Here is a 564,376-nt window from a genome sequence, read left to right as displayed (position 1 = left end):
CTGTGGCTGAAAATTAGTCTATTCCATGTGGCTTTAATATACAAACTGAAGTGATGAAATACTGAGAATGGCAGATGTACCAAGTGGGACAATAAAATGTATTGCAAGTACTAAAACTGATAGCTATATTATTTGATAGTTCTACCATTTGCATTATATTCCTTCTGTTTTATCATTATTAAGTTTTGATTATAATATAAGCCTTAGTTCGTTAATTCAACAAATGTTGAGTACATCTAATGTGCCAGAAAATGTGTATAAACTTTAAATTGCAATACCACACAGAAATCCTTTACTATGACACAAACTCTTCTTATGTTATTGTAATATAAATTATCAGCTAACTGACTCTTAAAATCTTTCAATTTAAATTGATTCCTGTTATCCAACCATATAAGAACTTTCGCCTATAAATTTGATGCCAGGAACATAGATTCAAGTGGAGAACTGGCCCCACTCAGTTTTGATCTCAACATTTATCTTTCTTTAAGTTAAAAACCCCTGGGAGGGAAAAATGACACATTGTAAATCTGTGATAGCTTCAATCACTGTCAGTCCTTATAATTTAACTAATGCTATTTGAGGTTGTAATTACATGAATAGAGTCAAAGTGCTTGACATGTAGATTCTGTACACAAATTTAGTTCATTTACTAAATTCTTCTATTTTTATTAAAAGGTATTAGGTGCCATAAATCACAAGATTATAATTTTTCACTGCTGGAGAACCCAAATGAATAACTATTGAATAAGTATACTTGCAAATACTGAATAATTAAACCTGGACCCCAAAAGTACTTTTTTAGCTTTCAAGGCCTTACTTGTTCAAAGTATGCTTTTCTTTCTAAACTTTCACATGAGGACAGAGAATAAAACCTAGTTGGATAGAGGAAAGAAAGTAATTTAAAATTCAAATAATAAATGAGATAGATTAACATGGAGAAATGTGGACAACCTGTTTATTCAGGAACATTTTCTTAACAACAGCTCTTTTCTGCCATTATCTCTTAATTCTAAAATCCCAGTGGAGCTGTATATATTTTCTTATTTGAGTTGTTTCCCCAGATTCTTTGTGAATTGAGAAAGCTGATATTGTATGAATTCTCCAAATGACTGTGGTTTCAAACAAGCAGTAAATTTGTAAAAGAACTTTAATTCCTCTACTTTTGAAATGAAAAAACTATCAATCTTAATCACATAGCACCTAATATTTTTAAACTGAGGAGTAATTTTTAAGAAGTTACAACTAAAAAAAGAGATTTTCCCATTAGGATATGACAAAATTATGTTTTAAATGTGGTGAATTTTCTCCAAAGTGTTTAAAGCTTGTTTCATTTAAAAGATACTGGGCTTCTTATTCATTGCTAACTAACTCAACTCTGTAAGTTACCCAGTTATATATCTGCAATTAACTATGTAATAAAAATATCTACTATCTGAAATATTTGGGCAAAAGTTGAACTTGGAATTAAACTATCTGGGTAAATACTTTAATTCACAGTATCTCAATCATCTCTCAATTTTATCAGTACTTTCTAATTAATTATATAGTTTTTATTACCTTGATCACATTCTTAGTACATTAAAGACAAAAATGAAATAAATGGAAAACAGGAATAATGAAATATTTATGGAAAAATATCAGAAAATTTCAGAAGTACCATGAATTATCAAATACAATATTTAGAAAGATATGAAATGTCATAGAAATATGATGTCATGTAAAATAATTTCCATTTTTCTGAACATTACCAATGACACCCCAAATTATCTAAAATGTAAAAAAGGAAAATGCAACTTAATGCTTTCATATAATTAAACCATAACAATCTTTTAAAATATATTTTTATTCTCAAAAAAATAAAGCACAAGAAATCTATGCCCCATATGAGAAAATACAAACAAGATTCTCAGATAAGATGTGGCTTCTGAAAACACATTTTAGCTCTATTTAGTTGGGATTCTTTACTCAAGCTATTCTAGACCAGCTGGTTATGAAGAATTGCAGTAACAGGATGAGTTTTAAAATCAAATATAGTGACCCCATGCAGAAAACAATACAATTAACTTAGGAAATGCACTTGCCACATAGATTACTTTCCAGCTAAACCCTGACTACATGCAGGTCAATCTGACACTGAGCTAAGATAGAGTGATGTATTTTAAGCAAAGACTCCACATGGCTCACAAGACAAACAGGCAAAGTCACCGTTCAATTTTGTACAGAATGGAAAACCAACAGGAGGGCCTTGCGTGTTCAGAGAACCATGACCATAGGAAGTCAAGTGGCTGCAACTATGAAGTCAAAGCCTCACTGTCCTCCCAGTAAGAGGGGCTCTGACCTCAGGTGAGGAACACAGGAATTGACAATGAACACAAACCAAAAAAGCAATGACAGGTAATGACCTAGTCCTTCAAAGGTATAGGCCATAGTATTTAGTTTATCTTCTTCTTGTCTTCAAGAAAACTCCCAGATTATGCTTCTATTCTAGCACTCTTTACTCACATATATGCACAGAGATATATTCCATATTTTTACCTGACTAGCATCTTAACCAGATGGTGAGCTTTTGGAGAGGAAAAAAAAAGCATGTCCAATTTATCTTTATATCTGCAGCTTCTAGCTTAGTTCTAGACACAGAATAGTACGTACTCACTAGATGTTCCATTGATTGATTTGTAGCTAAGGTACTACCAGAAACGTGTCAAATTTTCTTAAGTATATTAAAATCAGTAGTGCCATCTTTGAGTATGAAGAAAAATGTGTGTGTGTGTGTGTGTGTATTGTGCAGTGTTAAATGTGTGTAACTTGATATTACACCATGGCATTAGACAAAAGGCATACTGAGCTCACACTGTAGTCTTCTTCCCTCACATTATACCCTAGAACTGAAAGTGTGTAATATTTTTTAAATTGCATACATGTATAGCCATGCTCAGGAATGGGAAGTTTTAGAAGATCCAAAGTGAATTACTTCTGAGAGACTGAAAGGAGACAAACTGTGATCAGGTAGAAGAATGTTAGCTCAACAAACTTTTGAAAGAATATGACTTTTAAAACTTGACAGAAATAAAGCCACAGAACTTCCATGGTGGATGCTGGAAGTGGCAGGGAGCTGGAGCAACTGTAGCAGGATTACATGGGGTACCACAAAGGGACTAGTCTATCTGCCAGCCTGAGCACATTTCTTGTGCCTCCGCCATCCCGCACGACACACCCCTCTCCACCAGGACTAGAGTGTTTGTCTCAAGGTAGCCTTCCGGGGTGCAGACAGAAGACAATACCGTAAGCATCTGGCAGTGTTAGAGAAAAACACACAGAATAAAAGAGCAGAAATACCTCTCTCTAAGGCTAATTTTGCTCCCTTACCAGAATTGCTGAAAACCGTGAGTAGTAAAAGGGCCAAGTGTAGTTTGAGCACTCTACCCTAAGGTAGCTTCATAAGCTGAAAGAGCCAAACACCCGAAGGCAAGCTGGATGAAAGACAAGAACTCTTTGGTAGACACCAAGACACCGCCGGAGAACCAGCCCCATGAAAGAGGAACAATGCTCAGGAGCACTTAACCCTTCCGAGAAAACAGGGCAGATAGAGCAGTGACTGTCAACCACTGCTGCACTGGAATCCTTTCAAAAAGTGCTGAGACCTCAAAATCTGAGGGTCGGATATTATGATGTATTTGGTCCAGGTTGCTACCGGGGAATCAGGATTTTTAAAAGCTCCTCACGTGATATTAATGTGCAGCCAAGGATACAATCTGTGACAGAATATCAACAACAGGAATTTAAAACACCTATACAAATAATTAAATAAGAGATTGCATCTATAATGTCTATTTTGATATTCAAAGATCCTTTCAGGATTTATGATTATCTTTGTCCTCTGCTAGTTTTCCTCTGTTTCCAATGACTGTTATTGGAGGTAAGAGATGTTTGAATAAAGAGAGGCTGTGTTGAGTGAGAGTATCTCCAAGGGATATCCTCAAGATTAGCCAAACAAAGGCCACATAAAGTAGAATTAAACCTTTTGTATTCAGCAAGAAATATCTGGTCCTTACATGCTCTGAAACGTGATCTGCCAGATTTCAGGAGCCAATATACTTATGGATGCAAAGTCTATACTACAAAATAAAATGTGGAAAGAAGATGGACAATTTGTTAATTTACAATGAGAAATATAACTGAGAATGAATGCAGAGGGAGATTTTTATTTAGCATGGAATCAGAACATAAAGGACTTCAGCTATGATGACTGAAAGTACCACTTCACTCATTTATTAAAAAGCATTTACTGAATTTCTATGTGTATCAGTCTAGCACATAAACATAGAGACAGTGTTTCTTGTCTCGGGTACCTGATATTGTAATGCTGGGTGGGAAGAAGACAGTGAAGGAATCAACACAAAAATCACAAAGAATACCAAGTAAGTGGCTGGCCCCGCCTCCAGCCACCACTGGCCCCGCCTCCAGCCGCCGCCAACCGCGGGTCGGGTCGCCGAGGTGATGACCTCAGGCCCGGCCTGCACTTGGCGGGACTGCTTCCTCCCTCTGGGTTGTGGTCCGCGCGGCTGTCGTCCCAGGTCCCGCCTGGTGCCAGAGAGGCGGTGTGAGCGGGAGGGTTCCTGGAACCAGGCGGAGAGTAGGGCAGGACCCTGTGGTCTCAGAAACTCCGTCTCAGCTGTGGTGCTAATGAAGGTGGAAGATGCTATCCTGCCTGTGGTGGTGTTTGAAAGAGATCCTGAGAATAAGGTAAATCTGGCAGAGCTGTTCAAGAGCAAGAACGGCGTGCTGTTTGAAGTCCCTGGGACCTTTACCTCTGGCTGCTGTAAGACCCACCTGCCAGGGTTTGTGTAGCAGGCTGGAGTTCTAATGGTCAAGGGGGTCCAGGTGGTGACATGTCTGAGTGTTAACGTTGTCTTTGTGATTGATGAGTGGGGACGAGCCCACAGCACAAGAGGCAAGGATCGGCTCCTGGCCGACTCCACTGCGGCCTTTGGGAAGAAGACAGATTTGTTACTAGATAGTTGGTTGGTGTCTTTCTTTGAGAATCCATGACTCAAGAGAGTCTCCATGGTGTATGGAGTTGCTCCATTTCAGGAACCAAAATCAGGCCAGCGCAGGTAGAGTTCAACGGGCAGAGGATAGAATCATAGACAACAAGATTCAAGAGGAATTTTTTTAAATGCGTGGTGATAGAGGATGGTGTGGTGAAGTCTCTGAACGTGGAACTGGATGACATAGGACTCACCTACAGCCTGACCCCCAGCAGCTCTGAGGCCCTGAGCCCAGAGGTATCCCTTCCATCCCTTTCACCTGCCCACACCTGGGCAGAGGGCCTCAGCCCAACCTAAACTGGAACCACCCAGTTGGATAAGTTTGCCAAATTTCTGCAATAAACACTCCTGGTGTGGAAAAGAAAAAAGAAGAAAAATGTGAAACTTTGAGTATAGTAAGTCTAACAGCATCGTTACAAAATCCGTATCAACCCAAACCTTAGAATCTGACCTTATTTGGAAATAGTGTTTTTGCAGAGTTTATACTGTATTGGGGTGGGTTCTAAGTCAAATGACTACTGTCCTTATGAAAAGAGGAGACGATGCAGAGACACACAGAGAAGACCATGTGAAGACCAGAGATTGGGCAAGGGATGTCAGGAGCCACTCAAAATGCATGTGACACAAGGATTTGTATGGATCTTAATTTTAAGTGCAATTTGATACTGTTGGAAAATCTTAAGCAGGAAATGAACTCAATCTGATTGAGGATTTTTTAAGATCCCTCTGGTTGCTTTGTAGAGAATGTATTGTTTAGTTAGCCCTTCAGCAACTAGCATATAGTCTTAGAGAGTGATAACTTGGGATAGGTATAACATGTCCTTTCTAAATCTAATTTTCAGTCCAGTCACTGGTAGCATGTTTCAGTGAAATGGTTATAGGAAAGTTGAAGAATATTAAAAGAAAAAGATATGAACACTAAATAATTGTCGTGAGTAGCAGGCCTATTCTGCATTTGCTTTTCATCCACTCTCATTAGCAGCTACTGATTTTCTAAACTGAAAGAAAAGGACATGGACCCATAGCTTATCAGTGGATACTATTGCAATTTTCTCAAGCTAAGAATAATTTAAAGACCTGTTCATTTATTAAGTGGACTATTTCTCACAGAAAGACAAATAGTGTGAGAAAGACAAATAGCAACAGTGTTTCTAACTAACTACACCTGAAAATTTGAGATTTCCTAAGAAATGACAAAACATGGTAGCTTGAAATTATGGATACTGGATATTCAATCCAAGGTGTATTATCTTGTTTTACATAAATAATAACTTATTACATAAAATGACATATGTAAATAACTTGCATGCTCATGATCCTAATGTTTATAATAATTCTGAAAATTTCTGATTCATAGCTTCAACAGGTAAGTACTTTCTTCTACTAGTAAGAATCAGTAATAGAAATATAGAAGGGTAATTTGTGCCCAAGTGAATTTCCCAGCACATAAAGTTGAGAAAAACAGCTAGTGAAGGCATGGTTCTTTGGTCACCTACTTTACAGTGAAAAAAAAAAAAACTGGAAAACTTATGCTCACCTGGGGAACTTGCTCTCATCAGCTAATTTTGAGAACAGGAAAAAGGAAATTGCATCCCAGGCAGCTTGACATGAGACAATGGGGCAGTCTCCTTATTGCTTAAACATACAGCATTGTGCTAAAGCTGTTCGGCACTTTCCTTCTCACAAAAAGCAAAATCGGTCTCAAAGACCAGTAAAGCTATTGCAAGAGGAGGATTTATTGAGCTTCATTACATCTTGAAAGGATTAGTTGCACCTGCACACAAAGATTCTCGATAGGTTCCGATAAATAGGCTGAAGGCGCCTTCTTTATTAGACTGCTTTCAAGGGGAGATATGACTGATACTGAGGCATTTCAAATCCTCCAGGTTTGCTGCTGAGGAGCGAGGATGCCATCTTCTGGTAAATGAGACTGAAAACCTACAGAAGACTTTCCTTGAACTTGTTAGGAAAGTGATTAAACACAGAATTTTCATTTCTTTGAAACTGAATCACAGAATTGTTGATAATATCGTTTCCTCCTAGGGACTTTATTCTACTCTCAGTCACACAGAATTAAGAAAAAATATGCTCTAAGAAGTGGGAAAAAGAGGATAAAGGACAAAGGGATGCCTTTTGACAAAGAACATTAACAGAAAGTTCTCATTTTACAGTTAAGAGAAGTCCCCCCACACAATTACTCATCTATATTTTTTTTGTAAATGCCTTTGGGTAAATTAGCTATTAAATAATCTGGAAATTCTTGATAGTTAAAACACAATGTTCTCTACTCAAGGATATTAATATCAACATTTAGAATTAAAACAAGCATATATATATCAAAATATAGCAAAGCATAATAGCTTTATTAATATTAAATTACTTCAATAACTGCTTTGTTCCTCTTGAAACACCACTCACTTATGCAAGATAACTACACTTTCCTCTTGATTTCTGACCTGTTATTTTAACAATATGCTTTAAACATCCATATGTTAATTGAAAATAATCAGTACATTGAAACAATTCTACTTGTTTTACAAAATGTACTTTTTCCTAACTATGCTTACCAATTCCAGAGTCCCCAGTTAATTCCCAGTTCACATAAATTCCCCATAAAACTAAGCTGTGATAGACACAGCCAAGCACTTTCAAGATCTCCCTTCAAATTAGGATTTGATGTCCTATACCTCAGTTTCCAATCTCTGTAGGGATTTCTCAGCTGCGCCTAATGACTCTCCCAACTTCTCCAGTTCCCTGGTAGCCCACATGCAATGACCGACCAGTCATTTTGGTCTAACTTTGGTCTACTCTAAGTGACTGTCTTAGCTCCAGAGCAAGCTCTAGGATTGACTTCTGTCAACCTTGTTAGTTTGAATTCAGTCTTTGCCCAATCCTGTTTCCTCACCCTCCTTCCGCAGGTGTTAATCCCAAGGTCATTTCCTAATGAACACCTTGCATGCTACTTCATCTCAGAATCTGCTTCCAGAGGAGTCTGAACAGCAACTCAAGGTGAGAAATAACCTTATTGTAACCACTTTTCTTGTTTTGTCCTTTTCTGTCGAAAAATACTTTATTTTTAACATAATCAGAAGTATTAATATCTTATTAAATCTTATAAAGTATATAATATACCTTTAGATAACTAAAATACTATAAGATGCATGGTTTTTGACCATTATGTCTATTTTATATCATTTAAATTGTTTACATAGTCCTACATATGTATGTATATGTGTGTATTGATACAATGAGGTATTGATCTACATTGGAAAGTCTGAATGGTTTATTCTAGCTAGTTTAACTATAGAATATGAATGCTTAAAATAGGTATTTTAAGGTAATATTGCCATAAAGAATATGCACTCTTAATAGTTTGAGATGATTGATCTGAAATATTTTATCTTCACAAGTTAATAAAGTGTACTTAGTACTTCCAGTTTAAAAAAAAAAAAAAAAAGGTTCTAGGATTTTAAGGTGGAAGGAAAACGCCCTCTAGTGGTAAATATTAATAAAGTAAATTTTGTTTTTAAAGCATTAAACTCACACCTTTGAAAATAATTATTGTCTACTGTACTCTTGGTGCTATGGTAGGCCCAGGATACAACTATGAAAAATAAAGAAGACAAAACCTCTTCTAATGTGTATTCTAGTGAAAGAGACAAATTTCGAAAAGAAACAGTTAAAATAATTGCATATTTAGTAAACAAGATAAAGGGAAAAAAATAGGACTCTGAGAGAGAACAGAATGGGAGAACTTGCTTTATTATCAAATACTATTTCCTCCTGCATTTCTAGGAAGCTTCAATCTTCTCATTTAGGTCTTGTGGACTGGACATGATTGGCTTTATTGCTCTTGCTTTGTTTGAAACATTCAAGCCATATGATTATGAAACTAGAATCTCAAATCTGAAAGGTAACTCAAAGTGCTAAATCAATTGTCTAGAGACATCCTGGAATACTGAGTCATATACACATCATCTAAAAATTTTTGTAACAATTTTGCAGGTTTTGCAAAATAACGAAGAAGTAAGGGAAACTCGTATTACCAGTAGGAGGGATTCACAAATATGCGATAATTTAGAGCTTTCTTCTCACCAGAACATAATCTCATTGGTATAATGAAACAAAACGTTATGGAAATTCCCATAATCCTGCCTTAGATGAGCATTGGGCAAAAGAAAAACGAACAATTTAAGATCCTTCAAGATTCCAGTGCCTTCATCATTGGTGTTCCCTGGATTCTTTCAAATTTTGTTCCAGGATTAGACCCAAGATGCTACTTATAAACTGCTCCCTGACAACGTCAATCTCCCCAACCACACTTCCACGGTTCAGGGCTTCTTATAAGTGGTTCAACAAGGCAGGGTGATGATAGTTTCTATTAGAAATAACTCTTGAAATCTCAGTGGCATTATATAACAGAGGGTGTTTGATTACTTTGTAGGTATAAAGTCCAATTGGGTGTTGCTGATCCGCGGGGGGAGAGTGGAAAGGGGGTGTATTTCCATGAAAGTCCTACAGGGTCCCAGGTTGTGGAAGGAAGATCACCTTCAACTCATGCTCTCTTAGGTCAAGTTGAGCATCAAAAATCAGCTAATGGGTGAGAAATAATGAATGGAGATCACTCAGAAGTTATGAACTGCCTAAATATGTTATATGCATCATTTCCATGGCATTCTGTAGTAGAGACCATTCATATGTGGTGAAGTCTAAAAAAAAATTGTGGTCCTACATTATTTCCAGGTGGGAAGGAGAAACAGGACTGGTGAATAGCTATACATCCTTGTCATAATGTTTCAGAAATATATTCACCTGTTGGCTTTATTATTGAGCAGTAACAAAATAGCTTTAAGTCTCATTTTGCTGAAAAACATGAAAATGGATTTGATGAACCTTCTTTACAACAAAGGTTTAAGGTTAATAAAAATTATTTTTGTGAAAATAACTAACTTAGTTTTTGGCATCCAGTAGATGCCAAAAATTTGTATTTTAGTAATACATTTATTCCCCAAGTGTCACAAACCTCAAAACCTTCTTAAATTACTACCTTGCTAATTCGGTAAAAGATTCTACATCTAGGGAATACTATCTAATCAGATCAATATATTATCCTTCTGTCATATCACACTTCGTTTTTAGTGGGAGATTTTACACACACAGCTCAATGCAAAGTACTCATTCCGATTTGGGGAGTTGCACATGTGAAGTCAAGCCAAGTGAGGTACTGTTTTAGAGACTACTGTATCTAAATAGATGAGAACTTCGCCAAAGGAAGGAGACGTGTAGAAGGATGATCAGTCATGCTAAAATACTGAAATTGGATGCAGATAGTCCTGGGTCCTCACTCATGCTTATTGATTGGCAGTGAGGATATTGTATTGGGTATAGCTAAAGCTGTAGACTAATGCACCTTGTAGACTGAACCAAGCTCTATACTTTGTGTGTCTCTTCTCTAAGTAAAGTTTTTCAATTTTATCAGAGTATTCAGGATACTGATTTATACATGTTAGAATATCAGTCACCCACAGAGTTAGCATTGCTTCTCTATGTGTTTGACTCAAAGTTCAAATCTGATACTACTACTCTGTTTACAAATGATTTCTATAACTTTCTACATAGGCTGGCATACATTGATGTGATCTTAAGCTAGTTCCCATACTTATATTTCTGGTTCCTCCATCCTATTCAGCCTGCTATTCAGTCTAAGGTGCACTTTATTATAGCAACTTCTATTCTCCCAATATACCATGGTCCGTCATGTTTCCTGTCCTTGCCTAGGAAGTGCTTTTATGACTTTTCTTGTTCTTGGGATTCCAGCTTAAATGCCACCTCTTTGAAAACTTTTCCAACTCTTTCTCTTACCAAAGAGTGAGTATCTCCCTAGACAATGCTTCCACAAAATTACAGTGCCTTCCCCTTTGCATTTTTTGTTTGCATACCTCCTCAGTACAATGAAAGCTAACCATTACCTTTTCTCTCCAACTGTGCTTGCTTCGCGAACTATAATATTATTTGGCTTGGGAGTCAGGTACATATGGTATGGGCCAATGATAAACCTCAAGCTCATTGTGAACTAGTCAAGTGCTTCTCAAATTTATATACAAATCTTTTGGGGAATTTTTTGAAATTCAGATTATAATTCAATAGGTCTGGTATGAGTATGAGATTCTGCATTTCTAACAGGCTCCTAGCCAATGCCAGTGCTGCTGGTCCAGAGAACACACTTTCAATGAAAGAAAGGGAATGCCTATCTACAGATACTTAAATTCAAATTAATAACTTAAAAAAAGAGGTAGGCAAGACTCAATATTGTCAAGATGTCAGTTCTTCCCAACTTCATCAATAGATACAATGCGATCCCAACCACAATCCCAGAAAGTTGTTTTGTGGATAGCAACAAACTGATTCTAAATTTTATATGGAGGGGCAAAAGACCCAGAACAGCCAACATAATCTTGAAAAAGAACAAAATTGCAAGACTGATACTACCCTTCTTCAAGATTACTGTAAGTTTACAGTAATAAGACTGTGTGAAGTTGGTGGAAGAATAGACAAATAGATCAATAGAACAAAATGGAGATCCCAAATAGAACTCTGTAAATATGTTCAACCAGTCTTTGACAGAAGAGGAAAAGCAATACACTGGATTACAGGTAGTCTTTTCAATAAATGGAGCTAAACAAATGGGCAGTCACATGCAAAGAAAAGAATCTGGACACAGGCCTTACATCCTTCATAAAATTAATTTAAAATTAATCACAGACCTGAATGTAAAACACAAAGCCATAGGAGAATTATCTAGATGACTTTGGGATTTATGATAACTTTGATACACTAAAGGTAAAATTCATAAAAGAAAGAATTTATAAGCTAGACTTGATTAAAATTAAAAACTTCTGCTCTATGAAAGACAATGTTAAGAGAGGAAAAAGGCAAACCATCTACTGAGGGAAAATATTTGCAAAAGACAATAAAGGAATAAAACCTCAACATATACCTCACCAAAGAAGATATGTAAATGCATGTAAGTATATGAAAAGGTGTTCCATATCATATATCATCAGGAAAATGAAAATTAAAACTAAAATGAGAAATGACTACACACCTATTAGAATGGCTAAGATCCAGAATACTGACAACACAAAATGCTGGTGAGGATGTGGAGCAACTGGAGCTGTCATTCATTGCTGGTGGGATGCAAAATGGTACAGCCACTTTGGAAGACAGTTCAGTGGTTTCTTACCTAACTAAATATATTCTTACCATACGATCCAGTAATCATACTACTTGGTATTTACTTGAAGTAGTTGAAAAGTTATGTCCACACAACAACCTGTGCACAAATGCTTATAGAAACTTTATTCATAACTGCTAAAACTTGGAAGAAACGAATATGTCTTTCAGTAGGCAAATGAATGAACCATGGTACATTTAGAAAAAGGAATATCATCCAGTGTGAGAAAGAAATGAGCTATCAAGCCCTGAAAAGTCATGAAAAAGCCAATCTGAAAAGACTACATTACTGCATCTCTGACATGCTGGGCAAGGCAAAACTACTGAGACGGTGAACAGAACAATAGTTGCCAGGGGTTGGAGTGAGGATGGAAAGGATGAAGAGGTGGAACACAGGATTTTTAGGGCAGTGAAACTATATATTATCAAAACAGTGGTATATAAAATTAAATTTGTCCAAATCCATAGAATGTACATCCCTAAGAGTGAATCCTAATGTGAACTATGGACTTCAGGTGATAATGATATATCAGTGTAAGTTCATCATTTGTAACAAATGCACCACTGTGATGGGGGGGTGTAGTAATGGGGAAGGCTATACATGCTTTGGGGCAGGAGACATAAGGAAACCTTTCTCCATTTCAGAATTGCTGTGAATCTACAACTGCTCGAAAAAAAAAAAGACCTTTGAAAAAACTAGTAAGAAACAAAACACTCTGTTTTAGGATGTCTTTAGGTGGATTTAGATTGTGTGCTACCAGTTTAGAATTCCCTCATCAAAGTAAAGCTGGCAAGATGTAACTGTACGTCTTTTCACAAATGTAATCTCAGTGCTCAGCTCAGTGCCTGGCCCAGGATCCAGTGCTGTTCATAAATAACTAAATGTCTGATAAAATAATGGGAATAAATGGGAGGAAGAGTATTATAACTTAACATGAGTAACTGATTTTATTTTTTGGAACCTCTTTTGTCCAACATCATGTGTGGTATCTGCACGTTTCTTAATAATATGTGTTGCTCTTTTCCCACCTGCTCTGAATGAGAGCATCAATTTTTTTAATGATTCGTTAAGGATGCCAGGCAACTCCTAATTTTCTAGTATATAAAGCATTCAGTAAAGCATAGAATTCTGGTGTTAAGTCAGGTAAATAAGTAATTCACAGTGCACTTTATTGTAGGTGAAGATAAAAAATTATGAAGTTTGTAATGCCTAGCAAACTAGTAATGTGAGTTCAAAAACATTGTAATGAAATGTATATGGGAATTACATTCTTTTATTCATTTTTTTCCCATTAGGATTTAGGTAATCATATTCAGGAACTAAATACTCTAACAGGACTCCCACTAATAGAGCTGAGGACAGAGAGAAGTTTGTCAGTAATCTTGCAGAAAATTATTTTAACTGCATATCCACTAAAATAACATGTCCAGCTGGTGGCTGTTTTCCTTTGATTTTGCAGACAGAAAAGAAATGGTCCTAAGTTTCTTCAAATAAAATTATGGATACCTTATTAAAAATAGAAGGTAGGTAGAAGCTTAAATCAGCCACTAGTGGAAAACCTGACCATAGTGTGTTTTAGTGAGAAACACTGGTTTCAAGCAAGTTTGAAAGTCTGAGACCATCAGCATTCTTCAGACTCCAGATCCAAAATCGAAAGAATAAATTGCTAAATAACAAGAAAATAAAATCTTCATACATTTCCTCACATAATTACTTTTTAAGAGATTGGAATTTATTAAATTTACTCTAAAGTAAATTAAAATATATGGTTGAGTTTATTATTGTTTTTTTCCTCTCATGCCCAGAATTGGGAAGGACAATTCAACACAGAGAATGATGTCCTTCGTAGCAGAATGTCCTGGGTACTTAGTTACAAATGAACACTTTCTATGGTCCTCTTCCTTGCCACTCTATTAGGTAATCTTTTATCTGTTGTTCCACTAGAACAGTGGTTCTCAAAGTGTTTCCTGTGAACTCCTGGGGAACCCCAAGCCCCATTTAATGGATCCATAAGATCAAAAGTATATTAATAATAGCAATGTGTTATTTACCTTTTCATTCTTGTTTGTTCATAAGTGTATAGTGGAGTTTTTCAGAGGCAGATAAGAAAATCCAGTCATTTTCTTTTCTCAGACATTATAGAAATTTGGAACTGAATCTGCCAATCCTGAGCAAGCTTGAAGCAGATTGTTTCCTGGACCCTCCATGAAGGGACACAGTCTTGCTGACATCTTGATGTTGCCCTTGGGAATCCCAGTACAGAGAGCCAGCAGAGCCACATGGTCCCTGGACTTCTGACCCACTGAGCTGAGAGTAATATATGGATGTTATTTTAAGCCAGAATTTTTCCGTAAATTGTAGTGACAGTAGGAAAATAATACAGGAGATAACTTTCCCTGTATTTTTTACCTATAAAAAGTATACAACAAATATTTACAAAAGGCTAGTAGTGAGATGTTTGGAAGTAAACATTTTCTAGTACCCTAGGTAAAGAAAGCATATGCTCCTTGATATATGTGCAATTGTATAGATTAGTATTTTGCAAATACATTTTATGGCATAGGAAATATAAAGATGCTCTGCAAGTGAAAGGATTAAAATAGGTTTTCATCTAGTCATATTAAAGGGTGCTCTGAGGAATCTATCTACTGGCTGAATAAATTTTCTGATTATTGTCTTAGTAAAATACTGAACAGATTATATAAAAGAAAAACTAACACTTATTCTGGAATCCTTGGTTTAAACAGTTTCTCTCATATTCTCACATCACACAGATGGAGCAATATCATGAAAAGCAGAGAAGGATTCCTGTTTATATTAATAAATGAGAAAATTACCTCTTAATAAGCAAAAGCAAGTTCTGTATGAAAAGAAATAAATTTTGAACTTAGAGACAAAAAGATAAAAAGCCACACAGAAGAATTAAAAGGATCATTTGGTATCTTAATGAAGGGAAAAGTTACTTGGAGTCCATCTTATGCCAAAGCTAAATCCGTAAAAATATATACAATAAACTCCTGTTTATTCACAACAGAGTCCCCTAAGGTTATAACACAGGCATTAGACACCATATGGGCCCATTGGGGTCCTGAAGCACATACAATTTCAGGATCCTCTGTTTAACCACAAAATTATAATACAAAATTAAATAAGAAAGTGAATATTTTTTTAGAAGGAATCAGGAAGAAAGCATTTTTTTTGAAGCTGCAAATACCACAAATATAAAATCCAGTTAACATTTTATTAATTGATTTCCTGACATACTTTTTAAAAAAATATTAAGTGTTTATTTGAACAAAACAGGTTGGAATCAAGCAGTGCCTAACTGGAAATTGATAGGAGCACTCCTGCAGAGGAGCCAGGGGAATGACTTATGTAGAGAAAGTGTGGGAGCAAAGAAAGGAAATTATTTGATTGGCTGTAACACAAAGCCTAGTTGGCTGTTTCTGATTGGTTGTTCTTAGTGTTTTGATTTTGTAAGCTTGAGGCATTTATAGGTTTAGATTTTGGTATCTTACATAGGTCACCGCAACATTAGAGCTACATCAGTCTAATGGCTTCCTTGATGAGTTAATTTAACAATACCCTGCTGTTGGCTATTCTCTCACATGAGAAATTGACCAAAAATTTGTATTAGCACCACTCTTGGTCACCAACAGAGTTAAGCTGCTCTTGTCTTACCATTAAACTCACAGGTTGTGATGTCAGTTGCCTGGAAGGATTGTTTACCTCATTGTTCATCTTGTTTCTCTTTCTCCAAGCATAGTGAGACCATTCAGTGTATTGCAGATGGCTGCAAACACGTGCTTAAAATCTTTGAAAGAACATAGTACACCAGGGTGACAACGATGGCTATTAGGAGGACAATATCAAAAGATTGAAATATACTTCTTAGCCACTGAACGAAACCATTTGGTATCAAATAAATCAAAGAATGTACCTGAAGGGGTACTAACCTGTTTTAGCCAAGTTCCTTGTTTGTTCATTTCTTGTATGTGCTACAGTAGCAGAGGTATTGATCCAGGTACAGCAAGTTACTTGCTATGGCACAGACTCCTCCTTGGTCAGCCAGTAGGTAATCTAGACTTTTTTCTAAAATCACGTTAGCAAAAAAGTCAAGGAATTCTTGTGCAGGCCTTAGTGTCCTGACACATTTCTAATAATACTTTTTTCTTACATTTTTGGTTGCATAATTTTGATTGCCTCTTAATTTAATAATTATTTTTTTAGAATTTATTAGGAAAAAATACCTCTGTTAGAAATATTTCAGCTTCACAACTTGTTATCAGATAATATCAGGTTTTTAGGACCTGTCAAATTGGGGAAACATCTCTCAAATTTCTTCCCATGTAAGCCATAATATGGCAGGGCATATTAGGGTTTGTTTTTTTAATACATATTCCCATTATAGTAGTGTATTTTAGTTATTTAGTGTATGATATTTTATTAGTATTTCAAATATGTTCATATGATTCATTTCTCTTCTTGATCATCATATAATCCAAGAGTTTATTCACTAATTATACTCTACTGCTTAAATAAGTGCTTTAGTATTAATCTAAACATTTTTGTTAAAATTCACTTCTAGAATTCAGAACTATTTATATTGATTTTAATGGGGTTTTTTGTTTTATATTTTGTTTTCTATTTCATTTTCATCTTAATTTTCTCTCAGATGTTTTAGCAAATAAATTTTAAAGTGACAAAAGAAGGTACCCTTCAAATATGCCCAAATCAAGAATCTGCATTCTCTCTTGTTTTATTAGGATTCCATACTATCTTTCCAAATTGAAATTAAAATAGCACACTTAAGTTCTATCAACTTTTATATACATCTTTGCATTTAGCTTATGTTCAGGTTTCACTTTCAAATTTTCAAAAATGCATTTACAACTTTATAATAAGGAGCAACCCAAGTTGTCAAATGTGTTTAAGAAAAACCAAAGAAAGAACTTGTAATTGTGGCAGGAGACCAAAGAAGTATTTCAGGTACCATGGCAGTAGCTTTTTTTTTTTAATAACATCAAGGTTAGGAGTAGCTCATGGCCCATATTCTGTGTATTTATTGATGTTTTTATGGGATGCTTGCAGCTCTTAAAAGTAACATTGTCATATAAAAGACTGAATATTATTCAAAGGCACATTACAATTATGCTGATTTTCTGGCGACCAGACAGTTAAAAAATTACTCAGATGGATTTCTTTTATAACAGTACTGACACAGTAATTGCTATGATTGATACTTATCAAATGATGTAAAATTTATAGCTATGAGTAATAATTGGTTTCTGGTTTATTTGGGTCATTATCCTATACACACTTTCTCATATTTTAATTAATCATAAATAATTTTTAGATTAGTTGTATTTTTTCAATTTTGTTTTCTAAATACTCATGTAAAAATGGATTGTATTCTGCAGTTAATTCAATATTTCATATGAAGTTTTCCATTTTTCATAGAATATCACTTTTCATCTTGAGCACTGAGGACAAAACATATTTTCCTTAAAAATGTGTAAGTGAAACTCTCTTTTCCATTACACAGTATTTTGAAATAATTTCCAAAGTATAATTGAAGGTTTCTGGTTCTGCATGTAAAGAGACTGGAAGTTACTACTTCATCCTAACAAGTAAAAGGCTGAAGAGATTAAAATATCAACAGTTCTTGGATCCAGAAAGGAGGGATGGACACAGGGCACACTACTGCATCCAAGATTGGAGAGACAGACAGGCCAGTACAGGGAACTGCCACTTACTGGAGCAGAGACTCACAAGTGGGAACCGCAGCAGAAACCAGAGCCAGGGTGGGAAATGCTGAACCACATTTGATGAATAGCTGGAGGCTCAGTGTGGAAAAGTCAAAGAGTTGAAAATCTTGGGGGGACCCAATCATATGGAAGTCCCCAGATTTACCTGGAGGTAAATCTGGCATACCATATGGTCCAGCAGTCGAGAACTTTTTTTACGCAAAAACCTGCTCATTGATGTTTATAGCAGCTTTATTAATAATTGCAAAAACTTGGAAACAACCAAGATGTCCTTCAGTAGGTAATGGATAAATAAACTGTGGCATATCCAGACAATGGGATATTATTCAGCCTAAAAACAAATGAACTATCTAGCCATGAAAAGACATGGAGAAACATTAAATGCATATTACTAAATGAAGGAAGCCAATTTGAAAAGGCTGTATACTATGTGGTTCCAACTATATGACATTCTGGAAAAGACAAAACTATGGAGAAGAATGAGTGAGTGCCAGGTTTGGGAATGAAGGGAGGGGAAGTATGACTAGGAAAAGCACAGGGAATTTTTAGGTCAGTGAAAATACTCTGAGACCATAATGTTGATTGCATGTCATCATATATTTGTCCCGATCCACAGAATGTACAACACTTAAGATGAACCCTAATGTGAATATGGGTTTTGGGTAATTATGCCATAGTAATGTAGACTGATAATTGTAACAAAAGTACAGCTCTGGTGGGGGATGTTGGTATGGGGAAGGCTATGTGTGTGTGCAGTGAGTGGGTAGATGATTAATCTCTTGTATCTTCCCTTCGGTTTTGCTGTGAATCAAAAAGTTTTCTGAAAGAGTCTTGAAGAAAGTAAATAAATAAAATTGACTGTTCTTTCTTGCCCATTCTTCAAGTAGTCAGTCCAGTGAATTTGCGTTACACTCTAATGAAGCAAACATGGCCTCCTTGAGGTCAGCGGAGGCTTTAAAACTGAAAGTTCTCAGTAAACAAACACATATAAACATAACATTTATTGAGAATAGCTTACAGAAAACAAAGCAGACAATCTTTGGTTCTGGGTAAGACTATCTAGGATCTTATAAAAGCTCGATCATTTAAAAATGTTATTTCAAAATATTTGTGTGAAAAGTGATATTCTTTTGTGATTATGTTCTATTTTACTCTCTGGAATAGTTTGATCATATTAATTAAAACAAACTCTCATTGGTTTGGAATAAAGTTCTTGTCCAGCAGAACAACTGGTAACATAGATGATGGTATCTGTCAGTCAGTGGACTCACTGATATGAAGCTGCTTCTCACACTTGTGAGTGCTCTGTTGACTGTACTCATTGAGAGGTTTTTAAAAATTATTAATTTGATCTTCTTCTTTATTTTTTGATGTATCCTAATTCTCATAATTATTTTATCTCTTTTATTTTTCTGATCTATGTTTTTGTAATAGCATTCTCCAAATATGCCTATATAAATGTCTATATAATATATACAAACATTTTCACAACACAGTAAGTAATAAATACTTATAACAATTACAATACTCATTTCTGCAACTAGTCATATAGTTATAGCTGGTATTTATAATTACCTTTCCACTACCATTCTGTATTCTTACCATTAGTAAATACCTAAGCTGGTTGTGGTTCTTTGCATGGTGAGGTGACCCAAACCTTCATTCCTGAAAGGTCTGGACCATTAGTAGTCCTTCATGAAATGTATAACTGTCCATTTATGGACATTTATGAAATTAATGAAATTGCAGCTGTTCATTGACTTTAATGACAGGGTGTGGCATTACTAAAAAACACTTAGTGGCTCTCCTGTATTTCAGACATTCTCTTCCTTATTTCCATTGTAGAATAGCAGTCTATGTCCCTTTGGTCATCAGGATCAATAATCTTAGTAACTCCCTTCTTTGGAGTTACTAAGACTCAGAGGTATCAAGAGCCCAGAGTGGCTGGGAGACAGTCTTAACTTTCACTTCAGTGCAATTGTCATTACATCTTCTGGTGGAAGCATTCCTCTTTTGGGTGCTAAGACCTCTACACCAGCAGAGCATAAAGTTTCAGGAACAGAAAGAAAAAAATTTGGTAGTGGAACGCCAGGTATAACAGTCATGTCACTCCCATTTCCACCCCTTGATCCCTGGACCCATGTATCCTGGCTATAGGAAAGACAGCACTAAGTATTGAGAGATGATTTAGAGCATATACAGCCTCCTGAAGAACACTGACCCAGTCCTGAAAGATAGTGCCACCCAGCTGGTATCGTAACTGAGTCTTCAAAAGGCGATTCTACCATTTTGTCAAGTCAACTGCCTCGGGATGATGGGGAACATGGGAAGACCAATGGATCCCATAAGCATGGGTCCACTGATGGACATTTTTGCTGTGAAGTTAGTTTCTTGATCAGAAACAATGTTGTGTTGAATACTATGGCAATGAATAAGGCATTCTGGAAATGGTAGTTTTGGAAGAAGCATTACCTGCAAGGAAGGCAAATCTGTATTCACAGGTGCCTGTTCCAGTGAGAACAAAATGCCCTTTCTGTGATGATTAGCAGTCCAATGTTATAAACCTATCCCAGATAGCAGTATGATGACTCCAAGTCATGGTGTCATAATGGGAGCTCACTGCTGGTCTGTGTTGCTGGCAGACTGGGCAGTATCGCCAGACTGGCCTTGGTGAGTAAAAGTCCACATTCTTGAGCCCATGCATAATTTCCGTACTTGCCACCATAGCCATTTTGTTTGTGAATCCCCTGGGGAATGACAGAAGTGGTTAGGGAAAGAAGCTAATTAATACCCATAGAATGAGTCTCTCTACCCACTTGATTGTTAAAATCTTTTTCACCAGGGACTCAAATATCTTCATATTTTCTGTACATTCAGAGAAATCTGTTCACACACCTTTTCCCCAGACTTCCTTCTCACCAATATTCCAATCATGTGACTTCCAAATCCTTGAAAATTTGGCCAAGTCATTGGCCACAGTCCACGAATTGGTATCCAGTCTCCTTAACAACCAAATGCACCACTTGAAGTTACACTCACTGGATAGATTTCCCTTCACCATTGTCCTTCAGGGATGTCCCAGAGAGAACTCTGGTGCTACAGATACCCACTTTTGGATGGTGTCTGTTTATCTCATGGAACAATATGTAAACCAGGATGGAAACCTCTCTTCCTCAGTCAGATGACTGTAGGAGACTCCCCATGGTACCACACTGCCAACAGTATATACTGGTAATCTTTCACACAGCCTTCCAAAAAGAAAACTGCAGATTTTCAAGTGATTGGCATTGGTGAAAAGGAAATAATCAGATTTTGTGGGGACTTCTGGACATTGGCTCTGAACTGATACTAATTCCAGGAGACCCACAACATCACTGTGTTCCATCAGTAGGAGTAAGGACATTGTGGTGGCTAGGTGTTCAGTGGAGTTTTAGCTCACGTCTGTCTCCAGGTGGTGCCAGTGAGTCTGCACACCCATTGTCTGGTCAGCTCTCCAGCTCTGGAATGTGTAACTATGACAGAGTCAGTGACTAGCAGAATCCCCTCACTGGGTTCCTGACCTGTGGAGTAGAGGCTATTAGTAGGAAAGGTCAAGTGAACTACAGAAAAATTCACAATTTCAGAGTATAGAAAGTGACCCAAGTGAAAAAGAAAAATACGAGTATTGTAAGAGCTAATATGAACATGTCACACTTTTGGATATGAAAAGGTATTACTACTCCAGCCATGTTTTCTCTCCCAGCCTGCGAACATTGTTGGCAGGGTAGCCAGAACTTTCCTCCAGGGAATCTTGCCTCCCCTTTACTCAAGGACTTCTGGGTCTGTAAACGGGCTCAGACCTGAGAATTGTTTGAAGGGCTGTGGCTTTCTCTCCTTGTATCCTGGGACAGGGACCACAGGAAGGAAGGAAAGGAGAGAGGGCAGTTGTGGTGCTTAGGGCACTCAAGAGAACCAGTGAAATCTGGTACAGACCAAACAGAGCCCCTGGCTGGCCCATAAATCTGTGGCTAAAATTTATCCCTCATTTTAAGGTACAAATATTTTTCTGAACACACATATACATAAGCATGTGTTATCTTTGTGAGAGTGAAACACTACAATAATGAGTCATGATTGTGGAAGATATTGGCATGTATAAATACAAGTAATAAAAGTTTCAAACAGATAAGAAATCATGGAAATATTAAAAGACTGAATGCATTGCTAGGTCAGTTTAGGAAAAATATATCCTTTTAAAGGTAATAGGTTTTTATGACAAAAATAATATAATGAAATTATAAACATTATTTAGTAGTTTTAATCTTTATAGAATTGTTTACATTTTAAAGTTTGTAACACCAAGGAATATTTAATTATTTAATAATAATACTTAATTTTTAGTTATTCAATTTAGGTCATGATCCTTTCAAGAAAAAAACCCTAAACCTATTTGATTATTCTTCACATAATGATAAGTTAAAAACACAATGTCAACATAGACATCAAAATTCAGTAAAAGGAAAAATTCCAAAGTCATATACGTAAAATCTTTGACAAATTAACTTGGATCCCTACATGATAAAGAATATAATGTTTAATAAATAAAGTGCAACAGAAAGTGTGTACCTATAACATATTTTGTTCATTCTTATCAAAAGTTTGGAATAATATAATCAGAAGAATTGTTTAAGAAGACAATTCTTCATAATTTTATGTTTGCGGAGGCCAACATTTTAAACAAAAAGCTGGTCAAAATGATTGCTATATTCTGCCAACTGTTTTCAACTTTTCAAGTCAATGTATTCTTGAAATTTTCTCAAGTGTGACTCCTTGGTTTAAAATCCATGCTGGGAAACATGCTAACTGAAAAACATTTCCCTGAATTGTGTTCCACAGTACACAAATCTTAACAATATTATTAAATGTGCTGTATGAAAATGCCTATTTAATGTTTTAGTATTAGTATGTGACTCAGGCGTATCACACAATTAAGATTGTTGAAAAAAATTTATGTTCTTGGAGTATAATGTAAAACTGTAGAAAATTTGTTTCTGTATGTTTAATAAATTGACTAACAATGTACTTTCTCACATAAAGGTCAGCATTTTTTCTTATATACCAGAAATTCATTCTGTATATTGATTTTTTTTAAATTTTCACTTTCAGCCAAATTTGGTTTTAAATAACTTAGCCATTTAGTGTTAGGTAACGTGTATTTAGTGCTCTTCATAGTATTTTCCAATTAACAAAAGTGTCAAATAAACCACAACATGCTATTTATTGCAAGTGACCAGAACTTTAACAGGAAATCCAAGAACCAGAGTGTACTACTTTCCATGTTATCAGAAATGGGAATTTATGGGATTCTGTTCAATTTTGAACTTCTGAAAAATAGACATTCTCCAGAGTGTAAAAAGTGACTCAAATGAAAAAAATATACAGGTATTACGGAGTTAACATGAAGGAGTCACACATTTGTATATAAAGGATATTATGTATGAGACAGAAATTTACTGGGACTTAACTACAATGAAGAGTCTGAGGAGTTTGATGACAAACCTTTTGATATATTATTCCTTAATACCTTCGCCCAAAAAGATGGGAGAGCCTTCTCTTTGAGGATTCAAATGAAAAAGTAGACTTTATTTTACCTTTCAAACTTAAAACCTATGTAGTATCAGGAACCCAAATAGACAACCTTTCTGTTCTATGATTCTATTATTTGCAAGGTTTGTGAAATCCCAGCCCTTCAGCTGCTCTCTGGGATTTGTCTCCTGTTAAGTCCTGTAGGTATGTTTTCCTTCCAGGCACCAGCCCACTTAAAGCAAAGCAGCCATAGGAGTTGCCAGCTCATCAAAAGCAGAGTCTAGTTTAGCATTAACCTAATTATATGCTGCAACCACTTTCTTATGCATCTGAGAGTAACTCCTTGGCTCCCAGCCAGCATCACTGGGATTTGATTTTTCAAGTGACATAACCAGTTACTTTAAAATGTTTACCTCCTGAATGTTGGAGATGGAATGTCATCACCACAAAGGAGCAAATTTACCACTGGATCAAAAGCCTCTGCTCACATTAGCCTGCTTGGCTTTGCCAATGGCCAGAGAGCCCCAATCCCTGGCTTCTCTGGGCCATATTCTCTGAGTAATGATGCAGTATCTTGTTCATTATGATTCACTGTGAGATGATGAAGTCATTATGTGCCTTACTTTTTCTTTCGCAGAGCATTGGTAAGCACTTTTTGTAGGAAAAATTTTATACAAATCTTTGATATTTCTGGCAAGGAAATTGGGCAGACGTCTGGAAGAGAAGCAGTATCACTTATCCCCATCCAGAATGTGTTTCTGCTTCTTGTCTGGACTTTTTTCAAAAGACAATATACGAGTTTCTCTAACCCATGAAACTTTCTTGAGCAGAAGTGTCTGAACAGTCTATGGGTTGTCTTCTGTGTCTTAGAAAAGGAAGTCTGTGTTTCTATTCCATCCCTGCATTTCAGAGGGCTACAGTGTGGTAGGGAGCTGTCACATGTATTAAATCAATAGCATTTACTGTTGGCAGGAAAACAGAATCTGCACCCAATAAGTAAAAACATAAATACAGCCTCACAAGGAAGTTAGTCAATAAGTGCATTTCTCCTCCATCTGTTTCTACTGAGTTTGGCTACAGTTTTCCTTTGTGGTGGTTTGTAGTCTCTGTCTTCTGATATGTTCTCCTTGGTAGAGGCTTTATGAGGTGGTTTCCTGAGCTGTTATAAGACTCTTTTCCACACTCTTTGAGTGGCTGCTTTGATTGATCTTAACAGCACCTTCAAAAATTTGGGTGGAAATCTTTTCTTAGTTGAGGTTTTTAGATATCGGCTATATAACTAAATACGGAGTTCCATATTTCAAAGTAGTGTGTTTGGAAGGGTGCCCAGAGTAAAGAAAACATTAATAGGCACAAAAAGCTATAGCATATGGATGCTATAAGAAGGAGAATGGAAAATGTCCAAATTAAGTAGTGGAACCTTCCAATCAAAGGGTGTGAGGGGCAGTAAGGAAAATATGTTCTCTCTTATGTTTCTGCCAAAATGTAAGGACAGTACAACCTATGGAGTAAATTCAGCAGATGCTGGAAACTGCAAAAAAAGAACACTAGTTGCAGCCAGCTCAGCTTAAAATAACAAACTGTTTATGTCTGTATTCAATTGCAGTTATTTTCTATTTTATTTGATCTATTTTATGTTATTTGGCCAATTAAGACTTCCTTAAATTAATGTAATTAGATTGTACTAAATTGTTCACACAAAAAATGAATCACTATGAATTAGTTCCTTAGAAAGGCAAATCTAAAAAATATTTATTACACAGTAGTCACCCCTTATCCATGGGGGATACATTGGAAGACCTCCAGGGGATGCCTGAAGCAGGATAGTACCCAACCCTACATATACTATGTTCTTTCTATACATATGTACCTATGATAAAGTTTAATTTATTAATTAGGTACAGTAAGAGATTAATAACAATAACTAATAACAAAATTGAACAGTTATGAAAATATACTGCAATAAATATTATATGAATGTAGTCTTTTTCTCCCCACCCCCGCAAAATATCACCCTTGTGATGAATGTGAGATGAGAAAATGCCTACTTGATGATATGAGAGAGGTGAATGATGCAGGCATTGTGATGCAGCTTAGGCTACTATTGACTTTCTGACAGAATGTGAGAAAGGATCATCTGCTTCCAGGCTGCAGTTGAGTGTGAAACCATGGAAAACAAAACTGTGGATGAAGAGGGAGAACCATATGTCCTGAAGTCAGTCAGTTGGTAACTGTCTTTAAGTTCCTTTTATGTACCTAGACATGTAAGTGGGGAATAAGACATAACTGTTTCTTTCCTGGAGTTTAAAAGTTAGTTAAAAAATGGTAAATGGCAATGTTTTTCTTTGCCTGCTCTAAGGCAATTATTTCAAGATTTTTGATTGTAAAGAATTTTTGTTCCCAAATTCTAAGTAACATTTCTTATTTGGAGTACTGAGTATAAATGTTTAATTAATTAATTTAATACACATAGCTTTTAGGTGAGGGTTGTCATGTGTTTTATAAGATTTAAAGATTCTTTTGATAGGAGGACATAACACACTAACACTTGGATAGATGAAAGGCAGAACTTTTTGTTACTTTCAGCTCTAGACTAGAAGAGGTTGCCAGGCAAGGCCAAGAGCAGGTTGGACCCAGGGAAAAGTAACAGCAAGCTGGAGCTGGAAACGGCAGTTCAGGTATGCCTAGTAGGGTGGGTTAGCAAGACTTCTCAGGTTCTCTGCAGAATGGCTAACATAAATAATTTTGTAGCTCCTAGATATAGGAGCTCTCTCTAATTCTCCATCTGGCCTTGGGGTAATTAAGGCTATGCCTAGTGGCTTAGAGTGTGAGAGCCCAGTAAGTGAAGTGATTGAGTATATACTTTATTAGCTGTTCAAGAAAAGGAAATGAATGACCTCTATTTAAGGCCTCAGAACTGCATCAAGATGTCACAATTAACAAAAAACTATGTTACATAATGATACAGATAAGCTATAAAAATATTATTTATAATTTAATGAGACACTACTCATACTTGCAGTAAATATTTAATGAATATACATTATGTATTGGCTCCATGATGGACATTGAGGAAATAAAGATGAATAAGAGGCTTCAGGTTCAGTGAAAAACAAAGCAATGACAATCTACTTGTAAATGTGAGAGTCATAATGTAAGGCACTGTTGGAACACAAATGTATGTGTCATTTTACAGTGCAGACCACTCAAGGAAAGCTTCCAGATGCAGGATACATCTTAAATATTACAGATGTGAGATATGATTTAATAAGCAGCAATCTCAAAAAAAGCCAAATTCAAATGAACTTTATAAATAAGTAAAAAAAGGCCCCAAAAGATAAAGAGATATGACTCATGTAATAGTTATAGCAGACAGCCTAGAATATTTTCCACCCAGTATTCACCTGTATTTTGCCTTGCATGGGCAACTTCAACTTTGTTTAATCACAAATTGCATGTATTTGAGTGTCTGGTCACGATGCATGAACATGATAATAAATTGGCCAGGAGGACCTAGCAAGAGAGAATAGATTTCAAATTTCATTCTTTCAGAATGAATGCATTATCTCTTCTACTGAATAAGTGGACATCTGGACCCTCACCTCATCTGGGAACCTCAGACCTGACAAGTCAACTTACAGCCAAGAAACATATAAAATGTTTCAGCTGTACACACCGTTTATGGGAAATAGTTAACCTCTTGGGTAATGATTCCTTATCTATCATTGAAGAGGCAGATTGTGACTTTATAGTGCCTGCATCCTAAGTGCATACTCTGTATCATTGAACCAACCCCTGAACCTTCAGTTACTCCAGTTTCAAAATAGCTTTTCCAACTCAAGCTGACTTCATCATCATTCTCCTGTTCAGATTCCCCTCACTGCCTAAAGTAGGTCTTTTTGACGGTTGGCCTAAATCATGATTGAAATAAGGTGTAACTGTTGAATTTGACAGTTTTCTAAAGGCATACATAGATAGATTTTACTATTGAGCTGTTTCTGACTCCGACTTTGCTGGCATTTTCATGGTACTGACTTGTGGACAGTTGTCCTTGAAATGTCCTGTACTCTGGCATTGACTAATTATACCTCATAGTTTGACCATTGAATATGTTTCTGCTTATACCATATTATTCTTATATAGGTAGTATACACGTGGATAGATTTTACTTCATTATCTTATATGATGACCTGTCGCTTCTCTGTTATACTTGGCCTATTACATGTTGTGATAACTGACACATTTAGACTCATTTCTACCACTTTTTTATTCTAAATGTATCACTTTTTTTTCCATTTTTCTTATATTTTACTTTTTTTGGCATACTGATTGCTTTTTCCTTTTAATCTTCTCCCTTTGAATAGAAATACTTGGTAATTTTATATTTAACTTAACAATTCTCTAAAGTTATTTAGTATCTCAATCCACTGCCAAAAGTACAAGGTACTTAGAACACTTGAATCTCTTCTTTCCTCATTTATATGTTTTTGCTATATATAATTTTATTTGTATTTTTGTTAAACATACAATTAGACTATACTATTACTACTATTACTGTCATATATAGAAAACACATACTTCATTTTACTTTCATAGTTACTTGTTTCTTTGCTCATTATTCCTTTTGGCATCTCAGGTTCTTTTCCCTCATAAGTATATCTAAGAGAAATTTCTTTATTGCAGATCTGTTGATGTAAACTCTTACCTGAATGTTTTATTCATTTTAGTTTCTTTTTTCTTTTCATTTTGCATCACTGTTTTTATTGTGGTTTTTTGTTTTATTTGTCCCTAAAAATGTCTACTTTTCTAACGAGACCAGTAACGAATTAACATATGCCTGTTTTCATTGATTTAGTATCTCACTGTTTTATTTCCAGATGGCTATTCAGATATCCAGACCTTGTGCTTCAGGGGAATGGGTATCTCAGAGGGTTTTGATTTGGATGACAGGTACAAGAAGTGGGGAAAAAATATTTATAGACCTGAACTAAGACCTAAGAAAGGGAAATCTGCATATGAGACTGAGAGCAAGTCAAGTGGCTAAGTGCCTTAAAAGGGGATAGGGATTTGGAAGAAAAATCTTCTGAATGTTTATAATATAATAAGAGGTTTGAGTCTGACACATGAAGACTTACTGGCATTACCACTAGGTTAATAATCAAGCTAGTATATTACAATGTTTTTTTTTTTTAAATGGAGTTCTCTAAGTTTTGTTAACATGAGTCTACAAGTAGTGGCTCTCTTGATATTATTTTTAACTTTTGGAAAGAAATCCTGCCATTTGTGACAACATAGAAGGACTTAGAGGCTATTATGCTGAATGGAATAAGCCAGGCAGAGACGGGCAAATACCATATGATTTCACTTATCTGTGGAATCTAAAAACAAAACAAAATGAAAAAAACATCAGTAGACTCAGAGACATTGAAAAGTGACCGGTGGTTATCATGGGGAAGGGGTTGGAGCAGGTGGGATGGGAAGATGAGGATAAAGGGTCACAAAAATCTCGATCATAATCTAAATTGGTCACTGGGATTGAAGTGCAGCATGGAAAATACAGCCAATGGTTCTGTAACATCTTCCTATGTTGACAGATAGTAACTCTACTGGTTGGAGCTAGGGTTTAATAATGTGTGTGACTGTTGAACCACTGTGAAATACACTTGAAACAATATAATATTGTGTATCAACTACACTACAATTAAAAGGAGAACAAAAATACCTTTATCTTTTAAAGGCTACCTTTTAAAGGAAAACAGACACAATGGTCATAGCTTACTAAAGATACAACAGAATTCTAGCCTTCCTAAAATATATAAAGTGAGTTTGTGTCTGTCTGTTTAGAAATCCCTTTCTGTATGGCTTAAAACTCCTTATTCCAGATCTGTTACATCTGGTCATCAACTTTGACCCAGGTATGGAATTTAAATTCACCCCACCATCTGGCATTCTTCCTAGCCTTGCTGCTGAGATGAGATTTCCGAGAAGCTCATATGTAACAACAATGTGGTGGTCTGAGACTGCCAGTGTTCTGCTCAGCTCATTACTCAAAATGTTTCTCATAACTCATTCCTGTGCACTCCTTTACACTCATCATGCAAATGAGGGTGTTCTCTCTTCTATAATTCAAATGAATTAAAGGAAGGTCTATCATTGCCTTTTTCACTCCCTCAGTATCCAATAGGACTTAGTGTGGGGTGTTTGGAAGACAAATTAAATGAATAAGTCAGTGAATTAGTAACTTGGTTCCACTTTTCTGGAAATATCGTACCTGCCCCTTCTCTTAGCTATGTTCCTTGTCCTCTGACTCTCAAATTAAATGGCAACTCCTATCCAATAGCATAAGCTCTGGCACTTATCCACCCAAGAGACTAGTGTCTAAAACATGCTATAAGTTGTGTGGCAGTACAAATGCAAATACTTGTTCTTTTATTTGTAAATAAATTGAGCAATGTGATATTATTGCATTATGTTCTATTCTACTTTTACTGAGTATAGTAGATTTACGTAACTCATCTCCCCTTAATTGATGAGAGGACAGAATAAAGAGCACAATCCTGCCAGAAGTATAAAATATATAATGTCTCTAAAATAACTTACATCATAAGCATTTTTTCTACTGTGACAAGAGAAGCAACAACAAAAACATAGGTTTGGGACAGGGGTTGGTTGAAAATACTTAACACAGTGACCTCAGAAAGACATTCTGTAAATTTTCTATAAGCTGTTTGTCGGAATAAAAGTCTCGTAGACCAGATAAGCGAAGCAAGAGACAAGGCCCAACCAAACCAAACACCACAAGGTAATTTGGCTGAAGTTAAAGAAAACATCTATTTGGTTTCAAATATTTATAACTGAGGTAATTTTATTTTAAGTATTTGGAGCAATATATAATGGTTTCAGTTACATAATATTAGGCTTTTATAAGGGTGAAAGAAAAGTCTAATTTCTGTCATCTCCACCTAGATTACTGTTGTCACATGTAAATACAAGGTTTCCCATACACCTGTTTCATAATCCTCCTCCTAAGGATAACTAGCTACAGAATTTACATGTCATGACTGCTCTAAACCAGCTGCCATGCTCAAAGAGCCCTTCCTGGAAAGAGTTAGTGAGGAGGCTGGGAGAATGCCCTCCTTGGAAATAAGATTGTAGGCACCAGAGAATGTTCTTTTCTAGCAACTGAGCTGTCATGTATCTTCAGATTTAACACTGATCTAAAAAAGACCTTCTTCTTGATTTGCACTTGTGGTATGAACAGTTACATAAAACCAAGATTTGAGGCAAATCAAGGGTTGCCATTATGTGAATTATCTCAGTGGAAAAGATTGATCTGTGTTTATATTTATGTGAATGCTTGATTCACATTTTAATCATGTATACTGTTTTTATGAAATAGACAACTAAGGTTTTATAAAGAAACTGACGTGCTTTCTTTTTAAACATTGTCCAATATCGTCCCTTCATTTCTACTTTCTTTCCTTTAAGAATAGTATTCTAAACTGTTAATCAAGATTAGAATGGAGCATTAGAAGGGAAGATTTAGATGGTAAATACAGTGATGTATTGCCCTGAAAATGACGTTTTGTATGGTAAACAGAGCAGAAGTGTTTTTGTGAATCTCAATTCAGCAGATAGAATTTTCCCCGTGGGCACAAATTCAGCAAAGATAAAGTTGACAGGAAGTTATTGATGAGGCTCATGTTAAAACTTTACATATTCTTCTTTTTTTTTTTAATTTTATTTTGGTATCATTAATCTACAATTACATGAAGGACATTATGTTTACTAGGCTCCCCCCTTCAAGTCCACCCCACATCCCCGTTCACAGTCACTGTCCATCAACATAGTAAGATGCTGTAAAATCACTACTTGTCTTCTCTGTGTTGCACAGCCCTCCCCGTGCCCCCCTCCACACTATACATGCTAATCCTAATGCCCCCTTTCTTTTTTTCCCACCCTTATCCCTCCCTTCCCACCCATCCTCCCCAGTCCCTTTCCCTTTGGTAACTATTAGTCCATTCTTGGGTTCTGTGCTTCTGCTGCTGTTTTGTTCCTTCAGTTTTCTTTTGTTCTTATACTCCACATATGAGTGAAATCATTTGGTACTTGTCTTTCTCCGCCTGGCTTATTTCACTGAGCATAATACCCTCTAGCTCCATCCATGTTGTTGCAAATGGTAAGATTTGTTTTTTTCTTATGGCTGACTAATATTCCACTGTGTGTATGTACCACATCTCCATTCATCTACTGATGGACATTTAGGTTGCTTCCATATCTTGGCTATTGTAAATAGTGCAGCGATAAACATAGGGGTGCATCTGTCTTTTTCAAACTGGAGTACTGCACTTTTGGGGTAAATTCCTAGAAGTGGAATTCCTGGGTCAAATAGTATTTCTATTTTGAGCATTTTGAGGAACCTCCATACTGCTTTCCACAATGGTTGAACTAATTTACATTCCCACCAGCAGTGTAGGAGGGTTCCCCTTTCTTCACAATGTCGCCAACATTTGTTGTTGTTTGTCTTTTGGATGGTAGCCATCCTTACTGGTGTGAGATGATATCTCATTGTGGTTTTAATTTTCATTTCTCTGATGACAAGTGATGTTGAGCATCCTTTCATGTGTCTGTTGGCCATCTGAATTTCTTCTTTGGAGAACTGTCTATTCAGCTCCTCTGCCCATTTTTTAATTGGATTATTTGCTTTTTGTTTGTTGAGGTGTGTGAGCTCTTTATATATTTTGGATGTCAACCCTTTATCGGATCTGTCATTTTCGAATATATTCTCCCATACTGTAAGATACCTTTTTGTTCTATTGATGGTGTCCTTTGCTGTACAGAAGCTTTTCAGCTTGTTATAGACCCATTTGTTCATTTTTACGTTTGTTTCCCTTGCCCAGGGAGATATGTTCAAGAAGAGGTCACTCATATTTATGTCTAAGAGACTTTTACATATGTTTTTTTTCTAAGAGTTTTATGCTTTCATGACTTACATTCAGGTCTTTGATCCATTTCGAATTTACTTTTGTATATGCAGTTAGACAGTGATCCAGTTTCATTCTCTTACATGTAGCTGTCCAGTTTTGTCAGCACCATCTGTTTAAGAGACTGTCATTTCCCCATTGTATGTCCATGGTCCCTTTATCAAATATTAGTTGACCATATATGTTTGGGTTAATGTTTGGAGTCTCTATTCTGTTCCATTGGTCTGTGGCTCTGTTCTTGTGCCAGTACCAAATTGTCTTCATTACTGTGGCTTTGTAGTAGAGCTTGAAGTTGGGGAGTGAGATCCCCCCACTTTATTCTTCCTTCTCAGGATTGCTTCAGCTATTCGGGGTCTTTGGTGTTTCCATATGAATTTTTGAACTATTTGTTCCAGTTCATTGAAGAATGCTGTTGGTAGTTTGATAGGGATTGCATCGAATCTGTATATTGCTTTGGGCAGGATGGCCATTTTGACGATATTAATTCTTCCTAGCCACGAGCATGAGATGAGTTTCCATTTGTTAGTGACCTCTTTAATTTATCTTAAGAGTGTCTTATAGTTTTCAGGCTATAGGTCTTTCACTTCCTTGGTTAGGTTTATTCCTAGGTATTTTATTCTTTTTGATGCTATTGTGAATGGAATTGTCTTCCTGATTTCTCTTTCTATTAGTTTATTGTTAGTGTATAGGAAAGCCACAGATTTCTGTGTGTTAATTTTGTATCCTGCACCTTTGCTGAATTCCGATATTAGCTCTAGTAGTTTCAGAGTGGAGTCTTTAGGGTTTTTTATGTACAATATCATGTCATCTGCAAATTGTGACAGTTTAACTTCTTCTTTACCAATCTTGATTCCTTGTATTTCTTTGTTTTGTCTAATTGCTGTGGCTAGGACCTCCAGTACTATGTTGAATAGCAGTGGGGAGAGTGGGCATCCCTGTCTAGTTCCCGATCTCAGAGGAAAAGCTTCCAGCTTCTTTCTGTTCAGTATAATGTTGGCTGTGGGTTTATCATATATGGCCTTTATTATGTTGAGGTACTTGCCCTCTATACCCATTTTGTTGAGAGTTTTTATCATGAATGGATGTTGAATTTTATCAAATGCTTTTTCAGCATCTATGGAGATGATCATGTGGTTTTTGTCTTTCTTTTTGTTGATGTGGTGGATGATGTTGATGGACTTTCGAATGTTGTACCATCCTTGCATCCCTGGGATGAATCCCACTTGGTCATGGTGTATGATCCTTTTGATGTATTTTTGAATTCGGTTTGCTAATATTTTGTTGAGTATTTTTACATCTATGTTCATCAGGGATATTGGTCTGTAGTTCTCTTTTTTGGTAGGGTCTTTGCCTGGTTTTGGTATTAGGGTGATGTTGGCTTCATAGAATGAGTTTGGGAGTATTCCCTCCTCTTCTATTTTTTGGAAACTTTAAGGAGAATGGGTATTATGTCTTCTCTGTATGCCTGATAAAATTCCGAGGTAAATCCATCTGGCCCGGGGGTTTCCTTCTTTGGTATTTTTTTGATTACCGCTTCAATTTCGTTGCTGATAGTTGGTCTGTTTAGATTTTCTGTTTCTTTCTGGGTCAGTCTTGATAGGTTGTATTTTTCTAGGAAGTTGTCCATTTCTCCTAGATTTCCCAGCTTGTTAGCATATAGGTTTTCATAGTACTCTCTAATAACTCTTTGTATTTCTGTGGGGTCCGTCGTGATTTTTCCATTTTCATTTCTGATTCTGTTGATTTGTGTTGACTCTCTTTTCTTCTTAATAAGTCTGGCTAGAGGCTTATCTATTTTGTTTATTTTCGAAGAAGCAGCTCTTGGTTTCATTGATTTTTGCTATTGTTTTATTCTTCTCAATTTTATTTATTTCTTCTCTGATCTTTATTATGTCCCTCCTCCTGCTGACCTTAGGCCTCATTTGTTCTTCTTTTTCCAATTTCGATAATTGTGACATTAGACCATTCATTTGTGATTGTTCTTCCTTCTTTAAATATGCCTGGATTGCTATATACTTTCCACTTAGACTGCTTTTCCTATATCCCACAGTAGTTGGGACTTTGTGTTGTTGTTGTCATTTGTTTCCATATATTGCTGGATCTCCATTTTGATTTGGTCATTGATCCATTGATTATTTAGGAGCATGTTGTTAAGTCTCCATGTGTTTGTGAGCCTTTTTGCTTTCTTTGTACAATTTATTTCTAGTCTTATGCCTTTGTGGTCTGAAAAGTTGGTTGGTAGGATTTCAATCTTTTGGAATTTACTGAGGCTCTTTTTGTGAGCTAGTATGTGGTCTATTCTGGAGAATGTTCCATGTGCACTTGAGAAGAATGTGTACCCTGTTGCTTTTGGATGTAGAGTTCTATAGATGTCTATTAGGTCCATCTGTTCTAGTGTGTTGTTTAGTGCCTCTGTGTCCTTCCTTATTTTCTTTCTGGTAGATCTGTCCTTTGGAGTGAGTAGTGTGTTGAAGTCTCCCAGAATGAATGCATTGCATTCTATTTCCTCCTTTAATTCTCTTAGTATTTGTTTCACATATGTTGGTGCTCCTGTATTGGGTGCATATATATTTATAATGGTTATATCCTCTTGTTGGACTGAGCCCTTTATCATTATGTAATGTCCTTCTTTATCTTTTGTTACTTTCTTTATTTTGAAGTCTATTTTGTCTGATACTAGTATTGCAACACCTGCTTTTTTCTCTCTGTTGTTTGCATGAAATATCTTTTTCTATCCCTTGACTTTAAGTCTGTGCATGTCTGTGGGTTTGTGGTGAGTCTCTTGTAAGCAGCATATGGATGGGTCTTGCTTTTTTATCCATTCTGTTACTCTGTGTCTTTTGATTGGTACATTCAGTCCATTTACATTTAGCATGATTATTGAAAGGTATGTACTTATTGCCATTGCAGGCTTTAAGTTTGTGGTTACCAAAGGTTCAAGGTTAGCTTCTTTACTATCTTACTGTCTAACTTAACTCACTTATTGAGCTATTATAAACATGGTCTGATGATTCTTTATTTCTCTCCCTTCTTATTCCTTCTCCTCCCTTCTTCATATGTTGGGTGTTTTGTTCTGTGCTCTTTTTATGAGTGCTCCCATCTAGAGCAGTCCCTGTAGGATGCCCTGAAGAGGTGGTTTGTGGGAGGCAAATTCCCTCAACTTTTGCTTGTCTGGGAATTGTTTAATCCCTCCTTCATATTTAAATAATAATCATGCTGGATACAGTATTCTTGGTTCGAGGCCCTTCTGTTTCATTGCATTAAGTATATCATGCCATTCTCTTCTGGCCTGTAGGGTTTCTGTTGAGAAGTCTGATGATAGCCTGATGCGTTTTCCTTTGTAGGTGACCTTTTTTTTCTCTCTGGCTGCCTTTAATACTTTTTCCTTGTCTTTGATCTTTACCATTTTATTATTATGTGTCTTGGTGTTGCCCTCCTTGGATCCCTTGTCATGGGAGTTCTGTGTACCTCTGTGGTCTGAGAGGCCATTTCCTCCCTTAGTTTGGGGAAGGTTTCTACAATTATTTCTTCAAAGACACTTTCTATCCCTTTTTCTCTCTCTTCTTCTTCTGGTACCCCTATAATGCAGATATTGTTCCATTTTGATTGGTCACACAGTTCTCTTAAAATTCTTTCATTCCTGGAGATCCTTTTATCTCTCTCTGCATCAGCTTCTCTGTGTTCCTGTTCTCTGTTTTCTAGTCCATTAATGGTGTCTTGCATCTGGTCCATTCTGCTTTGAAGTCCTTCCAGAGCTTGTTTTATTTCTGTATTCTCCCTCCTTAGTTCTTGCATATTTCTCTGCAAGTCCATCAGCATGGTTATGACTTTTGTTTTGAATTCTTTTTCAGGAAGACTGGTTAAATCTATCTCCCCAGGTTCCTTCTCAGGGGAAGATGTAGAAGCTGTAGAAGCTTTTGCTGTTAATCTTGTCTGGATCAAATTTTTTTGCCTTTTCATGTTGATAGGTGTAGTGGAGTGCCATTGATGCATCTATCAGCTGGGAGAGTCAAGACTCTTTCCACTTGCTCCTGGCCTTTCTTTACTGGGACAACTGCGATCCCTAGTGGCCTGTGTTTGGCAATTGCGTGTAGACTGGGTCTCTGTGTCTTGCCAGGCCGGTATGGAGGAAGCTCCCTTGCTGTGGGCGTGGCCAGCCTCAGGCTGCTGCTCTGCTATGGCGGGGCCCTGGAGGGTAATGGATGGGGGGCTGGTTGTTTTTTTTACCTCTGTGAGGGGTCTCAGAGCTGTTGCCCAGAGGGTTAGTGCACCTGGAGTTCCCTGGAATTTCCAGCTGCTTGACTGTGACCCGGAATGCTTCTGTCCAGCTGTGGGGTCCCTGTCCCTTTAAGACTTTCAAAAAGCACTCGCTTTTCTTTGTCACAGGGGTGCCGGCTTCGGGATCTGCTCAAAGGTCTTACTGTCCTGTTTCCCTAGTATCTAGCACCCCATGCATGCACTGTGTCTGCGCTCTGGTGTGGATGGCTAGGGCTGGGTGTTTAGCACTCCTGGGCTCCCTCTCCCTTCCCACTCTGACTCCTCTCCTCCTGCCGGGAGCTGGGGTGAGGGGCCTCGGGTCCCGCCAGGCTGCGGCTTGTATCTTACCCCCTTTCACCAGGCGCTGGGTTCTCGCAGGTGTGGATGTAGTCTGGCTGTTGTCCTGTGTCTTCTGGTCTCTCTTTTAGGATTAGTTGTATTTGTTGTATTTTCAAAAATATAAATGTTTTTGGGAGGAGATTCCCACTGTCTACTCACGCCATCTTGGCTCCGCCCTCCATATTCTTCTTTATAGAAGAGCCAAAAAAGTATATTTGAATACTTTTAATCACTTTGCAAATTCTAAGGATCTAATAAGCTTTAGAGATTGTTTAGTAGTAGTAGTAGTAGTTGTAATAATAGAGTAGTAATAATAACATACTAATAATAGCAATAATAGTAGTATAGTTGATATCAAGTACCTATTTCAGGCCTAGTAGATGGAGTAAACTGTATGTATTAAGTAATTTATGTGAATTAAGCATATGGTCCAATATCATGGTGCAATGCTTGAATGTTATACTGCCTCCATTTGTCTCATCATTATCACTATTTGAGGGATGAGAGCACAGAGAAGATATAAACCAAGTCTTTGGAAACATTACACTCAAAAATATGTTTTGTAATTCTTTCTTACTTACTTTTATGTTACCAGGTTATGGGCATTTGACAGTGGAGGTAAAGATGAGTAAAGAAGGAGAAGCATTCTAGGCAGACAAGAGAAATAAAAATAGTAATTTCAAAATGATTTAAATGTTGTGCCACATTAACTTATTCCAAAACACTTCTAAATAGAAAGCAATTTAAGAAAAACAGAAAAAGAAAGGGAGCATCCTCACATTCCATTATTCAGCAAATAAGGGCCACTGCTTTCATTAAACTGATATAGCCCTGTACTGGTAATATTAGTGTATTCGCTTGCCTTACTCATGATCTGTTACAGAGCATTCACATCTAGTGTTTTTGGATTTGGTTGTCCTGGTATCACAAGAATCTATAGCCGTGAACAATACTGATTGCATTAGGATAGGTGCTCAACCCACAGGCAGAGGAGAGATCATAGAGTGAACTGAGCCCATCAGATAGTTTCTCTTAAGAACTTCAGGAACACAGAATGTAGTCAACTAATAATGGATGGCTGCCAGATGATATACTTTTGGGTTAGGCAGCTAGCCTTAAGTTGTTTAAGGGAGATGAATGAACAGAGGAAGGCACTCTACAAACAGAAACAGGAAAGCACAGCAAATAAGAGACAGGTAGAAATGGGACACATGTAAGCTCTGAGAGATGCAGATTAAGTTCACTTTCTGACAGCTTCCCAGTTTCTGTGAGACTAGTCTCAACTTAGGCCCATTGCTCAAGGTGTCTCAGCCTGGGTTTCTTACCTGATCTTTGCTTAAGTGACCCATGAGCCCTGATGTTAAAATTGTCTTGACTAAACAAAATAAGAATACTGTATAGATCTCCATTTTTTAAAATTAGAAGATGGCTTATCTTCACTGAGATTTAAGTAAGAAGGGGTGAGAAATGTAAAATTCTTGCTTTACATAAAATTATTTTCTTATGAATGATTTAACATAGGGGTGAATTGGCTTCCCAGAGCTAATTCTCTCATGAGATATTCCCTAAACAGGGCCCCCTTGTTTAGTAGCTAAAACATGGGAGGAATCTCATCTTCAGATACAAAAAAGGAGAAATAATGTGAAGATGAGTAACTAAGAGGCCTTCAGTATTCACAACAGGAAAAGGTCACACTGACATTAAATACAAATGCATCCAGGTTATTTGATTTATTTAAAATAAGTCCCATTACAAGTTTTTTGTATTCACCTTTAAGTAGGTTTTAAATCTATGACATTACAAAATACTATTTGTCATACATTTCCACAATCAAATTACATTTTTTGGCTAATTTAAATAACATTTATTGTGTGTCTGTCCTCTGCTTGGTGCCATAGTTTCAAAGAAAAATAAGATATATCCTCAGTATAAAATTAGTGTAAAATTTAGTGAAGAGAATACTGATTCTGAAGTACAAAACTTATTAAACATTTAAATGATGTTTTAAAACTTGAAAATAATTTATTAACATTAGCTACGAATTCAGTTATAGTTGAAATTAAGAGTTTAAAACAATGTGCAAAATGTTACCTGTTTAACTGTGATAATGAATCGATCTTCATTAAAACTTCTTTATTAAATATACTACCCAATGAACATTAAATAAAAACAGATCTGCCTAATGATTTAATCAGTTATTTAATGAAATAATTTCGATTGAATTATGTCATAAAAATCCTGCAGACAAAAATAATATTTAACACATTATTCTCCCATGGTTTTTTATGGGTTAACTTGTGAAATACCTAACTTAGGGCTCATTACTCTGATTGATGAATTGAATGCTAAATAATGGTCTGCAAAATTTTGTGCCTAGCATTATTTTAGCACAAGAGAGTAATTAGTCATTTACCAATCCTCACTGCGTCAAAACTACACTCAGCCCATATTTAGTAGGTACTTAATAAAAATTGTTGAATAAATGAATAATTCAAGAGTATTTTTAAATCTATTTTCTATGCTAAGCAATACACAAAGCAGAATAAGTAACTTTCTCAAGGGCTAATTCTATATTTGGAAAGTTATACAAATAATTTCTCTGTTTTTCATTTGTTCTTATTTTGCTTTAAGAAAGTGATAGTTAATATAATATCACCAACTACAAGAAAGCTAGGTAATTCAATATAAGTGTATCATTTTGTGCAGTGGCATATGAAACTGTTTCATTGATGACCCTGGTAAAAATTCCAGACTCAATAAAGAAAGAATAAATATGACATTTTCTCTGTTGTAGGCCAGCTCAAATTAGAAAGGCATGAATGCTTTCAATGAAAAATCAAGCAAACTTATGGTAGGTATCATTTATATCAAACAAATTGTTACAATTATGTCAAAAGGAAAATCTTTCATTTTCAAACATGGATGAACCAATTAAAACAAATGCAAAGAAATTCATTAACTTTTCTGAGATATGTGGGTTGTTGATGTGTTGGGCAGAGAGGGAGGTAAGCATATAGGCAACTGATAATTTTATCAGGTGAATTTAGATAATTATATTTAGATACAAAAATAATCTGACATATCAATGATTCCCTCAGACTTCCAAAAGCCATTAACATTTCATGACATTTCACGTCCTAACAATGTACTGTACATTTTAGCATCTTAACAAAAATACAATTTTTTAAATTATAACTTAAGTTCACTCTAAATGGAACTTAAGAATCTCCATATCACCCTTCCATATTTTTTAACATCAATAACTTGAATTTCATGTGAAGTGATGTCCTTCCCAAATTTCCTGAGTTTCTACATTTACCTGAGTTTCACTTGTCAACACTGAACTCTGTGTTACTATTCTTAACCTTAGTTAGGCTTGAGGATAAAATATAAATATTGCCATCTAGAAAATAATTTAAAAGAAGTTAAAGTCATAATTTAAAACCTTCCCTAAAAGAAAATTCCAGGCTCAGATGTCTTCACTGATGAACTTCTCCAAATATTAAAGGAATAAATGGTATAATTTATACAAACAATCCTAGAGAAAATTAGGAAATGCTTCCCAGTTCATTTTTTGAAACCAGTATAATTGTCAAGCTAATATGTAGTATGACCATTGCAAAAATGGAAAATTTTAATATTTCTCATATACATAGATACAAAAACTATATGCAAAATATTCATAATCATATCTGTGTATGCATGCATATACCATTTGATATATAAATAAATATGTAAAACACTAATTACACATAGATATAAAACACCATTTTTATGTATATAATATATAAATATACATGTAGAGAGTGTGTGTGTGTATGTGTATATATAAAAAACATGTCCAATTTAGAATTTTTTCAGGAATTGGACATTAATTATCATTCCCCAGGCAACCAATGTAATTTATCACATTAAAAAAAAGGAAGAACAACCATATGACCATCTCTGTAGGCAGCAATAGCATTTGATACGATTCAACAACCATTTGTGATAGACATTCTCAAAAGACTAGGCACTGAAAGGGTCTGCCTTAATCTCATAAAAGATAGCTACAAAATAATCTATATAAATATCATACTAAAAGGTGAAATTTTAGTGCTATCTCTTTAACATTGGAAAAAAAAGACAAGAACATCCACTCTCACCACTTGACAAGTTTGTGCTGAAAGTGGTAGCCAATGCAGTGCAAGAGAAGGTAATTAAACATAAATATTTCAGAGAAGGAAATAAAATTATTTTTATCACAGATGATGTAACTATGTCTAGAAAGTCAAAAGAATGTACATAAATATCACTAAGTGCATTTAGAAAGATCACTCAGTGTGTGGTCGGTATGTTTCTATGCTAGCAACAACCGCCTAGAAAAACACTATTTAATGCCTTTTGCATGATCATTAAAATCAAATGTAGAGCTTCGCTGAAAGAATTTTAAAATGACCTAACTAAATAATGAGATTTTCTTGCTCATGGATTGGAAAACCCAGTATTGTTCTCTCAAGCTGATCTCCGGATTTGGTGCAGTAATACTTCCAATCTGAGTATTCTTTCTTTTGTGGTACTAGAGAAACCTCAGCTAAAAGACACAAGGAAATGCAAAGGACTTAGATTAGGCAATACCAACTTTAAAAAGGGGCTAACAATTAGAGGACTTACGCAACCAAGTTTCATGCTTACATTAAAGCTGTAGTACTTTAGACAGCTGGGTGTTGGTGCACGGACAGGCTCTTCATTTATGACAACAGCACTACAGCAATTTAGAGGGAAAGGATGTTCTTTCTAATAAATAGCAGTAGAAGAGTTATATCCATTGAAAAAAGAAAAAAGAAGAAAATTGGGTCTCTACCTCATACTGTATTTAAAATCTGGACGTTATAATAGTAAGAAAATGTTCTTGAAGAACACATAGAACATTTTCATGGCTTTGTGGTAGGGAAATAAATAAACACCGGATACCAAAAGTACACATTGGAAAGCCACCGACACATGTAACAGCATGTAAAACAATATATACCAAGAAAAAAATTTCCATTGTCCTTTTTAATCAAATTATTTCACAATCTAACCATGGGCATCTGCATTTGAATTACTCATCAGGAATAATGGGTATTTTTCATAAAGGTGATTGGTTTAAATAAATCCCACAGTTCACAGAACAAAATTGAGCTTTTGCTGTGGATTATAGAAACCATGCATTTTTTTTTTTTTTTTTACAGATTCACTTTAACACCACAATATGGAGAACATGGGAAATTTAGAATGTACAAAGTGGTAGCCCTTAAATATCCTAATAGCCCATGGTAAACACCAGTTACATGTATATGGATAACCTTTGTGAGGGCGTACAGACACACACACACTACTTCTACGTGACAAAGTATTTGAATCATGTTATTTATTCAATTTATATTGAAGTGAATTAGAAATTGAATGAAATAATGTACAATTTTCAATTAAGGTATATATATATATCCCACCCTAAATCTCAGGGGATTTGATCCCCAGTGTTGTTGCTAGCAAAAAAGATACAAATATTATTTTAGTAAGTTAGTAATTCTGATATTAAAAATTTTTTTCTATTATTCACTCCATCTTAAAATGCTACAGTTTTCACATTTGCTTTTACTGGAAACAATATTTGAATTTACTTGACAGTAATTTTCAGGCATTAACATTTGGACCGTTTAATTATGTGCCAAAGACTATTAGAAATGTTCAATCTATTTCTGTACCTGCACACTTGTTTCTTCCAAGTTAAATGCAGTGGGCAGAGAATAATGAAACATAAAGAGAGTTCCTTTATGGTGTCATTGATGCTGATGTGCTCAGCAGATTTGATAACTGTGATGAAAGGCTGAGAATTTTCAAACTGAGAGGTGATGGTGGAGATACTAGATGTCAGGGCAAAGTTCATACAAGTAAAATATGATATTTCTATAATGTATAAAATTTACATTACACTATAATGATGAACTCAATAAACTGAGTTTGACACACATTTCTGAGAAATCCTTTGGTATTTAGTATAAGAGATATGTGAAGCAAAGTTTAGACATGACTACCTTGTTATGTATGAATTTTATTTACAAAAATGTATCCCCTGCTTTTAGAAGTATATTGTAAAAACAGATTAAACACCTCCCTTATCTTTGTTTCATAGAACTGAAACTTAATGTGTGGTTACAAAACATAACATGAACTACAACTTCTAAATTTTCTAGCCATTCTATTTTTTAAAGAAGTAAATTTCAGACATTTTCCTAACATTGTATTCTGCTCTCTGCCCATATTTTAAAGCATCTTATCCAAAGGGATTAGTCTTAACCTGTGCCTATCCTTCTGTACTTCATCAGTAGTGCATTTCCTCAATTCTGAGACATTTCTTTAAAAGTAACACCAGAGCTTGGATGCAGCAAAACATGCATAATAAGGTTTCAAACATGGAATGTCAAAGTCTAGGGCATATGGCTGCTTTTAATCTCACCATAAAGTCCAGCAAGGGCTTGAGCTTTCCAAAGCAGGTTTATTTAAAGATCTCTCTCTCAATGGGAGATGCAGGCACATCTGTTTAATATTCCAACCATCTAGAGTGTAGATGTCGGGCCAAAACACCCACACGTGTGCGTATTCACACACACACACACCCCCCCCACACACAAAATACACATGCAGCTTTTCAAAAAAAAATGCTAACTTTTAGAGACTGTATAATTTTAAATGCACAAAGAGAAGGGAAAAAATAGAATTCCTAATTTTCTCACAGTTTGCAAGCTGCTTCTTTATAATACAGTTAGTAATTTGTTTTTCAGAATGAGTTTAGTGTACATTGCAGACCTAAAAGAAACAAGGTAGTAGAGAACTGGGGAAGTATAATGTCCCCTGAGCATAGAGAGGAAGGCTTTGAGATAGTCATCCTAATTATGACTAAATTATACTTCTAGCAGAGTCTTCACTTTTAAAATTTCTATCCTAGTAAAACCAAAGGAATAATTTTATTCTCCAGTTACAGAACTGTATCAGGGTCAAGAAAATTATCAATTAACAATGTTAGAAAACTGATGCTACTCTTAGTTGCCTTGAAAATTTTAAGTAGTAAAATATATTAAATATCAATAGGTATCTTGTAATAATTCTTGATCAGCATTTGAAATTTACATTTCTTTAGAGTAATTTTTCTTTGCTCCCTGTTATTTTCATTTATTCATGAAATATTTATTGAACAAATACAATATTGGGAGATGATTCAAATATATGTAAATCACAATTTTTACCAAGAGTTGCTCACAAAAAAATTAAAGGTCTTCTTTGTACCTTAATTTTTGAAACAAATACAACTAATGATATGAACTAATGGTTCTTAAACTTTAATGTACACACAAATCATCTGAAGATCTTGTAAATGTGATTTTAATTAAGTGTCTTTGCATCCTTTATATTTCTAACAAGCTCCCAAGCAATGCTGCTGTAACTAGTATGGGAACCACTTAGATTCTCAAGGATATATGCACATGCTTTAAGGCACAGAATGGGCATGGCATATCTCCCAAACTTGAGCTGTGATTCAAAGGATTAGTAAGAGTTTCTTGCATAGAGAACATGGAGAAAGGTATTTCTGCAGAAAATAAAGAGCATGGTCAGAAGTTCAAAAACAAAAGAGGTCCTAAGGGCAAATACTCTAAGTGTGGCTCTACTTCAGCACACAGGGCAGAGCAAATTGCAGCTCTGTAAATGAAGGCACCGCATGGTCCACTACATGGAGGCAAAGTGGAGAAGGAGGAGAATGGGTGCCTTCATTTTCACACTAGTTCCTTTCTTCCTTTCCTACATTCTCCTCCTGCCCCTCACACCCACTCTTATTTTGTGCCTCCCAACAACTTCTTTCATCCTAACTGAAGAACTAGGTATTTTATTGGACTTTCAATGTTTCCAAACACAATACATTAGTAGGGCATTCTACAGAGTGACACGCTTACTGAAATCAAAAGGAAAAGGCTATTTTGATAGATGACGTATGATAAATTAAAAGAGTGCGAAAGAACTTAAGAGATTTTCTGTACTTAGAAAGGAATTTGTTAACGTTTTCTCAATTTAACCTTGCTTAACTTCCTGGGAAATCAGTGACTACACAATTGTTTGCAAAGTTAAGAGAGATTATGTCTGTGTTTTGATGTGAAAATTGAGGGACTGTGGAACAGACAAGTCTGTATTGTTCCAGCATTATTGTTTTAAAGTTCTGATTGGGAGTGGAGAGAAAGTTTTAAGAGAATATTTTATGATGTTGCAGTCAGCCATTATCTATCAAGAGTCCAAATGCAGATGAATATTGAATATATCATTAGGAATGAGCAGCAGGTTCAAGTCAAATTTAGAACTAAATAGCAACACTTTTACATTACAGACCAATAGTTGCATATCCCAATGTATATTCTTTTCTTTTTTGTAACAAAACCTTAGTTGCAATTCACAGCTTTCCTTGAAGTTTGCTGTGCCTATGGGACTAAATTCTCTCCAATTGGGCCCCACAGAGGGTGGAGGACTGAGTTAGAGAGAACTTGGTGGAGTTGTCATTCCAGCCCCATGTATCCTTTTCTAGTACATACTTTTTCATTATCAAGTAGTTAAGTCTTTCTTATGATTAAGAACTATCCTTTTTGCCTTATGTGGGCTATCTACTTTAATACTTACAGTGGTCCTTTGAGATCTGCAATTATGTCTTTTTAACAACAAAATTGAAGCTGGTTTTGAGGAGGAAACGAAGTGAAGTGTAGTTAATCAAGGCTGAAGCTGTTAATGTAATTCTATTTAATATGCTTTAATGTCTCTTAGCATTTTGTTTGTTGCACATACTAATGACACTGTCACTAAGTATTTGTATTTGTGCTTTCTCAACCTGCTGACAAGTTTTCAGTGATGTGTCTGCCTCTAATGTTTAATATTTAGTCACCTTTATGATTTTCCTCTTAACAAAACCAAATGTTTTCGTTCGATGTATTCCTGCGGTTCCTAGCATTTCATTTGGTATGTTTCTGCATGATCACGTGAACCAACAACTGTGGTGCCTCATCAGTGGACAAGGTTTTGAGATGATACCATAGAGGCACAGGGAGGGCAGAAGGAAGAAGCGAAAGACTGATGCCTAATGTCACGGCTGTAATTACCCATGCATTTATTAAGGACAGCTAGAACCTTCCATTCTTTATCTGAAGAAAACATTTAATACTCTTCCATGATTTTCAAACTCATCAAGTAAATATGAGCAAAATTAATTGAATTCTGAGATTGTGGGTTTCTCGGTTCATGAGTTTGTCATCTCTCACTGTTCACGAAGGCACCCATTCTGTGCGCCAGATGGTCGGCTCTAGCTACCGGAGCATGAATCACCAAAGCTAATATTCATGAGGAAGAAAATAGCATACATTGTTTTTTTATCACATTTGATCACATTATTTACATGGGAAGTAGCTGGATATTTAATAAAGGTTTTTTTTGCCATAAACACATTTATTTAATACCATACATGTGTTACATGTACACCAAATTGATAAATATTCATACATATATTTTGATTGTATAACCCCCATAAAAATTTTTGCATTGGAATTAATTTTTGTATTAAATAATGTTAATGCTCATAAAAGCACTGTTGAAAAGCAGTAATAAGGAAATTATAGACCTAAGGAAGTTACCAAGGGAATAGGTACATGACACAGGTACATTGGAAAAAGAGACAAGTGGCCATATGAAAGTAGTGATAATGTTTAATAGCAACTTCACTGTGACAGTCCTGTACCTCTAGCCCTGGAAGTCGCCAGAAGGCTTAGGTACTTCTCATATATTATTGGAAAAAGTATTGGTTGTTCATTAAGAGCGTGACCGGCTTCATCTAAATTTTAGCTCCAGTATTTAGTTAATGAGTGTCACATGAAGTTATTTACCACTATTTCCTTATCTATAAAATGGAGGTATAATAATTGTACTACCTTGACAGAATTGTTCTAAAAAATCAGTGGCCTAGCATATAATATGGTCTAGAATATAAAGCCATCCCATAAGTGTTAACAGCAGAGGCAATACTTTACGATCATTCCACACAAAGGAATTTCATATCTAATTACTCATTTTGCCTTAAGAACATCTCACTAATAAATGTACCCATGGTAGTACTATATCACACATAAGTCTCATATAGGTTAGTAGTAGTAATAATATGGATTCTGAAGATGATAAAAAGGAAACAACAATAAACTTCTAACAAGAAATTTTAGGAAAGGGAGAGTATATGTATGTGGCAGGAAATCATGTCCAATATGTTTGGTTTTCACTGTGTCGTTAGAAATAATTACCCACAATCTCACTTTTCAAAACTATGTTGAAATTCCAAAAGCAATGTATGTACTCTCCAGCCAGCCATAGAATTCAGTATAGGATAGGTTTACGGTCTCTGCTCCCTGCATTGAAACAGCCTCTATTGGGTTAGTGGTGTCAGGATAAAGGCTCTCTAAAAGTCACATGGTCTGTCAAGCAATCACATTAAGGCTGCAAAACACTATCCTGAAAAATAGTTGTGAACGTGGTATATGTTAAAGTGATTCATTACTGAGATTCATTACAAGTATTAATTTGGGATAAGTTTGAAACTGAGACTTACGTGTGATATAGTACTACTATGGGTACATTTATTAGTGAAATATTCTTAAGGCCAAACGAGTAATTTGATATTAAATTTCTTTGTTTGTGTGGAATTATCGTAAAGTATTGCCTCTGAGGTAACCAGGAAACAATGTTTCATCTTTGGAAAGTTTTGCATGTGGAGGAATTTCCCTTTAAAAAAGTGAAACAATTTGACTTCTGCATGATTGTTTACATCTTTCTAGTTGGCAAGGCACTGAAATGGCCTTACCAATAATTGCATGTTGAAACCAAGAATATGATGTTAGAATCAATAATAAAGAACACTTTTTTTTTTTTTTTAAGTAATTTTTATTGAAGGGTAGTTGACGCACAGTATTACATTACATTAGTTTCAAGTGTACAACACAGTGGTAGAACATTTATATACATAATTCTAGGTTCCAGCTATCACCCTACCAAGCTGTTACAATATCTTGACTATATTCCTTATGCTATACATTACATCCCGGTTACTTATTTATTTTACCATTGGAAGTCTGTCCTTTTTTATTTTTATTTTTATTTTTTTTGTGAGGGCATCTCTCATATTTATTGATCAAATGGTTGTTAACAACAATAAAATTCTGTATAGGAGAGTCAATGCTCAATGCACAATCATTAATCCACCCCAAGCCTAATTTTCGTCAGTCTCCAATCTTCTGAGGCATAACAAACAAGTTCTTACATGTAGAACAAATTCTTACATAATGAATAAGTTACATGGTGAACAGTACAAGGGCAGTCATCACAGAAACTTTTGGTTTTGCTCGTGCATTATGAACTCTAAACAGTCAGTTCAAATATGAATACTCATTTGGTTTTTATACTTGATTTATATGTGAATACCACATTTCTCTCTTTATTATTATTATTTTTAATAAAATGCTGAAGTGGTAGGTAGATACAAGATAAAGGTAGAAAACATAGTTTAGTGTTGTAAGAGAGCAAATGTAGATGATCAGGTGTGTGCTTGTAGACTATGTGTTAATCCAAGATAGACCAGGGCAATAAAACATCCACGTATGCAGAAGATTTCTCTCAGAACAGGGGGGGTGAGGTTCTAAGCCTCACCTCTGTTGATCCCCAATTTCTCACCTGATGGCCCCCCTGCGACTGTGCCTGTCTTAGGTTGTTCCTCCCTTGAGGAATCTTACCCGTCTCTGGCTAACCAGTCATCTTCCGGGGCCATACAGGGAAATGTAAAGTTGGTAAGTGAGAGAGAAGCCTTACTGTTTGAAAAGGTTAGCTTTTTACTTCTTTGCATATTTATGCCCTGTGGCTTCTATGCCCAGCATTTGTCTTGAGGTATCTTTACCACTTGGAAGAATTATGATACTCGGTAAATTTGATATGAGGCATGAATTCTATTTAAGGGTTGTAATTAGGAAGGAAGAAGAAAAGCTATAGAAGTAGCAGGCGGAAGAAAACATGGGAAGATTGATTATTTCTTTGACATATCTTCTTGTAGAGTAACTTCAGCATGTATAGGTTTTAAACTACTAATTAAATTGCGCACATTAACATAATAGGAGTATAGTTACATAACCAAAGCATAGCTGTAATAACCAGCCATCTCCAGTGAAACCAAGAAAACCATTAAGGCACCTTAGGCATTTGTGAAAACTTATCTATGATATGGTGGATATTGTCCAACTGAACTTGAACAGTCTGAGAGAAATCAGACAAATTAAAACAACCCATTCCTGGGGACTGTTCACATGCCATATGTTCTTTTAACAGTAAATAGTCTGTAGTTGTAAGAGTTTGGAGCGCTACAATTTGCACTTCTCCAAATTCTTGGTTGAGTTCCAACAGTATAGATCCAGTCAAATTTGTTGTTTTACTGTATGCACAGGCCAGCTTAGATATCTCCTTCCTCATTCCCATGGCAAGTCCAGGAACTGGTGGGATGAGTGCATCTACAGCTGTAGCAGTGCGTGGATTTTTGTTGGGGTTTTTTGATGATCATCTTCTGGCATGAGTCTTCCCGAGAGTGCTGATGTTGGAAGTTCTTTTTCATATCGTATCTTAGTTCATTTTCGGGGTAGCCCAATTAGGCTTTGATCCTCTGTATAAACACAAACAGACCCTTTGCCTACACTTTTATATGCCTTTTATACCCTTGTGTAGAACTCGTTGGAGGTTACCACACAGGAACTGCCCTTTTTTTTTTTTTTTTGCTTTGTTTTGGTATCACTAATCTACACTTACATGACGAATATTATGTTTACTAGGCTCTCCCCTATACCAGGTCTCCCCTATAAACCCCTTTACAGTCACTGTTCATCAGCATAGCAAAATGTTGTAGAATCACTACTTGCCTTCTCTGTGTTGTACAGCCCTCCCTTTTCTCCTACCCCCCCATGTATGTTAATCTTAATACCCCCCTACTTCTCCCCCCCTTATCCCTCCCTACCCACCCATCCTCCCCAGTCCCTTTCCCTTTGGTACCTGTTAGTCCATTCTTGAGTTCTGTGATTCTGCTGCTGTTTTGTTCCTTCAGTTTTTCCTTTGTTCTTATATTCCACAGATAAGTGAAATCATTTGGTATTTCTCTTTCTCCGCTTGGCTTGTTTCACTGAGCATAATACCCTCCAGCTCCATCCATGTTGCTGCAAATGATTGGATTTGCCCTTTTCTTATGGCTGAGTAGTATTCCATTGTGTATACGTACCACATCTTCTTTATCCATTCATCTATCGATGGACATTTAGGTTGCTTCCAATTCTTGGCTATTGTAAATAGTGCTGCGATAAACATAGGGGTGCACTCATCTTTCTCATACTTGATTGCTGCATTCTTAGGGTAAATTCCTAGGAGTGCAATTCCTGGGTCAAATGGTAGGTCTGTTTTGAGCATTTTGATGTACCTACATACTGCTTTCCACAATGGTTGAACTAACTTACATTCCCACCAGCAGTGTAGGAGGGTTCCCCTTTCTCCACAGCCTCGCCAACATTTGTTGTTGTTTGTCTTTTGGATGGCAGCCATCCTTACTGGTGTGAGGTGATACCTCATTGTAGTTTTAATTTGCATTTCTCTGATAATTAGCGATGTGGACCATCTTTTCATGTGTCTGTTGGCCATCTGTATTTCTTTTTTGGAGAACTGTCTGTTCAGTTCCTCTGCCCATTTTTTAATTGGGTTATTTGCTTTTTGTTTGTTGAGGCATGTGAGCTCTTTATATATTCTGGACGTCAAGCCTTTATCGGATCTGTCATTTTCAAATATATTCTCCCATACTGTAGGGATCCTTTTTGTTCTATTGATGGTGTCTTTTGCTGTACAGAAGCTTTTCAGCTTAATATAGTCCCACTTACTCATTTTTGCTGTTGTTTTCCTTGCCCGGGGAGATATGTTCAAGAAGAGGTCACTCATGTTTATGTCTAAGAGGTTTTTGCCTATGTTTTTTTTACACGAGTTTAATGGTTTCATGACTTACATTCAGGTCTTTGATCCATTTTGAATTTACTTTTGTATATGGGGTTAGACAATGGTCCAGTTTCATTCTCCTACATGTAGCTGTCCAGTTTTGCCAGCACCACCTGTTGAAGAGACTGTCATTTCGCCATTGTATGTCCATGGCTCCTTTATCAAATATTAATTGACCATATATGTCTGGGTTAATGTCTGGATTCTCTAGTCTGTTCCATTGGTCTGTGGCTCTGCTCTTGTGCCAGTACCAAATTGTCTTGATTACTATGGCTTTATAGTAGAGCTTGAAGTTGGGGAGTGAGATCCCCCCTACTTTATTCTTCTTTCTCAGGATTGCTTTGGCTATTCGGGGTCTTTGGTGGTTCCATATGAATTTTTGAATAATTTGTTCCAGTTCATTGAAGAATGTTGCTGGTAGTTTCATAGGTATTGCATCAAATCTGTATATTGCTTTGGGCAGGATGGCCATTTTCACGATATTAATTCTTCCTAGCCATGAGCATGGGATGAGTTTCCATCTGTTAGTGTCCCCTTTAATTTCTCTTAAGAGTGACTTGTAGTTTTCAGAGTATAAGTCTTTCACTTCTTTGGTTAGGTTTATTCCTAGGTATTTTATTTTTTTGGATGCAATTGTGAATGGAGTTGTTTTCCTGATTTCTCTTTCTGTTGGTTCGTTGTTAGTATATAGGAAAGCCACAGATTTCTGTGTGTTGATTTTGTATCCTGCAAATTTGCTGTATTCCAATATCAGTTCTAGTAGTTTTGGGGTGGAGTCTTTAGGGTTTTTTATGTACAGTATCATGTCATCTGCAAATAGTGACAGTTTAACTTCTTCTTTACCAATCTGGATTCCTTGTATTTCTTTATTTTGTCTGATTGCCGTGGCTAGGCCCTCCAGTGCTATGTTAAATAACAGTGGAGAGAGTGGGCATCCCTGTCTAGTTCCCGATCTCAGAGGAAATGCTTTCAGCTTCTCGCTGTTCAATATAATGTTGGCTGTGGGTTTATCATAGATGGCCTTTATTATGTTGAGGTACTTGCCCTCTATTCCCATTTTGCTGAGAATTTTTAACATGAATGGATGTTGAACTTTGTCAAATGCTTTTTCAGCATCTATGGAGATGATCATGTGGTTTTTGTCTTTCTTTTTGTTGATGTGGTGGATGATGTTGATGGACTTTCGAATGTTGTACCATCCTTGCATCCCTGGGATGAATCCCACTTGGTCATGGTGTATGATCCTTTTGATGTATTTTTGAATTCGGTTTGCTAATATTTTGTTGAGTATTTTTGCATCTACGTTCATCAGGGATATTGGTCTGTAGTTTTCTTTTTTGGTGGGGTCTTTGCCTGGTTTTGGTATTAGGGTGATGTTAGCTTCATAGAATGAGTTTGGGAGTATCCCCTCCTCCTCTATTTTTTGGAAAACTTTAAGGAGAATGGGTATTATGTCTTCCCTGTATGTCTGATAAAATTCCGAGGTAAATCCATCTGGCCCGGGGGTTTTGTTCTTTGGTAGTTTTTTGATTACCGCTTCAATTTCGTTGCTGGTAATTGGTCTGTTGAGATTTTCTGTTTCTTCCTTGGTCAATCTTGGAAGGTTATATTTTTCTAGGAAGTTGTCCACTTCTCCTTGGTTTCCCAGCTTGTTAGCATATAGATTTTCATAGTAGTCTCCAATAATTCTTTGCATTTCCATGGGGTCCGTCGTGATTTTTCCTTTCTCGTTTCTGATAGTGTTGATTTGTGTTGACTCTCTTTTCTTCTTAATACGACTAGCTAGAGGCTTCTCTATTTTGTTTATTTTCTCAAAGAACCAGCTCTTGGTTTCATTGATTTTTGCTATTGTTTTATTCTTCTCAATTTTATTTATTTCTTCTCTGATCTTTATTATGTCCCTCCTTCTGTTGACCTTAGGCCTCATCTGTTCTTCTTTTTCCAATTTCGATAATTGTGACATTAGACCATTCATTTGGGATTGCTCTTCCTTTTTTAAATATGCTTGGATTGCTATATACTTTCCTCTTAAGACTGCTTTTGCTGTGTCCCACAGAAGTTGGGGCTTAGTGTTGTTGTCATTTGTTTCCATATATTGCTGGATCTCCATTTTGATTTGGTCATTGATCCATTGATTATTTAGGAGCGTGTTGTTAAGCCTCCATGTGTTTGTGAGCCTCTTTGCTTTCTTTGTACAGTTTATTTCTAGTTTTATGTCTTTGTGGTCTGAAAAGTTGGTTGGTAGGATTTCAATCTTTTGGAATTTTCTGAGGCTCTTTTTGTGGCCTAGTATGTGATCTATTCTGGAGAATGTTCCATGTGCACTTGAGAAGAATGTATATCCCGGTGCTTTTGGATGTAGAGTTCTATAGATGTCTATTAGGTCCATCTGCTCTACTGTGTTGTTCAGTGCTTCCGTGTCCTTACTTATTTTCTGCCCAGTGGATCTATCCTTTGGGGTGAGTGGTGTGTTGAAGTCTCCTAGAATGAATGCATTGCAGTCTATATCCCCCTTTAGTTCTGTTAGTATTTGTTTCACATATGCTGGTGCTCCTGTGTTGGGTGCATATATATTTAGAATGGTTATATCCTCTTGTTTGACTGAGCCCTTTATCATTATGTAGTGTCCTTCTTTATCTCTTGTTACTTTCTTTGTTTTGAAGTCTATTTTGTCTGATATTAGTACTGCAACCCCTGCTTTCTTCTCACTGTTGTTTGCTTGAAATATGTTTTTCCATCCCTTGACTTTTAGTCTGTACATGTCTTTGGGTTTGAGGTGAGTTTCTTGTAAGCAGCATATAGATGGGTCTTGCTTTTTTATCCATTCTGTTACTCTGTGTCTTTTGATTGGTGCATTCAACCCATTAACATTTAGGGTGACTATTGAAAGATATGTACTTATTGCCATTGCAGGCTTTAAATTCATGGTTACCAAAGGTTCAAGGTTAGCCTCTTTAGTATCTTACTGCCTAACTTAGCTCGCTAATTGAGCTGTTATATACCCTATCTGGAGATTCTTTTCTTCTCTCCCTTCTTGTTCCTCCTCCTCGATTCTTCATATGTTGGGTGTTTTGTGCTGTGCTCTTTCTAGGAGTGCTCCCATCTAGAGCAGTCCCTGTAAGATGTTCTGTAGAGGTGGTTTGTGGAAAGCAAATTCCCTCAGCTTTTGTTTGTCTGAGAATTGTTTAATCCCACCGTCATATTTGAATGATAGTCGTGCTGGATACAGTATCCTTGGTTCAAGGCCCTTCTGTTTCATTGTATTAAATATATCATGCCATTGTCTTCTGGCCTGTAGGGTTTCTGTTGAGAAATCTGACGTTAGCCTGATGGGTTTCCCTTTATAGGTGACCTTTTTCTCTCTAGCTGCCTTTAACACTCTTTCCTTGTCCTTGATCTTTGCCATTTTAATTATTATGTGTCTTGGTGTTGCCCTTCTTGGATCCTTTCTGTTGCGGGTTCTGTGTATTTCCGTGGTCTGTTCGATTACTTCCTCCCCCAGTGTGGGGAAGTTTTCAGCAATTATTTCTTCTAAGATACTTTCCATCTCTTTTCCTCTCTCTTCTTCTTCTGGGACCCCTATAATACGGATATTGTTCCTTTTGGATTGGTCACACAGTTCTCTTAATATTGTTTCATTCCTGGAGATCCTTTTGTCTCTCTCTATGTCAGCTTCTATGCGTTCCTGTTCTCTGATTTCAATTCCATCAATGGCCTCTTGCATCCTATCCATTCTGCTTATAAACCCTTCCAGAGTTTGTTTCATTTCTGCGATCTCCTTTCTGGCATCTGTGATCTCCTTCCGGACTTCATCCCATTTCTCTTGCGTATTTCTCTGCATCTCTGTCAGCATGTTTATGATTCTTATTTTGAATTCTTTTTCAGGGAGACTGGTTAGGTCTGTCTCCTTCTCTGGTGTTGTCTCTGTGATCTTTGTCTGCCTGTAGCTTTGCCTTTTCATGGTGATAGGAATAGTCTGCAGAACTGGGACAAGTGACGGCTGGAAGGACTTCCTTTCTTGTTGGTTTGTGGCCCTCCTCTCCTGGGAGAACAGCGACCTCTAGCGGCTTGTGCTGCGCAGCTGCGCGCAGACAGGGTTTCTGCTTCCTGCCCGGCTGCTATGGAGTTAATCTCCGCTGTTGCTGTGGGCGTGGCCTAGCTCGGGCAGCTACTCCAAAATGGTGGAGTCGCGTTGGAGCAGGAGCTGCTGGGAGGCTATTTATCTCCGTAAGGGGCCTCCCTGCTCCCTGCAGCCCAGGGGTTAGGGTGCCCAGAGATCCCGGATTCCCTACCTCTGGATTAAGTGACCCGCCCTGCCCCTTTAAGACTTCCAGAAAGCACCCGCCAAAACAAAACAACGCCCACCAAAAAAAAAGAAAAAAAAAATTTTTTTTATTTAAAAAAAAAAAAAAAGTTTTTAATTAAAAAAAAAAAAAAAAAAAGGTGGTCGTTCGTTTTTCTTTATTCTGCGGTGCCAGCCTCAGGCCTCTGCTCACCGGTCTTTCTGCCCTGTTTCCCTAGTATTGGGGTCCCTATCCCTTTAAAACTCCCAAAAAGCGCTCGCCAAAACAAAACAGCAAAAAAGCAAAAAAAAAAAAATGGTCGCGCGCTTTTCTTATGCCCTCAGTCGCCCAGCCTCCAGTGCCTGCTCACTGTTCTTGCTGCCCTGTTTTCCTAGTATCGAGCGCCCTGCACTCTGGCCCGGATGGCGGGGGCTGGGTGCTCGGCTGTCCTGGGCTCAGTCTCCCTCCCGCTCTGCTTGCTCTTCTCCCGCCGGGAGCTGGGGGGAGGGGCGCTCGGCTCCCGCCGGGCCGGACTTGTATCTTACTCCCTTCGCTAGGCGCTGGGTTCTCTCAGGTGCGGATGTGGTCTGGATATTGTCCTGTGTCCTCTGGTCTTTATTCTGGGAAGGGTTGTCTTTGTTATATTTTCATAGATATATGTTGTTTTGGGAGGAGATTTCCGCTGCTCTACTCACGCCGCCATCTTCTGCCCCTCCCCTAAAGAACACTTTTATTCAGTTAAAAATTCTACATGTGGGGATTAAATAAGGCAGATGTATTTGAGGCTCTTGCCTCTGTGTAGCATGAAGTGGAAAAAATGAGGGAAAAATGAGGGTTTAGATTAACCTACTTTATTGGCACAAGCCTCATTATGTGCCAAAAAGTGATGGCTGAAGCAAAATCTTTTTGATATGCAAGTTCACTCCACCTACTAAATGAAGAAAGGAAAAATTTGAATATGCTGCTGATCTTTAGACAAAAAGTTTTAGTAGTTAATTTTTCTTCTGGGAAGCCCTCCCACCCTCCTTTCTTCTCTGCCTTCTTTCCTTCCTTCTTTATTTCTTCTTTCTTTTACAAAGTAAGATTAATTACATAGGGTTTTTTTCTCTTCTCTTTCCTTTATTTTGCACATCACATTTATCTACTAAATAAATAAATCAGCTTCCAAATCTTCCTTTGTGTGAATGTATCTTAACTGAATTACTGTTGTAGAGTGAAAATTGTGCTTTTTTATTTAAGTAACTGCAGAAAACAGCTGTGAAAGTCTTTGCTTTGGGAGGATTCCTAGAAAGGTCATTAAAGATATAAAGGGTAAGAAATTTTATTGAAACAGTCAAATTTTCTTCCATAAAGGATGTACCAGATTAAGCTTCTACCAGAAGTATATTAGGAGCCCTCACATCATGCTGTGTATTTCTATTTTTAATTTTTTGTGATTTTATTCTCATTGATCATTGTAACACTAGACGTTTGTGTACAGTTATTGATCATTTGTATTTCTTTAATCATCTTATCTCTTATTATGGATTCTCTGATTTATAGGATATTCTAATATGTGTGTATTGAAATGCATTGATTTTTAAATTTTCTATTGTTTTTCAGAGTAACATATCCTTTACCATCTCTAGAGCCATTAGACATTCAACTGTATTTTATCTGTTTTTTTCACTTTTTATTATAACATTTTAGCATTTAAATTTGACATGTAAACACACATTTGTTGTATAATTACACACACACACACAGTTCATTTTGTGAGTGTACAACTTGACTTTTTTCCCCAAATGGACCAGTACCCTAGCACTATTTAATGAATTTTCAGCTGACTCTCTCTTGGTATGTGGCAAGTCTCACTGCCTTCTCCTCTCTCTCTCTCTCTCTCTCTCTCTCTCTCTGATGTGCATGCAGATACACAGACACACACACACACACACACACACAATCCTTTCCACACAGCATCGTCTGTCTCATTGGTTTGCCTTGTCAGTTATTTTACCAAAATGCCACACCTCACTGTTTTACTCATGGTTATTATTACTACACACATTCCAGTAGAAGACGTTACCATGCATTGATTGCTCTTTGCCAGCTCTTACTTCATTGCATCTTGTATTTGTTAGGATTCTCTAGTTGCAAAATAGAGAAATCAAGCCAACCTAGCATAAGCCAGAAAAGAGATTTATTGGTGCTTTTATCAAGAAATCCCAAGCTTAAACGGTGGCCTCAGGTTCCCATTCATCTCTCTTTCCTAACTTCTCCCTGTAAGTTGATTTCGTTCCTCCTGGTTCTGCAGAGACTAACTTCATACCCTGGAAGCACATGGCCTCTGACAGATCCAGGCTTATATCAGCTCAGGTAGCCATCCTGGAGGAAAGAAAGATTTTCTCTTTCCCAGTGTTTTTGTATAAAAGCTTAGGATTTGATCATATCCCTGCCAATGACAGTGTCTTGAAGGATGAGTTACTTTTATTGACCAAGCCTGAGTTAAATTCTCATTTTTAAAGTTCAGAACAGAGTTAAATGATTGGTACCTCACTTAGAGCCACATGGACAGGGGAGGTAGGTTCTCAGATGAATCTGGGTGCTATTTCTGGAAGAAATGAAGAATATATCTAGAAAAATGAAAACAGGAGCTTCATACACAACTATAGGAGTGAATGTATTTAAAATTTTCATTCGCCAGCATAGTAAGATTTTTCCTTTGTACAAATTTTACTATTTTTAATTGAAAAATTTTGCACTGATGGACAAGGAAGTTAGAATAATAATAATAAATAGTAAATAATTTTTCATCAACTGAGCATTTATTTATTTATTTATTTTGCTGTTCTGGTGAGATTTGGAAGATATATATACAATCATAATACCTCTAGAATAACATAGCAAATATTTCAAATTTGTTGTGCTTTAGTTAATTAGGTTGAAGTATCAAATAGTATTACAAAAGCTGGCTAAAAATAACAACCAAAAAGTAGTATACTAGAGCACTTTGTATAATGCACACTTTGGCAAAATACCATATTGCCCCTTTGTGCATAAAGACCTTTACAAATGATGTTTCTGACTTTACTTTAAGTTTCTATGTAATGGAAACAAATATATTCAGCGCCCTAGATGCTAACTTTGAATGGTCAATTTGTAAAAGGATATTATAAATGTGGCTGAAAATGAATCTTGAATTTTAGATGATTTCATATATGTTAGTGTAAATTTAACTTCCATAGAACTTAGACATGACTCTTAAAATAATTAAAACATTTAGATTAAAAAGGTTAAATCATAGTTTTAGTTTTACCTTCTGCTTAGAATTATAAAATCCCATCTCCATTACCTCAGTTTTACATAATTTGAATTTTTATGTATTTTGAATGGAAACTAGGGTGCATACATGTAAAAATATAAATTAATTGTCAAAATAGCTACAATAGTGACTTTTTCTCCTTTTTCAAAACTTTTAGTTTGTTCACTACAAAAGTGTGCTCATCATTTCACCTGGTATATGTGAGAACACTAAATGAGAGATGAGATTCTGGTGATAGTAAGGTGACCTCATTAAATCTAATTATCAGATTCCATTATTCCAAAAACTCACCTTCTGTCTTGTCTCTTGTAATTTCCCCAGATATTTCACTCTGAATTCAAAAGGATTTGATGAAGCTAACTTCCCCCTTTCCCTTGAAGCTCATCAGAATCTTGTTTTTTAAAACAGCCTAAGAAATAAAAATTCCTACTCACTTGCCCAAATGTGCTTCCTGTAGGCAAGGTTCTTAATGAAATCCAGGTTACATTTAAAGCCACTGTAGCAAAATATTTAATTTTATAAGAAAGTTATTTTAGTATACATTTAGCTAAAGTTGCATGGCTAAGACAGGAGCACAAGAGGCATGAAAGTTGTCTTTAATATTGAAGTGCTGTCATGTGGAATAAGGAATTGAAACAACTTTAAACTGCTTCTGTGAGAATAAATTAAATTAGTGGATGAGATGAGTATAGTTTATACAATCAAGATGCTCTCTAACAATTAGGGTTGTTCCTGACCCACGTGGTTGCTAATTTATTGGCTTTTTTCTAGGGGGATGCACAGGGAAGAAATTGAATTGGATGATCTCTAAGCTCACTTTTAGAGCTGACTTCATGGTGCTTAGGCTTTTAAAGTGAGCCAAAAGAGAGTCTCAAATTTCTTCTGTAAACCATAATGTGTAGCACAGCTCCCAGCATTTTATTAATACTTATTATCTTGATGATATAGATTGTTAAGCCAAAACTCTGTCACCAGAAAAAAATATATACATATCCTCTTATAAAATTGGCTCTTTTGATATAGCTAGTCTGTTTTACTTTATGTTACTGACTTCTTTCATTCTATTTTCTTTTGAAGATTATCAGGAGAATATATCAGTGAGCATGCATTCAGAAAAGCCCTCATAGACTAGGTAGGATATTTTATGTCTTGGAAATAAATTACATTACCCTAGAATACATAAAAAGATACCAAATTAATAAACAAATGGTATTTATACTGTTTAACAACTGAAAAACTTAAGGATTAAGATGAAAATATGGATAAAGAACCTAGTTTTATAACTTCTTAGAGAGATTTAATATCATGAAAGTAACAGCACCAAAATTAACCTTATTATTTATTAATCTGCTTTATGCAAAGTTCAATATTATCTGCATTTATTTGTTTTGAATGTTAAAAAGAAAATACTGCAAAGTATTTTCACAAAATCATGGTTTCAAATTCCAGAAGCAGGGCTTGAAGAGTACATACTGGCTAATGGACTGTAGATGAGTGACTTTTATGACTCTCATTTCATTAATAGATAATGAGATCTTGTCAACAGAAGCATCTTCAAATATATGAAAATGAGCACATACAAAGAACTGAGCAGTTTCCTTTGGTGTTTTTGACTAAATGGGTTGAACTGTCCTGTACAGTCATTCACTATTCAATTCACTATTTAGAACAGAGAATTTAATTCTAACTATTGCTTTATTTGTTCATTTGCAAATCAACATTAGTTTGTTAAAAAAAAAAAAAGCAAAACCAAAAAACACCATCCTTACCAATTGACCATAAGGTCCTCTCTGATTGAGAACTTCATTAACAGTTTCAAAATTTGCAAAGAAGATTAAGTTAGGATGCATGTCAAATTGTGATTTCACTTCATCCTGTAATTGTTTGAAGGCTTTAGTGGTGAGAGTAAAAGAGGGAAACATAATTTGCTTATTGTGGAACTGAATACTGTAAGTGCATGAAAGTATGGTAGAAATTATTCTGCCAACAGTACAAAAATGTTTTGGTTTGGTCTTGGCTGCAAAACAACTATGTGACCTTGGAAAATAATTTTATTTAGTTATTAAATTTGATAATTTGTAAAATGAGGGAGTTACTAGGTACATTATTTTAAGTTTGTGTCCATGAAATTTTAAGGCAGCCATGAAGTTGCACCACCTAGATCTTTATTCAAGAGAGAACTTTCTCCAAGGAATATAGTTTGCTGAGAGCCCCCAGCTGCTGCACTTTCAGAATCTGACTTATACCAACGGTAGTTAATTCCTGGGCTACTCCCAATGACTGAAAAGAGTGGGAGCGAAAGAACTGTGTCATTTGTGCCTAGTAAGGATTATTTACTCTATCAGGTAATCTATGCTCAGAGTCTCTCCATTAGGCTAGCAGCAGTTTCTTGGAGCTGCACTGAGCTTGAGGCTCTTACCATTCAAACATGCTCCCTCTCTTTCTTTATAGGTATCAGGATACCACTGTGGCCTGGAGCCTGCCCAGGTGGCAGCCATGAGAATGGACGTCACAGACCTCCAGTCGCAGGGAGAATAACTGACCAAGGGTTCCTTCTGCTGTGCTCTGATAACCATTGCCAAGTTTGCAAGAAGACTAAGCTACCATAGAATGCTCCTTGCCAGTTCCTGAGAGATGTCAAAGCATGCCTATTCCTGATAGACAAAGGATTCCTCTGAAAGCCAACTCTAGTTCTAGAACTCCCCGAAGTTCTTGCTCCTTGCTCCTCCCCTTGCTACGGAGCCTCTCGTAGATCGCACAGCTGTCAGGAATGCTTGCATTCAACCTTCCCTCTCCCCTCCATGGCCTGGGGATAGAATCCTGCCGAAAACTGCCTCTCCAGCTGTTACAGCCACATGGGACCCTGCAGCCACACAAGGTCCTGGGCCTCCACAGCCAGGACATGAAGGGGTGTCCCCTGGTGGCAGCTGTAAAAATCGGCCCCAGCTGTGTAAAAGCTCCTGCCATGAGACACTGGTGCCCTGGGGGCGGCGGAGGGAGACGCTGCATGAAGATGGCGCAGGCAGGGTGTGCAGGGCATGGCGCCAGCCAGTCTCATCCCCGGAGATTCTCCCGGCAAGCTCCTAGATGTGTGTGTGAAGTTAGGTGCCTGCCCCTCTGGCTGAAACTGATAGAAATTATAAGCTTCCTTCACTTGAAGTCTGGTGGAGATCGGCTGCCTCTGCGCCGGGCCCTGGGGCAGGTGAGTCCGCGGGTGTCAGCCCTGCAACAGTTGTTTCCCAGTTTGCTGCAGCCTCCTGGGTCTCCTGGGTGCGAGTCGTGGCGGTTTTCAGAGTTGGATGTTTTGGCAGCTCTTCTCTCTCAGTACAGGTCTTAAAAATGAGGGTACTCCCTGTGGGGTTCAAACCCTTCCCTTAGGGAGATGTTCGGGGTTTGGGGATGCCACATGATTGTGAGTTACATCAAGGTGGGGTGATGGGGGCGAGTGGGGTGTATGGCCAGGCTGTGTCCCAGCCTCTCCTGCCGTGTGTTGATACATATTTTTTTTCTCTTTTGCCATTTGTAGTGGCTGCTCAGTGGGCCTTTAGTTTTCATAGGAAATTGTTCCACATGTAGCTGTAGACTAGGTGTGTCCAAGAGGAGGTGAACTCAACATCTGCTATGGCATCATTTTGAACTGCAACCTCCCTTTCTCTTTCGAGAGGAATTTCAATTTGGCTTAATCTCTTATTTCTTTGTTAGACTTTTACTCTCTACTGGCCCTTCTTGTTTTTGCCTCTCATTTTCCATGGTTTGGGATATCAGACAGATTTGTTAAAAATTAGATGCAGTAAAAGCAGGACAAGAGAAAAATATTGCATAACTTCAGTGTAAGAATCACTCATTTGGGGTTTGTTGTAAACAACTACTTTTTGTAATTTGGAGGGAGCTCAGCAGAGACCACTTCATCTGATGATTATACATTTGTTTGTTCCTATTTCCATGAGAAGCATTAGGTTCATTATCTGAAGTGTTTCTCACTGCTTAGTGAGTTCCTGAGCCTTACCTTAGGCTAATTCCTATTACAAGGAAAATTATATAATTTGTTATTTTTCTGTGATGTACAGAGCAGTGTGTGTGTGTGTGTGTGCAGGGGGTGGTGGATGCTGATGGAGGGTTGGAGCAGGCAGGTGGAAGGAGAAAGAAACATTCTTCTAAATTAGGCAGGAGAAAATGACAATGTGGTCTGAAAGTATTACAGCAGAGATTGAGGTGAATATATAATAAAGCACTAAAGAGGACTGTCCTATTAATGTAATCATTAGGGGTTTTAATTAAAAGATAGCAACATAATGCAGCCTGACACTAATAGACTTTCAGATTCTTTGAATAACAAGGATCAAATTGGAAGTTATATTGATGTCACTGATCATGCAGCTTTTGATTAGTTGCCTTTTCAGTTTGATCTGGAATGGAAATTTCAACCCATTCACCATTGTAAGCATTAAAAGGGCTGTTTGTTCACATTACTATGATACGTCATCACTTTTGGGGGTTCTTAAGAAAGATAAGCATGCTTTATACCTGTGAGTTGGAGTCAACTCAGCAGGCATCTAAAACATTAAAGGTATGTGTTCCTCTTCAAAAGAGAAGATGCTGTGCAAGCAGCTACTTTTTATGTGGGGAGTAAATAGGAATTCTTTTGTCTTTTGTGGCAGTCACTTAATCACCTGGAGATCCTGGCTGAGTTATAGAACTTTATTCATATTATTTATTCTTTTTTCTAACTATTTCAGCTTTGAACAGTTAATATGCTATTTCTTTTTTTTTTTTTTTTTTTGCATTTTATTTTTTATTTTTATTTTTTTATAATAATTATTTTTTATTGAAGGGTAGTTGACACACAGTATTGCATTACATGAGTTTCAAGTGTACAACACAGTGGTAGAACATTTATATACATAATTCTAGGTTCCAGCTATCACCCTACCAGGCTGTTACAATATCTTGACTATATTCCTTATGCTATACATTACATCCCGGTTACTAATTTATTTTACCATTGGAAGTCTGTCCTTTTTTTTTTTTTTTTTTTTTTTTTTTTTGTGAGGGCATCTCTCATATTTATTGATCAAATGGTTGTTAACGACAATAAAATTCTGTATAGGGGAGTCAATGCTCAATGCACATTCATTATTCCACCCCAAGCCTAATTTTTGTCAGTCTCCAATCTTCTGAGGCATAACAAACAAGTTTTTACATGTAGAACAAATTCTTACATAATGAATAAGTTACATAGTGAACAGTACAAGGGCAGTCATCACAGAAACTTTCGGTTTTGCTCATGCATTATGAACTATAAACAGTCAGTTCAAATATGAATACTGATTTGGTTTTTATACTTGATTTATATGTGGATACCACATTTCTCTCTTTATTATTATTATTTTTAATAAAATGCTGAAGCGGTAGGTAGATACAAGATAAAGGTAGAAAACATAGTTTAGTGTTGTATGAGAGCACATGTAGATGATCAGGTGTGTGCCTGTAGCCTATGTGTTAATCCCAGCTAGACCAGGGCAATAAAACATCCACGTATGCAGAAGATTTCTCTCAGAACGGGGGGGTGAGGTTCTAAGCCTCACCTCTGTTGATCCCCAATTTCTCACCTGATGGCCCCCCTGTGACTGTGCCTGTCTTAGGTTGTTCCTCCCTTGAGGAATCTTACCCGTCTCTGGCTAACCAGTCATCTTCCAGGGCCATACAGGGAAATGTGAAGTTGGTAAGTGAGAGGGAAGCCTTATTGTTTGAAAAAGTTAGCTTTTTACTTCTTTGCATATTTATGCCCTGTGGCTTCTATGCCCAGCATTTGTCTTGAGGTATCTTTACCACTTGGAAGAATTATGATACTCGGTAAATTTGATATGAGGCACAAATTCTATTTAAGGGTTGTAATTAGGAAGGAAGAAGAAAAGCTATAGAAGTAGCAGGCGGAAGAAAACATGGGAAGATTGATTATTTCTTTGATATATCTTCTTGTAGAGTAACTTCAGCATGTATAGGTTTTAAGCTACTACTTAAATTGCACACACACATTAACATAATAGGAGTATAGTTACATAACCAAAGCATATCTGTAATTACCAGCCCTCTGCAGTGAAACCAAGAAAACCAGTTAGGCACCTTAGGCATTTGTGAAAACTTATCTATGATATGGTGGATATTGTCCAACTGAACTTGAACAGTCTGAGAGAAATCAGACAAATTAAAACAACCCATTCCTGGGGACTGTTCACATGCCATATGTTCTTTTAACAATAAATAGTTTGTAGTTGTAAGACTTTGGAGCGCTACAATTTGCACTTCTCCAAATTCTTGGTTGAGTTCCAACAGTATAGATCCAGTCCAATTTTGTTGTTTTACTGTATGCACAGGCCAGCTTAGATATCTCCTTCCTCATTCCCATGGCAGGTCCAGGAACTGGTGGGATGAGTGCATCTACAGCTGTAGCAGTGCGTGGATCTTTGTTGGGGTTTTTTGATGATCATCTTCTGGCATGAGTCTTCCAGAGGGTGCAGATGTTGGAAGTTCTTTTTCATATCGTATCTTAGTTCATTTTCGGGGTAGCCCAATTAGGCTTTGATCCTCTGTATAAACACAAACAGACCCTTTGCCTACACTTTTATATGCCCTTTATACCCTTGTGTAGAACTCGTTGGAGGTTACCACACAGGAACTGCCCTTTTTTTTTTTCTTTTTCTATCACTAATCTACACTTACATGACGAATATTATGTTTACTAGGCTCTCCCCTATACCAGGTCTCCCCTATAAACCCCTTTACAGTCACTGTCCATCAGCATAGCAAAATGTTGTAGAATCACTACTTGCCTTCTCTGTGTTGTACAGCCCTCCCTTTTCTCCTACCCCCCCATGCATGTTAATCTTAATACCCCCCTACTTCTCCCCCCCTTATCCCTCCCTACCCACCCATCCTCCCCAGTCCCTTTCCCTTTGGTACCTGTTAGTCCATTCTTGAGTTCTGTGATTCTGCTGCTGTTTTGTTCCTTCAGTTTTTCCTTTGTTCTTATATTCCACAGATAAGTGAAATCATTTGGTATTTCTCTTTCTCCGCTTGGCTTGTTTCACTGAGCATAATACCCTCCAGCTCCATCCATGTTGCTGCAAATGATTGGATTTGCCCTTTTCTTATAGCTGAGTAGTATTCCATTGTGTATATGTACCACATCTTCTTTATCCATTCATCTATTGATGGACATTTAGGTTGCTTCCAATTCTTGGCTATTGTAAATAGTGCTGCAATAAACATAGGGGTGCATCTGTCTTTCTCAAACTTGATTGCTGCATTCTTAGGGTAAATTCCTAGGAGTGCAATTCCTGGGTCAAATGGTAAGTCTGTTTTGAGCATTTTGATGTACCTCCATACTGCTTTCCACAATGGTTGAACTAACTTACATTCCCACCAGCAGTGTAGGAGGGTTCCCCTTTCTCCACAGCCTCGCCAACATTTGTTGTTGTTTGTCTTTTGGATGGCAGCCATCCTTACTGGTGTGAGGTGATACCTCATTGTAGTTTTAATTTGCATTTCTCTGATAATTAGCGATGTGGAGCATCTTTTCATGTGTCTGTTGGCCATCTGTATTTCTTTTTTGGAGAACTGTCTGTTCAGTTCCTCTGCCCATTTTTTAATTGGGTTATTTGTTTTTTGTTTGTTGAGGCGTGAGAGCTCCTTATATATTCTGGACGTCAAGCCTTTATCGGATGTGTCATTTTCAAATATATTCTCCCATACTGTAGGGATCCTTCTTGTTCTATTGATGGTGTCTTTTGCTGTACAGAAGCTTTTCAGCTTAATATAGTCCCACTTACTCATTTTTGCTGTTGTTTTCCTTGCCCGGGGAGATATGTTCAAGAAGAGGTCACTCATGTTTATGTCTAAGAGGTTTGTGCCTATGTTTTCTTCCAAGAGTTTAATGGTTTCATGGCTTACATTCAGGTCTTTGATCCATTTTGAGTTTACTTTTGTATATGGGGTTAGACAATGGTCCAGTTTCATTCTCCTACATGTAGCTGTCCAGTTTTGCCAGCACCACCTGTTGAAGAGACTGTCATTTCGCCATTGTATGTCCATGGCTCCTTTATCAAATATTAATTGACCATATATGTCTGGGTTAATGTCTGGATTCTCTAGTCTGTTCCATTGGTCTGTGGCTCTGCTCTTGTGCCAGTACCAAATTGTCTTGATTACTATGGCTTTATAGTAGAGCTTGAAGTTGGGGAGTGAGATCCCCCCTACTTTATTCTTCTTTCTCAGGATTGCTTTGGCTATTCGGGGTCTTTGGTGTTTCCATATGAATTTTTGAATTATTTGTTCCAGTTCATTGAAGAATGTTGCTGGTAGTTTCATAGGGATTGCATCAAATCTGTATATTGCTTTGGGCAGGATGGCCATTTTAACGATATTAATTCTTCCTAGCCACGAGCATGGGATGAGTTTCCATCTGTTAGTGTCCCCTTTAATTTCTCTTAAGAGTGACTTGTAGTTTTCAGAGTATAAGTCTTTCACTTCTTTGGTTAGGTTTATTCCTAGGTATTTTATTTTTTTTTATGCAATTGTGAATGGAGTTGTTTTCCTGATTTCTCTCTCTGTTGGTTCATTGTTAGTATATAGGAAAGCCACAGATTTCTGTGTGTTGATTTTGTATCCTGCAACTTTGCTGTATTCCAATATCAGTTCTAGTAGTTTTGGGGTGGAGTCTTTAGGGTTTATTATGTACAGTATCATGTCATCTGCAAATAGTGACAGTTTAACTTCTTCTTTACCAATCTGGATTCCTTGTATTTCTTTATTTTGTCTGATTGCCGTGGCTAGGACCTCCAGTACTATGTTAAATAACAGTGGAGAGAGTGGGCATCCCTGTCTAGTTCCCGATCTCAGAGGAAATGCTTTCAGCTTCTCGCTGTTCAATATAATGTTGGCTGTGGGTTTATCATAGATGGCCTTTATTATGTTGAGGTACTTGCCCTCTATTCCCATTTTGCTGAGAGTTTTTAACATGAATGGATGTTGAACTTTGTCAAATGCTTTTTCAGCATCTATGGAGATGATCATGTGGTTTTTGTCTTTCTTTTTGTTGATGTGGTGGATGATGTTGATGGACTTTCAAATGTTGTACCATCCTTGCATCCCTGGGATGAATCCCACTTGGTCATGGTGTATGATCCTTTTGATGTATTTTTGAATTCGGTTTGCTAATATTTTGTTGAGTATTTTTGCATCTACGTTCATCAGGGATATTGGTCTGTAGTTTTCTTTTTTGGTGGGGTCTTTGCCTGGTTTTGGTATTAGGGTGATGTTAGCTTCATAGAATGAGTTTGGGAGTATCCCCTCCTCCTCTATTTTTTGGAAAACTTTAAGGAGAATGGGTATTATGTCTTCCCTGTATGTCTGATAAAATTCCGAGGTAAATCCATCTGGCCCGGGGGTTTTGTTCTTTGGTAGTTTTTTGATTACCTCTTCAATTTCGTTGCTGGTAATTGGTCTGTTTAGATTTTCTGTTTCTTCCTGGGTCAATCTTGGAAGGTTATATTTTTCTAGGAAGTTGTCCATTTCTCCTAGGTTTCCCAGCTTGTTAGCATATAGGTTTTCATAGTATTCTCCAATAATTCTTTGCATTTCCGTGGGGTCCGTCGTGATTTTTCCTTTCTCGTTTCTGATACTGTTGATTTGTGTTGACTCTCTTTTCTTCTTAATAAGTCTGGCTAGAGGCTTATCTATTTTGTTTATTTTCTCGAAGAACCAGCTCTTGGTTTCATTGATTTTTGCTATTGTTTTATTCTTCTCAATTTTATTTATTTCTTCTCTGATCTTTATTATGTCCCTCCTTCTGTTGACCTTAGGCCTCATCTGTTCTTCTTTTTCCAATTTCGATAATTGTGACATTAGACCATTCATTTGGGATTGCTCTTCCTTTTTTAAATATGCTTGGATTGCTATATACTTTCCTCTTAAGACTGCTTTTGCTGTGTCCCACAGAAGTTGGGGCTTAGTGTTGTTGTTGTCATTTGTTTCCATATATTGCTGGATCTCCATTTTGATTTGGTCATTGATCCATTGATTATTTAGGAGCGTGTTGTTAAGCCTCCATGTGTTCGTGAGCCTCTTTGCTTTCTTTGTACAGTTTATTTCTAGTTTTATGCCTTTGTGGTCTGAAAAGTTGGTTGGTAGGATTTCAATCTTTTGGAATTTTCTGAGGCTCTTTTTGTGGCCTAGTATGTGGTCTATTCTGGAGAATGTTCCATGTGCACTTGAGAAGAATGTATATCCCGCTGCTTTTGGATGTAGAGTTCTATAGATGTCTATTAGGTCCATCTGCTCTACTGTGTTGTTCAGTGCTTCCGTGTCCTTACTTATTTTCTGCCCAGTGGATCTATCCTTTGGGGTGAGTGGTGTGTTGAAGTCTCCTAGAATGAATGCATTGCAGTCTATATCCCCCTTTAGTTCTGTTAGTATTTGTTTCACATATGCTGGTGCTCCTGTGTTGGGTGCATATATATTTAGAATGGTTATATCCTCTTGTTTGACTGAGCCCTTTATCATTATGTAGTGTCCTTCTTTATCTCTTGTTACTTTCTTTGTTTTGAAGTCTATTTTGTCTGATATTAGTACTGCAACCCCTGCTTTCTTCTCACTGTTGTTTGCTTGAAATATGTTTTTCCATCCCTTGACTTTTAGTCTGTACATGTCTTTGGGTTTGAGGTGAGTTTCTTGTAAGCAGCATATAGATGGGTCTTGCTTTTTTATCCATTCTGTTACTCTGTGTCTTTTGATTGGTGCATTCAACCCATTAACATTTAGGGTGACTATTGAAAGATATGTACTTATTGCCATTGCAGGCTTTAAATTCGTGGTTACCAAAGGTTCAAGGTTAGCCTCTTTAGTATCTTACTGCCTAACTTAGCTCGCTTATTGAGCTGTTATATACACTGTCTGGAGATTCTTTTCTTCTCTCCCTTCTTGTTCCTCCTCCTCGATTCTTCATATGTTGGGTGTTTTGTGCTGTGCTCTTTCTAGGAGTGCTCCCATCTAGAGCAGTCCCTGTAAGATGTTCTGTAGAGGTGGTTTGTGGAAAGCAAATTCCCTCAGCTTTTGTTTGTCTGGGAATTGTTTAATCCCACCGTCATATTTGAATGATAGTCGTGCTGGATACAGTATCCTTGGTTCAAGGCCCTTCTGTTTCATTGTATTAAATATATCATGCCATTGTCTTCTGGCCTGTAGGGTTTCTGTTGAGAAATCTGACGTTAGCCTGATGGGTTTCCCTTTATAGGTGACCTTTTTCTCTCTAGCTGCCTTTAACACTCTTTCCTTGTCCTTGATCTTTGCCATTTTAATTATTATGTGTCTTGGTGTTGCCCTTCTTGGATCCTTTCTGTTGGGGGTTCTGTGTATTTCCGTGGTCTGTTTGATTACTTCCTCCCCCAGTGTGGGGAAGTTTTCAGCAATTATTTCTTCTAAGATACTTTCCATCTCTTTGCCTCTCTCTTCTTCTTCTGGGACCCCTATAATACGGATATTGCTCCTTTTAGATTGGTCACACAGTTCTCTTAATATTGTTTCATTCCTGGAGATCCTTTTGTCTCTCTCTATGTCAGCTTCCATGCGTTCCTGTTCTCTGATTTCAATTCCATCAATGGCCTCTTGCATTCTATCCATTCTGCTTATAAACCCTTCCAGAGTTTGTTTCATTTCTGCGATCTCCTTTCTGGCATCTGTGATCTCTTTCCGGACTTCATCCCATTTTTCTTGCGTATTTCTCTGCATCTCTGTCAGCATGTTTATGATTCTTATTTTGAATTCTTTGTCAGGAAGACTGGTTAGGTCTGTCTCCTTCTCTGGTGTTGTCTCTGTGATCTTTGTCTGCCTGTAGCTTTGCCTTTTCATGGTGATAGGAATAGTCTGCAGAACTGGGACGAGTGACGGCTGGACTTCCTTTCTTGTTGGTTTGTGGCCCTCCTCTCCTGGGAGAACAGCGGCCTCTAGTGGCTTGTGCTGCGCAGCTGCGCGCAGACAGGGTTTCTGCTTCCTGCCCGGCTGCTATGGAGTTAATCTCCGCTGTTGCTGTGGGCGTGGCCTGGCTCGGGCAGCTACTCCAAAATGGTGGAGTCGCGTTGGAGCAGGGGCTGCTGGGAGGCTATTTATCTCCGTAAGGGGCCTCCCTGCTCCCTGCAGCCCAGGGGTTAGGGTGCCCAGAGATCCCGGATTCCCTACCTCTGGATTAAGTGGCCCGCCCTGCCCCTTTAAGACTTCCAAAAAGCACCCGCCAAAACAAAACAACGACCACAAAAAAAAACAAGAAAAAAAAATTTTTTTTTTAATTAAAAAAAAAAAAAAAAATTTTAATTAAAAAAAAAAGGTGGTCGTTCGTTTTTCTTTATTCTCCGGTGCCAGCCTCAGGCCTCTACTCACCGGTCTTTCTGCCCTGTTTCCCTAATATTGGGGTCCCTGTCCCTTTAAGACTTCCAAAAAGCGCTCGCCAAAACAAAGCAGCAAAAAAGCAAAAAAAAAAATGGTCGCGCGCTTTTCTTATGTCCTCTGTCGCCCAGCCTCCAGTGCCTGCTCACTGTTCTTGCTGCCCTGTTTTCCCAGTATCGAGGGCCCTGCACTCTGGCCCGGATGGCTGGGGCTGGGTGTTCGGCAGCCCCGGGCTCCGTCTCCCTCCCGCTCTGCCTGCTCTTCTCCCGCCGGGAGCTGGGGGGAGGGGCGCTCGGCTCCCGCGGGGCCGGGGCTTGTATCTTACCCCCTTCGCGAGGCGCTGGGTTCTCTCAGGTGTGGATGTGGTCTGGATATTGTCCTGTGTCCTCTGGTCTTTATTCTAGGAAGGGTTGTCTTTGTTATATTTTCATAGATATATGTTGTTTTGGGAGGAGATTTCCGCTGCTCTACTCACGCCGCCATCTTCCGCCCCCTCCCCTAATATGCTATTTCTTAAGTTTCATTTTAGGTAATTTAGGAAAATGTTTATATTTCATTGCTAACATAACACTATCCTACCTCTGTGAAGTCTTTTCTGATTGTAGGCTGTGTTCCCTGACCAGAATTTAATTTCCTTTCCCTACCATTAGTTTGTCAATTTCTACTTTGGATTGTAATTTCCTTTCCCTAAGCATGTATTACATCCACAAATAGATTTTAAGCTACTTAAAAGTCCAGCATTTATCTGGAATCTCCTTATCCTCCAATTCTTCAAGTCTTTCATTGGCTAACTCTTGGTAAAGCTTTGTGACATAAATTTTCTCAGCACATAACATAATTTGTTTTCTATATAAATATCTCACTCTGTATTTTAACTTTATGACACATTCTGATAATGCAAATGAGATACTAGATACAATTGAACATTTCCCTTATCTTTTATAATCCTATAATTTACAAGTCAAATATCCACAAACACTAGAGATAAAATATGTAAGTAAAATTTTATGTATTTAATTAATGTTTCTAAATAAGTCCATTATATATTAATCAAAAATGACTTATTGTCAAGATAAAAACCTACCTGGAAACCTACCTGGCATTCAGTCTGCCAGCTGTACAGTATTTATTGATCTGATCATCAGGTTCTTTGAGTACAAAACTACAGGATCTGAAATGTCAGGGAAGATGGATATAAAAAGCTCCTAAGTTTTAAATCTTAAAAAATCATCTCTGATGATCATCTATTGCCATATTGCTTTTGCATGCAATGAGTATATACTAGAAATTAGTAATTTTATAAGTGCATGGATTGCCATAGTGAAAAAAATGTCCCTGAATTCCTCTGTGTGTGTGCGCACACGTGTGGATGTGCACATGTGTGGATGTGCACTGGAGCAGGAGGTGATAATATGTAACATGCCAAATTGTTACAAATAAGCAAAAAAAAAGTAAATCAAGGTAAGGAAGGTAGTGGAGAGTGACCGGTGTGAGAACAGTTTACACACATGGGTAGAGAAGGACTCTATGATGAGGTTACATTTGAGAAGATACGTATATGAAATAAGCCACTTGACTGTTCAAGGGGACAATGTTCCAACAAGTATAAAAAGCACATGCAGAAAACTTGAGAATCCTGCTTAGTATGATTAAGGAATAGTAGGTGACCTGATGCAGTGAACACTGTCTTAGCAAGGGGAAAAAATACAGTAGGAGAGTTGGTCAGGTGTCTGACTGTAGGATCTTCCAGGACACATAAAAGATTCTTAGATTATATACTGAGTATGATAAACCTTTGAAAGGTTGGAGTCAATTGAGGTATGATCTGAGTTATGCAATGCCCATAGTGGTTAGGACACACTGTCAGAATTATTGCCTGATAAAACATGATTTACACTGTGAGTTTAAGTCAGCAGATACTTAAAATATTAAATGTATGTGCTCTTTTTTGAGATATTGTATGTGGAATTAGTCATATCTAGGACTTTGAATCTTAGGGATTAATCCTAAAACATAGTTCATTTGTTAATTTTTGTTGTTGTCCTTTAAGCGATGGTGCTGCGGGACTTCAGATGGGTTTGGTGCCCTTGAGACCAACGGGGCCGTGCAAGTAGTCATGGTAGTGACTCTACGTGACATAGGAGCTCTATTTGAATCATTCCTGTGGCATAATCCAGCTCTATGTTCACAGGTAACCTTCTTTCGTCTCTTGTATGCAACCCAAAACTCTGGAAACTAGGCATTCTCCATATTTAAGAGACATTATTGCCAAATGCAACTTTCATTACCAAATAACTATAATTTAAAAACTAGAGGAATTTAACTGGCTCTGTTGGACCCAGTTAACCTCAAGCAGTAAGGTAGGAAACAGACGTCCAGTTCTCTGCAATGGGAGCTTTTCTCTGTGATGTGGGAGGAAATTACAATGACAGAGATCGGGACACATGAGCAAAAGACACAGTAAGGATAGAGAGCAGAGACTCCCGAAACTCTCCAGCAAAGACAGAGATTCTTGGGAGACAAGACTGGAGCCAAAATAACTGTATCCATTACGTTCATTCATTTATTCACTAAATACTGAGTGGCTAATAACGTACAGGCACCTCTGTGCAGTGACGCCCAAGGCCAGGTCACGGCCACTCACGCACATACGTTCTGTGGTGGTGTTCCTCACTCTTTTGCCCCACCCAAACTACCATCAAGACAGTGCTAGAGGAGACAAAGCCTTCATGAAGAGGTCAGCAGCTCTTCAGTTTTGGAAGGAAGGATACAGTTTCTGAGAAACAAAGAAGGCTGGTTGGTGTGTTTGTCCAAAGGAAGGAACATGAACACTTTGTGATCATATTAGCTCAATAGATGCTAATTTTTTAGGTGGGGTTTTGAATCACCTGGGAAGCTTTGAAAAAAAGAAAACCAAAGCCTAGGCTGTACTTCAGTGAAGTCAGTGTCTTTGTGATGGTTGGGTCTCAGGCATCAATACTCTTTAAAGCTGCCCAGGTGCTCTCAGTGTGCATCCAAGATTGAAAACCACTGCTGAGGCTGAACTTTTGTCTTGTGTTCTAAGTATTTAACTGGGCAAGTATATGCTCTGTAACATATGTGTACAAAGGTATTTGTATGTGTGTGACCTATGTATGTGTGTATGTATGTGGCTCAGTTACTATTTGAAGGCAGCAAGGATTATCTAACTGGAAATATATCTGGGGGGATTTAGTTTTAATGAATATATCCAAGCTCTTCTGTAGACTTTGGCAAGTTGGTGAAATTAACAAATCATGTCTGATATCACAGCAGAGAGGAACCTACCTGAAGCCATGTAACTATAATAATAAAAAAAATTCAGCATTTGTTACTGACAAGAAGTTATTATCTCTACATTAAATCCATGATCCTGCATGCTATCCTAATTTTCTTAATAAAAAAATCATAGCCTCTATCTTAAGTAACATGAAACTATTTTTTTACTATAACTACTACGCATTCAGCTCTTAGTTGTTGATATTACTGTTTCTTATCAAGCAAATATGTTTGCTTTATATTTATTGAAAGCCTCTTTCTTGTCTTGATTAACAGATGTGTAAAAATGGGTGGTATACGCATGCGGTACTGACACCATGCCTTGACTAGCACTGCTGTGTCTCTATTTATCTCTTCTTGTAGAGTGTGGAGCAATTTCTCAATAGTTTCCACATTTCTCTGTTCTCATCTTCTGCCAAACTGCTGACATAATGACCCCTTCAGTCTCTCCCATCTCTCATGGTAATGGTTACAAACCCAGCCCAACAGGGAAAAACAGCTTCTTCAAGAGCTTACAGTAAATTTGGTCTTACAAAACAATGAAAGAGTGGGCCACACAGCTCACTTGTATCCTCTATCCTTAGGGAAATGTATATATTTCTTAGTGTGAAGTAGAGAACCAGATCAGTGTTATCTCTTGTAAATAAATTACAAGACACTAGTAACTAAGAAACTCGAATATAGGAACTGACTTGATATGTAAAAAGACCTTCCAGATCAGCTGCCATACATCTTTAAAACCTTTTGTGGTGTAAACAAAACCTTTAAGCAATTTGATTCTCAGCCTCTTTGTCCCTCCAGTAGGATTCCAGCTGTGATTTCAGATTTTATGATGTTATTAACAGATTTAGACTGACTGTGCTAATCATTCTCCTAAAAGATGCCAGGATTTGATCACATGATAACAATCTTTTGTTCTGATTGAAATAATTTAAAAAATTGATTCCATCACACCATCTGTATTGCTTACTGTTTTTTTAGTTTTTAATGTTTTTGTAATAGAAAATGGGGTTTATTGTATTGGTACTCTTTTGGGGTACATGACAAATATGCCTTTTAGCAGTGTATAAACATGAATAGATCATACAGGAATTTATTACTGAAAACTCAAAATCTTTTGCTCTTGGCTCCTTGACCCTTTTACATTTGTGTGGCATAAAGAGGCTCCAACCAGCTTGATTTTTTAGCTACTATTGCCAAATACAGCAAAGCTCAGACATGTGGCTTTGAGTCATGCCCCAGTCATTTTCGTTGCTGTTGTCATTTAGCATCTCCACTTTAGTTCACTCCAGTAGCTCTGTGGATGTCCTGATGTGTTCCATGCTATACATGGTCATAAGTACTCTATAGAGAAGAATTATGATAATGGGCTGTCACTTCTGTGGTCTGACACAGGTTCATTCTAGGGCTAAAACTTTTTTTATTGGTAAACAGTTCTCAAAATTTAATTGTGCATGGGTTATCCTTGTAAAACAACTAATAGACCCAATGTTTGAGGCATATGCAACCAAATCATAATAAAAAATGATGTCATGCTGTTGGGCCTTCCCTGACCTTCCAGCATCAGGTTAACAAATTTTAATGTAGGTACAAAACACCTGGAGATCTTAACTTAAATGCATATTCTGATTCAGAAGATTTAGGGTGGAGCCTGAAATTCTCATTTTTCAAAGCTCCCAGGTGCTTATCCAAGGAGATGCATTGAATAGAAAGGAACTAGGTAACTGGCTTAAAATCCAGATTCTTGGGCTCTGTACCTCACCTACTAAATTGAAATCTCCCAACAAATCTGAATCTTTTTATAGTTCTCTGTTAAGTCAGATGAGAAACAAAGTTAGAAACCACGAACTGTAAGGCACAATGTAAAGTGCTCAACAGGGTTAAGTAAGTTCAATTTCTAATTAATTTTCCTAAAGTCTCTTAAGCCTTGGAGGAAGCTCATCTATTAAGCGCTCCTGAGACTTTGGCTTTTAAAGTAGAAGCTGCTTAGGAACATAGTGCTCAATCAGGAAACATCCTTTCCCTCACCTGCCCCTCAGTCTAAGATAGAATAGTTCTCAGAGAGTGACTCCAGAAGCAATGGCCACAGTGATGCCAGAAGACTGCCTTAAAGTGCTTCTCCTCACTCCTGACTGTTAACTGGTTTCTCACAGCATTAGACAGCAGGCATGGGTCCAAAGCAATATTCCCAGGGCAGCCAATCCTACCATGCACAATATTTATTAATTTAAATGAAACCCTTTAATAATCCATCACATAGAGGGCCTCCAATTGGCTTAACCATATCCTTGACATTGAGACTTTATGGTATTTTCCAAATATCCTATAATATTCATACTGTTGTGAACACTTTCATGCATAAGTTTTGGTTAGCTTTTTTATTTTCTTAAAATATATTCTAAAAGTAATAATTTAAACAATTATGTTAAAAATACTATATATAGTCAAAGAAATATTGTACCAATTTATAATTTTAACAAGAATGCATAGAAATGTAACTTTTTCTTCATCCTTGCTAACATTAACTGGAACTTAGCTAAAAATGGTATGGGGGATTGAGTGGTGGGAGTAGAAATGAAACAAGATTGTCTATGGATTGATGACTATTGAATATGGCTGAAGGATATGTGAGGCATCATTTATATTAGTCTATTTACTTTTGTACATGTTTAAAATTTTCCTCAAAAGAATGTAAAAAAGTCAGATCACACTACACCTGCAGAGCCAGCCAAGTCTTACTAAAGGATAATCTGGCCATAGTTGTTCCCTCCTATGGGCTTTGGTAGCTTCCATTGCTCTCAATTTAAAGTTAACAGCTTCATCGTGTATCATGTCCCCCTCCATTCTCTAATTCTGTGAATCAGTTTATTACTATATCCTGTGACATGCTTTTCATTTCTTGGTCCACATTTTCTTTGCTGCTTGAAACTCCTTTCACTAACCTCTAATTCCAGTTTCTCATAAATATTTTTTTTAATTTATGTTTTCTGTTTGTGATTACTCCTTATTTGTAGTTTGACGTCTATATTTTGTCCATGTGTCTTTTAATCTTCTCTCATATGTTTTATCTCTTCTTCTTTTACCTGTTTTTCTTTTGAAGCTTTTGAAATTATTACTATCACCAGTTAAGTACACAGCGGTTGAATTTTGCTTTTAGTACTGTTACTGGTATTGCTAATTCCGCTATTTGCCTTCTTTTCTTATTTCAATTATCCGCGCTTTGTTCAGCTTATTGTGACATTTGCTATTGAATTTGTTTTATTTTACTGAAAATGAAAAGGAGATTTAAACTTTCATCTCATCTAGCAAATTACTTTTAGATGTACCTCTTACATGTGCATTTTCAGGGCAATGTTTCCTCATCTTAATTTGCAGAATCTTTGAATTGAGTCTGACTCAAATTGGGTTCCTGCAAACGGACTCTGAGCTGGAACTCATGCAGAAGTTCACTTAAAAAGTACCCTTAGGATCACCACTTCTGAGATGTGCGGAAAGCAGGAACAGGCAAAGGGCGAAGTTGAATTGCAGTGCAGTTGCAAAAGTGACCTCAGCTGCACCACAGTTTACCCTGAGGGTGATCTGGAGTAGAGGTAGGGGTGCCAGGCTTTGGACACCCACCTCTGCATTAATGAGAGGGGCCAGTTCCTGGGGTGGATGCAACTTTGACAGCTCAGCAGACAGAGTCCTATCAGCTGGTAGGATAGGTACCTTGGACTTGTATGGATAATACATCAAAGGATCGCTACTGTCCATTCAGATCCACTTGCTGCTGCTTATAATTTCAACCTGCCTAGGAACAACTTTCTCAGAGTTTGGTTTGTCTCATTTCCTGGGGACACTTAAGAATTGAAGGTTAGTGGAATGGATGATAATCTCTGTTGCTGCAGCTGATCTAAAAATGCATCTCCTTCGTGTAGATCCCCTGTGCCTGTGGTCAGCACCCCTGCTGCTCTGTGTGGCATACCTGGTGAAGGGACCCAGTCCTAAGTCCCTGGTCACCATGTCCTGTCAGTCCATGGCTGCCACACTTATTCATTTGTCATCACAATTGGTCAGGGGATTACCAAAAGATGCTGCCTGGATCATCTAGGTGCCAAAGATAAACCTCCCTGTCATGAAACTTGACAGTGGCCTCTTCTCGATAATCACGGTCAGTTAAGCCAGCCAGAGTGTGGTTTCCTTTGCACACTTTGCTTTCGGCACAGGATCCTAAAGTGATTGGGTGGCAATCATAGCCTAAGGTTCACGGAGCTCTTGCTCTGTCCCCTGGAGGGAGCATTTTGCTCTCTGGAAACCAGGACATCTACATCAGAGTTTCTCAGCCTCAGCATATTGACATATTAGGCCAGGGAACTCTTTGTTGTGGGGGGCTTTCCAGTACACTTCAGGAGCTTGAGCAGCTCCCTGGCCTCTGGCCGCTGGTCACCAGCAACATCCTCCAGTTGTGACAAACAAAAATGTCTATACACATTGGAAGATGCCACTCCTGCCCCCAGAGAGGGGAGGCAAAATAATCTCCAGTTGGCTGAGGCCCAACAGAGCCTAAATTTGAGGGAGGTGAGAAGCACGAATTTCCCGACTACCTCACTGGTAGTGATAGTACTGCTTCCCAGTGCATATTCGCTGAGTTGATGGTCAAGAGTTTCTATAGAGAAACTCTAGGGGTGTCACCACTGTGCACACTTTGGTCCTGTCATGTAAGCAGCCTTCCTTCTGGGGACTGGGTGCCTGACCTGCAGTCTGTGGATTTTGGCCATACAGCTGCCTTATGTCTGGAAACTGGGCCTGAAAAGGTGACATTTCACTGGGGAGGCAGCCCCCAGCCTCCTTATCATCCATCTTTAATTTTTTTTTTAATTGTGTATGTTAAACAATATTCCTTTTGGCTTCCCTACTGTATTGTGCTTCAGAACATTGTGTTCTAGTTTTTCAATAGCTCTCTGTGGGTCAGGACATGTTGCAGCTCAGATCTTGCTGCTTACTGTGGTAATTGCTCGCACCTGAATTCCTGAATGCTGAGGTTAAGTGCTACCAGCCAGGCTCTATTATCTCAGGATTCTTATAATGCTCAGGGACCTCTGTTCTGAATCAGCATTTTCTGCTATGAGCCTAGCATATGGAGGACAACCAGTGCAGAGCTGTTCACGATGCTGGCTCACTCTCACTGATGTGTGGCTTTCTGCTGTGAAACATGGAGTGTCCTTTGGGCCCTCTGTGGATAAAGCAAAGGCTCCTGTGGCCAGGATTCTCACCTGTCTGTGGTTGGCTAGCTAACTACTTATGTGTGGGCAATACATTGCTGTTGACTCTATATAAAGAGCTCTACTCAGAGCTCTGGGCTGCATGGCTGCAAGCCTGCAGGAGACCAGAGACTGGAGTGGTGGCAGTGCAAATGACAGAGACTAAGATGGCTGCAGGGGCAGAGAGGCCCAGAGGCAGAGACTGGCCTGCTGCATGCAGACGTGCTCTGAGTGGACGGGATTCTAGTGAATGACCTGCCATGGTGGGAATAAAGTTGGGTATAAACCCTTTCACCCCAAGAACATTCCATTGTCATTCTTCAGTTTCACTGAATTCATAGTGAACCTGCCCAGGGCTGAAACACCCACCTACTGATCATAGTTGGCTGATGGGGTTTTCAGCCTTACCTAATATGGTGATTACAGTACACACATCTGTTTGAGCCTCTAGAGACTGTTAGAGACTGAATGTTTTGTCCCTCCCAAATTGTGATGTCATTAGGAGGTGGAGCCTTTGAAGGTAATTAGGCTTAGATGAAGTCATGAGGGTGGAGCACTGAGAACTGGATTAGTGCCCATCTAAGAAGAGGGAGAGACACCAGAGCTACCCCTCTGCTATGAGAAGATGCATGAAGGCAGCAGTCCACAAGCTAGGACCTTGCCAAGAAATGAAGTCTGCCAGCCCTTGATCTTGGACTTCACAGCTCTCAGAACTATAAGAGGTACATGTCTGCTGTTCAGTCAGCCAATCTGTGGTGTTCTGCTATAGTAGCCCAAGCAAACTAAGACTCAGCACTTCCTCGAATATGTTGCTTCAGTTATCACTTCTTCCAAACTTCCAAAAAATCCCTAGTAGCTTATTAGCACTATCTCATGGATTCCTGTCAAAACACTATGTTCCTGCATCCATGTATGGTCTCCCATCTTTCTCTAGTATATGGTACTACATGCTGAGGCTTCTTTGGAGTGTGTTTTTTTTTTTTCCTCCCTTAGCAAGTATGGCACTGCTACAGTTGGGTTATGCTGATTTATGACCCTAACAGTGGGTCTGTTGGCCAAGTAGGAAAGTAAGGGTGTATTTTGTGAGGCAGAACATCATGTCTTACAAGGTGGAGGCCTCTGCACTTCCCACAAGCAAGGGGCAAGGGGAAATACTGACATTTAACTAACAGATCGAGCTACTTCTGCAGGTTCGAAGGGTGCAGGGGGAGATGGAGTTTCAGAGATCTCAAACTCATAGATTAAGATGTCCATCTCAGATCACAAGTTACTGTTCTTTCCTAACCAGTGCCTAATCCTGGTGTAGCAAACTTGCTGAAGTTGAAATCTTAAACCTCTCTAGAGTTCTCTTACCCTTATGATTAAGTTCTGGGTCAGATCTTTTTCTTATGTCCTCTAGCTGCAGATGATGGCAGTCTCCTTATGGGCAGCAAAAGAAATACTCTGACTTTCACATTTAATCTTAAACTAGGGATCATTCACCTCTAGCCTTTTCTTTCTTTCTCTTATGCATGAGTAGCTACCAGCAACAATCATCCCAGTCTGAGTCCTTGAAATTACTACTTTCCCCTACCCCTCGCCAATGCTTGAGAGATTCCACCAGGCCTTACGTTGCTTTCACAATCTCCTGTCCCTATTTCCTGCCAGTGAGAGTTTTCACAGTTGCCTCACTAGAGAACACCAAGGGCTGTTGGCATTCTGCTGAACATCAGACATGGGGTCTTCATTACCATCTGGTTGGCAGGTGAGTCAAACCTCCAATTCTCGTTTCACTGTCTGCTTCCTAGGCCCATTCCTAACACCTGGAGCACACCTATAAGGCTGTGAGGAAAGAAGGACTGGGTTGTGGGGGGAAGGGGGAAGGGCAATTCAGTTACACTACTTCAGTTGACCCCATGGGGGAGCTCTAGAGCTGGTGTGGCCCTTCCGCGGCCTCCCAGTGTGAGGCACAGAGGTGTTGGCATTTGTTCACCCCCATCTCCACACCATCCCAAAACCCCTTAGAATTAGTCCATTTTAGTGTTTATAAATAGTGCCTTAATAAACCAATAAGAGGAAAAATATTTACACTCTTATGACAAGTAAATAACATTTTAAGAATAACATCATTAAAGAGGAATAAATATTTTTCTGAAGATTTCGTAGGAGAGACCACAAGGCTAGAGCACATGTAAAACAAGACTTTTAACATCCTTTCAAAAACTCCTTTTGCCCGACATCCCACTCTGCAAAGCACTTGCTGCGTCTCTTCTGTACTCTTGTTCTGCTTGCAGACCTAACCCTTTTTGGAGCATTTCTATCATCATCTTGGGCTAAGTTCTCTGTTTTATCTACATCCACACTTTCCCTGACCATTTCTTACATATGATAACTTGGCTTTTCCTCAGCTTCTGTGGTTTACAGCTCTCTGTTTTGATCCACTTCACTAATCAGGAATCCATCTACCTTAAAAGGATAAAGACTGGAGATTATAAATCCTTTGTATTTAATATTTTATTCTCTCCCATATGCATATGCTAATTACAGCTCCCACTGTTCCCCACCAGTGAAAATAACATCTTAATATTTTACTTCAAAATGGCTAATAATCTCCATTATTTAAAGAATATAAATCGGAATTCACAATATCAACTTAATGAAAGGCCACAACTTTTAAAACTATATTTGGCAGGAAAAATCCAAAAGCTACCCCACAGAAGATGCTACATTTCCTACAGCAGAATATTTTAAACAAATATGTATCAAAAATTAATATTTTAAGCAAAATTTTATCTTATTTGTGTAGAAAATTTATCAATTTTACTATAAATATATGTATACTTCAATTAAATTGTAGATACCACAATAACTCACGCCTCCCTTCCCTAATATAAAAGAGGCCTAAAATTAACCCTAAGTTAAGATGGTTCCTTAGGACATTAAGTTCACCATCTTCTTGGTCACCTGGCTTTTCAAATAAATTTGCTTTCTTAGCCCCAACACCTTATCTCCTGACGTACTGGCATCTGTGTGGCAAGTTGCACAAGCTTGGACTTCATAATATATCAGAGCTACTATGAGTAAATAGGTAGATTAGCAGTTCTCTCTGGCATGAGAGTAGGTTGCTTACCAAATGTCCCCACAGGATTTTTAATGCCCTTTCTCTCCTTTCAACACCACTGGTAAGTTGCTTTGGCACATCATTGGACTCACCTAAGCCTCTCTCTCATGATTTGTTTACCAATACCAGGCCAGCTCGTTTTTGTAAGGGAAATTCATTGAGGAGAAAAAAATATGTATAACATTGAGAACCCTTCCAAATAATTTGAAAATAAGTGTAACAAATTGCTCCCTCATTCTACACAAAACAAGGATTGCATCATACTTGATCTACTGCATTTGTACTAATTTTGGCAATAGATTCTAAAAATTTGCCACTTAAATATATGCAGAAGTTCACCAGGAAACCTGATTACTTAGAACATTAGCTCTAAAAATCTTAGAAATTATATGATGCTTATTGGGTTGAATGAAAGACTAAAGATAAACACTTGAACAAAAATTCCACTCAAATCCTATCCAGCTATTTCATGTATATGGTTATTTCCCCCAAACATGTTGGTATTGGGAATTTTATAAAATGAAAAAGACTACATTTTCCATTTTTAAAACAATGCAGTCTACAACTCTATGCAGTTACAGTTTAAGAAAAAAACATGACTTACATATTTATAATAAAAGTCTCAAAGTTCAGTCTAGTAACAATTAGCAGTTAATGCTCATTCTATGAAAGATATTTGCAGAAATTCATCAGATGCCTGTTAATGTTTACAGAACTTTGTATTTCTATAGAATGTTTACTTTTCTTAAATCTCTCAGGTATGCAGGCAAATTAGGTCTAGGTCATCCAGGGAAAAGTCAATTCAGAGTAAAAAACAGAAATTGTCTGTTTAGATGCCCCCCTTTTTTCTAAGTAAGATATAAATTCTCCCTCTCTCCAGGTTATACCTTAGTGAAGCCTCTACATAGTGAATATTTAGTCTTTTGCTCTAAATTTTCATTTTTCTGAATGGAGGTGATTGCTTGTAATTGAGATTTTGGTTGATACTTTTATTTTATTTAACAAACATTTATATGTGCTTATTGTGGTATAATCAAAGCACTGCTGTACATGCTTTATCAAAATTAATGTATTTAATCCTCAATACACTGAGATAGGCAATTTCTGATGTCCCTTTATCAGTATTTGATACCCCAGACAAGGAAACAGGCACGGAGTAGTTAAACAACTTCCTGAAGGTCACACGGCTGGTGACTGGCAAAGCCACAGCTCCATACGAGAATTCTCTCTCTGGAGTTCATACTCTAACCATCACACTATGCTAGATCATGGAAAGATAAAATTTTAAGCTAGCAGTTGTTACATCATTTTATTTTTCAAATTCATAATAAAAATAAAAATCATTTAAAGGAACTCTCTACCAGATTGCAATTTCTCTCTCCACAGCTCCTCCTCCTATCATCATCAGTGACCCCAGTGTGTTCATTTTTAACCCATAAAACACTGTAGCCTCATGCTCAGTATGTAAACACTTTCCTTATTAGGCAGCAAAGCAATAAAAGGAGGTTCCTGGAGCTGTGCTCTGTGAATCTGCATCTAGGTTCTGCCAATTGAAACCACAGAACTTTGTGCAAGCCTTTCGCCTTCTCTGGGCCATCATTTTTGTTGGGGGAGGAGTAAATGAATAAATCATGAAGAGCATTTAGTTAATGAGCATGTAAATACTGCTTTTCCTCTTATTATTTTCTCTTCTCAGAAGAACCACCTACATCCTAAGAGTATTGCAAGTTAACTCATGTTCTATTAAGCATCTCCCTCATTGCCAGGTGCCTAGAGGGAGCTCAATAAATCAATGTGGATTTCTTCTCTCCAAAGTTCAGGCACTTTCTCCTTTCTAGACTATGGCCATCTCACTGGGCTCTTTTTCTCCTACTTTTTCAACCAATTCTGCAAACTAGTTACATTTCAAAATCTAAATGTGAGTTACATCATATCACATATGAAGTGAAGTGTTGAGTTTTCGAAAGCCAGTCCGTGTCCTGTGCACCCTGGCTCTAGCTTCCTTTCCCTGCCTCAGGTCCCTAATCTTTCTCATTTATGTACACCATGTACTTGTTATACCAGAGAAGTCACTCTCCAAGCACACACTGATCTCTGTGCTGGTAATCGTGGCTTTCTTTCTTCTTGGATGTCCTATCTTTTTGCAGGTGGTGGGGACTCATTGGCTTTATTTTAATTTTTTTATTGAGGTACATATAGTAAAATGCACAAGTCTTAATGTAGAGCTCAATGAACTGTGACATATGTGTACACTTATTTGATCATCACCCAGATCAAGATACCAAACATTCTCGGATTCATTTTTTCCGTCTTAGCCTATTTCAGCCATCCTCCCCACCCCTATGGCAGTCACCAGTCTGTTCCCTGTGTCTATGAGTATTTCTGTTTTATTTGATTGCTTTGTGTTTTAAATTCCACATATAAGTGAAATCATATTGTATTTATCTTTGTCTTACTTCGCTTAGCATAATACCCACAAAGTCCATTCAGGTTGTCACAAATGGCAAGATTTCGTTCTTTTTATGGCTGAGTAATAATATTCCATTGTATATATGTACCACATCCTCTTTATATATTCATCTGTTGATGGGCACTTAGATTGCTTCCAAATCATTGTTGTTGTAAATAATAATGTAATAAACATAGGAATGAAATATCTTTTTGAATTTGTGATTTTGTTTTCTTCAGATAAATTCCCAGAAGTGGAATTACTGGGTTGTATGGTGTTTCTGTTTTTAGTTTTTGAGAAATCTCCATATTGTTTTCCATAAGGGCTGCACCAATTTACATTCCCACCAACAGTGTAGAGGGTTTTGGATGGCCTGCTGAGTTACTACTTAGCATAGGCCTCATTCAAAAGTTCGCTATGATCCTGTTTACTTCTCTGAAGACAATTTATTATTCCTTCATCTGTGTGTGCCAAAGGCACACCACTTAACAATCTATCAGTTCTAATCACTTTCCACCCTATCTTAAAATTTGTTGCATACCAATTTGTGTTTTTCTGTAAAGAGTGAATATTCTATACACTCTTCTATACCAAGAAAATTGTGTTATGTAAGAATTTTCAATAAATGTTTATCATATTCACAAAATGTGGATAAAACACTTAATGATTCCTCAAGGACAATTTGAAAAAGAAAGTTATGTCAGAAATACAGAAGGAAAACAAGGACTTAATATGTACATTGGAAATTTGTTGGCATTCAACTTCTAAAGACAAATTTGGAAAAAATAATATATAGCAGATACTCAGCTAATGGGGGCAAGATGGAAAGTGCTATTGCCAAGCCATATTTAAGAGTAATCAAGTTCTCTAAATTGAGTATAAGTCTAAAGCATGATCAGGTTAACAAAAAAAGAAAGACCAGTGTTATTTTGACTCAATTGAAAACAGAGTGTGGGGAAATTTGTATTTTTCCCTTGGAGAACAGGGTGACTTTATTCCTTCCATTAAGCCAATTTTGTGCCACACCTTAGCCAGTACTTCAGATATTTATCAATTCTTCTTTCCCCATTGAGCTATGTACCCCTTGTTTCTATCCTGCCTTGTTCTGCTCTCTGCTGAGTGGTTCCTTACTCACTTTAAATTTAGTGTGAATGGACATCAGTATAATAGTTCCCTTATATTAAGGACATGTTTCACAGAGCTTTCTGGATTTAGAGACTTGATTAAAGTTAAACTAAGGGTTGAATTTCCCTTAGACTGACCATGAAAGGTGATTGGTCAATCAGAAAATTCATTAAACATCCAATATATATCAACTATTATAGAATGAGCATTGTTAAAAGAAAGATCTAATCACTATCCACATGGAGCTCTCAGTGAGGCAAGAAAGGTGAACAAATAAGTGTAGTTGTGATAAATGTTACAGAATAATACTGTGTATTTGTCAAACTAAAGCTTGTCTAGTTTAGAAATAAGAAAAGTACCTCTAAGAAAGTGATGTCTAAGCCTAGTCTTAAAACACAAATTAGAATGAACTGAATAGAGTATAACAGTGGGGGAGAGGTGTTTTTGGATGAGAGACAGTGGTCCAGGTAGGGAAAATAACTTGTATAGACTGAGATTAGAGAACAGTGACAGACTGTAGAAGAAACTAAAGAAAGTCAGCATTTTTTGCAGAGGAGACAATGAAAGAAAGACTAGAATACAGAAGGCCAGAGATAAGAGCAACATCATTTGAAGTCTTCCAGTTAACTTCAGGATTTTGGAATTGATCTAAGAGCTCTGAATTACATCTTCCTCTTACAAAGAGGGACTGGACTCTTCTTGCAGTTATCAAAAGTCATTCACTCTTCCTGTGCACTGTATCTCATCTCCAGCATATCAAAGACTTACAATCACATATTATCTCTCCTGAATCATCTTTTTTTTTAATTGGGTCATTCCTACAAAAAATATAAATATACCATAAGAGGTCATATATTAAAAAAATAAAAAGCCATTTCCCACAAGTCTAACTTCCCTAGCCCATTTTTTTGAACCCCTTATAGAATTATCTTATCCCAAAATTTGTCTATACTCCCTGTCTACACATTCTTATCGATCCATCTTACACCAACAGGATTCTGTCCCCATGGTATCCTAAACCCACTTTGGCAAAGTAATTGGTGATCTCCATCACACACACTCCCCCCTTCTCCCACAGCACTCAGTGAACCTGCATCTCACTCCTTAAATTTCTCAGTCCGATGTCAGACATTAGTCCACCACCATGTTCCTAACTTTACTGAATACTTATCACATTCTTCAGGTGGTTTCATTGAAGCCATTGTCACAATTATTTTAGTGAGGCAAGGGGAGTGTTGGGGCTCTCAGTACACCCACAGCTTTAAAAAATATGTATTCCTATTTAATCAGCAACTCTGAACCTTTGGTACCTTAGAGATGGTTAAAGGTTTAAGAATTGTCTAACAGATATGCAACCACCTGCTTTGACATTTCTGCATAGTTGTCTCACTTTGGAATGTACAGTTTCAATGGTTTTAATGGCTCAGATAAACTGAAATGAGAAAAATTTCATTTTAATATACCCATATATCCTAAGATGGATTACAACAGAGAGTCAGTCCACTTTGGAGCTCACAGTTCAAAATGCTTCAGAAACTCTCCTCTGCGATCATTAAGTTACTAGGTGGTTGGTGGTGGATAAAGTGCCAGAGGGTATAAGTGCCCACAGTGAGGTCACTTTTTCTTTTCTTAACAGAAGAGTTCCAAACATAGGTTCACAGAGAGCAGCTTATTTGCCCTATTTCAAGCCCAAGTACAGTAAAAACATATGGGTGAGAAAACATAAAAGATGGCTATTCTGGTAACGCACATGAGAAAACCATTTCAGTCACATGGTTAAGCCCACATGGACTGAGCTTCCTAAGTATGTGCCAGCCTGCTTTCTGTGGGAGAGTCAGGCCCTGGTATGTTATTTTGGATAAAAGACACCCTGAAAAATAAATGACAAAAACAGTAAAAATATTGGAGATGAAAATCTCTGTTTTTTCATAATAGCAAAGTCTCATGTACACTGCAGTATGACTTACCATTTCTCTGATAATAGAAACAAATGTATATGTGGAATTATATAGTAAGATATATCTCATATGTAAAAGCATAATTATTTTACATATTAGAAAATAAACCTTATTTTAAAAAATTCACAATTTTGTGCACTCTTATAAGAGAGAATAACTAGAAACAGTGCTGTTCTTAGTACTCTTCCAAAAAGTTGCAGAATTTCAATGTTTGCATAGCTTATAAAATCTTTGACTATCTCAAAATCATTAAAGAATGATACAGATGATAAAGTGTTACACGACTTTTGTCATACCCACTTATGGTATTTCTTACCAATATTCATAGGTAAATGTTGCCAAATGTCATTAAAAGCTTCAGAGATACTGTATTGATGAGGATGAAATTTTATTGTTGAATAAATATTAGATATGATATATAGAGGGGTTTGATGGGTACTCTCCACTCTCCATCCATTACATAGTTGTGTGGCTATTTTGTAATGTTGCAAATCTACCATTACTTTAAAGTTTTTCTTACTCATATTTCATTCCACTTTTTGTATTAGATAGGTGCACTTAAGTTGACTGTATTTTATAATTTAGCTATGGGCCTCAACAACAAGACCATACAACTTCACTGGATCATTTTATTTCTTTAGTAACTTCATACCCACGTAGCTGAATTAGCTATCGTGCCTTTGACATTTTGACATGCTGAGGGCATAACTCCTCCTGCCCAGCAATGCATCTAACCTCGTAGCATATTTCTACTCATCAAGAGCCACACCCATGCAAGTTCTGGTGCTGCCATTGATTTTTTTTAAACTAGTTTAAAGAGAAAAATGAACAACTTAGTGAGGTATATGGTTGGAAATAGGAGTGAAAGACTAAGCAAGAGCAAAGGAAAGTTGAATAAATATCTTATAATACATCTTGATTGATACTTTCAATTAATTAGTCAAGGATCTTTGATCTTAATATGTCCTGCATGGTCTAATAGCATGCTTCACCTCTGTAAGACCGTTACCATTTTCTGTTTGTTGACTGTTTCCCATACAAATCTGGATTTCTCTCTCTTTATCCTTTGCACTTAGTACCATGGAAATAAAGCACAGTCTGACAATAATGCTTTTGAACTATGTACTAAAATAAACAAAACTATATATTCTCTTCAGTTAAATCAGTATCCAAAGTGAAATATCTCTCTTAGTTTTCCAGTAGTGTAAAACAATGTCACCTATAAAACACTGTTGATAAATAAGCAAATCACATCTTTAGTTGTGAATGAATAGAGTCTAGGAAAGAGGACACTTAGCACATTCGATTTGCTTATTGTCCAGCTGGTACTAGAGGAAAGAGGTCTTGTTTTGAATTTTTAAGTTTAGAACACATGGGGGAAAATATGAGAGTTCGAAATTCTAGCTGAACTCTAACCTTTAGGTCTTTGTCTTGTTTATTCTTGGCAAAATGTAATCCTAGTTTAGAGATAAGAAGGTTTACATGGGCTATTAAAAATCTCCTTGAACTACAAAGAGCTGTTAAAGTGAACATTTTCACAATATAAATACAAATAAATGAGACCATGTGGGTTACATTTCCTTTAAATTATACATGCATTTAGAAATTTAAAAAAAATACACAGAAAGTATATTCTATGTTTTCATCAGACTACACATTGAGTGGTTAATAAGTCCATACATGTCTATAATTAGTTTAAAATTTAAATACATCTGAAGCAACAAAACACATATGCACTAGATTAGAATAAAAAAATAAAACTTCATCATAATACAAATCCTCCATCTCACCACCAAAAATTCATGATTTTCTGCCTGCACATGGCAGTGTACCATAAAATGCTACTAAGTTAGATACAGTTTCTGCTTTCTTGGAGTTTACAATATTCACAGACATGAGATGAGTTCATTCATTCACCCTAAAAAATAAAATTAGTAGATAATAAAATATTTACAGGATATTTTACAAAGTGCATTGTGCTTTTCAAGACTGCATACATGACTGCAGAAGCACTGCAGACATGCCAAGTTAAAATCTGTTATGAGGAAGAGGGATTAGATGGGGCAATTGAGAGTTCTTCTCTGTGACTTCTGGAAGAGAAATTAAATCTTATGTGAGATTTGTGTTTAAATGATGACAAGACAGTAGCTTGACACGCTGGAGTTTGGAAGAACAATCTCAGTACCTAGTGCTGCTAATCAAATCAATCCAGTGCACGTTTACTGAGTCCTGGCTGTTAATACTATGCTACTAGCTAACATTCCCCAATTGGTACTTTACTGGAGGCTCTGTTTTCTAGAGACATCTATTGTAGTGCTGAATCATGGGGAAAAAATCAAGAATGAATTGTATTTTTTTTACTCAAGTCATTTTACGTTCTTTAAATTGAGATGGGAGACAGAAAATATGAAGTTTCTAAAATCTGGAAACCATCTGCCAGGCATGCTTAATGAACTGAGGCTCAAATGGAAATGTGGCCAGCTACATTTGTTATGTATCTGTTTGGCCACACTTCCCGGTCAGTGTTTTCTTCTGGGTTATTGTTGCAGGTTTTCAGGATTGTTCCTGTTGACTCTGCCTTTTCTCTCATCAGGAATCATAGTTACAAATTCATTCTAAATTGTGATGCCAGAGTGCCCTCTGTGGGAGGCTTTTTTTTTTTCTTTTTCTTATAGCTACTGCATTAGATTCTTTAGAATTTCTCTGCTTGGCATTTTATGCCTTAATTCAAAATTCAGCCCAGTTTTCCAGGAACCATATGGAATTCCTTTTTGTTATATCTGTACATACATCTTCCATCAGTTAAATTTAGAAAACAGATTTGCAGTTGACATTGTCAGTCATTACAACCAGGTTCCTATTTCTCCTACATCATTTATCTAAATGGAATACTGTGCCCAGGAGTAGGCATTTTAAATATAACGAGTAACAATCTTGAGTGTATTGATTCCCCAGGTCTGTCTTTTGGGAACCCATAGTCAACTTGCATCCATCAACTTTGTCTTCTTTTTCAGAAAAGCAGAGGCAAGCAATTATAGTTTTTTCTTCGAGCACATCAAATATATTGCCAGAACCAGAATCTAACTAATCTCCAAGGTTGGAAACTATCCAGATTCAGATATCTTACTGGGAAGGATTTACATATCCAATTTAGACCTATGCACAAAGCCTCTATTCTAAACACTGATGGTAGTGTTTTGGTGTCAGCTGAAGGCCCTATGGGTCTCACAATTCTCAGCAATGAAACAACATGAAGATTTGAAAAAAGAAGCCTTAAGTTTAATTGTTTCCCAGAAAGTGCTATTTCTAAGTTGATTCAGTGCTGGCTTTTGGAAATGGAAAAGGTGCTCATTACCTGTAGTCCTGAGTTAAATGTTTTCTTCCCAAAGGAAGAAAGGTTAAGAACATGGAATCTGGAACCAGGCTGTATGAGTTCAAGTCCCAGTTCCTCCATTTGCTTGTAATGCAGTTTTCAAACATAATCCCTGGTGTCTTATTTCTTCAGCTATAAAAAAAATAATAATAATCATTCCTATTGTAGGGGATTGCTCTGAGATTTAAGAAATACAAAATACATTATCTGACACATAAAAATGCATTTGATAAAAGTTAACATTACTATTAACCTATTTATTGACACAGTTACATTTATTGTATTACCTGTGGGCAGTTACCCCTTCAATGCTTAACCTTTAGAGAAAGCTATCCCTTCACATAAAATATTAACAAATTGACTCAGTAAGAAAAAGGGTGGGGAGAGGAGCAACTGAAAGAGTAATGTCGAACAAAGTAGTTACTGTAAAGATTACCCATGAAATAAAATTCATATAAAATCAAGCTCTTTTAAATTCATGGTTTATTTTATGTTGCACAAAAATACTCCATGAAGTCTATGATTCTGTGACCTTATGGTGTATCAATTACAACTCAGCAAGATGTTCTTTGTCCTTTTTTGAAAGTATAAAGATGGTTATATCAAATAAAAACCTGTTATATACAATAATAACACTTGGTATAAGGAAGGAAGAAAACCTAATAAGGAGAAAACCATTGATTTTATGTATATATGTATTTTAGTCTACATACACTACCTTATGTAATCAATTCCATTTTGGAAAAATATGAGCAGCTGAGGGGATGCACTCTGAAAAAGAATAAGAAGACAGATTAATTTAGCATATATAAAAATATAATGCTTAAATAACCAAAACAATTTGCTGATATGAAGAGACTGAACAACAGACAATATTAGAAAGTCCAAAAATAGATTAAAGTGCAAATCGTTATTAACTACAAAATAATGATGAGATCTCAAATCGGTAACTTTTATTGGGGAACAGGACAATCCTCTGTGAAAACAATAAACTTGGATCCATTGTATATATCATACCTGAAGATAACATCAAAATCAATAAAATACTTATATGTAAATAGCTAACAATAATAAGACAAGAAGATAAGAGGAAAGAATTTTTAATCACTGAAATGGGAAAGCCTGTCTAAAGCTCAAAATCCAAAACCATGAAAGAAAAGATTAAGTATAATTTCATACCAATAAAAAGCCTCACCAAGGAAATAGCTGAGAGCAAATCAACAGATACGAAGAGGGGGACCTGGAAAGAACCTCATGGCCCAATGGTCAGACACCAAGGGAGCCTGGGTGACTCCGCAGACGTCAAAGTGGAGAGAGAAGAACTAAGCCCCAGGTGGAAGACTGCTTCCTAGCAGATGCCAGCACAATGGCAGTATTAGGAACTTACCAATAAAGACGTGGCAGTGAGCCAGTCTTCTAGAACTTAGACCTAAAACTGGGAATATGAGGAAAAAGAAAATCCCTGAATTAACCGAGACAGCCTTATTTGACTGAGTTAGCGTGCAGTGACTGAATTTTCACTATCAGGCAGTATGGGAGCTCAAGAAACAAATTAAATTCAGTTTTTATCATTTTTGGGGGGTGGGTCATAAAAACCTTATAGCAGAAAGTATCATAAATAAATCAAAAGACGAAAAACTACCATGAAAGATTATTTAATTTGGCTATATGAAATTAATTCTTGTGTAAATATGTCATTAACAAAGTCAAATACAAAAAAAAAAGCTGAGAAAAATTATTTGCAATGTCCACAGAAAAGGGCTAATCTCCTCAGTGTATAAAGAGCTCATAAAAATCAGTAAGAATAAAAATATAACCCTCCCCAAAATAAGATCAAAGATTAGTCACAGAAAAGAACTTTTGAAAATTTGCCCAGCCTCATTATGTAAATTGTGTGCTAATGCCAAAAGTCACGTAACAACTTCTAGCAACAATGCTTTGTTGATGAGTCTCTGGGGAAACACACTCTCATAATTATGCATGGAAGCATAGGTTTTACAAATCCTGTGGACTATTAAGCAATATCTGTCAAGATTACAAATGCATACAAATTTGACCCAGTATTTCATCAAACAGATTTATTTGCATGTGTGTAAAATGAACGTGTTTGTTTTTTTGTAATATATAATCTATAATAGCAAATGAATAGGAACAATTCATCACCCATCAACAAAGGAGCAATTAAATAGGTTATTGTAAACTAAAAGAATGAAAAAATATTTTATACATTTGTTCTTTATGAAACTATGTAAAAGAATGTACAAATATTATATAGAAAGATCTCTTATGTGAAAAAAACTTTACTGAATACCTTTTTATATATTTTGAATTTTGACCATGTTAACATATCACCTATTCAATTAAATTTTGAAAATTAGAGAAGTTATGCTATAATAGTACTTACATACAACATACAAAATCTAATTAGAGAGTTGTTCCATTATTTCAGAAGCAGTGAAATAATATGCTCAACCTTGTATTGAAAGAGAACTCTAAAATCATACTGTAGAATAGTTTTTCATTTATCAGATAGGGAAAATCTAAAATTTGACTATTCACAGTATTGGTGGGGCTCTCAGGAAATAGGCACTGCTGAACATAGCTAGGGGAAGTAAGAATTGTCTGCCAATTCTACAAAATTATCCCCTCTATTTCTCTCTTTCCTTGCAGAGCCTGCCTCTCACTAATAGCTGAAAGTATTAGCTACTTACGCTTTCTGAGCAGCTTGTAACTAGGTCACGGGCATACAAACTAGTACAGACAAACAGAATCAGAGGTGGTGTCTGGGATTTGTGTTTTCCCTTTCTAATAAAAAAGACCACCCAGAAGGGGAATATTCTGCATTCTGTATAATACTCTGGACCGTGGCAACCATCTTGGACTCTAAAGTGACAAACTAAAAATACCTTGCCTTCAGATTTTGTGTTATATAAAGAGGTTGTCTCTGTCTTTTAAGCCACTTTTACTTGGGTAGTCCTATTTGCAACTGCAGGTGTTCTGATTCATGAAGTTTATCAGAAAATGGAACAAAAGTAAGAAACAGAGCAACTCCAAGGTAGGGTTATAACTGTTTTTCACAGGTTGAAAGAGGAAATGTGTAGGTTGGAGGGGGTTGGAGGCAGGGACACTGCCGTGTTCTGTACGTGTGCAATGCTTTGCTTCTTAAGCAACAACGTTCCTTACTTGTGTGGTTTAAGAACATATGGTTTTAATCTTACCATCAAATATAATTTGTGGACATAGCAAATGCTAATTTACTAAATGAATGTGGAATTCAATAAAATAGCTTCTCAAGGAACAATGATAACACTGAATTTTAGTCTCTTGATCATCTTTGTTGATTTTATCTGTTTCAGATGTCAGCACCTCTTTGTCATTTGGACCCTTTAAATAGTGATCATTCAGAACAGACTCTCATTATTAGTCTCTCCTAAGTTACTCAGTAACCACCCCTTGACTTATGAAAATCCAATTCATCTGTAATTCTATGAATCCCCAGAAAAATTACTACCATTTTATAAACTCAATCAGTTTACCTTTCAAGCAAAGTTTGTTTTTATGTTTTCAATTCTCTAGTCTAAAGTAATCCCAACAATTTTGTTTTTGTCTAACTCAAGTCATATGACAGACTGACAGACTGTTATGGTATGGCATCCAAAAAATTAAGAAATTTCACAAATACTTAGGGTTTCACTTTTCTAGAATTACATGAAATAATGTGGAGTTTAATAGAACAGTTATTTGTTAAACATTAAAGTCTATTGGACATTCAAAATATTTCACTCTGTTTGTTGTTTATAATGGTATGTATCTTTCTTCCTATACTTTGATAATTTAACCAGTGTGAGATTCATATTGTGTCTTCAGGAGGAACAGGAGTATAAAATTACGGAGCAAATTTGGTTGATTCCCTGTGGGAGGAGGAAAGGGAGAAAAGGAGAGCATAGTAAAAGCAACCTGCGATTTTCTAACGAACCATAGTTATATCTGAGGAAACCAATTACAAGTCAATGCCCTACACATTAAATAATGTAGATTGGTCTGTGATTCCTGGGGATGTGGGGGTGGAAGCAGTTGTCATCACATGTCACACACAAAACTTCCCCCAAACCAACCTGAGCGTTATCTTGCTTATTGCGATTCTGGTCCCTCAAGCAGATGATACTCATCTTGTTCTCATACCCTTCTTCTTCCCAAACTTCTTTCTTCACAGGCCCCTCCTACCACACTGCCCTTTTTTCCCCACCAGCCTCTCCTTTTTCTCCTTATCCTACCAAGCAAAAAGTGGCTCAGCTATGAGCCCAGCTTAGACAGTGTTTTTCCTCTAATATGGCTCTTGGAGGACTCTGTGTTTGTTGGGGTGTGGGGGAGAATCTCAGCTCTTCCTGCTGTGTGTAGTGTTGTATATGTGTCTGTGAGAATGTATTTGTTGCATCTGTCCTATGTGCCTTGTGTTCTGCTCAGCAATGGGGACAATACACACACACACACACACACACACACACACACACACATCTATATCTATCTATATACACACATACAAATAAATGTACAAATATATACATATAATATATGTATTACATACTTTTTCCATTTAATTTCATATAGGACTTTTCTTACAATTAGATCTCAAACTCAGACATAGACTGTGCACTTCCCTATGTGGTTTCACTTCCCTCTCAAGGATACTTTGATAGGATTTTTAAGTCACTTCATTAGTCTCACACCTGATATACTCATTACTCTCTGCCTTCTCTCATTTCAACTTGTTTCTACTTCTTGGACCTATGATAGTCATCTGTGATGAGTCTCACAAAAAGAATTGCAAAGGTATAGAATTCCAGAAGGAATGTGTTTAAGTAATACTCAAAACAAATAAGCACCCAGCTTCATTGCCAGCTACTCTCAATTTCTTTCAGCTCTTTGTTCATGTTTCATAATGAGCACGGTATCTTATCTATTCTGCATTGACAGGAGCTCTAGACTGCACATCTTTACCATCATTTCATTCCAGTTTCCCAACCAGTTCAATTTTCCACTCATGCAAACATGTACTGGTTTTACAATCCTATGGGAGAAATATTTAAACTTAGTTTTCCCAGATTCTTCCCATTCTGTTTTACTTAAATCCCCCTCTGCTGTGACCTTAATATTCCTTCTTGTCCTATTCTTAGTAAGACTAAAGAATAGCTAGTTATATTTCAGTCATCTCCCTTTTATCTGAAGGCCATCAGATACTCATTTTCTCCATCCTATTTGATTTCATTCCAAACTCTCCTTGTCATTTTAAGAGCATGCCACAGTTAAGAAATAATTAACTATTCTTTAGTGTATTGATATGTTGTGGTTTATTGCCTTTCCTTTCAATTTTATCTATATTTTAAAAGATAAACATACAGTACTTCCCAAAATGTATACAATTTTAAACCACTACTTATGTTCATGGGCATTTAATCAAAGTTTAAACTCATTCTTAAATACCCTCAGATATATCTCTAAGGAATGTGTCTTCATGGATGTTTTTCACTTCCATTTACAAAACAGTACTGTGTATATGACTGACAGAGAAACCTTAATAGAATAAAGCTTTGTTTCATTTAGCCAACAGAAACAATAGGCTACCTGAATTTTAACAGGTGATTTTTTAAAAATATCATTCATCTACTCCAATTAGAAACATTAAGAAAATATGATATTCACTCTCCTTTGGGTCTGAATTTCTAAGAAAGTCTGTAAGCTTGCACTACTCCATGGAATAACCAGAAATGTCTTATTTATACATCAGTGAAAATATTTGACTAAAAAATTTTAAGTGAATTTGTGCAGAGCTAGATCTAATTATGCTATTTGTGTCAGAAGGATTGAGTAATACTGCTATTGGTAACAATTATTTGTAGGTCTTTTACATTATTACCCCTAATGCACTTGAACTGTACATGCATCTTCATAGTATAGGGAAGCAGTTCAAATGAGTATCATTTTATGACAAAATTGCATAGTGTAAGTGAGTTTCCTTTTCCAAATAACTTTCTTTCAGTACTGAGGGGAAAGGAGGAACTCATTAGTAGTCATGGAACATTCACTGTCAGGCCATTTCCATTTCCTGGAGATAGAAAAGGCCTTTAAAAAGCCATTAGGGATAATGGTAGACAAGCAACCAGAGAATGATTTCTCATGACCAGTGTGAGCATTGTGGGGAAGGAGCACCAAAATAATCAGGAATTTTTAAAGACAGCTTCTTACATACAATTTAAAAAGTATAGCATACAACAATGCCTCGTGCAATATGCCCTTACCTCTCTGGTATTTAGATTCCCCTGCCCCTGCTACACCCTCACCCTTCATTCATTAGAATAGATGTATTCCAGTTGAAGACTGCAAATAATTCTTGTCATGGGATTTTTTCTATACACTCTTCCACAAAAAGTTGTCTTTCTCCAAAATTTGAGGAAAATCAAAAATGTTTTTGAACAATATTGTGATACAGGACTTCAAAAATGGAAACCTCTTATTCCTTTTCTTTTCCTGCTTTCTTTCCTTCCTTCCTGTCATATACAGACCAATAACATATCCAATGTTTAGTTATACATGCAATTCAGTTCAATTAAGTAAACATTTATTGAGCACCTGTTAAGTATAAAGCATTTGCCATTTATAAGACCCTCACTTGCAAAAGCCAAAAGTCTTAAAATTTTGAAGGCCAGTGATGGAAAAATCAACAATCAATAATGAACAGCTACCTATCTGGTGAGCAGAAGTGCATCTGGGCCCAATTACTTCTCCCTGTAACTCAGTCTACCCTTACAAACACAACCATGTAATTCCTAGAACCTTCTTGAATGCAGCAAGAGTGGAATTTTTTTCATCTCTCTTAGTTAAGGAACTAATATGTCTTTGTGTAAATACCTTAACCTGGGTCATAAGGTTGTCATCATCCTTCCTGCTAACCTGTTCTGTACCTTTTTTGTTCTTTCCATTTACTCATCCAACTGTCTCCCTATTTTTCAAATTGAAGTAGGAAATTTCAGACTTCCTGAAATGCCAGACACACAGTTGCTATCTATGTCCATATTCAAGGTTGCTCATAGTTTTTCCCAGCAACTAAAGTTACTGATGAAATCCTAAGTCTTGATGAAAACAGGACTCACTAAACATAAAACATTAAGGATACCAGGGCACTCAAGATTATGGAACAAATGAGACATGATCAGATGATCCAAGGCAGATGTCACAATTCAACATAACACAAAATTGGACAATATGTTTAAAAATAAACCACTATTATTAATGGAAAGCTAACATACTACATAGGAGACATGAAATGACACATTATTGCAGTTATAGGACAGCTAAGACAAAAGAGGAAAGCTTTCACTAAATAATTTATGCCAAGAGAAAACCTATTATGTGTTTCTTGAATATTACATTTTTTTCTCCAACTGATTTTGAGCATTATATATATATATATATATATATATATATATATATATAAACATCTTACTATAGTAAGATGCTATAGAGTCACTACTTGTCTTCTCTGTGCTATACTGCCTTCCCCGTGCACCTACCTACATTATGTATGCTAATTGTAATGCCCATTATTCCCCTTCTCCCTCCCTTCCCACCCACCCATGCCAAGTCCCTTTCCCTTTGGCAACTGTCAGTCCATTCTTGGGTTCTGTGAGTCTGCTGCTGTTTTGCTCCTTCAGTTTTTGCTTTGTTGTTTTACTCTACAGATGAGTGAAATCATTTGATACTTGTCTTTCTCTGCCTGGCTTATTTCACTGAGCATAATACCCTCTAGCTCCATCCATGTTGTTGCAAATGAAAGGATCTATTTTCATCTTATGGCTGAATATTATTCCATTGTGTATATGCACCACATCTTCTTTATCCATTCATCTACTGATGGACACTTAGGTTCTTCCATTTCTTGGCTATTGTACATAGTGCTGCGATAAACATAGGAGTGCATATATCTTTTTCAAACTGGGCTCCTGAATTCTTAGGGTAAATTCTTAGGAGTGGAATTCCTGGGTCAAATGGTATTTCTGTTTTCAGTTTTTTGAGGAACCTCCATATTGCTTTCCACAATGATTGAACTAATTTACATACCCACCAGCAGAGTAGGAGAGTTTCCCTTTCTCCGCGTCCTCACCAGTATTTGTGGTTGTTTGTCTTTTCTATCTTGGCCATCCTAACGGGTGTGAGGTGATATCTCATTGTGGTTTTAATGTGCATTTCTCTGATGACTAGCGATGTGCACAGCATCTTCTCAATGCCTATTGGCCATCTGAATTTCTTCTTTGTTGAAGTTTCTGTTCATATCCTCCATCCATTTTTTAATTGGGTTACTTGCTTTTTGGGTGTTGAGGCATGTGAGTTCTTTGTATATTTTGGATGTTAACCCCTTGTTAGATATGTCAATTACAAATATATTCTCCCATACTGTAGGATGTCTTTTTGTTCTGCTGATGGTGTCGTTTACTGTACAGAAGCTCTTTAGCATGATGTAGTCCCATTTGTTTATATATTTTTTTTGTTTCCCTTGCCTAAGGATATACATTCAGGAAAAAGTTGCTCATGTTTATATTCAAGAGATTTTTGCCTATGTTTTCCTCTAAGAGTGTTATGGTTTCATGACTTACATTCAGGGCTTTGATCCATTTTGAGTTTACTTTTGTGTATGGGGTTAGATAGTAATCCAGTTTCATTCTCTTGCATGTAGCTGTCCAGTTTTGCTAACACCAGCTGTTGAAGAGGTTGTCACTTCCCCACTGTATATCCATGGCTCCTTTATCATATATTAATTGACCATATATGCTTGGGTTTATATCTGAGCTCTCTAGTCTGTTCCATTGGTCTATGGGTCTGTTCTTGTGCCAGTACCAAATTGTCTTGATTACTGTGGCTTTGTAGTAGAGCTTATAGTTGGGAAGCGAGATCCTCCCAGCTTTACTCTTCCATCTCAGGATTGCTTTGGCTATTCACGGTCTTTTGTGATTCCATATGAATTTTAGAACTATTTACTTTAGTTCATTGAAGAATGCTGTTGATATTTTGATAGGGATTGCATTGAATCTGTAGATTGCTTTAGGTAGGATGGCTATTTTGATAATATTAATTCTTCCTGTCCATGAGCACAGGATGTGTTTCCATTTATTGGTATCTTCTTTAATTTCTCTCATGAGTGTCTTGTCATTTTCAGAGTATAGGTCTTTCACTTCCTTCATTAGGTTTATTCCTAAGTATTTTATTCTTTTTGATGCAGTTCTGAATGGAATTGTTTTTCTGATTTCTCTTTCTGTTAGTTCATCGTTAGTGTACAGGAATGCAACAGATTTCTGTGTATTATTTTTGTATCCCCCAACTTTGCTGAATTCCGATATTAGTTCTAGTAGTTTTGGAGTGGATTCTTTAGGGTTTTTTATTTACAATATCATGTCATTTGCAAATAGGGACAGTTTAACTTCTTCCTTGCCAATCTGGATGCCTTTTCTTTCTTTCTGTTGTCTGATTGCCATGATTAGGTCCTCCAGAACTATGTTGAATAAAAGTGGGAAGAGTGGGCATCCTTGTCTTCTTCTCAATCTTATAGGAAAAGCTTTCAGCTTCTCGCTGTCCAGTATGATGTTGGCTGTTGGTTTGTCATACATGGTCTTTATTATGTTGAGGTACTTGCCCTCTGTGCTCATTTTGTTGAGAGTTTTTGTCATGAATGGATGTTGAATTTTGTCAAATGCTTTTTCAGCATCTATGGAAATGATCATGTGGTTTTTGTCCTTCTTTTTGTTGATGTGGTGGATGATGTTGATGGATTTTAGAATGTTGTACCATTCTTGCATCCCTGGAATAAATCCTACTTGATCACAATGGATGATCTTTTCGATGTATTTTTGAATTCTGTTTGCTAATATTTTTTGAGTATTTTAGCATTTTTTATATCTTATTATGTAAAAGTATTTGATAAAACAGCAAAATAATATTTTAATCCATAGTTTTTACCTTCAAATACATCCATTCCTCCTTGCCTTTGCTATTTTCACCCTTGTTTAATTTCCCATCATTTCTCCCCAGAATAAGGCAGTAGCCTCATTCCTACTGTTTGCCCACTTACCTCTATTTGTACCTCGATTGTGACTGAGCAGCCAGTGGGATCCTGTTAACACACACATCAAATCATGTCATTTCTCTAGAAAACCACCAACAGTTCCCCCATTTCACTCAGAGTAAAAAAAAATACTTTGAAATGGCCTACAAGGTCCTATGTGATCTTTTGGATAAAGGGAAATGATTGTTAAAGGAAGCACTGAGATGCAAGAAAGGTAAACAAGGAAATTGAAAGGCATGTGTATAAATCAATGAAACATTATTTGTATAAATAAAACACCTAATTTGTTGAGTTTGAAAATTAGAACATAAATAATGGGCAACAATACAGCATGCATGTAAGGAAGGAATGAAGATAATTAACATTTATTAAAGCCCTTCTATTTCAAATGGAAGGATTTAAGATACTGATTATATCTGAACTATATTATTACTATCAAAAAGTATTATAATAGATTCTTAATCCATTTCTAAGTGGATTAAAACCTCATCTGCGAAAGGCAAAAATAGAAAAGCTTTCATAAGAGTGTATAGGAAGATACTCATGGCTTTGGGATAGAATAGGATTTTGCAAACAGAACAGAAAGGTGGTAATTATAAAAAAAGGATTGATAAGTTACACATTTACATTAATTTCTGTTCTATAAAGGACACCATAGAACTGGAAATGACAAGCTAGAAACTAAGAAATAGATGACAGTCCAGAAAGAACCCATACCAATCACTAGGTAAGAGTACAAAATTCATGCCCAGCCAGGATGCTGATGTGGGACGGAAAGGGAGTATATTGGAAATCTTTGTACCTTTGGGTCAGTTTTGCTGTGCACCTGAAAATGCTCTAAAAAATAATGTCTATTAAAAAAATCATGAGCAAACATTTCACTGAGGAGGAAATAATACAGACCTTAAGCATAGGAAAATTATTCATCCTTGATAATGATTATAAATTTATAAATTTTAAGTAGTCATCATTTCCATTTATGCCCAAAATATTGGGAAAAATTAGATGTCTGAAGGTACAAGTACTGGTGTGCATGTGAAGGAGTAGACCTGTTTTACACATCTGATAGCTATGTTTATTGTACAACCACTTTGAGGGGTAATTTGGCATTGCCTTGCTGTGATGAACATGTGTTTTCCACAACCCAGTGTTGTACTCTTTCACAGATATGCCAGGATACAGGTACTGAGATATTATAGTAGCTAAAAACAGAAACAACTCATATGTCCTTGGAAAAGGCAATATATAAACAAATTGTGGTCTATACAACAAATTTTGGTATATAAACAATGGAGTACTATATAACCATTATTAGAATTATTTAATGAAAAAATTTTTTTAATTGAGCTGAAAAGTAAACAAAATCTATATATATAAAAGAAAAGCAATATATAGATTGTCTATACATACATAAAGTGATAAGATCATTTAAACAACAACAACAAAAAGGACAGAAGTAATTAGCCCAAAATTCACGTGAGATAATGGGACAGAATAAGGAAGCACACAAGTGATTGTAAGGAATCGACAATGTTTTAGACCCAGAGTTGGGCAATGTATACTGATGTATATATAAAGATGTATACTTGATTATTCACTTTCCTGACTTATGTGACTATTGCATTTTTTTTTAGCGTGGATACGTTTTCATGATATCCATTTGTTGCAGCAATCAGTTACCAGTAAAATACAAGTACTTACACAATTTTGGGAAATGGCAGATTCATAGAACACACTAGTTGCCTTGCAGTTTTACTTACATTTAACAAAGAGAATTGCAATAAAAAAAGTAAGTTATTTTTCAAAAGATTAAGTCCAAACTGAACCAAATTCTACCCTAAAACTTATTCCACCCAAATACAGGAATAAAAGTTAGGATCAACACATTCTGTTCTCAACTTTAGACTCTGTAGAAAAGTATGTAATAGTGATCAGGAGCAGCTCTTATTCAGAAGTACAATAAAGCAGTGTCACTCACCCTATGGCCTTAATTCAAACTTTGATCCATTTCCCTCCAGTGATGAGTCAATGCTAAATCGGCCACTACGTATAATTCTAGTTCATCTCATCATAGACTCTGTGACAGGTGGATGACTTGTATAATCTTGGTGTCTTCCTTTCCTTTGGCCCTGGTTTGCTTTAAAGCTGGAGGATTCAGCTACACTTTACTGATTTATGAGGAAAATTGACTTTGAGGGACAGTGGTTACTCCGTGTGCCAGCCCACCTTGGCTAGCTCTTCCCGGAGAATACTGTAGATTAGAAAATAGTCATCTGGGAAGATCCCTCAGTGTGCTAGAGGTCAGAACTCGAACAATTTGAGCTAACTCAGCTGAAGTATGGATTCATTTAACTACACTGTATGCATATCTCCAGTCTAGAGCATTTGCCAAGACACTAGTTTGCTCTTTCATCAACAGTAAGGAGTAATTGAACCTCATTCAAAACTCAGATGAACTGGTTTATGCAATGCTGCTTCTTTTTTACAAAGCCAGCATAAAAAACGTTAAAAAATCCATTTTGAGAAATAACTATAAGTAATGAGTCTGTATTTCCTTTGAATTATAGGAAATGTCTTCCTCACATTCAGAGGAAAAAGGTGTCTCTTCTACTCTGGACTGTAAATTACTACATTTATAAATTTCATTTCAGGGGAAATATATTGATCCTAATTTTCATTTCTCGCAGCTGGCCAGTCTGGAGAAACAGTCTTGCAATGACATAGGAACTCTGAGTTATGAAAATACTTAAGTGTTTTCTACGAAAAGCCACCTGGCCAGAAGTGTAGAGAATGTCAGTTGGATAGGTTGAGCTGCCGTCCCTTGTCATTTGTGGGTGTGTGGGCACATACTGTTTAAACTAGACCAGGAAATAGGCCTCTAACCAGGTGTGAAGCTACAGTATTTACATATTCAGGTAATTCATCCTTTTCAACAGAACCCACACTAGGTATACAAGAAAGTGTTAGGACTACAGCAAGTACAGCAGGTTTACTTAAGTAAAATAAAAACTCATTGATTAAGACCTTGTTAGAGTTTGTCTTATCATAGACATTGTATGTAAAATCAGGCAAACACAGCTTACCTGACACAGTTATGGGGCAAATATATGAGAAGTCAGTTAGGCTCTAACTACAACAAAACAATGAAACAATGAAAGGAGCAATAGTTCTGCCCAAACTATAAATTTTTTAAAATTAAAAAAAAACTTATATGTTTTATAAGTCCTAGATATTTTCACTATAAAGATACTTGATTTCTATAATTGTCTTAATTTTTCTCACAGCTATTAGGTTCATGTCTGAAGCATGTATCTTACTTGCTTCCTCTCCACATACTACGGGATGAATGACTTTTACGTATGTTTCCACACAACTAAGGACACACTAACCTTAAAGCAACTCAGATTCCAAACTCTTTATCACCTCCCTTTTGTCCTTTTTTTCCTTCTTCATAAAGACCTTTTTTTCCAAAGACAGAGTTATAGTCTTCCTTCATGAGGAACAAAGACAGCACTTTCAAGCTATGCTTGGGGGCCATTTTAAACAGCAACACCACTAACCAAAAGCAGAGAAATACGGGAGGTGGGGAGAAGTGCCAGTAACTAGACCATGAAAAGGGCACTCATTTACAGTATAAATGCTGAGAAAAGAAAGCAGAGCTTGGTTTCATTTGACCTTAGCTGAAAGTATGCAGTTTGGGCCACTCAAATTTTTTGCTTCTCTGCACACATTTGTAAGTGACTGACTGCAATTGCCCACCTTAGTATTCACGTTAGGCTGGCAGATAAATTTCAGCCAGTAGGCAAAGTCGCAAATACCAGGTCCTTGAATAGTGAGGACTGACTATATTTATCCTAATGCCACTGCTTAAAGTCAGACAGAATAAGCCTGTATCCATTTTTGTGTGTGAGCCCTTCTCATGTTTGAAAATAAAGTAATAGCTAACATTTCTTTAGCATTTGACAGGTGCCAGCCCTCTTTTCACACAATTTTACTTATATTTACTCACTCAGTTGCATGACTTAGAAAGACCATGATCAACATTTCTATCTTACAAAGAAATCAAAAAGCAGACAGAGGTTCCATTATTTGGTCAAGTTACCATCAGTAAGTGGCATAGGGGGACTTAAATCCAGGCCACCTAGCTCCAGGTTCATGCAGTTAAGCACTCTGCTGTGTAGCTCAAGCAACAACTGCTCTACTCTCCCCACTGCCAAATATCCTCAACATGTCCAGTGGCTTGGCCTCAAGTCAACCATGTTTTGATAGTTAGGCTTTATCTCTGAAACAATTTAAAGAGCAGTAATTCTTCATTTATATAACATGGCCCGGGCCTCTTTGACGAATCCTTTTCATAGTATTCTGTCCTGGGCTTATACTATGGGACATCATAAGTGACATATGGAACCTGTTATTTTATTTATTAGAGGATGTTGTTTTCTATGTTCCTCAATGTTTCCAACAAAAAGAGCCATGTGAGTCATTTTTCTCAGGCATAGGGCCAGGAAGAGCTTGCTTAACTTGCATGCCTTTTTTTTTTCTTTTTGGATAATGTGAGATGAATAACCATATCTTCTAAGTGGATGCCAGGAAACTCTAGAATTCTAAAGATCATGTATCCACAACACCCTGTTCAGTCATTAAAATTGGCATCACTCTATAATCATTACACGTTTTAATTTTCCTCTTGCTCTTGACAATTCATTCTATTTGAATTTCTACCATGTGTGTGTGTGTGTGTGTGTGTGTGTGTGTGTGTGTATAAACAACTACCTCAAAACAGTTAAGGATGAAACATAAGGAAGGTATATAAATAAGTTAATCCACAAATTATTTTGATTTGAGGTCACTTCATACTCCTTGTCAGTGTCTTCTACTGCATTCTAGCTAATAAACACACCTCTAAAGGTAGCATCTAAAACCGAACATGAAATTCCCAATGTGCTCTCACCAGCATTCCTAGCCTTATTCCTACTTGCCTTGATCAACTTTTTGTTAAAAGATATCAGGTAACTTTGTTATGGGATTCTAATATTTTATAAAATTTGTAAATATATTTTTTGGTAAATTTCTGTTTAGATTTACAAGCATACTTTAAAATTGAAAACCTAATTTTAATATCATACCTTCTGTTTATACAAACAATAAAGTTATATTCAAACTCTGCAATTTATTTTGAAAATATATGCAGACAAATCTAAACAAGGGCAAAGTGACTTTATTTCCTAAGAGTCAGTAGATGAGCATGGGTGGCTGTGAGGTAAAACAAAGTAAAAATACAGATTGAATTTTCCCCAGAATTTGCTGAATTTTAAACATATTAATTATAAGCTTTTTCCCAAGACAGTGCTGAATTTTAAGTATTCAGATTGAAGCAGGGAAAAATGGAGAACTAAGCTTGATTTAAAGCAGTAAGAAAAACTATAATATAATAAATAATGTATATTACACTATAGAATGGATCATTACAGACCATTATTTAAGAATTTCTATTTTGGTAAAAGATACACATTTTGTCATCTATTAGTTCTGACATTTGTAAATGTATCTACATAATTCAGTTTCTGATACTGCCACACAAAGAAAAAATTAAATAAAATTCAAAGTTCAGTTCTTCAGCCTCACTTAGCCACATTCTGATACAGCCAGCAGGATTTTATGACAGATTGGATGAGGAATGAAGAGTAAGAAAGCCATCAGTGAAGATTCCAAGGTCTTTGTCCTGAGCAATTTGCTAACAACTGAGTTAGCAAACTGGGAAAGGCCCAGGAAGGAGATCAGTAATTGCATTTGGAACATGTTAAAATGAAGATATTTATTTGACCTCTAAATGGAAATGTCAAGGGGGGCAGTTGGTTATATAAATCTAGTGTTCAAGAGAGAGGTCTGGGTTGAAGATTTTAATTCAGAAATTGGCAGCATATAGAGGATACTAAATCCCAGAAAAATTAACAAAACAGTGAATATAGATAGAGAAGATGAGAAAAAAGACTGACACTTTAGTCACATCAAAGTTAAGAGATTACAGAGAAGCTGAGGAAAGAGTGTAGGAGAGCGGTGTCCCGCAAGCCAAGTAAAGAAAGGGTGTGTATCAAGGGGAGAGAGGTGACCACCGCGTCAAATACTTGCATAATCCAACTATGAAGAAAACTGGAAATTAACCATTACATTTAGCAACCTAGATGCACTTGACAGAAGTTGTTACTGGGCAATGTAGGGCTGAAAGCTTGATTGGAGTATGTTTAGGAATGAATTGGAAAGAGAGTTTGGAAACAGGGTTTATAAGTGACTTTTTGAAGATTTTTGCTACAAATTAGATAGTAGCTAGCAGGGTAAATGGAGTCAAGAGAAATAATTTTTATCAGTCAGGAAATAAAAGTTTGTGTTTATGGTGGTGGAAATAATCCAGTAGGGAGGGAATGCTGATGATTCAAAGGGAAAAGAGGACGATTGTTGAAGAGGTCCTTTCTTAGAGGAGAGGGCATGGGGTCTTTGCTCCCATGGACCAATTGACTTAGGCAGGCTTGTGGGGCACTCTTCTATTAGTAATGGATAGTCACGGAAACATACATGAACAAACATGTTGCCAGGGGTACGTCAGGTGGTGAGTGTCTGTAATAGTTCTCTTCTGAATGTTTGCTTCTCTGAGTGAGGTATGAGGTCCTTGAGAGTCAGCATAAGGAAAGAGATTTGGCAGTTAGGGGTTAACAAGAACAAAGTGGGAAATAAACAAATAAGCGTTTATGATCAATAGTGTTGTTGCCTGATGATGCTGAGAGGTCTTTTCATGTACAAGGGGATGAAGTGAGGTAAATCCACATGAATATATGCATTTCCCCCAGTTTTCACGTGTACAGATACAGCTGTGGAATTGGCAAAACTGTATTTAACCATGGTTGTGGCTTTGACAAAGCTAGTATGATAAAGAATTAATTAGGTAAGGAAATTAATTTACATGCAAGGAGGCACTTATAAGCTGGGTAACAGGGCTAGAGGACCTCAGGGAGTGAGGGACAATGAAAAGATAATGGCACCTAGAAGAGTGTGTCTCAGTATGTGGCCTGGGCATCCCTGGGGGTTCTCCCAAGATTCTTTCCGGAGTCCAAACCATTTTCATACAACTACTAAGACTTGTGTTTTTCACTTTTATATTCTCATGAATCTACAGTGGGGTTTTATAGCTCATGATATCAAAACAGATTTAATACAGAAACAGATGAGAATCCATCTGCCTTCTTTTAACTAGATGTTTAAGAGGTTTAAAAAATGTAAAACAATTCTACTTTTCTCTCTAAATTTATTTTTGCTTGGGAAATATAGTAATTTCCCAGATGTGGAAATCGATGATAAAATGTGTTTATATTTATGATGAGACTATTATTGCTGTTTTTAATGAATTTTAAATTTTTTCAGTTTTAATTTATAATACAACAGAAATAATACATATCACCCACATAAATAAAAATTTTTTGGCATCTTCAGTAATTTTTTACCAATTTAAAGTGTTCCTAAGCCTAACACTTAGAATTGATGACTTAGAATAACTGAGAGTAAAAATATTGTTGAAGTCATAGTAAGACAAAGGATGAGCTGGAAAGATAGGACAGGAGGTTGATAAGGAAGTAGAATGTGTGGCATTGAGGTTGGGGAGGGGTCACAGTTATTGACTGTAAGGCAGTACTACTCAATAAAACTTTCTGTGAAGATGGAAATGCTCTGTATCTGGGATGTACAATATTATGACCACTAACCACATGTGGCTATTGAGCACTTGAAATATGGTCAGTGGAACTGAGAAATGAAATTGTAATGGTATTTAACTTTAATGAATTAAATTAAATACAAATAACCATGTGTCTGTCGTATTGGACACTGCAGTTTAAGACTGTATAGCTGAAACTGGTTGGAGGACAAGCGTATTGGAGAAGAACTCAGCAGACTGAGAGGCCAGGGTACTGGAAGGATCTCCTATGAATGCACTATGCACACTGAAATCATCACAAGCTAATATGTTAATCGTCAAAATAACTATTTCTCATTGAGCAGTTAATATGTATCAAGTTGATAACTTCACATGCATTTATTCATTTATTTGTCATGATAGTCCTGGGATTTACGTACCATAATTGTCTCTACAGATGAGGGAACAGAGACAGTGGCCGTTAGGTAATGTGTGATGCAAAGTAATGTGCTTGAGGCAGATGTAAACCCAGGTACTCTGACTTCAAAGCCCATTCTGTGAGGTAATACATTGCATTGTCTCTCTTATTTGAGATTGCTAATCTTTTAAAGTTGTTCTTTAAATATTGTACATAGTTGATTTGGTATAAGTACAATTTATACTAATTGCTAAAACAGGAATCCTTCTAAAAGGGCTTATTGATGCAACTCAAGCAAGACTTTTATCAATAGAAAAGCACCATATAAATAATTTACAGGTGTGGCCTGTCAAATGTTCAATCCATATTTGAACCTCATGCCCTGAAGTGTATTGATGGCTAAAAATCTGTTTCCAAGGGAGGGCATCAACCTTCCTAAATTTACATTTTCCAATTGAGCTAATTTATCCACTATTTTAATGGTGGTGATAACTATAAATACTGGACTAGGTATTTTTAATGATTACAATGCAACACTTGAATAAACTTAGTTTCAGGGTACATTTGAGGTAAAGACAGTGACTGAGGCTAACATACAGGAATTCCATTACTACTGGTTAAGTGTCTGTAGTGTCCCAGCCACCATCCTAAATTGATAGGGATCTAGAGGTAATCAACAAAGACATTGCCCCTGATTTCAGGTCACATCATATAGCATTAGAAAACTAAAGGAACCAGAATATTCAAACCTCTAAGAAGACTAAACTATTTGATAGTGAAGAATAGTAATGAATATAAATAAAATTCTCATAAATATCACTACATAATTTTTAAAAAATTAGTTTCTAGGATAAATTTGTCAAGGGAAATGTGAGATTTATTTATATAGTAAACAGCCCTAGTATTATTCTGTGTATAATCAGTGTCTAGATGTGACATGAGGAGTTATTGTACCTCTCTGGCCTTTTATTTTTCCATCCGTCAAATTATCATAATAACTCATATCAGTTAATAATTCTCAAAGGTTTAATGAGCCATGCCTAGTCATCAAACAACTTTGAAAATTTTATTACCATATATTACTATCACAGTTTGATGTAGGATGTAGTTTGATGAAACTAGGATACGTATTTAGAAGTAGAGAGTCTAACCCATTGCTATATAAATATCTCTAGCTACTTAAGTTGTCAGACTAGTTTATATGAAACTCCTCTGGCTGCTAAAATAAATGATGTACCTTTTTGCTTTTTTATCAGAGCAACATGTTTAATTTATTCTGTAATATATAGTTTGACAAACCATTATGTACATATTTCATTCAATAAACATATCCTGAGTACTAGCATGCACAAAGTTACCTTGTAAAGGAATATACAAATGAATCCTATGGTACAGCAGCTAAAATTTTAATTGAAGAAGTAAGAAAAGTGAAACAGTATAATACAATAGTATTGTATAGAGTAATACATATAATACAATAAAATTAATGAACATACTGTATAGAAAATAAAATGTATTTCATTATTGATTTTTGTAAGTAGATGACTGGTTTGCTGCAAATTTTAGCTCTGTCAGTTATGTTCTATTTATATGTATTTGGCTATTTCTGGATATATACTTAGCCTATACTTAGCTTAGTTCATTATTGTTTTAGAACTACATTATGAAAGTGATACTGCATTGCTCTAAAATTAGAATGGTTTTCTTTGGTCTTTTCAGTTTTGTCTTGCTGTTTGGAAGTTTCCTAATTGTGTGTGTGTGTTCATGTATGTGTATCTTTTTTTATTGTATTAGTAATTGGAACTGGTGATAATCAAATCCTGGAGAGGAGGTTTTATTATGATGGTATTTATTTTTTAATTTAGATTGCCTATCAGCCTAAAATCTTCCTGTGGTATGATCAGCTGAGCTCTACAATAGGAAAGTTTATGTGAAACACTAACAAACTATCTTGTAATAGTTAAGTCAGAATAAAGGGAACTTAGACACAATATTTTCAAGTTATGATGCAATTTATCCTCTATTTAAGGACACATCTTCCTAACTGATAAGAATATCTGTTTCGGCAAACCTCAGAATCACATCACAATCAAGAAAGGGAGGAAAAGATTTGGACTGAGCAACCCTTCCCCATGATGTAAAATCCATAAATATTCTCACCTTTTTGTATTTTAAAGAATGTTGCAATTTTTAAAGTTACAATGTATTTTACCTTAGTTTTATTTTATGACGACTGCATCCTATTACTACAAGAGTCACCAATTAGTGATGTCTTATAAGTGGGGTGAGTTGATTTCAGAAAGGAAAACAAAATATAAATCTCTCTTTTTGTGCATGAAGCTTCTTGTATCTTTCCTATGTTTGAGGATTTAGTTTATTTAGCCTATCAGTAAAAGGAAAATATAGTCCTCATATTGAAGCATTCCCCTGTAATAGTAAGATAGCTTATTTCCTCTATATTTGGGGATTTTTCATATGCAACATATGCTAACTTTTTAAATTTTTATAAAATTTGAAAGATTTTAAGTTTCATTGTACTTGTGGTTGATATTTATTTATTTTTATAGATAAGGTACATATATTTAACTTATGATTTTAACACTTCACAAACACTCAAAATATTTTGAGAGAGGAGTGGTGGGGGCAGGGAGATTTAGCCTTTCAATGTCCTTTAAAATTGCATTGGTATCTTTTGAGGAGTTTGAGGACAGAAGGAGATATTGGGACTTCTACAAAACAGGATCTCTCGTTTATAAATGTTAACAACAACTGAATTAGAGAAAGTTTTTCTTAATTTTATGACAAAAATTATAGACCATTTAGGACAATGCTTGGTATTACTCTCATTTTGTCTTTGTTGAGACTGTGAGGTTTCCTTATCTACTTTCCTGATTCTTTATGCTGATCAGGTTCCCTTCATTGAGGATGGTACAATACAGTAGACTGGCCAAAGTGTTAAAAACTCACACCCGATCAGAGCTGAGCAACCAAGTGCAATTTGTCCCAGTGCCGACTCTCATCCATGAAATCTTAATCTTGTTGATTTCTTAATATCCTTTATTGAATCAGATTTTATTTTTCTATACCTTAATCCATGAAGAGATCTCAGCTAGTCACATGGTTTCAGCTACCTGTATTCACTTTGCTGACTGGACCTGAATTTATAAGAATAAGAGTCCTTATAACTGCCAAATATGAAAGTGTTCTGGGAGTAGTCTTAATAATTTCTTATGTTCCTGTGGGAGAGAAGCTGCAGTTATATAATAAACTATGTCTTTGTAACAAGCAGCTATGTAGAAGAGTTGCCTACCAGATTACAGGCCAGAGCATCAGATACGTATTTGATCACCATTTCACTTTTTAAAAAATGCGTTTCTGAAAAAGTTTTTATAGTAAAAACTACAAAGAAATAATTTTCTAAAATTAAGATATGAATAAAACACTTTTCTTTTTTGTCTCCTATAAGTGTTGTCAATATTGTCAGATGATTGTGCCAAAATGTCACAACTGTGATGATGTCACCTAACAAATGACAGAAACTCAGAACAGTGCCAACTCCTATTACTCTAACAAGAACTTTAATGTATTAATTGTCAAATCTTCATATTTCAGATCTGCTTAATATCGAAGTCATTGGTAGCAATTTAAAGTTTGGTTTGTGATTAGAAGGAAGTCAGAGAAATGAACTCAATACTGTAAACTAGTTCAGAAATAAGGTTCATGTAAACTGAGAGAATGATATTGAAGAAGGAAATTCTGACTTGACAGAACAGAAATCTGTTCTTACTGTCGCTGTATTTTCTTGCCCCAGTTTCCCTACATAGCTAAATTTACAATTATCGTTAGAATCTCAGAGCATGCTGCCTTTCAACATGTCAGTCTAGGCTCATCCAGGCAATTGAACACTGATTTTCATCTGGGACTTGAGAGAATTTCAGCTTGAAGAAAAAAATGAGATGTTCCAAAAGATGTCTTATTTTGTTCCTTTACAATTTAGATATCCTATTTCCGCTATAGATTCTCCAGGGTCCCCTGCTAAACCCGAAAGAGATAGCAATTACAAAATTTACATTTTATTTTCAGCACAAATGTGGTATTTGGCATGTAACTTGCTTATAATACATTGCTGAGAAAAAACAAATCAAATAAATTATTTTCCATTCTTCCCTTATTTATTTAATTTCACTAATAATAATGAGGTATAATATTAAATTTCAATGATCCAATTAGTATAATGTAAAGTATAGTTTATATGATCTTCTTATATGACTGGGGTATGTTAGTAATATATTATGTTGTACTATAATATATATATTATAATTAATATATTTTAAAGGAATGTTACTGTGGCATTCATTGTGAATAAACATAATAACTAATATAGTAGCTAACCTATACTATTTTATGTTATATAATTGTATCCATGATGGTCATGAGCACATTATTTAAACTATATCTAATATCATCACATTAATATTATTGCACTAAAAGCCCTGTTGACTACTTGCTGTGTGCTAGCTTCTGGGTTAAGCAATACATGGCACCTAATGTAATCCTCAGAACAACCTGATTTTTTATTTCCATTTTACAGAGACAGAAATTGAAACAGATTAAATTGTTTGCCTGGTGAGTGGAGGAACTGGAATTCATACTAAAATAGGTCTAATTCTAAAACGATTTCAGTGGACACATCTTTATCCTACCTACTCATACGCTCTATCTTTGTAAAAAATAACAAACATTGCATAAATCTGCATTTTAAAAGACTATATTTAGCCTCCCAATGAAACCACTCGGTATGTCACCTAACACATAAAAGTTCCTATCTTATAGTATCACCAAAATAATTAGTTATTTAAATGACACAGGCATACTTGCTGTGCATTGTAAATTCTGCTATGCTATATTTGTAATAATGAAACTGCTTCCAATAGCTCAGTTCACCAAGGAGGAAAACAGACAGATGTTAGCAGCGTTCGTCATCATCATTTTTTTTTTAATTCCAAATTTCAGTTGCTATTAGAGTAGGAAAAGCAAGTTAATTAAAGTTTAAAAATCAGTTGATTATTTTAATGCCCAAATGACAGCACTGACGGTCTGTTACCAAATGTCACTCTCAGTTACTGAAACTATTATATTTAATGGAAGAGGATGTGAGAAATGTAAATAGAGTCTGCTAACTTTGGGCAATCTCATATTCAACTTTGCACTCTGATGTTTGAGCACTGAATAACCAAATAGAGAGGACTGGATTTGTCCTTCTGTTGAAAACGGAGCTCATGGCTAAAGCGTGGAGGTGCATTAATTAGCTCAGTGGGAGTATACAGCACCGAACACCTTGTAACTGTGCCTTCTGCCAATCAGTATGTCACCATTAATATTAACTGACTATAATTAGTGAGGAAATCATGTCCCAGATTATTTCAGTGCTTTTCAAAGGGACAGGAATTTTATATTTCTTTTGCCACATTGTTCTGGATGAATTACAAATTTTCTTCTTTATTCTTTTTCACTCCTGTATTTAGATAAAGAGCCTCACTTTCTGACAGAACTGGAGGAGAGGAAACCTTCCTAGATGATTTTCTACATTTGTAGTTATTTTCTACAATATTTCCTAAATTATTTTAGGGCTCTGATTTCCTAAATCCTTTTGTTCATCTGCAAATGTAGAGGCTTGCCATGTGAATGGAGTCATTATATTTTAAATTTATTTCCTATGTGTCTTTTTTTCTAAAATCTCAAAATAATTCCAGCTAAACATTCCACTGCATGCCAAGAAACTATCTAATGCATGTAATTAGCTCACAGGCAGTATTCTTTCAAGAAATAACATGTAAGTTCTTGGTAAAAAGGATGAAGCAATTCAAATATAAAATTCCCTAATACAGGTAGTTAAAGCTTTCCAACTTTTAGAAATATTATGTGTTTAAGTTTAATTTATAGTGAAATATGAAGATTAAGATTCCCAGTAAGCAATTACAAAAAGTAAGAATCATATCTTCATGGACACTAAAGAAAGATTTGTATTTTCCTGCTGAAAGGCACAGGTTCATTTAACTTGTAACAATGAAACATCTGTTTTTCAATTACTATTGATAAACTAATGACATTCCCTAGTAGACAATAATAGAAAAAGAAAAAAGATCAAGATATCAGACATATTGTCTTTCCATTCTGGAAAAATCAATGGACATCCTTCTATGATAAGTTGTTACCCCAAGAAAATAGGTGTAGTGTAACTCAAAATCCCTAGAGTAAATAAATCTTTCTCATAGATTAATATGAAATTTAGAAAACTTATAAGACTATAGCACTTATCAATTCCTCTTAAAATGTTAAAATTGCTGTAATAAATGTTCAGTTCTGTTTCTTTATCTTAATAAGATGGTGATTCTAAGATGGGGTCAAATGTCAGTGGATAAAGATGATAATGGATAAGATTATCAATAGAAGAGATAATTACTCCATATATAGCAATTAGTGGAACAAAATATGGGGAGGTTTTAGTTCCTTTTTATCTGGAAGCCAAATTTTTGCAATTGAACCGAGTCTGTGTTAACTACTTAGGTTAAAGAAGTCCAGTGATGTTGACATGGTGTTTAAGATACCAGTGTGGTATCTTAACTAGGATTCAGAGGACCTCCTTGGAATGGGGTGACTGTTTTCAGTCCCCACTTTGGGTGTGCATATATGGTCCTTAGGAATCTGCAATGATAATGGCTAAGAAATAAATGAAAACTTACAAATCAATACATTTTTCAGTTATAGTTTATAAAACTAGTTAGTAATGAATACAGCAGTAACTTTTGTTAGATTGGCTTATATTAGTAAACATAAAAGATTTTGCCACCAGATTATATCTGTTTCATTTAAATTTAAAGATAAATTGATTTCATCAGTTAATGAGGAGCATGTATTTACTGTTAATAACAGCATTTTCATTGATATGTTAATATGGCTACTCCATAGGAGTAAAGAATGGTAAACCTTTAAGGAAAGTGAAATAGATTGTACAGCATCTCTAGTTCTTTATATCTCAGTACATAAACTTGACAAGTTATAAAAAGCATACCTCTCACAAAATCTAACTACAAAATAAGGGATAAACAAGGCTAAAGAGATCTGCATTAGGCAAGGTCAAGACCCCAGCAATAGAGTAAGGGCTCAAAAATGGAAAGAAATCCAAATATCCTCTATGTTTGATATTTTAATATACCTTTGGCTATTCGATGTTATAAAACATATGAAACTGCATGTTGTATAAATGTAAGGTAAAATTGAGCTGAAATGACCAGGCGAGGAGGCTACAAAGGAACCAAAAGTTTAATAGGGCTCAATCCCGGGCGATGTTCGCCAGTCTGATTAGTTACAGGCTGGAGAAGTCACCCTTGGCAGGGCAGGCAGCGAGCCTTTTAAAGAAGTTAGGGGGAGGGAGAGCATAAATTTACAGTGGTGAGAGGATTGGCTAGCCTAAGGCAACTTTTTTCAGGTAGGGAGGGGGCAACAGCCAGGGATCTTGGCACGACATCAGGCCAACCGGGGATTTCAGCACATCATCAGGTTGGCATCTGTTGGTCTCTTTCTCTTATCAGGCCAGGGTTGGGGGCTGTGCTGCCCCTTTCCCCATTTGGTGGGGGCTTGAGCTTGTCCGATGTACTCACCTCTCCCTCTGGTGCCTCCAGCCTTACATTCCAGCCTTTTGGTTATAATGGGCGCCAACTTGATCTGGCTACTTCCAGCTGAGGAGGGGTGGCACGGGTGGGGTTAAGGCTGGTGAGAGGCTGGAGGAGGCTTGGAGGGAAGGGGTGAGTACTGATGTACCAGCATCTGGTTTACCGTGACGCGAGATAGTTCAGTCATGTATTGTTGTACGAACTTAAAGATACAAGGAGCTGCTGACAGAAGAACAAATACCACAATTAGTGGGGTTATAACGGGGAGGAGCCAAGGAAGGAGTTGAGACTGTCACCATCCAGAGAATGGGTTTTTAGCTATGTCTTTTCTACGGTTTTGAAGATTTTCTTGTAGTTGTTTGATCTTGTCTTTGACTATGCCTGACTTGTTGGCATATAAACAACACTCTTCTTTTAGGAACAGGCATATTCCCCCTTCCCCAGCTGTTAGAAAATCTAGGCCTCTCCAGTTTTGGAGGACCATGTCAGCGAGGGAATCTAGTTGTGTCTGTAAGTCTAAGACCATGTCTGCCACTTGTTGTATGTCTTCTATTAGGTGTGATGATAGTTGTTTGTAAAAATGCAGTGATGACCCCAGTTCCGCTGCCCCCATCCCTACTGCCACAGTGATGCCTAGGCCAACCATCAACAGTATGAGTTCGACTGCCCTCTTCATCTGTGTAATAGAGGAACCAGTCAGGGGGATTGGCAGGCTCTGTTTTCCAGGTGCTATTGAGATGGAAGGAAGCAGAATCAGTAGGGTACGGGTTCCAGACCATCCCGGGGACAAGGCTGGGTAAATGGTGGTTCCACACTGGAAAACCGTCCCATTCAATGGAGGGCAGAGGGTCTGATTACTGAGGATCAGTAGGGTTTTGGAACAGGCATGTGGAGGGACCCAGCCTATCCCTAGGGAGCCATTTTGGATGATACACTGGGCTGCAGGAGAGTTAGAGGATTAAGGAATGGCAGGCTGGGGTGGGGGACAATAAACATTGTGTAGGCTTTGTATGAGGCATCCACTTTCCAGTGACGGAAACTGCTGAGACCCAAGTGGGACCGGATCTTAAACATAGCCAGCAGTCTTTGGCTAGACTGTGGTTTGTGGAATTAAGTAGAGAGTGGGTTTTGCTGAGTATTGAGAGAAGCCCTGGGTCCACTTGGTAAGGGCCTCTAGGTTGGGGAAGATGGGGTCTTACTACTATTGGCCTACTAAATTGTTGGATTAGTTTTTCTATGACCTGTTGAGTATGTTGCTTTTCTGCATAGTCTTGTGCACCTCCACCGTCCGTCCGACCTCCCTATTGGTGGCCGGAGGTTCCAGCAAATGTGTTGTGCTTGTTTCCCAGGACAGACATATCCAGCATGAGTACCCAGGCTTTGCCCTGTCCAGTACTGTTGACCAGAAGGCGAGAGACAGACCAAGGCTTGTTCATAGCAGGCAGCCTGGATGAAAGAACGGAAGGATGAACATTGGGCAGGACAAGGGGTTATTTTTCCTTGGGGATTTGGTGGAGGTTTTCGTATCCAGCAAGTGATCTGTCCAGCTCTTCCTGGGCAGCGAGTTTGGAAATCTCTTAACATTATAGCGGCCCAGTATAATTGGTCTCCCCGTTGACAAGGTATCTTTTGAAGGTAGCATGTCTGGGGGACCAATTGGTTTAGTTAGAGCTTACCCGATGTGACGCACATATTACAGACCCAGTTTGCCAGAGCCAGATGGGTCGTCGTGGCCAGCACTAGCGCGAGTAAGGTGCAAATGGAGGGGCTGTGTCTCTCTGGAGCTCCACCTATCATGACTGGACACTCATTTAAGCCTGGAGATGTGGTACCACGGGGAGTGTCCTAATAGCTTGGCAGCCATGAGAGTGGTAAGGATCACCATGTATGGTCCCGCCCACTGTGGTTGGAGTGACTGAGGTTGGAGTTCTTTAAGAAGAACTTCATCTCCCGGCTGTAGAACCTCTGTGATTCCTAGATCCGACAAGGAGGAGGGTTGAGGCAGGGACTGGTCTGTGTGTTCCCTGAGGAGATGTCTCAGGAGTGAGAAGTAAGGTAGGTAGGAGGCCAGAGGGGGTGGAGTTGTAGGCAGGCCTGTGTTTAGAAGGAAGGGTCTACTGTACATTAACTCAAAGGCACTTAGTCCGATGGGTCCCCTAGGGGCTGCTCACAATAGGGTGAGAGCAATTGGGAGTAGGTCTGGTCAGGAGGTCTTTACCTCTATGGAGAGCTTGGTAAGTTGTTCTTTGAGAAGGCCATTGGCCCTTTCTACCTTACCTGAGGATTGAGGGTGATAGGGTATGTGTAGTTCCCAGGAGATATTTAGAGAGTCAGCCACCAGTTGTATGACCTTTGAGATGAAAGATGGTCTGTTGTCTGACTGGAGTGATGTTGGGAGGCCAAAATGAGAGATGATGTATTCCACCAATGTCTTTGCTACTACTGACGCAGTCAGTCTCTTGGCTAGTAGGAAAGGCCTCAGTCCAACCTGAAAATGTATCAACCATGACTAGTAAATATCTGAGATTTTTATGTCTAGGCATGTGGGTAAAGTCAATCTGCCAGTCTTGTCCAGGTAGCGCCCCCCGTAGCTGGTGGAGGGCCATACGGCATTTGAGGGCACCTTGAGAAGACAGCTGATGACAGGTGGTGCAAGCCTTATGTACCTGGTTAATGGTCTTTTGGAGCCCAGGTGGGGCAAAGATAGGGGAGAGAAACCTGTACATAGCCTCTGGACCTATATGGAGGAATTGATGGACTGTAGATATGATTTATCTGGCTTGGGCCTGGGGAAGGGCTATCCTTTCTTTAAGATGTATCCATTCCTATTGTCCAGTCATTCAACCCTGGTCTAAAAGTTATTGTTTTTCCTCTTTGGAATAATTAGGAGTTATAGAGGGGGAGAGAAACATTCTGGGGAATAATCAGAACCCGAGGTTAGTTGTTGGGCAGTGGCATCAGCTAGAGCATTTTCTTTAGTGATTAGGTCAGTACCTGTCTGGTGTCCCTGGCAATGAATAATAGCCACCTCCTTGGGTTCCTGTAAGGCCTGGAGTAAGTGATAAATTTTTTTACCATTTACAATTAGGGTCCCTTGGGTAGTGAGGAATCCCCTTTCCTTCCAGATCACTGCATGGCTGTGTGCAATTAGGAAAGCATACTTTGAGTAGGTGTAAACGGTTACCCTAAGACCCACCGCCAACAGTAAGGCTCGTGTGAGGGCTACTATTTCTGCTTTTTGGAAGGTGGTCCCCATTGGCAGGGGAGCCACCTCCACTATTTCTGAGGAGGAAACCACCATGTAGGCTGCCCACCTGCACCCATTTGAATCCTTGACTGAGCTTCCATCTACGAATAGGGTAAAGTCTGGGTCAGTGAGAGGCATGTCCTGGAGACCCTCACGTGGGAGTTGAAGGGTTTCCACCAGCTGCATTCAGGAGTGGCTGGGCATGGCAGACAAACTGGTGGGAGGAAGAAGGGTGGTTGGGTGTAATGATGGTGACACCTGTAAAATTAACTAGGGGTGTTCAATAAATAGGACGTGAAATTCCTGCACTTGTGATGGGCTGAGAAAGGCCAAGGATTTGTGGCATAGAAGGTCTTGTAATTGATGAGAAGAGTATACGGTTATCGCTTGTAGGAGGGTTAGTGTCAGAGCTTCTTTGGCGAGGCATGCTGCTGCTGCCAGGGCTAAAAGGCAGGGTTGCCACCCCTTAGTGGTGGGATCCAGTTGTTTTGACAGGAAAGCGACTGGTTGGTGTCTGGGTCCTACTGGCTGGGTCCTATTTTTCTGCAGTATATAAGAGAAAAGGTTTGTTAGGATTAGGTAGCATGAGCGGGGGTGAGGAAAGGAGGGCATTACACAGTTCTTCAAAAGCATGGGCCACTGCTGTGGGAGAGGTGAGTGGCCCAGAGGGCATTTCCTTGGCAGCAGCATGCAAAGGCTTAGCTAATAAGGCTAAGTTAGGGATCCAGTGTCAAAAGAAACCCACCCGTCTGAGAAATGACAAGATTTCAGCTCCTGAGGTGGGTGGTAGAAGAGCTCTAATGGAGGCTGTTCGGTTTACCGTGAGTGCCTTGGAAGAAGGAGTTAGGGCCACTCCAAGGTATGTAACTTGTGGGGTGAATAACTGAGCTTTCGATGGGGAGACTCTATATCCCTGCTGAGCCAGGTAGTTTAGGAGGGAAGTCATGTCTTGAACAGAGGCCTCTTCTGTGGGACTGCATAGTAGGAGATCATCAACATACTGGAGGAGAGTGCTGACTCCCGTGTCGTGGTGGGACAGATCTTCCGCCAGAGCTTGTCCGAAAAGGTGAGGACTGTCTTGGAAGGCCTGAGGGAGGACTGTCCAAGTCAATTGTCTAGTTCAGTGGGTATCTGGGTCCTCCCAGGTAAACGCAAACAGCAACTGGGATTCGGGGTGAAGAGGGATGGTAAAGAATGCATCTTTAAGGTTTAACACTGTAAAGTGGGAGGTGTCTGAGGGAACCTGAGACAAGAGAGTATAAGGGTTAGGGATGACCAGGTGAAGAGGGACTATAGCTTCGTTGATTATCCTCAGGTATTGAACGAGCCAGTAAGCTCCCAATGGCTTCTTGACTGGAAGGATGGGAGTGTTACAGGGAGAATTAGTTGGTACTAGAAGCCCTTGAAAAAGAAGACGGTTAATGGTAAGTTGTACACCCTTGCGATGGGCTTAGGAAATGGGAAATTGGGGCCTAGAGGGAAAGGAGGATGGGTCCTTGAGGCAGATGAGGACCGGAGTATGATGGCTCACCACTACAGGAGTAGAGGTGTCCCAGACTATTGGGTTAACGTCGGTTGGGAGTACAGTAGGGTCTGCAGGGCCCTACTTCAGGGCCACAACTTATACTGTCTAGGGCAATGAGTGAACTTGGTTAGGGATGACTAAGTGGCAGGGAGATAGAGGCACCAAGCTTGGATAGGAGATCTCTCCCTAACAAAGGGATAGGACAGGATGGGATGACTAGAAATGAGTGGGTAAGAGGATGGTCCTCAAACATGCAGGTTACCGGACCTGTCTCTAGAGGCTTAGAGGGTGTTCCCGTGACACTTATGACCAAGACCTGGGAAGGATGTAAACGCCCATGAAATGAAGGTAAAACAGAATAGGTAGCTCCCGTGTCCACCAAACAGGAGATGGACTTACCTGCTACCCACAGCGTGGCCCTGGGCTCGGCAAGGGTGATAGGGGTGTTTGAGTCCAGGAAGCTTCAGTCTTCAAGGAAGCCCAGCAGGTCCAGAGGGGAGTCACTCAGGGGGACCTGCCTCCCACAAGGCTCTGTCGCCAGGGGACAACCTTCCCCAGTGGGGCACTCTACCTTCCAATGACCTCTCTTACCGCAAACTGGGCAGGGATTAGTCAGCTTCTTGGTTGGGTTGGGGCATATCTTTGCCCAGTGGCCTTCTTGGCAGCACCAGAAGCAAGGTCCCGGAGACTCATGAGCTCCAGACCAGTCTTTGGTGTGTTGAGACCCCTGTTCTGCTGTGACCCCTGTTCTGCTGAGACCCTGTGAAGGCTCAGGTCTGGGATGCTATCTTCTTCTCATGTTCTTCATCACAGGTATTAAAGACTTTAAAGGCCATGGTTACCAGGTCACGGAGGGGAGTCTGGGGCCCTTCCTCTGCCTTTTTTAGCTTACGTCTTATGTCTGGGGCTAACTGGGTAATAAAATGAGTAGTTAACACCGTGGACCCCAACGATGAGCTGGGGTCGAGGTAGGTATGTATAGAGAGAGCTGGGTTCTCATCAGGTCTCTGAGTAATCTCCCTCAGCCTATCATAATTAATGGCTTTTGAGCCATCTTATTCATACCTGCCATTAAATACCGGAGCATCCGGTCCCGCTGAGTTCCGCTGTCTTGGGAATTATAGCCCCATTGGGGGTACGTGAGAGGAACCGCCTCTGTTTCAATTGGCTCAGCCTGATCCATATTATGTGCCTCATTTGCACAATGTCAGGTGGCAGAGGTGACATGGTCATATTCCTCAGAGGTAAGAGTGGAGGTTAGGACAATATGTATGTCATGCCAGGTAAGTTCATAGGCCCAAGTTAGGTAGTTAAACTCTGGTATAAACTGTGGGGTTAGAAGAAAAAAGAACCCAGATGTTTCTCAATCTGGGATAAATTTACTAGGGAGAAAGGGATGTGAACCTGGACAACCCCTTCTGCCCCTGCAACTTCTTGGAGAGGGGATACCAGTTGGGCCTTCGCTTGGGGTGGCCACTGGGCCTTGGATCTGGTGACCGGAGGGCTAGACCAACTGGGCACTAAGGGCAGCATGGGCACATAAGATGGTGGCAGGGTGGGAGCAGGAAGAGAAGGACAAGCTGGTGGCGATGCCAGAAGAGGAGGATACAAACAGGGAATGGAGGGTGTGGGGAGGGGTGTAGGATAGGGAGAGAAAGGAGGCAGGTCTGTGCTGGGAGGAGTCTTGTCCATGGCTTCTGGAACTGGAGGGTGGGAGGAGCCTGCCCCGGTAGGAGAAGAGGGCAGTGAGGGCGGAAGGAGAGGGGGAGGGGGAGGCGCAGACACTGGAAGAGGAGAGGAGCAGGGAGGCTGCGTGTCTGGGAACAAAGGACCTGAAGATGGTGGTGCTGCGGGGGAGGACAAAGAGTTTAAAGATGGTGGCGGAGAGAAGGGGGTTGGGGGGTTGCGAGCTAAGAGAGGCGGGAGATTGAGGTCCTCTGGCGGGTCTGAAAAGGAAGAAGGACTGGGCAGAGCAAGAGGCTGGCAATCCTTAACTGAGACTGAGCCAGGAGAACCTGGGTCGTTGAACACTTAACGCAAAGGTCTGGGCGGGAGCGCAATGTCCGAAAGGCCTGGACATATGGGACTTCAGACGATTTCCCAGTTCAGTAACAGAAGTTAGTTAGGTTGGTGAGGAGGCTAAAATCAAAAGTTCCCTCTGGGGGCCAGTGAGATTGCTTGTCTAGAGGATACTGGGGCCAAGTCTGAGAACAGAGTCGGACCAGTTCCCATTTACGGATCTCCTCTACTATATCTAGGGTCGCCAGATTGGATATGAGACACCACAGAGGGGTCTGAGCCTCTGATTTTGAGGACTGGTTCCCCATGTCTGTTGCCCATTTCCTGGATCCCCTAAACTGGCGAGTTCAGCATCCCAAACTCGCTCAGGTTAGGAGGAGACAGGGAAGTGCCTGGCACTTCCCTGGGGATCTGGAAGCCCGGATGAGGACGTCTCCTCTATCTCGGGACCAGAACAGGCTTAATGCCTGGAGAACCTGGATGTAGCTATGATTTTGAAATTAACCGAACCAGGTGGAGACAGGACTGGGAAAACAGACCAGGGGAAAGGAGGGACTCACCAAATCACCTTCCGAGCAGGCCAAGGTCCCGGATCGGGGAAGGAGGGGTGGCAACTGCCACTGGCTGGCTAGAGCTCTGCACTGTCTCTCCGTCCCGGGTTTTGGCACCAGCTGTAAGGTAAAATTGAGCCAAAATGACCAGGTGAGGAGGCTACAAAGGAGCTAAAAGTTTAATAGGGTGCAATCCCGGGCAATGTTCGCCTGTCTGGTTAGTCACAGGCCAGAGAAGTCGCCCTTGGCAGAGCAGGCAGCAAGCTTTTTAAAGAAGTTAGGGGCAGGGGGAGCATAGATTCACAGTGGCAAGAGGATTGGCTAGCCTAAGGCACCTTTTTTCAGGTAGGGAGGGGCCAACAGCAGGGGATCTTGGCACATCATCAGGCCGACCAGGGATTTCGGCATGTCATCAGGATGGTGTCTGTTGATGTCTTTCCCTTTTCAGGCCAGGGTTGGGGGCTGTGCTGCCCCTTTCCCCATTTGGTGGGGACTTGAGCTCGTCCAATATGATCACCTCCCTCTGGTGCCTCCAGCCTTACAATAGAATACTATTTACAAAGATAACAAGTCTGATGAGAGAGAATATTTAAATTCCAAATTATGACTCCATTTACTATCCTCTCATACTGATATAGAACACAGACCTTAGATTCTCCTTTTGTTGTATAACAATCTTGTGGCAGGAAAGGCAAATCTTTTAGCATAAGAAAAAGAAACAAAACTTTTGTCTACTACTTATATAGATTTCAATATGGAGTGCTAAGTTAAATGGCAAAGAATTCAAATTTTATTTTTGTCAATTAAAAGTGAGAAGTAGATGTGAGTAGCTGGAGTTCATAAAAAATTTAAAGCAGGATTTGTTAAATGAAACTTAACCTCACAATGTAGCTAAATTATTATGTTTAGGTATTAAAAATATGCTGTCTAATTTAAACAAACATGATTTTTTAGTTAAGATAACATGGCAATTTCTACTTTTGCCATGAATTTTATTTCAAAGCCACAGATGGCTAACAAGCATAGAAATGCAGATTTGCATATGTGTTTGTATTTTCTTACATATACATATTCTTCTGTATTTTCAGACAGTGTTAGAGTAAGTTTGTATCAACAAATGGCAAATAGAAGGGTCATGTATAGATATTCCCCTGCAAAATTTTACTTTGTGTGCCTTAATTTAAAAAAAAAACAAAACAGACAAGATGGGCTGCTGTTTTCTCATTGCAAGTCAGATCCTTATGCAAACTGATCAATTCCGAAAGTACTTGAGCTGAAAATGGAAGATGTCTAATCAAGGAGCTGAACACAAAGGAAGGAAATTAAGGCTTCTTAATCCCAACTGTGATCTTAATTTTTAAGTTAATTTTTCTCAAATTAAAAATATCTTTCTGTAATTCAGTTTCTATAGCTTTGAAAAGGTCATATTCATTTTACCAATTGCCACTTACGAAGATAATTTTGTCACTTCAAGTCAAATGTTTTAATTTAATCTTGAGAGATCAGTATAACATTTAATGAATAGTATCACTACCTATAACAATGTATTGTTTTACCTGGAAGTTTTAAAGTAGAATTTAATTATATTTAATAATAATAATAATACGCCCATATACTTTTTCCAAAACTTTAGGGCAAGTGTTTTTTTTAGAATTTAGGATTGGGTATTTGAAAAAGTTAATGGTGATTATGCCATATCTTGTATTTCTTCTAGAGTTGAAGACTACAATTCATAATTAAACTCATCAAAACGTGTGCAGTGAAAATATGTTATTCATCTATAAGTAGCTTTGTATCAATTTATGTAAGATATTGTCACCAATGAATGAAAGAGTATATTATTTTCAAAGTAATGTTTAACATTTTACACACTACTATTTATTTAATCCCCATTTAATCCTCAAAACAATCCTCACTGCCCAGATTACTCACCCCAGTTTGTAGAAAGGGAAATTGAGAGTAGATTTGATTCAAAGCCACATTCATCAGACTCCAATCATGTGACCTTTCTGCCACAATGTACTACATCAGAGAAGGAAAGTGAAAGGATAATGTGGATGTGAGAGACATCTGTGCACCTTTTCAAGGAAGGAAAGTAGTTCCCTAAGCTTCTCCCCATGTTTAGAACTTATTAGGAAAACAAAGGTGTTATATCTGTACAAAATACACTTGTGATAAAAGCACAAGATGTTTCATTCGTCAACTTTGGCTGAGGATTCATTCTGAGGGTGCATTCTGGGAGGTGTACATTCTGTTCTTAGAAAATGCAAGATTTGATTTAATGTCTCAGTTTTCTTAACAAAACTCTTGAAACCCCTATAATAAAGTGCATAACAAGGAAGGATGCAATCGAAACTTGGAGCTAGACTCAGATGAATCTAAATCTCAATTTACTAGTTCTATACCATGAACAATCACTTAACTTCAGTTTTTTTAATTGGAAAGTGAGATTAATAGCTCTCAAAAAGGATCTTGTGAAGATAAAGGAGGTAATATGTGGTAAGTGCTTCATAAATAGTTGGTACTCATTAAATGACAATCTTGAAAAGTCCCATTTTATAAAAGAGGAAGAAGGAATGTTAAATTAGGTGACTTTCCCTAGCAAGTGTTTCCTGAATCATTTGGCATCCAATTCAGTTAAACAAAAGAAAGGAGACACAGAATAAGAGATAAAAGGAAGTTCATCAAAGGTATGAATTATAACTTCTCACTTTATTTCTTTAAAAAAAAGGCAAGGGACTAAATAATACACACCTTGAGTCTCCCAGGAGGTTGCCTCCAGTTGCCTGCTGTCTTCAGCAGAAGTCACCTCAAGGCACACCGAGGGCTGAAGGATCAGCGTAAGGTTGCAGGCAAGCCTGGTTCCTTTTGCTGTTGGACTTTGGACCTCAGTTGCTGTCTGGCTGTTGGTAAGGCCTTTCCTCTGTTCCTTACCAATGGACCTCTCCACAGGGCAGCTCATAACATAAAAACTGGCTTCCCCCAGAGTGGGTGATCAAAGAGAGAGCAAGGAAGAGAGTAAGAGAGAAAATGTCCAGGATTGAACAACTAGGCTTTTATCACCTAAACTTGGAAGTGACATATTATCACTTCTGCCATAACTGTTGGTCGCTAGACAAAACCTGATATAATGTGAAATGGGACTACACAGGGTATGAATTCTAGGAGACAGGTACTACTAGGGACTACCTTGGAGGCTAGATGCCACAGCATGTATCCTCAAAAATATTTAGAATGCTCAAGTATAAAAGATTACCTTCATATTTAGGAATCCAACATGTATGTGAAGATAATACATTTAAATGCTTCTCACAGTACCTGCCATGTATTGGTACTCAGTAAATAAAAATAATTACTTAATAATTGTCAATAATTATTAAATAATTTCCTTAATTTTTGAGCAATACAGTATTAAATGAGAAACCCAGCTATCTAGATGACTTTCTAGTTATATGAGCCCCTTTATTCTGCTGTTGTGAAATGAAAATAGTGACAAAAATCCTGAATTTTAGCCTTTCTACAATTCAAAATTAGACATGTTCTTACTCTAATTATTGGATTATTAATATCATTTTCAAACTACAGTCTATTTAAAGGATTTTTTTTTAAGGCATGTCCATCATGTGAGGGCCTTTCATATCACACTGCATATCATGTCAACACCCACTTAACGTGGCACACAAAAGCTGCAGTATGTCACAGGGCTCTCTCACAGAGCTTGCAAGGCAAGTGACCCAGTAAGTGGAGAACTATGTGAATGCACTGGTATCAATCAACTCATGTGCTGGCTATTATTAAAGCTTCATTTTTCATATTTTTCTATCAAAACATTAACATAAAAAGGATTTTTTAAAATTTTTGTATGCTAATAGATCATGTTGTATGTTTCTCTACACAGTTTTAGAGACTCCTGATGTAATGATCCCTAGATTTATCTTCATATACCCTTGACTTGTCAATTAGATTTGGCTCAGAAAGCAGCAGAGCTTGTGATTGGAACTTCTTTGAAACAATCCAGTTCTTCCTGTCATTCATTTCACAACAGCCTTTCAAAAATAAACAAACCAACCAGAAAGCAAACAGTAACAGCACAGTAAGAGAACGTCTGCTATTGTCACACTTGAGTAAACTCACTTTGGAGCTGTCTGAGACCACCACAGCCCAGGGGATATCCAGCTTTGAGGAAGAGGACTTCCCGTGAATCAGGCAGGATGTCGAGGGTCCAGTCAGGTTAGTTGATGGCCTGGACTTAAGGAGACTGAAGTGCAAACCAGAACAAGAAGATAGATATCATTCACATAGCCCAGGCAGTCGTGGTGTTCGTTGGCAAGATGGGAGAGCTGCTGTTCAGCCCGTTAGTGGTAGCCTAGGATTTACTCCAGCCACATTCAAGTCATTATTTAGGGCAACAAGACTAGGTTGAACCTGCATGCACTGCAGAGGTGGGATTCTTCATAGTCTTCCTGCCTTTGTGAGGATCAGAATTGTGCACAGTTAAGCTTCTGATTGATGGAGCAGAGATCCTACTTTTAGGTCTTTGGAAAGCCATATTTTAGCTTAAATAGACACTGTTAAAACTGCTCAACAGCTCAGAACAGTATAAACAAATGAATTTTGTATGAATTAGATGTCCTGTACTCAATAGTGCCTTTATCTCCAGAACATCAAGATATAAATGCTAACTGATAATGGTAGATCTGAGCTCTTCTCCCACATTTTGTATGATGAATGTTACAGAAACTGCAGAGAGCAGATCATCTGATGTAATTCATGACTAAATAGGAACATCACATCCAATATTTGAGGATGTGTGGTTTCCAGAAAAAGAACTATAGACACAAACTGTACAGTGAGATATGTCAGCCACACCCTGGAGGTCTGAGCCTAGCTGCAAAATAATTAGCTCAAGCACTTATTTGAATTGGTTTTGAACAAGTGCAGTGTTCAAAGTGACTGCTATTTGCTTATTCCAGGAAGGGAACACATTTAAAATTTGAGGGTACAAGGTAAAAAGGCTCAATCCTGAATAGTGCTGAATGATAATCTAAAATTATTTATACTCAAAGATTTGTTTTCCTTTTGTTTATTTTTGCTTTTTTGTTGTAGTCAAATGACAGGGAGAAGAAACTCATAATTACTGAGTTAATTTACTGTGTTGGGCTGTTGACATAATACTTTATTTAACTGAGGAAAATTATGTTAAGCTACCCTTATTATGCCTGCTTTACAAATAAGGAAGAGTAAGCTCCAGGATATTAAAAAACTTGCCTAAGATTACATAGTAACTGAAGGAAGCCAGGTTACTCTGACTCCAAAGCCCCTGCTTTTAATGCATTTACATTTCTGGATTCCTGGCTGTTTGAAAATCTTTTGGTGATTATGGATTTTATTTTTCATGAAGCCAACTCAGTGTCTGATTATTCATCATTAAGAAATGAATTAAAAATATATAATTTTAATATATTCTATGAAACATTGCAAAATAATTATTTAAAAATTAACAGTAGTTACTCATCATAATTTTATCCCTGTAGAAAAGTGTACAATCTAGATACCCAAATGATTTTTTTTCAAAGTCCACAGATTTTCTTAGCATAGAAATTCCAACTCATAAATTTGGCAATTTTACACACTAAAAACTTATCTGCAACAGTAAACTGATCTTATTCTTCAAGGGAATAAAAATAATTAATCAACCAAATGATCTTTCTTCTAGTAAAACATAAAGCATAATATAAATATAATAAACATTACAAGTAGCTTGGTTGCTATGAGCTTTGATAAATCACTCTGAGATACAGGTAGAAGTCCTTCTCTATTCTAAATGTGAAATTTAGTAAAATATCCTCTTACCATGCGGTTCTGGACCAATATTACTATATAGATTGTTCATTTTTATTGTTTCCAGGTGTAAGATATTCTTCATCAAATTGTAGATCCTACTCTCCTGTGGTGCATATAATTAACTTGTTGAAAGTTAGATACTATAGAGAACATGAAATTATTACTTATGAAAGACAATAATAACAGCCAAGTTATAGAATCCAGTAAATTTATAGCTGAAAAGCTTTTATAAGGTCAAAATCGGTAACTGATGAAATAGTTTGGGATAACTCAGAGATCAGATTAATATCAACATTTATTAAAACATTCTATTTGCATGAGTTATACATCTACATTATCTATATGACACGTCAAAACGTATTTTAATTACAAAAATTAGAAATTGAAGTTTTCTTGTGAATTAGTGTTGGTTTATTTTAAATACTGATGAACTGAAAAATTGTATAATTTCACAATTACTTATGCATTGCTTTTAACAACCAAACTTTAAAAAACTAAATAACTTTCTTAATGATATGAATTATAACACATGAATTCTTAATTATAGAATAAGGTATATTATACTTTGTGAATTCATACCATATCAAATTTACCATTTTTCACACCATTATCAAATTTAAAAAATAAAAATAAAATCCTCAAAACTCAAAATATAAACGCATTTGTACATGACAAATAAAAATGTTCCAGACTTAATTACACAGAAGTTACCTGTATTTTTTTCTTTTATTGAAGTATAATTGACATAACATTATACTATTTTCAGGTGTACACAATAATTCAAAATTTATGTACATTGCAAAATGATCATAAGTCTAGTTTCTCCCTGATACCATATGAAGTTACACAATATACAATACAGTATTATTGAATATATTCACCATGCTGTATACTATATCCCCATGACTTTCATTTTTTATGATGGAAAGTTTGTATGTCTTGACTCTTCTCCCATTTCATGCACTGCACAGCCCCCTCCCATCTGGCAACCACCAATCTGTTCTGTACTTCTGTGAGTTTGTTTTTCATTTATTTTGTTGTTTATTTCTTCTGTTTTTTAGACTCCTCATATAAATGAAATCATATGGTATTTGTCTTTCTTTCTCTGACTTATTTCACTTAGCAAAATAGCCTCAAGATTTGTCCATGTTGTTGCAAACAACAGTGTTCATTCTTTTTTCTGGCTGAGTAGTGTTCCTGTGTGTGTATGTGTGTCATATCATTTTTATCTGTTCATCCATCAGTGTAAGTTTAGGTTGTTTCTATATCTTGACTATTATAAATAATGCTGCAGTGAACATGGGGGTGCATATATCTCTTCAAGTTGGTATTTTTATTTTCTTTAGATAAATATCCAGGAGTGAACTGCTAGATCGTTTGGTAGTTCTGATTTTAGTTTTCTGAGGAGCCATCATACTCTTTTCCATAATTACTGGGCCAATTGACATTCCAGACAGTGCACAAAGGTTGTTGCACAAAGGGTTACTCCACATCTTCACCTGTATTTATTTCTCATATTTTTGACAGTAGCGATTCTGACAGGTGTGAAATAATACCTCTTTTTAGTTTTGGTTTGCATTTCCAAACCAAATTAGTGGTAATTAGTGATTAGTGATGTTGAGCATCTTTTCATGTGCCCTTTGGCCAAGTGTATGTATTTTTTTTTTTTTGTAGATAATTATTTTTTATTGAAGGGTAGTTGACACACAGTATTACATTACATTAGTTTCAGGTGTACAACATAGTGATTCAACATTTATATACATGACAATTCTAGGTACCAGCTATCACCATACCAAGCTGTTACAATATCTTGACTATATTCATTACATCCCGGTTACTTATTATTTTACCATTGGAAGTGCGTACTTTTTTTTTTTTTTTTGTGAGGGCATCTCTCATATTTATTGATCAAATGGTTGTTAACAACAATAAAATTCTGTATAGGGGAGTCAATGCTCAATGCACAATCATTAATCCACCCCAAGCCTAATTTTCATCAGTTTCCAATCTTCTGAGGCATAACAAACAAGTTCTTACATGGAGAACAAATTCTTACATAGTGAATAAGTTACATGGTGAACAGTTCAAGGGCAGTCATCACAGAAATTTTCCGTTTTGCTCATGCATTATGAACTATAAATAGTTCAAATATGAATACTCATTTGATTTTTATACTTGATTTATATGTGCATACCACATTTCTCTCTTTATTATTATTATTTTTAATAAAATGCTGAAGTGGTAGGTAGATACAAGATAAAGGTAGAAAACATAGTTTAATGTTGTAAGAGAGCAAATGTAGATGATCAGGTGTGTGCCTGTAGACTATGTGTTAATCCAAGCTAGACCAGGGCAATAAAACATCCACATATGCAGAAGATTTCTCTCAGAACAGGGGGTGGTGAGGTTCTAAGCCTCACCTCTATTGATCCTGAATTTCTCACCTGATGACCCCCCTGCGACTGTGCCTGTCTTAGGTTGTTCCTCCCTTGAGGAATCTTACCCGTCTCTGGCTAACCAGTCATCTTCTGGGGCCATACAGGGAAATGTAAAGTTGGTAAGTGAGAGAGAAGCCTTATTGTTTGAAATGGTTAGCTTTTTATTTCTTTGCATATTAATGCCCTGTGGCTTCTATGCCCAGCATTTGTCTTGAGGTATCTTTACCACTTGGAAGAATTATGATACTCGGTAAATTTGATATGAGGCACGAATTCTATTTAAGGGTTGTAATTAGGAAGGAAGAAGAAAAGCTATAGAAGTAGCAGGCGGAAGAAAACATGGGAAGATTGATTATTTCTTTGACATATCTTCTTGTAGAGTAACTTCAGCATGTATAGGTTTTAAGCTACTACTTAAATTGCGCACACACATTAACATAATAGGAGTATAGTTACATAAGCAAAGCATACCTGTGATTACCAGCCATCTCCAGTGAAACCAAGAAAACCAGTTAGGCACCTTAGGCATTTGTGAAAACTTATCTATGATATGGTGGATATTGTCCAACTGAACTTGAACAGTCTGAGAGAAATCAGACAAATTAAAACAACCCATTCCTGGGGAATATTCACATCCCTTATGTTCTTTTAACAGTAAATAGTCTATAGTTGTAAGATTTTGGAGCGCTACAATTTGCACTTCTCCTAATTCTTGATTGAGTTCCAACAGTATAGATCCAGTCAAATTTGTTGTTTTACTGTATGCACAGGCCAGCTTAGATATCTCCTTCATTCCCATGGCAAGTCCAGGAACTGGTGGGGTGAGTGCATCTACAGCTGTAGCAGTGCGTGGATCTTTGTTGGGGTTTTTTGATGATCGTCTTCTGGCATGAGTCTTCCAGAGAGTGCTGATGTTGGAAGTTCTTTTTCATATCGTATCTTAGTTCATTTTCGGGGTAGCCCAATTAGGCTTTGATCCTCTGTATAAACACAAACAGACCCTTTGCCTACACTTTTATATGCCCTTTAAACTCTTGTGTAGAACTCATTGGAGGTTACCACACAGGAACTGCCCTTTTTTTTTCTTTTGGTTTCACTAATCTATACTTACATGATGAATATTATGTTTACTAGGCTCTCCCCTACACCAGGTCCCCCCTATAGACTCCTTAACACTCACTGTCCATCAGCGTAGCAACCTGTTGTAGAATCACTACTTGTCTTCTCTGTGTTGTACAGCCCTCCCCTTTCTACCACCCCGCTATGGATGCTAATCTTAATACCCATCTTTTTCTGCCCCACCTTATCCCTCCCTACCCACCCATCCTCCCCAGTCCCTTTCCCTTTGGTACCTGTTAGTCCATTCTTGAGTTCTGTGATTCTGGTGCTGTTTTGTTCCTTCAGTTTTTCCTTTGTTCTTATATTCCACAGATGAGTGAAATCATTTGGTATTTCTCTTTCTCTGCTTGGCTTGTTTCACTGAGCATAATACCCTCCAGCTCGATCCATGTTGCTGCAAATGGTTGGATTTGCCCTTTTCTTATGGCTGAGTAGTATTCCATTGTATATATGTACCACCTCTTCTTTATCCATTCATCTATCGATGGACATTTAGGTTGCTTCCAATTCTTGGCTATTGTAAATAGTGCTGCGATAAACATAGGGGTGCACTGATCTTTCTCATACTTGATTGCTGCATTCTTAGGGTAAATTCCTAGGAGTGCAATTCCTGGGTCAAATGGTAGGTCTGTTTTGAGCATTTTGATGTACCTCCATACTGCTTTCCACAATGGTTGAACTAACTTACATTCCCACCAGCAGTGTAGGAGGGTTCCCCTTTCTCCACAGCCTCGCCAACATTTCTTGTTGTTTGTCTTTTGGATGGCAGCCGTCCTTATTGGTGTGAGGTGATACCTCATTGTAGTTTTAATTTGCATTTCTCTGATAATTAGCAATGTGGAGCATCTTTTCATGTGTCTGTTGGCCATCTGTATTTCTTTTTTGGAGAACTGTCTGTTCAGTTCCTCTGCCCATTTTTTAATTGGGTTATTTGTTTTTTGTTTGTTGAGGCATGTGAGCTCTTTATATATTCTGGACATCAAGCCTTTATCGGATGTGTCATTTTCAAAGATATTCTCCCATACTGTAGGGTTCCTTTTTGTTCTATTGATGGTGTCTTTTGCTGTACAGAAGCTTTTCAGCTTAATATAGTCCCACTTATTCATTTTTGCTGTTGTTTTCCTTGCCCGGGGAGATATGTTCAAGAAGAGGTCACTCATGTTTATGTCTAAGAGGTTTTTGCCTATGTTTTCTTCCAAGAGTTTAATGGTTTCATGGCTTACATTCAGGTCTTTGATCCATTTTGAGTTTACTTTTGTATATGGGGTTAGACAATGGTCCAGTTTCATTCTCCTACATGTAGCTGTCCAGTTTTGCCAGCACCACCTGTTGAAGAGACTGTCATTTCGCCATTGTATGTCCATGGCTCCTTTATCAAATATTAATTGACCATATATGTCTGGGTTAATGTCTGGATTCTCTAGTCTGTTCCATTGGTCTGTGGCTCTGCTCTTGTGCCAGTACCAAATTGTCTTGATTACTATGGCTTTATAGTAGAGCTTGAAGTTGGGGAGTGAGATCCCCCCTACTTTATTCTTCTTTCTCAGGATTGCTTTGGCTATTCGGGGTCCTTGGTTTTTCCATATGAATTTTTGAATTATTTGTTCCAGTTCATTGAAGAATGTTGCTGGTAGTTTCATAGGGATTGCATCAAATCTGTATATTGCTTTGGGCAGGATGGCCATTTTGACGATATTAATTCTTCCTAGCCACGAGCATGGGATGAGTTTCCATCTGTTAGTGTCCTCTTTAATTTCTCTTAAGAGTGACTTGTAGTTTTCAGAGTATAAGTCTTTCATTTCTTGGTTAGGTTTATTCCTAGGTATTTTTTTTTTTTTAAGCAATTGTGAATGGAGTTGTTTTCCTGATTTCTCTTTCTGTTGGTTCATTGTTAGTGTATAGGAAAGCCACAGATTTCTGTGTGTTGATTTTGTATCCTGCAACTTTGCTGTATTCCGTTATCAGTTCTAGTAGTGTTGGGGTGGAGTTTTTAGGGTTTTTTATGTACAGCATCATGTCATCTGCAAATAGTGACAGTTTAACTTCTTCTTTACCAATCTGGATTCCTAGTATTTCTTTGTTTTGTCTGATTGCTGTGACTAGGACCTCCAGTACTATGTTAAATAACAGTGGAGAGAGTGGGCATCCCTGTCTGGTTCCCGATCTCAGAAGAAATGCTTTCAGCTTCTCGCTGTTCAATATAATGTTGGCTGTGGGTTTATCATAGATGGCCTTTATTATGTTGAGGTACTTGCCCTCTATACCCATTTTGCTGAGAGTTTTTATCATGAATGAATGTTGAATTTTGTCAAATGCTTTTTCAGCATCTATGGAGATGATCATGTGGTTTTTGTCTTTCTTTTTGTTAATGTGGTGGATGATGTTGATGGACTTTCAATATGTTGTGCCATCCTTGCATCCCTGGGATGAATCCCACTTGGTCATGGTGTATATTCCTTTTGATGTATTTTTGAATTCGGTTTGCTAATATTTTGTTGAGTATTTTTGCATCTACGTTCATCAGGGTATTGGTCTCTAGTTTTCTTTTTTGGTAGGGTCTTTGCCTGGTTTTGGTATTAGGGCGATGTTAGCTTCATAGAATGAGTTTGGGAGTATCCCCTCCTCCTCTATTTTTTGGAAAACTCTAAGGAGAATGGGTATTATATCTTCCCTGTATGTCTGATAAAATTCCGAGGTAAATCCATCTGGCCCGGGGGTTTTGTTCTTTGGTAGTTCTTTGATTACCGCTTCAATTTCATTGCTGGTAATTGGTCTGTTTAGATTTTCTGTTTCTTTCTGGGTCAATCGTGGAAGGTTGTATTTTTCTAGGAAGTTGTCCATTTCTCCTAGGTTTCCAAGCTTGTTAGCATATAGGTTTTCATAGTATTCTCTAATAATTCTTTGTATTTCTGAGGGGTTCATCGTGATTTTTCCTTTCTCGTTTCTGATAGTGTTGATTTGTGTTGACTGTCTTTTCTTCTTAATAAGTCTGGCTAGAGGTTTATCTATTTTGTTTATTTTCTCGAAGAACCAGCTCTTGGTTTCATTGATTTTTGCTATTGTTTTATTCTTCTCAATTTTATTTATTTCTTCTCTGATCTTTATTATGTCCCTCCTTCTGCTGACCTTAGGCCTCATTTGTTCTTCTTTTTCCAATTTCGATAATTGTGACATTAGACCATTCATTTGGGATTGTTCTTCCTTCTTCAAGTGTGCCTGGATCGCTATATACTTTCCTCTTAAGACTGCTTTTGCTGTGTCCCACAGTAGCTGGGGCTTTGTGTTGTTGTTGTTGTTTGTTTCCATATATTGCTGGATCTCCATTTTGATTTGGTCATTGATCCATTGATTATTTAGGAGCGTGTTGTTATGCCTCCATGTGTTTGTGAGCCTCTTTGCTTTCTTTGTACAGTTTATTTCTAGTTTTATGCCTTTGTGGTCTGAAAAGTTGGTTGGTAGGATTTCAATCTTTTGGAATTTTCTGAGGCTCTTTTTGTGGCCTGTTATGTGGTCTATTCTGGAGAATGTTCCATGTGCACTTGAGGAGAATGTGTTATCTGTTGCTTTTGGATGTAGAGTTCTATAGATGTCTATTAGGTCCATCTGCTCTACTGTGTTGTTCAGTGGTTCCACGTCCTTACTTATTTTCTGCCCAGTGGATCTATCCTTTGGGGTGAGTGGTGTGTTGAAGTCTCCTAGAATGAATGCATTGCAGTCTATATCCCCCTTTAGTTCTGTTAGTATTTGTTTCACATATGCTGGTGCTCCTGTGTTGGGTGCATATATATTTAGAACAGTTATATCCTCTTGTTTGACTGAGCCCTTTATCATTATGTAGTGTCCTTCGTTATCTCTTCTTACTTTCTTTGTTTTGAAGTCTATTTTGTCTGATATTAGTACTGCAACCCCTGCTTTCTTCTCGCTGTTGTTTGCTTGAAATATGTTTTTCTATCCCTTGACTTTTAGTCTGTACATGTCTTTGGGTATGAGGTGAGTTTCTTGTAAGCAGCATATAGATGGGTCTTGCTTTTTTATCCATTCTATTACTCTATGTCTTTTGATTGGTGCATTCAGCCCATTAACATTTAGGGTGACTATTGAAAGATATGTACTTATTGCCATTGCAGGCTATAAATTCGTGGTTACCAAAGGTTCAAGGTTAGCCTCTTTATTATCTTACTGCCTAACTTAGCTTGCTTATTGAGCTGTTATATACACTGTCTGGAGATTCTTTTCTTCTCTCCCTTCTTATTCCTCCTCCTCGATTCTTCATATGTTGGGTGTTTTGTGCTGTGCTCTTTCTAGGAGTGCTCCCATCTAGAGCAGTCCCTGTAAGATGTTCTGTAGAGGTGGTTTGTGTGAAGCAAATTCCCTCAGCTTTTGTTTGTCTGGGAATTGTTTAATCTCACCGTCATACTTGAATGATAGTCGTGCTGGATACAGTATCCTTGGTTCAAGGCCCTTCTGTTTCCTTGCATTAAATATATCATGCCATTCTCTTCTGGCCTGTAGGGTTTCTGTTGAGAAGTCTGATGTTAGCCTGATGGGTTTTCCTTTATAGGTGACCTTTTTCTCTCTAGCTGCCTTTAAAACTCTTTCTTTGTCCTTGATCTTTGCCATTTTAATTATTATGTGTCTTTGTGTTGTCCTCCTTGGATGCTTTCTGTTGTGGGTTCTGTGTATTTCCGTGGTCTGTTCGATTATTTCCTCCCCAGTTTGGGGAAGTTTTCAGCAATTATTTCTTCTAAGATACTTTCCATCTCTTTTCCTCTCTCTTCTTCTTCTGGAACCCCTATAATACGGATATTGTTCCTTTTGGATTGGTCACACAGTTCTCTTAACATTGTTTCATTCCTGGAGATCCTTTTGTCTCTCTCTATGTCAGCTTCTATGCGTTCCTGTTCTCTGGTTTCAATTCCATCAATGGCCTCTTGCAACCTATCCATTCTGCTTATAAACACTTCCAGAGTTTGTTTCATTTCTGCGATCTCCTTTCTGGCATCTGTGATCTCCCTCCAGACTTCATCCCATTTCTCTTGCGTATTTCTCTGCATCTCTGTCAGCATATTTATGATTCTTATTTTGAATTCTTTTTCAGGAAGTCTGATTAGATTTGTCTCCTTCTCTGGTGTTGTCTCTGTGATCTTTGTCTGCCTGTAGCTTTGCCTTTTCATGGTGATAAGAATAGTTTGCAGAGCTAGGACGAGTGACGGCTGGAAGAACTTCCCTTCTTGTTGGTTTTTGGCCCTCCTCTCCTGGGAGAACAGCGACCTCTAGTGGCTTGTGCTGGGCTGCTGCGCACAGACTGGGTTTCTGCTTCCTGCCCGGCTGCTATGGAGTTTATCTCCGCTGTTGCTGTGGGCGTGGCCTGGTTCAGGCCTCTGCTCCAAAGTGGTGAAGTTGCGTTGGAGGGGGAGCGGCCTGGAGGCTATTTATCTCTGTAAGGGGCCTCCCTGCTCCCTGCAGCCCAGGGGTTAGGGTGCCCAGAGATCCCCGGATTCCCGACCTCTGGATTAAGTGTCCTGCCCTGCCCCTTTTAGACTTCCAAAAAGCACCCGCCAAAACAAAACAATGACCACAAAAAAAAAAAAATTATACTAAAAAAAAGGTGGCCGCTCGTTGTTTTTTATTCTCCAGCGCGAGCCTCATGCTGCTGCTCACCGGTCTTGCTGCCCTGTTTCCCTAGTATTGGGGTCCCTATCCCTTTAAGACTTCTAAAAAGCGCTCGCCAAAACAAAACAGCCAAAAAAAAAATTATCGCTCGCTTTTCTGGTGTCCTCCGGTCCCAGGCCACCGGTGCCCGCTCACTGTTCTTGCTGCCCTGTTTCCCTAGTATTGGAGTCCCTATCCCTTTAAGACTTCCAAAAAGCGCTCACCAAAACAAAACAGAAAAAAAAAAAAAAAATTGGTCGCTCGCTTTTCTTATGTCCTCCGGCGCCCGGCCTCCAGTGCCCGCTCACTGTTATTGCTGCCCTGTTTTCCTAGTATCGAGCGCCCTGCACTCTGGCCCAAATGGCTGGGGCTGGGTGTTCAGCAGTCCTGTGCTCCGTCTCCCTCCTGCTCTGCCTATTCTTCTCCCGCTGGGAGTTGGGGGGATGGGCGCTTGGCTCCCCCCGGGCCGGGGCTTGTATCTTACCCTCTTCGTGAGGCGGTGGGTTCTCTCAGGTGCGGATGTGGTCTGGATATTGTCCTATGTCTTCTGGTCTTTATTCTAGGAAGGGTTGTATTTGTTATATTTTCATAGATATATGTTGTTTTGGGAGGAGATTTCCACTGCTCTACTCACGCCGCCATCTTCCGCCCCTCCCCCAGAGAGCAAGTGTATGTTTTTTTTTTTTTTAATGTGTATTCGGAGCCTGACAGAATCAGATTATTTTTTTGCTATTGAGTTTTATGAATTCTTTATATGTTTTGGATATAACCCCTTATCATATATGTGATTTACAAATACCTCTTCCATTCAGTAGGTTGCCTTTTTATTTTGTTGATGGTTTCCTTCCCTGTGCAGACAGTTTTTAGTTTGATGTCACCTTGTTTGTTTATTTTTGCTTTTCTTGGCATTGCCTTTGGAGTCAGATCCAAAAAATATCACCAAGAGCAGTCAGTGTCAGCGAGCTTACTGCTGCTGTTTTCTTGTAGGTTTTTGTGGTTTCTGGTCTTACATTCAAGTCTTTAATCCATTTTGAGTTATTTTTTGTGTATGGTATAAGATAGTGGTTCAGTTTCATTTCTTTGCATGTGGCTCTCCAATTTCCCAATACTGTTTACTGAAGAAACTTTTATCCTTTGTGTATTTTTACCTCATTTGTCATAAATTAATTGAACGTAAGTATGTAGGTTTGTTTATGGGCTCTCTACTCTGTTCCACTGATCTGTTTTTATGCCAGTACCAAACTATTTTGATTGTGTTATCTTTGTATATCATTTCAGACCAGGGAGCTGATGCCTCAAGCTTTGTTCTTCTCTCTCAAGATTGCTTTGGCTATTCAGGATCTTTTGTGGTTCCATACAAATTTTAGGATTGTTTGTTCTACTTTTATGAAAAATGCCATTGGAATTATACAGGGATTCCACTGAATTTATAGATTGGGTTCAGTAATATGGACATTTTAACAATATTCTTTAAATCTATGAGCAGAGTATATCTTTCCATTTACTGTGTCTTCTTCAGTCTCTTATAGTTTTCAGTGTAGGTCTTTCACCTCCTTGGTTTCATTTATTCCTAGTTATTTTATTCTTTCTAATGCAATTACAATGGGATTATTAGAATTAAATTCTCTTTCTGATAGCCCATTTTTAGTGTATAAAAATGAAACCAAGTTTTGTATGTCACTTTTGTAATCTGAAACATCACTAAATTTGTTTATTAGTTCCAACAGTTGTTTTTAGTGAAGGTTTATAGTTTTCTGTATGTAAAATCTTGTCATCCTCAAATAGTGACAGTTTCTTCCTTTCCAATTTGGGTGCCTTTTTTTTCACTTTCTTGCCTTACTGCTTTGGCCAGTATTTCCAATACTATGTTGAATAAAGGTAGCAAGAGTGGGCATTCTTGTCTTGCTCCTGATCTTAGAGGAAAAGCTTTCAGCTTTTCATTGTTGAGTATTTTAGCTGTGGGCCTGTCATATATGGCCTTTATTATGTTGTGATATATACACTTTGTGAAGGGTTTTTATCATTCAAGGATATTGAATTCTGTCAGATGCTTTTTATTCTGTCAGATGCTTTGTCTGCTTCTAAGAAGATGATCATATGATTTTTATCATTCAGTTTGTTAATGTGGTATATCATGTCAATGGATTTTGAAGATGTTAAGTAATCTTTGTACCTCCTGTAATAAGTACCATCTGATTATGGTGTATGATCTTTTTACTGTATTTGTACTCTTGAATTTGGTTTGCTATTTTTTTGAGGTTTTTCACATCTATGTTCATCAGGGGTATTGGTCTGTAAGTTTTTTTGTGTTGTGTCCTTGTCTAGTTTTGTTATCAGGGTAATGCTCATTTTATAAAATGAATTTGGAAATGTTCCCCCTCTTCAGTTTTTTGAAATAGTTTGAAAAGTATAGGTACTAAATATTCTTTGTGTGTTTGATAGAATTTACCAGTGAAACCACTGGTGAATTTTATTTGTTGGGAGATTTTTGATTATTGATTTAATCTCCTTGCTAGTAATTGGTCTATTCATATTTTCTACTTATTCATGATTAAATCTTGGCAGATTATATGTTTCTAGGAATTTATCCATTATTATTCTAGGTTTTCCATTTTGGGCACATAGTTTTTCATACTAGTAGCCTATGATCCTTGCATTTCTTTTACATCAATTAGAACTTCTCTTTCTTTTCTAATTTTATTTATTTGAGCCTGCTCTCTTTTTTCCTTGGTGAGTCTAGCTAAAAGTTTATCAATTTTGTTTATCTTTTCAAAGAACCAGCTCTTAGTTTCATTCATCTTTTTTTTACTATCTTTTTAGTTTGTATTTCATTTATTGGTGCCCATCCCCTTCTTTTTGCTAACTTTGGTCTTTGTTTCTTCCTTTTCCTACTTCCTTTGGTGTACAGTTAGATTCTTTGTGATTTTTCTTATTTCTCGAGGTAGACCTGTATCACTATGAACTTACCTCTTGGAACTGCTTTTGCTGCATCACATGGATTTTGGTATTTTGTATTTTCATTTTCATTTGTCTATTTTTGTCATTTCTCCCTTCACTTTTCCATCTACCCACTGGTTGTTCAGTAGATATGATCCACATTTGTAATTTTTCTGGTTTTCTTTCTTCTGATTTATTTTCAGTTTCATACTACTGTGATCTGTAAAGATGTTTCTCTTTCTGGGACTCCAGTTATGCAAGTGTTGCTCCACTTGACATTCATATGTCCCTTCAGCTAGCTTCACTTTTTGTAGTTTTTCTTTTTTCAACTGTTTGGGTGAGTTCTACTGCCCTGGCTTTCAGGTCACTGATCCTTTCTTCTGCTTTATCTAATCTGCTGTTGAACCCCACACCCAGCTGCCACCGACAGGCATTCAAGGAATATCCTCTGTGTGGACTGCATGTTTAGCAGGGTGGGGCCCTGGAGGAGTACCTGGGTGGGGCAAGAGGCACTAGGAAAGTAGAGGAAAAGTGCAAAAATCATGTCTTCCTAGAACTGGTACTAGAAAAGTAGAAGGAAAGTGCAAAAATGGCACCTGCCAGGACTTCCATGACTGGAGAGAGTTCCAACAGACTCCTCCCCCTCCAGTATTAGCCAGTGAATCTTTTCATATGCTCTATGTACTTTCTAACCTCCTGCTTTTGTGCTGGCCCTTGGCATGAGTGAGGATGGCACTAGCCCTTTAAGAGCACTCTCAGTTTCCTACAGCCCTTTGGGTCTCCTGGATGTAAACCCTAGTGCTTTTTAAAGCCAGATATTTTAGAGGTTTGTCTCCCCAGTGCAGGTGCCAAGCATCAGGGTGCCTGATGTAGGAGTCGAACTCCTCATTCCTTAACAATATACTCTATGTTTATGAGATCCCTTCCACATATGGGTTGCCACACTGGAGTTGGCATTTTTGGTGAGACCATGTCACACCTCACCTTCCTGTGTCACTGTAACCTTTTTATCCTTTGTTTTGGAGGAGCTGTTCAACTAGCTTTCGATTCTTTTTCAGAGAAGATTGTTCTGCATGTAGCCATTGAGCCTGTGTGGCCCTGAGAGGAGTTGAGTTCAGGGTCCTCCTCTGCTGCCATCTTGAGCCACCACCCTTATTTTTTAACATAACTTTTTCTTAACCAAAAATAATTACTGATGTTAAGTTCAATTTTGATGTCACTGGACAAAAAAAGCAGAAGAGATATTACAATTTTTTCTCAAAATTATTCTTTAGAGCTCTTTTGTAACCATCTAACTATATACATGTGGTGCACCCAAACAAACTTCACATGAGAAAAAAGCCCAAAGTCACCTTTTATAAATGTAAATGCTATCCTCAAACAACTAAAAAGTTTATACTCAATAAATATAGCAATAACCAGAAGTCTGGAGATATCTTTTCTGATTATTAAATTATCACAGTGAAATGAAATTGCCTTGTATTTTGATGAATGATTCAAGTAGAAGTAAAGTGTAGTTATTCACTACATATTTTAATTTTTTTAGTCTATTGTTACTAGTAAGAATTTTAGAAGTGAGTTAATATTTTAAAATCAGTTCTAAGGAAAAAATTTCAGAGGTTTGTTTATTTAAAGATGTTGCAAAGAAAGAACTAGAAAAAACAAACATTGGTAGAAAACATAGCAATGAGTTAGTATCTTTACATGACTAAAAATTCTTTGTGAGAATGAATAAGTTACATTCTAGTCAAGGAATTAAGGTGAATGTCCATGATTAAAGACATTTTGAGAAACTGGAATAATCTATGAGAGCAAACCCTTCTCTATAGTCTGAATTACACAACAGCTGGCATTTATTGAATGCTTACTGGTGTCAGGAACTGTAGTTAATAAGCACCATTCATTCAGTACCTCATTACCTTTGGTTGCCCTCTCAAAAGCATGAAGTAGGAGCTTTTATTATCTGTATTTTAGAGATGAGGAAACTGAGACTTAGAGGAATTATGAATTCTGCCCAATTCATTCAGATCAGCAACAAAGTGATGGAGCCAGGACTGAAGTACTTTTCTTATTCCAGGACCCACATCTTCTAATTCTATGCTGCTATTTGGAACACAATTGGTAAAATTATCTTCTAATTCAGTTTGAAATTACAAACTGACAATGTGTACTTCTTAGGATACAGAACTAGAATACTGCTGTTAAAAGACATTAAAATTAGAGTAATGAGAAACAACACTGTTCTGTGACACTAGACACAAGGATAGAAGCAAAAAAACAATTACTATTAAAGTAATCTAAGTGTAAGTTGATGTAAGTCTAAAGAAATAGTGCTATGATAATAGAAAAAGAGATGATGGAAAATATTCAAGAAATATTAATAAGGTTAAATCAGTGGAACTTTTTAGTTGAATAAAATTGGATATTGCAAGAGGCAGGAGTTGACAGTAACTCCCAGATTGCTTTGAGTTATTGAATGGATGGTCTATCATTGATTGCATTTAAGCATTTGTTTAAATATAAGGAAAGTTAGATTTAAACAAATGCTAAATGCAAATATATATATATACACATATGTACATATATACACACACATACATATATATATATATGGAAAGTTAGATATAAACAAATGCTTAAGTGCAAAAATATATATATATACACACATATATACATACATACACACACACACACACACACACACACACTGGAATAGAATTTCTTGTAAATCCCATAGAAAGTTAATGGGCATACAAAAAGTTCTAATGCTTTTTTAAGTAAAGCTTCTTATCTTCTCATTATTGAATCTATGTTGTAAACCAAATGTTTGTGTCCCCCCAAAGTCCATGTATTGAAATCCTACCATCCATTGTGATGGTATTAGTAGGTGAGGCCTCTGTGAGGTAATTAGGATTAGATAAAAAATGAGTATGGAGCCCTCATAAATGGGACTAGTGCCCTTATAAGAGTCACAAGAGAGCTTGTCTCCTTCCTGCTCTTTTTGCCATGTGAGAGGACAATGTGAAGTAGCCAGTATGCAACCCAGAAGAGGGTTCTCACCAGAATCTGACTGTGCTGGCTAGCTGACCATGCTGCACTTGGACTTCCCAGTCTCCAGAACTCTGAGAAATAAATATTTGCTGCTTAAGCCATCCATTCTATTGTACTTTGTTATAGCAGCCCAAACTGACTAAGATAGTCTATTTTCATTACATCGTTGGCAAACCAGTGTGGATGTGAAAAGTACTCTTTCAAACCTGTGTCCAGTCAGTATATCTCCAGTTCAGGGACTGTAATGAAAGACTAGTCTGTATTGCTTCTTGCACTATGTATAATTTTTTTAGAGCTTTGCCTTACGATAAACTATTCACACATTCAAGTTAGTGCAAAGATTGGTAAGGTTTGTGCAAAACGTGGACATCGAGAAGGTACAGTCTGCTACCTATGCCAAATTTTCTCTAGACCTTCATCATGTATATTAGAGTTGTCCAGAGAAACAGAATCAATAGGTTGTACATACAAAGAGAAAGATTTATTTCAGGGAATTGACCCTCATGATTGTGGGAGCTAGCAAGTTCAAAATTCTAAAAATTGATGTTGCAGTCTTGAGTCCAAAGTCAGTCTAGAGGCCGAATTCCTTCCTTACTCAGGGCCTCAATCTTTCTTCTTAAAGCCTTCAACTAAGTGGATGAGACCATCCATATCAAGGAATATAATCTGCTTTATGCACATGTCTACTGATTTAAATTTAATCACACTATATACCTTCACAACATCTAGCTAGACTGGTATTTGACCAAACAAATGAGCACCATAGCCTAGCCAAACTGACACATAAAATTAACTATCACATCATCCTTTTGGGTCCATCCATTGGTTTGATGACACTGATTTGACTTTCATGTAAAGGCAAATGATTACTTATAAATCTTATTATGCTTCACATGGCTTTTTAACAAAACAGTACAAAAGTGATAACTTAGTACATTACATTCTTTCCACTCACCTATGAATCAAGTCAGATCTGTCAGAACAGATTCATACTTAATATTTTCCATTTACATAAATGTCATGACAATATTTACCTGAGATTCAAGAGAATTCCATTCCTAAGGCCAGCTATTTGCATGAGAATCATGGAATATATAGAACACTGGTCACGATATTATTATTTTAGGAATATATTCAACAGTAGTTTTTCAGGATAGAGAAACTGAAAATACAGGTTTTTATGGAGAATAAAGTCGTTGTTTCTTATATAATAATTCATCACAAAAAAATTCTAATTCCTTTTATGCTATTTGAGGGCCCAAGTCAACTTTCTAAGCAAAGATTGAGAAACCTTAATGTTAAATGTAACACTGAAATTATATAATTCCGAGTCTATTCTTCATAGAATTTTATCAAATCTTTGATAACATTAATATGATTTTGCATGTTTAAAACAAGTGTAATTTCACTAAAAATTCTATGAGAAGACAGTTTGAAGAACTAATATACAAATTTTTCTCAGAAATTTATTATGAAAATGTATAAATATTTGCATAGTTAGAAAGGTTGTAGTAAACAACCATAAACACTTTAGCATGCATATTACCTGAATATTTAAATGTTTACATTTTAACAAAGTTTACATGAAATTAAATGTACAAATGTTAATTGTGCCATCCTAGAAGTTTTGATGAAAGCATGCAACTATGTAACACAAATAGCTATTAAACATTTCCATACATCCGCACAGCTCCTACGTACTCCTTTCCACTCAATCTTGCCTCTCCACTTCAGTAGACAACCACTGGTCTGACTGTTTTCCCTCCCAGATACTAATTTCACCTGTTCTAAAACTACATATAATTAGAATCATACAATTTGTGATCTTTTGTGTAAGTCTTCTATCACTCTGCATATCTTGAGAGATTTGTGACTGTACACATATTTGTATGTATGTTTTTTGTTAGGTTTGTGGCATTTTGGCAAGTATATTTTTATGGTTCACAAAATGTACATTATAAAAACACCATATATTAACTTACTAATACTGTTAAGCACCTATATTAGATAAATTAATGTATTTACTTTCTAAGCTTTTCTATTCTGAAAAGCTACTGATGTATATATTCCTAAAATTATAATTTAAGAGTTTATAGTTTAGTTGAAGAAACATTAGAAAGACAGAAACAGCAATTCAGTTTGATAAAGTTAAAAGTTAAGCACAAGGTAATATAAATATGTAATTTATAATTTATAATAAATATATATATATAATTAATGCAACTTAAAGCATCATAGTTGTCTACATCTGTTATAATATACAAATAATGAGTTGTTTTCTTAATATCTATACAATTAATAGCCAGTTATAATAAAAACTATGAAAAATAATGCCTTATTTTTCATTATTTATTATTTCATTATTATTTTTCAAATGATTTCATATTATTTTCTATCATACTATGAAAAAGTAATAGACATTGTTTCTTCAGTATTTTTAATAACTTTAGTAATCTTCTAAAATGACATTTACTATTAAATAAATTTTATGAATATTATTTTCAAATAAGTAAAAAATTGATTAAAAATAAAACATGAGGCCCATATTATTTTCATTCTTTTATAAAATGAATAAGTATTTTTTCTTTCACATAATAAATACCTGACTCAAGTACATTTTAATCAAAGTCAAGAAATATTTTCAGAAAAGATTATATTTAAAATGATGACTAAAAATTACTCAGTTTATGTGGTAGACAATCTGTTACAGAGTTTTAACAGTTGCTTTGATAAGAACATATCACAGCCTCATCACAGGTTGGGTAAGACCAGGACAATATTTATTCATACCCACAACAAGAGATTAAGTTCTGTTTTAAAAAATAGCCATTTTATGTTTTTAAAAATAACTTATATTTGAAGCAATTATTTTGTTTTTGTATCAAATATTAAAGGCAAATATGGCTCAATGTGTGATCTAAAGAAATCAGAATGTGTACAGGACTGCAAATCACAGAGTTGACAAAACTGTCAAGCTGGAAGCATAATGTAACAGATTGTATATATCTCTCACTTCTCTCCAAGCATTACTAATAATTCCAGGGATAGAAAATAAGTACATGACAAAAACAAACATAAAATAGCTATCTGAAAGAAAATACAAATGTTCCTTGAAGTGTAGATAACATTTATACATATCAAAACATTATCTACATGAGAAAAACACCCAAACAACATTGGCTCAAAAATGAAAATATCCTCATATAATTTAAAAACTCTCTTTGTCACTATACCTACATCTGATCAGTGAAATCCTTAAGTCATATCTATAATCCATAATATACCACCCATTCACGTATTCTCTTATTTATGAATAGCTACTTAGCAGCTACTTTATGTGAAGCATCCCATTAGACACTTGAAATGTATTAGTGAACATACACAGCTCACATTTATCAGTGAATAACTGATAACACTAACAAATGAGTAAATTACATAGCATGTTAAAAGGTGGTTAGGAATATCAGGCAGGATGTTGGGGGATGACCTGCAGTTTTAAAAGGGTGGTCAGGGTCATCAGTCATGTTCAGATGATGACACTGGAGCAGCAAGAAAAGGTGAAAGAGCAAATCAAGATAATAACTAGGAGATTCTAAGCAAAAAGAAGAGCTACTACAGAGACTCTAAGACATGCAGGCCAGTGTAGTAGCTAAAGTGACCTGAGTGAAGGGGAGAAAAGTTAAGAAATATTATTAGAGATAGGAAGGGAGCCAGAGCATATAATATATTGGTTTTGACCCTGAGTGAATCTGGGAGACAGTTTGCACAAAGGAGTGATTGTAATAGATGGGGATGGATTAGGTGGTGGTTGTACAAAAAAAAGAAAGGGCCCAGAGGTGCCTCTAAGTCTGGTTGGTTGTTTTTTTTTTTAACAGCCTTGAAGGATGGATTCCTAGGGTCACCCTATACCCAGTTTCCCCCATTTAATTTGTGCTTGTAATCCACTATGGTATACCTTTTAGTTTGAATAATAAATTGTATGATTTTCCTATGGTCACTGACCTGAGAGATACTGAAAGGGAGCAAAATTCTGAGGGAACATCAGTACTTAAGTTTTGAAAATGTTTTGTTTGATTTGTCTATAGGAAGTTTAAATGGAAGGTTGAGTAGGTAGTTTGATGATATTTTATATCTAATGTCCCATTTTGGATTCATTAGTACATGGATGACATTTAAAGCCATGAAACTGTATTAGACTATCAAAAAGGTGAAATGCAGATAGGAAGGGGAGAAGAAGAGAGAGATGCAGTTAAGGACTGAGTCCAGGGGCAAGAACATTATAGTGAGCGAAGGAATAGCCAATAAAAAGACAAATATATCTGTTACGAGGTGGGAGAAAACCACGAAAACGTTGCCGCTGGAAGTGAAGTGAGGAAATTATAATACAAAGAAGGCACTGTGTTCCACGTATCTATTGCTGTGACTCAAGTCATCTTGAAACAGCAACTATTTTATTATGTGTAACAATTTTGTGGATCTGGAATTTAGCAGGGTAATTATTTTGCTCTTCATAGTATCAACTAAGTCCTCAGTGGTATTCAGTCAGTAGAGGGCTGATGTGGCCATCTAATACAGTTTCCTCACGTCTGGCTTCATAGCAGGGATGTCTGCAAGGCAGAGTTCAGTCGGGATGGTCTGCCAGAGCACCCACAAATGGCATCTCCAACATGGCAGTCTCAGTGTCGTCAGACTTAACTGCATGATAGCTTAGGGCCCCCAGAAGAAATGTGTTCTTTAAGATATGTCTATTCCTTAAGACCTGCATCCAGAAGCTGGCGCAGTGTGAACTCCACTGTATAGGGGAGGAGACATAAACCTCAACTCTAACTGAGAAGAGTGTGAAAGAATCCATAGCCATTCTTTTACAGACTATATTCTCTGTGCTGTGCTTTCACCCCTTTGATTAATTTATATTATAATTGAGATTTTGTGCTCCTTCACCTATTTTACCCATCCACCTTCACCTCTCCCCCATGGTAACCACCAGTCTCTCGTGTCTATGAGTCTATTTCTCTGTTTTTGTTCATTTGTTTTGCTTTGTTTTATTTTTGTTTTTTTTTAGATTCCACATATGAGTGAAACCATATGGTATTTGTCTTTCTCTCTTATATTACTTAGCATAATACCCTCTAGGTCCATCCATGTTGTTGCAAATGACAATATTTCTTTTTTTTAAACAGCTGAATGATATTCCATTGTGTATGTGTACCACATCTTCTTTATCCATTCATCTATTGATAGGTACTTTAGTTGCTTCCATATCTTGGCTATTGTAAATAATGTGGAAATAAACATAGGAGTGCATGTAACTTTTTGAATCAGTGATTTTTTATTTCTTTAGGTAAATTCACAGAAATAGAATTACTGGGTCAAATCATATTTCTAATTTTAGTTTTTTGAGGAATCTCCACACTGCTTTCCACAGTGGCTTAATGAATTTATATTCCCACCAACAGTATAGGAGGTTGCCCTTTTCTCCACATCCTCTCCAACACTTGTTATTTCTTGTATTTTGGATAGTGGCTATGCTGACTGGTTGGAGGTGATATCTCATTGTGGTTTTGAGTTTCATTTCTCTGATGATTAATGATGTGAAGCTTCTCCCCATGTGTCTATTGGCCATCTGTATGTCTTATTTGGGCAAATGTCTATTTAGGTCCTCTCCCCAGTTTTTAATTGGGTTATTTGTGGTTTTTTTGGTGTTGAGTCATGAATTATATATTTTATTTATGTATTTTGGATGTTAGCCCCTTACTGGATATATCATTTGTGCAAATATTCTTCTATACTTTAGGTTGCCTTTTTTGTTTTTTTGATGGTTTTCTTTTCTGTGTAAAAGCTTTTTAGTTTGATGTAGTCCCACTTGTTTACTTTTGCTTTTGTTTCCCTTGCCTGGAGAGACATATCCAGAAAAAAATTACGCTGATATTCAAGAGATTTTTTGCCTGTGCTTTCTTCTGAGAGTTTTATGGTTTCATGTCTTATATTTAGGTTTTTAATCCATTTTGAGGATTAAAAAATCCAACTTTTGTGTGTGACTTTTGTGTATTAGATAGTTATCCAATTTCATTCTCCTACATGTAGCTGTCCAGTTTTCTCAAAATCATTTATTAAAGAGATTGTCTTTTCCCCATTGTATATTCTTGCCTCCTTTGTTTTGTATTAATTGACCAAATATGCATGAGCTCTCTATTCTGTTCCATTGATCTGTGGGTCTGTTTTTGTGTCAGTACCATACTGTTTTGATTACTGTAGCTTTATAGTATAGCTTGAAGTCAGGGTGCATGATAACCCCAGCTTTGTTCTGCTTTCTCAGGACTTCTTTGGCTACTCTGGGTCTTTTGTGGTTCCACATAAATTTTAGGATTATTTGCTCTAGTTCATTGAAAAGTATCATTGGTATTTTATTGAGGATTGAATCTGTAAACTGCTTTGGACAGGATGAAAATTTTGGCAATATTAATTCTCATCATGAGCATAGGATAGCTTTCCATTTGTCTTCTTCAGTTGCTTTCATCAGTGTCTGATAGTTTTCACAGTACAGATCTTTCACCTTCTTGGTTGTATATTTTATTCTTTCTGATGCAATTGTGAATAGAACTGTTTTCTTGATTTCTCTGTCTGCTATTTTGTTATTAGTATATAGGAATGCAACAGATTTCTGTATATTGATTTTGTATCCTGTGACATTACTGAATTCATTTCTTAGTTCTAAGAGTTTTTTGGTGAAGTCTTTAGGGTTTTCTATGTATAATATCATGTCATCTGCATATAGTAATAGTTATTTCTTCCTTACCAATTTGGATGTCTTTTATCTCTTTTTCTGATTGCTGGGGCTAGGACCTCTAGTACTATGTAGAAAAAAAGTAGTGAGAGTGAGCATCCTTGGCTTGCTCCTGATCTTAGAGGAAGAGCTTTCAGCTTTTCATCGAGTATGATGTTAGCTCTGGGTTTTTTGAATTGGCCTTTATTATGTTCCATGAATTAACGGCCATTTTTTACATATGGCAGAGTGACTAGAAATCAGTTGTGGGTGCTTACCAAATAATATGAGGATTGAAAATTGAGAATTGGATTTAAGAACATGAATATCATTGGCTCCCTTTTAACAGAAGTTTCAGTGTCATGATGATCTTGAAATCTTGATTCAAGTAGGTTTAAAACAGAGGAAGATGCAATAGATGGGTTTTCCCTTGACCCTGGGTGATGAGAATTAGCAGTTCTGTAAGTAATGCTTCAAAATAAATCATGCTGAACACTTTACTAATGCAAGAAATTTCGGTCTTCAGGAGTAGTAAATACTGATCTTGAAATATAAATAAAAATCCTTTTTTTATTTAGTGTTTTTCATTCCTTTTTAACTATATCACTGAAGTAGCAAGCACTCTTGGAAGTATTCTATAATAGCAAAATATCCAAAAAATATTTTCATAAGCTAAGCATAGGCCTTTTTGTTTTTTCACATCCTCAGCAGCATCTAGCTCAAACTAGATATTGGCATAAAAATACAAAAGCACAGATCATTCTTTCATAGCTCAGCTAAAACATTATTTGCTATCTTCTTTTATTACAATTTATATAAATTTTGTAATATTAAAATAATAGGTTTGCTGCTGAATTTACAGTTTTGAAATAAGTTCAATTTCTTAAGAAATACAGGAATTATATCTGGGAAATGGCAGGGGGAGAATAGCAGTAATTAGTAAGCCATTTATAAAAGGCAAAAAGTTTTGTATTATCTGAAGAGAGATATGTGTTGAATAAGCCATTGGGGAGTAAACATACATGACTTCAAGACAATGATGTTTTTAATCTGATGCCCTTTGAGTGTTTCAATTTGTTTAAACATGATTATTTGGAGAAATGCTTCAATGAAAAGCAGAACTGTAGCATGTTGTTCATCTGTTTCAAGCCTTGTATGATAAATGTTTAAAATGAAGTATAAATATTTAACCAGTTAAGTTCCCATTGATGACATTGTAAGGCTAATACATTTTATTTGAAAAGACAATGTTTTGATTGTTTGGTTTATTGGTTATAAATGTTTAAATGTATAAAGTAGTTTGGTGTACTATCTTATCCAGATGATACATGGTAATTAATAAGGTGTTTCTAAGCACCAAAGAAATATGTACCATAAATTTCAGACACTGTAATTAATTTATAAGGTGCAGAATAGAAAGGTCACCTTTTATTGTAGGCATGCACTTTCCCTGATTAGTATTCTCTGAAGCTCTTTGTTTGTGTTACTTTTACTTAAATAATTTATCTTCAAACCATCACAATTGTATTGGTTAAATTATGTTAGCAACTTGGTTTAAATGTAATTGAGCAGTTTATTCATTACTAAGTAATGAAATATTACCAGGTCTTCTATAAGAAAATCATAAAATTAATTGAAAAAAATTGTATAAATACTTGTTTTAAATTGAAAGATTTCAGAGGAAGAAACGTGTATCTTAAAGAAAAATTTATGAGAGCTTAACAGAGTGATAAGCACAAATAACTTCAAATAATTGCCATTTTCACTCACCTATGCAAGACAAGTAGACTATAAAATACAGGATTCATGTTTGAAGGATGTATGAATTAACATTTACTGGTGGCACTCAGATTGGCAAAAATGTTGAGCTAAACCAAATTTATTCATGTCTTCTTTAATGGTTACTCTCATCATCGTCACTCCCAGTCCATCAGTCCTTTCCTACCTCCAGCCCTTACTGTTCCCACAAACCGCTGCTACCCTCTCCTCTGCATTCCTTTCAGCTTATATATTCTGAATATTTCTCTGGGTCTGTTGCACTTCCCACCATGTAAAATGTCCAATACCATGTTTGATTTTTAGCATTTCACCCTTAGTTGATAATCAGATCAAATGGGATTGATAATCGTATTTACATCAAAGTGTTATTAGATTGGTGATTATTTATTGCTTAATAGGTAACATCTGTATTAACTATCATATATTGTGGCATGCACATAATCATGCTGCACAACATGAGAAACAAATATCTGTTCCTTCCATTTTGTATATATCTCATTTTTAGTGTCCAGGGAACAGACAGAGGTCCATGGAAGCAGTATTATTTTCAGGGAAGGGAATTTCTTTATAGCCTAAGCATACTGTTTTAGTCAGGGTTCTCCAGAGAATCAGAACCAAAAGTAGATAGATAGAAAGATAGATAGATAGATAGATAGATAGATAGATAGATAGATAGATAGATAGATAGATAGATAGATAATAGATAGATAGATAGATAGATAGATAGATAGATAGATAGATAGATAATAGATAGATAGACAGATAGATAAGGAGACTTACTATAGGTATAGGAAATTATGTAGGCCAAGAAGTCTGAGGATTTGCTGTCTGTAAGCTGAAGAATCAGGAAAGCCCAGTTATTCAGTCCAAGTCCACTGCCTCTGATGTCAGAGGACAAGAGACAATGGATATTCCAGTTCTAGAAGAGAGTGAATTCATGCTTCCTCCATCTTTTTGTTCTGTTTGGGCTCTCAAGGGATTATATCTTGCCCACCCACATTGGCATTCACAAATCTCCTTTACTCAGTCTACTGAATCAACACTAATCTCTCCCAGGAATACCCTCGCAGACACACCCAGAAATAATTTACCAGCTACCTGGGCATCCCTTAGCCCAGTCAGGTTGGCACATTAAAGTAACCATCACACATACAAATGTTTCCAAAATTAACATGATTTACAGTCTAACTTCATGAGTTTTGCCATATCAGCATACCACGTTCTATTAGATACGAGTAAATTTACTTAAAAAAAATATGTATCACAACGTAAATAAAAATCAGTGTCACTTGCTATAAGTAGTAAAGATTACTATTTATTAAAATAAGGTAGTGAATATTAAAATTGAAAATATCTATCCATGCACTTCCTAAAATATCACACACACTGAAAAAAGTAGAATGTAAAATCATCTATTTTTCCATTATTTAAAATATAAACAATCCTACAGCAGTCCAAAACAGCAAATAAAAAGATCCACTGATGTGGATGTTTTTTAAATGTGTCTTATTTCTCTCTCTCTGTATATCTCAAGAAAATGAGAGCAAATTAAAAATTGACAAGGAAAAAGAATTGGAGAGGGGGATAATGACAGATAAAGATACTAATATGAGTTGTAAAGTGGAAAATAAATCATGAAGTGAAAATCCTTGTAATCTACCAGAGAAAAAACTCAAATATGCATTAAAGAAAAGACCAGCTGATTGGCATTGATTTGTACTTCAGATATCTCAGGAGTTGAAAGCTGCCTGTATAGCCATGAATGGACAATTCTTGCTCCTGCCTAAGGCTAATTCTTCCATGTGTGCATTAGGCCTTATCACATTTCATCTGTTTGAAAGCAGCAATCTAGAATTTCTCACCTAAATCATCAGTGCTTTCGATCTCAACACCTCAAACGTCATGTTCAAAACTATATACATTATATTCCCCCCAACCTTCATACTTATGGTCACTCAAAAATCATGGAGTCTTCTTAATTCTCTTTTATATTCCTCAGATAATTAATCAGGAAGTCTTTCAAAATATATCTAATATCCAAGCTCCATTCTGGACCATCATTCTCTCTCCTGATTACTGCAACCTCCTCATTGTTTAGCTTCCTCACTGGTTAATCAGTATTAGTTCAACATAATATTTTTCTTTAAAAAGGTAAAACTTACTGTCACAGAAATGGAGTTTTGCCTTCAATTCATATGCCTGATTTAATTTGACTCTCCAGTGGAGTCAGGAGTTTCAACGTCAACATAGTATAGCCTGTTTCCATTTAGGTAAAGTGATGCCACAGTAGTCATGTTTTTATATACTTCTTTGCCCTTAGTTTGGGAAATACTGAAAATGTGTTTCTAAATAATATAATTATAGTAATTTCCAATGTCATACTTACCTGAAAGAAACATTTGTCTTAGCAGCATATCCTTCTGTGTATCTAAGAAACTAAAGTGATAGGCCATGTTACAACAAGATATAAATTTAACATTTCAGAATATAGGCTGGTCTGTGGAAGACTATATGTAGCATTAAGTGACCTATGGTTAGAAGTCCTATTGTTTGGGGAACTATTAATGAGGTAAAAAGGAAAACAATAAACTTCTAATATTTATTTAGCTCACATTGCTTGTTTGTGTCACCCTTTGTCTCTCTGGACTTGTGTTTTTGTCTCCTCCACCCTAGGGTGATTGAAGCAAATGTTCAGACCCATCCCTTGATACCTGAGCATAGCTAGTGAACTCCAATAAAATCTTCAGAATACAACTTTATTTAAAAGTACTTTAAGGGCATTTTGAGGATGTGTGTTTTTTTATTTCCTTCCCAAAAGGTTTCAAATCAGAGTAGCTCTTTTTCACAAGGTCTCAAATCAAGTCCATTGTTCCTTCCTTCCTTCTTACAAACAGAGTACTTCAGCTTCAGCCCTTTTGCACCCTTCAAGATGAAAGCAAGGAATTCACATTGTAGACATAAAAAAATTCTCATTTTATGAGCACCTATGCAACCTCTTGGCCTAGTTAAATACTGCGTCCTCTTCCTAGTAGCAATTGCTAATGCGGCAGCCTGGCAGAATGGTTAAGAGCATGAGTTCTAAACCAGAACCTGCTCTCCTTCCGAACCATCATACATTGTTCTGTGCTTCACTTCAGAGGTCAGGCCATTTTGGTCTCTGAGAAATAAGATCAATTTTACTTCGTAACAGCTTAGTTGTGCCTTTAACATTCAACTTTAGTGGTCAGGCAGTGTTACTCAATAAGAAATGCAGTCCATGCAGAAAGTTTCTTTAGCATGATTTCTTCCCTCTTCCTCCACTCATGTTTAGTTCCATCTTTTTTATCTCAGCCTTTCCCACAAGATCCAGATCCTCAATCATTTGGCTCCACCATTTTCCATCCTTGCAGAGAGGGGGATTATAGATCATTTTAGATTAAAGACAAAATCTTTGACATCCTCCTATCTGACTAGATTAGTAATAGTAGTGTGGTTGGTTAATCAAAATGTTTTGTTTAAGCAAGAATTTTAAAACAAATTCATATAAAATTTGTACATCTTGTTTTCATATAAAGCATAAGCATTTATGTTCATTCACTAGTTATGTTTTGTAGGGCCTTGCCACCTCCTTAAGTCTGTTAACTGGGTCTGTTAACTGAAGTTTACCATGGTATTTTACATACAGTATACCCATAATCATCTATGATTTCACTTCAAAATTTATTAAAGAGAATAAGAACTTGAAAATACAAAGCTGTCTGAGTAAAGTAATTCCAGATCTTGAAACTTTTCCTCCCAATCTTTAACAGTTTCTACCATGTTAAATTTGTTAGCAATTTTTGGTTGGCTTGTCCTTATCAAGAATTTCCAAAGAATTCTTTCAGTGGAAGTCATGTCTTTTTTTTTTTTCTGCTTGCTCTCATGTTTCATTGGTTGGCATAATATTAACTGAATTCTGCAATTACATTAACAAGTAAAATTGGAATAAAAAGGCTTTGGAAACTCCCTAAGAATACAGCTCTACAGGTGAGCCTGAGCGCTCACGCATGTTAATGTGCATGTATCCTAGACAATTTAGCGTCGTGGAGATCTCAGTAAATAAATAGACTATTGTATGTCAGTCAATCTTGTCAGTTGGTTAAATGAGGTAAATTATAGTAGCTTTTATTGGAATTTTAATGGATCATGATGTCATAATCATTAATCTCTTTCTCTATTTTCATCTTATGTAAGACCACTTCTAGTAATGAGTTGCATCAGAAAGAAGGGACAAGGTGGAAAAAGCCCCACCTACAACACTTGAATGATTTGTATGCTAAAGGTCTTAGACTGGAGTAATGTATCTGTGACATATTCAATACACTCATTTTTAGCAATAAATAGAGTACCTGAAGATAGGTAGGTAGGTAGATAGATAATGAATGTACTGAATAACTGTATATTATTAGAAGAATAAGATATGGTACATATTTTTGGATTCGATGAAATTTTAGTTAGCCCAGGGACAAAGGAATTTTAATCATAACATTGGCCTTTAATTTTATGTGTGGTTAGTGAATTTTCAGTTTTTGCAGATCTATTGGTAAATATTCATTTGAATTGCTTAAATTGTACTGGTCATTTTATCTGATGCTGGCACTGAAACTCATACTTTCTCTATCATATGCTTACTAGTTTACTATTTATTTCTATTCCATTGATTTTAACTGCATCTTAGAAAAATTAAAAAGATTAATGGATGCTTATTGTAGTACATTGCTAGGATTCTATCATAAAGTACCACAAGCCAAATGACTTAAGCAATAGAAATGTATTGTCTCACAGTTCTGGAGGCTAGAAGTCCAAGATCAAGATGTCAGCAAGCTTCGTTCCTTCAGAGGGGTGAGAGACCGAATGTGCTCAAAGCCTCTCTGCGTAGCCTCCAGTGTTTTGCTGGTGCTCTTTGGTGTTATTTGGCTTGTAGAAACATCGCCCTAATCTCTGTGTCCATGTTCACATGGCATTTTCCCTGAGTCTGTCTCTTCCCAATGCATTCTTTAATAAGGACACCAGTCATACTGGTGTATGTACATTAGGGGCTCACACTTCTCTGATATAACCTCATCTAGTGCAAGTAATTAATTCAACAAAAACCCTCTTTCCAAATAAGGTCACATTCTAAGATTCTGCTGGTTAGGACTTAAACATATGAATTTTTCCAGGACTAATTCAACCCATATCACTTAATATCTTTGAATATAAGAATTTATAGAGAAATTAAATGTATAAATTTAACTCAAAGAGATTATGATGCTTGTGTTGAACACCTTTACTGTAAATCTCTTAAATGAGGTAAGAGCCCATATTGCTAGGACATAAGAATTAAAATCAAAATATCATCATGACCTAATAGACATTTACTTGGTTAAAGCACTAGATTTTTAAAATATGATTTGCTCATGCACAGGAATGATAGAAAATCTCCATTCTGATTTGTGCTTAATTTAGAATGTTTCATTTAGAACTGTATTCAAGAGTGGTTAACTTGGATGAAAATATTTTATTCATCATCAATACCTTTAAATTCCACCTTTTTAATAGGAATTATCAATTCTTCTTGGTCTTATTTTTCATACTCTCTTCCTATGTATACCTATATAAATACTTCAATTATGAAATTCTTAAACTTTTATATATATATTATATATACATACACATATGTATATTACACATATACACATTATATACCATTTTTATGTGTGTGTATGTATATGTGTGTGTGTTTATCTTCAGCAATGTTCACATAAAACTGACATCATTCTGTTTAATATGAACAGTGCATTAGTGATCATTTTAGTTGTTTCTATTAACCATCTGAAGATTTTCTTCATTTCTTCTACCATGTCTCAGTTTGCTTTCCATATTTGCTTCCTTTGTCTCCTATTTGCATTTGAAACTCTGATGTATAAGAGCTTCATTTGTTGTGCAAGTTTTAATATGGTTTTCCTGTTATTCATTTTGGAAAGTATGTTTTTTATCTTGTATTTTCCCAAATTAAATTAAATAGAATGCTTATCTCTTGAAGTTATAATGTTTATGATACACTATATTTTTTAGACTTTTTATATGGATTTTAAAAGTAAATGGGCAATGATGAGAGGAAATGTAAGAACAAAAGTCATATCAAATAATCTAATTTGGATCCTTTTGGAAATCATTCATATATATTTTTTCAAAATTACTAAACATAAATTATATCACAACTTTTTTATTTTTAATTACCTCCTTTTAGTATAACAAAATTACAGCTAATAATATAGAATCCCAAACTGCACTGATTTGCATCTGTTACCCTTCAGAGATCAGCGCTTACCATTATGACTCAATCAAAAATCAGATTAAGCCTCTTGACATAATTGGAAGTTTCAAAGTTATCTGAAGAGCACAATTTTCTGTTATATATGTCAAAGCTGAATGGGAAAAATATCATGGGAACAGAAAGGTCAAGGGCTAATCCACTCCAAAATCATTAAAGATCATATTTAAAATGCTTCAGAAACTTCAAGGTTTTTAAGCCATCACCAAATTCCCCACCAGAAGAAGGTGCCTCTGACATGACAGCTGCCCTGTATGGGAAAGGAAGAGAGCTCCTTCCTCTGTCTTGCTGAAATTTGTCTTTGGTTTCCAATGTTTATTTTTGTCATGGATATATTTGTATTACGCAAATATAGCTTTTTTTAAAGCAGATTTATTTTATGTCATTTTTAAAGGATTTATTTTATGTCATATTTAAAATAGCCTAAATGAACCTATTTCAAATGGCATTTTATAAGACTGTACTTGCAAAACTAATTATAGTGGTTTGCAGAATTCCAGCATACTATATGTTGAAGAAAAGGAGCTCCCCATTTATCTTGAATATATCACAACCATTGGAATCCTATAACATCAAAGTATTGTATTTAGGAAATTAAGGGAATAATAGAGAATTAAGGCTACAACATGAGCAGTTTTAAAATAAATTATCCACATAAGATACTTTTTTTTCTCCACTTCATTTTGGCAGTCGAAATCTATTTTATTATAAGGCATTACATTATAATCATTAGAACTTGCTACTGGCTGCTCAACACTGTGTTGGGTAGACACATATGCATACATATATGCAACACTAGAAATAATTGGTGAAACAAAATAAAGTGTATAAATATATCCAATTTATATTTTTATACATTTACTACTTAATAAAAGCTGTATTTAATTCAAAGGGTAAAAAAGTTTCTAACAGATGGTTTTAGCAGAAGGTTAAAGTGAAAATGGATAATCTGTGAAATAATATGCAACCTGGTAAAATGAAAATGTCAGTATGACTGGATACATTATTTTGCCCATTAGATCAACTACATTTAAAACAATTGATCACTGTAGCATGATCCACAATAGCCAATACATGGAAACAAGCTAAGTGTCCATGAATGACACACCAAAATGTGGTACATATACACAATGGAATATTATTCAGCCATAAAAAAGAGACCCTGCCATTTGTGACAACATGGATGGACCTTGAGGGCATCATACTAAGTGAAATAAGTCAGATTTAGGGGGACAAATGCTGCAGAATATCACTTATATGTGGAATCCGAGGAAGCAGAACTCACATAAACAGAAGTAGAATAATGGTTACCAAGAGGCTGAAGGGTGGGCCAAATGGGAAGATGTTGGTCAAAAGGCACAAGCTTCCAGTTATAAGATGTACATATCCTGGGGATCTAATGTACAACATGGTGACTATAGTTAACAATACTGTATTGCATACTTGAATGTTGCTAAGAGAGAAACCTAAAGTCTTCTCACCACAAAAATATTGTAACTATGTGACATGCTGGAGGTGTTAGCTTACACTGTGATTGTAATCATTTGCAATATATAAGTGTATTAAATCTATATAAGTCACAATGTTATATGTCAGTTATATCTCAATAAAATTGAGAAAAAACTTAAAGTAGTAGACTAAGTAAAGCAAATCGCCCTCCTTAATATGGGTAAACCTCATCAAATTAGTTGAAGGACTGAAGAAAACAAAAAGGATGACCCTCCCTCCAGTAAAAGGGAATTCTCCCTGTCTGATGACCTATGAATGGGCACTGGCATAATGGCTTTTTTCCTGTCTTTGGACTCAAACTGAAATATCTCTTTCCTGGATCTCAAGCCTACTGGCACACAAATTGAAACTGCTCTGTTAACTCTTCTGGTTCTTAGGTCTTTAGATTTAACAGTAACTATGCCATCAACTTTTCTAGATCTCCAGCCTGCAGATTCACCCTTCTCATCTTGGGATGTGCCAGCATTTGTAATCATAGGGCCAATATCGTAAATCCTTTTCTAAACATCATACTCAGTGGTGAAAAGATGAAAGCTCTTCCTATAAGATCAGGAACAAGGCAAGGATGCCCACTCTCACCACTTTTATTCAACTAGAAGTACTAGCCAGAGCAATCAGACAAGAAAAAGAAATAAAAGGCATCCAAATTGGTAAGGAACAAATAAAACTGTCACTATTTGCAGATGACATGATACTATACAGAGAAAACCCTAAAGACTCCACCAAAAAACTATTAGAACTAATAGGTGGATACAGCAAAGTTGCAAGATATAAATCAATATACAGAAATATGTTACATTCCTATATACTAATAAATTAACAAAACAGAAGTCAAGAAAACAGTTCCATTTACAGTAGCATCAAAAAGAATAAAATGCACAACCAAGGAGGTTAAAGGCCTGTACTCTGAAAACTTATCAGACATTGATTAAAGAAACTGAAAATACACAAATAAATGGCAACTTTCCTATGCTCAAAGGTGGGAAGGATTAATATTGTCAAAATATCCATCCTGCCCAAAGCAGTTTATAGATTAAGTGCAATCCCCATTAAAATACCAATGGCGTTTTTCAAAGAACTAGAGCAAATAACCCTAAAATTTATACAGAACCACAAAAGACCCTGAATAGGCAAAGCAATCTTGAAAAAGGAGAACAGGGCTGAGAGTATCAAGTACCCAGACTTCAAGCTATACTACAAAGCTACGGTAATCTAAACAGTGTGTTACAGGGACAACAACAGACTCATAGATCAGTGGAACAGAATAGAGTCCAGATATAAACCCATGCATATGTGGTGAATTAATATATAAAAAAGGAGGCAAGAATATGCAATAGGGAAAAGGCATTCCTTCAGTAAATGGTGTTGGTTAAACTAGACTACCCCCTAACACCATACACAAAAATAAACTTGATATGATTAAAACCTAAATGTAAGACATGAGACCATAACACTCTTAGAAGAAAACATAGACAGAAATCTCTTGAACATAACCATAAGAAATTTATTGGGACATGTCTTCCTGGGCAAGGGAAATAAAATAAAAAATGAATAAGCTGGACTACATCAATTTAAAAAAATTCTGTACAACAAAAGAGACCATCAACAGACAGAAAGACAACCTACAGTATGGGAGAGTATATTTGTAAATGATTTACCTGGGAAGGGGTTAACATCCAAAATATATAAAGAACTTATATGACTCAACATCCAAAAAAAAAATTACCCAGTTAAAAACTGGGCAAAGGACCTGAATAGACATTTTTCCAAAGAAGACATAGAGTTGGACAACAGGCACATGAAAACATGCTTCACATAGCTAATCATCAGGGAAATATAAATCAAAACCACAGTGAGATACCACCTCACACTAATCAGAATGGTTAGTATACAAAATACAAGAAAAAACAAGTGTTTATGAGGATGTGGAGAACAGGGAACCTTCTTAATCCATTGGTGAGGATGGATATATATTGGTTCAGTCTGTATGGAAAGCAGTATGGAGGTTCCTCAAAAACTAAAAATAGAAATACTCTATAACCCAATAACTCTACTTCTAGGAATTTATACAAAGAAAACAAAATATCTGATTCAAAAAAATATATGTACCCCTATGTTTATTGCTGAATTATTACAATACCTAAGATATAGAAGCAACCAAACTGCCTGTCATGCATACATACAAAGGAATATTGTTTGGCCACGAAAAAGAAAAATCCTGCCATTTATGACAACATAGATGGACTTATAGGGTATTATGCTAAGTGAAATAAGCCAGGTGGAGAAAGACAGATACCATATGATTTCACTTATATGGGCAATCTAAAAGCAAAACAAAACAAAATGAACAAAACAGGCAATAGGTTGATAGACACTGAAAAGTGACTGGTGGTTGTCATGGGGGAGGGTTTGGAGTTGGTGGGAGTAATAAGGAGAGTCACAATATCTCAATCATAATGTAAATTAGTCACAGACATGAAAGTACAGCATAGAGAATATAGTCAATAGTTCTGTAATATCTTTCTATGTTGACAGTACACTAGTTGCGGTGAACATTTAATAATGTATGTAAATGAAAAGGAAGAAAAAAAAGATGGTGGCATGAGAGGTGAGAGAGAACTCCTCCTAAAACCACATATAAAATGAAAATATAATTGATACAACTAATCCTCAAAGAGCAATAGGAAAGAAGGCTGTGCCAGACTGCATAAACCTGGAAAATGAATAGACCTCATGAAACAGGGTAACGTACCAAAGCTGTCATCTGGTGAGATCCAAGCCCTTCCCCCACCCCAGCTCACCAGGAGGAGAAAGAGAAATGCAGTGAGGAGGAAGTGGAGGCCTGGGACTGCTGAACACATAGCCCTGGATATCTGTTCAGGGAGCATGAACCTACATTGCATGGTGCTCTGGTGATTATTGGGATTGGAAACCTATGACAGGTGGAATACCAGGAGAGACTGAGATTCCAGCCACTCATGGAAAACAAGGATACATATCCAGCTGCACTGGGACAAAAGAAAGGCAGGCAGTCTGAGAGACTTCCTAAAAGCGAGAGGGCTGCTAAAGGGGCAAGGATTGCACAGAGCTTATGGCTCAAGAGAAAGGACAAGTAGAAAGAATTGTCTGGGTGCACTCTTCCCAGCAGGTTTGGACTTTCACAATCTTCAGGTGTTCACTCCCACTGGATGGCTATGCAGCTCCAAGGACCCACACCATGATATGCAGCCTGCTGAGCCTTCCTCCCAGCCAGCCCATGCCTGGCTCACAAACCAGCAAACTCTGCCCTAGCATCAGGCCAGCCAGAGGGAATCCCCACCTACTGCAGCTACAAATGCAAAGCATAGAGGATTATACCTGTGTGTTTGGCCCACTAGTTCTGGCAGTGGAGACAGACATAGCAGGCAGGAAGCAGGAAACAGCTATTTGCTACCCACAAGGCAAAAGCACCATTCCCCTGAGACCCACGACATAGCTCCAGGTGCTGAGCAGCTCCAGACAGTAGAGTTCCTGGGCACTAGAGGGCGCCACATACAAATATAAATGGCAAAGGAACCTGGTTCAAAGCAAAATCTCAACAACACCAGAAAAAAAGGTTGAGTGAGACTGAACTAATAAATCTTCCTGAAAGAAACTTCAAAATAAAAATCATAAACATGCTCCTGGAGGTACAGAAAAATATTCAAGAACTCAGGAACTAATTTAGGACAGAGATCCAATCTTTGAGGAACACAATGGAGGATTTAAAAAGCAGATTAGATACAGTGGAGGAGATAATAAATGAAATAGAAATGAGAGAAGATGAATACAAAGAAGCTGAGGCACAGAGAGAAAAAAGGATCTCTAGGAATGAAAGAATACTGAGAGAAATGTGTGACCAATCTTAATGGAAAAATATTCATATTATAGGGATACCAGAAGAAGAGAAAAAGGGATACAAAGTGTCTTTGAGGAAGTAATTGCTAAAAACTTCCATAATCTGGGGAAGTGCCATGGAAGTGCACAGGTCTCCCAACACAAGGGACCCAAGGAGGACAACACCAAGACATATAATAATTAAAATGGCAAAGATCAAGGATAAGGACAGACTGCTAAAAACAGCCAGAGGGAGTAAAAAGATCCATACAAAGGGAAACCCATCAGCTATCATCAGACTTCTCAGCAGAAACCTTACAGTCCAGAAAGGAGTGGCATGATATATTTAATGCAATGAAGCAGAATGGCCTAGAACCAAGAATACTCTACTCCGTAAGACTATCATTTAAATTTGAAGGAGGGATAAAACAATTTCCAGGTAAGCAAAAGCTGAGAGACTTTACCTCCCACAAACCATCTCTCCAGTATATTTTGGAGGGACTGCTATAAATGGAAGTGTTCCTAAGGCTAAACGGCTGTCTCCACAGGTAATAAAACCACAGTAAAGAAAGTAGAACAGTTAATTATTAAACAAATGCAAAATTAAACCAACTACCCCCAAAGTCAGTCAAGGGGTAGGTAAGAGTACAGAATATTATACCTAATATATAAAGAATGGAGAAGGAAGAAAAAAGAGGGGAAAAAAAGAACACCTTTATATTGTGCTTGAAATAGCATATGAAGTGAGTTAAGTTAGACTTTTAGATAGTAAAAATGTTACCCTTGAACCTTTGGTAACCATGAATCTAAAACCTGGAATGACAATAGGTACATAACTATCGATAATCACCCTAAATGTAAATGGTCTGAATCCACCAATCAAAAGGCATAGAGTCACTGAATGGATAAAAAAAACAAGATCCACCTATATGCTGCCTACAAGAGACTCACTTCAAATTCAAAGACATACAAAGATTAAAAGGGGAAGGATGGAAAACATATTTCATGCAACTAATAGGGAGAAAAAAGCAGGAATTGCAGTACTTGTATCAAGCAAAGTAGACTTTAAAACAAATAAAGTCACAAGAGACAAAGAAGGACATTACATAATGATAAAGGGGTCAATCCAACAAGAAGATATAACCATTATAAATATCTATGCTCCCAACACAGGAGCACATACATATGTGAAACAAATACTAACTGAATTAAAAGGGGAAATAGAATACAATGCATTCATTCTAGGAGACTTCAACATTCCACTCACTCTGAAGGACACAGAGGTACTGAACAACACATTAGAACAGATGGAACTAATGGACATCTACAGAACTCTACACCCAAAAGTAGCAGAATACACATTCTTCTCAAGTACTCATGGAACATTTTCAAGAATAGATCATATACTAGGCCACAAAAAGAGCCTCAGTGAATTCAAAAAGATTGAAATTGTACCAACAGCTTCTCAGACCACAAAGGTATAAAACTAGAAATAAATTACGCAAAGAAAATGAAAAAGCCCACAAACACATGGAGGCTTAACAACATGCTCCTAAAAAAACCAATGAATCAATAGCCAAATAAAAACAGAGATCAAGTAATATATGGAGACAAATGACAACAATAATTTGATACTGCCAAATCTGTGGAATGCGCGAAGGCCATGCTAAGAGGGAAGTATACTGCAATACAGCCTACCTCAGGAAAGAAGAACAATCCCAAATGAACACTCTAAACTCACAATTAATGAAACTAGAAAAAGAAGAACAAATGAGGCCCAAAGCCAGTAGCAGGAGGGACATAATAAAGATTAGAGCAGAAATAAATAAAATTGAGAAAAATAAAACAATTGTGTCAATTAAAGCAGAAGTGGGTTCTTTGAGAAAATAGACAAAATAGATAAACCTCTAGCCAGACTTATCAAGAAAAAAAAAGTCAGCACACATAAACAGAATCAAAAAAGAGAAAGGAAAAATCACTACAGACACCACAGAAATACAAATAATTATTAGAGAATACTATGAAAAATTATATGCTAACAAACTGGATGACCAAGGAGAAATGGACAACTTTCCAGAAAAATACAACCCTCCAAGGCTGACCCAGGAAGAAACAGAAAATCTGAATAGACCTAGTACCAGCAAAGAAATTGAATTTGTAATAAAAAAAAACTACTTAAGAACAAAATTCCCATACCAGATGGTTTCACTGCTGAATTTTATCAAACATTTAGTGAAGACCTAATACCCATCCTCCTTAAAGTTTTCCAAAAAGTAGAAGAGGAGGGAATACTCCCAAATTCATTATACAAGGCCAACATCACTCTAATACCAAAACCAAGCAAAGACACCACGAAAAAAGAAAATTACAGATCAATATCCCTGATGAACATAGATGCAAAAATACTCAACAAAATATAAGCAAACTGAATTCAAAAATTAATCAAAAAGATCACCCATCATGATCAAGTGGTATTCATCCCAGGGATGCAAGGATGCTACAATATTCAAAAATCCATCAACATCATCCACTACATCAACCAAAAGAAGGACAAAAACCACAGGAACAGCTCCATAGATGCTGAAAAAGCATTCAACAAAATTCAACATCCATTCATGATAAAAACTCAACAAAATGGGTAGAGAGGACATGTACTCCAACATAATCAAGGCCATATATGATAAAACCATGGCCAACATTATACTTAACAGTGAGAAGCTGAAAGCTTTTCCTTTAAGATCCGGAAAAGACAAGAATGCCCACTCTCCCCACTTTTATTCAACATAATTCTGGAGGTCCTAGGCACGGCAATCAGAAAATACAAAGAAATAAAAGTCATCCAGATAGGTAAGGAAGAAGTTAAACTGTCCCTGTTTGCAGATGACATGATATTGTACCTTAAAAACCCTAAAGAATACACTCCAAAACTACTAGATCTAATATCTGAATTCAGCAAAGTTGTGGGATACAAAATTAATACACAGAAATCTGTTACATTCCTATACACTAAAGATGAACTAGCAGAAAGAGAAATCAGAAAAAAAATTCCATTCACAATTGCATCAAAAAGAATAAAATACGTAGGAATAAACCTAACCAAGGAAGTGAAAGACCTATACTCTGAAAACTACAAGAAACCCATGAGAGAAATTAAAGAGGACAGTAATAAATGGAAATTCATCCCATTCTCTTATCTAGGAGTAATTAATATTGTCAAAATGGCTATTCTGCCTAAAGCAATCTACAGATTCAATGCAATCCCTATTAAAATACCTACAGCATTCTTCAATGAACTAGAGCAAATCATTCTAGAATTCATATGGAATGACAAAAGACCCCAAATAGCCAAAGCAATCCTGAAATGGAAGAATAAAGCAGGGGGAGTTATGCTGCCTGACTTCAAGCTCTACTACAAACCCATAGTAATCAAGACAATTTGGTACTGGCACAAGAACAGACCCACAGACCAGTGGAACAGAATAGAGAGCCCAGATATAAACCCAAGCATATATTGTCAATTGATATATGAGAAAGGAGCCATGGATATACAATGGGAAATGACAGCCTCTTCAACAATTGGTATTGGCAAAACTGGACAGCTACATGTAAGGGAATGAAACTGGATTATTGTCTAACCCCACACACAAAAGTAAACTCAAAATGGATCAAAGACCTGAATGTAAGTCATGAAATCATAAAACTCTTAGAAAAAAATATAGGCAAAGATCTCTTGGACATAAACATGAACAAGTTCTTCATGAACATATCTCCCCGACAAGGGAAACAAAAGCAAAAATGAACAAGTGGGACTATATCAAACTAAAAAGCACTCCTTGCAGCTACAGCAAAGGACACCATCAGTAGAACAAAATGGCATCCTACAGTATGGGAGAATATATTCATAAATGACATATACGATAAGGAGTTGACATCCAAATTATATAAAGAGCTCATGCACCTCAACAAACAAAAAGCGAATAAGCAAATTAAAAAATGGTCAGAGGATCTGAACAGACACTTCTCCAAAGAAGAAATTCAGATGGTCAACAGACACATGAAAAGATGCTCCACATCGCTAATCATCAGAGAAATGCAGATTAAAACCACAATGAGTATCACCTCATACCAGTTAGGATGGCCAAAATCCAAAAGACAAACAACAAATGTTGGCGAGGATGTGGTGAAAGGGGAACCCTCGTACACTGCTGGTGGAAATGTAAACTAGTTCAACCATTGTGGAAAGCAGTATGGAGGTTCCTCAAAAAACTCAAAATAGAAATACCATTTGACCCAGGAATTCCTGTCCTAGGAATTTACCCTAAGAGTGCAGGGTCCCAGTTTGAAAAAGACATATGCAACCCTATGTTTATCACAACACTATTTATAATAGCCAAGAAATGGAAGCAACCTAATTGTCCATCAGTAGAAGAATGGATAAAGAAGATGTGGTACATATACACAATGGAATATTATTCAGCCATAAGAAGAAAACAAATCCTACCATTTGCAAGAACATGGATGGAGCTAGAGGGTATTATGCTCAGTGAAATAAGCCAGGTGGAGAAAGACAAGAATCAAATGATTTCACTCATCTTTGTAGTATAACAAAGAAAAACCTGAAGGAACAAATCAGCAGCAGACTCACAGAACCCAAGAATGGACTAACAGTTACCAAAGGGAAAGGGACTGGGGAGGATGGGTGGGAAGGGAGGGTTAAGGCGGGAGGGAAAGAAATGGGGCACCATGATTAGCATGTATAATGTGTGTGGGGGCATGGGGAGGGCTGTAGAACACAGAGAAGACAAGTAATGATTCTATAGCATCTTACTACACTGATAGACAGTGACTGTAGTGGGGTATGTGGGGGGCACTTGATAATGGGAGTCTAGTAACCATAATGTTCAAGTAATTGTACATTAATGATACTAAAATTTTAAAAAGATGAAAAAAATAAATAAATAAACAATTGATAATATCAAGTGTTGTTGAAGTAGAAAAGACTGATAACTTCAAAACTAGTGGTATAAGTGTGTATATTTTGGTGACATATTTTGGGAAAGATATTTGGCAGCTCTACCAAAATGTACAATATGCATGCACTCTGAATAGCAGTTTTACTTCTAAGACTGCTCTTCTGAAATAAAACCATCAGCAAATGAGGCTATATTATAATAATATTCACTGTAGCGTAATTTAAAGTGACAAAAATTAGAAACAGTAATGGACATTGTTAGAGAAGGTGAATAAATTGTCCAGTATCCATATTTTACAGTTATTATAGATTTTTAAAAAGTGAGTTAGAACAGAGAAGACAAGTAGTGATTTTACAGCATCATACTATGTTGATGGACAGTGACTGTGAACGGGTATGTGGGGGGGACTTGGTGAAGGGGGGAGCCTAGTAAACATAATGTCCTTCATGTGATTGTAGATTAGTGATACCAAAATAAAACTAATTTTAAAAAAAAGAGTGAGAAAAAAAAAAGAATAGACAACAAAGATAGACTCTTTTGCCCTCTATCTCTTATCTTGTTCTGATTTAGAGAGAGAAGTTTAATAGTAGACACTTCTTTCAACAGACTGGGAAAGGAAAAGAAAAAGTTCACTGATTCAGGATTTTTTTTAAGCAAAACAGATTTACTCTCTGAACACTGGGCATATATCAGCATGGTTTTAGCTTCTAAGGGAAAAATAACAGTGTTCTATGAAAACTTTTGCAAACATAAGCTGATACCTGCTTTACACCTTTAATCAAAAATGGAGTTTGAAAAAAAAAATCTTTCATGAAATATTTTTCTTTCACAGAGTTATTAGAGTGGGAATTGATTTTGTTGAGTTTTTTTTTTCTTTTTAAGTTAAATCTAAGATCTCATCAACAGTAAATGTATGTTTTTTTGGAAAATTTTTAATTACTTAAGTATTTTGGAGAACTGATATCTGCACTGAATTGCGGTACTTGGCTGTCTGGAAACTTGGGAAATGAATTGTTCTAGACAGCTGAGTTTTATACATGACTTGGTGTCTATCTTTGTAGGTTAGAAACTAAAAGTTTTGGTGTTCTGAATAAAAACTGTCTACAGAAAAAAAAAAAGTGAGTTATATATTTAGATACTGACCTGAAAAGCAAGTAGTTGCCAAATGTTGTTTAGGGGGAGAAAAGGCAAATTGTTTAATTTGTGCAGTGCAATGCCATTTTGGAAGAACAAAGTTGGGGAGCAATATATAATGGTATGTATAGCTATATTTAAGGTCAGCCTTATGCTACCTATGGCTTATTTTAAATCAAATAAAATATAAAAAGATCTAAACATCTGGGTTGGTTTAACAATCTATATTACTGTCATATATATATTTTGCTTAAGTATTTAATGTTTTCAATAGGAGAACACAGGAGTAAATTATTGACTTTATGTGTATTAATTTTAAAAGGGAAGTTCAAGTGCTAAAATGGTAATAGATGACTACAAGTGCTTTGTAAATTTCAACTCTCATGCTAATATTCAGGAAAAAATATATACTTCTCTTCACCTGTATCTCTAACTAGAAAGTAAGCAATGGAGTCAGAGGGAGTTACCTAGTTGTTCAACTTATATCACTACTTCTTGCCTTCCTCTTAAGTTCCTAAGATGCCTGTTCACCTTAGGTAAAAATCATCCTTCATCCTAGAGAATTAGAATAATGATTTGGCAACTAGTATCTACATATCACTGCATCTTTTTAAAGTTCCTGTTAATATAAGACATATTCTAATGTGTAAATGATGCACTTTCCAGATGCAAATTGATATTATGATTCCTGTATATGAGGTTATCATTTTATCATTTTTAGCCTCACTAAATAAGATACATCTGTGGTCAAGGTAATGGTAACTAGATGTATTGTTTTCCATAAATTAATTAATTTAAAAAGTTATGCACTGAATTGTGTCCCCTTCAAAACTGATATGTTGAAACCTTCCCTCCCAATATGACTGTGTTTGGAGGTAGGACCTTTAAAGTGATAGAGTTAAATGAGGTCATAAGGATGAGTCCCTAATTCAGTGTAATTGGTATCCTTATAAGAAGAGAATGAGACCATCAGGGAAGTGTGTATAAGAAGAAAAGGCCATGTGGGGACACAGTCTTAAGATGGCCTTCTGCAAGCGAAGGAGAGTCCTCTGGAGAAATCACCCCAGCCCAACACATTGGTCTTGGACTTGCACTTTCCAGCCTCCAGAACTGTGAGAAAATTAATTTCTGTTGTTTAAGCTGCCCAGTCTTGGTATTTTTTTTATGACAGCCCATGTATATATATAAACACACATATATATGGACTTTGACATATTGACAGCAAGATTGCTTTTCTGAAATTCATACTAAGTAAGAATATATTATAATGTTCACTGTAGCCTGTATATATTTGTATAGATACATATAGGCTATCAGAACAAAATTCAAATGTATAACATTTTACATAATAAAATATATTGAAAATGTTAGATACTTATACCCTATGTAATTGTTATATAAAACATTTTTTATATATGTTACAGATGTTATACAATATACAATTGTTATATTTCATATATATGTATATGTGTATATATGTATGTGTGTATGTATGTGTGTGTGTGTGTGTGTGTACATATATCTAAGTCTTCTAGGACTGCCATGATGAAATACCACAGACTGGGTAGCTTTAACATCAGAAATTAATTTTTCCAAAGTTCTGGAAGCTGGAAAGTCCAAGATCAAGATAATATATATATATATAGTAACTCAGAAATATGTAAGATTATATAAAAAGAACTGCATTTGTTAAAATAAAAGGTACAGTGTGATGTTAAGGTAGAAAGTCATAACCTAACCCATGACACCAAAAGAATGGTAAGATACATTGCACATAGAATTTGGAAATTCAAGTGGAGAAAGAGGCCTACATTGTACAATGATTTTCCTTACCTTCACTTTCTTCATCCTCTTCCTATTCCTCTCCCTATGTCTGGTGTGAATGGAGAGAATATTTACTACAAATGATCATTGATTTATGGTCCTAGAAAAATTGAAATGTGTACTGTGAGGCCAAGTCATTTAACCAGCTGTTCCTGGATCATGTTTTATTACTGAGGATTAGACCATGATGATACAAAACCATTTAACATGTCCTTTGGATCCCCAAGGAAAGAGGAAACTTGCTTAAGTGTTCATGAATCAACCACACTAATAAGGAATTCAATTGCTATGGAAAATCTACTGGGAAATACTCATTGGTGATGGTTTTGAAGAAAAAAATCATGTGGCAGGATAGGATTTGTGACAGGGACACATGACAGATCATATTCCCTAAAGAAATCTCTCTAGAACTCAGTAAGTTTACCTTGAGCAAGAGAACACAATTATTGTAAAAAGAACACCAGACAGAACCATTTGGCATATGGAAATTTATATCTTTAGATTATGCAAGTTCAATAGGGCTGCTATCTCCCCCAAGGCAGCAAAAATTGGTTCTGGGGGAGAGTGAAAAAAATATAGGTACTACAGTGGTTTGTGGCCCTCCAAAGAACCATAGTACGTAAACAGATACAGTGTATCCATGGTGCTACAGTTTCATGGGGCGGGGGAGGGGGTCATTAGGAAAAATGTGTCCTTATGATTTATGTAAGAAAAAAAGTTTAAAAACTTTATAAACTGAAAGATAGCTGCATCTATCTGCTGCCAGCCCCTTGAAAAGGAAACTTGGTTAAAACATGCCACACTTACAGCCCACCAAACTCCCAACCTGGGAATTTCTCTGAGTTGATAGGAGGCTTAAAGTCTCTTGGCCCTCTTTGCCAGCCCATTGCTGGGAGTTCCTCTCTTAACTTTTCCATCACACAGCACAAGACAAGACCTGTATCCTCTTTCCTTTTTTTTCTCCTTTTACCTCATTCATGCCGAACCCCACTCCCAATCCCCAAACACACACAAAGTTTCTCTTCCTTTCATGCTGTTTTCAGACCTGTTACCTAGAACATTAGAAACAAATGATCATATCCCTAATTCTTTGAAGATTTTAACTTCTGGTTTACTGCCTGTGGTAGTTAACTTGTATCATATTAGGCAGAATTATGAGCTTGTTATTGTCTGTATTTGGAGCTTAGTATTGTTTGAGGAGATGTATGTAGGCATCACTTTGATACAGGGTGGGCCTATGATAGTTAATTTTATGTGTTAATTTGCCTGGGCTGAGAGATGACCAGAGAGCTACTAAAACATTTTGGTTGTGTCTGTGAGGGTGTTTCTCAAAGAGATTACTATTTTAATAAGTAGATCAGTAAAGAAGGTTGCCTTCTGCAATGTGAGTAGGCATCATCTAATCCCTAAGAACAAAAAAAAAAAAAACATGGAGGAAGGGTTATTTTTTTCTCTTCGTAAGCTGGGATATACATCTTCTCCTGCCCTTGGAGATTAGAATTCCTAGTTCTCAGGACTTCAGACTTCAGGACTTAATAGGCCCTACCTGGCCCAGGTCTTGAGGCTTAGAATGAATTATATCACTGACTTTCCTGGTTCTCCAATTTGTAGATAATAGATTGTGAGACTTCTCAGCCTCCATAACCACGAGTCAATAAATCACATTATATGTCTCTCTCCTATTGTTTCTCTTGAGAACCCTAATTCATGTGGCTAGGTAACAAATTACCCCAAAGCATAGAGGTATAAAATAACCATTTATTATACACACTAACTCTATGGACCAGGAATTCTGACAAGGCACAGCAAGGATGACTTATCTGGCCTCCAGAATGTCCAAGGGCTCAAATGGAAGATGTGAAGGCTGGGAGCTAGAATTGTCTGCAAAGTTGTTCATGCTGGCTCTCCACTGAGAGACTCAAGTCCTCTCTATGCAGGTCTATTCATGTGGTCTCTCCACAAAAGTGCCTTTGAGCTTCCTCACAGTATGGTGGCTGGCTTCCCAAAAGTGAGCATGCTAAAAAGAGCAAGCCACATAGAGGCTGTATCGTTTTTGTAACCTAACCTTAGAAGTCACATAGTATCAATTCCGTTGATTCTATTTGTTGCAGCAATCATAAAACTCCCACCAGTTTGAAAGAAGGGATGCACCTCTTCACAGAAGGAGTTTCAAAATTACATTGTAAGAAAAACCGTTGAGATGAGAAACACTGTTCTAGTTATTTAAGAAAGTACGACCATCCACATTTACCTGTATAGATATTATCAAGAATTTCCTTGTTGTCTGCCTCTATACTGACGAACCCAACTATGCATTATTATTTTATGTAATTCAAGGTAAGAGCTCATCACATGTATAGTATTAGGACCGTTCTAATAACACCAACATATATACATAAATAACATGTGTATTTGTGTGTGTAGGTAGGTGTGACAGTTTCTGACACCGAGCTCCCAAGTCCCTTGGAATTTCCTGGGTGGCAGGAGCATCTTTTGTTCTAATGAGGGAACTTTGGCAAGCCCATAGATAAGGTACGCCCCATTCTGCCAGCCTCTGGGGAGGGAAAAGGGCTATGGATATTGTTTATAATTGATCATGCCTACGTAATGATAAAAACCTTTAAATAACACGGTTTGGTGAGCTTCTGGGTTGGTGAACATGGAGAGCAGTGTGCTGAGAGGATGGCATGGTGGGGGAGACCATGGAAGTTTCCAACCCTCTCCCATACTTTGTATTCTTCATAATAAGTCATTATTAGTAAGTAATGTCCTTTCCTGAGTTTTGAGAGCCATTCTGGCAAATTGTCAAACCCAAGGAGGGGGTCATGGAATTGCCAGTTTGTAGCCAGTTGGTCAGAAGTATGAGGCCCTGGCTTGCTACTGTTGTCTGAAGTGGGGGCTGTCCTGCTGGCTTGAGCCCTTAACCTGTGAGGGTCTGCGCTAGTGCTGGGTAATGTCAGAATTGAATTGAAATGAATTGTTGCACACCCAGTTGTGACCTGGAGAGTTGGAGAGTTGGTTCTTTGGGATTAGAAAGCACTTCAGATTAGGAAAGCAATATCATAGAAAATACTCTTTGAAAGACATTTTAGGACTCATTTTCTAACATTTTCTTTCTGCAATATCAATAATAGATAGCCATCCAGTCCTACTTATGAAGTTTTATTTGGAGATCCCCACTTATTATAAAGGCATTTCTCAGAATAAACACATATTGACCAGATTTGGAAGCTAGCAAAATGATAGCCATCATATCCTCTTTAAGCAATTTATTTTAATAAGATTAAGATCTGCCATTCTCTGATCTAGCTGCTCTCTCACGGCTACCCTCCTCCGCTGCCCCCTCTGGACATGGGCCAGCTGGACACAGTTTTAATCCATAGCTTATCACAATGGTCCAGACATGGGCAGACCAGAGCCTGACATGTGATAGAACCTCAGTAAATGGGTTGAATGAATGGAATCTGATTTAATCTTTATAGTGACTTTTTGAGATATGTATCACTACCTCCATTTATAGATGAGAGAGAAGGCATATTTAATCTTGCTATGTTTTAGTTAGTAAATTTAAAAAACCCAAGTTAGCCTCCAAGAGCTCTCTTAGCTTTCTATGAAACCAAGATGCCTCTCTCTGGGGCTAATTCTGCACCTCTTCTCCACTTTTATGATTTAGGAGCTACTCATTCCTGATCTGTGAGGCAGCAGGTTCTGCTGCCCTCCTGAGCCTGTAGTATGTTCCCTGCTGCATCCTATAATACATAGCCATGGTTATTGCAAAACTTTTGGGAGGAACATTAGAACAACCTAAAGATAGTAACAGTGTGATATGAAATCACTGCCATGTTTAGGAGCAGAATATCATATATAGAATATAAACTATGGGATGGACATAGATCAGGCTATTTTCCAAAATACTCAGCTCAAAATCAGAGAATCAGGTAATCATGAGGGGGAGGAGAAACTATCCATTTAGAACTCCCTCACAAAAAATGAATTACCCCAACTGAAATTTCCCAAATTAAGCCCATCCACCAAAGCAAAAGTGAGTTGAAAGTCACAAACATTTTAATTTATGCTATGGGATTAGTATGGCATAAGATAGAAGGGTGTTGCTTTGCCTCTATGATTATAACACTTACTAGTTCAATAAAATAAGTAACCATAGGACTCCAGTGCAAGGCAAAGTAAGGTAAGTGTTGAAAGAGAGACATAAGTAAAGTCTGTGGGGAATTGAAAGGAAGGTCATTGCTAAGCAAATGACAGCATAGAAATCAGAATGACAAAATAATATAGAAAGCATTTTGTTAACCAAAGAGCAGACATTTCTTCCTGTCTCTGGGGGAATTGCTTATTGGTAGGGCAGCCCTCCGGAGCTGCATAACACTAAACAGAAGCAAGGCCAAAATTAAGTGAATGTGATGACTGGAACAGTTTTCTGCCCCTGGACTATAATTTAGAGTCATTATTGAGCCTTTGAGGCTAATCCCACTGGAACAAGTCTAGGGGTTTGGGGCAGAGAACATGTAGAGAGGGCTTTAAGGAGTGGCAGCAATTTCTGGTAAACAAATTCTGAAACTTAGCATTTAGGAAATCTCTTGAGAACCGAATTCAAACTTTCAGAGGTGTTTTATGACTGTTATATATTAAATTTACTTACATGAGTAGCAGCACAGATGTGTCTTGAACTATGAAAGTTGAAAACCACCTCCTAATAGTCATAAGAAGGTGGAAGAAAGCCATTTTTTTCCTGGTAAGTATCGGAAATGCACCCAAACCCTGGAACCCCTAAGAGTGTCGACTAAGAATGAAGTAACAACATCAAAAACCTAGACTATGTCATTGTATTTATAAATAGAGCTTAAATGTATGGATATATATTGTCTTCTTCTATACAGTGAATTTAATTTGAGCAACTATTCTGAGTTTTTAAGAAATATTATATTTTACAGACCTTAGTTATTTAACTATTATTTTGAGTGAATAGACTGATACTTATTAACTTTTTATAGGATGTAGGAGCTTTTGGTTATAAAGTTTTGATAAAGGCAAATTCCATTTCTTGCCCAAGTTAAGAAATGAAGTAGTCCCTTTAAACTACTAATCATATTAAGATTGATCCTTATTTTGTTTATCTGAGAAAAGATGAAAGCCTGGTCACTCCAGGCAGGTGACATTGCCGACAGACTTTTCAGCACTCTTTCTAATTTATGGCTGTTCTGTGGGAACTGAAAAATACTCAGGTGGCTGATGGTAGACATCACAGTGATTTACTCAAAACATCTGCCATATGACTACATAGGCTCCATTCAGCAGTCAGCTTTTTAAAAATGCTGTTCCTTCTGTGCAAGTTGTTATGAATTAACACAGCCCCTCAGATTGGTATTGAAAGAGCCTGTCTCCCAAGAACATTATCATGAATAAATTCACTTATGAATCATATCATATTTAGCCAGGTAGTTAATAGAAAAAGGGGGAGATGACAGAAGAATGATAAAAGGAAAAAATACCTACAAAAATAATGGCAGGAAACTTAACCCTTAGGATTTCACATCCACCTATAAAATCCTATGATGTACTTTTATTTTCTTAAGAGAGCAATATTCCAGAATAAATATCTGTTAGCATAACTTTGAAACTCTGATATTAATTGTGAAAGAGATGATTGCAGAGAACCGAATATAATTACTTTTTTTTTCTGTTACCTCCAGGGAAAGTAAGAAGATGTATGTGAGCATGTTAGTGGACTTAACTCAGTGAGTTAATTATGGTTTAATAAAAGAAAAAAGTATCTCAGATTTCCATCTATCATAAGGATTAAAATTAAAAACACAGCTTATAAGTAAACATTGTGTCCCTATTAATTTGTACTAAAAGCTATTAGTTTCCAATACATTTAGGACCAACTCTCAGCTTATTTAGCAATAAAAAGGAACACAATAAGAAGGATCTGGCTCCAACTGTGCATTATAGTCGGCTGTCTCTTAAAGTTGTGTCTGCTCCGACACATGCATATTTCAGATACCCTGTGAGTTTTTCAAAGATGGCGTAATGAAACCCGAAGCAAGTTTAGAGCTGTTTTGAAGAAACAGTGCTTTGATTGTTTTTGAGGTTGCAGCAAATCATTTGGCATAGATTTAAACTTGTTAAACAAATGAAACACAAAGAGCTCATCTAGAAATCTTTCCATTGTATTATTATGTACTTGACCCCATAATATGCTTGAACAGGGAGAATAACCTCTAATTCCACTGTGTGCCAACCTTGTAATCGGACATACTTTTTCCTCTTTTCCCAAAAGAAAACCCAGTACATCATCCAGATCAGAACCATTAATTGCAGAACCTACATTGGGGTCAAATCCTAGCTTTGCAATCTACTTGCTGAGTGATGTTGGGCAAATTATTCAATCTCTTTGTATAATAGAAATAATTTACTCACTTTATAGATATATTGTGACTAATGACTAAGGACTAAAATGACCAAATATATGTGAAGTCTTTGAACAGGATCTGGCACATAATTAGTGTTACATCAGCATTAGTTATTACTACTATCACTGTAATCCCTGTATCCAGAATGAAGGGAAATTGCACAGCCTGCACATCGTTTCATCAAGTACACACGTGACATTATTTCAAACATCTCCTTCTGCCTTTATTTCTGGGCTCTTCTCCTGCAACCCTCCTCTGAATACCCCACCACTGTTTGCTCTGTCCTCACTGGCTCTCTGGCTCTAGCCTTCTGTGTCCAGAATCACATCCCACACTAATCACCTCTATACAGTCACTCCATTTCTTAAGCAGAACACTTTAACGTTGTCTCAGATTCTCCAAACTTGGATCCTTTTACCTTTACTTAATATTGTCTTCACGTACATGAAAGTATATTCACTGTAAATACTGAATTTGTTTCCTTTCAGCAGACAAAAAGACCTCTAGAAACTAGTACCCAATAAGCAACAGAATTATAAATAACCTTTTTTTGGTAATGTAGGCAACATTTACTACCATTAATGTGATGTATGATTTATTTTTATAAATATCTTTTACCATCCAGTAATTTGACACCATTGATTGAAAAACTGAATATATGAACAGTGAGTTGTTTAGTATAGTAATTTAGTGTATAACACTGGAAATGGTTTGATTTACCTATTAAAGCTACTTAATGCATGAAAGTCATGATTATGATATTCAGTTAAATTCTGTATCCAGGTATCCATAAGAAAAAAGAAAACAGGTGTTCTTTATAGAACTTTATAAAAACTAAAACAAGATTATGTGTATTCATATAGTGGTACAAATTTATTCAGGGAGTAGTATTTGGTAGTGTTTTCATGTAAGCAGAGAGATAAATAATGGAAACTAGAAGAAATAGTCATTCTCACATAAATTTTCAATGCTTCCAATTCAGGAAGTATTGGAAATTCAGAATACCTGGCTAAATGAAAGTAAAGAAAATAGTGGTCTTCATTACAAATTATCTTCTTTCATGTTCTCATCACTCTTTTTTTGGTCTGAATGGAGTGGCCAGTTGTTTCCTACTGGGGCACTTAAATCCAACTGGAAAAACTCCTTGGTCATTCCTCCACACACACGCCCCTTTACCTGCCCCTACCCACCAGCCCCACACACACCCTCCACCTGCCTGCACACAAAAAAATCTCAGTTCAGATTTAATTGGTGAGTTTCCATCACCCGGACCTTTACTGGCCCAGCAATCTCTGCATTTACTCTCACAGATCTGAAGTTTTCTGCTCCCAGTACTGTCTGAAAAGTGTCTGTGCAGCTACCAATTTCTAGGACCAATATGTTCCTGTGTGGAGCTGTATGAAGCTGTGTTGGATTTTCTCTTTCTGAAGGTTTGTTCTACTATGTGTGTGTTCACTGAAATATGAGCTAGAGGTAGGAAGAAGATACCATCTTGAAAGGAGAGAGTAATAGACAAGATGAGTCAAAATTGAGACAGACTCTTTAAAATCTATGGTACATCGTATTCAGAAGCCCTGCTTCTTCAGCTATAGAGGTTTAACTATTTAACTTACAGTGGGCATCCTGGCTTGGCAGACAAAACTAGCTGTCACAGTGTTCCTCAGAAGGATTATCTTGGGGTCCACTGGGATTCTGTTTGCATGAAAGAATGTGGGACTTCCTATGAAGTAATGGAAGGAAGGCTCTACTCCCAAGAAACAGCCGTGGACATGAGCTAGTGTGGGTGCGTATCTACTGCTAGGAATTTCTTTGGTCCCATCTTCATGGTATATTCTTGATTGATGGCTAAACATGGGTGAGATAAAAGGAAAAAGAAAAACACTAAAAGAGTTTTTTCACTTGCCTCTTTGTGAATCTTAGGACACAAAGTGGTGGTATAAATGTTTGGTATTTCAGGAGTGATGGAATGTGGCATTGACAGCTCTGAGGTGACCCTGCAGCTAAGCTCGGTTGCTGGGAACAACTGCAGCCCCTGCTGAGCTTCTCCACAGGCAGCCGCACAGGTGGAGTGGGGGCTGCCATTGGCTGCAGTGCTCACGGGGCATCCGAGGAGAGATGCAGGAAGGGGGGCAGGAAGGGAAGAAGGAAAACAGAAAACGCTCTACAGAACCAACAGAAACTGCTCTGTGATTGTCAAACAGTACTGCTACTCACAAAAAGAGGTAAATTCTGTTACATTTTCAAAGCATTTTAGTAGTAATTTCCTGTTACTTCTTTCCATCTTTGCAAGATTTTGCTCTGAAAGTTAAATCTGAGGGACACCAAATAAGGAAAAGAATGTAAAGCAGAAAACTTCTGACCGTGATTCAAAATATTTTAGCCAATGTGCCTTTTTTCTTCTTAAATTAGTTTGTTCTCTTAAACTCACTCACTATTTTACAGTTACTTCTTTAAAAGGGGTAGGGGAGCAATGGGAAAAAAAAACTGTCTTGTTTTTTTCTTTCCAGAAGTGAATTACTATTTTCAGGAGCATTTTTCTTTGAGAACCATGAATCATTCTGGCTTGCTTTGAAGGGGGATCTCATGGCATTCTTTATGCCTTAGCAATCGCATTATAAATATTTGTTGTCAAAACTAAATATGCAACAAATTTAGTCTTTTAATTTCATCCATCCATACCTTGATGTATTTCATGGTCTAATTTGAATATAATTTAAATATATTGTTTTTGGTAAAAATTAGAAGTTAAGGAAAGGAGCAGAAAGAATAATGATTTTTTTTAATGTACTAAATATAAAATTAAAGGCAAATTATCAGTTTTCTCTAAGTGATAATATGAACTTAAAGATTTAAAAAAATACAGGTTTTATGACACATGTTAAAAAATATTTCTATAACAAGTTAAAAACATTTACAGTCTGACTAACCTGTCCATTTAATTTATAAAATAACATATTTCATAATATATTTTAATATTAATCACCCAAAGAGAACATTGTTGTATTATATAAAGTACTTGTGAGTACTCTTCTACATATGTCTTTCTGTCAAACATAAGGCAAAATCCCAAAAAATATTTGGTTCCCATTTTTAAAAAATTTTAATTGAAGTGTAGCTGACATACAATATTATATTAGTTTTAGGTATACAACATAGTTATTTGACAATTATATACACTGTGAAATGCTCCCCATGGTAAGTGTAATTACCATCTGTCACAGTTACTGCAGTAGTATTAACTATATTCCCTATGCTGTACTTATCATTCTTGTGACTAATTTATTTTGTAACTGGAAGGTTTTGCCTGTTAATCCCCTTCACCTATTTTGCCCATCCCCCAACCCTCTTCCTCTCTGGCCACCACCAGTTTGTTCTCTATATTTATGAGTCTGTGTCTGTTTTGTTCATTTTTTGTTGTTGTTTTTTAGTTTCAGCATGTAAATGAAGTCATGTGGTATTTATCTTTCTCTGTCTGACTTATTTCACTTAGCAATCCCTCAAAGTCCATTTATAAGATTTCATTCTTTTTTAGACTTGAGTAATATTCCATTTGTGTGTGTGTGTGTGTGTGTGTGTGTGTGTGTGTGTGTGTGTGTGTGTGTGTGTATACATATACACTGCATCTTCTTTATCCATTCATGTATTGGTAGACATCTAGGTTGCTTCCATATTTTTGGCTATTGTAAATAATGTTGCAATAAACATAGGGGTCACATATCTTTTCAAATTAATGATTTTGTTTTCTTCAGGTAAATTTCCAGAAGTGGAATTACTGGATCATATGGTATTTCTATTTTTAACTTTTTGAGGAGTGATTCCCATATTTAAGTTAACCCAAATCACCACCCTGTGGAGCAGGTGATCTCCTTTGGCAAGGGTTGATTATTCCCTTAATTAAAAGGATGAATAGGAAAGTCTCATTCTGTTTCTCTTACAATATGAGAAACAGAAAATAGGGAATCCCACAAGTTCAAACTTGTAATGTCCATAAACCAAGTTCAGTATGAACAAATATCTACTGAGAAGTTTGTGTGTACTGAGGACAGTACTATATTATACAGATACATAAATATGAATACCATAAATTTCCTTCTTGCAAAGAAGGATAAGACAGGTACTAAAATGGCTATCATATAAGGAATGAACAGACAAGGGCCCTTAGAGAACTACCAAAGACAAGTAAGGAGCTCTGAGTATGAATAACTTTCCATTAATTTTATATGTGACTCTCCTAATAGATGTGTTCCTTTTCCCTTTGTTCTTTACTTTTTCTCATTCCTTTTTTCAAAGTAACTAAAAATACAATCTCTAGTTGTCATTTCACCTGATGAAAGGTGTAGCAAGGTCTTTAAAGGGAATATAAAGAAACATTGAAAACTTGGATCTCTTATTTCAGAGTGTGCAATATGTCATGCTTTTTATTTTCTTAATAATGTGGTATAGACCATTTTTTTAAAATGCTGATCTTCTCACATGTTCAACTTCTAGATGGAAATGGCTCTACATGTAGTAGTAATCTTAAAAGCCAATACTTTTTTTTTTAAGTGCTCAAGTGCTTAAAAACATACACACTGTACTAACATGATTGTTCAGCATGGAATGCACTTAGGTACTCCATGGATTTTTAAAACTTTCCTCCTTTCAGAGTGCACTTAGGCACATGGGAAACATTTTTAAAAGAGTTATGGATCTCAAGGGATAAGCACTACATGCACTAAAAGGAATTTTGTGTGGTTATGACATAGAACCCCTAATCACTTGTTTTCAGTTAACTAAAAGAAAAAAGATAAATTTGACAGTTCTTGATGAGAAAACAGGCATTAGTTGAGTTTCTTTTATAATGTATGCAAAAATAAGTATCACTCCAGATTTCCATTAAGCACAAAGTTCTTTAGTAAAATTTGGATATATATATTGATTTCAATTTGAGAATTTAATATAAAATACAAAATTATTACCTACTGGGTAAGCAGGAGAGCCTTGGTGTGGTGTGTTTGTGTATGGTGATTTTGTGTTGTGCATTAAGGCTTTTTCCCCCCTCTGTCTCAATTAGAAAATGCAAATATTCTTTTCATTTCCATGTATGGTCTAGAAAGTTATATAGCCTTAATTGTGAAAATATTACTATAAAGTTCTTGCCCTATTTTGCCCACCCAATTTTTATGAGATCTGATTTTTTAAGTATGTGAAAATAAAAGAACTACACATTTATAATGCTTAAAATTTTGATGAATAGCAAATATATTTATTATTCAATATCATTATATGGCAACATTAAGAACTGATGAAATAGGACATTAAAAAGTTAGCAAAGGTGGAGCTGAAATTTTTAAAATCTCTGCTTTTTATTTGAATACATATTTTATCCACTCATATGTAAAGAGGATAATGAATAATAACTTACACATAATAACATCCCCCCCTCAAGAAAACTTCCCAATAAATCCTATCAAGTGCATTTGAAAACAGAAGGCAGACAGCAGTTTAACTAAATGGTGTGACATTGCTGGGGGTAGAAGGAAAAGAAGAGAGGAAAGGGAAGAACTGAAAGTGAAGAGAATCACAGAGCCAGGTTAACAGGGATATTTTTCATCCTTTCCTCCTGAAAAAAAAAAAATGCATGTCCCCAGTGACAATATCAGGAAGAGAAAAGCAATTGAGATTGCAGTAAAAGTGTGGGTCAGAAGGATTTGGGTTTACCGGACAGGGTGGGAAAGTGCATCACAACTTGGCTCTGAAACTGTGACACTAACTTGGGATTCTCCACTCTTGTCACCAGGTGTTCCATTCTGATCTTTTCCTTCAACTCCTACATTTGCAACATCAGTCATTTCATTTCCCTTCTGTTTAAAACATGTCATACATTATTTCAATGTAATTCAAAAAGCATTAAATATTGAGAACATACTATGGCCAAGGCATTGGGGAGATAATGTTGAACAGTCCCTGCCTGGTGATTTGTGATTTTGCAGTTTGAGATTGGAGGCAGAAGACACAGCTGTAAAATAAATAATATCAAGTATAATAAATGCATCACAAAGGTGGCTTAGAAACTTTGGAAGTGCTAACAGAGCAGCCTGACTTAGGCTGAGGCATCAAAGACTTTCTGAAGCATTGACCGTTAATCTGAGTTCTGAATGGGAAGTACCTGTTAACCATTCTCATGATGGGGAAAAGAGGGCAGGTTACATCCAAAGATTTGGAAGGGGAGAAAAACACTGTGCACAACAAATTAAACAACACTCATAGTGGGTGAAGCAGAGAGAGAAAAAATAAATATTGTGAAATAAGTAAGGAGAGAAATATAAACAGGAAATGGAAAACATTGCAAGGTTTGCTAAGAATCCATGAAAGGCATCAGCAAGCAACCATCCCAGTGTTTTAAACTGGGGAATAATATCAGTTATACATATTTAACAAATAATTCTAGGTGCAATTTGAAAAACCTGGAGAGAATGGAGGTAGATTCGGAGAGACCAGGTAGGTGGCCCTGGGCAAGGATTGTGGTAGTGTAGATACAAACAAGAGGAATGATAAGAGATATATTTAGGAGCTAAATAGGTAAGAAGGAAGGCCAGGATTATTTAGCTACAGCTACAAAATCATTTAGCTGATTTTGATGTGCCCTGAAATGTCTAACTGACTGTGTTCAGCCACAGTGGAAGCTCAGGAGAGAGGTCTACGCCAGAGAGATACTCATTTGAGAGAAATGTTACAGAGATGGCAAATGAAACCATAAAGTGAGAGGGGCAGCATGGAGAGGAAGGAAGGAGGGTGTAAGACAGAGCCACTGATGGGCTCTGCTAGTTAAAGATTGGCTATAAGAGGAAAAGCCAAGAAATGGGAGTAAGAGGAAGCTAGAGACAAACCACAGCTGTGGAGTCATGGAAGTCCAGGAAAGACGCAGTTTAGAGAAGAGAATAGTAAACAATAATATTGACAAATAGCTAACATTTTAAAATTCTGCACACTCTAATCAGTGCCACCCACATTTTTAGGTCCTGTCACACATTGCTGATGATCATATTAGTGGGACACGCTTTGGTCAAAGAAGCCAGATGAGGGGCAAGGAGATTTGAATGAGAGGGACAGATAAACTTGCTTCCTTTCAAGTCACCCAGAAATTCACCTAAAAAAATATTATAAATTTCTCTGTATTCACCACATTCTGATAGCAAGTTATGATGTGTTGTGCCCTTCCTTGGGGCAGGGATGTCTTTCAAAAGCCCCAAAAGGTGAAGAGGCAGGAATCTATATTCCTGTGGAATCTGCAGACATGGCTAATATAGTTCCCTGTTTTAATTGCTTCCTCTTCATCCTATTGATGAGCAAGGGATTCCCTTCCCAAGTTTATGGGGATGGCTGAACACGTGACACCCAATGCTGGAGAGATGAGATTGACAGCAGTTTATTAGTGCCATATGCACACAGCCTGGGAGCAGAGACTGCCACACAATACACAGGACCACGTGGGGGTTGCTCCCAGGGCTGTGGGAGGCAGACTTTGTAGTATCGAGAGGGTGCGGTGCTCTCTGTTCCCCACTGAAGAATGGGATTGGCTTGTTTAAGTAATCCCAGGAGCTGATGAAGACTTGAAGCCCACTGCTCAGAGATAAGTAGGAACTGCACCTGGTCCCAGTGACAGAGGTTTCTTGGCTAGGGGACAGTACCCTCAGGAGCAGAGTGGGAGGGAACATTGTGGTAAAGCCATTCAAGTTCCTGTCAGTTTTCCCCAGATGTCAAGGTACATGCTAAGCTGGGCCTTAATCTCAGGCCTTATATAAAATTTCCATGAAAGCCCAGAGAAGAAAATTTGTGTACATGGATGTGAACACTGAGAACCTCCATATATTCTGAACACTGTATGTGGAACAACTGCCTATCTCTCACTCCCCATGATGACTCTCCAATGTAGAACAAAAACCTTAGACTCAATTGTTTCTTGCCTATAATGTGGAAGAATGTTTTCAGCTGAGCCCTCCAGGCTTGGTTCTTGAAATGCTAAAAGAGAAGAGGAAGGATTTAGAAAATCCTCTCTGAAGACAGAAGCCCAGTTTACAGGCTTTTCATCTAACCAAAAGGTCAAGTGCCCATCAGCCCTCACCCTGGGAGGGGCAGGGGGTGAATATCAGAGTTTGTACTGGGGTGAGGACTTGCAAGAATTGGTTTTTGGTGGAGATTAAAGTGCATTCATTTAATATTTGTCAACCTAGGCATATTATCTTAGAATCTCTGCTCTCCCCATACGTTTTGATCACCTTGCATACCTTATTTATCCCCCCCAAAAGAATGACTTCAAAATTTTTCTACAGACTTGGACTTCTTTCCCCACTAAATTTCCAGGATTAGTGCTTCAAGTGGCTATGTAGATGGCTGTGCTACCCTCAGAGCTGGGGATTAGAGGAAGGACAAAAGCTGAATGCCCGGGACTGGTAGGATGTTTGGTGGGGGGCGGAGAGGGGACAGGTAAGGAATTCCATGCGGGACATATTGATTTTGAAGTGCTGTGAGGCACCAAAGGAAAGGCCTCATCTGGAGTTCAGAAAAGGGGTCAATTTTAGAGGAAACGTTTGAAAATCATCAGTTTATGAATCGTAGTAAAACCACCTGAGTGAATGAGATTCTCCAGGAGAGTGCATATGAGAAGAGAAGGGAACCCAGTCCCTGAGAGTGTGACAGGCCTGTCTCCTGGGCCTGTGTGACTGGGAGGGATACACTAACAGCACTCTCCAGAGGTTCCCGAGTCCTGCTGAATGACTGTACCTGTCAGAGGAACCAGATTGTCTGCACACACATGCCCTTGCTATTTTGATGTTTCATCTCAGTCACCCAACATCCCCCATTGTGTTCCACTCTAGCCACAGGATCCAAAATTCTCCAGCTTCTCACCCAACTCATATTTCCACTTTGATATTAGATCTTCAGTGACAGTGATGATATATTTCTAAAATATTCATTTTAAAACATTCACACTCAGTACTGATACCTAATGTACCAAGAATATCTATGATGGTTTTGTTCTCAAATTGAGTATTTTATGCTTCCTTGGTCTAACAGAGGAAGCATAGCTTTTAATTATAAATTTAAAATCATGGAGGAAATATGTTCGTTCTTGTAGTCTTGAAAAACTTGCTCTGCCAGTTGAAATGTTAAAATAACATTTCCAAATTTTTCTCTGTTTCACATTTATGAGATATGCACAGAACTTCTAAGATAATGCTTTTCTAGACTCCAGTTTTTAATTGCACTGCAGGAATTCATTGGTAGTACCACATGACTCCTAAGGAAAAGGAAATAAGAAATAGTGTCACCATGTACTTTATTTTGAACATGTTAACTAAACATTACAATAGCAAATTAGAAAAGCAGGCCCTTTATTTAGTTGAGTAATTGCCCACTTGAATCCCTAAAGATCGGTTATTGTAAAGTGAACTGTAAGATTTCCACTAGAGTCTTAAATGAGTCAATAAAAGGTCAAGTTTATATACGTTAAAAACACTTGAAAGAATAATATTAACATTGACTTTCAGGCCATGCCCATGATTGCCCAGTGAAAGGTATTTCTTTAGGAAATAAGCTGTTTTCAATATCAGTATTCTTCTAAATGTACAGCAGATGTGACCACTGAAAATCACTTTCAATATCTTTTGACTTAAAAGTAATAAAGCAAAGCTAGTGTTAAATTCACTGGCATGGAAAAAAGGTTGTTTAATGTCATGCTGTTTATACCAGTGATTCAAGTCATAGATGCCGAAAGCCTCCAAAGTATATAACTAATGTGCTATACCAAAACTGTTGTTTTTTAATCTGGCAAAGTAGGTATTAAAAAGAGATGGGGGGAGGTTCTTTCCTATTCTTTTTGGCCCATTCTTAGGAGGAAAATTGGTACATGTAGTTGAATTTTCAAAATCACTCTACATTTTGCTAGTATAAAAGAACATAGACTCTTATTTCTTATGAGAGATTCTAAATCACTAAACATATTATGATCTCTAAACTTGGTTTAAAAGTTTTCATAGTCTCAGAATATGCTTTCCAGTTACTTGCACTATAAAATGGTGTAATAAAATATGTCACATGAATTAAGAGTTATGAAAGTCAGAAGTAGAAATAAAAAAGAAAAACAAACCCTCTTCTTTAAAATGTAAAAATAAAAGTCCTATGGCTTTTCATTCTGATGAACATCTAAATTGGTCAAAAAATTCAATGTGCTCTCTTACATGCAGGTTAGTATGGCCTTTTCCTTTATTATTTTATTTTTAAAAGAATGTTAGTAATGAATCTTACTATTTGAAATGATTTGTTAGGATGTTTCTTTGTCACATTAAAACACTTAACTTCAGAGCTCTTTGGTTTATAACAATTACATTTTGGGAGTTCTCTTCTGGGATTTAGGGCCTAGGATTAAAATAATAATTTTAGACCTAAGTGAGTCTAAATCATAGTAACTTTTACTATGATTTCCAATCTGTTGGGGGAGAAAATCTCTTAGAAAAATATATATATACCATTAACAAATAATAATAGGTCATTATGACTCTTGGAATAACACCAGGAAGCTAAAGAGACCTGGCTTTGACGACTCCTCATTTGAAGTTCCTAAATTGGTGAAAATGTAATGTTTGAGAACAGATTATACCAAAGCATTTCAAAATCATGAGTCCATTAGATTGAATACATCTAAAAAAAAAAAAACCCTTTGTAAAACCAAGCTATAAATTAGTTTTTACACCAATCTCCAGAAATCAATTTATTACACAGTTAAAGTCTTTGGGGTCCAAAGAGAAGAATTTGGTGACTAAGATTGGGCTAATTCAAATTCTCTGCCCTGTGTCACCAGTGGAGACTTCATCCTTGGGTATCTAACTTCTGATACAGAATCACTGTTACCAGAAAATTGAGAAGTTCTTGGAAATTCCATTCCAGGAACCAAAATCTAGAATTCTGAAGATTATATGCCACGTGAACCAGAAAGGTTGAGCAGATTTAGAACCCCCCTTGCAGTGAACATCTCTGAGGCCTTGCATTAAAGGAAATCTATACACTTGTAATTATAAGAATTCAAACTTTTAACAGGTTACTCTTGCTATCTTATAGAAATGACAGGTATTCAAATCTCAAATGTATAGTTATGACTGATTTTAGCAACTCATCCTCTGCCATTTCCCAGGTATCAGCGTTGATGGGGATGATATAAGCCCAACAACCATCCCCAAACCACACTCCCATGCTCCTCAAACCTGGTCCTCAATGTGCTTTCATTCTGGAAAATAGGTACCATGACTATTGCTATCATAATGAAGAAAAAAGACCAATACGGCTAAGGAATCAACTGTCAGTCAGGTGTGTTTTCTCCCTGGGAAGTTTTACAGATGAGAGAAGGGTAGACTCTTCTTTCCCTAAGTGCAAGGAAATTAATTAAACAATAAGGGAAAGTAAATATACTCTTGACCTATGAAAAACACAGGTTTGAACTCTGTGGGTCTGCTTACATAGAGTCTTTTCCCCATAAATATATTGGACAATTCTGGGGAGATTTGTAACAATTGGGAAAACATTTTCTTTTCTTTAGCTTACTTTATCATAAAAATACACTTTGTAATATATATAATATACAGAATATGTGTTAATTGACTGTTTTTGTTATTTTTAAGCCTCTGGTCAGCTATTAGTAAAGTTTTTGGGGAATCAAAAGTTGTACAAGGATTTTCGACTATGTGAGGAATTGGTGGCCCTAATCCCCACATTGTTCAAGGGTCAGCTATACATGGTGCTGTGCTGAAAGAGAGGAGTAGAAAGAAATGAAAACTGATGCTAATGGGAAAAAGAGGAAAGAAGTTTTATTTTGGGCTATTGGAAGAGGATGACATTATTTCACTGACAGTTTTTAAGGGTAAAGAAGGCTGGTATTTTTAATTAATAAATAACCTTTAGTAAGTATTTTTGAGACTACTTATTTAGTAGGAGATATGTTGCACATATTGTCTAGAAGCTCATCAAATTCTTCTTACTGAAAGCACAGAATGACTTAGTATTCTTGCAGCTGGGTTGAGTCCAGGTCTCCTATGGCCTGTGGAAGTGAAATAGAGTGAAAATAATATATGTACTTCCTGACCTATCTCCAGGACCTCTTTTAGATGCTGTTTAGAGAGCATGAGTTTAAATTATCAACATCACAGGGTGAAAAAAGACTGAATCCTTGGGAACTTGCTTGAAGGTTAACTGCCAAAGAGAATCAATCTCAACAGACATCAGACAGTGACAAAAACAAGAAATAAATCCTTTGTTGCCACTAAGCTACTAAGATTTCATTCTCTATTTTTAACCATAGCATACCTTAGTCTATCCTAATTCATAAATTGGTATTATGTGAGGACTACCACTAAAATAAAGACCTAAAATACTTGTTTTAAGTTTAGAGATCAGGTGATCAACGGTAAAAAAACTAATATTTAGAAAGATGATGATCTATATTATGCACAGGCAAGCATTTGGTGAAACTGTTACATGTGGTGACTTAAAAGGCTGTATGTCTATAGAGCTAGAAACTCTAAGGGATATGGTTGAGAAAAAAATCAAACAATTCGTATATTTTGAACATTACTGGCTACATTTAACAAGGTACTACCATCAAAGAGAGGAAATTGGGAGTAAAAATTGGCCATTTTGCAAGCAGAAATCAAGGAGAATAAAGAGTCCTGAAATCTGCACCTTGTAAAGTTGGAAAAGCCAGATGCTTATATACTCCACCAGTTGTTGATGGCTTTTTAAAAGGGCTGAGCAACAAAGATCCAGTCTTAGATGAATAAAATAAATCAAGGCTAAAATCAATAAATGTTTGTACAGCCTTCCCACCCATTATTCTAGATAGGCAACCATTAAATTAAGAAAGAAACAAGTCAGTTAAAAGCAATTTAATAAAGACATTTGAGAACTCTATCTGGAAAAGAATTCTGGGTATGTGATTACAGGTACCGAGATCCAGTAAACCTTATCCATGTTTCTGCTTTTGAGTCTTCCATCACCTGGAGTCATCTGTGGTCCAGAAGCAGATGATCCTCCCACTGATGCCACTGTCAGAAAGTCAGCAGTAGCCTAACACTCCATCACAACGCCTATGTCATTCACCTTACTTCATCTCATCACGGAGTCATGTTGTCATCTCACACCATAAGAGGAAGAGATGAGTGGAGTACAATAAGATATTTTGAGAAAGACCACATTCACATAACTTTTATTACAGTATATTGACCTAACGATTCTATCTTACTATTAGTTATAAATTTATAAAATAAATTTTATCATCAGTAGGTATGTAGACGAAACAACATAGCATACATACAGCTCGGTACTATCTGTGCTTTCAGGCACCCACTAGAGGTCTTAGAACACATAAAATTAGAATAAACAAATAAGCAGTCAACTGGTTTGAGAGAATTTTATAGCCCCAAATCACGAATTTGTAAAAGGAAGCCTTTGACTATTTCAGACTTCAAACAAATGAATAATACTAATAAAACCTTAAGCTACCAATTTTCCACTGGCATGAAACAGACTTTGAAGGCTATACAGCCCCAAAGAAGGTATTCTAATACTCACTTCAGATGTAGCCATGGGGAATAATGGATTCGTAGGGGGGTCTCCAAACAGTTGGATCAAGGGGCTATGCAGAGAATAGAAAAAATTATTCCTTCTAGGAATATGAATTAAAGCCTAATCCAATTTCCCTACCATGCTCAAGATAGGGGACCTTCAAAAAGTCTTTCCAGTGAGATTTCCAAATTATAGTGGGTCAGAGTCCACTATGTGTCTTCTATTCTTCATAACTGGACTACTGGAGAGCCCTGTGCCTTACCAAAAGGTACAGCACTTTGAACTTGACAAAAATCATTGAGAAGAACTTTAGTTTTTCCCCTTTGGGGAAGAAATGAATGTATTGTATGTGATCAGGAGCAAGTAAAATTAATATGTAATGATCAAAAAGGTAGACTGTGTTAGAAAATGGTCAGATACTCATCGAATCTGTTTCTTCTTCCATGGCACACAGGAAGAGTTTATGTGCAAGCCTCCTTTGCAGTTAACTTGGGATCACATCAACAGTTCTGTCTACTGGAAAGTGGGAGGAAATGATGTAAATGATGATTAACTCCCAGACCTGGCTGTTAGTATCTCTTCTGAGAGTGTTATGGAGCTCTCTCTTGCCTTGTGGCAATGCTCTGAGGTTGTGCATTCGAGATAGTGGTAGCACAAGATGGCCAAACCCCCACTTACAGGAAAGGCACCAGGGAGGCCATGAGAAATGAAACATCATTGGATGTATGTGTTATAACACCTAGCAGTCTCTGAGATATATCACTGATCCACTTCCTCCATTCAGTCTGCATTATCTCTCCATTCTAAAGCATTCACCACACAAATGACAGAGGGGCTTTACAGGGGTGATAGTGGGGTTTCTCTATAAACATTCCATAAATTGTCATCATCTTCAAATTATTAATATGGAATGTAAGGGTTCACACTGCCTTTTCTTGCGTACTACATCTCAATTTTTTTCTAGTGTTTCTGAATCACTTCCTAATTTCATTTCTCTAGAAATTTCCTATTTATTTCTCAAGTCTTCCTGTGTGTGAAGGTTATCCAGTCATCTCCATGGATAGTGGGTGGCAGTGGGGTTGGGGGAGGTGTGCTTGGTTGCTTTTTCCCCCCATTCTCTAATAGCACATGTTACATATTTCTCTCATTATAAATATTTGTTTATGCCTGTCCTTAATAGTAGCTATTTTCATCAAAAAAATCTAGTTTATCTTTATACTGCCATTTCCTGGCATAGTTTGTAGACATATTAATCACATCTAAATAATAAAATTAAATGAAATATACCAATAGAAATGTCATTCATGTAGGCCAGTTTATACAATTAATTGATAAAAGTAGATTTTAGTTGTACATATTTAGGAAATTCCTTCTATCATTCCTACATTATATTTTTATAACCTCCTTATTCATTACTATTGCCCTTCTCACCTAAAAACCCACTTAACATAAAGTTTCTGTATTATATTTTGTTATGTTCTTGTACTTTCTTCACGGTAGTTATACTAGCCAGTTTATCAGAGTCTGAGAAGCCTTCATTGTCAAAGTATTAGTTATATCATCCTTTACCCCCCAGAACACAACATTAAAATGTGTTTTCAATGTACTAATTGTTATTAAAAAAGTAAATTGGTAGCCTAAGTTGCATTCAAAATTAAATCACCTCATTAATTTTATGGAAGACATTGGGTTTGGAATTATATACCCACATCTACTTCTGCCTCATTCTTAGTGAAATCAAAAATTGAATTCTGATTAAATTTTTAAATGTTTTGAATTAAACTGTAAAAATTAACATTAGGTCCTTGTCATTAATGCAATGAAATGAGATCAAATCATTTATAAACTCATGCTTTGCCAGCAAGTGATGTCTCTTAGATCCTATCAAGGAAGAAATTTAAAACAAGCTTATTTTCTAAGTTAGAACAGGAATTTATAATGAGGTATCTTTCTGCAGAAACCAGAAATTATTTTATGCTAACATTATGTTTATTTCCTTGGCACCGTCAAAGAGCCTTGCCTTGAACATTTTATAATATGACTCAGGATTCATAGCAGTGACAGTTGGAGTCAAAGTTTTCCTTCACATTTGTTCTTATTTATTTAGCTTCCAAGATATTTTGCCACTAAACACATGTAAAGGTTTCCTTGATCAGTCAACAAATACAAACTGTGAACCTACAATATAAGGCATTGTGCTAGAGGCTGTCAGAAAAGAAGCTGTGAGGCAGCACAATTCATAAACCAGCTACCATTCTGGGATTTTTCAGTTTAGCTAGAAAAGTACAAAAACAAACCAATGTGCCTAAGAGATGCCAAATAAGTGATGATAATAGCAACAACAAAAAAACCCCAACTGATGTAATTTAAAGTACTTTTGCTTTCATATGTATTTTATTATTTAATCTTCATTAAACCTATGCAAGTTAGAGTTATTACACCTGCCTCCTTTTTACAGATCCGTTCCTATTTGAGTCCAGTAGAGGAGTGCTTCTCCATTGTCTTGGTTCAGGGAGAAATACCAAACTGATTTACTTAGTAATACTTGACTGCAGAGGTTGGAGATAGGCTCTCTTTTCTGTACATGTAGGGGCCCAGGGTCTACTTTCTGATTTTCTGGGACTTATGACTGTTCTGAAATGGTATGATTGTCTCTGTGAGGATAAATCTAGTGAGTACCGAGCAAAATCTTGGAAATGTAATAGGAACCATTTAAGCTGAATAGTGTCTGGGTAATGTGCTGGCTGCAGGTGATGGGAAGCAGTCGTGGGTCTAGCACGAGGGAGACGCAGCGCTCACCAGTTGGCTCCTACAGCCCTCATGAGATTCCCCGGTGCTGACCGGGCTGTCCTTGCAAGTGCATTTGGGATGCTTCCTTTGTTCCTATCTACCTGGTACTTTGCATCATCCAAGAGCTCACCAGCCACTCTCCTGATGAGCCACTCCGTGTTCACGTCCCTCTAACTCAGTTTTGCATCTCATATTTCCAGTCCCACTTCCTTAACGCTAGAGTCACTATCTCAAATTTGTACACTGCATAAACCTTCCTCTAATTGGTCTCTCTGCCCCACTTCACAAATTCCACATGTTACAATTCCTAAAACACAAATCTCACTTTGTTTTTTCCTTCTTGACATAAAAGTGTCCCTGACAGCCCTCATCTCTCATCTCCCAAGCTTCCCAATATGATCTGAACCCACAAGAAACTCCATCCAAAATGCTACTCTAACCCTGTATGTCTTTGCTTATGTTCCCACTGCTTGGAATGACCTTTTCCCTCTTTTAAGTATGGAAATAATCAAATATCCCCACATTCACAAAGTCCCACGCTGCTCTAAAAGGAAGTTTATGTCTCCTTTCTCAGTAATTTTGTTTGTGTTTTAAGCACCCTTATTCTAGCTGTATCAAATTGCACTGAAGTTTTTTTTGTGTGTGTGAGTATGTGTATCCCATTAGATGCTAAACTTTGTATAGTCAGAGCAAGCAGAAACCAGTAGCTGCAGTGACCCACTACAAAACACAATTTATTTTTCTACCTTTAGTGACTACTTATTCTTCACCAAACATGCCTGCATCTTTCCTCATGATAGGCTTTTATGTTGAAATACTCTGGCTTGTTTTTCATATGTTAGATTTCTGGTTCTCCTGATTCTCCAAATGTCATTGCTCTTATGAAACAATGGGTGTGTGCTGCATAATACAGATTAGATTATTTTCTTGTTTAAATATGTAATTTCTACAGTGTCTCATAAAATATCAAGGATTTCTTCCTCTATTCTTCCATAGCACTGTACATATCAACAAGAACACTGAATATTGTTACTGTCAAAGGGAAAAAGTATAATGTAGTGGATAAGAACAGTGGCTCTGGAGACAGACAGACCTAAGTATAAATCATTAGCCAACTTAGGTGCTAACTTTGAACTCAGGAGGATTATTAAATTTGTTAAGACTCAGTTTACTGGGGAAACCAATTTCTTAGTAGTACATAAATTCAGAGATTGTTCTGTGTGTGTTGTGCTTTTCTAAAGATTTTATTTTATATAAAATGCTTAACAAAACAAGGAAATAATAAGTGTTTGATAAATGTTTTAATTACTGGGTGATTTGTGCCTTTTTCAAGTGAGAAGCTTGAGGAAAAGCAGATAGGCCCTACCTCAGTCCTTCAGTAATCCTGGCAATTCTGGGACGCGCTTCGACAGGGCATGGCTGAATCGAGATTGCGACATTTGGAAGGAACCTTGAAGTACTAACAATGATTAAGAACCACTGCCCCAGAGTTAAGGCATCTTGAAGACAAGGACTACTTTAATTATTTTGCATCTGCATAAATAACAATTTTTTTTGCATAAGAACAGTGTCTCAAAATGTTTTGTGGACCTGAATTGGAAATTTAAACTTAGATATCATCCTTGTTTTTCATCCAAACTAGATTGTATGCTAATTCCAGTGGCTTTCAAAAATTATTTTTGAGAAACATAGCATTTGGCTAATAAAGAAAGGGTATCAATTGGAACTCTGAAATAATGACATAACTGTGTTAAGAGTATAATGAACAATGAATGGAATGTGGGCTTTTGATCACAGAGAGGAATATTTGGAGCAGTGTGTTTGCTTTGCATGGGTGGTAGGTATTTGGAAACATTCATGCTAACGTCTGGGTTGTTAACCAGGTCAACCAGACTGCTACTTAGAAGCCACATCTAGGAAAATAACCTATTTCCTTCTGGCTGTTCAAAAGTAACAGCCTGTCCTACAATCACAGCTAAATCTGAAGACTGTCATTTTGATAACTGTGCAGAGTAGAAAGAAAACTCTCAAAACTACTTTTCTGTTTACCTCAAATTTATAAACTTTCTATTTGAAAATCTGCTAAAAGAATGCTTTATGCACATCTTCATTATTTAATTTTTTATTTTTCTCAGTGAAGTGATTACCCTACAGCTAAACAATCATCTGTACTTAATTGTCAATTTTTATGCAAAATGAACAGGTAGGGTAGTATTTATTACAATTTGATGGGCTTATGGCTCAGTATTCCATAATAATATTAATGTAATATATATTTTCCTCTTAGTATATTGAGAAACGTGGTGATTTGGGCTTACTATGCAGGTACCAAATAATATATATGGTCTACATTACATAATACATGTGTTTCATTAAAATATATGTGATTTCAGTATTTTGCAGGTCAGGGGACCGAGCATTAGTTATATTTTCAATGTCACCTCATAAATTTATAAACTAGAACATGATATATTACCCAGATGCTCTCTTTTACAGAATGTAGAAATCTACTAGCAATATACTTCTTTTAGTGTATATCTTAAATTTTCATAATGCAGCCTTTCTCAAAGTATATTGGAGATAATTGGCTAATATGTGATTTTTTTCTTTTTTGCATGCAAGAAAATCAAGGCCCTTTTAGAACACATTTTTAGAAAAATATAAACATAATTGGGAACAAATACGCATTCTCCAAAATGAACTCTAATATCAATGTTCAAAATTTGAAATACTCAAGATTCAAAATTAGGAGAACATAGCATCCCTGCCATGGAAATATAAAATATAGATCAAGCAAGTATAATTATATCCATATTTAATTTTTCCCATCAATTACTAGGTTATTGATACATGTATTTTATATTGAAGATATTTGTATGTTTGTACACATATATTTCTACAAACATAACTTTCTCCAAGAGTGAAGAATGGTATTTTAATGAAGCAAATACTAGTCTTTCAAGAAAAAAAAACAGTCTTTTAAAAGTTTGATAAATTCATGCCAGATTGCCTGGTAGAAATACTACCAATTTAAAATATCCCAGTGTATAAGATATCCATTTCTGTCTACCCCTTTCCAATTAGCGTAGTATAAATTTCAAAATCACTGCTAATAAAATTGGTAAAAATTCCCCAACTTACATCTATTTCACTACAAGTGCATGCTTTTCTCGTTCATCTATTTGTAGGTGTTTACCTCTTTTGTGACTTTTTTCTTTTGGTATACATTAAGTGGCATACATTTAATTCCTAGCATCCATTCTACCTTTAGGGAAATCCAAGGGTACAATAAGAAATAGAATGTAGAGTATGCAACTGTAGGGCAGCAAGAATTCCCTTGTATAGCAGTAGGTAGAACTCAGGATGCTGACATGTCTCCTTTACCAGGATAATTTTGGCAATGCACCTGAAACTCACAAGTCACTCCAACTGGCAGATTGGCCAACATGAAGCAGTATTCATAAAACTCCAGGCACGCCTCTTCCAGGAACCAAGGAAGCATTAGGGAGCTCTACTCATTCACTGAGAATTTTCATCCTAGTTCTATTAGAAATCAGTAAAGAAGATTTCAACATTGTCATTCCTGTCCATATTTATACTCAGACCAGTCCTTTATAATCCGGCCTCGCCCTCACATTCTTGGAACAGAACTCTCATTCACTGTGTGAAATCATCTCTCCTGAACCCTCCAAGGTCCCTTGGCTTGGATGAAGTAATACCATATAAAAGGATTCACGTGAATAAGGTGTGACCAATCGGAGAACTCATCTCTGACTGTGTGATTGGTCCAGAATGAGCTCACTGCCCAATCAATAAATTCAGGCTAACCTGAAATTTTTTTGCTCGAGGGAGGCCTTTCTTTTTTTTAGGGGTAGATGAGAAAATAGGATTTACTCCTGAAACTGCCAGTAGTCCCCTTGCCACCATGGGAGAAGGCATGTCTGAAAATGAAGCCAACATGTAGGAAAGTGAAACTGAGAGGTGGGGAAAGACAGAGTTCAGGTGCCATAGTTCAGACCATGAATCCAGCTCTGCACAGGTTTTCCAGTTAGAAAAACGGGTACATCCCCATTTCTGTTCAAGCCAGTTTGTGATGTTTTTTTTTGATACCAGTACTGAAAGATTCTTGACTGCTACAATAATTTAGGTCTTTTGTCTCTTTTTCCTGAGTGTACATTTTTCATTGATTTATAAGAATTCTCTTTACTTCTACTTATGAGAATTTTTTGTTAGAGTTTTGACTATTTTACATTTTTATGCAGGTGAATCTAATCTTTGTGGTTTCTCGTTCATATAACTTCATGTTTATAAAATCGCACTACATCCAATCGTTTCACTTACTAAAAAAAAATATTCCCATCTGCAACATATATTAAATTCCAATTTTTGTTGTTGTTTCATTGCTTTCTCTGTTTTTTAAGATATTACCATATGCATTTTGATTATCTTTTGACACATTTTAATGTCATTATTTTTCATCCCTCCATAATTTTTCCTGCTGGTTTTGCATTTTTATTGCCTGAGTAGAATTTTAGAATCATTTTACCATGCACCCTAAAATAATATTTGGATTTTGATTACCCATGTATTAAATATGTAAGTTAATTTATGGTAATTCCTATTTTTACAATATTAAACTTTGCCATTTAAGATTATAGCATATCTCATATCTTTTATTTAAATATTCTCAGTGAGTTTTATAGCATTTCACAAAGAAGACCTGCACATTTTCTCTTAAATTCTTTTCCAAAGAACTCTGTAGTGCCTCCTTTTGTAAATTTACTTGTTCCATTAATCATATTACTGTATATTACAAATATACTTGAAAACTGTGGGTTATGCATATCTATTTTTATTAGTCATCTTACATTAGTTTTAAGAATTAGTTAAGTCTTTTGGGATTAGGTGATAAGGAGTTGCATTTTTATGAACTTTAACAATTTTGCCTCATCCTTCCCAGTATTCATAACTCACTTTCTTTCCCTTTGCAAATTGGCTAATATTTTCAATAAAATGTCATATATTACAGGTAAGAGGCATATTTTATTTCTGACATTAATGGAAATACTTCAAAAGTTTCTAATAACGTGATGATTGTCAAGTGTACGTGTATGCATGTGTTTGTATATGTGCTTAAAAGATAAACTGAGGCATATTAAAATTTTTAAGAGTTTATTTGTGCAAGCATTGATTCCCCATTGGGCAGTCCAACCTGGAAGTGGTTAGGAGCTCTACACTGACCGGAGTTAGGGGCAGGGTGTTTACAGGAAAGACATGGAAGGAATTCAAGGATATTATTTGATTGACTGTAGCCTAAGTGGTTGCATTATTTGGGAAAGCCTAGTTGACCACTTGTAATTGGTTGTTCTTCTTTACCTTGAAAAACTTCCAGGAACTGACTCTAAATTAGGGTTCAGTTTGCTTACATGGCCTACCAAGGGATGAAACACCTCAGTGTAATGGCCTCCTTATTTGATTACCTTAAGCATGTACACATTCACATGTGTATAAATTCACATGGTACTTGAGAAGGTTGGATTGACATGGAAAGTCTTAGGGCAGAGCTGCAAACATTTTCTACATATATCCAGACAAAAGTTATGTGGGCACTTGGTAAACTGGATAATGCACCATTTACCTAAAGAGGCAACCACTATTGATTACTGACATTGCCAGGTACTCTGATCAGATCAGAAATTTTAGGTTTTATGATGTAAATGTTCACAGCTCTTTAAGGATAGGCAACATTATAGTGTAGGAATGAACAACTTGAAAATTCCAAAGACTTATAGCAACAAAACTCATTACCTGTCCACTATCTGTCACATCACATCTGTGTTGCATGTCTGCTGCATATCACACTCACTCCCAGCTCATTGAGTCGCAGCAGACAGCAGAGGCAATGTGGCAAATCATCCAGTAGTTCTTAAAACCAAAATAAGTCAATAACATTTCACTTGCCAAAACAGTCATATGGCCAAGACTAACGTCTATAAGGTGGGGAATACAATTATTCCCCAGAATGGGGCACGAACAGTAACTAATTCAATCTTGAGCAGCTAATTCATAATGTATGTGAGCACAGGGCAGGACAAACAAAACTTGTCAGTGGGCCAGGTTTGACACAAAGGCCACTATCTTGCTACTTTATTTCATGCCCTTTAGTTCTATATTCTAGTTCTAAAACTGTATGATTGCTAGCCTCCAATTCACTGAACCAAAAAATACAATTACCCGGTGGATTGAAGCTATAAGTCTTCCAATATCCATCAGAAAATAGGAGAGTCAGAACTCCACAATAGCCTTTGGTGGCCTTGTGGAAGAATCATTGAACCATAAATATTGAGTAATCATTTAACAAAAACTAGAATTAAAGTTCTTTCCTGAAAGTCCAGGCAAACCACACAATCTCAGATTTTACTATAAAAATTTCCTAAATTTGTTTAAACAACCAAACAACTAGGCTTCTATGGTATATTTATTTCTAGCTGTTATATAGACCAGATACATTCATTTTAAAAATCTGTTTCCCTCATCAAATGACGGCCTTCAAAAATAACAAGCTCATTTCAGTTGAATTCCATGAACTTATCACCCGTCAGCCTGTCTTGTTCTATGCTCAGTAGACTTGTCAAGGTATTTCTCATTGTCTGAAAATGTTTCTTGAACCAATAGTTTTTTCCAAGACTATGGAAGCCACTATGGGGGACAAAGAGATGCTCAACTTAAAGCCCTGTTCAAAGAAGGACTTCTTGTCAGAGCTGCAGAGAGTGCTTAGTGGACTGCAGCTGCCAGCTGCTCCAGGATTGCCTCAGCTGAAGTAGAACAGGTGGCCTGAGGTTGTGCTCCTACTCCAGTAATTGACTGATACAGGGTACAGCCATCAGCCTGGCTATAGGGTAGAAGAAACTCACAGTCTTGACCTAACTTGAAACAACTCTGAGGCATTAGCTCCATAGCTCCTTGTGGGATCAGCCAAGGCACCCTGGCGGATGAACAACCTCTCCCTTTGTCCAATCCAGTGCTAGTCCTGCCCTACTTGCCTTTCAAAGGTATCGATCCCAAAGGGATGCCCTGCTAAGCTTCCTGCAGGCCAGCCTCAGTTCCAGGGTCTGCCTTCAAGAGGATCTGACCTAAGACAGTCTTTGAATATTCTTTTATTTCTTTGTTGTCATAGGACATAAAATAGGATGTAAAAGCCAGAAACTTAGAATATCTAGAACTTAAATATTCGCAGAGGTTTTTTTTAATATAATTTAAAGAGCTTAATAGAGAAACAATCTTAAAGTACTATGGTAGAATTACTATTTATAACTTCATGTATTGATTACATTGATTACATTTTAATTTCATTTAATTAGTATATATTATTACGTAGCTTCATATATTGGCTGTGTTTTGTGATTAAGTCTAGCATTAATGAGTGATTCCTGCATTGTTCTGTGGGCAAACACTTCAGTATAATATTGGGCAACTCTCCCAAATATATGACATTGATCATAAGAGTATATGATCAATGTGATTAATCTCTTTGTCAAGTGATTGTACCTGGGAGAGGACTGAGATGGGTGAGTTGGAAAGACAAGGAAGAACTAATTTGTTCTGATGTGTTGTTAGATATCTTTTAATAATATTGACTTTTAAAAATCATTGCATAAAATATTTGGATAAACATAGAAAAAGTATTTAAAAAGGAAAGATAGACAATGGAAAATAAGGGGAAAATGTTTCCATTTACTAAACATTTTTTAATGTTCTAGGCAGTAGGTCATATATATATAGTATCTCAAATAGTGTTCTTAAAATGCAATTTAAGTCATTTGTTCAAGGTTGCATGTTTAGTAAAATAAGACTCAGTTTTGAACCCAAGCAGTCTGACTCTAGACAGTCTACCATGGGAATCGCTACATACTGCACTAACCCCCACCTTTAAACTAAACAACTGGCACAGAAAATAATTGTTACTAAAATTCAGGCATGAGATGAATTGGGAAAGGAGCAAGATTTGGCCTATGTCTTTAAGTACTGATAATGAATTTGAAACAAGGAAGGATGTCAGAGGGAGTGTTCAAAACTGTGTATGTGTGTGTGTGTGTGTGTGTGTGTGTGTGTGGTATATCTAAACATGGCAGGGGAAGAGTGAGCAAGACTGTAAGATGAAATAATGCAAGGCAAGCATTGCCTCCTAAATTATTGATTAGGTGTAGCATGCATAATTAATTAAAACATGGAATTCTCTCTGGAAAATGCACAAGGAAAAACATATCAATATTAATATACCACAAATTTGACATATAACCAAGTTGACATTGCAAGCAAAATTTACTTGCCTTTCAAAGTTCAAGGCTTTATAGGCAAATTTATGGCCCCCTGACTACCTCAAAGGCATTGAGAGTGTCATACATTAACTCATCCCACCTCTGGTTTTCCTTTTTAGGGTATCACAAACATATTTGGCTTAAAGCTTGGTGGAAGGACACACATGTCTATTAGGTATTCATTGGAAAGACAACTGTTTCCTTCTATAATCATTGCAAATCATACTCACTAAGGAAAACAAAAAGCAGTCTGCAGTACTTGTTCCCTGATGCCCACACTCATTCTGCCTTCCTCCAGTGGAACAAAATAACGGCCCTTCCCACAAAACAGCCCTGTGTAGAATTTGTCGAGTCAAATGTCAAGGTGTTCCTAGGCCTATTCAGAAATTGATCTAACCTCTCTTGCTTATGCAATCCTTAGTCAACAAAAGTTTTTGAATATCACTCCCAGTGTGTGATCATGTGCCACTGTGAGGCAAAGCCCATGGGTTTCTTTTTCCCCTAAACAATGAGTCCCTGTTGCCTCACCAAAAAAAGCTATCACAAGTAGGGGCTTAGTAAATATTTACTGAATTAATCAAGAAATTATCATTTGATATAACACCCAGAAATTTTTTCATGTCTATTTCTTGTTATATATTCCGATTGGGAAATGTTGCTAATGTTTATCAGAGATGGCAAATGACAGTTTAATATGACAAAGGATAATTGTAATTACATAAGAGTCTTAATAAACAAACTGTGGTGAATATAAAAATTTATCCTGAAGCCTTTAAGTGGTTTTATTATTTCTATAAATAACCACAATATTGAATGTACCATTAATATTTCATTGGAATCCCAAGCTGCATATATGAGAAAGTGTTTTTGTTCAGGAGAATATATCATAAATTTGCACTCTTTTACAGATCATTCAAATTAGAAATTATAAATATGCTGTTCTCTGTTTTCTTTGAACTTCCATAAAATTATTTTCATTTATTCCTTTTTATAGGCATGATTGGCATGATTCTTAAGGACTTGCCAATAAAAATTAATAGCTATTTTTTTCAAATTATTTTCATGGCTTCTATTAATATACCATTCCCCACAAATGTATAAAAGTGTTTTATTGCCAAGAATGCAAAGACAAGGTAATATGCTGTGTGGTAAAAATGCCACTTGGACATACATACATGGTAACAACAACTTGCAAGATTAATAAAAAACAAAGAGCTTTTTGTTTAAAAAATTATGAGTACAGGAAAAATAGGAAGAAAAATATTACTGGGTGTTTTATATTTGCAAGTATTGCCAGATAAAAATCTCATTAAAGGAGGAAGAAAAAAGATGGCAGCATGAGAAGTATGGCAGAAATCTCCCAAAACCACATATATTTTTAAAATACAGCAAATACAACTATTACTAAAAGGGTGGCCAGAAGTAACAGTATGCCAGCCAGTTACATCTGGGAGAAGTGAACATCTCATGGAAAAGGGTAAGGATAAAGTAAAAAGCCACAACCTGGCACGACCCAAGCACTCCCTCCAGCCCAGCTCACCATCAGGAGGAAGAGAATCAGACTGGGGGTGTGGAAGCACAGGACTGCTAAATACCCAGCCCTAGAAATCTACCCCAGGAGCACAGATCCACACTGCATGGTGCTCTGAAGATTAGAGGGGCTGATAACCAAAGTCAGAGACTAAGACTGCAAACATGTTCCCATAACCATCTGCCCAGGGACAAAAGAAAAGCTGGGTTTTTGAAGACTTCTCAACAGTTAGAAGGCTAAAGGGGTAAGGGTTTAGGAGAAGGAACAGGTGGACAAAATTGTCTCGGCACACTCAGCCCAGCAGGTTGGGAACTTTCAGGAGCCTCAAGAACCCTATTTCCCTGATGGGCAATGCAGCCCCGAGGTCCCTCACTGCGATAAGCAGCCTGCTGCTTCTTCCTCCCCACCAGCACCTGCGTGAAAACCCGCTGTCCCTGCCATTGCTACAGAACAGCCAGAGGGCAGCCCTGACTATAGCAACTACACAGCTTAATGCAGAGGCTTCTTCCTGCACATGGCTAACCAGCCCAGAGAGCAGAGATAGGCACAGCAATCAGGAAGCATGAAAGGGTTTTGCCCTCCCTGAAAACATCTGCGCTGCTTGCCAGTGACACCTGCCATCACCCTAGGCCATCCCAAGGGCCTCCCTGCCCACAGCAGCTTAGAGGATTAACCCAGAGGCTGGTCCCTGTGCACAGTTAACCAGCACAGACAGCGGAGACAGGCACAGTGACCAGGAAGTAGCAAGGGACCTTGTCCTCCCAGATGACACCTGCGCTACTCGTGTGTGACCCCTGCCATCACCTAGATCAGCAGGAGGGTTGCCCTGCCGATGGAAGCTTAGAGGATTAACCCATAGGCTGCTCCCTGTGTGCCATTAACTGGCACAAACAGGGGAGATAGGCTGTGACCGGGAATCAGGAAGGGACTTTGTCCTCACAGTTGACACCCGCACAACATGCCCGTTACCATGCACATCTCTCCAGGACTGTGAAAAGGCAGAAGAATCTTGTTTAATCCAAAATCCCTCAAACACCAGAAAGAGGGCTCAGTGAGACTGAAATCACCAATCTTCCTGAAAAAGAATTCAAAATAAAAGTCATAGGCATGCTAATGGAGCTACAGAAAAATATTCAAGAGCTAAGGGACAAATTCAGGAGGGAGATAGACACCTTAAAAATACAGTAACTGAAATGAAACAAACAATGGAGGGATATAAAAGCAGATTGGATGAGATAGAGGAAACAGTAAATGGAATAGGAATTAGAGAACAGGAATACAAAGAAGCTGAAGCAGAGAGAGAAAAATGGATCTCTAAGAATGAAAGAATATTAAGAGATTTGTATGACCAATCCAGATGGAATAATATTTGCATTATAGGGATACCAGAAGAAGAAGAAGAGATAAAAAGGGATAGAAAGTGTCTTTGAAGAAATAATTGCTGAAAACTTCCCCAATCTGGGGAAGGAAATAGCCTCTCAGGCCATGGAAGTCCACAGATCTCCCAACATAAAGGACCCAAGGAAGACAACACCAAGACATATAATAAATAAAATGGCAAAGATCAAGGACAAGGACAGAATCTTAAAAGAAGGAAGAGAGAGAAAAAGATCACCTACAAAGGAAACCCAAGAGGCTATCATCAGACATCTCATCAGAAACCTTAGAAGCCAAAAGGAAATAGCATGGTATATTCAATGCAATGAAACAGAAGGTCCTCGGACCAAGAATATTCTACCCAGCAAGATAATCATTTAAATTTGAAGGAGGGATTAAACAATTCCCAGATAAGCAAAAGTTGAGGGAATTTACTTCACACAAATCATCTCTACAGTGTATTTTAAAGGGACTGCTCTAGATGGAAGTGTTCCTAAGGCTAAATAGCTGTCACCAGAGAAAAATAAAACCACAGCAAAGGAAGTAGACCAACTAAATACTACTAAACAACTGCAAAATTAAATCAGCTACTAAGAAAGTCAGTCAAGGGATACAAATAATACAGAATATGACATCTAACATATATACAGTGGAGGAGGAAGAAAAAGAATAGAGAGAAAAAGGAATCTTCAGATTATGTTTATAAGAGCATAATAAGTGAGTTAAGGTAGACTGATAGATAGTAAAGAAGCTTCTCTTGAACCTTTGGTAACCATGATTTCAAAGCCTGCAATAGCAATAAGTATATATCTGTCAAAATCACCCTAAATGTAAATAGACTGAATGCACCAATCAAAAGACATAGAGTTACAGAATGGATAAAAAACAAGACCAATCAATATGCTGCCTACAAGAGACTCACTTTAAACCCAAAGACATACACAGACTAAAAGTGAAGGGATGGAAAAAGATATTTCATGCAAACAATAAGGAGAAAAAAGAAGGTGTTGCAGTACTTGTGTCAGACAAAATAGACTTCAAAACAAAGAAAGTAAGAGACAAAGAAGGACAATACATAATGATAAAGGAGTCAGTCCAACAAGAGGATATAACCATTATAAATATCTATGCACCCAACACAGGAGCACCTACATATGTGAAACAAATACTAATGGAATTAAAGGGGAAAATAGAATGCAATGCATTCATTTTAGGAGACTTCAACACACCACTCTCTCCAAAGGATAGATCCACCAGACATAAAATAAGTAAGGAGACAGAGGCATTGAACAATGTATTAGAACATATGGATATAACAGACATCTACAGAACACTCCACACAAAAGCAGCAGCATACACATTCATCTCAAGAGCACATGGAACATTTTCCAGATTAGATCACATACTAGGCCACAAAAAGAGCTTCAGTAAATTAAAAAAGATTTAAATTGTACCAACCAACTTCTCAGATCACAAAAGTTTAAAATTAGAAATAAATTGTACAAAGAAAACAAAAAGGCTCACAAACACATGGAGGCTTAACAACATGCTCCTAAATAATCAATGGATTAATGACCAAATTAAAAGAGCTCAAGCAATGTATGGAGACAAATGAAAACAACAGCTCAGTGCTCCAACTTCTGTGGGACACAGCGAAGGCAGTTCTAAGAGGAAAATATATAGCAATCCAGGCCTATTTAAAGAAGGAAGAACAATCCCTAATGAATAGTCTAAATTCACAATTATTGAAACTGGAAAAAAAAAGAACAAATGAGGCCCAAAGTCAATAGAAGGAGGGACAATAAAAATCAGAGATGAAATAAATAAAATTGAGGAGAATAAAACAATAGAAAAAAATTAATGAAACCAAGAGCTGGTTCTTTGAGGAAATAAACAAAATAGATAAATCCCTAGCCAGACTTATCAAGAAAAAAAGAGACTTTACATGCATAAACAGAATCAAAAATGAGAAAGGAAAAATCACTGTGGATGACACAGAAATTACAAAGAATTATAAGAGAATACTATGAAAAATTATATGCTAACAAACTGGATAACTTAGAAGAAATAGACAACTTTCTAGAAAAATACAACCTTCCAAGGCTGACCCAGGGAGAAACAGAAAATCTGAACAGACCATCTACCAACAAGGAAATTGAATTGAATCAAAAACTACCTAAGAACAAAATGCCTGTACCAGATGGTTTCATTCCTGAATTTTATTAGTGATTTAGAGAAGACGTAATACCCATTCTTCTTAAGGTTTTCCAAAAAATAGAAGAGGAGGGAATACTTCCAAACTCATTGTATGAAGCCAGCATCACTCTAATACCAAAACCAAGCAAAGACACCACAAAAACACACTTAACAGTGAAAAGCTGAAAGCCTTTCCTTTAAGATCGGGAACAAGACAAGGATGCCCACTCTCCCCACTTCTATTTAACATAGCACTGGAGGTGCTAGCCATGGCAATCAAACAACACAAAGAAATGAAAAGTCTCCAGATTGGTAATGAAAAAGTTAAACTGTTCCTGTTTGCAGAAGACATTATATTGTTCATAAAAAATACCCTAAAGAATCCACTCGAAAAAAAAAAAAAGAATCCACTCGAAAGCTACTAGATCTAATATCTGAATTTAACAGTGTTGCAGGATGAAAATTAATACACAGAAATCTGTTGCAGTCCTATACAGTAACGATGAACTAGCAGAAAGAGAAATCAGGAAAACAATTCTATTTGCAATTGCATCAAAAAGAATAAAATACCTAGGAATAAACCTAACCAAGGAAGTGAAAGACCTATAATCTGAAAACTACAAGACAGTCATGAGAGAAATTAAAGAAGTTACCAATAAATGGAAACACATCCCAATAAATGGAAACACATCCTGTGCTCATGGATAGAAAGAATTAATATTGTCAAAATGGCCATCCTGCCTAAAGCAGTCTACAGATTCTATGCAATTCCTATCAAAATACCAATATCATTCTTCAATGAACTAGAGCAAATCATTCTAAATTTCATATGGAACTACAAAAGACCCTGAATATAGCCAAAGCAATCCTGAGAAGGAAGAATAAAGCTGGGGGGATTACACTCCCCAACTTCAAGCTCTACTACAAAGCCACAGTAATCAAGACAGTTTGGTACTGGCACAAGAAAGACCCATAGACCAATGGAACAGACTAGCGAGCCCAGATATAAACCCAACCATATATGGCCAATTAATATATGATAAAGAAGCCATGGACATACAGTTGGGAAATGACAGCCTCTTCAACAACTGGTGTTTCCAAAACTGGACAGCTACATGCAAGAGAATGAAATTGGATTACTGTTTAACCCCATACACAAAGGTAAACTCAAAATGGATCAAGACTTGAGTGTAAGTTGTGAAACCATAAAACTCTTAGAAGACCACTTAGGCAAAAATCTCCTGAATAAAAACATGAGCAACTTTTTCCTAAACGCATCTCCCTGAGCAAGGGAAACAAAAGCAAAAATCAGCACATAGGACTACATTGAACTAAAAAGCTTCTGTACAGCAAAGGACACCATCAGTAGAACAAAAAGGCATCCTATAGTATGAGAGAATATATTCAGAAATGACATATCCAATAAGGGGTTGTCATCCAAAATATATAAATAGCTTATGTGCCTCAATAACCAAAAAACCAAATAACCCAATTAAAAAATGAGCAGTGGATATGAACAGACACTTTTCCAAAGAAGAAATTCAGATGATCTACAGGCAGACAAAAAGATAACTCCACATCACTAATCATCAGAGAAATACAAATTAAAACCACAATGAGATATCACCTCACAACAGTTAGAATGGCCAACATCCAAAAGACAAAGAACAACAAATGCTGGCAAGGATGTGGAGAAAGGGAAATCCTGCTACACTACTGATGGGAATGTAAATTAGTTCAACCATTGTGGAAAGCAGTATGGAGGTTCCTCAAAAAACTCAAAATTGAAATACTATTTGACCCAGGAATTTCACTCCTAGGAATTTATCCTAAGAATACAGGATCCCACATTCAGAAAGACTTATGCACCCCTATGTTTATCACAGCACTATTTACAATAGCCAAGATATGAAAGCAACCTAAGTGTCCATCAGTAGATGAATGGATAAAGAAGATGTGGTGCATATATGCAATGGAATATTATTCAGGCATAAGAAGAAAACAAATCCTACCGTTTGCAACAACATGGATGGAGCTAGAGGGCATTATGCTCAGTGAAATAAGCCAGACAGTGAAAGATAAGTATGAAATGCTTTCACTCATCTGTGGAGTATAACAACAAAGCAAAAACTGAAGGAAAAAAACAGTCGCAGTCTCACAGAACCCAAGAATGGGCTAACAGTTACCAAAGGGAAAGGGACTGGGGAGGATGTGTGTGAAGGGAGGGATAAGGGGATTAAGGGGCATTATGATTAGCACACATAATATGGGTGGCACAGAGAAGGAAATATAGCACAGAGAAGACAAGTGGTGACTCTATAGCATCTTACTATGCTGATGGACAGTGACTGTAATAGGGTATATGGTGGGGTCTTGATAATAGGGGGAATGCAGTAAGCACAATGTTGCTCATGTGAAACCTGAGCATAAAATTGTATATCAATAATACCTTTAAAAAAATCTCATTAAAGATTAGATTTTCACCTTCCATGATTTCCATTTAGTATCCAAAATAGTCAATCTGGAAATATCTTTGAGCACTTTTCTAATATTAAATTTTGGGGACTGAAACTAAAATTGACCCAAAAGTATAATCATTTTTGTTTTGCTGCACAAATTAAATCATTACTTTAATATTTTATAATTAGGCATGCATATTAGGTATGCATGAATAATTTGTATATATGGTATCTACATTAATATTTTCAAATGCTATGTATATTTTTTAAACCCATTTAATTCTATTAAGCTTATATTTGCCCTCTATCTATAAAATATTAATTGTTATTTCCCACTTATAAGGACTGGAATTACATCCACAGCATTTTCCATAAAATATTTAATGACCAAAGACATTTGAAAAATATAATTAAACCTTTATAAACTGAGGAGAAATGAAGTCTATTCCTTTAATAATTACACAGGATGCTACTTTTCAGGATTTGGAAATTAATTCATCCAGAAATATACATACTTAACCTGAGAAGGCTGTTGAAACCTATTATCCCTAGAATATAGAAGACAACATACATGGGGAAAAAAGTGGCTGAAAGCAGCTATAGGACCTTGGACAATTTCCTATTTTTTAACTGGGGATAATGGTCAAACTTCCCAGTGTGAGCTGTTGTAAGGTTAAACTACCTAATGCATGTGCCTTCAAAATTGTTGGTTTATTTGTTCTTCATTTTTTCCCCTCCTCTTTACAAGGAAGTTTGGTGATGTGTTGGTGATTAAGAGTGCAACCTCTGTGTTAGACTATTTGGGTGTAAATGGACCTGTCACTGAACAGCTGTAGTAACTGCAGAAAGATGTTCAACCCTTCTTTGCTTCAGATTCCTCAACTGTAAATTGTGAATGATAATATCAGTACTAACTTCACAGGATTTTCCTGAATATTAAAGTCATTACTGCATTAATATTAATGCCTGGCCCATTATAAAGTTTCCAAAATTTTAGATATTCTTAATATGTAGAAAGAGAGGTTGTGATTTCCCATAATATTTACCAGTGATGGTATTTTCCCATACCTGTTGTAAGTTGAAGAATGACACCTTCAAATTCATGTATACTCAGAATCTCAGGATGTGATCTTACTTGAAAATAAGGTCTTTGCTGATGTGATTAAGGTAAGGATCAAGATGAGATCATACTAGATTAGAGTGTGCCCAAAATTCAGTTAGAGTTTCTTTATAAGAGACAGGAAAGGACACACAAAAACAGAGAAGGTGATAAGGAACATTGAGGCAGGGGTTGAAGCAATGGTAAGAATTGCTGGCATATATAGAAGCTAGGAGGGAGTCATCAGATCAGTGATGTGGATGGAGTTAAATGCACACAAGGATGAGAACACGGACTCTTTGGCACCTCTGCATCTTTACAGTAAACCCTGTATGAAATGGAGATGTGTTAAGAGTCAATTTCAAAGCAGTAATCATTTCCCTTGGAATATTCAGGTTCCTGTTCATGGAGTAATGTAAATATTGATGCTGAATGCACTGGGTCAAGATGACTGCTCTATATAGGAGATTAACTGTTCTAAATCTGGGAATATACCTAGCTGGGAGGGTTTGAATGAACCTAATTTCAAACCCACAGTTTTTTCATGCTATTGGAAATAAATGGAGCATTTTAGTTTGACATTTTAGCAAAACACCTGTGATAAGCCTTAAATAAGAGATGAATCAATACATTAAGTTCAATATTATTTTGTTTGAGAATGAAGCATTAAAAGTATTATAAGAGATGAATCAATACATTAAGTTCAATATTATTTTGTTTGAGAATGAAGCATTAAAAGTATTTTAATATGTCTTCAGGGGGTAGAAAGATATTCATTTAAATCAGAATCCAGGAACAGTCTAAGTATCCCATTTCCCCTAATAGATAAACAAATTAAACCCTAAATGTTATTCTGGAACACAATAGTAGAATATGCAATCTATTATTCATTTAAATATTTTGCTACTTGAAGGTTGAGGAATTCACAAATATTTCTGCAAGTACATTTTTAACACCTATAATATTCTAAATACTACATAAAACTTTACAATAAAAAAAGCCTGAAACTTCACACTTAAAATAGGCAGAACTAATTGTCTAGATTTGTGAGTGGTTATTATATTTAATGGAAATTAGTGTACAGTTGGAACATGTTAAAATTAAGTCAATTAGTTTTCATCTCAATTATAGCATGGGTAGGGAAAGAAATTTAAAATCATTTGATAAGAGCTGCATCTTAATAGGGATTTGGATTTATTTTAGAGGTCACTTGATGTCTTTGCTTATATTATGTCTCCTCAAAGATTACCTTTGGTCACTAAGAAAATCAACAAATTGCTCAGCTGCAACATTTGTCAGTAACTCTGAAAAAATATACATCAAATTATAGCACTAATAACTCTCATCAATAACTGTCATGAGACCTTAATTATCACCACTCTATTTTAGAACATTTGTTTATATACAAATCAGTCCTGAATATAGGTGATTAACAGTAAAATGAGTTATGTGAGAAATTCTCTTCTTCTAATTTAACAGAACAAATTGTATCATAAATAAACTCTAAAATTTAAAACATACCTTATCAAAACTTCAAAGGAAATAATCTAAAAATGGTTTAGATAACTTGTGATCTTTTTATCATCTAACTCTAAGTTGCATTGTTTGCATGCATGGGCCATCACAATGTAGAAAGTTCCAATTAATCAGATAAACTAGAAATCATGGGTCTTTTACTAAAGGAACACAACTCAATAAGAGGTCCTGTTGAATACCTAAGGGGGTGAGATTTAAGTTGTCTTGGGTGATTCTGGTAATACATACAAAAATAGACTTTGTGAAAGAAATGTAAGCTTTGTGAAAGAGCTATTATATTCTCCCTGCAAGAGAGAAAAAGCATAATTCTAAAACACTACTTTGAATGATGTCATAACATTAATAAATTGTGATTCCAGGCTAATAAATTCAGCAAAGGCTAGAGTTTATGCCTGAGCTGCTTGACATTTTTATCATAGAGACTCTTGACTACAAACATTTTTTAAACTATGAGTCCATATGTTGAATTTAACTACAGTAGCTAGTTGAAGTGCAAGAGGAATTTTGCCTGTGACAAATAACTAATTTAGCCACAGTTAAGATTAATAAGTTATGAAAAAAACTATCTGTTAATATTATTTATGAAACAGTTATATCTAATGCTTTAATTTGAATGTACACATACATTTTCTACTCTAGTGCATAATATATTTTAGTATATCAAGAGAACAGAACAATGCATGTTCATTTTAAGAATTTGATCTTTTGCACTAAATATAACTTAATATTCCCTAGGTAGAAGTTAGTTGCTTTATCATTTCAAATGTGAGTATATTTTAATCTATTATTTTAAAAAGTAGATGAAATCCTTAAAATTAAATGAAAACTATGTAACCTTTTCAATCAACATACTATACAGTAAACTAAGGGTATCTAATGGTCTTCTAGAAAGAGAATTAATGTTCCAGAAGATTTCAGGTAGGTGGTACTCTATTGTGGTTACAATTTGGTATGTGAGGTCTCAAAGTGAAGACAGGGTATTGAACCATTTACATGGTAGCTGAACAGCATGCAGGCAGGAAAATCATAGACAAGCTAATATTCCCACTCAAATGATAGAACATGTAGCTTAGAGACTTGTCAGCAGACCTGAGGTCAGTTCTCTGATCCAGTACAGCTCCTGGGCTCTAGCCTCTGCCCCACCACTGGGAATACTCTCAGAAAAGAGGCTCAGCAGCATTATATTACCTAGCACTGGTATCCTTTCTCCTTTTCTTTACCTCAACCCACTATCTCTTCAGATTTTTTTCTCTCTACTTATTTAAGGCTGTGTAGATGTAAATGCTCATTCTGATTCTGATTATAATGATGAGATTTGATGGTCCATTGGAAAAGCTAAATTGGACCCTATGTTTAATAATAACAACACAAAGAGTGATTTGCCCTCCCTTGAATATCAGCGATATCAGTCATTAAAAAGAAAATGGTCAGCCTTATCCTGGAAGGGAAGACAGACTGTTCCTTTCTAGTGATATATTTGCTGCGCCACCCTAATGTATAGTCCCTCCCCATTACAAGTATAGATAAAAAGGCTTCTTAATGTTAGCAGGAAAAAAAACCACAGGTGTGCATACCTGCATGTGCCTCCATCATGTTTTGATTTTGGGGGGACTTCTCCATTATTTAAGTCCTTACTTCCATACACAAAACTACTTATCTATATGCAACTGAATGGAAACACTTCATCCAATGTCTGGGCAACTCCTAACATCATTGTGTTTTTTTTTAACTCCTTAGCCTTAGTCATTTGAAAAAATTCCAATTCTTGATCAATCCAACCACAGGCTTTTTGAGCTACTGAATGTTTTGGGAAAATGCCAATGAGTGATTATGCTAGAAGTCAATGAACTGCAATACAAGCTACGTTCTTGATCTTGTCCAGAAATGCATCTGTGAATCCCTAGTCATTTCCTTCTTATATTGCCCACAATAACTGTTTCAAACCTTCATAGTTTTCCTAAATCCATGACCATCTTCAGTACTTCCATTACTCCTTCTTGTCCGTTAACATCAACTAGTACATTACAGGGAAAAATACACTCTCCCTATTGCTCACTCCACTCTTGCCCCTCTGGCCTCCTTTCCATTTTACCTCTTGAAAACAGTCTGCTCAGATGTTACTTTCTCATAATGGTAAACTTTGACCACTCTCTTGAAAACTGCAAGCTCCCTATCTTCTATTCTCAAACCCCCTTCTTTAACTCTGTATTTCTCCATTGTACTCATCACTTTATAACATGCTATATAATTTGCCTAGTTATGATATCTGTTCTTTTCTGTCTCCCCCATGTAAATGTAAGTGTCAAAAAGACTGGAGTTTGTTTTGTGCACCAAGTACTCCAATCCTAAACATAATAAACACTCAAGAAATATTTGTTAAATACTTTTTAAAAGTCCAAAAATTTCACAAACAGATAATCTTACATATCCATGACATTATTAAAAATAGAAAAAAAGGGAAATTAACTCATTTTACCTTCTAATTTAATCTTGATCCCAAAACTGTAACAAATATTTTTTTTAAGTGATGGGTCCATTTCTTTTGTGAACATGGATACTGAAATCCTAAACAAAATATTTACAAACTGAATCCACAGTTCGTTATAACAGTGCATTATCTCAAAGTAGGGTCTATCTCATAAGTGAAAATATTTTCAACATTTTTTTATTTTAAGGTTTTTCTTTTATTATTGAAACATGGTGATATATAATATTATATTTCAGGTATATGACATAGTGATTTGACAACAATATACGTGATGAAATGCTCACATGATAGGTATAGTTACCATCTGTTGCCATACAAGTTATTACAATATTAATGACTGTATTTCCTATGCTTTACTTTTTATCCTGTTACTTATTTATTTTCTAATTGGAAGTTTCTACCTTTTATCCTCTTCACATATTTCACCCACTTCCCCACTCCCCTTCTCTATGGAAACCACCAGTTTATTCTCTGTATTCATGAGCCTGTTTCTGTTTTGTTTCTTTTGTTTGTTCATTTTATTTTCTTAGATTCCACATATAAGTGAAATCATATGGTATTTGTCTTTCTCTTTTTGACTTATTTCACTTAGCGTAATACCCTCTAGGTTCATCCATGTTGCTGCAGATGGCAAGACTTCTTTCTTTTTTATGGCTGAGTAATATTCCATTACACACACACATACACACACAAAAAAAACAAAAACATCTTCTTTATCCAATCATCTATTAATGGACACTTAGGTTGCTTCCATGTTTTGACTGTTGTAAATAATGCTTCAATAAACATAGAAGTGCATGTATCATTTTGAATTTTTGTTTACTTTAGGTAAATACTCAGAAGTGGAATTACTGGGTTGTTTGGTTTTTCTATTTGTAATTTTTGAGTAACTTCCATATTGTTTTCATAGTGGCTATACTATTTTACATCCTCACCAATAGTGCATCAGGGTTTTCTGTTCTCCAAATTCTCACTAATACTTGTTATTTCTTGTCTTTTTGATACTAGCCATTCTGACGATGTCAAGTGATACCTCATTGTAGTATTGATTTGCATTTCCCTGATGATTAGTAATGTTGAGAATCTTTTCATGTGCCTGTTGGCCATCTGTGTGTCTTCTTTAGTAAAATGTCTGTTCAAGTCCTCTGCAAATTTTTTAATCAGGTTTTTTTTTGTTTATTTCTGATTGTGTTGCATGAGTTATTTATATATTTTGGATATTAACCCCTTATGAGATTTATTATTTGCAAATATATCATCCCATTAAGTAGGTTGCCTCTTGTTTTTTTTATATTTTCCTTTGTTATGCAGAAGCTATTTACTTTGATTTCCCATTTATTTTTGCTTTTGTTTCCCATCTCTGGAGAGACATAACCACAAAAAAACCATTAATGCTGATGACCAGGAGTTTACTGTCTATGTTTTCTTTTACGAGTTTTATAGTTTCAGGTCTTACATTTAAGCCTTTAATACATTTTGAGATTATTTTTGTGTGTAGTGTTATATATACAAGGGTCCAGTTTCATTCTTTTGCATGTGGCTGTCAAGTCTTCCCAACAACATTAATTGACAAAGGTGTTTTTTCCCATTGTATATTCTTGCCTTCTTTGTCATACATTAATTGATCATATTGCATGAGTTTATTCCTGGGTTCTCTATTCTGTCCCATTGGTCTGTGTGTCTGTTTTTCTATCAGTACCATACTGTTTTGATTGTTATAACTTTGTAGTGTAATTAAATTCAGGGGGCATGATACCTATAGCTTTGTTCTTCTTTCTTAAGATTTCTTTGGCTATTCAGAGTCTTTTGTGGTTCTGTATATATTTTACAATTATTTTCTCTAGTTCATTGAAAAATACAATTGGTATTTTGATAAGGGTTGCATTGAATCCATAGATTGCTTTGGATAGTATAGCCATTTTAACAATATTAATTTTTCCAATCCGTGAGCATGGAATCTGTCAATTTATCTGTTTTTGCTTTGATTTCTTTAATTAATATCTTATAGTTTACAGAGTATGGGTCTTACACCTCACTCACAAATTTATTTGTAGGTATTGTATTCTTTTTGATGCAATTGTAAACAAGATTGTTTTTTCTTAATTCCTCTTTCTGCTTGTTTGCTATAGTATATAGAAATGCAACAGATTTCTAAATATTAATTTTGTATCTGTATATCCAAAATATATAAATAACTCATGCAACACAATCAGAAATAAACAAAAAAAAACCTGATTAAAAAATTAGCAGAGGACTTGAACAGACATTTTACTAAAGAAGACACACAGATGGCCAACAGGCACATGGAAAGATTCTCAACATTACTAATCATCAGGGAAATGCATTCATTTGCTAGTTCGAATAGTTTTTTTAGTGGCATCTTTAGTGTTTTCTGTATAAAGTATCATGTCATCTACAAATAGTGACAATTTTACTTCTTCCTTACCAATTTGGATACCTTTTATTTCTTTTTCTTGTCTGATTGCTGTGTGGCTAGGATTTCCAATACTATGTTGTATAAAATTGGTTAGAGTGGATATCTTTGTCTTGTTTCTTATCTTAGAGGAAAACTCAGTTCTTCACCATTGAGTATGACTCGACCTCATTTTTAAAACTTTTGATATAATCTATCACATTAATAGATAAATTGATAGGGGAAGCAGCTGATAACTTCAAAATCTATTTATGTTTAAAAACATTAAGAAAATGGGAATACAATGTAACTTTTAGCAAATAATACATTTAATGAAAAACTTTAGAGTCATTCTCATTAAATAAACAACTATGGTAGCATTTATTAATGATATTAGAATTTCTAATTAATATTGGAAGACAAGAAAATGCTAGGTTTATGGATTGGAAAGAAGAAATAATACTGTCATTATTATTGCACTTACCTTCACAGAAACACCCCCCATAAATAATAAGAGTATCCAGAAATGATGACCAATACCAGACCAACTTACAAAAATTAATAACTTTCCTCTATACTAGCAACAACATATGTGAAATTATAATAATAGGAAAGATACATTCACAATGACAATGAAAAACATTTAAGTAGCCAAGAATCAACCTAATACAACATGCAAAAAATCATTACATCCTATATTTTAGCAAATTTTAGAGAAGTGATAACACCAAGTGCTAGCAAGGATTTCTAGAGGACACTTGGAAGTATTTAGCAAAATTATGCATGTGGAGGCCCAATGATCCAGTGCTCCTGCTCTTTAAGTATATATGCCCTATTAGTTATAGGCTAGGTTATACTCTATTAACAAATACTTTCCAATTCTCAGTGACTTACACCAACACAGATTTATGCTTACAGCACATGTCTGTTATGGGTCCTATGGAGAGTTTTTTAGATATTGTCCTCATGTCTGGACACAGACTGACAGAAAGATACCATCTGTAATATTGCTGCTCAATGTGGCAAATGAAAAGAGTATTTTAGAAGGGGCAGGTCTTACATCAGAAATTCAGTGGTTGAGCCAGAATTGACAGATGTCACCTCTGTCACATTGTCCCAACACTATCACTTGCCTAAAAGGCAGAGAGCCAGAAATGTTTCATAAGCAGTATTACTGGTAACCACAATTTACCTCTCTGGTTGTTTGACTCACTCTCCCTTCAAAGGCAAACTAGACTCAGTTCAAAAATCTGGTTATAGACATAAAGCTCAAAGCCCAGGATCTCTGAGTGATATGTGGTAGTTTCTACATTGGGTCCACATGTGTCTCTTCTTGATCCAGAGACATAAAATTTATCTACCTCCCACACTGCCATTGTACCCTGGTGTAAGAACAAGAGACACTTTTCACAAAGGTGGGAGAATTACACATACATAGTAGTCATTTGTCTATTATAATTCTGGAATATATTTGGGGACACATTAAGAACTAATGTTCTCCTTTCAGAATGATAGCAAAATTCTCACGTGGTTTCACATAGGTACTTGCACAATGAGTTCATATGACATTGTTTGTGGTTGTGTGAGTTGGAAATACTTAGGGGAAATCACTGGGGAAATGGAAAAGTAAAATATGATCAATGCATACTATGAAATACAACACTACAATAAAAGTCAGAAACTAAATATGATAGTATGAATATATCTCAAAAACAGTGTTGAATGGAAAACCATTTATGTAAATTTAAAAGAAAAAAACTGTTAAATATTTTCTAATAATTTACTAATTTTTAAGGATGTATGGCAAACACATCAAAGAAAATGGCCATGTAGGAAGTAGAACATGTGGAGATCCCAGAGAAAGGGAAAAATAAAGTGAAACAAGAAAGCAGCTTTGCTGTGATTTGTAATAATATCACTCAGTAAACTGCAATGCTGGATTACCTCTACTCATAGCAACAAAATGTTACTAAGTAAAAATTCACAAAGAATACATGAGCAACACAGTGGTAAATAATGGGAGATTGCATTTAACTCACAGCATAGAGAAAAACATATTTTAAATAATGTAATGAGTTACATATACCAATTATTTACATAACACACTGAGATAAAATGTAGGAAATTTTCTACACCTTTTTGGAAACTTGATGCAAGAGTACAGACTTTATGTTAAATAGCCTTATTTTGCTTTTATATTCAATATTCGATGATATTTAGGATTTCCTCCCCTGAAAATAAGTCCTATAATTCAGCACACTAATTTGCTTTAGGAATGCAGCCTATATTATATGTTTTTCTTCTTATTAGGTGTTTTATTTTGTTTTTTTTTTTTCTTCAAAAAGCAAGATAGGCCTTCACAACTTGGCTAGACTACTGGATTGTTTTGGAAAGTAGACTTGCTTCTGGAATGAAAGCCTAACATCGTTGGCCAAGTCAAGTCCCACAACACAAGAGGCATTTAATTTAAGGAAGATAGAATGTAATTATACACATGAGAACTTGGTTTCAGTGCTATGGTTAGAACTGTCTGCCAGAAGGTCTGAGAATGAGAATAGAAAGCAGAAAAGGTGGGGAAATTGTGTACCTGGTTATTTATATGTAGGACTTTTCTGTATCCCTCCTTCCCTCCACCCCCAGTTTTCTTTTTCATTTGCATTTAAGAGATAATAGTCTATAGAAGTCAATATATAAGCATCAGTAGAATTTTACCTTTAGATAAAATTGGGCTTCTTAAAAGTTTCAAGTTAATGTTGGTTAACAAATTTTGAAATGACATTTTATAGCCAATGAAAGCTACTAGAGATTGAAGCATAGATTAGTAAACAGTAGGAAATTTTTCTAGAAACAGAATTTTCTCTTTTAAAAGAGGGCTATAGTCTTATTTTAATAAAATAACCTCTACAATGTATACTGTTTTCATAAGAATAAAAGGTAGGTGTATATTAAAGTCATGTACAGTATATAAATTAGAACAATATGTCAACTAGTCTAATACACACAAAAACCATGCCATTATGTAATTAGGAAACCATATGAGTTGAGTAAATTAAATTATAAAAATAAGAAGACAATGTCGCTAAAAATTAGTGCTCACCAAAGCAAAATATTTAATTCAGCAAACCACTTTCTTACCTGTATTAGTCTTTACAGGAAAAAAATAAATTCCTTTTACAACTAGTTGAACTTAAAATGCTGAACTAGACATTCGGCATTGTTGGAGTCTAAGAGAAAATTTTTCTGTCACTGTGTCCTGACTGATCCTTATAAAGAATATTTTCTTTGCAGGTAAAGTTTTAAAATTCAGGCCCAGAACTGGATTTGATTATATTTGGTGGGGGTAGAAAAGAGAAATTCCCAGAATCCTTTACAAATTAGGGTTTGGGGAAGCAACACCTGGTTTCTCCAGATTCCTGAACCCCAAGAGATCCAAATTATAGCCTTATATTTGAAGACCTCTACATATTGGGTGAGCCTCAGTGGCCAGTTAAAACACATGTAACTGGAAAACAAAGTCTCCAATACCCAAACTATCAACCCTCTTTTACGTGTAAAGTACAGAAAAATAATAGCTATTTTCCTGGCAATCTCAACATGTTTGTTCAACATGTTTGTTTTTCAAAGTAGCTACTTCCATTTACTTTAATGTTAGTAAGTCAATATCTACGGCTAAACTGTATCTAAATTCACAAAATGAAATTTGAGGTTTACTGTTTTAGATTGCCAGAACTAAGTGATTCTAGTTAACTTTAGTGATTAAGTAATTTGATTTTTTTTGATAGATTTATTAAGTTTATTTTTTAAAACTAGATTTGGTCTAGCTTAGGAAATTTTTGATGAATTGGAAAAAGATAATATTGACATAAAAATCTATAGCCAAACTTATGAAAATGAACTCAAATAAGATATCATTTAATAATATTATACACAGGAGGTAGATTTTTTTTAAACTCAGTTGTTCAGATTCCTGTTCTACATGATGTATCCATGCAAATCCTTCCCATTCTCATACTTTATATGCTAATTAACTTGAAATAGTAGAGAATATTAACTTTTTTAAATTAATTATGTGATACAATTAAAAATAAACTTTAAAATATAAATGTATTATTAGTCAAGATTAATATTTGAGGTAAAATTTTATGATGATGCTATAGATCAAAGAAAAATATAGCTATGGATATATTTTGTTAAATTTTTAAAAATAGCTTGTTTTATTCCCCTGGAAGTTACAATTTAAGCTTCACATCTATGTGTGGGTTGTTATTCTAACTCATTCCTCTTTGGTTAGAGTGCTATTTATATACTTAATGCCTTTGCATTAAGGTCTAGAAGTAAGGTACACATGACAACTATAGTCAATAATACTATGTTGCATATTTGAAAGTTGCTAAGAGAGCAAATTCTAAAAGTTCACATCACAAGGAGAAAAATATCCTGTAACTATGTATGATGATGAATGTTAACAAGATTTATTGTGATCATTTTGCAATATATACAAATATTGAGTCATTATGCTCTACACCTGAAACTAATATAATGTTGCATGTCAAATTATTCCTTGACTTTTTTAAAAAGGTCCACAGATAGGCCGATCTTGAAAAATCTCCCAAGATACATCATTAAGAGAAAAAAGATCGATGTTTAAAACAATATACAAACCTCATTTTGTCTGAAAAAGAGATAATATATATTTATGCTTATTTGTATATGCTTAAAGAAACTCAGGAAGGATAAAAACTGAAGAATTAAACACAAGTTAGTAAGAGCAGTTATGGGGAGGAGTCAGGTGGATAATGTCTAGATGGGGGACAGGGATGTGGGAGACTTTTAAGAGTATATCATTTTACGCTTATTATTTTTGAACCCTGTCCATATATTACCTAGTCAAGTTGTTTTACATTTGTTGTAAAATAAACAATTATTCAAAAAGCCCACATTTTCCAAGGCAAACTTTCTACTAGATAATGCAATTATGAAAAAAAAAACTTCCTTAAAGAGAATATATAATGATGTGAGAAACTTGTCAAAAACTTTATATTTTGTTGTTTTCTTCTCCCCCAAATTCCCTAGTAAAAAATTCTTTACTCACTTCATTCCTAATGTACTTCCTGTACCTTTACTCTAAGATGTATTTTCCATCTGACATTAATGTATAAACTTTAGGATTAATACGAAAACCAAATACAGATTTGAATACAAACTCCAGTTGTTTTATAGGCTGGAAATACAAAGTGTGCACTTTCTAAAAACAAGGAAGGCAGAGTTTACTTTAAACAAAATGACTCATTCTTCCTTGTTGTTTCTATCCTTTGAGTAATTTGGGTGGCTCATGAAATGAGATCAAAGTTGGATTTCAGAGGCTTACCACACAGTATTGTCACCTAACTATTCTGGGACTATGAGTTATCAAAAAGTAAGTAGGGAACTCCCTTGCTGACACACACACACACACACACACACACACACACACACACACACACACTATATATATATATATATATATATATAAAATGATGATACTCGTCTATACACACTTACCTTGGATTGCAAAAGAAGGTACCGATGTCATTTATCTTGGAAAGAAATAAAATATATGCAGTTATTGCTGTAATAGAACATAAATATCTATATCAAGCTACTTTAATATGGAGATCCCAAATGAGCTTAGGTTACCTGTGATTAAACTGGATTGTGATTTAAAAACAAACAAAACAAAACAAAACAAAAATGGAATTTAAACACTTCCAAATGTCATGAATCTCAGACATTTGAATCTCAGACATTTGAATCTCCAATCATGAAACTCAGAAAATTAAATCAGTATTTTTCTTATCTAATTTTATATATAGATATAATTATAAAACATATTACAAATTTGAAGATTAACCTGATTCTGTATTCCAGCTAGAATATTTAAAAGGTTGTATAACTTAAACTGTTCCTCAAATTTTGAAGATTTAAATGCCTAAGTACTTCAAATCTAAGAAACAGAAAAATTAATAGAAATTTAGATTTTACCCCTAACTATTCAAAGTTGAAAATTTCCCTATCATAAAATTATTATTTTATTTCTTTAATGTCTTACTAGTGATACCTTTACATAATCTGGTCATGAACTGTACGACAGAAAGAAAATATTGCTGAGGATAGCGGCTTTGTTACCGTAAAGAAGAGTGTCCTATCTACTTTCTAGCATGAATTATAAGAACTATAGAAAACTGCTAAAATTAATGACATTTCAAGTTCAAAACATTACTTCTGAATAGAATATAAGATGATGTGATAAATAACTATAATACATATCCATATGCCAAACACTTAATAAAAGAAGTGAAGTTAATTCTTTTTTTTAAACTAAAATACCAAATTTAATTATTAACAATAAATAAAGGGGTTTATTAAAACTTTGCTCTTTAATTACAAAGGCAAAGATTGAACTATGCTTAAGTATATGCAAAAATAGAATAATCTTTAGACAAGTTACCATTAACTGATGTTGTTCTAACAATTTATTTGTTTTAAAGAGGCAGCAGCAGGAAGAAAAAACTATTAATTCTACCAAAGCTAACATTTATTTCACTCAAGAACACATAGAACTGGATTTCTAAGCCTCTTTTGTATACAGAATATCCAGCACCTGCTAGTCATCTTTACTTGGAAAAGTCAGATTTTTTTTCTGGAAAAACACAAAAATAAGAAGTTATTCCTAAAGAAAAATAAAAAAGGTCATTAGTAGTGTTTGCAAATAATAATATATAAACTTTCTTTGCTAACTGCTGTCATTCCTCAATCCTTTTCTATCTCCTTTCCCTTTTCAAACTACTCTAATTAAAAACTAACAGATAAGACTTTATTAGTTTCTTTTTACTGCATTCTAACACAACGTTGGTCTTTTTTGTGACAGCACTGGGCCCAGGTGAAAAATGATCAATTCCCCAAACTCTTGTATCTAGCAGTCAACATAATGACACAGTTCTGGCCGTAAGAAGCCTACGAAAGGGACTTCTGAGAAAAGTACCTTGTGTAAGTTGTGGTAAGAAGATAAAATGGCTATTTTTGGTTTTTTTTCTCTTTTTCTCATTGAATAAAATGGTTATAGTCCAACAACTCTTGAACCAAACACTAGGATGATAAAGCAGTGAGCTGGAAGGAGATAAGGTGTCATCCTCTTATTATCCTACTCGGCATCCTACCGCCTAACTCTCAACTTTTCTATATGAGGCATATATTCTATCTTATGTAATGTGTTGTTTTCTGCCAAATATGGCTAAATCTAATACTAATCTGAGAGCACAGTGCTCTTCCACAATGCTCTTGTGCCTTATCACTGTACATTTTCAGTATTACCATTGCCAATTCATTATACCAGACCAGAGTTTTTAATTTCATGGAATAGTATTTTTTTCTTTAATAAATCAGGCAATAAAAAAAATCCTAATATCAAATCTACTCTTGGCATCACTTCATTAATGAAATAGAAGATATTTTAACACCAAAAAGGTAGGAATTACAATAATTTAAAAAAAAAAGACTTTAGCTTTATGAAACATTTGCAGCATTGTCTCCCCAGGCTGCTTAGAACTTTTCCATAAATAAACATGCCCCTTGCACGTACCATTTTGTGGGAATCATTGCACTGAACTATGTGTTTCATAGGCAAAGCTAACTATATTGTTCTCAGCAAAGCATCTGACGGTGTGTTCAGCATTTATTTGCTGAGTAATTGAGTCATCTAAACAAATTTCTACACCCAAAGAGAAAAATGGAAAAGAAGAAAAGAAAAGGTGCTCTATTTTCCTTTGTTAGGGCCATGTTAAAATAATTTAAAATATACTGGATTGATTAGTGCAAAAGTGAGATGATAACTTGTCCCTTGGATTATTTGCAAAATCTTGTCACTCTAAGAAAAAATCCATCATTTCTTGCTAATCCATCCCCAAATCTAGCTGCCTCTGCTGACAGGAGGCAGAGTCTGCTTAGCTAAGTCTACAAGTTCTAGTCCACGTTCAACCTTTGACACAGAGCCTCCTCTCTCTGGATTTGAGTTTCTTCCTCTCTGAAGGAGAGAGGGATTGCACCAGATGAGTTTACAGCCCTTCTCACTCTGGCCTGCTGTGATGTTATATCCAACATAATCCTGTTAGGCTGTGGTTTAAGGCTCTGTGCTTTTCCAACCTCAGGGAAGATGGAGATCAGAATCTCTCTATGCTTGAAAATCATTACTAAATTTATCCTTCAATGTTCCTAGGCAAACTGAATACCTCTCTACCTCTATTTTTTCCATGTTCCTTTAACTGTAGATCCCAAGTTGAATATATGACTTAAGAAGTTGTTATTCCACTGTATAATACAGTGGAAGGCAGGTAGGAGTGATTCCTCTATTTTACATGTCCTAGCTCTGCTTGTGGGTGATAAGGATTGTAGAGAGTAATAGTTACTGTGCAAATCGGTCCTGTACATAGGAAAGAATGCTGAAAGTATGATTATTAGAAGGAATTTTGGTTTTACTTTTATACTCTCCATGAAACTTTAAAATACTGCATCCATGTATAGGTAGGTATGTGTGTTTTTTCATCATTTATTTTGAAAATAGTGTGAAAATGCCACCTGAGGATGACTGCTATGTTCTTTTATAATCCTTCTTTGGAAAAATAGTTTAATGTTATAAAAATACTAGGGACTAATATCCATGGCAGTTTTGAACAACATAAAAACAGAGGAGTGCAGAGAGAGGGAAGAGTTCAGGAACAAACCTTATCTTACTGCTCCCTGAGTACATTTCCTCATTTCTAGCACAGAAATTGAAGAAACATTATTTATTTATTTTGGGTAGTCCCTCAGAGCCTAACCATAAGATCTCAAGGTGTGAAAACTAATCCAACTAAAACTCATTTAGAAACATCAGCGACATCAGCGAACAATAGCCGATCTCATAGGGGGTATACAGATGCCATGCATATGAGCAACTTTGGGCTTGGTCGGTCACACACCTGTGGAAGCAGGACACACATTCATATGAATGGATCCAAACTATATCGAGAATCCCTGAGAATACACAGTTCTCTGAGGCTGTTTTGCTTGGCGGATGGTGTGTGTTTCTCTTCTGTGTTTACAAAAACACAGACAGTGAAGGTGCTGACTTCTGCCTTGGTATCTGCCCCCAGGCTCCCTCCTTACATCAGAGAACAACACCGAGGAGTAACTTTGGCATCCGTCTGTCAAAATGTTGCTCAACAGTTGAAGTCATTCCTTCACCCTGAGCACACTAAATAATCTCCCAGCAAACACTCTGTCTTTATGTTGCCAGTATCTGGTGCAGTGCCAGGACCAATATGGTTCTAATTACTTATTGATGTTCTGATCTCCAGCATTTATAAGTATATAAAATCAGGGCAGGAGTAAAATCAAAAGTGGAAGGGATTCTAAAACCATTAACATAAGCTTCCCTTTCCCATAAGGGGAACTTAAATGTAAAAATGGGAATAATACTCATCCCTGTCTTAGCTATCTGCTGTGAGAAATACCTGAGCCTATCTAAAGCAGTGCCTATGTCATAGGATTGTTTGGAGGATTTAAATGAGAGCCTGTTTAAAAGTGCCCAGAGTATGTGATATATACATTTCTGCTAATTAAAGTAACATATTGGTCAGTATTCAACAAATATTACCTCATAACCATATGATGGTGTTGCCAGTGTCAATCCTATTGTTGATGACAGCCTGTAGTTTTAAGGAGTCTTTGTCTAGAATAAAATACAAACACATGTCCAGACCATGTTAAAATAATGACATAATACAGGGAACTGAGATGTTTATAGGTCATTAAGGAAGCCCCCACAGGTGCATTCACACTTTTGGCTTGCTCTAGGCTTATTTTTAAAAAGAGTAGTCATTAAAAAATCCAATTGTCTGACCACATAATCATTTTCATGCATCTTTGTGCATCTTTTTGTCTTGAAAAGCCAAAACTGGTAAAGCAGCTAGTTTTGAGGGGACCACAGTATTAGCTGTGTCCTAACAAAACTGAGGGGCCCTGTGTTTCCAGTGAGACTGTCAAGAGATGATAAGCATGAGGAACACAGACTTGGTAACAAACATTCATGCAGGTGCATTGCCTCAGGCAAAGAAAGAGGCGTATTTAATCCTTTTTTCCAAAAGAGAAATAAGGCTGGATCACAGAGAAGCAAGACTATTTTTATGAAGGCAGGTGGTGTTATCCTTCATGTTACATATTTTCAAGCCTGACTTACATCTCAGAAATTTTTCCTGTTCTGAAATGGCCAGGTATTTTACAGGGGCCCAGAATCAGCAAACCTGACAATTTTACAAGACCTTAGCCATTGAAAAATTTTAGCGTGATCACTTGTTATAGGTCAGAGCCTCCTTGAAACATCTGTCATCTTCCTAAAGGTCCCCTATGTTCCCTGAAGTTCCCCTGTAGGCAGGCCAGTTCCAAGTGTAGCTAGGCAACATTGGAATGAAAATCACACTTCTAGGGAAAAAAAAATTTAGGAAGTTTGGTGTCTTGATCAGGACAGCGGTTACATGAGTGTATAAACATGCAGAAATTCATCAAGCTGTTCACTAAGATCTGTGCATTGTATGTATCTCAATTTTTAAAGATCGTACTTCTGGGTCCTTAGACATAGGGAATTAGAATTGACAAGGTACAGTAATGTGATCAGCAATCTGTATTTTTAGCAAGTTCCCCTGGACAATAATAATGCTTTGTCAAATGTAGCCATGGTTCCAGAGTCATACTGTATAGTAACTGATAAGTTAAAAATAATATAAACATGAGGAAAGCTAGAGAATGAGAGCAATTTATTAACAAATTTTTAAAGAAAAAAATATTCATTAAATTAAAAATCACTTTAAAAGTTACTTTGAAATCTCAATGAAAATTTTCCTATTAAAAAGAATCAATAGATATATACAAATTTCATTCAACTTCATTATGAAGAGTTTTAGGTGTGAAAATAATAGCAAGAAAAGAAAAATCCACATAAAGGACTTCTGTAGAACAAATTAATCTTTAGTTGTAGAGTATCCATTAAATACAATAAGCACATGAAGCCATGTCAGATGTAAGAGAATCTCCCTGGGCTACTTTTCCCTTAATGGATTTAATGGAAAGTCGTAGAGTAATTCTAATTCATATTTAATTCCTGATGGACACAGATACTTCAGAGAGTTATTAAGTTAAATGCAAGTAATCCTAAAATACTTTTAGTGTTTGAAACTGATGTGATATTGCAATTTGGATCTCAATTTAAAGGACTTGTTTATATTGCTTATCAAATATCCATTTGCTGTTAGTTTTCTAAATATCAGATACCACTTTAATTTTGAAGGCCAGTATGTATTTCAAATACGTTGTAAGTGTATATATAAATGTATGTATATACACATAAGCCACCCTGTATTTCAGAATGCCTTTTGCAAAACTTTACCATGATGACATTAAATTTATAAAATACACAATGGAATATTATTCAGCCAAAAGAAGAAAACAAATCCTACCATTTGCAACAACATGGATGGAGCTAGAGGGTATTATGCTCAGTGAAATAAGCCAGGTGGAGAAAGACAAGTATTAAATGATTTCACTCATCTGTGGAGCATAACAACAAATCAAAAACTGAAGGAACACAGCAGCAGACTCAAAAAACCCAAGAATGGACTAACAGTTACCAAAGGGAAAGGGACTGGGAAGGATGGGTGGGAAGGGAGGGATAAGGGGGAAAAAGGGACATTACGATTAGCACACATAATGTGGAGGTGGGGATGCGGGGAAGGCAGTATAGCACAGAGAAGACAAGTAGTGACTCTATAGCATCTTACTACGCTGATGGACGGTGACTGTAATGGGGTATGTGGTAGGGACTTGATAATGGGGGGAGGCTAATAACCATAATGTTGCTCATGTAATTGTACATTAATGATACCAAAAAAAAAAAATCCAGTTTGGTGATGTTTTATATCAAGGATTAAGAAATTCGTATAAATTGTCGATATAAATACTTTATAATAGGTGAATTCTGATTCTGATATTCAAAAAGCACAATATAATAGGTGCATATCATTCAGATATTGTGAGGTTGATGCCAGACTATCTCAGTAAACCTAATATTGCAATAAAGTGGGTTAGATATATTTTTTTAGTTTCTCAGTGCATATAAATGTTTTGTTTATACTGTAGTCTATTAAGTCTACAATAGCATTATGTCTAAAAAAGCAATGTGTATACTCTAATTTAGAAAACCTTACTGCTGTGAAATGCTAACCATCATCTGGCTTCCAGCGAGCTGTAATCTTGCTGGTGGAGGTCCTCCGTGGGGGTTGATGGCTGCTGACTGAGCAGAGTGAGCAAGGTTGGGAAGGCTGTGGCCATTTCTTAAAATAAGACAGCGGTGAAGTTGGCTGCATCAGTTGGCTCTTCCTTTCATGAACAATTTCTGTGTAGCAAATGATGCTGTTTGATGCATTTTACTCACAGGAGAGCTTTCAAAATTGGAGTCAGTCCTCTCAAATTCTATCGCTGCTTCAGCAACTAAGTTCACGTCACATTCTGAATCTCTGTTGTCACTTCGGCAGTCTTCACAGCATCGTCACCAGGAATATAGTCCGTCTCAAGAAGCTACTTTCTTTGCTCCTCAATAAGAAGAAACTCCTTATCTATTAAAGTGTTGTCATGAGATTGCAGCAACCCAGTCACAACTTCAGGCTCCAGTTCTAAGTCTAGTGCTCTTGCTGTTTCCACCACATCCGGAGTTACTTCCTCCCCTGAAGCCTTGAACCCCTCAGAGTCATCCATGGGGGATGGAATCAACTTCTTCCAAACTCCTGTTTAATGTTTATATTTTGACCTGTTCCCATGAATCACAAATGTTCCTAATGGCATGTGGAATGATGAATGATTTTCAGAAGGCCCTCCAGATACTTTGCCCAGATGCATCAAAGTAATCACCGTCTATGGCAGCTATAGCCTTACAAAATGTGTTTCTTCAGTAATAAAACTTGAGAGTCAAAATGACTTCTTGATCCACAAGCTGCAGCACGTTGTGTTTGCAGGCCTGAAAACAGCACTCCTGTCAGTGTCCATTTCTGTCAGGGCTCTGGGTGACCAGGTGCACTGTCCATGAATTGTCATCTTTTTTTCGAGCAGGAGGTATCCACACTGGGCTTCAAATATTCAGTAAAGCATGTTAGAAGCAGATATGCTGCCATCCAGGCTGCGTTCATTATGGAGCCCAGGCAGCACAGCACATCTGCTTAATGGATTAGCCTTTGGCTTAAGGGATTTTTGGCTAGTTTGATCTCTAGCAAGACCAATAAATTTTCACCACATCAGCAGTAAGGCTGTTTGCTTTCTTATCATTTGGTACAAAATGTTCATTGGAGTAGCACTTTTAATTTCCTTCAAGAACTTTGCCTTTGCATTCACAATGTGGCCGACTGGTGCAAGAGGCCTTTCAGCCTGTCTCGGCTTTCCCCATGCCTTCCTCACTAAGTTAATCTTTTCCAGCTTTTGATTTAAAGTGAGAGATGCATGACTCTTCCTTTCACTTGGACACTTAGAGGCCATTATAGGGCTATTAATTGGCATAATTTTAATGTTGTTTTGTTTTGAAGAACAGGGAAGCCCAAGGAGAGGGAGAGAGATGGGAAATGGCTGGTTAGTGAGGCAGACTGCACACATTCATCAATTAAGGTTGTTCTCATGAATGGTAGCAGTGTGTGGTGCCCCAGAAAAATTACAATGGTAACATCAAAGATCACTGATCACAGATCTCTTTAACAAATATAGCAGTGATGAAGAAGTTTGAAATATTCTAAGAACTACCAAAATGTGACCGACAGACACGAAGTGAGCAAATGTTGTTGGAGAAATGGTGCTGATAGACTTGTTCAATGCTGGGTTGCCACAAACCTTCAATTTGTAAAACATGCAGTCTCTGTGAAGTGTAATAAAATGAGATATGCCTATGTTCTCTCTTCAATGCACTCTTGAAAAGACTGTTATCAATGTCACCTACAGCCAACACCAGTGATTCTCAGAATATCGTCCCCAAGCCTACAGTATCAATATCATCAATACCGATATCAATTGTGTTAGCAATGAACATTGTTGAGCTCCTTTCAAACTTATTTAATTAAAAACTCTGGCTTCCAGCCATCTGTGATGTAGCCCATCTTCTAGGTGCTCTTGATGTACACTAAAGTTTGACAGTTTCTCTCAAAGGCTAATGGTCAATGTCACATCTTCATTTTACTTGTCTTTCAGCAAAAAATATCATATTCAATCATTTCCAACTTTAAAAATTCTTATTTAATTATGAAAAATATTTATGGAGAATAATATGAAATACCTCATCCTCATTCCTGTAACTTAATACACAAAAGTTTTATCACACTTGATTCAAATAATTATTCAGAATCAAATGAAAGCCAATACCTTACCCAATACCTTCCCTTTCTCTTTTAAGGTAATCACTATCCTAAATGTGTATACATCCATTCTGTTCAATTTTTTATATCTTTAATGCCTATGTACATGCCCATAAATATATAACATTATTAAATGTGTTTTAAATTTTCATGTAACCTTTTACAATTTGCTTTTTACATGCAAAATTATGTTTTTGAGATCTCCCTGTTATATGTGCTGTGATTTACTTCATTCTCCTCAAGTGTTATATTTTGCTTTATATTATGAACAATTATTTATCAATTTATCAATTCCCTACTGATGAAAGTAAAATTTTTCTAATAAATAATGCTGCAATAAATATTCTTAGAAACTTGTATTTTTTGTACATGTCTAATACTTTCTATAAAATAATTATGTTTTGATATATAGATAATTACAAATATTTCATGAACATTTAAGTATATATTAAATAGTAATGATAACAACTATTCATGTCATATTAATATAAATATTGAGTATGTAATAGTAACCACTTTAAATAGTAAATATTTAAAACATATAAAATAAATTTTAAAAATAAATTTATATCTGTATGTACATTATTGGTTTGAGGTGTATATGCAGACTACCACAAACACAGCTGTAGGGGGCACAATTTATACAACTTTAATCTGTGTAAGCACTGCCCCTAGAGCTGTGTACTCCACATCTGGGCATCTGTAGCAACTGACATGCTAATGCTCATAATTGTTGTTGATCTTCATAGCAGTGTTGTGTCTTTCTATTTTTCCATATTCTCACTAACAATTGATAGTAAACAACTCTGATTTTTGCACCAATATGATGAATGTGAAATCACATTGCTTTACCACTTCATACTATCCTAATTTATTGTAGAAGATGATTATCTTTTCATAGGCTTATAGGCTATTCAGTAATGTGCCAGGGGTAATTCCTGCTTGTTTATCTTCCATAGTTCTTTGATATGATTTTTATCTTATCATTCATTAGGTTTGTAATTGCATGTGTTGAATATAGCTTCTTGAGGGGTATGGCTTTCCTTTGCATTTTTTTTTAATAGTGTCTTTTGGTACATAGACTTTTAAAGAAAACTTTTAACTATATACACAGAAAAAAGATACAAATCTTAATTGTAAATAAATTGTCTTAAGGGGAACACACCCATGTATCTACCATCAAGTTCAAGAAATCAAAAATTACATTCACTAGAACAACTTTTTTAATATACTTAATTTTTTATTTAATGGTTTGTGCTTTTGACTTTAATGAATTCTCTGATTTTCACAAAAATGTTTCTACATATTTTTTCTGAAAGTTATAAATCAATGCTTTTTATATATAATTTTACTTTTCACATTTTTAAATCTATCTGGAATTTATGTGTAGTTTGATAATCTAAATTTTTTTTTTCATGTGAGTGGTTACTTGAACACTGATTCATGCTTTTGTACTGATCTGGGATTTATCTTTGCCATATTCAATTTCCCTGTGCTCATGGTTCTGTTTCTGAGTTCTCTCTTCTCCTTATTGATCTATGGCATTTTAATTATGAAATACTTTATATAATAAACTTATCTGTAGTGGTGTCCTTTAACATCATTCTTTCTATGAAATATACCCTAGTTCATTTTAGACATTTAGTATTCCATATGAACTGGAGAATGATTTATTAATTACTGTGAAAAATGCCATTAAGTTTTTTACTTGAATTCCATTATACTTTTACAGATCCCTGTTTATTACACTGAATTTCCCATCAAGAATATGACCTACATGTCTTTATCTATTTAGGTCTTTGTTTGTGCTTTTCAACAAGGATTCCCCTGACCAGCCTGCATTTTATTAGTTGGATATTACAGTAGGCTTATAGTACCTAAGGTGGCTTACCTGTGTGTATAGAAAGGTCTGTGGGTGGCTGAGGCCAAGAGGTAGCATTTTGCAAAACTGAAATACAAACTAAGGAAGCCAGGCAAATCAGCAATCCTGATGATAAAAAAGAGACATTTATCTGTCTGTCTGTGTGTCTGTCTATTTAGTGTGATTCACTGATAGCGTATCTGATTAATAAGGTTTAATTGAAAACTGGGCAGGATTTAGTTAAGGGGTAATATTGTCATGTAGATAAACACTTTCTATTACCTTAAATAAGAAATCTTAGCTCAGATCTGGAAGAAACTGCATGTTGTAAATCTTTATCCCTTCTACAGATTAAAATCAAGACAAAGAAGCAAATGAAATCCCCAGACCCGTTACCTTATATATTACTTAGAGTGACACAAGTTGGTAATAGAAGAAGCCCTCTACAAACACATAAGAGTGGGAGATAGCTGGACATGAAATGACTCAGTTTTTGTTTTATGTTTTCATCTGAAACTCCTGTCATGCAGCTAAATTGAAAATATTCTCTCAGGAAGTTTGAGAGAGTAAAGTCATATTCCCAAGTCTTACTGTTTGTTCAGCTTCATTAACAGGTACGGCTGCCTCTTCTAAAACCCTAAAATACTACATTTATACAAGGTACTTTTCCAGCTAAATTATTTAAATTTATAGGATTTTTTCTGCTCACCTAGATCTAGACTACATGAGGAAAGTGTAAAAAATCTCCCTAACCCTTTCTTTTTCTCTTACTCTGGTTATTAATACAAATGTGCCCTTAATTATTAACACAGCCCTTGTAATTATTAATACAAATACATTAAGGAAAGCTGGAATAACTATTTTGACAAATAACTATTAAGAGAAATTCTCACTTGGAGTCTCCAAAATTTTATGTTAGCAGCTACATGAATGCAACAAAACAGAAGAAAACTTTATTACTCTTTCCCAAATAGAGTCTCTTAGAGTCTGACCCAAATAATAAGCTTACGATGAAATTGAAACAGCTCCATATTTAAGTAACATCTTATTCTATTTAACAAGTCCTTATATCCATCACAAATTATTTATTTAATTTTGAATAAAGAAAAAAATGCCAATGGAAGTTGCTAGAAGTACAATGCGTATTCAAAAAAGTGCAAAACAGTACTTCAAAAAGCTTTGAAATCACTGATCTAAAAGCTCTGCAATTCCTGATCTAATTAATCATTATAATCACGTACTTAAAGAAGTAGCTGTCTTTTCATTTTCAGACTGCACAAGCTTTATTCAACACAAAAGTAAGGATTTAGTTCTGTGAATGAAACATATTATATCCCGGCTGTTTTCCCTAGGACAGCATGTGTTAATTTTCTTTTGCCTCTTTTAGTCATCACTACATTTATAAGAGAAAAGATTCCAACTTAATATTTTCCTAAGTAGCCTTCCTTAGATTTCACACATTTGGAAAGTAAAAGAAGAAACTTATTTTTACAAAAGTTGCTGAAAGCATAGACATACATAACCCAAGGGGCCATACCACAAAGTTATGTTAAGCAACTCTTTTAAATAGTCACAGAAGAACAAACCCAAAATGTTTTGTACACAATTAAAGCAACATATTTAAATAAACCCATGACCTTTGATCTATATATACAAGTGGATTGTCCCTAGAGCATCTGTGCTATAAATATTGGAGGTAGGGGTAGGCAGAGAGGAAAGGTATATAAACATAAATCTAAACATATAGTGGTTTAAAAACATGTCACCAAATTATTTGATAGTCCTTTCATCAAGAAGTGGAGCTCATGTTTCCTCCCCTCAAAACTGGGGGGCTTTGTCATTGCCTTGACACAGGAACACAAGTGACATGGTGACCCTGCAACTTCTGAAGCTGGGCATTGCAACTTCTGCTGGTGTCTTTTGATGCCACACTTGCTCTAGAAACCTTTGACTACCATGTGGAAAGACCAGGTAGACGGGCCCTTAGGGGAGAGAGAGGTGCCCACAGAACTCTGACTCTTGTCACATCTTCCCAGCTCAGGTAATGGGTGCATGGGGGAAGAATGTTTGAGATGAGGCCCAGCGCTATCTGACTACAGTGCAGGGAAAGACCCTAAGTGAGAACGGCCTACCTAAACCCAGTCAAACCCTAAGTTTGTGTAAAGCATGAATGGTAGTTGTTCTTTTAAACTACAATGTAGGATGGCTTGTTGCATAGCAACAGAAAGAACAGTTTAGATAAAATTAGCATATATGTTATATATGAACATAAAATATTGTTTTCTCACAATTCTGCTTAGCAGAATTGCCATTTAACCTCTTATAAATTAGATGCCAATTTAGTAATAAAAACATTGTAGATAGATGCTGATATGACTTAATTTATTTTCCAACAAGAGAAAGGTTATTTTTGTTTTCCTATATTATTACTGTCAATAATTGCTATGATTTCAGGGTTATCCTTTCTCTGTTTTTGTGACATTAGTATTAGAATTGTACTACTGTGTGAGATGAGATTGCAAGGACATGATTCATACTATCTTTCATCTAAAAACAAGTTTACTCTTTATTAGTCTGTCAAAGTTCTGCCCTAATAATATTGTGTAGGTTCCCTCACTATAATTTATAGTAACTCATTCTATGTAATGTTCCGTCTTCATTGGATGATTGCTTTAAAATATCTCTATCTTCCTTTAATGACTGCTGATTTCATGATCATAATCTTGTTTTCCTAAATTAGGTGCAATGTTAAAATAAGACTTGGCTTTGTTATATTGCTATCGTAGTGTCACTGTCATCCTCCTTTAGTTATATACAGTCAACCCTCATTTCTAATTCCAAAATACAATCTAAAAATCCAGAGGCTGTATCATTATTCTTTCATTTTTATATACTTCTCTCATTTGTTTCTTATTTGTTCAATTTGAGAAATTGTAAGGGTTTTTATCAGCTCCCAATCATTGAGCTGATCAGATGTTTATTTGACTCTCAAGGTGTGAAATTACCCAGGTAAGTTTAAGTCTTGTAGCAGTCAGCTTTTACTGAGTAACAAACCACTCCACAGATCAGCACCCCTTTCTTTAGCTCATGTTGCTGCAGTTGGGAAACTGGGATTGCCTGAGCCTGGCAGTTCTTTTGGTCTAGGCTGGTTTCTCAGAAATGCAAGCTGGTAGAATTACAGATTTTATATAAAATTGGATAGTTTACCAAATATCTAATTCCTTTCATTTTAATAGCTTTTAATTAGTGGTGGGGAAAAAGTCAAAAAGTCCTCATAGTTAAAGTTAATTGATGACTTGAGACAGTTTTCTGGGCAAACAGGATAATCCATTCAAAAACACCATGGTTGTTAATGAAGGAGAAAAATTTGTTGATGAGTCATTCTTAGTCTAAAACCCTTCTTTTTGCTACCAATAAAACAACATTAAACAGAAACAAGAAAAAATACATTGTTGCCTTAAAAATAAATAAATAAAATTTGAAGAAAGAGTTGCTGCTTTTGGAATGCTTTCCTCCAGCATTTAAAATTTTTCTATCATATCCCTGTGGTATTCACTGACAATTTATGTTTTACAGAGAGATTTTTCTGTGATTTGACCATAGAGAGAAAATTCCTCATTAATCCAGATTTATTCCACATTAAAGAATTTGCTTTCACACTGTGTTGTGAATTTCTGGTGTAACAAAACTCACTTGAAAGAGATTTCTCTAAAAAATTCAGTAGACCTAAAATGATACTCATCAGAAAATTAAAAATTCTTCTCTTCCAACCTTTCACTGCTTTGAAGAGAATCTCGTGGATTACAATTAAAAATAGAACCTATATTAACTGTACTAACACAATAGTTTCCTATAAATTGACTCACTTCTTCAAATCAAATCCTGTATTAATCTTGTCCTAAATAATAATGTTTATGAAATCACAAATTAGTTGTTACCTACTGTTTTCTAATATGTATGACCATTGACACATAATTACTAACAGAAAGTAATTATTCTATAAATCATCTAAGATCACATTACACAACCCCCTTCACAAGTATATTGTATCTTTAAAAATGGTAATTGAAAATTTTACCACTGTTTGAGAATTAAGAGCAAGAATAAATATTTTCCTTTCCCTGTGCTACATTCAGTAAGAAAAGTGGTGGAGATGATAGTGGGATAGTGATGAAAAATTCATAGGAATGGAGGTAATGTAGAGTAATTAGTTTAGTTCTCAGCATCATATTTTTAAAGTATCATGGATAAACTAGAGCATGTTTCTAATCAAAATAAGATTTAGACCAGATTTTCCCACAACTAAAGGTATGCAAGCAGAGGTGGAATGAAAAATTGCCCAAGAGGTGCTTGTGAATTATAAGCATCAATACTTAAGTTGTAGGATTCCTTGTAAGATTTATATTCTGTTATTTTCCTCATTGCTTTGGACCAGGTAAGATACCTGTGCTTTTTAATATAGATGTTATTAAAATCCATTGTTTGATCTATTTTGTAGGAAAGAAATTTTCAAGGCCTATTTTTCAAGAGCCCGTTTTTCAACAACCTTTCTTTAAAAGTTTAAAAATAATATGATTTCCTACAGTTTTTCATTTATACAAATGTTTGCTTCATTTTTATATTCTAAATATAAATTTTTTAGTAAAACACATTTCATCAACACCTTTCTTTACACTGTATATCTTTTTTAGTTAAGCCATTATTGGTGACAAGCTAGATACTGGACAACAGAAGACTTATAGAATTGTTTTGACAGTCCAGTAGTAGAATTTTTAATGAATCCTTACATGAGTCACTTGACATCTATGCAGGTGTTACAGCTATACCTGAATTTCCTCATTCAGCAAAATGTGATTTGAATGATGTATGATACATTATATGAGAATGATACACTAAAAATTCAGATCTCAGAAATTTGTTTTTAAATTTACATTATTTTAAAATTATACCAGTATACCTACTTTAACTAAAGCATAATTCTGTTTCTATCTTCCTCCTTACTTGTATCCTACACTTCACTTCTCAAAAAATAGGTGGGTAGGAAGGGGAGTAAAATTTAAATCAATGTATTGCATATATTATAACCTAAGTATAATTTTCCAAATTTGTATTTTGTATTGGACTATAGACATAAAATATATCTACAGCAGGATTATACCACTTACTTTTTACATCAGATGAGGTGGTTACTGGTGAACCAAATTAAATTAATCGAATACTGTGTGTATGTGTGTGTGTGTGTGTGTGTGTGTGTGTGTGTATGAAACGTGCTACAAACCAGTAAAATTGAACATTGCACTTAATTGACCAAAATGGAAACATGTAAATTAAGCCAGAATAACCTACAAAAGAAAACTCTTCTGAATTTTGAATATGAATATGTTGTAATGAAATATGTAATAAATAACTAATCATTAAGTAAGGCATGTTCTTAGTTGTGAAGTGAATTTGGTATTATTTTGCATGTCCCATAGTAAATAATTCATCTTTTTTCTAAAAATGAACACACAAAACATTGGCCTTTAAGAAGCTTATTATATTTTAATTACTGTTAACTCTCTTTGTCCCATTTTTATCAGATGTGACTTTGAATATTACTAAAATTGAAAAAAAGTTTCTTTTAGTCAATCTATCTAGCCAGCATTAATCCAAAGAAGGCTGCATTTCAAATTATGTGTCATTTATAATTGTTTGTGAAACATGTCAAGTAATTAATAACACACTTTTTAGGCACTTAGCCCAATATCTCAATAAAGTTGTTTAAACTTTTTTTTTAACACCTTAAGTATCATATCAGACTGTGCTTAGCCCCCTTGCTATTTCTTATGGTTGTTTCTGTTTATTGTCTCCCACTTAGGTACCCTGCTTCGTACTTATCTTTATTGTGAATGATCATATGACCATATAGACTCTGTATAATAATCTGCTTGATATCTATTTCCATTACTAAAGTGGATGTGAATATTTGACTGGAGAGCTTGTCATTTATTTTCATATTCTTAATGCTTAGCATGGTGAATGATACACAATAGTAAAGGTTTGTTGAACAAATTAACTCATGCATTAGAGAGATAACAGAAAATATGGCTTTTTACTTGATAAATAAAAATCGAAGTACAAAGTTATTTCATATACTATCAAAAAGATGGAAGCCAGACATTGAATATATGGAAGTTTCAACATACTTCTCACCCCAAAGCTTATGGCACAATATGCCAGATCAGTGTTCTGTTAATGCCTGCCCTTACTACATGAAATTCTGGGAAAAAAAAAATTACAGAAATCCAAATTACATTCAGAGCCCTGCCAACTTACTTTTGGTTTCTCTCATGAGAAACCTTCATAGTTATATTGATAATTTCACTGTATCACCACTCAGAGTTTGGAAGAATTGTTAGGCAATAATATAGACCTGGAAGTTCAAATCAGAGAAAAAAAAATTAATGAAGCTGTAAAATAAAATAAATGAGCTCATATTCTATTAATCAGGTAACCATTTACTAACCATTTAACTTTTTTTTCATAATGTGACTATTAAATATTTAATAGACAGTGTGGATCTAAGGATATTTGATATTCTATTAAGAAGTTATTATGTTCATAATATATTTCACTGAAGCATACCTATGTAATTGGCAAACTTAGCAAATTCTTTTGAAGAAAATGATTTAATTGTAAATTTGGTTCTTTAAAAAATATATATTTGGACTACTACAACCTCTGAAATTTCCAAAATTTGTTGATTCCTTCTGGAAGGTTTATACAACTCTTTAAAATATATATATATCACTTAAATGCCACTGTCTTCCAATTGAAATCCAGCCGTCTTAGTAAGAAATGGAAACTGAAACCTAGTGCAAATTAACTATAAAACAGTGAAACTCGGTTATAATAACTCATGATTAAACTGACTCCATTATTTCATAATTCAAAATACTGTACAAAATATGGTTATATGCACCAAAATCTTATATGATTGATTTAATATTATATAACATTACTATTCTATAACTATAGAATTATACCTATTGTCTACTGTATTATGCTAATGAAGAGTTCATATTCCCCTGAGTCTCAACTCAAATGAAAGAAAAATTAGTTCTGTTGGAGATCAACTATAAAATTTTTAAAGTATTCAGATAATAGAAAATCCACATTGCAAACAGTCACTTTGGAAAACTAATTGCTTGACATTGATACAATAATCAGGTGTGCTTTAACACACTGCTCTAACATTTTTACTGCTATCAACATAGAAAATCAATGCATTCATAAAAATTATTGTGTAAAGAAACCACAAATGTTCCTAAAATGTTTACTGTTTTAGTTTATTAGCATTTTTAAAAATTAATGAAAAAGCTTGGGGAAACCCATTTCTTTCTAGCTAATATGGATTCCATATTAAGTGTCATTACTTAAAATGTCACATTGGATCATTTTCAATAAAAACAAAATACAAAACTTATATGACCATTTCCATTTTATCAGTAAGAAATAAATTTTCAGCAAACACTGTTTAATGGGGGGTCTTCTAACTGAATAACTGGCAGGTGCTAATTGGCAAAAGAGAAGGCAGTTTGCAGTAAACACCTTTCTCCATAGAGAAAATGTTGAGCTGCAGAATCCAAGTTCTTTGAACTTTATTGGCTATTCAACAAGTAGGCTTTTCATAGTAACAAATGCTTAGCTTTATAACAGCATTAAACAAAATTAACTGTAACTCTGAGTATGTGGTAAGTTTCACTGGCTTAGTTTCATGATTAATTTTTTTACTCATACAAAAAATATTCTAAATAGTTCAATGCTTTAAGCAGTTTACGTTTTTTTTACTTGGACATTTATTCCTCTCACTGAACTGCAAAAGGACCCATGATACAGATACAGTTTTATATTTATTATGCAGTGAAAAACTGCACCCTGGGTAGTATTACAAGGCTCTAATTTCATTGAAAGTTTCTGAGATGTCATAAACTAAAAGGCTGAAAAATGCAATCTTTAAAGTCCTGATATGAAAAATAGATGTATTAGCCCAATATGTTCTGTAATCTAATCTATGTATATATTATTTCTTAAATGACCCATTTCATACTCCTATAACAAAATTTGTAAATTAGAAGATATTCAGAAAAAGTTTAGTATTTCTTTTAACAATCAGTAATAAACCAATTTAAAAACTTATTCCTGTAGGAAATTAACTTTTTTTGCCCTAGCAACAGGCAAAATCATTAATTAAAGTTTATGACATCAGTGAAAACATCTATTAAAATGCACATATAATTTAGAACAATTTAATCAGGATCTACCTTTTACAAAATAGTAGGCAATCATGATGGCAATAAATCCCAAAGTTACTCCCAGGTAGTAAGAATGTCTCTGTTCAGAGCTATAAACCCTCCTGTGTAGCTTGAGGTATTTTACAGGCAACAGTTTCTTCTTAAAATAACATTGCTACCATTTCCTATTAGCTGAGGCACAGCTTGAATTTAGTGATGAAAGTTGGCTTGGTGAATTTAATTTTTACCAGAGACAGAGAACTTTTGGGGGAGGGAGTTTTCATTATTGGATAATAGTATCCTGAGAAGCCTTGGAAATTCTAAATATAATACACAAATAGGCAAAATAGTTTGTATCCTATTCAGGCCTCCTATAGATTTGCATGTGTATCTTACAGCAGAGGAGCTATAAATACAAGATTAAAGAATTATTTTCAAACAAAAATCAATGGGAAATTGGAGCTCAAGGGGAACAGATTTTGCTATTCTGAAATGTCCCTTGGCAAAAGGATTATTTTGAGCTAAAGGCAATCAAAACTCAGCAGATTCAGGAAAAGCTCTTTACCTCCCCCTTAATGCCTATATATACATGAGAAAATGGGCCTATGCCAAGAAGAGAGCTATTACCAGAGATACCTTTCTGCTTAAGAAACTTACCTGTGAGAAACAGGGCAACCTTTGTGTTCTACGTATGTCTCCTGGACTTCCTGTGAATGGCTTTTCTCCCCTTTGTAATCCCAAACTCCTACCCCTTTCTTTAGTTCAAGATGCTATTACATGAGCCTCACATCCCTGGCTGGCCCCTGAGTCTGATGTTTTTATGAGGCTCCTATAGATAAGAAATTCATTTGTTTTCCTCCTGTTAAGCTGTCTTCTATCAATTAAATTATTAGGCCAGCCAAATAACCTAGAAGGGGGAAGGGAAATTTTTTCCATGCCTTCAAACTTAATACAAAGGCAGCGAGAGTCATAACTTCTAACGGAGATGAAGAAACAATGCAGTGTGTCATTGGCACATGAATATCACAGCGCCGCGCTATTAGAGCACACACTCCAGCATATCTCCCCAGCTCAGAGTGCATAGCCTCAAGCTCTTCATTAATATCATCTGAAGTGGTAGCACAGTGGTGGCATTTGGGCAGCTGCATCCAAAGCAATGCAAGGCAGGCAATGTGGTATTAACCACAAACACAAACACTAGCCCCTTATCCACAGTGAGTGAATACTAGCTGTACACAGGCCAAACTTAAATATGCATGCGTAAAACACCCCATGAGGACACATAGGAAAAAAGTAGAAGAGATCTTAAGGGGCCAGAGGTTCCCTAGAAATAAATAATGGAGAAGAGTGGAGAAAATGTATTACAATATGCAACCCTATAATGTACAGGCATACTGAGGAGATACTGTGGATTTGATTCCAGACCACTGCAGTAGAGTGAGTATCACAATAGAGTGAATCAAATGTATTTTTTGGTTTCCTAGTGCATATAAAAGTTTTGTTTACATGACAGTGTAGTTTATTAAGTGTGCAATAGCATTATATCTAAAAGAGCAATATATGTATGTTAATTAAAAATACTTCATTGCTAAAAAATGCTAACCATTATCTGAGCTTTCAGTGAGTTACAATCTTCTTGCTGATGGAGGGCCTTGCCTTAACGGTCATGCTGCTGACTGAGCAGGGTGGTGCTTGCTGAAGGTTGGGGAGGCTGTGGCAATTTCTTAAAATAAGATAACACTGAAATTTGCTGCATCAATTGCTCTCCTTTCATGAACAATTTCTTCGTAGCATATGATACTGTTTGCTTACCCACAGTAGAGCTTTCAAAACTGGAGTCAGTCCTCTCAAACCGTATGGCTGCTTCATCAACTAAGTTTATGTCAGATTCTAAATCCTTTTTGGTCATTTCAACAGTCTTCACAGCATCTTCACCAGGAGAAGTTTCCATCACAGGGAACCACTTTCTTTGCTTATCCATAAGAGGCAGCTCCTCATCTGATCAAGTGTTTTCATGAGATGCAGCAATTCAGTTACCTCTTCAGGCTCCACTTCTAATTCTAGTTCTCTGGCCCCTCCCACCACATCAGCAGTTACTTCCTCCACTGTAGTCTTGAACCCTTCCAGGTCATTCATGAGAGTAGGAATCAGCTTCTTCCAAATTCCTATTAATGTTGATATTTTGTCCTCTTCCCATGAATCCCAAATGTTTTTAATGGCATGTGGAATGGTGAATGCTTTCCAGAATGCCCTCAATTTATTTTGCCCAAATCCATCAGAGGAATCACTGTCAATAGGAGCTATAGTTTCACGAGATGTATTTCTTCAACAATAAGACTTGAGAGTCAAAATGACTCCTTGACCCATGCGCTGAAGCATGGATATTGTGTTAGTAGGCATGAGAACAGCACTCATCTCACTGTCCATCTCCACCAGAGCTCTGGGGGACCAGCTGCACTGTCAGTAAACAGTAATATTTTTTATTAAGGTATCATTGATATACAATCTTATGAAGGTTTCACAAAAAAAACAACGTGGTTACTACATTCACCCTTATTATCGAGTCCCCCCCCACACCATGTTTCACTTACTGTCCATCAGTGTAGTAAGATGCCTCAGTGTCCCTTCTTGTCTTCTCTGTGCTTACACTGTCTTCCCCGTGACCCCACACACACCATGTGCACTAATCATAATATCCCTTAATCCCCTTCTCCCTCCCTCTCCACCCGCCCTCCCTCACCCCTCCCCTTTGGTAACCACTAGTCCTTTCTTAGAGTTTGTGAGTCGGCTGCTATTTTCATCCTTCAATTTTGCTTCATTGTTATACTCCAGAAATGAGGGAAATCATTTGGTATTTGTCTTTCTCTGCCTGAGATATTTCACTGAGCATAATTTCCTCCAGCTCCATCCACGTTGTTGCAAATGGTAGGATTTGCTTCTTTCTTATGGCTAAAGAGTATTCCATTGTGTATATGTACCACCTCTTCTTTATCCATTCATCTACTGATGGACACTTAGGTTGCTTCCATATCTCAGCTATTGTAAATAATGCTGCAATAAACATAGGGATGCATATGTCTTTCTGAATCTAATAACTTGTTTTCTTTGGGAAAATTCCTAGGAGTGGAATTTCTGGGTCAAATGGTATTTCTATTTTTAGTTTTTTGAGGAACCTCCATATTGCTTTCCACAATGGCTGAACTAGTTTACATTTGCTCGGAGCAGTCATTTTTTGAAAAGAGTCTTTTTCTCGAGTAGTAGGTCTCCATAGTGGTCTTCAAATATTCAGTAAACCATGTTGTAAACAGATGTGCTGTCATCCAAGCTTTGTTGTTCCATTTTTAGGGCACAGGCAGAGTAGATTTAGCATAATTCTTAAGGGCCCAAGGTTTTTGGAATGGTCAGTGAGCATTGGCTGCCACTTACAGCCACCAGCTTGAAGCCCCTAACAAGAAAGTCAGCCTGTCCTTTGAAGCTTTGAAACTAGCTTTTCCTCTCTAGCTATGGAAGTCCTAGTTGGCATCTTCCAAAAGAAATCTGTTTTTCAGTCTACATTGAATATCTGTTGTTTAGTGTAACCACCTTCATTAATTATAATATCTAAATTATCTGGATAACTTGCTGCAGCTTCTATGTAAGCACTTGCTGTTTGATCTTGTATTTTTGTGTTCTAGACATGGCTTCTTTCTTTGAACCTCATGAACCAAACTCTCTGATGGCTTCAAACATTTCTTCTGCAGCTTCATCACCTGGCTTAGTCTTCGAAGAATTGAAGAGTTAGGTCCTTACTCTGGATTAGATTTATGCTTAAGGAAATGTGACTGGTTTGATCTTCTATCCAGAACACTAAAACCATCTCCATTATCAGCAACACAGTAGTTCTTTTTCATGTTTGTTTGTTCCCTGGAATAGGACTTTTAATTTCCTTAAAGAACTTTTTCCTTTGCATGCCTAACTTGTCTAACTGGCCCCAAAAGCCTAGCTTTTGCCCTTTCTCAGCTTTCACTGTACCTTCCTCACTAAGCTTAATCATATCCAGCTTTTGATTTAAAGTGAGAGGTACGCAAGCCGTCCTTTCACCTGAACACTTAGAGGCCATTGTAGGGTTATTAACTAGCTTAATTTCAATATTGGTATTTCTTAGGGATTATGGAAGCCCAAGGAGAGGGAGAGAGATGGGAATGGCTGGTCAGTAGAGCAGTCAGAACACACATTTATCACTTCAGTTTACCAGCTTAAATGGGTGCAATCTGTGGTAACTCAAAACAATTGCAATAGTAATATCAAAGATCACTGATCAAAGATTACCATAACAAATATAATAATAATGAATAATTTTGAAATATTGCAAGAATTACCAAAATGTAACCCACAGTCACAAAATAAGCAAATACTATTAGAAAAATGGCTCTGATAGACTTGCTTGGTGATGGTTGTTCTATTTTAAAAAACACAATGTCTCCAAAGCACAATAAAAGTAAGTGCAATAAAATGAAGTCTGCTTGTAAACTATATACTTTGGTTATGATATGTTAAATTTAGGTTCATTGATTGTAACAATGTACCACTCCAGTGGGGGATGTGATAATAAAGGAGGCTATGCATGTGTGGGGCTAGGGGATATATAGGAAATCTGTGTACCTTCTCCTGAAATATGTTGTGAATGCAAAACTGCTCTAAAAAAAGTGAAAGTCTTAATTAAAATTTTAGGAATTAAGTACAGTCACACTTTTAGAAGCATAGATTTTTTACATGTTTTCTTTAAAGTACATATATTGTCATTACATGGGGGAAAATTGATGTATAGAAAAGGAGAATACACTTTCACCTATGAAATTAGTTACATTTGACTCTTGAACAATGTGGGGTTGGGGTGCCAATGCCCCATGCAGCCAAAATTGTATATAACTTTTGACTCCCCTAAAACTTAACTATTAATGCTCTACTGTTAATTTTATAGTAGTAAATGATGACATAAACTATTATCTGCATATATTATTATTCATTCATAGATAACTAACTTTTTCTTAATTTCTTTTGATATTTCTAGGCTATTCAGTTCATCTGAGTTCATGAAATTGTTGCAAATCTCAAAAAATTTTTCCAATTGTTAGTGAAAAAAATATGTGCATAAATAGATGTGTGCACTTCAAATCATGTTGCTCAAGGGTCACCTGTACTCTCATCTTCCTTAAACATTTAGGAGAAAACATCTGTTGTTTGCTCTTTAAGGTGAATTTTCAATTTATTGAATAAAATAGCCTAGGTTAAACTGGCTTCAGTTCCTCACTTAACAGAGCTAATCAGAACTCATTACCACAAATGAAACAAGAAATATCCTGGCTGTGTGAGCCTTAGAAAACTTTTGTACATGGTCTTATGCACCAATGAGATACTCTCAGCCATAGTCATAGGATTATTTTTGCTGTCATCATTTTTTAATAGTTCATATCAGATATGTTCAAGAAAGTTATTACAATAGTCTTGGATATTGTAAGATATTAGATTGACATGGGATTAAGTTTTTATCTAAGATATCAAGGCAGATATGTATATATATATTTGTATACATCTATGTATGTATTATATATTTGTTTATATACATATTCAATATATATACTTTTATATGTGAATTTATATCTAATATATAAATAAAATTATATATATTATATAATACACAAAGTATATATGTATATATAAAATTATATTCCATGTGTATATGTATATGTGGAATATAATTTTACATGAATGGGACTATAATGTGCTTGCTTTTAATGGTAGTCTATTCTTTCCTTTTTATCTGACTCTGTTCTTTCCATTCCCCATCCCTCTCAAGCAGCCTATCTCCATGACCTATGGTAACAACACCTCACATTTAAGTCTTATGACTATATTTTTGGATACTCATACATTCACTTTTATGGACTAGACATCTAGGAGATAAATAATACCTAGGATTTAGGGGTTAAAAGTTAAAAAAACTACATGATAGAATAAAGGATAGATAATAAATAGAAGATATATGTTATATTTTTTAATATATTACATTTTTTCAACAGATATTAGCAGATAGTTTTTTAAAGAACATAATTCATTCTTTTTCTCTGCATCTTCATCTGTGACAAGCATCCTAACTTGTTTGTATATTTGCCAGTCTTATGAGCATTTCCCTATCACCAGTGAGTTTGAGGGGTTATTTCATGCAATAAAAGGAAGCATGCCTGTAGACATGTACTTTGGTTATGTTTGTGTCAGTGTAAGTTCATCAGTTGTAACAAATGCACCACTCTGGCAGGGATGTTGATCATGGGGGAGGCTATGTATGTGTGGGGATAGCACTTCAAATTTATATTTGTTTTTCTTTGTTGTTTCCTGTTCATGGCCTTTACCCATTCTCTTCTTTTGAGTTGCTTGAGCCTTTGCATAACATAGATGATATTCATATGGAATTGTAGGAATATCTATGACATACTGTTAATTAAAATAAGCAAATGCACAGTAAGATATATAGTGTGATTATGTATTAATTTTAGGAATCAGATAAACACCTTATATGTGCATACATGCCTGTATACATGAAATGAATAAGGATAAAGGTGTTGAAGCATATCACAGCAGACTTTTCACATTGTTTACATCTGGGTGTGAAGGACAGGGTGGATATGGAAAGATCATCTCTCATAAGTACATTTTTACATTATTTCACTTCTATCACAGCATATTACTGTGTTTATAATTTAAAATACCAGGATATTTTTTAAATAATCAGTTCTGTGATTTAAGTGGTAAAGTATGATTGCTTGGAAGATAAACATATGTACTCCATTTCTCATAGAAATGATTATTGTAGTCATTCTAAGCACAAATTTAGAAGACAGGGAAAGAGAGATTAACCTCCTCCAATACTCTTAGAAATTTGTTAACATCTTTTAACATTCTGAAATTGTCTTTCTGTACCAAAACAAGGGTTGACCTGTATTTATACCTTGACCAGTGAATTGTAAGAGCTCTGGTATTTAGAAAATGTGAAATTGTTGACAAAGTCAAACTGGAAAAAAAGTCAAAACAGAACCTCACAAAGTAACCTTATCTATAGAAGACCTACAATAGCAGTGTAAGAAATAGCTCTAATGAGATAAAATATTTGTGTAAATTCATGAATTATTTACCACTGCTTATTAAATTAATATGTTTTATGAAATTCTAAGTCTATTTATTTAACCTTACTAGGAATTAAGGCTATTTTAGAGTACATAAAATTTTAAAGAAGAAATATTTTAAAAGGGAATTCTATATAAAGTGACAAAGTTTACCAGAACTTATATTTTGAAGGGACTCTGAAAAGATAATTAGATTAAGAGAAGACTGAAGAATTCCCTGGTCATCATATAGAATTGTACTTGATAATCTCATTTTAATGGTGAATAATTTTTTAAAATTTCTTAAAATATAAAATTTGCCAAGCAAAATCAGTCATTGAATATGATATGCATGAACTATAAGGTAGACATAATCTGATTGTATTTTCACATTAACTAATGAAAAGTTCTAGGAAGTATTTCCTCATCTGAAGAATGCAGTAATTCTTTTGGTCTAACTATACTTACAAACTTTCTACATATATATTAAATAGCTCTCTCATGTGCTTAAGTTCCCACGAAAAAGGGACTTTCAATGATGAATCCCTACACTGAGAATAAATGAAACAAGTGAAAATCAGGCTGTGAAGCATAAATGTTGAATTGCACCATCTTAGTATTAGCAGAGACTTGGATGAAACATAAATTTATTGAGATATGTCTTCTATGTGAAGACAACTAGAGATTACATGGAATTTGAACAGACTATGTTGAAGTAACTTGTTACTCATTTGGTCCAGTTTGAGAGCGGTCAAGATATCCTCTCTTGCCAAAGGATTCTGCTGAAGGCCCTGAATTCTGACATTAGTGTTCTTTTGAGAGCATGCAGTTGTTACAATAAAAGTTTTATCAGGCATATCAACAATCTAGTAGTTCAAGTTTCTTGGAAACATTAATTATCCTGTCACCCAGCAGTGCACTGAGGTAATGAAACTCAGGATGGGTTGATTTTGCATTACTAGGGAACCGGAAAGAATGTGGAGGGACGTGTATTGACCTGAAGGATTAGGCATGCGAGAGGCAGTGTGTTTTAGGGAAAAGGCAGCGATTTCCAGTGACCTGGAAACCAGATCTGAATGGAATTGCTTGAAACTCTCCTTCCTGGATTTCCTGTGCTTTTCAATCTAGCACCTCTCCTCATAAACACAATAATTTAATGTTCATTGTTCACTAGGATTCCACCCACCATTGTCTCCTGTTCTCCCTCTTATGTAGTAATCTCTTTGAATAATGTCTGTAGTGTTCTTTTCTTGACAGATGACTGGGAGTTCTTCTGTATTGAATGTATGGAAGGATATTAAAAATATGCAGAATGTACTTAGCATATCTTAATCTTTTAAAAGTCCCTGCCTCCAAACTCTGTTTGTGAACTTACTATTTTTAGGAACTTTTTCATTATATATACATATGTATTTTTGTGTATATAGTGTATTACAAAAAATTCCCATCTTTGTATATAAATTATTGCATGTATTCTACAATTTTGGGAAATACAATCAAAGAAATATATTTTTCTTCCCTCTACATTACAAAAGATGTGTCATTCTGTTGTCATTGAGCCAAAAGTAAAAAATCAGACTATAAATATTTTAGTAAGGAAAAATACAAGATAAAAGTACAGAGGCAATAGATATCAATAGGTCTGAATGGAAAATGAATATATAAAAACCATTTAAAAATATTTATAGACCATCTGGACCAATAAAATGATTCATAAAGTGATCCTGAAATTCTAATGAACTATATTATGGCACACCTTTAAAATATCATACAACCCTTACAAAGAATGAGGCATAAATAATAAAAAAATAACCCTCAAGATAATGTATTAAATGAAAAAAGCAAGATACTTGCAACTAATGTTGTGTTTCTTTCTAAAAATCCTGCATATTTTCCCCTATCATAAGATTTTTAATGTAGTCAGATCTGCTTATTTGCAATTACTTTTACAATTTTAAATATAGCAAGTCTTGTGTTTTCCACATCTGAAAATACACATCTGTGTGTGTATATAAAAATAAAAAGCATAGTGCAGTATAAGCTAAGTAGTACACTATCATTAGTGTTAACTTAAAAATGGTGTAATATATACTTAGAGCCTTATGAGGCTTAAGTGTTTTTGTAATGCAAGAAATTGGAGCAGAGCTTTCCTAAGGAGGGGGACTGAAGGACTGGCAGTCAAGAATGTTAAGAGACTTATCTGGATACTAGACTGTATGTTACTCTTTTATTTTTTTCTTTTTACTTTTTAGCCAAATACAGGTATTATTTCTTCAAAAATAATTTCAATTTTTAAAAATTATGATACTATCATGTTTATATTTCTTTACTATTTTATCTGTCTATCTGTACCATTAGGGCATTATTCCTTTAGAAATGATGTCAGAAATTTAAGAATCATGATGCAATAAGATTTAAATAGTACAATGGCTTCTAGTATTAGAAAGCTGATTGCTATTAGTGGTCATAAATATTATCATTGGCTAACCACAGAATGTGGAGTAAAATGTTACTGTAAGTGTTGATATAAAGAGAGGCTTCCAATTCCTTCACATCCTTGACAACACTTTTTAGTTATAACTATCCTCGTAGATATGAAATGGTATCTCATTGTAGTTTTAATTTGCATTTCTCCAGTGAATAACGATGAGTATTTTTCATGTGCTTATTAGAAAATTGTATTTATTCTTTGAACAAGTGTCTCTTCAAATCTTTTCGTAAAATGGTGTAGCCCTTTAGCAAATAGTTAACCATAGAGTTACCATATGATCCTGCAATTTTTCCTCTAGGTATGTATGTACCCAAAAGAAATAAAAATACATGAATATTCATAACAGCATTATTCATAATAACCAAAGATGGAGACAACCCAAATATCCATCATCAGATGAATGGACAAATAAAATATTACTCATACAATAGAAAACACAAGGCCATCAAAAGGGATGAATTACTGATACATGCTACAAACATGGAGGAATCTTGGAATTATGCCACATGAAACAAGCCAGTCACAAGACCAGCTATTGTATGATTCCACTTACATGAAAGTTCCAAAATGGGCAAATCCATAGAGTTGAAAGTAGATTGGTAATTGTCCAGGGCTGAGAGAATGGAGTGAAATGAGGAGTGACTACTAATGAAAACAGGGTTTCTTTTGGGGGTGATAAAAATGTTCTAAAATTGGATTCAAGATGGCGGCCTTAGAGGTGAGATGGAGAATTCCTTCTAAAACCACAAATAGTATGAAAGTATAGTTAATTGCTACAAGTAATCCTAAAACAGCTACAAGAAAGAAGGCTGAACCAGACTGCACGCAGACCTCATGAACACAGGGTAAGATACAAAAGCCTTTATCAGGTGGGACCCTAGCCCTTCCCCCACCCCAGCTCACCGGGGGGAGGAAGAAAAATGGAGCAAGGGAAGGAGTGGAAGCCTAGAACCACTGAACACCGAGTCCTGGAGGTCTGTTTTGGGAGCAGAAACCTACACTGTGTGGTGCTCTGGACTTTGGGGTGCTCATACAGGTGGAAAACTTGAGAGACAGACTGTGGAGGAGGGGATCCACACCTGGCCGCTCTGGGACAAAGGAAAGGCAGGCGGTTTGAGAGGCTTCCTAGCAGCCAGAGGGCTGCTGAAGGGGCGGGGTTTGCACGGAGCTTGCTGCACACACTGGACAAGGTTGTCTGGGAGCACTCTGCCCAGCTGGTTGGGAACTTTAAGGAGCTTCAGGCACTCCATCCCCCTGACTGCCTACTCAGCTCTGAGGTCCCCCACTGTGACAAGCAGCCTGCTGTGCCTTCCTCCTACCCTGCCAGAACCGATTCTTAAACCAGCAATCACTGTGCTGGCATCAGGCCATCCAGAAGGAGGCTCATCCTACAACAGCTAGAGATGCTGAGCACAGAGGCTTACACCTGTGTGCTTGGCCCACTGGCTCTGACACCGGAGACAAGTACTGCAGACTGGGATAAGGAAGCAGATCTTTCCTCCCTCCAGCCACCAGCTCCACTCACCTACGACCCCTCAGCCTCACTCTAGGGGCTGAGCAGCTCCAGACACTGGAGCTTCTGGGCACTAGTGGGCACCAAAAGAATTATGAAACATCAAAAGAACATGGTTCATACCAAAATCTCACAAACCCCAGAAAAAGGGCCTAATGAAACTGAACTCACCAATCTGCCTGAAAGAGAGTTCAAAATAAAAATCATAAACATGCTTATGGAAGTACAGAAAAATATTCAGGAATTCAGGAATGAATTTAAGTTGGAGATTCAATCATTAAGAAATTCCATATCTGAAATGAAACATACAATGGAGGGATTTAAAAGCATATTAGATGTAGTAGACGAGACAGTAAACAGAATAGAAATTAGAGAAGAGGAAAACAAAGAAGCTGAGGCACAGAGAGATAAAAGAATCTCTAAGGATGAAAGAATATTGAGAGAACTGTGTGACCAATCCAAACGGAACAATATTCATATTATAGGGATACCAGAAGAAGAGAGAGAGAGAAAAGGATAGAAGAATAGAAAGTGTCATTGAGGAGGTAATTAATGAAAACGTCCCCAATCTGGGTAAGGAGAGAGTCTCTCAGGCCATGGAGGTGCACAGAACTCCGAACACAAGGGACCCAAGGAAGACAACATCAAGACATATAATAATTAAAATGGTAAAGATTAAGGATAAAGACATACTATTAAAAGCAGCTAGAGAGAGAAAAAAGATCACATACAAAGGAAAACCCATCAGGCTATCATCAGACTTCTCAACAGAAACCTTACAGGCCAGAAGGGAGTGGCATGATATATTTAATGCCATGAAGCAGAGGGCCTTCAAACAAGAATACTCTACCGGGCAAGGATATCACTTAAATCTGAAGGAAGGATTAAACAATTTTCAGAGGAGAAAAAGTTGAGAGAATTTACCTCCCACAAATCACCTCTACAGTGCAATTTGGAGGGACTCCTATAGGTAGAAGTATTCCTAAGGCTAAATAAATGTCACCCAAGGGATAGACAAAGAGCACAGAATATGATTCATAACATACAAATAATAGAGGAGGAAGAAAAGGAGGGAAAATAAAAGAAGAAACTTTAAGTTGTGTTTGTAATAGCACACAAAGTGAGTTAAATTAGACTGTTAGATAGTAAGGGAATTACCCTTTAACCTTTGGTAACCATGAATCTAAAGCCCGCAATTGCAATAAGTACATACCTGTCGATAACCACCCTAAATGTAAATGGTCTGAATGCACCAATCAAAAGATGTAGAATCATTGAATGGATTAAAAAACAAGACCCATTTATATGCTGCCTACAAGAGACTCACTTCAAACCCAAAGACATACACAGACTGAAAGTAAAGGGATGGAAAAAGATATTTCATGCAACTAAAGGGAGAAAAAAGCAGGAGTTGCAGTACTTGTATTAGACAAAATAGACTTCAAAACAAAGAAAGTCACAAGAGACAAAGAAGGACATTATATAATGACAGAAGGGTCAGTCCAACAAGAGGATATAACTATTATAAATATCTATGCACCCAACACAGGCATACCTACATATGTGAAACAAATACTAACAGAATTAAAGGGGGAAATAGAATGCAATGCATTCATTTTAGGAGACTCCAACACACCACTCACTCCAAAGGACAGATCAACCAGACAGAAAATAAGTAAAGAGACAGAGGCACTGAACAACGTATTAGAACAGATGGACTTAATGGACATCTGCAGAACATTCCATCGGAAAGCAAAAGAATACACATTCCTCTCAAGTGCACATGAAACATTTTTCAAGAATAGATCATATACTAGGCCACAAAAAGAACCTCAGTAAATTCAAAAAGACTGAATTTATACCATCCAGCTTCTCAGATCATAAAGGTATGAAACTAGAAATAAATTTCACAAAGAAAATGAAAAAGCCCACAAACACACGGAGGCTTAATAACATGCTCCTAAATAATCAATGGATCAATGACCAAATAAAAACAGAGATTAAGCAATATATGGAGACAAATGACAACAATACTTCAACAACACAAAATCTGTGGAACTCAGTGAAGGCCATGCTAAGAGGGAAATATATTGCAATGCAGGTATACCTCAGGAAAGAAAAACAATCCCAAATAAACAGACTAAACTCACAATTAATGAAACTAGAAAAAGAAGAACAAATGAGGCCCAAAGTCAGCAGAAGGAGGGACATAATAAAGATTAAAGCAGAAATAAATAAAATTGAGAAGAATAAAACAATAGAAAGAATTAATGAAAGCAGGAGCTGGTTCTTTGAGAAAATAAACAAAATAGATAAACCCCTAGCCAGACTAATAAAGAAAAAAAGAGAGTCTACACACATAAACAGAATCAGAAATGAAAAAGGAAAAATCACTATGAACACCACAGAAATCCAAAGAACTATGAGAGACTACTATGAAAAATTATGTTAACAAATTGGATAGCCTAGAAGAAATGGAGAACTTTCTATAAAAATACAACCTTCCAAGGCTGACCCAGGTAGAAAGAGAAAATCTGAATAGACCAATTACCAGCAAAGAAATTGAAATCATAATAAAAACGCTACCTAAGAACAAAACTTCTGGACTAGATGGTTTCACTGCTGAAATTTATCACAACATTTAGTTAAGACCTAATACCCATCCTCCTTAAAGTTTTCCAAAAAGTAGAAGAGGAGGGAATACTCCCAAATTCATTATACAAGGCCAACATCACTCTAATACCAAAACCAGGCAAAGACACCACAAAAAAAGAAAATTACAGACTGATATCCCTGATGAACATAGATGCAAAAATACTCAACAAAATATTAGCAAACCAAATCCAAAAATACATCAAAAAGATCATCCATCATGATCCAGTGGGGTTCATCCCAGGAATGCAAGGATGCTACAATATTTGAAAATTCATCAACATCATACACCACATAAACAAAAAGGACAAAAACCACAAGGTCATCTCCATAGATGCTGAAAAAGCATTTGACAAAATTCAATATCCATTCATGATAAAAACTCTCAACGAAATGGGTATAGAGGGCAAGTTCCTCAACATAATAAGGCCATATATGACAAACCCACAGCCAACATTATACTTAACAGTGAGAAGCTGAAAGCTTTTCCTTTAAGATCAGGAACAAGACAGGATGCCCACTCTCCCCACTTTTATTCAACTTAGTTCTGAATGTCGTAGCCACGGCAATCAGACAACACAAAGAACTAAAAGGCATCCAGATGGGTAAAGAATAAGTCAAACTGTCTCTGTTTGCAGATGACATGATATTGTACCTTAAAAACCCTAAAGAATCCACTCCAAAACTACGAGATCTAATATCTGAATTCAGCAAAGTTGCAGGATACAAAATTAATACACAGAAATCTGTTCCATTCCTATACACTAAAGATGAACTAGCAGAAAGAGCAATCAGGAAAGCAATTCCATTCACAATTGCATCAAAAAAGAATAAAATACCTAGGAATAAATCTAACCAAGGAAGTGAAAGACCTATACCCTGAAAACAACAGGACACTCTTAAAAGAAATTAAAGAGGACACTAATAAATGGAAATTCATCCCATGCCCTTGGCTAGGAAGAATTAATATTGTCAAAATGGCCATCTTGCCTAAAGCAAAATACAGATTCAATCTCTATCAAAATACCTACAGCAGTCTTCAATGAACTAGAGAAAATAGTTCTAAAATTCATATGGAACCATAAAAGACCCCAAATAGGCAAAGCAATCCTGAGAAGTAAGAATAAAGCAGGGGGAATTATGCTCCCTGACTTCAAGCTCTACTACAAAGCCATAGTAATCAAGACAATTTGTTACTGTCACAAGAACAGACCCTAGACCAGAATAGAGAGTCCAGACATAAATCCAAGCATATATGGTCAATTACTATATGATAAAGGAACCATGGATATACAATGGGGAAATGACAGCCTATTCAACAGCTGGTGTTGGCAAAACTGGACAGCTACATGTAAGAGAATGAAACTGGATTATTGTCTAACCCTATACACAAAAGTAAACTCAAAATGGATCAAAGACCTTAATGTAAGTCATGAAACCATAAAACTCTTAGAAAAACATATAGACAAAAATCTCTTGGACTTAAACATAAACAACTTCTTCATGAACATATCTTTCCAGGCAAGGGAAACAAAAGCAAAAATGAACAAGTGGGACTATATCAAACTAAAAAGCTTCTGTACAGCAAAGGATACCATCAGTAGAACAAAAAGACATCCTACAGTATGAGAGAATATATTCACAAATGACAGATCCGATAAAGGGTTGACATCCAAAATATATAAAGAGCTCACACACCTCAACAAACAGAAAGCAAATAATCCAATAAAAAAATGGGCATATGATCTAAACAGACACTTCTCCAAAGAAGAAATTCAGATGACCAACAGGCACATGAAAAGATGCTCCACATCACTAATCATCAGGGAAATGCAAATTAAAACCACAATGAGATATCACCTCACACCAGTTAGGATGGCCACCATCCAAAAGAGAAACAACAACAAATATTGGCAAGGATGTGGAGAAAGGAGAACCTTCCTACACTGCTGGTGGGAATGTAAACTAGTTCAACCATTGTGGAAAGCAGTATGGAGGTTCCTCAGAAAACTAAAAATAGAAATACCATTTGACCCAGGAATTCCACTCTTAGGAATTTACCCTAAAAATCAGTGGCCCAGTTTGAAAAAGACATATGCACTCCTATGTTTATCGCAGCATTATTTACAATAGCCAAGAAATGGAAGCAACCTAAGTGTCCATCAGTAGATGAATGGATAAAGATGTGGTACATATACACAATGGAATATTACTCAGCCATAAGAAGAAAACAAATCCTATCATTTGCACAACATGGATGGAGCTGGAGGGTATTATGCTCAGTGAAATAAGCCAGGCAGAGGAAGACAAGTACCAAATGATTTTACTCATATCCGGTGTATAACAACAGAGAAAAAACTGAAGGAACAAAACAGCAGCAGACTCACAAAACCCAAGAATGGACTAACAGCTACCAAAGGGAAAGGGACTGGGGAGGATGGGTGGGAAGGGAGGGATAAGGGGGAAAATGGGGCATTAGGATTAGCACACATAATGTACGAGGGTGGGGACATGAGGAAGGCTATATATTCAGAGAAGAGACGTAATCATTTTATAGCATCTTACTACACTGATGGACAGTGACTGTAATGGAGTTTGTGGGGGGGACTTGATAATAGGGGAGTCTAGTAACCATAATGTTGTTCAAGTAATTGTACATTAACGATATCAAAAAAGAAATGTTCTAAAATTGTGGTGATGCTGGCACAACTCTGTGAATATCTTAAAACCCATTGAATTTCACACTTTAAATGGGCAGATTGTAACATACATGAATTGTATCTCAATACAGCAGGTTTTTTAAAAAGAGAAAGAATAGAATCTATTGTCTTTAATAATTTTAGACTCTATATTCCAAATCATTTATGCCTGTTTTATTATGAAAGTCTGCTTTGGGTACTGGAGAAATGAGCAAATAACCATGGTCAAGTATGACTCTTTGTTCTTCATGTGTTAATATATTTATTCCCCAGCACTTCAGAGGTGCATCCCATATGGAACAATTAACATAAAGCAGGATTAGAGATTGAAGTTGAAAGACAAAGTGTCTGTACACTGGGTAAGATAGACAATGTGAGTGCTACATAGCAGAGAATCCCCCTTCCCTTCCCACACCATCCACCAGGGATTTGCCCCTGAGAGGCATATTGCTATTATTAGATCCTCTCTGCTGGCCACAATTGACGAGACCATAAATAAATCCCTGACCCAAACTGCTCCAGATGTTCTCTCCTAGGGATTAGGAATTTGGACCTAATCAGTCTCTATCGGTGTAACTTGACCTGAGGGATGTAAATTCAGTAATTATGGGTCTGCCATCATCTGTTATCTATATGTAGAGGCCAATAAGCCAGGTTGGGAAGATGGATAAAAAAAAAATGATACCCAGAGAGACGCAGAGATAAGAAGTGAAAATCAAGTACTACTGTGTTACTCTTGGCTTCCTCATTCCTGCTTCCAAGCTAGCAGTCCTGCACTTTGTAAGATACTCCAGCATCCTCCTAATAAAAATGCCCTTTTGGCTTCTGTGGAAAAATAAACAAGGGACAGGAGGGATGTGAGGGAGGCAGGGATAGATAGTCCAGTCAGAGGAGTTGGCATGTAGGGGGAACAGGAATGTGAGATTTGTGCAATCCATTGTTTATTAGAATATAAATTTATGATTTTTATACTATTTACTACAGTATTGGTATTGAATATAATCACTCACTTTCAAACATATATTCTCATTAGAGAAAATCTAACAAGATCCCATGATTAATAACAATGTACAGCAACTTCCAAATATCATGAGATAATGAGAAATCAATGAAAAAAAACACCTTGTCCCACTAATTCTTATTTCTGTCCCTTAAAATCCAAGCTACTCCATGGAATAGTGGATAGTCTTCATATTTTCTCTGGAATAGTTATGTCATGGAAGATATGTTTGTAATAACAAAGAATGTAAAAGATAATCAATAGAAGAATTTAATCCTCTGGATTAGAAATGTACACCAGAAACATATAATTTTGAGATTCAGGAGATTTTTTTCCAAAGTCCAGTACAAAGAATAAACTTAATACTTAACTTGCACACATATATAAGAAATTTATATTTAAAAGGATTCAGAAGAAAGAACTGATGAAGAAACAGTCCAATTAAAATGCTAATGTAAAACAAGCATTAAAAATATTTTTTACATGAAAGCATAGAAAAGGTGTAAAGATTTTTGCATCCTGAATCAAGTAATGTGAATCAGAAGACACAGAAAATCACTAATAACTTTCTTACAAAGTGCTTAGCATTCCCTGTAGACTTGGAGCTGAGTGTTGACACCTTCCCTAACATCTCTTTGCCTGGACTGATCCATGCACATTTCAATATCCACAAATCTCATTATCATACAGAAGAATTTAGTAAAAGACACTATTATTTTCAGTATCACATTCAGTAGTTCCCCAAACCTTCCTTATAAGGCAGCCTCACTTCAGTGTGCGCACTGGATTAAAGCTAGTGTAGTTCCCACAGTTAGCATACTGCAGTAAAAAATATACATCTATATATATATGAGGATGGCATTTTAAATTCTTAAGCTGAATCACTTATGCATTACATGTATAATTCACACATAATGTTGAGTAATGTGTTAAAAAAAGGATTAAATGTGTCAACCAAGTTGTTTCCAAATAGGAACGTTTCATGCATGTGCATTAGGCTGAAGGATACTGAAGGCTTAGCTCTTTATTTTCTGTCTCACATAGCTGCTGTATATCGTTATATTACTGGTTAAAATAATGTTAATGTCAGTTATCTCTTCTATAAGTAACTCTATTGAAAATAATTCATATATTCTGTACATCAACATAATTCTATATATCAAACATGATTATGAGTATTTTAGGAATATAGTTATGGAGTTCTTTACCATACACGCATTTTGTCAAACTGCATGCCATATTGGAAAGCACTGTACATTTCAAGTGTTCATGGAAACATTGAATAAAAAATAAAGTGACATAGAGTAAACCAATTTTATTTAATCTCTCCCTACTCTCATCCTGTGTCTTCTTACTCTTTCCCCACTTGAGCTCTTTAGTTAGATTCTATGTCTTGTTCATCATTTGGTCTCCAGAGTCTGGCACAGTGCCTGAATATGATAGACACACATGGATGTTTACTCAGCTCATCCAATTAGTACACATTTGTTGAATCCCATTCATGCCACCCCGACCCCTCCCCCATGGTAACAACCAGTTGTTTCTTAGTGTCTATGAGTCTACTGCTATTTTGTTCATTTTGTTATGTTTTGTTTTAGGTCCCACAAATAAGTGAAAGTCATATGGTATTTTTCCTTCTCCACCTAACTTATTTCATTGAGTATAACATCAACTAGGTCCATACATGTTGTCACACATAGCAGGATCTTTTTTCTTTTTTATGGCTGAATAATATTCCATGTGTATATATACCACATCTTCTTTATCCATTCATCTATTGATGGACCACTTGGCTGCTTCCATATATTGCAAATAATGTGACAGTAAACACAGGGGTGCACATATCTTTTTTAAATCAAGGATTTTGTTTTCTTCAGGTAAGTTCCTAGAAGTAGAATTACTGGGTGGTAAGGTATTTCCATCTTCAGTTTTTTGAGGAATCTTCATACTGCTTTCCACAGTTGCTGCATCAGTTTATATTCCCACCAACATTGTAGAAGGGTTCCCTTTTCTCCACATCCTCACCAACACTTGTCAGTTCTTGTCTTTGGATAGAGGCCATTCTGACTGATGTGAGGTGATATTTCATTGTTGTTTTGATTTACATTTCCCTGATGATTAGTGATGTGGAGCATCTTTTTATGTGTCTGCTGTCCATCTGTATTTCTTCTTCTTTGGAAAAAATGTCTGTTCGGGTCTTCAGCCCATTTTTTAATTGGGTTATTTTTGGGGGGGGTATTAAATCTTACAAGTTCTTCATATATTTTGGATGTTAGCCCTTTATCAGATTTATCATATTCTCCTATACAGTAGTTTGCTTTTTTTGTTGTTGATGGTTTCCTTTGTAGTGCAGAAGCTTCTTAGTTTGATTTAGTCCTGTTTGTACATATTTTGTACAGGGATATGTGTCCAGAAAAAAAGTACTCATGCTTATGTCCAAGAAATTTTTGCCAATGTTTTCTTCTATGAGTTTTATGGTTTCTTGTCTTACATTTAGGTTTTTAATCCATTTTGAGTAAACTTTTGTGTATGAGGTAAGACAGTGATCCAGTTTCATTCTCTTGCATATAGTTGTCCAGTTTTCCCAGCACAACTTATTAAAAAAAACTATCTTTTCCCCATTGTATATTTATGGCTCCTTCATCATATATTAATTCACCATATAGGCAGGGGTTTATATCTGGGCTCTATATTCTATTCCACTGCTCATGTTTATATTCAAATGATTTTTGCCTATGTTTTCTTCTATGAGTTTTATGATTTCATGACTCACATTCAGGTCTTTGATCTATTTCAAGTTTACTTTTGTGTATGGAGTTAGACAGTAATACAGTTTCACTCTCTTACATGTAACTGTCCAGTTTTGCCAACACCATTTGTTGAAGAGCTGTCTTTTCCCCATTGTATATCCATGGCTCCCTTATCACATATTAACTGATCATATATTTGTGGGTTTATATTTGGGCTTTCTATTCTGTTCCATTGATCTATGGGTCTATTCTTGTGCCAGTCCCACAGTGTTTTCATTACTATAGTTTTGCAGTATAGTTTGTAGTTAGGGAGAGTAGTATCCCCAGCTTTGTTGTTTCTCAGGATAGCTTTGGCTATTCAGGGTCTTTGGTGTTTCCTTATGAATTTAGGATTATTTGCTCCCATTCATGGAAACATCTGTTGGTATTTTGATAGGGGTTGCATAGAATCTGTGTAATTGCTTTGGGCAGGATGGCCATTTTGACAATATTAATTCTTCCTATCCATAAGCATGAGATGTATTTCCATTTATTGGTGTCTTCTTTAATTTCTCTCATGAGTATCTTGTAGTTTTCAAGGTAGAGGTCTTTTACCTCCTTAGTTAGGTTTATTCCTAGGTATCTTTTTTTTTTTTTTTTGATGCAATTGTAAATGGAGTTGTTTTCCTGATTTCTCTTTCTTCTAGTTCATCGTAAGTATATAGGAATACAACAGATTTCCTTGTATTGATATTGTATCCTACAACTTTAATGAATCCAGTTCTTAGTTCTAATGCCTTCTATCTCTAAATCTTGCCTGATTGCTATGGCTAGAACTTCCAGTACTATCTTGAATAAAAAGTGGTGAGAGTGGGCATTCTTGTCTTGTTCCTTCCTGATCTTGGGGAAAAGCTTTCAGCTTTTCACCATTGAGTGTTATGCTGGTGGTGGGTTGGTTGTACATGGCCTGTATTATGTTGAGGTACGTACCTTCTATACCCATTTTGTTGGCAGTTTTTATCATGAATGGATGTTGAATTTTGTCAGATGCTTTTCAGCAACTATTGAGATGATCATATGGTTTTTATTCTACTTTTTGTTAATGTAATATATCACATTGATTTATGAATATTGTACCATCCTTGCATCCCTGAAATAAGTCCCACTTGGTTGTGATGGATGATCTTTTTGATGTATTTTTGAATTTGGTTTGCTAATATTTTGTTGAGGATTTTTGTATCTATGTTCCTCAGGAATATTGGTCTATAATTTTCTTTTTTGTTGTATCTTTGTCTACTTTTGCTATTAGAATGATGCTGGCCTCATAGAATGAGTTCAGAAGTATCCCTCCTCTTCTACTTTTTCAAATACTTTAAGAAGAATGGGTATTAGCTTTTCATTAAATGTTTGGTAGAATTCAGCTGTGATGCCATCTGGACCTGTACTTTGTTTCTTGGGAATTTTTGATTACCCATTCAATTTCATTATTGGTAATTGATCTGTTCAGATTTTCTACTTCTTCATGGGTCAGTTTGGATGGTTGTATTGCCTAGGAACTTGTTCAGTTCTTCTAGGTTACCCCTTTTATTGGCATATAATTTTTTCATAGAATTCTCTAATAATTCTTTGTGTTTTGGTGGTATCAGTTGTAACTGTTCCTTTTTCATTTCTGATTGTGTTTATTTATGTCCTCTTAATTTTTTTCTTGATAAGTCTGGCCAGATGTTTGTCTATTTTGTTTACTATCTCAAAAAGCCAGCTTGTAGTTTCATTGCTTTTTTTCTACTGTTTTATTTTTCTCTATTTTATTTATTCTGCTCTGATGTTTATTATGTCCTTTCTTCATCAACTGTGGGTTTCATTTGTTCTTTTTCTCATTTCTTTAGTTGTGAGCTTAGACTGTTTATTTGAAATTGTTCTTGTTTCTTGAGGTAGGCCTGTATTGTTATATACTTCCCTCTTAGAACCACTTTTGCAGTGTCCCATATATTTTGAACTGTTATATTTTTGTTTTCATTTGTCTTTTATGTATTGCTTGGTTTTTTTCTTTGATTTGTTCATGGATCCATTGATTATTTAGAAGCATTTTGTTTAGCATCCATGTGTTGTGTGTTTTTTCATTTTCTTCATATAATTTATTTCTAGTTTCATATCATTGTGATCTGAAAAGAAGCTTGATAAAATTTCAGTCTTTTTGAATTGATTGAGGCTCCTTTAGTGTCCTAATATGTGATCTATTCTAGAGAATCTTCCATGTGCACTTGAGAAAAATGTGTATCCTTCTGCTTTTGGATGGAATATTATGTGTTTATCTGTTAGGTCTATCTGATGTAATATTTTGTTCAGTGACTCTGTTTCCTCATTTATTTTCTGTCTGGTTGATCTGTCCATTGTTGTTAGTGTTGTGTTAAAATTCCCTAAAATAGTTGTACTGCTGTTTTTCTCCCTTCAGTTCTGTTAGTATTTGTTTCACACATGTAGATACTCTTATGTTGGGTGCATAGATTTTTATAATGGTTACATCCCCTTGCTGTACTGGACCTTTTACCATTATATAATGTCCTTTGTCTTGTTACTTTCTTTGTTTTGAAAGATGTTTTGTCTGATACAATTATTGCTGCTCCTGCTTTTTTCTTCCCATTATTTGCATGAAATGTCTTCTTCCCTCCCTTCACTTTCCATCTGTGTATGTCTTTAGGTCTGAAGTGAGTCTCCTGTAGGAACATGTAGATGGGTCTTGTTTCTTTATCCATATGCTGCCCTGTGTCCTTTGATTGGTTCATTCAGTTCATTTATATTTAAGGTAGTTATTGATAGGTGTGTATTATTGCCATTTGATTGTTTTCTGGTTGTTTTTGTAGTTCCTCTCTGATCCTTTCCTCCTCTCTTACACTATTCTCTTATTATTTTATGTATTTGTTTTCTTTAGTGTTATGATTGGATTTATTTTTTCAGATTTTTTATGTGTCTCTTATTGGCTTTAGGCTTGTGGTTATCATAAGGTTCATATATAGTTTCCTAAATATAAAAGAGTCTATATGTGGTCACTCTGTTTGGAACACAGTCTAAAAGTAATTCTTTTTTATTCTTCTTCCTCCTCCACACTTTATATATTAGATGTCATAATCTACATTTTTTGTGTATCACTTCATTGATTTTGTGTATAGTTGATTTTATGACATTTTTTAACCTCATACTTGCTTTGTAAGTAATTGGTCTACTGAATTTACTGTAAGTTTGTTTTCACTGATGAAAAATACTTAGGCCTAAGAACATTTCCTTCTACAGAAGTCCCTTTAACATATCTGGTTTAGTGGTAATGAATTGTTTTAACTTCAATTCTCTGAGAAACTTTTAACCTTTCCTTCAATTCTGAATGATAACCTTGAGAAGTAGAGGATTCTTGGTTGCAGGTTCTTCTGTTTCAATTCAGTAAATATTTCATGCCACTCCATTCTGGCATGAAATCTTCTGTTGCCATGAAAGTTTCTGCTGAGAAATCTGCTGAAAGCCCGATGGGGTTTCCTTTGTAAGTAATTTTTTGCCTCTCTCTAGCTGCTTTCAGTACCCTCTCCTTATCCTCAATCCATGTCATTTTAATTATTACATGTCTTAGTTTTGTCTTTCTTGGGTTTCTTTTGTTAGGGGCTATCTGTATTTCCAGGACCCCATTGTTTATTTCCTTCCCCAGATTGGGGAAGTTTTCAGCAATTATTTCTTCAAAGAGACTTTCTACCCTTTCTCTCCCTTTTCTTTCTGATACCCCTATTAGGTGAATATTGTTTCTTTTGGAGTTGTCACACAGCTCTCTTAGCATCTTCTCATTTCTAGAGATTCTTTTTGCTCTCTGTTCCTCAGCTTCATTATTTTCCTGTTCTCCAATTTCCATCTCATTGACTGTCTCCTCTACCTGTAGCAATCTGTTATTCATTCCCTCCATTGTATTTGTCATTTCATTTACTGTATTCTTCACCTCTGAGTTGCTCTATTTCAAATCTTTATCTCCTTCTTGAAATCCTCGCTGAGCTAATAATTGCTTTTCCACAGTTCAGTGAACATATCTATGACTGTTATTTTGAAAACTTTATCAAGAAGATTGGTGATCTCCATTTCATTTAGCCTTCTTTCTGGTATCTTATCCTGTAGTTTTGTTTGGAACATATTCCTCTACCTCCTCCTTTTGTCTGGGTTTCTTTGTTATTCCTTTGCATTTGATGGATCTGCTATACTTCCTGTTCTAGAGAGTAATGGCTTTATGAAAAAGGCATTCTGTGGTGCCTAGAAGCTCCAGATTCTTTGTTTACATGTGCCTGGTTCTCCTTTGTGGTGGAGCTGCAGATGCTATTGGTGTGCTGTGGGTAGGGCTGCCTTTCTGCCTGTCTGCTAGCAGTAGCTGATCTATGTCAGCAGAAGCCCTTTACAAGCCATGCAGGGGTGCTTCTGCTGGGATCATTGTGGGCAGAACCACTCTTTTCTTGCCTGGCAGCAATTGCAGTGCTGTTAGGCATATAGATTGGGCAGGTAGATGCACAGGGGAGTTCTGGTGCAGGGCTGGGCACCAACAAGGAGGAAGGAGTGTTTGGAGCTGGCTCCCTGAGTGTCCAACCAGTTGGGCTGAGAGACCTGGGGAAATGGAGTTCACCTGCCCTTTCTCCTTTGGAGAGACCTCTGCCCCTCTGGTGCACTTTCCACTGCTGGTGAATCTTTCAAGCTGCTGCCTCTGTCTTGAATCTGAGTGGTACCAACTGAGTGTGTCTGACTTCCACAAGTGGCAGGAGTCTCAGCCTCCCAGAGTGCTCCACCTCTATCTGGTGTCCATCCCCATTAATCACCAAAGCCCAGTGCACTATGGACTCATGTTCCCAGAGCAGATTTCCAGGGCCAGTTGTGCAGAGTTCATGAGTGCTTATACCCTCTCTCCTCTGTTCCTCTCACTCCAGCTTATGGGATGGGATAAGGGAAGGGCTTGGGTCCAAATCGATTGTGGCTCTTTCATTTTAATCTTCTTTGTGTGGTCTTCTCTCCTTTACCAGCTGTAGATAGTCTGTTCTGCAGTCTTCAGGTATTTTCAGGGTTAGTTGTATTTTGCTGTAGTTGCTTCCTTGGTATATATGTAGGAGGAGATTTCCGCCTTGCCTTCCTACTCCACCATCATTTTCACATACTCATTCTTTTTCACTACACCACAACTCAGTAAATTATAGTCTTTTAAAGGATAGTTGCCAAGAAATCTGAAACCATATTAGCAAACATTTGTACTCACTGGTAAACATTAGTAAACATTGTCCATTGGTCTGTCTTGCACTCTGATTAGTTATTCATGCATGATTTCATAACGTGTTTTGGTCATTTTGAAAATGTGGGCTTACTCAGTTATGCAAATATTCCAGATGTTGACATATTTTACTATACAGTATTTTTAAATATCAGTGTCATTTATATCATGCCCATGTCATCACAAAAATACCTTAAGTATTAGGAAACACAAGATGGCAAATACAAATTTTCCATAATGATAATTTTCATTTGAAAGCTTAAAATTTATCACTGGCAACAAATTCTATGAGTTGTTTTCTTGAAGTGACTCACTTCAGTCATTTTTGAGAAAATGTCTACCAAATAGCCAGTTGTGAATTGCAATAATTTGCCTCTCAGTAGTTCTTTCAAATAAAAATGGTATTCCATGGAAAAAAAGCAGAACTGCTTTTCCTAGAGGCAACCAGCATACTTGACTCTGCTGCAGAAACACATTATGTGTTATACAGAATATTTAAAAAGTCATACAGTCAAGGGTTGAGATTTAATAGTAATATTTTTACTGTTTCCTCCAGGACAATCTTAAATTATATTGATTTTTTTTTTTTAACTGAAAGTACTTGTTGGCAACTTCTTCTATAGTTTGGTGCCAGTACCTTGACTGTGGTAACACACCGACAGTTTTACTCTCTATTATATTGCACCTTCAGAGCTAATGTCAATGCAGTGAAACAGGCAAACAACAAGCAAGTATTATAGTTTTGTTTTCATAGATACTCCTGAAAAGGTCATGGGTATTTATGGGAGACTGTGGACCCAACTTTGCAAATCACTGGTCTAGGAGACTGGGAGAGCAGATGTACTAGGGCAATGTAACATGAGCCTCAGGTAGCATTCAGGTTCTTGGCATGAGCTTAGAGTGAAAACTGGAAGTATGGTTGTGTGTTCTTCCCTAGCTTTACTTATTTCACCAAATGGCTATTGGCTAGGATTAGACCAAGGATTGAATTTGGTCTATATAGGATTATATAGTTTGGTTGAGCCAATATATGAGAGGTAGAATGTCAAGAGAACTGAGTGTGCATAATAAGGACTGACTTTGATATTTAAACTGTTAAAGGAGGGAAGCAAAGACATGATGGGGTAAGGAGTATAAAAAGATGGTAGCATAATGAATACATCTGAGCAGGGTCAAAGGATTGTTTTATTTGGTTCTAATTTGGAAGTAGAGTGTTGGGAGGTGACAATTCAAGCATTAAGTATTTAAAAATGAGGAAAAGGTCAATGTATAGACCTTGTAGAGAATTATATCGTAGAGAAGGTCTAAAGTATGAACAGAGTAGTAAGCAGCTGTACTAGGGTCAAGAGTAGGCTTATTGGAAGACAGCAGGTCGGAAAGTGAAAAACCATATATATATATATATATATATATATATATATATATATATATATATATCTCAGAATAAAAAAGAGCAGGAATGTTGGAGCTTTAATGACTGGATTCAAATCAAATAGACTTTTAGTTGTCCAATCTACCAAATTTTTCTGTGCCTCGGTTCCCCATCTATAAAATGGGGGTGGTGATTATAGTAGCTAAAACATGGGGTTGTTGTAAGAGTTAAATGAGTTAATATATGGAAAGTACTTAAAGTAATGCCTGGCCTGTAGTAATCAGCCTTGTATCAATTGCAATTATCATTAAATCTATTGACATCACCTAGAATTATGGCAGAACATTATAATATTAGAGATAGTCTCAGTAAACGAAAAGTTAAAACCTTGAATGAAGAAGTTATGACCCAGGGGCCATCACAAGGAGGAGAAATAGTTGACACAATATGATGACATAAGATTAAAAGCTTAGAATTGTAGGAAGGAGGTTGGTAATGTGGTCTGGAAGTGACAGTGAAGGCCCCGTGGGATCAGTTAGGGACCTGCAGGCTGAGGAGCATTGGTGGGCCCTCTAGGACAAGCAGTGTCCTCAGAAGAAGACCAAGTCCAATCTTCCAAAGTCCTCTATTTGTATTAGTAGCACTTTTTAATTTTTAGTCACTGATACTTAAAACTTTAAAGCTAAAGTTAACTCTTTCCTCCAAGTTTTCACTTGGTGTATGCAAGGCACCATGTTCCCTTGAGCTTATCTCTGCACAATCTTTCATTCATTTTTTTTTCTCCCTTTATCTCACTCTCAAAAGCCAGGTTCAAGGCTTTTCTACTCTATGCTGGGCTGTGTGGTATTATCCTAGCTGTTGGCCTTAACTCTAACCTACCACACATTTAACTCCATCCTATGCATTTCATCCTGACACACATCCCTGTCTGATTCACTTGCTTTCTAACCCAAAAAGGATAACAATAATTAATGCCTTGTTATCATTTTCAGAAAACTCTTTTGACTGGCATTCAAGGCCATCCTTCTAGTCACTAGCCTGAATATTTCCAAGCTTTACTTCCCATTCTAAGTTAAGAGAGCATTCCCAATTTTAAATATATCCCTCTTTCCCTGCCTTTCCACTGAAAACCAATTTGTCCTCTCTGTTTTTCAACTCCCCCTTGACTTCTGAGGGTTTTGTCTTTGCCAGCTGGGTTTCTAGGTCTTTTGTGATTCAAATTTTGTAGAATTGTGCCAATAGAGGGTTATTCCCACTGCTGGGCCAGGAGTTTGCTTTTATAGGGCAAGGAGGCAATAAGTAGGTTTTTGTAAGAGCGCTTCACAGACGCAGCATGAGAGAAAATCCACTACTTTGATTTCAGTGGGACTCTCCTTTCTCTGGAGGATTGTCTCATTGCCCTACTAAAACCGTATGACAATTGGTTAGGAGATGAACTTACTGTTTAAATTATAGCCATGTAATTAACACAGCTGTGGTAAAAATGAAAAAAACTACTATCATGGCAGTGTTTTTCCCTCCCAGAGCCAAAGCAGCATGGCTTGGCTAATAATAGGCAGACCAGGTTTGTTCATGAGTGACTTAGTGTTAGCCTGGGCCCTCTATATAACCCCAGTGAACTCTGAATCCTACTGTTGTTGATATTAACAAGGACTATGGAAGAGAGAATGACTACCGTGGTGCTGCCTTGTGAACAAGGGCGGAAAAGAGCACCATGCCTCTCTGGTAGTTTAGGAAGTAGCAATTGATAATGTATGCTTCACTCATAATAAAACAAGCAAGGTCCTGGTAACCGGGATTAAGTCTACTTTCCATTACTGTTCAAGAGAACTGTCTTCCTCACTCTCCTCTCCTCCCCAAGAAAAATGAGCTAAAGTAGGACACTGTGCCCACTCATTTGGTTCCAGTGTGATGAAGAGGCTAACATGCAGGCTTCTCTGAGTAATTGTGCTCTCATTTGCTGGTACTTTACAAACAAAGTTAGTGTGGGCTAAATCCAACATTTATCCCTAGATTCTACAAAAATTAAACTATGCTTTATCTCTAGATAAACTGTACTATGGACTTTTCTTTTAACTAAATGGACCTTAAAATTACCAAATCCCATCATGAATTCTGAATGTGTTCATATATAAATTGAATGTACAACTGAATTCTCTCTAGAGAATTCTCACACACACATAGTTTATAAATTTGGATATCTCTAGAGTCATAGAACTACCCGCTTTCTTGAGAAAACCATTTTCTCACACTGACTTTTACTAAGTTCTTTTTTATGCTTCCAGAATTCCCTAGTGAACACTGCCATGGAATAAGAGTCAGTTAAATTCTAGGGCTGATTGCTTTAAACTGAATTAGGGCTTATTTAAGACTATGAGATCAACTGTTTGCACTAAGTATGTATTTAGAGAAAGGGAGAGAGAGAGAGAGGAGGCAAGATATGTTTTAAAAAAACATTATTTAAATTAATCTTATTGTTGCTCTCAAGCATAGTATATGGCCTCTTTCTATTTCTTTTATTCTTTACTCAAAGACTTCAATATTAAGGTGTCACATTAATGGATCAGGTTGTTATGGAAGAATCACATGTGTTAAGTATTCTATGTAAGATTGACTTCTCTTATGTGCTAAGTAAATGTCATAAAAATTTCAGTAAGAATTTGTTAATATTCTATCAACTTATAAATGTTTCAACTTCTGACCTGACTTTATTTTAAGCTGGGCATTTGATTGCATTTCACAATTTACCTGCAAGTTAGCAACTCTAGCACAGAAAGGTGTAGGAATTCAAGTAACAAATGCCTTGCATATCTCTGCCCTTGGATTTCTGTTTGGATGACATGGGTATCTTAGACTTTCAGGCAACCAAATTATTTGCTTTAATGAAGAGGAATTGAGACTATTTTTACAACGTAGCAAAGACTTCACCCTTTGAGCCACAGTTATGCTTAACACAAAGCACACCACTCATCATCTCTTTTACTCCTTAATGGTTCTTCAAAATGTTTATTTTAGGTAGAGAAACCTTCTTAAATATTTCTGGAACTAACCATTTAAACAAAGCACTTACACAATACACTTTGGAATGAATATTACAGACACAGAATCATGCCTTTACAACAAGCAGACAAGAATGAAGTAAAAGCTGACCAACTTTTTGGTTTTTTTTTTTTAACCCAACACTAAAGCTGAGAAGTAAACTGTCAGGAGATAAAGAGCAATCAAGATAAAAAGATCAAAATGGCTTACTCAAGTAGATTTCTAAAAGCCTTTCTTTATATGTGCTCCATAACTTTTAGCAGAATTGAATAGATGTAATCCCTTGTGTGAATCTTACTTATCTGAGGATATCTGAGATTGAAAACTATACATGCTTCTAGAATATCTGTCTTTGGTTAAAAATAAAACAACCTCTTTGATTGTTTAGCATATATTAAATAGTTTTAGTCTGCTAATTATTTTCAAGCTTCTACAGCTTTATTTTTTAAAAGTACTCCCTTGTTTTAATTTTAGCTGGTTTGAACTAACTGCAATTCTGCATCTGGCTTGCTGAATAACTTTAGGGAAGTCATGTAATAAGCTTCTGTGATTCCATTTCTCTCAACTATTTCAAGAGGGAAAAATAACCTGCATGTCTCAGGGAGGATATACAGGCTCTGGAAAGTGATATTAAGATTTACATGATGGAAGATATCTAGTAGAGGTGAATCTTTTTAAAACAAAATTATAATCTTATTTAGTAGTTCCTCAAATCCACCATTAAGTTTAAGAAAAAAAAATCTTACTGATCATTAATAATGTTAAGCTATACTTTGAGTTTTTAAGGGAAAAGGCTCATCTGTTAAATAATTAGTGACTCAAAAACCCCCATATAAAGGAATAAGTAAGAGTGGGACAGGTGTTAGTTTATTTGAGAAATCAGGGAACTGGGCAAGAGGAAAAGTAGCAAGTTAGAGCAACTCACACATCCTGGCTTGGCAGGAGAAAGGCTAAGAAACAGTCACCCCAAACCTTCTGTCTTTGGGTTGGGCAGCTATGAGATTAAAACAAACATTAGGAGAAGTACAAGAATGTGGTTGTCTTCATTCATGTGGTATAAGCGGTGAGCCTCAGTGATTCCTGTACTGAGTTGAATGCTCAGTAAACTTACAGTAATAGAATATGGTAATTTAAGAAAAATAGTGGGATAATGAGTAGAAGTGCCTCAGACCCAGTTTCAATCCTCTGTTGACTAGCTTGTTGACCATGGGCATGTTATTTATCCATTTCATGCTTGTTCCTCATCCTGACACTGGTGTCATCAGAACCTAAATTGAAGTACTGTTTTCCTTTGTTTCTTCTTGTGGAGTAATGAAAATGCATCTAATGCCCAGATTATAGTGTCTGATCAAAGCTCATTTTAAAATAGTAGTTTTTCCTCATTTGTAGCTAAGTAGGCATTTCTAGGTTGACAGCAATCAAATTATAAAATAGATTCTATAGCTTTAGACTATTAAAATTCTCTAGGGCTACTTATGCACACCCTGTGAAAAACAGAGAATCTAATTATTGCCACCCCAGCCGGTTTCCCTAGTGAGGGGCCTGCTCTTTGCATGTGTCACTGCTAACCGCCCTGAGAGAAGCCCAGCGCCTGTAATGAGAGCCTGGGTTTGAGCCCTTAGTTCACTCTCAAATCCTTTCTGCAGAATGGGAAACATTCTGTTACTTTCAGAATACATACTTACAAATGTATTTAATCTCAGCAATGTTGAAAGATATGTTCATAGAAAAGTCATTTAAAATTCAACAAAATGTTAATTGAAATTATGACTACTCATGATTTTTATACATTTTACAAATTTTTACACTGTGTTTTTAATTAATAACTGTCAAATTAAACACACATTCTGTTTGAAATAACAGTTCTACTTCTTGGAATTTATCTTAGGGAAATAGTCAGAGAAGTGTGTAAATATACCTACTGAAACATTACAAACAATAGCAGAAAGAAGCGATTTAAAGGTTCATCAGTAGCTTACACTGTTCAATATTATCAGTACATGATGTTGATCAGCATTAAGACGATTGTTAAATATGTGATATACATACACAAAATGCACATGCAATAAAATATGCATCCAGGAGGAAAACTGAGGTAGGCATCAAAACATACACAATATATTTTAAGACAAGAAATGGGTAAACAACCAGCATAGGAATTTTAATCCCAATTTAGTTTTTTTATGTAACTTTGTACTTAAAACACAGATAAGTTTATTATAGATTCCTCTGGGTGACGTATCAATGGTTTATAGGTTTTTTCATTTTTAAATAGTTCCCTGGGTTTTGTTTTTGTTTTTTACATTAAGCATAATTGATTTGATACTTGGAGAAATACTAAAAAAAAAAAAAAGACAACTTGTAAATCATGTGGTGCTTATAATACTTAAAACATACTAACATTTATAATTTAAAAATTCAAGAACTTGAAATAATAGGGTTTTAACAATCTAGTCCAACTCCTTTATTTCAGATACAGAAACTGAAGCCCAAAGAAGTAAAATTATCTCCCAATATATCAGGTCATTATTAAGTAACCTTAGTGTGCCAATCTGTGATTCTATAATGCTTTTAAGTTTTCTTTCTTCATTCCAGTTCATTAGGTAGATGTTACACATGCATAAGTTATTTATGACCTTAACAATTACTATTTGCAGCACCATAGTCTGGCCCGTGCCAAACTTACAGGGGGGCTTTTAGATAGCGTACTCTTTCCTCCCCTACTCCTCAGTGTGTTTGTTTGGTTTTATTTTTAAAATATATACTGAAATGGTGCCAGGATAATGTGATCAGTGAGGTTGCGACAGGGCAGTCTTCACTTTGATTTATGGGGAGACCCTGAACCTTTTCCCTTGAGTGCTGGCTGCGGCCTTAGAAATGGGTAAGAGCCCCCTGTGGTTTCACAGCCCAAGGTAAAGTGGAGAATCTACATTCCATCCATTCCTCCCAAGGGGGGAGCTTGTCAGGCCTTCCATACAGGGCACAGCTGCTGAAACCACAGAGATTCCCACAGCCCTAGTCCTTATCAGTCCAGAAGCTCTCCTCCAGAATTCCACAGCAGGATCTCACCTCCACACCTGCTCTTTCCCCCCACCTTCCCTTCTGGGAATCAGATGGAAACTCCAGTCACTTTGTGACCATGTGTCTCACAGTTACTTAAACCAACAAGTACACCCCACCCCATTTCTTATTAGTTCAGTTGTATCAGTCCAGGAATTTGAATTCAAGCAAATAGCAATAGAGTCAGAAATATGGCAAAAAGTGTGATTTCCTATAACTCTTAAATAAGTCCGATATTTTTAAAGATAGCCACTAACTCACACTATCATGGAAACTACATAGAATTTTAAATAATTTGGCAACTAAGATCAATTTAATTTGTCCCTGAAAAACTACACAAATAGGTCATTATTCCCACCAAATCTATTTAAAATTCCCAGAGAAGCACATCATAACATTCTGTGAACTATGAAAAAATATAACATTTGTTGAAGAAATCTGATTCTTTAGTTCAATGACACGTATTGTTGCAATATTAAATAATTTACATTAACAGGATAGGGTTTTTGGTACACAAAGATGTGTAGTGGAAGTAGGTACCCCACTGTTCTCAGTGATTGACTCCAAAATGTTTATAAAAGTACAAAGCAGTGAAATAATTATAGTTTCTTAATCTTTCACCAAATGTGAAAAAATTCTGGCTAAAATAACCACCTTGGCTTTATATTTTTCCTTTTTGCCTTGGAGATGTAAGTACCTGCCTTAAGTTTGCTAGTTATTGAAAACGATGGTAAGGAGCCACATCTTCTTCCAGACCTTTCTTTAAAAAGGAAATTGATGTTATGTAACACAGACCTTTTTACCTAGTTACAAGTTTTAAGGCTCCCATCTCCTGGATTTCTCTCAGTCACCACTGCTAGTTTAAGGACTTCAAGAAGGCTGTATTTTGAGCTGGAAGTTTTCCTAATATGAACCACAAAGATAAATTATCTTGGAAAGATTTTGGTTTCTGCCTCTTAAATGTTCATAATGCTTGCCAGTGGGTGCATATAGTCACATCCTCAGATTATAAAACAAAGTCATGCAATTACTGAGTGAAGTAATGTACAGATTTGGTTATTTCTAAGGCAATAAATAAAGAACCTGATATAATTACTTCCTTTTAAGTAATTTTAAATGTGCAGAAACAAAATTACAGGCCTGCCTTTCCTCAGTAAGTAGTGGAAATTATTTTGTAATCTCTTTTTATGTTGACTATTAATAAACAACCCAACAACTTAACCCAATTAAGTATATATGGTCTAACATTTTTCTCCCCTAGTGAAGGAAATTACCGAGCATTATTCCACTCATAATTTTCTATTAAATGGTAACTTGTTCTAAGAAGAGCAAAATGTACTACTAGTTGATATGAAATTACCACATTACATTTAGTGACTTAAAGTTGTAGCATAAAGTTATTTTTCACATGAAGTTCAAGAGCTTTGGCTGTGAAACTGCTGAGAATGTCGATAGTAATCATGAATGCCCCTCAGCCACAGACACCAGCGACGGCCATCCACAGAGCAGGGTCAAGGAGGAGTCATTTGGGGAAGTGTGCGGTTTATGGGATCCTAAGCTTTTGGCTCTTCCTTCAAGCAACTATGATCTGGCTTCCATATCCGCTGAGAGTGACCACAAACCAGTGACACCCTGCTCCCCTGATCGCCAAAGCCAGGGTTCTTGTTTTATTTAGTCTGTACTGAAAGTGAGTTTCTACCTCTTGAAATTCCCTCTCCTCTCCCCCTTTGGATCTTCTATTATTTGCCTTTGGATTATAGTTTCTTTATTCTTCCTGGGCTCTTCTTCCTCTGTCTGCAAGTTAAATGTTACTGTTCTCTTTCCTCAACCAACTTCTGTTCTTGAATCTTCTGTTACTGAATATTCACATCCATTCTTACAGCTCTTATCTGAGATTCTAATTGGAATCCATAGACCAGCCACCTTCTAGTCCATAACTTCCTGACCTGTTCTTACACATCCCATTTCCTGCCTTACATCTCCACTGATGCCCTACAGGAATCTCATATTCAACTGGTCCAGAAGGTAGTGCATCAGTTTGCACTTTCTGTTGTCTTTTCTATTTTTTATGCCAACAAGTGCCCCACAGTCCAGGCAAGAAAACCAGGCAATGACTGTTTATTTACTCATCTCCAAATAATGACTAAAGCCTGTTGATTTTACCTTTTACATGCATATGTTCTCTTTTCCCAATCGCTATGGCCACTTCCTTTAAAATCATATATGCTTTTTCCTAGATTATTGCAGCAACCTTTTAATGCCAAATTTCCCCTTCTCAGATACAGCCTCCTCAAAGCTGCCAAAATGATTTATGTAAAACCCAAACCCAAATATATTGTGCCTTGGCTTTAAATCATCAAAAGCCTCCCATTAAATGGGAGGTAAATGTAAAGCTTTTTGGCACACCATCCAAGGCCTCCCTAATCTTACCCTTCCCTAGATCTCTGTCCTCATCCATGCCCTGGGCCCCTTCTACTCTAAACCCCTTCCAGCCTTCTGTGCTCATCCCATTTCCTTGCCCCTCCCTCCAGCCTTTCATCTTTTAGAAAGCTCCTAAGGTCTTTATTTTTCTCTTGGCAACCTCTGATCTATCCCTCACTTCCTTTCCCAACAGGGAATTGATACTCTTAACAATCGATAAAATTTACTATTATCTGTTACTTTATAAAATAAAAGTCTTCATTTTCTGATTCCCAATTCATGCCTTCCATTTCCTGCCTACTAAAATCTGACTTTTACTCCTCCATCCCACTGGGGCTAGTAGGAAAAGCCAATCAATGATTTTTAGACTTTTTATAAAATCTGATCATGTTGGCAACTTCCCAGTACATTTCTATCACATATGAACACCAGTTTAGTTTCTTGCTCATGATGCAACCTTTAGTAAGTTATTTAACATCTCTTTTGCAGCCCTCATTTATAAAATAAGTGTAATAATGTAATCTATCTCAAAGTTTGTATAATGTAGCAATATATGGAAATAGCATAAAACAGCTTCTAGTCCATCATTATTTCATTATTATTAAGAGTTTGATATATGTTGTAAATGTGTCTGTATAACAAGTATGCAAGTTTAACTGTAATGAATAAATAAACCTTATCTTGGAGAATTAACCTAATGGAGATATAACAGACTTATTTGAAGGTCAGATGTAAAAGTTTAATTTATTAAGTCAGGATGCTTTCTAAAGAATGACAATATGATAATTTTGGAATATAATACAACAATACAGATAAACATATGTTCCTAGCATTTTATTTAGGCACAGGAAATTCTCCCATTTAAAATATGTATTTTCTTGCCCATTTTAAATCATTCTATTTTTAAAGATAATAAAAAAATAACTTTGAAATAACATTTTTATGCACAGTATTAAGTCTTTTTGACCTTTATGCTGCATTACTGATTTATAAAATTAAACCTATATATGTGTTTCACCCTGAAAAAAAGTATTTTTTCCTTTAGGAAGAAAATCACTTACATTGTCCCAGAAATACACTGAACCCTTGTTTTTATTGCTGTATTATATAATTACTCAGCTTTTATCAAGACATAAAAACCAAAATAAAATCTTAATCATATACTAAAAAGACTGCCTTCTGTGTTTTAATCAAAGGCATTACTATCTACTACCAGTGTCAGTGTGTAGTTAATTGTTAAAGTGGAAAGTCTTTCTTTCCTTCCTCTAAATGAGTCTTTCTACTGATGGATGCAGTATGCCAGCACACTGTCCCTTTGTCACTTCACCTCGACCTGTCTCCCTTAGGCCAACCCTCTTCCTCAAGATCTTTTCCTTTCTGTATTGCCTGCAAAGCATACCTAATCATGCTAATTTTTTGTGTGACTCCTGCTTTATGATTACATAATGACAATGTAAAATAACTTCTGAGTCAGTATCTTAAACCTCAAAAGGAACGTATGCATTTTATAGTAGGGGTCTTTAGACACACGCTATAAACAGGCATAATGGTAAGTATTTTCAATAGGTTGGGAAGGTCATATTTTGGAAAGATGAGCTAGCTGGCATTCTCAAATTTGAATATATGTGGAAGTAACAATCCAACTTGTCTGTCCACCCAATATGACATAGTTCTGTTAATTCAAAACGTGTTATCCTTTATAACAACAAAAATATTAAAATTCCTTGACATCTTACTGAAAAATCGTAAGTACTATAACTAATATATGTAAGCTCCACTTTTATAAAGAAATATTTGGAAACTATGTAGTAGGATAGATGGCCATAACACAGAGAATATGTACTGCTATTCAAACATGCCTCTGTCACTGCTAAGGTGATAGGGTGCTGAAAACTGAAATCATTTTGAAAGTAAGAGAATAATAAAGGAGTAAAATATTAGCCAGAATTTAATAGCAGTCATTGCCTTAATGCATCCAGGCCATACAAATTTTGTTTTATGATTAACATTGTTCAAAAAATGTTTTGGGGGGCATCCACACTTTTTGTAATGGAAAAATACTTACATTCCTCCAAAGCTTGGGAATGGATCATGCAGATGTTTGTAGAAAATAAAGCCACCTCCATGGAGAAAGGAACTACCAGGTATTTTCCAAACTCCGCAAGGAATCATGACAAATCTCAAAATGGGGAGATCTATCATCCAGAATTTTCATATAAACTGACAACATCCCATTTACTTATGAAAAGTTCAAGAATAAACTGTTATGTGTGACCAAAATTTCAACTGACATCCTTCTATTTAAAAAAAATACATTAAGAAAACATAATTTTATCATATTCTACTTTTAAGTATTAAGCATTTGTAAAATGGGTTCATAAAATTTACCAGTCATTGGATTAATATAAATATTTAAATTTTGAAGGTGTGTTTCATCCATTTAAAAAGTAATAGAGAGGGGGAGGGGCAGAAGATGGCGGCGTGAGTAGAGCAGCAGAAATCTCCTCCCAAAACAACATATATCTATGAAAATATAACAAAGACAACCCTTCCTAGAATAAAGACCAGAGGACACAGGACAATATCCAGACCACATCCGCACCTGAGAGAACCCGGCGCCTCGTGAAGGGGGTAAGATACAAGCCCCGGCCCCGCGGGAGCCGAGCGCCCCTCCCCCCAGCTCCCGGCGGGAGAAGAGCAGGCAGAGCGGGAGGGAGACGGAGCCCAGGACTGCCGAACACCCAGCCCCCGCCATCCGGGCCAGAGTGCAGGGCCCTCGATACCAGGAAAACAGGGCAGCAAGAACAGTGAGCAGGCACTGGAGGCCGGGTGCCAGAGGACATAAGAAAAGCGCGCGACCATTTTTTTTTTTTTTCTTTTTTGCTGTTTTGTTTTGGCGAGCGCTTTTTGGAAGTCTTAAAGGGATAGGGACCCGAATACTAGAGAAACAGGGCAGCAAGACCGGTGAGCAGAGGCCTGAGGCTGGCACCGGAGAATAAAGAAAAACGAGCAACCACCTTTTTTTTTAATTAAAAAAAAATTTTTTTTTTTAATTTAAAAATTTTTTTCTTTTTTTTTTTTTTTTTGTTGGTCATTGTTTTGCTTTGGCGGGTGCTTTTTGGAAGTCTTAAAGGGGCAGAGCGGGACACTTAATCCACAGGTAGGAAATCCGGGGATCTCTGGGCACCCTAACCCCTGGGCTGCAGAGAGCAGGGAGGCCCCCTACGGAGATAAATAGCCTCACAGCCGCTCCTGGTCCAACGCGACTCCACCACTTTGGAGTAGCTGCCCGAGCCAGGCCACGCCCACAGCAACAGCGGAGATTAACTCCAGAGCAGCCGGGCAGGAAGCAGAAACCCTGTCTGCGCGCAGCTGCCCAGCACAAGCCACTAGAGGTCGCTGTTCTCCCAGGAGAGGAGGGCCACAAACCAACAAGAAAGGAAGTTCTTCCAGCCGTCACTCGTCCCAGCTCTGCAAACTATTCCTATCACCATGAAAAGGCAAAGCTACAGGCAGACAAAGATCACAGAGACAACACCAGAGAAGGAGACAGACCTAACCAGTCTTCCTGACAAAGAATTCAAAATAAGAATCATAAACATGCTGACAGAGATGCAGAGAAATACGCAAGAGAAATGGGATGAAGTCCGGAAGGAGATCACAGATGCCAGAAAGGAGATCGCAGAAATGAAACAAACTCTGGAAGGGTTTATAAGCAGAATGGATAGGATGCAAGAGGCCATTGATGGAATTGAAACCAGAGAACAGGAACGCATAGAAGCTGACATAGAGAGAGACAAAAGGATCTCCAGGAATGAAACAATATTAAGAGAACTGTGTGACCAATCCAAAAGGAACAATATCCGTATTATAGGGGTCCCAGAAGAAGAAGAGAGAGGAAAAGAGATGGAAAGTATCTTAGAAGAAATAATTGCTGAAAACTTCCCCAAACTGGGGGAGGAAATAATCGAAGAGACCATGGAAATACACAGAACCCCCAACAGAAAGGATCCAAGAAGGACAACACCAAGACACATAATAATTAAAATGGCAAAGATCAAGGACAAGGAAAGAGTGTTAAAGGCAGCTAGAGAGAAAAAGGTCACCTATAAAGGGAAACCCATCAGGCTAACGTCAGATTTCTCAACAGAAACTTTACATGCCAGAAGAGAATGGCATGATATATTTAATACAATGAAACAGAAGGGCCTTGAACCAAGGATACTGTATCCAGCACGACTATCATTCAAATATGACGGTGGGATTAAACAATTCCCAGACAAACAAAAGCTGAGGGAATTTGCTTTCCACAAACCACCACTACAGAACATCTTACAGGGACTGCTCTAGATGGGAGCACTCCTATAAAGAGCACAGCACAAAACACCCAACATATGAAGAATCGAGGAGGAGGAACAAGAAGGGAGAGAAGAAAAGAATCTCCAGACAGTGTATATAACAGCTCAATAAGCGAGCTAAGTTAGGCAGTAAGATACTAAAGAGGCTAACCTTGAACCTTTGGTAACCACGAATTTAAAGCCTGCAATGGCAATAAGTACATATCTTTCAATAGTCACCCTAAATGTGAATGGGTTGAATGCGCCAATCAAAAGACACAGAGTAACAGAATGGATAAAAAAGCAAGACGCATCTATATGCTGCTTACAAGAAACTCACCTCAAACCCAAAGACATGTACAGACTAAAAGTCAAGGGATGGAAAAACATATTTCAAGCAAACAACAGTGAGAAGAAAGCAGGGGTTGCAGTACTAATATCAGACAAAATAGACTTCAAAACAAAGAAAATAATAATAGATAAAGAAGGACACTACATAATGATAAAGGGCTCAGTCAAACAAGAGGATATAACCGTTCTAAATACATATGCACCCAACACAGGAGCACCAGCATATGTGAAACAAACACTAACAAAACTAAAGGAGGATATAGACTGCAATGCAATCATTCTAGGAGACTTCAACAAACCACTCACCCCAAAGGATAGATCCACCGGGCAGAAAATAAGTAAGGACACGGAAGCACTGAACAACACAGTAGAGCAGATGGACCTAATAGACGTCTATAGAACTCTACATCCAAAAGCAACAGGATATACATTCTTCTCAAGTGCACATGGAACATTCTCCAGAATAGACCACATACTAGGCCACAAAAAGAGCCTCAGAAAATTCCAAAAGATTGAAATCCTACCAACCAACTTTTCAGACCACAAAGGCATAAAACTAGAAATAAACTGTACAAAGAAAGCAAAGAGGCTCACAAACACATGGAGGCTTAACAACATGCTCCTAAATAATCAATGGATCAATGACCAAATCAAAATGGAGATCCAACAATATATGGAAACAAATGACAACAACAACACTAAGCCCCAACTTCTGTGGGACACAGCAAAAGCAGTCTTAAGAGGAAAGTATATAGCAATCCAAGCATATTTAAAAAAGGAAGAGCAATCCCAAATGAATGGTCTAATGTCACAATTATCGAAATTGGAAAAAGAAGAACAGATGAGGCCTAAGGTCAGCAGAAGGAGGGACATAATAAAGATCAGAGAAGAAATAAATAAAATTGAGAAGAATAAAACAATAGCAAAAATCAATGAAACCAACAGCTGGTTCTTCGAGAAAATAAACAAAATAGATAAGTCTCTAGCCAGACTTATTAAGAAGAAAAGAGAGTCAACACAAATCAACAGTATCAGAAATGAGAAAGGAAAAATCACAACAGATCCCGCAGAAATACAAAGAATTATTAGAGACTACTATGAAAACCTATATGCTAACAAGCTGGGAAACCTAGGAGAAATGGACAACTTCCTAGAAAAATACAACCTTCCAAGATTGACCCAGGAAGAATCAGAAAATCTAAACAGACCAATCACCAGCAACGAAATTGAAGCGGTAATCAAAAAACTACCAAAGAACAAAACACCCGGGCAGGACGGATTTACCTCGGAATTTTATCAGACATACAGGGAAGACATAATACCCATTCTCCTTAGAGTTTGGTATAAGAGAGGAGGAGGGGATATTCCCAAACTCATTCTATGAAGCTAACATCACCCTAATACCAAAACCAGGCAAAGACCCCACCAAAAAAGAAAACTACAGACCAATATCCCTGATGAATATAGATGCAAAAATACTCAACAAAATATTAGCAAACCAAATTCAAAAATACATCAAAAGGATCATACACCATGACCAAGTGGGATTCATCCCAGGGATGCAAGGATGGTACAACATTCGAAAGTCCATCAACATCATCCACCACATCAACAAAAAGAAAGACAAAAACCACATGATCATCTCCATAGATGCTGAAAAAGCATTTGACAAAGTTCAACATCCATTCATGATAAAAACTCTAAGCAAAATGGGAATAGAGGGCAAGTACCTCAACATAATAAAGGCCATCTATGATAAACCCACAGCCAACATTATATTGAACAGCAAGAAGCTGAAAGCATTTCCTCTGAGATCGGGAACTAGACAGGGATGCCCACACTCTCCACTGTTATTTAACATAGTACTGGAGGTCCTAGCCACGGCAATCAGACAAAACAAAGAAATACAAGGAATCCAGATTGGTAAAGAAGAAGTTAAACTGTCACTATTTACAGATGACATGATACTGTACATAAAAAACCCTAAAGACTCCACCCCAGAACTACTAGAACTGATATCGGAATACAGCAAAGTTGCAGGATACAAAATCAACACACAGAAATCTGTGGCTTTCCTATATACTAACAATGAACCAACAGAAAGAGAAATCAGGAAAACAACTCCATTCACAATTGCATCAAAAAAGATAAAATACCTAGGAATAAACCTAACCAAAGAAGTGAAAGACTTATACTCTGAAAACTACAAGTCACTCTTAAGAGAAATTAAAGGGAACACTAACAGATGGAAACTCATCCCATGCTCGTGGCTAGGAAGAATTAATATCGTCAAAATGGCCATCCTGCCCAAAGCAATATACAGATTTGATGCAATCCCTATGAAACTACCAGCAACATTCTTCAATGAACTGGAACAAATAATTCAAAAATTCATATGGAAACACAAAAGACCCCGAATAGCCAAAGCAATCTTGAGAAAGAAGAATAAAGTAGGGGGGATCTCACTCCCCAACTTCAAGCTCTACTATAAAGCCATAGTAATCAAGACAATTTGGTACTGGCACAAGAGCAGAGCCACAGACCAATGGAACAGACTAGAGAATCCAGACATTAACCCAGACATATATGGTCAATTAATATTTGATAAAGGAGCCATGGACATACAATGGCGAAATGACAGTCTCTTCAACACGTGGTGCTGGCAAAACTGGACAGCTACATGTAGGAGAATGAAACTGGACCATTGTCTAACCCCATATACAAAAGTAAACTCAAAATGGATCAAAGACCTGAATGTAAGCCATGAAACCATTAAATTCTTGGAAGAAAACATAGGCAAAAACCTCTTAGACATAAACATGAGTGACCTCTTCTTGAACATATCTCCCTGGGCAAGGAAAACAACAGCAAAAATGAGTAAGTGGGACTATATTAAGCTGAAAAGCTTCTGTACAGCAAAAGACACCATCAAGAGAACAAGAAGGATCCCTACAGTATGGGAGAATATATTTGAAAATGACACATCCGATAAAGGCTTGACGTCCAGAATATATAAGGAGCTCTCATGCCTCAACAAACAAAAAACAAATAACCCAATTAAAAAATGGGCAGAGGAACTGAACACACAGTTCTCCAAAAAAGAAATACAGATGGCCAACAGACACATGAAAAGATGCTCCACATCGCTAATTATCAGAGAAATGCAAATTAAAACTACAATGAGGTATCACCTCACACCAGTAAGGATGGCTGCCATCCAAAAGACAAACAACAACAAATGTTGGCGAGGCTGTGGAGAAAGGGGAACCCTCCTACACTGCTGGTGGGAATGTAAGTTAGTTCAACCATTGTGGAAAGTAGTATGGAGGTACATCAAAATGCTCAAAACAGACTTACCATTTGACCCAGGAATTGCACTCCTAGGAATTTACCCTAAGAATGCAGCAATCAAGTTTGAGAAAGACAGATGCACCCCTATGTTTATTGCAGCACTATTTACAATAGCCAAGAATTGGAAGCAACCTAAATGTCCATCAATAGATGAATGGATAAAGAAGATGTGGTACATATACACAATGGAATACTACTCAGCCATAAGAAAAGGGCAAATCCAATCATTTACAGCAACATGGATGGAGCTGGAGGGTATTATGCTCAGTGAAACAAGCCAAGCGGAGAAAGAGAAATACCAAATGATTTCACTTATCTGTGGAATATAAGAACAAAGGAAAAACTGAAGGAACAAAACAGCAGCAGAATCACAGAACTCAAGAATGGACTAACAGGTACCAAAGGGAAAGGGACTGGGGAGGATGGGTGGGTAGGGAGGGATAAGGGGGGGAGAAGTAGGGGGGTATTAAGATTAACATGCATGGGGGGTAGGAGAAAAGGGAGGGCTGTACAACACAGAGAAGGCAAGTAGTGATTCTACAACATTTTGCTATGCTGATGGACAGTGACTGTAAAGGGGTTTATAGGGGAGACCTGGTATAGGGGAGAGCCTAGTAAGCATAATATTCGTCATGTAAGTGTAGATTTGTGATACCAAAAACAAAGAAAAAAAAAAAAAAAGGGCAGTTCCTGTGTGGTAACCTCCAACGAGTTCTACACAAGGGTATAAAGGGCATATAAAAGTGCAGGCAAAGGGTCTGTTTGTGTTTATACAGAGGATCAAAGCCTAATTGGGCTACCCCAAAAATGAACTAAGATACGATATGAAAAAGAACTTCCAACATCAGCACTCTCTGGAAGACTCATGCCAGAAGACAATCATCAAAAAACCCCAACAAAGATCCACGCACTGCTACAGCTGTAGTTGCACTCACCCCACCAGTTCCTGGACTTGCCATGGGAATGAAGGAGATATCTAAGCTGGCCTGTGCATACAGTAAAACAACAAATTTGACTGGATCTATACTGTTGGAACTCAATCAAGAATTAGGAGAAGTGCAAATTGTAGCGCTCCAAAATCTTACAACTACAGACTATTTACTGTTAAAAGAACATAAGGGATGTGAACATTCCCCAGGAATGGGTTGTTTTAATTTGTCTGATTTCTCTCAGACTGTTCAAGTTCAGTTGGACAATATCCACCATATCATAGATAAGTTTTCACAAATGCCTAAGGTGCCTAACTGGTTTTCTTGGTTTTACTGGAGATGGCTGGTAATTACAGGTATGCTTTGGTTATGTAACTATACTCCTATTATGTTAATGTGTGTGCGCAATTTAAGTAGTAGCTTAAAACCTATACATGCTGAAGTTACTCTACAAGAAGATATGTCAAAGAAATAATCAATCTTCCCATGTTTTCTTCCGCCTGCTACTTCTATAGCTTTTCTTCTTCCTTCCTAATTACAACCCTTAAATAGAATTCGTGCCTCATATCAAATTTACCGAGTATCATAATTCTTCCAAGTGGTAAAGATACCTCAAGACAAATGCTGGGCATAGAAGCTACAGGCATAAATATGCAAAGAAATAAAAAGCTAACCATTTCAAACAATAAGGCTTCTCTCTCACTTACCAACTTTACATTTCCCTGTATGGCCCCGGAAGATGACTGGTTAGCCAGAGACGGGTAAGATTCCTCAAGGGAGGAACAACCTAAGACAGGCACAGTTGCAGGGGGGCCATCAGGTGAGAAATTGGGGATCAACAGAGGTGAGGCTTAGAACCTCACCCCCCCGTTCTGAGAGAAATCTTCTGCATACGTGGATGTTTTATTGCCCTTGTCTAGCTTGGATTAACACATAGTCTACAGGCACACACCTGATCATCTACATTTGCTCTCTTACAACACTAAACTATGTTTTCTACCTTTATCTTGTACCTACCTTCCACTTCAGCATTTTATTAAAAATAATAATAATAAAGAGAGAAATGTGGTATCCACATATAAATCAAGTATAAAAACCAAATGAATATTCATATTTGAACTGACTGTTTATAGTTCATAATGCATGAGCAAAACCAAAAGTTTCTGTGATGACTGCCCTTGTACTGTTCACCATGTATCTTATTCACTATGTAAGAATTCGTTCTCCATATAAGAACTTGTTTGTTATGCCTCAGAAGATTGGAGACTGACGAAAATTAGGCTTGGGGTGGATTAATGATTGTGCATTGAGCATTGACTCCCCTATACAGAATTTTATTGTTGTTAACAACCATTTGATCAATAAATATGAGAGATGCCCTCACAAAAACAAAAAAAAAAAGAACAGACTTCCAATGGTAAAATAAATAAGTAACCGGGATGTAATGTATAGCATAAGGAATATAGTCAAGATATTGTAACAGCCTGGTAGGGTGATAGCTGGAACCTAGAATTATGTATATAAATGTTTTATCACTGTGTTGTACACTTGAAACTAATGTAATGTAATACTGTGCGTCAAGTACCCTTCAATAAAAATAATTATCTAAAAAAAAAAAAAAGTAGTAGAGAGGAATTAATAATGAGGTTTACTTTTCTGTATTAATACATTTATTTAATTTTTAGTCCTTTCACAATGCAATTAATTATAGACCAGAAGATGTGTTTTGACTGCTAATGTGGGACAATCTACCTTATTTCATTCAGGAATTCTCAAATATATCAATAGCCGTATCTCTTATAAGTATTCAAATGTTAAGTGTTGGCAACTTTAATTTTTAGATAATTAGAAAACCATTCAGTCCTTACTCATTTTAAGGAATCTAGGTTATCTAAAGCTAATATGGAAATAGAACATATGACTGTCCCAGGAACTGGCCTCCTTTGGGAAATCTGGCTGGGGCATGTTGTGATTTTGTATTTGAAGGAGCCATAGCTTATGCTGATTAATTTAGTCACCCATCCAGTACCGAGGCCAACAGCCCTACCACCTCTTAGGGCCTACTTTCCTTGATCCTAGCATGTCCTCACTGCCCTCCCAGCCCACCTGCATTTCATAGATGTTCTTTAGTCTAATTACATTCTGTGGTCAATCATTATCATTCTGAATAACCTTTAATTCCCTTGTCTCTTTCTTTCATCATCATATTTGCTTAGCAAGATGAACCCACTACATCCACCACTTTCTACATCTTGGCTAATAAATCTACATTTTTTCAGATACTTAGGCCTGACTCAGCCATTCACTTCATTATTAGGTTGATTAGCAAATTTTGTCAGTTACACCTACAAAATATGTCCAGCATCCAAATCATTGCCCCACACCTTCACTATGCCTCTCTGGTCTGAGGGAGCTTCACGGTGCTCCTGAATCACAGTCAGCAAGCTCCAGCAGGTTTCTTGCCTGATCACTTTTCCCTCCCCTCTCCCCCAGTCCATTCTCAATAAAAAAGCCAGACTAATCCTGTTAAACACAGAATGCAGCTTTGCCCCTCTGCTTCAAACACAAAAGTTGAGGAGTAGAAGCCTTCCCTTCCCTGCCTCATTCTCTCTCAGGTCTCATCTCCTGTCTCTGCTCTTGCTCAGGCCACTATTACCCACCAGTCTCCTGGTCCCCTTGCTGTTCCCGTATCATCCCAGCAATGCCAGGTGCCTCAGGGCCTTTGGACTTGTCACTTTGACCTAAATGGCAATTTCCCCTGAGGTTAGGGTGGACTGAGGATTGAAAAAGGCTGTTTCCTCACCTCCTTCAGATCTTTAATTATCTTTAATTATCACCTCAGGAGATCATTATTGACTGCAGGATTTAAATGTTAACATTGTCATAATCTCTCCTCATTTTTTTCCTCTATTGCATTTATTATTTTCCACAGTATAATCAGTTTACTCATTTATTTTATTTATTGTCTTTTTCCCCTCAGAAAATGTAAACTCCATTAGGTCATTTGTCCATTTTATTCACTGTTGAACTTTTTTAGTGACTAGAACAGTCCTTAAATAGAGTTTTGTTTAATAGATGCTTGTTATATAGATTGTGACTTTTCCACAATGATTATGTTTCTTCTTAAAGTTTTATTTATTTGGTCAGGGAAGTAAGTAAAATAGGTTTTTAACAATCATAATCAGTGTGGAGAAAGTGAAGGTTCCTGTGGCCAGGATTCTCACCTGGCCCTGTTTGGCTTGCTCATTATACATATGTGGGCAGTGCGTTGTTACTGACTCTATATAAAGAGCCCTGCCCAGTGCTCCCGGCTGCAGGAGAGCAGAGACAGGACTGAAGTGGTGGCAGCGCTGAGGACAGAGACTGAGACTACTGCAGGGACAAAGAGGCCCAGAGGCAGAGACTGGCTTGCTGCATGCAGACTCACTCTGAGTGGACAGGATTCTAGTGATTGACCTGCCACCGTGGGAATAAAGTTGGGTGTAAACCCTTTCACTCCAAGAACATTCCATTGTCGTTCCACAGTCTCATAGAATCCATAGAAAACTTGTCCTGGGCTGAAACCTATTGGCAAGACAATCAGTAAGAGCTTAGGCTCTGGAATCAAAGGTCTTGTGTTTACTTTTTGATTCCACCAACTACTAGCAACATGACCAGGGAAATAATAACAGTATCTGCTTCCCAGAGTAGGTATGATATATTAATGAGATCAAGCATGTAAAGTGTTTTGCAGAGTTCCTGGCCAGAGTAAATTCTGGTGATTGTTGGTCAGTGTTTTTATTGAAATGCTTACGTGGACAGGTAAGTAGTACTGTGTCCTGTATGCTCTGTCTCGTTAGATCTGCTCACCAGCATGTTTGGCATGCAGTGCTGCTGCCTCTGGAGCTGTCCAGAAATATCTCCTTCAGACTTCCAGACTAAAAGAAGGTATGGGAGGGTTGATGTTTTTCTCTGGGATTGTGTCATGTCAAATAATTACTGGACATATCTTAGTTTATTCTGTAATTACTCCAACTCACCAGTACTTATTGGAATGTAAATAAAGAATCCTATACATTATGATGAAAAGGATGGGGAACCATAGCAAAAATTAAAAGGAGGTAGAAATACTGTGCAACCTGGGCCAATCCAGGCAGTGACAGGTCCCAGAGGAGATCACAGGCTCTAGGGACCCCTTGAAGCCTCTCCGTTTGCCTTTTCCATCTGGTAGTGGGTCTGTGACTCAGACTGAATCACTACCGCTGAACCAGCCCAGCTGTTTCCATTTCCAGAGCTGTGAGAACCTCCTTTGCCTACAGGTTGTTAAAGGTAGTCATTTTCAGTGCTTTTAAAATTATTGAAGTTACTTCTGCCTTAGAAAAGCAAAAAATAAATTCTGCCCTGTTTTTAGAATTATGAATCAACCTGAGGGCCAATCCCAAATTATAGTAAGGAAAAAGTTACTACAACTTTCATTTAGAAACTGCTCTTGCACCAGCACTCTTGATTTAACAGCACATTCTAACATGGATGAAAAAGACAAGAGGAAAAACACTAAAAACAAAAGAAAGGTAACTTTCAAACAAGTTGTTGGTCACTATGTAGGATTCAAAAAAAAAGGAATTAAAATTCTTCTAATTCTAAAATGTTCCCTAAGATTGTTAGCAAAAATATTTAAGTGGAAATTAATTTATTTTGGAATAATATATTTGATTACTGTTTGCAGAATATTTTTCAGGGTGATATGTAATAAAATATTCAAAGCTAAAAGTGCCAGAGATGAGTTAGCTCAGACTCTGGCTTATTTCCCAGAAAATATTCCCTCAAGGAAAACATTATAATCAGTTTCTTATGCTACTGATTCAGGTGTCTCATGTTTAGTAGAAATTTAAACCAGATCTTCAAAGAGAAATCTACTTAAAGTGTAAAGGAATAGGACCATCCTCCAATAGTAGGTGAATGCTTTTCCTGCACATAGGAATTTTAGATGCATAAAATTTGTAATTGTCATAGAATTAGTACAACTCAACTGTAAAATAATATTGATAGATTTGTAGAATTAGAACATACTCACGAAGGAAAAAAGGGCTCACTTTTACTTGCATGGATAACATAATCAGATAATCCTGTTCTGACTGAATGGTTAAACCCGATTAAGAAAATATTAATCCCAGTGTTTAGGCACAGACATGTGCTTGGTAGGTGGTGAATGAATGAATGAATGAAGAAAATTTGTTGTTAACCAGGTTCAGAATGAGACAAGGAAAGAAGACTGAGAAGCTAACAGAAATGTCTGAAATGAATGGAACAGGTAGTTGGGCCCATATTAAGGATATTAAAATGATAGGTAATATTATTCAATTTAAAAAAATGCAGGTCTGGTTTCTTTTTCTTTTCCTCTCTTGGTCCGTCATCCAATGGGAGAAAACAGCAAAAGGCGAGGAGACTTCCTTGGCCAGGAAGGACACGATGGTTCTGGGACAGGTCAATCCTGCTGGTCCAGCTGTAAACGTTTTGTGAACTCCAGAGCCTGCTGCCACATCTCCTGAGACCTACAGGCCGCCTGGTTTGAGGCTGGTGCCCGGTGTCCCCAGAGGGTTGTGTCACCCAAAATCATCCCAGATGTGAGCTGTTGACCTCGGGAATTGTTGCTTGGATTTGTTGTCAGGCTCATGAAGCTCAGATAACTCTGCACACGGGTGACATCCGAGCAGCCAACAGCCCCGGGGGATCTGGTGGCCCCTCGCAGCCGCGGTGCACTCCCTGGACACTGGCTTGAGCACCAGCTCCGAGGCCTTGTCCTTAAGCCCAAGCCTCCGCGTGCTTGTGGACCGGATCGAGCCGCGCTGGACGCACCGCCGTGCTGCAGGTCAGGCCGCGTCCCCCAGCTCGGTGGCTTTTGGTGCGGCTGGTGCACCGCAGCATCAGTTTTCTACTTGTGCTCGTTTGCTTCGGTTTTGAGGCTTTCTGCCTGGCCGAGCCCTCTCCTGAGGGCGGGCTTCGCTCCAGGCCTCAGCTCCACCGCGAGGAGGCGTCTGCTTGCCAGCTGCTCAGTTTCAAGTATTTGGGGAAGAGCCCGCGGGGAATGGGAGGTCTCTGTCTTGCACTGTCTCCTGAGAAGTGGTCTCCAGGCACTGGATTGAAGTGCACTGCATGTACGAGAATGTATATTGTGCTTTTGAAGTTTTTGAAAAAGATATCTAATTCATGTAGCTGAGGTACACACATTAGAATTAAGGTAATGTATCCTCAAAAGCTGTTTACAAATTATTGCTAATATTACTATTATTATTATTACTCTGCTGCTTTGTGCTGTAGCATAGGTTCTTAGTGAGTTTTGTATACCGCGGGACGTTTAGGATTTGTGGGGGCGCGTTTGGTTTTCACAGGGATTGAGGAACCCTACCCGCATTTAGTGGCTGGCGGCCAGGGATGAAAGTCATCCTGAAGTAGAACAGTTTGGCACAAGGAAAAATTTCTCACATAACTCTGAAATACCTTGCTCAACACTCATGTAATTGAAATGTTTATAATTATCTGAACCTCAAATAGAATCTCATTCTATTTTACATATAAATAAAAAAGGATTCGGGGCATGTTTTTAAATGTACCGGATTTTCTAGGAATGTAACTACCGTGTAAATGAAAGTGTAAACGTAAGTGTTTATTTGTTTTTATTACCAGGGCTTTAAGCCCAGAATACTCTGGAGATTCCATTATTCCTCTAGCTTTTCCTGATCTTGTGCCTTATTGTCTCTTTCCCTCTTAACAAGAGGCAAGGCATCTTGACGCAAGCAAAAGAACATTTCTCACTCAGGTTTAGAAAAGAGCTGCTATAAACTGGTCACCCCAGCCTTCCTTTCCCTGGTTTTGCTAAATCATATGAGAACAAAGGGACCTCCCAAGAAGAAGTCATCACAAGCTCATCCTTTACCACACCAGCCTAAGGGGAAAGGAAGCAATGTAGAAAGAGGGGAGTATCCAAACAGCCAGCACACCATGCCACAGAGCTTGTAACCCCTTAGTTCCTTCCTGGGAAAGTTCGTCCAGCACAATAGCCTACTTTGTCCCTCTATCAATACTTAGAAATTTCTGAGAGGCTTGGAGCTGCTCCTACGGTGCATAGCCAATACTTAATAATAATTTACTAGAGCTATATTCTTTGTGATTTTTAAACTAGTTTGAGACAATTTTCTAAAAAGAGGGGAAAGAACTAAGCAAATGTAGCCCAATAATTATTATAGATGTATATGCACATTTATTAGTATGTTAGATTTGAATATTTTAATATCTTTGTTGGAATGTAGCACATTTAGTTCTTGATAGATGAATTACTAAATCAGAAAATACAATCTGCTGGTATAAATGTTGAAAATGCTAGAAGACTTACAAATTTTCCACTAAAAACTTACCATACATCAATGTTCTGTAACTATTTCTTTTATTGTACGTTTTCTCTATCCATACTTATAATCTGTCCACACCCATTTTTACTGATGTTCAATAAAAGGGTGATGAGGTCACACACACAATGGATAAAATCTAGAAGTTGTTCTTTATTTTTTATCTTGCATATTACATTGACATGGTAATCTAGAGCTTTACTTCTCAGAGTGTGCTTCATAGACCAGCAGCATTAACATTTCTGGCACCTGTTTAAAATGTTGATTTATGCCCCAGAATAAAAGTCTACATTTTAAGATGATCCTCTTTGTGATTGGCAGTCATATAAAATTTGAGAAGCCAAGATCTTGATCAAGGTTTAGTAAACTTTCTGTACGTGGCCCAATAGTAAATATTCTGGGCTTTGTAAGCTATTTCATTTCTTTTTCAACTGCTAGCCCTGCAGCTATAGTATAAAAGCAGTCATAGATAATATGGAGACAAATGTGTGTGCTTGGGATCCAATAATACTTCATTTATGAACACTGAAATTTGATTTAATTTAGTTTTCACATGTCACTAAATATTCTTTTGATATTTTTTTCCCACCATTTAAAAATGTAAAACCCTTCCTAGCTCACTGTGCGCTGCCTTAGCCTATGGGCTATAATTTGATGACCTCTATTCAACAACACAGTAGTCCTCCATAAGGTGATTTTCTTTAAAAATACAGAAGTAATAGAATATTTGAGAAGCAAAACATAGAATTGCAAATAGAATGGATCTAATATGAAACGCCTGCAAATCACATTTAGGTAATAATAAAAGACAATAAAATAAGACAATCATGAAAAGAAAGTGCTTTATATTATGCATGTAATATATGTTTATAGAATATATTTTTAAAAATTATAGAGAAGAAAGCTAAAATCATGGAAATCATTTCCTTCAGACACTGTTAAACTCTCATCTTAGCAAGATATTTTTGTATGCATACAAACATTACCTTATAATTGTATAATTTTCCCACCTAAAACTATTTCATAAGCTGTTTGCATGTTATTATATGGGCTTCCAAAAAACGTGATTTTAAGTGGAAGCCTAATATTCTAACATAAGACTTTGTCATGTTTTATCAGGTCTTGGTATCTTAAGAGACCAATGGAAAACACAGTAAGGATACCTGAAAGTTCAGAGAATGAGTAGTGATTACTCAGTTTATTGTGTTAAACCTAGAAAAAGAATGGCTGCAGGCACACCTAATTATAGATTTCAAAAGATGAATAAGGACGTCCACTGACAGCTCACCTCAAGGGAGAGTGAGCACTGAAGGGAACACACCTGAGTGTATTTTTCCATTGTAAAGTTAGTGGATATTTAGAAAAGCATTTTTAAGGTAGGTATAAAATATTTGAAAAGTCTTCATCTTCTGGATATGTTCCTAAAATACAAAATAGAAGTTCTATACACCTAGACAAAGTAAAGCAAGCTCAAACCTACTGTAAGTATAATTCAAGACAAAAAGAAGTTATCAAAATCATATGAAAGTACTGCCAAGATGTTTATTCTACATTGCCTGCATGAAGAAAAACAAAAGTAAATAGTGTGAATAGTATGGCTCCTCTTGCTTAAAAATAAACAAAAAATTTTATAGTGATGTGATGACAAAGATAATACATCAAATGCGAAAACAGTGAAATGAATTCTGTAGTTATGTGTGTTTCTTGCAAAAAATTGTACTATCCTTTTGCAATTGAGACTTTCCCTCGCTTAGCTCATGTGTGAAAAATAGCACACCAGTGTTTCTTATTATCAGAAAAGTAATTCATTATCTTCCAATTTAGAGATAGAAAGAAACCAGAGTAGAAAATCAGTTAAATTTTAATCACTTTTAAATTGTCTAAATTCTGAAAATGTAATTATTTTATAGAATTAACAAATGTAAGCATTTATTCTTCTAACAAAATTTAAGCATTTCTTCAAAGCTTTCTTCAAACTCCCTGAATCTGAGACAGTGTTTGCATGCATGAATACATGTGTATCATTTGTTCCTTAATCTAAAGCTATTCTCAGAATTTATTCTGTGAGGATTGCCTTATAGATGAAACATATTTTAATAAAAGATCCTTCAATAACTGAGTAAGCTGACACTACAGTATTATCCAAGGTACAATTATGAATACTTTTACAAAGGAGTGTCAACTTATTTATGAAAACAGCAAATTATTCAGCCAGGTGTAACTTTAGTGACAACTTGGTTATTGTCTACCTACAAAAGACAACAATAAACTGCCTAGTTATAACCCTGGTTTTGAATAAACTATAAAAAATGTAAAACTATATTTTTATATTTTATAAAATATATTTTATCAGCAAAACTATAAAAATAGCCAAAGTGAATATGACCGAACTATTTTTTTTTTAGCATGCATAGATCTTAAAATTACGTTTTGTGTATGTTATCCTTTTTTCAAAAGGTTACTGATAACTGATTGGAGGCCCTTTTAGACAGTAAGTGACCCTCAAGTGATAAATTATTATAAAACACTTGTTTAAAGACTAGAATGTATGTCAAATCAGAGGTGATTCACAAAACATGAAATAGACATTAAAAATATCCTTTTTGGTACAATGCGCCACTTTTGATTCAGGATGCATTTCTATCTTATAGGTGATGTAGCTGTAGAATACGGAAATAGAACATGGCAAAGTTAACAGACGTACATGTTTACGTGCATTGATTGTGTGACTGTGTGGTATGAGATTGTACTGCCCATCTTGCTGGGGTCTCTTTCTCCCTTGTTCACCTTGAGGAAGGCACTCACTGTACTGGGGAATTCCATGTGGCGAGGATCCATGGGGCCTCTAGGACTGAGAGCAGCCTTCAGCAACAGCCTGGAAGAAACTGAAGCCTTTGTTTCAGTTTCTAGAATTCTACCAAGAACCAGAGTGACTGTGGATGTGGATCCTCCCCTAATGGGGACTGAGGTGAGACCTCAGCTCTGCAAAAGCTTTGAGTGCAGCCTCCTGAGCCCTGGAGCAGAGGACACAGGTAAGCCATGTCCGACTCCTTGCACAAACTCTGAGACAATGAATGTGGTGTTTTTTGTTTTTGTTTTTTCTTGGTAGATTGCTGTTTATTTTCAGACTCTGAACTGTGACTTCTATGACTATTTTACTGAAATAGTTTTTATAAGCTAAAATTCCTTCAGCTTTGTAGAAAAGTGTCACTTTTATTTTAATCATTTCTGATTAAGACACATTAAATTATTGTTTTTTAATTTTTTTTTTTGAGAGGGCATCTCTCATATTTATTGATCATATGGTTGTTAACAACAATAAAATTCTGTATAGGGGACTCAATGCACAATCATTAATCAACCCCAAGCCTAATTCTCAACAGTCTCCAATCTTATGAAGCGTAACGAACAAGTTCTTACATGGTGAACAAGGTCTTACATGGTGAACAGTACAAGGGCAGTCATCACAGAAACTTTCGGTTTTAATCACTCATTATGAACTATAAACAATCAGGTCAAATATGATTATTTGTTTGATTTTTATACTTGAGTTATATGTGAATCCCACATTTCTCCCTTATTATTATTATTATTTTTTTTTTTTTAATAAAATGCTGAAGTGGTAGGTAGATGCAAGATAAAGGTAGAAAACATAGTTTAGTGCTGTAAGAGGGCAAATGTAGATGATCAGGTGTTTGCCTATAGACTATTAATCCAAGCTAGACAAGGGCAACAAAACATCCACGGATGCAGAAGCTTTCTCTCAAAACATGAGGGGTGAGGTTGTAAGCCTCACCTCTGTTGATCCCCAATTTCTCACCTGATGGCCCCCCTGCGACTGTGCCTGTCTTAGTTTGTTCCTCCCTTGAGGAATCTTACCCGTCTCTGGCTAACCAGTCATCTTCCGGGGCCATGAATGTGGTGTTTTAAACCCTTGAATTTGTGGTAATATTGTTCTTCAGCTTTAGATAATATATTTACCTAGAAAACCATGGTTGATCTATCAGTATGTCTAATGTTGATGTGAACAGAATATTGATGATAATTTTTGAAAATACATGCTCAAAGCATTCTATTGAGAATTAAACATTTGTAGAAATAGGTGATTGATAAGAAGTAGGTCTTTAAATAGAAAAATATGGTTATCTTGAGTTACATGCTCTTCTTTCTTAGTTTTGTTTGTTGGGAGGTTTTTATTCGCTTAATTTTTTTTTTTTAATGAGAGCTAAAACATGACCAGTAATTTAGTGACATGGAGAACATCACACCTCTTCTGTGATGTGATAGGAAGGGTGGCCTGACTATTTGGAAGAAAGTATGAAGAATAGAAAAAGAGACTAAAGAGGCCTTTAAAGAATTGCTGTAACAGGGAAGAGGAGGAGATGGAGACAGTAGAGAGGATGGAGTTTTTGAAGGAAGACTGCTGTTACCTTTTTTTTTAAGATGGAGAGGCTTGAGCACATTTAAACATTTACTTTGAGAACAATTGAAGGGAGAAGGACCACTTGATAATGTAAGATGATACAAGGTTGAGGAGATAGAGCCCAATTTGCCACTGACTATAGTAATGGTAGATGAAGGAAGGATGCATCTAACGTAACCAGACAGAAGAAGGAAAGAGTATGTCCAGGAAGTTTCTGACTTTTTCTGCAAACTAGGCATCCAGATCTCTGCTATGACCAACGGAAGATTTAGGGTAGGGGGAGAACACACATTTGAGAAGAAAATCTTTGGAAGAAAGTAGTGAGAAGAGTGGGACTGTGAGTTTGGCAGTAAAGCTTCCTGAGATTGCTGGGGAGCGTAGAGAGTGCAGTTGAGTTAGTACTCGCATCTTCAGTTTCCCATCCTGCCGTGATGTTCTGCAGCAGTGCCTGGCTACTTCAGGTTTAGTCATGGAGAAAACAGGTAATCAGATTAATCCAAGGCTGGAGTTTTGCCAGATGGTTGAGGCATGGAAGAGAGGGACTAAGGAGTTTAGGTTATTGTCAGTAGCATTATAAAATAGGGCAGTCTTAGAATTGAAGCAGGAAGTGAAGACAGGAGAGGGCTGATAAATTGGAAGACAGTAAAAAAAGTAATCTAAAGGTTCTGATGAGATACAGCAGGGGTTGCAAACCACAGCCCACTGCCCAAGTCCTTTTTTTGTACAACCTGCAGCTAAAAAGAGGTTTTTTACGCTATAAATGATTGAAAACAATGTCAAAGGTATATGGTATTTTGAAACATGTAAAAATTATAAGAAATTTAAGCTTCAACGTCCAAAGTAAGCTTCCTTTCTCTATACTAGGCTCATCTTGAATGATTATGTTCTAAAATTTAAGCTCCATGACTAAAGTGAAGTAGCCAGGCACTGCTGCAGAGAACATCATGGGAGGATGTGAAAGAAAGTTCTTATTTCCAGCACAGCCATGCCTCTTTATTTACATATTGTCTGCAGCTGTTTTTCTGCTACAATGGCAGTGGCGTTGTGACAGAAACGCTGTGGATGCAAAACCTAGAATATTTGTCGTCTGGCCCCTGAGATAGAAATCAAAGGATTTAGAAGGATTAGAAATTGAAAGTTTGAGAAATTAAACTTGGGGTACAGGGGTGTTTGCTCAGAGGAGGGTCACAGAATGAATGCTTTTGGGAACAGAGCAATTTTGTAGTCATATTCAGACTGTAACTATGAGATTGAAGCTTTAGGCAGAAGCTAATCATTGGTGATGATAAGGTCAAGGTATTGAAAGTATTGTTAACTAATGAGTTACTTGAATGCTGAAATCATTTGGAATGACATGAGATAGTTGTCATAGTCTTTGATGAAAGATTGAAGGTAATTAAGAGGTTTTAGATAGAATAAATGGCAAGAGTGTTTCATTCAAAAGGCATAAGCTCCAGAATAGCAGAGCTTTTTTAAAGAAGGATGAGTAATTGGCTTTGAGAAGGCTGGGTATTGCATATGATGCACCTGTGGTTATTGTCTCTGCGCCTCTAGACCAGAGTGGTGGAACACCCACAGTGTCCTGTTGTGGGGAGGAAGAGATGAACTTTGAAACTTTACTCTCAACAAAACAAGGTCTTGGTCCCTGCTAAAAGCAAGACAATTAATTTTGGACAAAATTTTCATTATATCAGGAGTGCATTTTAGTGCCAATTTTTTTTTTTGTGGCATGCCCCCACCCCTTATTTTTGCAGACCAAAATAGTTTTGTGATCATCTTACTTATATTCAGAACAGAGCATGATGATTTTAGATGTTTTCCTTTTCAAATTTCTCTGTACTAGGCTCATCTTGAATGATTATGTTCTAAAAAAATTTGTAAGTACAAAAATTTACACCTAACACTTTAATTATCAATTGTTAAACTGCTTTACTGAGGTATAATTGACATACAGTAAAATACACATATTTAAGATGTATAATTTGTTAAGTTTTGACACAAGTATACAACTCGTGAAACCATCACTATAATCAATATAGTGAATATATCTAACACCCCCCCATAAGTTTAATTAACTTCTGATAACAATAAAACCTCACTGAATTTTAGCTTGAACTATTTGATATATTTTCTTTCATTCATTTGTTCTTTAATTCTTCAGTAGTGAATACATGAGCACATTGAGATAAATCTATCAAGAGGAGTATAAGCCCATGCTTTTAATGATAATGTGTCCTATACTCCCAAACAAGGAGTAAAGTTTTGGTTGGAATAAATATCATTATTCCAACATGGAAGTATCAGGGTTTTTAAAAATTTTCCTGATGAGTCTATTTTTTAAAGAAACAAATCCCTAAAATAAATGAAACTAAGATACAGATTTTATAAAATATTTTGCTCTGCAGATTTAACTATTCAGCATAGTTTTCAAGAACATTTTATAGCCCTTTAAATTCTGTCCTTGTTGAAAATGTGTTAAAAACTATTACTATATTGGTTGGAGGATACTAGCTCTCTTGTATTCTGAGAGGCTAGATTGTCTTTCTGCCAAGGTCATTGATTTCATTAGTAGGAATGGAGAGATACTGGGTCGCCTAGTACCTTCATCTCTTCAGCAGTACACAGGAGACATTCCATATCTACAGTAATGCCTTTGACTATATTGAACATTTAATGACACAAGAGCCCAGTTATTCAAATCTTGAAAAATCAATTATCCTTTTGTAATGTTATATTCAGAAGTACCTGATAAGAGTTAGCTCTTCAGAGAAAAAAAATATTTTAACCCATTGAACAAATGATAGGAATAAAAAAAACCCTAATGTATATTGAGAACTTCACGCATATCTTTTCATACCCCAAAAATTGAAATAGAAGAGCTTATTGAAGTGTTTTAATATGTAATCTTAATACAAAAACAATATAGAAAAGTTATAGAAATGTGTACTTGGTAAAGCTTTGAATATAATCTTATCAGTTCAAAATACATATTCTACCTAAGCTTAACAATCTCCATTACAGATACTAGAAAATAGTGCTCAGAAAAAGGTAATATTTTGATTCAGAGTACCCAGCTACATGATATTAAAGCAGGATTCACATCATGCCTTCTACTCTAAATATTGGTCTGAAAAAAACTTCTTCCATGTAAAAATATCACAATGCATATTTGTAGATGTTGAAATATAAGTAATCAGTATTCAGTCTTATACGTTATAATCTAATTATGTTCAGCATTTATTTTCTTGGTAATTATGTCTTCTTAGCTTTTTGTCTTATGTAATACATTAATGATTTAGAGTTATTACCATGTAAGGCATGGTTCTGAGGGAAAGCTTTACAGGCAGAGGACACAGCAAGTGCAAAGGCTCTGAAGGAGCAGTGTGCTTAGCCCGGCTGAGGACTGGGGTGAGGGGGAAGGGCAATGGTAGCTTAGGTGGGAGACATTTCAGGAGCAGATCCAGAGGAGCTCATAGACCACTGTAAGGATTTGACTTTTATTCAGATTGATATGGAGCAGAAAAGTACTGATGGGAAGAGACCTGGACACTTCCATTTATGGGGTGGAGAAGTAGTTTTATAGATCATGGGGGTGAAGGGCAGGTGAGAAATCAGAAGTGCTGCTTTGAACACGTTAAGGTAAAGAGGTTTATTGAACATCCAAGTGAAAATACCTAGAAGGCAATTGGATAAACAAATCTGAGCATAGTGGGGAAGTGGAGGAGTTGAGTTTATTGGTGTAAATTTGAGACCATCAGCACATAAATGCTATGAAAATCCATAGCCATGGATGAGATTACTAGAAGGTATACCAGTAAGAGTACACTGAAAGAACTGGAATCTCTAGGAGGTATTACATATGGATTTGTTGTAGGGATTTAACCCCATGCATCTGTGAAACATAGTTGATAGATCTCTGTAAGGTTGTTATCTTCATGTCTAATGCTGGATTTTGAAGTACACAGGGCAGGCAGTCCAAAGAGAAGGATGTAAAGTTGGGAGAAAAATAATAAGCTGGGACCTATAAGTATGAACTTGAACCCTAAAGAGGACAGACTGAGATAGTGTCAGCTCTGGTACCTCTAACCTTGATGATGTGGGTTTCCATCTGGGATCCTTAGTCATGGAGCCAAACATGCCCAGGAGTCAGAAAAGCTGCAGGAGCTTTCATTGGAAGGCAGAGCAGGTGCAGATAAAGAACAATGTATGTGTTGCAAAATGACTGCTGTTTCCTTTGCACCCTCCAGATCTCCCAAGAGAGTTTTCCTTTGGGCTTTACCAAAATGGAAATACATATATAGGAATTCTGGGAAAAGTAGTTCAGCTTAGCCAAGTTCACACATTGCAAATCCACCACAGGGGGTGAGTATAGATGGAGAAGACAAGGGGTTCTAGGTGTGAATCCTGCAGCACTCAAAATTTAGAGGTGAAGAGTATGAAGGTTTCTAGAAAGTCCTTAAATGCAAAGAGTATGTCCTTGTTCATTAATTTCTAATTATTTTTGGCTACAAAGAGGATGTGATGACTAAAACTTCGACTGTGAGATGGAGGCCACCTACTGAGGATGGATAAACAACAAGACAGAAAGTGCTCATGCTACTTATTCACTAGTTGTTTAGTTCATTATTTTGCCACACCGGCCCTGGATTGTGTTTACAAGAGGGATAAGTCATAGTTGTCATATTTAAACCACTGTTGTTTGGGGTTTTCTACCACCTGCATCCAAACCTAATTCAAACTGACAGGGCAGATTCAAGAGAAGATGAGAGGTGAATAAAGGAAGACAGCATGTACAGTATTTTGAAGGAAATTAACTATAAATTGAATCTTAAGAAAGGGTCTCTAGCTGGAGGATAAGTGAGGCTAGGGAGAGATCTGTGTTTAAGATGGAAAACGTTACTACATTTATCTATGAGGTTGGGAATTATCTAATAGAAGGGTTATTTGATCCTATAGAGAAAGATTAAATTGATACAAGGAATTGTGAACTGAATAATGAGAATACCAAAATTCTAGGAGAAGCATTTAGTGTATTTGCTTATTCAGATGGGTACAATTATATTTGAATTGTTCTCCTATAAAGATACTAAAACTATGAGAGACAGCATTCTAGGAATTTAAGCAAATTACTATAATTTTTAATCAGGTAATCAAAAACAAAAGAATTGGTAAAGTAGACTTTATTTTAAAAGGTGTATCACTCAGGAAATCTTTTATTTTATTTTCACCTTTATTTGCAATATACATAGTTGTTTCTTGTATTTTAATCCTGGATAAAGCTTATCAAGCTTATTGTGAGAATACAATGCATCAATTAGCTCGTCTTGCTTAGCTATTAAAATTTATTTCAAACTGTAGAGTTTTTATTGAAATTCCACATTTAAACCTTTCTTAAAATGATAACTGATTCATCTTCAGGTCATTAAGTGATTAAAATTCCCTTACAATTAATTTTAGGCATAGCTCTATGCACATACACTAATTTTTCTTTGGAAACATGCTTACTTCTTATTTCTATATAATACAAAGTGAAATCCTAGCTTGACATAGTCTTTCTGTTTCCATCTCTGGGGAAGACATTGTTTTATTTGGTTTTATTTTTTAGTAAGCAAATAGATTGAGGTTGGGGTTTAGAACAGTTTATATTTTATGTTCATAGTTTTGCATTATTTATTTCCTATTATAAACATAAGATTATATAAATAGGACATATTTATATGCAATTTTTCATTGTCCTACAGTAATAGTAATGTTAGAGATGCTTTAGATATGAGACCCAATAGTCAAAATCAGGGGCAGTTAAATTTAAAATTCTCCAAGCTATCAAATTTTCAACTGAGTTTGCTAAATTTTAATCAACACATTTTCACAGGACATATTTTCCTATTTATTGACTTTGTTTCTTACACACTTATGGTCATTTCTTCACAGTTCTAGCCTTTTGTTAAGTAATATCTGAATAGAAGCCTTAATGTTCTTAAATATTTCTACAAGGCAAGGACATTTAAATTCTTTTTCCTTAACTAGCAAGACCCATTATAAATGTCATGAAAAGTGGATGTGCTCAGAATATAAAGTGTCACATTATTATTTGATAAAACACATTATTTTCTAACAGGAAACTTTGTGAGCACGAATAGGCTTGTAATGTGGTTTTCTTTACAGTTGAAAACATGTAGTACCCATCTCGGCCTCCACATGGTGCTAATGTTATACACTGGAATGTAACAAGCCAGAACCACCTGGTAATACAAAATAACCAATCATACTGCCCATCAAACATAATCCCAATAATGAAAGAACAGATTCAAATAAAATAGGCACTATACGTGAAATCCTGCTTATGTGAAGTCTGGCTCATGCACAATAATAATTCTGCCAAATCATTTGTGAAAATTATAGTAAAGCTGAATAAAAGGTGACATGAAATCATTTGTGGAAATTATAGTAAAGTTGAATAAAAGGTGACATGAAATAATGAAGTCAGGTTTCTTGTTTCATCTTTGGGATCTCACCATTGGCTTCAATATCACTTTCTTTTTTCTATGTATTGTTTCCTCTCGTCCATAGGTGGTTGCTTGGAGTGTGGGGTTAGGGAGAGGAAGTCCTTGGAAAAGAAGCTTTGTTGGACTTCTGCCAGGTTTTTTTCTTTAGTCATTTGGATTCCTTTGAACTCTAAAATTCAGATTCATAGCCAAAATGTGATTTACTTTGAATATTCTGATTTTCTGTCAGATTCTTCGCAACTTTAAACTGAGTGTTTGTTTCCATTTAGTTTAATGTGAAACAGGTATATTCATTGAATTGATGGCAGTTTTATGTGATATATAAAATTTTATGTCCATCTGCCAATTTATGACAACTGAAGATACTATAAAATATTACAAAATATCTGGCCTTTTTGCTTAGTTTCTTGCCAACTGACTAATGGATAATTGCACTGGCTTTATCTAAACCCTTTCTTTTCTTCTTTCATAATGGGACACAGTTGTTTACTTTATGCTTACATATTGGCTATCCATCCTCTGCTAAGACAAAGTGAACAACTAAATAAGTTATCTGAATGATTAACAGGAAGAAACTAATTTTTAGTCTCTAAATATCCTAAGCCATATAGAGTGCCTTGCAAATATCACACAGGCAAATATTCATTGAATAAATTACTCCATGACAACTGGTATGGGTCTGTATATAGTAGTGGTCATTAAAAAACAATGGAGATCATGGAGAAAATGAAAGAGGACTCAAGATTTGAAATAAAGAAGAGAAAGGTTGAAAAAAATTACCTTGAATGATCACTTACCTTTCTGTCTCCTACCTTTCCTCCCCTCTTTCTTTTCTTTCCTCCTCTATATAAAGTAAATAATCCAGAAACTGACCTTGAAAAAATTAGATCACTTCCTGCCAGGAAGACAAAAAATATAGATGGTTTTAAATTCTAGAATGAGATTAAAGCAGCCAGTGGATGGATAACTTCTTTACTGCAGTATATGGCATTTATTATTGGTCTCATACTGAGTCTATTTCTTAAGTGGACTGAATATAAAATGCTGTCTTTCCTTTAAGTGTATTAGTGGTAATGTTGTTTGAAAATGTTGAAATCTTTTGGACAAAATAATATAAACATCAGTAACTACTTGTAAGTGATTTATTACCCTTAAATCCTTTCTTGGAAACTTATTTCTTTTCCTGTAACCATAACTCGAAATGTGTGTGTGTGTGTGTATTTCCACAAATAAGAATAACTATTATTATAACTATTATAATAAGACCCATATATTGCACAACTACTCTACTTTTCAATATGGAATAAAGATTGTTAATAGAAAGAAACCTATTTGCTTAGTTCCCTTAGAAGTTCTTTAATAATTTTGCCTAGTCTATTTAGCTCTGGTTTTGTTCCTGACTACCAAGCTAAGAAGACTCTTGTCAATCCTAACAGCTTAAAAGGCCAATATCTAGCCAACTAAATGAATCACTAAAATTTGTGCAGCTGGACACAATAACCTGAGATGGAATGAGCAGCATGCACAGCCATCTGACACAACCTCGGACCAAGGGTTTTATCTGCTAAAGTTCAATCACAGAATCTGATTGTTGACTGAAGCCCCAACTGCCCTGAAGGTTTTGATCTAAAAACTGTATATAGTTTGTCATTAAAATGTGCTAAATTCCTGTTTGTGTAATAATTTGGAAGAGTTGTTATGAAGTTTTATCTAAATAATATTCTCCTAGAACACAAGTGCAGTGGCTGGAACACAAATGCTGGAGTCTGGGTTTAAAATGGTGATCATGTCACTTCCCAGAAATTTCACCTTCAGCAAGTTATTTAATATTTGTGTCCCAAATCCTTCTTATGTGTGAATGGCAATAAAAATGGTTTCCACTGCATAGGGCTGTTGTCTGGGTTAACTTGGATTATATATGAATGTGCTTTGCAAGGTGCCTAGCATATAGAAAACAACAAATTAACATTTTTATGATTATCATGATGATAATGACTGTTTTTATATTAATCATTACTTTTATTCCATTAAAATGGAACCAGTTTAAGGTACAGTGCTAGATGTTGAGGGTCCTAGTCATATATGAACTATTCACAAATGATGCCACCAATAAATTACAAATATGTGTTACAACACACATGTAAACCAACAAATTACAATATATAATGGAAATTTATGCTACCTTTTTGAAAGTAACTGACTGGAACTCTGCCTTTTTAAGGAATTTTCCCATAATCCCTAAGGAAGAGTATAGGGAAACCTCTCAGGACTACAAATTAAAGGATATTCAGTTACTGACACACTTATTAATTTCATTTTGCCATGAAAAAGGCATAAAAAACATCACTGATCTTTGATTAAAATCAATTAGAGCTGATACCTGGCTCAAAGTGCTGCTTCTGCTTTTCTTTATCATCAAGGACCTAAAAGAAAATTGATATAAACCTTTTGTAAATCAGAAACAAAGAATTCAAAAATCTATAAAATACAAATTTTGCTCAAATTTTGAGTTGTTCTGTTTTTTTAGAATCACTGGTCAACATGGAAAAAAAAACCAATTTCTCTAATTATTAGCTATCTGAGTGATGGCATCAGAATATCAGCCCAACTTTTCTCAGGCAGGAAACTGGATTGGATCATGGACGTACTGATTGATGCATGCCATTCTCAGGAATGCTCTCAATAACATACAAAGCAGGAGTAATTTCATTGTCTCTTTTCCCTCATCTTCTTGTATCACTCAGTGTGGGAAATAGTCCAGACTAATGGAACCTTCACAGATTCTGTGATACAAGGTATCTGAACTAATTCACCCATAAACGCCATCAGCAGTCTTGGCCTGTAAACCCCAGTAGTAATGATGCCACCATGTGGTAGCAATAACAGACCATATTGGTGGGATGTGAGATGATCCAGATAGCAGGACTAGCGGAAGTCGAAGAAGGACTAGTGAGCCTGAAATGCCATGGCTACTATAGAGAAAGTTTATCTTTAGTTCTGTAAAGGATCATCATTGTTGCTATTATGATACTTTGGTTTATTAATGTTCTTGACATGTAGTACTATTTGTTCACCTATAAATATGGTGTTCAGTTGGAAAAGCTAAAAGCATGTCCTACCTGATTAAGTGACATAGGGAATCACTTTACCTCTGACTTAGTCCTTAATATCCACATCCCTCCCTGGCTGTATCTTTAACTTTTGCTAACGTGAGTTTTAGAGACAGATAGGAAAGAAAGTAGTATCAGTGACTTACCTGATGGATGTGTGTTTGTCCAAAACCATGTTTCCCAAAGCAGAGCAAGTGAAATGTGTGCATCTAGTTAGGAGAGGCTATGCTCTGCTGTGGTAACAAATAAACCAAGTGGCTTAATATAACATATGTTTACTTCCTGTTCATAGAAAGTCTGCTGAGGAGCTTTGTAACTTTCCCAGGCAACTGTCCCCAGTGTGAGTCAGAAATCCAAGATGCTTTAATCTCATGAGTTCACCATTTCAATGTAAGAATTCCCCCTTTTCTACAACCTTTGCTGCAGAAAGGACTTGAGAAAGAGGAATTTCTTAGGAGCATTTCACTTCTTTAGCCCAAATGTGACACACATCACTTTTGCTCACATTTATTAGGTCAGAAACTGCCAATGGTTCACATAACTGCATAGGGGCTGGGAAGTGTAGTCTTCCATATATATCGCCCATCATCCTAGGTAGGAAGGAAAGAAAGGATGCATATTCTTGTGGGCTATAGTAAGAACTATGTCCTGTAGTATGTGAGCTAATTTTAAGTGGTGCCAAGATAAACTTTGACAATTTTTTGTTTTGTTATCACATGTATTTGAAAAATTAAGGTAGCAAATCAAGAGCATGAGGTAATGGTTTCATTTTATATAAATTTAAGGTAAATTTTAAGATACTATGCTATTTTGATAAAAATGGAGAAAAGGGCAAACATATCTAAGGTTTTAATAATAAATAGTTATGTTTTAATAATGAAACACCTTAAGGAAGTGCTGTAAAAATCCAATTTTAATATGTAAACTTCAGGTAAATTGGGAATGTAAGGTGGGGCATAGGAATTTGCTCTCTTATCAAGTACCCCACATTATTCAGCAACAGAGAGTCTGGGACCACATACTGGGAAGGATTGTTTCAGAGGTCAGTTGCTCCTCTGCTGTTAAAGCTGGGGAACCAGAGATGGAACCTACCATGGGGGGGCCTGGAAGTCCTGTTGAGTACTCAATGCCCCCCTTTGCCCTTCACTACCACATTGTGCCACTAGCAACAAAGGGCTAAGATTTTGGAATGAGACATTTGATGTGGCAGGCAGTACCTTCAGAATTGCCCTTTTCCTTCTCACCTGGTTTTCCATGTTGCCTAATGTTCAGATTGGCAGTTTAACTCCTCTCACATTGAATATAATAATACCAACAGATGTTGTTGCTAGTCCCCAAAGCCCTTCAGTTCACTCAAGTTCTGCATTCACCACTGGAGGCAAGTCAGTTATTTAAAATTTTATTTTTCTATTTCCATGTTGCCCAAGGGCACGTAGAAATCTCTCCCAAGTAGGGTGACTTTGCTCTCCTGATCTATCTGTATTGTTGGTTTACATGTGATTATTAATAGAAGACTCTTTTACTCTCAAAAAATGTCCTGTTCAGATGAGTTATGTGGTGACCCAGCTCCTGATGATTCTTCCTGATATACTTCATGCTGTGATATTTTATGATATGAGTGGTTTGGTCCCCAAGACTCCTTTCATTGCTAGTGGCTGAAGGCGCATGCGCCTAGCTGAGGCTGTGGTCAGCTCTGGATGTTTAGTGTTTTTAATAGTCTTTTGGGGGGCATCATCTGTGTGTTTTCTATAGAGGGAGAGATAGAAGAACATACAGAGGATCAAAGGGGATAAGCGGTGACACTGATGACTGCAGGATGAGCCAAAGCACACTTCGAGGAATCCAGAGGAGCTCATTATTCTGGTATGCACTCCAAAACGCCCCAACCTAATCTGAAGGATGACATATAAAACTGGAGATGCACCTTGGTGTGTAGTGTGTATGGATGTAACTGGCATTCATGACATTTATTCTCATATCAACATTTTAATGGTGTGAATTTTGTATTGTAATGAAATGGTTGTAATGTCTGATATTGCCTCATTTCCATGGTAGAGGTAGGACAGGTATTACACAGTTCTAAGTTGAATTTCAGTTGTACTAGAGTAGCTTTATATTTGTAATAAAAGTTGCACCACATTTATATATTTGCACCACATGCTATATAGTTGTAATAAAATATGCACCACATTTACTCTTTCCAGATAAAGCATAACATTAAATAGAGCATATAAAAACTGCAATTTACTTTCTAGTTACTTCAATTTTGGCATAAAGTAAAAAAGGATTCAAAAGGTACATTATATCACACTTTGAGCAGACTTTAGGTCTATAGCTCATCAGACTGGCTTTTAAAATATGCAAGCGCCTTCAGAGACCACCCCAGGTTAAAAGTCTCTGAATACTTCATGTTTCTTTACTGTTAAATAATGTTTGGAGCTTGTTATCTTTTGTAGACTTTGAAAATCTAATATTTATAATATCCAGTGACATTTACATTTTGCTAAATATACTCTGCTTGTAATAGAATATATCATGCTTAGGAAAATGGATAGAGAATGCTTGGCTCTACATTTGCTTTTACATAAGCAAAATATCAAGATAACCTGTTTTATCTTTTTGTTATAATTACATGATTTTAAAAGCAGAATTCTCAAGAATGTCCATAATAATTACCACTTAAAATGCAGAATACGAAAAGTTATCACGGTTGAAATAGTTTTTTTACTATTAACTCCTATCAACTTAAATATCTATTCAAAGTTTATGTGTGTCTTAATACTATTCCTTTCCATGCCAACAGCTATGAGTGTTTGGTTTAGTTTTTGAGATTGATTGAGAGTAGATTGTAAAGTTGACCTATTGTGTTAAGTTTATTTACACAAACATAGTGTCTTGGAAAATAAACTCTGAAAGTGCACAGCCGTTGAAACCTAAGGTAGTTCACACCCTGAGTTTTCTAATACCTGCTTTACTGAGATCTGTTGGGTAGAGAATCTCCACCTTAACCATAGTTGCCTTATTTAGGAGAAAAAATAATTACAATTTAATTATTCTTAACTTGGGGTAAAATTTATGGCTTGTTTTGGAAACAAGGATTTGCTTTTAATTGATTTGAAGAATTTGCCAAAGCAAAATAATTTGTTCATTTTAACACATCTATGAAACAATCATGGGTGACATATTTTTCAGGCTCTTGAAACAAGATTTCCTTTCAAGAGTCGAAAATAGCATTTCCAAAATGTAGTCCGTATAAAATGCCATAAATGTGAACAAAAATACTATTTCAGTTGAAACTGGGGGGAAAAATCAATTTGGGTACTGGATGGTGACAAACTGATTATTTAAAATGGACTTAGATTTATGCAAGGGTTAATCTTGGTGAGTGAGCATTTAAAAGCCCTTCCTGACACTACATCCTCTTCTATTACAAAGTCTTAAATAATCAGCCCATTATATATCATTCTCCCTCCTGATTCCCCCTTGCCCATCCAAACCCGGACTTCTGGGCTGCTGCTGAGTGACGTGGGGCCAGTAATACTGGGAGGGTGGGTGGGAGCAGGGCACGTGGATCAGAAACACTTCCTAGAAACAGCGAGTACGCCGCTCAACCCTGCCTGAACTTTCCCTGTAAACACAGCGCGCTGACAGAACGGCATCCCTGCTGGGTGGATCCTGCAACTCCTAGAGGGAATGGCACTTCTTGTTTTTAATTAGCAAGGTGAAAGGTGAATTAAAACTAGCTGTTTGGCAAGTCAGTGCAGGAGGCTGACTTCTGAGAGGCTTGAACCAGCCGGCGGAGGAGAGCTCCACGGGGAAGCCGGTGCGTGTGCTCGTCTTTTTTTTTTTTTTCTTTTCTGAATGAACCGCTCGCAGGAGTGACTGAAAAATCCAGTTTCTTCCTGAGTCTCCCCGCACAGTTGCTGAAGAGAGCTCTAGACAGGACATGGCTCTGAAGACTCACTCCTTGGAATGTCCGCTTGCTCTCGGCTTATAAACAACTGTCCTGAGGAAAGAAAGGTTTTACTCATCCAAATACAGCCTGACAAATGGCACTTTGGAACTGTGCTTTCTGATGACAACGCGTTCAATTTCTGACAAAGCCTCTCACCCGCTGCCTCTGGAGGGGAGTCCTAAGTAAAACTAAACCCGCCCTAAAGTGAGGATCGGAGGACTTGCACGGTGTGCCCTGCAGCATGGCATCCCCTGGGCACCTTATCTCCTGGCTCCTGTGGGCTCACCTCCTGGAGCTCTGGACAGGAGCTCACACAGCTGATACCAGTCACCCCCGGTTACGCCTGTCACATAAAGGTAGGTTACCTTTTCAGATCCTATTGTTAGAAAAAAGAACAAAATTAAAATCATTCAACATAGTTCTTTCATCTTCATAGACCTTTAAAATGCACCTGAAAAAAATTATTGCAAAACTGACCTAAGATTCTAAGTGCCTCTAATTAGTATGTCATGCTCACTGCATCTGAAAATAGTGCCAAATCACATGCCAACTTAGAGATGTTATTTTTGTGTGGTAAATATTAGGTTTTGTTAAGGAGAAGTTCACTCAACTAACAGACAGAACAGAGGAGGAGAGGAAGCAGGTTGTAAATAGCCTTGAGGAGCCGAATCCAGCAAATTAGCAATGGGTATTTAGATACAGTTTATGCATTATGGGAAGCAAGGATGTTAGGGAAAGGCTTTGGAAATAGAGGTGCAATTGGTATATTTGTTTTGTCCATAATGGGGGTGAGAAGAGAAAAAATTCCTGAAAAGGAAAATGATTCCTTACCCATGATAACAAAGTCATCACCATGTGATTGAAATGACTTAACAACTGATATAAATTAGTTTGCTAGTTGACTTGATTATTAGAAAGTTTTTTTATGTGTGGCCAAAAAAAAAATTCAGTTTATCCTCTTAAATTGGCTTATACTGTTGAAGTATAAGATACTATTCACTAGCATCTAAAAAAAATCTATTCTTTTTAATGTAAATTCTTACTGCTTGACTGAAGATCTATCAGCACATAAATGTGTTATTCTGCAGCTGCATCTTGTAAAGCAGCATTTAGTCGTAAATAAATGATCAAAAGGTAGCTTTTGCATCAGGACCAATAAAAGCCAGTCATGAATAGGTTTGGTGATTCTTCCTGTAAACAAACAACAAACAAAACCCACACTCTGAGAAAGTGGCTTTGCTGACTTAACGGTAATTTGGAATTAATTTTCAAGAAAGAGTAATTTAATCATAGACACAGATAACACATACAATAGTGAGAATTACATAAGAACCAGTTTTCAGTTGGGTAAGCTTTTAAATTGTCCCTACTGTAGAAAGAACTGAAGCCTGTATTTTTATATATAGGTGGAATCTTACCCAGAAGGACAAACAAAAAGGGAGGCCTCAATTTTATGTGACACGATTTTTTTGTCTTTTTATTGAATAATCATCAGTTAATTTTGACTATAGAAATTTCCTTTTTAGAATAGCTAAAGATATATGGATATTTTCTTAGTTTACACAGATTTCCTATAACACTCCCCAGTGGATAACAAATTTAAGAAGCACACTGCCAATGTATTTGTAAGGTATTTAAAATATAGTAGGTAGCATTAGCACAAAGCCTTTGATTTGGGAAGATGTTTCATGGTGTGCATCCAAATGTATATTTCTAAGAAGTTATGATCAAATATATCAAAATATAAAAATTTGATGTGGTAGATTACGGACAAATAAGGATGTCAGAAAAAAAATCTTAGGTGGTTTGGTTTTCTTATGGAGACAAGTGGATAGGCTGCCAATTTAGGCAAGCTACCTTTCTACTGGTATTAACCTTTCCTATCTCATTATTTTTTTATAACTTAGTGTCAGCATGTTTCAAAGATATCTCACTTTAATATTTCATTAGCATCCTTGTAATTTGGGCAGAACATACCGGAATTCTCCATTGTAACTAAATGCTCTGTCTGCTACTGTTATCAGGCTCATCTTCACTGCATCTCCCTCAGTCCAAGGAGTAACTGTAACTGGTTTGATGAGTTGTGTTAAATGGTGTGGGAGTAGGACTGCTAGTGTCTTTGTGTACAGGAGTCTGAAAACTCCCACAAGACTTCCCTTTGGCTTTTATTAACCTTTTTATTTCATGGCACTAGCAAAAAATGCACATTGTTTTGCTCCTGTTCAAAGACAGTCTAGAGTTACCTGAAGGTGGAATGTTCTCACTTGTGCAATTCAGTCAGCAGTGTCAGCTTAAAGTTCACAGCAGAGATGCAACTGGAGGCAGCCACTGCCTACTGCTGCCCCCCAGGGAGAGCCTAGAAACACTCAGTCCCCTCAGTACAATAAGAATAGCCCATTTACCTGTCTATGCTCTGGAATTCTATGGGCATTTTAGAGGTATCCAAAAACTAGGGGTAGGATGTTTCAGAGTATAACCTTGGGCTATCTTAAGTGATATCAGAAATGGTAAAATTTCAGTAGTGGATGAATTAGGTGATCAGTATTATAAATGAGTGCAAGGTCCTTCAGAATAAGAGACACTGTAATTACGTAATGTAGCATCTCTAAACTGCTGTCCAACCCCTGGCAGAGAAATCCAGTAGGCTTCCTGGAGGTGACTTAATGTATTGACTCATGGATTCATTTCACAGCAGTGGTTTATCCCATAAGGAAGAAGGCCGAGTATTTTTATTATATCCTCCTTTATCGAAATGGCACTTGAGACCACAAGCCTAGTGTCTCTTCCCAAAGAGGAGTAAGTTTCAGTGTATTATACAAAGTTGAAGTTAAATTATATAAAAATATGTTCATAAAAAAAAATGCCCAAGAATTACCCTTTCTCTCAGCTCTGTCTTTATCTCTAGAAGTGGCTTGTTCTTAAACAGAGCTTGAGAGGAGGAAACTATTAGGACTAAAAGGAAGAAAAGGCAGAGAGGGAGGGAGACAAGGTAGAAAGTTGGCATCACTTATGGAGCCTATTCTAGCTTATTTCCTACTGCCCTCCACCCAGAGTGAGGTAATACTGAATTCTTCCCTCTTTTTACAGAATGTCTACTCCAAAACAAATATGCTGATTTAGGGTAAGCCTAGTGGATAAAAAGTTGAGATATTCACTCTAGTTGAGGCAATGCATATATATACATACATATATACATATATATATATATTACTGTGTTTTATATTTTAAATATAAATTGTTAACAAAAATATACGGCAAAGACTAAAATGGCAAGATACTGTCCTGCTCTGTAAGAATTCTTATTCAAGATTTGAGATTAACTACATCAGGGAAGTATTCAAAAGTTTATGAATAGTTAAGAATTGTAGCTAACTTTATAGCCAGTACCCTAAAGAAGGTAACATTGGTGCAAGGAACATAAATTTATAATATTCTACCGCAAGGATTTCCTTGAAAAATAGCTATGATCCTCACGATAGAAATGAAGGAGAGAATAAAGAGAGAAGAGTGTGGTGGATTCAGCCACTTCTCTCTGTTGATGTCTGCCCTCTCCTTATCTTTCACCACCCTACCTTAATGAGGTTACAGGGAAGGCAAAAATAACCTCCTTGATAATGAAGCGCAAAGGAGGAAAAAACAAATGAGCAAAGCCTCTGGTCAAAGAAGAAATCCCGATGCATGGGGGAAGCCCTAGAAACTCAATTAAGGGAGTTGGGTGGATGGAGTAGGTGTCCAGAGACCCAGTAAGGAATGCCACAATTGCAGAAGCTGGGGAGACTGGCTGCATGAGCAGCGGATGTTCTCCCAAGAAATTCGGGGAAGAAATAAAGGCAGAGGTATGGCAGAAGATGATTCCTAAAGTATGTGGACATTATAAATGTAGGTTTGAGCTTTCATTATATATCCATACATACAAAAAGTGGAACAGAAAGTGTTAATTTAGTCTATCTGTATTTGGATATTATAACCCATTAAATACAGATTTGTCATAGTTCAGAGAGCTCAGAATTTGAAGTCAATTCTCTGATCCAGCTCTAGTCCTTCCATTTCCACTGATTAAGAGGTAACTGTGCCTCAATTTCCTTAACTTGAAAATAGGTATAGTAATGGTGCTTTCCCTGTGTATCTTATTGTGCTTTTGAGAAGATCAAATGGGGTAACTGTCTGTGAAAGCACCTTATAACCTACAAGTTATTTTTTTTACTGTTTCCTGATGACTGGTACAAATTGAGACAGCTGGAAGGAAATATGTCCTAAAGAGAAAAATCCATGGGTATGGGTATGGCTTGTGTTTGTGTATCGATTAAGTACTAGGATAATGCTAACAGAGAAGACCAAGAAGTTGCTCTTAATTAGCATAAAATGTATGGTTTATCCTGATAGGTTGCATTCATTCCAAATCCCATGTTCTATACCTTTGACCTCTAGTTATAATTTAGAAGATGATTATATCATCTGTGACTTTTCCAAGATGGATGGTCAATATTTTTGCTATAAAATGTGCATTTTATAAAATGTAATCCACTTATTACACATAATCACTTTATATTACACAGTTTAGACTTTTTCTATTTATATGAAAAAAACTGAGATAAAATTCTAGAAGAGCACAATGATAAGTAAAGGTTTTAAATGGTCATCCTGAAGGTTTTGGTACTTATTTTATATCCAGAGCAAATAAAAAGGAGGCAGTGTCTGAGCTAGTTTTTCCTGACCCAGCTTATAACTTTGGTTCCTCAGCCAATAAGTAGGTATTATCAGTAGTGACATTAGTCACACATCCATGTGTGGTTAATAAATATAGATGAGTCATAAGATATGATTCATAAAGCGAGTAGTTAAATAGGACCTAGGAGTAAACACAAACCCTTCATGCCCAGATCTCCATCAGGGAGGGTCTATGACAATTAAGTGGTAGATTTATTAAGAAATAGTTTATATTTAAAAAAAAACACTGGGTAAGATGAAAGGAGTTACAATGTTTTGTTGAGTTTGGTTTACAACAGAATATACCTTCCATAGAGAAACTCTGTGTAAGGATTTTAGACAGTGCAATTCTTTTTATTCTTATATTTGTTACAGACAAATTTTGCCTGTGCATCACAGAAGTGCACCTGGATATACAAAAGCCCCTGAATGGTTCTATGAATTATTCAGTTCTTATCTAGATGTTGGATATTACAGTGGGAAAAAGTTATCTTCTAGTATAGAAGTAGGGTGAGGGGAGGTCAGAGTTAGGAAAAGCAGTAAATGGAATTTATAAATGAACTGGGCCAATTTTGGACTGAAAAATAATTTGGTTGTGTCATCATTTCTTAAAAGTTTTGTGAAGGCAGTGTTCTGTTCGTAACATAGAACCAGCACTTGTTCTTAACTATTAAATATATGCAATAGTCATGGTGTCACAATGAAATATTCTTTCAAAAATCGATGTTGTTATTTTGGTGTCCACATCAGATTTGTCATTTACCCTGAAAATGTTTCATACATGAGGGTCTGTGTTTCTCTCTGTGTAGTTTTCTTATCTTTAAAATGGAGTAATATATAACGTGCAGCACCCTGAAAGAATTACATGAGATAATGCAAATTAATGTGGGAAATACTTTACCCATAGGAAGCTTTTTATAAGTTACTCAGTGAATCAGAAGAGGTTCAGAGGGAATTAGTGTACCCTGGTTACTTTTTTTTTTTATTCTAAAAGCAATCATGAGTTAATTATTAACTTATGACTTAAGATAAGGGAAGATCCTTAATCATCACAGTTTTTTACTTGAGAGCAGAGGTTTTCTTTTATGAAATCCAGCTCTTATAGGAGCAGTTGACTAGAAGGAACAAGGGATGTTGGTGTCTCTCATGTTTGTAAGTTACTGTAAAATTATCTTGTTGATAATACAAGGAAAGATGGAACTTTATCTGATGGCATCTTGGAGACAGCAGACCAAAGCCATAAAATCAACAGAAGTAACTAACAAAGGTTCTTGAAGACCCAGCTTTGTAAAGCACAATAGAACTAATATTACTGAGACCAGACCACACTGTCAAAAGTTAAACTTAACAATATCCTATAAGCAGCTATCAGCTCTGCATGCATTGTTTGCTTTGAAAGTGAAAGAAAGCTTTCCACTCTACCTTCCCCTGGACAAACAGGTAAGAGAGCTGGCGTGGGGCACAGTTCCTGACACCTCAGTGTTCAGTACATGTGCGTGGAGTGGGTGTATGGATAATAGAAAATGATTTGGAGCAGTGTGTTTTAAAGGAGTCTGTTGGGGGTGGGGTGGGAGTACCACGGAAACTAGGGAATCCTGAAGAACTGTCTATGGCTTCTTTGGTAAAACATACATTAGGAAAAAGGCTCGGGCTTTCTCTGCCCATTCACCTTCCTCCCCTCAGAGCTGCATTGCAGCGAAGCAGCCTGGGCCCTGGACATCGTCCCACGGTTCAGCCATATTCACGTCTCTCTGACCAGGGTTCTTTCTTCATTGACTTTTTGATGCACTTGTCATTCCTGAGTAATCTTCACAACTTCTTCCCTATTCTCCTGTCACTCCTTTCCTGGATTACCCCTCTGTGCTGTAGGCACAGCCCGTCCTTCTCTCTTTTTCTCTTCCCCTGCCTCCTTTCCAACTTTATTTTTTGTTTCCTGCCTTAGACCCAGAGTGGAATGAGCACGTATTTTTAGTGAATGATGTGTATTTGTTGGGCCTCAGTTTAACTTCAATATTTGTTTCATTTTTTTAAGTCAATGAATAGAAAACATGACTATTGGATTTTTTTTTAAGTGTAATTACACTAAGTATTCACTATTTGTTGAAATTCATGACTTAAAGGAAAAAATGAGATATTAAAATAAATAGCTTACTAGCCACCAGGACAACTTATCCTCTTTGCCTATTTCCTAGTAGGAAGCTGGTGCCCCCAGGCCCCAGGTACTGGGGGAAGTTGGAGAGGGAAGGGATTGGTTCTGACAGGAGACCCACCATCCGCTCTGTGGCTACACTTGAGTTTAGTGTAAGTCAGAACATTATTTACGTAAACCTGAGGTTGGATTCTTTTCCTATGAGTTTTGAGATTTAATTAATTGAAACCAGAATTAAAAGGGTTTTTTTTCACAGTCTAGAGCAGAGAAGCAGCATCACTGGGGAGAAGCTTCAGTGCTGACTTCAGGTAGCTGGACTAGCTATAGAATCAGAAAAAAAAAAGGCAGCAAAGAAACTGGGAATAAAAGAGGGAGAAAATAGACATCAGCTGGGAACACTGACTCTTTCCTTCCTGACCAGTTTCCTTCAGGAAATTGTGGGAACTGAGGGCTTTGAATTCAAAGCTCAAGATACATTGTAGAATGAAAGCCCAAGAGGAGATGTGCTGACAGCATCGCATGCAGCTATTCACGCCCCTGATTGCTTTTTTCCTAACCCTGAGTCAAAAAGTTTATTATGGAACTTGTGACTTCTGAGATCCTTTCCAATTCTAGAAATGCAAGACTTTTTTCCTCTTCTACCTCCCACTGTGTCTCATTTCTCCAAAACACTTTCAAAAATTTTATTAGGAAACAGCATGTTCTAGTGGAAAGAGTGTTTTAAAATTTAAAATCCTGGATTTGAGTCTACAGTATATCCTATTTGATGCTCAATTATTTTTGCAAAATCATTGAACTGCTGAGGCTTACTGTTCTCATAGGTATAGAAACTAACAAACACTGTTTCTATCACATATGATTGCTGTAGTAAATTTAAATGTGCCATGGAAATGTATGATTCTGCATTGTGATGGTTTATAATATTCTCTAATTTATGAAATTTAAATATATTTTAATATTCTTGAGGGCATGGAGTTGTTTTTTGTTGTTTGTTTTTTTGTGGTAAGACTCTTACAACAGAAATGACTTATTCAGATCCTTCCTAAAGCCTATAATTAAAGGTTAAATTAAATTTAATATCTATTGAATAAAAACAAAACTTTTTGTTGTGTTGGTTTCCATGTTATAGGCAAAATGACAAAACTACAAAGGCTTTTTGAGAGCTAGAGCTACTGCTAAATAATTACTTGATATCAGGAAAGCTTAGCTGGATTTTATTCCAGAGGAGATTATGTTATGTAGGGTTATCTTCTGCTCTCTTGCAAACTATGGTCAGAGAGAAGACAGGCACTGAGCTTAAGCCAATGCTGTGCAAAGTGTCTGAGACTGGCAGCATCCGCATCTCCTGGGGGCTACTGCATCAGGCCTCCTGAGTCAATAATTCTGGTACTCAGAAAGCTGTATTTTAACAAGCCCTGCTAGTGATTCTTAGTGCACCCTTCAGCATGAGAAACACTGAGCCAAGTATTTAGGATGATGCTGAAAAGGGATGATCCTTTCTTTCATTTAACTTTTTCATTTTTTCCCCTTCAGGTCTATCACCCAGGCTAAGGGTATCATTTATTCAACTTTCCAAATGACATTCTTGGTCTTGATGAATGTGCTTAAATTCATAAGTTTCTATTGTACCATTCTCCACCTATTATTTTTTGCTATTAAATAAGATACATATAGTTATTGATAATTATTTAACAAATTAAATCTGTTTTTAATAGTTATTGGTAGTATATTTTTATGACATTTAAAAAATCAAAATATAGTTGATAAACAATCATATACTAGTTTCAAGTATACAATACAGTGGCTCACCAGTTACCCATATTATTAAATCCTCCCCCAGCTAGTGCAGTTCCTATCTATCAATATAGGAAAATATTATAGAATCATTGGCTGTATTCTCCATGCTGAGATTTTTGTGCCCCTTTATCCCCTTCATCCTTCCCACCCACCACCAGTCATTTCTCAGTGTCTATGTATGAGTCTATTGCTGTTTTGTTCACTTTGTTCTTAGATTCCATAAATAAGTGAAATCATATGGTATTTGTCTTTCTCCGCTGGCTTACTTCACTTAACATAATACCCTCTAGGTCCATCTGTGTTATCACAAATGGTAGGATTTCTTTCTTTCTTATGGCTGAATAATATTCCATTGTGTATATGTATGTCTTCTTTATCCATTCATCTACTGATGGATACTTGAGTTGACTCCGTATTTTGGCTATCATAAATAATGATGCAATAAACATAGGGATGCATATATCTTTTCTAAACAGGGATTTTGTTTTTGGGGGGTAAATTCCTAGAAGTGGAACTGCTGAATCATATATATTTCTATTTTTAATTTTTTGAGGAACCTCCATATGCTTCTCACAGTGGCTGCACCAATTTGCATTCCCACCAGCAGTGTAGGAGGGTTCCCATTTCTTTGCATCCTCGCCAACACTTGTTATTTCTTGTCTTTTGAATAGTAGCCAGTCTAACTGGTGTGAAGTGATATCTCATTGTGGTTTTGATTTGCATTTCCCTGGGAATTAGCAATGTGGGGCATCTTTTCATGTGCCTGTTGGTCATTTGTATTTCTTCTTTGAAAAAAATGTCTGTTCAGGTTTCTGCCCATTTTTTAATCAGGTTATTTGTAGATTTTTTTAGTATTGAGTCATATGAGTTCTTTATATATTTTGGAAGTTAGTACCTTATTGGATAAGTTGTTTATGAATGTATTCTCCCATTCCATAGGCTGCCTTTTTGTTCTGGTGATGATGTTCGTTGCTGTACAGAAGCTTTTGAGGTTGATGTAGTCCCATTTGTTCATTTTTTATTTTGTTTCCTTTGCCCAGGGAGACATGTCCAGAAAAAAATGACTCATGTATATGTTCAAAAGATTTTTGCCTGTGTTTCTTTTTAAGAGTTTTATGTCTTACATTTAGGTCTTTAATCCATTTCGAGTTTACTTTTATGTATGGAATCAGACAGTAATCCAGCTTCATTCTCTTGCATGTAGCTGTCCAGTTTTCCCAACACCAGTTGTTGAAGAGACTGTCTTTTCCCTATTGTATATTCATGGCTCCTTTATCATATATTAGTTCACCATATATGCTTGAGTTTTTATCTGGGCTCTCTATTCTGTTCCATTGGTCTAGTGGTCTGTTTACGGATGGTATGAACTGTGACATATCATGCTACCATTGAATTCAGATGAGGAAACATCTAATATTGGTCAACTATGGAAAAGCATTTTGTAGGATTCCAGAATTCCTTCATCTCCCAGTGGACAGTTTTCTTGGACTAGTGCAATTAGGTCTGCTGCATTCTTCTGTTATATTTCCTGATCTTTCCCTTCAGGGATTCTGAAAATTTTGTATCTTTTTAAGAAATATTTGTTCGTTCAGTTGTTCACTTATTCCACTGGATATTTGTTGAGCTTCTTGAAAGCTTTAGATACTAAACATCATGCTAGGGAGATTAAAGAATTTAAAAAGCACAGATTCCTAAGTGCCACCTGTATCTTGAATGGGATCCTGGAACTGTAAAAGTACATTAAGTAAAACTAAGGAAATCTGGTAAACTGTGGGTTTTAGTTAATAATAATGAATCGATATTGTTATCAACTGTTAAAAATGTACCATACTAAGCTGTTAATAATAGAGAAAATTGAGTGTGGGTATATGGGAACTCTATGAACTATCTTTACAATGTTTCTTTAAGTCTAAAACTATTCTAAAATTAGTTTATTAACACACATACACACACACACCACTTCAACTCAACCCAATTCCTCTGAATCTTGAGATCTACTTGTAAAAAGAGACAAGACATTATATACCAGGATGCTTTTTCTATGCTAAAGGTTTACACAAAGTGCTATGGAAGCATGTAGTTGGGAATTAAAGAAATAGAGCTCAGTCTTGAACAAGAACCTGGCCAAGAAACAGTACACAAATTGTCCATGGGTCTTATCTGGTCTTGCCACCGTTCCTGCCATCCTCCCATGGCCATCCTGCTACACATAGTGCTCTGTGTCCTCCTGAAAACAGTTACCCTTAGATATCTAATTAACTGAGTTCTACTGTGTTCATACCTTTACTTTATATAGTAGTATCACAAATGCTCTTTGTTCATGCTACAGTAAATTACTCCCACCCATATCTGTATGACTTTGAGAAATTCTCATTTTTCTGTATGAGTAATACACGATTAATACAAATTCAGAAGTAGATTTTGAAATTTGTAAGACAAGTGGTTTGCTTTATTGTTTAATTCTTAGACTCTAATGAATTTTAGGTATTTAATACATGTATTTTATCGAGTGCATTTAATGAATAAAATTTAATTGTCTATCCGCACTAGTTTTACCAACCTTAATTCCCTTGTTGGATGCCACCTATAAATAGGTTCCTAATAAAGATGGCAGAAAATGGCATGATAGAGCTTGGGGGAGCATTCAGGGAAAAGGATGGGAATGCTTCTCTTCTGCCCCTGCTTTGAAATGTTAGCCTTAGTTTGGGTTCAGGTCTTTTATGAAAAAAGCTCTGAATAGAAATCCAGAACTGCTTTAACAGAATTCAGAAAATACCTTATTGAAAAGGTACAGCTGGAGGCGTTGGCAGAGGGTGGTTTGAATTCATCTGGGCTATTACGTGATGGATGTCACACCTAGATTATCTTTTCCTACCTCTTTCTCCAGTCGTCATCTCCCAGTTTCCAGTGTAGCATCTCATTAATTTCTAGAGTGAAGAACTCTGGAGAGACAGAGGACTAATGCATGAGACCAGTGGCAAAGCAGTAAGCAAGGAAGGTCTATGAAAGCGTAGTGACTGACCCAGCGCTTGTTTCTGAGGAATGCCTGTACTGACCAAAGCAAGAGACTCTTGTTTTTATCAGTCCCTTTGTGAAGTTTGTTTGATGAAGAGTTTGACTATGTTGCCTTTTTATGTGGATTTACAGATTTAAAAGTATAGCTGTAGATAATAATACACGAAGAAGAATGAACAATGGTTACAAGTTTTGTAATTACAGTTTATGCAAGGTTTTCAATTTATTTCCTACATCATCTTAATTGAGAAAGAACTGATGAAAAATTTAACTTAAGACTTTATCTATGAGCCTTACAAAAATTGATAATAAATTTTGAAATGTTGTATCCTTCAGGTTTGTCCTTTCCTTTTTAACACCATACTGATTAATCAAATATAGTAACACCTAACATGGAAGAGGACATTAATCAACATCAACAGAATGTCAAAAGTAAAAAATCAGGAGAAAACACATATTTGTCCTTGTCTCTTATACTATAAGGAGTGAACGAATATGTAAAATGGAAAAAAATTATTTTATTTTTAGAAACTAAAGTCAAGTTGTCAAAATAAGTATATGGAAAATCCAATCATTTTGACCATTCTGAGCAAGAAGAAATAACATTCTTAAAGAAAATGTTGGGAAAAGTAATAGAAAATAAAAATGATTCCTTTTGAAATAGCTCTATCATTATTGATAAAACTGATATAGCTTATTTTTCCTTATTAAAGAAAAAAAAGGAAAGGAAAAAGAAACTTCAAGTCCGACACACAACGTATAAATGTTACATACATTTCTGGCCAGATGAATAATGTCTGTCATATACTTTATAATTGCTCAGAATGTGTAGTAAAATTAAGTTTACTGGTAGTTTAAGGTTCTGCATAAACTTGAGTGAACCATATGGTGTATTCTTAGAATAGCCATGCCACCCATGTTTAAAATTTAAATTAAAAAGAAAAAAAATCTTTTTTTCAAAGTCAAATGTTACAATTTCAGTTGTTCGTATACTCAGTTATCCATACTATCACACCTTCTTGTTAATAAGGGAACACAAAATCGTTCCTTTTGTCAAGAATGAAGAATGAGTAAAGAGAAGCTAGGACAAGGATGTACTGGCATGGCTCTTATGAGCCACCAAAAAAATACCAATTTTATTCCTATATTGTTACAGTTATGAGAAGATAATATGTTTAAATGTCAATTCATTTGTATTCTTTGATTCTCTAAAAATTCCCCAAAACAAAATTCCCTTGTAATAATATTTAGATAACCATAGAAGAAAAATATCATAATTAAGTCGATGATACTTACAATAAAAAGTGTAATTATATCTTTGTCATTATATTTCTCAGAAATAAAATGAAAGTTATGTACTGGGCATTGCTTTTGACAGATTTTTTTGCCAAATGTTTTTTACATGCTCCAAAATGTCTTTGCCCAAATTGAAGTCTGATATATTTTAAGATTAGAGAAAGAAAAGAGAAGTCTCTAAGACTTAAAATCAATAACATTGGACAAGAGTGAAAATGAAAAATAAACTTAGGGAATGGATACCAATGGGAAAGTCTACATGCAAATAAAGCAGTAGTCATTCAGAAACACATTAGAGGCCATTTATAACATTGGTCTCAGGGGATGTAAAATAAATAGGATTTTGTCATGTGCGGTTATGTTTTGGAATATTTAATTATGTTTTAGAGGCATTTACATTTCTATATTCGCGAACATATAATAACAGCAACATATGTTTTTTGATTAAAATGATTCGAATGCCATTTGTCCTTTTAATCTGCTAATTTACACCCACTGCTCAGCTAGAACAGATTTTGATATGGCTTTAGTTTTGAGTGTCCAGAATACTGGTCATACGAGAAAATTTATACAAACTTGGCCATTGGACGGTTTTGCTCTGGGTAGAACAGAACCCTTGCCAGCAGAGGCACTCCTGCAGGAGCACTCTCCCTGTCACTGGTTTGTGAAATACCACTGCTGCGTTTCACTTCTGAAGCTCCCCCAGCCAGGCTCCAAGTTTCCATTCACACTGCTCGCCACTGAAATTTCCCTTTGTCTTCACTGACTATTTTTTGCCTTTTAACAAATAGGCCCAGCTGCTACTGCAGCCGGTTGCCCACACTCCCCCATGCTGCTCTTGCTGAGGATGGCAGCCGGAGTCAAGAGTAACAGCTGGGATTGGCTTACTTTGGCATCTGAATAATTTGGGGTGGGTCCATTCCTAACTTTATTATTTCGTTTAATCTTATAATCTTTCCTTCTGCTGAACTTTTAAAAAATAGGTGAAGGATGTTTTTCTAAAATGTTTTCCTCATCTGGCTGTGACTCCCTTATACCTGGCTGCTCAGGACAAACTGATTCGGTTTGCACATTGTTATTTTTTCCACTTTTGAGCACCACTTGGAAAACAAATGTAGCAGAAACATATTAATTATTGTGATCCTGGTTACTTCACCTTCTCTGACTGAAAGAGGTGGATAATAAATGGCACCTGTATCATTGTTTGCAATAAATATTAAAGGAAAACATTTGAATATGTTTACAATAGTGCCTGATGCATAGTAAATGCTAGAAAATCAAAGAGGGAGAGGGAGGGGGAAAGAGAAGAGGGCATAGGAAAGCAAGAGGGGAGCCAGAGGGAGAAGAGAGAGAACAGGAAGGGAGAGGAGGAAGGGAGGAAGGCAGGGAGGAAAACTGCTGGAATGTGGAAAAGTCAATAATTGCACTTATGCAATTAAGACTGACCTTGTGCTATTAGCATTTTGTGTTTCTTATTGCAACAGCATCATCAAAATCAGTAATTAGAAAAATATGGAGTTTAGACAACTTGTGGAATTTTACCCAAATCAGAGAATTTTATTGAAAGTTGGTATTTTTGTGGTTTAATCATTTCCATGGCATCCAGACAGGTGGTCAGTTTACCATTTTGTCTTTGTACAATATCATGGAAAAGTAAGTCACTACTTGATTAGGAAGTCCATTCCCTTTTTGAGTGTTCTAATTGTTGTCAGGCAGCTGTGTCTGGGGAGGTCTCTCCCTACACACAAGGTGAAACCTCAGCCTGGATGACTCTGAATGAAAAAGAATTCACAAACAGGTTGGAGAAGTGTAGGTAAGGAAGGAATTCATTAAAGTGAGAGTAGCAGGAAATGGCAGCAGTTGTGCAAGCAGCAGAGAGCAAGGAAGAACAGAGGGAGGCGAGGGAAGTTCATTGAACTCCTACTCAACATAGGGTAGATCTTGCCAACTCCTCAAGGCAGGGTCCACTGGCCTCTGGTGTCTGCTTGGACCTGCTCAGTGTGGGAATTTTATCCCTACCATCCTAGGATCTGGGAGAGCCATAGAGCACTGGATGGAGTGAGATTGTGTTCTGAGAACTTCTAAAGGCAAAGAAAGGAGATTTTGGGGCAGGCTACTAAAGAGCATGAACGCATAACAGCAGTCCTGTCCGGGTCACCCAGGCAACAGGAACTTGCAAGCCCAAATGAGAGATCTCAGTAGCCCTTCCCTACTTGTCTAAAGTAGTACAGAGAGAGTGAAGACTTGTGCTTAAGTCTAGAAAATTGAATGAAATAGCAAAGTAACAGACACTTACCACAGAAAAGTACAGAGACAAAACAATAAGCTGAGCAGCAAGATGTCTTATTTAAGACAAAGTACACACTTGAAGGAAGAAGAGTGCAGGCAAGCTCAGAGAAGAGGCACACTTCAGGGCTTGGGATTTTGTCTTTTAAGAATAGGGCAAAGGGCTGGGTGATGCATAGACTAGACATGGTCTCATGATGTCAGTTTCCAGTGAGAGACATTATGTCACCATCTGTAGTCTGTCCTCTAGATATTCTCTAAAATAAACCTAACACAAGGAATTTCTTGATCCTGTTCTTCTCCAAAATAGTGGTTACCCTCAAGCAGTGTGAACATACCATTTAGGACTGCTTGCCCTACCTTAAGATAGGGTCGGTAATTGGCTGATTACCCATAAAATATGCTAGGAATCATACTTCCTAACTCCCTGGTTTTTTAAAAAGGAATCTTAGCTTTAAGATGGAGTCCCTCCTGTTCTTACTATGCTCTTTATATCTTGGCATTTTTCATCATAGGAAAAATTAATCATGATGCTTGTCCCATGTCCCTGCCTACCTCTTAATGAGAAGAAAGTATTTACATATCTAATGCCAAATCTGACTGACTGTGTCTTCCACTGTTAGTCTAGGTTCTTTCCTCTAACGCCATAAGGCGATAAGTCATGACAGACCTCCAGATGTTTAGAGAGGGTTATTCAGCATGCCCTCTGGTGGTGGGCGAACATTTCTCATGCCATGATCACCCTGACTGGGCTCATCAAGCTCTGCTTTGTTAATGCCTTAAAATGAAGTGTCACAATCAGTACTCAAGAGGTGCTACCTTGTTCACAGAATAGGGCTGCTGTTAACTGATGACTTATATTTATTGAAGCCACCTGAGTTGACAGCAGCTTATTTGGCAAATAGACCAACCTAAGTTGATGTTGGGATTGTTGTCAGCCCTTCTGAGAGCTTTTTCACACAGGCTCTAAACCAGCTCTTTCCTTTATTTTACATATGTGCTTTATTTGTTGAAGTTAAGGAAAACCCTCTCCTACTCTTTTCAGTGTAGAATGTGGATCGTAAGCATAGCAACAGCATGTGGTGCCCTGGAAAAGGACATGAGTTCTGGAGTGAGACATTCCTGAATTCAAAGACTAGTTCTGCTATTCTGTATTCTTGTATAATTTTCTTAACATCAGTTTCCACATTTCTTATCTTTAGGAAACTAGTTAGAAATGATAGACTAGCATTAGTTGTAGAAATTCTTTTAAAGTATTTTTTAAATTAAAAAAAACCTCACATTTTTGGGCTCTCTCTAAAATGTCAGTATTTGGAAGAAGTTTAACATACATTTAAGACAGTTTTTAAATTAGCATGCATGAAATATATGCTTTTGGCTTTCAGAGAAGATAGACCAATAAATGCCATTGCTGATTTTCTTTATAAATATTATAAGATAATTTGTATAAGTAAAATAAATGAAAGGTTGACATGAAATTCTTTAATATGAAGAGATGAGATAAAACACAATCTTCCTTCACACCTAAAACAAACAGGAGACTCCTTAAATGTCTTAACAATTTTTATTTAAAAAGAATCTGGAATGGTCACCACAGCAGAATGGCAGAATTAAAATATCTTCATAGCTGTGATTGCTTAATTTTGTAACTTTAATTTGCTTTCATTTTGTAGATTTGCCAGTCTGAGTATTTGTAGAAAGTCCTTTGATTTAAAAAAGAGGCATGTGATTTTTCAGAATAATTTTTTTTATTAACTCCTTGTAGGTCATATAGTAAGCTCTAGAAAAATAACTCCACAGAAGACTTTATATGTTAAAAATATGCATCATTAACATTAAATTTTTTTAACCTCTTTTCTTTAACCAAACTGATTTGTAGCTTCCTTTCTGTTCTTCTTATAGAGTTAACTTCATCAAATGCTCTTCTATGTTACTAGTTTATGAGCTGCTTACACTTTTTTTGGAATTTTGAATGAAGAAAAAGAATGAGTCTAAAAATAGTATGGAGTCAAGTGGATATCAAGTCCAAAAAACACTACCTATTCATTGTTTCTTAAATCAGTCTATTTAAGTCTGGTTCCACTAATGTTTTTATGGTCTATGTGCTTTATTGCAGTAGCCTCCACACTGATATCTTACTATCAATCCAATCTACTCTTCATACTACAAGCAGAGTGATCACTAAAAATGCAAATCTTACTTATTTCACTCCCCAAAAGAAGCCTTCGTGGAAAAATACATATGGCTTTTTAGAGAAAATGCCCACTTCTTGACCTGGTATGCTAGGCTTTTCATGCTTAGAGCCCTGTTTACTTCTCTGATTCTTTCTTGTTATCTATCTTTTTTTCCAATCTCTAGGGATCTTCAACTCCATGACATTCTGGAGAACTCTCAAGCTTTTCCCTGCTTCCAGGCCTTTGTATACTGCATCTGCCTCCTAGAATACCTTTCCTTTTGTCACCATCCTCCCTTCCTATTCTGTTTACTGTTAACATCTGCTATTTTTTTAGGACTCAATTTAGACATGATATACCTTTGCGAGTCTTCTCTTAACCCCCACAGCACTCCTTGCATGCTCTACAATTATTACTTTACCGCAGTTTTCTGTTTATCTTTTAAGTTCACTAGGATAAACTCATTAGCAGTAGGGATAATATTTTATTTACCAGTGTATCACAATACCTAGCAAAGAGTAAGAACTCAATAAATATGTGGATAAATATTCTATGGTCAACTGATTTTTTCTGGGTGCTCATTCTACATGAGAAATGTGGGAAAAGCTAACTTCAGTGGCACAAAAGAATCTTTCTCTAGTCTAGGAGACTCATAAATAGCCTATTCACAGATGACTCCAAAATTATTCACAAATATGTTAGCCATAAACTTAATGATTTTTAGGTTGATGTTATTTTTGTTGTTGTTGTGAAAGAATACTTCTTACGTGCTACTCAACTTTGTGTGAATTCCAGATCAACGTCTATGGTAAGATCTAGTATATGAAGCAACCTTTGAACAAGCCCAGCAAACAGTGATTTACAATTTCCTCCTTCATAAAATCACTAGTTAACTATGTATCCAAATTATCGATTCTAGTAGAGGAAGTGGAAGCTCTTTATATTCTGTGACACAGTTATGGAAAAATACTTAGTGGTGTTAGTTTCATCCCTTTATAGCTGACTTCCTTAGGGCATTTATTAGCTCCCATACATGAAATGGAAGTTGGTCATTCACAGAGGAGGATCAGAGATAAATACTGTTGCAAAGTATAGGTTATATAGGAACATAAAACATTGAAAATGAAATTTGATAGTGAGCAGGAATTTGTTGGTCACAAAAATATTTAAAATTATGCTAAGATATATTTTACACTACGTATTTTCTATTTAAAATTACAATTCTTAACATGTACTTTGGAATTTTAATCAAATTAATTATTAAAATGAAGAAAGTAAAGAGTGAATTAGAATTATTTGGAGAATGTATCTTGGCAGAGGTGGGATCTCATCTGGGTCTTGAAGGATGGGTAGGACTTTGGGAAAGAAAGAACAAAGAAGAGGGCCTTTCAGACCAATGAAAAGGCAAGACTGACTTGGAAGTGCTAGTGGATTTTTAGGAGAAAGCTGGATTTTTTAAAAAGAGTAGAGAATACCATTGAATAAGCAGAGTAGAGCCAGTTTATCTGAAGTTTCTTTTTATTAGAAGATACTGAAGTATAACCAATTGTGATTTTACTAAAAATAAAAATTCGATATAATTCCTTTTCCTATCCTGGCAAAATGTCCTATATCAGACCTACCATGAGATGGATGGTATTTCTATTTGATCTAGAACTTGTGCAAAATCTAGGAAAAAAGCTTTTTTCTTATGTAATCCAAATGAATGGCAATTGTGCTAGCTACCTAGATTAAGTTTGTAATAATCTAGATGTTTCTGCATTGTGCATCACAAATACTACTATAGTTCAAAATGTTTTTCCAGTATATATACTCCACTTGCCACAGGGTTAAGAAAATAGACTCACACATAATTAGCAGCAGCTCTATACTACCAACTGAACATAATGGTCAAAATCACAAAAACAGATTTGGATGGTCCCCAATCGGTTCTAGTTCATGGTCTGGGATCATCAAAGGCATACGTTTAACTACCACAACACAGGTACCTACAAGACTTTTTGCTTTTCTTAATCAGGTTAATCCATTTTACTAACTTTAGGAAGGACTGTTTAAAACCTTTTCTGATGAAACAATTCCATTCAATAAATAAAGCTCTTGGGATAGAGAGAAATTCCACAACAGCTCTTAAGCTGAGTGTTCAGAAAGCTTCCTGGAAACAAATTCTTTGGGTATTTGGGTAACTCCCCCCATGCTTTGGCCATTTGAGACTGTTCTCTCTAGCTTTTGCAGTTCACTTACAACAGTAGAATTGCTTCATAACTGCTATAATCTGCCTTCAGTGGGAAATGTGGGTATATATGTGCTAACCTCTCTCCTTTAGTCGTAAAAACAGTGATGGAGATATATAAAAGGTAGCATTATTTTTCTTTTTATGACCTTAGAGGTTTCATGTTGTTTTAACCTACAAATTGCCTTTCCTTAAAAATAGAAAAACCCCTTTTCCCTTGCCAGCTCTTAGGAGTTCCCACACTCACCCATGGCTGCCACATTATAAGAGAACTCATCTAAGCCTGTTTTTTCTTCTGTTCCAATGGTCCAAACTCTTACCTTTTCCCTAAAATTTTTTTAAAATTATTTTAGTCCATGTTCAGGTCCCTCAGTGCAATAGAATCAGCTAAATAGGGGGTGTAAAAACAATCTTATGTGAATTGAATGCTGTCTATAACAAACTGTACAAACAATATACTTACATTTTGGAACTGTTTCAAGGAATCAAATCTCAAATTAACCATAATGATCGTGGTAATTTCCCATTATTTATAGAGATATAAGGTACAAGGTGCCACAGAAACCTTTAGAATGATGCTGGGCAAGAGAAAGTGCTCAGTCAGCACTAGAACTACTCTTATTTGCTATGATGAAGGTGATGGTGGTGGTTGGTGGTGGTACTGTATAAATATGTTAGAGCAGAACCTGTACATTACTCATTTTTATCTTCTGCAGGCAATATAATGCTTTGCTCTATCCCTTGATACATTCAGTAAGAATGTATCAATGGAAGCAAAGAAATTCTCTATTTAAGAACAATAGGTAGGAAGTTGCTTAAGCATTTAAAGTTGTGAAGTATCTTTCAAACTGCCTTTTAATTTTTTAATTCTGTGTTGGGTGCATGACCTCTAGGTCTCCTTAGAAGGTAGCATGGCTCCATGACTTGCTTGGGCTAATCAAATGAGGTCAGAGTTGATGAATATCGCTTCTGTGCAGAAACTGTGAGCTCTGAGACTGAGTGTAGTGGGTCACACCCACTGTTCCCACCTCTGCAGTCACCCACTGCTCCTGCCAACGTGGCACCCCTGTTGCCCTATGTCGCTGAGTTACTTGCTAAGCAGGGTCCCACTTGCAGACCTGCCTCAGAGACATAAACTGAGCTAGAAATAAAGCCCGGTGTTTCATGCCACTGAGATTCCCAGGGTTGGTTTGTTTTTTGCAGCATAACCTGTCCTCTCTTGACTGACATTGGTAACACATTTATTTGTGAAGGAAACATTTTTGCTACTCAACATGACTAAGCAAATTATTTTCTCTGCACACAAATAAATGATATCCAGGTGTCACTCTGCATAACTGATTGTCCCACGCCAACTTTCTCTGCACTAAATATGGTGAAATCCTTTCCTTACAAGGAAGAAGCACAGCATCTGTTGTATTTGAACAGGAAAAGTGCTTTTGGCTGGCTGTCCACAGTGCTGAATGGGGAATAAAATTAGCACTTTGGAGGAATGTTGGGAGCGAGGCTTCCCTGTATTATTGTATCTCACAATCCCTTTGCTCTTGTCTTAGGCAATAGAATGGACAGAGTGAAGTGACATCACTTCTGACAGGTACAACTGTTAAATAATCACTTGGGATTATCAGGGGCAAATGAGCAACTCCTCTGTCTTAAGTAACAGCAAGAAAGACTGAAGAGTGGAGAAATCCTTGCATCCATTCTTCCACCCCGTGTAGCTGGCACTTCACTGAGACATTCAACAATGTTTCTGGAATTCTTGTTCCCCTGCTTTTATATGTGAATATTCTCTTGTATTTTAAATACTTCAAAAGATACTACATCCTTAGAAGTCATTTTTGTTGCGTTTTTTCAGCAAATGATTAAGAAGAAAATTAATTTCCTACTCTCTAACGAGAATGAGTAAGAAACTAAGATGAAACAGGTAGTTTTATTGGCAACTAAAAGGCATGGAAAAAAAATTATTTTGAAAGAACAGCTTCTTAAAATTTGTTTACACCAGCCTTAAGAATACTTTTCTTGAGTTTATTCTGAATGTTTTACATTAGCATTACCATCTTAATTGGTAAGAATTAAAAATTATGATAAAAGTGAAATATGGATGATAGAATCCAAAAGAATATTAAATGCAGAAAAAATATAAGTAATCTTAATCCAAAGCTTTGTTAATCATATTATATGGACTATTTTTAGGCCTGACTTCTTGTTCTCAGATTAGAGTAAGCCTGTTTCTCTATGTCGATAGTAAATAGAGCTCGTTGTTAGTTCAATTTTAGATGAAATGCGTAAAGAAAGAGTACTTTCTGAATGCTGTAGTCATTTCATGTTGTTTTGCTATTCACAGTGCTCCATTAAAAACAGCATGATATTGTTAGGCCTATTTTAAGCAGTCATACAGTCTGAGTCACAAAGGAGAATTGATAATTCCTTCCCATGTTTTATTTCTGTATATCTTAGATTTTATTCTTTATGTTACTTTCTTATTGATGAGAGATGGTGAAAAGGGTAGGATGGGTTGAATGGATTCATTGGGAGACATTAAAAGGCAGACAGTCTCTATTGCTTTCAAGTTTTAGAATAATTATGATGTTAGGGTACTTCTTTCAGTATAAATAAAAATTACTCTTTTTAAGTGTTACTATGTGCTCAGTGATTTAGATATATTATCTCAAGAGCTGCAAATATCTTTATGTTATTATTCATGTTTCTTGCATAAGATTTAAGAGGCCCAGTTAATTAAAGGCCTTGCCATGTAAAGCCATGTAGCTGGCTAATGACAAAACTAGATTCAAACCCAGTCTCTGTCCGTACTTCTTTAAAACAACAGATTGGATTATGGATATAGGTTTTGAAAGATTAGTCCCACTTAATATATCAAAGTGTCTTTCTCAGAAGTATATAGATTAGTTTCAACATGAAATACTAGCTTTTTATAATACTTGTGTTTTAAGGTTGCAGAGATCTTGCTGGGAGTTACTATGTGAACTCTAAAACACGGTTTCCAAAGAGCTTGTTCCTCAGGGTTAAGAGTACACCTACCCCAGAAACAGACATTCATATGTGTATAACCTCATCCCTAGTAACACTGGAGCACTCTGTGCTTTAAAATCCAGACTTAAAATTAGTCAAGGAAGGCTTAACTGAACAAACATACAATTATCAAAATCTGCTCTTAGCATTAGGAAGGCCATGGGGACTGGTCAGTTATTCTGTTTGCTTATTTTTCTCATCAATTGAAAACAGTCAAATTCTGGCTTGTGTGACCTAGGTTATCTCACTACCTAAGTCTCAGTACTTCAGCCATATAATATACCCATCTTCTCCATAGGATTGTTCTTTGGATTAATTTGAATATTATATTTAAAGTTTAAATCATAGTGCCTGTGATAGTTAAGACCTTAAAATTATAAGTATTTACTGAGCAATGAGAATATATGCTATGAAAAGATGGTGTATATATATATACATATATATATATATATATGTATATGTATGTATATATATATATACAGTTGACCCTTGAATGATGTGGGGTTTAGGGGCACTGACCCCCAACACAGTTGAAAATTCATGTTTAACTTTTGATATCCCAGAAACTTAAATAGGCAATTAACACATATTTTGTATGTCATATGTTTTAGATATTGTATTCTCACAGTACAGTAAGCTAGAGAAAAAATGTTTTCAAATTGTCACACACCTCAAAAAAAATTTCCAATATATTTATTGAAAAAAATACATACCAAAAAGTGGATTATATGTGGATATATACATATTGAAAAATAAATATATTCATTTAAAAAATTGTTTTTATTATATATATTGAAATATATCCAAATCTATATATAGATGTAAATATATATAAATGTAATATCTGTATTGAAAAAATATATTAAAAATAAATGCATTTTTATATATATTTGTTGAAATATATTTACATGTATATTTTATATATAAATATATACAAATATAACATATATTAATATGTAATGTATATATGTGTATTGAAAAAAATCCACATATAAGTAGATTATATCCACACAAATTTGTATTGTTCAAGAGTCAACTGCATATATATTTACATCTTGAGCTACAAATGATTTGTTCTGGCTTTCAGACTGAAGAAGTTGCTGACTGCTGGATAAGCAAAGAGATTTAGAGGTAAAGTCTGAAACAGAGAAACCATTTTGGAAGCTATTTTAATAGTTCAGGTAAGAGAATTTGATAGCTTGGATGAGGTGATATTGATGGAGGCAGAAAGAAAAGATACTATGGATAGTAAAAATAGAGCTAAAAGAATCTGCTAATAGATTCTTACAGGATATAAGAGGAAGAGAGGCACCAAAGATGACGGCAAGGGTTTTGTCCTGAACAGTGGGGTTGCCCCTTCCTCCTGGGGAAGGCTGCTAGAAGAGAAAGTATGGATATGCCGAGAAATTGTGTGGTAGCTGGACAGGGACCTGAGGTCAAGGGGAGTGATGGTTAAATGTGGGTGGTATACACCGTGATTGCCTGGTGATGGAATGATCTGGTAAGAAGCAACAGTTGATGATGCAAAAGAGGGACTAAAGTCTGAGTAGATAGAGGTGGGATTTACTGAAGCAGAGAGGCCAGGCCGCCCTAGATGGGAGAGGGACAACAGGGCACGGGAGAACCGATGCAGGTGGCCAGACAGAGCTGACTTTGGCATCCCGGCAAAAAGGGCTAAGGAAGCTGCAGAGCAGGATGTCGAAAAGAAAAAAAATAAAGGGCTGCTGAGAGCTTGTGATAAAAAAAAAAAAAGAGCTGACAGTGGCTGGAAAGCTTGGGATTTCACTCTGATAACCTCTAGTGTTTCAATTAGAGAGAAAGCAAGTTCCTCCACTGCGGGAGCGGAGGAAGGAGATACCTGTGAGTTTGCCGGGGCTGCCATAACAAAGTCCCGGAGACTGGGGGCCTTAAGCAGCTGAAATCTGTTTTTTCACAGCTCTGGAGACTAGAGGTCTGAGAGCAAGGTGCCAGCAAGGTTGCTTTCTCCTCGGGTCTCTCCTTGGCTTGTAGATGGCCGCGTTCACCTGGTCTTTACAGTCTTCCTTTTCTGTCCATGTTCTGACACCAGTCCTATTAATTTGGGACCCACCCTAATGACTTTATTTTAACTGAATTACCTCATTTAAAGGCCCCATCTCCAAATCCAGTTACATTCTTAGTAGTTTCAACATATGAAGTTTTAGGCACACAATTCAGCCCATAAAAAGGTGTTTGAAGTTGGAGGATAGGATGATAAAATCGTGTAGAACGGGCTAGAGAGATTTAGGATGGCAGGGCAGGATCTAGGTTGATGCTGTAAACCTGGTGAGTCACAGTCACATCGTTTGTAATTCCCATAAGATTTAAAAAAATCAGGGGATAACTAAAATTTAAAGTTTTAATAACTCTATTCATGCCAATTAAATTCAAAAAATATTTTCTGTGCATATCCTCTGCATTTAGTAGTGCAGAAGATAAAATAGAAAATAATAGTGGCTCTAGATTTCTTCACTGTGCATGCACATGTTTCAGGTAATTTTGCCAAGGACTTTACATTTGTTATTTCATAAATTGTACCCACAGAGGATTAAGATTAGAAAACTCAGAAAGGAAAAGTGGGAATGGCTGGGAAAGTGAACTCTCCACATCTTTGATCCTCTGACCTTCAGAGTTATGTAAAGTTTCTTTCTGTCAATCTCTAATACAGTCTTACATATATAATGAAAAGTTTTATACATTATTTACTTCAGGTATTTAATACATAATTTCTTTTTATAATTTCTTTGAACTTTTCCTTCAAAAAAGGTTTACTATTTTCTATAAACATCTTGATTTTATTTTACAGTTCATTGTTAGCATATTTTTAAGTTTTCTATCCAAAATTGATGGGTGTCTCTTTGACTAATTTTTTAAACTTGTTGTCCATAATCATTCAATGTACAGTATTTAATTTTATTATGTTAATATTTGAAATACAATAGAAAATTTTAAAAATGTACAGTACATTATTTAAGTGGGTGATGAACATACATGGTTTCAACATATTGTTTTTAGGATTATTGATGGAGCATCTTCGAACTTCATGTTTATGCTATGTAATCAAATATAGAGCAGTGGTTAAACATTTTATTCAAAATGTTTTTTTAAGATAGGTAAAATGTATGTATAAGAATAAATTATTTATAGCATAATGTTTAAATTATCTTTCTCAATACGTAGTGATTTGCCAGACATTTCTCTATACTTTCTCAATACTTAGAAATTTGTCAAATGGCCTTACTTTTACTTCTTGGCAGGCATCCCTTGAATCCTTAACATGAATGAAATTTTATGTTATAAGTCATAGTCTACTTTTCTTTTGCTTTGCTCTCTCAAACAATTGAGACTTGGCATTTTACCCAGTTTGAATGCTTAAATGTGTTCATAACCATTTTGAGTAACCTGTCATTTGAAAACCTAATGAATACTGTGGATTCTCTAGAAAAACTCAAAACTTGGTGTGTATTCAACATGTTTGAACGTACATCCAAATTCAAGCAATTCATGGATTACCACAAGACAACCCATGAATATGCTGAAACCCACTGGGCTTCAAATTATAGTGCTTCTAGACCCACAGGGAAAGCCTGGTTTCACCAGTTGTGACATCATCATGATGGAATATAATATATACTATGAATGGAGGGATATTAATGATAAAGTATGAAAAAAACAAAACAAAATTATATACATACTATGGTTACAATGATATAAAATGTGCATGCTCTGGACAAAAATTCAAAAACTCATGTAAAACAAAACTAGTTTTTCAGGGGGAGTGGGATCATGAATAGTTATTTCCTTTTTTAAAAAACTTCATTTTAATGATGTTTTGTATTAAAAACAATTTAGTAGTATAAGAAAGCAAGAGAAGAGATAACACATAACCTGAACAAATGCAATCACTCCTTAAGTGTATCCATTCTTACCCCTCCCATTTGTTCTTTTGGATGAAGCTAAAATAATCTTTTAAAAATTCCAGTCTAGTCATACCACACTTCTAATGAAAACTCCTCAATGGATTCCAATTGTTCTTAGGATAAAAATCATGACTATGGTCTCCAAGGCTCCCTTTCATGAGATGGTCATCTCCCTCAGTTCTCCAGCCTTTTCTGGAAAATGGCTACCACTCCTTGCCTCTCTGCCTCTACACATGGCTTTACACATTCATTCCCTGTCTTCCTGCTCTTTTTCCTCCTAGATCTTACTCATCCTTTAGCTCTCAGCTTCAACTTCACTTTTTCTGATCTTCCTATTGATCCAGCTTGGGAGCAGTACTGCCTCATTCATTCAGCATTCTCACTTTTATTTCATAGCTTTCGTGAAATGAAAGAACAATAAGCCCACAAGCCAGTTCATATTTTTATAAAATATTAAAAAGATGGAGTTTTTTCACATAGATAAAACTGAAGGTGAAGCAGTTCAATTGTCCAACTAATGTAATCAATATAGGCAGCCTGCTTCCCTTCCCTGAGATTAACGTACATGAGGCAAGTCTTCTTCAAGATTATACAGAAATGAAATTATAAGGGTAAAGATGAGCAGAGAAATTATGTGTGACACTTAGGGTTTAGTTCTTGAGATTTAGATTGATACATGACCCCAAAACATACAATGATTTTCAAATATTCAGAAAAAGAAAACATAATTAAGTCGAAAAAAATGAGTTAAATATGTTATTTGTTGTCACATGGATACAAAACTGAGTGATTGAACCTATACTGTTTTAAAGTTGTCTAAGTACTGCTAAGGTTAATTCACACTGTTCACACTGGAAAGAAAAGACAAATTAGCTCCATGGGAGGAATGATAGCATCATTCCTGTGGACTTAACATTTAAGGTTCGAACGGGAGTATATGTCATCCTGTGTGATGCTTCAGAAGGCCAAAATACAACACAAAGATTGTGAACTTACACTGTTTTTAGCTTTAACTTCAAATACGTCTTCACTTTAGTAGAACCTATTCTATAATCTAATACTGGTCACAATAGAGTATGCAAATAGAAAAATACATGTATCTGTTTCAAGCAATATTTTCTAACCTGACTTTTTTTAACCTGAGATTCCTGAGGAAATGGATGAGCTGCTAAAATATTAAGGCTAAGAAATCATCAATTCAATGGCTTTTTGTAGATCACTTTGACAGGGAGAACCATTAACCACTTTGTTCTCTTCATTCTGTAAATCAAGACTTCCACAGGTTTTGTAGCTTGAGATGCATCCACGAGAGCAGTCTGCAAGCTTTCAGTTTCCTCCTCAAGTGCAGATATCTGAAGCTGCTGAACGCTGACTAGATCTGCAATGATAGCTGCTCACCAAAGGGTAAATAGGATTGTGGGTCTCAAAATGTTTCATAGAATGTTTGAGACATCAAAACTTTTATTATTTGTTTCAATTGTTCTTAATCCTAATATTGCATCTCCTTACACACATCAGGGTTCACATGCTAAAAGGATTCTATGTATATCTAAATAGTAAGAGAAAACCGCTTAGGCTTAAACCAAATCTGAGAAACTCCATAATTTCGATTTGAATTTTGTCTAAGAGCCCTAACAGCCTGGTACTTTTTCACAAATTGTGAACAGCCTGGTTCAAAGCATATACACAGGACTAAAGGGAACAAATATCAGAAGAGAGGTTGTAGTCAGGTTCGTTATGTGAAGCATCCAGTTAGGGATACAAATCTTCCCTCTCTGTACTTGATGATATTTCTGACAGAAGATGATTTGGCAGGATAAGATATACACAAATTTAACTTCCTGTTCAGTTTCTTAGCACCTTAGGTTTCTTCTTACAAGCCTTTAAAAAACTCTCACACATGCAAGGAGGAACCATCCAAAGAAATGTACGCAATGTTTGTACAAATACTTGTTTTAAGTATTGTTGTGTTACAATTGACAGCTCCTAAGATTAAATGGCTAGGTTTTTATACAATATTTTAGGAGCATGCAAAAGTCTATAGCAGACAAAAAAAAAAAAAAGATATTTTCTTTGGTGAGAAAATCATACTTTTGGTCTTTCTCTTCATACATTAAATAGAACTGCACCCATCTCACTGCTGGCATTAGAATTAATTTGTTAAACAACTAAATTTAACACTGGGGGCAGAGTGCCTTCTGATCTCCTTAGTAAAGTGCCTACAGCAGCAGCCAGTTTTATTCTGAAAAGATGTGTCATTTTTCTATATGACTAGTTATGAGTTATTTAAATCCTATTAGCACTTAGGTCAATAAGAATACAAAACTTCCTTCTCACTCCCTCTACCTGGTAGTAACTTACACATTCTTGTTCCCAGTATAAATCAAAACAGAATCACCACAAGATTTCATTCTTCTTCACATCCTTTTTTCTTTTATGTTTTGCCTCCTGAATACAGCCAGAACTGAAAATAACCCTCATATTAACACATGAACATCAGGGATTTTTTTGGGGGTGGGAGCTAGTGATGCACACATTCATACTTCATTTCTAAATGCTTTGTAATTCCCACAAGTAGAGGACTTTGATCAGTGGGTTGATGGTATTTTATGGAGAAATACAGTGTTGGTTTAGAAGCTTATTGAGGACATGTATTAGAATACAACTACTTTTTCCTACCTATGCATAAAACAGTATGAAATTATACATTTTGGGTGGGCTAAATTTCAATTTCATTTAACAAATGTTTATTGAGGACCAGCTATATGCAAGCTATGATATTCCAATGGGTCAAGTGCACTTTTATCCATTAAGGTAATTAGCATATAAAGGAAATAATACAAGTAAGTAAGTATGAATGGCATGGACAAAATGTAGTGCCACTGGGACATTACAAACAAAAGATGGCGAGACTCACTAGAGGAAAAAATGAAATTCATGTTTAAGAGTGCTTAAGTTGGAACAACAATTTTTATAGTTTTGCTTTTTGAGATTACAGTTGATAGAGTCAAGAGTGTTTTCCTTTGATTCTAGTGTTTTAGTTAGCTCCTGAATGCACCCCAAAAATGATATTTTTAGTGCTGGCACATTTCAAATTACATCATGAGATGTAATAGATTGGAATCTATGAAATTTAAGCACTCATTTAGGGAAAAAAGAGTGCTCCTAAGTGTCAGGGGTTTTAGATACCTGAGGGTAAGATGAGGGTTCATCCTTATGGGGAGGAGATGGAGATCTAGCGAGGGGTGTGCACACCTGAAATGTATTGAACACTTACTACATGAATAGGATTTTTAGATAAAGTATTGAGAAAGGTTTTATGAAAGCAGTGGTAGTTCATATGGTGATGGTGACTTGGGATTTGTGACCACCTCAAAACCACAGAGACTATGGCTTCTTTTCCCTACATTTTCTACTTTATTATACTGGTGTTGTTTTCTTTATTGTGTCTCCCCATGATTTGGCAGAAATGGAAACAAAAACTGTATTGCTCCTATTCTGAAACAGAATTCAAGAGACAAGATTTCCATCCACCCCATGAGCCAGCTAACCGAGAGCATACAGGAATCCTTCCTTCTTCTCAGAATTAATATTCTCCTCCCTCCTCACCCTCCTCCTCCTCGAAGGAGGGGCAGTAGTAACGGCAGGTACAAATAAGCCTACTTGCCATCTATTGAACGCTTCCTCTCTGTCCAAAATTGTGCTCACATCATTAATTACATTATCACTTATCCTTACACTCTGCTTCAAGCTACGCTTTATGTCAGATTTGTTTTCAAGTAAAAGAAAATGACTTGCAATAGATTAAACAAACAGAGCATTTGTCATAACGTAAAGGTGGTTCATGAACCAGAGTGCCACAGTGTAACCAGGCCTCAAGAACAAGGCTCGGGGCCTAACAATACCTTAGGAACTTGGGAAGGAGGCTGTCTCAGTCTCTTATCTTTGCTTTTATCTGTCTTTTATCACTTGTTTTTCTCTATTTCTGTGTACACATGACAAGAGAAGGGTGGTCACTTTACAGCTTCAGAGACAAGCCAACAATAATTGCTGTCTCTCAAGCGCAAGTCCAAATTCTCAGGAAAGAAAATTTGACTCTTGAGGTCTTGGGTCAGACATCCAAGACTGATCCAAAGAACTTTAGCTAGAGAGTCAGGTTCACTTAGAATCCACATAGAGGAAGAGTGCTCAGAGAAAGGGGGTCTTGCATGCATTCTCTAGGGTGAGGACATTTCAAAGATGGTCATAAATAAATGGCAAAAAGGGATTTCAGAACACAGATTTTTGTCTGAGTTTTAAAGCCCAAGTATCTTTCAGTGAACTGTGTTGACTCTTATATCAGTTTCCTATTACTACTATAAAATATTATTGTAAACTTAGTGTCTTTTAACAACACAAATTTATTATCTTAGAATTCCAGAGGTCAGAAGCCTTAACTAAGTTGGGAGGGCTGTGTTCCTTCTAGAGGCCCTGGGAGGAATCCATTTCCTTGCCTCGTGTAGCTTCTAGAGGCCATTTACATTCCTTGATCTATGGCCCCTTCCTTGAGTCACACTTGGCTCTGTTTTCATCATCACCTCTCTCTCACTTTGATCCTCCTGCTTCCCTCTTCTAAAGACCCTTATAATTGTATTGGACCCACCCAGGTAATCTAAGATTTTATCCCCATCTTAAAATCCTTAACTTCTTTACATCCCTAAAATCCCTTTTGCCATGTAAGATAACACATTCACAACTTCCAGGGAGTAGGGTGTGGACATCTTTGTGGGGGCCTATATCTGAGCTATGGTAAGTGTCCATGCTCCAGGCCCTTCCTACTTAGCTGTATGTATCAATACATATGTATTAGAGCTACAGAATGAGATAAGTAGAATAAACAAGTGCTTGCTCAAAGGTGTGTGTGTGCAGTGTTCCAGTCTCCTACTTACACGTATCAATAACTTATGTATCATGACTGATGAAAAGTGGAATTTATCTTTTAATTTTCCTTTTACCACCTCACTTTGTATATATTTCTAGTTATCCTTAGTTCTCTAAGATTATGGCCCTGTTTGGCCAAAAAGCACCAAAAAACAAAACTATTTTTCTTTGTTTCACCTTTGTATTGCTTGAGATTCTGCCATGTTCCCAATAATTAGCATTCCTTGGTTTTGGCGATTCCTAGATCCTTAACTTCTTAACATAATTCATCCATTTTTTTTTGAGATGGACTTTGAAGCAGTTTTAATTTTGACGGACAGATGGGAGCAAGGGAAGGTGTGCCATTTGAAGGATTTTTATCAACAAAGTCCCAGAGCAAGGTATACATAGCACAGCATAGGAAATAGTCTCTACCTCGCTGTAGGGAATAGCTGATGACAGGAGGAGTGAGGGAAAGCAGATTAAGAGCTGCATTTTGAAAGTTGTCAAATAATCAATAGAGTACTTATGTGTCGTGACTGATGTAAAAGGATTATTGTCTAAAAATTAAGTTTTCTACAAATCCATTACTTTTAAAATGTGTTTAATGTATAGGAAAATATGATTTTTAAAAACAGCTTGCCATTATTTACATATACATATTTACATATACTTTTAAAATTCCAAATGTCTTTCAAAAACAATTATACTATTTATTATGTAGAAATACACACACATAGCCCTCAACATAAGAGCAGGACCTCATGCAGTACACGCTATAAAACAGGACTGGAACACTACACACATACACCTTTGAGCAAGCATTTGTTTATTCTACTTATCTCATTCTGTAGCTGTAATGATTTTTATAGTTTTGAATGGTTTTCTGATTGTGGACATTAGTCTATACGTAAACTGTCAGGTCATAAGTATCCAATGGGCCATATATATAGTCATTTCTATTGTATTTACCTTGGGTAGAACTATTCATAGTTATGTTAACAAAAGTCAACTTAATTTTACAGCCATTAAGACCAACTATGAAAGTATTTAATAACTATGAATCAGCCCTAGAGCAAAAGTGGGTTATTGAATTCAAGCTCACAGTATAAATGAAGTATTTTGGCACCCACTAGTTTAAAATGATTAAATTGTTTCTCTCCTGTGTCTCATATTCACATAGAAGTTTTGTACTTTTACTTAACCACAAAATACCCTCTAGAAGGGAAAAAAAGTAATCCCATAGCTTTTTAATGAAAGGAACATTGTGTTATGTGTAACTTAATGTTTCCTCTAGATTTACAATTTTAGAAAGGGCTAGAAGTGGAAAATATTAGACACTTACAATGACATCATTCTATATTTAATTAACATGTATCCTTAATATTTCACTAAGGCTTTCAAAATCATAGATCCTTATCTAATTTCATTTTTTGCTTTCAAAAACCAGAGTTCTTAGAATTTTCATATTTGATACTATTTTTGAGGTATGACAAATTATAAATCCAAGCATTTAAGCAAATATAACTCAGAATTGTTTTGCTTAGAAAAATTTTCCTAGTGATGTTTTTATGAAGAAAAATTTCCATAATGTTTATTGTTTATTTATTTAATTGATGTTTATTAAGTGCCACATAGTTACATAGTCTTACAGAAATATGAAGTCTTAGAGATGTACAACTTTTTAACATAGATTTTATTCAAAGAACAAAATTGATGTGTGGTCAAGTATAGAACATATATTGGGATAAGTGTGATAAAGTTATGTAGAGATGCTTCAGAAGCGCCAAGGAATGTTACAGCAGGTTTTCTGCAGGTAAATTATGTTATAGTTGAGCCTTAGGAGTCTTATTGATTCTAGGTCCCTTTAAGAGCAGATTGGAATTCTCCCAGCTTAAGTCTTGCAAATAGTCACAGCAGCAAACTTCAAGCATTGTAATGCAGCATATTTCCAAAGGGAAGACTATAGACTGTATAATAGCATCAACTCACCAGTGACTTTTATTATAAACACTGACTCAGTTATCTATATGGGTAAGCAAAGAATGGCTGAATAAAACCCCAGTATTCAATTCTTTGTTATTTAATTATTTCAAAGCTTTCCCTCACTAACTCATTTACTAAAGTTGGCCGATAGAACAAATTCTTATACTCTTCTAAAGAATCTCTAAAACAATTGCATTTTGATACTGTGAAAACTCAAAGTCTACTGTAAGATAGTAGAGAAATACTAGACTCAGGATCTCCCTGCAGGTGAGGTTTGACACAGCCTTGTGCCATCTGGGTGGTGCACCCTAACACCTGACAGTGCAGGTGGATCTAGCTCACCTCTGCTCTCGCATTCACAGTTTCAGGGGAGCCAACTAGCATAAATCTCCATATTCATGAGAGAATAGAGTACATGTGAGAGCGTTTTGGAAACCACAACTGAGGTGTTATTATGAGGGTTTATAGTAACAGCCCAAAGTTAATTGTAAGACTTTCCAAATAGTCTCCTTCCTCTCTGTTTTCAAAACTGCACCACCAAATGCACTTGACCATTCTTTTAATCTAAGCCATTTCCAATTCTTTGTCTCTTATATATATTCTTTTATACCTTTACATTATTTTTTTCCTATTAGATCAAGGTTTTTTCTTTGTATCAGAGTATGGAACATTTGCTCTATTGGAGTAATGGAAAATAGTGGTGGGATATTAGAATTGGGTGTAATGTTAGAATATAACAACTTGACCCTATATCACCTACAGAGTAGGTTTTTCATGAATTCATATTGTTTAACCACAATAATCAAGAAAAGTATAGCCATGCTATATTGTCTTACATATGTTTAACCTATGTTTGGACAAAGTTGAGTGTAAGTCTGTTAAGATGTAGCATCAGTCACTGATTAGAAATGGGCAAGAGAATTAGAAAGCTTGCTAAACTATACCAATGTGTATGAATGTGGTCATAGGACACTTTCTAACAGGTAGGACAACTCATGGAAGCCACACCTAATGGGTAATATGGGAATCTGTACTTAGCAAAGTGCATCAAGATAGTAAAATTGATGGACATAGAGAACTGAGTGCTATGACAGTGCATTGGGCTGACACATTCATACCAGAGAGTCCCTAGAGATGGAAGATTACAGAATGAATATCACTAAATGCTCTTCTTAGCAGTGATCTATTACAGTTAGCAAAAATAACTATCATTAAAAAATATCAATTTTTTAAAAGTAAGGCTTGAATCTTACGTGACCAGAGAACTACATGACCAAGGCTTTGGCTGCTCTTAGATCATGGTTCTAAAGTGTTGTCTTCAGGTGCTTGTCAAGCCTGGCACACTGTGTCTCAAAGACTTTTGTGAATCACAGTGTTAGTGTCAAAAGATACTTATGTAGATGTGTCCCTTGCCAAGGGTATAAAGTATGGGGGTGCTATACATAAAATAGATGATTGCACTGACGGTTCTCTAAGGCATCAGTGTTCTTTCTAGAAGTTCCAGGCAATTTCACTTTGATTATAGGACCCCACTTCTATTGTTTCTCTGTGCCTAAGAAAATTTTGGGGAGCAGCCAAAAGATTCACACAAATTCATTTAAATGTAAGAAGGTTCAAGAAACCAGAGAAGAGACCCCATGTAGAGCAAGCTTATGAGTAAGGATGCAGCATGGAGCTAGGAGCCGGTGAGCATGGCTGCTGCCAGGGATTAGAAAAGGTGAAGGAAACAGGATGGGGAGGATAGATTAACAGGTTATTCTCAGGTGTTTAAGATATATACACAGAGAGATGGATATAGATGTAAACTCTGGTGTGCTTTTTAGTTATATATTTATTACATAGTTAAGCTACATACAACAGTGTTAATATGCATGCAAAAATCTCCTGTCTTTGTCCACTGAGAGAACCTAGAAACAGAGACACTCAAGTAGCACTGAGAGTACCCAGCACATGAATGAGCAACTCTTTTCTTTTCTTTCCTTTTCTTCTTATTCTTTCTTACAGAATTCCAATTAGAAATGTAGAAAGAAAGAAATGCAGGAAATATAAAATTACCATTAGAACAGCAAAATAATAATTGCTGCAGGCAAAACCCAGTGATGAATGCTAAAATTCGGTGGCATCAGTTTAGGGAGAATCAGGATATGTGCACAGTCAAAAAATATCCCTTCCCTGAATATCAAGTACACAGAAAAAGCTTAGTGACTTTATGGTGGAGACACTGGGCAGAGGCCACCTTAACAGAGCAGATTTAGGTAAACATGGCCAGATTTATCACTTTGTGAATTCTCTGCTACAACTCCCTGAGATGCGATGCATCTCTGTGGTGTCCTCCCTAATAATACAGAGCCTCAATCTCATTTTGAGAAAATATTAGACCCAAATTGAGTGACATATAAAATAACTCACTGGCACTCTTAAATAAGTGTCAAGGTCATGAAAGACAAGGAATGAGTGAACAAATACCACAGCACAGAAGACACTAAGAGGACAGGACAACTACATGCAATCTGAGATCCTGGACTGGATCCTGAGACCAAAACACATTAGTGGAAAAACTGATAAAATCTAAATAAAGTCTGTACTTTAGTTAATAGCATTGTACCGATGTTAATTTTATAGTTTTGATAATTATACCACAGTCAGATTTAACACTGGAGAAAGCCAGGTAAAAGTGTACAGGAACTCAGCTCAGCTGTTTCTGTGACATTTCTGTAAATCCAATCATCCCAAAATGAAGTCAAAGGAAATATAAGACCCCTAGGAGAATAAAACCATCCTGTACGTCATGGAATTGTGAAAAACTGCTGTTTAAGCACACTATTATTGGATATACTACTTTTAGTTGACAGTAACAGAAAAACCAACTTAACTGTCCTAAATAATTGCTTATTTAACTGGAGAAACCTTAGTAAGGTGGTACTTAACCAAGATGTTGTTCAATCAAGAACTGACCTCTTCTAATATACATTGTCTTTAGTTTAGCTCTCCTTCACAGGCCACTTTATACTCATGCTGGTGTGAGATAGCATAAGGAGTTCGGGAACTAATCACTGTGTCCAGAGAGGACTACCAATCGTGGTGGCTGTCTTTAAAAATAAGGGACTGTCTTCCCAAAAGTTCCAGCACACTTCACCCCCCAAAGATCTAACAGGAATAAATTGGGTTGGACACTCATTACTAACCCAATGGCAGGTGCCAAGGGAGTCATTCAGACCATTTGTCATAGGTCTGGTTTCTAAAAGCAACCACTGGCCAAAGGATTTCAACCTCTACCTTCACCCTGAAACAGGATGGTGTGTTCAGTTGTGTGGAGCTGGTTTAAGTAAATGGACTAAAATGAAGTTCTTAGAAAGGGGAAATGATGAATAGGAAGGAATGAAAGAGTCCATTGGATATAACATTTTTCAAAGTAAAAGTTGTGCGCATGATCTGGTACTAAGAAATAAATATTGTAATGTGGAAATAAAGATTATCTGCAATTCGTCCCTTCTAGAAAAACTGGGAAGGTTTCTCTACAGCAGTGTTATAATTATTTCAGCAATCTGATGAGACCCAATAGGTTAATTTGTAAGCCCTTTACATTCCCTCACTGAGTCGTCGGATCCGTTTCCACTTGTTTCAGGGAGCATCCTTGGAAGCGGCTCCTTCCTTTATACACCTTTGGCCCGGTGCCCACCCCTAATTTGATCACTTGCACCTGGAGAAACTGGTAATTTCATTTGAAGAGTCGGTTGCCCTCATTAAGGAGCTAAGCATTACATAAGCTTCCTGCTGGCTGAACAAATTTAAATTGTTCTCACATAAGCTCCTCACCTTCTTACACACAAAATGCTATACGTAAAGCAAAACAAAAGAGTATCTTTTGACAGAGAAGGTAAAAATATCCCATGCTTTCTAGAGAGAAACAATCTTTAATTGGAATAAGCTGGCAAAGTTCTCTATATTGGCACTATACACTAGATGGAAAAACCTCAGCCACTAATGATTCTAGTGAATGTATTATGAAGAAAGAACACAATTGGTTTTTGTACTTCCAAACGAACATAACTTTTAGCAAATGTGAAATATTTTCCACTTACTTCTTAGCATCCAAACATAGTTTAAAAAAAATCTGCAAGTAATGATAGTTTTGCAAATGCCATCAGCAGAAACAAGTTCCATTTATGTATGACATATTTGTTATGTTTTTTTATAGTGTGTTTAAAAACATTTAAAAATATGTGGGTAATTGCCCTTGCTCTAAGGATTAATTGAGTCCTACATCTGTAGGTCTGAACTCTTCTTTATCTTTAGGCCCAGGTGTCATACTGCTTACTGGTTTTCTCACTGTGGATAAACCTTGACTGCTCAAACTGTCCATCATAATTAAATAGACTTCATTATAATACAACCTGAACCTGTTTTCTCCAGATCTCTTCTTTCAGTTGAGGGCACAGCCATCCTGCAGGAGACCTCAGTCTATAACTCTGCCATCTTCAATTCCTGCTGACTGCTTTTCAGCCTCTACATGTAGTTACTAAACACTCTTTATATCTAAGTATTCTTTTTAATCTGTGCTATCCTTTCCATCCTCATAGTAACCATCTTATTACAAAAGACTCCGTATTTTCTAGCAGGTCTAAAATTCTCTCCTTGTTCCAGCACCTTCCCTCCCCAAACACACATGCACACACATTCACAGACACAGCTTGCAGAGGTAATCACTGCTACGTAGGTTTTAGTTCGTGATCTTGTCACACCCTGCTTCAAAATATGCGATGGCTAGCTACTAGCTAAAATTTAAAAAACAAGGCTCTTCATAATTTGGCCACTAACTACCTTAGACAGCCGACTTCATTGAACATTTTCAGGTGTCAGCTTAACTGACTTTTTTCATGTCCTCTTTTTAAAAACCACTTGCTTCTCTCATCCTCTAAGATACCTTTCTCTTCTATTTTCTCCCATCCATATCTTAATCTGTTGTACATTAAGTAGAATTTATTAAATAATTTATAAGATAAATTGTACATTAAATAGAAGGGTTGAAAGGATCTTTAAATTCAGCTTTAACAATGGTAACTAATACTATTTTTGTTAAAAATTGTATTATGTACAATAAATATAAATGGACTCATAAATATAAAATATATTTTAATATTTTACCCCTTCTTCAAATATGGTATATGAAACACTAGACACGCACCTTAAGCATTATGCAGAGTAAAGTAATTTAACAGAAGGAAAATCACCACACTATAAAAATAAAAACGTAATAACTTGCTATAGGGTGCAGGTCCCATGATATCCTATAATCCAATAAAGATTTGCACACATACAACAACATTTTAAAATAAACAATTCTGATGGTGTGTTTACATTTTGCTAATCTAAAATGTGTTAATTTATTTCCACTGGCAGTAAAACTAATTATTTATTCTTCAGAGTTGCTCTTTCTTTGACAAGAACCTTAAGATAAAGTCATAATGTGTGGAAATAAATTGACAGGAAATTAATAACTTTCTCATCAAGAGCTGGTGGCTTACTTCACTAATGAAGATGATTCCTATCTCATTTTAACAAACTATAAGACATTTTTCTTGATGTTTGCATCAGTTTGCATGCTCCAAATTTCAAGTAACAGAAAACACAACAGTGAGTTCACACTAAGAAGGCTATGTTCTCACATCCCAGGAAGATGCCAGTTGTGCAATGATATCAAGGATTCTGCCATCATTTCATCCACTAATTCTTGATATGTTACCTTCTATTCTTAGGTTACTCCCTTTCATAGCTGCTCTCATTGTAGGTATCTCAGGGAGACAGCAAGGTCCAGGAGAAAAAGAAGATTGCTCCTTCTATCCAGCTATCTTTATGAGCAAGAAAATCCCTTCTTTGCCCCTCATTTACATTGGGCAAAATTACATTGTATAGCTCTGGCAGTCAGTCATTGGCTAGGAAAAGGGAATTACCTAATCAGCTTAGGCTAATCAATATCCCACACATGGCAATAGTGATAGTGAATACTCAGACAGAACAGGGGCTCTGCCGCCAACAAAGATAGAGAGTGAGAGTACAGTGCCTTCAGTTCGGGCAACCTAATGTTTGTAACAATCATCATGCACGTTTATGTGCTAGACCTTGCTCATGAATCTACTCATCCACATTTAAGAAAAGAAGACCTACATGAAATGTTGTAAATGAATCTGAGTATTTAATGTCTCTTTCTAAACATTTCTGATACAGAAAAATGTTCAGAATGATTACAGTAATAAACCTTGAGTCACTGTAGGGAGCAGAGCAGGGAAGAGGGAGCACTTTTTAATTTATATGCTTCTATGGTATTTGAATCTTTACAGTGAGAATATGTTATTAATCTTTTAATTTAAAAACAAAGAAAAGTTTTTCCTAGCTGTGTAATAAATTACAAATATGATTGAAAATTAAACAAATATTCTGTCTGCAATTTTTTAAAATGTAGAATAAAGCATATAATGTCAGATAACATGCTTTATGTATTGATCTAAGGAAACTCTTTCCCAGATGTGAGGACTCTATCATGGGACATAGGATACAGAAGTTTGGTATTTTAAAAAGTATTAATGTGAAACAAGGGTTTTAGGCAAAGCTGAAACTGTTGAGCCACCCTGAAACCAAGCATTTCTGTACTCTCCAGATCTCCACCATCCCATAAAATAGCCACTAACCACAGGTGGTTCTCAAGCACTTGAAGTGTAGTTAGTCCAAATTGAAATGTGCTAGAAGTATAATATATATACTCAATTTCAATAAATATAAAACATATCAATAAATTTTATATTAATTATGTATTGAAATATTTTGGATATACTGGGTTAATAAATTATTTTCATCTGATTCTTATTTACTTATTTAAAATGTACCTTATAGAAGATATAAAGTTACATATATATATATTTGTGGCTTGTATTATACTTCTCTTGTGCATCACTGGTCTAGAAGTCTCTGGAGGAGGGCCGGTTAGATGTCAGTTGTATGAGAGCTAAGCAGCCTCATGTAAAGACCAGTAGCTTGATGTGCTGGGACTGTAGTGAAATTTATCAAATTCAAATCTTCAAGTCTCTGAGGAACAACAGCAATTTTTAATTTCATAGTTAATGATAATCAAGATATGTATAATCAAGCAGATTCTACATAAATAATACCCTTAGGTGAAACTCACTAAGAACTCACTCTGCAGAAATGAGAAGAGTGTAAACCAAATAAGGAATGATTATTTATTTAATGTTAAATGTCTAAGGAAAGGAGTAATATTCAGAGTAACAGAAAATCCTGTTAATCAGATTACCTTCTGGCCTAGACATAAAGGCCGAGTGAAATTACAGTTAATTTAAGAAAATGATTAAAGGCTGAAGCAATAAACTACCCTGAGCTGAGGGTGCACTTGATTCTGAACTGCTAATGGAACTGAATATGGCAGGGAAGAGGATTTCAAGCCCTCTTTCCAACTCACTCAGCGGAGTGAGCCACCAGCGATAAGAAATGAGGAAGGCATTATCTTTGGAAGTTTCACAGGATGTCACCACAGAGACATGAGCTTGTCAGCCTCTGCTGGGAACATCTGAGGAGCAGGATGCTAGATGAATGGTCCCCCTGGATCTTTAGGGAGTAGCTATAGGGATTTGAGAACAAGATTTTCAGGGATTACACTAGTGGGAGTGTGGCTAAGATTTTATGTTTCCTTGTTTTTTTATTATCATGTCCTTTGTTTATATTTCATGTTAATGTGATCTAAGGCCAATGTGGACTACAATTTAGAACATTCAGAGACAAGATGAAGTAATTTAAAGACCATTAAGACAGAGGAAGAAGGGTCTAACACCTTTAAACTTTGAGCCATTAGCAAATGCATCTATTATGATTTTTGTCATCTGCTTTGCTAGCTTAGAGTACTAATAGGTGACATTAATTTAATATTCAAATTAATTGCTAGAGACTCTTCACATGAGCTGGGCATCCCTTCTTTTTCTCTACCTTCCAGAGAGATATATCTGGCTGCTTCTAAATGGTAGTCTCTTAATGTCCATCTACCCATGCATTCAACTGCAGAGGTTTTCATAATTCTTACTCTTTTAATAAACACCTTTTCATCTTCTGTGAACATATGAAAACTAACTCTTGTATATAGCATAAAAATGGAGACTTTTAATATTAAAAATAAGCTAGTGAAAGTCTATTAATATAAACATTGTCAGTTTCACACCAATCAAATATAATCAACATATATTAAAAAATCAATTAGTGAAAACTGAAGTATAAAAAGGTCATGAAAAACAGAAATTACTCTTGCATTTAAATTTGTAATTACATAAGTACAGTTGAACCTTGAACAACACAGGTTTGAACTGCATGGGTTCACTTATATGTGGATTTTTTCAATAAATATGTTGGAAAATTTTTTGGAAATTTGCAACTATTTGAAAAAACATTGTTTTTCCTTCAGCTTACTTTACTGTAAGAATACAGCATTTAAAACAACATACAAAATGTGTTGATCCATTGTTTAATGTTAGTAAGGCTTGGGGTCAACAGTAGGCTAGTAATTAACTTTTGGGGGAATCAAAAATTGTATATAGCTTTTCAACTTCACAGGGCATCCATATCCCTAAACTCCCAATATCCAAGGGTCAATGGTAATTCTCAAATATCTGTTTAGGTTAAAAAAAATCGTATGACACAGATGCATATTTTGCAACTCATATTCTTCTCTAATTCATTTATATATTCCTTATCTTCAAAACTTTGTTTACTACCCTCATACATTTTTCTACAAAATCTCATGTATTTACAGATATGTTATTTATGATCATGTGTATATGTATATATATTTACATGACTGTGCATTTGTTTTTATATGTATATGTATGGTCTTTAGCTGTTTTCTACAAATATGGGATTGTACCATATAATAACAGGATATTTGGGAACTTGATTTTCAGTCAATAATATATCTGAGATTTTTCCTTTATCAGCACATCTAGAGCTACCTCATTCTTTTAAAGGTCTGCTTAGGTTTTCATAGTATGCATAAGACATACTAAATAACTTTCAGTAAATTTAAGTAAAGCAAACTGCTTTACTTGTGAGAGAATATACTAGATTTTTTAGTCTAGAGCATGTGAGCTTCCAGGGGTTTCAGATGTGAGAGGTTGATGTATTATCGTATCCGCTGATGTATAAGGAAACCATGTCCAGAGAGTGTTAAGATATTTACCCTGCATCAAACAGTAGGTTGTGTGATGATATCTGACCATAGTTGGCAGCCTCCCATTTATTTATGTCATGATGTAAGAATAAATTTTACTAAATTAAGGATGGTATAAAAGTATAGATTTCTAAACTGAATTATATATAGTTTTGATAAAGCAGTATTTCTGATTGAGGGAAAAAATAATAAATACCCAATAGATATGGGATGTAGGTTGTGACTGGGATTAAATGAAATTGAATCATGAATCGCTAAGTGACTATGACAGCGTGGCAGCAACTACCCAACATATGTGCAGACAGATACATTGCTTGGATGAACTGGCATTGTAGCGGTAAACATATATTTTAAAAATCTATTTAAATGATCTGTATTCCTTTTACAAAGGATCAAACCCAGCACATTTCTACTGGAAGTTATAATGAATTCCTAATTCCCCATGATTAATAACTGACGACACTTTTTAAACCTATGCAGCCCTAAAAGAAGCAGCATATGCACACCCACAGTCCTTTAACGTCTTGTCTGCTCAAAAAAATTTGGAGTCTGCCTGCTTAGCTCCAGGTCCTCTGCTAAGCTTGATCGGGTAATAGGTAGAAAAAAAGTAGATGCCAGAGTGTTTGATTGACTGGAAAGAGAAACTTTGTTTCTAGAAGCAAAAAGTAAAAAATTCAGAAAGAAAGGAAAGGGAAGTTCTTAGACATTTGGAAAAAAAGATTTTTATGGGCAGCTTTTGTGTAAATGGGGTAAAAAGATAAGGAGGAGTTTTTGTTATACACTATGAAGAGAATCTCTTTTGACCATTTAAAAAAAAAGATTTTAGTAAAGGTTGGTAAACTTGTTATGATTTTTCAAATATGAAATTTTAGTGGTTAAAAAATAATTTGAAAAAACAGACTTTATTGAAAGTACTTAGCAATTTTATCAAAGTGAACATAACAACTCTAAATAAAAAATAGCAAGGATAGAAATAGAGAATATTGTAAAGAGAAATACAAATTCACTACATGGTTGTTCAAGAAGTCTTAAAACAAATGCCAGTCTGAAGAGTGTCAGTTGGCAGTAATGATTTCTTAAAATATTTCAGCATGAAAGAAAGGGCGCATGATGAAAAGTGAATTGTGAGAAAGTGAATCTTTTAGCAAGGTGGGGGATAGATGTAACAGGAGAAACAGAAACTGTATCAAAATGTTCTAACATGCAACAGGTGTGATTAATTAATAAAGGGTTGACTGTTTCCTACAGATACTATTAAAAACTAACATTTTCATGCCATAGATAATAGGTACATCATTGAATTTCTGACCTAACCCAGATTTATTCCTGTGGGAAATACTAAATGTAGAATGGAATTTGCAATATTATGTATAAAATGGAATTAGTCATGTACCCTCTTATTTTTGAATCAGATACACAACACATCTGAAAGTTAAATACAAGAATGAATGACCAACATGAAACATAATTCATTAGAAATATATTTTCTGTAAGTCTCAATATCATGATATTGGTATATAGAATAATAACCTTTGAGCTCTAGATCTAGGAAAGTATGCATTAATAAAAAAGCTTTTCTGCAATACTTCAAATAAACCTATAGCTAACACTTATTGAACACTTAGCTATATTCCATGAATTTATTAAATTCAAAGCAAGATACAGTGTTAACTTATTTAGTCCCCAAAAAACTCCATGAGTTATTATTATTTTCTGCATTTCAGAGAAAACTGAGCCATACTTAAGTAACTTGCTAAAGTCACTCAACTTCTAAGTGATGAAGACAGCATTTGAATCCAGGCAGTCTTGTGGCAGAATTTGCAGTCTTAACTATTACTCACCTTGGCTCCGCTCAGCAGTTAATCCGAGCTATTTTTAAAAGCCACAGCAAAGTTCCTTTTTAGGGGAAAGCAATCGTTCTTCAAAGGCACAACTTTTAAAACTGATTTGATGATTTTTAAATGGAAGACTTTCATCCATATAATTATTGCTGTGCTTTTCATATAATAAAGGGGCACTTATTGTCCATATGCCACATAAAAAGCTATTACGTGTAATCTATTCTAATCTAATAATTCATTTGTGTTCCCATGTTCTTCATATATACACATGGTGACTAAGCTGAAAACTAAGTTTGCTTTAATTTTCAAGAGACACTGCCTGATAATCCATAATCCATTTCTTACAAATCTCAAATATCTTAGAATTCTGTTAATTTAAAAAAAGTAGGAAACATAATTTCTGCATAAAAAATCATTTCACATACAGTTTATGATTTGTACTGTTCACATTTACTTCATGTGATGATATTCTGTAGAAAGTTCCTCAGTCTCTGCTTGGTAAACCTTAGAAAGTAATAAAAGAGAAACAGTGAATTTTAAGAACTTCATACTACCCAATTCTTCTCTAATACTTACTCATTCTAATCTTTATTTTATAGTCTTCAGTGTATAAAATGCATAAATATGGCTGTTCAGGTAAGAATAGCCTTGGAGTTTCCTATGCTGAAAGAAATAAGGAAACTATGTATTTTTCATGTACTTTCTTTTTTCTGTTTTCATGCATACTATGACTCGTTAATTTAAATACAGCAATTTCAGAGTTGAAGGAAACCTGGAGTCTGTGTTTATATTGTTGACTATAGAGATTATTTTCTTTGCTGAAGGATGGTGGGTAATGACAGATTGCACATAAGGAAATGGAAACCTGTGGAATTTTATTATAATGTTTGGAGGAAGATAGGTTTACTTACAATAATCTCTATTATAGTCTCTTCTTTGGTTTGCTCTTGGTCTTCAAAGATAGGATCTTCCTGATTAAAATAGCATGCCAAATCTCTTTGGCTGCTTTAAAGTGAAATAAGCTGGAAGCATTGAATCAATGTAATAACTAGAAAGGACCTTCAAGATTCTGTAAATTTGAGATTGTTTCTCTTTTGGCGGTCCCAAATCCATTTGAGAGCTGAAGAAAGCTATGCATGTTTTCCTTAGAAAAAAGATACATGTAACTGTAACTGCAAAATTTGCTTGACTGGCAAAAAAAGGGTTCAGGGCTCCCCAGATACCCCACAAGGTCCACGAAAATCAGATTCACAACTTCTAATTGGGCCCAGTACCATCATTTGTTTAATAGATTAATAAAAATAGTTTGACACAATGGAAATAATGACATGGGGATGTGTGTTCATTTCTCTCTGTTTGCATCTGCATGTACATTTGCTGTTTGTGATATGTATAAGTTGAGTTTAAGTAACCCAGTGTCTGCCTCCGTTTTTTCATGGCCTTCTCCTCTTCTGTCCATGTGTCCCTTTTAAGAGGACACTTGTCATTGGACTTGAGGTGCACCAGAATGGTCTCATTTTGAGATCCTTAATTATATCTGCAAAGACTCTTTTTCCAAATAAGGAAAACTTATTCCATAATAAGATTATATTCACAAGTTCTGGGATGTAAACATATATTTTGGAGGACCCCATCCAACCCAACATAGTAACCATTATTAATCATTTGTTGGGTACTTGGGATGGGGTATACTATTTCTTTTGATCTTAACCAAAATTTTGTTAAGTAGGTAGCAGGGTACCCATTACAGGTGAGGAACTTGGACCCATAGAAACTGAGTAACATTCCGGACTTCATGCAGCTTAGTCAGTGGTGGAGTTCCTGCTTGGCCTGTATTCTCCCTGCTCAAGGACTAATAAGGGGAGCTAGTTACCCAAAGTAAAACAAAACAAATAAAAGTTCTTAAAGTACTCCTGAACTTTGTGATTTAATAAAATAGAAAATATATAAACACAAGTAGCTGATATACGAAATAGAAGATACATACAGTGAAGAGAAATACATAGATATAAGTTGGTAAGGGTATTCAGAGGGAGCTGATTTATAAGCTATGTATCAATTTATGGTGTCTTAATACCCTAATATGATGAGGCTAATTACAAATGCCTCATGTGACATTCCATCTCATTACTTTAGTACTCATATATGCAAATCTACAATGTGTTTCTTAATGAGTATTCAATAATTCACTTATTCAACATTTATGGAGTACCAGAAACTTGTATTATACATCACAATGTAATGGTTAAAAAAAAAAGACAAATGTTGCGCCTGTCCCTACATGCCTGCTAGACACAGACAGCAAAGAAATGAAAAGGCAAGTACATAAAATGACTCCAGATTTTGGTGAGTGCTGTGAAGGCGGTGGGAGGCTTGTCAGAAAACAGTGCAGGGAAGCCTCGTTCCTGTGGGGTGATCAGGAAGGCTGCTCTGTGAATGGAAGTTGTTGCTGAGGTGTAAGTGTAAAGAGGGACTTAACCCATGAATAGAGCAAAGAAAGGGGATGGCAGGCTGCGGGACCAGCATATGTAAATCTCCTAAGACCAGAGGATGTTTAGCATCTTCAGATAATGGAAAACAATCATTAATGTAGGAGTGAAACATACTATGAAATAGGCAAGGGACAGAGCATACAGGTTCTTACACAAGGTAAGGAGTGAGGATTTTTCCCACGCATACTGGGAAAATACTACAAGGCTTAGAAGGAAAAGGATGCAACTAAGCTGCTTTTGGGAAGATTGTTTATGCTGGTTTGTGGAGTATGGTTTGGAGGGTGGCAAGAGTGAAGGACAAAGGACCAGTGAGGGGCTTTGAGAACTTAAAAATTATCTGTCAGTACTCCAGTTCAATTAAATAATGGCTGTCTCTGATATATATGAAGAGTACACTGTACTTTTATTTTAAGTTTTTATATACAATCAATAGGTCTTACATATATACTTCATAAACTCCATAATGCAGGGCAGACATATTTGTTTCATTTGTACTGAAAGAGAAAATTTATCTAAAAATATTTTCTCTCAAGTAAGAGATTAGATGGAAATCCCATCTCTCCAGTGTCTGGCTATCCAAACAGAAGTTGCTTCATCACTGACAATTACTGTCATTATTGACCTGGTCTCTGCTGCTGTGGTCTTTGCCTCACCAGCCATTTGTCCCAGAGATGTTACTTTTCCAACTGAATACTTGGTAGAGGTGTGACAGTCTGCAGAGCAAAATGACTAGTGGTTGTCAGAACATCATCCACCCAGTGAAAAGGGAGGTAGATTATTTTATTATCTAGATTTTCATGTTTTTGGACTTGAATAGTCTGAAAAATAGAGTTGTGATTTCTGTCTCAGGAAAACTCTACTGTAGAGAATTTCCAATCCCATTTTTCATTGAGTGCAGACTTCTAATCATGATTTGATTTTTGTTAAAACTGGGATTATATTCTTCCTTCCTTGTATATACGAGAAGAATACTTGCATTTGTGACCACAGAAGAGAGCAATATCCTCTCCATGACTCGGAAGTTATGGGTGAGTGTAGAGTTATGACCTCTCATTAGACCTGCCTTAAATAACGTTAGTATTCTTAAGATGTGTAATTCTATTTCTTCTCATAGCACACAAAGAGGAATAATGTTGGCATTTCACAGTGAATTCAATTACTTTCCACAAGTGAAAATGATGACAGGATTTCCTATTGCTAAGAAACTTCCCCCAGCCATTACCCTTGATTGGCAATGTAGATAAAACTCCCTGTGAATGAAATAAAAACATTCCCAATTCATTTCCACTTACATGCTGACAGAATGTTTCACATGGGGTTTTAGTCCATTTCTAATACTCCAACTTCATTAGCTGTTTAATGATCCATTGGTCAGCTAATAGCTTTCATCAAATTCTAGACTTTAATTATCACTTGCAGTGATTTATGTGTCATTTTATTTATTTTTAGATTTAACTTATTGGTGTTTGCAAAATTTATTTTTCATTGTGTAAAATTCAATTAGTTAAGTTGAAAATATTAAAAAATCGTAGTTTGAAAATTTTAGTTTAAAAAAAACTATACAGGTTAAACAAATAAACGTCCTAAAAACAAAAACAAAAGCAAGATAAAACAGTATTTGTAGCTTAAAACCCAGAGGTATTATTATTCATTAAGACAGGTCCTTCAAACAGGAAAACTAATAGCATTTACTTCCCTATTCTTGTAACAGGGAAATTTAAATTATGAGAGAAATAATCCATTCTTGTAAATATTGGTATGAGCAGTGTAACAATCTTCTGCAGTACAGTGTATGGAACAGTTTGGAATTTTTAATGGTGAAATAATACAGAATGGTAGGGACTTAGAAAATCTGTGTTGAATTTTATTTTTAAAGACATTTGAGGAATTAAGGACCTCAACCATGACAGATCCTTCCTTGAAAGATGCTGAATCTTGTGAAGTTGTAAGTCTTAATTCCTTAATTTTATACCATATAGAATGACTTTAGCATTTTTATACTACTTTTGAAAGACTAGGATAATAAATCAGTTTCAAAGTAGACATATACAAGGTTTAATTTATGAAACTTTAAACTGCTTAAAATTAACTTAAATTTGTTCTTATAACCCAAATTCATAATCTAGGGAATATAATAAATTATGCAATAATAAATATCTGATATTATCATTTTTGACATGGAATTCAATGTATTACAGTGTATAAGGATCAAAGATTTAAAAGAAAAATTCCTTGGCAACTCTATTCATTGAACAAACATTCACAGCATTTATGCCTCATATTTTCTTGGAATAGGAGTTAAACATTAAAATAACATAGATCTTCCCTTTCAAGTAAAGAGTAGAGGGTTGCATAAATTGACAATTATAGATCAATAGTGTAAATACTAAGATAGGATTAAAGAAGCACAGAAAAGAAATTTATCAGATTGAAAAGTAAAAGAGAGCCTCCTAGAAATAATTCATGAAATGTGTTTGATGAAAGAGTTGGAATTAGCTATAGGAAGGAGAGTTTGGGAGGTGCATTCCAGACAAATGGAAAATCACTCAGTAAGATACTATGAAGAAATGCTCAGAGGAAGGGCCAGTGAAGGTCATGAGGAAGGGATTCACCAATGGGTAGTAAATGAATAGAACATACAAGGTTTGATGAGAAAATGGATATAAGGTTGCTGATTGAAAGGAAGACATCTAGAATGACTCGACCTGAGTCTGTGATTTTATAAAACGAAAGTGGTAGTAAAGGTGACTTCATTTTGACCACATCATTTAGTTTTCAGTAGAGGTGATTATTTTAAGGAGGATGGATTTGCAAGTAATAGAGAAATTATAGAATTTCCTGAGCAGTCAAGAAGTTCCCTTTTTTAAAACCAGGAAATAGAGAGATTGAAATATTCTTCCTATTTGTAATTATTCCTTTTGTGTCCTATGAAGAATTTTGGATAAAAGGACTTAAAATGTCATCAAGTACATCCTTTTACTAGAGTTGAGATTTTTGTTGTGCATGACTTTTTTTTAAATGAAGTTGACTCTTAGAACTTAATGGGTTATTTAGGCCCAGAGTAGAATATACTTTGGTTAACTAAACTGTGAATAAGCAAGAATCTTTATCATGTTCTTAGGAATGATACACTCTTTCAGTGGGTTCATTTATTGTTAGTCTTCCAAAAACAAATTTAACAAGCCAGGTCTATGGACGAGTCTTAACTACTTTTTCATCTAGATAATCTTAAATTGGCTATTGTAAATGTAAATTAAGAAAGGAAAAAATAATTGTGAAGGTTGAAACTTGCTCCTAGATATTTTTTCAAATCTACATTGTATCTATGAACTGGAAAACTATACAAAACATTTTGCATTGACCCCGGATTTCTACTAACCATGTTTTCTTTTTCCACATTTCTTAGCAGATACCAACAGATTTATTGCTGTAAGTGATATGTAGAAATATATGCAAATGTAGTGGGCCAGTGTTAATCAAATTTGATTTATATTAACCTGCCAAAATATACTAGACAATTATGCAACTCTAAATTCTATCTAATTGTCTGTATTTCAAAAGATAGTTTTCTTTTAAAACTTTTTCTAAGTTTTTTGCAGTTTAAAATTTTAAATTTTAATTTGAATATTGGTTGTAATTTTTTTAAAGAATATTCAAAATCATTCTGCTTATCCAAACTGAGATTATCACACCTAGGTAATTAAAACATGCAGAAGATTGCATTTATATAATTTATTACATAATACACAAACTATGTGTAATAACCAATAGCCTTTAGTTTTTTTGAAAAAGTCTATCTTAATAGATTTAAGTATAATTAATAACATGTCATTCAACTGTGAAAAGTAAAATCTAACAAAATGTCTATGCGATTCAACATACATTGGCAAATAGTTAAGTTTTATGATAGGGTAAATTGTATTGTATCTTTCAGAATCTGTCCTAATAAAACATGACCAAACTTAGCTCTTCAATATTAAATGCTACAATATGAATTGTTATTAATTGAATTTCTATACATTTTGTATTAAGTCAAATAATGGTACTGATTCCATAACTCTTTGGCTTTTATTATTCAAGGATTTACCAAAACTCTACAAGTATAAAGGGCCGATATTTGAATAAGCTGTCTTTTGTTAGGTCTACATTTAATCAAATTTAGGCATAATACATTTTTATTCTGAAGTCATCTGCTTTTTATTATAGTGAGTCCTTCATTTCTAGGTTTTCTTGTCTTAGAACTGATTTTATTATAAGGGGAGTTTGAGGATAGTTGTGGGAAAAAATTAAGATTCTATACCTTCATTTTAATAATTAGACGTTCTTTCATTTGTTTTATGAATTGAAAAGAATGTTTAAAAATTTTTTCCATATTGGATAGTATCTTTCAATAGTCCAAACTAGGCATTCTATGTTTTAATAACTACCACAGTAAAAAAGGTAATTGGTATAGCAATGTTACACAAGATAGCCATTAAACCAAATTAAATATCAGAAACCTAACAAAACTCCTTGACTGGGGGTATGTGAAACATTTTTATTATTTCATTGTAGTATTTTCTTCTGAGAAAGAGTCACAGTCTTAACTGGATGCAAACAGTGTTCTTTCTTAAAAACTTTTGAGGTAATATTCTTTATCTTATAGGTGCCAACATTATGAGTTATTATTTAGATATTTTTCAAATTTTGGCAGTTATTTAGATTACACATGTTCCTCAGAATCAATGTATTTTATGTTACCTTATTTAAAAATAAAAAAGGATAATGTCACAACTGAAATAGAATTTTGTATGAAGACATTTTTGCTATCCCCTTAGTGTTTGTTAAAATATAAATGCTATAAGATTATTTATGCTTATGATAATTATGAAAGAATAACAAAATATTTCATTATCTCCAAACCTATGAATTGAGATATATTTCTTTTGGCTTTTAAAACATTTTTTAAAAATCACTCTCATTTTCTTTCCTAGAGCTAGTTTTCCTCTATTACTGCTTTAAACCGTCTATTATCAATAATGTGCTTCATCTAGAATTAAAATGAGTGGATAATCTGACAATACTTTATTTATTCTTTGTTTCAATCTCACCTAGTTTGCATGTATTACAGATTCATTTAGGCAAAGAATTACATATCCATATATCATTATTACACTGATTTCCCCTACCTGTAAAGTAAGTGCGATACTGATCAAGTGGGTACTTGTAAGACTTATGTGACCTTTATAAATACTAGAATATGTCTTGAATTGCATCATCCCCTAGTATTTTTAGAATAATATCTTCAGTTTTGGCAAGTTACTGATATCCTGTTGTTCATATACAAACAAGTTAAAATAGTAATAAGTGTGGAAAATATAAAGTATACAACAAAGGGCTACTATACAACATACGGTTTTAAAACTTCAAAGTTTTGGTCCTTTTTGACAGAATGAAACATTATCTATTAATTTATTCCTTAACCTTCAATTTTCTTGAGTTTTACATAAAATATGTCCCAATTCCTTTTGTCAGATACTAAGGGCAGGGTGGTGCCATCAAATCTTTCATCTATCTATCTATCATCTATCTATGTAATCTGCTATATATCTGTGATTATGTGATGATACAAATGTTTATATAAATTTTGATACAATTAATTTTAAGTTTGGGTCTAACTCTTTGATAGTTTGAATAGCAATTGGGTGGATAATATATATAAGTGAGATGACTATAAAACACTGCATAAGTGAGAAATGTTTATAGATTTTGAAATGATATAAAGCAAATATAACTATCATGGAAATTATTTGGAATTTTAGCTAGTGATGACAACTATTAAATTGTTAGATCAGTCATGTTCTTTCAACAGAATGCATTTTACATTTTACTTGTATTTACTCACAGAAAAAGCCCAGCAATTAAAAAGAAACTCCTTGGTAAGTTTTAGCCATTTCAGTTATCTATCATGTGACATTTCCTCTTCCATTTTAGAAACAGAACTCCAATTTTTAGTTAGATTTAATGCTGCCTATTTTAAAGCCTAATTCCCCATCTTCCCTTTTAGTTTATAGACTATTTAATCAATATTTGCATATGTCTGTAATTTTCCAATAAAAGTTTAGATATTAACCATCATATGTCAATAGATAAGCTGTCTCACTCAGGTAGAAAATGAAATGCCCAAAGTATCTAGTATATGCAAATGAAAATTTTAAATTATTTAATAAGGTGCTGGCTATAAGAAACAAATTTTTAGTTGATTATAATTTATATAATAATTCTTATAATAAAATTTACTTTTCTACATATCTTTCCAATAGATTAATATCCTAATATATATTCCATTACATATTATTTGAAAATCATGTGTCATCATTCACTTGAAATTCACTTTTCTTTGTAAACTAATATAAATTAATGCATTGTTTGAAGGCTTAAAGCTATACAACTGAATAAACATTTAACCACCCAAGTGCTTAATTACATGAATAAAACTTTCTTCATATTGCTGTAAGTAGATGAATTTATCTAGTTGTTTATGGGTTTGATGAAATTATACTCTGCCGGTCATAGCCTGTATCCTTGCCCTTCCGTTAAGGATTTATAAATTGGTATTTTTCTCTCACAAATGTAAGGAAAAATGTGAAAATATCTATCCTTTTTTAATTATTCAGAGGATAGAAAAATCAAAGAAAGGAAATGGTATATATCTTTGTTGTTTGGAAAGTGACCCACAGCTTACAATAACAGTTAATTATCACTGAGAACAGACTCTGTTGCAGCTGTTCCAGATAATTATGAGCCCAAGGGCTGACATAAAAAAATAAAAGAAATCAAATACTTTTATGTGAGAGTTTTGTGTCTTAAAACTCAAAACAAGTAGAAAACATAAATAGGAGTAAAATGTCAAGCATTTAAAATGGCTTTTTATAAATACTTGTTGGATTTATACTGGAGCCAAATAAAACATATCCAATAGCATATGTAGGTAAATTAATGAAAATATTTGTATATCACTAAGTATTAATTTTAAAATCACTGCTTTTTACTTTGTCTCTAAATGGTCCATTGTGCTGAAGAGATCATCGTCTATGGAATATAATGTCAGATCTGATATTTGGTTTGAGTCTATGTTGTAAGCAGGTAATAAACTTTGATCTGCTTCTACCCAAACAGTAATTCTAAGATACTCCATTCCTCCTGTCACTCTCCTCTATCTGTGATTAGGGAATAGGGGTGTGGTGTTATTGCTGGCTTTCTCAGCAAACCTATCTTTCAGGGTAAAAACAAGCTTTTGATAAGTCAGACCTACTGAACAAATGCACATTTCAATAGAAGTGAAATAGCAACCTATTCTGAAACTAACAACTAAAATGAACCACAGAGTGAAGAAATAAATAATATCTTGTTTTTATTTTCAACTTGTCATTGCCTCCCATTTCTGCTTGTTGTTCCCTGTATCAGTTGGTTTTTGCTATGTATCAAGCCACCCCAAAACTTAGTGACTTAAAACATTCCAGATTCTTTAGTTCATGGTTCTATGCTCGCAATAGGCCATACTTCTGGTTTGTGATAGTGTGGCTATTCTCTGCTGGGCGAGCTCACGTGTTTGCGGTCAGCTGCCGAATGGCTGGCCCCCAGATGGTCTAGAATGTCTTTATACACTTCTGGCTTTCAGACGGTAGGCTAACAGACTGTTGGCTGGGGCTTCTCTTTTCTCCACATGGGGCCTCATTCTCCAGTGGGTTAGCACAGGCTTGTTTGCTTAGGGGCCTAGAGCCCCAAGTATGGCAAGAGAGAGGACGTTTCAATAGGCAAACACCGCCCTCTGCTTGTGTGTTCGCTTTTATCCCATTGTCCAAAGAAAATCACATGGCCCAACATAGGTTTATGAGGGTGAGGATTACCCAAAGATGCAGATACAGGGGAGGGAATTATTGGGGCTGTTTTACTAGCAATCTACCTCACTCTCTCTTTTCTCTTTTTTAACATCTCTATTTTCCTTTCTTCTCCTTTTCCTCTGTGTATGGCCTTTCTTTCTCATTGTATGTATTACGGTGTTTGGAATCTTTTATTCATAATAGAGATTTTTTTTCCCATGGCCTCATGCCTTTCTATTTTCTTTTACTCTTTCTCTCCAACCCTAAAGGGGGGCAGGGGATTAAATTCAATTTTATTTTCTCACTTGAGTAAAGTCAAAGTTTTTGGCTAGAAAAGCAGAATTAGCTCCCTTTCTATAGCTTTGTTCTTAAATTCTAAATAGCGCTGGAAACAAACTTGAGATGTCCTTCAGGAGGACCAAGACTGAGTGATGACAATTCTGCAATAAGACTTTTGTAATGCAAGTCCCTGAGGATTTGGTTTGCATTCCTACTTAGTATAAAGAACCAGGAAGAAAGTCAAGGTTGATATTTGAAGATCAAGCTGCAGTCTTGTTATTTACATATAAAACACTGAGTATTGATGATTGGAAGGAGGGCTTATAGTGCTTAAATTCACAATCTTAGCCCATTTTTAAAGCTTTAAAATTCCCTGGCCCCCTTACTTCCCAGATTCCAGGTATGAGTAATAAAACTGATCAGAGCTATTTAAAAAATTATTTTATTCTATAAGTGCTAAAGGAAGCAGTATTATACAAGATCAAAACATTTTCCTGATAAAAATAAGAACCCACAAGTAGAATACCTGATAAATAATAAAGCAGCTATTTTTATTACCTCCAAAATCTAAAAGGACACAAGGAATATACATTTCTCTATTTATGATAAACTAACTAACTTAAAGACAGGTAAGGTAAGGGAGCCAAAACAAGAGATATTAAATCTGTTGACCTCCCTAATTTCAAAGGTTATATTTAATTTAAAAAGTCAAAGAAAATTACAAAAATAAGTCATTATTTATACTTAAAGTGTCTTTATGTTACTGTTTTTATAACTGAACAGTTTCAGTGATAGCAACAGACTCGATTCCCTCCATTTCCAGAATGTCAGCTTCTCCCAGAAAATGCCACTTTTTCCTATGAAAAAATTTTGTTTTGAGGCAAATTAAACATCTGTGTAAATGTCCCTATACTGATACCTGTAGTATGAATTTTAGTTGTATTTAAATATGGTCGTTTATGAAAGTAGGAATATGATTCATTTAACATAGTTTGAAAAAGATACTTGAAGACTGAATAAAAATTGACAATGACATTCTTCCTGAGCTTGTTACACAGAAACCAATTCTGAGCAGTCATGACAATTCTTAAAGCAATTCCAAAAATAAAATAGCTAACATTTATTAAGTATGTATTATGTGCTCAGGGTATAACATCTGTTCTCACAATCTTGCGAGTATTCCTTTATAAATGAAGTTGTTGAAAACAAGTTAACTTGCCCAATATCAAGTAGATACAGAGTGTTGAAACCAAAATTAGAAGAGTCCAAAGTTACTGTGCCAAAGTTTTTCTCTGATAATTTTTTTCTTGGATGGAGAATTAAGATTGCCATAAACAAATTTTTAGGTGAAGATGATATGTGTGTAGCTGTCACTATGTTGGAAACCAGGATAACCTATAAAATGATATTGACAGAATAGTGGGGGTGGGAGTAGTTCTTTAACACATGCTAGAATTTAGAAAAGGTTGTTGGGGCAAATAACCCTAACAACATAGACTGGGGCACAGCTGTTAAGGCATAATGGAATGAGATCTTCTTGGACCTGCAGGCTAAAAACACCAGTATTTCACTGATTTTGAAGGGAGATAAAGCCAGTACCACATTAGGTCATGTTAGAACTTTTTAAAGATAATAAAGCCAAGAGTTAGTATGTGTGAGGTACATTGAAATAGTAATACCAGACATGAAATTGAATTTGAAAAAACATGAGAAAGTCCAAATAAGAATCTATCATTGATTGGAAGGTTGCAAATATAACATGAGAGAAGGTTAATTAAACGTTAGGAGTTTTTAGCACAAAAGAGTGAAAATGCTGGTAAGTAAGGAAGTGTATAATAAATATATACAACTTTTAAAATGTGTCCAAAAGAACTGAATGATGGTAAGATTTAAAATTTTATGGAAAGGACTTTTTAAAGGAAACAAATTAATATGAAGAAGCTATTTTGTGGGGACAAAAGGAGGAACTTCTCTTGTGTCAGCATGATAAAATGCAAGGAGAATTCCAAAGAGGGTCATAAAATTTCCACCCCTAGCAGGTGAGAAAAACATTGACAGCTGTGTGTTCTACTTAATAGTCTGTAGCCTTTAGGCAAGGAAGCTGAAGCAGAAACACTCTCAAAGTCTGTTCCACAAAAAAAATGATATTAAATATATGTCCTGGATATCAATATATAAATTGATAATGAATCACAAAACACATGAAATCTTCATGCATTTGCAATCTATTTCTAGGAAATGTTTTGAGTTTATAATAATTTCTAAGCCTATCATTATTTTCTTTCTTTAAAATTATTTTTATTATTTTTGCCAACCATACAATTGTCTTCTTTCTGTTATATCATTCCTGCAAATATATATTGAACAACAAATATGTACAAAGTACTGAGTCAAGTGCTGAAGTTTGGGTTATGTGCTGCAGTTATAAGGACAATTTCCTTCCCTCAAGGAGCTGACAGTTACTTGGGGGAAAGAAGACTGTAGAATGATTAAATAAACAATTGCTAACCCACAGCTGTGACTAAAGAACAAAAAACTTACTAAAAACATTTCAGTAAAGATGGAAGCATCATATTGCTGGAAAACTTTTTTTCAATATGTTAATGAAAATAGAATATAGAGAACATTGACGGAGGAAGACCTGGACATGGCATTCCAAGAATGCAATTTTATGAACTTTTTTCTGTAATACTTGAAGCTTTCTTTTAATTCCTTGCATTACAGTTTCTCCCCAAGTTATGGTCCATTTAAAAGGGGCTTTATTTGCAAAATACATTTTGACAGGCTATATAAAATAACGGCTTTTTAGAGAAGGTAAGTGCACTGCCCACTGAGAGATAATATTTTAATCCTGCATTTTATTATATTCCCAAAATGGACTTCTACATAGAATTCTAGGGAGCTAGACAGCTCTTACTGGGCACTGTTTTCATACATGATAGGTTAGACTGTTTGAAAAATGAAGGGAGAAATGGCCAATATAGTTGAATTGTTGTCAGCCTAAATTTAAAATTGATTGATTATATTTCTTTTTTGGTGAGTTGAATTTTAGGCACCATTCCAGACAGACACCAAATGAAAGTTGATTAACAGCTTTGACTTCTATGGGCAAGAGGAAGAATAATGTGAAAAAGTCTTGTTTCACTTAGAGAAAAGAAGCCTGAGGGGGAAAGAGAATTTTAAAATTATGTATTTATAAAATTTTCATATGGCTCAAGTATTGCGGAAAAATGAGACAGAGAACCTGCTGAAGTGTTAGGAAGCAGGTAGAATAAAGGTCGACTCATGTATTTGTATTGATGCCCTGTGGTCAGTGATGATTACACTGACCTAGAGTATGTCCGGGAAAGAGCAGTAGTTTTTGAGTAAAAATGTCATCAAAACAAAAGCAAAAACAGTAGTGACAGAGGCAACACAATGCTAAGAGAAAAAGCTGGAGGCAAAGTATATTAGGGATCGATTTCTCTGATTGCTTTGTCTACAGCCCATTCTTGGAAGTTGCCCTTCCCACAGTCTTGCTGCCTTTAAAGGACTGTGTCCTCTTAGAAGTGATAGTCATGAGATTGTAAGTTCCAGGAGGCCAGGGACTTTTCCTGTCTTATTCATCACTGTATCTGCTACACTCTCCCTAATTACACAGTTTACTCCATCCACAGGCCAAGGACCAGATTCTGAGTCAGGAATCTGAACTGAGACACACAGAGGACACCCGTCCACTATGGACACCGAGCCTATGAAGTGAACTGATTCCACCAAAATCATGAGAAAGTGGAAACCACGAGTAAACAAGGAAGTCAGTAGGTAGAAAGGAGAGTCTTGAGAGCATCTGGCCTGTTTCTGATGATTTTCCTTTGTCTCTGAAATGAGCTCCATTTTGTTTGCTCTTCTTGGAATTTTGTAAGATTTTCCAAGTGCCCACCCTAGGACCTAGAGGCTTATTTCCCTGTAATCAGTTGCCAAAAAAGCCACTTATGAAGGTCACAGCAGTTTGGTCTGCTGAAACCGAATTCCCTTTGCTACAGACAACCTGGGTTCTGTAAGGAAGAGCCCCTGGGATAAGACAGCCTGTTTTAACTGTCCAAGTGTGTCAGTCTCAAGGAATAGTCTGGGAAGACTCTGCCTTTCTAAGATAGTGCTCTGGCTAGAGTGGTCATTTCATACAGTTAATTGAAAAGAGAGATTCTGGAGCCTCTGCTGGCTGCCATTACAGGCAGTCCTGGAGGGCCACCTGGGATTCTGAGCAAGAGCCCCAGCTAGGTAGGTAAATATGCTAGATTCCCACTCTCAAGTGTGTTGAACAAATGCAGTTTAGAGTCATTGTTGGAAAAATCAGGCCTTTTTTCAATGAAAAACTCTGAACCCCCCACCCCCCAAAAAAATCACAGAAAATGAAACCAAATGTAACCAGAAATCATCCTCCAAGATAAAGTTTTCAAGTTTAACATTAAGAAAACTCCGCTGTTTCAGACTGTTCTTTTAAAGATGTGCTTTTCAGATATTTTCTTTATAAGATTTTCACTTCAATTATGCATATTCAAGTTTAACTAAAAGTCAGTGTAACTCCAGGGAAAAAATCCTGGAGCAAAATACCTTTGAAACCTAAATCAATCAAAGGGAGAAATAAAGTGGGAGAAACCCATTTCTTTCTTACAAGCAGTCGTCCCCCTCGGCTCTCCCATGTCTTTTGTGATCAGGCTGCAGAAGAAGAGACCCCACCCAACCTCTCCAGTCCAGATATGCCCTCCCTTCCCTTTGTGATTACCTATTGATATGGAGATGAACTGCTTCTCTCCACCCCTTGGAAACACCTATTGATATGGAGATGCTCTAAGGTCAGGAGAGAGATTCTGGAAATATTGCAGTTGTACCCACAGTCAAACCAATGAATTATGAATAATATTCTCAGTTATCCTTTGTGTTGTTTTTCATAATGGTATGATAAAAGCCAGGGACTTCAAATCAATAGCAAGGAATTCTTGTGTAAGGGTTCCTTTCAAGAGAGGTTCTATGGCTAAAAACTATTAGAAAATTCAATCCTTTGATATTAATTATGCTTCACCACTTATCTAAACTAAAATATTTTTAAAATTTTTATTTACTACAAAATAAGTGATGCTATGTACATGAGCAATAGGCTATCAGAAAATATCATTTTTGTTAGCATATTGATGGCATACTTACCCTAAAAGAATAGATTAATTTTTAAAGTCATTTGGTCATTATGCAGCTTCAAGTGAGATTGACACCCAATTTCCAGAGTGAATTGGAAATGCTATCAGCCAGTTACTGTGAGAGCTCAAGAGACTAATAGGACTCTCTTGCAAAGGGCATAAGTTTAAAAAAAAAGCAGCTTAATTCACAGCATCAACTGATTCCTTGAGGGGTAGGGTGTTTCGAATGAAGTTGCCTGACAGATGGAAAAATATGATCAGGGATTAGGAGGCAGGCAAAATAGAAAAACAGGAAAGAGAAAATTGAAGTGTTTGCAAAAAAACTGAAAAGTCTGTCATAAAATTATTTTAGAAGTTCAGTAGGGAGATAGGCTGTCAAAATTCTAAGGGAAGCAGTGGAGAACCTCATGGGAAATATTTTATCATAAATGACAAATAGAGGAATGAATAATTTTTCCTTTGAATAAACTCCTATTTTGTGAAAGATTAAAGCCCATTTAAAATGGATTGTTATTTTGGACCTCAATCTGAATTGTCACATGTCTCATGTTGAAAAATTATGGCTGACAGTCTATCCTGTATTTTCACACTGGCAACCTAGCTGTATTACACAGCTAGGTAAATAAAACAACCTTCCTTGTTGGTTTTGTTAATTCTATAATAATATCCATACTTTCAATACACTAAAAGTTCCATAACAAATATAGCAATTCCTTTAGGATTTCTAGATTAGGAAATTTCAGTAAATTAAATCACAGTTTATCATGTGTCTTCATTTAATTTTCTTAAAAGTATACTTTGGAAAACAGTATTATATAATTGGAAGATTAACTTACCTCAGTCCATATGTTTGAAACTTTGTTACACACGTCTAAAAAGATTATTAGGTATTAAATTTACAAAGATATCACAGGAGCAATAGTTAGGCTCAAAGTAGTCTTCTAAAAATTCTCTTCTAATGTGCACATTCCATTGGCATATGTGTAAACAATTTATTAAAAATGCAGTTTTAAAGGATAATTTTTAAAGTTTTGACTCTAACATAAATATTAAATGAACATGTGTCAATGATTAATTTAACTCATCATTAAAGAGAGAACTATAAGATGTTATAATTAGTTCAAGGAAAAATTCTAAGAAACACGTATGTCCAAGGAATAAGAAATTTTGAAATGAATTTACAAATAGATACAAAACATAGCTATCCACAAGGCAATAATCAATTGCATACCATCTGACACAATAAATTTGCATTTCTGTGGGCAAGGGTTGTTTGGATTGTTACCAGTTTTCTACATGAAGGGCAATGAGATGACCTAACAAGACACCACAATTTTCCCCATTTTTTAAAGTAGTATTTCCTGACAATAAAAATACTTAAAGTAGTAAAACAAATATGGATATAAATAAGCCATTAAGACTGTTTCCATTAATGTTTGCTTTTTATCTTGGCACAATGCTATACCACACATACATATATATGTATATATCTTCTTCCAATTCTGTCACATAACTTAAGGGAAAGTTATTTTACATAGGAGGAAACTAAGGCTCAAGAAAGTAACCTTCCTGTAGTACCACGGCAAGTATCTGTCCCAATAAGTTTTTTTTTTTTTAGTATTGTTGATATACAATCTTATATTGATTTCAAATGTACAACACAGTGGTTCAACAGTTACCCATATTATTAAATCCTCACCCCCTCTGTTGTGGTTTCTGTCTATCAATGTAAGAAGATGTTACAGAATCATTGACTATATTCTCTATGCTGTACTAACGTCCCCATGACCAATTTATACTGTGATTGCAAATTATTGTGCCCCTCTATTCCCTTCACCCTCCCCTGCCAACTGCCCCAACCCCTCTGCCTTGGCAACCACTAGTCACTTGTCAGTGCCTATGAGTCTACTGCTGTTTTGTTCCTTCTGTTTTGCTTTGTTTCTACATTCCACAAATAAGTGAAATCATATGGTATTTGTCTTTCTCCACCTGGCTTATTTCACTGAGCATTATATCCTCTAGATCCATCCATGCTCTTGCAAGTGGTAGGATTTCTTTTCTTTCTATAGCTGAATAATATTCTATGTTGTATATGTGCAACATCTTCTTTATCCATTTATCTACTGATGGAGACTTAGGTTGCTTGCATATCTTGGCTATTGCAAATACTTCAGCAGTAAGCATAGGGGTGCATATAGCTCTTCGAATCAGAGATTTTGTTTTCTTCAGGTAAATTCCTGGAAGTGGAGCTACTGGGTCATATGGTATTTCTATTTTTAGATTTTTTGTGGAATCTCCATACTGCTTTCCACAGCAGTTGCACAAATTTACTTTCCCACCAACAGTGTAGGAGAGTTCCCATTTCTCTGCATCCTTGCCAACATTTGTTATTTCTTGTCTTTTGGATATTGGCCTGTAACTCTGGGGAGAAGATATATTTCCAACCCAGGGCAAATAAACTTTTGAAACCAAAAATCAGTCAAAGGGAGAAATAAACTGGGAGAAACACATTTATTGCTTACAAGCAGTCATCTAGTTCTGCTCACCCATGTCTCTCACAACCTGGACCCCACCAAACCTCTCCAGTCCAGGGGCTTACTTGCTCCCCACCCCCACCTTGTATTCAGCTGTTGATATGGAGATGGACTAAGGCCAGGGAAGAGATTCTGCAAATACTTTAATTTTACCCACAGTCCATTCTAACTGGTGTGAGGTGATACCTCATTGTGGTTTTGATTTGCATTTCCCTCATGATTAGTTATGTGGAACATCTTTTCATGTGCCTGTTGACCATTTGTATTTCTTTGGAGCAATGTCTGTTCAGGTCCTCCACCCATTTTTTTTTTTTTTTTTTTTTTTTTTTTTTTTTAGATAATTATTTTTTATTGAAGGGTAGTTGACACACAGTATTACATTACATTAGTTTCAGGTGTACAACACAGTGATTCAACATTTATATACATGATAATTCTAAGTACCAGCTATCACCATACCAAGTTGTTACAATATTTTGACTATATTCCTTATGCTATACATTACATCCCGGTTGCTTATTTATTTTACAATTGGAAGTGTGTACTTTTTCTTGGTTGTTGTTGTTAGGGCATCTCTCATTTTTATTGATCAAATGGTTGTTAACAACAATAAAATTCTGTATAGGGGAGTCAATGCTCAATGCACAATCATTAATCCACCCCAAGCCTAATTTTCGTCAGTCTCCAATCTTCTGAAGCATAACGAACAAGTTCTTACATGGAGAACAAATTCTTACATAGTGAATAAGTTACATGGTGAACAGTACAAGGGCAGTCATCACAGAAACTTTTGGTTTTGCTCATGCATTATGAACTATAAACAGTCAGTTCAAATATGAATACACATTTGATTTTTATACTTGATTTATATGTGGATACCACATTTCTCTCTTTATTATTTTTAATAAGATGCTGAAGTGGTAGGTAGATACAACATAAAGGTAGAAAACATAGTTTAGTGTTGTAAGAGAGCAAATGTAGATGATCAGGTGTGTGCCTGTAGACTATGTGTTAATCCAAGCTAGACAAGGGCAATAAAACATCCACATATGCAGAAGATTTCTCTCAGAACAGGGGGGGTGAGGTTCTAAGCCTCACCTCTGTTGATCCCCAATTTCTCACCTGATGACCCCCCAGCGACTGTGCCTGTCTTAGGTTGTTCCTCCCTTGAGGAATCTTACCCGTCTCTGGCTAACCAGTCATCTTCCGGGGCCATACAGGGAAATGTTAAGTTGGTAAGTGAGAGAGAAGCCTTATTGTTTGAAATGGTTAGCTTTTTATTTCTTTGCATATTTATGCCCTGTGGCTTCTATGCCCAGCATTTGTCTTGAGGTATCTTTACCACTTGGAGGAGTTATGATACTCGGTAAATTTGATATGAGGCACGAATTCTATTTAAGAATTCGTTGTAATTAGGAAGGAAGAAGAAAAGCTATAGAAGTAGCAGGCGGGAGAAAACATGGGAAGATTGATTATTTCTTTGACATATCTTCTTGTAGAGTAACTTCAGCATGTATATATTTTAAGCTACTACTTAAATTGCGCACACACATTAACATAATAGGAGTATAGTTACATAACCAAAGCATACCTGTAATTACCAGCCATCTCCAGTGAAACCAAGAAAACCAGTTAGGCACCCTAGGCATTTGTGAAAACTTATCAATGATATGATGGTTATTATCTAACTGAATTTGAATAGTTTGAGAAAAATCAGACAAATTAAAACAACCCATTCCTGGGCACTGTTCACATCCCATATGTTCTTTTAACAGTAAATAGTCTGTAGTTGTAAGATTTTGGAGCGCTACAATTTGCACTTCTCCTAATTCTTGGTTGAGTTCCAACAGTATAGATCCAGTCAAATTTGTTGTTTTACTGTATGCACAGGCCAGCTTAGATATCTCCTTCATTCCCATGGCAAGTCCAGGAGCTGGTGGGATGAGTGCATCTACAGCTGTAGCAGTGCGTGGATCTTTGTTGGGGTTTTTTGATGATCATCTTCTGGCATGAGTCTTCCCGAGAGTGCTGATGTTGGAAGTTCTCTTTCATATCGTTTCTTAGTTCATTTTCGGGGTAGCCAAATTAGGCTTTGATCCTCTGTATAAACACAAACAGACCCTTTGCCTACACTTTTATATGTCCTTTATATTATTGTGTAGAACTCCTTAGAGGTCACCACATAGGAACTGCATTTTTTTTTTTTTTAATCATTAATCTACACTTACATGACGAATACTTACGAATACTTTGTTTACTAGGCTCTCCCCTATACCAGGTCCCCCCTATATACTCCTTTACAGTCACTGTCCATCAGCGTAGCAACCTGTTGTAGAATCACTACTTGTCTTCTCTGTGTTGTACAGCCCTCCCCTTTCTCCCACCCCGCTATGGATGCTAATCTTAATACCCCCCTACTTCTCCCCCCCTTATCCCTCCCTACCCACCCATCCTCCCCAGTCCCTTTCCCTTTGGTACCTGTTAGTCCATTCTTGAGTTCTGTGATTCTGCTGCTGTTTTGTTCCTTCAGTTTTTCCTTTGTTCTTATATTCCACAGATGAGTGAAATCATTTGGTATTTCTCTTTCTCTGCTTGGCTTGTTTCACTGAGCAAAATACCCTCCAGCTCCATCCATGTTGCTGCAAATGGTTGGATTTGCCCTTTTCTTATGGCTGAGTGGTATTCCATTGTGTATATGTACCACATCTTCTTTATCCATTCATCTATCGATGGACATTTAGGTTGCTTCCAATTCTTGGCTATTGTAAATAGTGCTGCGATAAACATAGGGGTGCACTGATCTTTCTCATACTTGATTGCTGCATTCTTAGGGTAAATTCCTAGGAGTGCAATTCCTGGGTCAAATGGTAAGTCTGTTTTGAGCATTTTGATGTACCTCCATACTGCTTTCCACAATGGTTGAACAAGTTTACATTCCCACCAGCAGTGTAGGAGGGTTCCCCTTTCTCCACAGCCTCGCCAACATTTGTTGTTGTTTGTCTTTTGGATGGCAGCCATCCTTACTGGTGTGAGGTGATACCTCATTGTAGTTTTAATTTGCATTTCTCTGATAATTAGCGATGTGGAGCATTTTTTCATGTGTCTGTTGGCCATCTGTATTTCTTTTTTAGAGAACCGTCTGTTCAGTTCCTTTGCCCATTTTTTAATTGGGTTATTTGTTTTTTGTTTGTTGAGGCGTGTGAGCTCTTTATATATTCTGGACGTCAAGCCTTTATCGGATGTGTCATTTTCAAAGATATTCTCCCATACTGTAGGGTTTCTTTTTGTTCTATTGATGGTGTCTTTTGCTGTACAGAAGCTTTTCAGCTTAATATAGTCCCACTTGTTCATTTTTGCTGTTGTTTTCCTTGCCCGGGGAGATATGTTCAAGAAGAGGTCACTCATGTTTATGTCTAAGAGGTTTGTGCCTATGTTTTCTTCCAAGAGTTTAATGGTTTCATGACTTACATTCAGGTCTTTGATCCATTTTGAGTTTACTTTTGTATATGGGGTTAGACGATGGTCCAGTTTCATTCTCCTACATGTAGCTGTCCAGTTTTGCCAGCACCATCTGTTGAAGAGACTGTCATTTCGCCATTGTATGTCCATGGCTCCTTTATCAAATATTAATTGACCATATATGTCTGAGTTAATGTCTGGATTCTCTAGTCTGTTCCATTGGTCTGTGGCTCTGTTCTTGTGCCAGTACCAAATTGTCTTGATTACTATGGCTTTATAATAGAGCTTGAAGTTGGGGAGTGAGATCCCCCCTACTTTATTCTTCTTTCTCAGGATTGCTTTGGCTATTCGGGGTCTTTGGTGGTTCCATATGAATTTTTGATTTATTTGATCCAGTTCATTGAAGAATGTTGCTGGTAGTTTCATAGGGATTGCATCAAATCTGTATATTGCTTTGGGCAGGATGGCCATTTTGACGATATTAATTCTTCCTAGCCATGAGCATGGGATGCGTTTCCATCTGTTAGTGTCCCCTTTAATTTCTTTTAAGAGTGACTTGTAGTTTTCAGAATATAAGTCTTTCACTTCTTTGGTTAGGTTTATTCCTAGGTATTTTATTTTTTTTGATGCAATTGTGAATGGAGTTGTTTTCCTGATTTCTCTTTCTGTTGGTTCATTGTTGGTATATAGGAAAGCCACAGATTTCTGTGTGTTGATTTTGTATCCTGCAACTTTGCTGTATTCCGATATCAGTTCTAGTAGTTCTGGGGTGGAGTCTTTAGGGTTTTTTATGTACAGTATCATGTCATCTGCAAATAGTGACAGTTTGACTTCTTCTTTGCCAATCTGGATTCCTTGTATTTTTTTGTTTTGTCTGATTGCCGTGGCTAGGACCTCTAGTACAATGTTAAATAACAGTGGGGAGAGTGGGCATCCCTGTCTAGTTCCCGATCTCAGCGGAAATGCTTTCAGCTTCTCGCTATTCAATATAATGTTGGCTGTGGGTTTTTCATAGATGGCCTTTATTATGTTGAGGTACTTGCCCTCTATTCCCATTTTGCTGAGAGTTTTTATCATGAATGGATGTTGAACTTTGTCAAATGCTTTTTCAGCATCTATGGAGATGATCATGTGGTTTTTGTCTTTCTTTTTGTTGATGTGGTGGATGATATTGATGGACTTTCGAATGTTGTGCCATCCTTGCATCCCTGGGATGAATCCCACTTGGTCATGGTGTACGATGGTTTTGATGTATTTTTGAATTCGGTTTGCTAAAATTTTGTTGAGTATTTTTGCGTCTACGTTCATCAGGGATATTGGTCTATAGTTTTCTTTTTTGGTGGTGTCTTTGCCTGGTTTTGGTATTAGGGTGATGTTAGCTTCATAGAATGAGTTTGGGAGTATCCCCTCCTCTTCTATTTCTTGGAAAACTTTAAGGAGAATGGGTATTATGTCTTCCCTGTATGTCTGATAAAATTCCGAGGTAAATCCATCTGGCCCGGGGGTTTTGTTCTTTGGTAGTTTTTTGATTACCGCTTCAATTTCGTTGCTGGTAATTGGTCTGTTTAGATTTTCTGTTTCTTTTTGGGTCAGTCTTGGAAGGTTGTATTTTTCTAGGAAGTTGTCCATTTCTCCTAGGTTTCCCAGCTTGTTAGCATATAGGTTTTCATAGTAGTCTCTAATAATTCTTTGTATTTCTGCGGGATCTGTTGTGATTTTTCCTTTCTCATTTCTGATACTGTTGATTTGTGTTGACTCTCTTTTCCTCTTAATAAGTCTGGCTAGAGGCTTATCTATTTTGTTTATTTTCTCGAAGAACCAGCTCTTGGTTTCATTGATTTTTGCTATTGTTTTATTCTTCTCAATTTTATTTATTTCTTCTCTGATCTTTATTATGTCCCTCCTTCTGCTGACCTTAGGCCTCATTTGTTCTTCTTTTTCCAATTTTGATAGTTGTGACATTAGACCGTTCATTTGGGATTGCTCTTCCTTTTTTAAATATGCTTGGAGTGCTATATACTTTCCTCTTAAGACTGCTTTTGCTGCGTCCCACAGAAGTTGGGGCTTAGTGTTGTTGTTGTCATTTGTTTCCATATATTGCTGGATCTCCATTTTGATTTGGTCATTGATCCATTGATTATTTAGGAGCGTGTTGTTTAGCCTCCATGTGTTTGTGAGCCTTTTTGCTTTCTTTGAACAGTTTATTTCTAGTTTAATGCCTTTGTGGTCTGAAAAGTTGGTTGGTAGGATTTCAATCTTTTGGAATTTACTGAGGCTCTTTTTGTGTCCTAGTATGTGGTCTATTCTGGAGAATGTTCCATGTGCACTTGAGAAGAACGTGTATCCTGTTGCTTTTGGATGTAGAGTTCTGTAGATGTCTATTAGGTCCATCTGTTCTAGTGTGTTGTTCAGTGCCTCTGTGTCCTTACTTATTTTCTGTCTGGTGGATCTGTCCTTTGGAGTGAGTGGTGTGTTGAAGTCTCCTAGAATGAATGCATTGCATTCTATTTCCTCCTTTAGTTCTGTTAATATTTGTTTCAGGTATGTTGGTGCTCCTGTATTGGGTGCATATATATTTATAATGGTTATATCCTCTTGATGGACTGAGCCCTTTATCATTATGTAATGTCCTTCTTTGTCTTTTTTTACTTTCTTTATTTTGAAGTCTGTTTTGTCTGATACCAGAATTGCAACACCTGCTTTCTTCTCTCTGTTGTTTGCTTGAAATATCTTTTTCCATCCCTTGACTTTAAGTCTGTGCGCGTCTTTGGGTTTGAGGTGAGTCTCTTGTAAGCAGCATATGGATGGATCTTGCTTTTTTATCCATTCTATTACTCTGTGTCTTTTGATTGGTGCATTCAGTCCATTTACATTTAGGGTGATTATTGAAAGGTATGAATTTATTGCCATTGCAGGCTTTAAGTTTGTGGTTACCAAAGGTTTAGGGTTAGCTTCTTTACTGTCTTACTGTCTAACTTAACTCGCTTGTTGAGCTATTATAAACACAATCTGATGATTCTTTATTTCTCTCCCTTCTTATTCCTCCTCCTCCCTTCTTCATATGTTGGGTGTTTTGTTGTGTGTTCTTTTTAGGAGTGCTCCCATCTAGAGCAGTCCCTGTAGGATGCCCTGTAGAGGTGGTTTGTGGGAGGCAAATTCCCTCAACTTTTGCTTGTCTGGGAATTGTTTAATCCCTCCTTCATATTTAAATGATATTCGTGCTGGATACAGTAGTCTTGGTTCGAGGCCCTTCTGTTTCATTGCATTAAGTATATCATGCCATTCTCTTCTGGCCTGTAGGGTTTCTGTTGAGAAGTCTGATGATAGCCTGATGGGTTTTCCTTTGTAGGTAACCTTTTTTTTCTCTCTGGCTGCTTGTAATACTTTGTCCTTGTCTTTGATCTTTGCCATTTTAATTATTATGTGTCTTGGTGTTGCCCTCCTTGGATCCCTTGTCATGGGAGTTCTGTGTACCTCTGTGGTCTGAGAGGCCATTTCTTCCCCTAGTTTGGGGAAATTTTCAGCAATTATTTCTTCAAAGACATTTTCTATCCCCTTTTCTCTCTCTACTTCTTCTGGAATGCCTATGATTCTTAAATTATTTCTTTTATATTGATCACTCAGCTCTCTTAAAATTCTTTCATTCCTGGAGATCCTTTTATCTCTCTCTGCATCAGCTTCTCTGCGTTCCTGTTCTCTGTTTTCTAGTCCATTAATGGTCTCTTGCATCTCGTCCATTCTGTTTTGAAGTCCTTCCAGAGCTTGTTTTATTTCTGAATTCTCCTTCCTTAGTTCTTGCATATTTCTCTGCAAGTCCATCAGCATGGTTATGACTTTTGTTTTGAATTCTTTTTCAGGTAGACTGGCTAAATCTATCTCCCCAGATTCCTTCTCAGGGGAAGATGTAGCAGATGCCGAAGCTGTCTGGGTTAGTCTTGTCTGAATCATATTTTTTTGCCTTTTCATGTTGACAGGTGCTATTGACTGTCAGCTGGGAGGGCCAAAATTTTCACTTACTACTGGCCTTTCTTTACTGGGGCAACTGCGACCCCTAGTGGCTTGTGTTGGGTAATTGCGTGTAGAGTGGGTCTTTGTGTCTTGCCTGGCCGGAAGGGAGAAATTTCCCTTTCTGTGGGCGGAATTTGTCTCAGGCTGCTTCTCTGCTTTCGCAGCGCCCGGTGGGGTGATGGATGGGGGAGCTGCTTGACTGTTTGCCTCCGTGAGGGGTCTCAGAGCTGTTGCCCAGGGGGTTAGTGCACCCGGTTTTCCCTGTAATTTCCAGCTGCTGTACTGTGACCTGGGTTGTTTCCGTCAAGCTGTTAAGTCCCTGTCCCTTTAAGACTTTCAAAAAAGCCCCCGCTTTTCTTTGTCACAGGGGCATCAGCTTCAGCACCCGCTCTGAGGTCTACCCCCTGTTCTCCCAGTATCCAGGGCCCCCTGGGCATATACTGTGTCTGCGCTCTGGCCCGGATGGCTGGGGCTGGGTGTTCGGCAGTCCTGGGCTCCATCTCCCTCCCGCTCTGCCTATTGTTCTCCCGCCGGGAGCTGGGGGGAGGGGCGCTCGCGTCCCGCAGGGCCGGGGCTTGTATCTTACCCCCTTCGCGAGGCGCTGGGTTCTCGCTGGTGTAGCTGCAGTCTGGCCACTGTCCTGCGTCTTCTGGTCTCTCTTTTAGGGCTAGTTGTGTTTGTTGTATTTTCAAAAGTATATATGTTTTTGGGAGGAGATTCCCACTGTCCTACTCACGCCGCCATGTTGGCTCCGCCTCCACCCATTTTTAAATCACATTATTTGTTTTTTGGGTGTTGAGGTATATGAGTTCTTTATATATTTTGAATGTTAACCAGTTATCAGATAAGTTGTTTACAAATATAGTCTATCATACTGTAGGTTGCCTTTTTGTTCTGCTGATAGTGTCCTTTGCTGTACAGAAACTTTTAGTGTGATGCAGTACCGCATGTTCATTATTTATTTTGTTTCCCTTGCCCAAGGAGATGTGTCCAGGAAAAAATTGCTCGTACTTTCGTTCAAGAAATTTTTGCCTGTGTTTTCTTTTAAGATTTTTATGGTTTCATGATATTCAAGTTTTTTATCTATTTCAAGTTTACTTTTGTGTATAGAGGTAAACAATAATACAGTTTTATTTTCTTACATGTAGTTGTCCAGTTTTCCCAGCACCAGTTGTTGAAGAAGCTGTCTTTTCCCCATTATTTATTTATGATTCCTTTATCGTATATTAACTGACCATATATGTGTGGGTTTATATCTGGGCTTCCTGTTCTGTTCCATTGATCTATGGGTCTGTTCTTGTGCCAGTACCAAATTGTTTTAATTACTATAGCTTTGTAGTAGAGCTTGAAGTCAGGAAGTATAATCCCCCCAGCTTTGTTCTTCTTTCCCTGGGTTGCTTTGGTTATTCAGAGTCTTTTGTGGTTCCATATGTATTTGTTCTAGTTCATTTAAAAATTATATTGGTATTTTGATAGGGAAATATGTAAATTGCTTTGGGCAGGATGGCTACTTTGACAATAATAATTCTCCCTCTCCATGAGCATGGGATAGATTTCCATTTATTGGTGTCCTCTTTAATTTCTCTCACGAGTGTCTCACAGTTTTCAGAATATAGTTCTTTCACCTCATTGGTCAGGTTTATTCCTGGGTATTTTCTTTTCTTTTCAGTGCAATTGTAAATGGAGTTATTTTCCTGATTTCTCTTCCTGCTAGTTTGATTAGTATATAGAAATGCAACAGATTTCTGTGTGTTGATTTTGTATCCTGCAACTTTGCTGAATTCAGTTATTAGTTCTAATAGTTTTTTGGTGGAATCTTTAGAGTTTTCTGTGTATAATATCATGTCATCTACAAATACTGACAGTTTAACTTCTAACTTACCAATTTGGATGCCTTTTATCTCTTTGTTTTGTCTCATTGCTGTAGCTAGGACCTCCAGTACTATGTTGAATAAAGTGAGAGTGGACATCGTTGTCTTGTTCCTGATCTTAGAGGAGAAGCTTTCAGCATTTTGTTATTAAGTATAAGGTTGGCTGTGACTTTGTCATATATGGTCTTTATTACATTGAGGTACTTACCCTCTATACTTATTTTGTTGAGCGTTTTCATCATGCATGGATGTTGAATTTTGTCAAATGCTTTTTCAGCACCTATGGAGAAGATCATGTGATTTTTATACTTCTTCTTGTTAGTGTGGTGTATGATATTGATTGATTTATGCATATTGTACCAATTTTGCTTCCCTGGGATAAATTCCACTTGGTCATGCTGGATGATCTTTTTGATGTATTTTTTTAAATTTGGTTTGTTAATATTTTGTTGAAGATTTTTGCACCTATGTTGATCAAGGATATGGGTCTATAATTTTCTTTTTTTGTGGTGTCTTTGTCCTGTTTTGATATTTAAGTGATACTGGCCTCATAGAATGAGTTTGGAAGAGTTTTCTCCTCTTCTACTTTTTGGAATACTTTAAGAAGACTGGGCATTAGCTCTTGCTTAATTGTTTAGTAGCATTCAGTTGGGAAGACATCTGGACATGGATTTTTTTTGTAGGGGGGACTTTTTTGATTACCAGTTTGATTTCATTGCTGGTAATTAGTCTGTTCAGATTTTCTGTTTCTTCCTGGGTCCATCTTGGAATGTTGTATTTTTCTAGGAAGTTGTCCATTTTTTCTAGGGTGTCTAATTTATTGACATATAAATTTTCATAGTATTCTCTAATAATTCTCTATCTTTCTATGGTATCTGTTGTGATTATTCCTTCTTTGTTTCTGATTTTATTTATTTGTGTACTCTCTTTTTCTTGATAAGTCTGGCTAGGTGTTTATCTATTTTGTTTATTTCTTCAAAGAACCAGGTCCTGGTTTCATTGATTTTTTTCTGTTGTTTTGTCCTTCTGTATTTCATTTATTTCTGCTCTGATCTTTATTATGTCCCTCCTACTGACTTTGGATTTAATTTGTTCTTCTTTGTCTATTTTCTTTAGTTGTGAGCTTAGACTGTTTATCTGGGATTGTTCTTATTTTTTGAGGTAAGCTGATATTGATATGTACTTCCCACTTAGAATTGCCCTCACAGCATCTTACAGATTTTGGCCTTTTTAATTTTCTGTTTCATTTGTCTCCATGTATTGCTTGATTTCTGTTTTAATTTGTATATTGATCCATTGATTATTTAAAGGAAGAGCTCTTAGAGCCTGGCTCCTGTAGGCCCCTCCCCAGTTGGCTTGAAACAGGGCTAAGAAAGCTAGGAGAGTCTCCCTCTGCCTGCCAGGCAGCAAAGTCTGATGTTGCTGCTTGACTGAGTGGGTTGGCTTGCTGTCAGTGGGCATAGGGAGGCACCTTGGAGTTGAGTTGTTGGTGAGGGGATTGGAGCATCTGGGGCTCCCAAGAATTCTGGACCTGTTGGGCTGAGGGAGGGCTGGGCAGTTCATCCATATGCCCTTTCCACCAAGGAGAGAGCTTCATCTAACCCTCACCCCTCTGGCATCCCCTCCCACTACTGGCAAATCTTTCAAACTGCTGCCTCTGCTTTGGGTCTCAGGACTGGTGGAGCATGCCTGCCCTCCACAAGCAGCTGGAGTCTCAGCCTCCCAGAGTGTTCCGGTTGTCCTTGGTGTCTGGCCCCGCTAATCACCAGAACCCAATGTAAAGTGGACTTGTGCTCCCAGAGCAGATCTCCAGGGCCAGTAGTGAAGTTTTCCTGGGTTTCTCTCTCCTCCCTGCTCTGTTTCTTTCTCTTGCCTGTTGGCTGGAGCATGGGGATGGCTTGGTTCCCACTTGATTGCAGCTTTGCCACTTTACCATTTCTTGTTGGTCTTCTCTTCTTCTCCTGGTATAGGTAGTCTATTCTGCAGTCTTCAGATCATTTTCCAGTTTAGTTGTATTCGCTGTATTCTCTTCTTTTATGTGTTTTTGGGAGAAGGTTTCTACCTTGCCTTCCTACTCTGCCATCTTTTTCTCAGCCTCCCAATAAGTATTTAGACTTGTTCTCTTGCTCCAAATCCAACATTATTTTTGCTACATTGTAATTAATACAAAGAAGAGCAATAATTATTCATGTTTTATTTATGATTATTAAACATAAAAATGGTCTTCAATCATCAACTAACCATGTAGCTGGTTAACTATATACTTTATTTGAAATCTGTGAACTGAAATAAGGTAGAATAACATAGAATAACTATCATTTTCAACTGGTGAGCTAAATGGAGCTAACAATAAGGAACACAAAAGAGAGAGCTATTAAGCTTATATTTAACTTATTCTGCTTTCTTTTTTTCTTAAAGAAAATACTTTGGATTTGTTGAAAATTTGATTTTTGTATTGACACATTCTTAGTCATTTCTAATAATGCTTAAGATAAGAGCTTTTATCATCCATTTTTAGGGTGCTAAAAATAAGGATTATTATCTAATTTTATTGTGGTTTGTCATCATAACCTTGATTCTCAACCATATTTTTGTTAAAACATATTAAAATATTTAGTTCGTATCTGAAATATATCATCCATAATTGAAGAAGTCCATCTGGAACACATCTCTGCTAATATTACTGGATCTAGTATTTTTTCCTGCTTCATAATTTGACAACTGCACTCTTTGAAGAGTGGATAAATGTATATTTTTATAACTTTCTTTCCTTCCCCAAATGCCATTTTCCCATTTTAAAGGGATATTACTAAGGAAATGCACTTTAAACAATTCTATATTTGTCTTTTGAAACCAAGTATCAGTAGCATAGAAGACCACAGAAGATGATTCAATGAAATCTTGGTCCCAATCCATATAAATTAAAACAATATGGAAAATGTGTTGTTTTGAAACCTCAAGAATGCTATTTTTCCACATATATTTTTACCTGTTTCATTACTCATAGTAGAATGGGACCACCTTTGGTGATATATTAGTCAGGTTTCTCCACAGAAACAGAACCAATAGGATATGGATATAGAGAAAGAGGATGTGTTATAAAGCATTGATTCAAGCAATTGTGGAGGCTGAAAAGATCTGTCATCAGCAAGCTAGAGACTCAACAAAGCAATGGTATAGTTCTAGCCCCCAAATCAGCAGGCCAGGCCCATGACTTAAGAAGCAACATTTTTCAATTTCAAGTTTAAAACCAAGTCCAAAAACAGGAAAAGACTGAAGTCCCAGCTCAAGTAGTCAGGCAGGTAGAGTTCCTTCTTCTTCAACACTTTTGTTCTATTCTGATTTTGAATTGACTGGATGAAGTCCACCACATTAGGGAAGGCTGTGTGCTTTACTCAGTCTACAGATTCAAATGTCTGGGCATCCCATGGCCCAGTCAAGTTGATATATAACATTAAACATCGATGATAATATCCTCACATCTTTTTTTCTTTAAAAATAGTTCTAGCTCTATTTATGTCAGGCTTCCCCCACCATTTATTGATTTATTTTTCCTATCCTTACATCTACTTTTTCAGATTGTTAAATTGCAAATATTATGAAAGCTATCAGTAGGAATATATTTTAGTTAGCAAGTTAAATGAAAAGGTTAGTTGGAAAGAGCCTCAATTTTCTCCTATAACTTGATTGTACAGAAAATATGTTTATCCTTCTAATTGGTGTTCATGTAGAAAAGCCATGTGACTGGGTTTACAACTTAGGGTATATGTGCAAATAAGCTAATTATTACAGAAACATATAGTATACATTTTGAACAAAGTAATAATGCCTTATTCCTAGGAATAAAACTGGATTTTACCTCACGCCTCCCTCCCAGAATAACCCATAGTTGGGGAAGATGAGAAATAGAGGAGTGCACATTTAATCAACTAATACTCAGGCTAAAGAGATAAGCTACTGCTATAATTTCATTCTTTAGAAAGGGAGAAAATAGGAATATATTTCTTTTCTCTATGTAACTGTTAGCATCTTTACTGGCCTGTAGGATTTATTTTACTGTTCTAACTTACAGAAACTTGTGAAAGATTTTCTTGAATAATTTGTCAAATGTTGTTTGTATAAAATAACTATTTTTATCCCTTGAGGGTTCCTTAACCAGCATTCATGATAATTAGTGAATATTTTAATATTTTTAAATTGGAAATAAGAGTGAGGGTTGAAATATTTATAATTTTAATTAGAGTTTAATTTGAAGTTATTTTCCCACAAGAACACTGATTACAATAAAATCCTATTTTAATGTGTTTTGTTAAGTGATTAAACTATATTAATATAAACTACCAATACCTATGTTTAAAATAATATAATAGTGATTGTTTTGATTTTATGTCCTAGTTATAGATTAATATAAATTACTTATCTTTCACCTGCCAGTGAAAAATTAGGTGTAGTTCATCTTAATTCAAGTGTGTCTAATTGAAGAAACATTACAAACATAACTGTTATATAAATTTAGTGATAAAAAGCAAATTCATTTTTTAAATAAAGTAAGTTGATATAAGAATTTATTGGTCTTTAATATATTGTAACCCTTACATTTATTTAGCAATTTTTAAACTTTGTAAACTAATTTATGAATGAAATCGATTTTGAGGTCCCCAGATAGTATTGTCTCATAATTATGTGCCTGCTATTTGTACCTACAAATATCTCCACTATACATACACTGTTAAACAAAATACACAGCCATTAAAATTTAAAATTTGTTTCATATCCCCTTAAAATCTAGGTCTTTTTTAAACACAGCTGCTTCATAAAATGTAAGACCAATGAGAGTGGAAATCATTGTTTGTTTTGTTCATTGATGAATCATGACTACAAATTGTGCCTGCCATTTTTAAGGGGGTTAATAAATAGCTGTTGAATGAATAAGTAATACTTATAATGACCACTTGATATTGATAGGATAGATTGAACAAGAATATTCATGCAAAGTTCTTTGCAATCTGATATATGTTGAATTATTATCAATAGTTACTTCAGGAAGAAAAAGGAATATGCAGGGAGGGTAAAGGGAAGAGGGAAACAGTTTTTCTCCTTTTAGTTTCTATGTTTTTTTGAAAAACAAGTTCATTTTACCTATATGAATATCTCCTGTCATACCAGAAACAGAGCAAGATGCAGTTGGAGCTGACTTTCTCATTTATCAGTAGTTAGGTTGAGGACAATCACTAAGAGCAAAATAGAAATAATAAAGTCTGCAACTTAAAAAAGAGGATGTGAGAGAAATCAATGGGTGCATGGCATCATTGCTCTTGGCCAGGTCTCCACACTTGTGGTTTTGGTATGTCCATGGTTGTCCAGTTCTTAATGAGTGATCCGTGGTCTCACATCTGGTAGGAGAAGTTAGAATATTCAGGAAAAAAATGAGAAGGCATCATGAGCATACAAAAAAGGAAATCCAGTTTCCTCGTGTGTAAAATGGGTAAGCCAGAGTGTTTCTAGAGGCCTTTATATCTGTAAAAATTATACAGATACAAATGATTCTACACTGATTTGCACTGAGACATGGGCAAATCACATTTGCACTGCACCTGTTTCTTACATCCTATTTTATACATGGGAAACATATTTTCCTCTAGTGGGAGAAGAGAGTAAGTAAACAGAGGTAATAGAAATCTTTCAGTGTGTAGATAATTTTAGCTAATAAAACACATACTTTTATTTCTATGGTGGGAAAAAATGTTGTGACTTCCACCATGTACTTTGTTTTCAAACCCATTTTAGTGGGAGACAAGAAAAGGAAAAAGGAAAACATTCATAGGGTTTTTGATACTTTCTACAAACTAGCATTACATAGATTTACTCTTGCAGCTTATGTCAGGGCAAAATATATTTTGGTAAAATGAATTTTGGTCTACAGTTAATCACAATAGGAAAAGTAGTGTCTGCTTAAGATAATTCAAAGCTGCATCTATTTGGTGCAAATAATCATTATTTCACTTATATTTAATAATTTTCTTGAATCAAATTATTCCTATGAAAAACCCAAGTCTTTAAAGTTTTCTTATGCTCTTAATAAAGTCAACATTCTGAAATTTTTCACTGAGAATAATACATGAAAACTTTTCCTTTTTTTAGGTCAAAATTGTCAGATAATTGCTCTTACATTTCTGGATCAGGAAGATGTTGACATGCTAATTTTATAAACTGGATTTTTTTTTTAATTCCCAATACTTTTCTTTCCTCTTCAATTTTCTCAAGTGTATCTACATTTCTAGAATAGCCAGCAAAATGGGCTCAGCTCTACATAGATTTTGGAAACCTTCCTGGACGCACATATCTATATGCAAAGCTTGGAGAAGTATGGTGCTACCTCTTGTTAGGTAATTTGATTTCAGCTTTTCTGTGCAGATTCATCTTTCCATTTCTTGTTAATTTGACAAACTTTGTTTAAGATTACTATGAAATCTTAAAAGAAATCATACATTTCACACCTATTTTTAAGTAGAAAGTCAATAATCATTATTTTGTTCATAGAATATAAAAAATCACTTTATATATACAATATACATGACTGGGTTAAAGTCATGCTATAAATAAAATAAATGTTCATTATATTTATTTATTAATTTCTGTTAAAAATGTGATCATGAGAATAAATTCTTGACACATTCCAGTGTTTTAGTGTTTGCATACTACATTATACAAGAGTGGAATACTTCTGATGTATGGAATTTTGAAATAATTCAGCAAAATAAATAATAAACTCAAAAAGGATAGAAAAACAATTAGGGTGAAATCTTGGTAGTCATTAGATTTAAATGATAGATGTGTGGAGATGCCTAGTACTCTTCTTTCAACTCTTCCATATATTTGAAAATGTGCATGATACAAATATAAAAATCTTGATCTAAAAAATATATTACATAGTTCTTCAAATATGAGTCACCAAGAAATTTTCTTTTTAATTTATGAGTTAAGATTTTGCAGAGGAGGAAAAAATACCCTTTTTTTCTACCCTTCTGGATTCTTGGCTGGGTCTCTGTAACAAAAGTCATATTACCACGAAAAAGCGTACATAGGTATTTAATGTGAGTTTTACATGGCATGGAAGCCTTGATGAGGAAATGAAGACCCAAGAAAGTGATTAAATCTGAGCATTTTTATGCTAGGTTTCATAAGGAGTGGGAAGACGTGGGAAAATGTGGTAGAATGGAGTATGAGCCAAGCGCAGTAAGCTGGGGAAATAGAAACGCCTGATTGTTGGCGTTTCCTCACCTTTCTCTGTCTCAGAGATAGCAATGCTCTACCATGTGAGAGGAGCAAGAGCACCTCTCACATGAAGGTCTTACTGTCTGCTTCAGGAGAAAAGGAATTGAGGCTCAGAGAGTCCCTTCTAGCACCTGCCATTTCCCAGATTCCTTCAGCTTAAAATCCTGCATATGCCAAAGTGCCATAAGGTGGGATAGAATGTTCTGAATCCTGACAACTGATAACTTAGTCTACATAACTATAAACTGACAAGATACAAGAATAAATATTTACATATTTATTTAGAGTTTTCACCAAAAACAATGTCAAAATCTGTTTGATTTATATTTGTAGTGCTGAATATGTGACAGAACTAATTGATCTTGGCCACTATTTTGGAGTAAGCAAAGCCCCCAAATGAATCAGTTCATTTATTCATTCATATGTATTCAACAGACAGGTCTTGATTACTTGCTCAGGCCACATATTAAGCTAAGCTTTGGTAATGTGACAACGAAGAAGGCATGATACCAATTTTGAAGCAATTAACTGGAGGCAGCTGGAGATTTTGTATCTGTATATAAAATCGAAGTAGTATGGATGTTCTCTGCAGTAGAAGGCTGGAGGTCAGCATGGCAGTTACTTGCGTAGAGATAGAAGTCATTCTTGGCAGGCAGAAATATGTGTGCAAGTCCAAACAGGGGTGTGAGAGTATATATCTATTTCAGAGTCAGAGATGTGGTGGGATATCAAAGCACGTGTTCATTGCAGATTCTCTGAGATACCCCTCCAATATAATAAAAAAGATTTTGACAAATTAAAAAATAATCTGTCTAATATAAAATATAATATGTGTATGTGTAATAGCAGTAGCCCCAGTGTTTTTAGTGTTCAACATTTGGCAATGAGTGAATCCAGCCTTACTTCATGTGACTCTCACATAAATTATGCCTGTAAGACGGCAAGTCTCAACTGAATGATTTGCTACCAGGGGCTATTTGGCAATGTCTGGAGACATTTTTGGTTGTTAGACCTGGAAGGTTGTTACCAGCATCTAGTGAGTAGAGACCAGGGATGCTGCTGAACTGTTGCAAAACAAAGTCAATCCCACACCACAGAAATATTAGCTGGTCCAAAATGTCAATGGTGCCAAGCTTGAGAAATCCTTTTCTGAGGTAACTATCAGTCACGTTTTATAAAACGCACAAGGAAAACAAATTTCTGAGTTCTCTATATTCATTCATTATGTAAATGTTTTATTATGAATAAATTATATTATAAATTATAAAATATGTATACCTATGAACCTCAGACCCAGATAAACTATAGGATTCCCTGTTCTGTGTTATCTATGTGGGTGCTCTTTCCCTAATTCAATCCTCTTCATTTTTTATGTTTCATTCTTATCCTTTTTAAAAAACTTTATCCTTAAGTCAGAGTTTGATTTTCCTGGGTTTTTCAGTTTATAAAAGCAGTATCATAATTTATATGTTCTTCTGTTGGGTGTTTTTATTTCACTTAATATGTTATTTTTAGAACCTTTCATGTCGTGGAGAGTAGTCACATTTCATTCATTTTCATTGCTGCATATTGGCATGTGGTGAGTACATGCTAAATGTAAATAGCTATTCTTTTGATGGATGTTTGGCCTATTTCAGTATTTTTTGGTGTTATAAATGGGCTATTATAAACATTATTGTTTATCTCATGATGGGTATATTCAGCAGTTTCTTAGGGTATTTACTCAGAGGTGGAATGTGAATGTTTAGATAAGGTCACACTTTCCCAAGGGTTATACCAATGTATATTCCTCCCAATGTAAGTGCTTCTTCTGATTCACATATTTATCAACACTTAGTATTATCTGATTTCTTCTTTCCAATTAAATGGGTCTAAAATGATATCTCATTGAGGGCTTATGTCTGCTCTTATTTTATTACTAATGAGGTTGAAAAGTTTTCATATGTATATTGACATTTGTATTTCCTTTTTCATGAATGTTCAGTCATATTTCATGCCTGTGTTTCTATTGGGATATTTGCAGTTTTCTTGTTGATTTTTAGGTCTTTGTATATATTTTCCAGGTCTCTTGTGCAATGTCAAGTATTAATGATCCCAAGAAATGGTTGAGGTTTCTACTGATCAACTCATTAGAACTACTTGATTAAAAAAAAAATAAATGAATCCCCTGATGGGTACCTAATGAAAGAATGTCAGGAAGAGGAATCCCATTTTGAGATATTTCATTTCTGCTATTTTAAATATTATATGTTTAATCACAGTGTAATAATAGAGAGTGAGATACTGAAACTGGTTATTCCATAATATAAAACATTGCTTCAAACCCTTTAAAAGGTCATATGTTTCCTTGAAAAAAGAATAGAATGCCAGACAGTAACTTATTGTTCACACTTAGAATATGTTACTATGTTTAAATTTTGAAAAAGATATGTCACAACTTTTAAAGAATCAACAAAAGGTAAAGAAGAAAGAGCAACAACCCAGTTTCCTCTATTTGGAAAGGATAAATATAAAATGCTAAGATGAAATACTGCCTGATTTTATACACATGCATTCCACTGACATCATTGGGTACCACACATATGCATAGGCATTCAAAAGTTAGCTTTTGGGAATTGAATAGAATAATTATTTTAAGATAAAAACAATTTGATCATTCCTTCAAAGTAGAGATTGCAGATAAACAGATCAGCTGTCTTATGCAATTGTGAATGTAGGTGCTATCACTTCCCCAAATGATAGTGACCTACATATTCCATGACATATGTGTTTAATATTGAAGGGGGATTAGGTAAATGAAGACAGTTGATTTTCTTGGCTCTGACTATTTCCTTAACATATTTGCTATGGACTGACTTGTGTAACCTCAAGCAGTGTAAATAAAACTGTGGTCTTTACTTTACAAAAATAATGGACTAGAGTACATTTTCTGCAGAATAAGGGAAGGTGTTCTGACATGCCAATGTTAATAGTGTGGAGGATCAAGTTTGTGCGGATTCAACTAGAAAAACTTTATTTTGATTATGAAAATTCCTAAGAACAGTTATTTACCATTCACTGCTGAGGTCAAATTGGTAAGGCAGGGAATGCAGAGAACAAAACAGGGGAAGAGAATTGAATTGACCTCACAAAGATCATATTCTAGAAAAATGAGAATACATTCACATTGTTGACACTACAGGGATAATTCAGAATTTGTAAGGCATTTGTTTGGGATCTAGCAGAAGATGGAATAAAAAACAGTAAATAAACTCATTTTTGAATATTGTTTTATCTTCAATGATGTTATTGGTGGAAAGTCCTATGGATATAGTATTAAAGAAAGCTGAGTCAGGCAGTAGATGTACCTACAGAGACAACAGTGGTTCTATGGAAATTGATGAAATAGTTAAATAAGAGCAGAAGTTCCATTAAGTTTTAATAATAAATATGGGATAAAAATAAAGCAGATACAAAATGTAAAAATATGTCATTAAAGAAATGATGTACGTCAAGGAAAACAGGTAGTGACAAATGTCGACAACAGGGAAAAAACATTGGGTTGGATTATCAGACTGATAAGTAGTGCAATCAGGATTCCAACTCAGGTCTATCCGATAAGCTCTTCCATTTACGCTTAGCTGTATCCTTTAACATATGTAATCATAGTGTTTGAACATTTAGAGGTAATGAGAATAGTACTGGTTTGTTGAGGGATTAAATGAGATAACATGATAGAATATCTTGTAAATTAAAGAGGTTTGCAAGGGTAAGGTGATATGGGACATTGCTAATGATGTTTCCTATGACTCGAACATTGAGTCTTTATTATGTGGTATAAATTTATAATATAAATTTATAATATAAATTTAAAATATAAATTTCACTATCAAAATTTTCTACTATTTGGTAAGAAAAGAAATAGAGTTTAAAGTGAGAGGTTAGTTTCCGTTTTGTTCTGTTTTCATACTTCTAAATTCCCAGAAGGTAGCCATGCTTTTAGTTTCCTTTGTGTTGGGGACATATGTGGTTTAGGCTGAAAGAAGATGCCAAAAAAAGGTAAGCATTTTTCCTAGCTTTTGTTTTCCAAAACCTAATAGTTGAAGGTTATGCTCAGATGGGGAGAGGTAGGAGTTGACTTTGTGGGTGAGAAGAGTCTGGCTCAGAAGGGACCAGGGAGTTGGGCACCCTGGGAATAGTGGGGATCCTTACTTCCCTCATTTGCCCTCTCCAGAGGCGTGAAGAGATCTAAGAGGAAGTGGCTGTGTGGTATTCTTGGGGGAAATGGACTCCTCAGTGCTCTAGGCACTAGGTTTCTCAGCCTCAGTAAGAATCTTAATGCCCAAGTTTGGGAAACACCAGAGGGATGACAGCCTGCCTATTAAGGGACTATGCGTCCCAGAACCACAAACATTTTAGAGGTGATGAGTGTGGATCAAAGACCAGAGAATCTGTTCACCAAATGCTGTCTGCATATGAAAGGCACAGGGGATCTTGTTGAGTCTCTATAGGAAGGGAAGAAGCCTCAATGGTGCATTAAATTGAAATTCCTCCTTCCTGTTTATTAGTCTCAGAGTCATGTATAATTTTATAATGAGATATATTTTACTTAAATAGAGTACAGTAATACTCCTAATTTCTATAAAAAAGACAAATTCTGGGGAAAGGGCAAATCACTGACTTTTATACATTCTACATTATACTTTTATACTTTATACATTAACTTGTTTCTAGCAAGTAGTGAAAAACCTGATGTGGAACTTTAAGGTAGAGCAAACTGAATTAATGTTTTTAATTACATGCAGAATTACAGCATCACTGTGGGTGTGAGAAGCAATCAAGTTCATTCCAGTCTGTGTTTCTCTAAAAACTCTTAAATGTAAGTATGAAAACGGAGGAAGGAAAGGCCTGGGAATAGACACAGTGTGTTAAAAGAGGAGTAGACAAAGGTGAACAAAGACAGGGAACAAAGACAGGAAATAAAGGAAACTAAAGCTCTGGTTCGTGAGCCCACCTTGGGCTCACTGGAGCCAGATATGGAAGAATATACTCTACTGAGGGTAGCAAAGTTCACCCGTCTGCATCTGGCAGTCTCATTCAGACTGGGAAATGCTACCTATTTCTCATTCTTGTGTGTTTTATTTTCTGCTGAAAGATTGATGATTACTCTAGCTTCAGAGTGGGTGAGTGTTTTCATACGTCTGCCTTAGTAAGCCTGCTGGAGACTGTCGGCTCGCCTCACCTGGCGGCCAAAAGGCAGGATACACCCCTCTGAAACTGGGGGTGGAAGAAAGTTTGCCTTGGCCTGTGTTTGCATTAGACAAACCTACGAACCAGCACCTCTACCAGCAACTAAGAAGTATTGGCAAGCAGCCAACTCTCTAAGTTAAATATTTAAATATGATTTGATAAGAATATAATACCATACATTCTTCATTTGGGGGGTATGACAGCAGAGTATGTATGACTACAGCAGACCAGTCAAACCCAAGTACCATGGGTTTCCTTCCTTACAGAGGCCCTGAAAATGGCAGAGTGAGTGATTCCATTGTGAAGAGAAAGTGTACCCATACAGAAAACTGGAGGGGATGGTATTTTTGCATGAAGTCTGGGCTTTCTGCTAAGATTTTAGCAAAAACTTTACAAATTGGAGAAAAGAAAAGAAGGTTATAGGCAAATGTTTCTTCTCATGGCACATTGGTGAAATGGCCTGGGAATGTTAGACCTTAGGTGGTATTATGAGTAAATAATGTGTAATTTCATGGACTGAAATTTCTAAGTCAGCCTAAATGCTTATAGTAACCTAAAATATAACTTATTTTAGAGTTTACAAGAAAGCAAACTTCATAAATTATTCATAAATAAACTTAATAATATCTATTAGAATGTACTTGACTCTAATTCATTTTTTCCTATAAGAAAATTTGGCTCCAGTTAATATTTGGTAGTTTTTCAGAACTCTTAAGGCACAGGCAGGTAGTTGAAATTTTAGGAAGAACAATTTGTCAGTTCTTTCTCAGCCTTGTTTTGAGTTGCTTATAGTTCTTTGCTGCTGCCATTCTTGTTTCATAATCAGATAGCATGTGTGCTTAATTTCATTTTAAACTTATTTCGTCATGTGCTTTTTGTTTAAACAACTTTGAGAAAGATAAATATCTCCATCAAAAGAATTTTGATGTAGGGTTTGATAACATTTACTTTAACTAGTTTGCTTTGCATTTTGAGCACTTATCTGCCATATCTTTATTGCTAAGGAGATATATACACATGTAACTCAAGCGTGCACTGTATTTATCACTGTTCTGTTCTTCATTGGAAAGTGACACTGGTAGATAATGAACATGAGGCCTTTCTTGGCTTCAGTGAACAACATCAAGAAGTTTGAGAGACACTGATAAAAGGTGATGTCAAAGTACACAATTGGATAGTTATGAAAATCTAATCTTGACCCTACAATGAAATCTAAATGAGCTAATAGAGAAAAAAAAATGCGTGTGAGACTTGTAATGAGTAAAATTGTAACATAGGAAATATTAGTCTTTTTTGTCTTGGTCTCTGTCCTTGCCAGCTCACACTCTCCTGCTGCCAAGAAACCGGAGCCTGTCCCTTTAGAAGGCACCTTCCCGACCCCCATCCTCCACTAGCCCTACACTTGTCCCGCACTCACTACATTCTTCTCCCTCCACCACCCTCTTAACACACACGTACAACACATCTTTAACACATTTCTTCAGGCACCCAGTATTCAACTAGCTAAGTTATCAAATCATCCAATAAGCCTGTAAATGTTTCATGTTACAGATCCCTATAAATCTTGGTGCTTTAGTATAGCATTATAAAATCCTGCTATCAGATAACATGAAACCTTTTTCAAAAATGGAAAAATAAAACTTTATAAGATGTAAGCATTCATTTCTACCTCATCCAGTATCCAATGCTGATCCATTCTACCACTGCTCATCATAGAAATATATAGAGAGATATATTCATGGTTACACCACTGGAAAATAATGCTAACATATAGTTTTCTCCTACCCTCTCTTCAATAAAGGGAAGAGAGCCTGTCATGTCCATAATAGTTGGAAGTTCGCACCTCACAGCCCTTGCCTCAGTTTCACTCTCTCTGGCCCGTGTGTTTATTTTCTCCACACTGATCTCTCTTCTTGCCATTTCTTCTCTTATTTCTCTTGGAAAAGTATCACACTGGATATAAAACTACAAGCTCAACAGAGGCTTGAAAAGCTTTCAAGAATAATCATTTGGGGACTGGGAGAAGACTTGTCATTGTGAAGGGCTTGGTAAATGTCACTGCAGCCTGGGGGGACTGACCCAAAATGGCTAGGACTGGGAATTGCGTAAAGTCATGGCCCCAGGATTTATCAGGATTTCAGAGGCTTTAAAGAAAACAGGAAGAACATTTACCATCTTAGCAAATGAACAAAGTTCCAAATGGACTAAACCCCTACAGAGCTAATTCAGTTATGACTTCCATTTCTGAACATTCCTAGCACTAAATGGGGTACACAATGAATGATAAAAGCACATCCTCAAATATTCATTTCAGGGGCAAAAGTAATAACTAAGCTGTTGGATTTAGCCAGGACAGCAGATCCTGAGTTTCCTACTAATGTATTTATGATCTTAGTTCTTTTTTTTTTTTTTTTACCTAGTAGCATTATTAGCTGGCATCAAAGGTTTAACTTTGAGAATGCTTTTATCCAGTAGCCCAATTTTCCCTGTGAATTAGAGAAAAAAGAAAAGAAACTGTTAAATTATGGCTTTAAAAACACGTAAGTATTCCAAGGAACTGTAAAGGAGTGAGATGCAGGGTCTCACATAGATGAGGCACAGATGTATGAAACTCAGCATGAGAACCTCCTGGCTGCTTAGTCTAAGAACGCCACCTTCAAGGCTTAGATTAGAGATACTTGTCTTCAGAACCAGTTCTGTCTGCATGTAGGCAGTATATCCTTGGGAAAAACTTAAACCCTAAGTCTTTAAAAAGGAAAAAAAAATTAGTATCCACAATACTGAATTATTGTGATGATTAAATACAATAATGCATAAAATACTTAGGACAAAGTGCACCTGTAGGCACTTAGTATCTGGCACTTGCTGTTAACTGGGACTTCTGAACCCAGTACAGCAAAAGTCAGTGGAGCCTTCCTGCCTCCCCTAGTGGAACTCTGTGGTCTCCTACACATCCTACCAGTAAACAGTCATCTACTCAGGGGAGTTACATATGTAGCCGCTTGAATGAAGAACTAACACCAATTCTAAACAATATTACTACTCAAAATGATGTCTACTGAATTTGTTCAAGCACTATAGTTCTCAATTATCTGTAATTAGGGTATTAAATACATGGAGAGGTAAGAAAGGAAGCAATATAAAGCATTTATAGAGCCTACTTAAACATATTTTAACCAGCCTGTCATTAAAGGCTCATAAAGTGTTACTATCTTCTACTAGGCAATTATGCAAGTGCCTGTTTGCAAGGTGTCTTATGAAGTCTTAGGAAATAATTTAATTGGTACTTAGTAGATTTTTTTTGTTAAATGTTTTTATTCTTAAAGGAGCCTAGTCTATGAAAAAAGAAAGAGAAAGCAACAAAATGAAGAGGATTTTTAGGAAGGAAGGTTAAATGGAAAATAAAATAATTAAAGAATTATTGGCCTAACTAAAGTTTAAGGCTAAGGTAAACTGATCAAGGAGTTGGAAACTATATTCATATAAACCTCACCCTAGTACTGAGGTTCCAGCTTGTGTTTCCTCTTTCCCCTACAGCTTCGCAAAATAGGAGTGTTTGCAATTCTGAAGTCAGTGTTCAGGGCATCATTATAGGCTTGCAAGACGAGTCCAGGAAAATAGGTTATTCGTCTGCCTAAGAAAATAGCCATAGTTAACCAATTTTTCCCACCTCTTTCCATTGATGTCATCTTCTTTATCCAGGAGGAATTCATTTCACTGTTTTAGTTACAACAGAACTGTCTTAGCTTGTTGATGTCCCACAAGAATTTTTACATACATATATCACCTTAACTTTCTAGATCCATTAAATTGCAGTTTTCCATTACAAAGGAGCTTATTCAGAGGATAATATCAGTTCCAGCATTACCATACTGAATAACCAAAAACACAAACTTGAATTTATATTAGTCCAGACACATATGCAGGCTCCCTGGAATTACAGAAGAGGTATTTGAGGACTTGTAACCCCTAATGAATTTGGGTTTTTATCTTGCCTACAAAACAAAGAGGAATCTATTTAATTTTATGTTTTCATTGCTTTTGGGATCACACTCAGGATTTCAAAGGCTCTGTGGAAATTAACTGCTGCATCTAAGATGGATTTGTGAGGGTTTTTCTTCCCCTTCTTTTTGGCTGACTTGTCCAAACTGCTTTACATCTATTTGTCTCAGTTTCCCCAAACTTAAAAGTCCATTCACGTTTTTTTTTTATTAGTGCAAGACTGTCAACAGTAACTACCACTTATTTAGTGCTGATTTTATATAACGAATTTATACACTGTTTGATACCAGTCCTACAAGTAAACATAATTGGGAAAAACTGAGGTCCAGGTTAACAGGAAGAGCCTCCCCAAAGTCTCAGGACTAGTAAACTTTTTTATTAAATGTACATATTTAAAGCATCTCTCTTTTTTGGACTTATAAACCACAAAAAGGCTATTGTTCAAAATTCTCCCTTATTTATCTGATTATAATATGAATTTAGAATTTAATAACTTGGCAAAAAGTTCTTGAGCATCTACTGTATTCCAGTTATAGTGGCTTTAGGGGCCAGAACACACATGAAAACAGATAAATTACCACCTAAATTACCCTGCCCTTCAGGAGTTTACAGTCTAGTGGGAGAGACAAGCATTTAAGTTGATTATAAGGCCAAGTAACTAATGAAAAGGTAAGGACACAGTCTGAGACAGGAGGAAAAATCCTGCATCTCTGTCTGCTTTCTAGGTATTTTTAGGTATTACATGTTATTTCAAGTTATGCTTTCAAAAAGGTCAAATATTTCTCTATGGTTTTTATTTTGCTCATTCAACTATTCAAACACTACCAAGTTCTATCAACTATTTTATTATACACATATATATTACTACTTCTATTATATATAAAACAAAATGTATTATATATGTTACTATATTATATTGATACATAAGTAGTACATGTCTACATATCCTAGTAAATACATACGTATTTGAATGCATTATAAACATGTATCTATAAGCTCTATTACCTATATAACAGAATTATACAACTATTATATATACATACATATAACTAATTCTATTATATAAAAACAATGAAATTGTTTTCTATGTTAAAATATTTTAGACTTTTAAGACTTTTTCAATCTTAAATAAAAATAAAACAAGAGTTAACAACAACAATAACAAAACACTGATTTCTATGAACACTAATTCTAAAAATCCTCACTGTTCTCTGTTAGTTTTCTCTAATTCTGGTTGCTAAGAGTTAGGTCACACTCTTGGCTGTCACTGAGTCACTGTGTCACTGAGTCACTGCACAGCAGCAGTTGTCAAGAGATGTCCCATAGGATGCCGCTGACTACAGCAGGGAGATTATGCCAGGCTTTTCCAACCTGCTCTCTACAGATTCTATTTTCTTCAACCTAGTCCTTCTAAGGGCCTCTTCTAGAGTATGTTTTCCTATGCAGTCCCCTTCGAAGAGCACTCCTTGGAGACATGAGAGGTGATAGAGTCCTTCTATTACAGAAAGCCACCTTATCATTATGTGTATTATACTACAATCCTTGGAGGCTTCACTGTAAGAGCTTACACAAGAGTTTAAATCTCCCAGGTTCTCTGAAGGGTAGGCATCCTGACTGCTCTGAGTTTTCCTGTGTTTGATGGCAGTACTGCATTCATTGTCCAAATTTCCCCTATCAGCTTAAAGAAGTCAAAGTTAAGCCAGAATTACTCCCTTCAATAATCACCCATGTACTGATTGGCCTCTGAGAATGGTTCTCAGATGAGCTAACAGTAACCTCTATTGTTGCCTTTCTTAAGCAGAGAGGGGCTGATGGAATTAGGCTCACAGAGCTGCCTCTGGTTGAAACCAGCAGCATCTACACTATGAAATATCGATACTTTCTTGGTATTGTATACTCCCATAGTCAAGTGTCATTATCTGTTCATTCATTCAACAGATATCCACTGAGTCCTTCTGTGTGTGGTTAGCAGTGTGCTGGATGCTGAAGATAAAACAAGGAATTTGATAGAAATGAATCCTGCCTTCATGGTATTTAGGAACATTAGTTACAATCTTTACATAACTTCAAATAATTTTTGAAATGTTGAGAGAGGAATTCTGCCAGTTCTCTCAGGAAAGTCATCATTATATGTGCAAATCCACATTCTTAAACTCTAGTATTCTTTCTCCCTAAACTAATGAGGTAGAGCAAATGTCAGCAGTTCTACTCCCCCTTCCCAGCTACCACCAATTATTGATTGGAACCATAATTTAAGCTCTTTCCTAAGGATCTGAGCATCTGAAAATACTGAGCCATCCCTTTGCTGAGGCTCTAGGCAGTTGTCTCCTTCCTTTAACTCTGTCCTCAAGCCATAACACGAAAATGACCTCTGAAGCATTTGCATACAAATATATCAAATCTTTTCTTTCAGAAAAGTTAGACTAAGCAGCCTCTGCTTTAAGCCTTTTGGGGTTTAGAAAACAAATCCATTAGAACCTACAGATAAAATTAACCTCATTAAACACATCCTTTTTTTGTTTCATTATGATTCTCAAGTTTATTATGCTCGGATTTTCCAAGAAGCTGAATAAAAATGCAGACTCTACTCGCAGAGATCCATACACAGCTGTTCTTGGGTTCCTCAGTCCAGGGCTTAAGGAATCTACATTTTTATTTTTTAATTTTGCATGTTTACTGTAAATTACTAAAAATTACTGTTTACTGTGCCTCAACCCTTGAGAAATATTACTTAAAGCAGTACATACCATAATTTTAGTAGAATATATGATAGGACATTAATGTTTATATCTACTTATTAAAGTATTACATATATTTAGAATGATATATGCATTCTATGGACATAAAGTAACATAGAGTCTAAGGAAGAAATATAATTAAATATATTTTGGCCATGTATGTTCTTAGAAAAGTGCCCTCATAATAGATATTGGGTTATTCCCAAGTCAAAGACCAGCAGTACTATTTGACATCCTCACTGATGTAACAACCCAAATTACTATGGTTTACTAGGTTAATGTTCAGATAAAATGTGTAGTGGGCAATTTCACATCTAAAATGATATACATATCCCTTTATGCAAAATAGCTACTTGAATTTGTTCTCCAATATCTTTCAAAACTAAAATAAACTTAAAAAATGGAAAGAAGGCATTTTTGTCAAATATGACACATTAAACATGCACATTAGCCTTCACCTTTTCTCCAAATGAGTTTCTCCAAAACTCATTAAATGTGTGTAATGCCAAAGGAAAATTTGGTAGGAATGGTGTTAGGAAAAGAGAATGGGGTGGGTAACATGGCAACAATGGCTTTAAGAAAAGAGAATGAGGGAGGAATTGGCAGCAATAACATTTGGAAGGCTGAAAACCAAATAGGTAAGTGGTAATTGATTTAGCAAACCAAGGAAGCAGGATCCTAAACTGGAGCAAAGAAGACTGAGAGTCAATTCAGTCTGCCAGGGAATACTCCAAAAGTTTAGAAATTGGCAGTACCAGACTTTCTGAAATTGGGATAAGGTGGGGCAAACATGGAAAGATGGCTTGGGAGTCTTTTTAAGAATTAGAATGTTACTGTCCTTCTTTTCTCTACAAGCAGATGTCTCCTCCTTTCTGTGTCCTTACAAGAGTTAGGGTTTATTACCTGTATAGGAAAAAGCAGAGGCTTTCTGACTGGGAGATGCCAGGCACAGTAGAGAGGGAGGATAACTCTTCTAAAAATCTAGAGATAAAGAGGAATTTTATTAGAGCATGTTGAAATTCCAGCTGTCTTTTCCCCTGGGCTCTCAGAGCCTGGCACTAGGCTATTCCTACCATAAAAAGATTAAAAGAGTCTTTTGTGATGAATGAAACCAGGCCAAAGGTAAGATTCCACACTTCCTTAGAAAGCTGCCAAACAAAACTACCCTCTGTGCCTGTAGTTGAAAAGATCCCCACCCCCATACTACCCAGTTGGAGCTTCAAATCAACTTTTTAGTGTCCTAGTCTTATATATGAGTCATGGGTCTCACCAGATATTTGAGGAAAGACTTTAACAAAGAATCCAAATTGCTATAAAAAAAGCAAGTTAGAGAAAACAGGGGTTATGCAGGAGCAATAAAACTAAACAAAAAAGAAAGAAAATTAAACTTGTTGATATCCTCAGAGATAAGGGGACTTGTGGCAGTCTTGAAACAGGGAAAGAATACTATTTTACAAAAAAAAGAAAAAAGAATCAGAGGGAAAAAACTCTTTATATTAAACATGTAATAGTTGAAAAAAATTAGTAGGTGAGGTGGACGTAAGATAAGGAAATCTCAGTGAAAGGAGAACAAAAAGAGAAAAACAATATAGAGAAGAGGAAATAATGAAATAGTTAAAAAGCATTTCCTAGAACTGAAAGGCTAGTTTAAAGGACGAAAAGACTTAAACTAAAACACATTATTATTAAATTTTTAAGTATTGGAACCAAGAGAAGATCCCAAAAGCTTCTGGAAAAAAAGAATAGTTTCATAACCAAGGACAAGCGTCAGAATGGCATCGGACTTCTCAATAGGTGTGCTGAGCTAGAAGACACTCAACCAATTTCTTCAAAGCTCTGAGGCAAAATCATTTCCAACCCTGACTTCTATGCCTAGCCAAATTACCAATGAAATGGAAGGGTGGAATGAAGTAGTCTCACAAATTTTGTTTCCCATGTACACTTCCCCAGAAAGCTATAGTGGATGTGCTCTTGCTAAGGCAGGAGAATAAGCTGAGAACGTGAAAGTCATGAGATCCGGGAAACTAATCTTCAACATAAGAGAGGGAAGGGAGTTTCTAGATGAGGATGCAGAGAGAGAGAGCCCCAAATAATTATTTGGACAGCTGACCTAGAACAGGTCAGATAGCTCCAGGAGAGATTTATTCAACAAAATAAAATTGATTTTCATGTACTGAGAGGAGGCTGGTAACAACTGAGAAAGAGTTCTGGGAAATGGCAATTAGAAACGTATAGGAGAAAACAAGACAGTTATTCCAGAGAAGGAAGAAAAGCTATGAACCATATATACCATATAACTATATAAATATTTTTGACAGATGAACCATATATACTATATGGTTCATCTGTCAAAAATATTTATATAGTTATAATAATACACAAATGTAATAACCAAATATTGATGTAATAAAAGTACAATTTTAATATATTGACAGGAAGAGAATGAGATGTATGCATGTGAATGATGGGTGTTGCCATGGTAGAATGAGACAGATGGAAATTGTAATAGGACAGTTCTTGAAGGAAGACATGCAAATGTCCAATAAACCCATGAAAAGATGTTAGACATCAGTAGTCATCAGGGAAATGCAAATTAAAACCACAATGAGGTCATACTTCATATCTGATAGGATGGCTAGGATAAAAAAGTCAGATAGTGTTAGTGAGGATGTAGAGAAATCAGAGTTCTCACACATGCAGCTGGTGAGAATGTAAAGTGGTGCAGCTGCTTTGGAAAACAGCTGACAGTTCCTCAAATGATTAAACAGGGAGTTACCGTATAACCCAGCGATGCTACAGGTATATACCCAGGAGAAATGAAAACATACTCCACACAGAAATGAAAACATATGTCCGCAAAGAAATTTACACACAAATGTTATAGTGGCAATATCTATAATAGCCAAAAGGTAGGAAGATTCCAAATCTCCAATAACAGAAAAATGGACAAACAGTATGTGGTTATCCATACAATGGATGATGTAATGATACTTGCCACTACTTGGGTGAACCTTGAAAACATGCTAAATGAAAAAAGCCAGTCACAGAAGTCCACATATGAGTCCATTCAAAAGAAAGTTTTGAGAGACAGAAAGTTGATCTGTGGTCTCTTAGGGCAGGGAGGTGAGGGGTGACAGGGAGGAGACAATAGAAGAGGAGTGATAGCTAAAGGGTGAGGACTTTCTTTTTGAGGGGAAAAGATGTTCTAAAATCAACTGGTGATGGTTGTACTTATCTGTGAATATACTGAAAACCATTTAATTACACACTTTAAATGGGTGAATTGCATAACATGTGAATTATATCTGTATAAAACTTTTTAAAAAAAATTAAGCAGGAAAAGAGCCATATTATTTAGAAATTTGAAGAGAAACATCAAAGGTTATAGCACAAAATTAATTGCCTCTAAGGCAGATCTCCTCAACCTGGGCATTATTGACATTTAGAGCCAGGTCATTTTTTTGTTGTGTGGAATTCTTCTGTGCACTTTAGAATGTTTATAATCTTCACTGGCCTCTACCAACTAGACGTCAATAGCAAACCGTTCTCCCACCCCCCATTTATGATAACGAAAAATATCTCTAGAAATTGCCAAATGGCCCTGTTTGTTGGGGTTGGCGGTTGGCTTTCCCTAGTTAAGAACCACTGCTCTAGGGATTGGGCATTGGAGTAGGGGAGAGTTGAAATGTGGAAGCATGGCTATTTTTTATAACAAACGTTGAAGAACTACTTGACTACTTATACAATGACATGCGTCTTACTCAACTTGTCTGCTATAACAAGATATCACAGATGGGGTAGAAGCAACAGAAATTTATTTCCATTCTGGAGGCTGGCAAATCCAAGATGAAGATGTGGCTTCTGGGGAGCACCCTCTTTCTGGCTTGTATATGGTGGCCTCCTTTCTGTGTCCTCACACGGTGGGTCAGAGGAGGAGTCTCCCTCTTTTCCTGTTCTTATAAGGTCACCAATCCTACTAGAGTAGGGCCCACCCAGTGAGCTCATTTAACCTTAATTACCTTCCAGAAATCCTACCTCCAAATACAGTCACATTAGGGTTAGGTTATCAACATGAATTTTGGGAGACAAGATTCAGTCCATAATAATATCTAACTTTACCTAAAATTGAAACTAAATACTGGATATTTTCATAGAAAACCATGATAAAATTAACCAGAGAAGTTATTCCTTTACTAGGTTGCCCATGAGGTAACTGTCACTGGGGATGCTCTTAGGAATACTAGGAATACTCCTTTTTGTTGTTTGTTTTTATTGCCTTGCTTTGGATATTTATACTCATTTGGCAATAATCTCCCAAACTGTTATTGGGAAGCTTGTGGTGGATTTTAAAAGTATCTCAATATTTCTGGTTAGTAGAAACAACCTAACTGGGCTGTTTTATAGGCACGATTTTTTTGAGTATTTGCTTTGCTTGTTTTGCTTTGCTTGAGGAAGACATGGACATAAATCTTTACCATATTTTTCAAGTGACTCAGGAAAAAAAGGAACCATATAGATAAAACATTAACTTAACCATTTCTCAAGCACTTTCATATCAGACTTGAAATATATAGGAAATTACATTATTTTTATAAGTGTTATCAATTATGAAAAGCTCTAAATGTGATATTAGTAACAGACATTAGTAGTCATTGGTCTAAGATGTTCTCCTGGAAAATTAAAAGCATTCAGTGTTGTTATTTCCCTGTATTTTCAATCCTTTAAAAAAGGTTCAGTGTAAAGTTTTTATTGAAACAATTCATTTTAAAAAATCAAACTTCTTAAAGTGATCAAAGCTTTATTTAGTTTTTTAGCAAATAATTAATCTTAGTTTTACTATGTATATTCATCAACATATAAAAAAACAACAGACTAGGTTCTTTTGAAAAAATTACCTCATTTATCAAGCTGACAGTTTGGCTGCTTCACAAAAAAAGCAGTTTCCATCATTGGTATATATAGAGGCAAAGTCAGACCAAATCATTTGTTCCACTTGGGGATGTTTGATTAATGAGATCCTGCTTAGTTTTATTAATCTCTCCACATTCTTCACATCTCACTTTTGACACATAACCATTCTCTCTGGAAACCACCTTTTCTTTATGTACAATGCAGATTTAATTATAACTTAGGTTTTAATTTTTTTCTTTTTGAAGTATTTTCATAAACCATTTATAAGATGTTTATTTCTAAGCTAAATATATGTATCTATTCTGCATGTTGTGAAGATCTTTCAGTTTTTCTAACCTCTGTTAATAAAATCCACTTGGCAAATAAAATAAATCATTAACTAATTGAGACCTTTTGCCTCAAGCATATTTTTCTTATAATACCTTCTAAAATATGAAAAGATATATAAACAGAGCTTTATGTTGTAACATCAGAACAATATGGCTTTAGTAATCATTCTCAAGGTCAAAACAAAGACAATGGTGTCTTTGAAGCAAATGTGAGTAGAATCTAAAGTGCTGTGAAAAACTTTATGACTGCTGTAGTACCTAAGTGTATTTGATAAACAGATGACTATGATGCTGGGGTTCTTGCTCACAAAGCCGAAGAATGAGCTTCACAAACACTCAAGGCAGGAGAGCAAGGTACAGACTTGTATTTAGAGATAAAGTGAAAGGACAGAGCTCCTGGCTCATACTAGGAGGGGACAAGAGAGTCTGGGGTGGTGCATTGTCTAGGGATTTTATAGGCAGTTGAGGATTTTTGGGACCATGAAAAAAGCTTAGGGGTGTGGACTTATTAAGTGGTCCCTGAATATTTAGAATTGAATTAACACAAGCAACTTCCTGCTCTGATGATTTCTCCCTGAGATACCAGCATCTTGGTCTGGGAGCATATCAAACAAGGCCAACTACCCAGCCCCAAGGTGGGCTTAGGTATTGTTTGCTAAAGAGTAAGTTAAGAATTTCTAACTTCTTAACTTCTTGGGTATTAAAATGCAATCTTACCTTTAAGGTGGAGTCCTTCTTGTGTTTTACTATGTTGTGTATGCGTGGGCTTACTTGCTAAATTAGTTGCCCAGTTTGCAAAATCACCTCATCAGATCTGAAGGAGGAAAGACAGCACATAGGCCTGGGCCTTTTAGCATGCTAAGGTGAATCTTACACATGGTTACAAATGATTAGCATAATAAAAACATGTGCTACTCTTCTTTATCTGGGAATATTAACTGATCTCACTGAAGAATGACTCTACAGCTTGATGTTTAACACATAGTTTCGGTAGGGGGTTTCCTTGCATGTAGTTACATTGCTCTGACTGCAAATATCCTGCCTTGCTTTCTCTGGAGGCCCTCACTCTGTTCTGACTACACCATGGTCCCTGTCTCAACTAGGGTATATGTTTACCATGTCAGTTTAATGAATGAATTAAGCATTATTTGTGTGAGAAAAAAGTAGCTTTTTATAAACTAGTCTCTTGGACTTCTTTAATTTAATAGGCTTTCTGCTTGTTTTATGTGCTGATAAAACCACAGCAGATTCAGGCAGGAAGCATGGTTGATCCCCAGCACTGCTTCTTAGAGACCAGGGGAAAGTCACCCTTAGGTGTAGTCAGAATGTGCTTTGAATATAGTTCAGAGTTATGAAAGCCTCTTGATGAGACCCAGGTAGGGGTTTTAATCCAGTAATAGGAAGGAGGTTATAAATTATAGGACTTTCACAGTCAAGGTGAGGCAAAGGCTAAGTATTGGAAATTTGAAAGTTTAGTGGATTCAAAAGGAACATCAACTGTTAGAGCCTAGAAATGCACAACAAACTAGACATAATTTTATCCCTGCCTAATGTGCTCTACTTTCAGGGTTTCAGAGCCCAGCTGGCCACTGTTGATCGGAAAAGAGCTTTAATACTACATGGGAAATGTTCATTGTCATCCCTGGGATAAAATCCAATCCCTAGCTTGGAGTACAAAGTCCTTCAAGATACGGATCCTGATTCTTTTTCTAACCTCTTTGCTTCTTACCCTAATTTTACCCTTCCTACGGTAAAATAGTTTATAAATAAGGGTGGTAGGAAAACTTTCTGTATAATCAGATTAGAAATAGCTTAGATTTTACAGGCCATACTGTCTCTGTCAAAACTATTCAACCCTGTCGCTGTTGCAGGAAAGCAGCCATAGACGATACACTGAAAAGTGGGTGTGGTTGTGCACCAACACAGCTACATTTTCAAAACCAGGTGGCAGACCTGATTTGACCCATGGGCCATAGTTTTCTGGCTCTTGCTCTTGATCAGTTGGTTTACCAAGTGTGGATTGTGAGTGTCTAATAGAGTATGTAATCAGTTTATGGGCCACATCCAGTTAGTTATTTATTTTTATGACCTGAAGTCCTGTAACCATTGTTCATTATAAAGTTGAACCCAGATCCTCCTGATGGGCTTATTCATAGGATTTCTGGTAGTGAGCACGGACACCAGGGCCTCTGATCTTTTTGTATTTGCAGCAACGGGGATAAGCTACCAGCATGGTCTAGTGATAGTGGATGAGAATGTCTTTGATCTCTTTCTTAGAAGCCTCATCCACGTATTTCTGCTAACAGGCCCCTAGGGCTTTGGAGATGGCCTGGTGGATTGCATAAATCTGGGTCACGTAGCCACCAGGCCTCCCATCGATACGCAGGTCCACACCAGCACATGGCAGAGTGGGTCCCTGTAGCTTGTATTACAGGGCACGCAACTCCGAGGGGGCGGCCAGCACACCTGCATGTGGCCTCTGCTGCGTATGCAGTGTGGCACGACTGTGGCTGTTTTCTTGTGTCCAAAGACCTGCACAGACTTCAGAAGGCCCTTGGATGGCAAGATGAGTTCCTCAACAAGGCTCCGCAACCAGATAAGGCTAGTTTTGTTGCTTAATAGACGTTTATTTTTACTACTATTTAACATTGTTTTAAAATTCTAGGTAATAAAACGAGCAACATTAATAGAATGATTATACATGAAAAGATAAAACTATTATTATTTACAAATGATAAGACCATATTCCTCAAAAGGCCATGAGAATCACCTGAAAACCCTTTAGAATGGTGGTTCCCAACATTACCTACACATGAAATCACCTAAGGAATGCAAAGAAACCCAAAAAACAAAAAACAAAAAGCTATCTTGGTGCCTGAGCCTCACCCCTAAGAGATCATGGTTTAATTGGTCAATGAAGTATTTTTTGTAATATGGATAGAGTAAATTAGAAAATTTCAATGTGTATTGCATATATTAAGAGTATTGTTTTGTGAAATCTTGTTTTCAGATATGTATTTTATATCTATATGTGTACTGGCTGCGAAGTGAAATCTGTTACCTGTGGGCATGGCCTAAAAAGTTTGAAAGCTGCCCTAAATTACATAGAATTGGCATAGCCTTAAAATGGCAGCTACCTTGTCTCCTAGGGAATGTGTTACACAGAATGATAAGAATTGTTGATAGCACTTGGGATAAAGAGAACTCCAGAGGCAAGGAGCCTCCCGGGCAGTCAGTCCAGGCGTGAGTAAGGCGGGTGAGCTCGGCTTCAGGACAGCGGCCGGGAGCAGAGCGGGAAGGAAGGAGGGAAGGAACCTTAAGCCGAAAGCAGTGCCCATGCCGCGGGACCCTTACCAGATCCAACAACTCGCTACTTCTCATCCCCCTTCTTCCTAACTATTCAAATCTCAGCTAAGCAGAGTAACAAAAGGAAAGGAAGTTTCACACAGCAGTAACTTCCCCCAGGGTGGGATAACCCTGGTTTAGGCACGAGAGAACTTGAGAAAAAAAGAAGCCCTTATCTCCCTGTCTCTCTCAGGTAAAGGATCTTCGTGGCATTTGATTTCCTCTTTTCTCCTGCCTCCCGACCTTACTTCTTGTCGTTCCACATGTGACTTAAACATAAATTAAGGTGAGAAAGGGGAGGCTCCCTTTTAGGTTGTAAATCCTGGTACTCCGTACGATGCCCTAAGGAGATCCAGGTAGGACAGGGAGGAAGCAGAGGGAAAAACACGAAGGGAGTGGTTACAGAATGGTTTTAGTGGGATAGCCAAGAGATTTCTGCTCGGGGATGGAGAAATCCTAAACTTTGTAGGAGATGAATGAGGAAACCATGTACAAGTGAATTTATGTTCAAGATTTAGTGTTCATCTCATTAGAGTCAAAGAACAGAAGCTCTGGCGAGAGTTCCTCACGCTACAGATCACGGGGTACTTCATTGACAACTGCCGACACAAATAGACAAAGCAAGGCAGCCTCAGCCTCCCATTTGCTTTATTTTTTTTTTGTCTTTTTTTTTCAAACAGGTAATAGTCTCACCTAGATTATATCTAAAAACTGTGGAAAGGACTTCAAAATATCATATAATCATTTGTCCCCTTTTTTATTCATTTCATTTTCTTATTAAACTGAAGTACTGAGAGTAAGTCAGAGAAAACAAATACAGGGAAGAAACTAGATCCCAGCTTGCAGGATTCCTGGTTAGACTGTTTCCATCACAGCAAATTTCATTTTCTCCATAAAGAAAAGGTTACATCTTGTTGTATGTTGTTATGAAGCCCATTCATACATTTATTCATTTATCCTTTCAGAAACTATTGATTTCCTATTATGTGACAGTCCCTCTACTAAGTGCTTCTCTTTAAAAGCGGAATGAAACAGTTGGTGTCTATCTTTATGAAGTTCATGCTCTAGTAGGGGAGAGAGACATTCAGTCACAATGAGAATATTCAGTTCTGGAGAGGAAAAGCAGCTGAATATGTGTTTCCTAAATTCTCATATCTGTCAGTGTTCATTGAGTCCTATTCTGTGTAATATGAACAGCTTACTAGCTCCATTTTATGTCTTCCAATTCAAAGAGAGTCAAAGAATGTAACAAGAAAAATAAAGACATGATGAAATGAAGAAACCTTAAATTCCAATAAGATCCCTAATTTGTGTTTTGAAATGTCTTAAATTTTTGCATCAAAATTTCTTTCAGCTATCCTTAATTTTTACATGGTTTTATCCAGAAGAAATGACAGTCAGCAACACATGTTAATTTTAAGAAGTCATGTTTATCACATGTCAGTTTGAGAGCCAAAAGCCATTTTGGTCCCACCTTCTGAGGATGCTCATATGAAACAGTGGAATGCAAATATTTATACAGAAATTATTTTCATAGATGCCAATCTTATGTTCAAATTAATCAAAGATGGTTCAAATCAATCAAAGAAAAAAATAAATCCCCCCCACCATAATTTTTACCACAAAAAAAGAAGTAGAATATTTTGGTATCATAAGACATATGCATTTCTATACTTAGTATCTGTTCTAAATTGGAAAATTTTAAATAAGAAAATGCCATACAAACATGAAATACAAATATAGGTATTTGAAGGCATTTATGGTAACAATACCCCAATCAAGAAGGATACACATATAAAATAAGTTATTGTTTAAAGCAAATTGGGGTTTAGGAATTTTCCAAAGTTGCTTCTTATTTGATTTTCTTACAAAGTAGAAATAAATATTTATACTGGAATAAACAAAAAGGTAACCTAAGATACTTAATAAGAGCTATAATATTAGATATTAGGGCAAGCTGATTCTATCTTATAAATATATTTTGTTGATTATGTATGTCAGAATAAAACTTTTTATACAATTATAAATGCCAAATTTCCTTTCTTTAAGAAAATACATGGTCATTTCAAAGAAAAATGTATGTATATATGATAGACATATGTGTGTGTATAATGTATATATACACTCATGAATCCTATATATGAATATGAAAATCTCTATAGTCTGTAACATGATAATATAATTTAATACATATTTAATGTGAAATGTATTTCTACCAAAACAGTGGATTTATGCTATACTAATTAGAATCTTGAATTAAAATATATATATATAAAACTTGAATATTGTTCCATGTACGAAAATAAAACTCATTCCTGCTTTTTAATGGCTATATAGTGTTCCATTTTATGATTCTTCTGTGATTGATTTAACTAGTCCCCATTGAAAAATACAGTATCAACTTTAGAGCTCAGGAAAGAAAAAAGAGGTAAGCAGTTAAAACACAGTTGAGCTCACTGTCAGTAAAATGGCAAAATGTGCTGACTTAGAGAAATTGTGATTTCCCTATTTGATGCCATAAAACAAAATTACTGGGGCAATGAAAGTAAGATTCAGAAGATTTAGGAAAAGACAAATCTGAGCATCAATAAGTATAACCCCTAGTACATTAAGATGTAATCTTCATGTCAAATAACTTCTAGAAGCCATTTCTTAAGTTCACTTAGGCAACTGGATGGTTCAGTTTTATAAAATGCAAACCACTGTGTGACCCTTATCCTCTTTTTCAATGCCATCAATATCAGTGCATTGTCTTTATACAGTATTGTCTAGCTGTAGTGTTTTTTTAAACGTTTATTTGATTCCTCATAAAAACACTGTAAATTAGCCAAAGCAGATTGCTGATGTTACAGAGGAGAAATTGAAGCTCAAAAGTTAAATGATGTGCCTAAGGCCACACAGATAAAGAGCATCAGGACTTGGATTAGGAAAGTCCATAAAGAAAATTTCAGTGTTGGTTGTAACATTGCCTTCAATGAAGGAATATGTTCTTTTATTTTAAATCATAAAGATTTTGTACAGTGCTAATTTCTTCCACTATGATATCATGGTCATTTCTATTTAGTACTTTTTTAAAAATTAGAAAAAAACACAAACAAGATAATCTGAAAATATTTTTATTTACCTCTTTAAAAGACAGAAATATCCTTTGAATACGCTTATTTAGTTTCAGATTAAAGTAGCAATATTTTCTGTGGAAGCTGTAACCCAAACAACAATCATAAGGATCCTAAAATTGCTGTATTTCTGAATACAGGATTAGTAACTATTAAATACATTTATCCAAAACAAGGTATTTCACAAATCAACATGAACATTTTTGCATATGGTGATGAAAATGGATAGGCATAATTGGTATCCATCTCTTGCTCATCTCTTGGGGATAATCAAAAGAAAAAAAATTCTGGGAAACAACTATAAAATAACTTCAGAGTGAACAAAATGATTTAGAGATGTGGAAAATCAGTACCACAAAAACTAGAGTAACTAGAATAACTAAGATCTATTTATATGTAAAAAAATCATGAATGTGGTACTACAACAAAATATGATGGGGCACTTTGTAGTCTAAAAGAATGAACACGAAGGAACCTTTTGTTTCTTTTTATCTTTTGATGGGGGGTTGCCCCATGTATGGTTCATAAATAAATAAAAGCCATAAATAAGTTTCTCTGTTGTGTTTCTCCAAGACACTGATCCATAACCCTGTATATTTTATGTCACCTGTAGGGTTTCTGTCCAAATGGAAATTTGACACATTGGAATTAATACTGTGGAGTATTGCAAGTTGGGTTCCCTGAGAAGCAGAGTTTAAGAGCGGTTAGCATGCTGAAAGCTTATATTAGAGAGCGCTCTTTGGAAGGACACATAGGCAGGGGAAAGGAAGAAACCAAGACTGGGCAGTCAGAAGAGGCTGAATGGAGATGTGGTCTTAATCATCCTCTCAGCCTAATGTAGGGGAGCTCTGAAACCGGGATGATCCTTCAGAGATGATCTGCATTTGACCCCCTCATGGATCAGGCATAGGATGCAGGCTCCCCTGGGAAGGTGCCTGATGTTGAGCAAGGTGGCTCTCTTCCTCTCGTCAGCTGAGGCATTTCCTGGATGGGCTGACAGCCGAATTCTGCTGTGGCACGTCAACAACTGTGGAAATAAATTATTTTATTCCTAAAGGAGGAATTGTGCCTGTCATCACAGTGCCTATCTTCAGAACTGAAGCAAAGAAGGAAAGAATGAGGTCAACTTGTTAAGGCACACAGCTGAAATTGGCAACATCAGGCAGGAGAGGTGAGATGTTTTCACTGGGCGCTGACATTCAGATTTTATTGGCTCTAAGGGGTGACATACTTAAATAATGAAACAGTATACTAAAAAATGTACCCAAAATGCCAGTTCTTTCCATTTATGTTAATTTGAATATGACATCCCTCTAGATAATGTTTTTTCTCCATCAAGTCTGGTTTACTGTTTTGTTTTCATTCATTTTTAAGAGATTTAATTGAGAACCAGTTTAAAATGATCTCCCTTCCTTTACCTCTTGGAAATCTCTACCAGCATAGAACACCTGATGTTTTATTATATTTGTCAGACATCTACTGGACCTCTATTTCCCTTGTGGAATTCACTGGGGGAAATACTAATGGGAATGCATGTTCGAGCTATTCAAGAGACCCACAACTGAGGTGATAGACCTTAAGCAGTGCAGTGAATGAAGAAACTAGGGCTGGGATGTGATAAGAGAAAACTAGTAAATCTAATTAACCAGCATGGATTGACAAGTGGAGCTAAGGTGTAGGGCATCTTTGAAAGTCCTATGTTAGCAGTAGTACACAGGTATTAAAAGCTTTTACTCTAGTCTGGAGTGGTAGAAAAGCAGACCACCTTTCCTAAGAATTTCAAAGCAATCCTTACTTGAGAGGCTATCATAACAGCCCCTTAAAGTCACCATCTTTTTTGCCATAATGCTGGTTCCTGGTATTCCAAAGAAAGGCTTGGGCATCTAGATAATGTCAGCTTAACAACCTTTCCCCTTTGCCCATCCTGTTTACCTGATTGTGCAGTCTGAGCACCTTGGAATATGGTAGTTGTCCCATTTCTCTTTTCAGCTGAAAGCAACTCCTTTTCTTTAGGGAGCCACTCCTGAATGCATGTAGTTTCAGAGAGGCTGACAGTCAAGATATCCAAAAATCATTCTCCTATTCTTGACATTGTGGTCAAACACACTTCTCTGTTCCTCACATAATTAGGTTCAAATGGTGGGCATGAGGTGCATGTCAGGATAATCGGAGTTATAACCCTTAGTTCTCTGAAATGATGGTGGAAAGATAGTTTTCCTCAGGCTGAAAGGGGTGTATCTAGACAGAGTCTAACCCTGGGCCTGCTGGCCACTGTTCCCCACCATACTGAGTGAGTCTGGCTACAGATGGGGAAAGGAAAAAAGTGATCAGATATGACGTGGGGCCAGAGAGAGGGAAAAGGGAGAAAGAGAGCATGAGCAGTGAGTCCTTGATTTCAATCCCTGAAGCTCTGGTTCCTTTGTCTCTGAGAAATACCCCAGTATACTTACCATTTTCAAAAAATGAATCCAATTAGAGTAGAGTTTCCATGACTGCAAGAATACTAATAGTTGATTTCTGCTTCAGTATTCCTGCATTGCATTGTGTTCCACGGGTTCCAGGCATCTTAGTGGGGTCTCCATTACGTTGCTTAGCTTTTTACCAACCCCCTTCCAGGTAATAGTAAATCTTAGATCTACTGGCTAGAGTCCAGTGGTGAATGGTCCGGCTACCTGCGACAACCACCCACTTAACCACAGACTAGTCTAGAATTAAAAACCCTTGTATGTATAGTCACTTGCATTCACAGAATGTGAATTTTATGAAAGGTTGAATTTAGTTTCTTCCTGAGAAATTGAATCTCTACCATATACTCACATAGTATTTTTGTGAAACATATTTGCTGGTTTTTGACAGATATTTAATTTTTCACCAATTATCTAGAGTAGACAAGACAGCTATTAACTGTTCTACACCTTAGTGTTTTTCTGAATCAGTCACCCTTAGTAGAAAAGTAAAGTCATGAGCAAGTGAAAGCAAATATATTGATGTAATCACCAGGGTACAGTTTTAGGCCAGGGTGCTCTCCATAAAGAACACGCCAGGTTACTCTGCTCCCTGGTAGGAGAGAAGTGGCCTTTCTTCCCTTTGATCAAGAATATAAGTTTGTAGTTATTTGAAGAGCTGCTTCTACTGGCAGTTATAAAATTCTTTAGTTACTATTTACAACACTTACATTACATTCCAGCATCTACTATACGAATGATTTAAAATACTAGACAAAAATGATAACCCTTAATGAGGGTAGAATAGGCAACTTGAATACTCTCCTAATCTCAGACTTTGTCTGGAAGATTTTTGTAAAGACAAAACACTCTCATTATCTAAAAAGTATTTACTTCTCCACTTGAGCATATTTTTCATGTATTTAAATCCTTGACATTAAAGGGTTTACTTTAAAAAACGTTTTTTTTAAAGGCTCTGAAGATAGAGAAGACTAAAAAATCACTGCAATTTCGTTTGAAATTTAAGATATCTTTTTCCTTTTTATACTATTTCTGAAAACGTATTTGTTTTAACGATTTTTAAAAAAGAGCTTGAGAACTGAATCATATTATAACAGGGATATTTTATTTTGTGGGTCCCACTTTGCAAATGGAGTTAGTAAGGGAAAGTACGAAAACACAGGTTTGGTAGAAGTAGCTTTTATATCAACGTCTTGGGTTGTACTTATTCAGGCCTCTGTTTGCTGGTATAGATAATTGAGTGAGTATTTAATATGAAAATGAATAGTGATTGAGGTGATTATGGAGGAAGTTTGGCAACATGATTTATCTATGCTAAAATTTGTGCTTATAGTTTGTAGTTAGTGGTTTATTACTTTAACCATTTTCAGGGCCCAATCTGTCGTACATTCTAGCTAATCTTAAACCATGTTGACAGTTGCAGAAAGCTCCTGTTCATCCATGATAATATCGTATTGCTATTCTAACTTCAAAGAAAGATATGAAACTGTTGGATATTATATTTGTGATTTTTTATACTTTGTTCTTTTACTTTTCAAGATTTAAATTTTGAGTTCCCCTAGGTAGAGATGATTAATGGCTCTTTCGCTAAAGATTGGTTTTTATAATGAATGGAGACTGCTTGCACTTTATACTCCATGTCTTCATTATGCTAACTTAGGTGACAGTTACTTTGGTATTATAAGCGCAGGTGTTGTGGTAAGAATTATGACAAAAACTATATGTAAGTACATAATTTTTACATGTTCAGTAATTAAATAGAGTCATTTTCACATATGCAAAGGCAGGAGTTCTGAGTTCTTTCTGCTTCAAAGGTCCCTGCCTCATCACAACTGAAAGTATTGAGAGAGGATTTGGACAACTCATGGAGAGCTGGGGGTTGAATTTGTGGTACACATATAGAAAAAAATAGAAAATATTCAAGCTGATGATTAAAAGAAAACTGGGAGGATATAAAACATATTCCTATTACATATCTTTGTTCAAAACAAAGCTTTTAAAAACGTCACAAGGTTTTATTAACCCAAGAACCCACAGTTTTGTGTTATGTACAATGACTGGATGAATTCATAAAACACACCACCTGCTTCTAGGAGTATGGCATGGCTCCTGCACAGATTGTGTCCTCTGCATTCCTAGAAGTGCTAACTTAATGACTAATGAAGCAACTTATAATTTTTCTTTCAACTAAGTGTTCAAAGATATGTTGGAAATTTCTCAGCTTTCAGAACATTAGGTCTAGGTTTCCTAGAGATAGTTTTGGGCTTTTTATTTCACTCTGCTGGGGAAGATTTGAGAAGAGTCTGTCATCTAATGTATTTCAAGTAGATTCATAGATTAATGCATTTGTGGTTTTGTAAATTTCTCTGCTGATATGATTGATATAACTTTTTGCAAGTTCTAATAGGCAAACAAAGTATAAATCAGAAATGTAAAGTTTTGATCAAAACTGTTATATTTGTATTAAGGTAATTTGGTTGGCTTATGTAGCTAATGAAGTATTAGCTAACAGTATTTTAGTTAATGCAGAAAATAAAACAGTTTCATAGTTCATTCATGATTAAACAAATATAATGTTTCTCTTCTATGGCATTTTAGAATAATATTTTAAAGCATTTTCCCCCAAAAAATGAATATATGAATTTTTTTTATTGTATGTTATTCATTCATATAAAAATCAGTTACTACTTACCTTCTAGGTTTCAGGCAATGGAAATGCAAAGATAAGACACAGTCTTGCCCTAAGATTGGCATATTTAGTTTTAAGAAACAAAAACTTACCAATATTGTTCCTTGTAATGTGATAAAATGTATTTGAAATCATAGATGTCATATAGGGACACCAAAGGAAAATACTTCGAATGAGAAAGACCTTAACAATGTCATTGTTTGGTCTTATTGGAAAACTGAGGAAGGAAAATCTACCCTGGAGGCCGTGATTGGCCAGAGTGGGAGAAGAACACACAAGAAAGTATCTTGGGAAACCAAGGGCACACATTCAGAACGGCAGGATGGCTAACCAGGACACATGCTGCCAAGAGAGAGAGAAGAGGGAGCAGTAAATGCCACTGGACGGTGTTGTGCTTCCTTACCTTCCCAGTTATATTCCCATTAGTCTGGAGAATTGAACTTTGGAGCTCATCAAGGATAACAGAAGTGTCAGGAAAACAAGTGGGAAATCAGGTGAGACTGTGTCTCAGGCAGGCTGAGCAAAGTGTAAAAGAAAAAAAAGTCCTGGATGAGACAGCATACCAAATAATTAGGGATTATTTTTTTGAATTACTAACAGAAAGGCAGTTAGAAGGATGTCATATAAAAAGATGGTAACGCTTAACACACCCTGTTTATCCCCGGTGTATCTCTTGATAATGCCAGAAAATGTTCTCTCAAGGGCTGCTTAGGTTGCATTCTGCAGAAGATTCTAAGATATGTATTGGTAGGCAAGTAAAGAAGTGCTCTCAGAAGAGACTGGTAAGGTTGGGGGGGCCCATGACAAAAAATAGGGGGAACAAAAAAGGCAGCTTTAGCCTGATCCCACAGGGGAGCTTTGGGCTGTAAATTACCCCTTAGAGGTGCCTGACTAAAGCAAGGGATCTGGGTTTTTATATCCTTGCATCTGTCACATATTGGTCAATGGCTGGCTGAAGCGTTAAATTGCTAGGCACTTCTGCTCCAGTAGCTGAGGGCAGTGATCTGAAGACAATCATGAACACAGATGGTTAGAAATAGAAGCATGCCAAGTTAGAGGAAAACAAAAAGTCAAACAAAAAATGGAAAAAGCGATTTAAGGGGATGTGATTTGAGGAGATGTAGGTGGAACACTGAAAAGTATCTTTGACTGAAATTATTGCCTAAGGTGCATTGAAATTTAGGAGAAAGCTTATTTATAATAACTCAAGAATTAACCGCAACACATCTGTCTGATGCATCTGTATGGCACTTTGAGTAGCACCTCTTTAAAATGCTTCTGTATAAACATCTTGATAATGCTTTCAAAGAACAACACATCTAAACCTTGTCTTTTCCCTGAGTGTCCTCATAGCATTACTACATTAGATAACACATGGCTTATTTTTTTTGTAGAAGTACTTGCCTGAATTGTGTCCCCCACCAAATTCATACACTTAAACCCTATGCCCGGCCCCCTGCCCCACCATGTGACTGAGGAAGGAAGGAATTAAGGTTAAATGAGGTCATAAAGGCCCTGAGAGGATTAGTATCCTCATAAAAGATACCAAAGAACTCCCTTGCTCTCTCCCCACCGTGGCGAGGATGAATGGAGAAGGTGGTGGTTGTCTGCAAGCCAGGAGAAGAGCTCTCACTGGGGACTGGATTGGCCAGTACCTTCATCTTGGACTTCCCAGCCTCCAGACTGTGAAAAATAAATTTCTGTTGTTTAAGCTACCCAGTCTTTGATATTTTGTAAAAGCATCTAGAATAGACTAATACATTACCACATTTCAGTACAAATCTTTAAACATTTTATTTTCTTCAGGAAAACATAAAATTCCAGAGAAAGTGTTTTTCCTTCTCACACCATCTTTTTCCTAGCCGATGAGCCACAATGCAATTTCTTAGTCATCGCATTAAGTAATTTTTGTATATTCATTGTTATAAATTGTGCAAGGTTGGAATAGAATTGTGCCTAAATTTTCCCTCCAATCTTTCCAGGTGGAACCTAAATATTACCTATTTGTCTTGGTAAAAGTGTTTTTTCTATGCTTAGAAGGTCAGAACCTGCATCCTGGCAGAAACTGGTCTCTAACACACTGCAGGAAGGACTATGATTTGAAAAAGTGTTCCTTGGCAAGAACTGCTACCCAGATTCCTATAAAACTCCCACTGGCATTTTGTTGGCATTTTGTGCATCCATGCACAGGATCTAAAAATTCCTTTCCAGAACAGGCACCAAAGTATCTATCAATGGCAATGAAAACATTCCATTGGTAGGCATACTGCAGAAGAGGGATTTAGCCATGTGGCCTACATCTCTTTCACCCCACAACCTATCACCCGTACTTACAGAGCCCCAAGCAGGACAAGGCAGGTTGCTACTGGGAGCCAGCCAGCCAACAGGACCTGGCAGCACTCCACCTTTCCTTTCGAGTAGGTGTTTGTATCAGGCCAGTTACAAAGAATTTGAACTTGCCAGTTTGCTGTGATCAATAAGGTTAAGTTTGGCTTAAAATTGTCTCTGAGTGGCTGTGCCTCAGTGATGACTTCTGTCTAGCCCTTAAACAGTACTTGAATGGGAAAGGTTAATTTTGATCTTTTTCTTAAATGAAATAGAGATGAGCATTCTAGTACTGATGAGAGAGGTGGATTTTGTTCCTTAAGGAGCTTCTGCCCCTTGCCACTGCAGAGCCAGCCTTGGGCACGTGCTCACTGATCCTCGCCAACCTACCTCTGAGCCTGTGCTTCTCACTGAGCTCCATTTCCCTTAGCAGAGTGGTGGTGGTGGGATAAGTAGGGTGTTGATACAGAAAGGGTAGAGTATAAAAGGAGAAAACAACCATTGATTCCATTGCCAAACATTTCTCTCCAAGGTCCTTTCATTGGTGAGGGAGCTTGGTAACTGAGACATGAGCAGCTGTCTGGCCAGGCTGGTTTCTGAGGTTCCCCAATCTCCTAATGAATGTACTTTGCTAACTGTACTCTCTTAGGCATAATTTGAAAAGAAGTTATAAATGACACCCAATAAATATTTAAATGAATGCAAGCTCTCTAGTATACAGCAGTTTTGGAGCTTATTCTACATAGATCAGAAAATTGCCTGAAAGAAGAAAACATCCTATTGGTGGTAGTGGCAAATGAATATCAGGGCTGATTTTACTGTAAACCTTCCACTATAGCTTACATATCCATTCATCTTTCACATACGTATTGAGCACCTACTATGTGACAAGCTTTGATTGAGAGGCTAGTTGCAGTGCTTAGGAGGAGTGTGCAGATCAAATAACCTAGTTCATGTCCTAGTTCTAAACCCTAAAAGTTGGTGACCTTGGGTGAGTTATTTAACTCCTCTGTGCCATGGTTACCTCTTCCATAAAATGGCAATGATGAGAAAGACACATATCTCACGGGATGGCTGTACAGATTGTGTCTGGCATGTGGTAGCAGGCCTTCAATGTAACAGCTGTTACCATTGCTTTTATCAGGTTCTTCGTATACAGAAATCAGTAAGACAAAGCTTCCAAGGTTCTTATAGCTTGGTGGGGTCTGAAGAAAAGAAAATGAATGAGTAAAACTCAGTGTGATAAGTGCTACCATGGAAGACATTTCCAGAGCTGTGGGGCTTGTAGCTGGGGTTACTCAGCCTGAGGAGAAGGGGATGAGGTTAGGGTTTGGTCTAAGCTTTAAAGGACTTTACCAAGGAGACAAGAAGATGTAGACTCCAGAAAAACTCACAGACCTGAGAAACTGTGGTTCCTTCTAGTAATGTTTCATAATTTAATATGTATACTACTAGAGGAGAATCTGGGAACATGGTAGAGAGTGAAGGTGGGGTAATACAGAAGGCCATGTTATAAATGTCATTTTTTGTTGCCAGGTATTAGACAAGTCAAATTCTAGAATATTTTCTATAGGTCTAGTGAGAAAGATACACTTGGTTGATAAGTCTGACCCCAGTGGAAACAATGTCTTAATTTGAGGGCTGTGAAGAAATAGAAGGGGGAAGTAGGGAGCTGGTCTGAGGAGGGCTGTGCTGGAGTCTGGACTGCCAGGATGTCTGGGCGCCACTGAGGAAGACATGGAGAAGGGCAGAGGAGCATGACCCTTGGCATTCATGGACATCTTCTGTTGCACCTTAATCTTCTCTTTCTATCAATAGATGTAGTGTTTTGGTATTTTGCTCTTCTACATAAATTATTTGATTTTTATCCTTATAATAGTTCTATAAGTGCTATTATCTCATTGTATGGGTAAGGAAACTGACACAATATGAAGATAAGTGATTTGCCTGAGATCAGATAACTAGTGAGAAGATGAGCTTAGACTTGAACTCAGGTCCAACTAAAACCAAAGTTGATTTCTGTGCAGCTTTTCCAATCTGTGAGCCTCTTTCCTGTTTATAGGTCCTCTTCTCTTTTTCCAGTCCCCAGTTTCAACTACTGGTAATACTACCACTGTACATTTGCTTGTACCTTTTCCTTTCCTTACCTGGGATCTATAAGTGCTCACTCCTCTTCTGTCTCTTATTTCTGGGCAGTGAACATGTTTGGCAAAAATCCATCACTGCTAATTCATGTTCTCCATCTTTGATTGAATCCTTATAGTCTTCTCCAGACAATTTTCTACAGGCATCTCCTCCATTCTGTGACCTGTTCCCCATAAATACCTCTCCAGTTGAGACTGCAGATCCTTTGTACTAACTACAAGTCTGTCCCCTATTTACAGATGTCATACTTTTCTCCTTTCATGAGGAAAACCAAGGCCATCATTCCACTTGGTCAAATTCCTATTTCTTCTGTAGATTTTCTGTGGTCCCTCCTTACAACTCCCTCCCCCCACCAATCTCTGTGCCTCTAATGGAAACAGTAGCTTTGGGATTTCCAAGCTCCTAATGGAATTAACTCTAGTAATTACTTTTCGCACCCAAAGTCCCCAAACCATTCTTCTCTGACATGGTCCTCATTTACTAGTACTGTGTAAACACATTCTCATTTACCTCAGATCCTTTTAAAAATGTATTCCCCCAATAGTCGTTAATAGCTGGAAAATCTCTTTCCACTGTGTAACAGGTGTATGGGGGGTGTTGCTGGCACCTGAAGTTTGATCTCTGAAGGTATTTTTGCTTATAAATTGATTCTCTTTTCCTCATCCCCTGCCTTTTTTCTTTTCTACTGTTTACAGTAATTCTGTTATCCTTCTCCTTAACCTTCACTCATAGTAAAGTAAGGGAATAGCTAGTCAAGAAAAATATTCTCTTATTAGTAGAAGATGGGGTGATAATAAGGATGCTGGTAGACAGTACATTGCTAATTCTTTCTTTACTTAACAGTCAACTAATAATTTTTCATTTATTCCTGTCAGAGGCTGGAGGAATTATAGCAAAAGCAGCATTTCCTGGACCATAATTGCAGCTGAATTCCAAAATAAGAAGTTTTTCTTTTCCTAGCTTTTGGGTAAATAAAGATGGCAAAGTTGTCGATGTATTTTGAACAAGTTCTGGAAGCGACGGCCCTGTGCTGCTTACTCTTCCTCTGCCTCTGCAAAGCAAAGTCCTTATTTAGAGAATAGAGTATGTAGAGGCCATGGAGCAAAGCCTTTCATGCTCGGTCTAGCATAAGGCAGCTGCAAAAATGCATGATTTGGAGCATCAGGGCCACTGCTGAAGTCTTTCCTTGTCAGTGCAGATGTCCCACGTAAATGCATGGGGCTTGTGGATCCTGAAAGGAGTGGGGTCCGTCTGCTGTAGGAATACTGAAGATGTCTGGTGTTTCTTTCATTTGGGTAGCCACAAGGGTACAGTGAGTTTAAACTCATGTTCCAGGAAGCAGAACATTTTATGGAATGGGTAAAGTATTCTGATAGTAAAAATATTCCCTTTGTATATAGTATATACTATATGCTATATATATTCAAGGTAAGTATATATGATGTTTTTGATTATACATCATTACTTTTATTGCTAAAACTTACTATTGTAGTTTCACTGGAAGGTACTGTTAAGAACCAAACTCTCTCAAACATGCCTGGTTCTGTTAAAAACAAGGCAGTAGGGGAAGAAACTATGAATTCCCTACTTCTGTTTAAACACTCCATTTTGTGCCCCCTGATATTGAATATTAAAATCAGGTATTGAAAATAGCAGACTACATTGGTTTAATGGTTATAATAAATATGTTCTGCCTGTTCTAAGCATTTATATAATTTGTCATTCTTGCACCTCTGTAAATACTGACTTAGCCTCTTCAGTTATTTGATCAAATACTATTTCTCAGTAATATCAGAATCAAATGATAGGAAATCCTCTTTGTGTTAAGATTTGCTAAGTATTATTTACATTCTGAAAGATTTCAAATTTATATTATCTTTATTTAAAGTGGAAGCATATTTTCCCCTAAATAATTTAGCTTTACTGTAAATTTTCTTCCAAGTAAAATCAGTGTTGAAAAAAGTAGACCAAACCATCTTTACATTTTTTTGTATATTTCTGTCGAATAATATTTAAAAATGACTATCTATGTGCCTGTTTAGAAAGAAAATATTTTCTCCTTAAAAGAGAAAATATATTTTGTTTAAAGGAGGAGAAGCTCTATGAAGCTGTAACTCTATGAAGCCAGGGTACATAACTTTTTTATACATTTGTATACACAGAAATTAGTACTGTGAATAAAAATAGTAAATGATTAAAATTAATTTCAGATGGAAGAAATTTATGGTTGATTGTGATGTTATATAAAAACATCAATTTAATGACCCAAGAGAATTGCTAACAACTAGTTGTTTTAATAAAATACTTAGTATTGGGGAAATAATATTTTAAAAACCCATCTTTGTTCATAGTCTGGGGCCTGGCCAGTGCTGAGGTGAGCTGTCTAGCTTAGAGATCCCTGGTGATAATTATTTCTACAGTGAATTCCAAGGATCAGCAGATGGATTAGCAATCACCATTCAGGCAAATCTTGGACTTCCAGGAGTATTTTGTGATGGGAGTGTGACGCTCATTAGGAACACCTCAAATTCTTGAGCCGTCTGTCCTTGACCAGGGAGCAGTGGGTTAAGGAAATCGGTGTTTTCTGCTAGTTTTCTTGGTAATTTGTACTAATATTTCAGATTATCTTTAATACAAAAGAACAACTCATACCTCAGGCTCCCAAGTACTTTGTTACTAACTTTACTTGGAACTGAGGACATTCTTCTTCATTAAGAAAAACCCTTTATTGAGTAAAAAGTGCTACACAAAGTAAATCACCTGCAGGGCAGGGGGTTGCCTGCGAGGCCTCTGCCCCCTGCCAGGAGTAGCAAGAAGGAACAGGAGATGACGAAGGAAAGGTAGGGAGGAGGGGCTGGGCAGGGGGAGCCTCTTGTGAACTGATTGTTTCTCCATTCTCCCATCTGACCAGGGCTGTTGCTTAGTTTAATTTAATCTCTTATTTTCCCTGGCAAGGACAAAGCACATTTCAATTCCTTAAGCTTTTATGCCTGCAACAGTGAGTGGTTGCTCTTTCAAGGAGGAGGAGAGAGTAACTATGTGGGAAAACGAATTCTTCCATTTTTTTCCTTACCATGTATATGCATCTATAGGAAAAGCGCACACCCATAGGCAGGTGAAGCTTGTAAGTGCATAGGCTGTTAGCTCATTCCCAGAATAACATTCGTTTCTCTCTCTATTCATCCTCCTAACTCTCCTTTTTAAAAAATTTGACAAATGCAGATGAAAAGCAGCATATTTCCATTCAATTATTCGGGGTTTGTTAATAATCACCATGTAAATCTAACTTTACTTCATGATGTTTTCCCCCTGGGAATAAGAATAGGGACGTTCTCCTGTAGCTGGTGGTTTCCAGTTTAAGAACCTAGATTGTGCATTACTGTGGGATTCCATCAGCGCATAAAATTTATACTTTATACTTAAAGTCAATTTTGTATGCAGTTACATTGGGAAATAAATAAGGTCTTTTATTTTTCTTCATTTTTAAGAAAACAAAGTCCTTACCAAATAAAAAAATTATTAAAAGCTTATTAAATCCTGAATTTGAACCCTCGGTACATTTATACCAAAAACTTTAAAGAGATTTTGACAGCTTGTCAAAATACCATGGCAATTATTTGAAACACATATGATTAGTTAATTATATTGAAAACCCTAATTTTATAAATTCTAAGAACACAATGTAATTGTTGGTTTCCTATAAATACATACTGAAGTCTCCCAGCTAAATCATTTCTCTTGCAACATGAAAGGGCAGGTATGGGTGTATATTTTAAAGAAGACCCAGTAGTAGCTTGGCCTTGGATGATGACAATGACCTACATATGGTCTCGTAGACTTATAATTTTTTATCAAGTTCAACTTCACTATAAATGCTGTAATTAAATTTAAAAGTTTTGAAAATGTGTTTGTGTGATCAGCATTGGACGATCATTGTATTAATGAATCTTATATTTAGAAAAATGGATATTTTCTTTTGTTTCTAACTTACAGCGTTTATGGCACCTCTCTGCTGATTCCCTTGGGAACTTTGTGCAGATCATTTGTAAGTGTTGTGGGAAGAGGTAATTACGTGTCCAGGGAATTTGTCAGGGAACAGAGCTGTGGGAGATTAAAGGAGATGTGATGGTTGCAGGGGTCACAGCCTTGATTTTGAGCCAAGACTCACTATCACTTTTTTAATTGAGTCTGAAAACTAGAAAGCTGTGATGTGGTAGCCACCCATTACCAGGGAGGACACATCTAACTAATTGGAAATGAGTGAACGGGTAGCTTAACAACCCCACAAACAAAGAACCAGAACCACCAAATATGAATGGCAGTTCATTAAAACAAATAGAGAGACTTTCATACTATAATTGATGTGTACCCTCTCTTTGATATTTCAAAGGATATAAATAGTTTAGCCTCTATTCTGGCTTTAGTCTTTCTGCTAAGACACAGAGAAAAATGCTTTCCATTAGTGGTAAAGCTTTGAATTCAGAGCATTTTTGTTTTCATAGATTAAATAAAGTTAAAAAATTGTATCCATAATATTAATGCATCACATTATTTTTATTGCTGTATTATAAAAAAATTAAAAGGCAGGTACAAGGTACATTGTATTGACATAGTCAAGGTACAGAAATAGCTTGTGTTCAGATATTTAAAACAATTTATTTACTTAATTTAGTGTAAGTGCCTTTGTTATGGCTCCAGTTTTCACAGATTCTCTTGTATATTCAGACCACAGATGATAAATTACTAAATCAGGATACTATTTAAGAAGGCTAAGTTTTATAATTACAAAATAATTTGCAGTTATAAAGGAACTTTGACATATATTTTGTTCCTTTTGAGCTCAAATTAATATTAAATACAGCTACCTCTGAAGTATAATTATCTGATGGTTTTTTTCTGTTTGCTTCCTTTAGAAGTTGTAGGCTACCAGAACAAAATATAATGATTTTCAGAATGTAATGCCCATCCCCTTTGCCTTGTCTTATCGAGAGCCTAGTCACACAGCAAAACGAATGCAGCTCATCCACAGCCTATATTTCAAGAGTTCTCTGGTTTGTAAGTCCCTGTAAAAGAAGAATGGGATCAAAAGTTTCAGCCATAAGTAATATAACAGTGTACATACAGCTTCTCCAGGGTTGCCTGAGATCTGCTAATCATATATCCCTGTCCTTTTCCTTTCTTTTTTCTTTATCTGGGAAGTGTGTTTGATTCCTACAGGCACACAGTTTTGAGCGGACAGTATAAGGATGGACTTGGGAGGACAAAAGAAACTAGCCACATGGATCACAACTACAATTAAATTACCCATGGGAATCAAATGGATTTAAATGTCAATCCTAAGAGATTTTTAGACAAACTTACCCTTGTGGATTTAAACAGTTTCTAACATTCACCGTCCAAACTGCTATAATTCTTTTCTTTTTTTTTTTTTTTTACCATTTCTTTGGGATAAACAAGTGAAATTAGCAAATTGTTACTTTTATCTTTTGTACTGAGGAACACTGATATGGTATGCTCCTTTCTCAGAAAATACTTCCCACATACTGCAAAACTAGAACATGCGGGGGTCTCTTGCTGTTTTAATGTTGCAGTTAGAGAAGTGAGAGGGACCTTCCCCTTGACCCCAATCTCAGTGGACAAATGGAGATCTCATTGATCCAAACTCTTATCCCTCAGAAGCATTTAGCTGCTGATGGGCGGGGACTAGATCTGCTCATACCTTTTGAAAATGCTCATCTACAGCCATTGGGAGTAACCATGAGTGTTGTTTCATACTCTTTTCAGTAGACAGTATAACCTTAGAACCCTTCAACAGGTCTCTGTATCTTGGTGTCCTAAAATGTCTGCTTTATTTCTCACTATAAAATAAACACCATTAAGCCTGACCCAAAGAAAGGATTCACTCTAATATTGACAAGCATTTCATACAATGTCCCACCATATTTTTGCACTGCATGAGTCAGACATGGCCTGAAGTCTTTTAGGCTAGCAAGATTTTTACCTCAGTGCCTTAAAAACCTTCTGGCTAGCAAAAGGCACATTGTTTATTAAGAAATCTGTAGAGTTGAAAACTGCTCCGGTTCAAACTTGTAGAGCTTGACATAGACATTTATTTTTAAGTTTATTCCCCTTAAATTCTCATAAATCTGAATGATGAAGCACCATCTTTTAAAAATAAACTTTCTTCCAGCTTGAATATCAAAGTTAGCCACTCTACAAAATATGCGATATCTTAAATATAATTATTTTCTTGAACATTGTACAAAACAGATTCCTCACATGAGAGGTGTCTTGGGCAAATGTAGGACATGCTACTGCATGTCAACTAATTACATCATGGGATATGTACCTAAGCACCTAGGTACATATCCCATTTGCTTCCATTTTTAATGTGTTGATATAAAATTCAGGTTTTTTTATCCTTTTTGGTCTTATCTGTAATGGCAAGCAGTGATGTTTTATTTTCCTCCCATTATTGACTCAGGATTGGATAACGACTGAACATTCTTGCAGGTCTGGTATCTTGGCAGCTGTTTATAACTGAACCACAAGCTCATAAACCTGTGATTATGTACATACAGATTTTGTATCTTATCCAATAGCTGAGCTTCAGCAAAATCGTTCTCCAGCAGAGGTTCCCAGTTTTTGTGTCATATTAGAACTCAGGGAAGTTTTTTTTTTTTTAAATGCTGGTGCCAGAGAAAATACACTACACTCTTGGTGCGGGACCCAGACATCATCAGCCTTTTTAGAGTTCCCAGGGGATTCCACTATACAACTGAAGTAGAGAGTCACGGGTTTAGAAGAAACAGAAAAAGAATCAAAATCAGCGTGAAGGGAATCCCCCACACTGAGCACTGACTTTGTCCTAAAAATAATGTTTTCCTATCAGGTCGATGGGTGCCAAAGTAAATTTTTGACCACATTATTCAGGCTTTTGTGACACCATTCAGACACACCCTTCTGTGTGTCTGACTGCTTCCAGAGAACGAGGTCAAAAGGGAACAATTTTAGTTGACTCTGGATTTCCTATTTTAGCAGCATAGCAAAGCTGTGTCCTAGGACCCAGAAACCTGGCCCGTGAGGGCAGCACGATGAACATGGTATAGGTGTCGACCTCCACACCTCCCAGCACCCTGACACACCCCTAACCTAGTGGTGTCCTCTTTTTCCATATGAAAATAGTCCTCTTCTGGTTCATCTAATGTGATATTTATGCTAGAACCAGTGTAAGCATTCAGACAAGCTGAGTTATTAGTTGATAAAAGCTTAAGGTATAATCCCTCCCAGAGGTTCCAAATTTTAATAGGGTCTCTTGAAAGCCAGAAATATCAAAGTTATAAAACTTCAATGACCAGAGTAACTAGGAGAGGATTAAATAATTGGACTCAAAGGACTCTCTACCTTATCCCTCTTCAAATTATACCACATAGGCAGTCTTGTTCATTAAATTAGCCCCTCTGGAAAACATTAAGCTTCTGTTCATAGTAGTTCAGAGAACTCAGTATGATCTGATCAAAAATAATATTTTTTGTTCTTTTGGTTCCAATATGGTGTCTCCTTGGTCATATAAATAGGGTAGTCAACTATGTTATAACTAAATTATTTTAACCATGGCAATTTGCGACTGGTGCACTTAAAAAAACTATTTACTACGAGAAATTTTCTTATTAATTGCCTCCCCAAAATTTAATTGACTAGAGAATTTACTTCCATAAAATACCTTATAAGATATCATACATACTATGATGTATCAGTGACTATTGAATAAATGAATGATGTAACTACAGAATTTTAAATATTGCAATTGACTTTATAATAGTTACAGGCTTTGTTAGTAATCTTGTCTTTGCCAAATAAAATTTTGTTACCGATCACTCATTTCATTTTTTTATGTTCTCACTCTAAACATTTTAGCAATTCTAAAGCATGTGGTAACTTAGGTATAGTAATACATGTTTTTATTCTTTAAGAAATAAAGAAGCTCTCTGGGGGCTGGAATTGATGAGTTCTCCAAAAGCAGGCTGGGACTTGATAGCTTTAAACATCACAGTATCATCCCTGTTCATTTATAGTATTTTTAGCAATATGAAGTGTAATGAAAATGATCACTTCTTGATATTATTTACATCAGTTATAATTACCATTTTTCTTTTCTCTTTCCCCTGTTGCAAAGTGAGAAGAAATGTTGACATGAAACCTTTTACACTTTCTGCTTGCCTCTGCTTGCCACCCCTCCCCTCCCCAACTATAATCACATTCTTTAAGTGTCCTCTCTCTCTCTTTCACACACACACACACACACACACAGCTATGTTTTAAGGTGATAAATCCTACTAGTCACTAAGCATAAGCATTTCAAAAAAAATGCATCATCCCTTTGAAAGGTGTCAACTAATGAGGGAGGGTTAATGGGTTTGCTCCCTTCTGGTGGCAGAGGCTATCTTTTCTTGGTCATGGCAGGAAAAGAAAATTGACTTCCAGTTGCCGGTTTCATATGGAATTTTTTTCTCAGAGAGAGGCAGTGACCTTGCCAGAAGGATCCAAGTACATGTAAAATCATATTTGATTTGATGATGGATAGCCAGGTACCTGGGTACAAACATGTACTCTGATAAAATTGGGGGCTGGGGATAGAGCAGCTACAAGTTAATGCATTTTGCTCTTGCCTCCAAGCTGGCAGGAGTGATTATTTTCAGAAATTCAGTTGATTCTCAAAGGAGGTGATTGACAGTCCTATCATAGAATATAGAATAAGGACCTGTCCTTGAATTTCATGACAGAGCTTAGGTTTCATTATTTTAGCTTGCTCTACTAATAAATTGCTTGTCTAGAACTAATTTTGTTCTTTGAAGGTTCTACACTGAGTTCTACAAAAGACATTTTAATTTATCTCCTAACAATGTCTTTCAAGTTTTCCATGTTTTTTCTTATTTATCATCCACTCTCTCATTTCCAGCATGGGGAAATGTATTCACATTTGCCAAGTTACATGTTTCCTGAGTAATAAGATTTTTGCTTAGGTGATTACACTATAATTTATAAAGATTTTGCTAGACTTTTAATTCTCCTAATGTTAGCATGATCTGATTCATATAGCTCATTTTCTGAATAAGTATGTACCAGTAATAAAGTAGGGATATATTTGATTGATAACTTCCCCCTTTTGTTTGAAGCCTATCAAAAAATTACAGGAAAACAGATTAGTAACAATAAATTCATTGATTTTTATAACCATAGTGATAAAAAACTCTTTTTTTTGATGCAGGAACACAACAGATATTAAATTGTGTCTTCAGCATTTATTCTCATTTTTCCATATAGCTAGAATTAATTCTGCAGTTCCCATGGTTTGCAAAGACTCACAAATTTAAAAATTCAAGCAAGCATCCTTTGGACAGTTTCAGTTTATATCTTCCCCAGCTGGGGATGATATAGTTCATGAAGTTCGATGAAGCCTTACTGATGATCTCGTGCACTCCTCTCATCCTACAAATGGGAAACAGAATCTCCTGTAAATGGTATACTCAGTGGCAAAGTCAAAACAAAACACAGTCGTCTCTACTTATCTTTTAAATTAATTTTTATTTTTAAGAACTTTACCTCCTCTTATTTGAAGTTAATAGGTATGTTTTTTCTTTTTGCCCCCGTCTCTGTTTTGTCCGATCCTTAGGGTCCCATTTTTTGTTTGTTTTGATGAAGTTATGCAGCAGAACCATGGTGCCATGAGATAGTCTTTAGGATGCAGGAGGTAAATTATGAGAAAAGACTGAAGTACAGATTGAAAAAATATTTACCACCATAAGTCTCTATGGCCATTTATTATGAGTAAGTGTTTGTTATTTGACAAATGCATGAAATACAGGAAACACTTGGAACGTACTCCTCAGAGATTTACCCTAGTGAAAACTTATGACGAAGCTGAGTCCATGAAGAGACTATAGAATCATACAAACTCGTCTCTTAAGCTCAGATAACAAAATAAGCAAAATACTATACTAGATCCGGAGATATCAACATTCAAATGAGATATGACCTTAGGAAGTTGTTAAGTTTCTTGGTGAGCTTCTGTTTCCTAATCTGTAAAGTGGGGAGCATTATGCATCTATTGTTGGAGTGATGTGAAGGGCAAGTGAGATTATGTAAATGGAACATTTCATGCAGTACCTCCCATGGCAGAGCCTGTCTGTGAATGTGAGTTCTCCTGCCTTCACAGTTGGTAGAGAAAACACGGGGGCTCTTTTTAGGTACTATTTGACTTGTGACAGGTTATAAACACCAGGTTTTCTGGGAGGTGAATCAGTGCTTACTGAGGACTGCCAGAAAAGGAAAACAGAAGAAGAATGTTAGCAGCTTAGTCACTAAGGTGACTTTCTGTGAAAGAAAGTCATCAGTGAATTGTACACATAGCATTGGTTTGTGTGTGTCTTCTCATTTCTTTTTGTCAGCCCCATCTGAAGAGAACCCTCCCGCCCAGGGGCCTATTACCTACTAAGAGGCATCCGGTTTACAGGGCAGCAGCTAGAGTAATTGGGGCATGTAATTTAAGAGCAAATAAGCTTTTAGTGAATGTCTAGCATTTCCAAACCTATCAGATGATGGCAAATAACACAAGGCCTTATTTCTATGTCCAGATATACATCTGCTGACAGTTGTCATAGTATTATTTTCTTTGCCATTATAATGGGGATGAGTAGATTCAATGTCCATTTAATGAATGTGATATCAAAAGGTTATAAAGCTGCCCTTAACTCTGCCCGAATTGGAAATTCAGTTATTAGTCTATCAGTATTAAAACTGTGAGGAAAATGGGATGAGAATAGAGAAAGTATCCAAATTACACAGCAGTCATTACTTTATGATAACATGTCAGTGTGAAAACTACATATTTTTTAAAGGTACAAATGGTTGGTGTCAGATTGTCATGTTTCAGTCTCCTGGTACATCTGGAAGTCATTTTTTCTTCGAAAGTATGTTTTATAGGATTAAATTACATGAGTTGAGGGAAGGCTTTATTTTTATAAAGATGAGACTAAAGATCTTTATTGGAGGTCAAAAGAGGAGAATGCAGAAGCTATTTAGCTGTGGTGCTTTAGCACCACATCAAACCTTGCACCTGTCTAGAAATTGACAACTCTGTTCTTATAAAAACAACTACCAAAGTAAATACCGGAAAACTCATAAAAGTCCAAGGTTTAATAGTAATAGCAAAAATGTTGAAAGAATTTTGCCTGCTAGTCTGGGACTTAGAATTTAAACTTCAAGGGTGGCAATAGTTTTGTATAGCATGTTTTAGATTGAGCTTATAGAAAAATAGATGATAAAGGAATGAAGCAAATATTCTAAGGAAATAAAGACAAATTTTCTCTTCCAAGCCAAGTTGGATGTAGATTGAAAGGAGGAATAGAAAATTATCCCCAACTACTTTTGGTAAGAAAGCAGAGTTTTAACCTGAAATATAAACCAGCTGTTTACACTGATCATAGTAATCATGTACTTGCAAAGCTTCCTATTTCACTTTAAGCCTGTATAATAAGCCTAGAGAATAACTATGTCCACTTGCCAGAATATAATTAAGAAAGGCCTATTTCTACAGGGGAAAGTTTCATTCAATGCCCTTTGCCAATAATTCATCAGTATCCAAGAAAGAAGGAAGAAACTATATATATGCTGGCTGCCCTTTAGGTACTATGAGCCATTTAATCTTTACAGCAATACCACTATTTAGTTATTATTATCCTCATTTCACATATGAGGGAGTTGAGATTCAGAGAAGTTCATTCTCCCTCAGAGCTTTATTGAATGCCTACTAAAGAAATTCCTGGCACTGATCTAGGCTCTAGGGATATCAGATGGAAGAGGTCACTCCTCTCATCAAACCTGATTTCTCTCAGAGGAAGAAAATATCTACATTAAGAAAAATACAAACAAAACTAAGTGGCATTCATGCAATATAGGATATTAAAGACAACTGAGAGTGTCTAAGTGGGAAATGTAGGTTCCCTAGACTGGGAAGATTTCACAGAGGGAAGGTCCAAATGGCAGGAGCAGCCAGCTGAAGGGAGATTGAAGGGGGCACACATCAGGCGGAGGAAGGAGTCCTGGGCGAAGCTCTAAAGCCCATGGCCTGGAGCAACCTCTGCAAGGGAGAAAGTGGAGCAACATCCATGGTGCGGTAGGCAGCTGACTGGTCATTACTGACTTTGAGCTAGAATTTAAATCTAAGGACATTGGAAAGAGTTGTAGGATTTTATGCAGGGGAAGGGACATAATGACCTTATATTTTTAAAGCATCACTCTGGCTACTGTGAGGTAAACACATTGGGCAGAAGGGGAAATGAGGACGAGTAGAAACAGGAGAACAGGAGGCCTTTTCACTGGTCCAATTGAGCTGATGTAGTGGAGATGTTGAGGACAGACAGTGTGGCATTCAGGGAAAGAAGAATCAGGGCAAATCCTCCATCTTTAGCAAGATCCAAACTACCGTATACTGAGTAGAAGACAGGGAGAGGAGTTGGTTTATGGGTGGAAATCAAGAGCTTATTCTTTATTTGATAAATCAGAAACTCGTTTATTAGATAGAAGATGGCAAGGAAGCACTTGGCTAAACAAGTATGGATTTGGGGGTCAATATAGGAAATAAAAAAATTGAGTTGCATTTCTTTGTAGAACTTCACATATCAAATATTTGAACCAGTAATCAATGAAGTGAAATGAGATTCCAGTTTGTTAATTTATTTGTTTGTTGTTATGTGATAAATTACTTATTAGAGAAAATAGAGACCAAAGATCAATAAAGTTGTTATAGTAAAACATAAAATATATTATAGTAGTCATTTCACAATATACATGCATCAAATAATTATGTGGTACACATACACATTACAATGCTATATGTCAATTACATCTAATAAAACTGGAACATAAAAACTTACATATTAGCAAATTATAGTACTCTAACATTAAAATGCTCAAATACAAAATTAAAAAATAGTGTAAGGGAACTATCTAAATTCTTAGCACAACTGTAATTCAATTAAACATGCAGATAGTAGAAAATACATTAGTTTTATAGTATAGCCCATTTATGTTAGGATACTTTTGAAATATATTTATAATTCAATTAATAGCTGATTATACTAATTACAGTTGTATATACATTAGTCAACTGTGTTAAAAAATCAGAAGGCATCTTACAAAATGCATTTTTTTTTTCTGGTTGGGAGTATAGATTGAGCAATGGAAGTCAGGATTGTTAAATATATGTTAGAGGAAATGAATGATGAAGTACTGTCATTCATTTACTTTGAACCTAATTCCAAGATAGAATATGATGTAAATTTATGAAATTTACATCATATAGTATTTTATTATTCCTTAAGTTTTAAATATTAAAGGAAAGCCAAGCCATTGTGAAATGGCATAACCCAGAAAAAGCAGGTGTTTAAAATATTACTGTAAAAAGAATCCTACTTAAATAAAAGCTTTGTTCCTGCAGACAATTTCTGTATGAGAATATTTTGAAAGCAAGCTGTTCAGATGATGATCAAACCTATACACACTTGACTGTTACAATACCGAGAACATTTTGTATAACTTCTAGAAACTCATTTCCCCCTCTCCCCCTTGTCTAGATAAGTTTTAAGTGACTAAAAGTACAGAAAATACAGTATTTTACATATATTCTTGGCTTTGTTAACTTCTGCTTTGAGTATTTAAAACATGTTGTTTTGTTATTCAGAATTCTAGAATTCTCATGAACAAGTGTCCAGAATTGATCATACAGTTAAATTAGAGTACAGCTTAAAGGCCAGTTTTGTGAGTCATTTTCCCTCCATATGAAAAAATCTTTCTCATTGGCTAGTGTTCAAGGAAAGTCTGACCATAAATAAAAATTGACCTCCACAGCAGTGGCCTTGGGAAATTACATATTAAGCACATTTCCTATATTTTATAGTAGTGAGTAAATTATTAAGAAAACACAGTTTTATATCTCTTAATATAACTCTTAATTAACATGTGTGTGGAGAAGGATAGTGGAGTTGGTAGTGGAGTAACAATAATTGAAAGTCATTGTTAAAACAAAACCAAATGAGTAAAACTGGATTCAACAGGGACCTTCAAAAATGGAGCTGTAGTAATAGTCCAGAGGAAGTCTGAAGGGGCTGAGTACAAAGAGGCCAGATGGAAAGCATGGCCCTGAAGGCAGGAAGGGTGGATGAGAGGAAGGGAGTCTGGATCAGCAACAGTGTCCTTGGGAAGAAGCATCTCACCAAGGCCTCGGCTGGGAAGCCACTGTCACTGCCCCAGCTGAGGCACCTCCAAGGGCAAGGCTCCCCCGTTTCCCACCCCACATAAAACCCCTGCTGAGCAGCTGTGCCTGGGCGTTTGTTGACACTCATATTCAACCTCTGGGAGACTGAGCATGTTCCCTGCCCGCTTCTGATTCACAACTTTTTTCATGAATTGCTAATTGCCAAACTGGCTATACTCCAGATAATCAAGAAATGACTGTTTACTGAAGCATAAGTATAATACGTTAAAGAATATCTTTCTAACATGGTTGAAGCACAAATTTCTATATTTAAGGGCCTAGCCTCCTACATCTCTCAACCATAACTTCACATCATATAAAACTTAAGTCTGAAATTTTTAAAATTCAGATGTTGACAAAGTAACTTTAATCCTGTGGAAGAATTGGAAATGGGCATAAAGAGAAAACTGACAAAGTGTAAAGTCAAAGTACTCTAAGATATGGAAAAAGGTGCTTAACTACATCCATAATAAGAGAAGTGTATATTCAGTTTGTACTTCCCCAGTCAGACCAAAATCTCATACTTTAATAGCACAGTGTTGTCAAGCAAATGGGGAAACAATCACTTGCATATAGCACTGGGGTTTTAAATTGATAGAATCCCCATGGAGGCAAATTGGCACTATCTATGAAAAGTTACACATTTATGTATCTTGACCCAGTAATTCCAATTCTAAAAATGTGTCTTACAAACATATTTTCACATTTGCAAATTGACATATATGCATGTAAATACCTTGTAGTATTCTTTTTAATAGCAAACATAGGAAAGAATTCAAGTGCCTGCCAACAGGTGTTTCATAAAATGGGATGTCATGCAATTGTACCCCCTCTAAGTTTGATACAAAAAGACTTCTGAGATATATTAAGTGAAGAAAAGCAAAGAACAGGGTGTATATTGTTATTTTTGTGCACAAAAAAATGTTGGGAGGGTGTAAATCTGTGTGCCTTATTTGTGGTATCTGTATAAGAAACTGAAAGAACAGCCGGAAAACTAGACAAGGTTAAGCCACAAGGGCAAAGGAGTGAGAACTGTGTGGGAAAAGGGAGTCCACGAGAGGACGTTTATCATTATAAACCTTTTATTCTTTCTGACTTTGAGCCATTAAATGGATTGTCTTTAAAACAAAACAAAGTGAGTGGGCCTGATTTTGTCAAGTATGTAAATCTGACAAAACCCTACTTCTGAAATTAATTTAGAGAAATACATTGAGGAATACCAAAATCTGCTGCATGTAATTTTTACAGACCTGCACTGATCCTTACTTATCCCTCTGAAACCCCCGATATACTGCCTAATGCCATGGATGTCAGTATATATTGAATTTCTCACCAAACTCAATTACAACATTATACCAATCCTAAATATCTTAAATTAGAAAAAATATTTTTTGCCTTATTGTGTAAAATTGGATTCCTGGTTTTTTTCCATTTGTTCCTTCAGGTCTCTACATCTGTGGTATATTCCCTGCCCTGCTATACAGCTCTCCTCACCTGCTTGTAAAAAAAGTATTCAAACCCACTTTCATCCAACTTTTGTCCCCTTCTGGCCATTATGCTTTATGTATTTTAACAATAAATCTGGTCCTATAATTGCTCTTAAAACCTTTGAAAGCCCTCCCATCACATTTAGAATAACATGCCCTAGTTTATGAGACCTTAAAGGAATGGTGAATGCCCAACACATTGTGGTCCCAGTTCAGACCAGCTTGCCATGCACATGGTACACAGTGTAGAAAGCTATTCACCTGAGACTTGTCCTTTGCCAGTGAAGCAAAATATAATCATAATTACACACTTAGGAGGTAATCACAAATAAATAGTTCAATCGTTGACTTTTAGGGAGTACCCCTTTATGTTCCATGATTTTGTTCAGTTCAGTAACTTAAATACATGCACACAAGCACACGTGTATAGTCCATGGATAGACAATGATACCAGATCACCTCATCCCATGGTGACCTAGTGTTTAGAGAGGAGTTTGGAAACCTGTAATTCTGCCAGAATATCATGTATAACACTGAATAATATTAATTTGTATAAGATAACGTGACAAATCAAAATTCTGACACTATTTTGTTTTCCTTGACTGACTGAGGAAATAAAAGACTATTTAATGTCTAAGCTATTCATATGTACATTTGAATTCTTTTTGCTTTTGTTGGAAGTGGTTCATGATTAAAACTTGGAGCACAACAATGCCTGCTGTGGACTTTTGACGTGTAAGAAAGATAGACTCGAAAAATTCAGAGAATGGATGAAAGGCCAGCCACAGTATATTGCTAGAAAGAGCAATTAACAAACCAATGAGCTCTCCCATTTTCACTTAAAAAAAGGTTATTGCTTATTTCTTTATCACTCTGTTTCAATACCGTTACAATCCATTAGTGATCATTGACCAGATCTGTCAAAATCATCAGAGCATGTTGTAAGAAACCTCTCCCTCTTGAACCATTAAGAAGTTGAAGAAAATTTCTACTGGTTATTTCTTTATTTGTTCTTCACTAACAGTGCTACTATATGTGCAATTCAATGTTTTATTTGCTGAATTAACTTTAAGACATGCATTGAATAAAATAACTGATTCGGAAAATTAAAAAAAGTTTATAAAGTCCTGTGTCTCAAGCAGTTCTACTTTGCCAAAGATGATAGAAGTGTGCATTTGAGAAGAAAACATGGCTCCCTTGGAAATCTATTTTTGTTTGAGACCTAAAAGCTGTGTTCTCCCTCCTCCCCCATTTTATACATGGACATGTGGAATTTAAATATATTTTAACAAAGTGAAGAGTTTCTGTAATACAGTAATGTCAATGAGTTTTAAATCTATTTTCCTTGCAGTTTAAAAAGAAAAGCCGTGAGAGGAAATGACTAAATCCTTTGTGTGCATCTTCATTGACAGCTGATAATTAGCATGCAGCTTAGCAATAATAATTAGTTCCCTCTTAAGAAAATTTCCGGATGAACTCTTGAGTTGGTGCATCTCAGTTTAGTCTTGTTTCTTTGTCCACTTCCTCCCCCAAGTAATTTATGTTATTTTTAGTGTAGGAAGAACTCAAAATGAGCTCCCTCCTTTTAACTGAGTCATCACTGTCCATTATTTGTACTGTGTTTTCTGGAGATTACCTGGGATTAGAGTTTCTTTTGTCCTCCCCCTTCCTGTATGTTCTCTGATTGTCTCATCTAGGCAGCTTTAAGCAGTGCGAATGGATTAAGAAGTTAGCCATTGCTTGGTAAATATGCCAAGTCCATGGACTATAATTTGAAGCCAAGATCACTAACGTGACTTAAAGTGCTGGCTCTACAACTAAAAAGAGAAAGATTCTTCAGGAGGAAGGAAAGCTTCCTGCTTGAGTTTCTTTTGCCTTTAATAGACACCAAAACATTTTCAATACATTTTAAAACTGTATGGCAAATTAAGTTAAAAACATTTCAACTTTGTCAAAAGTAAGAGGTATGAAGCTGAAAATGTCATGAATTGACAAGCCAAAGCAACATGAAAAATTCCATAGTTGAGACATTTTTTAAAGGTAATTAAAATTAAAGTTGATATTAACCAGAGTTTTCCTATTGATATTGGTGCTATTGAAAAATTTTGAATTATATTAATCCCAACTATTGAATATTGGAAAAAACCATCCATTTTATTTTGTTATTTATATTAGGCTCTGCAAAAACGCATTTGATTTCAGACATGTTATAATCCCTTAATGGACACAACTTTTCTTAGTTGCTTCCATAGGGAGTTCTATATGTAATAAGTTATTGAGTCATTGTTCATAAGGAACAAGCTTTTAAATAAGCCAGACAATCTTTTTGCTCTTTGACTGTGGAGGCCAGAACTGGGAATGTCTAAGTTCACAGTGGGGAGAGACACCCTGCCTCCCATGCATTGCTAATAGCAAAGCTTTCCAGTCAACTTCTCTCATTCAAATTTTGGCACCAACTATGACCACATGACCGTATCTGTGCACTGAATACCTTAAAACCTCTCTTTCTGCATCTAGAAAATGGAGATTGTTGTAGGTCCTATCTTATGATTAAATGAGATGTGAAATGACAATTCCTTGGACAGTATGTGACAGATAACCACTCGGCATTAAATATTATTACTTTGAGAGTCAGGGCCGGGAGGAACAACATCAGGACATTGTAAGATAAATTTTAGTGTAAGATAAATTTTACCTGAAATAAGCAGACAACGAGAGGCAACAAAGGGCCAGGCAGTTTATTTGAGCGCAATTCCCAGGTGATGTTCCTTGGTCTGAAACACAGGCTGGGGAAGTTACACCCCGTCAGGGAGGTGGGGGCTTATAAGGGATTAGGAGCTGGAGGAGTGGGCAAGCTATCCTAGGGGGCGTGGAGAGGTATGATTGGCTAAAGGTGACGTAATAGACAACTAGAAACATTTTTCCTTCCAAGAGGGAGGAGGCTGACATCCGGGTCTTAGTTGGCACATCAGAAGGATGGAATTCAGGAAGAGCTGTCCCCTTTCCATATAAGGCACGGACCTTGGGGTCTGGTCTGTTCTCCTTTTATGGTATCTCTCTGTTCTGTTTGTATGTCCTTGTTTTTCCTTCCTCCAGCCTAACAGACATATGAGGGAATTTGGTTGTATAAAACAAGGAGGTGTTAACATAATTTTATTTTTTAGTAAAGTAATATGTGTTCACTGGAAAAAAATTTCTGTAATATAGAAATGTCACATAGGTCTCTAAAAGGCCTTAATAGCAGTACTCTAAACTTCATTTTCACTGGTTATTTTGATTTTTTAAAATATCATTTAAAATGATATTTTCACATTCATTTTTTTGTATAAGTCAAATTCTTTTCATGTGAAAAGTTTTTGTCTGTCTTCCATCATGACATGTCTATTTAGAAAATAGGGGTAATACTTTTTTCTTCCTTCTTTAAAATGTTTTTCCAACATATTGAAATAAAGTTATAATTAGTTTCCTTATCTGAGCTGTATAAGTACTTTTTCAGTTTTCCCCTAATAATTATGTTTCTGTCTTTCTTACACTTTGAGGTTCCATGATGTATCCAACTTCACTGTTTTTATCATATTAACTGCCTTTATGTTCACAATGCTCTTGTTACAAATAAAGCATACTTCGATTCCTAAAAATTTCATATGGATGAGATAGATGACTGTTTCCCATTCCCCAAAAAAGAACAGAAATGTAAGTATTCTTCTCTGTGCAGACAGGAAGGGTTATCCTCCAGTTGTGTGAGTGACTTAAACATTCAATTATTATCAGGAAGGATGACTCAAGGTCAACTAATGAAAATTTTCATTTTTGGCAGATGTGCTTCAACACATAAGATTATATCAAACATCTGTAAACAGCAGGCTACTTGTTCAGTTTATTGGAAATACAGATTGTTATGATGTTATGTTACTATACATTTATTCGAGTAAAGACACACTAAACAGGTTTGCCTATGAGATTGATACATATGCTTCCTGGTGACAGCTTGGACACCCCCCACATAATTATAGGGACAACACTGTTTACCACGTGGCTTCCACACTTAACCATAGATGGATAACGGATCCCATGATAGCCTATCTAGTGGAAGCCAGGAATATATGAATTGTGAAACACTGGCTAAGCCAAATACCTTCTTTTCTTGGAAAATTTGAATTGAAAGGTGTAAAACCCATTTTAATACAGTGGTGGCGTGGGAATTGGGAAGTAATACAGTTGGGGGGAGGGTTAATGCATACATATTTAGTCATGATCAAATTAATGATAAACCCTTTAGAATCAGAAATGGAGCAGTGGCATTAAAAACTGCAAGAAGCCCCAGTTTCAAAAAGACAGATGCACCCCTATGTTTATCGCAGCACTATTTACAATAGCCAAGAAATGGAAGCAACCTAAGTGTCCATCAGTAGATGAATGGATAAAGAAGAGGTGGTCCATATACACAATGAAATATTATTCAGCCATAATAAGAAAACAAATCCTACCATTTGCAACAACATGGATGGAGCTGGAGGACATTATGCTCAGTGAAATAAGCCAGGCAGAGAAAGACAAGTACCAAATGATTTCCCTCATCTGTTGAGCATAAGAAGAAAGCAAAAACTGAAGGAACAAATCAGCAGCTGACTCACAGAGCCCAAGAATGGACTAACAGTTGCCAAAGGGAAAGGGACTGTGGGGGGTGGGGGGAGTGGGAAAAGAGGGAGAAGGGGGAATAAGGGGCATTACAATTAGCACATATAATGCAGAGGGGGGCATGGGGAAGTCAGTATAGCACAGGAAAAACAAGTGATGACTCTATTGCATCTTACTACGCTGATGGACAGTGACTGTAATGGGGTGTGTGGTAGGGACTTGATAATGGGGGGAGTCTAGTAACCACAATGTTGCTCATGTAACTGTATATTAATGACACCAAAATAAAAAAATCTGCAAGAAGCAGCATCTTAAGGGATAAATTATGCTTCTGTTGGTTTTCCAATTAATATGAGGCCTGTTTTTCTGCCCTTGGATTTGCATTACCCTGATTTAATTAATCTTTGTCACTGCAGTCATTAGTGTCCCAACTAACATGACCACCCATGGCCATAAAGTTATTTTTGGTAGGTTGCACTTTGGTATGAATTCAGTTGGCTTGTATTGAGGGATGTAATATAAACAGATGTGTGGCACTGATAACTTATTTTCTAGTGATGTTGGGTGTCCTTCATAATATTTTTCAGCATTTTCATTAAAAGGACCTCAGGAGAAATTTCTATTAGTCCTAAATATTAGGTGTCAATTAGGGTTCTCCAGAGAAACAGAACCAACAGAATCAATAGAATATATATGTATCTGATAAAGTTTTTCTCTTGAATTATAGTAACTTTAACTTTGAATTTCAGGAAGCCTGGGATCAGTGACTTGCGGTTAATAAAATTTATTTCAGCTTTATCTTACTCTCTTTGTTCATTTCCCTTTGTCTTAAAACCCCCAGCAATATGTTCAATTGAATATATTTGTACAAGTCATCCCACATCCTTTTTCGGGAAGAGGCAAGTTAAATAAATAAGTAAAAGTAGAAAATTGGGTTTCATATTGAAGCACAAATGCAAGCATAAATACAATGCTTCTATTATAGAATGCCTCTGTGTACGTTATTCCAGATATGTGTAAAGTACAAGTATTTACCCATAATGGATACTTTTAACCTTTCCTGACTTAAAGTCAAGGATGTTAGAGAATCACAGACAGGAAAGGACAGTTTGGGTCTTAGAGAAAATTAAGAATCACCATCAGGATTTATGCCTGCAGAAATGGATAAGAAAAATGTAATCCATTGCATTGATGTGTTTTGGTTAGTACCATCTTGCTGAACTAACTTTACAAGCATGAACCTCTTAGGAGTCAGTTATTGTCACTGCTCTGTTGTATGGTGATGGTCCAAGTGGAGAGCTGTGGAAAACAATTCAGTGCACTTCTCTCATATTGTAAAATGTTTTAAAAGATCTAGTCTATTCACTCGGTCTTACAAGTTTCAAAACTGACTTTAGGAATTATTCTAGAAAGTGTCTTCATTAGTGAAATGAAATGCCTACCTTGTTGAAATGAAACATGCCTTATTGCCGAAGACATGTATGCAATATTTAATTATATGAATTCAAAAAGATCTTGGCAGCAATTTGCTCTCTGAGACAATGACTGAATCCAAATAAATAAGCTCTAAAATTCCTTATAACTTAAATAAAGTATTCTCTGACCCATAATCACTCAAATATAGGAAAAGTCATAAATGAATACTTTAACTACTCCCTTTTAGGGAAGCTTAAATACAGGACATAATGATACTGAGACTTGTTCATTAACTGCTACTTCCATTTGTTAAGCTTCCAAAAAGAATTGGTTCAGCACTGTACTTTGAAAGACTGTAAAACATCTGTGTGCTGGATTTATGTTTTTTACATACTTTATCACCTCCATTTCAGAAATGTGATCCAGTCAAAGATTTAAGTATTTTGAATGTGGAAAGGTGATTAACACATGAGGACATCCACCTAAAGAGGTTAAATGGTTGTTCAAGGTTAATCAGGTAATTAATGTCAAAAGCAAGATGAGAACCTGGCTCTCCAGATTCTCAGTCTTCAGAACTTCATTATGATATATACATTGGTTGTACTTTAATTCTCTTTTATTTTTTTGTAATTTGACTGATTTTTAGATTGTAATAGTGTTTATCTGTAAGATAGTCCTTTATTCTCTGGGCACCCGAGTTTCTCCATCAGTAAAATAAAGGACAGTGGTAATTTAAGCTGTTACACTGTGGTTTACTATTGTGGGGAAAAATGATAAATGTAAAGGCGATAAGAAATGACCATTCAAAAAATTTGCATTTGTTGAATGCCTACTTCAGTTTTTTCCCTTTGCATTTTACAAACTATGTCTCCACAGGAACATGAGTGTATCTTTGTGATCTCATGGGACAGGGTTGGCCATAGATATGGAAAGATGGGTTGGGATAAAAGTTGATGTATCAGAATAAAAAACATTTTAGTCAGTAATTGGCCTCTGTTATTACTGCCAAAGAACTAGGGGTTACCATCTTTAGACTATAAGAATTATAGTAAGTATAGAAGAGATTGGCAAGACCCCAAAGCAAGCAGAAGTTGATGTCTGTGTCTCTGTGTGCATGGCCTCACTGGGAAACAAGAAAGGCGATCCTTAGATGGAATTTATTCATGGAATGCCTTCTTTACTGGTTGGGCTGCCCTGTACTTCAATTTATACTTTTTAATATTGGCACAGACTACACTCTGGCATTTTAGGGTAGGGCCCACATATCTGATGCCTTTCGTGACTGTCTTCTGTGTCAAGGAAACTTAATATCCTAAACGTTGCACCTTATTGTGGTTTAGAGACCTATTAATTCTAGATAATGTATAACCATTCTTTCATCAGTTGCATTCTTTCAGATAAAGATTTCAATGTGCACAAAACTGGGGCATTTTAGAAGCCTATGGGAATAACTGGGAAACCTTTTCCGGAAAAAAGTCCATTCAGCAGCCTTGATATAAAACCACAGTGACCGTATGTACAGACAAGGTGTAATGGTAGTGGACATCTTGGATCCATATTTATGTCATTGTATTGGATCCCTAAAATGTGCATCTCTTGCTGTTTATGGATGCCTTGTAAAGAAGGAAAGCAATATGGTTCTACCTTGACACAATTACTAAGTGGGTAAAAATTGTCTTCTAGGATTCAAGAACACCTAATCTCTCAAATTACAGTTTTCTTCTTCCCCAAATAAAACACTGTATTATTCTTTCCATCCCACCCTCAAAACTTGTTCTCAGATTATTTATTCATGTGAATGGTCAAATGAGTCAGTATCACAAGTTTTACCTTTATAAGAGATACTTTGATTTTAGCAGTATTGCTTATTTTAACTGAAAGTTGGAAGTAAGCCCTACTTCACAAAATTTTGAGCATCAGCACTTTCAGAGTACAGATAGAGACAGTGAATACATTCTTAATTGAGTGGGGAAAGTACTTCATCTCTGCTTTCTCAGAAACAGATGGTATGAGTGGGTAAAGTGCTATAGATGTGTCACCTTTCATGTTGCTGCCTGGGTTTAGTGTTCACCAATATTACACACTCTGTCAGATGCATTAGGCATTGAGCTTTAGTAAATGAAGTTATCTTCCAACTTGTCGTATTTCCCAAGATGCCTCTTCAGGAAATCTTCAGCATGCAGGGTCTAGCTGGGGGGCAGGAAGCAATATTCTTTTCCATCACCAAAAACTTTGATATATCATTTACCAGCCTTATGTACTGAACTGCCATATGTAATTAAATAACTTCAACAACAAATACACACACATGAGAAGCTGGCCATATTCTGACTTTCTAAAATTAGATGTATACTAGCCCAAACAAATAGTTTGAAATTTTTGATATAGGGATGAAGCGTAAAGACTATCCAAAATCACAATGATAGAAAGTATATCCCCACCCATTTTATCAGTCATCCCCATTATACAGAATGCTACCATGTGTCACCTCATTGTATTAATGACACTGATAGTTTCCAGACTTAGAAATTTTATTCTGGATGTTACTTCAAAACCAATTTCAAATGGAAACATTTTTTTCTGAGTTGGTGTTTATCTGGAATGAAATGGACTAACTTTGGGAGTATTTATTGTAGATTTGAGATTTTTATTACAGAGAAGTAAATATAAAAGTGATAATAAAATGACTTTTCCACATAGCACTTTATATTAAAGATTGTGAAGGATAATTCTTTCTATTTAAAAACATAGGATATTTACCTCACAAAGAAGTTGAGGTTTTTAGGTTCATAGACTTAGAAAAGATCATAATTCATGCACATTAAAATTTATTCCCGGTTGTACTTTTTAAAATTTTGAACATTGTGGGTAAAATTGCAATATTTCCAAAATCTCTCGCCTGGCTTCAGTGCATCTCCATATCAACAGGCATTTCCAAGGGGTGGAGAGGACTAGTCATCTCCATATCAGTGGGTATTACCTGGGCTACTGAGGGCTTATCTGGACCTGAGAGACTGGGGGCAGGTTTTCCGCTTCTGCCACAGCAGGAGAGAGAGAAAGATGCTGGATGGCTTTTTTATAAGTAATAAACAGGTTTTAAACTTCATTTCTCCCTTTGGCTGATTTCGGTTTCAGTGAGGTATTTTGCCCCAGGATTTCCTCTCCTGGAATTTATGGACAGTTTTTTTTATTTTTCCAGTTTTGTTGAGAGAAATTTATATATGACATTGTATAAGTTTAAGGTATGCAACATAGTGATTTGACATGTGCGCATATTACAAAATGATGACCCCAGTAAGTTTAGTTAACATCCAGCATCTCCCACAGAACATTTTTCTTGTGATAAGAACTTTCAGGATCTACTTTCTTAGCGACTTTCAAATATACAATACAGTACTGTTAATGTACTGTGCATTTTTAATTGAGTAACAAATTTTTAAAACTTTATGTTCATGATAAAATGACTATTCGCTATATAGTTTCAATAAGTATAAAAATAGACGCATGAGAAAAAAAGTGTTATAAAGGTATTTATTTGTATTTCCCTCTGTGTTTATCACACTCATCCTTTTGCATTTCAGAACTCTTGGATCTAAACAGAACATCAGTCTTTCATAGCCCTTTTGGATGTCTTGATCTCCATACAATGCTACTCGATGAGTATCAAGAGAGGCTCTTCGTGGGAGGCAAGGATCTTGCGTATTCCCTCAGCTTGGAGCAAATCAGCAGTGGTTACAGAGAGGTACGGAAACATCAAAGTCTATTTTAAGAGGGACAGAAAAGTGGTGAGGGAGGTAGCTTCTTGCACGGGTGCTACTTGGATTCGTTTTTTTCATTGTTGGCCACTTAAACATTCTGCATAATAATATTATTGGGAGAAATAAAAAATTCATTAAAATGAAATCATTTTGAGAAAAGTTTATAAATTAACGAAAAGGAAATTTCTGTCAGAGCACTATGTCTGTATTCCCAGAAGAATACAGATTGGTGCACTAGCCATTCCTCTTCAGTGATGGCCCTCGTCACCACACCCACGGTCCTGAGAGCTGGGTTATAACATGCTGATCTACCTGCAATCCCTCGAGGATTTATTACTCCCAGAATCTCAGCCTGAAGAAATATGAGATCTTGCTATTGCTAATTCACGTAGTTCTGTTGGTAACATCATTACTTCAAATGGACGCTCTTTAAACTTGGATTGAAGTCTATTAAAATAGGCAGCTGCCCAACATTTTCAAGAAAAGGTTAGCTATGATAAGAAGAAAAATAGTTCTTATAGTCTAGACTTACACAAAGTTGAATGGAAGTACACTTTTCTGAGACCCATATCAACCTTATATAAAATATATAGCAATATTTAGACCATATATTTTTTGCCATAAATGATGTGTTACATCATGTGTTACATTTTCTCTGTATGTACGTATACATTTTCTAAATGTAAACATTACATGTTCTTTATAACATTTATTTTTGTGTTTGTCTAAATGATCAATGTCCATATTTTTGAAAGTCATTTAAAAACATTTATGAAGAAAAGCAGCATTGCCCCTCCCTCCCAGTCTCTAATCCCTAGAGAAAGTCATTTCAAACTTCTGTTTCTTCTGGTTCTTACCTCCATTTTCCTAAAGAACGTTTGTGTACTCTTCTTTCTTGATATTGTTGATTTTAGACAGTATCTGTTGCCATTCTCTTCAGGCAGATGAGGATTTTAGCTTTCTTTTCTTGTAGTAGCATAGCTAAATACCTGTTCAACCCCCCAGTCATCTGCTCCCTGAGCTATATTGTCCCCAAGATAGCTACACCACAATTTTTAGTTAAGTTATAACTGTTTACATCATTATTATTAGGAAAACAGATCACACGTTATTTTTTCTCCCTGGGATTAGATAGTACCCTTTTCTTCATTTGCTTAGATATTTATATCACTTTCACTAATTTTTAACCAAACTCTCTCCCAGAGTTTTTCTACGTCTCTCAATGTAGTAAATTATAACCAGTTGCCGTCAGTTCCAGGTTTTTGGTTTTTAAATTAGAAATGTGCTTCCTGGTGCTCTTGTCATCCCGGAGTTTAATGCCACCATCCTCCAGGACTGTCCCCTGGGGCTGCCACTTGCATAGTCTTCTTTCTGAGTTTATTATGACATTTTACTGAAACACCCCTCCAACTAGCTTCTTGAAGAAGAATCCAGAGTCAAATTTTGAGTGTTTTATATTTGAAAATAATCATCCCACTTCACACATAACTGATAGATGAATATAAAATTACAGAATGAAAATCATTTCCTTCAGGATTCTGAGGATCTCATTCCATTGTTTTCACACGTCCTCTACAGCTGCTGAGAAGTCTGATGAAATATAAATTTCAAAGTTTTGTATATAACCTGTTTCCTGCTGTTCTGTATCCCTAATCCTGACCCCAGGCACCTATGTGTTTTACATTTTTCTTAAATTTCTCTTAGATTTGATCTTTTTCTCATTCACTGGTGCTGGGACACAGTGGGCCTTCTACCGGGGAGCCCATGACCTTCAGTTCTGGAAATGTTCATTATTTCTTTGAAGTTTTTCCTTCTGTCCATTTTCCCCCTCATTCTCTTTCTGGGACTCCTTTCTTTCAGTCACTTTTTTTTTCCCCCAGTTGTCTGGCTTTGCTGTTTATTATACTGAATTTGAAATGATTTTCCTGATTTGACCCCCACCCATGCCCAATTCTTACTCTCCGAGGGACTTAGATTTCCAATTCCTGAGAATTTCTGAAGTTCTTTTTGAGTCAGCTCGCTTATTGGCTCCCTTCACCCTGCAGACTTAAATTTCAGCTTTCCTAGTTTGCCAAGCCAGTCAACACTTGACCATATGTTATAGAACTTCCGAAATGTTGCTGATATTTCTTTGGCATCTCCACTCAAGTTCTTTGTCCTTTTTGGATTATGTCCTTTCACTATCATTTTAGTCCTTACACACTGGAGGAGAAGCACATTGTGTGTTTGACTCTCTTTCCTTTTTTTCTGTCATCTTTAGTCTTATTTTTCAATAGTTCTCAAAGAAATTATCTCTCTTTATCTCTCCATATATGTATATAAAAATATATACAATATTTATATCACACACACACACACACATACACACATACACACCATGAGTGTATCTCTAAGACCATCAGTGACCTCCTCCTTCCAGCCAGATTCAATGGATTTTTCTCTCCCTCCATGGATGATCTTTTTCTTACTGACTGTGGTCTTCACCATATGGCTTTCTTCTTTTTCTCTCAGTTAGATAATATGAACACTCTGATTTCTGTGAAGGCATATCCAAGGCAGGGATCACAAGTATGGGGGCCATAGAATAATCTGTGTTGTGGCCTGAATTGTATACCCCAAAATTCATATGCTGAAACACTAACTCCAGTACCTCAGAATATGACCACATTTGTGCCTTTCATCAGGTGATTAAATGAGGCCATTAGGGTGGGCCTTAATCCAATCTGACTGGTATCCTCATGAAAAGAGGAAATCTGGAAACAAAAAGAGACAGCAGGGATGTACAGCCACAGAAAAATACCATGTGAGAGAATACCGAGAAGGCAGCCATCTGTATGCCAAGGAGAATGGCCTTAGGAGAAATCCTGCCAACCCTTCGATCTTGGACTTCCAGCCTCCAGAAATTTGATAAAACACATTTCTGTTTAGGCCACCCACTCTGGTATTTTGTTACTGCTGCCATAGCAAACTAATACACTCCCCATATTAAAATTTTAAGTATATGAATATGGAAAGAACCTTCAAGAGATCTGACACCCAGAAAATTAAGAATTGTTGCATTAAGAAGTAGTTCTTAAATTGTTGTCCTTAGATCATGTTCATGCTAACTTTCATGGAGTAGACCCCTGGAATCCACATTAATAACAAGTTCTGTAGATGACTCTTAATGTATACAAACTCTCATGACAATTTTCTGGGGCTGTTGTTTCCCATGTGGCGCTAAGACCAAGACATAGAAGCTTCCCACACTAATGTGGAACCCCTTTAGAGTAGGTGAAATTGGATCACCTACTTATTCTCCTTTATTATTTTGGCCTAACTGTACCCTCAGGCTTTTAATGCTGGCTTTTATGGAGGAAATGCCCTGTGAAGACTATCTAAGAGACCTGGAGTGGTGAGGTTTCAGGAACTGCATCTTCTGGAGCTAAATAGAATAGTGTGTGGCCATTGAAGCTTCAGGGTATCTAGCAAGGATTCCAAGGAATGTACACAAATTATAACATTGAATAACTTTGCTGCATTTAAGGATAAATATTTATTTTGTGAGGCCTAATATATATATATACAACTTGGTGAAACCTCTCAGAAAGTATAATTCATTCAAATGTAAATTTCAAAATTGCTGAGGCGACTCGCAGGGCCACACAAGGGCCAGGAACCAGCAAGGAGTCCTGAGGCTTCGGCTTTATTACCTCAGAGGTGACATCACCCCACCTGCATTTGTTATTTTATTCTTTTCCTGCCTGTTTCCACAGAATGATTAGCAGTAAGACTGCAAACAGGCCCGTTGTGTTTGTTTCCAGCAATAGCAGAGTTAGAGTGATGTCTGCTTCACAGGCGTTCTGATTGAGAGAGTCTCAAGAATGCATGTTGGTGCCTCACGCTCTCCAGACTCTGATGATGTGAAATGTCTGCTCCTGGCCAAGCTCTCCTTCCATCTTTTCTGGACCTTGCTTCCTCGGTTATTTATTACTGTATTTTATACTGTTACTATATTTTAAATCTCTCCTTATTTTCTTTATCTCTTTGTTTCTCAGCCTCAGTATTATTGGCATTTTGAAGAAATTTAAGTGGGGAAGGGAGCATCCTGTGCATTGTAGAATATTTAGCTGTGCCCCTGGCTTCTATCCACAGTGGGTGCCGGGAGAACCGTTCCTCGAGACATTACAGTCAGACAATCTCCAGATATGGCTAGATACCCACTGTGAGGCAAAACCTGAGGATCAAACCATTACATCTAACCTATCATTCCATAAGTAGGATCCAGACCTTCCCAGAGGAAAAAAAAAAACGCCCAAATCTGCATCTACCTGGTGACACCACGTCCCCCTTGCTTCCCTTAGGAAACAGTGCCTTGAAAGAGTAGCCAAAGCCCATTTTCTGTTTTCTCATTTTCTATTCATTTATTAGTTCTTAATGTCTTTTGAAGTATATTTGATACATTAAAATATAAATAAACATGTTAGAAAGCATAACAGTAAAATTAACACCTGTGAACCCACTGTCCAATTCAAGAATGAGAGCATCACCCACCACATTGTAGACGCATCTTGTGTCCTCTCCCTCCCTCCTCATGCTTCCTGCTGCCTAGAAGCAATTACTACCCTGTATTTTATGTTTATCCTTTTTATTGATTTTATTTTAAAAATTATTTTATCATGCTTCCCTATGTAGTATACTGTTTAGAGTTACTTGCCTTAAGCTATGTAAAAATGATGTATATTAGTATATTGTAGTCTTCTGGGATTGCTTTTTGTTTTGCTTTTTTAAATTTAATGTTATTTTTCAGATTTAATCATGTTGCTCGTAGCAAGAGTTCATTTGTTGTAGAGATAGAATAGTGAAGTAGGGACACAAATTAGATTTCTAGGTTCAAATCCTGGCTCTGCAGTTATAATGTGGTGTAAATTCCTTAAATCCTTTCGTCCTCTGTTTCCTCATTTGTAAAGGTAGAAATATTAATCCCCTCTGACATAAAAGTGAGTTAATAGAAGTAAAGAACCAAGAACTATCCTTGACACACATTATAAGCTATGAATAAGTTATTATTTATTCACTTTGACTTGTATATAATATGTTCCACCATATGAATATAGCACAATTTAATTTATTCATTACTTGTCAAAGGACAGTTGGGTGGTATCCAGTATTCTGCTTTATTGGTGTTTCTGTGATCACTTTAGCAAACATCTTCTAAAGCATGTGTGCAGGAATGCCTCTGGGATGTTCATTCTAAAACGGATCGCTAGTTATAAGTTAATTGCTGTTAATGTTCTTCTATACAAGATAATGCCAACCAGTCTCCAAAGCTGAAAGTGGTCTACAGAGTTCCACTCCTCCAGCAGTGTGGGACCAGAACCTCCCCTTGTTCTGTTTGACCACACACATAACACTCTTCCCTTGATGCATCTGTTTAGCCCTGAGGAATGACTCACCCATTATCTTATCAACTGCAATGTCACTTTTATTTATTTTAAATTTTACTTATGTGTAATTTTAATAACCCAGTTATCACTGCAGAAGCAGGACATATACATTGTAAACAATCAGAAAATAGAGAAAAAAGGTGATACCAGATGATGACAAATGCTATGAAAAAAAATAAAACAGATTAGGGAGGTGAGAGAAAGGGGGTTGCTGTATTTGATAAGGTGATCAGGAGAAGATATGATAGAGAAGCAATTTGAGAAGGTACCTAAATAAAATACCCAGTATCCGTATTTCAAGGCTCAATAACCAGTTGTGGTTAGTAGTTCCCATATTGGACTGTGGAGGGCTGGAGAACTTACATTCAAGTGCGTTGCTGAGGTCAATCTGAAAGACCAGATCATTGAAAGATCAGATGATCGGGTGTGCCTTGGCCAGAGTGATGGTCAATGACTCATTTTATGACAAGAAAGCCAGTAATCTAGGTAAAAAAAACGTTTTTCAGTCAATGGAGTTGTGACAAAGGATGATGGTAGATGACCACAAGAAGGAAGGACAGCCAGGTGGTGTGGCTGTGATCACATGAGCATCAAAGTACCTATGGCTTTATTATTTTATTTTTGCCTCCTCTTAAGGATTGCTTATCTTCTATCCTTTCTACATTATCATTTCCTTCTTCTCGACAAAATAGGCAAAAAATAGGTTTTGTGTAAGGGTTCTTGACTTTTTTTATGTGCCTTGGATCCAGCAGTGTGGTGAAGTCTATTGACCCTTAAGTGTATTAAATAAATATGTAGGATTACACCAAAAGGTATTAAGAAAAGTTATCAAAATATAAATATATTGAAATATAGCTATCAAAATAAAAAAGTAACAATTTGTAATATGAAAACATGTAGCTTTTCATTAATATATTAAGTAATAAGACCTAGCAACAGGACTTTTAAATATTGTAGTTTCAAATTAATGATGAATGTTATTAATATTTTGAGCTACCTGCAACAACTCTAAAGTAATACTAAAATACTTGTTCCTCTTGATTATTAAGCCACAGATCTATTAATACTACCGTGATTTGTTTCTTACATTTTTCTGATAGAAATACTAAATTTCAGTTGGAGATTAATGCATAGTATGTTGTGATTTTTTTTTCCAGTTGATTGGTGCATTTCCAAAATCCTTTTTCACTTAACAAATCCTACTCCATATTCCATCTTATAAAGGATTCTAAATATTTTGAGTAAAAATAAACAATTTTCTCAGTTCAGCAAAGATAACAAACCCTCATAATCTCCACTTATGTACACCAACACATTGCCAATAGATCGCGTCTGTGAACTTTTTTTCCAGTTTTACTGAGATATAATAGACCCATAATACTGTGTAAATTTCAGGTATACAACATGTTGATTTGATATATTTATATACTGTAAAATGATTGTCACCATAGCATTAGTTAACACCTCCATCATATCACATTTAGTACTCCTAGGTAGTGAGAACATTTAAGGTCCACTCTCTTAGCAACTTTCAAATATATAATATAGTATTGTTAACTATAATCACCATGCTGTATGTACATTAGTTCCCCAGAGCTTATTCATCTTATAACTGGCAGTTTGTACCCTTAAACCAATATCTGCCCATTTTCCCCACTCCCCTGCTTCTGGTAGCCACTATCCTACTCTCTGTTTCTATGAGTTTGACTTCTTTAGATTTCACATCTAGTGATATCGTGCATTATTTGTTTTTCTCTGACTTTTTTACTTAGCATATGCCCTCATGTCCATCTATGTTGTCACAAATGGCAGGACTTCCTTCTATCTCATGGCTGAATAATATTCCTGTGTGTGTGTGTGCACATCTCTTCTTTATCCATGTATCCATTTAGGAGCACCATGGGAATGCAGACATATCTTCGAGATTCTGTTTTCATTTCATTTGGTTATATACTCAGAAATGGGATTGCTGGATTACATGGTAGTTCCATTTTTAATTTTTTGAGGCATCTCCATGCTGTTTTTCCATAGTGGTTGCACCAATTTACATTCCCACCTGCAGTGCACAAGGGTTGCCTTTTTTCCACATCGTCACCACAGTAGTTAACTTTTGACTTTTTGATAATAGCTATTCTAACAGTTGTGAGGTGGTGTGTCATTGTGATTTTCATTTTCATGTCCCTGAAGATTAGTGATGTCGAGCACTTCTATTTTCTCTTTAATGCCTCTTACACACTCTTCCTCCCTGGTATAAGCCTCCAAACATACCCAGTTGTTAAAATAAGCTATTTCCTTCTTCTGTTAAACTCTATAGATTTAGAGAATGTTCTCCTAGCCCTTCCTTATCCATTGGTCTGATATTGATTCTCATATTATATTAAAATTGGCTGTTTACTTGTCAGTCAACTTTATTAGAAGGCTCCTTAAGGGTGGGTACTGTGCTATGTTCATCTTTGAAGGTGTAGTACTAACAAAAATAATTAATTTGTTAGTGAAAGAATGAATGTGTGTCTCTTGTTTATCCTGATACCCAATAAATCTATTCTCTTCAGAGTCTGCATTTTTGCAAATCCTTTTGTACTTATTGTCAGAGCCACTTTCAAACTAATCATTCTCCAAGATCTTTTAGTTTAATTTTGTTTACCTTCTGCACCACCTCCCCTGCCCCTGGCCACATACCTACTTCTTCACTGGCAACAGGGCAAGGATCTTGTTTACAGCATGGCCCGCAGTTTTTGCTTATTTTGGAATTTGAAGCATAATGACTGCCATGCTGTGGAAACAATGTAGGCAATGTGGGAGCCATCCGGGACTCTCACTGTGTCTGTAACAGAATTAGAATTGCAGTTTAGTGTGATTACTTTAGCAGTAGCATATTAGGTAAATAGAAGGAAAAGGAAACTAAAGCCATGAAGCCAGTAAGTAGAAGTTAGAGTTTAAAACCAGGTCCATCTGTCTGAGAAGGCTGTGCTCTTTCCACTGTGTCACATTGTGGAAAAGCAGGTTACTGCTTTGGCTTGAACTTGCTGTCTCCCAAATTGATGGTAGGTGTACCATTAGTTCTGGCTTTGTGATGAGGTGTTTCTTTCCCCTTGGTTCTTATTCTCTTTGTATGAGCACACTTTACCTTAGTGATGGTTAAACAGCACTAGTGGAACAGTTAGTGTTTGGTGACAGTAGTGGAGAAAAACCATTGACTAGTGGAAGAAGGAGCTGTATTCCCCTTGTTTACTTATGGCAAAGGTTGAGAGCCCCAGGAAGCTCTAGAATTCAACCACAGATAAGGGATTCGTTTGCCATGTTCTATCTGTATAGCCCCTTGCAATCTGTGCACATTTGAGAATTACTGAGACTTACGGAAAAGACAAATCAAGATTTTCCTCTGGAAGATACCAATACCAGTTTAAGATGTAAAACTTTCTTTTCTTTTTTCCATTCCAGAAAGAAATCGAAAGTAGATGTTTATTTATTTCTGCTATATTTTATAGGACTTCATAGAATACTCCATATTAGTAATAAACTTTAAATTTAACGAACGTTCACCTGTAATTTTTCTCCAAGTTTCTATATTTCAACTTATTTTTTCTAAAATTATTCTTACCACTATTAACATTACAGTACTTAATTTGGATATCTGGACATATAGCTCTGTTTGACACTTCTGCTCATAAAAGTATTTATACTTTTCCCATGTATTCAACTTTATTGCATCAAAGGTAAAAGAATTATTACATTTCAGAATTTAATTTTTTATTGAGTGGTAGAGAGGCATTAAAATATAATTTGCATGTAAATGGCAGATGGTGTTTCATATTAATGATAGCAGTTGAGTAAATTTCATCCATTAAAAAGGGCATTCATCAGGCCAATAATGTCTTTGCAGTTATGTTGTTCTTGTTCAAATGCTTTGGAGTGTAAACATTTCAAGTACAAATTTTGTCTATAGTTGAAAAGATTATAATTCTGGCATATAAACTACTTGAATACTGACAGTTGTAATAATTAAGTGTAAAAGCATGTACACTAAGAAGGAAAATGTGGCAGGTTAAAGGCTACCATTTATAAACCATTAGGACCCTTTTAATGTGTTTTATTCAAAGTACTTTTTTGCTCTTACTGATCTTTATAGAACAAATAATTAAAATACCCATTGAAGGACACTAGTGTAGTATATAGATATAAAATGTAGATTGAAAAACTAAAATATAAACAAACATCTTCATTAGAATAATAGAATTAAGAAGAGTATATCAGATCAAATTGTAACAGTGTCTTAGTCACTAAAATATATTCCATGAAGAGACTTACCATATTGTTTTCTTTATTTATTTAAATAAAAAAGGATATAGTCTTCCTTTAGACTGTTATTGTTTTTTCTTTGTTCATTTATTTTTGCTCCCCTAAATCTCTGTGTCATAATATTTTATAACAATAAATTGTTAAATCCTTAATCCAAGTATAATTATGATACTCAATAGGGAATCCAGAAAAAATTACTTTGTAATTTAATTTTTATTTTATTTTTCTCCTTTGAAATGTGCAAGAATGGTAAATTGCCTGTTAATGTGCATTGGAACAATTAAATTATACAGTGGGACTATTGTGATTAAATGATGTGTATTTAACCTTTGCTTTTTGTACCTTTCTTGGTATAGAGAATTTGGAAATAGCATTACACCCTATTGTTTAACTGCTTTTAAAAATGTTTTGTGAGAACGAATGGCTTAATTTTATGGGTTTTTGTTGATGCTAAACTCTGGAGCAGAACCAAAAGATGTCCTGACTGCCAAAACAAATGAAGAAAATAATTTCCCTTGCTATGTTGGCAGAATATTTGTACATGATGGCTTTCAAATAACCCCCCACTTTCAGTAAGGTCTTTCTCTGTCATCTTTTTCTCATGTGAGTGAACATTTGAATACAATCCTGAGCCTGCTAAATTTTGTGGAAAAAACAAGCCAAACTAAACCAAAACAAAACCAAAAGCAAAAACAAAACTTGAGTAAATCTGTAATTACATAATTCCTTTGGACAACTCCACGGGATGGACTTTATAGTGATGAATATCCATAATGTAGTCCTCTGCTTCTCCTCTTTCCATCCATCCAAAGGAATCTGGTTAAGATCATTTCTCTGTCTTCAGAAATCCTACCAGTCTTTCAATGCCTAGATTATTGCTAGCATCCTACAGGATTTTCTTCATGATGACACTGAAAATTGTTCTCTGTCTCATTCCTTTGACACTGGTTACAGCATTTTCATGTCAATGAAACTCACCTCTCAGATTTTACTGTAAAAATCCTTTAGTGGATTGTCTTTACAAAGAATGTAAAAAAGGTGTGTTGATTAATACAAGTCAATCAATAGACATTGAATAAACAGTGATTGCATTTAAGGCATTGTGCCAGGGAAGGATTGTGCATTGGTAGGGATACAGAAACAAATCATTGCTCTCTGTAACTTATAGTCTAATAAGACAGCTAAAGTTAAGTACACAAATCGCTATACTCCTATGTAGAGCAAGTAAGAATATAATAGAAGATCAAAGGAAGGAGAGATACTACTTATTGAAAAAGATATCAGGAAAGGTTTTGTTGTGAAACATGTTGTAAGATGTGCCTGAAAAAATGATTTTGTCATTCCTAGAAAAATTGACATTATTAGGTTTGCTGCTAGAAACAGTGCATATTCTGACAACCCTAGAAAAGCCATTATTTCTTCGCCATTACATATTCTCTTGATATCAGGTCTGTGAAGGGTTGTTGCTCTTCAGCAACAAGAAGGCGGGGGGACAAGCAGGACCAGCCTGTTATCCCCAGGGCAGAGCGAGAGGACAAGTGTCAGCGGCTTGGACACCCTCCCCTGAGAACCGGGGAAAAACAAAACCACACCAAGCCGGGAGATGTGTCAGCCTCAAGGGCGCAGCAAAACTCAGCTTTATTCCATCAGAGGCTTAGTTATATAGGGGAAGATAAGGAAGTAGCAGAAACCAATGGGAATTGATGATCTCATCTGTCACTAGGGTCTTTAGGCAGGTTTCGGGTTAGGTGGGGAGGCGGAGTTAGGGCCAAGAGCGCGCGCGCGGGAAGCTAGTTAGGCCACGAACGTGGAAGTAACAAGGGAGGATGGAAACCTCCAGTCTGCGGCCGTCACAGGCCTAAAAGAGGCAAAAGGTTCCAACAAAGGGTCTGAGGTTTTACCTTATTTTCAAGACAAGTTAGCTTGTCACAGTTTCATAGATGCTGGCAGAAGACATGAGACTCCTGGGCCAGAGACAAAGGAACCTATTACTCGCAGCAGAGCATACTGCATGGTAGTGTTTCCAGCGATTGTTTTGCCCCCTCAAGTCCCACAGGGAGTGATGCATAGCAGCCCACGCAGACGCTGCTCTTTTTTTCTTTTTTTTCTTTTTTTTTTTTTTTTGTAGATAATTATTTTTTATTGAAGGGTAGTTGACACACAGTATTACATTAGTTTCAGGTGTACAACACAGTGATTCAACATTTATATACATGATAATTCTAGGTACCAGTTATCACCATACCAAGTTGTTAACAATATTTTGACTACATTCCTTATGCTATACATTACATCCCGGTTATTTATTTATTTTACAATTGGAAGTGTGTATTTCTTTTTTTTTTTTTTTTTTGTGAGGGCATCTCTCATATTTATTGATCAAATGGTTGTTAACAACAATAAAATTCTGTATAGGGGAGTCAATGCTCAATGCACAATCATTAATCCACCCCAAGCCTAATTTTCGTCAGTCTTCAATCTTCTGAAGCATAACGAACAAGTTCTTACATGGAGAACAAATTCTTACATAGTGAATAAGTTACATGGTGAACAGTACAAGGGCAGTCATCACAGAAACTTTCGGTTTTGCTCATGCATTATGAACTATAAACAGTTCAAATATGAATACTCATTTGACTTTTATACTTGATTTATATGTGGATGCCACATTTCTCTCTTTATTATTATTATTTTTAATAATACGCTGAAGTGGTAGGTAGATACAAGATAAAGGTAGAAAACATAGTTTAGTGTTGTAAGGGAGCAAATGTAGATGATCAGGTGTGTGCCTGTAGACTATGTGTTAATCCAAGCTAGACAAGGGCAATAAAACATCCACATATGCAGAAGATTTCTCTCAGAACAGGGGGGGTGAGGTTCTAAGCCTCACCTCTGTTGATCCCCAATTTCTCACCTGATGGCCCCCCTGCAACTGTGCCTGTCTTAGGTTGTTCCTCCCTTGAGGAATCTTACCCGTCTCTGGCTAACCAGTCATCCTCCGGAGCCATACAGGGAAATGTAAAGTTGGTAAGTGAGAGAGAAGCCTTATTGTTTGAAAAGGTTAGCTTTTTACTTCTTTGCATATTAATGCCCTGTGGCTTCTATGCCCAGCATTTGTCTTGAGGTATCTTTACCACTTGGAAGAATTATGATACTCGGTAACTTTGATATAAGGCATGAATTCTATTTAAGGGTTGTAATTAGGAAGGAAGAAGAAAAGCTACAGAAGTAGCAGGCGGAAGAAAACATGGGAAGATTGATTATTTCTTTGACATATCTTCTTGTAGAGTAACTTCAGCATGTATAGGTTTTAAACTACTAATTAAATTGCGCACACACATTAACATAATAGGAGTATAGTTACATAACCAAAGCATACCTGTAATTACCAGCCATCTCCAGTGAAACCAAGAAAACCAGTTAGGCACCTTAGGCATTTATGAAAACTTATCTATGATATGGTGGATATTGTCCAACTGAACTTGAACAGTCTGAGAGAAATCAGACAAATTACAACAACCCATTCCTGGGGACTGTTCACATCCCATATGTTCTTTTAACAGTAAATAGTCTGTAGTTGTAAGATTTTGGAGCGCTACAATTTGCACTTCTCCTAATTCTTGGTTGAGTTCCAACAGTATAGATCCAGTCAAATTTGTTGTTTTACTGTATGCACAGGCCAGCTTAGATATCTCCTTCTTCATTCTCATGGCAAGTCCAGAAACTGGTGGGATGAATGCATCTACAGCTGTAGCAGTGCAGATGCTGCTCTTGTAGTAAATATGTGTTATACCTGATGAACCCCAAGCTTAGGAATCCCCAATCTTATAAGGGCTGTGTTTGTAATCCTACCTAGTCTTTGCCTAGAGGGAGGCATTATTTTTATTATCCAACACAGGAAACTAGTCTTTCATTTGCTCTCAAAGGATATTCTATCTTTCTTTCAGGGCTATTTGAAAATATTATGTGTAACAAAAACTGTCAATAGATGTGTAGAAATCCTACAAAGAATTGCCCCCCAAACAGTGTATTCAGATAGTCCTGGAAACAATCATTATAAAACAACGATTTAGAGGAATACAGGCTAAGATGTTGAGGTTATTTTACTGGCCTGGATATTATTTCAGCATTGAAAAGCTGAACTTGGTATATTTTTCTAAAGAATTAGTATCTAGGACTTTGAAATTGTGGAAAACAGTTTAAAATAGTCATCATTTTACATAATGAAGAAAAATGAATAAGGGATTCATTTGTGAATGAATGGATGAAAAGGGGTACTAATATTCTAAGAAGGAGAGCCTTACATCTCATAAGTTATGTGAGTTAAGAATATAAAGCACTATTGTGAATTACAGAAGAGGTGTTCACTCTGTTCATATTGATAACTGAATTAGTCATGAAAATCTTTCTAATGATAGATGACCCTAAAATGAATTTGTATTTATATTTTTTGTTAATATATATAGTATATACAGTGTATACAATATATATAATGTGTATATATATGCCCATGTACATATATAGGCACATGTTCTACCATATCATTTTGAATAATTTATGCATCCACAGTAAAATCATAATTCAAAAACAAAGCTGAATCTCATGTTAGAATGGGTCTTAGAAATCATCTGAGACAATCTGTCCCTAGGGTGTAAGAATTTTTTCCAGAATAATTGATCAGCAAAGTTTATAAATTCTATAGCTTCGCTTCCAGGATCCTTAACTTGTAATGATATTAGCGATTCTGCTCAAGCAGATGCGAAGCTGCAACCGAACCATACATTGATGTATTTATGATGTCTTTCCTGAATCATACAAGATCCACTGATGGATTTATTGCTTCAATCAGGAACAGTGATTCTAGGATTTTATGTGTGTACATTTGGCTTTTTGATTGGTTTTCTCTTATATGCCGAATTTTTTCCTTTGTCTTTTTTTTCTGTCACAACATAAACAGAAAATACTCATGTATTTTCATGTAAAAGTTTGTATACTTTATTATGAGACTAAAGAGCACCTGATGCTGAGTATTGCTAGTAAAAAACTTCGTGGGGCCTATTATGCCAATAAGAACACCAGGGTAATATTTTAATACCTGTAATTCAAACCATAGAATGTTTACTCCTATGATAATAAATTCAATCATATACAGATCATCATCGTAATAAAGGCTATTGTCATCACTTTTATAAATCCCCAGTATTGTTCATGTACCACGGGTGAGTTTGGCTGCATAATGTGTGAGTTCAGTGAAAGTCTTTTCCACTTTTAGCATATAGTGCCTAACCTGCTATTTTATGAGGCACAGCTTTAAAGAAACAACAGCAAACTTACACTTAACCATATCTGGAATTCAAACTTACATATCAGATTTCAGACACCAAAATGCCTACAGGGGCCTGTCAGGTTAAAAACCGAAGTCTGAAGCAAATCAGAGAACACTTGTCCTATTTAAAGAAGACTTCAAACTTTCAACTCCAGAGCAATGTTGCCACACAGCGACGCAAGCCTGTTGCTTACCATTGGATTTTTCTAGAGAAATCTGGATATTTATGCAAAATTTCTCATTTTTGAATGTTGGTTATTGATACAAAAATAACTAAGCAGTGTGCAAACTGAATAAAAAATACTTCCAATCAGCAGCATCTAATATTTAGTTTGATAAAACCAGAATGTTTTTCTAAGTTAACAGAGCACTTACGGGATGATGATGGATTGAGAGAGCAGTGATATCAGGGAGAGATAGTGGGAACTTGACAGGAACAAACCAGCTGCCACAGAGGACGAGAGCAGGGCTTGTGGGCACAGGCCCAGTGACAGCAAACACTGAGCCTGGGTGGTAGGAACTTACACTTGAGCCCTTCTCAGTCCAGGCCCTGAGGACACAAGCGTCCTGGGGAAGAGAAGGCTCTTGCAGGAACATTAATTATATCTTGAGAGGCCCAGGCTATTCTTCTGAAAAACTTCTGGTCCTTCACCAAAAGTTAACTTAAGAATAGAAGGGGACTGCTTAAAAAAAGAAGAGAACCAAAGAAATACTGAAGTAGCCTAACTCAAAGTGGCCATAGAAGTAGGAGAGCAAGAGTGGACGTCTTCGGAGTGCTTTCTGCCAGTGCATGTGGATCCAAGGGGAAGCCTTTGGAGACAGTGAAGAAAAACTGTAGGGTGTTCTGTCACCCAACCAGCACAGCTGATGAAGCTGATACTTCAGCATGAGAAGGTGCCCCACGGAATCTGAGAGAGACGCGAGAGAGGAGGCCAATGAGCTTTTCCCGGCTGGAGGGGAAGGCGATTGGTCCAGTAGATGTCGAGGTAAACTGTTAACTAGGAGGAAGAAGGTTTAGGGTCCTGAGGCTCAGAAAACACTTGAGAACTTACCGTTTGCTACAGTAATTCAAATGCATCAGATTTTTTGGTTCCCACCCACAGATCTACTGCACTGTGGGGTTGGACAGAGAAACATATATATTTTTTAAAAGGCTTCCTAGGTAATACTTTGTCTTTGATAAAGTCATGGTAATGATTAAATTAAATACTGAATCTAAAGTGCTTAATATAAAACTTAGGAAGTTGATAATGCCAAGTGTCAGTAAGGATATAGTACTGCTGATGGACTGTAAACATGTCACCCTCTGGAGGGCACATGGCACTACACTAGCAGATTAAATAAATCATACCCTAAGGCCCAGTGATTCTGCTCCTGGTTGTACGTACCAACGGTTTTCTTTTACATGTCATAAAGGGACATACGCAGAGACGTATCAACGTTTGGTCTGGTAGAGATTTTGGAGGCAATCTGAGTGTCCATCACCCAAAGAGTCATTCATTCGTTAATCCTTTCATGCTGCAAACACTACTGAGTCCACCACACACCAAGTTCTGTTCTAAGTGATAAAAATGCAAAGAGAACTTAAGGAGGTTCCTGACTCGGAGGGGCAATCGGGTTCGAAAGAAAGACTGGATAGCAGAGGTCATGGCAGGTTAAGTACAGAGCAGGGCTGGTTGAACTGTGGGTGGAGTCTGAAGGGCTGAGACTTGAGGAAATCCTCAGAAAGGTTAAAAAAAATTAAGTTTAGCATGAAGTAAAAGTTCACACACAAGAGTCTTAATTATGCAAATAATGATGTAAAGAAGGTAAAGTCTTGCTTTGTCTTCTCAGAAAACAACAAAATGAAAATGTATTGAACTACAGAAAAAAATGAAATGTTTTTCACTGTGGTTTATTTTTGTATACAGTTGTATAATAGTACAATATCTTCTATTTCAGATACACTGGCCTAGTACAGCACTAAAAATAGAAGAATGCATAATGAAAGGAAAAGATGCAGTAAGTATTATTCATTGTAAGTGAAACAAATCGCCAGTTATATTCCCAGTCAATCACAAATGACTAAATCTCCAACTTTTTATGTGCTCCTAAAAGCATATATGCAACTTATCTCAGGAAGAATATATATATATATAGTATGTACACATACATTATATATGTAATTATTGAAAAACTAATTTCAGTGTGAAGTTCAAGGGAGCTGAGCTGCCATCCAAATCTTGGTTTTTATTTTTGTATTTTAATCAACTCAGATTTATAAATTCCTTCTACTAATGCATATTTCCTATGGGTTTGGGAGAAAAACATTTTCAGGTAATCTTTTTTTTTTTCATTTCAAGGAAAAGCTAAGCACATCTTTGTGAGATACCATGTCACTTTGATTAATAAAGTAGAAACAAGAGAAAAAAACAAGAACTTGGAAACAAGGCAAAGGCAATAAACACACACTACCTGCCCTCCAGCACTGTCAGGGTTCCCCTCCTGGAACAACCTGTCCTTCATTTCTCCGTAACAGCCCTGCCGAGTGTAAATGAGCCCAGTCTGGGTGGCAGCAGAGCTGCACCAGGAGTGAGAGGACTCACACTGGCCCCAAGCAGCTGGTTAGCAGCTCACTGCATGTGTTTGCAGGAGGCCATGCATGTCTCCCTTGGAAAGTTAACATGCTTGTTTTCAGTAAGAAAAACCAATACGGTGTAAAAAACTAATGCACATTGTACCACCTCCTGATTCTCTGTAGCTGTTGGGTCACTGTCAAGGAATGAGTCCAGGCATTCCTGCTGCCTTAGTCCACCACGTGATGCTGACTAACTGAACACGCTCCTAGGTTATGTCACTCTAAGCCCAGCTGAGCCAAAACGTCGTATAATTGACTCATTCAAGATGTGACAATGTTTCAAGAGAAAAAAAGCAGGTGCCTGTAGCAATATGAGAATAGAATATTTTCCCCATGTCTGAGTGGTTAGAGTTTTCCAATTGCATGGGTCACCCACAGAGTAAAATGCTTCCTGAGTGGGAAACTGAAGGAGTAAATATATCTGTGTGCCCTAGTGAATCAGTTTAGGAGTGCATTCCTCATTCTTACCAAGGAAATACTATAATCTTAAGCACTTATGGTGGTATGGTTCTGCTGGCTTTTTCACCTTAATAACTGTTATACCAGAGACTTTTAAAAGTCACAATCTGTCCTTATAAAACAATTCACTGCCGATGGTTACATGTGTTGATATCAAAGTGATATTTAGCATTAAAAGAGATTAGTGTTTTGTTTTTTATTTTAAAAGGAATAATAACACCAAATTTGCCAAGAAGGTGTTTGCCAGAATTAATTTAGCCACATTGGTCTGAGCAGTTTTAAATTCCTTTTTTTAGTTTGGCATACTGCTCTTAAAACTCACCTAGAGATTGGTGAATTAAAATTTGTGAAGCATGTAATATGTATTAGGTACTGTGTTAGATGAACTGGATAGTACAAAGGTGTGTAAAATAAAGACTATGTCCTTAAAAGCTTATAGCTGAATCTCAATGTAGGCAAACCAGAGCTCCTTGGCCAAAGGTAGCCTGTTGTGTATTTTTGTAAAAATAGTTTAATTGGAACATGGTCATTCACATTCATTTCTGTTATGTCTACAGTGGCTTTCATGCTATAGCTGCATAGGTAAATAGCTGCAGCAGAGACCAGATAGCACATCAAACTAAATATATCTACTCCCTGGTCCTTTATGTAAAAAGTTTCCTGACCCTTGGACTGCAATCGTCCAGTAAAAGGTATAAAATGTTACCTTTATTGGTTATCTTTCTGTCTTGAAAACTCTCTGTGGAAGTGCTTTATGTGAATTTATGTTTGAACATATAAGACTTATTTTCCCAAACATTAAAGCTCTGTAATGCCCTAAAGTCTGCGTATGTTTCATTAAGGGTAATGAAGCTTTTTGTAATTATTGGTTTTCTGACTTTATGCTGATGCATTGTTTATATGTACTTTTTAAAAATAACAGCCTTGGGAATAACGTAATTACTTAGTGGAACATAATGCCATGCAAATCTTTACGTTTGAATGAATTTCTGAGTATGGCTTTTTAAATTCCTCAGTTGTGTACTAGAAGACAGGTAAAATGATGCAATTCCCATATAAAAGGTAATGCGTACATCGCCTGCCAGCTAAACAGTGCATTGGCCACCCCCGTCTCTTCTGCCACTGGTCCTTGCACTCTTTGCATCTGCCACCTTGTCTCCTTGCCAGGGGAGACTTAAACATAAGATTTCTAAGGTTAGGAAAAACAAAAATCAAAAAGGACTAAACACTTAAATTATATTAACCAATTTCTTTTTTCTTCTTCTTTAGAGTGAATGTGCAAATTACGTTCGTGTTTTGCATCACTATAACAGGACACACCTTCTGACTTGTGGTACTGGAGCTTTTGACCCACTCTGTGCTTTTATCAGAGTTGGTTACCATTTGGAGGTAAGATAATTTCACTTGTATCAATAAAAATAATGCTTAAAGGGTCTTTGTTTTAAAAGAAAGATGGTGTCATTTCCTCTGGCGAAAGGGAAAGGCATTTGTGATGTACTGATCCACATTGCATGAATCTGAGAAACGATCTCTGAGCCTTTAAAATCCTTGTCAGCCATAAAGTCTGTGAATCAGTCCATTTTTCATGTATTCATTCACTGAACAATTTCATTGCCTTAATTTGTCCAGTTAACAGTATTTAACATCCAATTCTATTCTTTGTTGTATTCTCATATAAACTTTTATCACTGTAACCACCAAACTAGAATATATATGAACATATATAAAAATGCATGTGAATAAATTATGACATACAGTATTTTCCAAAGGACATGCAAAAACTTTTTACTCCAGTTTTCAATCAGATGAAGTAAGGGAGGTGGAATTGGGTGTGGGGGGATGACCAACTGCTTTAAGCTAAATATTAGTGGGCAAGAGGTATACACCTCTTCCCCACAAGGCCCCACCATGAGGTGATATAGTATAATGAACACAAATTTCAACCAAATTCTGCCACACATATTATAATATTTTCTAACAAGCAGGCTCAAAGATCCGTCACATAATCTTTTCCAAAAAGCTGGGTAAACTCTTAACTTTCATTTATTTTAGGCACATTTTCAAGCACCTTCTATCACAGTTGAACTTGGAAGCATGTTAAACAATATTCTGATGTCAGGATCTGTTACCTCTTTCAGGTCAGAAGGAAGGCTCCTACATTAAGATGGGACACAGATAAAACAGGGCTTTACATATTCTGTAGTTAAGACTCTTTTGATTCTTACATTCCACTTATGAAAGGGCAGTAGTGACTACAAAATATTTCCAGCTACCACATCCAAAGAACAACATTCATTTCACTAGTGAAAAATTATTTCTGATATTTCTTAGTTAACACTCAGGTGTACATCTAATTAGCAGTATCTGAAGTACTTACTCAAGTGCCTCCTGAGAGCGTCCCTGATTGAGGTACTTCAGCTGTAAAGTGTCATTATAGGCAGGATTTTTGATGAGCATATTTTAAATGTTAACTAACCACCCCTAGTTGTAGATTAAAGCTAATAAGTAGCATACACAAATACATCACAGTGTATTACTGAATTCTTTTAAAAGAAATAATATAGATGATAGAATGGGAGAAGTTTAGAGAGTAGAAGACAAATCAGTCCAGTGCAAAGTCAGAACACTAACATATATGCAAATATATAGTGTATATATGTATATACATATATTATATTCATATATGAACACACACATATACATATATACAAAGTCAGAATATATACACCTTGTGGTGCAGATCTGCTGGCAACAAATCTGTTTTCATTATCTGAAAACGCCCTTGTATTTTTGAAGGATATTTCCCTGGATAGAGAATTCTGGGTTAACAGTTTTTCTTTCAGTATCTCAAACATGCTTTATTGTCTTCCAATCTCTTTCTGATGTAAATTCAGGCTTCATTAATATTGATACAACGTTATTTGTAATTCCTTTGTCTTTTTAAATTTTCTCTTTCTCTTTGGTTTTCAGCAATTTTTCTATAGTGGACCTATGTGTCCGTGTGTGTCTAGGTGTGATTGGTGGGAAGCTTGGGATTTACATTTCTTGGAATACAAAGATTCTTGGATACAGAAATTTATGTTTTGCACCTAATTTGGCAAATTTGGGGCCATTATTATTGCAAATAATATTTCTGCTTCGTCCCCTCAGTCTTCTTCAGAGATTCATATATATACACCCGCACGCGTGCGCGCGCACACACACATACACACACATTTGATACACTACTTTTGGTCATTCTCCTATAGATCACTGAGATTCTGTTTATTTTTATTCAGTCTGTTTTTTCTTCTGTTTTGAAATTGGATGAAATCTATTGATTTATTTTTAAATTCATTAACCTTTTCTTCTGACATCTCCAACCTGCTGTTAAGCCCACCCTATTAATGGTCCATACAGACATTGTACTTTTCAGTTGTAGAACTTTTCATTTTGTATATTTTCCATTTCTACACTGAGTATTCCCCCATATTTGTATTCATTATAACTATATTTTCCTTTAAGCCCTTGAACATATGTTTAACAACTGTTTTGTAAAATCCTTGTGTGCTAATTCTGACATCTGTGTCAATTTAAGGTAAGTTTGTGTTGATAGCTTTTTCTCTTGACTGTGAATATTTTCTTGTTTTTTTTTTCTCGATGTCTACTGATTTTTATTGCATACAGTTGACACTTGAACAACATGGTTTTTCACTGCATGGGTCCCCTTATAGATTTTATTCAATAAATACATTGGAAAAACTTGTGGAGATTTGTGACAACTTGAAAAACATTTTCTTTTCTTTGGCTTACTTTATTGAAAGAATAAAGTATATAATACATATAAAATACAAATATGTGTTAATCAACAGTTTATGTTATCAGTAAGGCTTTTGTTTAACAGGTGCTTAGTAGTTAAGTTTTTGGAGAGTCAAAATTATATACAGATTTTCAACTGCACAGGGGTTAGGGGTTTTGGTACCCGTAACCCCTACACTGTTGAAAATTCAGCTGTATGTGTCTTCAAGCTTCTAGGTTCTGTTACTTCTTTGAAGAAAGTTGATTTTTATTCTAGTGGCAATTTACCTGGCTGGACTCAAACTCAAAAATCTCTTGTGATGGGCAGCAACCAAAAAACTCTTCCAGCTTTCCAGCCACTGCTCTTTATGGTCTGCTTGCACATGTATGTAGTTCAGATGTCAGCCAAGGATTTGAGAGAGAATCTAATCCTAGACTTCAGGGTGTCTCCTTCAGGTTCTGGAAATGTCCTCTTGCTTTTCAGCTGATTTGGTATTTTAAGTCTCTGTTCTATGACTTTCCAAGCCAGTAAGTCTCTACCTTTCTGCTTGAGTTCTAGCCATTCCTCGCTACATGAATTGTGGGGGTTTGCTTGAGTGAAAAATTCTCCAGTCTTTGCTCTTATCCTACCTCCAGCACCTTAAAATATGTGTTATTTAATGTTTTTTACTTAGTTTATCATCATTATCTGTTGAGGAGTTAGTCCAATACAAATGCACTGTCATTAACAGAAGTCGAACTCCATTATCATTCACCTTAATATATGTGATACTGAATATTTCTTCCTGTAATTATTTAAGTATCAAATATGATTGAAAACCTACTTTGAAAAGTATTCCATATATGTCATATAACATGTGGCCATGGTAATAATAAGAGCAGTGAGAAGTTTATTACCAAAACTCCATTTGAAGCCTTGGTAAAATTTTCTATAAATGAATGAGAAATTGAAAATTCTTATAGGCAAGGAAAATACATTGATTAAAAACCTCAGAGACAGGGACATAGGAGGTTGTTCTGCAGAATATTAGTTGAGTAGGGGAACATCAAGAGATAAAGCTGGGGCAGATTGGTGGAGGATTTATTGTGGACAGTAGCATTCTGTAGTTATTTTTAATAACACAGAGACTAGAAGGAGTTTAAGCAGTGTTTGACTGACATGACATTTAGTAATATTTAGGATTGATTCAAGCAGACAGAGAAGAAAGGCAGAGAGAAATTAAAAGGGACTATTACAAGCATCTTTGTGAGAGATTAGGAGGATATTTAGCAATGCTATCACAAGAGCAAAGGAAAGAAAGTGTGGAGCTGATGTGAGAAGCTGCTCAGCAGGAGAGTTTTATATAAGTTAACATTTTATTGGATGTTGCTGATGAAAGGGAATTAAAACACAATTCCAATTTTATTCCTTGGTGATTGAGAAGAAAAACAAGGGATCTAAGGAGTAAGAATAAGCTTTTCTGAGAGCACAAAAAAAATAATCAGTATTTCTCAGTTCTAACTTTTTCATTTCCTTGTACAGAACTATTTGAAAAACAAATCTGGAAGCTAGGAGAGGGTGTTAGCAGAATAGGTTGACTTATTGAACCCTAGATGGTTAATGATCCCTAAAAGAATCTGTTCTCTGTCTCTGTCTCCCTGTCTTACTCTTTCTTTCACTTTTCTTGTCTCCCTCTTACTTTTATTCAAGTAACTTGGAAAATGCCATTATTTAGGCATTATCTAGTGAGTATCACTGTAAACAGAGACTGAGCAGACAGAATGGGTATAAGGTAAATCAAATTAGTGCAAACATAACCATACTAGTAAAAGGAAAAGAATTAAATAATAGACTTTATTATCAGTGTTACAGAGGGGCAATTTTGGTAAAGGGTTGACTAGTTAGCTCTATTAAGATGTTATCGAATGGTGACAATTAAAGGCAGTTATATTGCCTATGTTCCAGAAATAGAATTGTTAAGGAAAAGAAATATGGGGGAGGATACAAAAAGTGGAAGAGTGTTAAAGGACAGTTTTCCTAGAATACCTGGTAGGGAAAACAAACTATTTATCAAATAAAAGTATATGACCATTTACCTTCTTAGAGATAAGGAGGGCTGGTGGAGAGCAAGTTTGGCAAGGAGGGGGACTGTAGGATACTCAGTGGAGAGATCTCATTAACAGCTAGATATAAAGGGCTATTCTTGAGGAGGGAGACCTGAGATAGAATGCAGATTTAGAACTAACAGTGTGTGTGTGTGTGTGTGTAAAAACCGAGATCTTTAGGCATGATATCATTGCCTAGGAAGAGAATTTGAATTAAAAGGGAAAATAGCTGAAAGAGAGCCAAGAAGCACCAATATCTGAAAGGCTAAAGGAGGAAAACAAACCCACTCTGGAGGTTCACAAGGAATGACTAGGAAGGTTAAGAGAAAATAGAGTGAGAGAGCACAGAAATGAAGTGTTGTTAAGTGTTCAAAGTCCCAGAATACAAGGGTCATTGGACTAGGAAGTCCCCATTTTCTCGATAGGTGTTACCCAGGGGCTGCTCTCCCTTCTGAGAGGTCACCTAGTTCCTTGCCACGTGGCCCTATCACACAACATGGTGGTGTATTCCTTCAAGGCCAGCAGGAGAATGTTTCTGTCCCATTTAAGAGAGTCATATTATATAAAACAATCATGAGAATTACTACACCTTCACCAAGAAGTATTATAATCTAGAGATTGGTTTCCTACCATATTTGTAGATCTCACCCACACCCAAGGGTATAAAGGATTTCTATATGTGGGGGTGGTAACCTGTGTGCTATTAGCATTCTACCTACCATACTATTCTTTACATACGTTAATGAAAGGAAGATTCTGTTAGGTGTTTTAAGAGGAACTTTCTGGGGGAAGCAAGTCAAAAGCATAGAATGAAGGCTGAGAAATGAAGTCATTTGTTTTTAAACTTTGTCTGGAGCTCTCCTTTTTAAAAAAAACCTGCATTTCTACTTGCAAAGATGATGAAGATTAAGGATGATTGTGTGGGTCATCTTCAAAATTTGGCCAAATGTGGGAAAATTTGTTCTTGAGGGTGTAAGTATTTAAATAGAAAGTGCTGCCATATTTCATTAGTATAGGGTATATTTTCTCCGTGTTTTTATTTAAAGCCCTCTTTATATCAGTCTTTAAGTATGCTGAATAAATTAGTTATACAAATGTATTTGGCACTAAAGATAATAATTAATGCCCTTTTCAACTTTCAGTATATGATTCTGACACAAGTTTCTTCTAGCACAGAAAGTAACAGCTGAGCTTTTTAAGTCAGGATACTATCAGCTTCAAAATCATAAGGGTTATACATATATCTCACTCTGCTATAAATCTCTTTGAAAATATGTTAGAAACCATCCCAAAAATTGTTCTTGAGGGTGTAAGTATTTAAATATAAAGTGCTGCCATATGTATGTACCAAGTTAGCCCACATTTGTACTTCATAAATGAGAAACGATGTATTTTTCTAGTTGTTTGTGTTCTCTGGCTAAATATTTTATGAAGTACCAGTAAGAGATTACAATTTAGAAAAGGAAGACTCTTGCCTTTTAGAGTCATATGTTTTACATAGTATTGGTCCTTCAGAGCTTGAACACTTTATTTTCAATAAATAATGAAAATACCTTTTCAGGAAATAATATTGAAGTATCCAAAATAGATTAAATCATGTTATGAATACATGGCTTTTTATCAGAAATATTTTTCTCACAGGTACCTAGTTAATATTTGTTTCTTAACAGATTTGTTGTATTTTGTTTCTGTTTGTGGTAAAAAATTCCTTTGGGATAATCAACAAAACTTGTAACTGTTTCCAGAGGTTTAAAAAGTTACCCATTAGAGTAATGTGAGTGATACTAGTATTTTGTTTTACACAACTGAGAGGAACAGACCGTGCATTTATTATTCTTTGTGTTTTTAACAAAGAAATATGCATATTTTTATTTTGTGGATTATTTTGTGTAATATCAACTAGTTAACAAAATTTTCCAGATTATAATTTGCACTAAGATATCTTTATAAACCTTACTGATCACGTTTTAAAGGGTCACACTGATCGATTATTTCCTGACACATTTATATGAAATTAATATATAGAAATGTTTTGTTGGTTTAAAAATTATGGCAATTTTAAATATTCTCATTTCAAATAAGTCAAAGGCAATTTGTATCACCCTATGAAGTCAGGTTTATGTTTTGTTTTGGCTTCAGTCTATGAGTTTTTCACTTTGCAGACCAGGTACTGTATGTGTATTTTGACTGGGAAAGTAATGGAAATTACAGGCAATGAAAATAGAAATTATCTGACCTTGGTAGTCTATTTTTTTGGAGCAGGGAGAATTGAAATAGTTTATATATTGACATAGAAGTAGGGAAAATGGAAATAGCTTATATATTGAAATAGATAATGAAAGGTAAATGTGGAAGAGGAAATTATAACATAATGGCTATCAAATAAAGACAGCATATGAATAGTTCTTTAAAAAGAACACAAAAATTTTTGAGTAGGTAAAGAAGGCTCTTTCAAATTTCATATCATATTGTATCAAGATTTATTATTTAGAAAATAGCATTGGAAGACTTAAGTAGAATTTATATGTTAAAAAGAAATCATCCATCTTGTCCATCCAACACTCAGTCCTTTTCTACATTGTTCCTTCTGCTTATGTTACTGCAAGTAGATATTTTTCAGCACAAGTGATAGAAAAGGCAATGTTATTATTCCTGGGGTGTAAAAAGGTGAGTATGCCACTTTCTCTAGGAGCTCACACTCTATTACTTTGGTGATTTTTAAAATCCCTAAGGTTATTTAAAAATCTCTCGGAAGAGAGGGATTGTTCCTCAAGTCTCTCTCTCCTGTCAGTTGTAATAGTGAAAGCTGGTTATATGATGATCTGGTGGGAAGGCACACAGGATTCCTTGTGCTAGTTTTTGTCTGAGAATGATGAAATGGAATATCTTGGAAAGGCAGGCTGCCTGACACACTTCACTGCAGCTCTCTATTTTGCACACTCTGTGTGGGAAGCCGGTAGTAAGAAGCCTTCCTCTCCAGCCCCACTTGCCTGTGAGCACAGATGGCACAGAGAAAACTGCTGAGGCTGTGTTGCTGAGCTTTACTGTTGGCCCCCAGGGAATGTGGCACCAGGAGAGGCTTGTGTGGGGCCAGAACTGTAACTGATTGTGGAACTAGCAGGCCAGATCCACAGGAAGCAGTGAGCCCTGCTGGGAGGGCTTTATCCCTACCTGAACTATACGAGTACATGAACAAAGTGAATAAAATAAAAAGTGAAAGTGTTCCAGTGCCAAGTTTTACTCACCTCTTCCACGGCACCTGTGTATGATTGTGTGTGTGTGTGTGTGTGTGTGTAAAATAAAAAATGTGAATACTCTACTTGAAGTTCTGAGTTTCACTAAAAAATATTTCATGGGTATTACTATACATATATTAGGGTGCAATCATTCTATCTCATTCATTTAAATGGCTGCATAGTATTTTATAGTAAGGATAAACTATAATATAAGTAATTAAGCAATTTATTTTTAAACTGTTAATCCTGAGGCAACACGGAAGCAGAGAATGGGTCTGGTGCTTGAGTGGCTGGGCTCCTAAAGGGTGAATGGGCTGCTTATGGCTGTAGCTCAGTGAGCAATCATGTCTCTTCAGTCTGATCAGATGTTATAAACTGGCAGCTATTTGTCCGATTGAGCTCACAGATGTGCTGTTTGTCACAGTCTTTCTTGTTTGTTTCCCTTTAAAGAGCTGCATTTGAAAACCAGTTGGTTTCACATAGTAAATTGTGATTTCCAATGGATGGATTTGAAAAGAATCATTGGTGCTGCCCCACTGCCCACCGAGGGACATTTGCTTAGCAGTATTCCACCTCCCCATCGCTCACACGATGCACGCTTACATCTGGCCTCCGCCAGTTTGCCATCTCCACCTGGTCCTGACAGGCATTTGCATTTGTTCCTTAAGCACTAGGAGGATTATAAACTTCCCTAAGGGGTTATAAATCCCAGAGTTTTCCCAAAAACCCTGTTTAGAATCTAGTAGTTAGTCAATAACCATGGAATCAAGGAATGAGTGAGTGAATTAATGAATGTATGGGTTTGTTACATCCATACTTTGGTGTAAAACTGTATTTAAGATTCCAAAACAAGTCCAAATTAAGAAATTGGTGGAAGTGTTTATAAGATAATTAATATGCCCTCCCACACACAGTTTTTTCCTTAACTGTAGATTTTTCCAACTCTTGAAAAGGTTTGTTGATAACATAATAGATACTTGTTCATTATTTTCTGGACTTTGGAACTTAAATTAAGCAGTATAACATAGAGACATTGTTCAGGTACACTGCTTTGTTAATTTATAAAATATATCTTAAGCATACTTTTTTTAATTGAAGTATAGTTGACATATGATATTAGATTGCTTTCAAGTATACAACAGTGATTCAGTGGTTACACACAATTTTAAGTCCACATCACCACTAGTACAGTTACTATCTGTCAACATAGGAAGATGTTACAGAATTACTGACTATATTCTCTACACTGTACTTCCATCCCCATGACCAACTTATATTATGATTGAGAATTTTTGTGCTCCTTTATCCCCTTCACCTTCCCCACCTACTTACTCCAACCTGTCCCCTATGGTAACCACCAGTCACTTCTCAATGTCTGTATGTCTGCTGCTGTTTTGTTCATTGTGTTTTGTTTTGTTTTTAGATTCTGAAAATAATTGAATCATGTTTTTTTCTTCTCCACCTGGCTGATTTCACTGAACATAATACCCTCTAGCTCCATCCATGTTATCACAAATGGCAGGATTTCTTTCTTTTTATGGCCGAATAATATTCCATTGTGTATATGTACCACATCTTCTTTATTCAATCATCTGTTCATGGACACTGGTTGCTTCTTTATCTTGGCTATATGTAAATAATGCAGCAATAAACATAGTGGTGCATATGTCTTTTCAAATCAGAGATTTTGTTTTCTTTGGGTAAATTCCTAGAAATGGAGTTACTGGGTCTATTTCTATGTTTAGATTTTTGAGGAACCACCATACTGCTTTCCATAGGGGCTGCCCCAATTTACACTCCCACCACCAGTGTAGGAGGGTTCCTATTTCTCCACATCCTTGCCAGCACTTGTTATTTCTTGTCTTTTGGATGGTACCTATTCTGACTAGTGTGAGGTGCTATCTTATTGTGGTTCTGATTTGCATTTTCCTGATGATTAGCAATGTGAAGCATCTTTCATGTGCCTGTTGGCCATCTGTATTTCTTCTTTGGAAAAATGTCTGTTCAGGTCCTCTGCCCATTTTTTAATCAGGTTGTTGGTTTTTTTGGTGTAGAGTCTTATGAGTTCTCTACGTATTTTGGATAATAACCCTTTATCAGATAAATCATTCATGAATATATTCTCCCATACTGTATGTGACCTTTTTGTTTTGTTGATGGTGCTCTTTGCTGTACAGAAGCTTTTTAGTTTGATGTAGTCCCATACATACAGAAAAGTATACAGATCCAAAAAAAAAATGTATCCACAATTAGTTTTCACAAATTGAACATATCTATGTAACCAGCATCCAGATCAAGAAATAAAATACCACCAGCACCCCAGAATTTCTGCTGTGCTCCTTTCCAGTCACTATGCCACCCCAAATAACCCCTACTCTGACTTCTTTCATCATAGAAGAGTTTTTCGTCTTTTAGAATTTTATGTAACTAGAATCCCACACCATGAATTTTTGTGTGTGCCTAGCTTATTTTGCTTAGTAAGATGTCAAAATTAATCTTTGTTGTGTGTAGTTGTAGTTCACATATTCTCATTGCCATGCAGTGTTTCTCTGTGTGAATATGCCTCAGTTTACTTACCCACTCTCTTTTTGCTGATCACTTGGGTTATGTATAGCTGTTGCACTGTTATTGTCCTGGTGTGGACATTCTTGTACATGTCCTTGAGTAAACATATGCATGTGTTTTTGCTTAGTATATCCCAGGTGTGAAATACTGTGATATAGAGGATGCATATGCCCAGCTTCAGTAAATGCTACCAAATTGTCTTCTACTCTTGTACTATTTTCATACCCACCAGCAATGCATGAGTGTTCCAGATAACACTTGGTACTATTTGTCTTTTTCTAGTCATTTTTGGTGGCTGTATAATGGTATCACATTGTGGTTGCAGCTTGCGTTTCCCTGATTAATAAAGGTGAGCATTTTTAATATGTTTTTTGAGGCTTGGAGTTTTTGACTCACTCTTGAGTTAAGTCTTTGATTAGTTATTTGAGAGCTATTTGACAATAGGCTAATGTGGGTTTGTTGGGAGATTTTATGAGGGAGCAAATGTAAAATATCCAGTTCAGTGTTGAACATAGAGACAACACTCAGAGAAAAATAATTCCTATTATGGTCCTTTTATTTTGTCTTTTGAAACTGATAGTAAATTTCAAACAAAGGTCCGAAACAAAATTGGGGCATAACGATGGAAGAGAAGAGGTGGACAGGGAGGAAGAACAAGACCAATATTGCCTGATTATGTTGTAGACCTTCTTGTCAATCTAGGTAAGTCCAGGAAAAGCTGTGTTATATAATCTTCATTAGAAGGGAGAATGTAGAGATTAATGGCAAATGCTTTGGATTCAGGAATTACCTGAGTTTTCATTTGTTTTACTGTAATGTAGCAAGATATCTTATAGGGCTTTCAATAATATTGTTTTTATAGAATCAGTAGTGAGAAATAAGTATATAAAATTAAATATCAAATATTTTAAATATAAAATTATAATAAAAATTATATATAAATAAAAGGTTTAGTGGTAAAGTTCAGTGGTAAAGTCAGTACTCAATAAAAATTACTTTTATTAACTTTTCAATCTTTGAACTTTGAGATATAATCATGACATAATTAATTATATAAAGGGCATTAAGAACATTTTCTTAATGTGTGCCCACAGTATACATCCATTGCATAGAAAAAGTAGAAACTTTCTACATGTGGACTTTTGTACCTCATGCCAAAAAAATGTTATCATAATTAATCACTTTTCACATTTATAATGCAGCAATCAGATGATTTCTTTACCTTATATGATGGCTATTGAGTAATGATGGATATTTTGTAGTAGCCATAGCCACATTTGCCTGCTCTTAGTTGCAAATGATGTCAAATGGATTCCATTTTTAAATATTCTTTTGAAAGTATCTGGAGAAATTTTGATGTTAATCAAATTCTCTAACTCCAGTGATACATTTAGCATTCACTGAAATTTAATGACTATAAAGAAAAAGAGAGAACATGCTAATCTGGTGGAACTTTCTTGTTTTCAATGATATTTTCACTGATAATTGAATAACATTATGTGGCTAAGTACTGTGGGTTCCTTACAAGAAACTTGAATTTTATTAGTGTCGTCAAGTTAACTTAGTTACAGATTTAATCACATGCTATACTACTAATTCATGAACATGAAATAGAACAGCTGTACATAGAGTTAAATTTGATGGCCTAATTAAAATATTGGCTTTATTATTACAATGATGCTTGTTCTAGTCTGGCAAATTAAATTTTGTCAGGTTTCACTTTCTAAAGGGAAATTAAAATATATTTTATAGTAACTCTATAGTTTTACTCATTTTTTGTGTTAGCTTTTAAAATTCTTCAATGTTGTGGATGTATTCTCCTGAAAACTTTGAGCATTTGCCTAGGTGAGACAGCGGGGCAGCCGGAGGCAGAGAAGGTGCGTGCAGTTCCCCAGGAATACAGGATTCCCGATGTTCTGCTCATCGCTATGATTTTGCTACAAAAAAGTAAAGAGAAAAGTGATAAAAGAGACTCAAACCAAGTGGAGACCTTTTATTATCCTGATGTAGGAAAAACATCCTCTGGTGGGTTTTTGGCACCATCCTTTTTTTTTAACTGACATCATTGCCTTCCTCAGTGTTTCACACACTAACCCCATCTTCAGCACCACTGGAGAGCATAGATGTCCCAGTTTTTCTCTCTCCCTAAATATCCTTTCTATTCAGCTTTTGTAGTAAATAAAGAAGCTTCCATGGCCCCTTTCCCTTCTGTCCAACAAGTTTCCATCTTCTAACATTAAAATGTTAAATATGGATTTCCATGTCCATCCATATTTTCATACCTGAAACATCTTTCAGATTTCGGTAGTCTGTATAGACTGATGGATCTCCATATAGATTCAATTTTATTTCCGGATAAAGTTCTGCAGCAAAATTAGCAAGCTGTCATTTCATCATAGTTCAACCTCATTAGGAAGTATAGGCCAGGTGCCAGGTGTTTTTGTTCATTCGCTTTGATGCCCATCACTTCCCACAAGGTAGGAATTATTGCTCTCATACAACAAATGAGGACAGTAAAAAGAAATTGATTCTTTATTTTTCTTTTCTTTTTTTTTTATTAACATGTCATTGATATATAGCTGTTCACAGATTTCACGTGAACAATGTTGTGGTTACTACATTTACCCATATTATCAAGTCCCCCCCACATACCCCAATACAGTCACTGTCCATCAGTGTAGTATGATGCTATAGGGTCACCGTTAGTCTTCTCTGTACTATACTGCCATCCCCGTGACCTACCTATATTATGCTTGCTAATTATAATGTCCCTTAATCCCCTTCTCCCTCCCTTCCCACCCACCGTCCCCAGTCCCTTCCTTTTGGTAACTACTTATCCCTTCTTGGAGAGTGTGAGTCTGCTGCTGTTTTGTTCCTTCAGTTTTGCTTTGTTGTTATACTCCACAGATAAGTAAAATCATTTGGTACTTGTCTTTCTCCATCTGGCTTATTTCACTGAGCATAATACCCTCTAGCTCCATCCAGGTTGTTGCAAATGGTAGGGTTTGTTTTCTTCTTATGGCTGAATAATACTCCATTGTGTATATGTACCACATCTTCTTTATCCATTCATCTACTGATGGACACTTAAGTTGCTTTCATGTCTTGGCTGTTGTAAATAGTGCTGCGATAAACATAGGGGTGCATATGTCTTTTTGAATTAGGATCTTGTTTTCTTTGCGTAAATTCCTAGGAGTGGAATTCCTGGGTCAAATGGTGTTTCTATTTTTAGGTTTTTGAGGAACCTCCATACTGCTTTCCACAATGGTTGAACCAGTTTACATTCCCACCAGCAGTGTAGGAGGGTACCCCTTTCTCCACATCCTCACCAGCATTTGTTGTTTATTGTCTTTTGGATGTTGGCCATCCTAACTGGTGTGAGGTGATATCTCCCTGTGGTTTTAATTTGCATTTCTCTGATGATTAGCAGTGTGGAGCATCTTTTCATGTGCCTGTTGGACATTCGGATTTCTTCTTAGAAGTATATATTCAGATCCTCCACCCATTTTTTAGTCAGGTTACTTGTTTTTTGGGTGTTGAGGCATATTAGTAAAGAAGTTGATTCTTAACACTGCACAGTGAGTGGCCAAATTTGGGCTTCATGGTCCAAGGCTAAGTCCCTCCTATTACACAGGGCTTCCCTGCATGACACACTGCATCAGGCCTTTTGTATAGTAGGAAGTGCCATAAAAAGAGTCTAATGATGATGGTAATGATTGTGTCCAAACAGGCATCTACCATGGGAGTTTGTGCTCCCTGCTGCTGTTCCACTCTTTCTCTTAGACATCTTCCTTTCTCATCCTTCCATCCTTTCCAATTTCACTTCTTGACACAGTGAGGACCTCACTGCAGTGATATTTACAAAGCAGCACCACACACTACTCTGTTGTGTGTCCACTTTTATGATTCACTGAACCTGGTTCAGCTGAACCTTCTGCTTTCTCCTCTGCTGCTCCCAAACTGCCGAATAGAGGATGTTGGTTGTTACCATTGCCACTCAGATGCGTCTGCCTACTTTGTGGTCAATCATTTTAGTTCTCTGTGACTCACCTGGCAATTTCCAAGTCACTACTACACTGGAAGTGGGATGAGGGTAAAATAGTATAATGAAAAGAACATAGGCTTTGCGACAAGACCGATGAAATTTCAAATCTTGGGTTTGCTGCCCACTACCTGTATGACTGGGTCCAGAATTTACATCTTTGAATTTTAGTTTCCTCATCTGTAAATGTAGGCCAGTATTTTAATTCTTAGCTTGCCAGACTTGTATGGGTTTTCTGAGATGGAATGTGGGAAAGCAGCTGCACTAAAGTCTGGTACATAGAAATGCACATTTAATGTTAACTATTCTTTTCATGGTACGACTCCAATGCTAACTTTCTAGTTCTTAATTCTCTGCATTTGAAAGTTCTTCTTATTAAAAAGGAAATGGAGGCCATAAAGTAAAAGTCCATAACCTTCCTTCTTTCTCCACTTCTAAACTTAAATGTTTGATCCTCCCTTTTCACTCTGTCTCAGATGAAGACATCTCTGAATTCTTCCCTCCAAGACAACTTATTTACTCCACCTATGTGCTTTATCACATCTCTTACCTTCTTTATTATCTTTATCTACCAAATATTCTTTCTTTTTTTCCCCACTCTCTTTCCTTCCAGCACACAAAAGTGTTTAGAGATCTCCATTCTAAAATGAAAATTACAAAGTGAAATGAGAGGAGATTAAGTGGTAAAGTCTGTCAGCTGTAATAAAATTGAGCCATGAGAATGTAGTGTACAGTGTAGGGAACATAGTCAATAATACTGTGATGCCTTTGGTGAGAGATGGTAACTTTATTGTAGTGACTGTTTAACAATGTATATAAGTATCAAATTACTATACCATACACATAAAACCAATACAATATTGTATGTCAGTTATTCTTCAATTGAAAAAAAACCACAACAATTAAGCCTCTAACCTACTCTGCATACAGGTTTATTTTCTGCCTTTGCTGGCTCTAGTCTTCCATACAGATGCCTTGGAAGCACAGTCTGAGCTTGCCATCTCTGCTCCCTCCACTTCCATTGGTTCTTCAGCCCAGCATGCATTTATTTTCACTTTGCTAAACCTGCTCCTATTACTGTTACTCATGACCTACTAGTTGCCAAGTAACTCTCTCTTTAACTCATCATGTTTCTTTGCTATATTTGACAGTATTTGCAGTAATTTTTGTAAGGCAGCTTTCCTCTTCTAATGTTTATGAGAATTATTTTTTTCATGGTTTTAAAATTTTGAATATTCTGCCTTTCCAGCTCTTTAAATTTTAGTAATTGCAAGAATTCTGTCCTTGGTATGTGTTTTTCTACATTTCATGCTTTCCTTGACACCCTAATTAAGCCACATGGCTTTGCCTGCTATCTGTTTGCTGACTCCCAAATCTTATCCCCAGTCTTGACCTCCATCCAGAACTCTTCACCCACATTTCCTACACCTTTGGACACCCTTAAATAATTCCCTAGAGGCATTGCAAGGAAGCAGCTCCTTTAATAACAAAACTCTGAAAATCCAGGTTGACAAAGGAGGGAGAATCTCCATGACAGGGGGAAGACGCACAGGTACATTACCTTCATGACTCCCCTTATCCTAAGAGACCAAGAGGCAATCACAGCATTTTGTGCCATGTCTCCAAGACCCTGTATTAGCTCACATGGTCATGTCTCCACTCACGCTGATTCCTTTACTTAGAAAACTCTTACCCGTATTCTTTGCTTAGAAAATCCTGACGCATCCTTCAAGACTCAGCTCATACATCACCTCCTCTCTGATGTTTGTCAACCACCACTGAGTGAACTTAATTACCTCTCCCTTGGATTTACACTGTACTTAAGACAAACCTTAATTATGAGTTATGATTTCTATATGAATGCTGGAGTATCTCTAGGGAAGAGACTGTTATTTCTGTCTCTGTTCTCTCATGGCCCAACATAATCCTGGCAGTAGTTATTGATATCACTCCCTAGACACATATTATAGAGTTAGGAATTCTTACACACTTTCTGGTGGGAACATAAAAATATACAAACTTTTTGTTTCTTTCACTTAAAGTATTTTTATTGTTTGATTTTACACCCAGGATAATTCACTTTTATTTGATAAATTAATTCCAGATATATCCTATGAATTTTAACACATGCAAAGTTTTAGCTAATCACCACCACTGACAGGATCTGGCAAGCTCTCTGAACCCCTCCCCAGCCCTTGGCAACCACTGGCCTCTTCTCTGCCCAATAGTTTTGTGATATTGGGAATGTGATTTAAATAGAATCATGCATAAGGCAACTTTAAGTTTGGCTTCTGTTGCTTAGCCAAAAGCATTTGAGATGCATATCAATAGTTCTCTTTCATTGCTGAGGACTGTTCTGTACAATGTACATGTCACAATTTGCTTAAACATTCACATAATGAGTGGCATTTCGGTCCTTTCCAGCTTTTGGTGACTATGAGTAATGTAGCTTGTGGTAGGCAGAATTTTAAGATGAGCTCCAGGACTAAGCCCTGCATAATCCCCTCCCTCAGAGTGGGAGAACCTGTAATTTGCTCTACACACTAGGGCATGACAGAGGTGATGTGCTGTCCTTCCTGTGATTTGATTCTGTTATGTTGGGGTGGGGAGAAAAGGATCCTGCTGTGTATTAGTCCCTCATCAGCTGCCTTTAGCTGGCAGTTGCTGGACTCTGTCAGTAGGTGGCGCAGAGGAGGAAGCTGACCTTGGTTCTCGTATGGCTTCTTGTCCAGGTTTCTAGAGAATGGACTTTTTTTTTCAACACTGCTCAGCCCCTGTGGTTTTCTTCAGTGTGAGGTGTTCCGTGGACACCCTTTCTCCAGCACTGGGCCGCAGCTCGCAGTTCTGGCCGAAGCAGCACTGGAGGTGGAGCACGTGGGCCTGAGCCCAGCCAGGGCAGAGGGCGTGTGCACATCCTCGTCAGCCTGCATGCTGGCGGGGGCCCATGGCTGTCCAGGGAGCCACCCGCCCCCGCGCCGTTCCCGGGGTGCTGGTTCTGCAGAGGGAGTCTTCTCAGAGTGCAAGTTCCCCAGTTAAGTGACTTTCTCTTCGAGCCTGAAGGTCGCTCCGCTTGCCGGGGGACAGGGAACCAGCTCAGACCTGGTCCACTGCGAAAGCCTCCACCATCCAGGGCCAGGCAACCGCACGGTCTAAAAGGAGTTCTGAACAGCCCCTCGTGTTTTCTTTCCCAAGCCTTCCTTTCATCTTTATAGTTGCTCTTCGATCATCACTTAATAGTTGTTTATATTGAACTTTCCCTGTTTAACTCACTATATCATTTTTTTTGTCTCTTGATTGGATCCAGACTGATACAGAGAATAACCTACCCCCTCCACCGCTTAAGAGCCACGTTCTTGCTGATTTCCTGTTGAAATTACTGAAAGGAGTTTACCATAGTGGAAAACTTGCACCAGTATGTGCTCCTAGAGTGGAGAGTGCCTACAGATGCCAGAAGGTCCAAGGATCTTTTCTGGGCTGTGACGCAGCACCAAATTGGAGGAAGACACGTAGGGTCAAACAGTACTACTTGACAGAGTCAGTAGTACTTCTCTGCTTGCCAAGAACATCTGGGAAGGGCTGAGGGGTTAACATCACTTACATGATGCCGAGACTGGCCTTAACATAAAGGTGTAGGCGGGAAGGTGAAAACACAAACACCAAACCGCACAAACGAGAAACTGACTCCTAGGGTAGCAGCTTTAGCAAACACACACACAAACGAACAAGTACAAACACAGCTGGCTCTGCTGAGTTTCCCTTTCGGAAGCTGAAGGACCCCCATCCCTTTCCCCTCAGGGGTAGAATCACTGTTGAGATCATGAGATCATACAAAATGTGCATCAGCTAAATATGTGAGAAGAAAAAAGAACAGGACACTGAGCTAAATGGAGGGTTGTTCACCACATTCCAAGACAAAACCTGGCTGGTAGAAGCATCTTCACTCCAGCAAAGTCTAAATAAAAAATCAGCAAGCCTCAGGGCTAAAGAAAAGGTTCAGCACCTGAAATATCACAGCAGTGGAGACCGAAAAGTACTTATTAAAGAAATGGAAATAGAATGAACTATTTAATGTGTTTGATGGCCAAGTAAACTCAATATACCATGAGCTCTATGAAAGAAGCTATCAGAGATGATCTAAAGATTGAAGGGAAATGTAACACAGCCTCAACAATGGTTCTCTCTAAATATTAGCATTATGGGAAAGCATTATTTTCAGCTTTAATACATTTTTGTTGTCCATTTTCTTCCAGAGTCATGATTATGGATTTAATAGTAGTGATATTATTCAGTCGTTAATCGTCATTCAAGTCATTGCCTCTCCTTTGTAAGGAATTTAATGAACAGAGTCAAATGGAAAGTGTTTCTGCAACATTTCCCCAGTCTCATTCCCCTCCCCAGGCTGAATCACTGCTGCCAGCTTGGGTTGTGTCTTTCTGACCTTTTCTCTCTTTCTCTCTGGAAGGACAAGACCCAAAGCAACAGCAGTCCCTCTTCTTCTCCAGGCCTCAGTGTCCTTCTCCATAACGTGGAGCTGATAATAGTACTTTATGTCATTGTGAGGATGGGCTTAGTCAGTCTAAGTAAAGCACCTTGAGAGTGCTCTACGCACAGTGTCACCGAATTGTCAGCTGTCACGGTCACCAGCAGCCGCAGCCACACCCACGGTGTCATCTCATTCCTTTAACTTCTGCAGTGGCACCAACTATTGCCATCACATGTTCATTCACAAATCTGAATTCCAGGTCTTAACATATCTTTTGATAGACTATACCAGGTTTCTATTAGGTCCTGCCATTTAAAAAGTGCCCAAATCAGTAAATTAGGTGCACTCCTAATATGAAATGTATCATGTTCCCTTGACACCCTATTCTTCCCTTCCTTTCTAGGTGCTCCTTATCAAAGCTAAAAAATATCACTCTTTTCCTTTTCACCCATGCTTAAAACCTCAGTGTGGTGTTGTCAACCTAACTTTCCCCCCAGATGAGCCAGTAGCAAGATACTTTCAGCTGTGTCTGTAAACCGTCTTTCCGGTTCATTCTTCCTGCTCCTTCGGCCAGAACCGTCACCCCCGCGACTGCTTCCCCTGGCTTCCCCACAGTCCTCTCTTGCTCTTCAGTCTAGCTCCATCTCTGCCTCCAAATTAACTTTGCCAAACAGTAAGTCTTTTCAAAACATCCATGGTGTACCATTGTACATCGAGGGAACCAAGTCCAATCGCCTTATCTGAGAAGGCCTGTGTCCCTCACAATCCGGCTTTAAAGCCCCTTCCCCATCGTCCCTCCCTCCTGCTTACTCAGCTCTGCAAATGTGGCTATAGTCACTCCTTTCCTACACAGTCCTTCATCATGAAGCGTTTTGTTTTTTTTTCTCCTTCTAGAATACCTTCTTGTAGGAGAGTGGTTAAGAAACTTAGGAATTAGAGCTTCCTAACACTAGCTGTGTGATTTAGAATAAGTTTCTCAATATCTCTGAGCCTCAAAAATGTATTTGTAAAATGAGGATGAAATTATCTCTCATAAGGTCGTTGTAACAGTGAAACAAACAAATAATCAGGGTTCTTAGCACAATACCTGAGACAGAATGAGTGTTCCTAGTATAACGTTCTATCAACTTATTTTTGTTTGTTTGTTTCTTAGGTGAACATCCCAGAATATCACCAGTTCCTCCCCCAGCCCAGACCACTCTGCCTCCAGGACTAGAATTAGGTTGCCATTTCCTGTTCTCATAACAGCTTGTGCCTTATTCCAGGACTCTGCACATTGAGGCGCTTGTTATACTAACTGTGTTTCCCTATCTAGAGCCCAGAAGACACTGTTCCTGTCTTGAGATGTTCTTTGGAGGGTCACTGTGCATTTAAATATGTACCTTAAAGATTTGTGATAAGCAATAAAGGAGAGCGTTTAGGTGAAAGGGTTGTGTGTCCCGTGTTCTGCAGAAATGAATTGTCACCTTTGGAGCATGTAGCCCAGCACTGTGCCCAGAGCAGTGAAGGGCACACTGAAGTGCTGTCTTAGGGAGTGGAGGTTAGGTACGGTGTTCATTTACATTCTGTTATCATGCCGATCATGCCATCTTAGTGAAACATGCTTAAGTCTGTTCTCTGTCTGTTGTGTTCTATTCTCTATCTATAGGCATGAACCTCCAGAATAACCATACAAAAAAAAAAATGCTAAATATATGCTCACATCCCTTTTATGTCTGTGTAATAAGCTAATTTTTGTGGTTTGATATGGGGAGGAATGTGATGGAAGGAAAAAGGTGGAGCAGATTCTCACACTCAAGACTAGGCCATGAAACAGGGTTTCAAGCATACTGCAGATTAGATGGGGACCTGGGAGTCATAGAATCAGAAAGGGTTTCATTATTACTAGCTTTGAAAATGATTTCAGAATACTCATCTCTAGCTACATACGAACACTACAATGTAGAGACATTTCCTCATATGTATATTTCCTCTTTCCCTGAGAAAAAGCCAGGAATCCCTTAACTTAGACTCCTCTCATAAGTATGAAAGACTTTGCCCATCAAGCCCATTTTCCAAAATTTCCTTTGTTGACACTATTAACTTCAAGAGCTGTATGGTGCCAGCCAGGGCTGAATGACACATCGGCTGTTGCAGAAAGCGTCCTTTCCCTCGCAGCTGTCCAGTTCGTACTGTGCAGATGGTGGCTTATTTTTCCTTTTACCAGCAGTTCTTTTCTTTTTTCTCTACACAGGACTGTGATCCTTTGTGACAACGTCTGACTCAGTCAGCAGTAGGAACACTCATAGGATCGAGGAGTTTTCAAATGTGTCCAAGTGAAAGGAAGCAGGGCTTCAGAAATGAGGAATTGCTCTGAAGGCTGTCTGCATACTAAAAAGGGGCAATGACTTCCTTCCCATGAAAAGTAGATATTCATAGTTTTATAAAAAGCATCTTTGTCCTCAAAAAAGAATTTTGATTCTTGTTTCATTGTGTGTGGTCAGAATAACAGTGAGAGTAGTCAGACCCAGTGAAGGTGGACAGGAAAAGCAGCATGGAAGAGAAATCCAGATCTTAAAGCTACCTCGAGTCAAGATGGCTCATTTCTTGTAAATATCTAAATACTTCCATCCTTCAGTTAAAGTTTTGAAAGTATTCATGTTTATTCAGATTATTTCTAGCATTCTCCAATTTAGCATTTTAATATTAATATTAATATTTAATTAATAGGAAAGAACACTCTCGTATTAATATCTCCTATTTAAATTTTACACATTCAAACATATAAATGGTTACTTTGTCATATTTAGATCATATATATGAGTGATCATATATATATACCATATAGATTATCTAAGGAACAGACCATTTAATTCAATTGCTTATTGCATATCACATGCAATCATTTTATCATACAGTATACAGAAATATCAGAAATTAAACACCTATTTACACTGAACAAATATTTCCCAAAAGTGTTTTTTGTACATAATGCTTCTAAAATATCTATACTTGTCTATGTATAGATAAGATAGTTAAGGACAGTATGTCTATAACTGCTCCAAAAAGAGACAATCATTGTTATATTCACCTACAGTTTTTGGCTTTTTATTAAGCAGCTGAAATCTAGACCATGATACCAATTACTGCAAAATTTTGTTTTCTTCAGTCTTTTAATGTACATCCCTGCTTTAAATACTGTATAATTTGTTTACATAAAAAGAGTCCAAGTTAGCTTCCTGAATAATTTATTAAGGAATGGTATAGCAGTTTCACTCTGAGTTGTAAATTTAAAGTCAGATTATTAACTGGGTATTTCAGTTAGGGATTGATTAGACATATGTGATAGAATTTCTATCACATTAAATTTGACTTCTTCCACAATCAACCATAAATAATGATACTATAAATGAATCAATTTAGAACCAATGCTGTAATTATAAGAAGACTGGCTGTGCTGATTTTTCAAACAATTACAATACCAAAGTTCTTTGCTTAATCTCAGAACTAGGTATTTAATAATAATATGACATTTCCTAATGTGGTCTTACAAGATATTTCCAGAAAATATCCCCAATATTCAGCTCTTTATACTCTTAGGCTCATTTAGGGCTTATTTCAATTTATCGTGAACATTCCCATTTTTGTCCAGTAGGTACCTTCAAGTGAGGGATTGCCCTAATAGTTTTGATATCATCTTTGTTTTCTAGAATGAGAAGATACTCCAAGACTACATTGTTTGTTTAAGGCTCCATACCATTTTAAAAATTTGTTTTGTGATCTTTCATTGATTTGTATGAGTTCATTTTGTAATAAAGAAAAAAGAAAGCTTTTGTTTTTTATTTGAGTAAAAAGAGGTTTTTTCCATGTAAGTTTTTTTTCCTAGAATGTTTAAGTTGTATTGTTTATCAGTCTTTTTGTTATCTGGATTTTGTGTGTTATTTTAAGAGGCCTTTCCCACACCTAGGTTTACATACAAAACTTTTACACCTTTTTCTGTTCCTTGTATAATCTTATTATGTTTAAATTGCTGATCAATTTGGAATTTGGCTACAGGGCTATAGGACATGAGGTAGTAATCAAACTTTATTTTTTTCCAGATGGCAATCCAGTTGTCCAAACATCATTTATTGAATAATCCATCACTTACCCACAGTGCTTTGAAATACTATCTGTATTAATGTGCATTCTTATACCATATTGGCTTCTTAGAATATAGAACAAGGTTTTAAAGTTAACTGTAAAACATAAACCACAAAGTAATGCTGAATAAGTTTAGCATTATGTACCCCTGGATTTGATATAAAATACCTGGTTGCAAACCCTTACATTTTGTAAGAGATCAGCTTTGTCTTCATATATGGGTATGTCATGTGCTCAGATTTTCTAGTTCTATGGCTTCTCAAGGGCCTTTTTTAAATTAATTCTTTCCTCTGATTCTCACAACAGCCATAGGATATAGCAGCATGGAAATATTTCATCTCTTTTACGAGTGTTGAAACTGAGGTTGAAGGTGGCTGTGGGACTTTAGCAGGATCATCAGAGCCTTTCTTATCTTCACTTGGTTAACTTCCTAAAACATTTGACTGTTATTCCAATTCCTGTTCCTGTTCTCATTCTCCTTCTTCCTCTTCCTGCCAGTTAATAAGAACATACCAGAGACTTCATTTTATTTCTGCCATTGAAGTGGTGTATTTGTCTAATATGATTCACTATTAAAATGTAGTTATCAGTCATTAGTGTGTAGTTAACATACTGATTAGTGTGTAGTTAACATACTGATGAATGACAAAATTTAGGTGTTATATATTAGTTCAGTCACCTGTTCTTTGTTAAATTGACAATTAGAGAGGCTACTTTGCTTCATTTTGATGGGGTTTCAAAGGAATAACATACACCATGCTTCCTTAATTCAGTACTGGCTGAATGCTTGGATCATAGTAGGCTTCTTAAATGTATATTGAATTATTCAAATGTCCATATGACAGTGCAATGACAATAATGCTATAATAAGAATGTAGCCTGGTCCATTGGAGAAATTTTGCTTGGGAAAGTCATGGAGAATATCAGCAAAGCCATTCTTCAATTTCATTTTCTTGTTAAGTAAGAGTTGTGTTGTAGAGAAAAGGAAGAAGTGAATTTCCTTTATTCAAGGGAAAATGTAGAGAAAGTGCATGAATATTATCATGCATACAACTTTTAAAGAAATTCAGCAGCTTATGCTGCTAGAGCTTCAGCTGGGTGGTGGAAGTCAAGAGGGATAAAGCCTAAGATCAAACCATGAAGGTCCTGAAGGACCATTATACTTATAAGGAAGTACCAAAGGTTATGTTCAGAGGGAGAATGACATTTTATTTGAGATGGTGATAAAGAAGAGGTAAGAGCAAGGATGATGCTGTTTTCCAATAAAAACAGGCATTAGGACAGAATGACAATTAAAGTTGGAAGAGTATTTGCTTCTGGTACCCTCACCACGCCCAGGCACACATACCCAGTAGAGGTGCTATCAATGTGGATTTTAAGAGAATATTGGCATAAGGTGAGGGCATGCAGGGAGAGGAGGAGAGTAGAAGCCTGAAACAATCACTAAAGCATACACAAAAGAGGGGGAAAGGTGATTCTGCCTCCAAATACAGGTTTAAGCAAATGCTTATTTAAAAATTCAGCACAACCGAATTAGAATTTACTTAAACATGTGTGCTTAAAAAAATTTTGGTAGCAGCTGCAAGTTCTTCCAATAATATTAAAGGAAATAAAGTGTTTGCACATATAATTGAATAAATAAAGAACCAAATATTAATTAAATAAATTCATTCTTCTTTAAGAAAAAAATCTTACTGTACATTTTCAAACTTTGATTATGCATTAAGTACCTTATAAAGGACACTCAACCACGTGCTCCAACAGAGGCATATATACCCTTCTCCACTTACAGTGGTGGGTAGGCTGGGTAATACTGTCCCATGATGTGGAACTAGAAGTAGAAGATACTCTTTGAGACTTGCAAGGCCTCACCCTGCCTCTGATTCTTCATCTGTAAAAAGAAGATAATATTTCTGAACAATGTTATTGACCCTGTCTTACTTCATAGGCTTATTTTTAGGGTGAAACAAAATAATATGTGCAACAGTACTGCTTAAATGTTAAAGTATGATACAAGCATATGTACTAATTTTTAAGAGAGAAAAGTAAAAAGGAAAAAAAGCAATAAAAATGCAAAACTATCAGCCTTAATGTCAAAACACTACTTACAGTTTCAATTCCTTTTTGTATTTTTTCCTGCTTGTTTGTTCAGCCTTTGGGAAATGTTTCAAGTATTCCTTAATTTTTTTATTGCTTGGAAAAGAACAGGAAAAAAATGTATAGTGAATTAAATTCAAAATTAATTTATGATACAGCTTATTAGATAGTTGTTATGTAAATAATTAAAGTGCATGTTATGGCTATTTATTCTAGACATTTACATATCAAAGCTGCATCTTTTTTCAATGTTGGCAGTTATATGTGTATGTGCCTTGTATATTTTACTACTTTTCCTTTCAACCTTAGAAATATCTAATAAAATATAGGTGATTATTTGATTTCCTAAAGTATTTGTTAATGTTCTAGTTTTCCTCTGACACCTTTCAGAATATACCATTGACACTAAGGGCAAGAATAGTATTAAACATTTTACCAAGCTTATTTAATAATACAAAACTCATTTAATCGGCATCACATTTACTACTTGATGTGGAACGAGTTACACCTACTGAAAATAGCTTATGATGGGCTTCCTGGGGTCTGCACTCTCACCTCGAGACATAAAGGGGAAAACTCCTGGGAAGGTCTACCATGTATTCTTTACAAACACGTTTTTGAAGAGCAAATGCATGTGCCCCCATCTGTAAACTACAAGTCCTGCTTTCTCTCAAGCACAAGAAGACCTATTGAAAAACCCCATTTCACACTGAAACAGAAAATGCAGCCCGCACTGTTAATACTTGGGATGTCTTGTAAATTTAAGCCACATTACTCAGAAAGAAATTCCAGCTGTTAAAATACAGATAGTGGAAAGCCAGGGTAAGTCATGGCTAACATTCTCAATAGGGTTAAACACCAACATTGCACATGACTTGAACCATAAAAGCAATTGCTTCAGGGTCATTGACAATGTCATCATGCCTCAAGTTCTCTTTTGGTTTGGTTGCTGAATTCCACTGCTTGGAAGAAAATCGTATTACTCACTTTTTAGTATTTTGTTGGATTGTGCACTAAATTAAACACTGCCTTTAAGACCATAATGGACTCCCAAAATAATGTGAGAAACTTCATTCTTAAATTTATTGTAAATTTTGTAGTTAGCTTGGTCTATGAGAAACAGAACAATGAAAGTTTGGGGTTTGCCTGCTTTCCATCCTATCAATACTAGCCAGTCTATGATACATTTTCTTTCTTTTTACTTCTTCTCAACAATTTTCGCATCTCAGTTTTTAAAGTTGCAAAACGAATATGTTGAGTCCTGAGGAATTAAGATGAATTAGATCAGTGTATCTTTCTGTCACATGTAGCTTAACAAGGTAAAGAAAGCCTCTGCTGTAAAATCATGGAATAGAAGATCAATTAATTTATTAAAAACTGCCAAGTTAGTTTGATAAAAATTAATAACTCAGTCTTGATTCTCAATTCATTATTGAAATTTCATGATCATACACCACATTATCAAGAAAATGCCTTATTCTCATTTTTTTAAAAAAATCACCCATGTGGGAAAAGAGAAGCATTAGCTAACAAATTATTGTACCTCTATGTCACACCTCCATATCATCTCAGATTACATATTGTCATTAATAAGGTCTTTGGAGATAAAATAAATCATCTTTATAACTCTTCAATTTTTGATTTTACTGTTTATAGCTGCCATTAAATATTAAATTGTTATATTTATCCTAGTCTTTGACATATTAATCCTGGAAAGAATCTATCATAAATTATGAAAGTATATATAAAAATATATTGTCCTCATTAAACAGGCAGGAACATTTTACTAACATATCAATTCTTCCTTTCGTTGTGTTACCAAATTAATCAGTTTTTCCCAAGCCAATGGCAATCAAAATATAAAAATAATAGAGCAATGATGTTGCTCTAAAGGTAGCCTTAAGAAAGCATACACAGCATAGCATATATAGCATAATAGTTTGTATTTATTGTCTAGTTTCAAATCCATACAGACCTAACCACAGCTGCTTTGTGAGTTTTTTTTAATCTATGAGAAAATAGACACAGCCCACACAAGAAAAGAGAGAAGAAAACGATTTGTTTCTGGAAATGTAGTGTCTATTCAAACAACATAAACAGTTGTGCATTTATTATGTGCCAGGTATTTTATTTGATACAGGCGATCAAAGGTAAATGTCACATGAGCAATATCCTCAAGGAAACCTTGTAAACCGGTAGGGAAGAGAATCAAACAGACAATTATAATACAGAGAAGTAAATGATATACAAAAGGGATTCATATGATGCTCTGGGAGGATACAAAAAGCAAAAGGAAGTGATTCCAGGGCTGACAGAGGGGTCAGACAGGATTCCTGATGGTGATTAGGTCTGTGCTGAGTTTTTTATATTATATGGGCTTTATTATCCTAAACACACTGATAAGCCCAAGTAAGAGATATTCAGAAACCTGTATGTAGTTCAGAATGTTGTCTGACACACAAACTGAAGGAGCAGTTACAGAACTTCCAAGTGTCCAAAGCAACTCTTCATTATTTTGCTACAAATATGGTCTTTAAAACATGTATTATGATGGTCTTCAAATTTAAGAAGCATTACACTCTACAATCCCATTTGACATTTCTTCCATTTTTGTATTATTGTATAAAATAATTCTGTGTTATAATATGTATTTCTGTACTCCTGGAGTATCATTAATCAGTGTTTGGATGAAGTTACTGTATCCTCTAAAGATTTGGACTTTTCATCTCTTTGTACCTAAAGAAAATTGTGCTTATCTAAAGCAAGGATGTTCCAGTAATTTGCCTTCCTTCTCTTTTTAGTCATTCATGGGCTAAAAAGTGAGAAACAGCAGAAGATATCATTTAAAAAATTTAAATGATAGCTATGTCTATCCTTTATTCAAAAATAATGGATTTTTGATAGTGATGTAAAAAACTGAAAAGTTTAATATCTTTTTCATTTTTTAAAACTCTTTGTTGAGGTAGTTTCAGCCATTAATCAAGTAAATGAAAAAGATAAGTATTTGAAGTCTTCTAGAGAAAGATGGTAAGATTTCACTCAAGTTTGGACCTGAGGCATTGATCTCTGAGAATGTATGAGTATCACTATTCATTACTCATGTATTCTCAGTTTCCAATTTGAGGTTTCATGGAAGAGTATGTCCTTTAATAGAGTCAAATAGATTTACATATTACACAGAATTGTACCTAACCAAAAATTCTAACTAAAAACTCCAGCTGATTCTGGGTTCCACTTAATTTTTTTCAGACTGTTAGGGTTATAAGTTTCTTTCTGAGTAGTTTCCTATTGATTCAGTCAATTTCTCTTGCAAGTGGAAGACATTTTAGAATGCAAACTGTTATGTTAGATAATTAATTCCTCAGACATATGCTGAATAAAATTCACCAATCAACAATAGCCTCTGGAGCCTACATTACCATTTATACTTAAAATAAACCCGTGACTTGTCTTAAGAAACTGACTTCATTTCCCTCACCTAACTCTGCAGTTTTTAAAAATCTGAGATTCTCTTGATCTTAGTATTCCTAGTTTGTATTTTCTGTTTCACCCGCTTAACAGTTTAAATTTAAGTGAATATATTGTACTGCCTTGAATAAATAAACAACATACTTATTCTTCTTTTGCAGTTTCAGTTTTAGTGTTTAAGGTGTCTAATTATGTCTGCTGGATAAATCAACTTCATTAGTCATTAAAGGTAAAAAGTTGAGTCTACCAGAATTTTGAAGTTATAGAAGTCGTGCTTTAAGAGAACAGTTTGATATATGTCTTCAATGCTTTTCGGTGACCAAATATTTGGACACTTGACTATGTTAAAACAAATAAAATATGTATACACTACCTATTTTTCCCAAATATTCCTCCAAGTAGTGATGACTCAAGGGTCCAACAGGTACTACATTCACACCCTTGATCACTTCCTCCTCCATATAATAGTGTGGGTCTGTACTGCAAATTTAGATGAAACCCCTTTAGCGTTAAGTGTGAGCTGGCCAGACCCATAGTCTCTCTCATTTGGAGAAAAGTTTTCTTCTCGTGTCATTGCAAATTTGTCATCTGTGGGAAGTGAACACAAAAAGTCTGAAGTTATTTACTGGCGTTCTTGCTCTCTACTAATTTGTATAAAGTCTCTGTATAGATAAAACTCTCCTTTTCTGGCTTAAAAATATCAGTTTAGCCACACCTCTAGGTCAGGAGGCCACATTTGTTCTGTAGGCTACAGTTCAATTCCAAGGGTAAGACTGAAGGGTTACACAGATCAGGTGAACTCTGCATTTGCCAGAACCATTTTAGAATGGAAGGATCAGAATGCTGATTTTAGATTATCATAGAACGAGAAGAATGTGTCAAATAAGAAAGGTGAGGTAAGGGGCAGGAGAGAGAATGTGGAGTGAATGGGAGACAAGCAAAGTCAAGATCAAGTTTGAGAAAAGCGCATGCAACTTTCAGAGGTTACTCAGAGCTTGAAGATTGTTTATAGGTTCATGATTCACAGACAGGCAGAGCTATTCATAGATGCCATGGGAAGTTATCAACATATTATCTGTTGCACAATAGTTATTTTTCTACAAAACTTTTGTATTGATTTTTTGCCACTTTCCCAACTTCTTTATTTTTACCCAAACCATTTATAGCACACTTAATGGAGATTAATTACAAAAATATCCATCAATGAGAATTTTGAAATCTGAGGACATTCAGTGAAAAATTCTGTAGTTATGTGCTTGCAAAAGGAACCAATAAAGTAGTAGTTTTTATGGAAATATTTATTTTCAGTATCTCATTTGTGTGAGTCCTAGCTGAAAAATTGCTCATAATATGGCATTTATTTATGCATCTGCATTCCAGTATTTATTTATGAGTAATCATTTTCTAAATTATTAAATAAATACTAGATGTCCATATAGAGAAGATGTGAAGAATAAAAATGATTGAAAATAAATAATCCAAATTGTTGATAGAAAAGTTTTTCATTTTTTTTTCTTACAGACTCTTCAAAAAAATCAATAATGGCCTTAGTGGAATAAAAAAGCCCATTACCCTGTTTACTATTGAACTTTCCTTTTTAAGGAACCCTTTTCCAGCAAGTTTCCATTCCTTTGGAAACCTAACTCACATCTCAGATACCACATCTCAGAATGCTAAAATGCTGTATGATCAAATGATTAATAACTGTTAATTTCTTTTATTTACCACCTGCCTACTTTCTTAAAGAGGAATGAGAAAACCCATATGAAGCTGGAAACCCATGTATTTATTTATAAAACCCAGTTTGGTCCTGACTAACCTGATGTTACTCACTGGTGTCCTATTTACAATACCTATTTTGTAGAAAGAAATCACGATTTCCTGTGTTTCATCCTGTCAATGAAATTCTTATTGAAATTGGCAGATACATACTGGCTTTTCTGGTTTTTCTTTCAAGGACCCCCTGTTTCACCTGGAATCACACAGATCTGAGAAAGGAAGGGGCCAATGTCCGTTTGATCCCAGCTCTTCCTTCATCTCCACCTTAATTGGTAATTATTGTTGCTGCAGATATCAGTTTGCAGTCATATTGATTTTGAAACTGCAGTTAGATTCTTTTGATATTTCTTTATATATGTTGCCTTGTCATATTTATTTATTGGTGCTGAGAGCAATGATATTTAATTTCAAGCCATGCTGACTTGAGCCAATCTGATGCTAAAATAAGTGCAGCTGCTATGAACTATGTGTGTCTCATTCTCAAAATGCACATTGTTACTTAATATCTGATATAAGACATCTTGCATTGGGCTGTTTACTATTCATAAAATGCAATTACATGAGTACTTTATAAAAATTTAGCTGGAGAAACTAAACTGTTATAGCATATGTTAATTCTTTTTATTTTAATTTGTGACTAGGGGAACTTCTAATATTCTCTTCCTGGTGCCTTTCTTTGTATCAGTAGAATTCAGCAGGAAGTCATCTCAGTTGAGAACTTCAAAGTAATTTACTTGTATTCCTGCTAATCTAGAACATAAACTATAGTGGTTGACCAGCTCAGACTACCATTCTATGTCTGTCCACTTTGGAATAATAGAATAAGCTGGCAATGTCTGATCTAGATTTCAATTTGATTCAATTTAATTAGATGAAGAACCTGAGAACCTCTCTTAAAACGTAGCAAACATACTTTTTCTCTATCTTTTTTGCTACTTGGGGTTGAAAATGGCACACTTTTCAAAGTACTCTAGCACTGTGATGGTACAGACAGATGGATGAGGTCCCAACTGTACAGCTGAAGATAGTAATCCCTGACACCTAACACAGGTGCTGTTAGGAATCATTCTGTTTTCTCAAGTGTTGAGATGTTCTGCTATAGGTATGGTGCAGATGTAAAAATTTCTGTTATTACCTTTGCAACACTTAGTTATATGCTAATATTAGGTTAGCCTGTTTGTAGGAAATGAGAGTATAAAATAGCATGTAGAGACTTCCTATTCTAAGTAAAGGGTTAAAACTTAAAACTCCCCACTGATGATTAATCAAAATGTCTTATGCTTGATTTAGAGTTGATACAGATGTTCCTGTGTATTCTGGAAACAATACAGTCCCTGAACTTATTCCAGACAGTTGATTTTTATGAGACTTGTATCCCACTTTCTACTCTCCCCCATCCCAATCTTGGCACTCAGGTCCAAACAAGTAAAGCTTTTACATATATATATATATATATATATATATATATTTATTTATTTATTTATAGAGCAAAGTTCTTATGTTAGCTCTAATTAATAAGGAAAGTTTAAAGTTTAATATACTTCAACATAATTTGAAAGGGCTGTAAGATGAGAATTCACATAGTAATCAAATTTTTCAAGGGCTTGACAAAAGATGTAATATTTTTAAAGAATAAAATGTTAAAGAAAAATATTATTTTAAAGTATCTCGAGCTGCTCTACTGTCCCATGTGTATGTATGTATATATGTGTGTGTGTAAACAGAACATGAGGAAGGGAGGTTTTAAATATGAAAATAGAGTTGCCTTTATCAGTTTAGACAGTAGGCATCAAAACCTTAGGAATGATACTTTTGTTGAATGCCAGATTCATAAATGTTAGAAATTCCTAGAAGATTGTCAGCAAATGAATTAAAATACATGCATTAGAGAGACTCATCCAATTTTTTCTAATGTTTTTAGAGCTTTTTAAGACTTAAATATATCTGAAAGAGATTTTTGCATCATCTTTCATCATACCAGCATCTTGCACAGAATAGGCCTCCTCTAAAAATTGACAGAATGAAATACTAACTGGGCTTCTAAACAAACAAAAAATAAGATTTGGGATATTATTAATAAGAATATTATAAATGGTATTGAGAGTTAAAAATTATACAGTAAACATGACTTCTTAATCCTAAAGAGATAAGAACACCATTTATTTTTAACATTTCATTCAAAAGGTTAAAACTAATTTCTTGAGCCACTCACCACTAAACCTCCCCAGAGCTTGTTTATGCATGAAACCAGGAATTTAAAGCTGATTTTTTTAAGAGAGGAAATATTACTGGAGGGACATTTCCAAGTGAGTTTCATTGAACTTCCAAATCGAATTACACTGCGCTGAGATGTGAAGTGCCTGCCATCTGGGTGGCTGTTTCACTTATTCTGAAGAGAAATCAAATCATGAGAGCCCTCCAAGCTAAACACAAAAGTTGTAGAATAATCCCTCCAAAGAGAAGAAATAAAAATATAATTCTTCACATTTATCCACTAGCTTTCATCCCAAAGTACCTCTGAGACATCATTCACTCACTGTGGATATGTAGCTGCCACTGGGGTAGAAACCTGATAACCTATGTGAGCCAGCAGCTCTTTAAAGGAGAGGAAGTCGAAATAATTCACCCAATTGAAAGAGCAGCAGGAATTTGCGCTGGAAAAATGTAGCTACCTGAGTTGGAATTTGGCAAAAACCTCAATGTAGCTTACTCTGACAGGGAAAGAATGCATTAGTGTGGTATTTTATGGCCACATATGTTCTCTGTTGAGTTAGGACAAGACTATAGCAAAAAGATGATAATCTTTAGATCACGCACCATCTTTGTTTCTTTGTTAGAGGTCACACTTCATGTTCAGTGTCTGTTCACATGAAGATGCGCTTTCATGATAAGAAACTCAAATTTGTAACAAACTTATAAAACTAGCAAGGTCCGTAAACAAAACCACATGCTTGTAAATCAGAGAAGTTCTAATAATTTCTTAAGATACAATTTTCATTGCAGTTCAGTTCAGTTAACTGAAAAACTGAGTAAAAAATGAAGGATTTTTGCTAGATGAGAAACAAGTTAACAAACATTTTTAAAAAAATTTGTAGTCTTGAAATGAAATGTTAGTAACTTGCAGTGGACTCTGGGTGACACAGGATTTGAGATATAAAACAAGCTCCCATTGAGCTCTGTTCTGTATGTTTAGAAACCAATTGAAGTGAAATGATATATTAATTAGGATTGTTCTTCCAATGCTACTTTGTATTAATATAATTTATTTTGGTGGCATATAAATTCATATCACAGGTGCATTATTTCTTCATGTGTAGTCACATTTTCCCCTTACTGTGATTATATTTAAAATGGTCTTAAGTAACTGACTGAAGAATATAAGATATTACAACCTGGTTTTAAAGACAATCCATTGAAATCATGAATTATTTAGTAAAATGAATTGCTACCTTACTTGCCTATACCTTTCAAGTCATCCAAAGATGCTTAGTATGTATCTTGCCACTAAATTATAAGGTTGGGTGACTGGCCAAATAAAAAGTCAGGAAATAGTTTGTTTACATCATATGTCATTTTGGCCAGGAAGGAAAAATATTAGCTGACTCTTCCATCAGTTATGCTTGATATAATATAGTATTCTCCTTATTAAATTGATGACACTTTCAGTAACTTTAGGATGTCCCTTACATCATGCCCTCTCTATTCTGTTGCCTTATTTTTTTAATGTTTTGTTTTAACTTGGATTTGTATTGCCAGTTCCAGGTGTAATTTAAAACTCACCATTACTGAAATGCCTACAGTATGCTAATGTGTTTGTGACTGGGGAAAAAAACACTCTGATTGGTTATGTACCTTTAAACATTTTCACATTTGAAAGTATTAGCTTTGTTGTTGGGATGGTTTTAGGATTCTTCTCAAGTTAAAGGCTTACTAAATTTTATTTCAATGAATACATATTTTACAATCACTTATATTTTCTTTCTATGCTTTCTTTGTCCCCTGTTACTTTTTTCAGCAAATAAAATTATATTTACAGCCACTGAAATTTTCTTCCTCTATGTTTACTCATAATAATGGAATCTTTGTGAATATGTCTCCTCATTACAAATTCTATGAATTCAAGGTCACAATGTTGATTGAAAGGGAGTTAGAATACATATAGGGGAAATCTAAGCGATTGTTTCAAGCTCTTAAAATCTTTAAAACTTTGTTATTTTTAATTAACTATATATTCAAGGCAGAGTTATGAAAGAATATTCTGGCACAAAATAGGAGTTCATAAATATTAGAAAAATAAATGAAAAGTCAGGATGAAGATAAAATGTATGCCTTTAGAATTATAGCTCTAAACATAACAAGTGGATGTGCTGGCTCGTTTCTTGACTTCATCCCAAGTGTATAGAAACTTAGACTTAAACTCCCTCACAACGTTCCTGTGCCTGAAGAGTATCTGTAATTCCTTATCCAAGACTGCTGCTCTCTCACATTGGCAGAATGCCAATTATCCACATCCTTACTGTTTGGCTTCTGGCTGTAACTGGTGGTCTCTAAGGAGCTATTTGAATGCTTTGCTTATGGTTTCCTCAAGACAAAACAGTATTTTTAAAAAGATACAAGGAAAAACAAGTCCTCCTTTGCAACTCACCACTGACATTCTCTTCTTTAGGGGCATGCTGATATCAGTGTCAGTGGTTTGCCACCCAAAAAAACCCGAGTTCTCATTGAGTGCCAGCAAATGCAAATGAACAGACTCAAAATGCACTTTCTGTTTTCCTTCATGTCTCAGAAACCACCTTCTCAATGTTGATAGCTAATGCTAGCTATCTGCCCAAACAAAAACCGCACAGAAAGTCCAACCAACAACTTCATAACTGACAAAGACACGTTCTTCCCAGTTTCTTTCAGCATCCTAAACAGAGTGTGAGTCAGACCTGGGATGTCAGAATACATAGATCATCTTTATCCATCTTCATCCTCCCCAGTGCATTTTGTTTCTGTTTGCACTTACGCATGTCATAGTCATTCTGCAAAATGTTGTGTGTAAAATAGTAGAATGATTTTCCAACAAAATTACACAATTCAGGTATAAAGTGAGGCATGTATTAGTCTTTAGCCATGTGCTTTCCATGAGGCAAATACGTTTCTCACCATTTAAATTTGTAGACATATACAATATAAATAGGAGAAATGCTGGAGTAAAACTTAAGAAGATAAGAAGGGCATGGAAAACTACTGTCAGTTTTACTCACTAAACAATTGAAGTCTGTATGTCCAACATGGTTGCATAAAACCTACAATCAATCAATATACAATCCATGGACAAAGTTCTATAAGTTCCATAAAATATTAAGGCAATGCAATATGTTCAAAACTTCAATTAGAGTTTGTATTGTAAAAAGGGAATTACTTAGGAAAGTATTTGAATTTTGCATTTTAATTTAGAGTTATTTACAATGGACTTGTTTTTTTTTTTTGTATTGCCAAGAGTCAAATGATTTGTTTTATTTTCTTTCATATACATAGTTTAGTGTAGACACAGTCTTTTGGGGATGAAACTTTTAGGGACAAATACTAGAAGAAAATAAGAACCCCTGTGTTCATGAATTAAAATTATTAAATAGCACAGGCTTCTTGAGGAGCAAAATTTAAAAGAACTTGGTTATTCATATAAATGCCTAATAGCTTTTTTCTGTCTTTTGATATTTTCTCCCTGAAGCAGTTTTGAAAAATCAAAATCTTATCCTGAATGATTGTTATTGCATTTCATAGCTTTGTATTTTAAACACCTAAAATGAGTTTTAGATATATTCACATATTAATTCATTATGCCATTTGTTGATTCAACCGATGTTTATTGAACATTTTCTGCATTCCAGATACTGTGCAAGATATTGGGGACAAAAGAACATACAAGATGCATCAAGAAGCCTACATTGTAGTGGGGTGTAGTGAGGAGCCATTGAAAAATAGTAGGGCTAGCAACATGATAGAAATAGGCACAGGGCTGTGGCACTGGGAACCACCAAACAACAAAACTAGTCAAGGAAGGAAGGCTTCATGGAGAAAGTGGGCAATAGGCAGACAAATGGGAGGTGAGGTGGGAAGGGAGGTGCAGAATGCCAGGCAACAAAGAGGGCAGCAGAGAGGACAGAAAAGCTTAGCAGGCTCAAAAAATCACATGCAGGTCTCTGCTTCTGCAGGTAATCAAGACCATGAGGAGTTGAACAGTTCTGCCATGGTCAAAGAGCAAATTTCAAGCTTTGGTCTTAGTTTGAAAGATTTCCAGTGAAGTACTATTCCCAGTATTCTTGTGTCTGTACATAGAGACTGTTGTTGAGCATGACAGTGATAAGTTACATTCACCTGTCAAAATACCCTGCAGATGTGTTTTTTTTTAATTATGACCATACTTGACCATCTAAAATTAACATCAGTTACTGTTAGAAGTCAGTGCTATAACAATAAAAGATATTATATGACATAAAAATCAAATTGGTTATTGATATTCAGAATATCATAGTAGATTAGATACCAGTTAAATTTATGGCTACATACATTTATTAAATATCATGTCTCCATACATATAGAAAATAAAAATTTGGGTAGTTCTGTTATTACCATTGAAACTCTAAAACATTTTTGCTATTTATATGAAATCTTTTTTAATCCATGAAAATGTGATTCATCCATATTTTTTTGGCTCTGTAAAATATTTTGATTCACAAATTTTCTCTAATGATTATAATTTTGGGTATAAAATGATTATAAGTTTAAAGTAAAGTTTTCACTTGTAAACTATGTTTTTACTGTAAAGAGTATCAGTTATTATGAATATTTTTGCTCTTTTAGTTCCTGTTAGGTAACATTTGTGCCTAAAGCTTTATTCTAATTTATTATATTTCATTAATATGTTTATTTTTTCTTAGAAAAGTATTTTGCCAAACACCATTATTATCTATTACTATGGATTTATTTTGTCCTTCACACTGACATAAGATATGAAAGGAGAATCTTTCCTTTCTGAGGCAAATCTAATGTTTCCAACAGAAACACATTCGGTTCAGTTTAAATAGCATATAGTTTTTAGCACCTGAGCTTCTTTGAAGTGTAAGTCATATAATTCATATTGTGTTATTTGAATTTTTCACAAACTATATTCTTTTATCTGTGTACAAAAAGGGAAATAGGGTAAAATCAATATTGTATCACCTTTCCCTTTGTGCAGTAACCTTCCCTGGCTGTGGTATTATTTGGCATCGTATGGTTGCCATCTAGTGGTTACATGGAGTACTTGTTTGTTAGGTTTATAAACTTGATTAGAGCAAGTAGAACTTTGAAACAATGTTCCGAATTGGGATACATGCAATAAAATTGATGTGAACTACTATAATATTTTTCCATAATAATATTTTCAAAGTCCTAGAAATATTTTACCTAGTAAAATCTTAAAAAACAGAAAACTGTCATGATTTTTAAATCTATTTTTTGTACCCATTATGCATTAAATATTCAGCCTAGTCCACATTAGAAAAATAAGTTATTTTTAGAATTTTACAAAATAGTCTTTATATTTCATATGATATATGCAATCAACTATAATAATTAAAAACAAAAATGTTTCAGAAAAACTCTCACGGTGGCGGTTCAGTACTTGGTTAACTCTTTTGTGGGTTAACTGGTTCATTTTTACCAGAGCTGATGATCCTCAAGGCCTTTTAATGAATTCAGCATGACTGTCTTTCATCCATGTGCAAGTTGTGCAGACTGAACCCCACAAATGTTCACAGCCCTAACCACTGGATATAATTTATCTCAAAATACTCTTTCATTATGTACAGATATAAAATTTCTGGTGCAAATGTGCTAATTGATTTTGATGCCTTTTTCTGCCTCTATTACTCAAAAGCATGCTTTTTTGTAGACTTTTTCTTTAATCCTTTTTTAAAAAATTACATTAAGGTACAAGAACATGCTTAAATAAGAGTTCGAATAAAGCTTTTCTTCCCAAATTATACTTTCTTAAGTCCAGTTTGTGGACTTTTTTTTTTTCCTGTTTGTGTTGTTTTCCTTATCACACCTCTCACTTATCATACATTAATATATGGGGTGAACTTAACAAAATAAGTCTTTTTCTTTAACTTATCTTGATAATTTTCATATTAAAGACAAGCTGAAAAAAGCAAAATTAGACCTTCTACCATTTATCTTGACACCCCATTTGTTAATATTCTACCACATATGCATTACTTTCTATCATATGTAATATAGTAGTTTAAAAGTGAATTCCTTTGTGGGAAACTTAGGTTTTATTTATTTGTATTACATATAGTTTTTAAGTATGCAGAGTAAATACTGTGAACCAAGAAAGCTATTTACAAGTTGCTTGTGTTTTGTAAGTAGAACTTATAGTTAAGCCTTTGAATTCAATTTACATCTAATTATTCTATTTCTAAATCTGGTATAACAAATGTAGTTATCTTTACTTTTTAAAAATTAAGTCAGTCAACTTGTTACAAATAAACTTACTTACAAAGCTTCCTCTTTACAACTCAGTAAGTGACTTTCTCAAATTGTAAACCTTACAAATATATTTAATCTATTCAATTTTACATTTTAAAGACCTTACCTCAGAAAAATTCTTTTATAAATACTGAAACAATTTTTTAAAATCAAAGCAAAGAAGTTATATATATATGACTCATAAATTCTGTTTCTATACTTGTTCAAATTTTTATGCCTGTAATTTTAATAATTTGAATTCTAAAATTGAGTATACAATGAAATTTATTAAACTGGAAATACAATTTGAATTCTCTTAAACTTTAAATGTGATGTGTGCATATTCCACATTTAACAGAAAAACATTCATGCTTCGGAGTTCAAGGTACTCATTGTTTCTGTATTTTTAGCCATGACCAGATAGATGACACTCATAGAAAAGAAAATCATTTTACTACCCTAAATTGAAGTAGTTCTTTCCAGTGATATGATGCTCTAATTTGCTTCTTGGCTAGAGATTTTTGCCTGGGGCAGGACACCTGGCTGCATGTGCCCAGGACAGTCCTTCTAGCACATCTAGTGGGCACACTGACTACCTTTTGTCGTCACTTTGACAAAAGAGAATTTCAAGTCCCTAGCCTGAGGGGTGTTCGTCTTTGCAGTTCCAGGTGTATCTTACATTATTTTCTATTTGTTAAAATTTTTTTCTCTTTCCAGAAACTATTTTAATGTCTTTTTTTTTTTTCTGGCTGGCTCCAAAGACACATTATCATTTCTTGAGACCCTACAAATATTTGTGTTTTCTTTGGTTTGATTTTAAGTTTGCAACCTCCCCCACATGTTGCAGCTAACGTGGTTCATGCTCTGCCTGCCTGATTAAATTATGAACTTATTATATCTTTCCAATCTAACTAAGCCACAGACTTATAAATTAAATGACAACTAATTGGATTATGTATAATTTGACCAAAGTTTGTGGTTACTGCCCTAAAATCATGTTATTGGAAGCAGTTTCTTGTTACAAGAAGGATTTGAGTTAGCTGTCACCTTAACACCAATAATGATGATAATGATACCCTGGTGATGTGAAAGTTACATTTAGGAAGATAAGATGAAACCAGGTTATTTATCAAATACTCACAGAGGTCTTAGCATATACCAGTGACTCTAAGCAACACTCTTGAGTGCTAGCCCTACTGGTAAATAAGGAAACTGAGGCACAGAGAGATGAAGCACCCTGTGCAAGTTCACACAGCTAGTAAGTGGCTCAGGATGCAAGCGCTGGCAGGCTGACTGTACTATCCATGCTCTTAACAGGAGTATTAATTCCCCAAGTCCTATTCACAGTGAATCTGGATATGTGGTTTATACATTGTTGTCAGATCCAGAGACATGTGCTGACTTACTTCTAACTTCCATGCCCACATAGGTAGTGAACTGTTCACTGGCCTCTACAGTGACTACTGGGGCAGAGACGCTGCGATCTTCCGGAGCTTGGGGAGACTGGCGCATATTCGCACGGAACACGACGATGAGCGCCTGTTGAAAGGTAAGGTTGGGGAAAAATGGGTATGCAAATAAGAATTGAAAACAAGTCTCGAACGCACGGGAAACTTACAATTTGATAATAATAACAACACAAATGTAACTTACACTGTTTACAAATCCCAGGATTTCTTTCCTTGGCAATATTCCTGAATTAAAACATTTTACATATACATATCTTTTATATCTGAGGGAACTGGCTTTATTATGAAACCAAATTATAGTAATGCTTGGAAATCAGGATTTACGTGAAGGAAACAAAGTAAACATGAAAAGTGAAAAATCCTTTCATCCAATACATTTACGTTTTCTCTTGCCAGTTAGTATAATTTTGGATAAACTGCTTCACTTTGCTTGTTTTAAGAGGATTCCATTGCACTTGAGACATAAAATTTTAGTGAAATCGCTAGCCATTCATTGATATTGAACTCCTTGTAAGGAAAATGTTCACATTTTGACATACTGTATATCTAGGGACTAAATCTTCATTTTATGGTGTTTCATTATGTTCAGCCTTTTTATTAAGCTTCAGAGTGCAAAGGCATTATTGGCATTATGTTAGCATTAAAAATATTTAACTACCATATCAATCAAAGGTCATTCATTCAAATCCCTTAGACTACAAACACAAAAACTCACATTTTCCACCTTAAAATGGTAGTTTATGAATTTTAAAAAACTGATAGACTTCTCATCTAAAATATTTTACATATATTTACATTGACTTTTTATACATATGGGAGGAAATTTATGGAGATTATTACAATGGCACTCCTAATCTGTCCTTTTGAATACATTCCAAGTCTAAAAAGAAAGTTGTTTTAAATTGTTTTTTTCCCTCCCTGACTCTTTTATCTTCCAATTAAATTTTCCTCCCGAATGTTTCTTAAAAAACTGTTGATACACAAAGAAATGGAAACACCTACAAAATTTCAAGGAAAATATTTCTTAATGAAATGATAAAAGTTAAATGTTCATGTGATGTGTAATGTATTGAATAACATGATTTCGTGGTAATAGCTAGATCTTTTATTCTTATAGAACCAAAATTTGTAGGTTCATATATGATTCCTGACAATGAAGACCGAGATGACAACAAAGTGTATTTCTTTTTTACTGAGAAGGCCCTGGAAGCAGAAAACAATGCCCACGCAATTTACACCAGAGTGGGACGGCTTTGCGTGGTAAGGGCTGCACTTCAGTCTCATGAAGCTCATCTCACAGTTTATGATCAGGCCTTGGTTAATTTTATAGTGGGTTTCTACTTTAAAATATTTTCTAGTATTCTGTAGGTTGCCTAAAACTGGTATTTACTATCTAATCTTTATATTTTATATCTAGCAGAAGTGTTTTCTTAAGAGAGCTTTGTATTTTGTATGGTTTTTCCCCATTTTCAAAGCCATAGTAAGAAGAAACAGTTTATAATTAGGCTATACTTCTTCCCACACAAAAGTTTGAGTTCCATTTTCTAAAATTAACTTAACCAAAATCTTTTTAATTTCTGTGTTCTGCATTCTAAGTAATTTACATAAGCATGTTTCAACAATTCAGTTGGTTGACTTTACAGAAAAGGCATCTGTAGTTTGTTGGGTATTCAGATAGATTGTTTAGGAATAGTCAAAACCAGCAAAAGTAGCAATATATAACAAGAGAATGCTAGTAATAGTGCAAATGTAAGTTATTTAGATACTTAAGTATAAATTTAAGAGATTTATACATGCATGTATATATGCATGTATGTGCATGTGTATGAATATGTATTATATGTATGTTGTGTGTAAATGTGTGTGTGAACGTTCTTAGATAGACACTGACCTGCTTTTTTTTTCCTCACAGAATGATGCAGGAGGACAGAGAATACTGGTGAACAAGTGGAGCACTTTCCTAAAAGCAAGACTGGTTTGCTCAGTACCAGGAATGAATGGAATTGACACATATTTTGATGAATTAGGTAAATCTTACAGGGAGAATTAAGTTTTACTCTTTGATGAATATGCCTTTCTATAGCCCTCGGGGTCTCTAGTGCGTATGAAAACTTGCTTTCTGCAGGATTTGACTTCTGTCTAACTGAGAGCAAGTTTCTGTTCTTCCAGTTTGGCCAGGTCTGTGGGGGTGGTGGAGGGGGCAAAGGAGCTGCAAGAACCAAAGAGACCCCTCTCATGAGCTTAGAGTCAGTGCCTCTGGTTCTGAGGCCCAGCTCAAAGCCATCCTGAACAGCAAAGGTATCACTCTGCTGGGGTTTAGTCATCACTGTATGACTGTACATGGAAATTTGTATCTTGAGGTCTGCAATGGGTTTCAAATCTTTTAATGTCAATATATTTGCTTTACAAGAGAAGAGGACTGAAAATGCTGACTAATGTAATGATCTTTAATTTGTCAGAGGATGTTTTTTTGCTGCCTACCAGAGATCATAAGAACCCAGTGATATTTGGACTCTTTAACACTACCAGGTGAGACATTTATATAGTCAATGAAAACATTTTGAAACAAAACATGCCTCACCCCGTCACCTTGTATGTACCTTGGAAATTCCGTTCACCCATTGTCATTTTATTTTTTCCAGTTTCTCTTTGTTCTCCTATGTTTGCAATTGTTCTTTTGTTTCTAAAGCCATGATCTCATTCCAGATCCATACTTGTTTTTGTTTGGAGTATCCCAGCATCCTCTATTTAGCTCTATGCTATAAATCCAGGGTGATTCTTTTAATCATCATACAGAATTTTCCGTCAGGCTCCCAGGACTCTCTATCTACTGTTTCCCATTCGGCTTTGGGAGTTTTTCCTCTAAGGTCTCTAATGCTCTGCTTTTGACAAGATAAAGCCTTGACAGAATCCCCGTGTCCATGTCACTAGCTCCCATCTCTCTGGCTTTATTTGCCCCCTTCCCTTGCTGCAGCTGACTTTCTCACCCCACACTAACGTGTACCAGTTCTCCAGTACTTGTCAGTTGCCATCTTCAAGAAATAGTCCTTGAGTCCTTGACCACCCAGCACTTTGTTCCCTCCTTCACTCTGGTTGTCTCTGCTCTCTAGCTTCATAGTGGACACATGCTTATGATTTGCCTCACATATTTTAAATTTAAATAAGCCACTCAAGGGTAGGGGTGACCACCAATCACTTTTTCTCTTTTACATTTTTGTATCTTGTATCCATTGAAGGTGCTGGGAAGTATTTCATGTGTGTTGATACATGAATGAAAAAATGTTATTCGAATCAGTTTTGGATGAAAGTTTATATATATAACTTTTTGAGTGTCTTTCCACAAAAGGTGGAGTGGAGGCGAGATGACTGGAATGATAAATAAACAGTATACCTCAGTTCCCTTGACAGGGATAGAATGGTGTAACTCAGCCCATCTTTTGCATTGCACCGGCCTTACGCTGTGACACAGTCACATACACCTTGTTTGATTAGGGGTCTCTCCACAGAGCTTTTGTTTAGTTTTTCAGCAAGTGATTTCTTATGAACACTTTGAAAAAAATAACAAAGCTCCTTGGACAAGTAAATTAGTATTGTGAGGAGACCTTTTCTTCAACAAAGAAAAATGGAAACAATTTTGCTATCAATTATTAGCTGAATCAAAGAAAATTGGTTAATGCATATTGGTGATTTTCACAGTCCATAGAAAATCTCTACCTTTTTTAATTTTTTTAGCTTTATCTACTCCCTTAGGCAAGTGAAGAATTTATTCATTTATGGTAATTCTGCAGTTTTGTATGGTAAATACAATCTGTGGATAACAGAATCATTTTTCTGTGGGTTTGTATGATCAGTTTATAAGCTACTTTCCTAAATGATAGCATATTAGATCTGTCTAGATTTCAAAGACAGCACATTATTTTCTTCCATTATTTCAATTGTGACTGTTCAATTTATACATAAACCTGAGAAAAAGACTTCCCAGCTGTTATCTGATGTAAAGGTTGTTATTTGTAGCATGGTGATCAAAGGTTTATTACCTCTTTAGTTGGGAGACTATCTCTCATTTTCTCACTATTGCAGGCATTTCCAATTGCTTCAAGGTGTGTTATAAAATTTGATGTCCTAAGAGTAACACAGCTGCTGTTCTACAGGTGTTTCATAGTGTAAGAACTTTTATAAAGAACTTTGCATTTTGAAAAGCATTTTCACAAACATTAACTATTCTGATTTTCAGGGTCAGATGATAAGGGGACTCTGGGAAAATGTTAGAATTCATTCAAATTATGCCAAAGTAAGACAGAGGACCATTTTCTAAAACAAATCATTTAAAAAAGTTCTTTTGCAGAATCTTATTGCAAATGCCTCAGTGAAACTTAGCTGTAGTCAACTACTATCTTTATCATCTAAAAGTAGAAATTTTTATCAAGAAAAATTTTAGTTGCTTCTAGTTCTAAAGAATCTGAATTTTATATATTTACATCATTTTCCCAAAAGTAATCTAGTTCAGTCTAGTCACCTTTCCACTATAGTACAGTTTTTAGTGACCTGGGGGAAGGAATATATGGAAAGCATATTAATATCTCTGTGGCTCCATTGTAAGGAATGGAACAAAGCCCCAAAATTTCATGAGACTTTAGCTTGTTATTCAGATCACATACACTGAGAAATCTAATAAATTTGAACAGAATTTATAGCAGTATTTTCAGCATGGTGATTGGGAGAACAGTGTTTTCTCTGGGTAGGGAACAACATACAAGGAGATAAAACCTTAAAATGAATAATTGAACTTGGGAATGACTCTTAAATATTAAGGCCATATCTTCCTTCATAAAAAATATGAAAACACAACATAAGATTTAACAATAGTAAAATGAAGTGACACAAGTACTTTTTTTATTCTGACAATCACTTTCAATTTATTATAGTAAAAAGACAAAGAAAGAGTAAGTTCTGGAGTTTCAGTACTTGACATACTAAAATAATATTTCTAGAATATTCTTTACTTTAGAGACTATACCTTTTTTTACCCAAAAGAATTCATCCTTATTTGAACCCCTTATCTGGAGGGCTTCACTTCCTACTCAGTTCCAGAGTAATAATTATATTTTTTTTTGGTATTTTTCAGTAATATATTCAGAGGGCATGCTCTCTGTGTCTATCATATGTCTAGTGTCCGGGCAGCTTTTAATGGACCGTACGCACATAAGGAAGGACCTGAATACCACTGGTCACTCTATGAAGGGAAAGTCCCATATCCAAGGCCTGGTTCTGTAAGTTTAGACATTTAACAAAGTATTCTTATTTTTTAAAGATTTTGTTCAGTGTTTCAGATGCTTTACAAAACCTTGCATTAAAGAACTAAGAAATTCTGTACCTAATTCTATGCTTAAGAAATACCACCTCGTATCTAGTTGTATGTTTGTTATTGAATGAAAACAATCTGTGATGGATACATCTTAGCAGTGTTATAAAGTATATGGTATCAATTATATTTTAGCTGTTGAGCCCCAACCAAAATGTTATTTTTAAGGTTACAGATTAATACAGAAACACCCAGTAAAAGCAACCTATTCCTCCCAGGCTTTTCAGAAGAATTAGTGCCGCATAGAATTTCCAAACGAGAATGTTACCAAATTTTTATATTCCAATATTTGGGTCAGTCTCTAGGTTCCTAGGCCAAATATTCTCCTTATTTCTCATTTTAGTATATCTAAAAAGAACTTTTTCTCTGCCTTGTCAGAATACTTAGCATCTCAGTTAATATATTTGCTGGTTCCTAGAAGAAAAGTGCCAATACAGAAGTGTTGCTGGAGTACAGGAAATGCCACCACTTGCCTCTAAATTGCTGCTACTAAGATTTTCCCTAACTGGCCATTCAAACTTCTCTGCTTCTAATTGCACATGTATCTAAAAATGATGATGATAATGACGATGATTTTGTATCATGCATCTTCTGCACGTCTAGGCTGGAAAAATGCAGGATCATTGTATGTGCTATGTGGGCCATGGAGAATGAGCATTTAACTTACCATGCAAGTCAAAGCCTACACTTTTATGAGCAGCTGGTGAAAACCCATCACTATGCTGATTCCCCAAGTACTTTCAAGTCAAGTAGAAATCATTTTTACAGAGCCAAAATCCAGAGTGGAAACAAACCTTACCTCCATTAACAAGTGTAAAGCTTTACCGTTTCAATCACTCACACTAGCTTAAAATTATTACTTCCACTAACACATAAAATATATTTTATTTCACTCTATTGATTGAAATTACAATTTAAATGGAGAAAACCCACTCCTGTGGCTTTGCTGGAAAAGCTTCTTGAAACCACATGGTATTAAAGGAGATTTGGAGGAAGTGACTGGTTACTTAACTGTTTCCAGGCTGGTCCAAAATGTTTCCAATTACATGTCATGGAAGTACACGCAAGTGAAAAATTCAGGCCACATTAAGAAATACGGCCTAAATGCTGAAAACAAACCATTTAGAATGCCCTCGTTGCAGAATCTGATTACTAACTACTGGATTTATACTCTAAAGTGGAAACTTTTTTATTAAGATAATTGTTGTAATGCTGCTGATTGTGGCGGAAACTATGCAAAATGAGAGAGCACTTGGTAACAAGCATGAATCAACAGGGTTAAAGGTGTTCCACAAAGTAACTTAAGTGTTCTTGAACATTTATTTTTAAGATCAGTGATTTAAGAACTGAGAAATGTTACAGCAAGTATTTCTGGCTTTCTCAATTTATTGTGTCTAATCCAAACAAATATAATACAAATTCATACAGATGACCGTAGAACAGAGAAGGTTTTTTTTTCTTAATTAACAATGAGGAATTTGAACAGGTTTCTGTGTTACAGTACTAAGATTCTTTAGTCAGTGAGATAATTGGAGCTATCATCAATCATATTACCACAGTCTCAATTATGGGAAAGCTGTTGTGTTCAATCGTGATCTTAATTTAGGGAGAGGATTTAGCACAATAAAGAGCCTTTTGTTCTGCTAGGAACAATTTCATTGTTCACCTTCAAATTTTAATTTACAATGCAAAAAAATTAATTGCAGAAAATAGGGAAAATAATTACAATATTTACAATGTTTACATTTTTACCACTTCCAAACTGTACCAATATTAAATATGTTTCACTCTTCCAGATTTCACCACTTTACAAATATTTCAAGAGCTGCATGTTTGAAACAATTTGGTCTCTCTTTGCAGTTTTTAATGCATATTTCATTTCTGTAATGAAGAATATGGATACTAAATATTTTTTAATGCACAGTTGATTAATTGAACAAACCCAAATTTGTTTTTCTCATTGCTTTTCTAATTGATTATAAATTAGCTCCGTAAGTTTAAGGCAAAAAAATATTTCTCATCCACTTGTATTTCAGTGTGCCAGCAAAGTGAATGGAGGGAGTTACGGAACCACTAAAGACTATCCTGATGATGCCATCCGATTTGCAAGAAGCCATCCACTTATGTACGAGCCCATAAAGCCTGCCCATAAGAAACCAATACTGGTAAAAACAGATGGAAAATACAATCTGAAACAAATAGCAGTGGATCGCGTGGAAGCTGAGGATGGTCAATATGATGTCTTGTTTATTGGGACAGGTAAAGAGATGAGAAAGTACTCAGAGACATTTAAATTGAACACGAAAATGACAACATTACTAATCTTTAAACAAAAAAAGACACCAATCAACAAATCTGTTGACACATTAGGTCATTTTCACACTGCATACCCACTGCAATGGGAGAGAGGCTTGGGGGTAGTTATAGCACATAATTCCTGATACATGGTCAGTACACTTGAACAAATGAGTACATGAAGGAACGAATAATTGATGTTAACAAGCAATGTTAGTTCCAAATAGAACTTCTGAGGAAGTAGGGGACCTACTGTCAGGACTGTTCTCCTGTCCATTCCCCAGGTCCACTCTGCCTCTGGCTGTCAGTAGGGTCTCAAGATTTTTCAAGCTTGAGACAGTAACATCACCTAAACCTACAATCATAGCAATACTTATCAGGCTCTATCAGAATCAACTATTTGTATGCAGCAGACTAAGTGTTACCTGTAAGGGAGGTAAACTTTTTGGCCAAATCTGTAATATTGTGCATCAGTAAAACAACTGTAATAAATATGCTAAAAGTGAAATATTCAGATAAATCTATAATTTCAGTTAATGTCAAACATGAGATCTATCTTGTGGAAGAAAACTTGGAATCTTTGAGTATTGAGGGTAATATGTAGTGAATTCTATCAGGTACTTTAAAATTCTGTAGTCATTTTGAAAGCCTTTAAAATTATCCTTTTTTTCTTTTTACATATGCATCATAATAATGGCTACAGCAATTGCTATTTAGAAGAGTAAGCATTCTACTGTGTATAACTTCAATCACAGACATACAGTTCTAAAGAGACATTGATTTCATATGCCCAGATCAGGAATCAGGATATAATACCAATGTTAGTGCTTAAGCTTCTCCAGTCATACTTTTTGTAAAAGCAGAGTTAAGTAAGGAAACATTTATCTGATTTCCAGAAATTGATCTCTGGCACAGGCTATATTTTGCTCATTTATTTTAGAATGTTAATGTTGCTCTGCACTGTGGGTTCAAGATCAACAAAGCATCAGATTTCTTTAACAAACTTCAAATTACCTGGCCAGGAATTCACTCACAGTGACATCCAACAGAGTTAGGGGGGGAAAAAAGCGAGTTACATAACCAAGAGTAATATTTGATAAAACCAGTCATCAAAAAATGTATGTTATTTGTAAATGCCCTGAAAAGTAGAAGTCATATATATCAGCCCATGAATGCTTTTAGAAAACTGTCTTGTTAGACTGACCAAAGCTACTTGAGGGAATTCCAGAAATATCAGGTATAGACTTACACTATCATATAACCCATGTTTCCCTCAAAGATACCATTATGTTAAACCACAGCTTTTCAACACAAAAGAACTTATTTGATGAATGTGTGATGAGTACAACATTGGAAAAATCCACAAATGATATTTTCTCCAAATTTACTAGATAACATGCTTTAGCACTGTATGTGTATGTGTATGGTCCTTATTGCAAAATCACTAGTGACAAATTAATAATTTGAGTTTCATCTTTGTCTTTTTCCTTCACATAACAACTGTGGAATACTTAGTATGTATGCTTGGTGTTAAAAGTTGTGATCATTTGTGTTTCTTAAATGTACAGTACAGATCATTGTTATTAGTTTTATTTTAATCCAATTTTATTAACATTGAATTTTTCATTGCAAAGAACAAGCTCAGAATATCAGGAATAATATTGAAAATTTTATTAAAATAAATATTTTAATAAAATATAAATAAATAATTCTAAATATTTTTATAAATGAAAGTATTCAAATATTTAAACATTTTAAAATATGAATACTAATTTACAAAACCATTAATAATTATGGAAGTTAATTCATACAGGAGAACTCATCATACTTTTGGTAATATATACTTGAAATTTTTCTTATTAAAAGTGTGTGTGTATGTATATATATATATATATATACATACACACACACATCAAAAGTGTTTCATCTTTATATGTGGAGATTTTCATAGTATGTTGCTTAGACGTTTCCCTAAGATTAAAGGTATAGTTTCGTACCATGAAAATAACTTTAAGTAAAAAATTTTCTTTCATCATATATCACAGAAGCAGCTAGAATAATTTGTCATCTGTCCTGTATTTCATTAATTCCAAGAGACATTTTTATTTTCGAACCTTTAGTAGGATGTTTGAATCAAATTGTTTGAAAAATAACTGTATATTATTTGGTCTTACTTTTTGGCCAGGTATATGAAGTTAACTTTTTTGCTAATTGAAAATATATATAAATATATAAGTTATCCTATTGTTTAATTAACAATGGTTAAATGTTTCATGTTTCATGCATCTAGATTTCAAATCCTATTTTAATCCACAATCCTTACATGGTTTTTAATTGTTTGAAAACCACATTGTGACAAAGCTTCTAGTTTATCTCTTCTTTTGCTTTCTTACAGATAATGGAATTGTGCTAAAAGTAATCACCATTTACAACCAAGAAACAGAATCAATGGAAGAAGTAATTCTAGAAGAACTTCAGATATTCAAGGTATTTTTGGTAAAAAAAAAAAAAAAGAGCCAACATTAATGTATTACAGACAATCACAAATGAGTTGTAAAATAGGAAAGACACTATCTCAGTTTTTTCTAACAGGTATATTGTGAATTGAGAGTGACTTACAGGGAGGAATGACTTAAAATATTCATGCACCTATTTAATTGTTATAGATGATTCAAATGAAGAGGGCAATATTTGCCTAGCATGAAAAGAATTTCAGCATATGAACTGTACCTAAACAGAATAACACTTATACCACTTATGATTTCCAGAATAATTATTACAAAGTCTCATCTTGTCTCAAAAGTATTATCAGACAGATAATAAAAAATTAGCACCAAGTTTCATATTTTAGATGTTGCAGTGTGATAGGTATTCTGTTTCATTATAGCATATCTATTACATTTAGAATCTAGAAAGGACAAAAATGCAAAATGATAGTGAAAAGATGAGAAATGACAAAAGCAACTGTATATTTGCAAATACGCACACACACACACACACACACACACACACACACACACACACACACACACACACACACAGAATTAAGTCCCAAAGACCCTGGCAGTTATGATCTTTCATGGAGCCTGAATTAGTGCATACTGTCCATTGTTCATAGAGGAAGAATAACTTTAGATTCCTGTAAGTCTCAATCACAGCATTTTTGTCAACTGATCAATACTTAATCTTGTTTTAGGTGTGTTTTGTTAAAGATACCCTATGTGATACACATTGTTGATTCATTGACATTGAACTCACAGCCAACAGCACTATAAGTCACACCTCAACAAAGCTTTTTTAACACACTTATTTTCCCCATAAGGCACGTCACACCTTTGGACTTAGGAACATTAGATAGCACTTCAGCACTGTGCTTAGGACCAATTTAAGCATCCAAATCACCAACAAAAAGCACAAAAATGTGAAAAAACTGGCATTAAATAGACCATGAAAAGGACGTGTGTTTACAATATGAAAGCTGAAACAAGAAGGCAGAGCATCACTTTGATCTGCCTTAGCTGGAAACGTGTACCTTGGGCAACTCAAATTTTTCCCAATCTCTGCCTGCACAGGTCTGCGAATGACCATGAAACATCCCGAGCATGAATATTTGGGTTACAAATTTTAGCATGTAAGCAAATATGCAAACACAATCTGCACATAATGAAGATTGACTATATATGTATATAATGAGTATATATGAAAATATTTTATTGCTGAAAAACAGTCATTTCACCCTGGGTGCCCTGGATATTAGATTCCCCATAGACACACCCAAAGCTAAGCATGTTTTTAACTCAATCAGAGCAGCTCTGCTTTTGCTTATTTTGCACATGGAATCCCAATGTAAGATTGCACTTCATGTTAGGGTCCATAGCTCTCAGATGAACAGCATTCACCAGTGTCTTGTTCATCTAAAACATTAAGTAACATTGTTGCTTGAGTGAATGCAGTGCATACATGAATGCATAAAGGGTTCTGTAGTTTAAAATTTTTTTTTGATTGATGTAGAGGATCAAATTTGCTCTTTCAAAAACTAATTCTTCGAAGAGTGATCACTGTATGGGTCCCACCTGCCTATTGCTTCTCCACTTGCAGAATTGATTGGAGTTTGTGGTGCTCCTTAGAGGCACACTAGACTTAATCACTATCCCTAGAAAAACACAAAGGCTCTCACCACTATGTTAATAGATCATCCTTCCTCTGCTACAATTTCAAGACAATGAAGTTATTTATCTTGTTCAAACCTCCTGGGTTTGTAGTGATTGACCATAACTCCAAAAAAAAAAATACTTTGCTATAGCTTGGGGTTAAAACAATTTAAGATCACATGGCTTATTAACAGTAACACCTATTCAAAGACAAAACTGTTTCACTTCCAAAGGTTCAACTATTTTATAAGAAAGAGCACTCTGACTTTCTTACTTAAAGATATTTGAGTTTCCAAAGCATGAGTAATGTTCAAATCCAACTAGAAAAATTGCATTCCAGAGACAAACAATAAGCTGCTTAGATTATCCACTCCTTTTCTCATGTATAGATCTGTCCTACTCCATGAGAAAGGTTTTTTTAAAAGAAAACAATAGTTTAATATAATTATAATTTCCTATTAATTAACTAAAATGAAATCCATAGACTGCTTGGCATAGAACCACTCACATACCTTATATGATTTCAGGTGATTTATAATCATACCAAAGTATGTTCCTCTATTTTCTTTCTTAAAAAGGAAACTTCTTTTTAATTTTTCAGGATCCAGTTCCTATTATTTCTATGGAGATTTCTTCGAAGAGAGTAAGTTGTGTGTGTGTGCTCTATGTATAAGCCAAAGTCAAAGGATAAAGAGCATAAGTACATGTGCTTGTATGTGAACCAAGTTGCAGTTTTATTCTGACAAAAATATATACTGGTTTACATGTAATAGATTTCTTCATTTTCTGCTTGTTGAAAGATGGACAAGAGTAGATTGACTTCTACAATCACAATTATGAATATTATTATGTCCATATTATAATTATTATGTAAATTATCCATAATTTTTTGCTAATATCTTTGCAAAAATAATGTACTAATGGTAATAAAAAAGAGTGTGTGGAGGAACACAGATCTCGCCTTTTACTCAAACTGATTTCTGATTTAAACTTCTCCAAAAATAGTTGTTGCATGTATTACTTCAGATTTATAAATAGCCTTTTATGAATTTAGGCAAATGGGAGCATGCAGTGTTAATCATTTGGCTACTTGTCCCTTTTTTACTTAACAGCGTATTTTACAGTTTATTCTGCATCCTTCTATATTTCTCTACATCACTCTTCTTATTTGTTATATGACAGTGTGCACCGTGGCAGAAATGTAGACTGGTGCAGACACTATGGAAAACAGTATGAAGGCTCCTCAAAAAATTAAAAATGGAGCTACCATATCATTGAGGGATTCCACTTATGGGTATTTATCCATAAGAAACAGAAACACTACCTGGAAAAGATACCTGCACCCCCATGTTCACTGCAGCATTATTTACAATAGCTAAGACATAGGAATAATCTAAATGCCCTTTGATGGATGAATGTGTAAAGAAAATGTGAAATACACACACACACACACACATACACACACACACACAGGAATATTATTAGGCCATAGAAAATAAGGAAATACTGTCATTTATGCAAACATAGATGGACCATGAGGGCATTATGTTAAGTGAAATAAGTCAGAGAATGAGAAATACCATGCAAACTGACTAAAATATGTGGTATTAAAAAAAAGAGCTCATAGATACAGAGAACAGAGTGGTGGTTGCCAGAGGAGAGAGTAAAATGATGTTTGAAGGTGCAAACTTCCAGCTATAAAATAAGTAAGTCATGAGCATGTAACGTACAGCATGGTGATTATAGTTATTAATACTGTATGTGTATTTGAAAGTTGTTAAGAAAATAGATCTTAAAAGTTGCCATCACAAGAAAAAAATGTTGTGCTTGTGTGTGGTGAGGGAAACACATTCCATGAAAATAACAATGCAATTTTTATTTAAATGGGTCGCCATAGTCATAGTTTGTTCATAATATAAGCTTTGAAAACTTGAATATTATTGTGATTATCATGTCATGATATTTACAAATATTGAATCATTATCTTGTATACCTGAAACTAATATAATGTTATGTGTGAATTACATCTCAATTTTTTAAATGCAAAAAAAGACCATTTGCTTGTCCAATATCTTATTGGGCATGCATATTACTCTTTTAAAAAACCTATACTGTTATATATTGAAAGAGTCTTTCTACTTAGATAATGAATAAAATATTAGTCAGCTTCTTACAGTTTCATCAAGCTCACTATAGCAATTTTGATACTCATGCATCTGAGTCTATAAAAGCATTTCAAATCTTAGAGAAATGAAAGCATCAATGTTCCATTATCTATCCTGAGTAACTGCAATAATTTAAATATTCCCAAGGATGAGTGTGTATGTACAAATATGGACTAGGTGTAAGAGCTCAGTGAGAGTTCTGTCCGTTTCTGCTAGTGGCCACTCTCTTCTTTGATGTCTATAGCAACAGCTGTATGTTGGATCTGCTTCAGCCGTGGCCCAAGTCAGATTCCATCAGTGTGACATGTACGGAAGTGCTTGCGCTGACTGCTGCCTGGCCCGAGACCCTTACTGCGCCTGGGATGGCATATCCTGTTCCCTGTATTACCCAACAGGCACACATGCAAAGAGGTGAGCCAGAGCCTTCCAGGGAATGGTTCCCAAGTTTAGGAAGATGCTAACACTTTCTTTGGTCTTTTTCTTTCTGCACACATTCCATGAAAATAACAATGCAATTTTTATTTAAATGGATCGCCATAGTCATAGTTTGTTCATAATATAAGCTTTGAAAACTTTAATATTTCCTGAAAAGAATTCCTGCCAATTACTGTGTAGATATTGGAGCTGAGCATGCTGCTGGATTTTTATTTTTCTACCCAGGTTTGGATCAACTCTTCCCCCTCCTGAAACATTTGCTACGAGACATGAAACCAGTTTAGATAAACTTAAAATGTGGAAATGGCAAGCCACCACACATGAGAGATTCAAAGACTTAAAAGGAAAATAAATAAATAAAATCTAAAATACATCCTGCATTTGCCCCCATGTCCTCTCAACCAGCTGTTCTTCATTTATTTCATTTTGAAAGTGAATATTTTAACTCCTAGGCAAATGTATGACCTGTATAATTAATGAAACGTGTGATTTAATTCAACATAAATGAAAAGTACTTAAAGACCTCCAAACTTTAATGTCTACAATTCAGCAAGGTCATTGCCACTTGTTAGGGGAGGTGAATTCCAGGGTTCTTTGGACAGGAGCTTTTGAGGTGCAGAAAGTATTTTGAAGAATAAGGATATTTCTTCACTCAAGCCATATGAAACTGTACATTCTTTGTGGGAAAACACATAAGCAAAAGTATATTTATTATGGAATAAGCAGTTATTTTTTCTATTAAGTGACCAAAAGACAAAGCAAAAACAGAACTATATATAATTTCCTTACTAAAAAGCAGTTTTTGCTAATTTTGATTATTCTTAGTTTTTCACTTTGGCTTACTTTAAAAGTTTCTCAAAATCTAATTTCACTCAATGTAATGTAGTTATTTTTATAGGTTAACATATATAGTAGAATCTCATTTTTAAAATCATCAGTCACTAATTCAAAGCTTTTGTTAATTTGATCTTAGCTAAATTAACATTCCAATGAGTATTTAAAGAAAGGGTATAATAAGCCAATAAGTACAAAGATGTTTTTGAAAGAGGACATTGATGAACTAAATAATTTATCAACCATATTGAAGAAATGAGCAAATTAACTGATTGTGTACCAAATGTTCATTGATATTGGAAAATAATTCTTGAAGAATAGAGCCATAGAGCCACGTTATTATTTGAAACATTGTTTAATGACTTATTCACCCTTTATGTCAATTACTGTACTATGTGCAAAGGATATGGAGAAACAGTAACAGCCCTTTGTCCGTAGGAAATCAGAGCAAATGGTGGAGATGGGAACTGTAAATAAGGATGGTAGTAGCTCACTACTGAGTACTTTCTATATATAAGAGACTACACATAATACATTATTTAATTTTCAAAATAACCCTATCTTTGAGCCCAGTCTTGAAGGTACAGATATAAGGAGATTCCAGTAATTAATTATTTGTGCAAAGGCATAGGATGTTCGACGAATGTTCGACGAAAACCGTGTGGTTCCAGAAGTTAGGAGTAAAGTAGCAGGTCTGAGGTTGGAAAGGTAATTTTGCCCAAAACAATAAAATTATTTCTTTTGCTATTCACAGCTATAAAAATGGTTACAAGTCTTGCATCAAATATATACACAGAACAAGGGCTTGTACTGGACATGAAATTGTGAGGATGAATTTGAATTGAGCAGTTTCCATAGCTAAATATGTCTTGGTATATGGTGCATCCTGAAAAAAAATGTATGACCATGAGCTTCGTAATATATTTCAAAGGGGTGGACAAAAAGTTATTTAGAAAAAGTTCAATGAATGGGCAGAATCATAGACAGGAAGGAGTGAGATGCTGGAGTCAGGAGCTGTGTTCATAAATGAATTAGTTCAGTTCAGTGACATGTCATGGAGATCTTTCAGCGGGTGTCAGATTCTTTTGAACCATCATCCACCCCTGGAGGAGAACCTTTTGGATAAGTTCCAGCACATGAAGGGAAAACAGTTTGCTTTTATAGCAGATCATTTTTGCTTCAGACCTGACTAGCAGCATAAATTGAAAACTGGTCATTAAAATAAATACTTTTCTGTTCACAGAGTGAAAATGAGTCAAGAGAGGAAAAACATAAATTCAGAATCCAAACTACTTGTTTAAAATAGTCTTCCAAAATACCCTGTAATTTACAGAGCTAGATCTTTTTCTTCCCCTTGCTCTTGTATTTTGTCTACTCCAGTGTTCTCTTAAAAAGTTTCTAAGAGGTAAGAGATATAAGAAAAATATACAACTTTGAGAATAAAAGGCAACTTTGCTTAACCTTTCTAAAACTCCTGAGCATTTACATTCCTTTTAAAATGCTGAAAGAAAAGACAGCTATACTAGGATAGTATAAGATGAATTGAAACTTTGTTGGAGGATATGATACCTTTCTTTTTAAATGCATGTTTGCAGTGATTTTAAACAAGTCTTTTGCTTGCTTATTATTCACATTGCTTATTTCGAATGATCAGATTGCAGTCCCCTGCAGTCTCACATCACTTAAATAATAAACTTGATACATTATCTCTGCAAAGTGGAAATTATTTCCCATTTCACTGATTTATCCACACTCTATTATTCATTATTGCTCAGCAGACTTCAGATTGCCAATGCCAAACCAATACTTAATGAAGCAAGGAATTAACAACAGCAGTTTAATTCACATCTCAAGCTGTTAGCAATTGTATAATAGGTGTACATGCTAGTATAAAACAATATAGAAGCATAAAACTTTCTACTTTTGCTCCTTAAATTTTGGGCAAATTCTTTTTTCAATTTAGCTCAATAGAATGATCCATGTGGTAACTTTAATCTTATCTTTGTAAAATCCCAGGTAAAGCTTTCTAATCAACAATCTCCATAAAACCAAAACAAAATAAAACATGCTTTTGCATATAGGTCACAATCTTAAAAATTGCTTGGAAATGTTCATCTGCCCTAGCTTTCAATATAAGGAAAAACTTTAAAAGTTGTGTTTAATTGAGTTGCTAACTAAGCTGTGAACTCATATGGTAGAAAACACTCCAATTCTTGAATTAATGTTCTGTTATCATTATTTGGAGGCAGTGAGGAAAACCTAGAATGAAAGAAAAAGCACATTGAGACTAGAGTAGATTTAAGTGTCAGACAACTTCACTTTACAAAGGAGGACCCATAGAACCTGGAAGAAGAGACGTTGTAAGATCAGACAGGACATGAGTGGTGGCATTGGGATTTGAATCTGGTTCCCTTTGCCAAAGTTTAGCACTACATATGGTTAAAGCATCTCACTGTCACTTTGGAAGCCTCACCATCTCCCTCTAGGGTGAAACTTCTGCTTTGCCTTCTGTTTTTCCCCCAATCTTGAAGAAATGCCATGATTTAGACAAGAAAGTGGTATTTTTCTGCCTTTATGTAATAGTTCTATTTTTATCTCTAATCTGAATTAATATGCAGAAGATCTTGATTTTAGAATTCCAATACTAATAATGATCATTTCCATTGTTTAATTCCTCAGAAAGATGCTTACAAATTTAAAACAAGATACATATTCGGGGATTCCTTTTCCATAGATAAAGAATGTTGTTATTTTTCAAATGTTTATCTTAAAAAACCTATAAAATGTAAAAATATACTAGAAGTGATTCTAATTCTGGTAGTAGTCTTGCAAAGCAGCCTGTTAAATATGTATAACACACTATCACATTGAATAGAGGCATTTAATTTCTATATATGATATCTGATTAAGTTGAATATATTATTAGTTATCTCTTTTTATTAGTAACTATATTTGTGCCAATGATCTGATGGCTATAGAACTATGCATTTGGATCTGAATACCTGTTATACCTTATTATATATAGGAGTTTTATGCAATTTTTGCTCATTCTGCCTCAGATCCCATTGTCTTCATCTGCCCACATCCCATACCATATAAGACATTCATTTCAAACTAGGAGAATTCTTGGTGCACTGCCCTTGTAATTAAATGTAAAGAAAACCTTCCTACATTATTGTTTCAGGATACAGAATTTGAACTTATGTGAACATTTAAGGAACAGTTTTATATAGATCTTATCCACTGAATAACACTCAGTGGAACTATGGAAAACTATGAAACTTGAATTTTATCCTTGTTGCGTATGACCGATCCATTTCTTTCAGTAGCAGAATACTACTTGAATCTTTAATGCGGCGAGCTATATTTTCAAGTCTGGAAAATTGAAATCTGACCGTCTCTTAAATGCATTTACTTTCTTTCAGGCGGTTCCGCAGACAAGATGTTCGGCATGGAAATGCAGCTCAGCAATGTTTTGGACAGCAGTTTGTCGGTAATCTGCAGAAAATCAATCGCTGTGGGTTGCTTAGAGTGTATATTGGCGAGAAACTGCAGACTTCTTAAAAAGGGTCCTTGTTTTCTTTGTGATTGATATGTGCTAGTACTGTTACTCAAAGTATTCTTTTTTTTCCATGTAGTTAAAAGTTTGTGGATTTGATGTATAATTTTTACTGAATTAGGAAAATAAATTTTATGTACCACCACCAAGCTTTACTGTGCGACCTCAGAACGGGGGACTCCTACAACAGGAGGCCATATGCTGAGGTGTCTGGCGCTGCAAAGCGTGGCAGGACTTATCTTGCCTCTGCACCTCAACCCCGGAATGTCTTCACCATGTCACATAACTCATAGTAGTTGTTTCAGGAGTGAGATAACTTGTATGAAGTCACCTGCTATGCTTTGGCAGAGAACAAGGTGAAGAATTGTGACATTTGTCACTGCAGTAGAGTAATCCTAGAACTGGGGCTGGTGGTGAAAATGTGGGCTCTGTGGAAGCATGGCACATGGGCTGATGGGTGAAGGGTAAGAGGAAATTTCAGCTGTAGGCAAACGGAAGGAAGTCAAACAAGACAGAAACTCGCTGTCCTGACTCTCCACACCATAATGGCGCTGGTGAAGAGGCTGTAGTTAGGTCACTAGGTGTGCCAGGAAGCACCCGGGGAAGGAGCCCTATGACCAGGAGACCAGCAGTGCTTATACACGATCCCGCATTGGTTTGCTAGCTCCAGGCTGTCGCAGGGTTTGGTACAGGACATGAGTCTCTGAGAATATTGGATACAGGAAGGCAAGATCTTAATCATAGGGAACTTTGGGGTCTGTTTTGAAGGTGAGGAAAACTCAGACATAGGGAAAAATCCCAGAATCTAGTCTTTGAATTCGATCCTGGTTAAAACAGCAACAAATAAATCCATTTGCTTTTGTTTCCCCCTGCAGTTAGATGAGCTTGCCTGGATGTAAATTTGGGTTCAAGTCCAGTGAAAGCCTTTCTAGGTTAAGAAATAGATTATAGTCAAGCAGTTCTGGTTCACAAATTCCCTAGTTCAGTTTCATACTCTCTTCTTACTTGCAGGGACCCAATACCTGGATAAGTGCACTAGTGTCAAGATACCAATCACACTGCTGTTTATGTAGTGCCCTGTTACCTTGATTTTGTTTGTAACCGTGAATTTCGTCCTGTGTCTTCACTCAATGTTCTTGCTCACCTCCTCTTGGCGTGCTTTGTTGACACGTTACCACTGAGTTCCCATGAATTAACACTGAGGCACCTTCTTACTGTCCCATACTTTAGAACCAAATTCCCAGTCACTTCCTTCTGCCCCTCCCCATAGCCTGCTTTTTAATGCCTAGCTTTTGGTAGGCCACTCTCCCTAAATAACTTCTTTCAGTGACCTTGCATAGAAATTAGAAATAAGTAATCAAACCTTTTCACTTTGGTTCACAAATCTGAATGAAAAAATATTTTTGAAAATATTATTCATCAGTAAATTTAAAGTCTTAAGGCTAATGTTAACATTTATATTATAGGAGATGTTCTGGATAAGACTGAAGAGCGACTGGCCTATGGCATAGAGAACAACAGTACTTTGCTGGAATGTACCCCACGATCTTTACAAGCAAAAGTTATCTGGTTTGTACAGAAAGGACGTGACACAAGAAAAGAGGAGGTAATTCATAGCTACACATTCATGCTATGGTGTCTTGCATAAGGTGTGTGATTAGTAAATAGATGAGTCATTTCATTCTTAAAAATGAAACAGTCTGTTTTGTTGTATAAAAAGTGGATTTATTATGTGTGATTTATATACATAAAAAGATTTTTAAATACATGAACACATAGATTTTTACATACACATATTAATAATTTGGATTCTGGAAATTGTATTTTTATTCAAGAAGTACTTACATAGCTTCATGATTTTAGTGTTATATTGTGAAAATGATAGTCTTCAATCTTGTCACCCAAGGCAATGATCTAGAAAAATAGCAAACTTAAATACTGTCAACATGTATATCTTAGACATGTGGATAATAGAATAAAAACATCAAAGGCAGCAATATTAAACCAATTGTTTGATAAAGCTAGTAATTCACTTATGAGACATTTACATAGAGGCTCCACTATTCACTGGGAACAAAAGAAAGGCACCAGCTCATTTGCCCTTTTAAGCTGGTTTAGTGGTAGACATTATATTTCTATAATCTAAATAATGAGAGAGGAATGACTTGGGCTGCTCTTATAGATGGAAGGATAGGCAGGATTTAAAGCACACATATGGTATAGTGTGGAGGCAGTTACTGGATTTTAAAAAAAATTCAAGTCTAGGGATCTGATTGTATGTAGGATGAGATCCAGGGCATGAAGCAGTTAGGGGAGGCAAATAAAGCATTGCTGATGTTGATGTGGGCTTTGAACTCAATTTTCACAAAAGTAGAATTATGAAAATAGAAAGAATAAAACTTTGTTATAGTAAAGGAAGATAGATCTTGGTGAATATTAGCAAAATGATCCTTGGTAAAGAGAAGGTTGTAAGTTGAATAAGGGAAAGAAATTCTAGAGACCTGCCTTTGGACACAGAGATGGGCTAATAGGTACATGGCAGGTAGAGATTGAATCAATGAAGTCTCTACTTTATTCTGACACTAGAAACCAAACATCTGTCACTGGGAGCCAGAATGACTGATTCCAAAATGTAAAGCACCTTGTGTTTGATGCCTTTTTTTCTAGCCTATTGTGAAACTTAAAAATACAGCATGTTTCTCATCCAAAATCATATAGTATGTCCTGGGAGATGATTGAATTTGTAGATCTCAGGTTCCTAGAATAGCTATTAGAGAGGAAGACACCTCAACTTGTCAAAGGCTATTAAAGATAATATTGAAAGACAACCAAGAAAGGAAAATGCTCCTAAATTTTCTTGACATCCTTAGAATAAATACCTGTCCAAAAATGTTATAGTATATTGCACTGAAATAAGTTGCTGATTTTATAATATTTTCCAATCCACAAATCTAAGGTGAAACTATTCTTTTGAAATTCAATCATAACTCACTTGGCAGGAGAGAATGTGGGAATATTCTACAGTTGCTTCAGTTGAATAGCTTCAGAAGACAGAGAAGTAATTCTTTCCTCCATGGTTTTCTTCATCCAGTATGTTCTGTTTTTAATTTTGGAGCTCAAATAATCTGCCTCATTTGGAAATCTTTACCAAATCATTTTGACATGCTGCATCCATCAATGTTCAATTATAAGCTCTTTCTCATATTGTTGATAGAATCTACTTCTCCTTTCCTAAAATTTTAGTCCCTAGCTTCAAATTTCCATCACTGATATATTTACTAATACTTGAAATTTTAAAATTTATTCTCTGCATAGAAAGTTATGTCCTAGTCAGATAATACTTGATTTCTATAGACATAGCAATATCTGTATTGATTTATTTACAATCTAAAACACAAAATTGCTGACTTCATCGAAAGCTGAATGTGTATGCTGCATACAAAATGGAACAACTTTGTGTGTGTGCCCTTTCAGAGATTTTAGTGATTTTGGAGTTTTAAAGTTCAGAGTTTTATTTAAAGACCATTTTTATATTTATTGTACTTACTGTGAGACAGATAATAATTTTATTATCAAATTTTGACCATTGTAAAGGATTTTTAAGTTCACTTACTCCTGTTCTTGCCTCCTGTGGGAGTGCTTTGAGAATGCCCATGACAATGACCGTCAAGACTCGTTGTGGGCTCTGCAAGCCATAAGAAGTCATTAGTGGGCAGTCAGACCCCAGGCTTTGTAAAAAAGCTGTGATTGTCATTATTTATACATAGCTTCCTTTAGGTGAAGAGAAGTTTTTGAATTTGGAACTTCTGCCTGCAAATTCAAACTCAGTCATCTGGGCACCACATACTCAAGTGGATGAAAGTTTTGCTCAAATAATCAGTCTTCTGAAGAAGTCATCTAGAAACTCAGTTATCTAGTTTTAAACTGGATTACTGCAGTTCTCTCAGATATGCCCTTCACAGTCTCCTGCTTCCTCAAAAGCCATATAGGAAACACAATCACTATATATTTTATCAATTCTGTAAATGTTTATTGAAAGCTTGTTTGTAGATACTTTATATGGGAGTGTTTTCCTTTGGCGTGATGCTTGATGACCTGGTGAATTGTGATGGGCATCAGTCTTTCTGAAAGCCCGAGGGAAAAGACTTACTTAACAGGAGAAACTTAGAGATGAAGCTGTTCTCTGATGCACATCTATGGCATACAGAAGCGGTGACAGTAGGTGGGCGCCTTGTGGTGGGTGCCTTCATTATTCTTAGACTGCACATCTGCTTGTTAGAGATAATCTTCATCTTACAAATGCAGAAGCTAAAGGTCAGAGAAGTATAGCTCATAAACAAAGTCAGTGATAGACCCAAGGTTTGAACTCAGATATTCCTGACTGCAAAGCTGAGCTGTTTCATGTTGATTTGTTGTCCAAATATCTAGGAAGTTGCTATGTGCATTTTATAGGATATAACATTTTATTCTAAAAAATTGATATATAGATGGCATAATTGAGAATCAGAATATTTAATAAGTCCTGCTTACTCACAGCTAGTAAAGTAGATCCAAATCCAGATATCTATATTCTTTTTACTAAACCACACAACCTTCTGAAGTTGGAATTCTTTTTCTTTAACTGAAGTATAATTGACATGCAAATATAACATTGGTTTAAAGTATACAACAGAGTGATTTAACAGTTATCTACATTATTAAATGTTCCCCTCAATGAGTGTAGTTACTATCTATCAACAAAGAAAGATATTACAAAATTATTGGCTATATTCTTTATGCTGTATTTTCATCCTCATGACTAATTTATGACTGAGATTTTGTGCCTCTTTATCCCCTTCACTTGTTTCACCCACCCATTCCCATCCCCTCCCCCATGGTAACCACCAGTCACTTCTCAGTGTGAGTCTTTTGCTGTTTTGTTTATTTGTTTTTAGAATCCACATATAAGTGAAATCATATGGTATTTATTTTTCTCTGCCTGGCTTGTTTCACTTAGAATAATCCCCTCTAGCTCCATCCATATTGTTGCAGATGGCAAGACTTCTTTCTTTTTTAGGCTGAATAATATTTCATTATGTATATATACCACATTTCTTTATCTATTCATCTGTTGATGGACACTTTAGTTGCTTCCATATCTTGACTGTTGTAAATAATGGGGCAATAAACATAGAAGTACATATATCTTTTTGAATCAGAGATATTGTTTTCATCAGATAAATTCTTAGAAGTGGAATTACTGGGTTATATGGTATTTCTATTTTTAGCTTTTTGAAGAATCTCTATACTGCTGTCCATAGTGGCTGTACCAATTTATATTCCCACCAACAGTGTAGGAGAGTTCCCTTTACTCCACATCCTTACCAACACTTGTAATTTCATGTCTTTTAGATAATGGCCATTCTGACTGATGTTAGTTGATATCTCATTGTGGTTTTGATTTTCATTTCCCTGATGATAAGCAATGTGGAGCATCTTTTCATGTGCCTATCGGTCATCTGTATTTCTTCTTTGGAAAAATGTCTATTCAGGTTCTCTGCCTATTTTTTAATTGGGTTATTTGTTTTTATGGTATGGAGTCATGAATTCTGGAGCTATTTGGGGTGTTAGCCCCTTGCTGTATGTATCATTTGTGAATATATTCTACTATACTATAGGTTACCTTTTCATTTTGTTGATGGTGTCCTTTGCTGTTCTTTGCTTTTTAGTTTTTAGTAGTTCCACTTGTTTATTTTTGCTTTTGTTTCCCTTACCCAGCGAGGCGTAACCTAAAAGAAAATTACTATGGTGATGTTCAAGAGATTCTTGCCTGTTTTAAGAGTTTTATGGTTTCATGTCTTATATTCAGATCTTTAATCTATTTAGAGTTTAGTTTTGTGTGTAGTGTTAGTAATCCAGTTGCATTATCTTGCATGTAACTGTCCATTTTTCCCAACACCAGTTATTGAGGAGACTGTCTTTTCCCCACTGTATATTCTTGCCTCCTTTACCATATATTAATTGACCATATATGTGTGGCTTTATTTCTGGGCTCTCTATTCTCTTCCATTAGTCTATGCTCTGTTCTTGTGCCATAGTGTTTTAATCACTATAGCTTTGTGGTATAACTTGAAGTCAGGGAGCATGATACCCCCAGCTCTGTTCTTTCTAAAGATTGTTTTGGCTATTTGGGGTCTTTTGTGGTTCCATATACATTTTAGGATTATTTGTTCTAGTTCATTGAAAGATGCCATTGGTATTTTGGTAGGGATTGCACTAAATCTGTAAATTGCTTTAGGCAGGATCGCCATTTTGACAATATTAATTCTTCCTACACATGAACAGGGAATAGATTCCCATTTATGTCTTCTTCAGTTTCTTTTATCAGGGTCTTATAGTTTTCAGAGTACAGGTCTTTCACCTCCTTGGTTAGGTTTATTCCCAGCTATTTTATTATTTTTGATGAAGTGTAAATGGAATTTTTAAATTTATTTTTGCTAGTTCATTTTTAGTATATAGGAAAGCAATACATTTCTGTATATTGATTTTGTTTCCTGTGACTTTACTGAATTCATTTATTAGTTCTAATAGTTTTTGGTGCAGTTTTTAGGGCTATCTATATATAGTATCACATCATCTGCAAATAGTGACAGTTTTACTTCTTTCTTCCTGATTTGGATACCATTTATTTACTTTTCTTGTCTGATTGCTATGGCAAGGAATTCCAGTACCATGGCGAATAAAAGTGGTGAGAGTGCACATCTTTGTTTTGTTCCTGCTCTTAGAGGAAAACCTTTGAGTTTTTCACCTCTGAGTATGATTTTAGCTATGGGTTTGGGTTTGTTGTTTATGGCCTTTGTTATGTTGAGGTATGTTCCCTCTATACCCACTTTGTTGAAGGTTGAATTTGGAATTCTAAATATAGTTTCAGATGTTTTGGATCATGGAGCAAATGGAAAAGTGGTCACAGCAGAAGTTCTAGAATTTGATTTCTGAAAAATGGTCCTGATGTCGGCTTGATCCTTACATGTATTTTTTTTTTCATCAGAGTTTAGTGGAGCATACTCCTGCAGCCTTAGTGACAGAAACAGTAATTACTCCTCATGTTACATGTTGAGAACCTGCAAATAATTTGAACAGTTTCTACTCTAACCACTCATACCAGGAAGCATTATTATACTCTGCATATATATCAATGTGTTTCCATTCTCAAATTGCCTTTTCAGACTTCTACTGTATGCCTGTTGGTAGAAGGATTTTATATCAAAATAAGTGTGCTTTATCATATGAGCCTTTGTAGATATAAAACTAGGAGCACTTTTTCTCATTTTCTTTTTTTTTTAACTAAAGTAATACTTTATCTGTTTATCTGAACCTTATTTATCAAACACCAAATATGTCGTGCTTTTATAGAACTTGTATTCTGCAGAATATAGAAAATGATGATGATAATAACAATAATACAACTAAATAAGAACCATATTTAATGTATCAGATGACAATGACAATAAGGAGGAAAATACAAGAGAGATTACTTGCATGGAGAAGTTGCAATTTTAAAGGGGTGGTCATGGAGATCTTACTAAGAAGGTCATCAACAAAGTGACATTTTTAAAAAGACTTGAAAGAGGTGAGGCAAGAGGCCATGTGACACCTTGGTGAAGAACTTTCTGGTCATGGGGAAGAAAATTTGCAAAGGCCCTTGAAGTAGGAGCATACCTGGTATGTTCAAAAAATGTCAGAGCAGAGGACAGCAGTGAGGATAGAAGGGAAAGAGCCAAAGAGTACAGAGCCACATCATGCAGGGATGTGTAAGTCCTTATAAAGGGTTCTGGTGTTTGCTAAGTTAAACAGAACACCATTGGATGGTTTTCAGCAGAGCTGTGACACAATCAAAATTTGGTTATAAAATATCAATTTGGTTATTATGTAAGAATATAGTATAGTGGAGATGGGGACAAGGAAAGAAGCAGGTAATCACTGAGGTGATAGGGACATAAATCTTTATGTTCAATGATACAACATTAACTCTTAATGTACCCTTTACCTTCAAGTTCATAGGATGTGCAAGCAACTGCCTCCTACATGTAGTAGCAATGTGATTCCCATATGCTCTATGATATTATTGAGAATCATGAAGGCTGTTTAACTTCTCAGATGGAACACTTTTTTGACCTTCTACTCTTCTTTGTCTCTGCAATTAGTGTTTTGAACTCAGGAAACATTGACTCAGAGCCTGCTTTCATAGGTAATGAATAAATCATACCTTAGCCTCTTTGAAACTTGTAGTCTTACAGTGAATACAAGAATGTAAACAACTAATTGTTAATATATTGTGTTCATTGCAAGTTATGTTGAAACTATGGAAAAAGAAAACTGCCTCAACCAGCAGGGCATGTACAGAGGTAGCATGATGGACCATCAGGAAAAGAGTCAGGCTGAGGTGACATTTGAGCCATGTCTTCATGAATGAGTAAAAGCTAACTACCAGAGAGAATAGTATAAATATATGTAATGGAGATAAGAAACAGCTTGGTATGCATAGATCTGTGGCTGGAAATGAGGATGCAAAAATGAGTAGATAGATCAAGGATCCATTTAATTTTATCTTTAAGCCAATGAGAACACCATGGACAAACTATGTAGACAAATTTCTCTGGAAACTGCATGCAAAATTACTGCAACAAATTACTCTAGAAACTCTTGCCAAACAGGCTTGGAGGATAAGCACGATGTCAAGAAGACCATTTTTAAAAGTATTTTAATAATCAAATGAAAGATTTTTGACCAAGACTAAACAATGGTAGTAGGAAAGGAGACAGGTTTTAATTTTTATGAGATAACTTTCAGTGCATTTGATATTTAAAAGAGAAGCAATCAAAAATAATTTACATGTTCCTTGTTGGGTGTTTCTGTAGTTGATGGTATAGTAACATGATTCAAAGAATTCAGTGAGGAAAAGAAGGTTTAGGGGAAAGGTGTTGAGTTCATTTTTGACCATGTTGAATTGGGGATTCCTGTAAAGCATTCACATGGAACTTGCCTCTGATATATCAGAGGATTTATGTATTCCTACTCACAAATATAAAGACCAAAGAAAAGACTTGGAATGGTAAGAGATATGTGAGAGACATATCAGCCAAGATGCAGTAATTAAATTCAAGGAGATAAAAGACACAATCAGTACTTAAATACCACTTACTGTGTGCCAAGCACCATCTGAAGCATTTTACATATATTAGTGCTTTTAATCCTTGCAACAGCCTTATGAAGGAGATGCTGCTGTGGATAAGGTAATTTCATCCACAAAATACAAGTTTACCTGCTCCAAAGGCCTTCTATAGTTATTCAAATTTGGTGGCCATATATAAATGTTATGTATGGTTTTAATTTGGAATGCTCCCTCAAATTTTCCTTAAAGGATGTATAAATTATATTTTTGTGATTGCAGAGAACCAAACAGTTATGAACACAACTAAATTGCCCCAAAGCAATATGCCCTAGTTTATGAACTCTCAGTTCCATGTACTTGAATTTAAAAGCCTCCAAAATCATTGCAAAAATTTAATCCTGAATAACATCCCAAACAAAAGGAATTCATACTTGTTAAGGCACTGGGTTGGACAACTGGAGTACTTCTGTAAGCTGTTCTTTCTCTAAAATACATAAACGCTGTATTTTAAAACCAAGTAAGTGAGGAAACATTTAAATATACACTTGTTTAGATTTAAATGTTTATTCGTTCACTGTGTGTAATTTTCATTTACCATGATAAAGAAAACCATACATTTCTTCAAGCTTCTCAGATCAGTAAGTAACTCTTCACCTTAAAATGCTACTCATCTTGAATGTTTTGAGTTTGGAATATATGATTTTTAATCTGAAAATAGAATATTGACCCTCACAATGATTTAAAGCAGAAGCTGAGAAACTGTAGTCTAGTGTCAAATCTGGTCTTCTGCTTCTTTTGTAAATAAAATCTCATTTGAAAACGGCCATGCCCATTTGTTTCCCTAGTATCTGTGGCTACAAACACAAAGTTGAGTAGTTTTAACAGGGAATATATGACCTACAAAGCCCAAAATCTTTACTGTGTAGCTCTCTATGGGAAGTTTGTTGACCTGTGATTTAAGGACTTAAATGAAAACATGTATACAAGTGAAACCTTATTAGATGAGTATTATTATGAAAAATTGTATTTTGTAGAAAACATCTTTTCATAAATAAGTGCTCACTTTGTGCTGAGCACTGTATTTTATTGGATTTAGTTTTCAATAAAACCAAATAATATGAATATTATTATCGGAGGGCATTCTTTGGAACTTTATTGACAAAGTAATGTGTACCCCAAAACTATGTAAACAAGGTTGGGTTCTAGGGAGGAGTTGAATATGCTTATATAAATCCCCAGTGAGGACAATGGGGGCAATCCTGAGATACATAAAATATTTTTTATGCCTATGCCAAGGTGGTGTAAGGCAGGCAAGTTAAGTTGCTAAACCATAAGACCAGCATCATAATTTAATTGTTTGATAAATTATGGAAGATTTATTTTCCCTGTGGCCCTTGTTGATCTTTCCATCGTGGATTCTTTATTGAAGGGAAAATATTGGCGTGTCTTTGTGTGTCTTAAAATAAAGTACCTCACTTTAAAATAGCTGATCATATGCATTGTATAGATGTACATGTTTATTACAGAAAATCCAAGAGAGAACATAAGTTGATATCAAAACTTCAATTTCACTTCACTTTCTCAATTCTTTTTTTTTAACTCTATGCTAAAAATTGTCACTTTCCAACTCTGTTTTTGGGCCACCTATTGAATAAAATCAAAGTCATTTAAATACTGTTGAGAAATTAAAAGGCATAGTTAACTTCCCAATCATCAGTTCCTTCCAGATAACTTAGAGTCCATTGCATCCATACCAAGTTTGTACTTCAAGTTCAAGCTTCAGTTAGAACATAATTTTGTTGATCCAGTGCATTATGGAGACAGTTTCTCTTGTAAAAAACTAAGCAAAGAAAATTGGAGTACACAAGTTAACACCTTTTAATGTTGCAGTTGTATTATTTCATAAAAACTAGGAGAATTATAAAGTAAATCTCATTCTTATTCTGCCTTCTTGTTTGTTAAATGACTTGTATTTTCTTGACCTTCACCGATGCTAACCCATGACAGGAAGTCTAAGGGATCAATGACAGCCATATGTTTATATTTTTGGCATTATACACATGCACAGAAAGCATCAGGTTTGTTCCACATGAATATTATTTCTTTGTTTTTCTTGTTGTCATGACATAAAGTGCATGAACTCTTTGCCTAATTTGAAACATCTGTTTAGTAGTTTCAGTGTTTCAATTTTAGTCTTAAAAAAAAGTGCGCCCATCTTTTCTAAACTAACAACTCTTTACAAGTAATTATTCATAACTTACATTTTATAACATTTACAAGCATATTTTTATAATGTCATGTGCCCAAGAGTTTAACTCTGGAGTAACTAGCAGTATAGCCCATCATTTCATTTTTTTCCTGTGTAATGGCAAAGACACCCTTCCCATTGCACAAGTGGAAAATGTGAACTGACTTTGTGGTGATAACCATAGAAGTGGCTCTAGAGTTTTAGATAGAACTCTCCTCCTTTAATTTTCCAAGAGAATACTAAATATCTTTGAAAATTAAACATATTTTCGTAGATCTATGAAATCAGATGTATATCTATATTTTGTCCCACTGAAATCACTCTGGCTCCGGGCATCTGATTAAACAAAGTCACATGAAAATGCAGAAAGCTGGGTGCCAGGCACATTATGATGTTCAAGAATACTAATTCTTTTCATGGCAAACCTAATTAAAATGATGGGAACCTCTTCGAAAAAAAAAAAAAGAATACTAATACCCTTCACTTTCCAGTTGCTTTTGTTTAGTCTAAATCATAGTTCATATCATCTTCTAGATAATAAAAAATGTACATCTGCATAAAGATATGCCACCACAGAACTACATTATATAGACATACCACATTGTTTTAACCCTGTAGAATAGCTTTTATAGAACTGGGCATCTTGTCTTGACACTGAGATGTTACCTTAAAGAAATGTATTTATTGTAGTACCGTTGTTCAGACATCTACCTCTCATTATATGAAAACACAAAAAAGACTTTTTTTCCTCAGGCCTTAGTGCCAAGAAAAGATGTACTTGTCATAAGGATTAATTTTTTAAATATATTTTAGAAAAATTTGTATCTTAGAATTTATCCTACTTCCCTCTTTCCTTAGGTCACTAGGAAATTCAGTGTTGAATTTGTATTCCAGTTATAGTAGCTGTTTATGGCATGCATTTTTGTGTTCAAATGTTATCTGTCTTTCATCTGTTCTCTTATTGTCTCTTCATCATGATCATCTGCTATGCTTATCTATGGGAATTTTAAACAAAACATGACTCTCAAACAACTGTTTATTTTCCAGCAGTATTTCTAAAATCCTAAGATTTTATATACTAGCGATTTTGTATACTAGCGCTTGAGCAGATTTTACAAACTTAATTAGTCACCACACCAGGGTAATCATCACAGTCATACTACTTCGATTATGGTACGTTGTCGTGATTGGTTCACACAAATCTCCTGTTTGACTTTATTTTTCCTTGACCACATCTCCCTCCTTTCATCCTTGCTTCGCCATATGCATACGTTGTAATGATTGGAAAAAGTCCAGTACATTTGTACTATATTGAACAAATCTATAACATTTTGAGTATTATGAGTTGTAAAGATAAGTGCGTTGTGTTATAGATCTTACTCTGCTTCTTACTTTTAAAAACTCAACACATTTTATGGCTTATTACTGTTGCTGTGTCTCTTAATTCACTGTTTCTGACTGCTGCTTAACCTCCCACAGCATGCTTTCATTGTTCTTCCTAATTGATCCATCCCCCTAAGTGTGGGCCAAGAGTGTCATTAATTCCCACTACCACATCTTTAATGATCATCTCTGCAAATAACCTCTTATAAATCTGAGTACAAATTTCTGCATTCTAACACCCTACATTTCTGTAATCATTGTTAACTTGCTTTCCAGAATTTCTGCATCATCTGCACTGTCAAAGGAGTTCATGTAGGTTCCCATTTCCCTATATTTTCACTAATAATTTGGCATTTTCTAATTTTTGTCATTCTTTCAGGCACAAGGTGGTATCTTGTTTAAATCTCCATTTCTAAAATGACTAGAAGGTTTAAATATTATCTTGCATACTTATTAAACATGTGAGTTTCTCCTCTGAATTGTCTGTATTTTTTTCCTTAATTTCTCTTCTTGTTGACTTTCAAGAGTTCTTTGCATCTTCTATATACTAACCCCTTCTTGAATATGAATGTTCCAAATTTCTTCTTTTGGTATGGTTAATATTTTTTAAGATAACATTTTTCACAATACGTTTTGCATTCTTATTTATGATAACTTTCTTCTCAGCATCTTCTTGTATTAGAAAGAAGTTTTCTGCATTTGAACCTTTAATTAATCTGAATTATAACTAGAATATTTTTATTCTTTCTATATATAGTATAATAGTTTCCCCCAAAGGAGGTACTAAGTAATTTACCCTGTCTCTGGGAGGAAATCAGCTCTACCATACAGCAGGTTCACATTGGATAGTGTTTTTAATAAACTATTTTTATTTTTATGTTGTTATACATAATACATTTTCTGTAAGTCAATCAAAATTTTTCTTCATTGAAGGAGAGCCAGATACACAAACAAATATGTAAATTTTTGGTCTCTGTTTCTTGACTAAAACTCATTTCATTGCTAAGTGTACTCTGAACTAAACCAATTGAAGGCTCTATCGGTCCTTTCCTGGGGAAAGCGTAGAACATGTGGTTGATACACATGGAAACCACTGCTTCTTCCTGACTAGCTACCATATGTTCAGGATTCTTTGTTCAATTCCTTTTTTTATTTGACATCTTGAAACATACTGAATCTTTATAGCTAAGAATATTAAAACCATTTTCAGTAAGAAATTCTGTATTTTTATAGATCCTCTAAGAATATTAGAAAAAATGATGTATTATGTAGCATCTTCTTGACCAAGGAAATCTGGTCTGCAGACATAGAAAAAGCACATCTGGCTGTAAATAATTCTGTAATCAAGATTTGATGTTGAAGGTACCCTTGTTACCTAAAGTAGAAAGATTAAATTGTGGAAGAACTTCAAACACAAATTTCTAAGTCATTTTTATTTTTAAGTATTCATAGGCCATGGAAGATACATGTAACTTTTCAGGTGATTTGACCTACCAAATGTACAACCATTCTGATGTGAGAGCTAAAACATCTTTTATTCCTGAATTTATGAGTCGCCATAACCAGGATGGGAGACATCTATTCTGAGACAGGCACTATTTCTAATATGTGAATAAACAATGTAGAACAATTCCCATGGTAATTCTCATGCTTCCATATCTTTGAACCAGTATGGGCTTTATATGCAATGCAGTATTTCTCAAACTCAGGTTTCTGATTATGAAAGAAATGCCTGCTTTTTATACCCGACTTAAAAAAAAAATTTTTTTAAGCTTTCCTAATCCAGAAGTCAAGGATTAGCACTTTCATAAACTGTTTGTTCTATGCCAGAAATTAGGCTAGGATTTTCTTTTCTTTGCATATTTTCTCATGTATTACTCACTCTCACAGGAGATTCAGTAGGGAGAGAATAAAGGTTCATATCCAATGAGAATATTTGTATGCAGATTCTTTTTAGGTGAAGGTAATGTCCTATAACTGCTTTTCCTTTATTTCTGTGAAGTGTAACCCTCTTTCATTAGCTACTAACTGCTCCTAAAAACGTACTTCCTTCCTGTCCAAATCACTGTTGGATTTACATAGAAAAAATGAATAACTTTTGGATATATCCTTTTTGGTATACCTCATTTACCTTGCACACTCTGAACAAATTATTATGTTCTTCCTTTTCACTGTGTTCTGAGTACTTCAACACATTGTGGAATATTCAGAATAATTAGGACATAGTCCTTTGCCCTTGTGAAGGTCATGGCTTGAGAGGTGAGACTTGCATGGAAAAACTGTTTGAGGAGGAATATAAATATCATCTTATGGGCTACAAATGTGAGTAATATTGAGTTACAGGAAGAAACAAAAGATATTTATGGGCTATAAATAAAGTATTCACTTAAGTGAAAGTTTAAGCCTGGAGGGGAATTCTTAAAAATGAATTTGATTGGTGGACAGTAGAAACGAGTTTACTAAAAGAAAGAAAGAAAGAGTAAGACCAGAATAAGACATGGAAGTGGGAAATAAGGTGGCAGCTGAGGGAGCTAAGAGCAGAAGGAGTTAGGAAGAGGGAGATTTGTCTGTGGGATTGTGCAGGTTACCCCACCACCTCCCCTTAAAAAGTAAAACTATCTTGGGCTGTTGGCACGCCTTTTAATAAAATATTTATTAAATACTTATAAGAATGAAACAAGAGATTCATTCTTTACTCTTGTAACTTTTATTCAAATAGAAAAGAAAAATAAATTGCCAAATAAAATATAAATAAAATAAATTTATAACTGTACGGGCAACATTTAAGTGTTTATTTAATGTGATGATTTTTTTTTTCTTTTTACTGAAAGAAGGTATCTCCATGAACATAATAATAGACACAGACTACCATGTGTGTATAGAACATCTGCCTCTAGCACTGTGTACCATGTGATGATTCCGTTCCCCCAACACTTCATACAAGCGACTTCAAAACTCTTTATGTACATTTACCACACAGAGATGTTGTTTGGTTTTCATTTGGCTGGAATGTATCATTAACATATTAAATCTATCTTTGTTCTCAGCAGCTGGAAACTATTAAAGCTTTGAAAATGGTTCAGAATCTATAAAAACACAAATGCAAACAGTGAGGTTGATCTCCCACATGATCCCAAGTATAGTTTATTAATTTATATTATCATGAAAACAAACACAATAATCCAAGAAATTCTTATAGAAAGCTCATGGGTCTCCAGAAATGCACCTATTCCACCAACCCTAGTGAAAAACACTACAATAGGCTGTTTGGGGATGTAGACTTAGACAGGCAGGCTCTAGTTAATGGAGCAGTTCTCACCTGCTCAGTCAAGAAATAGAGTCTGAATAAATTCTTAGTCAGGAGCATAACAAAAGGAAATGAACTTTGAAGAAGGGTGAAATAGTCCTCATTTGTTGAAATAGAGGGAAAGATATTAAACAAAAGAAAATTAATTGAAAGATTGTTGTTATATATTTGTAAGTAATGTTGCATGTTCAGGTGTATAAAGATTAGAACAGGTGGAATTATGCTAATAAGGAAAGGAGGACACTTCTTTCCAGGAGTGGGAGGGAGGCCTGCTCGAAGAGATGGCATTGAGTTCAGCCTTTCCAAATGAGACAGAACCAGCCCCAGGGAAGTAGAGAAGTCCCTCAAGGCAGAGACAAGACCGACAAGACCATAGGCCCTAAAACAGAATCAAGCTGGGAAAGAAGCAGGAACCGAAAGAAGAAAGATTTGGGGGTATCCACCATGAAATGAAGTCAAAGAATCAGTTGTGAAGTATGAGAGGCTAACATTGTGGCAAAACCAGTGACATAGGATGGATGTTTCTGATGGTCCCCACTGAAGAGATGTTGTTGGGAATTTGTGATGTATTGGATATGAGGACATAATGAAAGAGAAGTAAAAATGATCAACAGTTGAGAATGGTGGGGGCTAGAAGAATAATAATGTAATCATCAGAAAGTGGGAAGTAGTAATGGGGGTTGTGGTTTGAGTGGGAAGACTGACTTGTAAATAATGAAGGATTATGTAAGTCTTAGTGTTTTATAATTAATAGGAAACACAAAACAATGGATTATGTGTAAGATGCACCATCTCTGGGAAGCTGACTGAGGTGAGGAGAAAGAAGAGTTATCAAATGGTTGCAAATAAAACATGAGGCCAGGGTAGGATTCAGGATTATGCCTTAGTGGGAACAAGAAATGTACAGAAAAAAACAAGAAGAGCACCAGGACCACAGAATGTCACAAAAAGAGATATTTACACAGAAAAAAAAAGATGTTTAAGGAGGCAGGGCCACCTACATCAAACGAAGCCACAAGCTTGAAAACAATGGGGGCTGAGCTTCGAGTCCATATCATTCAAGGCACAGTGTGGCCATGGCCAGGTTGCAATAGATGATGGACTTGAAGTGGTAAAGAGGAGATTGCCAAGGGGCCTGGTGAAAAGTTGCAGAGTGACACAAATCCTCTCAGAGTGACTGGCTGCAGCAGGTGCCAAGGATACATACTCAACAAAATCTATCAATAGGTGACAGATTGTTTCCATGTACCAGAGATGGTTTTTGTTTGAGGGCTCTTCCTGGTTCCTCACTGGAGAACTTCTTCAGTTAAGGGTTTTAACAGTCTGCAAACCAGGACGTGGTCCTTCCCACTCGAGGGAAACCCCTGTGGAGGACTTGCGGAGCCCCTTAATCACCCAGCTACATCACTCAGAAGCTGCTCAGTACTTAATTTTTCTGACACGGCTGATTAAAAAAAATCCTTCCGGGGGCCTCCTCAGGTATCATTAACATCTCTATTTCGGGTACCATTTCCTGCTCCACCACTAATGCCATTTTGCCACGTTATTCACAAATAATCTAAATGACCACACATGAGTAATCACATTGCAACTTTGGACACCCCTGAACTGATCAAGGCTCAGGAGAGCTAAGCCCAGAGGGCCGTGGCTGGACCTACCACTGGCACAAACACATGCTCGTCATAAGGCCCTTTACTGCCAAAGTGGTCGCAAAGGTGAATATTGCTTTTGTTTGTGTATTCTTAATGGGGAGTCAGCCAGGACAGTGTGAATCACCTTTGTAGCATCATCACATGATCCCAGCCCACGTGGAAACACATACCAGTTAGTTTTTAGCTAGAGTGATTGCATATATAGGGAAAGTAGAGATAAATATTCGTAGCCCTGTGCAATGTGCTCTCACCTCTGTGACTTCATTTAAACTACAGAGCAGTCCTTCAAGTTACATTAAAATTATTATCTCCATTTTTATGAAGAAAACTAAGGCAGAAAATTTAAGTGCCCTAGATCATCTAATTAGTAGACAGCGATGCCGGTGTTTGAAGGTAGCTTTGTCTAATGTCAAATCATGTACTTACTAGTACAACTCTTTGTGATAAAATATGAGCTACTTATTGAAAGTTTATTGTGCTCTTCTTACCCTTAATTGTAATTATTTATTTATAAAAGTAATGTGCATAATTTATTATGTCACAAACAAAAAGAGATTTGCACACTGAAAATGTATGCAAACAGTGTTTACTATACTCTGAGGTCCTTCAGAGCAGAAGCTGGATTTTATTTGCATATTTTTTAATCTGTTAAATGAACAGCCTTGTAGAAATGTTCACTGATTTAATTAATGGATGGATTTGATTTTTTTTAAGGAGAGAGAGTGAAGATATCCTAGCTCTCTAAACAGAGGTCCTTGTAGAAACGTTGGTCATCATGATCTGGATGGCATGAGAATGCCTAAACTGATAATGTGAAAAATGACATTTGGTCTGTCCACTAAAAATTAAATTAATTTGATGAATCTTCATTTCACTCTAATGTTGAGTTGCATACTGAACTGAATGCTTTTATAATGATTAATTAGGGGTAATTTTAAGGGGAAGAACTTGTGTGAAATGGCCTCCAAGTCATTGATAAGGAGAGATCTCTTCTATAAGTATAAATAAATTTAATCTAGATATGTAAGTATAATGTAAATTAATAAGTTCAGGTCACACACACATACCTGATTTAATTATTAGCCCCCAGTGTATATGTATATGCAAACTATATAACTGGGAATTTCACCCTATGATAATGAAAAGAAGAGAACTCAGCATGGTGGAAAAGGTGATAGCTTGGTGTTCTCCCCTGGATGATACGCCAGTGTCGTTAATTTTCTCGTTCTTGCAGGTGAAGACAGGTGACAGAGTGGTGAAGATGGACCTCGGTCTGCTCTTCCTGAGGGTGCGCAAAACGGATGCCGGGACCTATTTTTGCCAGACAGTAGAGCATAGTTTTGTCCATATTGTCCGTAAAATCACTTTGGAGGTAGTGGAAGAGGAGAAAGTGGGGGAAATGTTTCACAAAGACCATGAGGAGGACGGGCCTCACAAGGTGCCTTGTCCTGTCCAGAGCAGCATCCCTCAGGGGGTGAAACCGTGGTACAAGGAGTTCTTGCAGCTGATTGGGTACAGCAATTTCCAGAGAGTGGAAGAATACTGTGAAAAGGTATGGTGCACGGATAAGAAGAGGAAAAAGCTAAAAATGTCACCTTCTAAGTGGAAGTATGCCAACCCGCAGGAAAAGAAGCTCCGTCCCAAAGCCGAGCATTATCGCCTGCCAAGGCACACACGGGACTCCTGACGGGGTGAAACCTCGACTGGTCTCTGAAGAATTTATATTTGGAACCAAAAAAAACGCAAAAAACATCCAACTTATTTGCATTAAGAGATTTCTGTAATACAGAAATGACTATAAAGATGTTATGATAAATTATTCTACATACTCGTTTGGTTAAACATCACATGAAATTAATTTTTTAACAAGTGTATTGCTCAGTGGTTTCACATTTTATTTATCAATAAGTGGCCATATCTGTAGTTTTGGTACTTGGCTGTTTTCCTGCAGCAATTGTTATTTACCCTTGGAAGAGTTAAGATTATGAGAAATTAGAGATTTTAATAATCATGGAAAATACAAATAAAATGTTTTTTCTCTCTGAATTTTACCTTTCCACCATGTTGTAAAACATGCAGACTATCAGATACTTTAACATTCTCATGTGAATTGTCTGTACTTTTTAAGAATTACTGTATTAGTGTTATGTAAGCCGTGAGTTTTACGAAGCAGATGTATTGTAATTATTATAAACCATGAAAGAAAAATTGTGGTTACCTTGAGGCTCGTGCCCTTCATAAGAAATTCATTAAGCCATATTCACCATAATTACGTTTCATGATGAAAACACATCCTTTCAATTTTACTCCATTGTGGAAAAATGAAATTAAGGCAACTTCTCAGAAAGATATAAAAGAGTATCAAAACAGAGGCTTCTAACTGAAAAAATTTTGCTGCCCTCTTGCGGTACAAAAGTATATTCTCATCTTTTTTTTTTTTTTTTTTTACTCCTTTGAAGATTTGAAAGCAATTTCTCACTAAATACTTGTAGTCCAATTTCAGAAAAAAGTAACTGAAATAAAAATGTGTTAATGCTTGGGTCGTGCTTTAAGGCGAAGATGATGTTTATGAATGATTTATTACCTCACAAGCCAAAAATATAGAGCACTGAAGCTCTATTATAACTTCAATATTATGCCTTCTAAATAATCTTCCCTGAAATCTGAAAGATATTCAAGAAACAATGTTGTATTATTAAAAAAATATGGAAGGATTTGCTTTCAGATATCTAATTTTCCTATTTTATATTAATAGGAAAATTGTTTCATGAGTTCACTTAACTACTAAGATGTTCAGAGCACTTTTATATTATCAAGTCTTAATTTTGAGAATGCTTATTTCCTGAAGTCTTTCTTTTCCTATTTAATTTAGCAATTACTTTCCTAAAATATGAAATTTTGTTGACATTTTTCATTTAAGTAGAAATTAAAAGCAAATGAATTACACATGAAAACAATTGTGAATATTTAAATGTTAATTTCAAATACGTTAGTTTTCAAAGATAGCTTATAGGCTAAGTAATTAAGAAAGTGTTGATAACTTGCAATGGCTTGCAACTTCATTATAAAATTAAAAAATACATAAATGTTTTAAGAAATTTTTAAAAGTATATTGGGAAAGCTGCCAAGTTTCAAAAGGTCTTAATGATACAAATACATTGAAAATTATCATTCTCTGAAAAACCCAGTTGCTGTTTACCTAAACTCCACCAGAGGTCACTGCTGCCCACCAATATTAACTGAAAACATGTTTTTCTGTAAAAACCCGCCTGATGTGAAGATAGAACATAACCACAGATCACAGGCTCCTTAGCAAAATTAATGTCTACTCAAAGTGAACAGAGAAGTCATTAAAGCACAATTTATTGAAAATATCCTTTTCCTAATACAGGAGAAGGGAAAGTAGGATGTTCTCCTGTATTCAAAATGTTTTAAAGAGACAGTTGTGGCATAAGTAGTTATCGTTTTAATCTCAATAGCACACACAAGCAGTTGATAATGATAACAATGGTATCAATTGTGAGCTAAAATAGGAATTGAAGAGAGAACATGGAAGGAAATAACTTTCCTATGATAAGTCTTAATGAAATGGATCTATGAGCTGTTTGACTAAAATGAGATGATAATTAACCAGAAAAAAAAACTTTTTAAAATGCTGATTTGAAAGAAGCCTGATAAGACAATTTTGAGGATCTTGTCCACAAGTTACAGAGAGCCCTGGACTTCATATGCTTTTCGATCTTCATTTTCTCAGTCTCTCTCTCACTCCCTGACTCTCCCCTCAAATATGTGCCCACACACACATCATGAGAAGCCCCACTGCCCTCTCAAAAGACAAGCTAACGACCTATGTGGCTCTGTCCTTGAGAACCTGAAACAAAATCACAAAAACATATGCCCAGTCTTTTGTTCCATCTGGTGTTAGAATTTAGATTCAAAGTCTTTGAGAGATACTCAGGCTTGAAAAGTCACAAATGAATTGATCAGGTTTATCCCTTTTTCTTGAACTCAGGAAGATCACATGCTTAGTCACCTACAAGACTTGGAGAAATTCAGAGTCTGCCCTCACCCTGCATTTGCCCTCAACTAAACTTGGTGACAAGAAATCGTGTCCTCTAGGAAGGCACAACTGAGGAAGAATCTTAATCCCCAGCCTAGTGTCAAAAGGGCCCTTCCGTGGAGGGTCACTCTCTCGCTTCTTCAGACCTCTTCTGTGTTATTGTGTGTTTGGAGAACATGTGACTAGAATGAGCCTTGATGTAAAGCAACAGACACCTCCTCTTTCAGGACAGTCACCCATGGGCTAGAGAGGCAGATTTGTTGGCTAGAAGACTACAGCTTGAAAGGATTTTACTTCATGATTTGTGAGATCCCTTCCACACCTAATATTCCACATTGCTAATTTTTTCCATTTTTATTACTGAATATTTCAGTGCAAAGCTATCAGTTTGGAGAAAAAGGAATTAAGCAGAAATAAACACTAATAAGAACTCTAGAAAGAAAGGGAATAGGTCTTTGCCTGTTTAGTAAGTGGCAATTCCATATATATTTTAGAGTTTCTCCCTTCCCCAAATTAAATACTTAGGATGTTTTTATCGAGTGTTTAATACTTACTGTAGGGTATAGGGCTTTGTAAATCTTCATAGTGATTATGAATATTTGTAAAACTGGTAAATGACAATTAATCATTTTGAGTGTCTGTGTTAAGCATGAAACACACACAGCAGCTGTTGTCCTTGAAAATGAATTGTCTTTAGCCTGACAAATATATTTTAAAATTTACTTAGCGTTATATAGCTATTTGAGATTACTGGAGAAAGTACTACAGTTATAATAATAATAAGGAGTCAATGTTCTTTTTCTTAGAGCAGAGTATCATCCTGAGTTATTTTTTCAAAAGCCATGCTCATTTTTCAAACCAACAACTGTTGTCTTTGAATCAGAGATAAACAATAGATCTTCCATGAACACTCTTTTGATCATAGTGTGTTATTTAAGCTAAGCTGGTATGTTTATTTTATTCTTTGGAAGACCGCATTACATTTTGACTTTCATTATTAATTGAATGTGTTCTGTTTGTGTTCAAATGGCTTAGTTATAAACTAGAGTACTATTTGCGGATATTCTTGTCTGTATGGCTTCCTTACTTGCTTGCCTGGGTCCATAAGAGCATGTGCCATATTATTGCTTTTTACTGATTATAAGTCAAGATAAGAGACTTATTATCAGCTGGTGGCAAGCTGCAAAGACCATTGACAATGTGTCTCTTTGACTATCACATGGATCTGCCATGCTGCACTGCATATTTATCTGTATCATTATGTACGATTTCTATTTAGTTCAGCTTAGATGATAAAGAAATAAATATTTGCTAAACCCTTAAATGCTGCCTGAGGAGTGTTTTCTAAGTTTTTGCCAGCTGAACTCAAGTTTCATAGGTCCAGGCTAAATGTAAACATACAACGCTAGGCTAGCACTATGTTTCCTTTTTTTTTTTTTTTAGATAATTATTTTTTATTGAAGGGTAGTTGACACACAGTATTACATTAGTTTCAGGTGTACAACACAGTGATTCATCATTTATATACATGATAACTCTAGGTAGCAGCTATCACCATACCAAGTTGTTACAATATTTTGACTATATTCCTTATGCTATACATTACATCCCGGTTACTTATTTATTTTACAATTGGAAGCGTGTACTTTTTTTTTTTTTTTGTGAGGTCATCTCTCGTATTTATTGATCAAATGGTTGTTAACAACAATAAAATTCTGTATAGGGGAGTCAATGCTCAATGCACAATCATTAATCCACCCCAAGCCTAATTTTCGTCAGTCTCCAATCTTCTGAGGCATAACAAACAAGTTCTTACATAGAGAACAAATTCTTACATAATGAATAAGTTACATGGTGAACAGTTCAAGGGCAGTCATCACAGAAATTTTCGGTTTTGCTCATGCATTATGAACTATAAATAGTTCAAATATGAATACTCTTTTGATTTTTATACTTGATTTATATGTGCATACCACATTTCTCTCTTCATTATTATTATTTTTAATAATCTGCTGAAGTGGTAGGTAGATACAAGATAAAGGTAGAAAACATAGCTAAGTGTTGTAAGAGAGCAAATGTAGATGATCAGGTGTGTGCCTGTAGACTATGTGTTAATCCAAGCTAGACAAGGGCAATAAAACATCCATGTAAGCAGAAGATTTCTCTCAGAACAGGGGGGGTGAGGTTCGAAGCCTCATCTCTGTTGATCCCCAATTTCTCACCTGATGACCCCCCTGCGACTGTGCCTGTCTTAGGTTGTTCCTCCCTTGAGGAATCTTAACCATCTCTGGCTAACCAGTCATTTTCCGGGGCCATACAGGGAAATGTAAAGTTGGTAAGTGAGAGAGAAGCCTTATTGTTTGAAAAGGTTAGCTTTTTAATTCTTTGCATATTTATGCCCTGTGGCTTCTATGCCCAGCGTTTGTCTTGAGGCATCTTTAGCACTTGGAAAAATTATGATACTCGGTAAATTCAATATGAGGCACGAATTCTATTTAGGGGTTGTAATTAGGAAGGAAGAAGAAAAGCTATAGAAGTATCAGGCGGAAGAAAACATGGGAAGATTGATTATTTCTTTGACATATCTTCTTGTAGAGTAACTTCAGCATGTATAGGTTTTAAACTACTAATTAAATTGCACACACACATTAACATAATAGGAGTATAGTTACATAACCAAAGCATACCTGTAATTACCAGCCATCTCCAGTAAAACCAAGAAAACCAGTTAGGCACCTTAGGCATTTGTGAAAACTTATCTATGATATGGTGGATATTGTCCAACTGAATTTGAACAGTCTGGGAGAAATCAGACAAATTAAAACAACCCATTCCTGGGGACTGTTCACATCCTATATGTTCTTTTAACAGTAAATAGTCTGTAGTTGTAAGATTTTGGAGTGCTACAATTTGCACTTCTCCTACTTCTTGGTTGAGTTCCAACAGTATAGATCCAGTCAAATTTGTTGTTTTACTGTTTGCACAGGCCAGCTTAGATATCTCCTTCTTCATTACGATGGCAAGTCCAGGAACTAGTGGGATGAGTGCATCTACAGCTGTAGCAGTGCGTGGATCTTTGTTGGGGTTTTTTGATGATCATCTTCTGGTATGAGTCTTCCAGAGAGTGATAATGTTAGAAGTTCTTTTTCATATTGTATCTTAGTTCATTTTCGGGGTAGCCAAATTAGGCTTTGATCCTCTGTATAAACACAAACAGACCCTTTGCCTACACTTTTATATGCCCTTTATACCATTGTGTAGAACTCATTGGAGGTCACCACACAGGAACTGCTTTTTTTTTTTTGTTATCATTAATCTACACTTACATGACGAATATTATGTTTACTAGGCTCTCCTCTATACCAGGTCACCCCTATAAACCCCTTTACGGTCACTGTCCATCAGCATAGCAAAATGTTGTAGAATCACTACTTGTCTTCTCTGTGTTGTACAGCCCTCCCCTCTCTCCCCCCCCATGCATGCTAATCTTAATGCCCCCCTTCTTATTCCCCCCCCTTATCCCTCCCTACCCACCCATCTTCCCCAGTCCCTTTCCCTTTGGTACCTGTTAGACCATTCTTGAGTTCTGTGGTTCTGCTGCTGTTTTGTTCCTTCAGTTTTTCCTTTGTTCTTATACTCCACAGATGAGTGAAATCATTTGGTATTTCTCTTTCTCCGCTTGGCTTGTTTCACTGAGCATAATACTCTCCAGCTCCATCCATGTTGCTGCAAATGGTAGAATTTGCCCTTTTCTTATGGCTGAGTAGTATTCCATTGTGTATATGTACCACCTCTTCTTTATCCATTCATCTATCGATGGACATTTAGGTTGCTTCCAATTCTTGGCTATTGTAAATAGTGCTGCAATAAACATAGGGGTGCATTGGTCTTTCTCAAACTTGATTGCTGCATTCTTAGAGTAAATTCCTAGGAGTGCAATTCCTGGGTCAAATGGTAAGTCTGTTTTGGGCACTTTGATGTACCTCCATACTGCATTCCACAATGGTTGAACTAATTTACATTCCCACCAGCAGTGTAGGAGGGTTCCCCTTTCTCCACAGCCTCACCAACATTTGTTGTTGTTTGTCTTTTGGATGGCAGCCATCCTTACTGGTGTGAGGTGATACCTCATTGTAGTTTTAATTTGCATTTCTCTGATAATTAGCGATGTGGAGCATCTTTTCATGTGTCTGTTGGCCATGTGTATTTCTTTTTTGGAGAACTGTCTGTTCAGTTCCTCTGCCCATTTTTTAATAGGGTTATTTGTTTTTTGCTTTGTGAGGTGTGTGAGCTCTTTATATATTGTGGACGTCAAGCCTTTATCGGATGTGTCATTTTCAAATATATTCTTCCATACTGTAGGGTTCCTTTTTGTTCTATTGATGGTGTCTTTTGCTGTACAGAAGCTTTTCAGCTTAATATAGTCACACTTGTTCATTTTTGCTGTTGTTTTCCTTGCCTGGGGAGATATGTTCAAGAAGAGGTCACTCATGTTTATGTCTAAGAGGTTTTTGCCTATGTTTTTTTCCAAGAGTTTAATGGTTTCATGACTTACATTCAGGTCTTTGATCCATTTTGAGTTTACTTTTGTATATGGGGTTAGACAATGGTCCAGTTTCATTCTCCTACATGTAGCTGTCCAGTTTTGCCAGCACCATCTGTTGAAGAGACTGTCATTTTGCCATTGTACGTCCATGGCTCCTTTATCAAATATTAATTGTCCATATATGTCTGGGTTAATGTCTGGATTGTCTAGTCTGTTCCATTGGTCTGTGGCTCTGTTCTTGTGCCAGTACCAAATTGTCTTGATTACTATGGCTTTATAGTAGAGCTTGAAGTTGGGGAGTGAGATCCCCCTACTTTATTCTTCTTTCTCAGGATTGTTTTGGCTATTCGGGGTCTTTGGTGTTTCCATATGAATTTTTGAATTATTTGTTCCAGTTCATTGAAGAATGTTGCTGGTAGTTTCATAGGGATTGCATCAAATCTGTATATTGCTCTGGGCAGGATGGCCATTTTGACGATATTAATTCTTCCTAGCCACGAGCATGGGATGAGTTTCCATCTGTTAGTGTCCCCTTTAATTTCTCTTAAGAGTGACTTGTAGTTTTCAGAGTATAAGTCTTTCACTTCTTTAGTTAGGTTTATTCCTAGGTATTTTATTTTTTTGATGCAATTGTGAATGGAGTTGTTTTCCTGATTTCTCTTTCTGTTGGTTCATTGTTAGTGTATAGGAAAGCCACAGATTTCTGTGTGTTGATTTTGTATCCTGCAACTTTGCTGTGTTCCGATATCAGTTCTAGTAGTTTTGGGGTGGAGTCTTTAGGTTTTTTATGTACAGTATCATGTCATCTGCAAATAGTGACAGTTTAACTTCTTCTTTACCAATCTGGATTCCTTGTATTTTTTTGTTTTCTCTGATTGCCATGGCTAGGACCTCCAGTACTATGTTAAATAACAGTGGGGAGAGTGAGCATCCCTATCTAGTTCCCTATCTCAGAGGAAAAGCTTTCAGCTTCTCGCTGTTCAATATAATGTTGGCTGTGGGTTTTTCATAGATGGTCTTTATTAAGTTGAGGTACTTGCCCTCTATTCCCATTTTGCTGAGAGTTTTTATCATGAATGGATGTTGAACTTTGTCAAATGCTTTTTCAGCATCTATGGAGATGATCATGTGGTTTTTGTCTTTCTTTTTGTTGATGTGGTGGATGATGTTGATGGACTTTCAAATGGTGTACCATCCTTGCATCCCTGGGATGAATCCCACTTGGTCATGGTGTACGATCCTTTTGATGTATTTTTGAATTCAGTTTGCTAATATTTTGTTGAGTATTTTGCATCTACGTTCATCAGGGATATTGGTCTCTAGTTTTCTTTTTTGGTGGGGTCTTTGCCTGGTTTTGGTATTAGGGTGATGTTAGTTTCATAGAATGAGTTTGGGAGTATTCCCTCCTCTTCTATTTTTGGAAAACTTTAAGGAGAATGGGTATTATGTCTTCCCTGTATGTCTGATAAAATTCCGAGGTAAATCCATCTGGCCGGGGGGTTTTGTTCTTTGGTAATTTTTTGATTACCGCTTCAATTTCATTGCTAGTAATTGGTCTGTTTAGATTTTCTGTTTTTTTCTGGGTCAGTCTTGGAAGGTTGTATTTTTCTAGGAAGTTGTCCATTTCTCCTAGGTTTCCCAGCTTGTTAGCATATAGGTTTTCATAGTATTCTCCAATAATTTTTTGTATTTCTGTGGGTTCCGTCACGATTTTTCCATTCTCGTTTCTGAATCTGTTGATGTGTGTTGATTCTCTTTTTCTCTTAATAAGTCTGGCTAGAGGCTTATCTATTTTGTTTATTTTCTCGAAGAACCAGCTATTGGTTTCATTGATTTTTGCTTTTGTTTTATTCTTCTCAATTTTATTTATTTCTTCTCTGATCTTTATTATGTCCCTCCTTCTGCTGACCTTAGGCCTCATTTGTTCTTCTTTTTCCAATTTCGATAATTGTGACATTAGACCATTCATTTGTGATTGTTCTTCCTTTTTAAAATATGCTTGGATTGCTATATACTTTCCTGTTAAGACTGCTTTTGCTGTGTCCCACAGAAGTTGGGGCTTAATATAATATTGTTTCCATATATTGTTGGATCTCCATTTTGATTTGGTCATTGATCCATTGATTATTTAGGAGCGTGTCGTTAAGCCTGTATGTGTTTGTGAGCCTTTTTGCTTTCTTTGTACACTTTATTTCTAGTTTTATGCCTTGGTGGTCTGAGAAGTTGGTTGGTAGGATTTTAATCTTTTGGAATTTACTGAGGCTCTTTTTGTGGCCTAGTATGTGGTCTATTCTGGAGAATGTTCCATGTGCACTTGAGAAGAATGTGTATCCTGTTGCTTTTGGATGTAGAGTTCTGTAGATGTCTATTAAGTCCATCTGTTCTAGTGTGTTGTTCAGTGCCTCTGTGTCCTTGCTTATTTTCTGTCTGGTGGATCTGTCCTTTGGGGTGAGTGGTGTGTTGAAGTCTCCTAGAATGAATGCATTGCATTCTATTTCCTCCTTTAGTTCTGTTAGTATTTGTTTCAGATATGTTGGTGCTCCTGTATTGGGTGCATATATATTTATAATGGTTATATCCTCTTGTTGGACTGAGCCCTTTATCATTATGTAATGTCCTTCTTTGTCTTTTGCTACTTTCTTTATTTTGAAGTCTGTTTTATCTGATACCAGAATTGCAACACCTGCTTTCTTCTCTCTGTTGTTTGCATGAAATATCTTTTTCATCCCTTGACTTTAAGTCTGTACATGTCTTTGGGTTGGAGGTGAGTCTGTTGTAAGCAACATATGGATGGATCTTGCTTTTTTATCCATTCTATTACTCTGTGTCTTTTGATTGGTGCATTCAGTCCATTTACATTTAGGGTGATTATTGAAAGGTATGAACTTATTGCCATTGCAGGCTTTAAGTTTGTGGTTACCAAAGGTTCAGGGTTAGCTTCTTTACTATCTTACTGTCTAACTTAACTCGCTTGTTGAGCTATTATAAACACGGTCTGATGATTCTTTATTTCTCTCCCTTCTTATTCCTCCTCCTCCCTTCTTCATATGTTGGGTGTTTTGTTCTGTGCTCCTTTTTAGAAGTGCTCCCATCTAGAGCAGTCCTTGTAGGATGCCCTGTAGAGGTGGTTTGTGGGAGGCAAATTCCCTCAACTTTTGCTTGTCTGGGAATTGTTTAATCCCGCCATCATATTTAAATGATATTCGTGCTGGATACAGTAGTCTTGGTTCGAGGCCCTTCTGTTTCATTGCATTAAGTATATGATGCCATTCTCTTCTGGCCTGTAGGGTTTCTGTTGAGAAGTCTGATGATAGCCTGATGGGTTTTCCTTTGTAGGTAACCTTTTTTTTCTCTCTGGCTGCCTTTAATACTTTGTCCTTGTCTTTGATCTTTGCCATTTTAATTATTATGTGTCTTGGTGTTGCCCTCCTTGGATCTCTTGTCATGGGAGTTCTGTGTACCTCTGTGGTCTGAGAGGCCATTTCTTCCCCTAGTTTGGGGAAGTTTTCAGCAATTATTTCTTGAAAGACACTTTCTATCCCTTTTTCTCTCTTCTTCTTCTTCTGGTACCCCCATAATGCCATATTGTTCCGTTTCGATTGGTCACTCAGCTCTCTTAAAATTCTTTCATTCCTGGAGATCCTTTTATCTCTCTCTGCATCAGCTTCTCTGCGTTCCTGTTCTCTGTTTTCTAGTCCATTAATGGTCTCTTGGATCTCGTCCATTCTGTTTTGTAGTCCTTCCAGAGCTTGTTTTACTTCTATATTCTCCTTCCTTAGTTCTTGCATATTTCTCTGCAAGTCCATCAGCATGGTTATGACTTTTGTTTTGAATTCTTTTTCAGGAAGACTGGTTAAATCTATCTCCCCAGGTTCCTTCTCAGGGGAAGATGTAGCAGATGCTGAAGCTGTCTGGGTTAGTCTTGTCTGGATCATATTTTTTTGCCTTTTCATCTTGACAGGTGCTATTGACTGTCGGCTGGGAGGGCCAAACTTTTCACTTGCTACTGGCCTTTCTTTACTGGGACAACTGCGTCCCCTAGTGGCTTGTGTTGGGTAATTGCTTGTAGGCTGGGTCTTTGTGTCTTGCCTGGCCGATATGGATGTGTGGTTTGCCTTAGGCTGTTTCTCTGCTTTTGCAGCACCTGGAGGGGTAATGGACGGGGGTCGGATGTTTGGCTGTTTACCTCCGTGAGGGTTCTCAGAGCTGTTGCCCAGGGGGTTAGTGTGCCGGGTTTTCCCTGTAATTTCCAGCCACTGGGCTGTGATCTGTGTTGTTTCCGTCTAGCTGTTAAGTCCCTGACCCTTTAAGACTTTCAAAAACCACTCGCTTTTCTTTGTCACAAGGGCATCAGCTTCGGCACCTGCTCAGAGGTCTTGCTGCCCTATTTCCCTAGTTTCCAGCCCTCCACGCATGCACTGTGTCTGCGCTCTGGTGCGGGTGGCTGGGGCTGGGTGTTTAGCAGTCCTGGGCTCCCTCTCCCTCCCGCCGGGAGCTGGGGGAGGTGTGCTCGGGTCCCGCCGGGCCGGGGGTTGCATTTACCCCTTTCACCAGGCGCTGAGCTCTCGCACGTGTGGATGTAGTCTGGCTGTTTTCCTGTGTCTTCTGGTTTCTCTTTTAGGATTAGTTGTACTTGTTGTATTTTCAAAAATATATATGTTTTTGGGAGGAGATTCCCACTGTCCTACTCACGCCGCCATGTTGGCTCCTCCTCCAGCATTATGTTTCTTAAAGAAGTTAGAAAAGAATTCAATTCTCTTTCCTTGGAAATTTGCAAGTCAACTTCCCAAAGGAGCAAAAGCGTGTTCATTTCATGACCTTGCAGTGGTTGATTTTATTATGCTACATCATGTTTCTACAACCAACATCCAGAATTCCTTTCAAGCTGCATCATCCAGATAAGAGAGATGGAATATGAATGCTTTTAAAATGGTAACTAGTAGGCTGTTTGTGATTGTTGCAAGCCTCACCATCTATCTTAAAGTATCTAAATTGCTGGGGATTTTACTGCTATTTTTCTAAGAACTTTGTGAGGTCATTTAAATGAAATTTAGTTTTAAATGAAACTCTCTTTGGAGAGTTTCATTTTCAAAGCAAATTTTAGTGCATGAATTAATAATTAGTTGCAATGTTTACAGGGAAGAATTTGACAGCAGCTGCAGGATAGTGTATCTGGTAGCTTCATGATAGGACACTGTCATTAATGGTAACTGTTGATACATGTTTCAAGCTTGTATTCATTTATAATACAGAGCTTACTTTTAGTGTAGTATTTGATGAACCCATTGACCTTACTTCTTAGATACATATTCACTCATTAGTCAAGGGAATATACAGAAATAGTTGTTACACTAAAAAACTCTTACCTATTATACAAAGGGAAGAAAAGTATGCAGCCATTTTTTTATTCAAAAAGTTCTTGTTCAAAAAAAATTATTTATTATATGCCTGGCATTGGAACACATGTTTCATAAAGTGAAGAAATGTTAACAATGCCATTAAGTCATATGTCTAAATACAAATTGAGTTATATTTGTTCGGAGAAAGTATCTACAGTTTTCAGTGTAAAAAGTCCAAATCTTATGTTTTAATTCATGCAACTTTAAGTATAATATGACTGTGGTTTTAAAATATATTTCAAGTATTTGGAATGTTTGTGGAAAGTGTTTCTAATTATGAATGTTGAGACTTTATAGTCAGAAAAGCATCTAGGAGGACCATTTTCAGAGGAGCTGCAGTATGTGAAATACAGAAAGACAAAGTCACAAAGAGCAGACAATCGAGACACAGCAAGAAGGTGGCCATCTGTGAGATAGGAGGGGGGCTCTCACCAGGGACCAAATTAGCCAATACCTTGATCTTAGAGTTGTCAGACTCCAGACCTGTGAGAAATAAATGTCTGTTGTCTAAACAACCCAGTTTCTAGTATTTTATTACAGCAGCCTGAGCAGACTAATCCACCAAGGAAAGCATAAAGATTGGTGGAGAGATTAAGTATCAACAGAAACTTGAAAAATAAACCTCCAGACAAATACCCCCAAATGTCTGAAAATATCTAAAATTAAGTAATATCTGGAAAAATTTCTAAAAAGTTGCCTCTCAGCAGTGATGACTGTTAGCTTACATCAGGGCATTCAGAAAGAATTTCCAAACTGTAAGTGATTTCTTCTCTGTGGATCAGAATAGGTTTCTGGGGAAG

The 564,376-nt window shown here is 36.1% G+C and overlaps 1 protein-coding gene and 1 pseudogene across 1 annotated transcript; both read left to right on the top strand.

The window, feature by feature from the left end:
* The first annotated feature begins 4,500 nt into the window (after positions 1-4,500).
* LOC118935428 (peroxiredoxin-5, mitochondrial-like) lies at positions 4,501-61,420 on the top strand (annotated as a pseudogene).
* Positions 61,421-314,477: 253,057 nt separating this feature from the next.
* On the top strand, positions 314,478-551,617 carry SEMA3E (semaphorin 3E). The gene is made up of 17 exons (XM_057504462.1): positions 314,478-315,207; positions 453,104-453,264; positions 470,273-470,332; positions 472,677-472,796; positions 503,240-503,333; positions 512,990-513,109; positions 514,147-514,289; positions 514,942-515,056; positions 515,489-515,558; positions 518,155-518,299; positions 520,428-520,650; positions 523,082-523,173; positions 525,439-525,480; positions 527,247-527,413; positions 531,697-531,764; positions 533,297-533,436; positions 550,806-551,617. Exons 1-17 carry the CDS (start codon positions 315,093-315,095, stop codon positions 551,256-551,258), a joined length of 2,328 nt encoding a protein of 775 aa, XP_057360445.1. The 5' UTR covers positions 314,478-315,092; the 3' UTR covers positions 551,259-551,617.
* The last annotated feature ends 12,759 nt before the right edge of the window (positions 551,618-564,376 follow it).

The sequence above is a fragment of the Manis pentadactyla genome, chromosome 7 (assembly GCF_030020395.1).
Source record: "Manis pentadactyla isolate mManPen7 chromosome 7, mManPen7.hap1, whole genome shotgun sequence".
Taxonomy (NCBI): Eukaryota; Metazoa; Chordata; class Mammalia; order Pholidota; family Manidae; genus Manis; species Manis pentadactyla.
Note: the sequence above shows the minus strand (reverse complement) of the source record. Positions and strands in the feature narration are given on the sequence as shown.

What these genes read in the sequence shown, in the direction of transcription:
- SEMA3E (XM_057504462.1), top strand. Translation starts at nt 315,093, where the DNA reads ATGGCATCCCCTGGGCACCTTATCTCCTGGCTCCTGTGGGCTCACCTC. An exon ending in CATATCCAAGGCCTGGTTCT is followed by an intron (nt 518,300 to 520,427) that starts GTAAGTTTAGAC and finishes CTTGTATTTCAG; the next exon opens with TGTGCCAGCAAAGTGAATGG. An exon ending in ACAGGCACACATGCAAAGAG is followed by an intron (nt 527,414 to 531,696) that starts GTGAGCCAGAGC and finishes ACTTTCTTTCAG; the next exon opens with GCGGTTCCGCAGACAAGATG.